Below are 442,267 nucleotides of genomic sequence, written 5' to 3'. Positions count from 1 at the left end.
CTCTCTTTCCTCTGTAATGGACATGAAGGGAGAGGGTCTGGAAGTCTGCCTGGTGTTTTGATGTGTAATGAAATCTCAGAGTGAAGTACTCTTATAGTAGCCTGATCCTGGGATGGCCCATTAGCACCTCACTCAACCACTGTCTCCAATTTGCTCTGGATCCTCTCTGACTCTGAGGGACAGGGAAAAGTTAAAAAGGGAAGACTTTGGCTGCCAAGGCAGACAGGGACAGAAGAAAGTGAACAAATATTTTCTATGCTTTATACTTGAGAATTTCTGCTTGTACCTTCCTTTTTGTTGTAATTTTTCTTTACTGGGCAAAGCTTTGTGTTAATCCCATCAACCCATCACTGTATAGAAAGATGCTGGATTTTCTTTGTTCATCTAGGCCATGAGTGATAGGGAACTAAGGAAATCCAGAGGATAAAGACAGACTGATGGCAGAGACCACTAGGCAACTAAATCTGGAGAGTTCAGATTAATTCCATTTAATTCAAAATCACCAAGTTGAAAAAGAATCTTCATGGAAAAAGCAGAATATGAGGTTGAGTGGTAGGTGTTGGTTCCTACCAGTATGTAGGTTCCTACATACCTGAATGTCTATTTATAGAAAGGACAGGTAGATAGGTGAAAGGATGGATGGTCAAATCAATGTGGGTATGGGTGGGTTTAAAGTGTGGAAGGATAGGTGGTGAATAGATAGATGGATGGGTGGAAGGAAAAGTATATAGATGGTAGGTAGATGGAAAGGCAACTCGGGTAAGTAAGTGATGGAGAGAGGATATTGAAAAAAGCAAATATAGGTTAATGGCCTTCATGAAATGCTCCAAAGTTGCTCAGTATATAAGATATCAGTCTCTGACCTGTTCTCATTTCCTTCACATTTCCATCCCAAACGACTTTCAGGTTTTAGAGGGCAGAACTGGAGGGGATGAGATGTGGAATTCTGAGAAAAAAGAGTCATGGCTGAATTTGGTGTCCAGTCTCTAAGACAGAAGACTTACTTCCTTTGTTCCTCCTTCCTTCTTTCTCTCTCTCTTCTCTCTCTTTCTCTCTCTCTCTCTCTCTTTCTCTCTCTCTCTCTCTCTCTCTCTCTCTCTCTCTCTCTCTCTCTCTCTCTCTCTCTCTCTCCCTCTTTCTCTCTCCCCTCTCTCTCTCTTCTCTCTCTCTTCTCTCTCTTCTCTTCTCTCTCTCTCTCTCTGTCTCTCTCTTCCCTTTGTTCTCTCTTACCTCTTTATTGTTCCTTTCCATACCAGATAACCTCTTTTTCAGTAATAGTCAATGATCTGCTATTTATTCCTTTGGGAGCTCCCTCCCCAAGAATAAATATATAACTGAATAGACAATATCTGAAATTTAGGGAGGTCTTGTGGCCAATCTAGCATGTAGATTTGAACTCAGCTTTCGAAACTCCAAATTCAGCATTCAAAGCACAGTACCACATTGTCAATGCACAACAGAACAAAACCAAAAACCATATTTCTGTAACATCCTTTTTGGGGTCACTTTCCCTACATGCACTTAAACTCAGAATTTAAGGTTCCTAAGGTCAATTAATACCTGTTTTCTTGGGGTTCTAAAGGCAATTGGTATTTAAACTCCTGAATTCCCACAGATTGTATTCTCCATTATTAATCAGTTGGTTGATATCAAAAGGCTTTCACAAAAAGCATTTACTGAGAAGGTATAGAAAGAAAATGTGTTACAAAGCAATAAGTAAAAACCGGGGCTAGACTCTTCCCTTGCACACAAAAGGTCCTTGGGTGGAGTGGGCTCAAGGTTATTGTGTTTGTATGTCAAAGGAGAATCTCCCAACTCCTGGCTGGGGTTTTTCCCTCCATTTGTGGAATACTCGTGAAGTTCCCCTTTTATGCAGTTCTTTGTTGAGCTTCAAGAATCAATACCCTTCTAGAGTCCTGTTTCTCTTTGTCAAGAGATCACAGTCCCTGAATCTGCACCATCCTCAAGCAACTGTCGTTCCACATTGTCCTTCAATGAACTTTCTCTCTTGTCAACAATTCCAGTCCTATCTGGTGGAGTTTTCTATAGACTCTAGGAGCTCAATGGCTTTGATGGAGTTTCCTAACTCTCTCTTTAATCTAAAATCAGGAAACAATAAAAGAAACACAAGTTCAGTGTGTCCACAAACACATGACAGTCAGGTCAGACCCTCCACTCCTTCCCCACTTCAGCAATTCACAGATTAGCCTCAGAAAAGAGAGATTATTGTAGGGTATCCAAATCCAGTTCCAACTCAGCATCTTCTGAGCCAATGGTTCTTTTGTTTCCAAAGCCTATCAGAAGACTGTGACCTCTATTACACAATACCAGTCCCTCCACCACTCATGGCCAGAAATTTGCTCCCCAAAGTTTCACATATTGGATTGAAATCAATGTGGGAATATCTGAATGTGCTCTGAATAATCTACCAAGAATGGCAAATTCAAACATCTCCTAAAAACCACACCTTCATGGTCCAATCCCTAGATTAGATAAACTAGTACACATAGAGAGAAATGTAAGTATATGTATATGTTCAAGACATTTATAAATATGTACATATCATACACAGACATACACGAATACACAGAGGATTTTGCCAAGGAAACTTAAAGAATGATGAGTATATGTCAAAGAATTAAACAAAAGAAATGGAGGGTAAAAAAGAGTACTATGAGCCTGCTTTCTACTCAATTTGAAGGGGAAGGTGAAGATTGGGCACCATTCTTGCAACAGAAAAAAGAGAAAGTGTAGGTGTAGGACACAAAAAAGTGGGGAGAAATGCAATTGGACAGATATTATGATTAGTGTAGATATTGCAGGGGAATACAGGTACCTTGCTTCCTATCCCATTCTCCCCTTTTCTTGCATCATTTTATAGGGTGAAGGAAGGCAACCCAATTCTTCTTTTTTCTAATGATTGTTTTTAGCTATTCCTCTGACTGGTGGGAAGAAAAGATGGGGCAAGGGAATAAATTCAATCTATTCCTTTAAATACATATTCACATTACTACTTTATTTTAAAATATTACCATTTGCTATGATTTTTATTTAAAGTTTTTTTTTCCCAAAACACACGCATAGATAGTTTTCAACATTCACCCTTGCAAAACCATTTACAATGATTAATACTGGAATTTATAAGTGCATAGTTTTGGATTGAGAAAAAGAAAGTGGACCCAAAAGGGCAAGACTGTCTTCCTCAGATTAGACTAAGTGTGGGTAAACTGATAAGAGAATTTCTTCAATTTTAGTAATCTCAGAGCTATTCCAGACTGCTTTGAACCTGGAGAGAGATTTAATAAGGAAATAAGCCAGTAGCAATAAGAGTGTGAAGTTGATGTTTACTCAGATAATCACATCTCTTATACACAGTACTCATCCAATGTTTCACCTGGCTACTCACAAGTGTGCACTATTTCAGAAAATGGGAGAGAAAAAAGAGAAAGAATTGGTGTTTTCGTGTTGAAAGAAGTCAGAAAAAGGAAAGGGCAAGAAGAGAGAAGGAAAAAAGAATATCCTATGAGTGGAGATTAGGGTGATATAAAAATAGAGGAGAGTGCTAAGTGAGCTAAAGCAAACTGAAAGAGAACTGGATTTGGAATCTGTGAGCTTTTTGAAACAGTCTCTGCCACAAACTACCTTTGTAAACTTGGATGAATCACTTAAGTTTCTGTTTTATGTTTTCTATAAGCATCAATTTCCTCTGTTGGACAAAATGGACTAAGGTAGAATAGTCCAGATCAGTGGGTCTCAAATTTTTTGTCTCAAAATCTTTTTATACTTTTAAAAATTATTGAGTACACCCCCAAAGAACTTTTGCTTATCTGGGTTATATCTATTAATATTTGCTATATTAGACATCAAAACGCCTTAGTAGTATTGTTATTAAGTTTTGACACTGCAGACCTCACAAAGGAGTATAGGGACTCCCTAGGAGATCCCTTTCCAGAAACTCTCTCCTTCCTCTCTCTTTCTCAGGAATAGCTGAAATTGAAATATTGCAAGCCTCCAGAAGGAGTCAGGATCACATAAGACCTGTTAGCTTTTCCTTTAAATGAGGAGGGAACTTGGAATACAATATTCCAAAAACCAAAGACATAGGCTTACAGCCAAAAGTAACTTACCCTGAAATGTTAAATACAATGTTAGAGAGGAGAAAGGGGATCTTTAATGTAGTAGAGGACTTTTAAACATTCCTAAGAAAAATAACAGAGCTGAGTAGGAGTTTGGAAATACAAGTACAAGAATTAAGAGAAAACTAGAAAGGCAAATTTATTTGAACAATTAAAAGGGGTTGTATAATGATACAGTGCTAACATTCTAATAGGGAGAGAGAAAAACAAATGACCCTTTCAAACCTTAGTGTTTCAAAAGGTATAAGCTGATTTGATTTTTTTTGAGAAACTGAAGTTTAATTGGTGCTGTTCTAAGATTTTTAAGAAGAGAGAAAAGGGGGAGGATAAAAGGAAAACATCAAGGAGGAAGAAGGGGATGTAACTTACTCTTTTACATAATTGGATATATATTGAGGGGAAAATATACATGGAGGAAGGGACGGGTGGGAGAAGTAGTATCAGATATACATCACTCTTACCTGAAATGGACAAAAAAGGATAAACACATAAACACAGAAGTAATTATATAAATATATAAACTCAACAGGAAAATTGAAAATAGGGGAAAAGAATAGAAAGATTAATACCAGGGAAGGAATAGTTCTAAGCAAAAAAAAACCTCTTGATGTTGAAAAAAAGGGAGAGTATTAAAAAGAAAAGAAATGATATGGAAATTAAGGGATTATTCCATCAATTAAGGAATTAGTGAACAAGTTATATTATATTACTATAATGAAATATTATTGCACAATAAAAAAATGGGAAAAATTTAGAGAATTTGAGGGAAAATTAATGCAGAGTAGGAAAAAGACAGTTTATACAATGACAACAATATTGAAAAGAAAAATAATTTGCTATGTTTGAAGGTCTTCCCATCCCAGATTTATGTACTTATTTAGTTAGTTTTTTTGGAGGGGTGAAAGAGGAGATTCTTTACCTCAATTGCTACCTACTCTTAATCACTGAATGGGTGCTGCCTCAATCAAACTGAGACCTCTTGAAGACCATGTCTTAAAGCCAAGGTCTTCTACTGTATCCAAAGCCATCTCCAGTCTTTCTGATCTATATCTTGCCACTGGATGCAGATGGCTCTGGAAGGGAAAGTGAGGCAGGTGACCTTTTACAACTCTCCCTCCCTTAAATCCAATTCATTTGCATGTCATAGCATAGCATCATGTTTCTGATGTCACATTCCTCTTCAAGAAAAAGGGACAAACAACAACATCTTTCTTCTGTACACAAAATGTAACTCAACGGACACTATTATTGGTCAAAATTAAACAGTTTGTAATCCCAGAAATATTTACAAAGATATAAAAATGGTATACATTTCACCTTCAATGAAAGTATAGTCTAGGGGATTGTAAACTACTTCTGGTCCAGACACCTACCACTTTATTCATAATCTCCATATCTGTAGAGCTTTCATATTTACATTTTCCCTTCCCCACAACAACTTTCTGAGATAGCATTATTCATATTTTACAGATTTAAAAAAAAAAGCTTAGGTTCAAAAATGTTGTAATTTGGGGTCACTCAGCTAGTAAATGTTACCATACTTCACCAGTTCCTCCCCTACCATCCTCAGACACAGAGGGAAATCTTTCTTTTCTTGAAGGCTCATCCAAGTGTCTTTCCGAAGCCACTTTTAGTGTTTATTATAGCCTTCCCAGCCAAGAAATTCTTTTTGACACCTACCGGAAATCCTTCCCTTTGCAGGTTGTGCTTATTCTGTTTGTCTTTTATCCAGAAGCTCAGCTTTACCGCCATTATGACCATCTCAGAGCCATAAATCATGGACTTGAAGACATTCCCTAAGTGACTTTCCTAACAGTCTCCTCCTCCAAAGGTTCAATAACTCTCATACTTTCAGGCTTCCCTCCAAGATTCCAATCTTCAAAATCTCCCATATCACTCCATTCCCCCTCCAGACCCTCTCTTAATATGTCACATCTCATTTTAGATGTGGAATTCAGACCCAAATAAGACTGAGACTAAGGACAAAGGGGCAAAGACCTCATTGTCATAGAGTCATAGATTATTGAACTTAGAACCTCAGAGAACCTTCATTTTATATAGATGAAGACAGAGGACCAGAGTGAGAAAGGGCTTGCCCAAGTCCCACAGCGAATAAATAACTGATGCTAAGCTCTTGTTTTTGCTGCCTCAGATATTACTTTGCCATATCCTGACAGATATGCTTGAGTCCTGACATAATCAGATTTTTGAGGCCCGTTATAACTCAGAGATCCTCTTTTGTAGGTGGCCAAACTAATCCACTGGACCTTAAGAGTTGTTAATTCCACTGCTTCACTTGCCTAATATTTAATGCAACAATTCATGAGAGTTTTTGCTTTCCTCCCATACAGAGGTGGGTCCCTACTGGGGTCAACATATCCATCACTATCACCAGGATTCTAAAATTAAGAGGGACTTCTGTGGGGATCTTTGTCAACTTGTACCCGGGTATGCATCTACCCTAAATTACGACTTCTTAAATTTTTTCTACTGATGACCTAAGCTTTTAGCTGGAGAAATTTTACATGACCCTAGGTATATAGGTATATAAAATAGGTATATAAATCAATCACTTTAGATAATAGATAATAAGTCATAATTTTGTGACCCCTCCATATTCGGTTATGAGACCCCATAAACAATCTGTGAACCGCAGTTTAAAAAGCTAGGCTACAAACAATAACAGCCTCCACTGAAGGACTTCTACTGATAGAAAGCTTAGTACCTGGTAAGGCTTTGTTTTCTAATATTGGACGAAAATCTGCCTCTTAGTAGCTTCTACCTATTTTTCTTCTGGATTAACCCCCCCTCACCTCCCCCGCCCCTTCTCTTATCAAGGAAAACTTTAGATGCTTAAAGACAGGAATCAAACTTCCTCTATTAACCCTCTGTCTCTTCTCCCCTCCCCCTGCCTTCTCTATGCTAAACATTCAAACATTCACAACTCTTTCATTGATCATGGAATAATGGCATGGTTTTCAGTTACCTCACCATCTTAGCAGCCCCCCTCCGACTCCAATTTGTCAATGTCCTTCTTAAAATGTGGCTCCCAGAACTGAACAAAATACTCCCTATGGGGTAGGTCCATAGCAGAGAACAGAGAAACTTTAGCTTCTCTTATCCTAACTTTATGCTTTAGGCAATGCAGCCTGAGATCACTTTATAGTTTCTTGAGTTTCTTCCCACTGTTAATGCATTCTGATCTTGCAGTCCACTAAAACCCCCAGGTCTTTTTCATATGAAATGCTGTCTAATCATACCACCTCCCACCTCATTCTTATGCATTTGATATTTTAAAAACTCAAGCACAGGATATCACATTACTCTCCAATAAATTTCAGCTGGTTAGCTTCATCTATCAGTCCAATCTCTTGTGATAATTTTGCATCCCAATTAGGTCTTAGGTGCTATCCATCCATTAATTAATTACTATCCATCCATTGATTGATTCAATAGTATATCTCCCCAACCATCATCCTCATCATTTTTCTGTCCCAATTATTATCATCCTTTTTTCAACTGTCCACCTTTTTCTCGGAGCCTCACCCAAGTTTCTGGTCCTGAAAAATTTCCTTCCCAGAACTTGACTTGGCTCTCACCCCTAGGAAAAGCCATTTAGGGAATTGTTGGGAGAGAGACCCCACTTCACTCCCTAAAGTGAAAGAGAATTCACATCCTGATGCATGTTAACTCTGACAAATACCAAGATGGCTTGGCTGACTGTTAGCCTTAGAAGGCATCACAGATAAGTTTTTTTTTCTGATTCTTGAGTTTGACATATTAGGAAACTGAGGCCCGGAAAAGAGAACTGACTTTTCTAAGACAGAAAAGAATAAGTATTTTTAATTCAACTCCTCTGCTGCAAAACCCAGTATACTTTACATTACAATATACTACTACTTTATAGATCTTATAGATAAGTTGTACCTCATTCCATATTTGAATTTTTATCCATCACTTCTAACCATATCACTTCTTCCAGGAAGCCTTCCTTGGTGTCCCTGGTCAGGAATGTAAGACTTCACTGAATACTTTGTATTTATCACTTGATATTGTATATCATAGTTATCTGGGTCTATCCTTTATCCCAATGTTAGACTAGGAAATTTATGAAGGCAGGCCTCAATCGTGTTTAAACTTTCCACCTTCCCAGCTCCTAGCACTGTTAATAAATGGAATGGGGGGGGGGGGGGGAAGGGAAAAAAATTAATTTTTTTTTCTTATTTTCTCCGTTCACAGCCCATGACCACCAGGGGGCGTCTAGCATTACTACAAGAGGCAAAGAAGAGAAATTCAGAAGTCAATAGGAGGGAAGGAGAAAGATGGGATTTGTCTTCTTGACCTTTTCCTCCAGAGCAGGGTCTGTTTGAAGAGCGTAGGGGCTCCGTCTCTTCCTCACATATGGGGCTCCTTGAGGATAGGAGCAGTGTCTTCCCCATCTTATATAAATCCTGCTACCAGGGGCTCTTACAAATCTTAATTAGAGTAAAAGTTCCTCTTTCTTATTCCTCATTTCCTGGACTATTCAGGGTCCAATTTCGTGGCTAGAAGGAAGAAAAGGGTGAGGGAGAATTGCAGACGGGAGCTAGTGTGGTATTCTGGGTAGAGTCCTGTTATTTGAGTCGGGAAGCCCAGGATGAAATCTTGCCCCAGATGATTACTAAATGTGTGACTCTGGGCAAACCAATGAATGTCTCTGTGCCTCAGTTTTTGAATCTGTAAAATGAGAGAACTTGCACAGAATTTTTTTCCAGCCCAGATGAAGCTGTAGTTTTAATCAGAGGGTTATGTGGGTATATATATATGTATATATTTTCATATATTTCACATATGCATACATATACACATATAAATGATGTGTAATATTATATAACATTAATCTATAACATAAGAGTATAATATTAATATATAATAATAAAATAACAATATACATATGTATCTATACACATATATACCTTATAGTTTAATTTGCATGTCACACAAATATAGTATAACTACTGTGAACCAAACAGTGCTCAAATCCATAATGCCATGTTTTCCTCCCAATTAAAGGCCTCCCTTTGTCAATACACACACACTGGTCAGATCCTAACAAGGTCAGCAGCCCCACCTGGAAACCACAGCTTCTGGGGCTCTGCCTGGGAAAGAGACTGATAAATGTTATGTCTCTTTTAATCATCCAGATTTCATTCAGTCTATGTGAACTTGCCCTTGGTCTGAGCTAAGCAACAACAACAGATTCAGACCTGAGCCTTTCTCTAGACTTTTGCCCTTGGTACAGAAGGCGCCATAAATTTGAAAAGAGTCTAAATACTAACTGTAAGCCCTAAAAGAGGGCCAGGTGGTTCCTCAAACAAGAAAGGGCTGTACTTGTAGCTGAGCTCAGGCCCCTCTCCAAACAATCAATGAACCAGCATTTATTAAGCACCTACTAAGCAGGCTGAGTACTGGAGTACACCGTAGAGAGAATGAAATAATTCCCACTCAAAGGGAGTTTACATTCAGTTAGGACATCCTTATGTCCCAAATGTCCACTGAGAAACTTATTCACCTTGCCTCTATCCCCTTTCTGGTCTCAGGGGTCCTTCCTAGCTCAGCTAGTCCTTAAGGCTATAAAGTCAGTAGAACACCGACCTTCTAGTCTGGAAGTTTGCCTAGTTCAAATTCTGCCTCTGACACTAATTCCTTGAATATAATTAAAGGGACAAGAGGTCAACTTGACCAAAGGGTTAAGTTTCTTAATCTCTCTGAAACTAGACTTCCTCATTTGTAGTGGAAATAAAAATCTTTGTAGTCCCTACTTCTCCAGGCTGTTTAGAAGTTCAAATGAAATAATGCTTGCCTTGCAAACATTAAAGGGCCACATAATTACATAATCTCCATTACAATACTATGTCCAAAAGTCTTAGTGTAATTTCAAGTTATTAAAACTTAAAATTATACTAAGACATTTGGGAGGCCGAGTCTATAACTAACATTGGTAATTATTACAGGTGAGGAAAGTGAAGTCCAGAGAGGTGACCTCAGTAAACTTTTAGCCATGGTCACTTAGGAAATAAATAACAGAGCCAGGATGCAATACCAGTTCTTCTGAGTCCAAATTCAAAGTAGCTATCATTTATATAGCTATTACCATGTGTGAGACACTAAGCTAGGTGTTCTATAATTATTATCTTCCTCACAATAATACCTGGGAGGTAGGTATATTATTATTCCTATTTTACAGATAAAGAAACTGAGGTAAGTAGAATTTAAGTGATTTGCCCAAAGTCAGATTTGAACTCAAATTTTCTTGACTCACACTAGCACACCGTACTAACCACTGTTCTGCCCAGCTGGCTTTCTACCCTACCTCACCCACTCCTACCCTACTCTACCCTTCCCCAATCCTATCCTATCCTACCTTACCCTAGTTGTTTTTCACTAAATGAATGACTCTATAGATCCCTCCTAGTTCTAAATCCTGTGATCTATATGATTTTTTCCCTTTTACCTGAGCTAGAAATTATCAATTATAAAATATTTATTAAGCACCTACTATGTGCCAGGCATTATGCTATGTGGTAAGTAGGCATGGTTTCACAAAAGTGAAAAATCTCTGGTTTCAAGGAGAGACAGCATGCTCATACCTAGAAATGTATACCTCACACATAGCAGGAAAATCTTCCAGGAAAAATCAGTGTTTGAATTAACTCCTTGAAGAAATCCAGAGATTACAAAAGGCAGAAGTAAGGAGGGAATGTTTTCCAGCAGAAAGTAGCAGAAAAGTTGGAGATGGGAAATAAGCGTGTGTGATGGTAGGGCCTGCAAGAAGGCCAATGCAACTGGATTGTAGAGATTACTGGTAGGAATGCAGTGTAATAAGTCTGAATAGTCAGGATGGGACCAAATTGTAAATAGTTTTAGCAGAGAACAAAAGGAAACTCAGAAGGAAGCACAGAAAAGCAGGATAGCTTTGAAAATGATCTATAATATTTGCTACATAGTTTTTTCAAAAAAAGGTATGAAGTGGGGATTCATGGTTTCACATTGAATTCTCTTTTTGTGTTGTGCTGGGTCCATGAAAATGTGTTTTTTTCCCTTTTTTGTATCTAAGTTCAAAATGAATAAAAATTTTAAAAAGAAGGGGCAGCTAGGTAGTGCAACTAGCCTTGAAGTCAGGAGGACCCGAGTTCAAATGTTACCTTAGACACTAAATAACACTTCCTAGCTGCATGACCTTGGGCAAGTCACTTAATCCCAATTGCTTCAACAACAAAAAAAATTTAAAAGGAAAAAAAGCTCTAGATTTTACCTCTCTGATTCTAAAAAAAAAAAAAAAAAAAATGAGTAAGCAGCATTTGATGAACCAAGAGCAAGTAAAAGGAGCTGATTGCATGATCATACTATGTCATAATCACTTTGACAGCTCTGTGGAGACATACTTATAGTAAGTTGACCAATTAAGGAGACTATTATAGTAGTTCAGAGAGATAATGAGGGCCTGAGCCAGGGTGGAAGCTGTGTAAGTAGAGAGAGAAGGGAAAGTATAAGGGAGATATCAGGGAAGTAAAAAAGAAGGGTTGGCAAATAATTGGATATATGGGGTGAATGAAAATGCAAAGTTGAGGATGACACTGAAATTTTGAATGTGAGTGCCTAGAAGACATTCGTGACCCAGTGATAGTCTCATCATTCCTGTCGATCAGAAGGAAGGGCTTCAGAGGGAGAACATCATAGGTTAGTAATGTATAGCTAGTTTAAAAAAATGATATGTAAAAATATTTTTCAAAAATTTCTGCATGGCAGCTATTCTTTATGAGTTGATATTCATAGACTCATGTATGAGAAAGTAGTAACTTAAAGTAAAAAGATTGGTAGAGAGAATTTGAGAGATCAATATAGTCAGAAACATAAGTCTCATCAGAGTATACTAAAAACCACCAGTACAGCAGGAGGAAATAGATGAGGAGTTCCAGAAAAAGATATCATATGATGGTAGTAAAGTATTTCAGTTATCTAGATAGCTGATGAAATTATCTCTGCCCAAAACAGTAGCTAGGGGCTGCAGTGCAGGGCCTGGAGTCAGTAAGAGTCATCTTCCTGAATTCAAATCTGACCTTAGACACTTAATAGTTGTGTGAGCTGTGCAAGTCACTTAGCTCTATTTGCCTCAGTCTCCTCATCTGTAAAATAAGCTAGAGAAGGAAATGACTAATCACTTCAAAATCTTTACCAAGAATATCCCAAAGGGGATCATAAAGAGTTGGACAGGAATGAAAACAACTGAAAACAACTTATAGTTTCTTCCCTCATCTTAAATTTCATTTCATACTTCAAAAGGCAGAAGAATCAACACTGAGAAATGCTATTCTGGAAAAGTTCTTATGAAGAAAAAGAAACTGGTTGTTCAGTTGGCAATGATGGGATCTTGAGAGGAAGTGACCAATCCCTCCTTGAGTTCATAATAGGGAAGTAGAAGAAAATAAGATATAATCTGAAATAAGTCCTATATTTGAAAAAAAAAACAAAAAAACAGATTTTTAAGGCACCTTAGGAAAGACAAGTTCCTATTTGTCCTATGGCCTAAAATTTCATGAAAGTCAGCCCAGAAGGGTTGATGAGAAGCTATTAAGAAAGAATTCTGAAGACACGATTTTAAAAAAAATCCAAGAAGAAAAAAAAATAGTTGTTTAAAAGGAATATGGATGCACAGAGAACTCGCCAAAAAGAAACATGCAGCAGGTGGATAGAATCAAAGCCAGGTAAGAAATAATGAATATAGAGATATATCATGTAAAAATAATTTTGGGAATGCTAAAGTTCAGAATGAGCAGAGACCAGAAAGGGAAACCAAATTTTTTGAAGGAAAAAAAAAACATTTTATTAGTAGGGGAAATAAAAATAAATTTAAAGAAAGGATAGGACTTTTCCTTGGGGTAGATGAGATGATAATAATTGAAAACAGAACAGAATTGTTCAAATATTATTTCATTTCTGTTTTCCTCACAAAGTAAAAGGATCTTCATTCTGAAAATGACAGTACAAACACGATTAAAAGAGAACTGATATCCAAGATAAGTAAGGAAAAAGATAGAACTCGACTATCCTTAATAAAATCAAGTCACCTGATTCAGATGAACTGTATTCTCTGGTCATAAAAGAACTAGAAGATGTGATTGCTGAATAATTGAGTGGTATTTGGAAGATCACAGAAGGTATCACAAGTTTGGAGGAGGTCAAACAGAAATTTAAAGTTAGAAGTCCATCAGTTTGATTTAGATTTCTGGGAAAATTCTAGAATTAACCATTAAGGAGCTAGGTGAACATTGAGAAGGAAAGAGGTAATTACAGAGAATTAATATAGCTTCTCAATAACAGTTCATGCCAGACTAATTCCAATTTTTTTTGACAGGATTGTCAAAGTAGTAAATAAAAAGAATAGGTGGATATTTACCAGATTTTAGCATGGTTTTTGATAAAGTAAATTATACTATTTTTTGAAGAACATAGAAAGATATGGATTGGATGGAAATATGAATAAATTGAATTAAAACTTGGTGAATGACCAGTCTTAAAGAGTAGTTAATAATGTTTCAATGTCAATGTGGCAGAATATCTCCAGTGGAATTTCTCAGTGATTTGTCTTTGGCCCTATGCTGATTAACATATTTATCAATGATAAGAATAAAGGTATAGATTCCATTGTCATCAATCTGCTAATACAAAGCTGAAAGCAATAGTAAGTAACTTAAAGGCAGGAATTGTCTTTTACCTCTTTTAACACAGTATCTGGCACATAGTAGGCAGCTAAAAAATATTAATTGATTGATAGCTAGCATAAAAAATGAGAGTTAGGATTCAAAGACAGGTTAAAATGTTGGGTTGAATCTGATAAAATTTAATTTAAAAATGTAAAGTTTTACACTTGGAAACAACAAATCAACTTCATAAGTATAGTATGGGCAGTAATTGTTCCAAAATAAAGATCTAGAGGGTTTTAGTGGACTGCAAGCTAAATATGAGTCAACAATGTGACATGGTAGGTTAAAAAGCTAAGAATTTCCAGGAATTGGGAGTAGGGTAGAAATCTCACTATACTTCCCCATTATTAGAAATCATCTGAACTACTACATTTATTTTTGGAATATCATAATTTAAGAAAATTATTGATGAACTATGGGCCAGGTAGGTGGTACATGAACAGAGTCCTGGGCCTGGAGTCAAAAGGATTATCTTTGTGAGTTCAAATCTGACCTTGCATCGTTATCATCCTCTCACATGAAGGAATCTATTTTGCTGGCCAGAATTAGATCCCCAGCAGCCACTAGCAGGTGGCCCCTTTAATACCTTGCAGCCACTAGTTAGTTACTCCCATAACAGTGGATAGACTACTAAGCCTAGGGTCAGGAAGATCTGAGTTCAAATCTAGCACCAGACACTTATTAGCTGTATGAGCCTGGGCAAAATATTTAATCTCTCTTTGTCTCGGTTTCCTCATCTGTAAAATGGAGATAACAATACCACCTAGCTTCCAGGAGTGTTGTAAAAATCACATAAGATAATAACTGTAAAGCACTTGTCATATAGAAAGTGCTATATAAATGTTATGTCATTATTATCCATTAGATTGTAAGCCTTTTGAAAGTAAGGTCCTTTGCCTCTTTTTGTATCCTTAGTATAGCACTTAGTATAGTCCCTGACACATAGTAGATGCTTTAGAAATTTTTACAGATTGATTGATTTACAGGTTGATTGATTAACCTTGATCTGCTGTGCCCCAAAGCACCAAACCAGAAGTAAAATAGATGTCTATTAAGGTTCACTGGGGACTAAAATATTCCTAACAATTCAATCTTTTCCAAAACAAAATGAGTTATGTGGGTCTTTGGCTAAGTCTGGATGCTCCTTTATTGAAGATAATCCAGATTTCTCTTTAGGGACTCAGGCTAGATGCCTTGTGAGAGCCCTGCCACTCTGAAATTCTGTGATCCTCTGATTGAAGGTCAACTGGTAGACAGTTTGATCTTTATGCCTCTCGAAGCTTTGTCTATGTGAAGGGCCTCTTCTTCCCTTCTTCCCTTAGAGAGATTCTCTACTACACCATTTCAAAATGGAAGAAACCTGGAGAACGTCAAGTCCTTCTTTCCTTCCTAGTTCCAATCTGAGAGCTTCTGGGGAAGAAAACTAGGGTCTCCACCAATCGTTTGAGACAGTGGGTCTCCTTTTTGCAACATCCTCCTTGATTTTTTCCCCTCCTTAATTACTTCTCACCCAAGCAGTGGTGAGTTGTGGTGAAGGACAGTCAGAGAAGAGAAAATAACACATTTCTTTAGATACAAACGTATCTTGGAACCAGTTTGGCTCCAGACCACCGCAATAAAGGAAATATCACAATATCACAATAAAGTGAGTCACATGAATTTTTCAGTTTCTTAGTGCATATAAAAGTTATCTTTACATAATATTGTAGTCTATTAAGTCTTCAGTAGTATTAGGTATTAAACAATGTCCATCACTGAATTTAAAAATATTTTATTGCTTAAAAAATACTAACCATCAATTGAACTTTCAGAGAGTTTTAATACTTTTGCTGATGGGAAGGTCTTGCCTTGATGTTAATAGTCCTGCAATCATGTTTATGGTTGATGAAGGTTGGGGTGACTGTGATAGTTTCTTAAAATGAGATAACAATGAAGTTTGCCACATCAATTAACTATTTCTTTAATGAAAGATTTCTCTGTAGCATGTGATGCTGTTTGATTAGCATTTTACCCATAATAGAACTTCTTTCAAAATTGGAATCAATCCTCTCAAACCCTGTTGTAGCTTTATCAACTAAGTTAATATAATATTCTTCGATATTTTGTCTCCCAGGGAATAGGGAAACTGGATGTTGTTGTTTGTCCTTCCTTCTCAAAAAGGAACATGACATTAAGGAGGTGATGCCGTAACATGCAAGTGCATTGAATTTATGAGAGGGTGGACTATGTTAAAGTCAGTCTTATTTTCTCTTCCAGAGCCATCTGGACCAGACATAGATAGAACAATTGGAGATGTTAACTGAGGGAAGCCCAAGGAGAGATGGGGAATGGTGAACAGTCAGAACACACACGCCATTTATCAATTAAGCTCGCCGTCATCTATAGACACGGTTCATGGCATCCCAAAACAATTACAATAGTAACATCAAAGATCACTGATCACAGATCACCATAGCAGATATAACAATAATGGAAAAGTTTAAAATATTGCTAGAATTACCAAAATGTGATAGAGACATGATGTGAGCACATGCTTTTGGGAAAATGGCATTTGCTCCGTGAAATGTTGCCAAAAATCTTCAATATGTGAAAAAGATAATGTCTGCAAAGTCAATAAAGTGAAGAATAATGAAATGAGGTATTCCCTGTATCTCTTTCTATGTTGAAAGAAGGTTAATGTGACATAACTCTCCATTTTACAGATGGAGAGCCCGGGGCCTAGAATTGGAATTCTTTTGTCTCAGATCACACAATAAGTCAATGTTAGAATCAGAGGTTAGAACCCAAGCTTCTTGTTGCCTAACCCCTAGATATATTCAAGCATTTGAAACCCAGAGTATAGCAAACATCTTAGTCCAACCTTTCTAAATACCGAAACAGTCCCATAGAGTAAAAAGAAGGAGAATGTGAAAAGGGAAATGGAAGAAGAGAGGGAGAAGAAGCTGGGCTCAGCTCTTGGTCCTTCCCAACACTGTGTGAACTTTGCCGACAGGAAAGGAGGGGAGAGCTAGTGAGTAATTAGCTGATTCACATGCATGTTAATTAATTGTGGATGCAATATACTGCAATTAGCTTCTCAGTCAGTACATACAGAAAGGGGCTCCCTGCTCTTCTGCAAACAAACAGCTCTCCTAGGGGGGCAGCCTAGCTTCCTGAAACTCAGTCCCCACATATTCACCTGACTGATGGATGGTTCAGTGTCCCTCAGTTATTTAGCACAAGCCTTCCCAAGGTCAAAGGAGGGAAGATGATATAAGTACCACATCCATGTCCCTGATCTCCGGTTTGAGCTCCCCATTACCCTGAAAAAGTCCACACAGGACAGTCATTGGCTCTAGAGGACTCCTATGAAACTACTTTTCACATGGAGGGAGAGAGAAACGGCTATTCCTTTGTTCTCTCCCGATAGCACACAATTAGCAATACATTTTATAGGATCCCACAGTATCTTAGCTGGAAAAGACCTTAAAACATGTAATGTCATACCTGGCAAGGATATTAGATCATAAAACACCAACTCTGGGAAGAGTCTTAGAATCACAGACTGCTAGTACCAGAACCATTCAATTCCCAGCTCCAAAGTTTTATAGAGAAGGAAACTGAATTTGGGAGAGTATGAATGTCTTCTCCAAAGTCACACAGAGACCTCAAAGGGTTGAGTCATTGAATGGAGGCGTTTTAGTAAGCGATATAAGGAGGAAAACTTGGTGAAGCTGGGGCCACAAAAAGATACCAGGTCTAGGGGGTTTGGCTTAGGAGGGAGGAGGGATAGGGTGAATATTTCAAAGCCTAAACCTAAAGTCAGGAAAAACTGGGGTTCAAATCATATATATCTCCAATTTATCTGAATAAGCACATCATTTAATCTTTTTTTGAAGAGTATTTTATTTTTCCAATTATGCGTAAAGATAGTTTCCAACATTTTTTTTTTCTTTTTTTGCTGAGACAATTGGGGTTAAATGACTTGCCCAGGGTCACACAGCTCGGAAGTGTTGAGTGTCTGAGATCAGATTTGACCTCAGGTCCTCCTGACTTCAGAGCTGGTGCTCTCTATCCACTGCACCACCTACCTGCCTCCCAACATTCATTTTTGAAAGATTTTAAGTTCCAAATTTTTCTTCCTTCCTCTGTAACCCCCCCTTCCTCAAGACTGCAAGCTATCTGATATAGGTTATACATATATGATCATTTTAAACATATTTCCATATTAGTCATCTTGACATCACTTAACCTTAACGAGCCTTAGTTTCCCTTTGTGCTAAAATGGGATAATAATACTATATTACCTATCTATATCATGGGGTTTCCATATTAACCTCCAAGCACTTTCAGAATAGAAATTGGAGATATTAATAGGGACAAAGGAGAGAAATGTTGTCTATACTAATCACAACTATGTTTTTGGTCATCTCAGCTTCAACTGTTTCTTCTAGGTTTCAGGTTCTTCCTCTCTTCTCTCTTTACTTTCCTCCTTTCTTTCCCTCATCATTACATTACTTTTTTTTCCTCCCCTTCTTCCTCTAATATAGGGAGTCAACATTAGGCCTATATTCAGATTTCAGGAGATTCAGGAACTTGAATGGGAAAAACTTGTGTTTGATTCCAACATAGTTAACTTCCTTTGTAATCACCTGTGTTTTATTTTGTGCATTTAAAACATTATTTTGAGAAGCAGTTCATAAGTTTCACTGGATTGCCAAAAAAGATCTGAGAACCCTTGTTCTAGTACCTTGAGTTAGGTCAATAAAGTTTAGTTTCCTGAAGCTTTTGGATTAGAAAAAGATTATTCAAATAAAAAACTTCCCTGCCTCTTCTCCCTCCTCACCTCATTATTGATAACTTTTGGTTGGGATTATGATTTATATTTTGTATCTGTATCTTGATGATTCAATTCTCTAGCTATAGCACAATAGACAGCAAAAGCTTGATCAGGGATTGATTATCCCTGGATCCAGACTGAGATGAATTCTGTCATTGAGGGATAGCTTACTTCAGCTTCAGATTGCAACATGTCCCTGACCACAGACTGAGTTCTAACTCTACTCACATACATCCCAAACCATAACCCTAGTTATGAGTTTAACCCTAGAAAACTTTGTTTTCTTCTTCACTATGGCTTTCTCTCCCAACTGTGGCTTTAACTCCCTCTTAAACACGTCTTCCCTTTGTCCCCTCCCTCTCCACATTCTGCTTCTCCATCGCTGACTCAGCACCACCTGGCTGGGTCCCATTCTTCTCTGGATGACTCTCCCGTGATCTGCACAGATGTCTCTGTTTGTATACCCACAATATCCTCATCCCTCACCCCCTGAAGCCATAAAAGTTTCTTTTACCTGAACCTTCCCCCAAAGCCCTACATTATCTCATCAGGATAAAGTTTCCTAGCCTTGAAGAACTCAAAACTCATATCACCCACAATTCTAGTCATCTTTCTTTCTTTTTCTTCGATTCTGTGATTTATTTTTATAACAATAGCTTTTTATTTTTCAAAATACATGCAAAGATAGTTTTCAACATTATCCTTGCGAAACCTTATGTTCCAAATTTTTCTACCTCCCTGTCCCCCCGATCCCTGTTCCAGATAGTAAGTAATCCAATACAGGTTAAACATGTGCAATTCTTCTAAACATATTTCCATATTCATTATGCTGCATGCAAAAAAAAAAAAAAACAGATCAAAAGGAGAAAAATGAAAAAAAAAAAAAGCAAGCAAACAACAACAAAATTGAAAATACTTTGTTGTAATCCTCATTCAGTCCCCACAGTCCTCTCTCTAGATGCAGATGACTCTCTCTATCACAGTCCAGCCATCTTTCAAAGTCCATTTCAAGAGCCACTTCTTCTAGGAAGACATCCTTGATCATTTCACCACAAAAATACCTCCCTTTCCTGAATTCCTAAATATATAGGCGACACCAAATTTTCTTTCCTCTTCTCAGATCCTATGATTAGAAATAAGCCATGTAACTGAAAGCTTAATATATAGGGGGCATCTTGACTCTGAAAAAGAGCATTTGGGATTCAGTCAGAAATTTGGGTTCCATTCCTGACCCTGATCTTTCTGAGATAGGCATGAAATAGTAACTCATGTTACTTTCAGCTCCTTCAGGTTTGTAAGAGGGTGCTTCAAAGCCCCTCTTGGATTTGGGAATGACAGGATTTGCATATGAAAGAATCAGAGATATGACTGGGCTGGGAAAGGAGAGAGAAAATGACTATGACCCTTGAGCTTAACAACCTCTGTGCCTTTTTCTCACCATGAAAGAGACTTAAGGACTGAAAAATGGTCATTTTCATTGGCAAATTGGAAAATTATGATTTAGCCTTCAATGAATAAAATGGGAGGTATGTGGAATGATTAGCCTGAACTGGGGGAAAGGTCTCTGGAAGAAAAATTCAAGCTCCTGGACTAAGGAGAACAGAGTTCAGGCTAATGAAAAAGACTAAGCCTGTTGGGGGTTTGTTAGTTAGCTGAGAGAACCCTAATTTTGGTTCTAAAGGGTTTATTGGGACTTAGGGCTGAGAAAATCTTGCTGGGGAAATAGATTTATGTAGACATGACTAAAGGGACAAGATTGGAGAATTGGAGGGGAGGTCTTTTTTAAATTTTTTTTTTTTCTGCTGGTGCCAGACAAAGGTTTCTGCCTCTTCTAAACAAGCTAAAAAATTCTATGGGATTTAAGTTTAGAGGAGCTTGAAAGTCCCCACTTTTTGAGGATTTCAGATAAGCTATAAGCTGGAGGAAGCTGAGTTGGATATCTAGCTCAGCAGTGTCCAGTTGGGATAGTGAATAATCAAATTAAGTCAAATCAACAATCACTTAGCAAGATCTTATTATTAGCCATGCATTGTACTAATTACTGAGGATACAAAGAAAAGTAAAAAATGGTCCCTATTCTCAAGGAGCTGGTTACCTAATAATGAAGACAATATGTAGACAACTATGTAATAACAAGATATAGACAGGATACTTTAGGGATGATGTCAGAAGGAAGATTAAGAAGGGCTAAGGAAAGCTTTTTATAGGAGGTAGGACTTTAACCAACACTTCGAGGAAGTCAAAGAATCTAGCAGGTAGAGATGAAGCGGGAGAGAGTTCCTGTTAAGGAAGCTCTTTAAAAGTAAAATACAGGATTTTAAATTTGATCTTAGAGGTAATAGTCAGTCACTGGTGTTTATTGAGTGTTGGAGGTGGGAGGAGATGACATGGGCAGGCTTGCTTCTTAGGAAGATCAATTTGACAGCTGAATAGAGGATGATCTATAGTGTGGGGAAACCAGTCAGATATTGCAGTAATCCAGCCCTGCACAGGGGGAAGGAGGGGTTTGCTGGATCACAGGAGATAAGGGGGTCTACCAGGGAGACCCTGAAGGTAGAAGGGACAGGACTTGGCAACAAATTGGATATGGAAGATGAAAGAGAATGAAAAGAACTACACCTCAAGATCTTAAGTGACTGGGAGCATGATGGTGCCCTGGATGATGATGAGGAAGTTAAGGAAGAGGGAAAGATGATAAATTTGGTTTTGGTCACATTATAAACACATGTTTATAAGACATATATCTGAGATGGACTCTAGACAATTGGAGGTCCAATACCAGAGATCAAGATGAAACTCATCTTCATAGGGATGAACAGCATCCAGTAGACAATGATCCTAGTGGAGCTAGCATGTAGACTTTACTGGAAGACATCAACAATATGGTACAAGCATGCCCTAACCACAGGAATTCTCTATAGCCTGGGTGTCTTCCTCCTCTTCCTCCTTCTTCTCCTTCTCTTTTCCCCCCTCATTCTCCTCCTTCTCTAATTTCACTAAATTGACCCTATTCTAATATCATCCACTGATTTGAACATAAACCTTGTTTGCTGTCCACTTCTAATGGAATTTAGAACTCATTTAGTCCAACTCCCCCATTTTGATCTCTGCCCATTATTAGCAGTATCAAGTAATTGTCCTCTGTACCCTACTTCTTTTCTCCCATCATATGCAAAAGTTCCAAGACACTCTCCTCTTCTATAGTTGTGCTATGCCTTTAAGAAACCAAAATTTCTGGCTTCCTGGGAAACTTCTTATGAAGAGAAGCACATTCTTAGAACTGGAATGAATTGGTACAACTTTATAGCAGAGGAATGGGTGGTCCAGACAGATCAACTTATCCAAGGACACCTAGAAAATAACCACAAGTGTTGGATTTGAATCCAGATGCATTGGAACCAAATCCAATATGCTTTTCACTGCACATACATTGTCTCTATATTCCTAGCCAGCTGGACAATGATTTGGAGAAACAAGAGGGGGATCTGATTCCTTACACCTGTAAAGAATTGTAAGGAATTATAAGCTTTTAACTTTTTCAAAGCATTTACACATAAACTATCTTACTTGATCCTCACAGCAGTCCTGGGAGGTAGATAAATCAGAGATTATTGATTTTCTATGACAGATGAGAAAACTGAGTCCAGAAAAGGGAAGGAATTTGCCCAAAGCCACAAGCTACATCAGTGGCAGTGCTGGGATTACAACATGATTTTAATACCAAGCTTATTGTGCCATAGAAACTACTCCTATTCCTAAAGGCAGTTATCATTAGCCCTTTTCTTCATCCAATTAACCATGCTAAAATCTAATAATTTCTCTCCATAAACATCCCCATCCATTCCATAAATGTTATACCCTGTATAGAAAAGCAATGCTTATTGGCATATGTTCAGTGTTGTTTATCATATACTCTGTTACCTGTGGAACTCTGTAATAGGCGGAATGAAGTGTCTTACATACCATCAGGAACAAAGTGAGAATCAGTATTTAAAAAAACTTGCAGTAATTGGCAATAGAAATGATGATTGTAAGAATGGCAATGATGCTGTTGGTGTTGTTGCTGATGGGGTGGTGTGGTGATAGGAATGATGGTGATGATGGCTGCTCAGAAGCTCAAAGATCCTTTCTAATTTTGATATTCCATGATTCTGTGATTCCCAGTCAGGCCAAAATTGAAGTTCCATTTTAGTAAGGGTACTGACAAATTAGAATTCAACATGAAAAGGATGTCTGGGAGAGTATGGGAACCTAGAGATGGTGTCATAAGATCAGCTAAAGGAAATATGAATGTTTAGGCTGGAGGACCTATTATATATCAGGCACTGTGTTAAGTAGTTTTACAACTAAGAAATTGTAAAAGAGGAATTAAGCCTTTTTTGTTTGACATCAGAGAGTAAAAATGGGATTAACTATCTGAATAGAAGAAAATTGGTTCAATGCAAGAGTTAGAGCTTATGCTAAAGGAGAAAGCATTGCCTTGGCAGAGTCGTTTCCCCTTTACTGGAGGTCTTTAAGGAATAGCAGGATAACCACTTGCCAGCTTTAATGTTGTTGTTTTGTTTGTTCTTCCTATTCTAAAAGGACCTTGACACCAGGAAGGTGATTCCATGACAAGTAAGTGAGTCAGATTTAAGTGAGAGAGGGCTATACAAAGTCACCAGTCTCACTTTCTCCTCTGGAGTCATTTGGATTGAGTGGCAAGATCTAAATTCAGATAGATGGATATGGCCCTAGATGCAGTAGGAAACCTTGGCTTTTAAAAACTAAGGTGTTTTCCAGATATCAGATTGACTGAAGCAATACTAAATCAGTGATTTAGCCTAGGTGAGAACTGAGACAAAGAATGACTTCTTATATCTAGTAAAAAAAAAAGAAATTAGTCTGGAAAGGGAAGACCTTCAGGATTCTGGTCAAAGTAGAAACAATTTCTATTTACTTCACTCTGACTCAATCAGGGCCCAAACAGTGACCAATTGGGGTTTGGCCTGGGATCTGTCATTGACCAATCAATGAGAACCAGAGTGATTTGAATTTAAGGCATGGTCCTTAAGAAAGATATGTAGCCAGTAAATCCCAAGATATCCTTGGAGGTTTCAGAGAAAGAAAGAAAGAAAGAAAGAAAGAAAGAAAGAAAGAAAGAAAGAAAGGAAGGAAGAAAGAAAGAAAGAAAGAAAGAAAGAAAGAAAGAAAGAAAGAAAGAAAGAAAGAAAGAAAGAAAGAAAGAAAGGAAGAAAGGAAGGAAGGAAGAAAGAAAGAAAAAGAAAGAAAGAAAGAAGAGAGAGAAAGAAAGAAAGAAGAAAGGAAGAAGAGAAAGAAAGAGAAAGAGAGAAAGAAAGAGAGAGAGAGAGAGAGAGAGAGAAAGAGAGGGAAAGAGAGAGAAAGAAAGAAAGAGAGAGAGAAAGAGAGAGAGAGAAAGAAAGAGAAAGAGAGACAAAGAGAGAAAGAGAAAGAAAGAAAGAGAGAAAGAGAGAGACAGAAAGAGAAAGAGAGACAGAAAAAGAAAGAGAAAGAAAGAGAGAGAGAGAGAAAAAGAGAGAAAGAGAGAGAGAAAGAAAGAGAGAAAAAGGAGAGAGAGAGAGAGAGAGAGAGAGAGAGAGAGAGAGAGAGAGGAAGAAAAAGAAAGAAAAAGAAAGAAAAAGAAGGAAGGAAGATACTTCTTATTCATGCATTACTTAGTATATGTGACTTTTGAGGTCAATAAATCAATCAGCAAGCATTTTTCAAGTATCTACTATGTGCCAGAGGCAGTTAGAAGGCTCAGTGGATAGAGCACTGGTCCTGGAGTCAGAAAGACTTGAATTCAAATCTTTTGGTCGTACAGAGAATCATTTACTGGTTCTAGTTGAATCAATCCAGAAAACTTCAGACCTAAATTGTTCCACTCTTCTATTTTTTCCCCTCTCTTGCCCTCCCCCGAAATGTAGATGTGGCCCCAGGTTGTAAGCTGTGCTATTTCTATCTTGCCGTTTTCACAAGCTCACAGGGTGTGAGTGGCGGGTTTTCCTAACACACCCTTAGGGAACAGGTGTTGCAGAGGGAATACAGGTCAGGGAGGGGAAGGTGACAGGAATGGGAGTTTGGTTCACAGGTTCTCAGAGACCCCAGAGTCAGAACATGCCCTGGGAAATATGCTGAGGTTGGGCAATTAGTCCTCAGCAGCCCCAACCTCCCCCCTCTGTCATGTTGGTATAATGAAAAAAAAAAACCTTAGATGAGGAATAAAGAGGCCTGGGTTTTAGCCCCAGCTTTGCTGTGGTTTTATTATATGACCTTGGGCAAATCAATTTAAAAAGAGGAGCTTGGACTACAGGATTTCTGAGGTCTCTTTTTGCTCAGACAGTCTATGAGTCCTCAGTGCCCAGAATTCTCTTATTCTTTTCTTTCTCTCCCCCATCTTCCCTCTTTTTAGATTTTGAGGTAGCTGGTTAGTTCAGTGGAAATAGTGGTTGGTCTAAAGTCCAAAAAACCCAAGCTTGAACGTAACCTTATGCATGTATTATAAGCTATGTGATCTTGGCTAGGTCAGTTTCCCCATCTATAAAGTGGGAATAATAATAATACTTATCTCACAGTGTTGTCATGCAGATCAAATAGGATAATGCTTGTAAAGCACTAAGTACAGAGTCTGGTACATGATAAGACATTGAAGAGTCAGAAGTTGACCCCTTTTAAAGTTTTGTTGAAGTCTGAGGAAGCTTTGTGACTTACAGTATTGGATAAGAGACCATGAGGTGAGAGAGAAGGTCTTAGGGCCTTCTTCTATCCCATAAGGCCATGATGACTCCCTCAAAATAATGTCTTTTCCATTATAGGAGAAGGGAGTAAGTTTAAAAGATATTTGTGAGGGTGCTCCTGTTATTCCAGAGTCTGATTTCTACTAGTCAAACATTGCAACCAGTCAAACATCTACAATTTTCCAGGACCATTTTCTGAATCTAAGCCAGGAAAATTGCCAGCTTTTAATTTTCAAAATATATGCAAAGATAGTTTTCAACATTCACCCTTGCAAAACCTTGTGTTCCAAATTTTTCTCCCTCCCTTCTCCCTACCCCCCCTAGACTCAGCAAGTAATTGAATATATATTAAATATATGCAGTTCTTCTATACATATTTCTGCATTTATCACTATAAACATTTAATGATTCCTTGGACATTCAGGATGCTGGTGGAAGTGATTCTTGCTTGGCTATGGGTTGATCTGCATTCTCTTTGAAGTCCTTTCTCATTCTGAAATTCCATAGGTTCATTATACAGGGAGAATATATAAAGAAGTCACAGTTTCTGAGAGACATATAGATGATAGTTATAGGAGGAAGAACAAATTGGACTTATAGAGGCCTCCAGTCTTAAGGAGTCTCTTAGAGAGAGACATATCTCTCAACTAAGATTCACTTGGACTGCATGTTTTTGTCCCCAAAATGGTACCTGAATACTCTGGATCTTATCTCTTGGAATGATTGACAGGGCTCCATGACCTCTGACTTCAGAGATCTCATGTCCTCTGAGCCACAGATAGGCTCAATAAGTCTTTTCTAAAGGAAAAATGTTGCTGACTTTGTAACAGAATCAATTGACAAATCCAGTCTTCTCTTTGCTTAAAATCTTTTAATACTTATCAAATATGCAAGGCACTTCTCAGGGAGGTACATGACAGAAATTCACAGACATAAACATATAGAGAAAATCAATGACTAGATTTAGAATTAAATTTGGGTTCAGATTTTAGTTTTGTTATTTTGTTATTCAATCTGGTTCAATGAACATTTAGTTTTTATATATTAGTCATCCTGTTAGGCACTGTGGATACAGAGATATATCTGAAAGAACCTTTTTTCCAAAGGAACTTAAATTCCTCCTAAGTGACTATGGAGAAGTCATATTATTTCTTGACCTCAGTTCTCTCATTTGTAAAATGGTTATCATGGGACCTTATCTCCCTTTATCTCCATTTCTTCCATTATAAAAGAAAAGAAAACATTAAGGTCTATTCCAGCTCTAAATCAGATGGGGTTTTAACTCCAATACAAGGAAGGATAGAGTAAGGGTCAGAATAGAGATCCAAGCACAGTAAGAAAGGCTTTTAGAGGAGGGGGAGATGTTCAGCGGAGGAAAATAGCAACATGAAAGAACAAAGAAGTGAAGGGCACAAAAATCTGAGCTAAGATGTGGAAACAGGAAAGTTAGAAGAGTGGAGGAAGATCAAGGAGACCCATTCTTTGTGAAAGGAAAAGAAAATGGGAAGTTAATGAAAAGGTGAACAAGGAAAAAAATAGCATTTGACAAACTGCAAAGCCTAACTCTGTGACCACAGATGGCAACAGCGGGAAGGGAAGCCTTCTCCGACAGGTTAAACATTGGAATTCAAGTTAAAGCCTCCCTCACATAACCAGCAGGAGAGAGAAATTCAATTATTTTCCCCTTGAAGATCTGGGACAAACCTTCAAGAAGACACCTGTGGAAACGCCAAGTCATTAAGAAAACTCACACACTCAAGTTTAACATTGAGGGAAGTAGAGTTGTGGGCAGGAATAATAAGGGTGCCTATGAGTCAGGAGAAATCAAGCTTTTGGTCAAGTCCAGAGAACTGGCTCATAGGGAAAATGGTGGATTTTTGAGTTCAGCATAATGTCTTTTGTTCAGATGTCCCAGTGACACCTTCTCTGTGTGGTCCTAGGACAAGAGGTAATCTTTTTCTCCCACTTGTTACATAATAAAATTCATAGTTCAGTTGTGAAAATAGAAATGCCCTAATGAGAGCACCAGTTGCCCTCCTCCTCCTAGGCTATGTCTAGAATATTTTTTAATTCATGGACATCCAAGCTTCTGGGTGGATAGCTCGTTGTATAGCCAAGAGGAAGATCAAGAAGGCAATGATGATGGTGATTACAGTAATGATGAGACCAAGGGTGGCAGTAATGGTGAATTTAACAATTTTGACAATGGTGGCAGTGTCCTTGACATGATATGTGTTTGGGGAGAACCGGGGAGAGTGTGAGAGAGAAACCATAACTAATGGGAATACTCAGCCCCCTTGAGCCAAGAGAGCCATCTATGAGAAGGAGATTGGATCCTGATCATGGTGACCACGAGCAGAGATTAAGAGACTAGAACCGATGGGGAAGAAGCTGGTAAGTGGCTTTGGAGGATATAGAACTTCAGTTTTCACAACATGCGTTCTTTATAACAGCTCCGGGATATGGGGAATTCAAGGATGATTTTCCTCATTTTATAGATCAGGACACCTGATGCTCAGAGTTGAAATGATTGCTCAAGGGTGCACAGCTAATAATAGTTTATGTTGTGTGGTAGTATAGGTACATATGCAAATCTGTGAATGTGTATGACTGGAGGAAGGAGGTGAGATGTGTCTGTGAATGGGTATGCAACTTTTACATCTCAGACAGTCATTAATTACCTACTGTGTTAAGGCACTATGCTAAGCACTGGGGATGCAAAAAAAGGCAAAAGATAGGAACTCTTTCTCAAGGAACTCACAGTCTAATGAAGGAGACAGCATCCAAGCAACTATGAACAAAACACACTATATGCAGACAGAGAGCATCAATCAAATAAAGGTACTGGGCTTAAGGGAGATCGGGAAAGGCCGTTCAGTCACAAGTGGGTGACTGTGTATAAAGGGTGTATGTAAATTGTGTGTATTTGTGTGTGCTTGTGGCTTTGTGTGCTCAAGAGTATGATTCTATCAACCAACCAACCAACAAGCATTTATTAAAAACCTTTGTTATGCCGAGTACCATTGCCAGATGCTGGAGATACAAAAACTGAAGTGACTTAATAATGAATGTAATGTAATGTCAAATCTGGCCTTAGACACTTAACATTTCCTGGCTGTGACCCTGGGCAAGTCACTTAACCCCAATTGCCTCAGCAAAAACCAAAAAAATTAAATAAATAACAAACATAGTGGAGGAATTAATCTCTTACATGGAAGAAAGAGGGCCTTTATCAGTTTGATAACACTATTGAGTATGTCAGGACATTAGGGAGCTTCCTTGTATAGGCTGGTCCATGTCGGTAAGCCGGTTTATGTGTGAGGCTATGTGCTGTGGATGTCTACGGCTCCCACCTCCCCACCACCTGGCCTCTCCTCGCTCCTCTGATTGCCTTTATTGATTTTTACTGCACTGGTTATTAAATGCTTAATCTTCCTCAACCAAGCATTCCCAGAGAAGGTTTAGCATCTTGTGATCATTTAGGCTTTTTGAAGCTAACAAGGAGGCAGGAGACCCTGGGATTAGGAGATTGCTTTGTGAGAGTGAGCATGGGAAATGGGGTCAGGGTCAGGATTGGAAATCCTAGGGCTCTGTGGGACACAATTAACCCTTTTACCCTATGCTCTGCTGGCCACTGATTTTCAGGAGTTAATGAATGATTGTATATAGAACGTGAAAGTCTCATCAGTTTCCCTGAAGGAGATGAATAAAACAGGAATCCCTTGCCCCTGATCAGTTGCCCTTGGATCTGAACTAGTGAGAGCAACAGTTGCCCTCCTCCTCATAGGCTATGTTTAATCTACTTTTTAATTCATGGAGATCCAAGCTTCTGGGTAGATAACTTGGATGGATAAAATGGCTAAACCATTTTATGGGATGAACTACACTGGGTCATCCACATTCTCTAGCCTTGGGATCCATTATATTTTCCAGGCAGTAAGTAGACTGGGTACTAAATCTGTGGCACAAAAAAGTTTCTGTATAGGGGAAGCTAGTTGGTGCAGTGGATAGAGCAGCAGCCCTGAAGTCAGGAGGACCTGAGTAAAAATCTGGTCTCAGATTTGTGTGAGCTGTGTGAGCCTGGGGAAGCCACTTAACCCCAATTGCCTCAGCAAAAAATAAATTAAAAAAAAAAAAAAAGAAATAAGTTTCTATACATAGCCAAGATGAAGGCTTAATTTATATAAGTGGGTAGAGTTAGGGCTGAATGCAAAGTACTGTGGCTTCTTAACTGTCATTACAATCCTAAACTTAGTTTTAATGACAACCTGAATGCGATACTAACATGGACCTTAACTCTTTAATCAATACCAATTCTCAAATTAGTAATGTCCATAACCATGATGCACATCTTTAATCAGTTTTAACCTATAGTTTTTCCTGTAGCTAACCCCCACCTTAACCTTGACTCTTTTCCAAACTACAGTGGTTTAGAATAAGACCAAATTATAATGCTAACCCTAAGCATAATTAATAATCTAACCTTAATTTCCACCATACTTACCCACACAATTTTTGTTCCTTAAGAACTACGCCTTCTTCCTGGCCTTGTATCCTAAAGAAATCATAAAGGAGGGAAAGGGACTCACATGTACAAAAATGTTTGTGACAGCCCTTTTTGTAGTGGCAAAAAACTAGAAACTAATGGATGCCCATCAATTGGAGAATGGCTGGATAAGTCATGGTATATAAATGTTATGGAATATTATTGTTCTATAAGAAATGATCAGGAGGATGATTTCAGAGAGGATTGGGGAGACTTACAAGAACTGATACTAAGTAAAATGAGCAGAACCAGCATATTATTGTACATGGTGGCTCTCATCAACAATGAAGTGATTTAGACCAGTTCCAGTGGTCTTGTGATGAAGAAAGTCATCTGCACCCAGAAAGAGGACAGCAGGAACTGAATGTGGACCACAACATAGTATTTTTACTCTTTTTGTTGTTGTTTGCTTGCAGTTTGTTTTCTTTCTCATTTTTTCCCTTTTGGATCTGATTTTCTTGTGCAGCATGATTTTTGTGGAAATATATAGAGAGGAATCGTACATGTTTAACATATATTGGATCTCTTGCTCACTGGGGGAGAGGAGGAAGAGAGGGAAAAAAAATAAGAACCCATTTCTATGGGTTCTAGAAATGTATGTCAGAAACTATCCATGTATATATTTTGAAAATAAAAAGCTATAATTAAAAAAGGACCACACTTAATGTTTCTAAATTGGCACATATCTTATGGGAAATTGCAGTGTGGTGGAAGCTAACCCCAAGTTGTTGTCCTCAAGGTTAGTACCATCAGAGATGAGTGGGAAAAAGCTCTTGGAAGGGCATCTATTCTCAATGTATATTCCCTGATATTCTTAATACATGTGCACTTGATCGGGGTCAAAGGGTCTTTTCACTGAGTAGTGAAATTGTGGATTATTGCTGATTTCTTTCTTGTTGTTATTGCATTCCAAGTCTCTCTTCTGGATCATGGGTCAACAAGAAAATTAGATATGGAGTTGGAAGAAAGTAATATGTTTAAGGCTGGAGAGGTAGGAATGGATCAGGGTGTGAGAAATGCTACACACCATAAGAGTTTAAAATTGATATTAGAGCTCTTAGAATTCATTGAGGAGGGAAACATTTTGGCAACTGTGTAAAAGATGGACTAGAATGGTCATTGTTATTGTTTGTCCTTTGTTCTTGAAGAATGATGACATTGAAAAGGTGATGTCATGACTTTCAAGTGACTGGATTGAAGTGAGGGAGGGCTGTGCAAAGTCATCAGCTTCACTCTCTCCTCTGGAGCCATCTGAGTCCTGAGCAAGATATAGATCAGGAAGAGTAGAGATAGCCCTGGATGCAGTGGGAGACCTTGGCCTTTGTATTAAGGTCTTTCACAGGTCTCAGTTTGTCAGAGGCAACACCCACTCAGTGATTAAGGCTTAGGTAAGAAATGAGACAAAGAATGGCCTCATTTACCTAGTCAAAAAAATCAATTTGGGAGTTGGTTCTGAACAAAACAGAAGCAATCAATATTTACACCCACTCTGAACCATCAGAGCCTAAACAATACCAAAAGAGGCTTGGTCTGGGACCTATTGTTGGCCAATCTGCACTGGAATGATTTGCGTTCAAGACATGGTCCTTAGGAAAAAACCTAGACCATAAACCGTAAGATATTTTGTGAGGTTTCAGCAATCAAAATCTATATTCCATTGGGCAGAGCACTTGCAGGTAATGATATGATTTCTTATATAGATAGTGGGAGAGGAGGGAAAGGATGGAAGAAGGAAAGGAATAAAGGAAAGAAGTTAGGGAGGAAGGAAGGAAGTTAGGAAACAAGGAAGGAAGAAAAGAATGAAGAAAGGAAGGAAGGGAGGGAGGGAGGGAGAGAAGAAAGAGAGGAAGGAAACAAGGAAGGGAAAGAAGGGAGGGAGGAAAGAAGGAAGGGAGGAAGGAAAGGAAGAGAGGAAGGGAAGAAAGGGAAGAAGGGAAGGAAGGGAGGGAAGGAGGGAGGGAAGAAGAGAGGAAGGAAGGAAGGAAAGAGAAAGGGAGCAAGAGCTATATTGCTGGGGCAGCCAAGTGGCACAGTGGACAGAGCACCAACCCTGAAGTCAGGAGGACTTGAGTTCAAATTTGGCCTCAGACACTTAATACTTACTAGCTGTGTGACCTTGGGCAAGTCATTTAACCCCAATTGCCTCAGGGGGGAAAAAAGAGCTGCATTGCCCAACTGAAAACTAAAGTAGAGAGAGGCTTAAGGCAGGGAGATAGATTAAAAGATTATTGCAATAGTCCAGACAATTAAGCTAAATAGTGAAAGCATTTTTACCCCCATTTTATAGATGAAGAAATTGAAACTTTGATAAATTGCAACTTGCCTGTGCTCCAATAGCTAGTAAGTGCCTGAAATCGAATTTCCTTGATCTTTTTAAAATGTGGCAGTTAGGTGCAGCTAGTAGCACGGTAGATAAAGCATCTGGACTCAGGAGGACCTAAATTCAAATCCAGCCTCAGATAGTTAACAGCTATGTGACCCTGGACAAGTCACTTAACTCTGATTGCCCCTCCCTCACCAAATAAATAAATAAAATATGAATTGACTATATCAAGGTCACCCAAATTTTCCCTATCCCTTTCAAAGTTTAAATTCTACCTTCAATGAGGAAACCTTAAAGTATACTAATCAGACACTAGCATTAATTAAACACTTACTATAGGCAAGGCACTGTGCTAGGCACTAGGGAAATAAACACAATCATTGAAATGATCCCTTAGTCTCAAGGATGATAAATTTGGCTTAGATAATTTCCAAGGTCTTTTCCAGGCCCAAATCCCATGATCTTTACCCTATGATTTGATCCTTACACCCAATCTGGAAGATAGATGATCCCTAATTTAAAGAGAGGGCAAGTGAGATTCATAGAGATAAGGTGAATTTTTATGGTCCCAAAAAATTAAGCTCCTTTATTCCAAACCAAATAATTTCATTTCCATATATCAAAATGTTCTGTTTTACCACTTAGCATATTAGAACAAATTTTCTGAACCTTTTTGTGTGTGTATTATGGACCCTTTAATGTCAGTTTGGTTAAGTCTAAGGACTTCTTAAAATGTTTTAAATATATAAAACAAAAAACATGATATTACAAGGGAAACTACTTATTTTAAAATACAGCTATCTCTTTCATGTACTTCTTGAAATCTATTGATGGATCCCAGATTAAGAGCTCTTGTCACCAAAAGTTACCTGTGGACAATGAGTGGGTCAAACAGAGAGTATGAACCAAAGGTGAGACTTCACTTTGGGCCTCCCTCCCTCCTTTCTTGGCTTTCTGCAACATCTATAACAAAAGAGGTGGAAGTATTTTTATGCACATCATATCTCTCTTCTTTAGGAAGAGTTAAGGGCCAGGAGTGCAGGGAAAGCAGGATGGGATAGAGAAAGATTTGAAACTTAACTGGATCCTTCATGGAAAGATCTCTACTGCTTTCGCTACTACCTGGAGAGAGCAGAAAGGCTGCATTCAGTGCAAGGGGCAGGAATCATCTGTGAGCATTCGTGCATAGAAAGCCCTTAACAGCTTTGCTGGGCATTTTATAGGAATCAATAAAGCTTAAACGGTGGAACCGTTGGATTTGAGTTCTCTTCCAGGAGCTTCATCTGCTACTCTGGCCATTTGTACTAGGGACAGGGTGGGTGGCAGAAAGAGCCCTCAGCTGGAATCCCAGAGAAGTGGATTCCAATCCCAGGAGCTCCTATGACCAGAAACTCAATATCAGCAATGTGTCATGGCAGACAAAAATACTAGTGTGATCTGTGGCTGCACAAAGACAGGCACACCAGCCAGAACAAAGGGAGAGCCTTCACTGTATCCTGAATGTATGACATTCAGTTTCTGTATACATTACTGTAGGAAGGACATTGATAAATTGAAATGTATCTAGAGGAGAGAGCCTCACATGAGATAGACCGCAGTATAGAGAAATTGGTTGAAGTGACTGGAGATGTTTAATCTGGAGTTGAGATTAATGGCACATTATTGCTTTTTTAAGCATTTGAGGGGCTGCCCTTGGACTTATGTTTGGATCCAGAAGGTATTACTTGAAGCAATGGATAAAGTTTGTTGAGAGGCAGATTTTTGCTTTATATAATCCTTGGAGCTGCACCTTGGGTAGGTGGTAGACTGGATGACCACTTGTCAGGATTGCTGTAAAGGGAATGCCTGCCTCTATATAAGTTAGGCTTAATGCTTTCTGATGTCTTAGAATTCTGCTTTTCCAGCTAAGTCTCTCTAATTCTGGAGAAGGATATCTCTCCTTACTACCTATAGAACAAATAAGTCTCGTTCTATTGTTTTGGTTTTTTTTGGTATAAGAACAGAACACTTTACTTGGCTCAGATAACTGCTTAAACTATTGTCCTGTATTTCTCCTCCATTTCACTGCCAAAGTTCTAGGAAAAAAAAAAATTATATACACCCCTTGTCTCCACTTCCTCTCCTATTCTTTTCTCAACCCCTTGCAATTTGGCTTCTGACTTCACAAACACAACTCGAATTGCTCTCTCCAAGGTTACCAATGATCTCTTAATTGCTAAATCCACTGGTTTATTTTCATTCCTCATCCTTCTTGACATCTCAGTAATTTGATGTTGTTGACCACCCATCCTTATACATACTCTCTATTCTTTGGTTTTTGTCATTTTTGATTATTGGATGACTTTCTATCTGTCTGACTCTCTTCTGTTCAACAAGATCTATCCTAGACTTTTTATTTTCTTTACACTCTCTGTTGATTCTCTCATCAGCTTCCAATCAAGCCAATTACTATTTCCATGCAGATGGCTCCCAGCTCTCTCTATTGGACTTTCTGGATTCTAGTCTCATGTCACTAACTCTGTTGAACATTTCCACTTGGATATCTTACAAGCGCTTCAAAATTACTGTAACAAATCAAAGTGGAACTCAGTATCTTCTTTCTTAAACTCATTCATCCTTCAAATTTCAAGGCACTCAGGTTTGCAGAATAATCCTGGATCTTTCCCACTCCCTTGGTTGACACTCCATCCCCTATATCCAATCTCTTAGTCTCGTTAATTCTTCCTCAATGATATTTTTCAGGTTGATTACATTATTTCTACCCACTTGACTGCCATTCAGACTCAGTGCCTCCACCTCTCACTTGGACTCTTAAAAAGCCTTCTACAAGGCTTTTTGACTTTAAGTCTCTCTCTTGTCTAATCTGTCCTCCTCACAACTGCCAAACTGATACTCTTCAAGGTAAGTATGATCTTGTAACTTTCTGATTTAAGAAATTTAGGATCATTGGATCATTTAGAGGTAAAAGGACACTTTATTAGTCATCCAATCCAAATTCATCATTTTACAAATGGGGAAACTGAAGCCAAGAGAGATTGAGTGACTTGCCTGAGAAAATGGCAGAGCCAGAATTAGAATCCAGGTCTTCTGATTCCAGATGCTGTGTTCTATTTCCTCTAGGATAAAATACAAACTCCTCAGTTTGGCATTTCTAAAGTTTCACAATATGGCTCTAATCTACCTTTCCAGGATTATTGCACATTACACCCATTCACACACTCTGTGTTTCAGTTAAATTGGCCAACGTACTATTTCTCAAACTTGGCTCTCTGTCTCCTGCTTCACTGCCTTTTCCAGGCTAAACTTTATGCCTGTAATTTACTTCTCTCTCACCTTCACCTCTCAGAATCCCTATATTCCTTCAAGGCTTGTGTTACTTGCTATCTCCTCTGGGAAGCTTCCTCAACCCCTTACCTTTTACTGCTTAATCCTCCTATCTGTTTGCTTGTTGAATACCTACAGTGGAAGCCAAAATCCTTAAGATTGGGAACAATTTTTCATTTTGTCTTTGTGTTACCAGAAATCATACAGTTTCTTACACATATAGTACACTTGATAAAAATTTTTGGGTTGGGGCCATGTTGGGTTTGGCTTAATATTTAAAATTTTCCATAATATCAAACCTTTTCATCTTTATCTCACAATACTGGCTCAACTTTCTCTCCACCTTGCTCCAACTCCTAGCACCTGCTTTGCCTTAGGGAAAGTACCTCCTTCCCATTTCCTAGAACCTCTTTATATTTTGTCTTCTCTTGACCTTAGTTCAAATTGAGTCTCGGACCCTTACTAGCTGTGCATCCTGGGACAAGTCACTTAACCCTATTTATCTCAGTTTCCTCATTTGTAAAAGGACTCGGAGAAGGAAAATGCAAAGTACTTCAGTATCTTTGTCAAGAAAATTCCAAATGGGGTCATGAAGAGTTGGACATAACTGAAATGACTCAAAGACAACTAGAATATAAACTTTTTTTGAGCAAAGGGACTGTCTCCTTTGCTTACATTAGTATCACCAGCACTTAATATAGTTCCTGGCCTGAGATAGAACATTTCTTAAATGTTCTATGTATCTATGTCTTGTGACAAGTTGAATTGACTGAGTAAACAAAGATTCAAGCTTTGAAGCATATTGATTTATTAAGCAATGCATGGCAATTGAATAAAAAATCAGGACCAGGCATTGGATTCCAAATAGTGGGATAGACAGCTTTTTATGCATTTAAAAACAATCAACAAAACCAGTTAATGAAAAGAAGACAATTAACAAGGATATAAAATCAGGTAATCTGATTTCCAGTTGGGGGAAATTGGGAGAGGGAGAGCAAACAAGATACAGTTTCCTAAATTCACTCACTACTACAGCTGTCCCCACTCAACTGACTATATTCAGTCAAAAAAACAAAGAAACAGTAACTGATTGACCTGCAAAGGTCCAGTTTTCAGAGATGATATATAGGTTGCTTAAGATATATGATTCTGAGAAAACTCTTTATATCAATCATTGGATTTGACAGGGTTTCTGATCAGTATAACCTAGGTCCTTATTTAAGGATCCCTAAACAACAGGTAAAAGTGGTCAAGTTTCTCAGCCATGCAAGATTAGGTTTAAGCAATGTAATAAAATTTTCTCACAATTCTCATAATTAAGTAAACTTTTCTCACAAGACAGAAATTGGACTAGGCTCATAATTGAATAAAGGGAACTGAGATCGATCTAGAATTGAGTCAGTGTGGTTCACTCAAATCCCACAATTCCTTCACTTGCTTGTGAAGGAACAAGCTTGTGTATGTGTATACTTGTATGTATGTATTATGTATACATGTATCTATATGTATGAATGTAAGTTTGCATGTGCATCTGTATGCATTTATCTATCTATCTATCCTCCCTTTGTTCACTCTCCATTCCAGGCAGACTGGACTACCAATTATTTCCCAGGTTCATCTTGCTCTTTCCTTACTTCCTATATTGGCAACCATTTTTAGAACATGCTTATTCATTATTTGCACCTACTGAAATCCTTCTTTTCCTTCAATTCCAAGCTCAAGTACCACCTTTTTCATCAAATGCTCTTTGTTTTCCTCAAGTGAAAGAAATCTTTCTTTTCTCACATTTTCCCAGAACCCTAAGATTTCTCCTTTGTCCTCAACACAAGCTAGCTACCTTCTATTTTTGTTCTGGGTGTTGTTGTCAAAGAACCACTCTGCCTCCAAAGACTGTAAACTCCTTGACTGAAAGAATTTTTCCTTTTTTCACCTTTGTATCTTTAGGTTCACCACCTTTTTTCATCTTTTTATCTCCAGATTCACCAAGCATAGGGCTTTCAATCAGAGAGCCCAAATCTAAGGATGACTTTTCTTCCAGGACTACAGAAATGTCAGGGTTAGGTCATTTCCAAGGCGATTTGTATGTGCCTCTCTTATACTCTCTTATACTAACATTGGATTACCCTTTAGTTCCCTACCGAAGGACATGAGAACCCTTGACTCTTGAGATACCTAAAGTCTCTGCTTGAACAAGAAATTCCAAGAGACATAAAATCCATTCTCTGCTCATCAAGTACCTTGTTCTATCACTATCATCACCAGCTTTCCTATCACTGGTATCATCATCATTACCCTTTTTCACCTTTGTATCACCAAGTTCATCAAGCATAGGGCTTTACACATAGTAGGCACTTAATAAATCTTAAATTGAATTCTAGTAGTGATGATGATGTCAACATCATCCTCTAACTTTCCATGATCTGAGCTCAGAGGACCACAACTAGGTTTCTGCTGAGCTGGACAAGAAATATCATCTTCACCACCCCCCCCCCAAAAAAAAACCCTCCTTCTTTTAGGGATGTTTGAATCTTTCTCATTATCTCCTGGAATGAGAAATGGACTCTGAATTTTGTCCCTTGAAGTGGATTGGACTACATTGAGCCATGCACATTATCCCACCAAGCTTTTTTCTTAATTCAAAGACATATAGAAGGAGGGGCCAGGAGAAAGGAATAATCAGGCTGTCCTCAATAGAGCAGTATCCTCCCCATTCCTACCTCCATGCCTACCCCTACCAAGTCCCTTTCATATATATGCTCCTAGGTAATTCATTCTGGGAAACATCTTATTCTTTTTACTCTAGGAGATGAGCAGGACAAGGATTATTTCTCTCACTTTATAGAGGATGAAAATTATAAACCTAACATCATTCAATCAATATGACAGATTAGAACTCTGGTCCCCTAATGGCCAATTCAATTTGTAAGAAATTTACTGAGGAAATGAGAATTTTGATCAGTGTGGGAGCAGTAATTTGTGGAATGAGGCATCTGACTAATGAAGGCAGACCAGTCTAAGTTCCAGGAGGGAAGACTTCTACTAGCACCTGGAACATGGAACCCTTAGAGACTAAAGATGAGATGGGCACTAAGAAGTGATAAAAGAGCTTGTAGAATTTTAGAAGCATAGACGCTTAGAATCTGAATATCTAAGAAAATCATTGTGTTTTTGAATCATTAAATCTTAAAATTTTAGAATCATTGAACCTTTGTATTAGAGGGGATGTAGAAATAGAAATAGGATAGATCATGGTCATATTGAGGAACATAGCACTTAGGTAGAGGAGAAAGAAACTTGGTCTGACAATTGGAAAACTACAGTTCTAGTCCTAGTAGTCCCAGTCTGGATAGTAGTTAGCTAGGTGACCTTGACCAAGTCTGTTCTTATCTCCTGGCCTCAATCAGTTAAATTAGGGATCTTCAAGATTTCTCCAGGCTCCCAAAGCCTGCTATTGTTATTCTTTGATTTGGTCTATACTTGCCTGAAACCCTGTCACTGTCCAGCCTATCCACCTCAGAGAATAAAGGGAAAGAACTGGTTTGCCTTTTCTCTGGGAACAAATCTCTTGGGAAAACCTGAAGTTTGCTGCAACCTCTCCCTCTTCCCTCACATCCTCATGTCCTCCACACTTCTCATTTCTGTGCTGCCATCAGCTGAGTCAGAGCCATACAGCTCAGCTTCAGGGAAAGCCCCCTGAATTGTGGAAATGCCAACTAATCAGGGGACAGAGATGGACTGAGCCATACTATCCAAGCCTGGGTGAACCACCTCACCTTTCCAAGCATCCTTAGGTTTTCTGTCTTTTTCCTCCCCCTCCTAATTCTCTCAGCTCTCTCCCTCCACCCACTCCTACCCCCATTCCCACCCCACTGCCATCTTACTTTCTCAATCCCTGTCCTGTCCATTTTGTCTTTATTAATATCTGTTTTTCTCTGTGTCCCTTCATTTCTCTATTTTTCTGCCTATTAATCTTTCTTTCCTACTGTTATTTCTCCTCTGACTTTCTCTTTCTATTTTCTTCTCCTCTCAGCCTCATACACATGCACGTGTTTCTACAGATGTACAACTATGACTTTCCTTTCTCAAGGGGACTTACAATGAGGAAGAGAAGCTTCATTTCCTCAGTAGCACATGACATTCTCTGCCTACCCCAGCCATTTAAGAAAAACATATCAGGCCTATCCTTTGTTTTATTTTAGGATCCAGATCAGGACCTAGCACATAGTAGGCACTTAAAGAATTATTTAAATTGTTGTAAGATAAGGTATAAGGAATACGAAATTTTGTTCACAACTTTACCCTAATCCCCAGCCTATGCTAGTCTCATTCTGACCCTTTAGAACTTTAGGCTTATCTAAAAAGATCCTTTCTCAGTTCCAAACCTGTGAGACATCCTATGCTAATATCATTATCCCTGTTTTACAGATCAAGAAACTGAGGTCCCTCTCAGACTAACTAAGATGACAGGAGAAAATTGGATCTGTATCAGAAAGAGATCATAAAAAAGGGAAAAGGACCCACATGTGCAAAATGTTTGTGGCAACCCTTTTTGAAATGATAAAGAGCTGGAAACTGAGTAGATGTCCATCAGTTGGGGAATGACTGAATGAATTATGGTATATAAATGCTATGGAATGTTATTGTTCTATAAGAAATGATAAGCAGGCTGATTTCAGAGAGATCTGGAGAAACTTACATTAATTGATACTAAGTAAAGTGAGCTGAACCAAGAGAACATTGTACACAGCAACGGCAAGATTATATGATGATCAATTCTGATGTACATGGTTCTTTTAAAAATTGAGGTGATTTGGGCCAATTCCAATAGACTTGTGAGGGAGAGAGACATTTGCATGCAGAGAAAGGACTATGGGGACTGAATATGGATCACAACATAATACTTTCACCTTTTACTGTTGTTTGCTTGCTTCTTTCTTTCTTTCTCACCTTTTTCCCTCTTTGATCTGATTTTTTCTTGTGTAATATGATAAATGTGGAAATGTATTTAGAAGAACTGCACATGTTTAGCCTATATTGGATTACTTGCTGTTGAGGGGAGGGGGAAGAAAGGGAGGGAGGAAGAAAAATTTGGAACTCAAGGTTTTTCAATGGTGAATACTGAAAATTATTTTTGCATGTATTTTGAGAAATAAAAAGCTATTCTTATTATAAAAAAGAAACATTCAGAGAAGCAAAGATGAAGTTAAGTTGCACATCTCCTAACTTCTCAAAACTAAGACTCCATTACCCAGAGCTTATCATCTTAACTGTCATTTCCACTACATTATGCTGCAATCCAAATAGGTGCAGAAGATGAGGAGGGAGCTGGGATGACTGGTGAAAGGGGGGCAGGTGGAGGCAAGGCTGGAAAGGTCACAGAGCCTTCAAGCTAGAAGTGGTCTCGAGGAAGCCACCCTGACAAATGTCCTTTTAGTCTAGCCTGGGAAACTCAATAATGAGGAACTCATTGTTTTCTGAGCCAGCCAATTCCCCTACTTATTAATAGGGTTTTTCTTACAATCAATTAAAATATACCTTTTTTTGTCCCATGTCCACTCACTTCTAGTTCTATCTTCTGGAGAAAGAGATGGAAGCTCCAAGAAAGTAGCAGTTATTACATTCTTTGTACTTGTGCCTTGAGCACTTAGCACAATGCCTACTTACATATGGTAGGTGCTTAATAATCGTTTGTTAATTGATTGATTTCACATGACAATCTTTCTGTTGCTTGGGCACAATATCAAATCTGTCATGAAGAAATGATACTTGGAGATAATCTTTAGAATAGGGAATCTAGATTGTTAGAGCTGGAAGGGCTCTTAGAACTTAGAATGCTAGAACAAAAAGAGACCTTAGAACCTAGAATATCAGACCTAGAAAGGACCTTAGGATTTGTATCCTAGACCATCAGAACTGGAGGGGACTTAGACTTAAAAAGAATATCAGACTTGAAAAGGACCTTACAACCTATATGCTAGACAGTTAGAATTGGAGGGGGCTTAGAAACTAGAACACAGAATATTAGAACTCAAAGTAAACCTTAAAATACATAACAAAGAATATCAGAGACAAAGCAACCCTTTGAGATTATCTTTGTCTAACTTTTCTTTTTAATTTATAGAAAAGGAAACCAAAGTAAATGATCACCCCAAATTATACAGTAAATTATTAATAGAACTGAGATTTGATCCTTGGTTTCTTGTCTCCCTGTTCAGAGCTCTCATCATTACAGAAATCTGCTTCCATATAGCTCCTCACAACTAGATTGGAAGTTCTCTAAGGAGTTCTCCTTCTCTGGTGTCCTCCTCTACATAATTCAGCATATAATCTGGGCACTCTAATAGATCCAGAAAGCACTGAGTTTTGATTGACTGAAAGGAGAAAAGGCTGCATGCAGATTTAGGATTTGAGGAGAGCAAATTTGTTCAATTTTGTTTCTTAGTCAAGAAGTGGCTCTTATTATCTATTTACCAACAATGGCGTCTATTTCTATCAAGCTAGCAAGATTATAAAATACTTTCCTCATCACAACCCAATCCAGCAAGCAGTGCTATTGATATGATTTCCATTTTATGGATGAGGGAACCAACTTAGAAAAGTGACAAGAATTGATTGGTATCCCACAGCTAATATGTGCCAGGACTAAGACTTAAAACGGCTCTCCTTGATTCCCATCCAAGGCACACTCTTCAGTTCTCTGCCTCTTTTTTACGATTTTGACTCAGAAGTTGGAGGGGGAGGTGGTTAAACAATGCAGGTGGCTGTGAGATTTTTTTTCTTTCCCTTCTCTTCTGAGCAGCAAGTAGAGGAGAGAAAAGGAGGCTAAATATAACCATTTGCTTGGCCTGATCTATGCCCAGTGAGACATGGAGGTCCATGGCCGGCCCAGTTGCCTTGGTAACATGCGGTATCACCCAGGTCAGAGTTGGGTGATACAGTCTCAGCTAGAAAGGACAGAGAGTCCCCTAGAAGAGGAGGCTTAGATCAGGGCAGAAGGAAAAGCCAGGAAGAAGGGAAGGAAGAAAATGTCTGTAGCTCCAGGAGGAAAGAAAGTCAATATGACCTAAGGCTCCCAGACACTGGACTCCATGACCTGGTCAGTCTTCTGAGGATGGGCCCATTTGGCTCAGGGGAAATCATCCAACTATATATTATTATATGAGAGGGACTTTCTCTGTTTCTTTTTCTTATATATGCACAAATATATATAAACATGTGCCAGCACAAATTACAAATACACATAAATATACATCAGCACAAATGGGTATCCATTATGGTCATGTTATCACAGGGCCAGAAGATTTAGAGACCTAATAGACCCATCTTCTAATCTTAGATTGGAAAACTGAGGCTTAGGGAGATTTAGTGATATTCAACATCCTACAACTTAGATTTGCTTCCTGAAGCAAAAAGCATGATGTAGTGATCAGCATAGCTGCTTTCCAAGCAGTTGACCTCGGTTTCAGTTCCTGGACAATTGCATTGAAGTTCATATGTGAGATAATATAGCAGAATGGGGAGAGTGTGGGACTTGGAATATATATAACCTGACTTCAAATGCTGTCTTTGCCATTTCTGAGTATGTGATGTCATCACTTGGCATCTTTGAATCTCAGTTTCCTCATCTGTAAAGTGAGAAGGCTGAACAAAAAGGTTCCTTCCAAGTCTGAAATGATTATCCTGCAAATTATATTTGTGTGCATGTAAAATCAAAGCTTCTGAGGAATACTGCTTAGACAATGAGAGTTATCATGTTACGTTTGCTATATCATATCATATTGCATCATATGGTATGTTATATAGCATGTTATACTCTATCACCTTGTGTTGTATTGTATTATGTCATGTCTTGGAGTATCATGTAATATTGTATTGTGCTATTTTGTGATATATTGTGGTTTGCTGTGATGTGGTGTTGTATTGTGTTTTATTACATTATGTCATATTGTTACATTATATTAGCCTATTATATTGGTATCACTGGAATCTAGTAAGACTTGGGGATACCCTCTGCATATATATATATATATATATATATATATATATATATATATATACATATATACCTACAATTTGTGTGTATAGATATCTACATAGGTGTCAATGTATATATACTTATATATAATATAATACACATATATATTATTTCTATTATATGCAACAAGTATATAGATATAATTTGTAGCACATATATATGTACTTTGTATATATATATGATATATAATCAAAATATATGTATGTGTATACATTGTATATATACACATAAACATAGTTGTGCATACACATATATACACACATGTATATATATGAATATATGTGTATAGAATCCATGTGTAGATATACATACCACTCCCACTGTCATATATGTATATGTAATACACACATATACATATGAATATTTCTCTGTGTATGTACATAATACATCCCAGAAGTCTTAGTATAGTTTTATGCTATTAAAGCTTAAAACTTCACTAAGATTTCTTGAGACATTCTGTGTTATATATACAATACATATTAAATATATAAACACATAAACACACCTATATGTAAATGTATATGGTGAAAAAAAATCCTCTGATCAATTAATACCATGTACTGAGTTTTTTTGACATGGATGGTGAGCTTATCCTATATGCTGGAGATCCCAAAATATATTTAGGACAAGCTCCTTACCCTTTAGACTCACAACCAATTAGGATACCAGACACATGCTTAGATAATTCAAAGATGAACCCCCATTTCTATAGTAATTTAAAAATTACAAAGTGCTTCTATCAGTATCACTATGTAAGATGATCAGACCAAGGATGACTACTCCCATCTTACAGATGAGCAGACTAAGGCTCTATCTGGAGATAAAAACATTGGAATTCAAATCCAGCTTCAGACATTTATTAACTGTATGATCCTAGTCAAGTTTGCCTTTTGTCTTTGAAGGTGGGGTTTGGGTCTTTCCTTCATGTTTGAATATAGGATCTTTTATGTAGTACTTATTCAAGGATTGAATAAATAAATGAATGAATGAATAAATGAAACAAAATTAAATGTATACATGGATAAATAAAGGAGTGGAGGAACTGCAGCACAGTGGGAAGAACAATTCCCATAATAGTCAGAAAAACAATAGATTTGGAATCAGAGTTCAAAACCTTATGATTTAGGAAAAGTCACTTAAGAGAGAGGAGGGAAGGAAAAGAAACAAGCATTTCGTAAGTGTCCACATTGTGTCAGATGTTTAATTTCTCTGGACCTCAGTTTCCTAATTTGGAATAAAGAGGTTGGATTGAATTGATTATTTATGTGACCTAGTAACTATTTAGATCGTACAGAGTTGGAAGAGACCTTATAATGAATGCTTGACTTACAGGATAATTTAATAATGAAATGACTGAGTAAATTACTGTTTGGTTGTGTCAGGGAATGAATCAATGAATCAATGAATAACTCCAGCAGAGATTAATGTCATGAGCATGATTATCCAGGGGATTAGGTGATGGCTCCTTTCACTCTTCTCCTTTAGGGTGAAGGCTCTAGGACAGGGCCCTTTTCAGGCTATTTGTTTCCTAGGGGAGCTTTTTGACCAGGCCTACACATTGACCCAGACTCTGAAAAATTTGTCTTCCCCTGAAGCAAAGGTTCTATGGATGCTTCCAGCTCAGGATCCTCATGGACACCCTGACCAGAGGAAAGATAGAATAAAGGCAAAAAAGATGAGTCCATTTCTTTTGCGTCCTTAGCTTCTCTTCCCTTTAGGTTCCCTCTACTCAATTTTAGGGCAGTTAGATGGTACAATGGATACAGAACAAAACCTGCAGTCAGGAATATCTAAGTCTTAGATAATTACTAGCTGTGTGATTCTGGGAAAGTCATTTAACCTTATTTGTCTCAATTTCCTTATCTATAAAATGAGATGGAGAAGGAAATGGTAAACCATTCCCTGCCAAGAAAATCTCAAAAGGGGTCGTGAAGAGCTGAACACAACTTAAATGACTAAACAGCAACACTACCCAATTTTAGTTAGTTTAACAACTTACATTGAGGGAAAAAATACTGAGTTTGGGTTACTGCCTTTCTGGGTCACTTCTGTAGCTACCACCCATGGCCTTGGGCCATGCTATGAAGAAACAGAAAACTAGAAGGAAATTATTGATGGAAGAGAATAGACATGGCCTCTACCTTTGGGGAATCTCCTGGTCTGTGGAGAAATGTAGTCCCTGTTCTCAGAGAACCTTTAGTCTGAAGGAAAGACATAGCCCCATTTCTCAGGGAGCCACTGGAGGAAAAGCCAGAAAGACATCTCTGAAAAACACCTGAAGACAGGAAAAGAGACCTTCCAGCAAGCAAAATTGTACATGGACCTACCGTGACTTGAAAATGTTAATCCTAAGGAAAAATAGAGCAAAGAAGTGATGGTTGGGGGCAGGTCAATGAAGGAGGAGATTAGTATGCAAGAGGGTAAAGAAGACTATATTGCAAAGGCATAGGAAAACTCTTTCTAGGTTCCTCTGAAGCTAAATCTCCCCAGTCCAGAGAAGTGTCTATGGTCCTGCCCATCTGAGCCAGCCCCAACATCATAGAATCATAGGATATCACAGCAGAAAGGAGTTTAGAGATCATTTTAAAGACCACCTCATTTTACAGATAAAATGGGTGTTTAGGCATGGGATGATTTGCCCAAGATCTTACAACCAGTAAGTAGCAAAACAGGGTAATTCCCATTCCATTGTAAATCATCCCTTTAATCCAGTGCATCTGAAATCTAGCTGTCCTGAGGAAAGGAAAGGAAAAATTTTCCATTCTCTGGGTTCATTTTTGGGGAGGTGGGAATGGGCTGAGAAGGTGGAGGATCTACCACCTTGATGCACTTATTAGGATTCAGGAGGGGCTGTTCTTCACGCCATCTAAATCTGGGGCCTGCAGACCGCTCAGAGATGTGTACTGCTAATGGGGTCAGGCCCACGGGGGAAGGAGTTATACAAGACCTGTCCCTGTTTCCCGACCCACATCTCTGGGCCGCCCACTCTGGGAGCAAGGGGCAGAGGGGGTGTGATTCTCACCCTCATTTACAAATACTCACGGCAGGTACAACCACACAACAGCAAGCAAGACGGCTCTGTAAACAACAGGACTGCCCTTCACCCCACAGTGGTAGGTTGTGGGCTCTGAATTTGTGAGTGGGAAGATGGGAGAAATGAGAAGCATTGAGCCATCCACTGCCTCTGGCTCAAGCCAAAAGACCACTTGTTTGGAAAGCACTGATGGGGTCAGAATTATATGAATTTGGGACTCAGGTCAGCCTATAGGCACTGAGCAGGGTCAGCCCTGAGTTTGTGACCAGGATTAGGGATTATAATTAAGCTAATTATATATGCTATAATTAGGGATAAGGCTTGGCTTGTGCCAGGAAACACCAGATAGACCCTTTTGGGAATAGAACTATACTCTGGCTCTGGGACATTGCATATTTCCTTCTCTGCAATATTTCCCAGGACCCTTGAATCTCAGAACTGAAAGGGCCTATCTAACCAATCAGACCATCTAACCAGGGGTTCTTAACCTTTCTTGGGTCCTAAATCTTTTTGGCCAACTGGGGAAGCCAATGGACCCTTTCTCAGAATAATGTTTTTAAATGCACAAAATAACAATACATATTATTATGTATTATTATATTTCATAATTATATTGACATAGTTATCAAAATCTTTTAAAGACTAAGTTCAAAGTAAAAGGCCTTGATTTAACCCAACATTTCTTATGATATGTAGATATTCAAGGACAGGGCCAAGACTGGAATCAAGAATTCCTGATTTATAATCCAGGACTCTTTCCATTAATCCACACTGCCTCTATTCTGGGAATCCTACAGGATTCAGAGCTGAGCTATAAAAGAAGGTTTATTTTCCCAGAGTCTCTTGAAAAGGCTTTGTTCCTATGCAGGGGAAGTAATGGGTTCCGGAATCAGGGCTTTCTTTTTTCTCTTTTGGAAACTTTTTGAAATCATTCTTCATGGACTATGGCCTGAAAGTCCCTTTGACATTCCAAAGCTATCAGGTGCTGTGTCTTGGTGCTTTGAGAATTTGGGGGTGTGGAGGAGGGAGAGGAGGAAAGACAAGGGCTACTTCTTTCTGCCCTTCCTATGACTGAAGGGAAACTGGCCAACAGCATTTAACTCAGCTCCACAATGATTCATTCTGTGACCTTAGGAAATCCATGTTGTGTTTACTTTACATGTTTATTATAGTTATTTACTATTATAAATGTAGAGCTGAATGCAGCAGCTCATAGTCTAGTCTAACCCTCCCATTTTACGGATGAGGAAACCAGGGAAATAAAGTCATATACATAATACATATCAGAAGTAGAATTTGAACTCTGATTCTCTGACTCAAGAAGCAGTGCTCATTTCATTAAATCATCCTACTCCAGTATAAGTTCCTTAAGCGTGGGGATTGTTCATTTTTTGTCTTTATTTCCTCAGTAGGCACTTAATAAATGGTTGTTGAATTAATGAATGAATGGAGCCTCCATTTTCTATATCTGTAAAATGAGGAGTAACTTATTTCCTGATAGAATGAAAACTTTATAAATCTTAGTCCCGTCAGAATGTGAGCTGCTATTGTTTTCTCACTGGTAATTAAAGCATATCTGTTTTTATTGTGCAATAATGTTAGTAATTATGCATTAAGACTTCCAAGATCCCAGATTCTATCAGTTATTCACTACATGGGGGCATTCTATCCACATTTTAGTAAACCATCTTGGTGACTTGTGGTGGCTGAAAAAAAAGTCTTTCAGAAATGAGCCTTCAATAATTGACTTCTCTGGGTTGATTTGGCTGGTCCTCAAAGGAAGGAAACAGGAACCTCCTGTGTGCCAGGCACTGTGCTAAGTGCTTTACAATTATTATCTCATTTGATCCTCATAACAACCCTGGGAGGTAGAGGCTATTAAAAGGACAACAGATTGGCACTAATCCTGTATGAAAATCTTTGCCATGTTGGTGGTCCTTGTGACAACACACATTCAACTGGCATAGTTTGCAATTAAATTCAAAAAACATTTATTATGTATTTATTAGAGCTATGGTGATATGATGCTAGCTAGGCATTAGAGGTATATAGACAAAAAAAATGTATTTCTGCCCTTCATAAGCTTATATTCTGGTTTTTAAGAAGTTCAGTGTCTCCTTCATAGCACAAGGAAACAACACACACACACACACACACACACACACACACATGCACGCACACTTCATATCTAATTAATTTTGTCTGAGCTCTGAGAAGGTTCTTTTCCATGAGACTAATGAATGGATGTAATAGAATCATTCAGTAAAAGTTATGATTGGAGCTGTCAAGGAAAAACCTTATATAGTCTTTTTTTCTTGCTAATTTTTTTCAATTAATAAGTATTTATTTTTTCTCCTTTTCTTTCTCCCACTCCTTACTTCACAAATTGAAAAAAGCAAAGATAAAAAATAAAAAAAAACTATCAAAACAATATGCATAATCAATCAAAACAAATCTCCATATTGTTTATTACAAAAATATGTATCTCATTTTGCATTTGATTGATTGATCTTATAAGCATAGGAGATATGTAGGCAGAGGAGCATCTTTATAGTTCTATTCATTCTACCAAATGGCAAAAGAATAAAAATAATAAGTTATTATTTGCTTTAGTTTTGGGATGATTGTGATGAGAGAGCTGGGAAACCCACTCAATCTCACAGGAGCTTCTCACTGAGATCCATAGCCACTCAAAGTACATTAAGCTAGGAATTCACACAGGGAAAAAATAAGTGCATGTAAACATTCCAAATTATTATAGCAGTCAAAAGTCTATTGAGTTAGTCTGTTAATACTAAATGATATTGTATAAACATTGCAAGTGAACAGGTAAGGGAGGGACATAATGCACAATGAGGTTGAAAAAATCATCTGGGTTCAGAGTTTAAAAAATAAATAGAAGAGAGGGGAGGGATGAAGTAGAAAATTTAATTTAAATTTAAAAACAAAGAATATTAATAACACTTTCTCTCCCTTGAGCACTTTGTGATCCAGTCAAATTGTCCTTTCCATTCCTCATAAATGACACTACATCTCTCATCTCTATTCCTTTGTGCTACCTTCTTTTCTCTACCTTATAGTATTCTCTTCCTCCAAGATTCAGAAATAATTTTTAAAAAATATTTAAATAATTGGAAAGAAATACATTGCTCATGGTTGGGCTGGGCCAACAAAATAAAAATGATGATACTGCCTAAATTAACTTGAAGATTTAGTTGTATGTCTATAAGACTAGTATGGGGGTACTTAAAAGTGCTAAACATAATACCACAAAATTCATTTGAAGGGGCTAAAAAGTCTAGCATTTGAAGGGAACTATAGAACAAAAAATAAAAATAGAGGGGGAGTAGTATTTTCAGACCTCAAATAAAAGCAATAATTATCCAACTCATTTGTTCTGGTTAAAAAGTTGAAAAAGTACATATCCACATATGTGGATAAATAAATTAGATAACCAGGATCAGGGACAAGCTAATACAATAATCTCATATTCAATGAAACACAAACCACTTGAGGAAGGATTTCCCACTTCACAAGAAGTCGTAGGAAAACCAGAAGGCAGACTGACAAAACATAAACTGGTAACTTCAATCACAACAAGTTTTGAATAGACAAATGTTCAAATTAAATATAAATATCTTCAACATTTTAAAATAGGAGAAAATGGATGGAAGTAGCATCCAAAATTATCACTAGAGGATAGAGGTGGAATTGGGAGATGAGAAAAACTTTTGACCAAAGAATAAAGGATATTACAAAAGAAAAAAAAATAATGAGTTCAATCACATTAATTGAAAAATCTTTTTGAGGACAAAATCAATAAAGCTGATTGATAACATTAAACAATGAATGATATAATTAGAAAATAATAAGAGGTTGTCTTTATAGAGTGCTTTAAAGTTTATGAAGTGCTTTCACACATCTCTCATTTGATTGTCACAATGAGCCTGGAAGGTAGATACTATTATCCCTATTTTACAGATGAAAAAACTGAGGCAAATAGAGGCTAAGTGTCTTGCCCAGGATAACATAACTAGTAAGTATTTGAGACAAAACTTGAACTTAGTGCTTCCTGACTCTGGGGCCAGTTCTCTATCCACTGTGCCACATAGCTGCTTTTTCCTTAGATGGGAAACTATCGACTAGGGAAGAGCAAAATCTTTGCTCTGCAAGTCTGCAAAACTGGTCGAGTTTGATGGCCAGGATCTGTGAGGGATTAACAGAAATATATAAGAAAAAATACCATTCACTAATGGTTAAGTGATTGAAGGATAAAGGGTGGAAGAATCATAGAAAAGTTGACAGAAGTGATTTAATGCAGTCCTCTCATTTTACAAGGAAACTAAGTTTCAGAAGAGGAAAGTGATTTGCCTGACTCACATAGCTAGGAAGTAACAAAGTCAGGATTTTTTTTAGAGAATCTTTGAGAAGACAGGAATAGAGCTATATTATTGGTGGATCTGTATATAAGTCTGACCATTCTGAAAAGGAATTTTCAATTATGCTTTTAAAAAGCAACTAAAATGTTCATGCCCTTTGATCTGGAGAATCAGTTTCTAGGGCTATATGAGTTAAGGAGACCAAAGATAGAAAGAAAATTCTTATTTACATAGAAATAGCAACTTCACCATTTGTTGCTGAATAATAATTTAGCATTTCCAGAAAAGGCTCTTCAAAATGAGGAACAGCTAAACAAATGATGGCTCAAGAATGTAATGGAATATTATTAGAACTATAGGAAATGATCAGGAAAGCATGAAACATTCAGAGAAGCATGGGAAAACTTATATGACATGATCAGAGTGAAATAAACCAAACTAGGCAAACAATATATCTAATCAATCAACTGATAAATATTTATCATGTACTTTTTGTGTGCTATCCCTTGTGCTAGATGCTATGCTACAAAGCCAAAAAAAATTTAATGGTGTCTCTGCCCCACAATGATTACAACAGTCTAAACAAAAGAATAAAAAAATGAAACTGACTGAATGAAATAAATGCAGTGTAATAATAATGATCAACTTTGGCTCCAGAGAAGAATTAAGAAATATGCCTCCCTCCCATATTGGAGAGGTTGGGAACTATCAGTGTGGAATGTTGGCTATGCTGTCAAAAGATTGATTTGTTGGTTGGTTTTGTTGAACTATTTTTTCTTTCTTTTTAATTTTCTTTTTACAATGAAAACTCACTAAGTGAGGGTGGGAAGATATATTTGGAAATGAATGTGATGTAAAAACAAAAGGCACCCACAAAGCAGAACCAAAAAATCTGGTGATTTTAGAAAATCTAGTCCTTGTATAAGGTTCTTGGATTCCTTAGTAAGATAGCAGTGACCAGAGGAAGGGGAATAATGGCTCTGAGGTCCCCTTTTCTGTTCAGATCACCTCTGGAGGAAAGTGTTCCCCTCTCCACGTCTCATTTCAGGAAGGGCATTGTCAAACTTGATTTCATACAGAGGGGGTTGATTAGAATGATGAGGGGACTAGAGATCATGCCATGGTTTTAAAAAAAGATCCTGGGGGCAGCTAGTTGGTGCAGTGGATAGAGCACCAGCCCTGAAGTCAGCCCTGAGTTCAAATCTGGCCTCAGACACTTAACATTTCCTAGCTGTGTGACTCTGGGAAAGTCATAACCCCAATTGCCTCAGAAAACAAAAACAAAAACAAAAAGATCCTGGAGACAAGAAGCCTGATGATACAGGAAACATCACCCCTGCCTTCAAGCATACATAGAGATATCATATTCCAAAAACATTAGATTTATTTTGTATAATCCCAGAAGATAAAATTAGAAGTAGTGGAGTAATTTTTTTTGAGGGGTGGGGGGGGTGGAGATAAGAAGGAGGCAGAGAGACTGATTTGCTTTTAATAAAAGGAGCAAGACCCTAATATCTAGAGCTGTGACATAGTAATACAGATGATAATGAGTTGTTCCTCCCTGACTGTGTTAAAGGAAAGAAGTATGACCCTGGGTAAGAAAGACAATACAGGGAAACTGGATAATTGGTGACAGGTTGCAGTAAAATCTAATAGCTTTTCCAGTCCTGATAATCTGGGGATCTGTGAAAAATGCAGTTTCTCCTAAAACTTTCTCCTAAAGCCAATTTCAATCAACAGTTTTGCCTTTCTAAGCTATAAACATTTCTTCCAGAGGGGAATTAAGTCTTTCAGTGAATCCCCTAGCCCATCCTGTGTGCCCTCTAAGGACAACGTCCTCTAACATCTCCTGCTCAGAGGGAGTAAATGCCACTGATCCCTGTGTTAAAGAAGCTTTGAGCCTAAGGTGGAGAGACAGCTTGGGAAGCCTTGTTCAACCAGTATAGTTGGCCTCTTGAAGATGGTGGAGGATGGCCTCCACTAGCCTGGAACCCTGCTCACAAACCTTGCCTAGATTATTCATGCTGGAGAGTGAGGAAACTAGAGGTTTGGTGGTTGGGGATGTGACTCAGCTGGAGCCTCCAGGCTTGATGAATGCTAGCCTCCTGTGTGCCAGTTTGAATTAGTCTCCTCCAAATTAAAAATATATATTGACTTTAACTGACTAGGGTGTTTTGGAGAAGATGAAAGGGAGGGGAGATGAAATATTACAAATTAGATAATTAAGAAAGCGAAGAAGAGGAAGTGCATAAATTAGAGGGAATTGGGTTGAGCTGTGAATCCCCCGCTTCACTCCAATTTAGAGGTTTAAAAAAAAGTCAGAATGAAGAACTAAACACACAACAGAAAACCAACCAGTCAGAGAGAATTCAATAAAGATGTGCTCAGGAAGGAAACAGGAGATGCTGAGAAAATACTGACTGGAGGCAGATGTGGGATGGGCTTGTGGACTCACTCAATGATTTATCCAATCATCGTCCATCATTCTGCAGAGGATGCCTTCTTTAGGAACAGGGATTAAGTAGACTCAGAGAGAAACATCTTGTGTCCCCTATTAGAATGTGAGCTTTTTAAGATCAGGTTTTTTTTTTAACCTTTCTTTGAGGGGCGGAGCCAAGATGGCGGAGAAGACACTACTTTCTGTTTTCTTACCCTTATCAATATTTATCGAGCCTCAAAATAGTCTTGAATGCTACAATTCATAAAGATAAGAAGTAGAACAACTCACCGGCCGAAGAAAATCTGCCGTCTCGCCAAAAAAGGTTTCTTTGTACATTAACTGTGCCTAATAAATGCTTGTTGACTCCATGGCATAAAAGGCATTAGAATCTAATCTTGGATTCAGGAAGGTGTCATTTTAAAATATTTTGGAGATTACTTAAAAACATTTGGCTTTTTATTTTATCCTCTGTTTTTTATTTTGATTTTTTGCATTTAAAATACATTATTCTAAGAAGGGACCCATAGGATTCACCAGATTGTGAAAGAGATCCATACTGCATGTGTACACACACATGTATGTCCACACACAAACATGTTCACACGGAGATGTTGATTTGACCATGTGGATATATGTGATATTTAGAAGGACAGAAGGTGACTTTTTTTTAATACCTTTATTTACAGGATATTGCATGGGTAACTTAAGCATAATTGCAAACCTCTTGTTCCATTTTTCACTCTTTACCCCCACCTCCCTAGATGGCAGGGATGACCAGTAGATGTTAAATATTTAAAATATAAATTAAATACACAAAGTATACATGACAAAACGTTTTTTGTGTCAAAAGAATACTTGAATATTGTAATTAGTTGTGAAGGAAATCAAAATGGTGTATAAATATGGGATTGGAATTCAATGTATGGTTTTAGTATCTCCCAGAGTTCTTTCTGGCATAGTTGGTTCAGTTCATTGCTGTTCCATTGAAAGATTTGGTTGATCTCGTTGTTGAGGATGGTTGGTCTAGAACTGGTCATCATATAGTATTGTTGTTGAAGTATATAATGATCTCCTGGTCCTGCTATTTTACTCAGCATCAGTCTGTGTAAGTCTCTTCCGGCTTTGAAATCATCCTGTTGGTCATTTTCTTAGAACAGTATATTCCATAATATTCATATACCACAATTTATTCAGCATTCCAACTGATGGACATATTCAGTTTCCAGTTTTAACTACAAAGGGCTGCCACAAATTGTGCACATACAGGTCCTTCTTCTTTATAATCTTTGGGAATATTTCCGTAGTCTGCTGGATCAAAGGGTATGCACAATTTGATAACTTTTGAGCATGTTTCCAAATTACTTCCAAAATGGTTGGATTGTTCACCTCCACCAACAATGCATCAATGTCCAGTTTTCCACATCCCCTCCAAACTATCATCATTTTTTTCCTGTCATCTTAGCCAATCTGACATGTTGTAGTGGATCTTAGAGTTGTCTTTATTTGCATTTGATTAATAATGACTTGGAGCATTCTTTTCATATGACTAGAAATAGTTTCAATTTCTTCATCTGAATTATCTGTTCATATTTTGACCATTTTCAATTGGAGAATGGCTTTGATTTTTTATAAATTAGAGTTAATTTCTATATTTTGGAAATGAGGCTTTATCAGAACCTTGACTGTAAAAATATTTCCCAGTTTATTGCTTCTTCTAATCTTGTCTGCATTAGTTTTGTTTGTACAAAAACTTTTCAGTTTGGTATAAGCGAAATATTCTATGTTGTGATCAGTAATGATCTCTAGTTCTTTTTTGGTCATAAAGACCTTGCCCTTCCACAGATCTGAGAGGTAAACTATCCTGTGTTCCTCTAATTTATTTTATTTTCTTTATGCCTAGGTTCATAAACCCTTTTGACCTTATTTTGGTGTAGGCGTTAAGTTGGATCAATGCCTAGTTTCTGCCATATTAGTTTCCAATTTTCCAGCAATTTTTATCAAAATAAGTTCTTATCCAAAGTGGGATCTTTTGGGTTTGTCAAAGACTAGGTTGTATATTTGTTGACTGTTTTATCCTTGAACCTAATTTTCCATGATCAATTAATCTTTCCTTAAACAATCTAAATAGTTTTGTAACTGCTGCCTATAATATGTATTTGATCTGTAAGAAGCTCACCTTCATTTGATTTTTTTTTTTTTCCTTCAAATACGGACCTTTTGTTTTTCCATATGAACTTGTTGTTATTTTTTAGGTTATTAAAATAGTTTTTTGGGATCTATTGGTATAGCTAAATAAATAGATTAGTTTAGGTATTGTCATCTTTATTATATTTGCTTCCCTATCCAAGAATTAATATTTTCAATTGGTTGATCAGATTTAATTTTGTGAAAAGTGGTCTGTAATTTTGCTCATAAAGTTTTGATTTTCCTTCAGATAGATTCCTAAATATTTTATATTATCAGTAGTTACTTTAAATGGAATTTCTTTTGTAACTCTGACGTCGGATTTTGTTAGTGATATATAAAATGTTGATGACTTATTGGGGTTTCTTTTTATAACCAAACTTTTAAAGGTTGGATTATTTCTAATTTTTGTAGAATCTCTGGGTTCTCTAAGTATACCATTATGTCATCGGAAAGAGTGATAATTTGGTTTACATTGTTTCTTTTCCTTTACCTTTTCAGCTCTTATTGCTAAAGCAGGTTTCTACAATATTAAATAGTAACGGTGATAGTGGGGAACCTTGTTTACTCCAGATCTTATTGGGAATGGTTGCAGTTTGTCTCCATTACATATGATGCTTACTGATGGTTTTAAATAGATGCTGCTGATTATTTTAAGGAAAGTCCATTTTTTATACTCTCAAGTGTTTTTTAGAATGGATGTTGATTTTATCAAATGCTTTTTCTGCATCTATTGAGATGATCATATGGTTTTTGTTAATTTGGTTATTAACATGGCCAATTATATTGATAGTTTTCCTAATATTGAACTAGCCCTGCATTCCTGGTATAAATCCTACTTGATGATAGTGTATTATCTTGGAGATGATTTTTCGAGTCTTTTGCTAATATCTTTTTAGATTTTAGCATCAATATTCATTAGGGAGATTGGTCTATAATTTTCTTTCTTCTGTTTTCAGCCTACCTGGTTTGTATCAGAACCATGTCTGTGTCATAGAAGGAATTTGGTAGGACCCTTCATTCCCTATTTTATCAAATAATTTATATAATTGAAGCCAATTGTTCTTAAATGTTTGGTAAAATTCACATGTAAATCCATCTGGTCCTGGGATTTTTTCTTAGGGAGTTGTTTTTTTTTTTTTTTTTTTTTTAATTTAATAGCCTTTTATTTACAGGATATATACATGGGTAACTTTACAGCATTAACAATTGCCAAACCTCTTGTTCCAATTTTTCACCTCTTACCCCCCCACCCCCTCCCTCTTAGGGAGTTGTTAATTGCCTGTTCTATTTCTTTTTCTGAAATGGGACTATTCAAGCAATTTACTTCCTCCTCTGTTAGTCTGGGAAGTCTATATTTTTGGAGGTAGTCATCCATTTCACTTAGGTTATCAAATTTATTGGCATAAAGTTGAACAAAATAACTCCTATTATTTCTCTAATTTCTTCATTGTGGAAAGTTCTCCTTTTCATTTTAAGACTACTAATTTCATTTTCCTCCCTCCTTTTTCTAATCAGATTTACCAAAGGTTATCTATTTTATTGGCTTTTTTCATAGAACCAACTCTTAGTTTTATTAATTAGTTCAATAGTTTTTACTTTCAATATTTTTAATTTCTCCTTTAATTTTAGAATTTCCAATTTAGTATTTGATTGGGGTTTTTAATTTGTCTTTTTAGTTTTTAGTTGCAAGCCCAATTCATTAATCTTTTCTTTTTCTGTTTTATTCAAGTAAGCCCTAAGGATATAAAATTCCTCTTATTACTGCTTTGGCTGCATCCCACAAATTTTGTATGATGTCTCATCATTGTATTATCTTGAGTGAAATTATTAATTGTATCTATAATTTGCTGCTTCACCCAATCATTCTTTAAGATGAGATTGTTTGTTTCAATTACTTTTGGTCTATTTCTAATTTTTGTTGAATGTAGTTTTATTATAATTATCTGAAAAGAAAGCATTTACTACTGCTTTCTTGCATTTAATTTGAGGTCTTATGTCCTAATATATGGTCAATTTTGAATAGGTTCATGAACTGCTGAGTAGAAAGTATATTCCTTTCTATTCTTTCAATTTTCTCAAGATCCAAATACTAATTTTTCTAATATTCTATTTACTTTTTAATTTTTCTTTTATTTTGTTTTGATTTGTCTAATTTCTGAGAGTCAAGTTGAGATTCACTATTACAGTTTTATTGTCATTTTTCTAATCTTTAATTTCTCCTTTAGAAGTTGGATGCCCATTGGCATATATGTTAATATTATTAGTCATTGTTTATGTAATTTAGCAGGATGAGTTTCTTCCTTCTTTTAATTAGATAATTTTTTTGTTGATCTGAGATAAGATTTACCCTTTTTTGACTTACTGGAATAATAGATTTTGCTCCAGCTTTACCTTTACTTATGTGTATCTCCTGCTTTAAATGTGTTTCTTGTAAAAATATGTAGGGTTCTGACTTTTTGATCCAGTTGCTATTGCTTCTTTTGGGGGATTATCATTATTTACTTAGAATTACTAAATTGTATTTCTGCCACCTAATAACCCAGATTATGCTTTTACTTATTCTTGCTCCCCAACCCTCTTTCCTTTTAAACTTATGTACCCTTTATCACGATGCTTACCTCTTTATAATCCCCTTCCACCCTTTTGAGTCTTTTTCCTTCCTTCCTTATTTCTTTTTCTTTTTCCTTTTCTTCCCGTTTTAATGAGGGAGAGAGAATTTTTCTAAAACAAATGTCTATTTTTTTTGGAAACTTCTGATGAGAGTAAGATTCACAAATGTTTTCCCCTCTCTAAATTCCTCAGATATGATAAGTTTTTGCCTTCTTGTGGGATGGGTTTCCTCTTTTATCCCTCCTTCCTTTCTTATTTCCATCATCCTTTTCCATATCTTTTTTATGTTATATTATAATCAATTATACATGTATTCTTTTATATCAAACGAAATACAATTTTCAAGAGTTATTTTTACCTTTTGGTATCTCTTGAGTTCTATGGTTGGAGATCAAATTTTTGTTTAGTTCTGTTTTTTCTTCAGAAAAAATGGAATATTTGTTTATTAATTCTCTTTTCCTGGAAGAAATGCTCACTTTAGCTGGTGTTTATTCTTGGTATCTAAGTTCTTGTGCCTTTCGGAATATCATATTCAGGCCTTTTGTTCTTTAGTAGAGGCAGCCAGATCTTGGTGATCCTTTTGTGTAATCTCAATGGTTTTTTTTTGGTTGTTGTAAATTTTTTCCTTAATCTGATGTTCTGAAATTGGCCACAAATTCTTGGGGTTTTTATTTTGGTTTTTTCTAGAAGGTGTTCATAATTTTTCAATGCTGTTTTACCTTTCTGATTCTTTACATCTGCAGTTCTCTTTGATGATTTTTGTAAATAGTATCTAGGCTCTTTTTTCATCATAGTTTTCGGAAAGTCCAATAATCCTCAGATTATTTCCCTGATCTATTTTCCAAGTCTGTCGTTTTTGAAGTAGATAATTTGGTTTTTTTTCTTTTTTTTTGTTTTGTGACTGATTTTGCGTCTCCATGAATCATTGTTTCTATTTGTTCAGTTCTAATTTTTAAAATTATTTTCTTCATTAGCTTTTACTTTTGTACTGTCCAATTGAGTTTTAAAATGTATTGTTTTGGTCTGTGGAATTTTTTCCATTTCATTTTTTTTTTTAGTGAATTATATTCTTTTTCCATCTACAGATCCCTTTTCTTGCGGAGTTTTGTTTTTCCAATTGCAAATCTTACTTTCTAGTGAATTTTTATTTTTTTCCCATTCCTATTTTGTTTCCTGCACTTCTGAGAATTTTTTAATTTTTCCAATTGTTTTTAAGTTGTTGTTCTTTGTAAGGTTCTTTCCTTTCCCATTTATCTTTCTAACTCTTTGAGACTTTTAATGGTTTTCTATGAGAGCATCATGAAAGGGAGGACAGTCTGATGCATTTTTTGTTGTTTGAGGTCTCTTCGGTTTGCTGACCTGCTCTTTTTCTGCATAGAAGCTGTCAATCGTTCTTTTCATCTTTTTATTCAATGTTTTAAAGCCTTTTAGGTAGTTCCTAGGCAAGGAGGTTACAGCTTCCTCTGCAGAGAGGGAGATGTAAACATTTCCGCCCGAGGGATGGAAGTGTTGAGTGAGAGTTTTCCCTTCCCCAAGGAAGTGGATTCAGCACTGGCCGAGCTATGGAAGTGCCCAGTTGGGCTGCGTGGGTTAGCGATTGCCCTCGGCTAGAGACTAAGGGGTGAAAGTGTCACTGCCCGAGGCCGCAGCCTCTTGTGGGACTGTGAGTATTAGCAGCTGACCACAGACCACCGATTCTACCCAAACTCTGCCCGGAAACTCTGCCCCAGCGTCTCTGCCTGATGCAAATCGACCCTGGAAAAGCTCTATGGCCCCAAGCCGAGCCCACTGCGCAGATTGGAGGCTAACCCGGCTTTCCTCCTGGTGCAGGATCACAGCTGCCCAAGAAAGCCCTGTACTGGGGTTGGGGTGCGAGTTTGTGTGGAGACTGGCTTACTTTTTGGTTTGAGGCCTCCTTGAACCACTCTCTCCCGGTCTGGTTGATCTCCCGGCCCTGGAAACCAACCTTTTGGTGAGACTGCAGATTTTCTTCTGCTGGTGAGTTGTTCTACTTCTTATTTTTACGAATTGTAGCAGTCAAGACTATTTTTGAGGCTCGATATAATATTGATAAAGAGGGTAAGAGCTTAGAAAGTCGCATGTGTCTTCTCCGCCATCTTGGCTCCGCCCCCCCCCAGAAGGTGACTCTTAAAAATATCCTGCAAAATAAATACAGGATAGAGAAAGGATTTTATGATGTCAGTGATGATACCCAGATGTGCCAAACATTCCCAGTGTATCCTGAACTAGTTAAAGTATATGGAAAATATTTAACAAAATAAATAAAAATACAATGAAACATTGTTAATATGTAGTTTTCTGTGTAAATATTATATATATATATATATATATATATATATATATATATATAAACCCTTATATACAATTTAATTTCCCTATTTTCATCTGGCTTTGACACTACCAATAATGGCAATGGTAAATGGTCTCAGAATGGCATTGAGAATGGATATTGGGATGATGTTGATAGAGGTGGGGATGAGAATGTGGCTTATTGAACTGGAATAGGAATGATGTTAATGATAATGGTGATGGTAACGGTAAGGTTGAGGATGATGGTGAGAGGTATGAGGATAATGGTAATGCTGAGGATGAAAATGATAATCTAGGACTTCCAAGCATGGAGCCAAGATGGTGGAGTAAAGTCAGGAAGCTGCTCAAGCTCTCCCAGTTTCCCCCCAAAACCACATGAAACCAAGCCTCTGAACAGAGAATGATGGAATGAAATCACTCTCCTGATCAAGATAGACTGAAAAAACTTCAAGAAAGATCATTCTCACTGGGGTGTAAAGGGTGGTCAGCCCAGCTCAGATAGATTGTGGGAAAGCTGTTAAGAGAGTCTTAATCATAACAAATCAGCAGCAAAAACACTCAGTCCTGGCTCTTTAGAGCAGCAAATCAGTGGGGTAGCTTGCAGTCCCAGCTCAGAAGGCAAACTCTAGGAAACCAAGCTGTGTCCTGAAAAGATCAGGCAAAACTACCACCTGAAAATACAAGGGACTCCTGTGCTCAAAGCCAAGGCTCAGAGCTGCACAGGAAGCTTGGGACAGTGCCCCCTACATCTCACGAGCAGAGCTTCACTTAAAAAGTAAAAATGAGGAAAGACTTTTAAAAAAAGGAAAGAAAATGAGCAAAAAATAGAAAATAACCTTGATCATAGAAAGCTATCATGGTGACAGGGCAGACTAAAAACACAAACTCAAATGAGGACAGAATGTCCATAGAGAAAATCTCAAAGAGTGATATAAATTATCTCAAGCTCAAAAAGGCTTCTTGGAAGTGCTCATAAAAGAATTTGAAAGGCATGTAAGAGAGGTAGAAGAAAAAGGAAAAAGGAAATGAGAGGTATCATTGAGAAAATCAACAGCTTGAAAAAAGAAAGAAAAAATTTGTTTGAAAAAAAAACACCTCCTTAAACAATAGAATTAACTAAATGGAAAAAGATATTACAAAGACTAACTGATGAAAATCACACATTAAAAACTAAAACAGGGAAAATGGAAGCTAATGGCTTTGTGAGACAGCAAGAACCAGTCAAACAAACTAAAAAGAATGAAAAATGGAAGAAAATATGAAATACCTTACTGGAAAAATAGCTGACCTGAAAAATAGATCCAGAAGAGACAATTTTAAATGTATTGACTTACCTGAAGGCCATGATCCAAAAAAAGAGCCTGGATAGCATTCTACAAGAGATCGTTAAGGAAAATTGCCCCAATATTCTAGAAACAGAGATGGAGATAGTGATTAAAAGAATCCATCGATCATCTTCAGAAAGAGATACCACAAGGAAAACCCAAAGGAACATTGTTGCAAAATTCCAAAACTACAATCTCAAGGGAAAAAATACTGCAAGCTGCCAGATAAAAGCAATTCAAATATCAAGAAGAATGATAATGTAAGTGGTGATATAACAGTTATGGTGGAGAAAGCAGTGCTTGAGGTACTGGTGGTGGTGGTAGTAATGGAGAGGTTGGTGGGTTGTACTTGTATAGAGAAGCAGTACATAATACAGTAAAAGGGTATCGGGCCTAACAAGTCTGGGTTCAAATATTGTTTATAATATATATTGACTGTGAGACTCTGTTCAAGTCACTTAAACTTTCCTGAGGCTCAAATTCCTTATTTGCAAAATAATGATTATGACACATTTGCTACCTGCCTCACAAGATTATGAGAAAAACCTGAGCTCAAAACTAGCTTCAGACATTTAGTAGCTATATACTCTTGATTATATTATTTAACTGCTATCTGCCTCAGTTTCCTCATCTGCTAAAAAAAAGAATAAAAACTCCTTCCAGGAGTTGCTGTAAGGATCAAATGAGATAATAATTGTAAAGCACTTAACACAGTGCCTGGCACATAGTAGGTATTTTACCTCGAATCATTAGTACCGCCCAATAAAGGTTTTATACAACATTTCTTGAGCTCCAAAGACTGATACCTAAAGTAGAGGCCTAGGGGCTTACAATCAGGGACTCTAATACCAAAATGACCACAGGAAGGAACAAACTTTCAGAAAGCAGCTAAGATGCTTTCTAGCCCAAGAAGGAGAGACAGCTCCAGCCCTCAGGGAACCCTGTTCATACTAATTGCTCTCTTTAGAATAGTAGAGGATGGGTTCCACTAGCCAGGAGGTATATTCAATTCATGGAATTTTTTGGAGATGTGTCTCATCTTCTGACTTCTTGGGATATACCTGTTGAACCAAGACACATGTTACTTGAGTCTGGTCCCTAAGATCACAGGCCTCTAGCCTAATCCTCTTTCTATTTATTACCAGGCCCAAATTTCTGGTGTTTCAAAAGAGAACATTTATATCAATGTCACTCACACTTCACAAGACTCTAGGTAAAGGCTTCAATCAAGCAATACTTCCTCAATCCAATGACCAGCAAATTTTCCTCTTGATCTCAATCATTTAGAATCTTCCAGGGGGTGAAAATTGGTCCCACCCAGCTCAATGCTAATAATTTTTACTCCTTTTACTCCTCAGTCTTCCCCCTCATTTCCCCTATACCCTTCATTCCAGTTATTCAGAAACTTCCCTTACTCCTTGATTCTTTTGTTGATGATCTTTCTTGAACTCCCTAAGGCCCTATTTTTTTTAATTCCCAGCAGATATACTTCTTGAAGGATTTTCAGTGTGGCAAGTAGGGAGTACCATAGAGAGCAGATTCTAGAGTTAGGAAAACCTGAATTCAAATTCTGAAACAAGTTACTTCATCTTTTTTTTTTTTAATTTGCTTCAGTTTCTCCAACTGTGAAAATGGGAATAATAGCATCTACATTCCAAGGGTGCTGTGGGGATCAAATGAGGTATTACATAGAAAGCATTTTATGAATGCTTTTTCCCTTTCTCCTTACTGTTCTTATTTTCCCCAACATAAAGCTAGGAAGAGTGAACATATTCCTTGCTCCTCACTGTGACTTTCATATCTTCTCTCTGCTACTATCACTGGAACATTTTTTTCTGTGAGGCAACTCCATTTGCTGTGTTATTGGGCCCAGATTTTGTTGTTATGATTTATAATAATAATAGTTAACATTTATACAGCACTTACTCTGTTCCAGGCACTGTACCAAATGCTTTATGATTATTATTTCACGTCCCCAACAATTCTGGGAGGTAGATGCTATTATTTCCGCCATTTTAAATGTGAAGAAATTGAAGCAAATAGAGGTCATGTTTAGGGTCATACATCTAGTAAAGATCTGAAACTGGATTTGAATTCATTTCTTCTGACTCTTTCTTGTCTAGGAGCCCCAATACTTAATTTATAACCTTCCTCTTCACCCAAATCTTGTTTTCATACTTGAGGATTTAATCCTGGACTCCCATTTCCTCAAATGTTCCATATCTATGATTTGAACTCTGAACTCTCTGATCATAATCTTCCTCCCTTCCATCTCTCCTTGTATCTCCCAAGCCTCAACTCTAACTCTATTTTTCATCTCTGCTGATATTTTCAGTTCCTCTATTCTTCCCTGTTCCCTAGGTCTTGGACCTATTCCTCCTCAGAATATCCCATATTCTGAGATCATACTTATTATTCCATAAATCCATATAGGATCATAGTCCAATCAGAAGGCCATATTGGTCAGGTATCTAATCCTGTTTAATAACAAGGACCAATATGCAGTCAGTCACATGCTCATGCCTAGGAGTTATGCCCTCCATCTACCACTAGAAGTAATTTCTCTGGGTCTCAGAAAGGTGGCCATCTTTCTTTCCTAGCACAACTCTATTATGTAGGTGACAACATGCCTTATTATACCAAAGATTTAATGTGGACTTGTTCAATTGGATTTATTATATATTATATTTATTTTTATTATGTATGTATTATACAATATATTATGCATTTATAATGAAATATTATACTTATTTTATTGCATAAATTATATATTTATTATGTATTATATTAATGACTGACATTCATATTTTTATTATATATATATATATATATATATATATATTACATGAGAGACATGTAAGATTACAGATTTAGCACTGAAAGTGACCTTGAGCTTTATCTAGTTTGATGCCCTCATATTACAGATAAAGAATCTAAAACAAAGAAGAGTTAATGACACTTCAAAGAAGAAATGGATAATGAACAATAGAACCAAAATATGAATGCAGGTCTTCTGACTCCATATCTGGCATCCTATCCATGGAAAGATATTTCAGTCCCCATTTCATCACAAAAGAAAAATTAAAACAAACAAAATTTTAAAAACCTGTCAATCCATTTTCTTATTATGGCTGTATTTTATTTGAAGTTATATGCAAAAGCACAAACCACATAGAGTTCTTGAAGTATAACTTTCAAAAAGAAATTAAAAAAAAAAAAAAAAAAAAACACTTGAAAGCATTCAACTTAAGCAGAGTGGCCATGGATCCTTCCCAGATCAAGCAGCTATCAGCCTTGGTTCAACAGGCAAGACAAAATCCAAGAATTCAAAGAAATAATGCCAGTGCCTAGATTCAAATTTTTTCTCCCAGTGGTTCAGGGAGAGAAAGACATAAGCCACTCATAGTGTCCTACGGCTAGCTGGTACACTAGAGATCTTGGTCACTTTCAGCAGCTGATGTTTCCTAATAGTCCTCAGTTCTCACCCCCTTTTTCATTCTGAACATCCCTTTTTTCTCTGCCCCTGATTTTGCTCAAGTCCAAAGGAAAAGGGGTGCTGACTTGCTATTAAAATCTCAGAGCAAGGAAGAAGTTGTAGGGGAAGAAACAGCCTGAACCCATGCCAAATATTCTCCTTGTTCTCCTTGAAAAGCCCTGAGCACTGGCTGGCATCCCATGTCACCTTCCCCTAGCCAATCCTGACTCCACCTGCTTCAGCTTTCTCTGTCGTTGCCTTGGCTCTAAAGGTTTGTGGGCAGAGCTGACAGACCTGCTGCCTGCCCAGGGCATGTCTATTACATCAGGATCCCAGATTTAAAAATGGAATGACCTTAGAGATCATCTTGTCCACCCCCTGTCATTTTGCAGATGAGGAAACTAAGACCCACAGAGGTTAAATTCATACAGAAATAAATAGCTGAGATACAATTTATATTCAGTCCCTCTGACTCCAAATCTGACACTTTCCCTAATTTTGCCCCATTGCCACTAGTTAACGAGTTATAACATATACTGTGCTCTACTCTGAGTTTACTTGTCTACTTGTCCTGTGGCCTTTCACATCTTGGAAGGCCTCATGTCTGGATCACTCATGCTATCTGCCTCTTCAAACACTGGTGTCCCTGAGCCACTGGAAGAAAACATGACCATCCTTACTAGATCCACTGCAAAGGACTAATCACAACTGGTCCTTTTATTCTTGCTTGATTTGTTATCTGTACTATTCTTCTCTACAGTCATGCTAAACCTTCTCTTCTTGCTCTAAATACAAAGTGCTTCCTCAACATTGCCTCCCTAAGTAATTTCCATAGGTTCTACTTTAATGAAAAAAACTGGAGTTGTCCAATGTAAATTCCTTGATATCTGATTGCCTCTTGGTTTAGTTAACTTCCTTAAAGTCCTGACTAAAATTCCACTTTCCACAAAAAACCTTTCCCAATCCCTCTTAATTCTTATGGCTCCCCTCTGTTGATTATTTTCTATTTAACTTATTTATACACAGTACTTCACAGTACTTCTCTCCTATTAGATAGTGAGTTCTTTGAGGGCAAGGATTAACTTTGGTTCTTTCTTTGTATCCAAAAAACTTAGCACAGAATCTGGCACATAGTAGGTGTTTAATAAATGTTTATTGACTGATACTCTATTGTTAAAATTCCTCTCCATGATCATCTATCCTATTCTTATCTAATTTTTGAGGAAAAGATAGTGTTTTTGCCAAAATAAACCCCTCTACTTGAGTCTTTTGTTCTGTTCATTTTTATTTGTTCCAGGAGCTTATGTTACTAATCATTCTCTCTTTCTGTGTTCTTTTCCTACTACCTGTAACATATTCAAGATTTTCTTATCCTTAAGGAAAGAAAGACAAAGAGAAAGAGAGAGGTGGAGGAGAAAAGAGGTAAAGAGATAGAGAGAGAAAGACAGACACAGAGACAAAGGGTAGACAGAGACAGACAGAGACAGAGACAGGGAGGAGGTAAAGAGAAGAAAGAAAGAAAGAAAGAAAGAAAGAAAGAAAGAAAGAAAGAAAGAAAGAAAGAAAGAAAGATTGGAAGGAAGGAAGGAAGAAAGGAAGGAAGGAAGGAAGGAAGGAAGGAAGGAAGGAAGAAAGAAAAGAGAGAAGAGAGAGAGAGAGAAAGAAAGAGTGTGAGAGAGAGAGAGAGAGAGAGGGAGGAAGAGAGAGGGAGGGAGGGAGGAAGAGAGGGAGGGAAGAAGTAAGGGAGAGAAGAAGAAAGAGAAAGAGGGAGGGAAAAAGAAATTATCTGTCCAATCCTATCATTTCACATGCGAGAAAACAAGACATGGAGAAATGAAGTGACTTGCCCAAAATCACAGAGGTATTAGAATATGAGAATCAGGATTTGAACTCCAGTTCTTTGACCCAGAGTCACTATCACTAGTATCATTAGGTTTCCTCTTCCAAACTTTTTATGAACTTGCTTTCTCTACACCTACCCCCAACTGCCTTTTTCTTGTTTTATTGGGGGTAATGTTGCTTATAATTTTCTATCATCTTGCTCTATTACATTTTCTAAATGTAATGTTGTTCTAAACTTGTTGCCCTTATCTGCTTCTTACTGAAGTATTTTTTCTTAACTCTTTTTGTTTACCTCATTATGACAATTAATTTATATAATGTAAACATGCTTGGGAAATGATGATAGTCTGTATTAATGTCTATTCTTTTATCCATTGCCCATTTTTAATCATCAACAGCTTGTTTAGATAGGCCATATTGGATTTGCCTGAACTATACACTCCATATTTTCTTCTCATTTTGATTCTTTCTTCTAATTTGTTATTGATTTTGATCTTTGTTCTAACAAGGTGAAACACAGAAAGCATATTTAGGAATGACTCTCAAATCAGTTATTTGTCATTTCCTATATAATCAGCCCCATAATGTAATTCAGTTCTTACCGTATTCTTCAACTTCTAATGCTTTTCTTGGGGAAAAATGTATTCATGATACACAGACATGAGGCTTTTATATAGTATACAATTCTTTGTCCTATTTCATGTATTATATTCTTATTATTATTCCTTATAACTTGTTTTTCTTTATGAGGATGGCTGAGAAAGATGCTTTGGAGGGAGAAATTTTACAACTTTGTGATTAATTAAATAAAAAGAAGGTAAAGAAGAAAAAGCCAAGAATGATTCTGAGGTTACAAATATGGATTTGTAAGAAGAAATAATGGTTCCCTCAGAAGAACAGAATTTTGAGGAGGAATAAGTTGATGGAGATGAGAGGAGGGGAAATAATGAGTTCCATTTTGAAGATTAGCCTCAGCACTATCCACTGTGCCACTAGCTGCCCCTACTTCTTTCATTATATTGTTCTTTGTGCCCCATATTCAAAGTCTATTAATTTTTTTATTGAAAAAAGTGTTCATAACATAGAGATATAAGGCTTCTCTGTAATCTACAAACCCTTGATCATTCTCATGAAAGACAATTTGTATACATTTCTCTCCATCTTCACTTTTCTCCTACCTGTTATAGAATATACCAAGTAAAGTACATGTCAATTTAATTTAGATAGTCCTTTGTTTTTCATAAAATTTCTCTACCTCTTCATTTTCAACAACTAATGTTGTTGGTACACAAGTTACAGTTATTTTCATGGTGGTCTTTTTACAAATGCTTAACTATCCCATGACATGTTTCTTGTTGCTTGCTCCACCAATTTATTTCCTTGTCTCTCCAAAGAGCATCTATGAGTTATCATTTAACTACAACTATTTTTTTCTTCTGACTTCATTTTAAATTATACCTCCTTCAGCAAGATATCCATACCTTGACTACTGGGCAAAAATATCATATTACATCACAAATAGTAAAATAAATTTATTGATTAAGGACTATGTGATTCTTAGCATCCTATATCACCTTTCTTTTCATTTTCTCACTATAGTTACCAGACATTATACTTAGCTGGTCTTTGAGAGACCAGACTTATACCCATACTATAGTGAAGTACCTGAGTTGGATTGGGTATAATTCTTCCAAAATGCTCTCTTTGTATGTAAAATTATTCTGATTGCATTGAGCCCCAGAATATTAGAGAACTTTCTATAAGAGATCAGTAATCATTCAATGAAATTTGGTCTATTCAAAATTTTAGGAAAGACTAAATAGATAAAGAAACAACATGCATTTAGGCCATATAGAGTTTATGTATCACATGGCTCTTTTCAACAGTGAAGTGATTCAGATAATTTTCAATGGTCTAGTGATAGAGAGAGCCATCTACATCCAGAGAGAAGATTGTGAGGACTGAGTGTGGATCACAACATAGTATTTTCATTTTTTGTTGTTTGTTTGCAATTTGTTTTCTTTCTCATTTTTTTCTTTTTGATCTGATTGTTTCTTATGCAGCATGATAATTAATGGAAATATGTGTAGAAGAATTCCAAATGTTTAACATATATTGGATCACTTGCCATCTAACTGGAGGAGTGGGTGGAAGGGAGGGAGAAAAAAATTTGGAACACAAAGTTTTGCAAGAGTGAATATTGAAAACTATGCATATGTTTTGAAAATAAAAAGCTTTACAAAAATAATCATAGTTTGCCTATCACTAATTATCACTAATAATAATAATAATAATAGCTAGCATTTAGAGAGAGCTTACTATATCCAGAATTGTGCTAAGTACATAACAAATATCTCATTTAATCTTTATATCAATCCTGTATCATAAATGCTATCATCTCCATTTTACAGTTGAGAAAATTGAGACAGAAATGATTTTCACAAGATTATACAACTAGTAAGTATCTAAGGCTAAGAAAATAAGTCAGTTTTCCTGACTTCAGAACTAACATGTCACTGAAGTGTTTACTACCTATGTTTGCTGTCTCTATGTATATTTGGGACAAATTGTACAGATGGACATCAGATTGTGCCCAGAATTGAACAGGAGGAGGAGAGCAGGCTTCATTGCTTTTGGGAAATGACAAAGTTGGCCCTTAGCTTCCCATGAAACAAAGGTTTATCTTTAAAATACAAACTTTTTACTATTATTTCTATATGACAGAAAGACATGGAATTCCACTTTCTTTAAGGGCAAAAATTGACTATCACATAGAGGGCAATGAAGATACACATGATACACATGGAAATATATAGAAGCTGCTCCATATAAACAACGAGCAACTCCTAAGAATAGGAAGACTAAAAGTAGAATCAAGGAATTGTAATAGAATAAGACAATGAGCTGATCACATGAAAAGAAAAGGTGATGACCATTGAAGAGTCAGAGTTCTCAAGGGGTATTTTTACCTTGTCAGGTGAAATCAAAGACTTCACTTTGATCCTATATTGTCAGATTACAGGAGAACATGGACAAGAGTCACATAGGGTAGGCAAACATTGAGAGGCTTCAACCTGCAGAAAGGAAATCTGGAATCAATGAGATCATAGATCCATTTGGGTATTTGAGATGATGGCATTCCTTATGATCTCTCTGTAAGCTTTCAGTCTTCTTTCTCCATATTTGGAATGTTCTTCTACCCTATATTGTAACCTCTATCTTCTTCCAAAGTTCAGCTGAAATGCTACCTCTTTTTACAAATGGTCTTTCCTGATTCCTTCAAATAAGTAATTAATTACTTTGTAATTATTTTGTCTATATTTTTGAAGCATCCTAATGAATTGATGTCCTAATAGAATGGTTGATTTTTCTCTTTAGGTTTCTAGGATAACTGGATTTGGGTTTCAAGTTTTCCCATGGTTGCTTGGATTAAAATGTAGTGGGGAATATGTATGGATGCTCCAAAGACAGACCTCTCATAGGCCAGTGTGTACCTATTACAATTTGCATTTATTTATCTGTGAATATATAAGACCCACACATTTGAATATGTGATTCTTAGGACAAGGACTATTTTGTTCATGTGTTTGTATACCAGTATTTGGGACCTAGTTGATCTTTGATGAGTGTTTATTGAATTTAGATGAATCAAATTGAAATGTTGATTATGAAGACTCACATGTAAAGAGAAGTGATTCTCTGAATTCATGTCTCCTGAGGATTAAAAGATCTCCTCATCAAGAAATCTGACTTCTGGACTGAGTTATTGAAACTACCACCTCTGTAAGTTTTTGTTGTTCTGTTTTATTTTGTTTTGTTTTCAGGAGGAAAAAAGAGTGTGTTTTCCTATTCAAGCTTAACTCATTTAACCTTGACATATGTTGAGTTCTAATCCTGGCCGTAGATTGAGCCCTAACCTTGATCTCACTCTGAACTCTGACATTGTTCACATTCCATACAGTCTTGACCATGGCTATAGAGTGAACCTTAATGGTTGTCACAGAATGAACACTAAGACTAGCTTCAATATGAATCCTGATCCCTTGCACTTTTGTTACAGACTGAGCCCTGAGATTAGAAGTCACATTCTAACTCCTACCCCTTCTCATAAATCCGGGAAATGTGACTCACCAAGAAGCTTAAATAGTAGACTATGGATAGACCAATGAAAATCTTGCAAAAGACCCACCATAGAACCCATAGTTTCCAGATAAATGGTAACTTAATTTAATACAATTGCTGCCAACCAATCCTCCATTTACCCTGCCTCAGATTTCTAAATTTTCCTTGCTTCAACCTGATTTTTCACATCTCATGCATATCTCTCTTGTCTCTTCCCATGAGCACAGTGGCCAACTAAGGGAATCTGATATGAGGAATAGTGTCCACTCCCTGCCCCCCAAAGCACCTGCTCTATGGTAAGACTTATGAATTATATGAAGTTCATACTGTTCTTTTCACACCAGGATGGAGGTGTTGGATGTTGCCTGGGAATCTTTAAATTGGGACAAAGGAAAGAAAATGGGACAAAGAAAAATAGCAGGAAGATGTCCTTCTGACCCAGAAGGAAAGTCCAGGGGCCACTTGTTCCTTTTCCCTCTCTAAGCTCAGAGGGCACAGATATGATTACCAGAGACAGCAAGTTGTCCCAGGTCTTTCTTGTTTCCCCCTCTCCTACCTACTCACTATATCTAAAATCTTCTGAGTTCAAATTTATTTCCTTCCCATTCTAAGACTCAGGACTATATTTCTGTAGTGCTTTGCAACTTCCAAAGAAACAAATTTCCAGATGTTTTTGTACCTGTGGCCCATGAGTCTCCTTTCACTTCTATTCTTCATAGATTGGATGATTCCTCGTTCAATCAAATGATGGTGTATGGTAATTTGCTTACAAATCATTCACAAACTGGGAATTTTTTTATTAAAGCTTTTTATTTTTCAAAGCATATGCATGGATAATTCTGCAACATTAACCTCTGCAAAACCTTGTGTTCTGGTTTTTCCCTCCCTTCTCCAGTCCCTCTCCTCTAGATGGCAAGTAGTCCAACATATGTTAAACATTATGGAAATAGATGTTAAATCCAACATGTGCATACATATTTATACAATTATTCTGCTGTCCAAGAAAAATCAAATCAAACCAGAAAAGAAAATGAAGAAAATGACTTGCAAGCAAACAACAAAAAGAATGAGAATGCTATGTTGTGAACCACACTCAATTCCCACAGTCCTCTTTCTGGGTGTAGATGGCTCTCTTTATCATGAGATCACTGAAACTGGCCTCATTATCTCATTGTTGAAGAGAGCCACTTCCATCAGAATTGATCATCGAATAATATTGATGTTGCTGTGTACAATGTTCTCTTAGTTCTATTCACTTCACTTAGCCTCAGTGCATGTAAGTCTCTCCAAGCCTCTCTGATCATTTCTTATAGAACAATAATATTCCATACATTCATATATCATAACCTATTCAACCATTCTCCAACTGATGGGCATCCACTCAAAATAAATGCTTTTTTTTTTCCTGAGGCAATTGGGGTTAAGTGACTTGTCCAGTTAAGTGTCTGAGGTCAGATTTGAATTCAGGTCCTCCTGACTTTAGGACTGGTGCTCTACCCATTAGCTGCCACCTAGCTGCCCCCAAACTGGGAACTTTTGAAGTTGATTCAGTTTAGTTCTCTGAGTGCCCTTCATACTAAATGACTTCACATGTCATGACATTAGAACAGTAAAACATTTAAGTGGAATAGAAGTTTGCTTGTTTGTTTTTCTTTTTAAAGAAGGAGAATATACCAACAAATACATCTCTGAATGAGGAGTGTCCTTCCCTTTCCCCTCAAAGTAGGTTGGGAAATGAGCTCCCATAAGAGAATCTCACTCTTAACAGGGCAAAATTTAGGTAAGGTCCCTTTTCAGGTGGAATGAGAGCTTGGAAACCTCAGTGGGGGGAGACAGTTTTGGTATTGGTGTTTAAGAAACACTGATAAGGTCACCACTTGGCACTTTCCTTTCTGCTCCTGATTTCTGAATACATCTCCCAGTTTGGTTTGCCTTCGCTGCTACTTGTTGCTTTTTCCCTCTTCATCACAAACCCCAGTAGAGAGCTCTATTAAGCTCCTAATTTTTTTTATCAAGAAAAAGCAGAACTTCCATTTTACCAAGAAAAGGATGAGAACTTTCCTGCTTAGCTGTGGACGACAAAAGCTACTCTGCTCCCCTCCTTGTGTCTAGGGAATCTCTCTCCCCCTGGCAAAAATATCTGAAATCTACTGACTATATTATCTCACTGGACCCACACTATATGACCTAAGAAGAAAGTAGAGCAAGAATTATTATCCCCCATTAGACTGGGAATATGAAGCAGAGAAAGGATATAGTCATTGAAAATCATTTTACTTAGCCTTAGAATTTATGAACATTTAAAAAATGCCTCCCCCATTAGAATGTGAGCTCCTTAAGGACAGAAATTATCTTTTGACTTTCTTTGTATCTTTATCTCTTAGCACGTAGTAGGCATTTAATAAATGCTTGCCTATTAAGTATGTAAATATTTTGATAACTATTTCAGTATAATTCATTTCCTTTGTCATCCTAGATATATTATTTTATGCATTAACAATATTATTCTGATAAACCCTTTGGTTTCACTGGATTACCAAAGGAATCCATAATACACATTAAGTTAAGAACCCCTACTTTAACCAAATTTCATAAAGCATGGACTCAAGGTTCTTTATTGGTCTGGTGACTCATTTTTAATGTCCTTTCTAAAATGTAGTTTCTAGAATTGAACATCATGCTTCAGAAATGGCCTGACCACTTATGAGCAATATGATCAACTTCCTACTTCTAAAAAATTCTTCTCTTAAGATTTTATTAACCTTTTTGGGTGCTATATCATATTATTGATTTTTGTAGAAATTGTATATTGTAGGGGGAAAAAAATCTTAGAAACAAAACAAAAAACCCCCAAACAACTGCCCTCCAACTTTGCCTCTACCATCTTAAATTTTTGAAACATTTTTTTGAATCCACATGTAAAATTGTATATTTATTCTAATTAAATTTGGGGGAGGCAAGGCAATTAAGTTTAAGTGACTTGCTCAGGGTCACACAGCTCAGATCCTCCTGACTTCAGGGCCAATATTCTATCCACTGCACCATCTAGCTGCCCCTATAAATGATTGTTTACTGAGATAAGACTTAGAATATTAAAAGTCAAATATTTTCATGTTTGGGATATGGGGGGTAGTTGCTATTATTCTCTCCATTTTATAGATAAGGGCACTGAGGCAGACAGATATTAGGGGAATTGTCCACAGTTACAGAGTTAGTAAGCATATTAACTCAGGTCTTCCTGACACAGGACCAGAATCTATCTTTTTTTTTTTTAAATCTTTTTATTGACAGAACATATGCATGGCTAATTTTTCCACATTATCCCTTGCACTCACTTCTGTTCCAACTTTTCCCTTCCCTCCCTCCACCCCCTCCCCTAGATGGCAGACAGTCTCATATATGTTAAACATGTTGAAGTATATCCTAGATACAATATATGTGTGCAGAACCAAACAGTCCTCTTGTTGCACAGGAAGAATTGGATTCAGAAGGTAAAAATAACCTGGGAAGAAAAATAAAAATACAAGTAGTCCACATTCAATTCCTGGTGTTCCTTCTCTGGGTGTAGCTGATTCTGTTCTTCACTGATAATTGGAACTGAATTAGATCTTCTTTTTGTCGAAGATATCCACTTCCATCAGAACACATCCTCATATTGTTGTTGAGGTGTATAATGATCTCCTGGTCCTGCTCATTTTACTCAGCATCAGTTCATCTAAGTCTCCCCAGGCCTCTCTATATTCATCCTGCTGGTCCTTTCTTACAGAACAATAATATTCCATAACATTCATATATCTCAATTTACCCAACCATTCCCCAATTGATGGGCATCCACTCAGTTTCCAGTTTCTTGCCACTACAAAGAGACCTGCCACAAACATTCTTGCACATATAGGTCCCTTTCCCTTCTTTAGTATCTCTTTCGGATATAAGCCCAATAGTAACACTGCTGGATCAAAGGGTATGCACAGTTTTTTTGAGCATAGTTTCAAATTGCTCTCCAGAATGGCTAGATCCATTCACAATTCCATCAATAATGCATCAGTGTCCCAGTTTTCCCACATCCCCTCCAATATTCGTCATTATCTTTTCCTGTCAATTTAGCCAATCTGACAGGTGTGTAGTGGTATCTCAGAATTGTCTTAATTTGTATTTCTCTGATCAATAGTGAGAATCTATTGAATGTGAAAGATATCCTAAGATAGTGTCTTGGACTTAGGAGGTGACATTTGCCTTGTTTTCTTTACTGGTCAGGTCATAGCTTGTTCATTTTAGGTATCATCTTAGGAAAGAGACTGATTAGTTGGAAATTGTCCAGAGCAAGATAGGAAGGTAAAATTCCCTAAGCTCCCATCATATTTTGATCTATTAGAAGAAATAAAGACATTTAACCTGGAGAAGAAGTGACTCAGGGAGTCACTTCAAATGTCTTCAAGTATTTGAAGCGCTATCCTATAGAACCAATCAACCAATCAGTATTTTTTTGTCATTTGCTATAAAAGATGAAGATGACTTGTACTCCTTGTCTTTAAAAGACTAACCAGGAGCAATAGGTGGAAGCTGTAGACTAGCAAATATATAAACGATGTAAGGGTGCAAAAAACTTCCTACCAAATAGAGTTGTTGCAAAGTAGAATGGGCTATTCAGGAGCTCCTGTACTGGAACAGGGGTCCTCAAACTACGGCCTGCGGGCAAGATGCGGCAGCTGAGGACGATTATCCCCCTCACCCAGGGCTATGAAGTTTCTTTATTTAAAGGCCCACAAAACAAAGTTTTTGTTTTTACTATAGTCCAGCCCTCCAACAGTCTGAGAGACAGTGAACTGGCCCCCTATTTAAAATGTTTGAGGACCCCTAGGATAGACAATCCATTAACAAGGTAATAAGTATATATTATCTGACTACTTGTCAGGTTTGTTGAAGAGGCAATTCCTAGCCTGCTATAGTTTGGATCAATCCAATTTCAACTCATTCTATTTGGCCCAGAAATCCAGCCTGACAGGTTTTGTTTTTTTTTTAATTCTTTTTCTACTATTCATTTGGTTAACCATCCCTCTCAGATTTCATGTCACCAACGCATTTGATAAGGTTCCCACATCTACTTTCACCCAAGACATTATTAATTGAAAATGGTTTCGTGTATTTGTAGGACTGTCATCTAAGAGTTATTAAAATAGTTCTTCTTGGCCCCAGAGGGAAGGACTGGGGATAATGAATAAAAGCTAGAAAGAAGCAGATTTAGGCTCAATATTAAAAAAAAAATCCTAGTAATTATATATGCCAAAATAGAATGAGATTCCTTAGGCAATAGAGGGTTCCCCAACACCAGAAATTTTTATCAAAGTCTAGGTGACCAACTGTGAAAGATATAATAAATGGTACAGTGAATATTGAGTTGGACCTATAGTCAGAAAGATAAGTTCAAATTGTTATTATTGGTCATCCTTCATTTTTCAAGAGGGTCAATGACATCACAGAGTGATGTCTTTCTTGACTTGTTAGCAAATTTAATTGAGGCTGAATTGCACAAAGTCATCAACATCACTTTGTCTTCAGGAGTCACTAAACTCCAATGGCAAGGCAAAACTCAGGATGACTGGGATACAGTGGTCTGGGATACAGTGGATGACCTTGGTTTTTTCAATGTCTGACCAAGTCCTAAATATGACAACTCTACAAATAATTGGAACCATTTCCAGTTGGATAAAGGCAAAGATGGAATCCTTATCAAATCTGTTGATGATATAAAGCTGAGAGGGATGGTGAGTTCACTGAATAGCAGAACAAGAATTCAAAAAAAAAAAAAAAAACACAAACCAAAAAAAACAAACCAAAAAATACTTGTCAGGCTGAATTTCTGATGAAGTGCTCCACAGTGTCTGCTTCAGCTGCCTTCATGGCCATTGAAACATTGTTCTCATTTGCCCATTCCATTGGGAAAGTCTTCACATTCTTAGGGTAGACACCCTTTTAACTCACTGATGGATCTGAGGCCTGTTGCTTATCCTTAATGTGGTTTAGTCCATCTACTGAGAAGTCTTACTAGGATGTGGCAAGTGCTTAAGCTACATCTTCTTGGAGCCACTGGTAAAAGTCTTATGACAGATACACACCAAAGGGGCTCCACAAGCCCTCAAACCAGAGATGCTAATCAAATTCATACTCAGACACTTATCGACCATAAAATCCTAAGCAAGTCCCTTAACTTGTGTTTGTCTCAGTTTCTTCATCTAGATTCTAGAAAAAAAGGGAATAATAATGGCACCTACCTCCCAGGGTTGTTGTGAGGGTCCTATAAGATAGCATATTGTGAAAGATACTGAAAAGTTAGGTTGCTATAGAATGTCATAAGCTTCAAGGTAATGTAAGATACCTCTTGTAAGTACCACTGTCAAAGAGGTTTTCAGAATGGGAGAAATTAAGGAAGGTTAAGATTCCACAGAACAATTAAATTTCAATCTCTCAGAAGCTTTAAGCAACCAAGAAACTGGGGAGTTAGGAAAGCAGAGGTGGGCTTAGCCAATCAGAAAGAGTTGTATGGTTTTGAGAAAGCTAAAATAATAGCTAATCCGGCTCAAACTGGTTGGGGTCAATGACCTGACTTAACCAAATCACTATTGCCCCTGCTTAATAGGCCAATTGAATATTAAACAACACACCCTATAAGAGGAATTTTTTTTTTTTTTTTTTGCCATTTTTGAACATGGGATGTATGAGAAGGGAGGGGGGACATGCTTATACATATTGAGGGGGAAAGATACAGTGGGTATATCAGAAAAATTGTAATCCAGAAGGAAATGGACCAATCCATTTTCTGAAGGGAGGAAGGAGATTGCACCCAGATAACACGTACAAAGCTTCTCTCATTTCTGTGCTCAATGCTTCTTCTTCCCAAAGAGAAAGTTTCTGGCCAGAAACATCAAGATGATTCCTTAAGATTCTACTTTAATAAATTTTCTTTAATAGCTGATTTTTAGTGTTGAGTGTTTTTCTAGCAATAATGTGAAGTGCATTGCAACCTTTAAAGGGATGTAGAAGTAATGGGCATTATTATCATTATCATTATCTTCTTCCTGTTTATCATCATCATCATCATCATCATTAGGGAATCTGGATCAGGAATAGGTTTGACTGGGCAATCTCTAAGGTCCTTTCTAACATTGGAATTTTCTATGATAAATTCTTCCCTGTCACTCACTTGGTTTGGTGGCAAAAGTCTTGGATTAGAAGTCAGAAGAAGTGGTTCATGTCCTGCCTTTCTTGGCTGGGTTATCATGAAGCAAATTACTTAACTTTTCTGAGTCAGTTAATCTCATTTGTAAATTACAGATAAAACATAAATGAATTTATCTCATCTATAAAATGAGATGAAAATACCTCCTGCACATCACATGGAGTAGCTTTTAAAACTCAATGACATTAGAGAAAAGGAAAATTTATCCTGTTGAGACTTAACCAGAGTGGAGCCAACTAGAATTTAGCTCTAGGGCTTCAAAACTTAGAAAGTTTTGATAACACTCACAATTTTTTAGAAGTGTAGAAACAAGTGAGCCTAGCACCTTGTTAGCATCAACAATTATTTTAAATAGGAAGCTTGAATAGTGAGCTTCTTATTCCCTAACCCTCAAGAAGTAGTCCCATAGTGTGAGGGAGCCCCCTAGTCTCTGTGTCTTCCCCCTAACTGAATTAGTCTTAAAAGATTGGTGGTGCCTTTTGTGTTGCTTGCTCTAAGCATCAAAAATGCTAATCAGTGTTCTGTTAAACTGTTCCCCACCCCATGCCCAGGTTTACAGAATAACTTAAAACCAGTCTCTGATATTTTGTTACCTCCCCTTTAAAATGATTGAGGTTAAAATGGCAGTCTTTAAGGTTCTTTGATTTAGAGTTTTGTGTCATTTATGAATTCAAACAACATTTGAAATCCCAACAAGATAATGTATAAGACAAGGAAGTGCAGGGCAGGCTCTTCTTCATCCTATTTGGGTAAGTGTTTGACTTTTTTGTCTATAATCTCCTCTATAAAATGAGAAAACTGAACAAGATCAATGCTCAGTAAACTATGGCCCATGAGCCAAATCTGGGCAGTTGCCTGACATTTTGCTATGGCTATCAGCTAAGGATTTTTTTCATTTTTGAGTAAAGTTTTATTGCATATAAAATTTTTTTAAAGGACATTCTTAGCTCATAAGCCATAGAAAAACAGGCAGCCAGTTAGTTGGATCTGGCCTGTGGGCTAGTTTGAGAGTTCTTGAACTAGATTTCCTTCTTCTCTCTCTCTCTCTCACTTCTAAATTCTATACAATCCTTTGGTAATGTAGTGATGCAGACAGTATTTCTCTTAGGAGATCAGAGGAGGGAGAGATCTGGATGCATTAGGATTTTCTGTGAAGGTTTTCTGAAAAATTCTTTTTAAAAGATAACATGTTAGGGGAACAAAGACTGAGAAAGACCTCCCTGTAACTGCTAAGTTCTGAACTTGGAATTAGAATATCTGGGTTCATTCAAATCTTGGCTTTGGGATTTTCTAGCTACATGACCATGGTCAAATTGATGAGGTTCTGAATGATGTTTTGGACCAAGAGAAACTAAAGAATTGATCCCTGAGGCAAGCAAGCAGAAGACACTGATAGAGGTCAATTTAGTTTCATGGTCCCACTCTCTGGGGAGGTCTACCAGTCTGAAATCCAAGTTATGTCAAACTCCTGATGATGGGGTGCAACTGCTATGTGAAATATAGAAGTAATCCTAAAGCCTCCAGACTTTAGGAATGCTATTGTTCTAACAATCTGTTTGTCAATGATCCTAAAGTTTCCTGGCTTTAGGAATACTACAGTATAGTCCCAGAAACTTTCCTGACTGCCAGATAACAATCTGTTAGTTGGTGATAAAAAGGTTTCTGAGACAAATGATGAGGTGCATACCAGACCATTCCACAGTTCTACCTCTGGGTCACAAAATTAGCATATCAGTGACATGAAGAACTAGATCTCTTTGTCTTTTTGCTCCTGGTTCTTTGCTAAATCCTTATGGAACTTAGCCCACTTCAACTGGCATTAGAATTATAATAAACTTTGCCCCTTGACTTGGAGATGGGGTCAAGCCTACAAATTCTTTTGAGATACCGGTGACTTCAGTCTGTGACCCCAATCTTTTGGGGTCTCCTTTTGAACCTCAACACTGAGCTTCAACCTCTGTAGAGGTCTCAAGCAATCTCATCTTACCATGACATGTCAGAAATTTCAGTCATATTGTTGAGGTTAAATTTTCCCTATAAAATATATTTATGGGCAATCCCATGGCTGCTGCCTTCCTTTGGGTCAGTCCACCATGACACTCTGCCTTGTGCTGCTTTTTCCCTTCCCCTTCTCCTGTGCCATGTGGTTTCTCTCCTAACTCTACTATGCTTCCCAACTCCACTTCTCTTTCTTATAGCTAAATAACTCTTTTAGGGTACTGAGTTCCTTTCATTAGCCTGCCAGCTAAGGGCTTGCCCCAACCTCATGGGATGCTCCCTTTTTACTGGGTAATTGTGAGTTCCATTGAGGAACTTGTTTGTCTTTCATATGCTCTCCCAACTCTATTTCATATTTATTATTCCTAGTATAGATTGTATCACTTCATTTTATCTGTTACCTCTTTCCTAAATAAATCTACCTTTTGTCTTGTGCATTTTTCACATGACTGAACCTCAACTTTTGGTGCCAAACCCCACATCATAGATCACTTCAAAATCACTTTGATGTAGTGTAGCTCCTTGGGAGGATTTAACAATAACCTTAAGGTTACCTGATCTTAACCCTAAGGCCACCAGGCCTTGGGAGAGCCACAAACAATGCTGGCTGTCAAATAACAATCTGTTAGTCAGTAATAAAGTTTATGAGACAATCTAAGCCATAGAATTCAATAACGGGCGTGCAAGTTCAACTCTAAGCCCTAGAATCCAACACTCCTTAACTCCACCTCTAAGACCACCCCTCAATTCTACCTCTAAGTAATTCTACCATAAAATTAGCATATCAGTTACTTGAAGCACCTGATCTTTCTATGTTTTTTCTATAAATTTATCTTCTTGCTTCTGTTTTTTTGTTATATTAGCTATATTGCTATATTAGCAGTGTAATCAATCTTTGCCCCTTAACTTGGAGACAGATAGAATTTGTGAATTTGTTCTCCACACCTGTGACACTGATCTTGGAACCCTAACATTGTTGGGGTATCTTATGGCTCAACAACTTTATATCTCTGAATAGACAATTTATTTTTCTGTAAAATAGATGGTTTAGGCTCTAGTCTACCTCCTAGAGATATTATAAGGAAAACTCTGGGTACTTTTCCAGGCTTGAGGAATGGAAGCTACTATTTTGATGAAAATTCTGCCCTCTTTTAGAACAGATACCAGCCCTGGACCTGATATATTTGAGCAGTTTCTCCCAGATGACCCAGCTCCTGCTGCCCTCATTTGCTTGCCCCAGATCCTGCCTTGGCCCAGACCCGGAGCAGTAGGGGTGGAGGTGGGGTGCTCTTGCTGGGCCTGGAAGGAGAACAGGTGTCATTTAATTAACAGGTCGCCACCCTCAGCACGAGGGCATTTTTAGCACAACCCAATTTGACTTGGAAGGCGACATTTCTGTTACATGAAGAAAGAGAGGGACATCATTTCCCCATTTCCCTAGCAAGAGTCCTTGATGCTTTCCACAAGTCCTTGATGCCTTTCACAAGGTTCCTGAGTAGGGAAAGCACTTGGTGGCCAATTGACCCTTCTCCTCAAACTACCCTAGTCATATGAGAGTCTCTTGTCTTCAGCACCCAGAAACCTTCTATTTTCTCTATGTTTCTGCCTTTGTACTCCAATTCAACCATACAAGGCACTGTGCAAAGTCCAATGTTAACTGCCTACTTTCTATATTCAGGGCTTGTGCTATAGGTACAGGTTTATGCTGAGGAGATGGAGAGGAATGAAATATTATTTTTGTCCTAAGGGAAAACTTTTGGTCTAAGGGGAAAGCATAGCTCTTGTCCTTGGGGATTTTTTTGTTCTTATAAGGCAGGTCATATATAGATAGAGATTGAGAAATATCTGTAGTCATAAAAACATCTTTCAAAGGAACATGTTACTAAATACTTTTAGATTTGGAATTTGTCTTCCAAGTCCTATAGGGGCTTTGCTCATAGAATGTTGAGGAAGCACAATGAAGAAGCTGGATTGATCTAGAGTAGAAGAGAGGCCCTCTAACCCAACACACTCATTTTATAGATAAGAAAACTGAGGCCCAGAAAATGATATGGTATAGTTTCTAGGGAAATATAGTGGTGGTTCTGGGATCCCCTGATCTTGGGCTATAGAGCAAAGCCCTCAGAACTGCTCTGTGAAGAAGGCTGAATCAGTGTTATATTCTCTCAGTTTGTAAATGAGGAAACGGGTTCAGAAAAGTGATTTGCCCAAGGTCACATAGTAGTTCCAGAGTCTAATCCACATCTCAAGATTCCAAGTTGCTACAGCCTGCTAGAAGGGAAGTGCCTTGGATTGGGGACACCTAACAATAAGTCAGCAGCCCTAAATATTCTGGCCTTGGAAATTCCCATGCCCAATTTGTTTGATCCTGACCATTCCTTAATCAGATAGTTTCTGGACTCAGAAAACTCCCACAGATCAAACTCCTGAGACAAAAGTGAATAAGACCACTCCTCAATTCATTACCAACTGATAATCTCATCAGTAATAATCTAATCAAGAGAACTAAATTCTGGAAACCACTCCTTCCTATCTATGAGTCATATAATTAGCATATCTATGATTGAAAGCTGGATAAATGTATCTCCCTCCTTTTGTTTCTCTGCTGAATTCTCATACAATTCAGCGTACTTTGTAATGGCATTACAATTAAAATAAACTTTGCCCCTTGCCTAGGAGATGGGTTCAAGCCTGCAACTTCTTTTGAAACACCTTGAGACACCGATCTGTGACCCCAAACTTTTGGGATTCCCCTTTCCCAACCTCAACAAAAAGAAAGACACTTGCCCAAAATCACTTAGGTAATCCCAAATCTCTAATCCCATATCTAGTGCCCTCTATGTGATTAAATGCTGTATTGGGATTGTATGAGAAGGCTTCCTAAAGAGAGTTAACAGGAAGCATGATACAATCAAATCAGTAATGACTCTGTAGGGAGAGAACATGGATCCAAATCTCACTTCTGATGTCTCCTACTGAAGTAGAGGTTAAACCTCAGTTTCCTTGTCTGTAATAAGAGAGAATTAAGCTTGATAGCACAGTGGGTAGAGTGCAGGGGCTGACATCCATTTCAGACACATACTAGTTTTGTAACCCTAAGCAAGTTACTTAACCCATTTGCCTAAGTTTCCTCATTTATAAGAGGAAAGAGTTAAATTCTATAGTCTCTGAAATCCATTCCCATTTCAGATTCATGGTGCTATGGCAACTCAACTGAGCCTAGTAGTGCATCCCTTATTAGAGGCCAATTTTAATTTCTGAGGAATCTCTCTTCCCAGAAATTTTCCTGACTTTCCTTGTCTTTCCATGTGACATCTCTGGATTAATTTAAATGAAAGCCATGACTTACCAAAGTTCCAATTGCCTAACATCCATACAATCTTCCTTCTATACTCAAAGAAAATTAGAGTTAATGATACCTCCAGCCTTCCCTACCACCATGGTTTCTGTAGCTTACACATTCCAGCAAAATCCAACAGAAACATTGCCTTTCCATGAAGAGCAAAGATACTTCATTCTTTTTTTTTTCTTTTTTTTTTAAATAACTTTTTATTGACAGGACCTATGCCAGGGTAGTTTTTTACAACATTATCCCTTGCACTCACTTCTGTTCCGATTTTTCCCCTCCCTCCCTCCGCCCTCTCCCCAAAGATGGCAAGCAGTCCTATACATGTTAAATAGATTGCAGTGGATCTTGGATATAATATATGTGTGCAGAACTGAACAGTTTTCTTGTTGCTCAAGGAGAATTGAATTTAGAAGGTATAAATAACCTGGGAAGAAGAACAAAAATGCAAGCAGTTTACATTCATTTCCTAGTGTTCTTTCTTTGGGTGTAGCTGCTTCTGTCCATCCTTGATCAATTGAAACTCAGTTAGATCTTGTCTTTGTTGAAGAAATCCACTTCCATCAGAATACATCCTCATACAGTATCGCTGTTGAGGTATATAATGATTTCCTGGTTCTGCTCATTTCGCTCAGCATCAGTTCATTAACATAATGTCTTGACATATAATAAGCATTATATGAATACTATGTATATTGTAGTTTTTTAAATCATTTTCATTCTTGACTCTTCTATGTGGAATGATGTTTACCCTGAGTAAACAGTCAAATATTTAAAGAGATTCAGTGATTTATTTTATTTTATTTTTTTTTATTTAATAGCCTTTTATTTACAGGATATATACATGGGTAACTTTACAGCATTAACAATTGCCAAACCTCTTGTTCCAATTTTTCACCTCTTACCCCCCCACCCCCTCCCCTAGATGGCAGGATGACCAGTAGATGTTAAATATATTAAAATATAACTTAGATACACAATAAGTATACATGACCAAAACGTTATTTTGCTGTACAAAAAGAATCAGACTCTGAAATATTGTACAATTAGCTTGTGAAGGAAATCAAAAATGCAGGTGTGCATAAATATAGGGATTAGGAATTCAATGTAATGGTTTTTAGTCATCTCCCAGAGTTCTTTTTCTGGGCATAGCTAGTTCAGTTCATTACTGCTCCATTAGAAATGATTTGGTAGATCTCGTTGCTGAGGATGGCCTGGTCCATCAGAACTGGTCATCATATAGTATTGTTGTTGAAGTATATAATGATCTCCTGGTCCGCTCATTTCACTCAGCATCAGTTCGTGTAAGTCTCTCCAGGCCTTTCTGAAATCATCCTCTTGGTCATTTCTTACAGAACAGTAATATTCCATAATATTCATATACCACAATTTATTCAGCCATTCTCCAACTGATGGACATCCATTCAGTTTCCAGTTTTTAGCCACTACAAAAAGGGCTGCCACAAACATCCGTGCACATACAGGTCCCTTTCCCTTCTTTATAATCTCTTTGGGATATAATCCCAGTAGTAACACTGCTGGATCAAAGGGTATGCACAGTTTGATAACTTTTTGAGCATAGTTCCAAACTACTCTCCAAAATGGTTGGATTCGTTCACAACTCCACCAACAATGCATCAATGTCCCAGTTTTCCCACATCCCCTCCAACAATCATCATTATTTTTTCCTGTCATCTTAGCCAATCTGACAGGTGTGTAGTGGTATCTTGGAGTTGTCTTAATTTGCATTTCTCGGATTAATAATGACTTGGAGCATCTTTTCATATGACTAGAAATAGTTTCAATTTCTTCATCTGAGAATTGTCTGTTCATATCCTTTGACCATTTTTCAATGATACTTCATTCTTTAAGAAATCCTAAACACTGAAGAACGCATCATGATAGATTATATTTAGCCAGGTGTCCCCAATCCAAGGCACTTCCCTTCTAGCCGGCTGTAGAAACTTGGAATCATGAGATGTGGGTTAGACTCTGGAAGCTTACTATGTGACCTTGGTCAAATTACTTTTCTGAACCTGTTTCCTCATTTACAAAGTGGGAGAATATTATACTGGCTCTGCCTTCTTCACGGAGCTGTACTGAGGGCTTACTTTATAGCTATTAAAATCAAGAAATGTAAAACAAACAAAAAAAAGCAAGAGATGTGTAAGCTGATATTCTTCTTTATAGCTAGTCAGTCCTAGTAATAAAAATCATGTCAATGACACCTCCCATTTCTATAGTGCTTGAAAGTTCACAAAACATTTTACACATGTTCTCTCCTTATCTTAACCTATCAGATCTGTTCTTGACTATAATGATTCTTTCAGAAGCAATGGGGTAGAAAGGAAAAGGCACTGATGTGGAATCAGAAGATGCCTGGAGTTTAATATCAATTCTACCGCTGACCAGCTGTGTGATTCTGAGTAAAGCGTCTTTCTTTCCTGGTCCTCAGTTATCTCCTCTTTCAAGTGATCTCTTCCAACTGATAGTCTTTGTTCTGTAATTCTAAGGCAATAAGTGGTTCCCAGTCTGTGGACCGTGAATCCCTAATTCTCTAGGGAATTATTGCAAGAGGTTCTCCAATTCATAGAGTCTGATCCAATATTAGTTCATGTGTATGCAGTATATAATCCTGTTTCTCAAAAAATATGTAAATTGTATTGTGATAAATAAAACATGACTTTATTTAGAAACCTTGCTGAATTCATAGTTATTATTCTTATTAAATAAATTTGTAAATAATGGATATTAAAATACAACTAATATGATGTGCGTATCTGTGAAAAAAAGTTGACAGTAAGAAAAGAATTTTCTTATTTAAAAAATGTTGGGAACCATTCTTCTAAGGTCCCTTACCATAGTGACTGACATTCAATAACCTAAGTTCTAAGATGCTTTCAAGTCTCATATTCTTTGTTTTGTGATCTAAGGTTCATTCTTGCTCTTAAATTCTGTGTTCTATCTCTCATATTTTATGTCCTAAGTCTCTCCAATTCTGCTATTCCATGGTGAATAAAATAAAAGTATTTGACTTACAAATGCTTTCCAGAAGCAAAGATGGTGTTCATCTAATGATAGTTCCCAGAACCAAAGATATAAAAAGGACTGGTGAGTCTTGAATTGACATAGCAGGGAGATTTCTTTGAAGCAGTCTCAAAGATCAAGTTGAAAAGTGGAGATGAGTCTGGCTCCTGAAGAATGGGCAAAAGGAGGGTGAGTAGAGGAAAAGAACGAGGAAAGCATACAGGAGGGCGGGGCAGGAGGTGCCAAAAGATCCTCACTAGCCCTGGTACAGAAAGATCTTTTCAGGTGTTTGAGCCTTGTAATAATGAAAGATGGTGAAGTGGGTGTTGACTCTGTATGAAATCCTCATTAATCTCATCTATTTCTGAAGACTTGGAAAATTTAAAGATTGCTTATAAGTTTTCCACACTGAGGCAGGCTCTGACTAAACCTCTAGAGTAATAAATGACTAGGGAGCTAAATGATGGACCTTAGCTTCAGGATGACATGAGGGAGAGGCAGTAATGTGTAGTGGGAGGAGCTAGATCATGAAGGAACAAGGAAGATTGGGTGGGAGGTACAACATTGAAGTGGAAGCAATCTGTGACAAGTTAAGGAGTTGGATAGTGAAAATGCAGTGTGGAAGGACAGGAGGTTCTTTGGGAGAGAATATGAATATTCAGACAGAGTACCACCTTCAGGGAATCATCATGCTTCTAAGAAGAAAAGACCTCCATCTGAGGGAACCCTTTATCTAAGGGAGGTATTGGCCACTGTCCCCAAGGACTCTGTTTTGAAGGAGAAAATAGCCCCTTTTGAAGGAGGGAACAGCTCTTGTTCTAAGGAGGAAGCAGTCCCTGTCCTCAGTGTTCCCATCAGTCTGGGAGAGATATATAACCCCAACCTTTAGTGACCCACTGGGATGAGCAGAGACTATATTTATGGGATAATGCCTTCAAAGCACTTTGAAATTTAATAGTCCAAGCAACTAAAGCACATGCCTATAACCATTAAGAGTAATAAAGAGTGGGTGAGGGGTCCTTCTGAGCCCTCAATTTCCTCTAAGAACCTTGTTAATTTCTTGGGAACTATAGAATCTTGGAACCAGGTGATGAACTAGCTATGTTTCTTCTCTTCGTCAAAAAAGCCAGTTATAGCCAAGCAGTTAAAATGTTAATGTCTACCCATGAAGACTTTACTAGCTGCCTGACAAGTCAGCTCTAGAGGGCAAGAAATCAGAGATGTCTGTAAAGATGTCTTGCCCTGACCACAGCCATCATGGCTGCTCATCAGTCCTTGTCAGACAAAGACTGCTCTAGATGTGGGGAAAACAGGGAAAAATCCCCCAGGGAAGGGGCTTTGGGTGGCCATCTATGCATAGCAATAATAGTAATATTTTAAGAAATAATAATTATAGCACTTAAAGGTTTACAAAATGTTTTTCTTACAAGTCTGTGAGGGAAGTAGCACCATTATCATTATCTAGAAACTGAGACTTAGGGAATTGGAAAGAATTGTCCAGGATCAATAAAGTTCAATTAAAGAAACACATTTATTGCATTTATTGTAAGTGTGCAAAGTGAGAAGTAGTTTGGTAAAGTATACTAAGAACCAGTTCAGAATCAGAAAGGTCTAGGTTTTAGTCCCATTTCTGATAGATTGGTGGCTGGGGAAATCACTTAATCTCTTCATATCCAAGCCAATTATTTGAAATTAAGTTGCAGAGAAGTTTCCTATTAGAATGTAAATTCATTTAGGGTAGAGATTGTTTCATTTTTTTTTAAATGTCTACTTGTGCTCTCCCCTATTAGAATGTAAACTTTTTGAGAGTAGGGATTTCCTCATTTGGGAATTCCTTAAAATATGTAATCTCAGATCTAGACACCCTCAACCTTTGCATACAAAGTACTATGGTTAGCACTGGAAATATAAAATAAAAATGAAATAATCCCTGCTCTCAAACAGTTTGCATTCTATTGATTCCACAGCCATTAAGTGTTGGAGCAGGAATTCACACCCAGTTGTCCTGATTCCATGTCTAGCATTCTACCTACTATACAAGCTCATATTTATAGAATAGTTTAAGTTCTCTTTATTCAACTGTTTAAGTGATAGAATTATGAGAGGCTTCATAGAGGAGGTGGCCCTTGAGTTGGACATGAAAGCATAGAAAGTCAGAATATGGGGGAGGGGGGGCAGTATTTCCAGTGGATTTTGTTCTAGTTAGGCCACGTTTGCGGTTTTTTTATTGTTTGTTGATAAAAACAAGAGCATGAACAAAAAGCGGGTATCAAGATAGGTAATGGACTCAAAACCAAGTCTGATGAAACAAAACTGGAGATACTGAACTCAGAGAAGAGAGTTAGAAATTTGGATATGAAGGAGAGATCTAGTCAATAACTGATTCATCATACTTTGCTAGCATACTGAGGACAAATAGATAAAAATGAAGTAGCTCTTGCCCTCAAGGAACTTAGATTTTATTTTGAGGAAAAAACTATGTCAATACATACATATACACAGATAAAAATGCATAATATACACACAGATAAATACAATACAATAAAGTTGTAATGTAAACACAAGCTATGTAAATACAAAGTAACTTGAGGAACAAGTTACAACTGGAGGTGTTAAGATAGGCCTTGTCTATGGGATAGTCCTTTAACTGAGCTTTGAAAGAAGCTACAGTTTCTAAGAGGCAGAAGTAAGGATAGAGTGTATCTCAGTCCAATAGCGAATATTTTATTAAAAGTCTACTATGTGTATTTTCACCTTTTTTGTGGTTGTTTGCCTGATTTTTTTCTTTCTCCTTTTTTTTTCTTTTTGATCTGTATATGTATAGAACTGAAAAGCTTAACATATATTGAATTGCCTGCTGTCTGGGAGAGGGGAGTGGAAGAAAGGTTTGAAACACAGGTTATGGCAGGAGTGAATGTTGAAAACTATCTTTGTAAGTATTTCAAAAATAAAAAGCTATTTTTTTAAAAAGTCTATTGTGTACCAGGAACTGTGCTAGACACTAGGGGTAAAAATCCAAGGAATGAAACAATACCCTCAATGAGTTTACATTATAATAGGAGAGATCATAAGATATATATATATATATATATATATATATATATATACATACAGTAGAAATGCAAAGAACAAAACAATCTCTACTGTCAATGTGATTATCTTCTATTAGAGAAATCAAAGGTAGACATTAAAAAAAACCCAACAAGATTTATACAGTAGAAATCCAAAAAAAAAAAAATTAAATAATCCCTAACCCTTAATGAGTATACATTCTAAGAGAAAAGATCATAAGTAGACATAAAAATTTACACAGTAGAAATAAAAAGTTAAGAAATATATTCCAAACAGATTGTAATTGTAGGATTAGGAAAGGCTTTATGCAGAAGATGGGATCACAGTCTGTATAAAAATCCTATGACAGGAGATGGAGTGTCATGTGGGAAGACATAGGATCATAGATGGGGGACTGAAAGGGAACTCAGAGGCCACTTTGTCCAAATTCCTCTTTTACAGATAAGGAAACTGAGGATCAGCAAGGTTTTGACTTGCCCAAGTTCCCACAGGTGGCATGTGTTAGGTCTCTGATCCTAGTGTCAGAGCTATTTCTATTTGGTAATGAAATACTTTGTGTATAGGGCTTAGAGTTAGGAGGGCATGAATTCAAGCAGATCTGAATTCAAATCCGGCCTCAGACACTTACTAACTGTATGATCTTGAGCAAGTCCTTTAATCCTGCTTGACTCAATTTCTTCCATCTATAAAACTGGGATAAAAATAGAACCTATATCCCTGGGTTGCTATGAGCAACAAATGAAATAATAATTGTAAAGTACATAGCACCAAGTCTGATATACCATGAACACCATATAAATGTTAGCTATTATTATTTTTACTGTGTCATACCAAGCAGGACAGTTTGACTAGAACTGGCCTTGGTAGAATTTGTAGAAAGGACTAATGAATAATGTATAATTATCTCAGAGAGGAGGTCTGAAGTAGATTATGAAAGGGTTTGAGGCAAAACAGATGGAGTTTCTATTTCTTTCTAGAGGAAAGATAGAGCCTAGTAGATCCTTAAGGAGCATTGTGACTTAATCAGACTTGTGCTATGTGAATATCAATTTGGCAGATGTACAGATGATATATTGGAGAGCAGAGAGACTACAGGAAAAGTGAACAATTAAGATGCTGTTGCAGTTGTCCAGGAGAGATGTAATGAGGTCCTGAACAAGGATGATGAACTTGGCAACTGAACATGAAAGATGTGAAAAAAGAAGAGTTGAGGATGACTTAGGATGTGAATGTGGGAAACGAGAGAAATTCTAGTATTTTCAATAGAAATAAAAAATTTAGGAAAAGGGTAGAGTTTGAAGGGGAAAATGAGTTGTGGACATATTGTGTTTAAGATGCAGCATAGGTAGTGAGTGTCTGTTAGGCAGCTAGTGATGCAAGTCTTGAGTTCAGGAGAGAGTCAAAACCTGGATATATACATTTGGGAGTCCTTGCTATACAGGTAAGTATTAGGCCATAAACACAGATGAAATTACCAAGGGAGAATGTAGAGAAAAAAAGGAGGTGTCAGGACAAAGCTCTGGGGAATCAGATCCAGCAAATAAATGGGGTGGAGCAGAGGATCCATAGAGGCTTAGCATTTTTTTTAAATAACTTTTTATTGGCAGAACATATGCAAGGGCAATTTTTTACAACATTGTCCCTTGCACTCACTTCTGTTGCGACTTTTCCCTTCCCTCCCTCCACCCCCTCCCCAGATGGCAGGCAGTATTATACATGTTAAATATGTTATAGTACAATACATGTGTGCAGAACTGTACAGTTCTCTTGTTGCACAAGAAGAGTTGGATTCGAAGGTAAAAATAACCTGAGAAGAAAAACAAAAATGCAAGTAGTCCACATTCATTTCCCAGTGTTCCTTCTCTGGGTGTAGCTGCTTCTGTCCATCATTGATCAATTGGAACTGAGTTAGATCTTCTCTTTGTCGAAGAAATCCACTTCCATCAGAATACATCCTCATACAGTATCATTGTTGAAGTGTATAATGATCTCCTGGTTTTGCTCATTTCACTCAGCATCAGTTCCTGTAAGTCTCTCCAGGCCTTTCTGAAATCATCCTGCTGGTCATTTCTTACAGAAAAATAACATTCCATAACATTCTTATACCACAATTTACCCAACCATTCTCCAATTGATGGGCATCCATTCATTTTCCAGTTTCTGAGGCTTAGCATTTTAAGGACTATCATGGAGAAAAAGGAGCTGATTGTCCTGTGGGAAGCTAGAGAACAGAACTAACTGGCACCAAATGAGAGAAGTTATAAGATCAGATTTTGGCTTATAATAAAAGACAAAAACCTCTTGTAATCAGAGCTGCTCCAAAGTGGATTGTGATGTCCTTTTGGGGGATACGAACTGTCCCAGGAGGTTTTCACACAGATGATGTGCCTCTTTATGGTGCTGTTGTAATTGTTATTGTTGTTGTTCATCCTTCTCTTTCAAAGAGGACCAACATAATTACAACGTGATATCTTGACTTGCTCATGAGTGGGATTTAAAGGAGACAGAGTTGCAAAAATCATCAGCTTCACTCTCTGTTTCAGAGTCATCAAAGTTGGATGGCAAGACAAGAGTCAAGATGATCTGTGATGCCTGGGATGCAGTGGATGACTTTGGCCTTTTAAAATCAAGACTGTTTCCCAAGTTTCAGTTTGTCTGAATCAATGCCCATTCAGTGAATGACTAAGAGCTACTCTTTGAGTTCCCTGACACTAAGAAATGTACCTTTTCTGTCAGATTTGGGGCTCTGTGAAAATAGAACAGGTCCTAATCACTTCACACTGAATTACTGCAAAAGCCTGCTGATGGGTTTGCCTGCCTCAAGTCTCTCCCCACTGCAATCCATTCTCCACTCACTTCCTATAACTTTTAAAAACATTTGGCATTCAAAGATTTTTATGATTTAGCCCCCTCCTATATTTCCAGCCTTCTTAGATCTTACTCCCCAACATATACTCTTTCATTCACTGATATCAGCTTCCTGGTTGTTCCATAAGCAAGATACTTCATCTCTCTGCTCCAGGCATTTTCTCTGTCTCCCTCCTTCACTCAACTACTAACTTTGCTGGCTTCTTTATTGTTATTGTTGTTACTCAGTCACGTTCAACTCTTCATGACCCCATTTAGGATTTTCTGGGCAGAAGTACTAGAGTGGTTTGTCATTTCCTTCTCCAGTTCACTTTACAGATGAGGAAACTGAGGTAAACAGGGTTAAGTGACTTGCCCAGGGTCACACAGCTAGTAAATGTCTGAGGCCAGATTTGAACTTAAAAGGACAAGGCATCCTGACTAAAGATACTTCTTGGCACTTTATCCACTGCACCATAATCCAGCTACCCTGGTTTTCTTTAAGTCCCAACTAAAATCCTATTTTCCATAGGAAACTTTCCTCATACCTCTCAACTCCCAGTGCTTTCCTTCTTTTAATTATTCCCTATTTTTTTTCTTTCTATAGCTTGCTTTGTTTATATTTGTTTGCTAGTTGTCTCTCCCCATTAGACTGTAAACTCTTTGAGGACAGGAATTATCTTTTGCCTTTTTTTGTTTCCATAGCACTTAGCAGAGTTCCTGGCACAGAAGAGGCACTTTGTAAAAGTTTATTGATTGGTTGATGGACCTCCTCCTCCTGTTTGTTATTTTGAAACTGGCTCTTTTCCATAGAAATCCCTCACCACCAATAATCTTAAATTTCCTACCCTAGTTAAAAATTATGACTTCAGGTAGGACTTCACCTCTGTGCCCTGAGTTCCTAATCTGCCTGGAGATTCTGCACTGATTATTCTAATTATAAATCTTCAATATGAATCTTATTCCAAGTAAATGTGACTATGACTATGTAACACTGTGTGGTCGACATAACTATATGTCACTATCTGTGGTCATGACATTTCAGTGTATGACTAAAGTGGTGTGCTTTTGTATTGGGGAATGACATATTACTCTGTGAGCAGCTGGTTATATATTTTATACAAGGGTATGACTATATATTATGGTGTGGATATGACTGTGGTTGACTTTTGGTGTATGTGTGTGGTTGTTCATTATTGTATGTCTGTGCATTTGTGGGGTTGGGGAGAGTATGGACATTTATAACATGCTTCTCAGGGTGGGGGGTGGGGGTGAGAAGAAAGTCTAAACATGGATGGAGCCTTATTACTATGAAGGACTGATAATAACTGGAGCCGCTGATCCTTGAATTCAGTGGTACATATCCAATAATAGAAGAATTGGTGTTATAGAAATTAACGAAAGCAAGAAATGCTTATTAAGTATCTCCAATTAAGCCCAAATGACCTGCTGTTCATGAGGCTCTTTTAATCCTCATATCTGCTATTGCCTAACCCCTATTAAAATCATCTTGTATTTCCTTTTGTCTGTATTTTATATATGAGCTGTTCTGTGAGTTTTAGTATAGCTTTAAGCTTTAATAATCATAATAATTTAATAATTAAGCTTTAATAATTTTTAATAAGCTTTAAATTGCATCAAGACTTTTGGGACACCTATATACTTAGATAGAGGTAACTAGGTGATTCAGCAAATAGAGCTCTGTCTCCAGGGAGTCAGGAAGATCTCAGTTCAAATTTGTCTCACATACTTACTAGCTATATGATCCTGGGCAAGTGACTTAACCTCTGTTTGCTTTAATCTTCTGGAAAAGAAAATGGCAGATCATTCCAATCTCTTTTCCAAGAAAACCTCATGAACAGTTTGATCCATGGGGTCACAAAGAGTTGGGAACAACTGTATGACTGAACAATAACATATACTTATATGTGTACTGAACATATTACTTTTTAAAAAGAAGCTCCTTGAGGGTAGTCCTGTTGTTGTTGGTCTTTGGATCTCTAGAATTTAGCACAATGTCCAACACATAGCAAGCTTTTTAAAATGCTTGTCAGTTGATTAAATGTAGTATGACCCTTCAGGTACTTGAAGACAGTGCCATGATGGTTCCTACTAAGTCTTTTTTTTCCAGGTTAAACTTTCCCAAAGTCACCCTCCTCTTTCCTTCCCACTCTCCTATTTCCCTGATTTTTTCCATTGAATACTACCATTTTTGCCAATACATTAATTTTTCTATGTACAGTGTTGCCTATTATTGTGACGATCAAATGAGACATTTGTAAAGCACTTAATCTGTCTGGCACATTGAAGATGCTACACAAATGCTTATCCCCTCTTCTTTTCAGACTCCCAATCTGGAGCATGAAAACCTGAAGCCCAGGTAAGAGATGTATATCTCTCTCTGCTTTTCTCCTTGTATACCAGGAGCAGAGTCATAGCCCGTCAGATCTGGAAAGGACCTCAGATCTTGTCCTCATTGCTCCTCAACAAAGATCTTCTCTTGACTGATTGACCTCTATTGGGGATGTATTTCTTCCTTTCTTCATTTTGCCTCTTCTTCCTTCCTTTCCTTCCCCTCTTTTCTCCTCTCTTGCCTCCTCCCTTCTTTCCCTTCCCCCTTCTTTCCTTCTTTCTCTTCTATTTTTCTGTGAGCAATCTATATAGTTGTATTTCCATATATAGACAAAAACTTAGAGAAAGCCCATGTTAGCTGACCAAGTTAACTGTACAAAACAAAATATTGAACCACTGAACTGACAAAATGATAAAAGTCAACCAAAAACAAGAAGTGGGTAGAAGGTAACTACAAGCACTGAGTGAACATGCTAAATGAGTTAATTAATATTAACTTCTCCCTCCTCAAAATAGGAATTTTCTGCCATTTGTGAACATGGATTGTATGAACATGGAGGGGGAATGTGCCAATGAAAAATATGCAATAGGTGGACCAGGAAGTTAACTTCATCATCCCCAGCCAATGGGGTAATGAAGGAGGGACCTTGAGTTTCAGGATAGGAAATAAAGACTCATTCTTGTGTCTATAAGAGAGAATTTGGCTAAGGACTGCCCTTGGGCAGATTGCCCATTTCTTGTATGAACAGTAAATAAACAAACATATTTCATAATTCCTGAATCCTTTTTATCCTTGTAGCATATAATTTTTTATTTTTATTTTCAAGAAATTATTTTAATAGTGATAGATTTTTCCAATTACATGCAAAGATAGTTTTCAACATTCACTTTTGTAAAACCTTGCATTCCTAATTTTTTTACATCTGCCCTCCCCCAAAGATAGCAAGCAATCTGATGTAGATTAAACATTTTATTTCCTTCACAAGCTAATTGTACAATATTTCAGAGTCTGATTCTTTTTATACAGCAAAATAATGTTTTGGTCATGTATACTTATTATGTATCTAATTTATATTTTAATGTATTTAACATCTACTGGTAATCCTGCCATTTAGGGGAGGGGGTGAGGGGTAAGAGGTGAAAAATTGGAACAAGAGGTTTGGCAATTGTTAACGCTGTAAAGTTATCCATGCATATAACCTGTAAATAAAAGGCTATTAAATTAAAAAAAAGATTAAACATACAATTCTTATACATATATTTCTATAATCATCATGCTGTGCAAGGAAAAATCAGATCAAAAAGGAAAAAAAAACCCAAGCAAATAAACAACAAAAAAGTTAAAAATACTATGCTTTCATCCATATTCAGATTCCATAGTTCTATGTGGATAGTACTTTCCATCACAAGTCTATTAGAATTGTCTTGAATCATTTCTTTGTTGAAGACTCAATTTTATCACAGTTGGTCATCATATAATCTTGTTCTTACTGTGTACAATGTTCACTTGGTTCTACTCACTTCATTCGGCATCAGTTCATGCAAGTCTTTCCAGGCTTTTCTGAAACCAGTCTGCTCATCATTTCTTATAGAACAATAATATTTCATTACATTCATAGACCATCACTTATTCAGCTATTCCCCAACTGATGGGCATCCATTAAATTTCAAGTTTCTTGCCATTATAAAAAGAACTGTTGTGGCATATTTCTAACAGTTCCTTCCTTCCTTCCTTCCTTCCTTCCTTCCTTCGTTCCTTCCTTCGTTCCTTCCTTTCTTCTTTCCTTCCTTCCTTCCTTCCTTCCTTCCTTCCTTCCTTCCTTCCTTCCTTCCTTCCTTTCTTCCTTCCTTCCTTATCTTTTCTGACAAACCTTCTTGTGATCAACTAATGTTGGGGATTTTATAAAGTGACTATAATAATTATAACATCCATTTCTATTATTCTTTAAGGTTTACAAATGCCTTACCCAGAAAAAACTCTGAAGTGAAGCAATTATTTCCCCCTATTTAACAGAAGAGTACACAGAAGCTCAATGAGAGGATATAGCTTTCCCATAATCACATAGTGGGATCCAGGCCTAGGTCTCCTGGTACTCTTTCCACTTCTCACTGATGATGCTATTTTGCTCTCAACCTCCTGCCTTTACAATATATCCAATTACCTGCTTCTCCACATTCCACCTCACCACTCCCCACTCCCCCTCCCCAATCTAGACAGCCAATAGTTTAGGTTCATCATGTTCCAGCCAAACCCAACTCCTATTCATTTTCATCTCATCCTGTCTTTTCCCATGTCTAGAAAGGAACTTCCTTCACAATTCATTATTATCTGTTAGACAATTAATGTCTTGCTTTTTCTATTTGTATACCCTTTGCTCAGTGTAGTTCTTGAAATATAGTATTTAGTGAATGCCCATCCTTTCTTTCTCTCTTTTCCCTTCCTCTTTTTCTCCCTCTCTTCCTCCTTTCCTTTTTTCTTTCCTCCTCTCTTCCTCCCCTCCCTCCCTCCTCTCCCTCTCTTCCTCCTTCCTTTTCCTCCTTTTCCTTCTTATCACAATTCCTTTCTCTTCCCCTTTTCCCTTCTCTCCTTGCTTCTTTATTTTTCTTTCCTTTCTTGTTTCTTTCTTTCTTTTCTTTCTTCCTTCCTTCCTTCCTTCTTTCCTTCCTTCCTTCCTTCCTTCCTCACTCCTTTCTCCACTTTCTCTCTCTCTTCTTTTTTCCTTCCTTTCTTCCTTCTTTTTCTATCTGTTGAGATTTTTTTTCCTTTTTTCCCCAAGCTTCTTGATGGCAGAGACTGTTTTGTTTCTGTCTTTGCCTCCCCCGCACCTTACACAGCACCTGACACATAGAAGGGCTTAAAAATGTTTCCTGAACTAAATTGAACTGAAAAAAATACTAACTTTGGGATTAAGCTCCTTTATGAAGCCTTACCTGACATCTCAGTCAGGGAAAATCCTTTCTTCTTTAAATAACACAGACCTTTCTGTTTTGCTTTTGCTACTTACTTATAATGTAACTTTCCAATAATTTGATCTTAAACTCCCAATAGATTGTAAGCTCCTTGAGGACAGGTACTACATCTTATTAGCTCCTTGTATCCTTAGTAATTAACATAGGGCTTTGAAGATAAATAAATGGATTTTGAAACAAAGTCTAGAGATTTGAGTTCACTACTAGTTTTCCATTCCCTGTGTACCACTGAGTAAATCACTTTCCATTTGTTTCCTTTTTATTTCCTTCTTCCCCTCTTGAGTTTCCTGAACTGTCAAATGAGTGAATTGATGAATTATAGAATCTCAGTTCTAATAATCTATGATCCTCAACTAAACTATAGAATATGCCCTGATTCTAGTCACAGACTGAGACCTGACCCTGGTTAAATAGTCAGCTCTGATTTTTTCACAGGAGTGCCTTTATTCCTCTAGTCAACTCACAAGCACACATTGTATGGGTTCTGCAAGGGAAGCATACATGAAGTTGTAAATGGCTTAGAGGTCATGTGACACAATGAACAAAGGGGTGTATTGGGAGTTAGAGATTACCTCCAATTTACCCTGTATATATCTTGTATGTACTGACTGTTATCTCTCATGTTAAATTGTAAGTTCCCTTAGAAAAGGGTCTGATGTTATTTTTCTTTGGGTCCCCAGTGATTAGCACAGTGCCTGGCACATAGTAGGTGCTTGGCAAACATATGTGGACTTTCTAATTCCAAGCCCAGCACTCCATCCACTGTGCCATGAAAGTGACTTGTATATGTACTTGCCCTCCCATTAGAGGGCAAACTCCTTATGAGTAAGGATTATACAATTTATTGTATTTGAATTCCCAGCACCTAGCATTATGGCTGGCATATATTAGGAACTTAATAATTGCTTATGGATTGCTTGATTATAAAGTGTCATGCCCTTATGGGGAAGATCTTCTGTCTCTGAACCCATCTTATTGCTCTCCCTGAGACCTGGCCCTTTCCCTTTCTCTTCTCTGCTTGTTACTCTCATTCTGTGACTGATAGAAACCACACTGAGAAATGTACCCCTGTGACTCACACATGCTCATGTTATTTTTATTCCTAGCAAGCCCTATAAATACTGCAATGATCACCAAACACAGTCAATATTCCCTAACGCCTCCCGCCTCCGGCCCTCGCCCAACAGGCCCTTCGTGGAGGGATCGCCCACTTAAGCACAACATGTGGATAGTGGTTGGGTGGAGAGAAATTGGAGACTCATGTAAAATGATGAGGTGATTCCCTTGACTAGGCAACACCTGCGATGCCCTCCCCCAATCCTCCCATTCTCAATTTCACTTAATAATAAACATCATCATCATTATCTCTTACATGTACAACCCTTTATGATTTCATGAAGCCCTTTCAGTTCTATTTCCTCAATTGACTCATAATAACCTTCAAAGGAGTCAGAGCAGAGATTATTATTCCCATTTGACACATGGGAAAAGTGATGCTCAAAGGCAAGATGTAACTTCCAAGTATTTAAAGGGTTATTAGGGGGAAGAGGGACTTTACTTACTTTGCTTGGCTCCAGTAGACAGAACTAGGATCAACAGGTAAAAATTTTAGACAGACCATTAAGGGAATGATGATAATAATTAATGAAGAAAATGAAAAAAAAAACTTGCATTTTAACATGCTGCAAGATTAGTAGGAATCAAACTTATTGCAGTGAGAGGCATAGTGTTCAAAAGACAGAGTGGAGAGTTTTGTTTTCTAATACTCTGACCTCAACAGACCATATCTGTGACATTATGTTCAATTCTAGTTGCCACATTTAAGGAAAAGCAATTCCAAGCTAGAAAATATCCAGAGGGAGGGCAAGAAGGAAGGTGAGGGGTTCCCAAACTATTGAAGAATCAAGGACATTTATTCCAGGGAAGACATGGAAAGGAAACAATAGCTATATTGAAAGGTTTGTAATGTAGAAGAGAGATTAGATATGGTCTGTTTAGACTCAAAGGACAGAATAAGGGGGACTGAAGACTGCAGAGAGACAGATTTGAACAAATATAAGGAAATATAAAGCAATAACTGAAGTTGCCAAGAAATAGAATGGGTTGTCTAAGGAGGTTGTGGCTTTCCATCACTAGAAAACTTCAAATAAAGCAGGTATAGTTAACCCTTTTGTCTTTTGGCAGTCTGGTGAATCTTACAGATCCCTTCTCAGAATAATGTTTTAAATAATTGAAGTAAATGTTAAATTTCAATCTGAAATTAGTGAAAATAGAGTGCACCTTTTTCCCCTGCTTCTAAGGTAATATGCCCCCTGGAATATATCTATGGAGCCCAGGTTAAGAGTCCCTGAAATAAAGATCACATGATCACCTTTTGAGCAAACAAATTTTTGTTCAGTGATGAGTTGGACTAGAAAAGGTTCTTTCAACTATGATTATGTAATGATTTTATTTTGCTTCTATTTTCCCTACCAGTGAGAATATTGGGGCTGGAGAAGACAAAAAGATTCTGTAGGGAATTGAAACCAAAATTAAGTAAAGGTACAGAAAGAAAGCACTTAGCTAAGTTCAGTGATTTCAAACCACCATACCTAAATGAACTATATCACAGAGCATTAAAAAAGTTACCAGATGTGATCATTGAGCTGTTATCTATAAAGGAAGCTGAAGGCTTGGATGTGGGCAGATGTGATCCAGATATTCTAAGAAGAGAAAGAAGACTTCAGATAATAGGTTGGTAAACTTGACTTTGATTCCTAACAACATTCTTGAATTTTGAAAAGGCAGTGATGATCAAGAATGACCGAACTGGTTAAGATGATAGGGTGAAGAACAGAATGAAAGGGAGAATAGTTCGGTTCTCCCAAAAGCTCTTCAACAAGCTTAAAAATAGCATTCAATAATTTCATCCAAGTCACATTCATATGAGGGGATAGTAAGAAATTTGCAAGTACTAAATGTGTCCAGACAGAAACACCTGGATTAATGTAATGCTCAGATATCTTGCAGATTGGTCCAAAAAATACTTCAAGGAATCTGGAGCTTTCAATATGGTGTTCTATGGAGAATGCAGGTGGGTTTGAAACCTGCCAGCACTCTGAAAACAGATAACAGTAGAAATAAAAGCCAAATACTAAGGATCAGGACCAAACAGAAATCCACCATTCCATCCAAGATTGCAAGAACAGGAGAAGCCTAGGATATACATAATGTATCTCATATCAAAACAAAGGCCTAGAAAACATATTAAGGAGACATAATTTAAGTTTAAGAATTATCAGACTCCCTGAAAATTATGATCACCCTCCTCCTTAATGCCTATATAATATTTTAAGAAATCAAAAATAAAACTTGCTCAAATCTATTAGATTCAGAGGACAAAGCAAAAATAATAAAAATATATTAGTCGCCTTCTGGGAAAAACAACAACAACAAAAAAAGGTAAAAAATTAAGGCCCCCAGGAATGGCATAGCCAAATTCCAGCTTCCAGTTCAAAGAAAAATAATAATGCTAATATTCAGAAAGAGTCCAAGTACTAAGGAATCAATGAGGGTAACACAAATTCTGGCAATTACGACTATAAAAAAGAAGAAAGATTGGAATATTTGCTCCAAAGCAAATGTTAAAGACTTTCAATCAACAATAACTTACTTTCCAAAACATAATATAATCATATGGGAGAGTGACTAGAACTTAAATGAAATTGTGCACTTATAAGAATTTCTGGTGAAAAGAACAGAACCAAGTAGAAACTTTGAAATGAAAGTATAGAAGTCCAGAGAATCTAAATATACTTGATTAAATGAAAGTGGCCACAAGAAAATTAAATACTTACATTTCAAAAGAGGAAAATGAAGTAAGTGTTCTTTTAAAGTCCTAATGTCTTCAGGGGTCAAAGCTAAATAAAACAGAAACAAGTTTTTTAATTGATTGATTTTAACATAAGAAGGAAAGGAAAAGGGAAAACAGAATAAAAGGGGAACAAGAAGTGAAATTTACTAACTCACATAGTTAGGTTGCACGAAAATTAGTAAAAACTATAAATCCTTCACCCTTCCCAAACAAACAAACCATACATGAAGGGGTGGGAGAGGACCAGGATTGGATACACAGGTGTTCACACAAAGAGTTTGGTGTATAAATACATTAAACTTAACATGGAAATTGGTAGTAATAGAGTGTGAAAAGAGAAACAGAGGTTGTGACTTGTGCAGAGTCATCTAGTAAGTGTTGAAAGCAAAGTCTTCTTGACATAAAGTCCAATATTACTTATTTTGCCACCTAGCTAACTAAAAGTCAAGTCACATTTACTCTCAGCTTCCCCTTAAAGGAACTGAATATGATAGTTTTTAAGTCCTATTGTAATTCTAACATTAAGATCTAGGGTTTAGAATATAAAATTAAAGATTAACAGATTCAGAACTAAAGGAAACTTCATTTTACAGGTAAGGAAATAGAAACACACTTTACTGGGCTTGTATCCCAAATAGATCATAAAAAAGGGAAAAGGACCCATGTGTGCAAAAATGTTTGTAGCTGCCCTATTTTTAGTGGCAAGGAACCGGAAACTGAGTGGATGCCCATCAGTTGGAGAATGGCTGAATAAGTTATGGTATATGATGTTAAGGAATATTGTTTTTCTATAAGAAACGATCAGCAAGATGATTTCAAAAGGGCCTGGAGAGACTTACATGAACTGATGATAAGTGAAATGAGCAGAACCAGGAGATCATTGTACACAGCAACAGAAAGATTATATGATGATCAATTTTGATGGACGTGGCTCTTTTCAACAGCGAGGTGATTCAGGCCTTGTGATTGATAGCCATCTGCACCCAGAGAGAGGGCTGTGGGGACTGAGTGTGGATCACAGCATAGTATTTCACTCTTTTTGTTGTCGTTTGTTTGCATTTTGTTTTCTTTTTTCATTTTTTCCTTTTTGTTCTGATTTTTCTTGTACAGAATGATAATTGTGGAAATATGTATAGAAGAATTGCACATTTAACATATGTTGTATTACTTGCCATCTAAGGAAAAAGGTGGGAGGAAGGGAGGGAAAAAATTTGGAACACAAGGTTTTGCAAAAATGAATGTTGAAAATTTATCTATGCAAAGGTTTTGAAAATAAAAAAGTTTAATTTTTTTAAATAAAGGAAGTGGAGATATGAAGAAGCTCAGTAACTTGCTCAGTATCATGCAGCTAGTAGAATTAGAGGCAGGATTTGAAACCACACTTTCCTGACTAAAATTCCAGTGCTTTATCCAATGTACTGGAATGTCCCACCCCTTATTAGTTAGTTATTTGATCCTGGGTAGACCCTTTAACTTTTTGGAGTCTGTTTTCTAGGTTTGTTTTGTCTCCTCTGGTTTACTATAAAGTTCTAGAATCTGAGACTTCTCTTTTACTTATTATTTTTGCCTATAACATATCCAATTAAATAGCTCATTTAGATAGTAAATCAATTTTATTGGGGAAATTAAAGAGGAAAGTAATATTTAAGTAAAATTATTAGTCAAATTCATTTCTGTAGTATTTTAGGATTGCAAATCTTACAAAAACACAATAACCCTTTGAGGTAGTTTAGTATCATCATAATTTTATAACAAAAGGAAATGAATGCTTTTTCTGTAGGATTCTGTGAATCCTACATATAGGATCCAGAATCACATAGATCATAAGTGCTAGAGAAGAATTTAAATGCAGGTCTCCAGCTTTAGAAAAACATTTTTTATTATATCTTTTTATTTACAAAACATATGCATGGGTAATTTTTTCAACATTGACCCTTGCAAAATCTTCTGTTCCAAATTTTCCTCTCCTTCCTCCCATCTCCTTTCCTAGATAGCAGGTAGTTCAATACATGTTAAATATGTTAAATTCAATATATGTATACATATTTATATAATTATCTTGCTGCACAAGAAAAATTGGATCTAGAAAGAAAAAAAAACCTGAGAAGGAAAACAAAAATGCAAATAAACAATAACAGAAAGAGTGAAAATGTTATGCTGTGGCCCACATTCAGTTCTCATAGTTCTCTCTCTGGGTGTAGACAGCTTTCTTCGTCACTGCACAAGTGGGACTGGTTTGAATCATCTCATTGTTGAAGAGAGCCACGTCCATCAGAATTGATCATCATATAGTCTTGTTGTTGAAGTATATAAAGGTCTCCTGGTTCTGCTCATTTTTTTCCTCTCCATGATGCTGGCTAATATCCAAACTTGCACAATCAAAATGGCCATTCCTTAAACGCTCTCTGATTCTCAGTAGGATTGAATGCATCTCACTAGGATTAAAAATCTAAGGGCTCAAGAAGTCAAAGAGGGAGGGCTGGGATGGATTCAGAGAGGTTTGACACTCCCAAGCAAGTGAGGGGTGCAGTATCTTACAGTACAGAAATGTTGGCAGAGGTCTCGGCTTTGTGGCAAGACAAAAATTGTTGGAAAATTGTTAAGGAGGTGGCAGAAACTAGGTATAAACCAAAAACTCACTTTGCAAGATAAGTTCCAAATGGATACATGATTCATATATAAAAAGTGACATCATAAGCAAATTAATGGAATATAGAAGAAATTACCTGCCAGTTCTATGGATAGGGAAAGAATTCATGACCAAGCAAAAGATGCAGTAGTTCATAGGAGGTAAAATAGATAATTGTTATTACATATAATTAAGGAATTTTACATAAACAAAACCAATACAAGATAAAATTAAAGAACCAGAAAAATGGAAAGAATTTTTGCAGTAAGTTCCTATGATAAAGTTCCTATGATAAAAAAAAAAAATTTTTAAAGATAGAGAACTGACTCAAATTTCTTTTTTTTTTTTTTCAAATTTCTAAGAATAAGAGCAATTCCCTAATTGACAAATGGTCAAGGGATATGAATAGGCAGTTTTGGGAGGAAAAAATATAAGCTATGAATAGCCATACAAAAATGCTCTAGATCACTAATAATTAACAAAAGCCAAATTAAAACAACTCTGAGGTACCATCTTACAGCTATCAGATTGGCAAAGCTGACCAAAAAAAAAAAAAAAAAAGGAGAATGACAAATGTTTGAGGGGCTGTGAGAAAACAGCTACATTAATGTTCTGTTAATAAAGTTCTGAAATGATCTTAGTCATTCTGGAAAATAATTAGGAATTTTGCTCAAAAGGCTATTAATCTTACCATATACTCTGAACCAGATCTGTACCTCAAAGGAAACAAAGAAAGAGGGAAAGGATCCATATTTGCAAAAATATTTAACATAATTCTCTGGTTTTTTTTTTTTTTGGTAGAGAAATATTAGAAGCTAAAGAATTATCCATGAGTTTGGGAATGGCTAAACTCATTATGCGACATGGATGTGATAAGAAGTAATTGTGTTGGGAGAAGTAAGGAAAGGGATGATTTCAGAGAAATCTGAGAAAATTTGTATAAATTAATACAGTGAAATGAATAGAATCAGAAGAACATTGTATGTTAGAGCTAGGATCTACTCTAGAATATAGAATATTAGGACAGCTAGGTAACACATGGATAGAGCACCAGTCTTGAAGTTAGGAGGACCTGAATTCAAATCTGGTCTCAGACACGTAACACTTCCTGGCTGTGTGACCCTGGGCAAGTAAGTCATTTAACCCCAATTGTCTCAGCAATATATATATATATATATATATATATATATATATATATATATATTATCAGAAATGAAATCAACCTTGGACAAGTCACAATTGCCTTGGACCTCAGTTCCCTCATCTGTAAAATGAGGAAATTGAACTGGTTTTCCTCTGAGATCCCTAATTACCCTAGATTGACAGTCCTACCAAAAGAGGACAACAGAACAAAAAGGGAAATCAAAGATCATCCCATCCAACACCCTCATTTGACCAAGTCAGTCAGTTGTTCAAACACAAATTAATAAGTGTTTATTAAGCACTTAATATGTGCTAAGCAAAAAAAAAAAAAAAATTAAAAAGACAGTCCTTGCTTTAAAGGAACTCATATTCTTTTTTTTTAATTTTTTTTTATTTAATAGCCTTTTATTTACAGGTTATATGCATGGGTAACTTTATAGCATTAACAATTGCCAAACCTCTTGTTCCAATTTTTCACCTCTTACCCCCCCACCCCCTCCCCTAGATGGCAGGATGACCAGTAGATGTTAAATATATTAAAATATAAATTAGATACACAATAAGTATACATGACCAAAACGTTATTTTGCTGTAGAAAAAGAATCAGGCTCTGAAATATTGTACAATTAGCTTGTGAAGGAAATCAAAAATGCAGGTGTGCATAAATATAGGGATTGGGAATTCAATGTAATGGTTTTTAGTCATCTCCCAGAGTTCTTTTTCTGGGTATAGCTAGTTCAGTTCATTACTGCTCCATTAGAAATGATTTGGTTGATCTCGTTGCTGAGGATGGCCTGGTCCATCAGAACTGGTCATCATATAGTATTGTTGTTGAAGTATATAATGATCTCCTGGTCCTGCTCATTTCACTCAGCATCAGTTCGTGTAAGTCTCTCCAGGCCTTTCTGAAATCATCCTGTTGGTCATTTCTTACAGAACAGTAATATTCCATAATTTTCATATACCACAATTTATTCAGCCATTCTCCAACTGATGGACATCCATTCAGTTTCCAGTTTCTAGCCACTACAAAAAGGGCTGCCACAAACATTCGTGCACATACAGGTCCCTTTCCCTTCTTTATAATCTCTTTGGGATATAATCCCAGTAGTAACACTGCTGGATCAAAGGGTATGCACAGTTTGATAACTTTTTGAGCATAGTTCCAAACTACTCTCCAAAATGGTTGGATTCGTTCACAACTCCACCAACAATGCATCAATGTCCCAGTTTTCCCGCCATCCCCTCCAACAATCATCATTATTTTTTCCTGTCATCTTAGCCAATCTGACAGGTGTGTAGTGGTATCTTAGAGTTGTCTTAATTTGCATTTCTCTGATTAATAATGACTTGGAGCATCTTTTCATATGACTAGAAATAGTTTCAATTTCTTCATCTGAGAATTGTCTGTTCATATCCTGTGACCATTTTTCAATTGGAGAATGGCTTGATTTTTTATAAATTAGAGTTAATTCTCTATATATTTTGGAAATGAGGCCTTTATCAGAACCTTTGACTGTAAAAATATTTTCCCAGTTTATTGCTTCCCTTCTAATCTTGTCTGCATTAGTTTTGTTTGTACAAAAACTTTTCAGTTTGGTATAATCGAAATTTTCTATTTTGTGATCAATAATGATCTCTAGTTCTGCTTTGGTCATAAAGTCCTTCCCCTTCCACAGGTCTGAGAGGTAAACTATCCTGTGTAAGAAACTCATATTCTAACAACAACAACAAAAACGTCAATCCTCAAGAGGGAAACTGAAAAGCTGAAAGGGGAAAGTAGAGATACTTGAAAGTAAATATGATGGAGAATCAGGAATCGCTGGTCTGAGCTCTTCTCAAAATGGAGGTTCCAAGAAGAATTTATGAAGGAGAAAGTGGCCCACAGGAGTAGAGTCAGGAGATTGAGGAGCAAACTGAGATCCTGGGAAAGAAGCAGACATGGTCAACATCACAGAGTAACCTAGCTGGAGAACTGTGATTAGAACCTTTATTCCCTAACATTAAGTGATCTAGTCAAGCACAAGCTAATTAGAAAAGAAAGAACTTTAGGTGCTGTGGTTAGTCTAAAGCAGGACTAAGGGAACTGATAATATCTAGAATGGATCTTCCAAATGTAATTGGAGTGGTTGATCTAAAATGCTCATTGTCATTATCCTATTTCTAATAATAACTAATATTTGCATAATGCTTTACAAGCGAGGCAGCTTGGTAGCATAGTGGAGAGAGTGCCAGACCTGGAATCAAGATCTGCCTTCAAATTCAGCCTCAGACACTTAATAGGTGAGGAAAGTCATTTAACTTTGCTTCAGTTCTCTCATCTAGAAAATGAGTTGAAGAAAGAAATGGCACTCTGCTCCACTGTCTTTGCCCAAAAAACCTCAAAAGAAGTCATGAACAATCAGACACAACTGAAAACAACTGAACAAAATGTAAAGTTTACAAAATATGTTATCTATATTTTCTCAATTGATGCTCACAATAACCTTGGGAGGTAGGTGTTATTATCATGTCTATTTTATATAGGAGGAAACTGAGGCCAAAAGAGACTAATTGGCTTGTCTCTTGCAACACAACTAGAGAATGTCTAAAGCAGGATTCTTCTTTTTTAAATTATTATATCTTTTTATTTACAAAACATATGCATGGGTAATTTTTTCAAAATTGATCCTTGAAAAACCTTCTGTTTCAAATTTTCCCCTCCTTTCCCCCACCCCCTCCCCTAGATGGCAAGTGGTCCAATACATGTTAAATGTTAAATTATATGTTAAATCCAATATATGTATACATGTTTACATAGTTATCTTGCTGCACAAGAAAAATCGGATCTAGAAAGGAGGAAAAAAAACCTGAGAAGGAAAACAAAAATGCAAGCAAACAATAACAGACAGAATGAAAATGCTATGTTGTTCCCATAGTCCTCTCTCTGACTGTAGATTGCTCTCTTCATTACTGGACAATTAGAACTGTGAACCCATTCTTCTTGACTCCAAGTTCTGCACTCTCTCCACTAGGCCAGAGATATTAAACAAATGACCTGTGATCACAGGTAGGCTGGCCACAATCCTCCTGAGTACAGCCTGACCCCATTTAAAATTTAATTGGAACATATTTAACATAATATCTTAAAATACAACAGAACATAGATGATATTATATTTTAAAACTAAATCAATATGTAGCCTTTAGGGATCCTCATGAACACATTAGTGGTTCCCTTTTCTTTCTGAGTTTGATATCACAGCAAGAAACTGCATCCCTGTCTTCAATTCTATACTACTTTAAAAGTTACAACATACTTTTTTTTTTTTCACAACAGTCCTGTGATGAAAGTCACATAAGTATGTTTACTTCAATTTTACAAACAAGGAAACTGAGACTCAGAGAAGGGGAATGACATTTAAAGTTACACGGCTAGTAAATGTTGCTAAAATCAAATATAGATTTATTAAGAGACTTTGATACTAACCAAATCCAATGATCTTTCTATTATGATAGGACTATACAGGGAATCTTATGTTCATTTTGTAGTATTGACAAATTAGAAAGAGTGTAACTTGAAAAGGGCAATAATAATAGTAAGATGATGTCCTTATCGATAATCTTGAATTAGAATAGGTTATATAAAGGAAGTGTTGGATGAAGCCATATTCAGAGTAAATATCAAATTCATGGGTTGATATGTGGACATTACTACATGTAGGGAAGATTAAGGCCTATATTTATAGAGCTATGCTTAGTTAGGTAATTTAGGTTAGAAAGTCTTCAGAGACACCTTAGGGAATGGACCACGATTACTGAGCTAGATTCAATCAGAGACTTACCAGGGACACGCAAATGCTATTATTCCTTCTGTTATCCAATCATAAGTTCCTCATTATTTCTGCTATTTCTAGTAATGTTGTACTCTTATAGTTCAAGAGAAAGACAAAGTGTTCCTCCCCATTCCATTTTAGGAATAACAATGACCATTTGTAGTGAATTCAGAGGATTCTTATCAGGGTGGGAAGGGGATTGGCTACCAGATCACACAAAGATTGTCTGATTAAACTAGAAATGGTTAGAGAAGAGAGGACTGGGGTTCAGGTTTGGAGGAAAAGGGTATACATACACCTGTCTTCAAATATCTGAAAATCTATTATAAGAAAGCAAGATTAGAGTTATCCTGCTTAGTTCCTGAGTGTGAGACTGGGCACCATGGACAGACATTGGTGGAAAATTCAGTTCTTAACAGAGACAATGTTCAAGAGTGGAACCAGCTGCTTTGAGAAGAGACTAGATGAAAACTTGCTGAAGATGTGGAGGTGACTTTTGTTTAGACCAGGACTAATTTATTTTTTTTCCAGCTTTGTAGTTTTGTGATTCTATAAATGCTGAGAGAGAAAGAGCACTGGAAACATGGAAAGGGAGGGTTAAAATGTATGTCTCATCAAATTTTAGGGCCCAAATGGAATTTAAATGAAGTAGATCACTGCCCATTTTCTGTGCCTTGATTTCTCTTCTGATTAAAATAAAATTTTTGACTAGGTGGTCTCTCAGCTTCCTCCTACCTTTCCTGTTCTCTGAATCTAAATTAGAAGTATCTCCAAGGCCACGCTAATCAAGCATGTTCTGGGATACAGGTGCTGCTCAAGTCTCGGAGTGTCAGAAATGGAAGGGATTTTATAAGGAATGACATTTGATCATCTCATTTTCTAAATGAGAAAAGTGAGCCCTAGAGATCACTAAAAGTCACACAGATATCAGAATGAGAATTCCAACTAAGTCTTCTGACTTCAACTGCAGTGGCCTTTGTACTTAACCCATTTCCTCCCTTAGGGTAGCAGAGCTGGCAGTTGTCAGATTTCTGAACAGGAATGAGCTGGATCTCAGTTTGAAGATGCCAAACTTCGGCCAGGTCTTGTTGCTTCTCTGCCTATCTAATTTTTCTTCAGACTGTGAAGATGATAACATTTGCTGCCTGCCTACGCACAGAACTGTCGTGAGCTCAGAGAGATAATGTTTGCAAAGCACTCAGAGCCCTGGGAAAGGAGGCAGGCGCCATGTAAACATAAAGTGTTGTGATTTTGAAAAATGTAGTTCTCCGAATTTTACCTACTTATGGTTTTCTTTTTTTTCCCCCTCATAAAATGTTTTTGTTCCTTCATTAGCATCTCATTATTGTTACCCAGAATTTGGATTAGCTGGGTTAGTTTATTTTTGGTTCTCTCCTTTTTTTTTTTTTTTTTTTTTTAAAGCAAATTAGAATACAGTGATTTTTTTTTTTATTATTTGTATGGATAAAAGGGAGAAAAAAACAGTGTACTGTGAAGTGATGTGAAGAGCTTGGGTTTCAATTACTGGTCAGAATGACTTTGGACAAGTCACCTCAGATTCCTTATTAGTCATATAACAAATTACATTATCTCTAAAGTCTCAGTCACTCTGATATTCTGTGACTTTTGTACCAAAGCCTATCCCAATGCTGACATTCTATATTCTAAAAGCCCTTTCAAATCAAACATTCTATGTGTTAAGATTCCTCTCAGCTCAGAAATGATGTATTCTATTTATAAAAGTCCCTTATAGATCTAATAAATAGCCAGGATTTACAGAGCACTTACTAGGTACCAGGCAGTGTGCTAAGAGCTTTCAAATGTTATTTGATCCTTAAAACAACCCTGGGAGGTGGATGTTATTTTATTATTACCATTTTTCAATATAGGAAATTAAGGCAGAAGTTAAGTGACTGACCCAGAGTCACCGCTAGTGAGTGTCTGAGGTCAGAACTGTTTGACCTTACATTCAATGTTTTATTGACTTGTATCACCCTTTTCCAGTTTTAACATTTTATATTCCACATTTCACTGAACTTTTCAATTCTAACACATTGTTCTAAGGCCCTTTTTAGTTCTTATATCCTTTGAAATCCCAACACTTTTGGTCCTTGAAATTTATTATAGTTTTGAATATAGTATGGATGAAGCTCTAGATATTAACTAGACTATAATCCAGAGGCTATTTAATGCAGCTCACACTTCCAAAAGAACATCTTCTACAACATATTGTTCAAGTGGTCATTGGATCTTTGCTCATACTGAAGGGGGAAACTCACCATTCCCATTTGGGATAGGTCTAAATGTTAGGGACCCTGTTCTCTGTATCAGGCCTTTTGGCAACTTCCACATGAAGCTTCTAGTTGTGTTCTCTTGGATCAAAGAGAACAAATCTAAGCCTTTCTCCCAGTTGATAGATCTCAAAATGCTTTATTGAGGATGATAACATCCATATAAGTCATATAGTTAATGACTGGCTTGCAGGTTGTGAATATACTATGTTGGGAATGGTTCCTGGAATAAGAAGTTGAGGCAAGATAGAACTTTCAGTGTCTTAAAAAAAAAGTTTTCTTGTTGTTGAATTTGTTTTAGTTAATTTAGTTTAGTTTAGAGAGTTTTAGTTTAATCTGACTATGACTCCATTTAGTATTTTCTTGGCAAAGATACTGGAGTGGCTTGCTATTTTCTTCTCTGGCTCATTTGACAGAGGAGGAAACTGGGCAAACAGGCTTAAATGACTTCTCTAGGATCATAGCTAGACTAGATTTGAAGTCATGAAGATGAGTTCTCTTGATTCAAAGCCCAATGCGCTATCCATTGCACCATCTAGTTGCCCTTTGGTTAATATTCCTTTTACTTCTTGGAGGAATGGGTGGCGGATGCTGGTGATTATTGGAACTGGAATGACCACATTGAATTTCTTCCTATTTCTTTTGATTTCAAGTCTATGCTTATATCTTTCCTCTTCTTTTTCTCTCTTCCAATCAGGTCATCTTCATTAGTTATTATGGTCTTTTTCATTACCCTTGCTGCCTTATCTTTTCCATTCCTCTTCTTTCTCTTGTATCTCTCCATTCTATCAAAGTGTTAGTTTCATGGAATCTTTGAATTGAAAAGAACCTTAGAGAAAGTTAGGTTATTATAGACAAGTCATGTGCTGATCCTTCCTGAGTTTCAGCTTCTAAACAGTAAAATAAGGACAACAACAAACTATTTCATAGGATTGTTGTGAGAAAAGAGTTTTTCAAGTATTAAAATTCAGATTAAATGCAATCACCAATCTTGTTTCAGTTGTTTAAAAAAATCAGAACAAAAGAGAAAAGCCACAAGAAATAAAAAGCAAAACCCCCCCCAAAAGTGAAAATAGTATGCTTTGATCTGCATTATCTCCAAAGTTCTCTCTTTGTATATGGATGGCATTTTCTATCCTGAATCTAGAGGAATTGTCTTAAATCACCACATTACTGAGAAGAGTTAAGTCTATCAGAGATGATCATCACATAATCTTGCTGTTACTATATATAGTGTTCTTTTGGTTCTTCCCACTTCACTTAACATAAGTTCACGTAGGTCTTTCCAGGCTTTTCTGAAATCAGCCTGCTCATCATTTCTTATAGAACAATAATATTCCATTACATTCACATAAGACAACTTATTCAGCCATTCCCTAATTCATGGGCATCCCCTCAATTTCCAATTCCTTTCCAACACAAAAAGAGCTGCAAAAACATTTTCGCACATTTGGGTCATTCCCCTTCTTAATAAAAATGTTAAGGCAATATAGCCTAATGAATAGAGAGAACTAATCTTGGATTCAGGAAAATCTAGTTTCCTCTGACACATTCTAGTTATCTGAACATAGAAATTTAACTATCTGGTTCTCCCAACAACTCTAATATTTTAGTCATAGATGAGTTGCTGATCAACAACTGATCAAGTTGATCACAATGTGATGTGATTTCCATATGGGAATTTCTTACCATTAATGAAATCACAACTCAAGATCAGCAACAAAAAACAATGCATAAGGCTTTTTAAAGACTGTTGGCAAATTCTAGAGCTCTATGATTCTATGAATAATAATTATTATGTAGCATAACAGACACTATCTGAAGCATGGAATCTATCTAAAATGTATTTATCAAGTGTTCATTCTGCCTCTGTTTAAGGTCTATAATGATGAAAAGTTCACTATTTCAAGAGGCAGACCATTCCATATTGAAGATCTCTGTTTCAAAGCATTTTCCCCTTTCGGTTAACCTAAAATCTTCACTTATATAGCTCCCTTAACACCTTTATTGGTTTTAGTTGTGCCACTTAGAACAAGTCTATTCCCTCTTCCCATATCTTCTAACTATCATCACATATTTTGAAATGTGTTTATCTCATCCTTCTTTTCTCCAAGTTAAACACCAGGAAGGTGTAGTTTCAAATCCTGCCTCTGATTTTGCTAGCTGTATGATACTGGGTAAGTTACAGAATTTCTCTGTGTCTCTAATTCCTTACCTGTAAAATGTGGGATTTGGACTTGATGGTCTCTAAGTTTCCTTTAGTTGTGAATCAGTTAATCGTCAATTTTATGTCTGAAACCCCAGGTCTTCTCCTTGAACCAACTCTTGGAGGACAGATAGATAGAGTTGGGTCTAGAAAGGAACCCTGTCCCCAAAGAAACCCCCAATCATCTGATTATAGAGAACAATGGGATATATCTGACTAAAGTTAGCATTCTTGGGAAAATAATAATAACTCTTGTTTCTACTGCCCTTTAAGATTTACAAAGTTCTTTTGTCATAAACCCCTTGGGTGGTAGAGAGTACAAGTGTTATTGGCCCTATTTTAGGAAATAGGAAAGAAGGAAACAAGCTTTTCTAAAGTGTCTACTATGTGTCAGGCCACGTGCTAAATGTTTAAAAATTATTATCTCACTTGATCCCCATAACAACACTAAGAAGCAGGGGCAATTATTTTTATTAATGGTTGTTGTTTAGTTGTTTCAATTAGGTCTGGCTCCTTGTGACCCTATTTGAGATTTTCTTAGCAAAGGTATTGTAGTAGTTTTCCATGTCTATCTCCAACTCATGTTACAAATGAGGAAACTGAGGCAAACAGGGTTAAGTGAGGTGCCCAGGATCACACAGCTAGTTAGTATCTGAGGCCAGATTTGAACTCAGGAAGATGAGCCTCCCCGACTCCAGGCCCAGCATTCTATCCTCTGTGCCATATAGCAGTCCTGTGATAATCATAATCTTAATCATAGCTAGCATTTATATAGTGCTTATTATTAGTGTTCTAATTAAACACATTGATCCTTATAATAATCCTATGAGGTAAGTGTTATTATTGTTCTCATTTTACAGGGGAGGAAACTGAGGCAGGCAGCTTAAATGACTTATCTGGAGTCATGCAGTTATTAAGTGTCTGAGGTCAAATTCAAACTTAGATATTCTTAAATCCAGTATTCTATTCATTGCTGTTTAATCCTAAAGTAGAATAAACTGAAGCTCATAGAAGCTGAGTCATTAGAAAAAGATCACTATGAAGTGAAACATTCAAACCTACCTCTTTTGATTCTACATTCAATGCTTTTTCCCAGTAAATGACCCAGGACTTGTGAGGGCATCCCCCTTGGGTTGAGTAGAAAATGAATATCCTCTTAGCATAGTGCTGGGCTCACTAGGGTGAGGGTGGTTTCAGGGGGAGCCTGTCAGAGAATGAGTGGCTGGGGCTGATGAGCCCCTGCTAAAGCGGGGCTTAGAGGCATTCTGTAAAGAATCTGGCAGAGAGAGGAAATTGAAAGACTGTCTTTCTCCCTAAACAAATACTACTTAAAATAAGAATCATACTTTGTATTTACATAGCACCTCTGAGGAAATCAAAGTACTTTACAGACATTAGCTAAATTAATCCTAGCTGGTAAGTATAATTCAGTATCATTCTCCCCTCAGGCCCTAGAGATAGGCTGAGCAAGGCTTTTCTAGAGTATTCTTGATTGGATTCCCAAGATATACCTAGCATTTAGTTCTGCTCCTCCCTTAATGCTAAAAAAAAAAAAAAAAATGAGGACTTCTTATTCCTTCTCTGAGGAAGGAGCTTTAACCTTGAGCTCTGACTCCCAATTTAGCCCCTATTCCATCAGGGAGCCCCCACTCCCTCCTAAAGTCTTCATCTCCTTCCTATGATGATCTCAACCTCCTTTTTTACACTCCAATTCTTTTAATCATACTTTGTTACCTTAGTTCTGTAAAATGAACTGGAGAAAGAAATGACAAACTACTCCAATATCTCTGCCAAGAAAACCCAAATGGATTCATGTAGAGTCAGACACAAGTAAAATAATTCAACAACAACAATAACAGTATATACAAACATATATATATGTACATATCCGTATAAATACACATATCCATACACTACACATACATATATGTGTGTGTGTGTGTGTGTGTGTGTGTGTGTGTGTGAGAGAGAGACAACTAGGTGGTGAAGTGGATAGAACATTGGACCTGGAGTCAGCCTCAGATGCTAGTAAAATAATTTACTAATTAGTTGTGTGATCCTGGACAAGTCACCTAACTCTGTTTACCTCAGTTTTCTCATTTGTAAAATGAACAGAAGGAAATGTCAAACCAATCTAGTATCTCTGCCAAGAGTCAGACATAACTGAAATGATTCCACAACAACAATAATTTTTCTCAGTGAGACATTGTCCTATGCTGAATTCCCATCCCTGACACTGGGCTCTTACCTACTTACTAAACTGTTTTCTTGAGGCAAAGTGACAAAGTGAATAGAATGATGAAGCTGGAGTCAAGAAGACAAAGTTCAAATATGGCCTCAAACACTGTGTGACCCTGGACATGTCATTTAATTTCTTCTTCAGTTATCTTATCTGGAATATGGAAACAATAATGACACCTACAACAGAGCATTGTGAGGATCAAATAATATTTTAAGTGCTTTGTAAACCAAAGTGATATATATATATATATATATATATGCTCATTATTATTATCCTCTCACTAAACTTCCATATCACTCTCTGGATCATGGTTTTCTCCTTGAATCCCCATTCCATCACTGAATATCCCTATCTCCCACATTGAACCATCTTTTCCTCTTTAAGCACCCATTTCTGGCAATAGGCTGATCATTTACTGAATACAACACTCATAGGCATCACTGAACTTCCATTTTAGGGTTAGAGTTCCCCAGCTCCCTTACTGAGTCCTCTATTCTCATCATTGAAGCCTCCATTATGAACATTAAGTCCCCATTCTGTTCATTCATTCCTCATTCCCTCAATGAGATGCTGTCATCACCTCACTTCACTAAATCCCAAACCCCTCAGTATGAGTTCCACTGGCTAGTGAATTTAAGAAATATCTATGTCTCAGTAGCCCACCTTCACTTTGCACATCATTCACCCGGTTATATTTCATGTATGATACTATGTGGAGATTCTAATATTCTTTTTTCTAGTCACAGATAATATAATATAAAATGTATATATATATTGATATTTCTACAATCTTCTTTAACTTGATTGCCTTTCTCTTTCCAAGTCTATAAGTTTTTCTCTCCAAAGATTTCCTAGAGAAAAACAATAGGCCTACAACAGTTCCTATAGTTTAATGATGAAAAATGTAGTCAACCAACTTGCTAGAAAATTAAAATAATTAAATCATTCAAGGGTATTCTGGAGTGAATATTTCTCCTACCTTTTTCCTCTTCTCCATGAATGTTTTTCTCTAATTCTTCATTGTATTTGTTAAGTTAGGTTGGGTTCTTGAAGATCAAAATAAGACAGAGGTTTACTAAGGTAGAAATATTTTGAGGATAGACCTGGTTGTGAACTAACATTCCAATTGAATCTTACAGCTGAAAGGGACATAACTGAAGATGAAAAAAAGAGAAACACTTCCTGCCTTCAGGCAGTTTATAATCTTGCCAGATAGATGATAACAGTACTCATAAGAATGAAGATAATAATAACAACTGTTTTCCAATACATCAACATAGTATGGCAGTAGTCTCCATCTCTCAAAAGTTATTTAAGTGTCACTCAAGCTCTAGTAGGTTCTATCAAGCTGGAAAAAACTTCAAGTAAGGGCATCTGTTTAATATGAGAGCCACTCTAAGTTCAGAGATGCATGTCACTTGGTTGACAGCAGGGTGAGAAGATATTGTGATAGTAGCTTTCAAAAATTATCAGATTGAAGAATTATAGGATTTAGAATTACAATAGACCTCACAAGTTATCCTACAGTTTCATTTTGATTTTTAAAATTTTAAAATTAAAAAAATAAATATTTTTTAAATTTAAATTTTAAATTTAAAAAATTTAAAATTTATTTGGTTTTTAATTCATGGAACAAAACAAATATTTCCATAATGCAATACAATAAAAAATATGATAGCACATGAAACTGCAAATCTACCATGTACAACTTACTATTCCCTCCAAATTCTCTGTAGTAGACAATCCTTGTGAGTTGATAAAGGAAATAAAATTTGTCCTCTAGTGGATATCCCTTTGTTAGAAAACCTCTTTACATTACATACCGATGTTTGGACAAAAATATTTAGTCCCATCACTGAGACCATACTTAAAATCTTTCCATCTTGATAGGATCTTTCAGAGCTTTCACTATAAGACCTGAAGGTTCCCTTAATGACATAATGTAATATCAGAGGACTTTTTAATGGACTCATTATTATCAATAACATCACAGATTACATATGGATAGATATAAGCAACATTAAACTGTTGCATTGTCTGCTATCAGTGCTTTAGGGCAGAGGACAGAGCTTGCTGCACCCTATTTCTCATGAAAACAATCTCTCATATATCATACATCTTCTTTAGGGACTTTGTATTAGTGGCTGGCTATTGGTAATAGGAACTATATCATTAATTTGTGACACAATCTCATAAAAAACATTAAAATTCTTTTTCTCTGCTATGCAAGTTTATTATGGAGTATCATATAAGTCCTGATCAATTTTTCTCTAGGAAGCCCTAAGTTGCGCAGCTTCCTCTCTTCAGTCCTACCACTACCATTCTGACATAGGTAGAAAACATCTTTCATTGTATTTGGGGCAGATAATTTGTTTCAGTCTACATAACAAGTATGTTTAGATAATAGCCAAGTGTCCAATCAAGTGCTCGAACTTATTGTTGATATTCAATTCAATTTGACAAATATTTATTAAGCACTTATTATATGCAATGCTTTGAAAAGTCTGGCTCTCCAACTCAGTGGCTCTGAACTACCTGTTAAGGACATTTAATTTTCCCTGAACAGAACAAAATAGACTAGAAATCTTTAAGATTCCCTAGAGCTCTAACATGGGATATCTTTTGTTTGGACATTGTGTATTCTAAAGTGTCTTCCAGCTATACCATTTTTGTTCTATAATCTAAGGTCCCTTCTAGCTCTAACATTCTATTTTTAATCTCAGGTTTCTTCCCGTTTTGATCTTCTGTGTTCTAGAATATCTTTCATATCTGTCACTGTAGGAAAAAGATTCATAATCTTAAACTCCAAGGGTATTGTAGATAAATTTCATCATATCCATGAACTTGGTTGAGAGAAAAATACATCTTTATTTTCAGGAAACTCTAGTTTCTTTGAATTTTATGTACTTTATTTTGTACATTTAAATCATTCTTCTTAGAAGATTTACATAAGATCATTTCACTAGACTGCCAAAGTTACCCATGTCAGAAAACAACAACAACAACAAAACTTAAGAACTCCTGATTGTAGTATCCTACAATTTTACTCTACTTCTGTTCTCAACTGGCCACTGGCCATGGTGCTGAATAGGCTGAAACCAGAGAATTCTGACAGTTGTGTAAGAGGTAAATAACTGCTCCTTTTCTTCTTCCTAACGAAGTTATTAAAACTTCTATAGAGTTAAATAGTAATCAACTCAACACACAAAAGTGTAAACACACACACACCTCAATCCTGAAGGCAAAGCAGTACATGTCCTATAAGACAAAACTTAGGCCTTTTATGGACTTTTTTTTTTTTTTTTTGACAAAGGGGAATATTCAGTGAGAGGAGTCATTCCTTACTTTATATATGGGGGAGAAGAAGCTCCAATTAAGAATACCTGCAAGGGAGAAAAAAAGATAAATCTGAGATTGATTTTGAGCTTCTGGGAAAGTAAACAGTCTCTTATCCTGTTTCTTTTCTATGGCCCTTTCCCTTATGGTCTCCTTTATTTTTAATATTTTAAAGAGAGAAGTGGAAAACATCCTTCTGTTTTAGATTCCTGTCTCTTGAACAAGTTTCTTTCATTCTTTCCAAAAGTAACGAAAGAAGAAAATATATATTCTAAGTATCCCATCCTTAGGGCTCACCATGTGGATACTGATTACCATTGGGGCTAAATTATCAAAGAACAGGAAGAGAAGTAGGAGAAACAGAGTTTTATTTTTCATTTCACATTATTGAGCACTGAACTTTCTATCTGTTATTATCCATATCAAAAAAACAAAACAAAAAAATGACAAAAGGGATGTCTATGGTATGGCTTTAGGGTTTCTGAAAAAGTTGAGGACTGTATAGTATAGAAGAAAGAATATCAGATTTGGTCAAGGTATCCCCAGGGAAACCATTTTTACTAGCATTTTTTTAATATTCTGAGAAGTTTCAGAGCTTTGGGAGACTGACTGTAAGGATGCTTTTTTGGGGATTGACCTGCCACAGATCCCTACTCTCAAGGTTTCTGGTGGTCAGATCTTGCCCCCTTGGTGCTCAAAGTTCTATGTACAGAGTTTTTAGAAGTCTAGGTTATTCATGTTATGACCTTTGTCAGCCTAGGAAAATTCAGAGGTTTTTTTTTTTGTAATTTGGGGTTTGAGAAAATAAGAGAGATCAGAGACTAATCCTGTGTTAGATGAGTCTTTTGTTTGTAGGTGATTTATGATTAGTCAGTTCAATGTTTAGATCCAGTGAAATGCAAAAATTCTGGATTGGGGGTTAGGAGAAAATTGAGTGAATACTGTCTTCATTATTTGCTAGCTTGGGTGATCATGGACAAATTATGGGATTACTAAACTAGACTAGGGAAGATGGAATATTGAAGAGTTTCTAGTTCATTACTTCATTTAAAATCCAGAAAGTCTAAGTGATTTGACCAAGACTACTTTTTTCCCCTGAGCCTTGGTTTCTCCTTTTGTAAAGAGGTTTACCATTATCCCCATTTTCTACTTAGCAAGGTTGTTGTTTGCATTAAAAAGTATTTTGCAAATTTCTTTTTTGGGGGGTAGGACTAAATCTGTGATTTCATTGGTATAAGAAACTCTTAGAGTAAAACTCTCTCTGCCAGTTCAGCCAAGTGCATATTCTACAGTTTAAAGTCTTGAAAGTTGCCTGGGACACTGTGAATAAAAATATAGTCACAAACAAGGACAAGCCTTTATGACTATGTGTTTTCTTATCAAAACCATCTAGGCATTTTAGGCAAACATTTTAATAATTTGGTCTTGCCCAAAGAATGCATCTAGATATGGGATATGCCCAATGTCAAAATATTTTACTTAGAATGAAGAGAGAAGGAAAATGGATTAAGTATTAGTAAGTGCCTACTATATGCTAGGAACAATACCAAATGTTTCATAAATATCTAATTTGATCTTCACAATAACATTTGGAGGTAGCTGCTATTATCATCCCCATTGTATAGTTGAAGAAACTGAGACAGGCAGCAGCTAAGTACCTTTCTCAGGCTCTCACATCTAGTAAAAATTTGAAATTGTCTTTCAGATTACAGGCTTAGCACTCCTTCCATTGCACCAACTAACTGTGTCCATCCAGGATAAAACAGGTATCCCAGCTGCATTTATCCCCTCCTCTGTATTCTTATAGTTATGAAATGAAGTTCAGGTCCTTATTAATAACTTATACATACACATACACATAGTCATTTAATAGTCTTCCTGCCTCTATTCACTACCAATCTATCTTTAAAACATGCTAAGACATTACCATTTAAAACATTACTACCTTATTTATGCAGAGATCTGGTCATGTTCTCTGCTCAAAAATTTATATTGTCCAATATAAAATCCAAACTTCTTTTCTTCACATTGAAAGACTCTTCACAATCTTGTGCTAGCTTTTTCTCATGCTACCCTGCATTGCAGACAGACTGAACTTTTCTCTTTTCTGGACAAGCCCTGCACTTTTCTCCTTCTGTGACTTTGCTTACTCTGCTACATCTGCTAGGAATGTTCTCTCTCCCTGTTTTTACTTGTTGAATTCTTCCCAGTACTGTAAAGCTTGACTCAAATGGTAGCTTCTTCAGTAAAAGCTTTCTCTGCGTTCCCGGTAATGACCTATCCTTGTAGAAATCTCAGATAGCACCTTGATGAATCTCTCCAATGTGCTTGCATGCATATTATCTCTCTCTGTGTGTCTCTCTGTCTCTGTCTGTCTCTCTGTCTCTCCTCATCTAACTTCTATGATGTCAGAAGAATCCTATTTAAATTTTGTTTCTCCCAATATCAAAGTATAGTTTTGTACAGTCAATAGTTTAATGAATGTTTATTAAAGAAATTAATAAATGTATATAATGAATAAGTGAATGAACTGTACTCTTCCCAGTTCTAAAAATTTGGTTTTGTACTTGTTGAATGCTTAATAAATGTTCATTGAATTGAATTGAATCATGGGCTATAAAAAGTACTAGGTATGATCCCTGCATTTAAGGAGCTTTCAATCATCTTAGGAGAGGAGACTAATACATATGAAAAAAAAAAAAACATAGTGAATAATATGAGCACACATAACTAAATGCTAAATTATGTGATAGACTACAAAATGAGGGGGTTGGACTAGATAATAATCCCTTACATGTCTATGGTCCTTCACAGCTTGCCAAGGGCTCTCACATCCATTCTTCTCATTTGATTTTCACAATAGTTTTGTGAGGTAGGAAAGCCCAGATTGTTGTATTGATCACATCCTGCTTTGTATTGCAGTCACCCATAGTCTTGTCTCATCCTCTCGACTAGACTATGAGCTTCTTGAGGTTAGGGGACTGTGTCTGATTCTTTATAAAGAGGAGGCCTTGGTGTAGCAGAGATGGAAAGAGAACATAGGGTGATTAGATGTCTTCTTCCTGGCTCTGGAAAAATGGTTGGAATTTCCAGAAAAGAGAGATTTTTTTAAAACAATCATTCACTGCCTTAGAAGTTCTTCAATTTTCCAAACAAAGACTGGATGAAGACTCAATGAGAAGGTGTACTGAGGATTCCCAGACTCCATTTTATGGAAGGCCCAGGCTAGCCTGCCTTCATTTTCCTTCCAATCCTCTTCCTGATTTTCTCGATTGCAAAACCATGCTTCTGCACTGGGTACTTTCATTTCTTCTCTCTCAAACCTTTTCATTTTTGTTTTCTGTATTGTCTTCCTCCATTAGAAGATAAATTCCTTCAGGGCAGGAACTGTCTTTTTGTATTAGTATTAGGGCCTGGCATGAAGGAATTCATAATGCTTGTTTCCTTCTTCCACGTCACAATTCCTCAAATCCTTGAGAGATTGTGATCTCTCAGTCTTTCCCCTGCACCTTATTTTCTTCAGGTTAAACATCACCTTGATTTTTTTTTTTTTTATTTAATAGCCTTTTATTTACAGGATATCATCACCTTGATTTTTAAAAAAAGTCCTTGATAAAAGTCCTTGGGTGATATGCTCTAGTTTCCTTACTACCATAGTAAAAAAATTTAAGAGATCAACTAGTGCAATTCACGTTTTATGTTCTTCTCCTTTATTCGTGTCTGACTCTGTGACTCCCTTTGGGGTTTTCTTGGCAAAGATAATAGAGAGATCTACCATTTATTTCCTTCTCCAGCTCATTTTACAAATGGGGAACCTGAGGCTAATAGGGTTAAGTGACTTGCCCAGAGTCACACAGCTAGCAAGTATCAGAGGTTAGATTTGAACTAGGCTCTTCCTGACTCCAGACTTGGCAGTCTCTTCACTGTAACCCCCAGCAAATATTCTTCCAGCCTCTTAATTGTCTTGAATACTTAAGAGACTGGAAATTCATCCCTCTATATGGCATCTCAATTCCACTTCTCAACAGCTTTAACTATAAAGAAGGCAGCTAGGTGGCGTAGTGGATAGATAAGGAAATTGAGGTCTCAAGTTCAAATATGACCTCGCGCACTAGCTCTGTGATCCTGGGCAAGTCACTTCACCATTTGCCTCAGTTTCCTTATCTGTAAAATGAGTTGGAGAAGAAAATGGCAAATCACTGCAGTATCTTTGCCAAGAAAACCCAAATGGAGACAGGAATAGTAGTAGAACTGAAACACTGATGTGCAATAGCAGCAACAAAAATGCATTTCAAAGTCTCTCCCCCATTTCTGAAATGCATTTTCCCTACTTCTCGGTTTCTCAGAACTACTAGTAGTTTTCCTCAAGTTCAGCAATGCACTGGCACTAGAAGGCGGAGGATTAATATTCAGATCCTGCCCCTGGCATCCAGAAGCGGTAGGAAGCTTATAACTGCAGCCAATTTCCACTTTTCTAAAACAAGAGCCCCCCAGGTCAGGGAGTGCTAAATGGCTCGGAGGGAGAGAGCTAGAACTATCAGTTTTTCTCATTCCCCCCTCCTTCTTCCCCTGAGGCTTTTGTATTTACTTGTCTATGCAATTGTGTTGACATGTACCCTACACCCCCCTCTGGAATATAGTCTCCCCGAGATAAGGCTTGCCTCGCCAATACTAGGCTTTTAATAAATGTTTCAATCAACGGACACGGGGGACAATCCCTTTAGAGATAATACTTCGAACGTCTATAAAGGCTATTCTAGGATGTTTACTCCAGATTCTCCTCCCCAGTTCCATCCAAGTGGGCTCTTCCCGTTGCCATGGTACCCTTTACTCCGACCTAGCAAGGTCCTACCACTCGACAACCTCGAAGGGAGGTGGGGAATCCCTAGTGGAGGGGCCCCCTATTTCCGGTCTTCTGCGCAGGGCTTCCTGGGAGCTGTAGTCCCAGCCTGTCATTGGCCAACGGGGCTCCCTGGGGAAGCCTCTAGAAGGCGGAAAGTGGGGGAGGAGCGGAGTTCCCTACCCCGCCCCCACTCTCCACCCAAGTTACCGGCTGGAAGAACCGGGAAAGGGGAGGGGGAGTGTGTGTGCAGAGCGAGAGGCGAGGGAAGGTCACGTGATGTTTGGGTGTTCGGTCTTCCCAACCCGAACCTTCCTTTCCCTTCCCCCTTCTAACCCCCGCCCCTTCTTCGTTAACGGCACGGTGCGTGCTCCCGAGCCACCCAGTCGCAGGTGAGGCGCGCGCGCGCCGGGAGCCCTCCCTCCCTTCCCCGCTCGCCCCAGCCCCCTCCGCGACGGTCTGCAGCCTCTCGGCGCCCCCGCCTCCCTTTTCCCACCCCCCGTCCTCGCGCGCGCCCCCTATTGTCCCGGGCCCTGGACCGCGAGGCGCGGGGCGGGGCGGGGCGGCCTGGCGGGGAGGGGGGAGCCGAGGAGATGTGGGGAGCTGAGGGGCGGGGCGAGAGCGCGCGCGCGCGCAGGACCCGGCACACGTGGGGCTGAGGGCGCGCTGAGGGGGCTCCGAGGCTGCCCGGGGGCGCGAGCGATAAGCGCCTGGCGCCGTGCCGTCCGGGCGGCCGGGGAGATGTCCTGGGGCGGAGGCTGGGGGACGGGCTCACCCTGTGGGGTTAGGGACTGAGGCTGGCTACTGCAGCGTGGGGGCGGGGCGGGGAGAGAAGCCTGGGGAGGGCCGGGAAAGTTCTTCGCAACTCTCATTTGCATTTGCCCAGTCCGGCTGTAGGCACACAGCAGGCGCTTAATACGTGTTTATTGCCTCGAATAAACTGCCGGGGGCTCCTGAAAGCTTTAGAGGGAGGGAGAGGCTGGCCCCGGCCGTGTAATCCAGCAGAGAAGGTGATTCAGAGTCATAGAGTGGCTGTGATTTTATCCCACGTTCTAAATTTTGGACAAAGAGACCCGGGACAGACAAATGACTCGCCCGAAGTCACAAACGGCAGAGCAGGGACTCGAACTCGGCACCTCCGCTGCCCCCACCCAATACTGTCAATACCCCGGCGCGCCGCCTTCTACTTCTTGCGTCAGTTAAAGGTCAAGGCGTTGGAAGCGTGGATCTTGGCGGGTTTGTGGGATGAACACGATAATTGCCCGGCTATTCCTTAAAATGCTAAGAGGAATGGCGACTGACAGGAAAGACCCTGACCTCTAGAAGTTTCTAGTCTAAGGAAAAAAATAGATTAAAAACTGCCTGAGGATAAATCGGAAGTAGGGGGCCGGGCCCTAGACTTCGGAAGGTTTGGGAAGCGCTGGCTATGGAAGGTAGGATTTCCCCTGGGACTAGAGGCCATTCCAGGCGTAGCGAGAGAAAACAGCCCGAGCCGAGAGATGGTGCATCTAGTTTGTGGCTCAGGAGTAAAATCAGGGAAGGAAACTGATGGGGATGGGAATGAATATTCAAATTACATTGTCCAAAGCGACGTAGGTCCTTTTTTGGGGGGGAGGGAGTTATATGTAGATTTCGGATTTGATATGCCTTGAAATAACCACGCCCATGAGCAAGTGTTGCAGTCATTTGACTCTGCTGTTGTTTGGCCTTTGAGGTTTGTCTGTGGCAGATGTTGCAATGCGATTTACACAGGGGAGTTAGAATGAAGTAGGTTCAATTGAGGGAAAGGTTCCCGGTGGATTGAGCGCTAGACTCAAGAAGCCCCGAGAACATACTTTGCCAGAACTTAGTATCTTGGTGACATGGGGTAAGTTCACTCATAGTTCTTCCTCAGTTTCCTCATTTGCAAAATTAAGATAACAAAAGCTACTCAGATCAGTGAGAGAGCCTGGGTAAAGTGCAAACCTTAAAATGTTTTTATAAATGATAGTTTTCTTTTTGGAGGAGGTCCCAAGAGCTAGAATCGCTCGCTTGATCCTACTTGGCCTTGAGCTTCACCTTTCTGTGCCCGAGATTATCTATGAAGTGAAAAGGGAAAAAGTGGAGGCCATTCCTCCACCTTTATATTATCTATAAAGTTGAGCCAGGCCCTTAAGCTTGTGGTAGTTTTAGATTTATGATTCTTTGAAGGAGGTAGCATTGGAGCTGAGCTTTAAGATTGGAAAATCCTTTTCATCAGGAAAAAGTCTTTACAATGTGCCATTTTCTGTGAGGGAGACATAATTACAGGTCAGCACCTGCCCTCATGGAGCTTATGGGCTAGTAACAAGAATAAGACACAAATACAAATAGCCATAATATAATGCAGGGCCGTCAGAAAGGAATATTCACAAGATTATAGGGGTTCATAGGAAGGAAGGAAGGATCATTTCTCCTTGAGATCAGGGAGAACTTTCTCCAATAACTGAGCTGGGCCTTGGGAGAAGGGGAAAGGTTTCCTTGGGTCACCAAAGATTGGAGGATGGTGGGGAGGAGGAAGAGGTGCGTTCTTCATTTCCTTCCCCCCCCCCAATATTGAATCAGCAAGTGTTCCTTCCTTAGAGACACAGAGTCCAACTGCTGTTGATTCAGTAAGTGTTTATTAAGCAATAACTCTGTACAATATATAACTTCCTCCGGGAAGCCTTCCCAGATTCTCTCCTTGGTAATGACCATTTTCCTAGCTTTCTCATGTCCTAATGCGATGTGTGTTAGGGTTATCTCTGGATCATATCCTGTTACTACACTGTAATTTCCATCATTGGCTTGAATACTTGAATAAGTATAGTTACACTTATTCAAACGTTCTCCAGCAAATGCATATTAAACGGACTTAGGTTCTCTCATTTTGAGCCTGAAGGGACACTTACCTAATACCTTATGTCATAGATGAAAAACTGAGGCTCAGGGAGGTTATGCATTTTGTCCAAAGTTACACAGAAAGTAAATAGCAGAAGTGGGGACTCAAGCCCCCTGGTATTTTGACTCAAAATCTAGTGCTCTTTTTCTATTGTATCATGAAGGGATGACTGAATATCAAAGAAGATTTTATTCTGAGCTCTAGGAGAGATACCATGATGATTATTAGTTCTTTCCTATAAGAAAGAATAAAGTACGTACACACACACAAAAAGCAACTACTAAGCAGAATGTGATTGGGAATAAAGGAAAAATTAGAGACAAAGAATTCTGTGTAGTAAAGTTTGAGAGGGAAGAGTTTACCCTTAGCTGAGGGTCTGAGAAGGCTCCCAGGAGAAAATGGCAGCAGAGCTGGCCTTGGGCAATCCCAAATTAAATCCCTGCACATGTATTTTCTTTTGCTCCTCCCTCTGCAAACTTGGGCGCAGTCTGGGAACAGGCACTGCGGAGGAGAGAGCTGGGGTTGTTGTTCCAACCTGACCTGCTTCCCTCCTGCAGTGTAGTTCCCAGTGAAGGTGCTAATGAGCAGGGAAAGGCTGAGGGGAAGAACTGTGGCTTGTGACTTGTTTATCCTGAATGTTGTTTCAGAAATCATTACCTCCATCAATATTTGATGTAGCCTATCTAGGCCTCTTCAGCCATATTCCTTGGAGGGTGGGTCTGGAAGTGTCAAGGGCTCTAGGCAGGAAGGGGAGGTATAAAAGGCCTTTCCTTTTGTTCATTCTCACTTGATCTTGTTGTGTCTGTAGACACTTAGAACATTTAGAATTGGAGAGGAACTTAGAAAAAAGTCTTAGAGACCTGAGTTGTCAGGCAAACCTTACCTTCCACCCCAACCAAAGCCTTGGGGAAGAAGGGGGAGGGTACAGCCTCCTTTGTTTCAGCTGCTGCTGCCAGATCCTGGCATTGAGCTTGATCATAGTCACTCCAGCTTTTAAAATTTTCATTCTGGCCTGTGATTAATTGCATTAGCCTGGAGGGATCTCATTGAGGAAATGCTGCTGTTCTGAACTTGTGATCTGAGAGAAATGTCTGGGGGCACTTGAGTGACTTGCCCAGAGGCATATCTGGGGTTGGAGTTGAACCCAGACCTTCCTGATTCCAAGGCCAGATCGCTCTTCACTGTGTAGTAAAGCTACCATCCCTGGAGCTGAATGGATTGAAAGGAGGTAGGTTTTTTTTTTTTTTTTTCATTAGTTTTAGGAAAATAGGGCCAAGTCTCTCATAACAAACCAAAAATGTCTTGGGATTCAACTATCAAGTAACAGAACCTGTCACCTCTCAGGGTTTGGAAGAAGGAATGCATTTTATATCAAAATCTCAAAATGCTATGGAAATATGGCTCTGTTTGGGGGTATTCTTGGCAAAAATGATAAGATAGTTGGCCACTTCCTTCTCTAGCTCATTTTATAGATGGCACACTGAGATAAAATGATGGCAAACAGATAAAATGAGCAACTCAGGTTTTCCACATAGCTGGTAAGTGTCTCAGGCTGGATTTGAATTCCAGGCCCATTGCTCTGTCCACTGAGTCTTCAAGTGCTGCCCTTTATTCAAAGATTTTGTCATGTCATTCCTCCACTCAAAATACTCCAAAGTCTCCATTAGTGCTTGACAGAGAACATGCATGAGACTCCAGAGTTAGAGGATCTGGGTTCAAGTCCTATCTCTGTCACCTCCCTCCTACGTTTGTCAAATCACTTTTCCTCTTTAGGACTCAGTTTCCTCATTTGGAAAATAAGGGGAGGTGGCCAACAAGTCTTGGACATCCTTTCTAACTTGTGTTATCAATGAAAAAAAAGTCAGCTAAAGACCTGGCATTCAGAGCCTTCCATAACTTGGCTTCCAACTACTGTTTCCAGCCTTTCCTTAAGGCTGTTCTCCTTTACTTGTTCTGTGCTACAGCCAAAGTTGACTTGGCTTCCTCCACATGATCTCTCGTGGTCCTGTTTTTGTCTCATGCTACTTCTTGTGCCTGAAATGCATACTACTCCACTGCTTGCTCCCCCTTTCTCTCTTTGTCCCAATTCCTTCCTCCTCTCTCTTCTCCTTCCCTTCTCTTTTTCTCTATCTTCTTTTTCCCTCCAGTTCCCAGGTAATTAGGGTACCTAGTTGAATCAAACAATCCCTTCTTCTTGCCATTCTTCAATGGGGAAATCACACCCTTCTGAAGTGGTTCATCTTATTCAGCTGAAATCTACTGCTACCAAGCAACAGGAACCTGCTAAAGGCCTTAGCTTAACAGGCCAAGATCTCACTGGGCCATCTCTAGTTGTTCTGATCTGTTTTACCACCGGACCCAGATGGTGCTGGAGGAAAAGAGTAAGACTGGCAACTTTGCACAGCCCTCCCTCACTGAAGTCCAAATTCACTTGCCTATCATGGCTTCACTTTCTTGATGTCACAGTCCTGTTTAAGAAAGAAGGACAGTCACAACAAGGAGTACCATCAAGCGGTGATGGCAGCTCGGTTTCTGTTGTCTCTACCAAGAAAATGAGGGATTGGACTAGATAAGTTCTAAGGCTTTCTCTCAGCTCTAATGTTCTAGGGGATTCCTTGGTTCCACAAGAATTTGGACTGGATGACAACCAAGAGTCCTTTTAGTGCTAACAGTTGCTGACTTTATGATGCCAGCTATAACAACAATATTAACTGACAAGTGTAGATTTCTTTATAATTTAGTTTGTATCTCATAACAACCCTGCATGGTACTGCAGGTATTTTTATGCTTATTTTAATACTGAGGAACCTGGGGCTCAGGTGAAGTGATTTTCCCCAAGGCATGTAACTAGGAAGTAGCAGGGATGAGATAGAACCTTAGAGGTGGAACTATTAGAGCTGATGCATGCCCCTATGATCCATCTTCCTTTTCTACCCAGCAGAAGAATCCCTTAAATGGTTCATCCAACCTCGGCTGAAATGCTCCCAGTTCGAGTGAGTGCTCTCTGCCTTACCAGAGCATTGTCCTTAGTTTTTATCTTGTAAGAGTTGGAAGGGACCTTAGTAAATATCTAGAACAACTTTCCATTCTCAAAAAGAGGAAACAGGAGTCCCTGAAGATGATGGGACTTGCTCTCCCATAGCTGTTTAGTGGTAAAGTGGAGCCTCGGTCTCTCTCTTGACCCTGTTGCAGGGCATTTATGATTGTGTGACCACATCTACCCAATGTCTACAACAAATATTTAGTGTCTACTATATTCCAAAGGTCGTGCTGGGTACTTGAGACACAAAGACAAAATAAAACTGTTCCTGCTCTCGAGTGATATTCATTTCACTGGAAGGGGTGAGAAATAAACAATTATGCAGAGTATCAGGAACCTGAGGATGGAGAAAGTAGTGACTGGTAGAGTTTGGAGACAGCTTCAGAGGAGACAGCTGGGGGATGCAGTGGATAGAATTCTGGACCTAGAGTCTGGAATACCTGAGTTCAAATTTGACTCTGATATTTTCTAGCTGTGTAACCCTTAGAAAGCCATTTAACTTTTCTGTGCCTTAGTGATAGCACTTACTCCTAGGGTTGTTGTGAGGATCAAGTGAGATAACAATTGTAAAACACTTTGCAAATCTTAAAGTGCCATTTACTATTATTAGGAAGCAACAGTGTTGAGTGTTGAAGAAAGGTGAGGAATATAAGAGGTCAGAAGGGTGAGGGAGTGCTTTTCAAGAATGGGGATTGGCTTCTGGATATATATGGGAATAAAAGATTGAGTATTGAATTTGCCGGTTAACTAGTTGTCCAATTTAGTTGATAGAGTTTGTGAAAGGAATGGTATAATAAGGCAGGAAAAGGCCATTTGCAGAAGATCTTAAATGCCCAACCATGGCGTTTGTATTTCATATATAGGAAAGCACTGATTATTTTTTGATCAGAGGAGTGCAGTATTCAGATTTGTGCCTTAGGAAGGTTATTTGACAATTGTGTGGAGCAATGACTAGATAAAAGAGACATGAGAAGTAGAGATACTAATGAGGAAGCTATTACTATAATTGTAGTGAGAGATTATATTTGTAAGAATGATAACTCATTGAATGGGCTATTCATTGAATGGAGTGAATAGATGAATGGGAAGAATGTTGTTGTGGAGATGGAATGGATAATTCATTGGTAATTCATTGAATATGAAGGAGGAGGGAGAGGGAAGGAATAAGGGTGATTCTGAGGTTTGAATCTCAGTCATCCAGGAAATAAGGATATTAGAAGATGTGTTGGGTTTCAGGGTGAAGATGAAGTACCATTTTGGACTTGTTGAGATTGAGTTGTCTATTCTAGAGAAGATATCCAGCAAGCAGTTGGCATGCAAAGAAGTGGAGAGAGAGATAGAGACACAGAGACAGAAAGAGTTAGGAGCTAGATTTATTGATATGGGAGTCATTTATGAGATTATCCTTGAACCCATGGGAATAGTTGAAGTATCCAAGATAATCCATGAAAATAGAGGAGAGAAGAGAGCCTAGGACAGAGGTCTAAAAAATATCTCTGTCAATGAGGCAGGAAATGGATGATGACCAACAGAGGAGACTGGGAAGCACTCAGACATGTAGAAGAACCAGAAAGGAAGCCAAAGGGGAAGAAAGTGTCCGGAAGAAGAATGGTATCCCAAACCTGCAGAGAAGTCAAAGAAGATGAGGATTGAGAAAAGGCTGCCATATTTAGTAGGCAGGAGATTGTTGGAAGAGTTGGAGAAAACAGTTTCAGTTGAATAGTGAGATTTGGAATCCAGATTGCAAGTAACTGAAAAGTGTGTGGGTAGTGAGGAAGTAGAGCTAGCAGTATAGATGCTTCTTTCTAGGAGTTTGGCAATGAAAAGAAGAAAAGGTAGAGGATGATAGCTTGAGGGCGCTTTGGAAGCAAATGAAGGTTTCTAAGGATGGAATATTCTTGAGTAAAGGGCAGCTAGATATCACAGTAGAAAAAGCACCAGTCCTGAAGTCAGAAAGACTCAGCTATTTGTGGACAGTGATTATAATACTGAGGTGTCCTTTCAAGATCCTTGGCTAATTCTTTCAACTGGCTTTCATGGTGGTAACATGCAGGACTTACTTTAATATTTTATAGAACTCATGACAAGAAGGTGACACATCTTAAAGGAAACCTTTCTGTCTTAATTGTCAAAACTTTTTCTCTTTTCGAAGTATATTATACTAACCTCACTAGATAGTCCTTCTCTCTCCCTTCCCTTTTGTAGAATGAAAGCTTCTTTGGGGCAGGAATTCTTATTCATTTGTATTTATAAGTCTGGTGTCTTAACATATAGTAGTAAACATTTAATAAATGTTTCTTGAATTGAATTTAACTGCATTTCATCAGGGGGGCAGACCCATCATCAATGTAAATCACATTCCTGAGTAGATGAATTTTGTGATTCATGGTGGTAGTTATGATGGAAGTATTATGAGCCTTAAAAGGCTATACAAATATGAGGTGTTGGCTAAAAACATTATTCTTTGGTAATCATACTTCTGGTGATGAATCATCCACAGTGGCCTTGGTGACAGACATATAAACCATCCCACATTGACCTTGTGTGAACACATTCGAGCCATCCCACCTTGACCTTGGCTAATGACATTTAAGTCATTACACCTTGACCTTGGGTTACAGACAAGCCATCCCACCTTGGCCTTGGGTTACAGACAAGCCATCCCACCTTGACCTTGGGTTACAGACAAGTCATCCCACCTTGACCTTGGGTTACAGACAAGTCATCCCACCTTGACCTTGGGTTACAGACAAGCCATCCCACCTTGGCCTTGGGTGATGACATATAAGCCATCCCACCTTGGCCTTGACTGACAGACAAACTATCCCACATTGTCTTTGGGTGCCAGATATACAAACCATTTCATATTGACCTTTTCAGGCCATTTCAGGACCCATCTGCCTGAGCTCATGATTGCCGGCATGTCCTAGAAGAACTTGGCATCAATCCCACCTACAATAAGATGTTGGAGGGAGGATGCCTGATAAAGTTGTATATAATGGGCTGCAGTCAATATTTGTGACATGTTGACTAAATATGAAATTTCACATGCCATATTTTCCAGATTCCTTAATCTCTTAGTTGTTCTTCTGTAAATGTAGGTTGATTTTTTTCAGGGCTTTTGTTTGAGGGTAAAAGCTAGACTTTCCAGAGTAATTCCATGTTTTGTTATTTGGTATATATGCCTGGGAATATAATATATGTGGGAATAGAATTTACATTCTGCCAGTCAGCCTTAATGAGAAACAACATGGTAGATTTTGAATCATGGATTTGAGGCTTGAATCCTAGCTGAGGTGTAATTCATGTGACCGTGGTCAAGTAGCTTACCTCAAAATCTCAGTTTCCAATTCTGTTAAATGAGAATTAACACTATTAATACTGCTAGTATTTTGCATACTTTCCATGTTATGTAAGTTTGAGTTATCAAGGCCTTGTGTTCATCCTCTGTGGGATATCATAGAGATTAGGATGGAGCCTCTGGCCTTAAGGGGTTCACTGTCTAGTCAGGGAGGAAAAACTTATGTGGAAAAATTAGTGCACACTTGTATAGCTAAGATCATTTAGAGTCATAGATGATCAGAGTTCAAAGGACCTTTCTTAGAGAGCAAGTCCAATCCTTTCACTTTCATAGGTGGGAATTTTGTTCCCAAAAAGGGAAACAAACTTCTTAGGAATACAAGGCCTCACTGGCAAAGCCAGGACTTGGCACCTGGATATCTGGGGGAGCGTGACTATGCCATCTAGGAGGAACTTAATCAGAGGCAGAAATCTATTGGAGGAATGAAGAGGATGGAATTTGTTGGGGACATGAACATAGTAAGAACCCATTAAAAGGACTTTAAAACTTTTTTAAAGCTTTCCCCTATTCTAAACTTCTTTTCTTAGAGCTAACATGTTGGTACATTTATCAGAAAATAAGGAAAGACTGATTTATAGGGGGAAGAAAGAGGTGTTTAAAAAATAAATAATTTCCCCCACACTTCATCTAACACTTACCGAAAGGGAAGATGGGAATTCAATTTCCAGGGATCAGATCCCTAGCCTTACTGTGTCCCTGGGATGTGGTAGAACCTAGTGCTGAAACTTGTTTGGCTAGGAGCTTAGGCTGAGCTGATGCCCCATGCAGTGTCAGCCCCCTACTCCTGTTCTCCCTTTCTTAAGTCTTCCTGTGTCTGGTGCTTCTCTTCTCATGATCCATAGTGCCTGACTGTGAGCAGCCTCTTCAGACACCACCTGTAACTTTGTGACTAGGGTCAGGATTTGGGCTGGCCATGCTGGGAAATATGGAACAGTGGCTCTCTGGACATACCCAGCACCCTTTTGAATTTAATCTGCTTTATTAGTATTTTCTCTATCACTTTCTTCAGGTCTAGACAATCAGTACTACAATGTCTTAAGCCTTGTTTGCTGATTTTCTAGATGTAAATTCACATCCTAAAAATTTAATCAGTTAGTCCTAGTGAACTGTGTGAGTATGCTACAGCCACCCCTGGGTGGCGAGGAACAAGAAAGAGCAAGGAGACAGCCCCCACAGGAAGCAGTGGGAGGACACGGGAACATGTCAGGGCAGATGATTGTGGCCTGGGCCAGAATGTTCAGAAAGTGACAGTGAATTTGGGGCTAACAGGAGCTGATAGGTCAACTCGTTTTCTGTATTTGAATGTCAAAAAGTACCAGACAAGGTAAAGAGCTGCTCTTGGCCCCTGTCCCTCCTCTCTGCTTGGTAAAAACCTGCTGGTCCTCTGAGCCCTGGTGTGAGTGCTACCGCGCCCAGGAAGACTTCCTTTGCAGAAGATAGTGGGAAGAGCCCCCATGAGGACCACACCAGGGAGTGAAGGGGAGGCCCTGGGAGCACTGTTTCAAAAATTAGGGTCAGGGCCAGAATCTGGGAGCAGAGTACATACAGTAGGTGAGGGCAGAGGGTAAAAAGGACCAGTGTTTATAGGGTCCCTGGGCTTTGGATGAGGAGTGCCCAGTTAGGGGAGAATCCTCAGGCTTATACATATAATCTTCCTAGGCATGAGACACCCTCTCTCCTCCCTCCCAGATCATCAGTTTAATCACTCAGTAAAGATGTGCTACCATGCCTGGGTATTGTGGATAGAAAGACAAATGAAATAGATGCTTCCCTCCAGGAACTTATAATCCTATGGAGAAAATAATGAGTATATATAGAAGTATATCCAAATTGTTTGCACAATAAATACTAAGTAATATAGAGGGGCAGTAGCAACTGAGCTGTACCTGGAAGAATCAGGGAAGTCCTGTGGTTAGAGCTGAGCTATGGTGAGATGCCATGGTGAGAAGGAATCCATTCTTTGCATGGTTGAGGGTGTGGCAAATTGTAAAGACAAGGGAATAGGAACTAGGATTCCATATATTATATAAATGGAATGAATGTGTAATAAGCCTTCAAATCTAGGCTGGAACCATATTATGCAGGATTTTAAATTACAGAGGAATCCATATTTGGTCCTAGAGGCAATAGGGAGCCACATGAGCTTACAGAGAAGAAGAGTGATGTGGTCAGACTTGGGATTTAGAAATATTCCTTTGGTACTTTAGATGACTTATTGGAGAGTGGAGAGGCTAGAAGAACTCCAAGACTTTTGCAGTAACGCAGCCAAGAGTAATGAATATCTGAACTAGGATGATGGCTGTTTGTGAAGGTTCCCTTGATAAGAATTGTTCTCTAAGGAGGTCCCTCAGGGCCCTCTAAAGATGGGAGGCTGAGACCTTCATATTCACTGGAACATTTCAGACCCCTCTCATATCCTAAGGACACTACAAATGCCCCTCTGTCTTGGGATGCCTCAGGTCTTCCCTGCCTTAGGAATGCTCCAAGTATTAGTCACATCAATCTGGTTCTCTTGATTGCCATGCCAACCAGCTCTCTATCTGTGTGACCATGGAGGGAGGAACTTCCCTGTGAGTCTTGCTTTCTTCATCTGGAATTTGAAAGAATTGTATGAGGCGAAATCCAGCATTCCTTCCAGCCCCAAAGCTATCTTTTTTTTATTTTTTTTTTAAGTTATCATTTTGTGATACTGCTTTATAAGTCATCTGGGATCATCAAAGATACAAAAAGGGGCAACCACTTGCTAGAAGTCACAAAATTGGATCCATGACTGATGTGGGGAATGAAAACTTTCCCAGAGAAATCTTCTGGCATGCAGTACATGTTGTCATTAAACCAGAAGAGATTTGGGAAGGAACTTAGGTTATGGAAAATGACTATCAAAACCAGATGGACTCTTAAGACATGGGAGATAGCACATAGAATGTCAGCTGAAAAGGCCTTCAGAGGTTATATAGTTCCAATCTCATTTTACAGATAGGGAAACTGAGGTCCAGGGAAAGAGTGACTTAAGTGAACTACACCCAAGCCAGTGGCTTCTCCTGAGTCCCAGGCCCAGGCTCTTTGTCTCTCCCCTCCCTGCTCTTATGCAGTTCCTCTTCACTGACAGACACTTGCCCCCGGAAGCTTTTCCATTCATTCACACTTCAAAGGGGCAGCTGCCGGAAGCTGACACAGTCTGGGCTCCATGCTGTCTCCAAGGGTCTCTTGGTTTCTGGCTTATAACTAGCCATGCCTGCAGGATGTAGGCTTGGGACACATATGCTGGAGCCCACACTTGAATAGGGGACTCCTCCAAGGTCCCAGAGGAAGAGGTCACCAGGGCAACTAAGCCTGTCTCTTCCGGCCCGCTAGCCTCCCTGAGCTGCTCTTGGCCCCTGTCCCTCCTCTCTGCTTGGTAAAAATCTGCTGGTCCTCTGAGCCCTGGTGTGAGTGCTACCGCGCCCAGGAAGACTTCCTTTGCAGGAGATAGTGGGAAGAGCCCCCATGAGGACAAGAGAACTGTCCATCTCTGGCACTTCGGCGTGTACTCCTGGGAAAACTATCTCTGTCCTCGGCCCCTCGGTTTGCTCAGCTATAAGGTGACCTCACTTGGTCTCTTCCAGCATTTAAGACTTTATGATGGGAGTTTTGCTTCTGCTTCTGATTTATGATTCAAAATCTCAAATTTTATTCTTTGATTTCTTATTTATTTCTTCTTCTTCTTTTTTTTTTTTTTTTTTTTTTTGGAGGCAGTTGGGGTTAAGTGACTTGCCCAGGGTCACACAGCTAGGAAGTGTGAAGTGTCTGAGACAGATTTGAACTCGGGTCCTCCTGACTTCTGGGCTGGTGCTCTATCCACTGCGCCACCTAGCTGCTCCATCTATTCTTTGAGAATAAATTATCATTTCTGCATTCTTTCCTTGTTTCCTAGTAGTCTTCCATTCTAAGATGATCTTATGTCTATTCTCTCTGTTGTACCTATTTACACACACTTTGCCCTCACCCCTTCCTCCCTTAGATCAGAAGCTCCTTGTGGACAGGGACTATTTTTACCTTATTCTTTGTATCTTGGACTCTTAGCAGAGTAACTGGAATAAAGTAAATGCACAATAAATGCTTGTTGTTTGGCCCATATAGGATAACATGCCAGCCTCCTGTTTAGTTCTTCACAGTTTGGCTCCAATCTACCTTGGCTGATTATGCTCTACTCCCCCTCATGGACTGTGGGCTCCAAACAAACCAACCTACTTGCTCTGCAGCACGCAGGACACGGCATCTCTGCCCTCTATGACTTGGACACGCGTGGACCCTCCCCATCCCACCTGTCCTTCCTCCCCTCCCCTGCCTCCTCTGGCTCCCAGAATCCCTGCTTCCTTCGGAGACTTAGCCCAACTGCCATCTCCTTCAAGAAGCTTTTTGTGATTGCCCCAGTTGTTTGTCCTTCCTCCCTTCCCCCCCAAACTGCAAAAGCAACAATAACAGCAAACCTTATTTTTTATAGCTCTTGTATTTATCTATGAATGAGCTGCTTCAGGGCAGGTATTATCTTACTTCTGTCTTTCCATTCATTCTGCTTGGCACAGAACAGGTGTTTATTAAATCGGTTGATTGATTAAATTAACCTCCATGTGTCTAATTCTTTGGTGGGTTGGGATCTCTGTGGGTGGAGGGCATTCTGACATCAGGGTTTCTCTGTGGTAAGGAAATCTATCACATAGTCAGATAAAGCCCTCCATGGATACCTCATTGTGATGAGATGACCCCAAGTTCTTCAAAGTTAGGTCAGCAGAATGAGGCCATAAAGGATTTCGTCTGGCAGCCAACTCTGTCTCTTCTTTGTGAACTAAATTTCCAAAAGGAAATCCCCCAAATGTGCCTACAACAAGCATCAGGTCTAGAATATAGTACACTCAAAGGCTGAAGAAGTAGCCAAGAGCTATAGTGAGAAGGGCCTTGAATGCCAGGCTTAGTACTTTGACCTTGGGGAGACATGAAAGATGTTTAAGAAGGTGAAGGATGTAGTTAGAACTGTGTGGGGCATGTTAGCTTTCCTTATTGCCTGCTTAGGAGAATAGTGATAAAGCAGCTTTATTAGGCATTCCAGAAGCTGTCCTTTCCTCCCCTCCCAAAACAACAACAAAGCCTTTGCATTTAATTTTTTAAAAAATCTTGCATGAATGAGCTGTTTAAGAGCAGAGATCCTCTCACTTTTGTCTTTTCATTTTCAGTGCTTGGTTCATGCATTCCCCACTCCCTAAATCCCATAGATTCCCTCCTAGGTAGCCAGGGGGGAATGACTTTGATCTGAATTTTGTTTTTTCATTAATCTAATCAGTGGAACTCCTTGGTTGTCCTTCTCTTGATTTATCTGTCTCTATTTTGAGAGCTGGGATATAAATATCCAGGCACACACTCTATATTTTTTAATTTCCCGTGTATTCATTGTTGAGCTTCTTGTGGCCCTTATGGCTGCTTCCTGCATTCTAAGAATCCCTTACCATGGGGACTGGGTGGTGGGATATTGTGCAAGAAGAACCCTACATTGGGAATCATGGGGTCATAGCAGTTTCGTTTATTCCTCTTTTTATAGATAGGGAAATGAGGCTCAGAATGACTTGCCCAAGATATGTAGCTAATAAGTGGCAGAATTGGGCCTTTCTCTGCCTCTACCAGTGACCTGTCCTGTGACCTGGGAGCAAAGCATTTGATAAAATGCTTTCCCCTCCATAAAATGAAGTGTTTCAACCAGATGGCCTTGAAGTCCCCAGCTCTTTGAGTCTTTAATCCCAAGATTGTTTCTGATTTTGCAATGCCAGAGAAATTGAAGTAAGCTAGAGATTAGAGAGGGTTTTTAATATTTTATTAGAGGGAGAGTTTGGACTGGCTAAGCCATGTTAGCCAGTTGGTGGATGGGACTATTGTCTTAAAACATCCAACAAGGAGCAAGGGGTTCCAGAGACTCTTATAGGGATCCAGTAATCAGTGAAACAAAGGCAAGAAGGGAAGAACACTGGTGAGAGGGAAGAGCACTGGTGAGCGGAAAGTTCCAGGAAAGGACCATAACTAAGGGATCATACATTTTGATAATATGAGAAGAAGTTAGGAGCCAGGATGTCTGAGCCAGAAAGTAACTGAGTATTTGAGATAAGTCAACTGGAGTTTTATGACTTTGGAATGCCAGTGGTCAGGGCTCCCAGCACTAATTATCTCATTCCTAATGACCAGGAAAGGGGGTTGCCACCAGGGAGACTGAAGCAGAACAATCAGGGAAACTGAGGCAGAACAATACAGGGAAACTGAGGCATAATAAGTTCCTCTGCCTTGGGAAATAATTCTATGCTCTTTGTAATCTTCTGTGGTTCTAGCACTCCATGATTCAGTGCTCAAACAAGACTAAAAAGAAGGGGGTATGTGAGTGGGCCAAAGGAGAGTCAAAAAACTTTCTGTAAAAGAGGTTGGATGACTTGGTAGATAGAGAGGAGGGTTCCGAGTCCAGATGATGGGAGTTAGAATCTCGCCTGGGCCTGTTACCTTCCCTCCTAGTGCCATAAAACGCGGGAAGACTCTTCGACTGTGCAGGGGACAGGGACTTTCCTCACCAAGAGGGTCCCTAGACCACTGAAATCAGAAGACATAATAATAATGGTCATAGGACAGTTACAAGACTGGCTGGCATTTAGACAGTAATTTAATGTTTGCAAAGCATTTTCAATCCTTAGCTCATTGGACACATACAATAACCTCAGGAAATGAGAGCTCCCCATAGGTATTATTATCCCAGTTTTCAGAAGAGGAAATAGGTAAAGAATCTGGGGACACACAGTGAGCCATGGCCTGAAGTGGCACATTTTCAATTCAGCATTTATTTAACACTTCCTCTATTTAAAAACAACAACACTAAAAAACAAGAAAAGAAAAAGTTTATACCCTCAAGGAACTTATATTCTATTAGGCTCCTATAAGGGCCTGGCTCTGCTTTATTTCATTCTCCTCCTCCTTTTCTTCCTCCTCCTCCTTTTCTTCCTCCTCTTTCTTCTCCTCTTTCTCCTCCTCCTCCTCCTCTTACTCCTCTTCTTTCTCCTCTTCCTCCTCCTCCTCTTTCTCCTCCTCCTCCTCCTCTTCTTCCTTCTGTTGTTGTTCCTCCTTCTTTTCCTCCTCCTCCTACTCTTTCTCTTCCTCCTACTCTTCCTTCTCCTCCTGCTTTTCCTCCTCCTCCTGCTCTTCCTCCTCCTCCTCTTCCTGCTCTTCCTCCTCCTCCTCCTCCTTTTCCTCCTCCTCCTCTTCTTCCTCCTCCTCCTCCTCCTCCTCTTCCTTCTTCTTCCCCTTCTCTTTCTCCTCCTCTGGCTCCTATGCTGAGGATTTAGAAGGCTGCCAAAGGGTGGCCAGAAGGAAGACAATAACAGAGTTGGAGGGAGGGATGTTTTGAGTGCTTCCTGTGGGAGGAATTGTGTCATGGTCTGAAGACTGAAAACTGCATGGAATGAGATAGGGACATCATCACTACTGATTTTATTATCCTTTAAGATAATACAGTTTTGCAATTCACTTTGATACATATTTTCTCAGTTGCTCCTTGAAATAACTTTGTGAGTTAGGTGAAATGTACAGTTTAAAGGTGAAAAAACTGAAGTTGAGAGATATTAAGTGATAGTTGATGTCATTTTTCCAGTTTCTCATTTGGGATTTTCTTGGCTAAGGCACCGGAGTGGTTGGCCGTTTCCTTCTCCAGCTCATTTTACAGATAAAAGAGCTGAGGCAAACAGGGTGAAATGCCTTGTCCAGGGTAACACAGCTAGTGTCTGAGGCCAGATTTGAACTCTGGGAGAGGAATTCCTGACTCGGGGGGCTACCATGCTTTCCACTGTGTCTTTAGGCACTCTGGCTTCATACCATGAAGCAATCTACAAGGGAAAGTAAAAGGCCTTCTTTTGATTCCCCCTCCAGAGTTCTTTCTATTGTACTTTGCTGATTCAATCCTGCCCTCTGGGCCCTATGATCTGAGGGGAAGATCTGGCTCATGATCCTGTATCTCATAAGTAGAAAACAAAGTAAGACCATGCTTTAAAATCCCCTTTAGCTTGGGGATGGGCTTTCGCAACTAGATTCCAGGATCCACCCAGAGTTCAGGAGCCAACTGAGAGTAATTAGAGAAGGCCTAAGGAGGTTAGACTAGGAGTGGGCAATGTAGGAAGTGCTAAGGACTCTGACCATGATCCCAGTTACCTGGGGATCCACTGCTATTGAATATTGGTGTTAGAATTTGCATCCCAGTCTCCTGGTTCCAAAGAGATTACAGACCTGTGGGCTTCTAACTAGGTCTCCAGAAGTGTGGAGAAACCACTCCAAGTCATCGACGGCCTCTCCTGCCCTTTTAACTTAGGCCCCTTTCTCATGGATATTACCATGTTCTCCCTCGCCACTCATCATATGGTCATTGTGCCTTCTTGTTAAGCCCCTTTGAGCCACCCAGAATTCTCCAGGGAAAGAGAACATGTTGGTAGGTGACTGGGGAGAGTCAACGTGGCCTAGTGGAAGGGGTGTTGGTTTTGGAGGCAAGGGAGCTGGGTTCTAACATCACCTCTGCTTATTTTAAACAATTTATTTAACATCTCAGAGCCTCATTTTCCTCATTTGTAAATTAAAGAATTGGACAAGGTGACCTCTGAGATCCTTCCTAGGTCTCTGATCTGATCTTACAACCAGTGTCCAAATTCTGTGACTGAGGCTCAACTTCCACCTGCTACCATGTGTGACCGTATAACCTCTCTCAGTTTCCTGATCTGTAATATGCTGGGGATGGACTCAATATCCTCCAAGGGCCCTCCAAATTCAAGCCTATGATCCTATTCACTTACAGGACAACTAGGTGGCCCCAGTGGGAGATGGGAGCTTGGAACCAGAAGGACTTGAGTTTGAATTCTGCTTTGGATACTTAGTGGATCATGACTGGGCAAATCAATTAACTTCTCTGGGCCTTAGTCCCTTCGTCTTTAAAATGAAGACATTGCTCTCAATGACCTCTAAGGTCATTGCTGCTCTAAATCTACCTAGGGTCCTAGCAATAAGTCCTTGGAGTGAGGAGATCAGGGTTCAGCAACTCAGCTCCTGTCTGGCTGTCATGTGTTAGATGTGTAGATATAGACAGAAGCACAGCAGACCATGCCCTAAAGGAGCTCATGTTTTACTGGGCTCCAGTCCAGGTTTTGGCACTTCCTCGCTATATGATTAAAGGTAAGTCATTTGAACCTCCCTGAGTCTCATGAGGTTAATAGTACTAGAAATATCTATTTTGCTAGGCTGTTGTGAAGATCAAATGATATCATGCAGGTAAGGAGATTTGTAAACCTGAAGAGTTCTTTAGATAAAAGTGAACTTTCTTCTGCTTTCTTCTTTTCCTCCTCCTTATCCATTATTACAAAGGAGGGGGGTACAGAGAAAGGAGGCTGAGTGTCACCTCTCAGTACCCACTGTCCTTTTGATGTGGTGAGGTATCCGTTTTGCCCAACTCTGGCATCATTTTGAACTCTTGCCTGGTCTTCCATTTCAGGGGGAGATGAAGTTGCTATAACAACACTGATTCATGTAATCGCTGCTACAATCTGCTCAGTTCTTAGTGTTAAACACACACACACACACACACACACACACACACACACACACACCATGCCAAAAAACCAAACACAAAACCTAAAAAAGCCCCCAGAGAGACTGATGCTATCCTGATTTCCCTGGCCTTTGCAGGGATCTTCCACTGGCTTGGTTTGTGACCTTGGACAAATTACCTCTCCCTGGTTCTGGCTCTGAGAGTTTGTCTTTTGACAGGTCATTTGGTGGCATTTTTGAAAGGTCCGCAGACCAGGAATCAGGAGACCTAGAATCTTATCATTTCCTTGCCATCAACCATATGATCTAAGGCCCATCTTTTTCACTCTTTGAGTCTGTTTCTCCCTCTAAAAATTAGGAGTTGTACTGAATAGAATACAAATTTGGAGCCAGAGTATCTGGTTTAACATTTTAGATCATGCACTAGCCACCAGTGTGTAGTTTCTGTGCCTCAGTTTTTTTCAATTTTTCAAAGGGTAGAAGTAAGATAGGGGCCCTTTCAGTTCCAAATCTCTGATCCTATTATATGTTTGTAGATCTTTTAAAAATTTCCCAGTAGATATTGGATCTTTGCCTGCTGGCTGCAGCATCAAGAACTCTGGCCACCCATTGCTGGCTGTGGGCCACAAACTGAGGTGATATCAAAGGCATTAGGGCTTCCAGGCGTAGGATGGCTTTGGAGGCAGATGCCCTGGGTAGGAGTCAGCAGTATGTGGGAGGTTTCAGGAATGGGGGACAGAGCTGCCTAAATGATGCTTTTCTGAGAGACCCACTGTGGTATTTATGGGTAGGTTGTATGTCATTTGTGATTAATAATGTCATGCCAAATCAGAGACTGTTATTATTAGTGATGATATTAATAGCTTAAATAATTCAAAGCAATCCAGCAACAGGGATTAAATGCCCATTACGTGAAGAACACAAGTTCTTTTTATTAGAAAGCTACTCTGCCTCTGTAGCCCCTTCTTTTGAGTGATTGGTTCCTTCCAGAATCTTCATTTTAAGGAAAGTGCCCAGGACAGCCCCATCTTTGTTCCTCTCTGGCCTCTACTTTTGACCCAGGACTTTCTCTTCCATGATCTGCTTAGAAAACTTCCCTATTTTTCTGTCCCTTACTCCTTTCTTCTTTCAGTTTCTTTTTATATATTATCTTCTTTTATTAAAGAAGGTAAACTTTTTGAGGACAGATACTGACTTTATTTAGCTTAAACTTCTACTCTTATTTCTAGCATCAATCAAAGTACTTGAAGCTTAGTAGGCCCTTATTAAGTTTTGTTAACTTATTGGAACAAATAATTTAAAGTCACAGGGTTTCAGTTTCCTCCTTTGTAAAATAAAGAGGATTGACAGTGATCTTCTAGGTTCTTCTTCGTTCCTGTCTTCATAGGATTTATAATCTGGTAGTAGGGTGGGACAAATATATGAAATAATAATTATGATACATAATTACTTGAGAGGTACAAAGTGAGGTCTTGAGGGAAGTTCATTATCAACAGAGGGAATCAGGGAACCATGAGAAAGGGATATTTGAATCAGGCTTTAAAGGATAAGATTAGCAAGTCAAGAAGGAAAATGTGGACATTGTAGATTTTAATCATTCTTACAGTAGTACCTGCTATGTAGTAGATACTGTGCCAAAAAGAATCTTGAGCAGAGGCACACAGTTGGGAGGATAAAGTGTATATTTAAGCGGTAAAGAAAAATTCATTTTGCTGAAACAATGCAGATAGGGAAGTACGTGGGATAAAGCTGACAAAGTAAAGGGGCTTCAGATTGTGGTGGGCAATGAATCACTGGATCAGAAATTTAAATTTCAAGTGGACAAAGGGGAACCATAACACTTGATTCTTAGCTGGATTTTGCTGCTTACTTGTGTGTGACTTCTTGTGGCCTTGTTTTCCTCATCTGTAAAATGAGGAGGTTGAAATATGATCTCTAAGGTCAGGTCTAGCTCTAAATTCAATTATTAGCAGTAAGTGTCTGCTGACCTATGAAGGCTGGTTTGGGGGGGGGGGGTGGAGAAGGTCTTTTAGGAGGCTGTTATAGGAGTCCATCTTTGTGGGCATGGGCTAGGATGATAGCGATGAAAACAGGAAAGGTGGAATGGATGGGAAACAGGTGGTAGGGACTGAATTGCCTAGATTTGGTAATTGATTGATGTAAGTAGGACTCAAGGGAAGAATAAACTCAATACTCTGAATATGAAAGAATGAGCTGGATAATTTTTAGAAGGAGGGTATTCTTTCTTTTGCTACAGGATATGGAATTGGAATGGGGAAACTTTTGGTCTCTTGTTTTCGAAGCAGATCGATGTGCCGCTGTTCAGGAGCACCCCTTGCATTTCATGTTGTGCCTTGCATTTCAGGTGAGAAGGCATCTTAACTGTCACTGGGGAGACTTAAGGACTTTGTTCCCTACAGACCTTCTTGACTGAGCTTCTCCTTTGTTGGTAAGATCATCAAAGGCTGGGTGATTGTGATGTGAATGAAAAACTATTAATTTAGCTCCACCTTTGGAGCCAGGCCTCTTCCCCTTATTCATCTTTCTCCTCTTCTTCTTCCTTTTCTTTTGCTTTTTCTTCACTTCAATAAATATTTCTTCATTAAGAACCTACTGTGTATAAGACCCTGTACTTAGTAGTAGAAGATTCAACTTAAAACCTGCTCCTACTGAGCTTGCCATGTGACAAGGGTAGGTTGGGCTGGGGATGGACACACTGTGCACACAAATAATTGATCCAAAGGAGTGTGTGAAGGGTTGTCATTGTTATTATCCTGAAACATCTTCAGTGTTTCAGAAATATTCAGTATTTTCATTTGGATGTCTCTTCCTGCCACCAATGCAGATCTCAATCCCTCCACACCACAGTACATGGTCTTTTGAATGTCTGTGGCCTCCGATTTTCGGCCCCTGGTTACCAGCCTTCTGGATGACCTATTAACTCTGAAGACATTTGGTTTTCACTTATCCACATACACGCTGGTTTTGTCCACGTGTTTCCGTGAGACTAGTAGCTATGTTTCCTTTGTGTCTCTCATACTTTACACCAGGCCTAATCCAGTGAGGCATTTAATGAACTTCTGTTCCACGTGAGGCCATTTCTCAGCTGGCCGATATACTGTGCTTCAAGCACCTCCAGCTTGGGAAGTCTGTCAGAGCTTTATGGGCACACCATTCTGGGACTCAGTTTCACCATAGTGTAGGATGAGCGAAGTTAAATGGAATAGACTTTGTTGTTGTTCACTTGTGTCCAACCCTACATGATTCCATGGACTTGTCCATGGGGTTTTCTTGGCAAAGATCCTAAAGTGGTTTGCTGCTGGATAAGGATCCAGTGTGTCCCCATTTTACAGATGAGGCAGTGGGGTTAAGTGACTTGCTCAGGGTCACACAGCTAGCGTCTGAGGCCAGATTGGAACTTAGATCTTCCCAACTGCTGCTGGGTCTGCTGTCCAGTGTACCATGTAGCTGTCCTGGAGGATACTCCTAATATCATTCCTACTGCTGCTTCTGTTGCTGCTGCTGCTGACAGCCATTACAATAATTATAATAGCACTTTAAAATTATATAGACCATACACCTTCAGAGAGAGCCAGGTAGAGATGATTATCCTAATTTCACAGATACTGATACTGGAGCAGCTGAGGCTCCGAAGGGACAACATGTCTTGTTGAAGGTCAGGGATCAGTTTGGATCAAGACTAAGACTCAAATTCAAGCTTTGGTATTTCAAGCTTACAAAACATTTCCTATCTATAGTATTTGCTCTTGATGCCCGATCTGTGAATGAGGCAGATTATTTTACAGATGAAGAATAGGAAACGATGCAAGGTTAAGCCACTTGTGGAATGTGATACTTGTGAAACAGGATTCTATTTGGCCAGTTTGGCCCTGAAGGGCAGAATCCCGTAGGAGCAATGGGGGAAAAGTTGAAGAGAGGCAGATTTTGGTTCCATGTAGGAAAAACTTCCTAACAGTGAGGGCAGCCCAGAAATGGATTAGGCTCTTTGTGAAAATATTGAATTTCCTGCCACTGAAGATCTTCAAGTGTGGGCTGAGTGAGTCCTTGTCAGGCCAGGCAGGTTTTAGAGTGATTCCTGCACAAGCATCATTTGTGGACTAGCTGACCTCAGCGGTCCCTTGAAGCTAAATTTCTCCAAGTCTGTGATACTCATTTGCTTCAGTCGTTGAAGAGGCAAGATCTGGGATTTCAAGCCAAGTCTGCTAACTTCTCTTCCTTTGTTCTTCAGTTAATGCTTTGTTGAGAGAGAAATTTATCTTGAATTATATAGATATTTGTTGTTGTTTTTGTTTTTATTAATAATAAACTCCTGCAGATTTTAAAGATCCTCTCTGCAGCAGGATCATAAATCAAGGTTTATCCTAGTTCCCTCAGGTACTACTAGTGCCTTACTCCACTAAAATGACTTTGTATATTTTTATACTTAATTATTGGTTTAGTTCTTGTTTCTCTCCACTACAATGTAATTACTTAGTATATACCTTTGTGTGTATATATATACCCATATATATTTTATATGCGTGTACACATATATATATATATATATAGTATATATTTAAGTATTGGTTTACATCTTGTTCTTTTTGCATAGAATGCAAGATCCTTGAAGGTAGGATTGTTTGATTTTTGGTTTTGTATTCTTAGGATGTAGTACTTGGTACAGTTGTTTAATAAATCTTTGTTGAATGAATGAATCAACTATAGGATGCTGTGATATGGAGAAAATCCTGCCTTGTGATTGGGATAAGTCTTGGCGGGGTTGTTGATACGTAGATCTGTGGCAAGCTAAACCAGTGGTAGTATAACTTGCAAGGTGTATTCAGGATAGTCATTTTAGGTAGGATATGAGGACCAGTGCTAGTGGTGTGGACAGACTATTCTGTAAGAACTGATTTTGTCCACATCCCTACTCTTCAGAAGAAACTACATCAAACCATCATAAAGAGACTAACAACTTCCCAAGAAAGGCAGTATGTTAGAAAGGGTCCTGACTGCTATGGAATATTATTCTGTAAGAAACGATCAGCAGGATGATTTCAGAGAGGCCTGGAGAGACTTACAGGAACTGATGCTGAGTGAAATGAGCAGAACCAGGAGATCTTTGTACACGGCAACAACAAGACTATACAATGATCAGTTCTGATGGACGAGGCTCTCTTCAACAATGAGATGATTCAAACCAGTTCCATTTGTTCAGTGATGAAGAGCCATCTGCACCCAGAGAGAGGACCATGGGAACATAGGGTGGATCACAACATAGCATTCTCACTCTCTCTGTTGTTGTTTGCTTGCATTGTATTTTCTTTTTCTTTTTTTTTTTATATAGTCTAAAGTTCCAATTTTATTTTTTATTTTTTTTCCTGCTTTTTTCCCTTCTTTTTTTTATTACAGCTTTTTATATACAAAACATATGCATGGGTAATTTTTCAACATTGACCCTTGCAAAACCTTCTGTTCCAACTTTTTCCCTCCTTCTCCCCACCTCTTCCCCTAGATGGCAGGTAGTCCCATACATGTTAAATATGTTAAAGTATATGTTAAATACAATATATGCATACATATTTATACAGTTATCTTGTACAAGAAAGATCAGATTTAGAAAGAAGGTAAAAATAACCTGAGAAGAAAGAAACAAAAATGCAAGCAAACAACAGAAAGAGTGGAAGTGTTATGTTGTGGTCCATACTCATTTTCCAGTGTTCTTTCTCTGGGTGTAGCTGGTTCTGTTCATTACAGATCAATTGGAACTGATTTGATTCATCTCATTTTTGAAGAGGGCCACGTCCATCAGAATTGATCATCATATAGTATTGCTGTTGAAATATATAATGATCTCCTGGTCCTGCTCATTTCACTTAGCATCAGTTCATGTAACTCTCTTCAGGCTTTTCTGAAATCATTCTGCTAGTCATTTCTTACAAACAATAATATTCCATAATATTCATATACCACAATTTATTCAGCCACTCTCCAATTGGGATTTCCCAATGGGCATCCACTCAATTTCCAGTTTCTAGTCACTACGAAAAGGGCTGGCACAAACACATTTGCACATGTCCCTTTCCCTTCTTTAAGATCTCTTTGGGGTATAAGCCCAGTAGTAACACTGCTGGATCAAAGGGTATGCACAGTTTGATAACTTTTTGAGCATAGTTCCAAACTACTCTCCAGAATGGTTGGATCTGTTCACAACTCCACCAACAAAAATTGCATTGTGTTTTCTTTTTTAGTTTTTCTTTTTCTTCCTTCTTGATCTGATTTTTCCTGTGCAACAAATAATGGTATAAACATGTTTACATATATTGGATCTAACATGTATTTCAACATATTTAACATGTATTGGACTACTACCTGCCAGCTAGGGGAGGGGTTGAAGGGAAGGAGGGGAAAATTTGCAGCAAAAGATTATGCAAGGGTCAGTGTTGAAAAATTACCCATGCATATGCTTTGTAAATAAAAAGCTTCAATTAAAAAAAGAAAGGGTCCTGACTTGGGAATTGGAGGCTGAAATTTTAATTGTGGTACTTCTGGTGACTTACTGTGTAAGGCTGGGCAAATCACTTCCCCTCTGGGGACCTTAGTTTCCTTATTGAATAACAACTCTTCAGCTGTTTCTCTTATGTCATTGTTTAGAATAATGGATGGGAAACTGTTTTGAATAATATTAGGACCTGTATTTCTGCGTGGAGCTGATTGTCTAAGCATAAGGTTAGGGACAGATGCAGGCTATGTCTGGTGTGAAAAGGATGGAAAGGAATCATTATTATTCAATCTCTTCTGTAAATTAACTTGGATCCTTCAACAGATCTTATTGCCCTTGATTCTTCCCAGGATTGAAGGCAATCCCTCAGACTCCTGTGTCTTACCATTTATGTCTTTCTACAAATCCTGAGATTTGTCCAGTGCACTGAAGGTTTTTTTTAATATTTTAGCAGTGTAAGACTTGGGCAATTCGTCTGTTGCCCTCACTTCTGTTCTCTGATCAGCCCACTTCCTTTTTTTTAAGCTGTATATGTCCTTTTTGATGACTTTAAGTCACTTTTAATTCACAATTATAGGCCCATCATCAGAAGCATTTGGGGTATTAAAATGAAGTTTTATGCCAGAGATCATTGAAAGCACTGCATGATTTCCCAAATGAGATCCAGTTTCATCTCTTATAGCTCTCTTTAGGACATACACAAAATACATGAAATCTCAAAAAACTAAATGAGTTGTAAACAACTCTATTTGTAATCCACTTTATTATTATTGTGTGGATGAATAACCTGAGCTTTTTTCACTAATTGGATTTCATTGAAATACTCTTTAAGTGTTCCTAAAGCTTGATATTCTAGTGACATTTATTAATAAGCACATGTGGAGAACCTTATCGGCAATAGGGAATCCATTTTCTGTTTAAGTTCTGTGTATCTCTACCTTCTATTTGGCCTTTCTTACAATAAAAGATTCTTCGTGTATTAAAAAAGTGTAAAGGACACTGTAGAATCAGATAACTTGGCTTATTCCTGGTTTTGCTGCCTGCTATCTGTGTGACATGAGATAGTCTTTTCTCTGGGGCTCCATTTTCTTTTCTATAAAATGATGGGGTGGAACTACATTGTAGAAGGAACTCTTTTACTCTCCAGATCCTTTACTCTCTTTTTAAAAAAGTGAGTTTTTGTGGTAAGAGGAGTAACAAGGGTGGCCATGGACTCATTAATTTACCCATTATTCATCTTACTTCTAAATGGCAACAGAGTTGGGAAAAAAAAAAAAAAACAAAAAAAAACACGTTGGAAGTGCATCTAAGCCCCAGTGGGTGTTGGCTCTTTCTTAGTTTAATATCTGGAGGGCTACAGAGAGGTGGGAACTGAATTCTCAAATCATGATATTTAAAAATCCCTTGGGATAGAGAGACGAGGGTTGGTTCCTCTTGTAGGTTAGGAGTAGTTCCCATTGCTTTCTTTCCTACCCAGCTCCTGTGAAGCATCAGATGAATTGAAGGAAATAGACTGATCCTCATCTCAGTGGGAAGCCTGACTTTTTTGGGGAAGGGAGGCCTAGGTCTTCTTTTTTCATAAAAGTTGAAGACAAAGGGACTATTCATTGGTTTGATTGGTCCTAAAGCTTTAACTCTCTAGGGTTTCTCTAGCCTGAGCCAGTTTGCCCATCTGTAGGCAGCCTGGTGGTCCTCCAGTCTTAGGAGCTCAACAGACTGATGCTAGATTTCATGGAGATGCCTGACCTGGTTTTAGCCTTTTTGCAGCTTAGGAACCCTGAACTCAAGCAAGCCTTCAGCCTCAACCTCTTCCGGAGCAGGGAATACAATAATATGTACCACCACTCCTGGTTTGGGAGCCTATTTTCCGGTATTAATGGACATATTTTGGTCAGTTTGGAAGAAATGTGGGTGCCCTTGATCAGGCACCCTATCTCCTCCTTATTGGACCACGTTCTGGTGTTTCCAAGTTATATCTGATAAAGTAGAAAAGAGTTCACCACATTATACCTTGGTCCTTGGTAAACTGTTTGTGAGGCTGAGAATTGTCTGGTAGTGTTAGAGTTCAGGTTGAAAGGATAAATCTGATGTGAGTCTCTGAACAGCTTTTTGTTTATTTTCTGGTTTTAATGGAGATAAAAACTGTGACTTTGTCCTTAACAACTGTCAAGTCTTTGAGAATGGGGACTATAGTATTTTTCATAAAGATGAAGTTAAGTGTAGGGCCCTGAATTTAGGCTCTTATTAAAATGCTTGTGATCTGTGTAGGTGATAGAAATGTCTACACCAAAGAAATCCTGTGTCTTCTGAAATATACGTTCTTCAAAAAGCCAGAGAAATATATGAAACATTTTAGAAAGATTTTATTCCAAACAGCTAAAAGAAAACAGATTTGAGATTTAAAGAGGCAAGAACATCTTAGAGCATCCTAGAAAGCCAGGGTTTTATTGTGATGACAATAAAAGGAAGTATGTGAGAAAGAGAGGGCATTCTTATCCTGGGAGAGCAGCTGACTGAGATGCCCATGGCCATACCTTCCAACTCTGGTTGGTTATATGGGGGTGAGACAAATGGGGCAGACTCCTTGGCAGTGCCTAAAGGAGTTTTAAAGCCAACTTCCTCTCCTCCATGTGGCTCAGCTAGGCAGCTGGCACTAGACCATGCTCTTCCTTGGCATCCTGATGGACACTCATTGATCCATTCCTCAGCTATTTCCATCATGCAGTACATCACCAAGGGCTCTCTGTCATTCGTCATTATGGAACACTCATAAGAACAAGTCAAACCAGTGCTTGGTTTCCTGGTCAGCTTCCTGTAGGGCAGCTTCCAAACTCCCTGAATCTTTATCTTGCTCCAGCCCCTTTTTTTGTGCTGGGTAACACATGACACACATAAAGAGCAAAGAATTTGGAATCAAGGGACTTGGTACAAGTCTGAACTCTCTTACCATGTGACCATATAAGTTTCTTGCCTTCTACGTTCTACTTTCTTCATCTCTAAAATGAATATCAAAACCTAGCTTCTTCTGAAGGCTTTCCCTAGTTTCTCCCTATACTGGAGGAGCTCCAGCTGCTAGTGCCATCCCCTATGGGCTTACCTTCCATCTCTGTATTAGTCTTCTATGTTTCTAAGTTATTTACTTCTTGTTTTTCCCATTAGACAATGAACTCCTTAAGGTCACAGATGGATTTGACTAGTGTTCAGTGGTAGCACATAGTAAGTGCCTAATTAATGCTTAATAAAGGTTGGCTGGAGGGGTCAGACTAGTTGACCTTGATTTTTCTTTCTAGTTCTCAGTTCTATGAGCCTATAATTGTATGATTCACATGAGAGGGCCTAGATGATGAGAGATCTGACGGGCTGAAAGAGTAACATCAGAAGAGATTCCTCAAGCTTCTATTGAGACAACTTTTTGGTGACTAGATTTTAGGGGGAATCTGCAGATGTAAACTTTGATCCAGAGTTAGCTGTTTGACCCCAGTCAGGATCCTAAACTCCATGACTTTTGGAGGGTCTATGGAACTCAGAGTTTTTACCTCAGGGCCTATGAATTTGATTTTCTAATATTTTGGTAATGATAGTTAAATGTCATTGTTTTTCTTTACATTCCTCTATTTTATGCATTTAAACACCTTGTCCCCAGAAGTCATTCATAGACTGCCAAGGGCAACAGTGGCCCACACAAAGAGCTAGATCCAAGGTTTTGTGTCACATGCATATGAAATAGAGGTTTGATGACATGGAGACCCCCGTCAGGTCCTTGAGCTACAGAGGACAGATAGCTTTAGTTTTTGAAAGCCTGCATTTGAATCCCAGCACTGACTTCTCTGAACTGGATGATTTCCTCATCTATACTGTAGGGTTAGCAACAAGTTTAATGACCACCTTTCAAAGCTGTTATAAGTCAAGCATCTTGGAGATAGAATACTAAAATAGCTGGAATTTTCTAACACTTTGGTGATTTGCAAAGTGTTTTATATATCTTCTCTGATCCTCAAAACAATCCTGGGAAATGGTTGTTATCCCCATTTTGTAAATGGTAAAACTGAAGCTGATAGTGTTTACTTACTCAGCATCACACAGGTAATATGTGCCTGGGGCAGGATTCAAATTCAGATTTTTCTGATTCTAGGTCCTACACTCCATCAAGTGAGTCATAGTTTTTGCTCTGCTCTAAGTGGTTCTCCCTGAGCAAGTGATTTTTTTCCACCAAACCCCCACTTCTTTATCTATAATTTTACATGTTGAAACCCTATCATCAACATGGTCCCCGACCCCCTGATATTCGGTGGCCAAGGATGTGTTCACACCACGCACACACTGTTTACCCAGCCAGCCCTGTCTAAGCCCTGCTCTGAAAAAATGCAGATACCTCCTGTGTTCTCCAAGGGCACTCCAGTGTATTTGACCCAAAGCGTCTGTTCCCACCTGTCAGTCCCTGATAGCAGCCCTGTGGGGTCAGGAGGAGCAGAAGGGGAAGGGGTTTGCAACGACTTTCCTTAGAATTTAGAGTCTTAGAGTATCAGAGAGTGCAGTCTCTTAAACCAGAACAGAACTCCAGAATCAGAAGGGCCTTTAGAACCGAGAATGAGGAACTTGAAAGAGGACTTAGAACCCAGGACGTCACAATCGGAAGAGAACTTGCCCCTTCCTCTGCCTGGGTTACCTATTGAAGTGCAGAGTGTTCATGCTGGCACTTAAAGCGGCCGCCCATCCCCATAGTGGGCTGCTTCCCTTCCTTTCCAGGGTTATCTCACTCCATTCCCCAGCACATAGTCTGTGCCACAGCTAGACTCTGAGCCATCTATTCCTTCCTCTTGAAACATAACCCCGGGCTTTCTTTTTTCATTCCCCTGGTTTCTTACATAGGTAGCTAGGTGATACAGTGCTGAAATGAGTATCAGGAAAACCCGAGTTCAGTCCCACCCCAGACATTTACTAGCTGTATGATCCTGGTCAAGTCATTTAACCTCTCCTTGCTTCAGTTTCTTCATCTGTAAAATGGGGATAATAACCCCTCCTCTCAGGGTTCTTGTGAGCATCCAATGAGAGGATTATAAAGTGCTTTGCAAACTTTAAAGCACCGTACAAATACTAGCTATTATTATTGATGGTTATTATTACTTTTTTACTACTGGAATACTCTATCTGTAGCACTTTGCATTTACTTAATGCACTTTTTCATGGATGTGTCATATATCCCTACTACTGTAACAGCTCCATGAAGGGAATAATTTATCATTTAAGCATTGAATCTAATCCAGAAGCCAGTCACAGGGCTCTGCTCACACAAGGTACTTATGACATGCTTATTTAATTGAATTGAATCTATGTCAAATTTCTTATTAAAGAGATGAAGAGGAAAAGACTCGGAGTAGGGAAGTGACTTTTCCAAGATCATACAGTGAGGAATGCTAAACTGGCCAGAATGGGGACAGGATATTTTTGCTCATGGGTGAGATTGAAAATTGCAGCCCTTCATTTTGGAGGCTTTTGAGTCTTTACTGTATGTAACATGTGGTGCTTGATTTATCAGGAAACAAATATCTCCAGGCCATGGAGAGTGTGGGAACTTCTGGTGTTAAAAATATGTGCATTTAATAGAATTTTCTTTTTCTGTTCTGCTTTGAATATGGAAATGCTCTTTTTTGTGTTAAATTCAGAATAAAAAAACAGAATTAAGAATTAAATAACAACATATGCATCTAGAAAATGCCATATTACAAAATTCCCTTTCTTGCCCTCCCCTTATTGAGACCACTCCAGTGGGTGGCTGGCTAGCATCCCTGTTCCTTGTCCTGCCTTGAAGCCTGTCACAATTAGAAAGAGTGTGGTTTTCTGTCACCTCCTCTAGTGCTCTGCCCGTGACCTCATCTTGGCCTCGACTTGCTATGTAACTGTGCACTAGTCACTGTCCTCGGCTGGGTCTCGTTTTCTTTATCTGTAAAACCAGGGGATGAATCCTTTGATCCTACAGTCCCTTTTAGCTCGAAAATTCTCTCATTTAGTTTTCTGTCAAGCTTGACCATTCTGTGTTCAGAGTCCTTTTCATGTCTGACATCCTGGGTTCTGTGTTCCAAGGCCACTTCCATGTCTGCTGTGTTCTGTCGGTCCCCTAATGCTTCCTCTGAAAGCAGACTTTCCCAATGGGACTCCTCGCTGATGCTCTCTCCTGCCAGCTGGCTCGTGGCTGGGGGCAGAACTAGGGCGCTTCCTGACCCCCGCTCCGTCCGCTCCAAAACCAGGCCCAGCTGGCCTCTGGGAGCCGCACCGAGTGCCTGCCCGGGAGGTTTGCTCCTGGTTGCCCCCAGCCTGCGACCCTGAGCAGCCTTCCAAGCCCAGATGGGTCCTCCATCTAAGGGATTCCTTCTCGCTGGAAGGGCTATTCCCATTCTCTAATGCCATCCCCAGGCACAAGCTGCTCCTCCCCTGCCCTTCCTTAGTAGGGTCTCTGACAGAGGTTGGATGAGAGAACACTGAATCACACCGTGAGAGTGTTGGACAATTTGATGCTTCAGGGAATTTGAAAATGATTGACTCAAACCCCCTCATTTTATAGTAGAGGAAATGAAATTCCAGGGAAGGGAAAGGACTTGCCCACCATCATTAATTTGTATCTTGATCTCATTGGACAGTTGATGAAGAGAGGGCAGATTTCAGAGGACGTGATTGGGTGACTATTCAATTTGTAGGTGGGGGTCTTAAGCACCCAAGCTCAGTAGTGTGTCATATTCAGTGTTGATATTGAGCAAGAAAAAGAATCAGGATGGCATGAATGCTGCTTTCCCTGGGGAAATAAGGAGTGGAAATGATAATAATAGTTCACATTTCTGTGGTGTTAATGGCATAGAAAAAGCGTTCTCCACAATAATCCTGAGGAGTAGGTCATGGAAGGGCCGTAACGATTGCTTTACAGAGGGGGAAGCTGAGGTTGAGCTTAGACTCATCCGGGGTCATACAGCTAATGTTAGAATCTAGACTGAGCTGTGGACTTCTGATTCCAAGGCCCCTCAAAGAGAATGTGGATAGAGTGCTCAACGCAATGCCTGGCACATGGTGGGCACTTAGAAATCCTTCTGCCTTTTCTTACTTTTCTTTTTCTCTTCCCTCCTTTCTGAGGTGATAATAGGAGTCTGCTGCTTACCTTGTTGAACTGTGATTTGAGGAAAGAGCGGTGAGTTGGGGACTGGGCAGATGACCAGGATCTGAGTGGGCCATTAATTTGCTCTGTGACTTTGAATAAATAACCTCCTCTCTCTGAGCCGCAGTATCCTCAGCCAGCTGAGGAGGTTGGACTTAGTCATCTACAAAGATGTTCTGTGTCCTCTGTTTTAGAGATTCTCTCAACTCGGAGAATGTTCTAAAGTTTCTTATAGGTCTGACATTCTGAATGTTCTTTTTAAGGTCCCATTGGGAAGTTAGGTGACACAATGAATAGGACAATGGGCCAATCGTCAGGAAGACTTAAGTTCAAATCCAGCCTCAGACACTCAGTAGTTGTGTGATTCCTAGGTTAGTCATTAAGTCCTTTTTGCTTCAGTTTCCTTATCTGTAAAATGAGCTGGAGAAGGAAATGATAGATTACTGCAGCATTTTTGCCAAGAAAACCCTAATGGTGTCATGAGAGTAAGACATGACTGAAAAAAAGATGGAAAAACAGCAGTTAGGGCTTAGTTTGCCTTGATGAATGGTTCCTTGAGGTTATTAGAAAAGCTTGTTGTGGGTTTGTATAGAAGAAATGTAACCCTTATTTGGGGGAACCTCTGGAGGGAAAGACAGTAGCAACAGTTTTTTCCCTTTGTAGAAGTCCTGATATGATCATAGAGACAATCTGTGCTCAGGGAGCCCCATATCTGACTGAGGGGATATGACTTTCATACTCACAACAGAGAAGAACACACTTGAGTAAATACCATGTTCACTTTTTGCAACAGAGTATTTGGAATTGGGCTATTAAATCTGGATGGCTGCCTCCTAAGTAATGAGTTCTACGTCCCCTATGTTACTACTTCTTTGCCCTATGACTTTTTCTGGAGAGTAGTGGGCTACACTGTGGGGCTTTCATTAGTCACAGACAGAGTGTCTAACAGCCTGGTTTCTGACCCGCTCCCTCCCCTGGGGCAGCTTGTTAGAACTTGGATAGGGGAAGACATGAGACAAAAGACAGAAGTAGTGGCAGACTAGCAGGGCTTATGGAAAGGCAGAGAAGTAGAAGCACTGCCCTCAGTATCATATCGGGAGGGTAAAACTTGACCTAGGACAAGTGGATAGAGGATCTCAGGATAAATGAAAGAATCACAAAATCTCAGAAATGGAAGAAAGCTCAGAAGCCAACTAGTTCTGAATAGGAAAACCTGAACAGGAATCTTTTCTACAACAAACTTGTCAATATGTTGTGAAGTATGTGCTCGAACACCACCTGTGATGGGGAACTCATTACCTCATGAGAAAGCCTCCAAGCCACTTTTCTGTACTTCTAAATTTGCAAACTGCATTTGTTGAAATTTTTAAAATTGATTTAATCTCTTCTACTTGTATTTCCCTGATAGTATTTATCCTTTAAGTTTTATAAGAGTAATTCCTCCTTTCTGCAGCCCACTTTTTCCAGGAAGCTTTCCAGATTTCCCCACTAATTTATTAGTCATTCAGCTCTAGTGAGATTTTGGTGAAAAGTCTACATGTGTGAAATGTATTTTTTCCTATTCCTTATGACTGAATCTTTTAAAAATTTTTTTTTATTATAGCTTTTTATTTACAAGAAATATGTATGGGTGATTTTTTCAGCATTGACCTTTGCAAAACCTTCTGTTCCAACTTTTTCCCTCCTTCCCCCCCTCCCCTTCCCTAGATGGCAGGTAGTCCCATACATGTTAAATATGTTAAATATATGTTAAATGCAATATATGTATTCATATTTATACTGTTATCTTGCTGCACAGGAAACATCGGATTTAGAAATAAGGTAAAAATAACCTGAGAAGGAAAACAAAAATGCAAGTGGACAAAAACAGAGAGAATAGAAATGCTATGCCGTGGTCCACACTCATTTCCCAGAGTTCTTAGGCTGGGTGTAGCTGGTTCTTTTCATTATTGAACAATTGGAACTGATTTGGTTCATCTCATTGTTGAAGAGAGCCACGCTTATGACTGAATCTTTATCTTTGTGTCTGGGTGACACTTCTCAGAGGGGCAATCTTTTTGTGACAGTATGTTTTTGATTGGATTCTCTAGGGGGAATATATGGAGTGCCATAGGCAAGCAGTGGTAGTGGAGAGCACTGGAAGTGTGATGTGGAGACGAAAGGGGTGAGAGAGAGAAGACCAGTGAAATAAGATATAATATAGTATAATATGGATGTACCAGTTGTCATGAAGCTTGCATTTGCATTTTGGTGTTGGCATTTATTAGTTATGTGACTTCTTTCTGGGCCTCAGTTGGCTTATCTGTAATGAGAATAACAACACTTATCCCTCTTATTTCATAAGGCTGTTAAAAGGAAAGTGCTTTCTAAATCTTTTTTTTATTATTATAATAATTTTTTATTGACAGACTTTCTAAATCTTAAATTATTCTTTAAATGGAAGTTGTTGCTTTTATTGTTATCATTATTAGGTACTCAATGAATTGAGGGGAAACACTGGAGAATGTGCCAGGAGAGATGCAAATTAGAACAAAGAAAGAAGTTTCTTTCTTTTCTAATTTAACTAAACGTTTTCAGAATTCCATGTAAAAACATTCATTTTTTAAAAAAAAATTGAGTTTCAAATTTCTTCCATTCTTCTCTCTCCTTCCCATTTCTTAAGAAGGCAAGCAATTTGCTATATATTTTGCAGTTGTGCAAAATATGTACTGTGCAAAACATATTAGCCATGTTGCAAAAGAAAACAGATTAGTTAAATCTAAGAAAAACAAAGAACAAAAAGTATTCTTTGATCTGCATTCAGACTCCATCAATTCTTTCTCTGGATGTGAACAGCATTTTTCATCATGAGTCCTTTGGAATTGTCTTGGATCATTGTCTTGCTGAGAAGAGCTAGGTCATTCATAGTGGATCATCATGCAATGTTACTGTTACTATGTATATAGTGTACTTCTGGTTTAGCTCAGTTTACTATGCATCAGTTCATGTAAGTCTTTCAAGGCTTTTCTGAAATCTTCCTGCTCTTCTTTCATAGAGAACAATAATATTCTATTACATTCACGTACCACTGTTTATTCAGCCATTCCCCAATTGATGGATACCCTCTCAGTTTCCAATTCTTTGCCACCACAAAAAGAGGTAGTATAAATATTTTTGTACATATAGGTCCTTTTTCTTTTTCTTTTTAATTTCTTTGGAATGCAGACATAGTAATGGTATTGCTGGGTTTTAAATGATAGGTACAGTTTTCCAAATTGTTCTCCAGAACAGTTGAATCACTTCACAAATTTACTAACCACTAATGTTCTATTTTTTTCACATCTCTTCTAACAGTTGTAATTTTCCTTTTCTGTCATATTAGCCAATCTAATAGGTGTGAAATGGTACCTCAGAGTTGTTTTAATTTGCATTTCTCTAGTCAATAGTGATTTAGAGGATTTTTTAATGTGATTACAGATAACTTTGATTTCTTCTGCATGTTTATATATTTTGACTATTTTTTCAAATGGGGAATGATTCACATTTGATCAATTTTTCTATATCTTTGAGAAATGAGTTTTTCACTGGATGTACTAGTTATAAACATTTCCCCTCAGTTTTCTGCTTTCCTAATCTTGGCTGCATTGGTTTCGTTTGTGCAAACTTTTTAATTTAGTATAATCAAAATTATCTATATTACACCCTGTAATTCTGTCTATGTTTTGGTCATAAATTCTTCCCTTCTTCATAGATCTGACATAGACATAGATCCATGCTCCCCTAATTTGCCTGTGATATCACTCTTTATGTTTAAATTTTATACCCATTCTGACCTTATCTTGATTTGTGGGGTGAAATATTAGTCTATATCTAGTTTTTGTCAAACTGCTTTCTAATTTTCCCAGAAGTTTTTGTCAGTGAGTTCTTATCCCCAAAACTTGGGTCTTTGGATTTTTCAAATGTTAGATTATTATAGTCATTTACTACTGCATATTATGTACCTAATCTATTCCACTGATCCACCACTCTATTTCTTAGCTAATACCAGATTGTTTGATAATTATCACTTTGTAATATTCTTTGATACCTCTAACGCACCTTTCTTCATTTTTTAATTAATTCCCTTGATATTCTTGATCTATTGTTTTTCTAGATAAATTTTGTTACTATTTTTTCTAGCACTATAAATAGTTTTTGGTAGTTTAATTAATATGGCATTGAATAAGTAAATTAATTTAGGTAGAATTGTCATTTTTATTATATTGGCTTGGCCTAGTCATGAGCAATTGATATTTGTCTCATTGTTTAGATCTGACTTTATTTGTATGAAAAGTGTTTTTTAATCATGTTCACTGAATTTCTGGGTTTGTCTTGGTAGGCAGACTTCCAAATAGTTTAGATTGGCTCTAGTTATTTTTCATCTCTTGCTGCTGGACTTTTTTGGTAATAATATAAAAATGCTGATGATTTGTGTTTATGTTATGCAACTTTGCTAAAGTTGTTAATTATTTCAATTAGTTTTTGAACTGATTCAAAGAGTGATAGTTTTCTTTCCTCGTTGCCTATTCTAATTCATTTTATTTCTTTTCCTTCTCATATTACTATAGGTAGCATTTCTAGTACAATATTGAATAATGGTGGTGATCATGGGCATCCTTGCTTCACCCTTGATTTTATTGGGAAGGCTTCTAGCGTATTCCCATCATAGGTAATGCTTGCTGATGGTTTTTAGAGATACTACTTATCATTTTAAAGAAAGCTCCATTTATTTCTGTGCTTTCTAGTGTTTTTTTTAAACCAGGAATGAATGTTGTATATCAAAATCTTAGTCTGCATCTATTGAAATTATCATATGATTTTGTTATTTTTGCACTATACATATGGTCACTTATGCTGGTAGTTTTTCTAATATTGAGTCAGCCCTTCTTTCCTGCTGGTCTTTCCTTCTTTTCCACCTGGTCATGGTATATGATCTTTGTGATATATTGCTGTAATCTACTTGCTAGTATTTTATTTAAAATGTTTTTCATTGATATTCATCAAGGGAATTGATCTATAGTTTTCTTTCTCTGTTTTTGCTAAAAGCAGGATGTTCTAGCAGGAAAACTGCGGTTCCCTTTTAGACAGTCTAGAGAGAGGGGGCAGTGTTTGGGTGAATAGGTTTGGGGTAGTTGCCAGTGAATCAAAGATAAGATGCTTCTGGGGGCTGGCAGGAGAAGGAAGGAGAGTCTGTTTTTCCAGGACATTTTAGAAAAAGGAGTTGGAACAGGGCGGTAGCCGAGTCTCCTCGGGAGAGGAGGGAGAATGGATTTCATGTGTGGGTGTGCCTGCGTCTGCGCGTGTTTGTGTCTCGGTGGGTATAAATGTCTCTGTATGTCTGTTTCTGTGGGTGTGTATTATGTGTGTCTGTGTTTTGTGTATGTCAATATGTGTATGTGTGAGCATCTGCATATCTCTATTTATGCTCATGGGTACTACAGAGGAAAGAACCCTAGCTCAGGAGTCAGGGAATCTGCCTTTAATCCCTGCTTCCAGTGCTTCCTGTCATCGTCTTCCTGGGCCTCAGTTTCCTTATCTGTAAAACGGGCGTATTGGACCAGCATCTGGCCTCGGAGGCCTCTTCTAGATCTTTGCTTATCTGTGCATCTCTGGGTCTGCCCCTGAGTGGTGTCTGCGTGTGTGCCTTTTTGAGGGGTTCTGCGTGTTTGTGTATATCTGTGTGCTTGTGTGTGGGCACTTCCACGCAGAGCTGCTTAACAAGTGGGCCTTTGTGTTTACATGTGTGTGCATTTCTTTCTGTGTGTTAGTGTACGTGGGAAAGCTTACGCTATTGGTCTTTCCTGGGACTCTAAAGAAGTAACCACAAGCCTGTGTGTCTGTCTTTTCATGTGCGTAATGATTGATAGAGAGAAGAGAGGCTGGGATTAGGGAGCAGACAGGTTGGATTAGATGGGAAGCCAGGCACCCTCCGCAGAATAGGAGATGCCCTCTTTCTGCGGGCAAGAGCCCCATGTGTCCTGGTCAGGCAGGGTGGGGGAGGCTAGGCTGGGACCTTGCACTCCCACAGGGTCCCTCATGTCCCTGCCCCCTGTGACTGGGGAAGCATGAAGGCCTTCAGCCAGATCTTTGCAGAGGGGACCGGCGATGCCCTTTCTGCTGGTACATTCTGTAACGCTTCTCTCCAGTATAGGCTATGGGAAAACTGAGAGGAGGAGACATACTTGGAGATGCGGTTCATTCCAGGCTACTGGAGGACTTTACAGCAAGACTGATTGTAGATGTTAGTGGGATGTTATAGGAAGCCATAGAAAATTTGGGAACAAAGGAGAGACCTGGGTTTTACAAAGATTCATCCAGAGTCAGGAGCTATTCCCTGTTTTCTGTGTGTGTTGAGCTCCTTTGGCAGGCTGGTGAAGGCCATGGAATTCTCAGAATAAAGATTGTAAATACATGAAACAAAATACATAGGATTGCAAAGGAAATGCCAATTATATACACATATGTATATAACATATGTTAATTAATGTATCTTTATATTTATGCATTTGTTATTATGTTCACAGGCCCCAGATTAATATCTCCTGATCTAGAGACATGTGGGAATTGAATTAAATTGGAAATTGGCACTAGTAGGGCATTGAGTTAGTCCAGGTGAAAGGTGTTGAAATCTCTAGTAGGGTTGCTGGCAGCAGTTTGAATAGGAGAGGAAAGGACAGAAACTATGACTAAGACCTGGGATCCTTTGGATTGGGCTAGGGCAAGAGAAAGCAGGCTGAAAGGCAACTCCAAGGTCACCTCACAGTGAAGTGGGGACTGATAAAGAAATCAGGACGAGGAACTTGTTTGAGGAGAGAAGAGGAAGAGGGGTAGGGTTTGCAGGCAGGGGTGAACTGCAACTAGCTTAAATTTTTTAAGCTTTTACACTTCAGAAATCAGCAAACAACAAATCAGGGCTTGGTTTGTTATTTCATTGATTATCCAGACGTAAAGTGTTGGCAAAAATGCAGATTAAACTTTAAAAGTGTGTATTGCTACATTTTTTTCTTTCTTTCTGGTAAAGCCAGTTATTAAACATATACTAGAACATTCCCTGCTTGGAGGTTTCAGTTTTCCAGCTAACAACTCACATGAGGAAAAAAGGAAAGGAATACAGAAGGGGCAGAAAAGGAATTCTTGGGAATGGAAAAGAACTGATTTTATTCAATATAGGTAAGAGAAGGGGCAGAGTTTGTGCAGGTACTGGTTTGTTTTTGGTGAAACATTTGTGTTTGAAAGAAAGAGGCCTGCTTAGGAGGAGTGTGGCTTGGTGGAGGAGCATGGGCTGCCGGGGATGGGAGGGGTGGGGGCTGGGGGGAGGTCAGAAGACTGTGGCTTGAGGCTTGGCTCTAGCCCTGGCAGGTGGTATCATCATTCTGGACTCCATTAAGGCCAAGAAGAAGAGGCCACAGCAAGAGAAATCTGGGATAGACTTAATGGAGGGTGGCTTGTTTTGTTTTGTTTTGTTTGCTGGAGAATAGGAATTTTTAAATTTCAGGACCAGGGACAGGGAAACTTATGGAATTTTCTCGGGGGTTTTAAACTTAAGCTTTAGAGTGAAAAGAAACGACTCTGGGATTAAGAGAATCAGTTACAGCTTTGCCACTGATTTGTTCTATGAGCTTAGGTACTTTATTTCCCTTTTCTAGACCTCAATTTATAAAGTATAGAGACTAACCTCTCTCTTTCCTTACCTTCCTTCTCCCCAGAACTATTGTGAAGATCAAATAAGAGAATGGCTTGATCTCAGCTTTCAAAAATTCATATTCTTATCACTACTTGTTATTAGACTAGTATTACTGTTACTACTACTACTATTATTATTATTATTATTATATCCTGTCCTGGTCTATCCTGGAGTGTCAGACTTTCCTGAACTAGGCTATCCTGGCCTATCCTCTTCTCTCCTTTCCTCTCCTCTCCTGACTTATCCTATTCTATCTTATCCTTCCCAATCTTATCTTATTCTGGCTTATCTTATTCTATCCCATTCTGTCCTAGCCTACCCTGGCCTGGCCTAACATAACATATCAGGCTTAGAGACTCATGACTTAAGCAAGCCACTAACTTTGCCTTAAGCATAGTTCTCTCATCTGTAAAATGGAGATCATGACACTTGTATTATTGGCTCCTAGGTGGTGAACTGAATAAAATGAGGGATCTGGAATCAGAAAGACCTGAGATCATATATCACCTCAAATTCCTACTTTTGTGTGACCCTGGGCAAAGTCACTTAACCTCTGTTCACCTCAGTTTCTCCATCTGTAAAATGGGGATAACAATAGTACCCACTTCTGAATATTGTTTTGAGAATCAAATAAGATAATTGTAAAGACACTGGGATAGTGTCTGGTACATAGCAGACACTAGATAACTGTTAGCTATTATTACCTCCCTCATATAGGTCTTATGAGAAAAACTCTTTGTGAATGGAAAGCCAGATGAAAATGGGCTTTTTCTTCTTAATTCTGCTGCTACTACTTTTCTTATTACCAAATACATCTATGTCTACTATGTTTTATATGTACTTTGTGTGTGTGTGTGTGTGTGTGTATATATATATATATATATATATAGAGAGAGAGAGAGAGAGAGAGAGAGGATGATAGAATGGATTATTATTTTCCATTTATTAATATATTTCAACCCAATTTTATATAGTTTAAAAATTGTTTCAAAAAAACTTACTATTGAAATCAAGCTGATCTCAGAGGTGCAGGTGCTCCAGGAAGTCAAATTCTAAAGAGAAAAGACAGCAGATAAAGGGGAGCTGGAAATCATTGAGTAGGGGTGGAGAGGGTACTAGGAGCAAGCCGTAGACAAGAAGATGGAAAAGTCTAGAGTGTGAGTAAAACCCAAAGTGAAGTAAGGGGACCCATAATGGTCCTGGTTCTAGGGAGGAGAGCAGGCCTCTAGATATAGCTTTCTTTTCCTAGCAGGGAAAGTCTCCTGTTATCTTCTTTGAGGCAGAGGCATGGATTGAATGAACTCTGAAGGCCCTTTCCTGCCTCTCCTAGTGGCCTATTTTGTTCTCTGTTAATTTTCTCTGGTTTGACTTTGCAGTTTCATTTTGCCCTTGGAAACCATTGCCTTCTCAAGGAGTTTGCCTTGGGGAGTGCTCATTTTCATTGCTGGGAGTGTGATTTGTTTAGGGAGTATTGCTTTCTTTTTTTCTTTTCCTCTAATGCTAGTGACATAAGCTAAGGATGTAATCAGACCTCAGAAAGCTAGGACAGTTCAAGGTTGAACTCTAGCTCTCTACATTTCAGGAGGAGAGATGGAATTCTGTTGCTTGAGGAGACAATGAATTTTCCCTCGTGGGGGTCTTCAAGAAGAGGATGGAGGACCACCTGTAGTCGATGATGAGGAGATTCTTGGATCAGTTGGCTCCTCAGGTCCATTTGTCTCTGAGATTCTATGAATCCATGTCCTGAGAATCTGCAGACAATAAGCATGCTCTAAAGGAAAGAGGTGAAGTTAGAAGTCAATAGTGCTCAGTCTCTAAATCATAAAGCATTTACTAAAATTGGTCTGGCTAAACATTGGGAATATATAAAAAAGGCAAAACAGACAAAAATCTAAATCTGTTCTTGTTTTCCTGTTCTTGAAGCATATATTTTAATGGGAAGAGACAAAATGTAAATAACTAGATATTATAGATTTAGGAGTTAGTTCCCTTAGAAGCCATCTAGTCTAATTCTATTTTACAAAAAAAGAAACTGAGGCTTCTGGGGTAAAAGGACTTGCCCCTCAGCACTAAACTTGCCTTTTAGTCCTAATTATACCACTAACTAGCTCTGTGATGATGAACAGCTCGAATTTCAAATGTTCTACATCTGTAATAAAATGAAACATTGGCTCCATCTCTCACATTCCTTCTGGCTTTAACTCTGTGTGTTGTATGATGGAAAGCATTCTGGACTTGAGATTAGGAGAGGCTTGGTACAATTTTAAGCTGTTAAAGCTATTGAGCTATAACTTTTGGGACACTCTGCATGTAGTATTTTTGTTAACCTCAAATTACTAGAATTGATAAATGTTGGCTGCCATCTTCATCATCATCATTATCATCATTATTGAAGCTCTCAGGATTGAAATAGAGGAATATAATTGCAAATTGTTCTAATGAGAGAGAAACAGCTTTTTATAAAAAATAGTTAAGCTGGGAGCAATATAATTTAGTTAAGTTGGGAGCAACTAATTCAACATTTATGCACCTACTTGCAAGGCATTCTGTGTAGGTGTTCCAGTCATAGAGACAAAGAAGCTTGCATTCTACTGAGGGGAAATAAAGTATATAGAGATAAGTATGAAAAAAATATACCAAGTACATACACACTAATGGGATGGGGTTAAGAAGAGGATGTGCTAACAACAGAGCACGATCCCATTTGAACCCAGCCTCTAATAGAGATGCGTATAAAGATAGAAATAGAAGTAGAAATAGAGATAAAAATGAAAATGGTCAGACCACAAAATTTGGCACTTGATTAGGTATGAGGTGAAAGGGTTAGGAAAGAACTGAGGATAGCTCAAATATGTTCTCTTGATAAAACTAAGGAAGTTAGGAAAAGTGATGAATTTCAGAGAAATATTAATGAATTATGTTTTGGTGATATTGAGTAGATGCCTAAAAGACATTTAAATATAAATGTCCTATACTCTGTTGGTGATATAGGACTATGGCTGAGGACATATAAGAATTGAATACCCTATAGATCTATATCACTGTCTGTTGGACATCTTCATAGAGCTGGTAAGTGAACCCATGGGAGCTGATAAGGTTGTCAAGAGAAAGAAGAAATAGGGGTCAGAGTTAGGGACATTTTTTATATTTTATTTGTTTTCTTTTAAAAATTCTTTAATAATAGGTTTCTATTTTCAAAATACATGCAAAAATAATGATTTTCAACATTCACCCTTGTAAAACCTTGTGTTCCAAATTTTTCTCCCTTCCTTCCCCCATTCTCCTCCCTTAGATAGTAAATAATCCAATATAGGTTAAACATAAGCAATTCTTCTAAACACATTTCCACATTTATCATGCTGTACAAAAAAATCAGATCAAAAGGAAAAACATAAGAAAAAAATCAAACAAGTAAACAACAAAAAAGGTAAAAAATACTATGTTGTGATCCATACTCAGTTCCCAAAGTCTTCTTTCTGAGTGCAGATGGCTCTCTACATCACAAGTCTATTGGAATTGGCCTGAATCACCTCATTGTTGAAAATAATCAAGTCCATCAGAATTGATCATCACATAATTTGTTGTTGCTGGGTACAGTGTTCTCTTGGTTCTAGGTTAGAGACATATGTCATGATTTAGCAAAGAATAATGAGAATGAGTTGTTAGAGAAGTGGGAAAGCAATGAGTAAAAATCCAGGAGGAGGGGATGGCCAGTAAAACTATCAAATGATGCAGAGAGATCAAGAAGGGTGAATAATGAAAAGAGCCATTTAATTTAGAAATTCAGACATCATTGGTAATTTTGGAAAGAACAGCTTCAGAATCTTATGGTTGGATCAAAAGCCAGACTGCAAAGAGGATCAGAAGCCAGAATGCAAAGAGATAAGAAGTCAATGGGACATGAGGAAGTAGAAACCATGACTGTCAACAACCATTTCTAGGAGGTTGGCTCTAAAGGTTAGGAGAGATAGAGGGTAATAGCTTGAGAGAAGAGCAGGATCAAATGAACCTTTTAAAAGATGGAGTAGGTTGGGCATATTTATAGGCAACAAAGAAAGAGCCAGTGGACAGAGAGATTGAAGATTAAAGAAAGAATGAATATGATCAGAGATCTTAGTTCTCAGACGAAGTATGATGGAGAAGATGAAGGGCAGTAGATGCTAGAGGAAAACCAAATTAAAGATTCTTGCTGTTTAGGTTGGTTTGGATGATAATAAGAGATGACAGACAGAAAGAAGAAACTTCTTAGAAAACCACAAATGGTTAACAGGAAATAGAAATTACAGAAGAGCATCTCTGCCTTCAGTGCATTCACATCACCAGACCTGGAAGCAGCTGAATTATATCCTCAATTATTGGAAAGAAGGAGACTTCAGAATGTCATTGCTAAGTTGTTGTTGATCTTAAAAGAGAGCAGATTTCAAAAAGGGACACAATTAAGAAAGGCAATGTTGGTATGACCTCAAAATTTTTTCTATATATTTGAAACAGAAAACAAATAAATAAGTTGTGCATGGTAGTTTTACTTTTTTCATATGCAATCACCTTTTTCTGCCCTTTGTGTTTGGAAATGTCTTGGTTTATAGATGACTGTCAAATTCATAATAAAAAAATTAGGGGAAAATATCATGGTGAAAAGGAAAAGTACTACAAGTCTAGGATAGACAGAAGTTGTCCCAATTTTCAAAAAGGGTAAGAGGTTGATTTTTTAAATTATAAGCATTGAGTTTGACAATTCTTGGCAAAATTCTAGACTGAATTATTAAAGGGATAGTTTGGGAGCACTTAGGAATGAAAGTGGTGATTACTATAAGTCAGCATGACTTCATCATGAACAGACCATGCTAGAGTAACCTCATTCCCTTTTCTGATAGGGTAACTAAATTGGTAGCTTATAGGACTGCTGTAGACATAGTAATACCTGAATTTCATCAAAGCATTTGACAGAATCTGTCACAATATCTTTGTGGGCCAAAATGAGATGTATAGGCTAGTAGATAGGAAAATTAAGGTGGATTCATAACCTTGGAATGACTCAACCCAAAGAATGGTGACTAATGGATTGATTTTGATTTGGAAGGAAGTCTTTAGTAGTGACTTCAGGATTCTTTGACTATTCTATTCAGCATTTTTATCAGTGACTTTGGGGAAAGGTTCATTGTGATTTTAGGTGACAAATTTGGGAGGAATAATTAACATATTAAGTTTTAGAATTCATTAAGTCAGAAAAATTTATTAAGTACTTATTATGTGATAGTGTTTTTCTCAGATCATATAGAGAGGAGTAAAATATTAAAAGACTGGAAAGTTGAATTGTGAAGAGCTTTGAAAACAAAACAAGATTTTATATTTGATCCCTGAGATAATAGGGATCCACTGGAGTTTATTAAGTGCAGAATGACATGGCCAGAATTGAACTTTAGGAATATTGCTTTGGCAACTGAATGGTGGATAGATTGGAGTTGGGAAGGGTATTGTGATAGAGATGAGGGCCTGCACCATGATGGGAGTAGCATCAGAAAAGAGAAAATGACTTGGCAGAAGATTAGATACATAGGGTGCCAGAGAGTAGACAAGCATGACATTGTGGTTTTGTCCCTGGGCGACTAGGAGGACAACACTATCCTTTCTAGAAACATTCTGTACAGAGAAAATTGGGAAGAGGAAATGGTTTGAAGGGAAAGATGAATTCCGTTCTGAACTTGTTGAATTTAAAATTTCTATTGGTCATTCTTTCAGTTTGAGATGTGTAGCAGCAGTTAATTGGAGATGTAATTGGAAGTCAGGAGAGAGGTCAAAGCTATATAAATGGACCCCAGAATCATCCGCATAGAAATGATGATTGAATCTGTAGAAGCTCATGAGATCACGAATCAAAATATTGTAGAAGAGAAGAAAGCCCAAGACAGAATCTTGGTCACCTATGGTTAATAGGGGTGACCTAGATAAAGATCCAGCAAAGAAGATTGAGAAGGAGCAGTCAGACAGATAGGAGGAGAACCAGGAGAGTAGTGTCATGATAATAGGATCCCCAAAACTTTGGACAGGCTAAAATATTGAACCAAATGTAATAAAGTGATTTTTGGTATGCCTGGATGCAAAATCTGTACTTATGTTCAAGTAATTAACTGCTTATGTAGGAGGTGTGAGCAGAGAGCAATTCATGTAAAAATTATTTGAGGGCTTTAGGACTATAGACTCATGAGTAAGAGGGAGCAGACTTGTTTTATGGAATCCCAGAGGGTAGAAATGTGTGAAATTTTCTGGGAGGCAAATTCTGACTCAATAGAAGGAAGAACTTAAAAACAGTAATAGATGTCTCTTAATGTCTCTTGTAGGCAGTGAGCCTACTTATCATTGAAGGTATTCAATTAGATGCTTCCTGTTAAACTATTACAGAGATTTCTACATTGGTTGGAATGGAAGGAAGTTGAGCTAGATTATCTCTTAAGAAATCTGGCTCTGACACTTAGGGATTCCTTTTCTTTATTGGATCTGTAGTATGGATATTTATACAGAAGTCATCTTCTTTATCATAGGGACATAAAGACATGCAAATGGAATTTCATCCTTTTCTTCCTTTCTTTTTTCTTTCCCTTCTTTTGTCTTCTGTTTTCTCCCCTTATTTTCCCTTCTTCCTCTCTTTTATTTCTTTCCTTCCTTTGCTTTTCTTTCTTTTCCATGTTTTCTTTAAAGATTGTTATCATGGAAAGAATTTGGGATGGAGTTGGACTTGAATCATAGTGGTGATGCCTTTTGCTCAAATCACTTCCTCACTCAGAGTTTCAGTTTTCTCATCTTCTCATCAGGAAAATGGAGATAACAAACCTAATTCTACCCATTTCAGTTATTATGAGGATGTGTTTTGTAAACTCTAAACCTTAGAAATGGGAATTGTTATTATTTCTTGTAAGGCAAGGGGTTGTCTTTATGTATTGGTTTATTGTTCCTTTTGATGCGAGGACTCTGGGGATTTTATAGGGGTGGTGGAGGTAAATAGGCTTGAAAGAATGGGAAACATTTTTGGCATAGTTCATTCTGTTCCCTCTGAGAAAAAGGTTCAGGTCTTCCTTAGGATTGCGAGTGAAACAGAGTGATTACATTATATCCTTATAAGCCTTTTCCAGGACTCTGTTGCCTCATTAGGGAGAACCTTCTCCTTGTCCAGTTGGGACCTGAGTAACCTTGTAATTTCCTGAGAAAACTTGAAACCCTTTAAACAGGGAAGCTATTGTGTATATTCTTTCTGTGGTGCAAAGGGCACTGGATTTGAAGACAAAGGGTTTGAGTTTCAATCTTAACTCTATAAGTCATTTCACTTCCTGGGCCAGTTTCCTTATCTATAATAGGAAGAGTTAGAATCCTCTGAAGCTCATCCCAGCTCTGAATGAATGATCATTTAATGCTGTGATTTGGGAAACTTCAGGAAGCAGGATAATGCTTAATCACTCACTATAAATAACTTTAAATCCTGGGACATCATGACCCCAGATAAGTCTCCATTGCAGTGTGACTCAGAGGCCATTGGCAAGGCATGTGGTGGGCATGAGCAAGCTATAGCATTTTATCATTGACCACTTGCATGTCAGAAGAGGAGTAGGAGCCATCATTCAGGACATGTGTGTCTCTAGAAAAGAAGGATGGGCTATTGAGAGTGAGGTGGATGGCTAAAAGGTTGCCCAGTATTGACAGAATATTCAAGAATCTAAGGAAGGCCTTTAGTATATTGTGTATAGAGTTTATATATTGTATATATAGTATATCTTTAGAGAATGCCAGACAGCAACAATTACCCAGGAGAAGAGGCTTGGGAGGGACTGTGATGTAGGCCGGACTGAAACTGAGAAGATTATGGGTCCATTAAAATGTAGTTAAAATTACTGGAGCCCTCAGAACTTCCACTTCCTTGAATTATTATAGGAAAATTGAACCTAAGCGCTTGGATTTTTCCTAAGGATCTCTTCATAGAGGTTCTCCACTGGGGTCTGTGAACGTACTTAAAAATTTGATAACTGTATTCCAACTTCATTAGTTTCCTCTATGATCTTTTATATTTTATTTGATGCATTTACAAAACATGATTCTGAGAAAGAGTTTGCAGGTTCTGATAGACCACTTTTATATCATATCCCAATTTTCAGCATAGTGCACATGGGAAGCACTCCATAAATGTTTACTGATTGATTGGCTGATAAAAGGTTCCTTGAGAAACAGTTAAAATGCCTCTTCATGAAGCTTTTTTCCTATCCTCTGTCCTTTCTTCATTGTCTTCTCAAAGGCTCTTATCTTGGCAGTTTGAAAGTTGAGGATTCAGAATTAAAAGACCTAGATTGTAATCTCAACTCCACTATTTACTATCTGAATGACCACTGACAAGCCTTTCAAGTTCCCTGGGTCTCAGTTTGTTCATCTACAAAATGAGGGCTTTGGACTAGCTGACTTTTAGGGTCCCCTCAGTGATAAGCTCTGTGATACTTTTTGGAGCAGCTCCTGAGCCCCTTAATTTTCCTGGGGGCAAATACCCTGCTGTGGGGCTGGCAAATGGGTTGGGTGAAGTGGCCGGTTGTGGGCGTTCTCGGCTGTCTCTGCTTCCTTCTTCATGGCGTAAACAGGATCTTGGTCTTTGTCCAGCCAAGGCAGGGGCTTTCTGGTTGAGAACAAACAGCCCCCTTCACGTTGCCAGAGTCCTGCTGGAAAGGAATGGGGTCTGGTGCCAGGATCTTGGGACCTAGCCGGTCTCCCCCTAGGGAGGCTGGAGGGAGCTGGTAGGCCAAGCCAGCCCTTGGTGTCTCCAGGCTGCTTGGCTGGTAGCCGTGACTGAGAAAGAGGGTGAGCAGGCCAAACCCGGCTCCCAGGTCATTGTCCGCTCCCCCCATCCCCTTTACTTCCACTTGGCCCAAATGGGCCTTCCTCAGGGGGCTTTCATAGATTTAGCTTCCGCTCCACCCCTCAGATCCCAGATGCCAGGCTTCAAGTTAGAGCGGACCAGAAAAGGCCTTTCAAAACTTCCATCGTTTCCTGTTCCCCTTCAGATATCCAAAAGACTTCTTTCTGCCTCTCCCTCCTCCCCCACAACCTGTTTGACTGTCATTTTATTTAAAATTAAAGATTTTCAAAGCCCATTTTGTGCAGGAATTCCTAGCCCTACAATGTTCCTAACAAATGGTCATCCAGCATCTTCTTGAAGATCTTTAGTGATCAGCAACTCAGTACATCCCAAGGCAGTCCATTCTACTTTGAAAAAGATGTGCAGTCATGGTAGGAAAGTTTTTTCTGCAATAGGCTGGGACTTTTCTCCCTTTAGCTTGCTCCCGTTGCTCTTAGTTCTATTATCTGAGACCAAAAACAACAGGTCTAGTTCCTTCAGATACCTGAATATTGATTTCCTACTTTAAAGCCCATTTTTAACCTGAGCTCAGGAAGATTTTGTTAGCAGCATGTACACTTTGGTAAGGGCTACCCAGTTAGAAAAATTACAAGGATGAAACAAATATTGTGTGGCATTTTGGGAATTCTGTAAGGAATGACATCTCTTTTTGCAGAGCTGTTGTTAGTGATATTTGAAATACTGGAGAACAGGATAAATGTGTTCTGCAAAAAGTGGAAGAGAATGGTAAGCTGAAAACTGAAGGCCAGTAAGCTTGACTTTGATTCTGGGGAGTGTTGTAGCATGGATTATAAAAAAAAAAAGATGATTAATTAGCATTTGGAAGAAAGTTATCACAAAGAACCAGAAGAACTTCATTTAGAATTGGGTCATTTCCGACTTTTTTTTTTTTGAGAGGGTTACTAAACTAGAAGATTCAGAATCTTTTAGTAATCAAAAATAGGGGAATGATCTAAATATATTTTATCTAGCTTTTATTAGCTAGGTTTAAAAAAGTTTGTTATTCTGAACTGGAAATATGCCAATAAATATCTACATTTCTCGCACACCAGGAAGAACAAAGAGAATGTGCATACACATCCAGCTTTTTGACAAAACATCTCATAATGTTAATGTAGAAAAGGTGGCAAAGATGAATAAGACAAACATAAAATCCAGTGGATTTTTAGAATTGTCCAATTGGCCAGATTTCCAGGAGTTGTCATTAAATTTCTTTTTAGATTGTAAGTAAATCTTCAGTGGAGTGATCCAAGGCTCTACAGCTTAGATAGTATAGCATAGTTCGTTCATCAGATTTATATATAACTGTCATCTTGTTGGCTGACAACCAGGATCCAAAGGTAGTCTTGATTGGCTAGAACATTGGGCTGACATTAATATGATGTAATGCAGTGGTTGTAAATGTAAAGTTTTAAACTTGGATTCAAGAAATCACTTTCACAGATACAAAAAATAGTTTGTTTAGGGGGAAAAAAAAGAACTGGATCTTTGAGTCAGACTGCAAGCTTAATATAAATCAGTAGAATGATGGTTCTCCCCAAGAAACTGTTGGGACTTTGGGAATATTAAGAGAAGCACAACTTACAAAAATGAGGTAGCCAAAGCCCTGCTAGGCTGTGGCCTGGTCCGCATATTTTGGATCTCTGGGATATTTTCTTCAGTTTGGAACATTGCCTTTTTGGAAGGCCATTGAAAAATTGCAGAATATCCAGAAGTCAGCCAGATTAGTGAAGTATCACAGGTCCATTTCATATGGAGATTATTTGGGGGCATTTAGGTTAGAGAAGAGAAGACCTAGGGAGGACTTGACTACTGTTTTCAAGAATTTGAAAGGCTGCAAAAGAAAAGGGGAGGCTTGTTTAATTCAGACAGATCATGGGGCAATGGATAGAAATTGCAAAGGGTAGCTTGAGATACACGAAAACTTCCTAATAATCAGAGCTGTCCCAAAGTATATTGGGCTTTCTTGGGAAGGAATGGAGTCCCTTTAACTGGAGCTTTTCAAGTAAAATTTACTTATCTTAATGATTGCTTATCAAATATGTTGTAGGGAAAATTCTTATGATATATGCTGGACTAGGTCCCTTCCTATGCAGAAATATGGTGATTTCTGTGAGGTATATCTTGGGTCAGCCACCAGGGGGCAGATATTTTTTCATCCAGAATAAATCATGAGTTAGGCTGGTCAGGGTTGTAATCTGGACTCATGAAAGAAAGCTCTTGATAGAAATGAGTGAATCCCAGTGAAGGTAAGTGACTTTGCTCAAGGTCACACGTGGCCAGTTTGTGGCAGAGTCCAGATAGATTCCTAGCCTCTTGACTCGTAAGTCTGTGTTGCCCCTGGACTAGTGCTCTGTGACCGGTCTCTGTATGGACACACAAATACATATTGTCCCAAGGCTGGCATGATGTGTCTCTATAATCTGGCTCTATTTTTCTACACAACCATCTCTTTTTTCATTAGAATATTGCAAAGAGATTTCAAGAAAGAGTTCTAGCAACTGGGGGCATAAGGAAATGTACTGTGGCACCTGGGCTGTGGGTGAGAGGAAGCCAGGATTCTCAGAGTGGGAGACTCCTCTCTTTTATTATAATAAAAAGATGGGATTTTAGTTGGGACTTAAGGGAAGCCAGGGAGGTCACTAGTCAGAGTGGAGGAGAGAGAATGTCCCAAACATAGAGGATCGCCAATGAAAATACCCAGAAATGGAATATCTTGTTCATTGAACAGCCAAGAGATCAGCTTCACTGAAGGTATAAAAAGATTGCTTAATAAAAGGCATAAATTGAAATGAACTAAACGCTTCTGGTATGATTAAAAATGACAGTTTTGGCTTGAGAAAAAGGGGCATGGGAGATGAAAAGGAGATAACACTGGGTAGGAAGCATAGAGTCAGAAGGAAAAGCTCTGTTGACATCTGAGCTGTGCTTTGGAGGAAGCTAAGCATCCTCAGGATGGGAAGTTCCCCTGTTCTATTCTGTAAACAATCATATTTGTTCAGGATCCTCTGAGTGTCAGTCACTCTCCTTGGAGCTGAGGGACAGAAGGACACATATGAGGGAGCCCCTGCCTTCTTGGAGCTTGCTTTTATTTTGCTTGGGTACATATAAAGTAGAAAAAAATACACACTAATTTTGTGGAGAAGGCATGGATAGTTTGGGAGCTCAGAATAAGTTTCATGTGGGGATTAGTGCTTCAGCTGAGCTCTGAAGGGAGATAAGGACTCTTAAGGGACAGCTAGATGGCCCAGCAGATAGAGGGCCAGGCCTGGAGTCAGGAGGACTCAAGTTCAAAACCAGTCTCAGACTCTCACTAGCTGTGGGCAAGTCACTTAATCTTGTTTGCCTTAGTTTCCTTTTCGGCAACATACGCTGGAGAAGCAAATCGTATCTTTGCCAAGAATATCCCAGATGAGATCATGTAGAGTCTGAAAGAATTGAACAACAGCTGCCAGTACTCTTAAGTTGGGTCTTCGTAAATATTTTCCACTCATAACACTGGAGAGATTTTTATGTGATCCCAGGCATAAAGGTTTATTAAGAGGTCTGAAAATCAAACATGTACTGATAAGAAATCATAATTTCATGATCCCACATTCAGTTATGTGGGATCATGATCTACAATTTAAGAATTAAGAAAAATTAAGATCCACAAATTAAGAAGCTGTACTCTAAGAGACAGAGGTAAAGGCAGCTGGCTTTGCAGATGTGGAGTGGAGCAGCAGAGCTATTCCTTCTCCTTTTGACGGATTTTATAGGATTGAAGGACAAGAAACAAAGTGCTAGAGATATACAAGAGGTAATAACCAGTGATATAAGACCTTCTGAGTCCAACTCAGTTTCTATGATTATAAGACAATGCAAGAGAGAGTAAGAGGAAGAAGGGCAGTTTGTTTAAAAAAAAATAGAAGATTTTAGAGGACATAATAGAAAGAAGATAAGAATGGAAAAGGGTCTTGGGAAGGGGTGGTGATGAGGGAACATAGGACCAGTAGCAAGGGAAGGGAATAAGGGGGTTTTTGACCAGGTGGTCTTTGACTTAAAATTCCAGAGGGATAGAGGAAAGGGGAGAAAGGAAAAGGAAGAAGAGGATGAGAGTTTTATTAAAATTTAATAGAAAAATAAAATTTACTAAATAGGACAAAAGATTTCCTTCTAAATAAACATATTAATATAACACACATATAGATTATATATATAATATATATTATAATATATAACACAATAAGTTCATCCTGGTTTTCTCATTCCCCTCACTTTTGATGCTAATTTGACTTTCTCTCTGAGGTGGCCATGGGTGTCCAGTCATAGACTGGATCATGGTGGCTTGATGACAATCTGGGTCTTTGATGGTTATTGAAATCTGATGCACCTGAGGAGGAGGAAGAGGAGGAGGAGGAGAAGAAGGAGGAGGAGGAGGAGGGGAACACAGATCCATCTGAATGGATTTATTCCTTTCTCCACTTAGCAACTTGGGAACCACCTATGTAGTGGTGGTAGCTGCAAGGTAGGAATGTTGTTGCCATGGGGGAAAAACAACCAGCAGGCCTATTTGACTGAACAGAGACTGCTTGAAATAAAATAATATAAGATTGGTAAGGTAGATGGAAACTACAGTATCTAGAGCTTTAAAGATCAAATTGAGGATTTTGTATTTTACCCAAGAACTACTAGGGAACCCCTGAAGATTTTTAGGTAAGGAGTGACATGGTCAGACCAGTGCTTCAGTAATATCAATTTGGCAGCTGTATGAAGGATGGATTAGAAAGGGCAGACATTGTAAGCATTTTGAAAGCTGGCACAGTAATCCAGGTAAGAAGTGATGAGGACATGAATAGGGACGTATAAATCCTAGCCACACTTTTACTCACTTGGCACCTTCCTTTGAACTCTCCTTTACTGTTCTAAAAACTTCCCTAGCCTTCAAAACTCAGACCAAATCTCACATCTAGGAAGCCTTCCTGGATCCCTCTTCACCCACATTAATCTTGCCCTCCTCTGAATTCTTAAGGTACTTATTAGTGTCCCATACAATGTTCTTGTGAGGAATTAATATTTATCTCATATTTAGTAACTTATTATTGTATTAGGACCAAGGTTTTTCCCCTTTCCTACTTCCTCATCCAGAAACCAAGCAGTGTGGAAAATCTTGCTTATAGATTTACTCAGGTCAAGATCTAATCATCCAGTAAAAGGAATGCTAAGTTTAGGGTAATGGGAATATTCCTCTCATTATTTTTGTGCAAACAGGTTGTTTCAACCTATTTTCAGAGAATATGGATATTATGTTTTTGGCCAAAATTTGAGTGACCTAAGTCACATACCTCAAGACCTTCATGTTAATATAGCCCATACTTCCTTTGTGTTAACGAAACAGAGACGATTGCCACTCCTCAGTAACACCTCTTCAAAGGGCATATAAACTGTGATCCCATTGCCATTAGGGATTATTGGTCTAAATGAAATGGCCAAATGACCATCCTTTAATTTGCTGACCTTCTATTAATAAAATGATTAAATTATCCAGAATCTATGTTTCTTGAACTTTTAAAGTCATCACATTGTTCTGATCTTTTCTTGGTGGTGAATCTTTTCCCAATCAGAAAGAACTTCCAATCCAAACTAATCCAGTAAACATTTATTAAGCTCAAATATGTGCCAGGCACTGTGCTAAGTAAGCACTGATGCTACAAATAGTAAAAAAGAAAACAATCCTTGCCATCAAAGAGTTTACAGTGCAACAGGGAGAGGAGACAAGATATGAAGGGAGGCAAAAAGAAGATGGGGATGGGACACCAGCAGTATATAGCTAGGGGCATCTTGGTGTCCAAAGGAACTGAAATCAGATAGAGCAGCAGATGTAGAGTGGAATGAGCTGAGAATCCAGTTTCTGCCCTTTATAAAGAAAGGCATTGGGGGGAGTTTGTTACTCTGTCCTTCAGTGTGTTAAATATAAGTGGGTTGGAGGCTGAGATGTGTGTCTTCTTCCTCCGTTTTTCTTCCTGAGCAGCTGAATGTTGGGCTTGGTGTACAGAATAAAGGTGCTTGGTATTCACTTAGTCACCCATATGTCCCTTGATATTTATTGAATGTTGTTTCTATATAGGGCCCCATTGTCTGGACTATGTAGAGACAGAGACAAATTAGATGTGGTCCTGGTGCTCAGGGAAACTATAATATAGTAGGGGAGACAAGAGCAGATGTTGTACAATATTCTATCTTCCATGGTGCTGAATACAGGGTTAGGCACATAGTAGGGGACAAGAAATGTTAGTTGAATGAATAATAAGACACGAGTGAAAGAATGTAACAATCGGAGATTCAAATAGCAGTGCAAGAGAGAGGCAATAAAGATAATAACACAGGTTGTCACAGCTGGAAGAAGCTTTAGATCATAAAATGTCAGACCTGGAAAGGACCTTAGAGCAAATGTCAGAGCCTTAGAACAGAGAATGTCAGAGCTAGAAGGACCTTAGAACATAAAAAGTCAGAGCTGGAGGAGGTCCTAAAACACAGAATGTCAGAACTACGGGGGCCTTAGAACAGAGAAAGTCAGAGCTAGAAGGGTCTTAGAACACAGAATGTCAGAGCTGGAGGAGGTCCTAGAACAGAGAAAGTCAGAGCTGGAGGAGGTCCTAGAACAGAGAAAGTCAGAGCTGGAGGAGGTCCTAGAACAGAGAAAGTCAGAGCTAGAGGGGCTTAGAACAGAGAAAGTCAGAGCTAGAAGGGTCTTAGAACACAGAATGTCAGAGCTGGAGGAGGTCCTAGAACAGAGAAAGTCAGAGCTAGAGGGGCTTAGAACAGAGAAAGTCAGAGCTAGAAGGGTCTTAGAACACAGAATGTCAGAGCTAGAGGGGCTTAGAACAGAGAAAGTCAGAGCTAGAAGGGTCTTAGAACACAGAATGTCAGAGCTGGAGGAGGTCCTAGAACAGAGAAAGTCAGAGCTAGAGGGGCTTAGAACACAGAATGTCAGAGCTGGAGGAGGTCCTAGAACAGAGAAAGTCAGAGCTAGAGGGGCTTAGAACAGAGAAAGTCAGAGCTGGAGGAACCTTTACTTTGCTGAGGGGACTGCACGTTGCATTTCATTTTGTAACCTTTTGATGGAACTGCAGCCTAGCCCGGTGGGCGGTGCCCTCGGAGCCAGGAGCTACTGTATGACTGAGCAGGTGATCTCCAGCAGCTCTCGGGATCTATCCAGTCTACAAGAGAGGCTGAAGCTGATGATCTCTATTGGTCGAGAGAGTTCTTCCTGGGGAGCTCCTATTGGCAGAGACGGGAAATCCCACTGGGGAGGGGAACTCCTCTTGGAGATTCTGTTGGCAAAGAGCTCCAGGGGAGATACTAAGGGCAAAGAGAGTTCCTCTGAGACCTCCTCCTATTGGTAGAGAAAAATTCCTCCGGGAGACCTTATTGGCAAAGGGAACTCCTCCGGGAGATCCTATTGGTAGAGGGTGTTCCTCCGGGGCGCCTCTTGGTGGGGAGAGTTTCTATTGGCAGAGGAAGGCCCTCACTGAGGGCTGCTATTGGCAGAGACAGTTCCTCTGAGAGCTCCTATTGGCAGGGAGAAGTCCTCTGGGAGCTCCAAATGCTAGCAGGGATTCCTCTGACAGCCCCTTCTGCCTAGGAAATCTCGGGCGGAGTCTCCATCCTGGGCCTTTGGGGCCGGTGCTCTGAGGCGTGGCGTGGCTCCGAGCTCTTGGAGCGCTTCTTCTGCGCCGGAGCCGGGCTTCTGCCTCCTCCCCCCGGCACAGAGTGACTCCTACCTCACCCGGCGTGCGTTTAGTCCGTGCGGATTGTGTGGGAGTGCCTCACTCGCGGCCCGAGTAAGGGCCGTAGCCCCGCTTTCGCCGGGACACCGGGCCCAGGCGCCAGGAGAGAGCCGGGCAGGAAGGGACTTTAGGGACCGCTCATGCGCCCTTGTTGTTTGAGAACCCAGCACGTTCCCCGAGGCCCAGCGGAGGGGAGGAGGTGTTCGCCCAGGGTTAGCGCTGCCGGTGCGAGGGCCCTGACCTTCGGGCCCGCCTCCTTGTCCGTGCCTCTGCGGGGCCTCTCGCGCCGTGCCCGGGGAGCGCCCGGGGAGGACGGTCGGCCCGGCCTGGAAAGCCCGATTCGGTGCCGGCCTCTGAAGTTCTTCGGGGCTGAGTCCCCAGGCATCTGTTTGCCTCAGTTTCCTCCCCTAATGCAGGGGGATCGGAATAGCGCCTGCCTCCTGGGGCGGATGTTTGTAAAGGCTTTGACACGGCGCTTGACGGTGTTACCTAAATGGTGTCATTATCGCATCGCCTTTGTGAGCGTGCCAGGGAGAAAGAAAGAGGACTTTGGGGCGTCAGGGAAGGCCCCGCAGCGGGATTTCAGGCGGGCCTTGCAGTGGGAGTGCGGAGGCGGGCCTTCCAGGCACACGCCCCGCAGCCCTGTTCAGAAGAGGTCGAGGGCTTGGAGCACCGGTGGAAGCCTATGCGTCTGGCCTTGCAAGCTCCCGAAATGCAATGATCTGTGGGGGCAAGGCTGAACTCGAGGTCGCAAGCCCCAGGTTTGGCTCTAGGCTCCGCCCCTTAGGCTCCGAGCACCCAGCACCGTGCCGGGCCTCGGTTTCCCCTCTGCAAATGGAAGGGTTAGACCTTCCTTCTCTCGGGGTCTCTGGTCCCGTGGTCTCCTCAGCCTGTCATGCCCCGTGCAGAGGCCTGGAGTAATCAGGGATTTGAGCAGCGAGAGCCCTTGGGGCTTATCTCATTAAGCCCCGGAAAATGAGGCCCGCAGCCGGGAGATTTGCTCCAGAACGGGGAGACTCAAACGGGGCTTGTTCCAGTCACCCTTGCTGAATGAGCCTCCCCGAAACAGTGGGGAGCCAGGGATGCCCATGGGGGGGCTGGGGAGCTCGCCGCTGGCCGCATCTGTGGGACAGGATGGATCTGTTTCTGGGGTGGGGGATGCTCCTTGGGATTCTTCTGGGGGGGGTGAAGAGGGGTTGCCCGTGCTAGGTTTCTTGTTGGGGGGCAGCAGGGAGAGGGGGACCCTGCTGGGTGGGAGGAGGCTTGGCTCCCTTTTGCGCCGTGCGTTTCTCCTGCCTGCCATCTCTTTGTGAACTCTGGGTGTTGAATGGCCTCAATCTCTCAGTCCGCTAAGCAAATACAGACGCATTACATATTCCACTGAACAGCAAAATTAAATTTCAAGTCAGCTTAGGAGCCTGGGCTTCGGGCTCTTCTCGCCCCTCCCCCTCTCCCCACCCCGCCACAGGTCACGCATATTCATCGCCTTTCCCTTTTTGGAAGGAGGGGGAATTGTGGGGAGAGGGGGCTGCCTTCCCCGATGGCTGCCGGCCCCAGACGGCGGCTGAGAGCCTGGGGCTCTGGCCCCTGCTCCCGGAGGGCTCCAGCGGTGACCTTGGACAGGTCACCCACTCCCAGGGCGCGCTCCCCCAGCTGTGGCGGGGAGGAGTTAGTTCCGCCGGGCCCGCACCCCCGGGAGCTTTGCTCCGCTGCAGCAGACCTCAGCCCCTTCCAGGTTCCTAGGAGAACCTGACTTACTTCAGGAGGCCCCGGCGCCGGAGCCAGTTCCGTCCCTGTTGGCTGCCGTGGGGTGACAAGCCCCTCAGATTTTCGCCCAGGAGAGCCCACGGGGCCGGGAATCTGGAGACCCCGCTTCTCTGCGCTGGTTCTGACACCCATGAACGGTGTGCTCTGGGACAATACTTGCCCTTATCCTATGGTTGGATTAGATCCAGTTTCTCAACCCTTTGGGTGTCAGATCCCTTGGGCCATCCGGCGAATTCCGTGGACTTCTTAAATAATGTAAAATAATATATAAGTACAGTTTATACGCTGTTTTAGAAATGCCTCCATTTATCCTCACAGCCACAGCCACTGGTAGGTGTTTATTAACCCCATTTTGTAGACTGAGGCCCAGACAAGCGAAAGGATGTCCCACAGTCACGCTGCGAATGAGTCAGACCTGGTTTGAGCTCCGGTTTTCCTAACTTTCAAGTCCAGCGCTCTGTCCCCTGTCTATCTAGTGGCCTTTAAGTAATTGAGGGGGATGCAGAATTTCAGTTACAAGATAGTGAAAACAAAGATGCAGTTTGTTTGTTTGTTTGTTGTTTTTGGCCAGGTTCATAGGACCCTTTGGAATCTCTTCATGTCCCAGGATAAAAAACCTTGGACTAGACAACAGTCTTTTTTAGCTCTAGGTCAGTCAGGCAGGAAACAAGGATTCCTTAAACTCTCACTATGTACCAAGCCCTGTGGCAGCCCCTGCCCTCAAAGACCTTTTTTTTCTAATTGGGGAAGAAGACACTAAAAAGGAAGTTGAAAGGGAGCAGGGTGAGGAAGGTACCAGGCTTAGGTCCCTGATGGAGTAATCTCGGGGACAGCCTGGTGAGACATGAAGCTGGAAGAGGCCTGAGCCCCTGCCCCTCACCCCCTTCCCTCATAGAGGAGCCCTTCAATCAAGAGAAGAGCTGTAGGGCTGAGGGCTCCTTGGATTTGTGAATTCCAGGGTCAAAGAGATCTTCCTGAATGAAGATTTGGTGTCTGAGCAAGGTGCCTGAGGCTGGTGAGATCCATCGGGAGCCTGGATTTTTCTGAGCCTCAGTTTATTTCTTTGTAAAACTGAAATACAGCATGCACCACCTACATGCCGGATGATTGTGATTAAACCCCTGTCCACTTTGAAGTGTCTTAGCACCGTGAGTTATGTACATTCTTATTAGTTGTCCTTGGAAGCCAGACAGGGAGTTCATGGCTGGGTGGGCACTTTGAAGCCCTTCCAGCTTGGCAGGAGCTGCTGATGTAGCACCCGGTCTTTAAGCACAAAGGGTCAGCTCAGTATCACCGGGCGGTATCTGAGGAGAGGATCCGAGGAGTTGTAGCAGTGACCAGGATTGTTTTTATCATTCTGTATTCTCCTGTTAGCCTCTTCATGTATTCTAGCCCCTACTGGAGTGGGGAGGAGTTGTCTTTGTGGTGTGGAGTTTTTTCTGGACTTGTCTCTCAATCTTCGTCTATGGAGCAGATATGGGCACTTCTTTCTGAAGAGTTCCTGAGAGGTGGTAGGGCAGGGATTATACCCAATTTCATAGAGAAGGAAACAGAATCACAGAGAAGGTGACTTGCCTAAGATCGAGGCACCAGGATGCTAAGCCTAGGTCTCCAAGGTTGCTCAGGTCTTTTTCATAATGGGCTAGGTTTTATAGAGCACTTTAAGGTTTGCACAGCACTTCATAGATGTTTCTTTGATCCTCACAATGATCTTGGGAAATGGGTTTTATTATTAGTCCTGTGTTACAGAAGGGGAAACCAAGGCAGGCCTATATTAAGTGACTTGTCTGAGTGTCTGAGACCAGATCCAAACTCAGGCCTTTCTCACTCCAGGTCCAGCATTCTCTCCACTGCACCACCTATTTGCACAGTCTGATAGATACAATTTCTTGAGCCCCTCGGTTTTCTCATCTGTAAGAAGAAACAGTTGTACTATTTATCCATTGAGGTCATCTTTGAGATTTAAGATCCATGACTTTATGACCCCCAGGCTCAAAAATTTCAAAATAATGAAAGTGTGATTTGCATTCTCTTGTAGCCCACTGGAGAGACTGCCCTTCTTACAGTTTCAAAAGCCTTTATTCTAGTTAAATCTTTCCTATCATTTTACTGTGTGACCACAGGCAAGCCACTTGATCTCTCTGTAAAACATTGCCCAGCTCTCTGAGCAGTCCCTGATTCATAGAATCTTCTGTTGAAATGATAATGTGGAAGGAAACCTTTACATCCTTCACCAGGTGACCTTCAACCTCACTGCCTCTGCCCTCTCCTTTGCCTGGTTCTGATTAAAAATGAGCCCAGAGAGATCCATTTCTCAAAGTGAGCTCATAGGTTTGTAAATAGTAGAAGGTATTCAAAGGAGTCACCTTGTCCAAAGATGTCTGTTACAGAAGAGGGAACCAAGGCCTGTGGAGATGAGGGGCCTGTCCCTCTCGTCCTATAGCTGGTAAGCAGAGGAGCTGGGAGCAGGCCCTCAGACTGCAAATACAGTGCTCTATCCTATCAGATAAAGGGGGAGGAGGAGCAGGAACAAGTATCTACATAATTAATACCTGTGTGCCAGCCACTCTTTACAAGTATGATTGCATCTGATTCCCACAATAACTTTGCTGTCATTATGCCCATTGTACAGTTGAGGAAACAAAGAGGTAAAGTGACTTGCTCAGGGTCACATGGCTAGTGTTTGAGCCCAAATTTGGCCTGGCTCCAGGCTCAGCCCTCTACCTCCTGTGTCCCCAGCCGCAGCTGATGCCGGGGGAATAAATGGGCATCCTGACAAACCCACAGTGGAGTTTTTCCCCACTGATGACAATAATAATGACTAACACTTATATGTCCTTATGTGCCAGGCGTGGTGCTAAGCCCTTTACAGAGCCTCATTTGATCCTCACCACCACCCTTGGACACAGATGATCCCCCCTGTTTTAGAGCTGAACCTGAGGAAAACAGTGATAAAGGGACTTGAAGAGGGTCATATGGCTAGAAGTACATGGGGCCATAATTTGAATGTAGGTTGTCTGACATCAAGTCCCAAGGCCTAGAGCATCAGTAGTCATCGTTTTAACTCTGTCGCATCCCTGGAAAATGCTCATATAGTCAGGGATAGAAAGGCACTCTGAGACAGGCCAGAGCGCTTTGGACATGAATTGCTGGGAAGTTTGTCCTCTAGTGGAACCCAAATCTGCCATAAAGCTCTTCGCTGCCGCCAAGCCCCCATTAGCCCAAACCTTGCCCTCTTGGGTCCAGTAGAGCCAGCCAGGGCACTCCTTGACATGACAGCCCTTCAGCTCTTTGAAGGCCCGACGATGTCCCCTTCAGTCCTCTCCTCTCCAGGCTTCAACAACCGCCAGCTTTTCCCAGGCTGGGCTCCAGCCCCTCCCCATTCTGGTCAGCCTCCAGTTTCAAAGCACTTTGTGAACATTAAAAGCACTACACCAGTGGAAGGTCGAATACTAATCATTGTTATTACTAACTATAAATCTGTGATTTAAATCAGTGCTTGTCTTGCCCTTTAGCAGGAAATCATCATCTAAAGAGTCAGTGCCTTTCATTAAACCTGTCTCTGCCAGAGCCCTCACGCTTTTACTACTGCAGTGGGTGACCTTGGGCCTCAGTTTATCTATAAGACAGAGAAAGACACTAGAGTAGGAGGTCTCTAAGGTTCCTCCTGCCTTGTGTGTTCAGCTCATCAGGAGGACTTGTAGTTCCTGAGCTGGAAGGGACCCCAGTGGCCATCTAGTCCAGTGTGGTCTCATTTTACAGCTGTAAGGCCCAGGAAGGTTAGACAGATTGCCCAAATCTGGAGCATTGGGACAACCACAGGTGGGTTCTATGCTTAAGGAAGGTTAATCTGACAGCATGTGAAAGAGGGAATGAAAGTAGAGAAAGGGGAGGTAGGCAGACCCCTTGGGGCCTGTTACAATAGAGACACAACCCATTTCCTGGGCATCCTCTGGGTGGGGTAGAGGCAAGAAAGAAACAACTACTAGTGATTCTGAATGTCAAGAGTCCTTGGTTTGAGCATTGCCATTGTCACAGTCTCATAGGGGGACTTTTGGCAAATCTCTTCTCTCCTCTGGGTCTTCATTTCTCTGGCATCTGAGCCTTCACCCTCTGCTTCTTCCTGTGGTCCAGATTCAGAGTGAGTCCCAGGCTCTAAAAGAAAAGGATCCAAGTGTAGAATGACAGGGCCAGAAGAGACCCAAGACAATACTGTTAAAGCTGGAAAGGACTTTAGAAAACTCTCATTTTGCAGGTGAGACAATAGAGACTCCCCAAAGATTTGACCATAGCCATCCAGGGAACAGTTGATAAGAAGACAGTTGATAAGAAGACTGGATCGACATTATATACTTCAACAACAATACTATATGATGACCAGTTCTGATGGACCTGGCCATCCTCAGCAACGAGATCAACCAAATCATTTCCAATGGAGCAGTAATGAACTGAACCAGCTACGCCCAGAGAAAGAACTCTGGGAGATGACTAAAAACCATTACATTGAATTCCCAATCCCTATATTTATGCCCACCTGCATTTTTGATTTCCTTCACAAGCTAATTGTACAATATTTCAGAGTCTGATTCTTTTTATACAGCAAAATAACGGTTTGGTCATGTATACTTATTGTGTATCTAATTTATATTTTAATATATTTAACATCTACTGGTCATCCTGCCATCTGGGGGAGGGGATGGGGGGAAGGAGGGGAAAAATTGGAACAAGAGGTTTGGCAATTGTTAACGCTGTAAAGTTACCCATGCATATAACCTGTAAATAAAAGGCTATTTAAAAAAAAAAAAAAAAAAAAAAAAGAAGACTGGATCGAGCATAAGTCTTCTGACTGACTCCAGTTCACTATACTACACTTCCTCCAATTTAATCTCTTTGTCTTATTTCTTCTTCTGTTTATATACCAGGCCTGCTGATCCAGCTTTTCTTGGAAAAGGTGCTAGTTGGGGAAGATGAAGGCCTTTGAGGGTCTCTCCTACGGGAAGGATACCAGCCCGTAGGTAACTGTAACCCATAACTTTCATGGACTCAGTAGGTAGATAAAGGAAAGGGCTTTGAGGTCACCACTAGCACTGTGGACTTGACCTTTCATTCAGAACCATCCCCTATGGAGTATATCATTACAAGAAAAAAATTTGTCTTCTCTGAAGTCAGACTATGCACAACTGCTCAGTTTATTATTAAAATTATTATATTGAGTTCCTTTGAAGGTTTTTGGTTAAGGAGTTTGAATTTCATTTGGGAGATATTAGGGAGCTGTTGAAGGTTTTTGAGTAACATGAGTAATATTGAGTAACAGGGGAGTAACATGAGCAGATCTCTACACAAAGAGGGTTATAAAGAATGACTGTCAGCAGTGTGAAGAAAGAGGGACAGAAGAAGCAGAAAATCTGTTTAAAAGCCTCTATAATGGTAATGAGGACCTGTGCTAGGTAGATGATAGAGGAGGCTGAGGGACTAGAGAATAAGGGACATACAAGTGAGATAGTGGGAGGATAGAGTCAAGAGGAGCTGGGAACTGAGCTGAGATGAGCATGAGGAAAAAGGAAGAATCAGGCGTAACCCTGGAGTTGTAAACCTGGGAGCAATAGTGAAATCGGTGGTAGGGCAGTCTGGGAGGGAAGAGAAAAACTCCCTCATATACAAAATTGCAGCTTCTCTGTAGTAGTTACCATGATCACAGAGCTTCACAGAGAAATTTCTCCACAGAGAAATCAGGGGATTACTCCTGAGCAGGCCATGGGGTGGTCAAAACCCTGTGCGTTCTAGTTTTGGGACACATGGGTCCGAACCACTGAAGTTTGTTTGAGAGAAAAGGCTCGAGGTTCTTAGTTTGCAGGCATCTCTCCATTGTGTTTTGCACCTGTCCCCACCTTGCAAGATGTCCCGTGCCCTTTGCCTTTTCTTCTGGGCTCTGTGATCCCTGAGAGTTCACGTCTGAAGCAGAAAAATTGTAGGAACGTATTGATGCTTAAGGAAGGTTAGTCTGACGGCTTGTGAGTGAAGGTAGAGAAGGGGAGGTGGGCAGACCTCACAATAGAAAGAGACACAAGCCATTTCCTGGGCATCCTCTGGCTGGGGGAAGAGACAAGAAAGAAACAACTAGTGTGACTCTGAAGGCTGTCCTCCTCCTCCTCTTGCCATCTCCTCTGCCACCTTCCTTACCCCGATAGCCGCCATCACCATCATCTGTGCTAATGTTATTAGTGGAAGAGTGGTCCTTGTCACTGACATAAGCACATCCCATTACGGCTGGGCTCACCATCACTGCCACTGCTGTGGCCAGCATCGGTGCCACGGTTACTGTCCCTGCCAGTGGTCCTTAACATTCCCATTACTGTTTTCTTCATCACCCTCAGTATCCCAGATATCGTCTGGTCACTAAGTATCTGTAACTGTTGTAGACACTGTAAAGAGAGCATCGCCTATCTTTAGGAATCTTGACCAGATGTACACACGTGAGACTGTGAGTGAGAAGTAAAGAAACAATACCCTTCTCTGGATGGCTTGTTTGGTATTTCTAACAGGTATGTTATGGTAGGCAAGAGTGGACATCCAAAGCTTCCTGGTCAGAATTGCCAGACAAGGATTGAAGAAGCCAGTTCTGCACTGGGCATATAAAGCATGACATTATTTTTTTGGCTCTTAAGTAGTTTTATTTGTTGTCCTTCCTAGAGATATTTTTGCAGTTTGTCTAGTACTTTCAATAAAAAAGAAACAATGGTGGGATCTTGGGCCTTGTGGGGGCCTTGATGGGGGTTGGGGAGAGAGGAGGACAAGAGGGGCAGGGATCTGTATTGAATGAGTATTCAGCTACAGACCAGGGTCCTGCCACACTTCTCACAGACCAGTTGGGAGAGAGGGACAGAAACAATAGCAGTAACATGCCCATCTGTTCCAACGCGGCCTCAACATTACCTCCTTCTGTCCTCATCTTTTTATTTGGTGACTTCTGCATGGAGCCATCATTCCCAGAGCTAGGAGAGAGCTAAAGGGAGTCACAGTAAAAACTGTGGGCATCTGATCCAATCTAATCTGATGCATACATTTTTCTGCACCCCCATTTTCTCCCTCTTTATGTGAACTTCTTGGCTTCCCTGGATTCTTTCAAATCTCAGTGAAAATCCCATCATCCACAAGAAGCCTTTCCTAGACCCTTTTATTGCTGATGTCTTTTGGTGATTATTTCCAATTTATCTTTCTACTTCTTGTTTGTGCATACTTGTTCAAGTCTCCCCCATTAGAATGGCTCTTTAAGAGCATAGACTGATTTTTTTTTTTCCTTTCTTTGACTTCTAGAGCTGAACACCATGGCTAACACATAATAGGCACTTAATAAATGCTTATTGCCTGACTGATAGGCTGATTGTGAAGGCACCATGCTTATTTAGCACATACTAGGCACTTAATAAATGCTTACTGCCTGCCTACTTAAGAGACTAACTATTTAGTCAGGAAAACTTCTTGGAGTTTATTGGTCTTTTGTCAATCATCTTGGGGCTTCATCTGTTCAGCCTTTTAGATTAGGGCATTATAGAGTCCCAGACTAATGGGACCTCAGATGTGGAGGGGTCTTGAGAGACTTAGACAAATGATCATGTAGACCTGCCTGAGTGCTTACAATAATGGGGAGCTAACAGGCAGCCCACTGGGCTGCCATTCTGGCTATCAGTAGCTAGTTAATCTGTAGCTGAGTAAAATCAATCTCCCTGCCATTTCCCCCTTGAGCTTAATTCTGCCCTCTTGGGCAGAACAAGTCTGTTCTCTGGGCCCCGGGTCAACCCTTCCAAGCTCTGTAGGCAGGGATTCTCTCTGACTATACTATAAAATCTCTGAGGGCAAAGATGTATCTAAGCTTTGTACCTCATTCTGCCAAAGACCCCTGCCAACTCCAGACTTTCTCCCTATCCTAGTACAGTTTTCCAGTGTTTTCTTATTTCTTTCCATAAACACTACCCACCTAATCTATCAGAGTGTCTTCTAAACTTTAGATAGAAATGGAGATTTTGTACAAATTCAGAAAATTTTTAGACACCTAAGATAATCTACCTATTTCCTTTATGAGTCTGGGAAAATTACTGAGTATCTTTGGGCCTCGGTTTTCTTATATGTAGAAGAGGATGCTTCACCAGATGACCTTTAATATCCATCTGTAATGTTTTGTCTCTCTTGGCCACAATAGTTGATGCTCTGTTTTCTTGTTCTTTCTAGGCTTGTTTTATATTTTCATCTTCATAGGCTTACAATCCTTCCACACTAGTCTTTTGCTGCTTTTCTCATCCCAAAACTTTGTCCCCCACATTTGGAATTCACTTGCTTCCTGCCTCCTAGAATCCCTCCTTTCTTCAGAATTTAGGTTAAGGGTGACCTTCATGAGGGAGGCCTTTGCTGATCCTCCTTAGCTGTCAGTGACCCCCTTGGCTCCAAAATTAGCTCATTTATGTTGCATATATTTTGTTTTTGCTTTTATGTGTGCATGTTGTCATGGGAGATAGTAAGCTCCTCAAGGGCATGGCTATCTCATTTGTGTCTGAGTATTCACAGAGTTCAACCTACTGCTAGGCAGTTTCTTGTTTCTGTTGTCTGACTCTTGGTGACCCCATTTGAAGCTTTCTCAGCAAAGAGATTGGAATGGTTGGCCATTTCTTCTTCAGCTCATTTTACAAATGAGGAAACTGAGGCAAACAGGGAAGTGACTTGCTAGGAAGTGTGTGAGTCTAGATTTAAACCCAGGAAGATGAGTTTCCCTGAGTCCAGGACTGGTGCTCCCTCCTCTGTGCCACCTAGATGCCTGACACCTAGCAAAGGCTCAAGAAGGGAATCAATTAATGGGTAGCTATGGATGGAGAGCCCTTTTGTTTGAATCCTGGCTTGGTGACTTGATGTTTTATACTGTATGACTCTGGGGTCTGAAGCACTAAAGAATCAGAAAGCACTTACTACAACTCAACAATAGTTACAGGACACATTAAGACATTAAGTACCTAAAAGTGGGACAAATAAAGGGCTAAATGAGGAGATCCAATGGCCATTACCATTGGGGTGAGGGATAGAAGGCATTGCATTCAAATTCAAATATTTGTTAAATACCTGTTGTAATGCCAGTGAAACTGAGCAAGATAGAGACAGGAGAGCATTTGATAATTTATTAAATGGAGAGATATGCTGGGACCAAAGTGGTGCCAGGGCTGAATGAGACTATCCTCTCCAACAATCTAGCAAACAATGTGAGTTCTCAATTACATAAACTCATCTTCCTGGGTTTAAATCTAGACTCACACACTTCCTAGCAAGTCACTTCCCTGTTTGCCTTATATATATATATATATATATGGCTCAGACTCAGGGGGTAGATTGAAGCAGGGGCAGGGGCGGAGTCAGGGAGCTGAGAGTGGGAACGGGACTCTGACAGGGTGGAGTGAGCCTCCAAAGAGGGGGGTGACATAATCAGGGGGTGCCTCCCCCTGACACCATGTTGGCATGGGGAGAGGCATCTTGATAAGATGGTGTCTGATATTCTAATAGCTTGGGATGGGGAGAAGCATTCTGATATTCTAAACATAAGATCTTTTATACTTAACAAGTATTCTGATAAAGAGGGAGGGGAGGTTTTGCAGAACTGACAATCAGGGAAACCGAGGCAGGACTGAGTCCGGATAATCAGGGAAACTGAGTCAGGACAATAAAAGAGAACTGGCGTAACACTGTAATATAAAAGTACATCAGATCTGACCTCAGAAACTTACTAGCTTATGACCCTGGGCAAATCTTTTAACCCTCTTTGCCTCAGTTTCCTCATCTGAAAAATGATCTGAAGAAGAAAAAAGCAGCAAATCACATCAGTGTCTTTGCCAGGAAAACTATAAACGAGGACACAAAGAATGGCACATGACCAAAAAACTACTGAACAAAAATGGGCAAGATCCTCTGTTACCATCAGAGAACTTATATCTTGCTGATGGCTAGCTTCCTTCCATCTCTGAGATTGCACGATCCTATGAAGGGTTCCTGTTTTGATGGGGCTTTATCCAGTTGGCCCAGGGGAAGCCATCGAAATGTTTGAGTCAGGGACTGTCTAATCACTGGCGGTTGGTTCTATATGTATAAATGAAGAAACCTGCCTTCCCGCTTGATGAAGTATAAATACCTATAGATCCTGTGTCTTTGGGCTAAGTAGCCATGAGTCCCACACCCCGGAACCCTTTAGAGGAAGGATTTGGAGCAGAGGGAGAGGGGAGAGCTGCATGTTACTGGAATGTTGGTGAAAGCTCCAGGGGCTCTGGGGAGGTACTGCCAATGCAAATTATTATTATTAGCCTGAGCTCCTTGGAGACTCCTCCTCCTCAGTCTCCTTAAAAACCCAGTTGTCTTGGGTAATGATCACTTTGGCTGATGCAATTTCTTTGGTATCTCGCTCAGGGTGATGGCTGTAATGGATAACTAGGAATTTATTAGGCGCTGCACCACGTTTGGCGGGTTTCTTTGAGAAGAGTGGTGATGGTGCTTTCTCTGTGGCTATGGGCTCCACCCAAGGGGCTGGGAGCATCCTGCCCACAGGGAGAGCCTGGTCTGAGGGATAGGCCCCTCATTCTTGAGCAGAACTCTGAGCTCTTCCTTCTTAAACCTGCTGCCTTGCATTTTGACATCCTGGCTTTCCCATTTTGAGACCCTTTCCCCAAGAAAAAGCCCACATCACTCCCATTAATAAAATAGTGATTCTTTTCCTTTTACATATATATGGATCTATCTATCTATACAGGAGGGGAGAGAGAGAGAGAGAGAGAGAGAGAGAGACTGAGAGGGGGAGAGAGAGAGAGAGAGAGAGAGAGAGAGAGAGAGAGACACTGAGAGGGAGAGAGATAAAAGAAAATAATCCCTGCTGTCAAAGACCTTACAGTGCAACAGTAATATAATCCCTCAGAACAGGGCGGTCTGAGAGGGCATCCTGGCTGATCCCCCTCAGGCCATTGAAGAGTCCACATAGCAACAATAGCAACATGGGTATAGCCCAGTCTTTTAATAGAACAAAAACAACTTATCATTCTTTAGCATTTAAAGGCCTGTGTGAGGTAGATAGGGTAATAATTACTGTTCCCATCTTTATAGATGAGGAAACTGAGGCCTGAGAAGTGAAGAGACTTGCCTATGGTCATGCAATTTATGAGCGACTGAGGAAGGCTACCAAGTCTCCTGACCTTGAGTCCAGCCCCCTCTTTCTTCTGTAGCTGGAAGTCATCAAGTCCACTCTTTCAGTGACTTATGCAAGGGTACTTAGATACTGTCAGACCTAGGATTCAAATCTAGATCTGATGCAAAATCTAGGGTTCTTATTATATAATGCTATTTCTTTTTTTTATTGGTATTAAAAATTAAAATAAAATAAAAATAAAAATTTTTATTTTCAAAACATATGCATAGACAATTTTCAACATTCACCCTTGCAAAACCTTATGTTCCAGATTTTGTCTCCTCCCTTCTCCCCACCTCCTCCCCTAAACGGCAAATAATCCAATATATGTTGTTAAACATGTGCAGTTCTTCTATATGTATTTCCACAATTACCATGCTGCACAAGAAAAATATGCTGCTATTTCTTGTGCTCTCCATGGCATCTCTGACAGGCATATATCCGCTTCTTGAAGACCTCTGGCTATGGAGAACTCACTATTTCCTGGGGCAGTCTGTTCACTTGTGAATAGAAAGACATGAAAAGGGATGGGAAAAGAAAGGAAGAGTACAGACATTTATGGAGCGCCCACTTCGCACTAAGTAGGGCAGCTAGGCAGTACAGTGGATAGAGTGCTGGGCCTAAAGTCAGGAAGACTCATCTTCTTGCATCCAGATCCAGCCGGAGACACTTACTAGCTTACTAGCTGGGTAACTCTGGGTAAGTCTCTTAACCTGTTTGCCTTAGTTTCCTTAGCTGTAAAATGAGCTGGGGAAGGAAATGGCAAACCTCACTCTGGTATCTCTGCCACAAAAACTCCAAGCAGAGTCATGAAGAATCAGACATGACTGAAAAACGACCCAAGAACAACACAGTGCTGGGCACTGTAGTGAGCGCTTTGCTAATATCTCATTTTGTTCTCACAACCAGCTGGCATGGTAGGTGCAGTCATGTTCCCCATTTTACATTTGAGGAAACAGACAAATAGAGTTTAAGTGTCTTGTCCAGCCACACACCTAGTTAGGAAGCTCTTCCTTATATTGAACTGATTAGTCGCAAAGGTGAGTGGTTTGGTCAGGGGGAAAGAGAGCAAGACTTGGAGTCGGAATGCCGAAGTTGGCGTCTGTTTCCTGAACAAATGACTCTGTGCCAGTCATCTGCCTACTTGGGAGCTTAACTTTGCCCATCTCCAAAATGAGGGGAGAGCAGCAGGTAAAGAAGCCAACATGGTCTGGGCGTTGGAGGCCTGGGGTTGGCGCAGCTGTGTTCCTGCTGACTCTGTGTCAGGTCACCTTCAGCTCTGACATCTTGGGATTCCAGGAGTCTAGTCTGGAAGAAGAGAGAGAATATGGGTCCCAGCCAGTTTCCTGGGCGTGTCTGCCCCTCTTGGCCTGTGCCATTGTATGAGTGGTCCCTGCCAGGCTTGGGTCCCGGTGGTAATCCCCCTGTTGTTGTCCAAGGAGTGTAGGAAAGGCTCATGGGAACCGTCCCCGTGAGCAGGGTCCTGTTTATCAGTATGCTCCCACAAGACATCTTCAGGTCTGCCTGCTGTTGTTGTCCAATGGGTGGTCCATCCATGCGCCGCACAGAACGGCCAGCCACAGGCCGCAGTGAGGAATTTGGAGAATCTGGATTTCCTGGAGAAGGCTGAGGGTTAGGGCTCCCCACAGCAGTCTTGGTAAACAGGGGAGCTTGTAGAGTCTCCGGCCCAGAGAAGGCTGTACTTGCTAAAAGCAGTGCTTTCAGCACAGCCCTGCCTGGTGACAGGAGGCCCCGGGGGATGCTGGGTCAGGCCTGCCGAGCCAGACTGGGAAGAATCTGGGGAATCCTTCCTTTCTCCGCCTGCTTCACTCTGGCAGAGAGAGTATCTCCTTTCAGATGGAGGCAGAAGGCTTCTTTAAACAGAGTTGACCTTCCACCCATTCTCTCCCCAGTTTACACAGTCTTTATCAGTTCTTAGTGGGCTGCAGGCCGTGTGGGATGGCAAACCTAAGCCAGTGGTCTCCCTGACCGAGGACTTGGGTGGAGATGGGGAGCCGTTGTCAGAAACTGAAGAAAGGGGAGTTCGGCTCCATGGTTGCTTGCCTTCTGAGAGTGTTTTGTATTTTTAAGTACTGTTTACCCCTTTCCCATGTTTGGATCCCATACCCTAGGACCATGAATAAAAATGGCTGAAACATAGATTTATTTGGTCAACAAGAATTTATTAAGCACTCACCAGGTGCTGGGCACTGTGCTGGGATAAAGGCAAAAATAAAGGCAACTCCTCAAGGAGTGTGCATTCTAATGGGAGAAGTTGGTATAAAGTGAGGGTAGCAAGGAAATACTCACTTGGAGGTATAGTGGCAAAAGCCAGTATCAGAAGTAGAGTTGGGAGAGGAATGACAGATGACAGAATGGGACCCTTCCTCAAAAAAGAGATTCTGGCAGCAACTCACCAGTGGGAGGAGGGGGCTTAGGCAGAGGGCAAGAGATTTAGGCTTGATGGGAGGAAGCCTTCCAGACCTGGGGTGGGCTGCCCTGGAACTGGGGGGGCTTTAACAGCTTCTGGATGATCCTTTGTTAGAGATGAGTAGAAGGGATTCCTGATTAGGGAGGGATTATGCTAGATATCCTCAGAAGTGTTTCCCAGCCTGATTCCCAGATAGGGTCTAGTTGGAGAGATAATACAACAACCCAGGTATCTGCTTCTGAGTCTATGTCTAACAGCTTGAGATTAGATAACAGGCCACACTCAGTTACAGTAAGTGTCTGTGATTTCCCTCCAGCAGGCTCTCCCGTCAGTGGCTCTTTGGGCTGAAGACAAGTTACTCTTGGCCAAAGTTAAGATTCAGAGCCTGGGTTGAGTCCACACTAGAAACCCTTCCAACTTGACTGAACCTCTTGGTTCTTCTCTGGCACAGTCTCAGAGAGCCCAGGGCCACCCCCAGGCCGTGAGGAGGCCTTGGAGGAGAAGGTGATCACGGGATGCTAAACTATATTCTGTTTGAGACTGGGAGGCAGGAGGCAGCACTGCAAAGAAATGAGAGGGGGCTGGGATCATCAGGAGGAGTTTCCAGGAGAAGCTGAGGTACAGAAAGAATTTATAAAATTTAAGCATTGGAAGAACTAGAGACCAGCTAATCTAGCTCCATCTAGCATTTATTCAGGTTCATAGAGCCAGTAAATGTCACAACTAGAATTTGAACCCAGGTTTTTTGATTTTAAGGTCAGTTCCCTTTCTAATAGCTAGCTGGAATTTAGGTAGCCAAAGCATTTGTTCAGTTTTTGTGACTGAGTTGTTTCAGTCAAGCCTGACTCTTCTTAACCTATTTGAGGTTTTCTTGGCAAAGATACTGGAGAGGTTTGCCATTTCTTTCTCCAGTTCATTTTACAGATGAGGAAACTGAGGCAAACAAGGTTAAATAACTTGCCCTGGTTAGTCAGCCAAGTTTGAACTCAAGTCCTCTTGACTCCAGGCCAGTCACTCTCCCTACTGTGCTACCCAGCTTCCCATCTGCAAAGTACTTGACAAAAATTCTCCCGCAAGCATGCTGGGAGGTAGAGGCTGTGTTCATTACCGATTTACAAGTGAGGAGAGGGGGATGGAGCTTAAGTGACATGCCCAGGGATACACAGTTAGAAATGACCCAGGTGGGATTTGAACTCAGATTTTCCTTCCCTGGGAACTAACAGAGGCCTAAGTGCTGGATAGAATACAGAATCTGCCACATCCCCTGTTCTTCACCATCTGGGCAACCAGGAGTCTCTTTGGGGAGTGGATTCAGAAAGCAATTAGGGGTAGACAAATGAGGATACGATCATACTGCTGGCCCAGCAGATTCCCCTGGGAATCACTATCCCTAGGAATGGGTGGGCCTTTTCAAAGAGCCATTAAATACTTAGCCTTTTGGTGCCTTTTCAGGGCTGTTCTCCCTACCGGAAGCCAACTGGACACCTGACCCTCCCCCTCCTGACGGAGCCCCCAAAAGGACATCCCGGCTGCCCCTCCCAGCAGGATGGCCGGACCCAGTGCCACTCGGGCTAAGAAGAGGAAGCCCAATTTCTGTCCTCAGGAAACAGAAGTGCTGGTGTCCAAAGTCACCAAGCACCACCAGCTTCTCTTTGGGACAGGGCTGCTGAAGGCCGAGCCAGCCCGCAAGTACCGAGTCTGGAGCCGCATCTTGCAAGCAGTGAATGCTTTGGGTTATTGCCGTCGGGACATCGTGGATCTGAAACACAAATGGCGGGACCTACGGGCTGTGGTGCGGAGGAAGCTGGGGGACCTGCACAAATCGGCCCATGGCTCTGGCTCGGGCAAGCCCCAGGCCCTGGCACTCACCCCTGTTGAGCAGGTGGTGGCCAAGACCTTCTCCTGCCAAGCTGGACCAGCGGAGGGCTGCAGCCTTGAGGCTCAGAAGGGTAAGTTGTCTCTGCTCCAACCAGCACCCATCCCATCCGAAGAAAAGCCAGCCTTGTCTTCTAGACAAGAGAAACTCACCTGCCAGGGGCTGTACTAAGAGAAGAGGGCGGTGTCTTCTGGCTCATCCTCTTCCTCCTTCCCCTTCTGCTCTCCTTTCTCTTTCTTCTCTTCCAGATTCCTTCTTCTCATCCTTGTTCCCTTCTACCTCTTCCTTCTCTTCTTAGTTCTCACTTTGTTTCTCTGTCTCCCCCTTCTCTTATTCCTTATCCTTCCTCCTCTTCTTCATCTTTCAATCCTGTGACCTAAAATGCTGGAAAAAGAAACCTTAGTTATCGTCTGCTTTAGCCATTACACTTACAGATGAGGGAACTGACATCCCAAGGTGGGAGCAGAGACGTGGCTTTACTGATGAATCTGCAAACATTTTTGGGACGCCTGCTCTGTCCAGGGTCTGTGTCTGGGCACCGGAGGCCATGGAAAGGAATTAAGTTGAAGTGATTAAAATACTCTTTCCAGGAGCTGATCTTCTTCTGGTGAAAATAAGATATGGATATTCTGTAGCAAGAATAAACAGTCTGTTTGTCCCAAGAACTGCGTGGATATTTGAGATTGTTAGTGCTACAGGAAGATAGAGAGGGAGCAATCACTGGGATGTTAGGATGGAGAGGAGGAAGATAAAACTTGAGCTGTGCCCTGAAGGACAGGTGAGAGAGGTAGGGAGGGGTGTTGTGGGGCAGGAGCAGCAGCATAATTAAGGGGCTAGAGCACTAGACCCTATCATTTAGGAGGCTCTTAATAAAAGCTTCTTGATTGATTAGGAATGTATATAGTATGTGTGTGGATTGTACTATAGGGGAGAGAGGGAGGTAAAGCTTGGTCCAAATTGTGGAGGACCTTAAATTCCAGGGAGGAAGCTTGAATATTATCTTTTAAGCAATGGGGAGCTATGTAAGATTCTTGAGCAGGGGTGGGGGTAGAAGGGTGACAATCAGAGCTGTACCTTAGGGAGATAAGTGTGACAGGATACATAGACTGAATTGGAAATATCAGGGATGATACTGTCTTACTTTAGGTGGAAGATGATCTGGCCTGCCTATAGGAGGGTAGAAGCTGTGATGGAGAGAGAGAGATGGGTATGGAATGCTTCATTTTGGAGGCTGCGACATTGCTATAGGACTATGGGAAGAGTAGTTGAGAAGGAAAGAGAGGAGAGTAACAAAGGAAAGAGGGAGCTGAGAAGGCAGAGTGCAGAAGGCAGAGGTCTTTCTTTACCTCTTCCTTCTTTCTTTCCCTCTCCCCCTTCTCTTTCTTTCCCTTCCCCTCTTTTCCTACTTCCCTCTTTCCCTCTCCCCTTCTCTTTCCCACTCCTCTATTTCTTTCCCTCTCCCCTCTTTCTTTCCCTTTCCTTCTTTATTTCCCTCTTTTCCTTCTCTTTCTTTCTCTCTCCCCTCTTTCTTTCCCTCTCTCTCCCTCTCTCTCCTCCCTTTCTTTCTGATAATTGATGTTACGGTGACAATTGTAATGACCACTAAGAACCACCCTTCTGCTTGGCTCCCCTCCACCTCAGCTGCAGAGTTAGACCAGCCACATACATTGAGTTTGCTTATAATTTCGCTTATAAACACATTCTGGTTGGCACCAGCCTCTGCCTTTTGTACCTGGCTTTTCCTTTGGGTTAGAGGCCAGTGAGGAAATAAAGCGGGGAATGTTGCCATCTGGCCAGCCCACCTCTCCAGGAAATTACCACTGGAGAACACCCCAGGCAAATCCTCTTAGCCTCTCTAATCAACCCTCTTTTCATATTCCTTTCTCAAGGCATAGAAGGATTGATATTTATTTTTTTCATGTACAAAAAGTCCTCCTGGCTTGACCTTAGCAAGGGACGCAGGCATTAAATTAATATTCCATTATGATGGTGTCCCAGAAACACTGTCTGTCACCCGGGGGGAGCGGCCAGGCAGAGGAGAGGTGGTTGCCCCAGGCTTCGTGGCCTTATCCCTGACTCCCAGCAGTTCTCCATCACAAGAGTGTGTGTTTGTGTGTGTGTGTGTGTGTGTGTGTGTGTGTGTGCGCTCTGATCATCGATACATATTAGGCACCCGCTGGGTTCCAGGCCCTTCCCTGGGGGTGAGTGAAACACTTAGAGGCAGTGAAACAACTGCTCCAGAAAGAGCTTCCCTTCCAACAGGGGACATGACAAGGACACATGTAAGGGCATACAGAAGAGCCATAAAGAGTCAGTATGAATGAGTTAAATACAAGGTGGTTTGACAATGCCCTCCCAGAGCTCTTTGCGGTTAGTGCCTCCCCCTGCATCTTCTCCTTTGGTCCTTACACTAAGGAGGTGGCTGGGAGAGTGAAAAGCACATTCACTGGCTTTCAGCCCTACCTCTGATACTTAACAGCTCTGTGACCTTGGGCGAGTGACTTGCCTCAGTTTCCTTACCTGAAAAATAACAGGATTGGACTTGAGGGCCTCTGAGGGCCCTTGATCTCTAAGTCTATAATTTTTTGGTCCCAGAAACAGCTTAGTGAAGAGGCTAAATGCAGGATTATGTGCATCATGGAGTCATGTTAGAATTTTGTTGTTAGTGTTTTAATCATGTCTGACTCCAACCCATTTTACAGGTGAGGAAACTGAGGCAAATAGGGTGGAGTGACTGTCTAGGGTCCCAAAGTCAGTAAGTGTCTGATGCTGGATTTGAACCCGTGAAGGTGAGTCTTGTTGACTTCGGTCCCAGCACTCTCTGCGCCATGGGTCATCTTTCTGGGCCTTTGATAGAGATAGAAGATACTTTATTTGTGGAAGTGCTTAGCACAAAGGGCCAGGTGTAGAATAGGCACTTAGGTGGTGCAATGGACAAAGAACTGGAACTGAAGTCAGAAAGACTCACTTTCCTGAGCTCAAATCCAACCTTAGACATTAACTAGCTATGAGACCCTGGGTAAGTTCCTCAGTCCTCCTTGCCTCAGTCTCCTCATCTGTAAAATGAGCTGGAGAAGGAAATGGCAAATCCCTCTAAGAAATCCCGAATGGGGTCATGGAGAGTCGGACAGGACTGAAATGACTCAACAACAGAAATGCTGGCTTCCTTCCTTCTTAGAACACAGAAAATCAAAGCTAGAAGGCCCCTTAAGCCACAGACTCTCAGACAGCTTTACAAGTTCAAACATAAATTGTCATCTTTATCTTAGAGCATTGGGTTCAGTTTAGGGGCGCCTCATTTTAATGAAAATGGTGAGGGATGGTGAGCTGGGGCTGTGTGAAGGCTCCGGAGATTTTCCGCTTGGAGGAGATGCATGAGAGCTCTCTTACGTATCTGAAGGCTCTTCCCATGGGAGAGGGATTTGATTTGTCCTGTTTGGCCCCAGAGGCTAGAAATAGGACCGCTGGGCAGAAGTTTTCAAGGTTTAGAATTCAGCACAATGTAGGAGAGGAAACTACCACCAATAAAACCAAAACCTTCTGGAGAGTCAGAGATCTGCAAAAATGCAATTGACTGCTGTAGTTGTGAATGAGTTCTCCATTATAAGAAGTCTTCCAGTAAGGACTAGAGCCTGTGCTGGCAGTTGATAGAGAGGAAATTCGTGATTTGGATTATGGAGTTGTATTAATTGGCCTTGGAGGTCATTTCAGATGCTAAGATTAATGATAGAATGGAGCTTAACCGATGTTTAGACTTGGGTTCTAGTCCTTGCTCTGCTCCTAAGCTGCTGAAAGGAAAAAAGTCAGGTTTCCTATTTTACTGAAATCACAAGTATGTTAAACCAGGGGTTCTTAATCTAGGGCCTATGAACTTTTTTTTCAAGATTTAGAATTTTGATAACTATTTTGATAAGTATTTAAATACAATTGGTTACTTTTGTAATTTTCTATATATTATTTTATGATCCTGAGGAAGTGTCAAGGAGCTTCCCTTAACTGCCCAAGGAGGTCCATGACATAAAATAGGATTCCTAAAGGATCCTCTTATTTCGAGCTTTAACTTTCTGTGATTTTTAGAGTCTATTGAACTAAATTTCTGTTTAGGCAACTGCTCTTTCAGTGCCTGATTATCCTACCTCTAATGTATTTATATATATATATATATTATAGGCTAATTATAGACTGAATTCTGACATATAGTGGGTTTTGACTTTGGTCATCTGCAGAATCCTAATCCTGGCCACAGACTGATTTACAATTCCAGGTCCAAACTGAATTTTTAAAAAATTATTTTAAAAAATTATTTATTTAATATTTTCTTCAGTTATTTTCAAAAGAAAATTTTGTACATTTGTTTTTAAAATCTGTAAGTTCTCCATTCTCTCTCTTATACCCACCCACAATTAAGAAACCACTTGTGAAATTATGCAGAATATTTCCATAAAAGTCAAATTGTGAAAAGAAAACAATATAGATCTCCCACCCCTTAAGAAAAATTAAGTTAAGAAAGAGAGAGAGAGAGAGAGAGAGAGAGAGAGAGAGAGAGAGAAAGCGCTTTTATTTGGATCTTTATCTTTATTCAGATACAACAAGTTCCTTTTCTAGGTGTGGATATAATTTTTCATTGTTAAGTCCTTCAGAGTAATTGTGGATGATTGTATTACTGAGAATAGCAGTCATTCACAGCTAGTCATCCCAGAACATTGCTATTACTTTATATAGAATGCATTTCACTTTGTTCATGGAGGACTTTCCAAATTGTTTTTTTTTTCCCCTGAGAGCATCCTGCTCATTATTTCCCAGGGAACTATAATATTGCATCCCAAACACATACCACAGTTTATTGAGCCATTCCCCAAGTGATGGGCATCCCCTCAATTTCCAATTGTTTTGCCCTGAGAGTTGCTATGACTATTTTTTTGTACATAGAGGTCATTTTCCTTCCCTTTCTTACCCTCCCCCACAATGTCTTTTGATATTCATACACAATTCCAGGCCCCAAACTGAGCTCTAATTCTTGACTCCAGATTGAGCTGCAACTCTTACTCCCCTCCCCACCAATTTTGATCCCACAGGCAACCATGAGCCTTCTCCTTGGTTGCTGTATCAGGAGTGTGTGATTACAAAAAGGAGTGGGCTTTGTGAGTATATGGATGTTGCCTTCCATCTTGGAAGACAAACCCATGGCCTGCAGGCGATTACTTATAAAAGTATTTCCCTTTGTTAGGTGATAGAGTGGGTATGTCAAGAGTATTATAGAAGAAATTGTTCTAGCAGCATATTTGGGAACTTCTGGAATCCCAAATTTGGAAAAGGAAGGGACCCTCAGAGACCACTGATGAGGAGCCTGCTCCCTCCCTCTTCTTTCCCCCCTTTTAAGTCCCAAGGTCACAGACACATTGAACTTTTAATGCTTTATGGTGCAAAGGATGTTAATAGAGATTCTATATATGTGCAGAAGGATGGGTGGAAAGTGCTTTCCTTCCCACCTTGGGATCCCCTAGGAAGGGTTAGACATGTTTCAAGGGCTTTTTCTTTGCTATTTTTAATCGTTTTAAAAAATTTCCATCAAATCTTTTCTTCCTTTCTCCTGCCCTGTGTCTCTCTGAAATAAGCTAGTGGAGGAGGGTAGAAGCCAATGCAGTCCCTAATTACTCCCATATTTGCTCCCACAACCCCATATTAATGTGCAAACAACAAGCCAGGTAGGGAGGTTAAGAAAAGCAGCAGCTTCCTCCATGGACTTAATGAGTGCACCGGCCTTCTCTTTGGAGGGTGCTTGAAAAAGCAAGGAGAGCCTGTTTTTGCTTGCTTCTCCCTTTTCAGCCTGGGTTACTTTCCTGCCTGAAAACAGTTAAGATGGTCCCTGATAGTGTGACTGGAGAACTGAGTGGGTGAGCAGGACGAAGTTGGGTCAGAGAGAATCCTGTGTGACTCCAGGGGTCTTGTTCACTGTTTACCTGTTTCAGTGTTCCCTGTGTGTGCATGTCCCTGAGAAAAGGCTCATGCATGGCCTGCCATGTTAGCTTTTTGAGCTCCTGGTCACTGCTTACAGAAAAGGATAAATGATGATGACGGCATCACCGGTCAGAAACTGCTTCTTTGTGACAAAAAGGTGGAGGGGGCTGTGATAAGAGACCCCCAACTCTAACCGCCCCAAACTGGGTTTAAGTCCTGGCTCTAATTCTTAAAGTTCTGTGACCTTGTTTTCTACAAGGTGGAACACAACATTATTGTCTGATGCACTCACAGGTTATTAGGAAAATGCTTTATAAACCTAAAGCATTATCTAAATGTGAATTATTGAGTCATCATTAACAATACTTTTCACATGATCTCCATTCTTTTAAGTGGGTCTGTGTCAGGAGTCATGGAACTCTTGCAGTCAGAAGATGTGGGATGTTGACACCTAGGAAGAAACTCATCTGCTTTCAAGTTTTCTGAAACTTGGCTAGAACCAAGCCCAAATTCTTGTTTCCTGTCTTTTGGCCACTCATATAAAGGAGACCGGCTAAAAGAAGAGAAGATAACTGGACCTTGGGACACTAGCCCTGACCCTGGGGCGCAGTCCCCTTGGATTGTAATTTCTTCATTTGTAAAATGTGGGAAAGGGGTTCAATGATTTTTAAGGTCCCTTCCAGGTCCAAAGTTCCCAGTCTGATTCTGTGAACGCAGGTAGTGAGCATCTGGGAGACTGGAGGGACTTGTCTGTAGTCACATAGCAAGTTAGTGACAAGCTCAGGCTTGACCATACATCTTCAGTGATTGATCAGCGTTGAATCTGGTGACTCCAAGTTGGAACCCTTTACGATGAGGCTGTGTGTGTGAGGGATTATAATTAACTGAAATTGGGACCACTTGCTGCCCCCCTCTCCCATCTATGTGGATTCCTCCAACTTCTCTCTATTCTCCTTTCCTCCTTTTGTTTGTATGACTCTGGGCAAGCTGTGTTCCCCCACCCCCCACCCGTGAATCTCAGTTTCTCTATATGGAAACTGCAGTTGTCCTGTTCTTTTTCTTCGCTTAGAATAAAGCACTTTGTGAACCTTTAAAGCGCTGTGGAATTGAGAGCTATTATTAACTGTGAGTTAGGCCAGATAGGGGAGGGATGACAGGGTGGGAGAAGAAAGGAGGGATCCTTGTAATGCAGCATAATTGTGGAATGTGCATAAAAAGTCTTAATTTATATTTCTGTACCAGGCAGATAACAACACAGGCTTGTACAATAGGATGTGGGGCGATGTGGGGTCTCCGAGAATGGGTGCAATTCTGTTCTTGGCTTCTTTGGAAGGCCCAATTATTCCCATCACAATGGAAGCAGTGGGCGGGGACCATGCAGCTGACACAGTTGAAAAGCCAAGATAAGCAATAGGGATTTTTTTCCCCCATTTTACTGTGAAGTCAGTCAGGTGGAATGAAGATAGAATCTTTAAAACCGATTCCTCCTTTCCAGATCTCTCCCTCCTCCCTCTCCCCCTTCTTTTTCTAGGAGAAAACTAGGAAAAGAGAAAAACAGAATTTAGCAGTCAGAAGAGGTTTCAGAGGTCATATATCCCAGCCTTTCTCTGAGCAAGAATTAACAACCCCCACAGCTTGGATATTCCAAAGATAGTGAAAAATCCAAGATGAAAAATCCATGCTGTGAACCAGAAGGATGGTGTTGCCCTCTCCAGTAACAGGGAAAGGGGGGATTGGGAGGGTTTAGGGAGAAACATGAATTCAGCTGAAGATGTGAGATTGGATGTCAGTAGACTGGGGCAGGAAAAGTATATTTGAGAAACATCAGCGTAGAGATGGTAATTGAATCTGTGGAGCTGATGAGATCACCAGGTTAAGGGGCAGAGAGGCAGAAGGGAGGAAAGCCCAGAACACAAGCCTGAGGGACGCTTGTGGGTAAAGGACGTGGTCTGAGGAGGATCCAGCAAAGGGAGGAGTACAGAACCCCAAGAAAGTGTGGTCATGAAAACCTAGAGAAGAGTCTTGAGAGCGAGAGGGTAAACACCAGTGTCAGAGGCTGCCCAGGGGTCATGAGGAATAAAGGTAGAGAAAAGGCCATTCGATTTGGCTGCTAAGAGGGAGAAGTTTTGGTAGATGATGAGGTTGGAAGCCAGACTGACCAAAGAGGAGCAAAAATGGAGCCCTCTGTTGGAGATGGCCACAGAGGCCCTTTGGAAGAGCTTAGCTCCTTATTGTGGTTCTGTTTGAAGACATCTAGGTGGGACTACCTTTCAAGGCATCCATTCTAGTTTTATGCAGCTCTAATTTTTAGAAGTTTTCCCTGATCAAGTTTAAATTTACCTCTACATTGCCTGCCCCTTCCTGTTTCTGTCTGTTGCTTACACTCATCTCATTTTACTGCTCAACCTCTCGTAACTCAATTTTCATCTCATTATTCAAATGAAACTTTTCTTCAGTAGTACTGAGGATTTCTCAAGTCCGACAGCCTTTGCCAAGGCTTATCCTGATTGTTTGTAGCATTTAACAGTATTGACCACCCACCTACTCCTCTGCAACCTCTTCCTTCTCTGCATTTTTGTGACAGTGGTCTCCCTTGGTTCTCTTTGTACTTATCTGACCATTCCTCAGTCTTTGCTGTGTCTCCAACTATATGGCTGCTCCCAAAGTGTCTGTCCTGGACCCTCAGTAACCTTGTCAGCTCCCATGACTTTCGTTATGTATGTGTGGATGACTCCTGTTTCTATAGGTCTATATCTATATACTGGATATATCCACTTCTTCTGAGCACTAATTCCACATGACTATTTATCCCAAAGACAGGACAAATTCAACATGTTCAAATTGGAATTTGATATTTTCCTCTTCCTAACTTCACCATCCTTTTAGTCTCCCAAGTTTGTGGCCTTGAAGTCATCCTTGATGCCTCCTTCTTTCTAACCCTCCATCCTACATTTAATCAGTCTTGCCACTTCTATCTCCATGTCATTCCCTCCTCTCCCTTTACACGGACACTGCCCTCATGTAGAATCTTACCACCTCTTGTCCAGACTATTTCTTCTAGGTTCCGAGTTATTCTCCATGACTCGTCTCTTCCCTCTCCAGTCTCTCCTTCACACAGCTGCCAAATGACATTTCTAAAGCACAGGTCTGTCCCCGTCCTCCCAAAGCTCAGAAAGCTCCAGTTGCTTCTGATTGCCTCTAGGATCAAATGTACACTTCTTCATTTGGCAATTAAAGCTGTTTACCATATGGCTTCAGCCTATCTTTCCAGACTTATTACTCATTACTACCCTTCACACACTCTTTGATTCAACAGAATTGACCTATTTACTGTTCCTATAAAGGATCTTTCCATGTTCTCTGTCTGTCTTTCCATGGGCTATTTCTCCTGCCTGGAATGTATCCTTTCATGTCAGCTTCATTATCTAGCTTCTTTTAACCCTCAGTCCAGGTGCCATCTCTTACATGAGACTTTTCCTTGTTCTCTGCTGCTAGTGTCCCTTTCCTCAAGTTCCCTTGAAGATTTTCTTTTTATATGGTTTGTGTCTGTTGGAATACATAAAATCCTTGAAGGAAAGAATGGTTTCGTTTTTGTTTTTGTTTTCCCAGAGCCTGCCACAGTGCTTTGCATGTATAGCAGGCACTTTATCAATGCTTGCGAATCAGTCTTCCAAATTCAGAGCTTCATGTGGAGCATTCCGGGGTAAGAGGACTCTCCCTGTCAGGAGATCCCTCCTCTCTCTAACTTCTTGGGCCCTCCCTTCAGTGACCCACAGAATAAGTGCATCCTCTAGGCCAGGATGGCCCTTCAGGCCCATGGCAATAATGGTGGTGGTCCCTGTATCTTATCTGAGCTAAACATTCTTTAAACCAGTTCTCAGGGGTCCCCAGGCTCCTCACCGACCCATCACCTCTCTGAGAACGCAGCTTTGTCAGTGTTCTTCCTGGAATCTGGCACCTGGACCTTTAAGCTAGTGCAGACACCCCCTAATTATGGTAAAATCTGTGAGGAGAGGGAGACCATCACTATTTTTGATGGGTTGTCTAATATAGCCAGTTCTCTCTATCTTGTCCGGAAGGATAGAAGAGATATAGTCAAACTCTCTACTGAAATCCAAGCATCCCACATCCACAAAGGTTCTTTGGTTTATAAGCTTGTTTACACTTTCAGGACACCCAGGCTCTAGCTCCATTTTTCTGATTGACGTACTGACTATGGTTGGCTAACCTTGAACCACCTTCTCTTTTTTGGGTCTCAGTTATTTACTCTGTAAAATCACAGAATGGCAGAAGCAGCCTTGTAGGAGCCCTCCTACCTCTGCTATTCCACTCTTCCTGAGGAGCCGTCTTTCCACTTGCCTTCCCCCATTCCCTCAGGCCAGTGTGCTCAGAGCCCATTCAGGCTGTTTGATTGGTTTAGAGATGAGTCACAGCTTTAGTTCTGGTGAAGGAATAAGGCCTTATTATCTGTCCTTCCTCTATGTACCCTGTTGTCTCTCAGCACTGTCATTGGATCTACTGATGTGATTTAGGGACTTGTGGCCCTTATCTGCTGCCTCCTTAGGACTTCTATGCTTTTTATTTCTCCCTGAAGCTAAACTTTCTTTTATGTGTCCACCTCTCTCCAATTAAAGCATGAGTTTCTTGAGATAAGGGGACGTCTAGGTTTTTTTTTAATATCCAGCTTTTACCTCAATGCTTGATACATGGCACAGCATTTAATAATGTTTTTACATTTATTCTTTCATTCATCTCAAGAAGGCATCTAATGCAATCCATACTTGAATGAGAATTCTCTCTACAATATCCTTAGTGATTAGTCATTTATTTTTCCACTCACAGAGGCTGCAAGCAGCCCATTCAAGTTTGGAAAAATTACATGAAGGGAGACTGTTTTTTTTCCTATATTCATCTGAAATCTGTGGTTCGGCAACTTCTACCCATTGTTCTTCGTCTTTATCTGCTGAGACCAAGCAAAAGTCCTCCACCTTTGAAGAGCTTGAACTCATTGACCATGTCTTTCCTAAATCACCTCTTATAAATTCTTATTTCTTTCAACATATCTTCCTATGAGTTAGTTTCAGGTCTGTGACTTTCAGCAATTAATTTTATATAATGTTTATGTTAATAAAATGAATTCCAGAATACTTAATCTACTCATCTATCCATCTATCTATCTTTCTTGGAATACCATTTGGTTAATCAAAAAGAAAGTGTGCTACCGTGTTTATCAGAATATAAAATGTATTATTTTTCTAGGAACAAAAAAGCTCTCAAGAGAGGGCCTCAAATTTGGTTAATTTGGCTTCTTCTGCTTTGGAATTTGCCAGAAGTCAGGTGGGGTTAAGTGACTTGGCCAAGATCACACAGCTAGGAAGTGTTAAGTGTCTGAGGCTGAATTTGAACTCAGGTCCTTCTGACTTAAGGGCTGGTACTTTATGCACTGCACCATCTAGCTTCCCCTAGTGTTATGGTTTTTTGAAAGTAACATTCATCCTACTACTCTTGGAATTTTGCATTGTGTTCCAGGATTGTAGAGGTAATGTTGACTACATCTTAGTATATTACTTGTTAGGAATGGGCAGGTTTCAGTTCTTTAGATGAAAAAGTATTTGAAAATATCCTTCCTTCCTCCCTTCTTCCCTTCTTCTCTTCCTCTCTCCCTCTCTCTTCTCTGCCTCCTTCCTTCCTTCCTTCCTTTCTTCCTCCCTTCCTCCCCTCCCTCCTCCCTTTTCTCCCTTCCCTTCCTCCCTTCCCTTCTTCTCTTTCTTTTCCTCTTCTTCCTTCTTCTCTTTCTCCCTTAATCCTCCTTCCCTCTTAATTTCTTCTTTCCTTTTCTACTTTACTCTTTCTTTTTGTCTTCCCTTCATACTGAAATTACTAGACTTGAGTGGCCATCTAATCCAATCCATAGCCCTAAAAAATCCCTTTGATCAGAAATCTAGCAAGTGGTCATCTACCTCTGCTTTAGAAATAGTAGAAAGGGGGAAGAGCTTTAGGAGAGCTTAACCATTAAGAATTTTCAGTGGATACATTACAGACCTTATAGTGTTTGAGAAATATGAGATGAGATGATGTTGCCCACAGGCCAATTCATTTTCTGAGTCAGAAATTAATAAGCCCAAGCCTTAGATCATAGTGGGATTTTAGGTGATCTTTTAGTCCAGTCTCCTTATTTTTGAGAGAAGGTCCTTGAGGTTGATGGAAGTGGGGAAAAAAGAGGAGGAGGAGGAGGAAAATGAGAAAGAGTAGAAGGAGAAGTCTTGCCTGGAGTTACATAGCCAGCCAGAAGCAGAGCCGGGACTACAATCCAGAGGTCCTGCCTCCTTGTCCCTTGTTCTTTATCTCATATCAGGATGTTTACACTAGTGCTTTAATTAGGTCATTAAATCCTCAAAGCCAAGGTTGGATAGTCTGAATGATAGAGGATCAGAAGCAAAGACAATAATTGGCCTTGTTTGCATCCAAATTTGAAGGGCCCTGGGCCTGAGGATCAGGGCTCCCTATAGAGCTATTTTCTGACCTTGCAGACAAATCATGAGAATCACATATGAAGAGGGGCAAGGCACTAATACCAGGACTTGGGCTGGCCACTTTCCTAGCACTTGGTCCCTCCTCTGCCAAATTGGCTTACGTTCCAGCTTCTGAATGCCCAGCCTTGAGTCTACCCTCTTTTATTAGTCTGTAATTCACAGACCCATTAAAAAAATAACCCCAAACACTCCTGCTGCAGCTATCTTTTTTTTTCTTTTGGTATATTCTTAGTGATTAGGAAAGTAGAACTCTTCCCTTCTTTGGACATGACTTTTCTAGTACCTTAAAAAAAGAGGTTTGGAACAGATGCTCTCTGAGGAGCATACCTTCCAGCCCCGACATTCTGCATCTCTCAGGTCCCTGTGCTCTGGCTGTGTCTTAAGGTCCCTGTCAGCTCCGTCATTGTCTGTTCTGAGATCCCTTCCATCTTTGAATTCTGTGTTATGACAGGAACTGACATTTATATAATACCTGTTCCTTAAGACTTACAAAGCACCTTATGACCCTTATCACATTTGATCATCACAGCAACCCTAAGATAGCTTCTATAGTTATTGTTTCCATTTTCTAGATGAGGAAATTAAGGCTCAGAGAGATTAAATCGCTTGCCCAAATCACATAATTGGTAAATGGTAGAGGCAGGATTCTAAAACACCTAATCTTAGAATACTATATAAGTGTGAGTAATAATAATAGATTACCAGTGGTACCAATGATAAAAGTCTTTTACAACTTTAGCAATTCTGTGTTTTAAGGTTCCTTACATTGCTGGCAGTCTTTAGCAATGATTTTTTTAAAGTAATTTTTAAGTAGTATTTTTATTTTTTCCAATATGTAAAGAGAACTTTTAATATTTATTTAAAAAAGATTTTGAGTTCCAAATTTTCCTTCCTCCTTTTCCTTCCCTCCTCTTAAAATGTAAACAATTTGACCTTGTATTTTGCTATGATTTTAGGGGCCCCTTAAGGTCTAACATTTTATCGTTCCATCCAACTCAGGCTGTGTATTGGAATTGTAGTGAAAAGACCTGGGTCTCAGGCTTTGTCCTTTATTAGCCATGTGACTTTAAGGCCCTCTGAGTTTTAGTTTCCTTGTCTGTATAAGGGATAATAATCTCTGTGTTGCCCCCTCATTGAGTTGTTGGGTGAATCGAGTCAGATAATGTCTTTGTAGAAATTAAAGTGCTTTATAAATGTAAGTTAGGATTATTAATGACATTCCTTCTAGCTCTAACATTTAGTGGGTTTAGAATTCTTTATGTGTCCTTTGTTTGGAGCCATTTGAATCTGACATGATGTGAATGTGCTGCCCCGTAGGGGAAAAGGGGAAATGGGTACTAGTGTCTGCCTCTGTCAGAATAGTGGGTGTTTGCTCCATCAGAGAAGATAGGGAGTACTTTGTGATTGTCACGGAGGTTTGAAAGGCAAGGTTTTCTTCTCTCGCCTTTTATTTAAAAAAATGTATTTTATATTCAGTTTTGAATCCATTTGGCTACAGTTGGAGAAACACCAGTCTGTCAAAAAAAAAGCCTAATTTTGATAGATTAGCTGCAGCTCAAAGGTGCCCAGCAGGACTTCCCCAGAGCTGTCATGGCACTGATGATTTCTCGATGCATACCATGTGTGATTAAAGATGTTTGACGTTTCTTAGGCTGGGCTGACTTGGAATCGTATGCCTTGCTTCCTCCTAATGGTTCAAAGCACATTCCTTTCATTATAATAGGGTCTGCAGAGAGGTCGTAGGGGACGTGGGGCTTCAGCAGTGTCTTGAATCATAAAATATCAGAGTAAGGAGAGATCTAAGGCGTCATTTCACCCACTCATTTATCTGAACCCCAGAAATAAGAGAAGACTTTTCCAAGGGCACACAAAGAGTTACGGTAGAACCAGGGCCCCAGTTCTGACATGACTTTGTGACCGGACAAATGACTTGACCTAAAAGAGCCTTACTTTTCTCATCCGGAATATGGGGGTTATGATACTACACAGGTTCATTGTGAGGAAAGGTTCCTATAAATCTTTAGAATTTACAAGGGGTGGGAGAAGAGGAATCTTTTTCTCACCACAAGGCAAAGCATTCACTTTACATACCACCCAACACTCCACTCCTTAAGGAACCAGTTTTCAGATTATGAGAGTTCGGGATTTATAGAGCTAGAAACAAATAACATGATTTGTCACAGAATTCTAGAGTATCAGAGCTGGAAGTAACTTTAAAATATAGTGTCAGAGTAGGAGGGATACTCAGAACAGAAAACATAGATTATTAAAAACTTAGAGCATGGGCTGTCAGAGGTGGAAGAGACATAGAATGTCAGAATAAGGTCAGAAACCTTATTTAGAATAAAATGGTTTTATAGATGGGGAAAATGAGATCTAGAGAAGGGAAGGTCTCATATTGAATGATCAGTGGCAGAAACAGTACTAGAATTCTGGTCTCCCAAGTCCCACTCTGGGTCTCTTCCATTTCATCGCACTGACTCCTATTGAGTATGTCCTATTTTAAGTACTCAGTAATGTCTGCTGAGCTTTCTGCTATGCCTATGGTGATAACAGGGTTTTTTTTTTTCCTTTTCATTTCTTTTCTTTATTTTTAACTCAAAAAATTAAGTTCCAAATTTCCTCCCTCCTTTCACCCCTCCCCCACTCATCGAGAAGGAAAGCAATGTGATATCAATTATATGTGTGAAGTCATGCAAAGCATATTTCCATATTAGCCATGTTGCCAAAAAAACCCGAAAAACAATGAAAAGCAAGAAATATAAAGTGAAAAAATGTATGCTTCAATTTGCACTCAGAGTTAGTGCTTCAGTTTTCTCCCTGGAGATGGATAGCATTTTTTCATCATGGGTCCTTTTGAATTGTCTTGGATTATTGTATCGATCAGAGTAGCCAAGTCCTTCACATTTTATCATCATTACATTATTTACGTTACTGTGCACAATGCCCTTCTGGTTCTTCTCTCATCACTTTGACTCAGCTCATATAAATTGTTCCAGGTTTTTCTGAAACAATCCTGCTCATCATTTCCCACAGCACAGTAGTATTCCAATATCATCATATACAGCAACTTGTTCAGCTATTCCCCAATGGATGGGAATCTCCTCAATTTCCATTTTTTGCCACCACAAAAAAGCTGCTATAAATATATTTGTATATATACATCCTTTCCCCTTTTCTTTGGGATGAAGTAGTAATAGTAGTAGCTGTGGCAGTGGCAGTAGTAGTAATAGTGGTAGTTTTGCTAGGTCAAGCGGTATGCACAGATTTATAGCCTTTTGGGCATACTTCACATTATTCTCTGGAATGGTTGTACCAGTTCACAACTCCATCAACAATGCATTATTCTACCTATTTTCCCACATCTTCTCCAGTATTTATCATTTTTCTTTTCTGTTATGTTAGTCAATCTGACTATTATGAGATGGGAGCTTAGAATTGTTTTAATTTGCATTTCTCCAGTCAGTAATGATTTAGAGCATTTTTTCATGAGACTTACTTTGTCTGAAAATTACCTGTTCACATCCTTTTCACATCCTTATACCATTTATCAATTAGGAAATGGCTCATATAATGACTCGATTCTGTATATAGGTGAGAAATAAGACCTTTGTAATCAGAGAAACTTTCTTTAAACAATTCCCCCAGTTTCCTCCTTTCCTTCTAATTTGGTCTGCATTGGTTTTGGTGGTGACAGTTTTGAAACAATGTATACTCCTGATCTCAAGAATTCACAGGGTATACAAAACATCTAGTCCAGTGTTTTGAACATTGTGAATGCATAATAAATTCTTGTTGGAGTGCATATAGATCTCTCCCCTCCTTTCTTTCTTTCTTCCCACCTCTTATATTTTGTTTCTCTCTGTCTCTTTCTTTGTCTCCACCCCCTTCTCGCTCTCCCTCTCCCTCTTTCTCTTCCTCTCCCTCTCCCTCTTTTTTTCCATCTCCCCTTCTATCTCCCTCTTCCTTTCCATCTCCCTCCCTCCCTTTTTCCTTCCTTCCTTCTCTCTCTTTCTTTCCCTCCCTCCCCCCTGTCTTTCTCTGTCTCTCTCTGTCTTTGTCTGTCTGTCTGTCTGTCTCTTTCTCGCTCTCTGTTTCTATCTCTCTGTCTCTGTCTTTCTCTCTCTCTGTCTGTCTGTCTCTCTCTCTCTCTCTCTTTCTCTCTCTCTCTCTCTCTCTCTCTCACACACACACACACACACACACACACACACAGATGAAGCAGAAAAACAAGATAGTATTTAAAACCAATCCTAGATTTTATAGTGTGGACTTTATATGTTGTTGGAAATCAGAAAAAACAGAAATCACTGGACGGTAAAGTCATTAAAGAGGGCTTATTGGAAGAGGGTGATGCTTGAATAGATAGCATTTTAATCAGAGGAGACAAAGCAGAGAGTATTCCAGATTAGGAGAGCAAATGAAATGTGTAGATAGGAACAGAAACTGGATAATTAGAGAAGAATATGGTTAAACTCTCAGCATGTACTTTTGTATAGTTGTAGTAGTGTTGCCTTCGACAGTAATAGAGAAGATTGGAAAAGGGGAGGATTTGGGAGTTGTATTTAAGAAACATCCTGTTTGAGATTTGTATGTCCGTTCATTTCTAGATACATAAGTGGTGGGTGGTGATACAGGACTAGGACTCAGAATAAGCTAGAGCTGGATGCTGGATTTGGAGATCTAGGCGTCATCCTCAGAGAGGTGATAATTGATTCCACAGGAGCTGGTGAGATTATTAAGAGAGATTGTGGAGGGAGAGGAGGAGACGGAGTAGGGACACTATGGTGAGTTGGCTTGGCTGGGGTGAAGATCCAGCAAAGTATACTGAGGAAGAATTGCTAAGGAGAGGGTTCGAGAAGACCTTGGAGGCCATCCAGTCCAACACAGCCAACAGATAGTCACAGACACTTCCTTTGAAGGCATCCATGTGAGGTTGGAGCTACCTTTCTCAGAGTAGCCTATTCTACTTTTGGACAGCTCTAGTTTCTAGGAAATTTTTATTTACAAACTTGCTCTTAGGTCAGTCTTCAGGGGGTTAATCTTTCCTCCATGTGACAACCCTTTAAGACAGTAGCCATTCTCACTTTTACCCTCCCCTGCTTCCAGGTCCTCTCCAGGATAAACATTCCTTTAACTAGTTCTCATGTGATCACAAGACCCTTACCCTTGGTCACCCTTCTATAAGCAGCCTCCATTTCATCAGCAACTTTATTAAAATGTGGCTACAGAAATTGAACCCAATGCTCATCCTGGAGGCTTTGAATGCCAGGACAGCCTGAGGGGCTCCCTTTGGCACTATTTGTTTCTAGAGGCCTTGGTTCAGGAAGAGCATTGATGACCCGGGGGTATCAAAGGGACCCTAGAGGGTAGCAGATGATTGGTGGAAGTGGGGGTGGAAGAAAAGCTTTGGAAAGGAGGTGATGGAGGTTTTCAGCTATCAGAAGGCTGTTTCTGGTGCAGAGGGATTTGTTCGGGATGCTTCTAGAAGACAGAATTGAGGCTAGTTGGGAGGAGTGTTAGTGGGCCTGTGTGGCCTAGGGCGTGTAGCCTTGGACTTAGAAGGAAGACCTGGGTTCAAGTACCCATTCTGCCCCCTGGTAGCTGTGGGACCTTGGGCACAGTCAGGGCTTCCATTTTTTACTGAAGCTGTGAGAAGGAATTCCTATTTCACACTGGGGCAGCACAGGAGAGGCTGCCCCAGGTTTCTTCTATTTCTGAAGTCTGATGGCTCTTTGGTAGTCCTATCACCTCCTTAAGTTCTGTAAAGGAAACCGGTTCTTTCCACCTCGAATGTTGTGTGAACCTAGGACTCAAAAGCACCCTCTTCTTCTCTGGCCCGAGAGTGACTGATGGAAGGCCGTGAAGGCAGAGAGAATGAGCGAGGATTGGTGGGGGAGAACACTGGCGAGACGGATGTGGGAGACGTTGGGCTCCAGGTTGTGTAATAGGGACTTCCCTCTTCCTCGGTTTCTTCAATGTCTCAAATGAATAACTATAAACCATAGGACAATTTCCCTCTAACAGATGGGATTACTCCTTCATCTTGTCCCCATGGGCTGTGCCAGGCCGAATATTTCTTTACAGGCTAAGGGACAGATAGGAGCTGGACTAGACTTCCAGGGAGGGGATACAGGTTGGAAATGACTTGTTTTTCTCCATGATATCCATCATTGTGGGGTCTCAATTCTCTACCTCCCAGAATGTGTTTGGTTCATGACCCTCCTGTGACTACGCTGCTCTATCAGCGCCAACTATTGCACAGTCTTAAACATTCTTGTAAGACAAAGGCAGTCTGGCTCATTCAGACCCATGCCTGAGAAAGCATCGTGGGAGAGAGGCATGGATCTCCCTGACCCTGGTGAACACGGCCCTTGCCCCCCCTCCTGGGGCCTGCCTCCCTGTTGGGGACTCCATCTCTCCTCCTCCTTGAGCCCTTCTTTCCCCAGCTGAGTCCTCAGTCACAGAGGGCCCTGGACAGTGTAGTTAGGTGGGAGGTAGGGCTGCTGGGTTCCAGTCTCAGTGGTCACCCAGATGGGGAGCTCTTGGAGAAGAGGGTTTGACTTTTGCCTTTCTTCGTCTCCTCGGCACTTAGCACATCTCCTGGCCCAGCCTAAGTGCTCCATAGGGAAATGCTTCTTGCCTGACTGTGGTTTCCTTGATGGGTGATCCTGGGCAAGCTGCTCTGGGACTGCTTCTTTGTCTATGGAAAGGGAATAATCAACCCTTGTGTTACCTACCTCACAGGGGCCATGGGGGAGGAAAGCCTTTAAATAAGCATCACAGAAAGGGGAGCTATTGTTATTTCTGTTATTCTCTTTCCAGGACTCTGTGCTGCCCTTTATGGTCTTGTAGCAGCAGTGTTTAAGAGTGACAGGTTCCATAGATCCAGACCTAGGGCTCTTTTCCAGACCTCTCCACCCCCATCCTCCCAAGTATGATGGATCATTTATAGAATCACAGAATCTAGAGTTGGAAGGGACCTGAGCTGTTCTCTGTTCCAAGTTTTTCATTTGTTTGTAGATAGAGAAACTGAGGTCCAGGGAGGCTTAGGGAATTGCCTAGTCTCACATAGATAGTGCCTAGAAAACCAGGATTCTGACCTAGGGATCCGGAGTCCAAATGCACTCTGGGTGGGGGAGAAGAGATCCTCTCACATGGGTGAGTAGCAGGGACCAACCTCCCTCTTCTAGAGAGCAATGTCATCCTTCCAGCCCCCCCCCAAGCTTGTCATCCTCCCTATTTCTCCCTCCTCTCCCCCCATTAGATCTCTTTCCCCATTACTAGCTCTAATACCTGCATCTTACAGTGCCTACTGGGAGCCAGAGTTAGCTCTTGGGATAGATGGCAGGAGGGCAACATGAAGGGAAAAAAATCACAGGATTCTAGAATTTCAGTATTAGAAGTGATCTTAAAATTGTCATTCAGGAGAGAAAGGGCCTGCCAAAGACCAGGCTTGTAATAAATTGGAATTCCAAACAATAATAATAAAAAAGAATCTTAATAATAAAAAAGTGATCTTAATGCCCACTGAATTCAACTTGTATAAGAAGAAACTCTGCCACAGCATATCTTCAAGATTTTAATTTTTTTATTAAAGCTTTTTTTTTTTTCAAAACATGCACGGATAATTTTTCAACACTGACCCTTGCATAGCCTTGTGTTCCAAATTTTCTCCTGCTTCCCCTCACTCCTTCCCCTAGATGGCAAGTAATCCATTATATGTTAAGCATGTTAAATCTAATATATGTAAACATTTATATAATTATCTTGTTGCATAAGAAAAATCAGTTCGAAAAGGAAAAAAAAATGAGAAAGAAAATAAAATGCAAGCCAACAACAACAAAAAGAGGGAAAATGCTGTTTTGTGATTCAGGCTCAGTTCTTACAGTCCTCTCTCTGGGTGTAGACCAGCCTTCCTACTTTTGAATAGTCTGAATTAATAGGAGCTTTTCCCCCTCTAAATTAAGGTATAAAGTGACCAAACAGAATAAGCTTAATCCCTGTTCCCTGTGCCAGCCCTCCTTATATCTGCAGACAGCTGTGATGTCCTTCCCTTGTCTGCCCTTCACTAAGTGTGTGAGGAGATGGAGAGGAAAAGGATGTGGGAGGAGAGCAGGGATTGAAGTGAGGGGAGGGCTTGGTTGAGGGGGAGGAGAGAAAGCTGTGGAGGGGGGCAGAAGAAAAAGGGGGGATGGAGAGAAAAGGGGCAGAGAGGGGAAATTGAGGAAGAGGCGTGCAGAGGAGAAAAGGGAAGCAGGGATAAGAAAAGAGACGGAGGGTGAGGGAACAGAGCAGGGGGGAGAGGCAGTTGTACTGATGCTGCTTAAAATGCCAAGTTAATGGAAGAGAGGTGTTTGTTATTCCTTGAGGGAAGATTATATGTTGCGTGTTTGAAAGTGATTCCAAAGCTAACCAGGGTGAAGAAGCCACAGGAACTGCTGACCCCCAGCATTTTCTATCGCATTGCTGCACGAGTTTGCTCAGTAATAGAAAACACCCTCAACCACAGCCTCTTTGACCCCTGTGCTTGTTGGGTGCAGGAGGGACATTGGCCCCAGAGCTTCCTCGGAGGCGTGTACATTTTGTCCCCAGGCTCTCAGACTGGGGCTCCTGAGACCCAAAGCTGTTTTTTCTCTCTCAGAACAAGGACTCCTGGAAGAATGTCCTTCCTCAGCCCAAGGGCTTCCTGAGGGGCCCGAAACCTTGTTTCCTCCTAAATCATAGGGCTTTCTGTTGACCAGTGCCCTTTTTGTCCCTTAGGTGAAGGACCTCCTACAGATAGAGACTGCATCTTTACACAGCCCAGAGGCTCTCTGAGGGCAGGAGCAGGGGCTGCACTTCCCCTTAGCCAGGGGCTCTCTGAGGGCAGGGGCAGGGGCTGCATTTCCCTTTAGCCAGGGGCTCTCTGAGGGCAGAGGCAGGGCTGCATTTCCCTCTTAGCCAGGAGCTCTCTGAGGGCAGGGGCTGCATTTCCCCTTAGCCCAGAGGCTCTCTGAGAGCAGGGGCTGTCTCTTCTGCTGTCTCTCCTACTATGGCTAGTGGAGGCCTTAGTCTGGGGCGCAGCCCATTTCCTGGGTGCAGGACAGACCTCTCTGGGCCATGTTGCCAAATCTAGCGGCTTTGTGAAGTTCCCTGGGGCTTGGCAGATGCAGTCATGGTGTTGGAGTCACTAACCATGTTTTGTGCTATGGTTCCTCTCATTTCAGCCACCCAGATCGATCCCACGAACCTCCAGGAGCTGTTCCAGGAGACATCAGCAAATGTCTTTCGAATCAACTCCAATGGTGCGTAGAAAGCCCAGGTGTCTGGTCTTGTCCCCTGGAGCCTCTGAATGGTTTAATCTGCACGGCACACCTGCTCCTCTTCGGGCCAAGCCTGGCTGTCAGGGAAAGGCGAGATCCTCTGATGTGGGTGGGAAAGGTCCTGTGGCTCAGACCCAGCTTGGACCCTGGGCAGAGTCACTCAACTGGGACTGAGATGGAGAATCAGGGGGTAGGGAGTAGGGCACAGAGTGGATCTCAGCGGGTGAAGGGCCCAAGCCGCAGTGCAGGAGATTTCTCAGTGCCTTCCAGCCCCAGGGGCAGCATCGTGGAGCCGGGGGAAGGAAGGCTGGGGGTGGGCAGGCAGGGTCTGGCCAACACGCAGGACAGACAGGACAAAACATAGTTTCTTTCTGCCCTAGAGCTTTTGGCAAGGGCCTGGGCGGGAATGGGGCAGAGGTGGCCCTGCCTATGCAGAGGAAGGTAGGATTCTAGGGCAGCTCCCTTTTCTTTGGGTTTCCATCCAAGAATAGCGATCATGAGAGCCAGGGAACTCAAACACTGACAGCTAATTTCTCCACGATTCCGTGGTTATTGGACTCTTAGCTCTTGCCACGTGAACAGAGAGGGATAGAACTGGACAATGAAAATTCAGGGGCAGTGCAGCCCTATGGTTCACTTTCTCAGATAGGGACTCACAGCAGGGAGGAGCCTGAAGGGGCCCTAGAGGCTCAGCGCATAAATCCTATGTGTAACGTTTAGTCCCTAACAAGTGCCATCGGCTTCCTTCATCCGAAGATCTGTAGGGAGAGAGCTCCCTTTAGGCCCCGTGCGGGTTAGATTCTGGGAGCTCTGAGCCTTTTGGAATCAAACGTGTTGCAGCGCCTTTGCCGCTGAATCACTGAGCCACTGAGCTGACCGATAGCTGTCCTACTCTGTAGTCCTCTCCCCTGCTCACATCTCCTACTCTCTCCCTGGCAGTGATGTCTTTGGAACAGAACCTCCGCTCTCTGGGAACTGCAGGGGACACCCTGGAGCTGCGCAATGGCCTGTAAGTGCCCCCTGGCTTGGGATGGGCTTTAGGTGTGCACGCAATTGCCTTGGATCCTGAGGACAAATCACCTGTTGCCCAGTTCCCACATGCATATTGGTACCTGTGCCCATTTCTCTGCCCCATAAACACATGTGTATGCACTACCTCACAACCCCTGCACTACACATGGGGCTCTGTGTCACTTGCATGTGGGGGCATTTATATTTTTTCCCCAGACAAATTACTATATACCCATCCCCCTACTTCACCCCTGACACAGACACACAACCCATCCCAAATAAAATCATATTTGAGAAATTGATTATTTGAATCTAAATGTAAAACTCTACTTCAGAAATAGATTTTATTGACATATTTTATTGTTAAGCCATGTGTAGACTTTTCCCTTTTTGTCTCTCTCTTTGTCTCCAAGAAAACCATCCTGTGAAACAGATTTTTTTTAAAAGAAAAAGAAGAGTAATAGAAAAACATTAGCCAATCAGTACATCAAGAAAATATGTCCTGATGTGTAGTGTTACACATTTGGACTTACTGCCTCTGCAAGAGTTGCAGAAGATGTAAGACTTCACTTTTATCAGTATTCATTTTGTTATTAGTTTCAGCAGAATATTCTGTCCTGTCATGATCTTTTTGATTAGCTATCCTTCAGTTCTCGGCATAATACCTGCCATATAGCAAGCATTCAATAAATAGGTGTTGAAGAAAATGGAATTAATTTAGCTCCTCCTCTCTACCAGCTTTGTGTCATCTGAGAATTTGATTAGCATGCCATCTATGCCTTTTTTCTAAGTCCTATATAAAAATATTAACTATCACAGGACCAGACGGATTCATGGGGCACTCCAGGACTTCCTGGAGACTTCCAAGCTGATCTTGAACCCTTAATGACTATTCTTTGAGACTAGCCATTGAATTAGCTTTGCTAAGTTTTAATACATTTAATTGTACGTCATTCTAGCCTGCATCATAGCACAACGTTCCCTTTCCAGGGTTATGGTTCTTTGTCTTTCAGTGGCTCAGCAATAAAATCTCCTGTTTCTTCTAGTTTCATCAGTAGTAACTCACCTGGGCCAGGTGATTTGAACTCCTTTAGGAAAGCTATGTTGTCTCATGTTAACTCCTTACTTATCATGTGTACTGTCTCTCTATTAATCCCGTCCTTCCTTGTCCATTCTCCTTGGCAGAGGAAGAGTATTTGCCTTGTTGGGGGGGGGGGAGTAGCTTACAGCTGGAGAGGGATGGGAGGATAGGGGCTTCTGGCAGCACCCCATTACCTATATGATTCTCATCTTTACCCATACTTTCATGAAGAAAATAAGAGAGTTGAACAGCTTTCCTTCTCTCTATGATTGGTAATCAATATTCTATTCAGCCCAAATAGAGCTCTTACTATTTAAGTTGTTCAGCCAGTTCTCTTGAGTATCCACATCCATCTTTCCGAACAACTTCCTCTTTTCCTGATGATCAAAATTGTTTCTCTTTGTATTTTTAGAACTTAATTTGAGGGAATTTCTCATATTTTCTGGGCTAAGTTGCTCTATAGAATCTTGGTCTTTCTGACTTTCTCTAACCCTTCTGTGAAACCTTTGAATTCTGCTCTTGTAAAAAGCTAGAATGTTTGTCAGCCTGTTCCTTCCTTTCCTTTCCCCAATCACAGATTCCTAGATGAAGCGGTCACTTCCCTCTGAAGTTCCCATTGTGTCCATCCCAGCACTCAATTCTTCCTTGGTGACAGTCAGATCAAGAATAGAATTTACCCTGCCTAGGACCCCTTCTTTTGAAAAGAAATTATCATTAAGGCACTTCTTGGAATTATTAGTTACTCTGCTTTGTGTGTGAGTGTGTGTTTTGTGTGTGTGAGACAAAGAGACAGAGAGACAGAGACAGAGAGAGAGAGACAGAGACAGAGACAGACTCAGAGAAAGAGAGAAGGATAGAGAGAGAGGGAGAGAGACAGAGACAGAGGAGAGAGAGGGGAGAGAGAGAGGGAAAGAGAGAAAGGGAGAGAAGCTGAAAACATAGATTCCTGCATGATAAGCTTTCTTCACTATCCCATCATGTGCATAAACATATATTTGGATATCATATATATATATATATATATATATGCATGTATGTATCTCATTCATAGACATAAGTGTATGTATATATATCTATGTGCTTCTATAACCAGGAACTCGGCTATCCCTAAATTTGTCATTGGGCAGTGTCTCAGCATGAAACCTGGTTAGCATTTCCTAGGGAGTCCCTAAGAAGTTTCTAAGCTTATTCTTTCATTAGGTTGATTTCAAAGTGCTTTATTGGCAAGTCTACCAAGCTGTAGATTGAAGACAATTTCTAATGCCAATGATGCTAATTCCCTCATGTGTGTCAATTTGCACATGTTGTTTTTCCTCTTAGAACCTCAGTCTCCTCATCTGTAAGGGAAAGAAATGGGAGAGATCTTTAAGGGTTTTTCTTAATTTATTTGAGTTTTCTCTATGCTTTTTTTGCAGGGGACATTTCTTACCTAAAACATATCCCCTTTACTGTCTAATAAAAGTGTTTTGTATGAATTCTTTCCTTCCTTCCTTTCCCTTCCTCTCTTCTTCCTTATTTCCCTCCTTCTCTCCCTCCCTCCTTTTCCCCTCCCTCCCTTCCTCTCTCCTTTCCCTCTCTTTCTCCCTCCCTTCCTCCCTCCCTTTTTCCTTCCTCCCTCTCTCCTTCCTCCTCCTCCCTACTTCCTTCCTTTCCCTCCCTCCCTCCTTCCTTCTCTTTCTCCCTTATTCCCTCCTTCTTTCTCTCCCTCCCTCTTTCTTTCTTTCCCTCCCTCCCTCCTTCCTTTCTTCCCTCCCTCCTTCTTCCTCTCCTTCCCTCTCTCCTTCTTTCTCTCCCTCCCTCCCTCCTTCCTTCCCTTCCCTCCCTTATTCCCTCCTTCTTTCTCTCTCTCCCTCCCTCCTTCCTTTTTTCCTTTTCTCCCTCTCTCCCTTCCTTCATACATTCACACACATACATGCATGTATAGTGCCGGTTTTCATCTCTGAAGCACTTTCAAGTTCATAAAGCCCAATGCTTATAACAGACTGAGAGGCAGGTTGAGGAAATTTTATTTCCCCAATGTATAGATGAATGAATTGAAGCTCAGAGTGTTACAGGACCTTGTCCAAGGTCACATAGCTAGGAAGGGGCCGGGCTGAGATTTGAAGGCCACAACTAAGATTAACATCTAAAGCCTCCGATTCCATATATTATATTTATACTGCACTGTCACATGTAAACACGAATCCATCATGGTGGAATCCATACATCCACATGTAGACACATGTATTGTATGTACAGAAACATGCTCAGATATATTCACGAAAGGCCTCATTTATATGTAGAACCAAACATACACATGCATGCTGTAGGAATACAAACATGCATATATTGCTTATATACACAGGTACACATACACAGTATAGCAGCGTGGCCAGTACTGAGGGCTGAAATGAAAAACGAAAACAGACAGCTTCAACCATGATAAAGTGTAGAGAACCCCCAGAGAACTCTTCGGTAGAAAAAAAAGTTTTCGCATTTGGGCAACTTTGTTGCCTGTAATGAAAATGTCTCTGGCCCCTGTTCTGCTGTCATGGATACATGAAGATCATTTGTCAGCTGTGGAGGCTGACGATTGGGCTGGGGGCCCTGAAGGGAGAGAGAGGATGAGAGGGGACAGGAAATTGCTTGTAACAACAGCCATCCGTCACTGTTAGGTTGTCTCCTGCGCTCCCTGGAGATTTTTCCAGGAGGGTTTTTCTTGGGCCTGAGGTTGCTGTAGGTCTCCAGTAAATAGCATCCCTGTCTTCTTGATAGTGTATGACTGGGAGGTTGTGACTCCTGTGTAACATACGTCTACACTTTCCCCTACTCTTCTGCCAATGATGATGAGCGACGAGGGAGGGGGACTGTCTGGGGCCCTTTTTTGTCCCTTCCTCAAGTGTTGGTTTGACTGAATCCTTATTAGGATACAAATCTCTATATGAGTTGGGAAGGCTGGAGGGCAAAGAACCAGGGAATGGCTAGTGGTAGAATTCTGGCTTCTCTGAGTCCTGATAGCCTGATAAGTCATCCCCTACAATCTCTGGCCCAATTTAGGAAACCCCTGTAGGCTCCATAAATACCTCCAGTGATGGGGAAGTTCCCACCCTCCAGGAGGAGTCCACACAATTGTGGCACAGATATAATTGTCAGAGAGTTCTCCTCATCTCCCTAAGTCTGAATTCGTGGTTTTTCCTCGGCTAAAAACATAGTATTCTAGATGGAGTTTGACCAGGGCAGAGAAGAGTGAGAATATTATCTTCTCTGACTATGTTAGTGGTGCTGTGATCTCATTAACATGGATATCCATTGACAAGGATAGACTGCTGTCTCTCCTTGCCTTGTCATCCAGGTGACTAACTGTGTTCTGCTGGAACCCTTTGCAAGGGGCCACCTTGCACTTTGGGGGCTTATTGCAGATCTTTTAATGTTATGAGGAACATTCTGGCTACTACAAGTAAATATAATGTAGTCTATGTCCTGAGTCAAGAAGAACAAATGAATGGAACCTATTAGAAAGCCCTCTGGAAGCATTTCAGTTTTGGGAACTCTTCTGAGCAGAGGAGGAAGCTGGACTATTTCCCACATGAGCTGATGATTGTTTATTTAGCTTCACTCAAGTTAGAATTAAGAATCCTGATGATTTTGAATAGACCGATGTGGTTCCTCACATATAAGTAGAGTCCATCTGGCCAATTACAGGTGGCCCATCATCATATAGGCAGATTTCTTGGCTGGGCCACAGTGTGTATCCTTTTTCAAAGAAGATAATGTATGCAAAGCACTTTACAATCCTTAGAATATACTTTTAATGCCAGCTATTGCTATGGTTGTTGCTATTGTTACAGATCTTCCAGAAAGGACTCAGAGACTGCTTTCCCTGGAGGCACCTAGCCTTGGGGAGGTCTTCTTGGAGGCTTTGATCCTAGGCCCTTCTGTTTATTGGAAAAAAATGACCTCTTCATGAAATTAATTGAACTGACTAAACTATATCTCCCACAGTGCCTAGTAAAGTCCAGAAGGGATCCATCTGGAGCATTCTCTTCAGCTGTGGGCACCACATTTTAGAAAGGACATTTATAAGCTGGAGCTGATTCTCATCTTCCCTCTTTCTTTTCCCATTCTTCTCTTATTCCTTCCCCTTTTTTCTCTTTTTCTGTCTCCATCATCATCATCATTATCAGAATTTCCACAAGTTATAGATGCTAAGAAATGTTTAGTCTTGAATTAAAAATGTAACATCGATAAGGTACCCTAGAACTTAATGATGGTGTAGCAGCTAGAATTGAACTTGAAGTGAGGAAAACCTGAATCTGCATCCTATTTCTCTGATACTTCCTAGGCGAGGAAGTATCCTGGCGAGACATTCACTTCTATTTACCTCAGTTTCCTTATCTGTAAAATGGGGATAACAATATCATCTACCTCAAGGGATTGTTTGTGAGGTGTAAATGAAATAACATGTAAAGCACATTCAAAACTTTATGTAAGTGCTACTACCATCATCATCATCATCATCTTATGTACTTGAAGTTAAGTCCACTAGACCAAAAGTTCTTGATGTACGTGTATCTATGTATATATGTCTGTAGAGAAAGAAGACAGAAGCTGATAAAAGACAGAGAGAGAGAGAGAGAGAGAGAGAGAGAGAGAGAGAGAGGAGAGAGAGAGATGAAAGAGAGGAAGAAAGAAATATTAGAGAGAGGGACATGAAAGAAAGAGAGATATCAAAAAGACATGAAGGAGAGACAGAGAGAAAGATATGAGAGAGAAAGAGGGATATGGAAGAGAGAGGAATAGGAAAGAGAGAGAAGGATATGAAAGAAAAATATGACACAGAGAGAGATTAAGCAAGAAATGGAGACAGACAGAGATTGAGGGAGATAAAGGGAGAGAGACTTTTGGTAATCTGGTGAAAGATGTGGATTCCTCAGTATAATGTTTTGAAGTTGGTTGTGAGCAGCTCAGTGGATAGCTCAGAGGATAGAGCTAGAGTTAGGAAAACCTGAGTTAAATCTGGCCTTAAATATGTGATCCTGGGTAACTCACTTACTCCTATTTGCTTCCATTTCCTTATCTATAAAATGAGGTGGAGGAGGAAATGACAAACCACTCTAGTATCTTTGCCAAAGAAACCCTAAATGGAATCACAAAGAGTCAGATATGACTGAAAACGCATTAAAAAACAACATGAAAGTCAGACTTGGTATCAAATTGGAAGGGACCATCAGTGAGCAAGAAGGAAGATAAAGTGGAAACAGATTAGAAGTAGCTCACTCTCTAGGGAGCTTTCTGGTTGGTGGCAAAAAGAATCTGATAGATTCCTTTAAATGATTTTAACAACAACCTTGTGAGTGAGGCAGGATAGGGGTTGGTGGCAAAAAGAATCTGATAGATTCCTTTAAATGATTTTAACAACAACCTTGTGAGTGAGGCAGGATATTGGCCTCCTTTTTACAAATTCTGAAAAGAAAAAGGATTTATCTAAAGCTGTACTGCTTGTTAAATGTTGGGTGATACTGAAAGTCCAATTCGAAACCTAAACAGATCTTGATGGTCTAGATTAGAGCAAGGGGATCCATCTAATTATGTGAAATATAATGGAGAGACATGTCCAGACCTTTGCTTTGGCTCAAAAAAAAAAAATTAACTACTCCAGCAAAAAGAGGGAAAATTTGGCTAAATAATTGTTTGCTTAAAGAAGATATAGGTTTTTTAGTGAATTATACAAGCTCATTAGGGGTCAAGAGAGTGATATGTCAACTATAAAAGCTGTGATCTTAGACTGTTTTAATAGGTGCATTATGTCCTAGGCCAGGGAAGGGAACATCGACTGGGGTCGGAGACAGAGCACTCTGGGAGATACAGGAGCCTACTCACATCAGTTGGAAATTGAGAAGCCACAAGTCGGAGTTGAGCTGGAGGCGATAAAGGCCAAAGCTGCAAGATCTCTTGGAACCAAGCAGAGAGATAGGCCTCTAAGCTAACTGGGCTATATTGAAGGACACAATAAAAGTTCAGATCTTTTCTCACCTGGCTGTGTTTTGGAAAAAGAACACCCAAGATTTTGGGTACTCTTTCGTGGTCAGAGCATAGCTCTTGCTAGATTGGGCTCAGTTGTAAGTACCACATTTTAGGAAAGAAAGGACATTAAAAGTGTGATGATGATGAGACTTCAATCTATGTCATATCAGGCTTAGTTGTAGGAACCAAGAAATGGCCTGGAGAAGAGATGACTTGGGAGAGAAGCAGATGGGTTCAGGTATTTGAAAGACCCATAGAAAAGAGAAATCAACCAAGTTCTGCTTGGCTCCAGAAGACGGAACCAGGACTAGTGGGTAGAAAGTGTCCTGTACTTTCCTATCTTCAAACCTTTTTTCATACATCCCCAATTCTGATGGTGGGCTTTCTCTTCTCTGCCTCTCAGCTCATTCCCAAGTCAAGCTCAAGTCCCACTTACTTAGAAGGAGGAAGAAACAGGTCTCAAAAGACTCTCCCAGCTCTATGTGTGTATGGTAGGAAAGGGGCAAATGTGTGGATCTGCCTCCTTGTACCTCCTGCTTTCCTCCCTGTCCTGCCTTGTCCTCTCCCGCCTTTTAGTCTTTTAGATACTCCAGGACCATAATCATGTCCTCCCCTTGCCTGCTCTGCTCCAGGCTGAAGGTCCTAGTTTATGGGTTTATAGACAACTAAAAGGGACATTAGAAATACAAATGCTACATGAGAATCACCATTTCTCACTACAAAGTAATTCACTTTTACACAACAGTAATTGTAAAATGTGCTTCCCAACACTGAACTAAAGAAACGGGCCTTTCTGCAACTTCTGTTCATTGTTATTATCTAGGTTCAGTCCATTGAATCCCAGGTTCCGTACAGCATCTTTCATGTTGTATGCTTCAGTAGATTGGGAGCTCTTTGAGGTTAGGGAACTGTTTTTTTTTTTTTTTAACTTTTTTTTTGATATCCTCATCACACAGTTAATACCTGGCATATAATAAATAGGTGCTTAATACATGGTTTTTGACTTACTGTGATTGTGAGAGTCTGCAAGACTCTCTTCGAGACTGTGAGCATACATAAATAAAAAACAAAAGTTGGTCCCTATTTTCAAGAAACTTACATTCTACTGTGTGCATGTAAGTATGTGGAGATGTCAGATAGATTATCTTGCATTTTCTTATATATATGGTATTTTGAGGAATGAGCAAACATTCACAATTGAGGATCATAAAGCAATGAACAGTAGGAGATGATGACACCTGAGCTGAACCTGGAAGAAAGTATTCTGAGGGCTAAAGGTGAAGAAGTTCTCATTTCCCTGATATAGGAGGCAGTCTGTCCTATGTTCAATGACAAGAAATAGAAATCAGAGTTTGAGTTGGTGGGGAACCATTTTTCCTGTCCTGAAAAATGGACAGTTTGTCAAGAATACAGAGTGCATCCATAATTGTGTAAATGTGTATACATGTATTGGATTTAACAGTTTTTTTTACATATTTAACATACATTGGATTACTTGCTATCTAGGGGAGGGGCTGGGGGGAAGGAAGAAAATTTGGAATACAAGGTTTTGCAAGGGTTAATATTGAAGAACTATTCATGCATATGTTTTGAAAATAAAAAGCTTTAATTAAAAAAAATAGAGTGCATGAAGGGGAGTGGTAGTAACTAAGTCTTGAAAGATGATTTGGAGCCAAGTTAGGGAGCACTTTACATGTCTAGAGGAGACTTTAATTTAGGATGTGGTATGGCTATATCTGTATCTTAGGAAGATGATTTTGCTGTTCTGTAGATAGTGGGTATAGACTGCGAGTGGGGAGGGACTGGAAGCAGGGTAACAAGTGAAGAAACCATTGCAGTAGTCCAGCCAAGAAGTGAAGGAGGGCCTAAATAGGGATGTGAGAAAGGTTATCTGGCAAGACTAGGCAACTGAAAATAGAGGAAGATGGAGAGACAAGAGTCAGAATGCACCAAGATGTCAAACCTAGTGGTCTGGAAGGGTGACGGTGCCTTCCATGAAGACTGTCCCAAGAAGGATGGTTTGGGGGGCAGATGAGGTGAGAGAGGAGTCATTTTTGGCTTGTTGAATATGCTGTGCCCATGGAGCATCCTGATGAAGTTGTTCACCAGATAACTGGCAGTGAAAGACTAGAGCAGAGAAGGATGAGGTCTGAAGGTGGAAATTTGAGAGTCATCTTCATAAAAATGATAATTGAATTCACTAGAGCAGATGTCATCACCTTGGGGAAAGCCTATAAAAAAGATTTGAGGAATCTTTACTCTTACAGGGAATGAGATGACTGATGATATGGCACTTGAGACAGAGACAAAGTGGTCAGACACATAGGAGGAGAACAGTAAGCCTGACATGTGGCAGTAGGGTAAGGATCTGGCAATTTCACTGGCATATGGAACTCCTGAAGTTGGTGAAAGAGAATGAAAGTCCTACCCCTACAAATTATACCATATAAACTTTATAATTTAAAGTCTTGAACAGTTGCTCCAGGTCACACAGCAAGAATGAGTCAGAGGTGGCTCATGAGCCCAGGTATTTCTAGTTCTGAGGTTAGGTCTCTATCCACCATATCAAAGCTTTCCCCAACATAGTAACGTTATAGCTTAACAAGTGGTCATTGAAAGCACATACATAAGAGTAATCGATGGCTGGCTGGCTGGCTGGAGGCAGCACAAGTCTGGGAGACAGTGAAGTCCAGGGTATGACCCTCCCTGAGGGTCGCTTAGGTGGAGTGCACATATGTTTTGGAAGCTCAGGAGTTGTTTGTACATTAAAATCTCTTAAGTACTCGGGGAGTGGGTGGGATTGTTAGAAAAACTTGTGAACTTCATACTAGCATCTATGAAAAGGGTCGGGAAATAGATTTGCATATGAAGTATCTGAACTAGGAAACATAGACATAAAGATGAAGATATATCACTAATACTAGCAAACAGTTACATAGTGCTTTCAGGTTTGCAAAACACTTTGCATAGGTTGTCATTTGATTCTCAGAATGACCTGGGAGGGAGATGCTCATTTTAGGTTAAGTAACTTGCTCCAAGTTATGGTACTTGTAAATGCCTGAGGCAGGCTTTGAACTTGGCTCTTCCTATGTTCAAGTAATAATAATATAATTAATAATAATAATAGTTAACATTTGTATAGTGCTTACTATGTTCCAGTCACTGAGCTAAGCACTTTACACGTCCACCCAGGAGGAAGGTACCAATATTGTCCCTGCTTTACAGATACGGAAATTGAGGCAGACAGGCTATATGACGTCTAGGGTCACACAGCCAATAAGTATCTAAGGCCATATTTGGATGTAGGTTTTCCAGACTCCAAGCCCTGCACACTCTCTGTTGCACCACCTCTCAGGGTCCCATTCTCTTCCTGATGCACCATCCAGACAGGGCTAATTCTCTGAGGGACCCTGGTCCAAGAGAGAGATACAGTCCCTGCTCTCAAGAATCTGCCAGTCTGAGAAGAATGACTCCTTCTCTCAGGGAGCCTCTTGGACCAATCAGGACAGGCCTTCTACCCTGTGATAGGTCTTTCAGGTTTTCAAGTATAGATTTCATGCTCCCTTTCATTTATTCTTCTTCAGCTCATTTACCCCATTCTTTCAGGAATGTTTCCTGTGGCACAGTTCCAGTTCCATTCAGTTTCTTGCCATTCCCCTTGATGAGCCCATATTTTGTTTTTAATTTTTTCGTGGGTGTTCTTTCTTCCCAGGTAGACATTAAGTTCCCTCAGGACAGGAAATGTACTTTAATCAACTCTTTCTCCCCAAACATAGCCTACACATTTTATACTCATAGTAAATGTGTATCAATTAAATGAAAGGAATGAATAGGAAGAGGAGAAAAGTAGGAATGATGTTGACAGTAATAATGACAACTCAAATTTATATTGAGACGTAGACACTTATTAAGCACTTACTGTATGCCAGACATGGTGTTAATCACTCATGACAAAAGATAGAGTGAATGAAATAAACCTTACTCATGGGCACCTTACATACTTTCTGATGGGAAGACAGCAAATGAATATATTAAGTATATATGTGATAAACACAAATATATACAAATAGTTAAGTGTGAGGTAGTTTGGGAGGGAGAGCACTAATAGTGGTGGGGGAGGGTTAGAATAAGGCTTCCTGTGGGGCTTGAGAAGGGACTTGAAGGAAGAAAAGGATTCTGCAAGGTTCAGAGGAGGACAGGGGCCATCCCAGGTATGGAAGAGAGCCAGTGAGAAAGGATGGGAATAGGAAAACAGAAAAAAGGCCTGTTTGGTTGGATTGCTGTGGGTATTAGAGGGGCTTGGGAGGTAATAATGCCCAGTGAGGTTGAAAAGATAGATTGGAGCACTTTAAAAGCTAAATAGGCACAAATGCTACAAAAATAATTCCTCTCCCTGGTCATAACTCCTATGCTGCTATTTCTCCTTCTGTCTCACTTAAAACATTTTTTTGTCTTCACTGGTTTTCTTCTTACATGTCTGACCACTTTATCTCTGTCCCTTTTGCCATATCATCTTTTATCTCAAGTCTTTTTTTATAATTTATTTTATCCTTGAGGCAATAGGCAGTCTGTGGAGTTAATTGAATAGGGGTGGTGACCTAGTCAGATATGTACTTAAGGAGAACTACTTTGGAAGCAGTGCATAGGATGGACTGGAGAAGGAAGGAAGGGAAAAAATACTTATTAAGTGCCCACTATATGCCAGGCACTGTGCTAAATACTTTACAAATTTTGTCTCATTTATTCATCACTCTGGGTGGTACAGTGCTACTATTATCTCCATTTTATAGCTGAGGAAACTGGTTATATGCGGAAGCAGGTTATATGACCTGCCTAGGGTCACACAGCAACCAAGCATCTGGATTTAGATTTGAACTCAGGACTTGCTGATTCCAGGCCCAAGGAGCTATCTATCATGCTACCTTGGAAGTTGTTGTAGTAATTTAGGCAAGGCGTGGATTAAGGTGGTAGATAGTTGTGTGAATCAAGAGAAAAGGTCTGAGAAGAGAGATGTAGGGGTAAAAATGGCAAGATTTGGGAGAGTAAGACCTTGAAGATAATGCTATAGTCACAAATATGGACCCCTGGAAAGCTGGTAGTCTTCTTGAAATGGTGACCTTTGGAAGGGGAGAGGGTTTGGGGGAAATATGAGCTCCGTTTTGGCCATATTGAGCTGGAGATGTCTCTGGGATGTCTTATAGCTGTTCCGAGGTAGTTAGTGCACATGATTATTTGCACGCTACAAAATGGGGGACCTGGGGTTCACAGATATTAAGTAATTTGCCATGATCACAAAGCCAGTTAGGGGCTAAGCTAGAATTCATGGCCCACCTCCAAATGCAGTATCCAAGGTTTTTTGTGCCACATCCCCCAAAGAATGGGCTTGTTCCTTCCCATCACTGCCTCTCCGCTTTGAGGGATGGGCACTGCTCAAGGAAGAGGGAGCCCAGAGCTAGGGCCCAGCTTTTTCAGCTGCCGTCAGCATCACGGCTTCTAATGAAGCTGTTTCTCTTTAGAAAGAAAATGTTTTATTAAGAGGCCTATAATCATGCTGATGGAACAATTAAAAGGAAGAGGGAATTAAGGAGGGCTGCAGAAGCAAGTCCGCCATTCTGGCCTCTTCTGGAGTATGATTAGGAGAGGGGGGCACAGGAAGGACTGGGAGGAAGGGAGAGGCAAGGAGGGTTTGGGAGTTTACCTCCTGTGGATTTTAGTCTCCATCTGGCCCTAACATTCTGCCTCCTCTGGTCCCTATGAGTTCTGCTGTTTTATGTTGTGTGTCCTAACAGTCCTTTTTGCTCTCATATTCTGTATTCCAAGGCCCTCTTTATAGTACATCTTCTGACATCCCTTGTAGTTTCTAGTTCTGGGTTCTAAAGCCCCTTGTAGCTCTGATGGTTTATGTTTTGTGTTCTAATGCCTCTGCGGGCACTGATGTTCTATGCTCTCAAGTCCCTTCCTGCTTCTCTTTGGCCAGTTTTGAATCGGGATCTTCTCTCTCCAGTGCAGCCATTCCCCCAGAGTCTCCTCTGCTCCTTGTGTCATCTGGCACCCTGTACCCAGGCAGGGCCGGTAACCTTCAGATTGGGAGGTAACTGGGCCAGATCCATTTTGAGGGAGCCATTATGCAAAGTAGGTTCTTCCATGGGGCTTTTGTGCAGTCCTTTCTAATTCCTGTGGCTGTAGGAAGGATAAAATGCATAATCCTCTCACTGCACAATTTGGCACCAGCCTACCTAGCTAGGCATTTAAACATTACTCATTCCCTTTCATACATTCACCGTTCAGCAAAACTGTCCTTCTAACTGCTTCTCCCTCTCCCCCATTTACATCCGTCTCTTACCTCCATCCTTTCTCAGGCTATTCCACATGCCTACCTCATGGAATCCCTAACTTCTGCCAGGGGCTGCCCAAAGGCTACCTCTCATAGGAAGCCCATCTTTGTTCTCTCCAGTAAACAGCTACCAGAAATCCTTTGGCTCGTATTTTGGATTTACTTTTCTGTTACCTGCTGTTTCCCCTCTTAGAATGTAAGAGAGTGTCTTTGAGGCAGAGGGGTACTTTGTTATCTTTGTGACCCTGTTTTCTAATACCATATGTGGGACTTACTGTGGTGGGGACTGAATGAATTTCTGTTAATTGTGTGGTTGATCTGAACATCGTCTCACCTTGTCATTCTGAAGCGACCAAGACAGAAAACTCCTTCCACTTTTGTTCACTCCTGTCCGACTCCTCATGACCCTGGTGAGAGTTTTCTTGGCAAAGATGTTGAGGTGGTTTCCCATTTCCTTCTCCAGCTCACTTTACAGATGAGGAAACTGAGGTAAAAGGCTTCACAAGTGGCTTGCCTAGGCTCACACAGCCAGTAAGTGTCTGAGGCCAGGGCTGAACTCAGGAAGATCAGTCGTTCTGATTCAGGCCTGGTACTTTATCGGTTCATTTAATAAATGAGAAACCCTTCCATAGAATGGCTCTGTAAGACTTGCCTGTGATGGAATAGGAGGTTTATAGCAGGAACAAGACTCATTCTTAGATTTCCCAGCGACTGATCTAAAAACTCACAGGGCTAGTGTGTGAAATGCCTTGTGATCCTGCAAGTGTTCTATGAGTTGTGATTATCGCTAACATTACTTTTACTCTAAATATCACAGTGAAATTATCCTTGGATTGTTTTTGCCTTTGTGATAGAAGACCCAGAGTTTTTACATAGCATCTAATTTAAATCTTGCTGTCGCCTATACCCCATCTTCTCTCTTGGAGCCCCTGTGTCCCGTAACATCCTGTAGGCACCTCCTGTTCAACAATTCCAAAGCAGGACTCATTGGATGTCTCCTCACACATAGCTCTGCTTTTCCAGGCTTCTCCATCTTGTCGCTGATGTCTTCATCTTTCTCGTCACTGAGGTTCAAAGCTTCAGCGTCACCCTTGATGACGCTCCTTCCCTCAGTGCCTGTAGCCAGTCATTTGGTATCTCTACAGCCATTCTCAGATCTGTGTCTGTCAGCATAACCTCTGCGTGGAGAAATCAGGGACCCGGAATTAAATGGTTTCCCTCCAATGCCACCCAGCCCCTTGCCCCTTCTGCCCGAGCTGTTAGGCTCTCCTCTCTCCATCTCTTTCCTCTGCCCAGCTGCCAGAGCGGGCACTCCCAGAACACCAGTCCGACGCCTCACTCTTTCTTGGCTCCAGTCGCCTCTAAGAGAAAGCGCAGCCCCTGAGCCTGGCGTTCAAAGCTGTCTACACCAGGGCCACCTCCCCCTTCCCGGTCTTACTCCTTACTGCTCCCTTCCTTCACTCTCCATTCCGGTAAAACGGACCTAACAGGCCTACAAGCCGTGTTTACAAAGCAGCTTCTCCACTTCTGGGTGTTCCCCCTCCTTGTTGCTGCCTCGGAACCCCTCGTTTCCTTCAGAGCACAACTGGGGCCCAACTCCTGTATAAATGAGATCTTAGCGGGTTTCCCCAGTTTGGGGTGTTCTCATTCCCTGAAATTGCTTGGCATGATTCTGTTTATATTTTTATTTATTTGTATGTGTGTATATGGAGTCTCCTTTGGCAGAGGGTTAAACCCCCTGAGGGCAGGGTTTTGTTTAACTCTAGCACCTGTCCAGTGCCTTGGTAGGAACTCACAAATTCTTGTTGAATGTAACCGTCTGGAATGGGGACTGACTCCTTGGGCCTGGAGCTCCCTGAGGGCCCCTATAAACAAGAGGTCAGGCCTGGCCCTTCCGACCAGGCTCTCTGCAGGCAGGCCGCATCACCCCTTTCCCAAAGACCCTGCGAGCAGGCCCTGGCCTCTCCTCCCCCTTCTCACTGTACGGATGACCAGCTCTGGGGCAGGGACACCGCAGCCTCAACCCCAGGAAGGGCAGAGTCAGCACCCAGGGGCCCACTGCCTTGCCCAAGGTCACGCCAGGGAAGCGGAGGTGGGGGGGAGGGGTTTGTCCCCTCTGACCCCGGCCCAGGACCTCCTCCCCGGCGCGGCGCTGCACCAGAGGGCCGGGCTGTTGGGCTAATGCTCGCAGCTCTCTGGGAGTATGGGGGAGGCCAGAAATCTGCTAGGCTGGAACAAAACGGACTGATGAGGGAAGATACTTAATCGGCCTCTGGGGATGAGTAACTGTAGCTGCGAGTGCTCTTCTCTGGCTGCTCTGCGGCGAGCGGGGCTCCCCAGGATGCCCGCTTGTCATTCTGCAGCGATGCAGCATTTTCTATGGCCTTGGATACTCCGCGGCCATTGGAGAGTCCCAGGAAGGGAAGTGGCCCGTCCAAGGTCACACAGCAAGTGAGGGGGCCTGAGAGGGAGCCCAGAGATTCTCAAGTGCCCTGTCAGAGGGCTCCCGGAGGCATTGTCTGCTTCCTGCCTTCCCCCTTCTCCATCACACACACACACACACACACACACACACACACACACCCCAAGAAGTGCAGTTTTCTATTCTGTGCTGTTGGAGGTAATTCTCTGTATGCAGAAAGCAGTGATAAGAACAAAGCCAGGCCCGGCCTCTCACTGCTGTTTCAGAACAGATCTAACCCTGGTCACAGGTTAATAAGTCTCTGGTTCCTTGATCACAGACTGCTCCCACCCCGTCAGTCACTTAACCTTAATTTTGGTCACACAGTTAGCTCTGGATTGAGCCCTTGATCCTGGCATGTGACTGAACCCTTGCCCGGGACCAAGCCTGAATCCTCATCCCAAACAGAGAATTATTCCCAGTCCCAGACCCAACCCTGGCCTTCTCCCCAGGCTGAGCGCTGACTCTTCTCCAGACTGAGCCCTCTCTCTGGCCTGGAGGAAGCCTGATCCTGGTCCCAGCCTGAACTCTGGCTCTGACCCCGTTGCTGATCTCAGCCTGAGCCCGGCCACTGGTTCCAGACCTTCCCCCCAGAAGTAGCCCTGTCTTTGGGCCTGAATAATGGTATAATAGGGGGAAACTGTAGATTTCAGTTTGGCAGAGCCTGAACCTTGGTCACTTCCTTTCTCCATCTCAGTTCCTTAACTGGAAGACGGTGAGCTAGAAGACCTCTAACCGTGTGGGGTCATGACCTCAGCCACAGTCCAAGTCCCGATCTCGAGTGCAGGCCGGACCCTACTGACCAGAGAGGACGACGTGCTCCAGGCGCACGGCTTCAGATGTTTGCCTGACCGCGGAGCTGGGTTCCTGCTCGTCTGGCGACCTCTTTGGGCCTTTCTAGCCTTGTGATTTCAGAGGAGGGGTCTGGGAATGGAGGGCTGCTGCTGGTGAAACTGGGAGCCCGTCGGTGCACGAGGCCAGCCTGGATTTGTGTGTCAGCATTGGGTGCGCGTGGGGATCAAGGCATGTTAGTGGGATCAGGTTAATCCAAGCTATTCCCGTCGCCCATGGATGGCATCTCTTTGAAGGGCTTAGCCTGTTAAGGGATGGAGGCGCCACTTCAGAAATATTCATGGCAAAGCTTTTCTCTCCCCAAGCTCGGAGGAGGCGGGAGAACAGAGCTATCTGAAGCTTGGAGAAAATCCTCCTCGATTGAACCGGCAGGTGACCGCAAAGGCCACTCGCTGCCAGATGGGCTTTAGAAGCTGGAAAAGCAATAGAAAAGAATGGAAACTCACAATCACTGATTTATCCTTCCTGTTTAGAAAGACTTTCCGCCGGTGGCATTAAAACCTAATCGCCTGGGCTGGGCTCTGACAAAGTCCTGCATCATCAGCACGGCGCCGGGGCCGGCCCGAACTGCCGCTTCCCTTTCTTACAGACGCACCGTGGTCCCTGAGCACTGCCTGGGAGCACCTGCTTCAACAGGGTAGTCAGTGCAGTGGGCAGTGAGGTTTGGGTCCCCGCCCTGCTGCTCAAAGGCCTGGGCGTCACAGTAACCCCAGGGAAACCCTGGCCTTTGGAGCGAGAGCCCCCTGGAGGCACCGAGTCTCCTCTCCTTAGAGGTCTGCAGGTAGCGGCTGGATGATGATTCTTCGGGCGCATTGGATGAGGTCCTTGGCGAGCAGGGCCCCTTGCTAGTCTGAGATTCTGGGATTGCGACTTTCATGGCATCCTGGGAAGTGTCATGTTACAGGAGCCATCTAGATAGACTTCGGTTGAAGTCTCATCCCTCTCATTAAACTTCATGGCCTTGAGCAAGCTATTTGCCCTCTCTAGTCTCGGTTTCCCCACCTATACAGTGATCAGTGTGGTCTCTAGATGATCTCTTCCAGTTCTGGTGTTTTGTGAAACTTTCCCTTTGAGCAGCTGTTCCTCTAACACTCCCCAAGCCTAGATTCCTGGCAGATTTCTGACCTTAGCCCAGTCTGTGGGGTTTATTCAGGGAGGTCTAGTCCCCCTGGGGCAAAGGCTGAAGAGCAGCCTGGGGAAAGAGATCGAGATGGGAGACTGACTGCCATGAGGGGCCAACGATAGCAGGTTGGCCAGTTGGCAGGAACCGAGAAGTTTGTGCACTAATTAGTAATAAGCCTGGAAATATGTGCCTGGGAATATGTGCTTTAAATGTCCAGAAGAAGAGTTTGTATTTGATCCTAGAGGTAATAGGGAGCCACTGAAGTTTCTGGAGCAGGAAGGGGTGACGTGTCAAGTTCGGAATGTCACCTTGACAGATTTATGGGACAGAGATTAGAGACAAGAGGGACTGAAAGAAGGAAGGCATGACAACAAACCATAGCATCAGTGATGTGCCTCTGACTGGTACAGGAGTATAGAAAAGGGGATGGATGAGGCAGACAACAAGAAGGCAGAAGCAGTAAGCTCGACAAGAAGCTGGTTGGGAGCAGGGAGAGAGAATGTGAGTTGGGAGTGTGGTTCAAGTCTGGGTTCCTGGAAGGACGGGGGGCCATCAGTGGACATGGGCAGGTTAGGAAGAAGGGAGGGCTTAACAGTGAGGGCTGGAGAGAGTGAATTTTATCTGGAATGTGTTGAGTTCACAGAATGTTAAGGGAAACATTCCTAGTAGAAATGCTAAATCCTGTGGATCTGGGTCTCTGGAGAGAGACTGGAGCTGGATCTAGAGAACTGGGACTCATCTGCTCAAAGACAACAAGCCTGTGGCAGCTGTTGGAACCCCAGAGGGGGCAGGGAAAAGGGAGGGCCCCGCAGAGATGGTCATCCGGCAGAGGACACCGGGAATAACACGAGAGGTTCGCAAAGCACCTTATGCCGGTTACCTCATTTCATTCTCGGAACATCCCTGGGAAGCAGGTGCTGTTATTTATCTTTCACAAATGAGGAATTGGCGCAAGGAGTCTTGCACAGGGTCGCACAGCTTGGAGTCCTGCCCTCCTGTTGGAGCCTGATTCACACTCAGGCCTTTGTCCTGGAGCCATCCAGCTGCCAGGCAGGAGGAATAATTACCACCCCACTACCACTGCAACAGCTAAGCCCAAGTTTGCTATCAGTAGTAAATGCTGCTAAACGGAACTAAAAATAGTTTGTCTTCAGGACAGTACTTTGAAGCCTACAAAGCATTTTGCTCATTCCCTCCTGAAAGCAGAGTCGTATTGTTGTGTTTACCCAGTTTGGCCATGAGAAAACTGAGACTGGGACAGATGACCTGCTCATTATTATAGAACCAAGTGAAGTGATTGTTTTTTGAACCCGTGACTCAATGAGCAGCAGCTCTTTCTTTTCTATTTTGATGTCTTTGGTTCATTTTGACAAGATTAATTTCCTGTCTTTTGTGCCAGTCTCTGGGAATCATGGGAGAAGCTAGAGGCCTGGCCCCTGCCTTTTTTGACTATCCCTTTTCTTTTCATATCAGGGAGACTAGTGACCCTCCCCTGCCAAACTGTGCAGGAATTAGCCCCCTGGGGGTAGAATCCAGGGGACTAAGACAGGAGTGGGGGGAGCTCCCGTGGCCTGGGGCTCCAGAGGGAAGGACCTCAGCTGGACTTCAGGGATGATAGAGAATGTCTCTGTAGCTCGTTATCTAGAGATGCTCTTGCAGAACCTGACCTCACAGACTGGTCCCTCCCTGTCTTCTCCCAACATGCTCTCAGCTCTTAGGAGCATGGGGAGGGGGTGCGCAAGGGGCTGCCTCCACCCCTGAAAAATCAGCAGCAGTAAAAACAGTGCTGAAGTCTCCAACACTCCCTGGCACGTGCAACCCAGGAGCCCTCTGCAGACAGTGCTCTGGGACCAGAGGACCCTGACATTTAATGCCTTCTGCAAGGCATTGCGCTTCCATGGCTGAGGGGATGAACTAGGGGACTTTTGAGGTCCTAGTCCCAGCTTAGCGACCCTAAAATGGAGATAATGATTCTCAGAGTTGTGAGCGGGAGTGCTTCATAAATTTTAAGAGTGCTTCTTTGTTATACTTCGAGATGGAAATACATAGATCTTTAGACATTAAAATCCTTTTTTAAAAATAAGGAATTCTGACTCACAATTGAATGACTCTCTTTGCAGTGATAGTGGAGAGCCAGGCCATGTTTGTAAGCTGCCTCCTGGATTTAGGGACCCTTCTTACCCTACTTCTCTGGAAGCTTCCTGCTGTTCAGAATGATAAAGGACTTTGCAGGACTCTCTGGTGAAATGCTCACTTGCAGAGGCTTAGCTAAATCACCACCTCAGCTGTTTGTGCTCACCTTTCCTGCCAGACCAGGGAGATGGTGGCCTGCCCAGCGGGCCTGGCAGTACTTTGAGAGAGCTTTGTCTTTGGGACCCCCAGACCCCTGGCTGCTGCCTGGATGCTCTCACCCTGTGCTCTCCTGCCTAGGAGATCAGATTAGAATCTTACAGTGGGTAATTTCCAGTCTCTTTACCCTGCCTGGTTTATATGGAGGGCAGTGTCCATGAAGGGCCACAGGAGAAGAAAGCCTGAAGAGAAGGGCCGTGACTGGGTCTGGGCCTGTAGGATTTGGAACAGCTGAGGAAGGTCTTTACTTTAGCCTGTAGGTCCTTTGGGGAGTCATTGGATCTGTGAGCTAGAGGGGATGGAAAGCCGCGGACTCTATCATAACTGAATTAAAAACCTAACCTGGCTACAGTAGCTGGTAGCTGGGTTAGCTGGGATAGCTGCGGGACAGCTGGGATTGGGGAGAGACTGGAGGCGGGGGAACGTGAGGAGGCAGAAGGAAAGCAGGGTCTGGGCCGGAGTGCTGGCTGCTGCTACGTGACTAGAAAGGAGGAGGCTGATGGAAACAGGCAGAACCCAGAACCTTAGTAACTTACGAGATTGGGTTTGGGTCAGGAGACGCAAGGGAAGGGGTGCTGGGATCCTACTGCTTGGGATGGTGTTCATCACTAGCCTCAGACACTTATGAGTTATGTCACCTTGGGGCAGGTCACTTAATCTCCATTTATTTCAGTTTCTTCATCTGTTAAATGGAACTAATAATAAGACCTCCCTCCAGGTTTGTTGTAAAGCTCAAATGAGATAATGACTGTAAAATGTCTGGCACGTAATAAATACTAGGAATCATTATTAGCACTACTTTTAGGGAAATGCTTTGTAAATTAAAAAGCACTCTATAACTGATTGATTAATTACTATTTTTTATTATGATTCTGGTCTCCATTGAGATCAAGACAGAATAGGCTGGAAGCTTCAGTGAGAGGAACTTGGGTTAGCCTCAGGGGAAGATTACTTTTTGAGAAGGGGGATTGTTACTGGCTGGCCCAGAAGGCAGGGGAGAGTAGGAAACCCCCACCTCTGAAGGGCTTTGGGAGAAAATGGTAGAATAGGAGGAATTCTGGTCCGGGGAGTCAGGAGACCTGCATTCTCATTCCAGAACTAGCTCTGTCCCGGATTTGTTCTGTAACCCTGGGTAAATTACTTCCCCTGCTGAGCTTCTATAAGATATGGAGAATAATCCGTGCCCTCTCTCCTCCCTGCCTGCCTTGGCTATTGGCAAGGTGAAATGAGAACATGGACTTATCCTTTCCTTGAAAAGTACTGCATACTCAGGAGAGGTCATTTATCACATTTAAAAAAAATAGATCTATGAGTTCATTGGTCTAAGAAATTCTCAGGGAGAAAACTTCTGCTAATATAGATTTGGCATTTGCTTTGCAACTTAAAACAGTTATCTGGAGGAACCAGCTGGCTCTCTCGGTGGTACTGCGGAGAGAACGGGAGGCAGGAAAACCTGAGTTCAAATCCAGCCTCCGACATTTACTAGCTGCATGATGTTGAACAATTCATTTCTTATTTGCCTCAGTTTCCTCTTCTGTAAAATAACTGGAGGAGATGGCAACCCATTCCAGTATCTTTGCCAAGAAAAATCCAAATGGAGTCCTAAAGAGTCAGACATAACTTAAAAATAAATGAACAACAAACAATCTGGGGGATCCTGTGGGTTTAAGGGACTACTCTTGAGATGGGCTCTACCCCTGGCAAATATCTGAGGCAGGTCTTGAATCCATGTCTCCTGATCAGGCTGCCCATCCATTATAGTGCTGTCACTCACCTCCATTCGTTATGATCATGAAGTGACAAGAAGAGTTTGGTTTCCATCTTGACTCTTGTCCCTATGTTCTTAGCCAAATCACTGATCTTTTCTGAGGTTTACCTTCCTCATCTCTAAAGTGGGGAGGGATGATGATGCTTATATTACTTTTCCCACAGAAAGTATTGTGCAAAAAGTACATTATAAACATTAAATTAAGATAGAAATGTAAGTTACTGTCCCAGTGCTACTCTCTTCCTGTGACTCAATTTTCCTAAGAGGGAAGGCATAGATGCTATCTGAGACAGAGGCCTGCATTTGGTGATGTCTGAAGACCCTTTCCCTGCTTTTTTCCTAGACTTCAATGATCTATGTTGTCCTTTATTAGTTTTCTCTCATTTCTCTCATCTCTTTGCAATTGTCTTTTGCCCCATCCCAGAAGGTTTGCCTTAAAAAGTACTAATTTTCATTACCGGGGGGGGGGAGATGATTTGTTTAGGGACTTGGGTCTTTTTTTCTTCACCTTTAATGCTGGTGATGTCACCTAGGGCTGTATCAAAGCCTTAGGAAACCAGGATGGTTGAAGATTGAGTTTTAAGTGCCTCTACTGAGGAGGCCCGATTCTGAGAGAAGATGGCCAGGGAAGAGCTGTCCTACAGTGCAGCCATTTGTCTGGGAGGTGGAGTCACCCTCGCAGTCTGGAGGACTCTTGTTGGTCCTTTGTTTGAAAAGGGAATTTTAGGGTAGGAGTGGGCCTCTGGGGCCTGCCCTTCTCCAGGATCTCTTGATCAGTGAGGAGCCAACCTTCAGATCTAGGAGGGACCTCAGAGGCTAGAACAAAGAAAGGGAAGTCTGCACCCCAGTTAGTCCCGAGCCTCCCAGAGTAGGCCAGAGCCAATGATCACCAACGGGCAGCCCCACGTTCCTCGGCCTGGCCCACAGCCACTCGCCTTAGGGAGATGCCCTGACCCGAGAACGACGGGGTCGGAAGGCCTGAACGGTGCCCCTCGTTTTCTCCTCGCTGGTCGGCAGTGCGCTGAGGGCATCTGGGGCTGGCTGAGAGATCCCGGTCCACAGTGATGGTCACTAGCTTCGGTGGAGTGCTTAGAGGTGGCTCACCTGTTTCCATCATGTCCGACTCTCTGTGACCCCATTCGAGGCTTTCTGGCAAAGATACTGGGGGACTCTGCCCTTTCCTTTTCTAGCCCATCTTACTGAGGCAAAGAGGGTTAAGTGACCTAAGTGTCTGAGCCACTGTGGAGCTCCGGGCCTGATACTCTCTCCATAGCGGGCCTTCCTGACCATTCATGTGCCAATCCCTGCCCTCCTTGTGTGCCGTGTGCTGCTTCTGAGTCTCACCACAAGCCTGCAAACCATCATCATCCCTTCATCAGAGATGAGAAAACAGAGAATTAGGGCTGACACTAGATTGTGAACTTCTTGAGAGCCAGAACTGGTTATTTGTTTGTTTGTTTGTTTTTACTTCATTTGTGCCCCTAGCACAATGCTTGGTAGAGAATATGTGTTAGTTCTTGTTTACTGACTGGCTTTTCAAGATCCTGCTGCTGGCAGGTGTAGCTGAGGCAGGATTTGAACTTCCTGACTGCAGGTTCAATGCTGTATCCGATGGGACATCCAACTCTTAAGTTATATGACAGCCACTATATTCTCCTGTTATCTTATCAGAAGGGTAGTGTCCAGAATGGAGGTGATAGCCTTACTCTCCTCTGTTTTGGTCAACAATGCATAGAATACTGCAACCGTTTTTGTGTGCTGTGTCTTAAGAGGGATGATGGCAAAACCAGAGAAGTGCCTGTATTGCAGAAACCTTGGTCCCCTAGGAGTGCTTGAAGACACTGGAGACGTTTTACCTAGAGAAGAGAACGTTTAAGTGGATCACACAGAACACTACTGGGCCTAGAATCAGGGAGACCCAAATTCAAATCCAGCCTGATATACTTACTAGTTGCGTGATCCTTAGCAAGTCATTCAACCGCTGCCTGCCTCAGTTTCCTCATCTATAAAATGGGAATTTGAAGGATCGTCTGAAGAAGTTACACTCGGCTCATTGTGAAGAACTAGAAGAAATTAAGAGAAGCCATAGGGAGTCCAACTTCTAATTAGAATAAGGGAGAACATTCTAAGGACCCCCAAATGGAATGGGCTGCCATGGGAAGTTGAGAGCTTGCCATCACTGAAGGTCTTCAAGTGTAATATAGAACACTAGGCCTTCAATCTGGAAGATTTGAATTCAGATCTATCCTGATACACTGCATGACTCCTGACAGGTTACATGACTTATGTCTGCCTTTTTTTCCTCATCTGTAAAATGAGGATAATGACAACCTCTACCTCACAAGGATATTGTGAGGGTAGATTAAATGCTTTATAAACCTTAAAACCCTGTATTAATGCTAGCTATAATTATTTGAGTGAGTACTGGATGACTCCTTAAGGATAAGGACTCCTGCTGGGATTGAGTCAGATGGCCTTAGAGAGCCTTCCAGCCCTGGGCTGCTGCAGGAAGGCAGGACTCTTTCCTTAGGTTTTGGTTTGCTCTTGAGGGATATTTCCTGCAAGAACAGGTTGATTCAGCCCATTCAGCAGACATCTACCCTGTGTCAGTCCCTGTGTAACAATAACAATAAGTAGGACCCCTTTCCATGGGGTTTTAGAGTTAACAAAACTCTTTCCTCACAACCACCTTGGGAGGGAGATTGTACAAATACTCTGTCCCTTTTGTAGAGCAGAAAGCAGTATGAGAGTAAGTCCATTCAACTCACTTGGTCCTATTTTCCTCTTCCCTAAAATGAGGAAGTTGGACAAGATGGCTTCTAAGATCCCTTCAGGACTGAAATCTATATGACCCTAAGATTTTTGTAACTCACTTCAGGTTATATAGCAGGGAATAGATAGAAATGCCATAGACAGTAACTTCTGGGAACTGTCATGGAGTCCAAGTGCAGGATGGTAATGTCACAATCTTGTCCCTGTGCCCACTACCAAAAGGAACCTTAACAAAAAAGAAAGAGGAGGAAAATAACCCAAAAAATCAGTGCTTTATACTGGCCCTGACTATTCATTCCATCTGGTACTTGAGGATTTCCAAAGGGACAGGATTTCAAAAGCTTTTAGGAAACCACCAGCTTTCGTTAATTGGTTCCCCCTGTCCCCTCACCTCGGCCAAGGTAGCTGGGGAACTTGCTACACAGCCTCTAAAAATGTAGGCGGCAGAGACATAAGTCACTAATTGTTCTTCTATTGGTCCTGGAAAGGAAAACAGACCTTCTGACCAAGGAGGAGGGGGAAACTATCCTCCCCTGTGCTTCCTTACAAGAATTCAGGGCGGAATTGTGTTGGAGAAAAGAGGCAAAGAATTTGAGAGGAGGACTTAGGAAGTTTTGAGTCTGCCACCCTTGGGGTATTTTCCAGAAAAAGAAACTGAGGCTGTAAGTGGGGAAAGGCTGTTCCACAGTCACAAGAATCCTGACAAGTGACCACATCAGTGAAGACCAGGAGTGATTTCAAGTGAAAACATCCTGTTTATGTTTTTATTATTGTAGCAAGTAGTTTTTAAAAAAAATCTGTCCTTGCAGTCAATGCAATCTTATTATGAGAGCTAATTTTTGGTTTGTTTTAAATTACATCTGCCTTCATCATTGTATTTGAATTTCTACAAGCAGTTTAGTTCTGCCAACACTGAAGCATCCTTGTCATAAAAAGGTCTGGTTAAAATAATAAATAAATGGAAAAATAAGCAGATAGATAGATAGATAAATAGCTATGATAGCTAGATAGATGGTGGCCAGCTGACTGGCTGAATGGCTAAGTGGCTAGATAGACACAGTCAAGTAGATAAATAGAGATAACAGATAGATGGATAGGTGAATAACAAATAAATGCCTACGTGGTGTATATATATATATATATATATATATATATATAGAGAGAGAGAGAGAGAGAGAGAGAGAGAGAGAGAGACTTACGTTAATAGATGATCACATTTCATAATAACCAAGTAAACAGGAATTTTCAAACTATTCTCCATGACAGTTCCCAAAGCATTTCTATGGCATTTCTGTCTATTCCCTGCCATATGACCTGAAGTGAGTTACAAAACTTTTTAGATTTTCTCTTCCTTCCACTCACTTAGATTCCTTCTGGAAGCAAGTACCTTAGAGTCTAGAGCATTCCTTTCCTCATTTTACCTTTTGAATGTTTACCATTCCTATGGCCCAAGAGTATGAAAGGTAGCCATATAGACACATCTTGTTTTCCCTGAGAATATACTGATGGAGTACAGATATGGCTGATATCATGACTACATTCTCAAACCAGAGATTCATTCATCCTTCTCTGGGCCAATTGCCATGGAGTGATGCTCCTCCTTATCTTTTAAAGGGAGGCTACTTTCATAGTTGTCTTTGTTACTCCCTGCAGGATAGATCCAGACAGACAAGGCAGAAATGAGATGCTGTCTCCTTGAATACTCCTTTTCACAGACAAGAACAGTCCCTACTTTCACAGTTTTGTGAGCATTCCATTCTATGAACATTTTAACCATAATTTGCCCCAAGAGTAGTGGTGACATTTTATGTAGAATCAAAAGAGCTAGGTCCAAGTTCTGGCTTTGTTTCCTTTTTGAATAACATTGGGCAAGTTTCTTCTCTCTGCCGCAGTTTCCTCAGCTGTCAAAAATGAGGAGTTGGAAAAGATACTCTTTAATGTCTCTCTCAGTTCCGAATTCCATGATGCTCTGAATGTCAGCAGATCACTAGCATCTGGCTGTCAGCTATTGATCCCCTTATTTTATCATTGAGGAGTTGATGATAATCCTTTTCATGTGTATGATTCCTTCTCCTTCTCATCTTTATGCCCTAATCTTTGCATTTGTGTTTTTTCTCACCTACTGTAGTTTCTTCCAACTGTACAAATTTACATTTACCTGCTGGTAATTACTCAGACAGCCGATGCTAGAGAAAATTTGAGAAATGTCCTACTTCATCCACTTGACCTATTTATATACATATGTCTTCTAGACATGTGCTATGATTTAGCCCAGAAGATTGATTGGGAAAATATTTTAGGTCCTAGCACAAGGAGCTTCCTTATTTCCTTAAGATGACATCATGTGATACAGCAACCCCCTCTGGAGTACTCCCCAAACTTGCATTGGCAGGGTAAGTCCTCAGAAGGGCTGCAGCTAAGTACTCTTAGGTTTTTCAGAGAAAACTTGTAAACTTGTATGAGGCTATTGCTAACACCCATGAGGCGCCCCATATGTATTTCTTCCTAATAATTAGCTTGTAGATTTTGTATTTTTGTAATGATATTTGCTAAGATGATAGATTAAATAGTTGGTACAAAATATTCTCCACAAAACCTGGGACATACTTTTCCACAAATACACATAGGTCCATAGGATGGGTCAATTTATTATACTATGGTAGTAAACATAAACATAAGAGATATGCATAACGAAGTTCCTTCCTTCTTCCTTCCTTCCTTCTTTCCTTCCTTCCTTCCTTCCTTCCTTCCTTCCTTCCTTCCTTCCTTTCTATCTTCTTCCTTCCCCCTCTTCTTCCTCCATGCCTTTCAGCCAGAGTGGGCATAGTTTAATGGAATGGGAAGAATTGGGAGGAAGGAGAGGAAATTGCTGTGATAGGGTTTTCTCTCCCTGGCATATGAAGGGTGGAACTGTTAATGGGGACAGGTCTAGGCCCAGACTTGGTAGTTGTGTGAGAAGTGATTATCCACACTACAGACAAAAGACAAAGAAGAACTCATTATGAAGCCCTTGATAATGGAAGCTGATAAAGAGTCTTGAAGAGGGAGACTAAATTAAGAAAATGCAGCCTGAAAGGGTTTCCAAGAACAGGATCAGTAGGAAGTGGGTGAGGAAGGGGAACAAAAAGGAGCAACAGAGGAAAAAACTCAGGGATGGTAAAATTTCAGAATTAAGTATTTTCAGAATTTTGGTATCATAAAAACTTAGAATCACCAAAATCTTAGAATCTTAAATTGGTCAGAAGCCTCAGAGGTTATTTAGTTTGACCTCCTAGCCAAGAAATTATAAGGCTACCTCAAATGGCAGGGACTTAGTTCTGCAGTCAATAGGCAATCAGTCATATCTACAAGGGTTGTGGCAGCCAGTGGATGATCCCAAAGAGCAAATCCCCAAGTAAGGTTTGTTTGCCTTGGGGTTCATTCTCTGATCCCACCCCAAGATACGCAGTAGTTTTACAAAATGTTTTACAAATGAGTTTTCTCTTTAACATCTATCATTAGTTAACTTCTGTGATTTTTTATTCTAATTCAGTTCAATACTCATTGTAGGAGATGTGGGGTGTGGGGGGCTTGGTCAGAAGGTCTGTTTTGTTTTCTCTGCCCAATAGAAGAACAATTAGGGTTTGTCAATCAATGCCTAATGGGATTATTTGAATTTATTTAATATATATATACCAGGGATCCTTGAGACTAGAGAGGAGCCAACGTGTGACTAGCCAGTTCTTTTCATTTGCTTTCATCACAGGATGTTCTAGGTTCAGTCAAATCATCTCATTTTACAGATGAGGAAACTGAAGCTACAAGGCTGGTAACTATCAGGCCTGGGAACTGAACTCAGGCCCTGTGGCTCCATTAGGGCCCTGCCTTTAAATGGTGGTGTGTCTCTAGAAGCTGGAGCCGGCCCTCCAGGAGGGCTGCCAGCATCCCCAGCACCCCCAGTTTGTCAGACCAGGTGAGCCTGACAAGTGGCGGTGGAAGGGGAGCCTGGCAGAAACAGCACCTTTCCTCCTCCCATGGCTGGAATGTCTTGAGTAAGCACATTCCGCTGCTGCCATCTGCTCTCCTCCTTTGGGCCCAGAGTGTAACAAGTCAGTCTGCTGGAAATCCTAGCCATCCACCCCATACACAGTTAGACCTTCTCCGGAGACATCTTCCCTCCACAGGGAAGAGCAGAAAAGAACTGGGGTTGGGGGCTGGCCCTGGAGCAGGGGAACCCAAGTTTTCTTCAAACCTGGCCCCAAGATGGGTGTGTGAGCTTCGGTTTGCCCTGGCCCTTCCCAAGCCTCCCCTCTCCCATCTGTAAAATGAGCAGAGCAGGAAAGCACTGACTCCTCGCCTGTCTCTGCCGGTCTGTTTTCTCAGAGTGGGCACGGGCCTTTGTTAGTGACTATGAATCTATCCCCTACTGGGACAGGAATCCCTTTCAGAGCATTCAGAATTAACCCAGTGCTTTCAGATCTCCAGAATACCTTCCTCCCATTATCTTTAAGGGAAGTAATTCACTGTCACCATTCCAGTTTTACAGAGAAAACAGTGGAAATGCTTAGTAGCTGGCCCCAAGTCATGTAGCTGGATAGTGCAGTGGTTTAGGGCACTGGGCCTAAAGCCAGGAAGGCCCGAGCAGAAATGTGGCCTCCGAAGCCTGCTGTCTGTGTGGCCCCGGCATGTTACTTAGCTCTGTTTGCCTCAGTTTCCTGATTTATTAACTGGGTATAATAAGAGCACCTACTTCCCAGGGTTGTGGTGAGATAATGTTTGTAAAGGTTATAACACAGTGCCTGGTGCATTGTATATAATATATTCTATAATCCATAAAGGTTGATTACTAATATGTATCTAAACTGATTGAGCAGCAAGCTCAGATCTGGTCCCTGATGAAAGGGACCCATTCACATTAAAAACAAAAACAAAAACAAAAAAAACCAACCTCACTAGTGGGAGCTCTGACGCTGCCCCTTCCCTAGAAAGACTCTTTGGGAGAATAAAATGCCCATTTCCAATTTGCCCCTTGAAGGTGGTGGTGGTTCAATGCCAGTGGTGCAAGAGAAGAAGGCTCTTGCATTCTCCGTCCCACACAGATCACGATCTCGACTCCTTCCCTTGATTACTGCCTCTGTGCATCTACCTCTCTCTGTGCTGCTAGACTGGACTCCTCAGTCTTCCCCCCAAAAAATTCTCCTCACAAAACTATTACTTTCCTTGAGCGGCATTCCTTGTTCCTCTTTCCTGGCGGAATCTAAATGCAGGGGAGCTAATTTAGCCAGTTCATGAGCATGGGATCTAGGTTTGGTGCTATTTCCCTCTTCTGCCTCCCATTTCAGTGTCTCATATATACATTCCTCTGTTCCGTAGGCATGAGGGCTGTTATCTGTGGGATCTCGGAATTATAGGGTCCTTAGCGGATATTCAGTCCAACACACACCTGGTCAGGAATCTTCTTATTAGCATCTCTGTCCAATACTTATCAAGTCTCCTCCACTTTTCACTTTAAGCTAGCTTTGATTGGAAAGAAATCATCCCTTTATTCAGTGGCTAACAGTTGCTTCTTCAGCTTCTCCCTTTGCTCCTCCTTCTGCCCACTCAGAGCCAAGAAGATGTCTAATTCTTCTGCCCTCCAGACATTGGAAGGCGGCATTTCTTTGCTAAGTCTTCTCTCCAAGTTCACCATTCCTCATTCTTTTGCCCACCCTCCATCTTGGTCCTCTTTCTCTGGATACTTTCTAGCTTGTCACTGATCCCAAAACATTGGGTCCAGAAGTGAACACAGTTCTCCAGAGGGTGTCTTCCAGGGGCTGAGGACAGCAGTTTTATCACCGCCATCTTTGTGGACTCTAAGCTTTGATTAATTTAATTAAAGATACACTAGCTCCCCTCCCCACCTTATTTTTGGTCGGCACATTTTGCTGTTGACCTATTTAAAATTAGGGGTCATTCAGACTCCCAGTTATTTTTCACACAGACTCTTGTCTGGCCACCCTGAATATCTGCAGCTGTTTTTTTCCCCCCTAAACCAAGTATAGGACTTGACATCTTTTTCTATTAAATTTCATCTTACATGATTTAGCTTGTCATTCCAGTCTGTCACGATCTTTTTGGATCCCACTCCTTCATCCATTGTGATAACTCTCCTCTACCTAAAATTTAGTAGGACATGAGCTTATGTCTTATTAAGCTGCACATGGAAAAGGGCAGATCTTTGGTTCTCTCCATTTGAGAACTCTTGCCATCATTAATAATGATTCTTTACTTTTGACTATTCAGCCCTTAATAAATTGACTTAACTGTCGCATAATCAGATTCACATCTTTTCACCATCCCCAACAGAATAACTAAGACACTGTCAAATGCTTTGTTAAAATCCAGGCATTCTCTGTTGGTGGCATCCCCTGATCTAGTAACAATCTCATAAAAAGTATTGAGGTTAGTCTGACGTGACCTATTTTTGATAAACTCACATGGTCTCTAAGTGATTCTCATTTCCTCTTCTATGTCATCCTTTTAATAACACAGTCTCGAATTTGGCCTGGAATCAAAGTCTTACTACTGCCTTGTAGTTCCAAAGCTCCACTATCCCTGTTCTGCAAAATGGGACGACATTCACAGCGACAGCAAACACATATCGAGTGCCTGCTGCATGCACTTTGAGTGGGTGCCAGATGGGGAGTCAGGAAACCTGATTTCAGCTCTTGTCTCTTGTGCTCCTCAGCTCTGTGGCCTTGTGTAAGATTCTCTCTCAGTCCCAGTTTCCTCATCTTTAAATTGGGCTGAATAAAGCTTTCACCACCTACCGTCTGAGCAAAGTTTTTGGCGAATCTCAAAGTGCTATGAAAGTGTTATTTCTAAAGTGTCACCTATTGTTACTACTCTTGGCCCAAACTGTCAGATCTGACTGGAACTAGGAAGATGACTTCTCCTGTGAGTCTTCTCCCTTTGCTTGGCCTGAAGACTCCAGGACCTGGTGGGCAGTGTGTGTGTGAGAGAGACTCATCCGTTGGAAGTATTTTGGGCTTCTCTGTGGACCCTCAGCCAGATCCCTGAGATAGGTCACAGGTAATAACAGCAACAACAAAATACAGCAGTGACTCCCATCTCTCCAGCAGTCTAACAGAGTACGGGATGTGCAGTTAGCTGGCACCCTAGTGCACAGAGCACCACACCAGAAAGAGTCATCTTCCGGAGCTCAACTCTGACTTCAGATACTTACTGAGCTGTCAGGAGGACCTGAGTTCAAATATGGTCTCAGACACTTAACACTTCCTGGCTGTGTAGCCCTGGGCAAGTCACTTAACCCCAGTTGACTCAGTAAAAAAAGAAAGAAAGAAAGAAAAGAAAAAAAAGAATGTAAGCTTTGTGACCTTAGGCAAACAATCCAGTTTACCTCAGTTTCCTCATCATCCACTCCAAAACCTCTGCCAAGAAAACTCCAAATGGAGTCACAGAGAGTGGGACATAACAGAAGAAGATTCTTCACCATAGCCCTCTGAGGGGGGTAGCATGATAATTATTGCCCATTACTGATAAGGAAACTGAGGCTTGGAGAGGATTATTGACTTGCCCATGGCCAGAGATCATGGCCAGAGATCCAGGAAATATATCAGAGCTGGGGAATAGGAAGTTGCTGCTTCTCACAAAAAGTTTAACCTGGAAGTTAATGCTTTCTATAGCCTGCTTGTATCTTGCTTTTCTAATTCTCTGTCTTCCTTCCCTCAGCACACACACACTACATAGGCTCCTCTTCTCCCTTTCCATGATAGATTCATTCCCCACCTGCTGCTCCATTTATGGTATTCCCCCCATTTGAATATCATTCATCTTCCAACTCTGATTCTGGGAATGAACTCCTAGAGGGTGGGAATGATGCCATTCTTTCTTCTCTCAGCTAACAGCAGTCAACAAGCATGTTTTAAGCACAAATTTTGTGCCAAACCCAGTGCTAAGAGCTGAGGTTACAAAGACAGGCAAAAGATAATCACTATCTTTGAGAAAATCATAAACTAATGGGGGAGACAACACACAGCATCTTGTTGCATACAAGTTCTGTATAGAAAGCTAGGTCTTTATACAGAGCTGTTGAGTGATTGCACAAATGAATAGAATTTGAGAAATTGGCTGAATGAAGGATTAAGTAAATGAATGGATAAGTGAATTATTTGAGCAGAGAAATCACAAAACTTTAGAAGTGGACCTTGAATATTTGATCCAATCCATATTTGAACAGAAGTTATCTCTGCTATATCCCTGCAACAGCCTATGATATTGTTGAATAGCCCTGATTGTTAGGAACTGCTTATTTATGTTAAGAGCCAGTATCTGCCATCTAGTAGCTTCCTTTATTGCTCCTCTTTCTGATTTCTCATCAGATATTTGAAATAACTGATCATGAGTCCTTAAGTCTTCTCTTCTCATAGCTAACAGATACAGTTCCTTTATTTGCAGCCTGATTTAGTTGAATACATACTAAATTTGAAGTGTGAGGTTTTGGGTTCAGAAACAAGCTCAGCCATTTACTACATGTATATTCTTGACAAAGCCACCATTTGACCTGTCTAGGTTTCAGTTTTCTCATCTGCAAAATGTAATAGCTGGTTAAATAAAATAATCCCTTAGGCTCACCTCGTTTGAAATGATCCTACAATCAAGAAGACATAATTTGTAGACCTTGTATCATTCTGGTAGCCCAACGCTGAAATACATAAAAATCCCTCCCAAAATGTCACACCTGACTGAATAGCATGCTTTAAACCAGGAGTTCTTAATCTGGGGTTTGTGGGTGATGGTATGCATTGGGGGTGAATGGATCAATTACTGAGGATGAAGGAAACATGGGGATTTTGTAGGAATTGGGAAGCATTCAGTAAGTAGTAAATAATGAAAAATGATTGAGAAAGCAAGAATTTTAGAGGGTGCAACTGCTGGAGAGGATGGGATGGAATGGGATCACATTTGCAGGTAGAGGACTTTGCTTTGGCCAGGAAGGGGCCTACTTCTTCATGTAAATAAGGATGACAGAGGAGATGGTAAAGGAAGGCATTTGAGTTATGTGAATAATGGAATACAGGGAAAAATAAGAGTTCTCTGGGAATGGTCTCATTTTTTTTTCAGTAAAATATGAGTCAAGAACCAGGACCAGAACCCAGAACTCCTGATTTCCAATGCAAGTATCCTTATCATCATCATCATCATCATAATTACTAACTTTTATATATACTTATGTGCCAGACACAGTGCTAATTTACACTTTGCAGTTTTTCTCATCAGATCCTCACAACAATCCTGGGAGATAGATTTTATTACTTTTGCAATTTTATAGATGAGAAAACTGAAGCAAACAAATTAAGAGATTTGCCTAGGATTCCACAGCTAATATGTCTGAGGCTGGATTTGAACTTAGGTCTTCCTGATTCTGGGCCAAGAACTCTTTTACCCAAGAATACATAGTGGTAGATTCTGAATTCCAGGATCAGTTACAAGCCTGTGTTCCACAGCTGGGATTGATGGGGAAGCCAAAGAAACAGAGAGGGAAGGCCTATGAGGGATTTAGAAAAGAACTGTATAGGATTAGAATAAAGGCAAGTTTGAAGGCAGATCCCATTTGGACTCTGGCCCTGCTAACAATCACAGCAGCTGTTCACCCAGATCTTGCTGTATATACAGGAGGAAGGGAGTTGGTATTGGCTATTTGCAAACCTGAAGAATCACCTTTCATAGGTAACGCCACTACTATTAGTCAGGGAACCCCAATTCAACATCCCTGGCCTGGAAATTCAGTTGTAAATGTTCACTTCTCTCTCTTTGTCCAAACTCTCTCTGATTCCCTCAATCTTTCTCTCTACCCCTTTTCTTCCATTTCCCTTTCCTCTTTCCTCCTCTCTTATCTTTTCCCCCCTTTCCTTATACTCAATTCTCCTTTTCTAATATCTCTTCCTTCCATCTGTATTATTCTGTCTCCCTTTGTTTTTCTCCATTTCTGTATTACTCTTTCTGATCTCTCTCTCTGTCTCTCTCTCTCTCTCTCTCTGTTTCACTTTATCTTTATCTCAATGCTCTTCTCTGTTATTGTGCTCCATCTCCTTTCCTATCCCTTTGTTTCTCTCTCCCTATGCTGATGTGCATCTATGTGTCTCCTTCCAATCTCTCTTCACTATTTCTGCCTCTCTTGGACATTCTGCCTCTTGCTCTTCAGGCATACATCACAGCAAGAGACCAATAAAACCATCGGTGCCAGCGTCAGTACCATCAAGCAGCTGTCAGAGCTCATGCGGAGCTTGTCTCAGGTACGTGCCATGGTCAGAGCAATACATGGGAGTCTGACTCCCCAACATCGGGAAGGTGGGTCTGGGAGGGGGAGACTCAGTTTGGGGCCTTCCTGTCAACCCCAAAGAACCAGTCAAGGGGTGAAGGACCCGAGAAGGTGCCTAGAATAACTTCCCATCCAGTGCAGGAATCACTTTCATTAGCCACCTGCTAAGATGTCATTCAGCCTCTGCTTAAAGAGTGGGAAACTCACTCTTCTTAGAAAGCCCATTCGATTTTGGGTCAGCTAGGAGTGCTAGAAAGTTTGCCATTAAATTGAATTGAAACACTTCCTAGTAAATTAACCAGTCTTTGTTCTTTGAGACAATCCCACACTTTGTTATGGGCATTCTCCTGTATGTGCAATCTGGAATCAAATTTTTAAAAAGGGGAACTATGTCATCCTGGTGAGACCTCTTCAGTCTATGGCCACGTAAGACCCTTAGGAGTTTTTCAAATGATTAGATTTCTGGTTATGTTCCTTCATTCTGTAAGGAGGTATGGCAGCCATTATCTATGTTGAGATGTTAGATTCACTTTATTTTCAGATATTGATTGTATTTGGTCTGAACTGTTAAGTGTCCTGCCATGATCTTTTCTATCCTATTTATCTAGAAAAAAAAAAGTCACCATCATCGTTTGCTCACGATGCAAACATTAATGCTGTTTTCATCACCATCATAATGACCATAGATCACCATCCTCAACTCACCATTATCAAATCATTGTTAACATCCACATAAAACCACCTAACACCGTGGTAAACAGGATTGGAGCTTTATGATTCAGTAGCTTGTGGAGGAATAGATGAGTTAGACCAGAGATGGGGAACCTGATTAGGTTACTCTTGAAAAATTCTAAAACATTTGTGTTGAAAAATTCTAAAACATTGTGTGAACCTGAAATAAAAAGTAATGGACCTATACATGATCACAAAATTTCAGAACCTTAAGAGGCCTTAGAAATAAGCTAACTGTTCCCCTGTTTTGCAGAGGAGAAAATGGAGGCTCAGAAAAGTCATGGCTTTTGCTGTAGGATCACCTATGTTGTTTAATGATGAATTGATGGGCTCTTACCTCAGTGTTCTGCTGTATTGCAAACTGCCAGGGCACTCTATGCCATGATAGCTTCATGCCTGAAGTTGGTGTTTAAATAATAGCCTGGAGAACTTTGTGCACTTAACACAGAATTTATGGTCCATTAGGAAATGCAACTCCATTTTGATGGCTTTCTACTGCTATGGGCTAGTTGAGCACTTCACAGTTATGGGGAAAGCGGGGGGGGGAGAAAGAGAGAGAAAGAGAGACAGAGAGAGAGAGAGAGAGAAAGAGAGAGAGAGAAAAAGAGAGAGAGACACACACAGAGAGAAATCAGTCTATCAATCAGCAAATACTTAGTAAGTGCCCACTATGTGCAGAGACTTAAAAGACAAAAACAAAACAGTCCTTGGTTTCTAGGAAATTACATTCTACCAGGGGAAAGAGAGGGTGTGCACATAGACAAATATACAAGTCATAGTTGCAAGCTGTGGTCTATCAGAGCCAGGTCTCAAACTACATACTACATGGCAAAACAGGTCAATTATTTGAACATTAATCTGTTCACTAATCAAACACTAATCTGTTTGAACTTAATCGTTCACAACATAGAGAAGCAAATGACTTAGTAGCCTAATGTTTGATAAACAGAAAGACTTTGATTACTGAGTTAAAAACTCACAATTTGAAAAAAAACTGTTGGGGAAACTGGCTGTTTTTTGGCAGAAATTGGATTTAGAGCAACACTAGACACCATATACCAAGATAAACTCTGAATAAATATGTGACCAAGATATAAAAGGTCACATCATAAGTAAGTTAGAGAAACATGGAAAAATTACCTATCAGATTTGTAGTAAAATAAAAATTTACAATCAAAAAGGAAATAGAATCACAGAAGATAAAATGGTTCATTTTGATTACATTAAATTAAAACTTTTTTGTATAAATAAATTCAATAAAGCTAAGATTAAAAGGAAAAGAATATGGCTGGAGAAAAAAAATATCTTAATTGTAAGATTCTCCGAGAAAGGTCTTATTTCCAATATATAAGGAATGGAGTCAAATTCAAAAAAAAAAAAAGAGCTATTCTTCAGTTGATAAGTGGTCTAAAGATATTCCTGTGTCATGAAATCCTCAAGAGAAGAAATTTAGGGTAGCTGTAGTTAGGTGGGGAAAAAAATGCTCTGAATCACTAATTAGAGAAATTCAGATTAAAGCAAAAGCCACTAGGTGGGACAGTAGATAAGAGTGCCAAGTGTGGTGTCAGAAAGACTTCTCTTCCTGAGTTCAAATCAGGTCTCAGACACTTAGCTGTATGACCCTGAGCAAGTTACTTAATCTAGTTGCCTCAGTTTTCTCATTTGTCAAATGATCTAAAGAAGGAAATGGCAATCCACTCTAGTTATTTTTGCCAAGAAAACCCCAAATGGTGTGAAAAAGAGTCAGACATAACTGAAAATGATTAACAGTAACAACAAATTAAAGCAGTTCTGAGGGTCTGCCTCACACCCATTAAATTGGCAAAATTGACAAAAAAAGGAAACATTTTGGAGGGAATATAGGAAAACAGGGACTTGAATGCACTGATTATTGGACCCATGAATGAATTCTAATCAATCTGGAAAGAAATTTGGAATGATATATGTAATGTTTCTAAACAGCATATGCCCTTTGACCTAACTATTCTGATGCTAGACTTATACCTAAAAGACACTAAAGAAGTAGAAAAAGATCTTTTATTTACAAAAATATTCTTAGCCCCACTTTTAGTGGTTAGCAAAAGAGAGAGAGAGAGAGAGAGAGAGAGAGAGAGAGAGAGAGAGAGAGAGAGAAAATTAAGAAAAAAATTAAAGGGATGCCCCCAACTGGGGAATGGCAAAACAAACAACTGTGGTATATGAATGTGATGAAATGTTAATATGATGTAAGAAATGAAGGAATAAATGGTTTCAAAGAGGCATGATGCTGGGTGAAGTGAGCAGAACCAGAAGAACAATTTATATAATAACATCAGTATCATAAAAGCAAGCTATTTTGAAGAATTTATAAGTTGATGGAGAATGAAAAGGAGGAGAACCAGGAGAAATAATACAATAATAGCAATGCTATAAAACAAGAATCAACTTTGAAAGACTTTGATCAACACAATGACCATTCATGAATCCAGAGGAAGAAAATGATGAAACATGGTACCCACTTCTTGCCAAAGAAACATGTATATAGGTGTGTATGCATATCTGTTCATACATACATACACACACATATATGTTTGTATGTAGTCAGGGAATTTTAAGAATTATTTATGTATTATAGTTAAAAGGAATTGTTCCCCCTTTTAATGGGGTAAGAGGTGGGAGAGAAAGTAGATTTGTTAATTTAAAAAAGGAATTATTTTAAAACAAAAAAAGACTAACTGTAGTCAGTAGAATGGTGTTTGACTCCTGACTGATCCTTCCTACCTCTTTGATACAATACAAATCATTTAACCTCTCCAAGCATGTTTCCTTATTTTTAATTTTTAAATTTTTTTCCAAATACATGCAAAGATAGTTTTCAGCATTCACCTTTACAAAACCTTTTGTTCCAAATTTCCTTCCCTTCCTCTCTCCTCCCCCTCCCCAAGATAACAAGCAACCTGATATAAATTAAACATGCACAGTTATTCTAAACATATTTCCATATTCATCATGCTATTGTGCAAGAAGAAGCAAATCAAAAGGGAAAAAAACCCAAGAAAATAAACAATAACGACAAAAAGGTGAGAATACTGATTTGATTCCTATTCAGTCTCGTTGTTCTCTCTCTGGATGCAGATGTCATTTTCTATCCAAGTCTATTGGAATTATCTTGAATCACCACATTGTTGAAAAGAGCCAAGTCCATCACAGTTGATCATCATATAATCTTGTTGTTGCCATGTACAATGATCTCCTAGCCCTGCTCATTTCACTCAGCATCAGTTCATGTAAGTCTCTCCAAGCCTCTCTGTATTCATCCTATTGGTCATTTCTTACAAAACAATAATATTCCATAACATTCACATACCATAATGTTTTCAGCCATTCTCCAATTGATGGGCTCTATTCAGTTTCCAGTTTCTAGCCACTACAAACAGGGCTGCCACTAACATTTTTATACGTACAGGTCCCTTTCCTTTCTTTAAAATCTCTTTAGGATAACAGAACACAGTAGAAACACTGCTGGGTCAAAGGGTGTGCACAGTTTGATAGCCCTTTGGGCACAGTTCCAAATTGCTCCCCAGTGTGGTTGGATCAGTTCAGACCTCCACCAACAATACATGAATGTCCCAGCTTTACCACATCCCCTCCAACATCTGTTTCCTCGCTTTTTTAAAAATGAGAATGTTGGATGGCCTCAAGGCCCCTTCTGGCTCTGGAATTGTGATCCTTTATAAATCTGAGCTAAGGGATACCACTAGTAATTATGAATATTGACAGTCTCAGACCTGTATTTTGCCAGTGCTTCTTGTAGCATTCTTCTGGCATTAAACAATGCAGTCCTATTCATTCCATCAGGGCTTTATTTTTGGGAATAATTGCACAAGTTCAGTTTCCAGAATCCCTTTAGTTTTCTAGGATGGAGTGAATAGTGATAGCAATGGTAAGACAGTGGCCTAAGAATGCCCATTAAGCAGAGGAGTGTCCCTCATCTATTCTCTCCCTTTCTCCTTGCAGCAAGAAAGCCTTCAGCTAGACCGACTAAGGAATCAGTTGTTGGATGTCCTCCAACGCTATGGAGCAGTCCAGAAGGTGAGGGCTCTGTGAGACTTGCCCCACTCCTCTACAGTGTTCCTTAGGAGGAGTGATAATGACAAATGTACCTTCCTTTATATAGTGCTTTAAGTCTTCTCAGTTATTATGTATATTACATATATATATTAATGTTAAATGATTAATTAATGTTAAGTTAAATGCTTTGTATTGTATCAAAGAGGTAGGAAGGATCAGTCAGGAGTCAAACGCTATTCCACTGACTATAGTCAGTCTTTTTTTGTTTTAAAATAATTCCTTTTTTAAATTAACAAATCTACTTTCTCTCCCACCTCTTACCCCATTAAAAGGGGGAACAATTCCTTTTAACAATAATACATAAACAATTTAAAAAATTCCCTGACTACATACAAACATATGTGTATTTTACTATATATGTCTAGTAAACATATATATATATATATATATATATCATATTATATTATATCCTTATAGAGTGGATAGTGCTTTTTTATGTTTGTGTGGGGTTTTGTTGTTTTGTTTTATTTATTTATTTATTTATTTTTTTTTTTTTTACAGATTTTACTGATTAAAAAAAAAACAAAACCCTGGAGTTTAGAGAATTACTGGGTTGCCCTGAGGAAAAAAATTCTGTATTAAAAAAAGGTGTGGGTAGCCAGGAGCCCAGTGTGATTTACTTTGAAAAATGACTCACATCTCTACAGCCCCTTTTTGAACAGTTTAGAGCTCATTCCCATTTTCTTAGTTTATCCAATCCTCATTCCACCCCAGGGATTTAGGTAGGACTTCTTTTAGAATTGAGGTGGCCATAGTGCTGGATTTGGAATCGGAAGACCTCAATTCAAATCTCAACTTCAATACTTCCTAATTCTCTGACCTTAGGCACTTTATTAAAAGATTGGACTGAACCATTAATTGAATGACCTTGGAAAAATCACTTAGTTTGCTCACTTGTAAGATGGGCTTAATGATACTTTTACTTGCAATCTCAATCTCCCAGGTTTTTTGTTTGTTTTTTTGGAAAATGATGAATTATTGTATGTAAAGCCCTTTGCATAAGTATTGAATATTAACATTCTGTACTAGCTCTCACATTCTATTCTTTAAAGTCTTTTTTACTTTTAACATTCTAGGTTTTAGGTTCTGAAGTTCTTTCCAGTTCTTACATTCTATGTTTAAGTTCCCTTTCAGCTCCGACATATTCCAATATAAAGTACCTTCCAGTTTTAACTTGCTTTGTCTATGTTTTGTCATCTCAGAGATCTGTTGACAAAGTTTTGTTGGCTTTTCAAAGCTTCTTAATCTTCCCAAAGGTTGCCATGCTAAGGTCCATCTCTATACATGTTATGCTTCCAATCCAAACATTGTACAATCACAGAAGACTAATATTTAGACCACAGGCTCACATTTTATAATGTTCTAAGGTTTAAAAAGGGCTTTCTTTAGAGTGACTCTGTGAAGAGATAATACAAATATTATCATATCCATTATACCAGTAGGGAAATCTTAAACTACTTCTGTGGCAGGGATTTTTTGCTGTTGTTATTGTGGATCTACACAAATCATCTCTTTTGAGCCTGGCCCAGGACTTTCTTGAAGGGCAATGAGTATAGGGCATAGCATGCTGGAACTAGAAAAGCTCTTAAAAGACAGAATGACAAAGCTAAAAGGGACCTTACATGTCATCTAGTCCATTTCTGCCTCTCATTTAAAGGTAGGAAACTGAGGCCCAGATAGGGGAAAGATTGCTCTTAGACTTAGGGGCAGACTCTGACTCATACATAGGTGGGATTTTTTTTTTTATGCTATATCATAGGCAATCAGTGCATGCTTGTTGAATAGTACTAAATTGAATTAGTTTTGTAAGGAAACTTGTTTCAATTTTTACAGATAAGAAAGTTTTACAATAATTTTATAGATCTTACAGATAAAAAAAATTGAATTTCCATCATGGTAGGATTTAATAATATGACAAGAACAATAACAGTTCACATTTCTGTGAGTCTTTAAACATTCCAAAACACTTTTCTCACAACAGCCATGTGAGGTAGAGAATGTGAGTATTATTATTCCCATTTTACATGTAAAGATAGTAAGGCTCACAGAGGTGAAGGGATTTATGAGCAGTCAGAGAGCTAATAAGTATTGAAAATCAGATAACCTCTGGTCTGGTTGTTTCTATGCCCTAGGATTGTCTCTCAAAGCCATAGAGCTGTCTAATCATTGATTCAGGGCTAAAGCTCATGTTTCTCCCTCATAGGCCATTTTCATTCCCTGGGGGAGGCTGGGTGGTAGGGAGTAATATGAGCATGATTGTGTCTATGGGTCTACCCAGAAGCCCTCTATTTACTCGCTTCCTTTCTCACCATCTCTCATTAATTTGTCTGCCAGAAAATAACGGAGAAGTTCAAGACCTCCCATCCCCTGGTGGCCACAGCTGGAGCGCAGAGGAGCAGAAGGCAGGTGGGTTTCGTGTACATGGTCGGGAGCCTGCCCTGCTGGACACAGCACAGGGATGGAGAGCTGGGGCTGTAGGGCAGTAATATAATCATCTCCTCTCCTGGGAAGCACGAGGGATGGAGGAGGAGAAGGAGAGAAAGGAGATGGGTTTTCGGATCTAAAGTGTCTTCCTCTTGAGAAGAAGACTTTACTCCTCATATGTTTCTTTCAGTCCAGTAAGAAGAGATTGGTCTCCCATGATCTTCAGGAGGCTAGATACTTCAACATCAGTATCCTGGGGTGGAGGAGGGAAGGAAGGGGAGATAAGCTACCTAGAGCCTCTCTGACATCTCTATCTGATAGATATTTTCACTGGGCACAGGCCCAGTGAAAAACAAAGGCATGGTGTGTTATAGCTCTGGCTATTTACAGAGCTAGGACTCAGCCATTATGTGGGCTCTAACAGGGACGTTTTCACCGTATCTTGTCTAGAATCTGACTTCCATACTACTTCCTGACCATCTATTTCCACACTATGCTGCCTATACACTGGCCATCATCTCTATCTTCCTTCCTCTGAACCCCCAAGCTTGAACTCTGCCCCTGGGACAAAAAGCCTTCTTATATGAAACCAGACCTTTGTATCCTTATGGCCATCTTCCCGTGAGATTCTTCTTGTATTTCCCTTTTCTCTTCTCCACCCTTTTCAATTCCCATTTTGAAATATAAACTACTTGAAGGCAAGGATGATCTTATTTGAATACACAATACTTGTCAAGCACATAATTAGTACTTATTAAATGCTCATTATCCATTTGTCTGTCTATCTATCTATCTGACACTGTGTCTATCTCTCTGCCTATGTCTTTCTGTCTGTCTGTTGGTCTCTACTTTTCCATCTGTCTGCCCCTCAACCTAGACAACGAGTTCTTGTCAAACCAAGGTTAGGACTCAATCTGGTATCTTGGAAGTCAGCTGGCTCATGTGGAAATCAAAACTGTGAACATATTTTTATTAAGATCCCTCTGTGGTGTACTAGGTTGACTGATCAAGAGATGCTTATATCAAAATCATCCAATCCCAAAGGAGAAGAAAAAGATGCCAAATAATCCAAGTTTACCTTATATAACATTAAAAAAAAAATTTCCTTGGTGGCACAGTAGTAAGCAAAAATTATAAGGCACTATTAGCTCAGATCATCACCAAACATCAGGTTTTTTTTATTATATAATTACTAGAACATAGTTTATTCATTCATTAATTTATTAATCTATTTAATTTACTTTTAAATAGCAAGGTTTAGTTATAATAAATCCACGTTTTCATAGCAAAAGGATGTGGAATCTACCTGTGGGCCAGCAAATGTCTTTAAACAGAGAAGCTCAATTATCTCATTTATGAATTGTGTTTCTATTGATACCTTTTTTTGGTGCAGCTGTCTTTATTGTACAGTAAATGCTTCTGCGTTGATTGAAGTCCTTTGTGCATGATATGGCTAGGATGAGATGGCCACTGATGTCTCTCCTAGCTCTAAATTTGTGAGTCTGTAGAACATTAGGAGAGTGCAATTTTAATAGAAATTTCTAATTCATAGGTATCGCTCATGGGATTCCAACTGAGTAAATGTTTTTAAGCTAACAGAGCTCATTAACACAGAGGGTCTTATTTGAGCTAAGATGTCCTGAGCCTTGGGAACAGACATGAAAAAGGAAGGTGATTCACACATTAAAAAACTGTCTTTTCCTGTCCAGGCTGTTGGCTGATGTCTTCCATCTTTCTTCTCTTATGTGGATGTTAAAGAGTATTGGAAAAAAAAGAATGGGGCTAATCAGGAAGCTTTTCAAGTGTTTTGCCCCAAGGGACAACATTGTAATGTTGAGAAAGACTCCTATTCCTCAGTTTAAATCAGGTCTCAGGCACTTACTTGCTCTGTGACTGTGCATGTCACTTAACCCTGTTTACCTCAGTTTCCTCATCTGTAAAATGAGATGGAGAAGGAAATGGCCAACCGCTCCAGCATCTTTGCCAAGAAAACTCCAAAGGGAATCACAAAACGTTGATTCAGCAACGATAACAAAAGCATGAGGGCACTCTGTACCCTCTCTGGAAAATTGCCCTCTGTCTCATCATCATCATTTGTCATGGGTAGAAGGAGGCTATATTAGCCTCATTGTGGCTGGTCAAGAATGATGACCATAATATAGTAAGCTCATATTTTTGCTTTATTTAACTTTATTTATTTATGCTTTATTTAAACTTTACAATACACTTTTCTCCACCAATTTTGTGAGGTAAGGAGTCTAGCTGTTATGATTCCAGTTCTCCAGAGAAGAAAACAGAACCTTGAGAGGTGATTTACTCAGGGTCACACTGCAAGTAGGGACTGGTGCTATAATTTCAGCCAGGTGGCAGCTTGGCATTGTGCCTAAAGCCTTGGACTTGGAGCCAAGAAGATGGGGGTTCAAATCCTGCCTTAGACACTAGCAGTGCAAGCCTTAGCAAGTAATTTGGCTCTCTGTGCCTCAGTTTCCTTTTTAGTAAAAGGAAAAAGATACTTGATGGTTTTAATGTTACCTTCTTATTCTAAATCTTTTATGATCCTGATTCCAAGACTGTTGGTATTGGTGCCTACTATTGTAAAAGTTGAGGTATAAACTAGTCCTTGAACTTATATGGCATTTATCATATCTCATCTGAACTCACAGCAACGATGAGGCAATGTATATATAAATGTATTTTGTTGTTGACAGTTTGGTTCATTGGAAAGAGTTCTTAGAACCAAAGCATCTGAGTTTTAATCCTCATCCTTCCACTCACTTACTTAAATGACCTTTAGCAAATCTCTTTAGCCCCTTTGTGGCTCAGTTTCCCTAACTGCAAATTGAGGGAGCTGAACTAGATAATCACTTCTACCATAAACACTGTGATCCTCCACTTTGATAAAATGGAGTCACATGAGATAACACCTTGTTTAGCTTTGTGTAGCCCCTCCTTTGAGTTGGTCTGAGAAAGTTGATTTTCTTGGCTAAGATGTATTCAGAAGCCAGAGTGGGTTTTGGATTATCTCTAAATATTCAAAGGTTGCCTGCCCCTAGCCAGAGGTATTTTGTGCAGTTGGCACAATTTCCAGAAGGCCAGGAACTCTCACTATCCACTCTGCTCTTTCTCAAATTACCTATAGAGCAAATTACTCACTCTGTTCCTCTTTCCATACCAGGGCAGATAAGTGTGATTTCCACTGACTTTGTGAGGGTAAGGATGGGATGGAATATTTCAGGAGGAGGGGGCAAAGGCTAGAAAGCTCTAGAAGAACACTTGGAAATCGATGGGAAGTGACTTTGTTCAATTCCTGGTTCCAGCCAGTGCTTATTTGCTCTGTAGTTCTGGAGAGTCAAAATCTGGACTTAGCTCATTTTCTTCTTTTAGATGAGTATAATCATTATACTTCCTGCCCCATAGGCTTAGGGTGAGGATCCAAAGACATGCATGTCAGGGACTTGCATTGGGAACCTCAAAGCACTATATAAATATAAATTCTTGTTATAAGAAGCAACAAGAATACCTTTGGTGAGGAAAAACACTGTAGATCTTAAAGGATTCATTGAAGTGGGAGTGGGTATTGTTATTAGTGGAAAGAATGCTGAACACTTGAATTTAAACCTTAGCCAGCTATGTGACTCCAGCCAACTCACGTTTGTCTTATAAGAGCCTCTGCTTCCTTTTGTGAAATATCAACCACAGAGACTTCATTATCTATCTTGAAGAGATGCTATGTTGTAGGCCACTTTGCAAGCAGTAAGGGATCACAGATAGAGGTGTATTATTTCTCTCTATTTGATGCTGGAGTCTGAGGGGCTCCCTGCAAGCGCACCTGGAACCCCAGTCTTCCATGCAGATAGGCTGGGCTCTTTGAGAGAGAATGCCTGAGGATTTGCCTGGCTGGCCAACGTGGCATTCTTCAGAGAGCTGGTGACCTCTGGGCCAAGGTCACATCTGGTCCCTTTCTGGAAAGATGCGTTTCTTACCCGAAGCCTCTCTTGCTCCTGAGCTTTCCCTCTATTTCTATTTCTGCTCTTGTCACCATCAGCACTGTTCTGTAATTTTTTTTTTCTCTTTCTTTGGGTCTCTCTTCTGCCTCCTAGTCCCTGTCATTATGCCGTGACTGTTGTCTGTCCAGAGAGTTAGGGGGTGCAGACACAGTGGTTCCTCAGTGCTTACTTTGATCATCTCATTAACCCCAAACCCATTGCCCAGCATGATTCACAGAGTGTTCAACAATCCAGAAGACCCCTGCTACATGCAGTTCAGCTCTTGAATCACAAAGATGAAAAATGACATGGTCATTTCCTCTGAGAAACTTGTCAAGCTAGTAAGATACAAGCTCTGGCTACTTAACATTTCAAGGTTGGCTATAATAACTCTCCAGATAGTCTAAATTACAAAGGGATCTGCAGTCTGCATCAGGGAAGGGTGTTCTCAGATCAATGAAATGATATGAAAATATTTGTTCTGTTAGGGTCTGAAAGCAATATATACATAAGTAAGTGAGTACAAGATTTATGTAAAGTCAATACAAGGTTATTTTAAAATAAGAAAGGCACTAATGTTGGGTGAATCAATTTATGATCCATTCATTAATTCAGCAGGCATTTATTGTTTATATGCAAAGGAGAACCATATGCACACCACTACGTCTGGGCAATTCAAAGTGTAAATTTTAATAGTTCACACATCAGTGGGAAGTTAAGTTTTCTCAATGATTATTCTGTGAGATAAGTGAGGCTGATATTATTATTCCCATCTCACAAATAAGGAAACAACTGAGGCTCTGAGTCTCAAAGATCACAAAAGTGATGAAATTAAAATCCAAATTTCGTAATGTCATCTGTGTTCATTGCTTTCCTCTTTGCCATACCACTCCCTACCTTCATGAAGCCTGCTGTCTAAAGAGCAACAAAAGTCATACAGATGAGGATTATACAAGAATATAATAGCATGTATTAGATGCAAAAGAGACCTGGCAAAGGTGCCCTCAGAAGAGATCATTTTTAGCATCTTGATTCAGGGAGAATCAGGGAAGAGATCTTGGAGGAGGTGACATCTAAACTGAGTCTCAAAGGAAAAAAGATTTCAATAGGCCAAGGTAAGGACGTGGTATATCCCACAGATAGGTGATGGCTTGTTATTTTGTTATGAGAGAGAAAAAAAAAAAAGGCAGAGGAAGGTTTATAATCCCCTTTGGCTGAAATGTAAAGTGCACAGAAGGAAGAATAATGTGTGATATGTCTAGGACAGGCTGTTAAAACTGTCCAGACTTTTGGTACAGTTTCAGAAACTTTGTTCCTCATGATTAGCTGCATCTTTTCTGCTTGGCCCCCATGGACTTCTCCTTGCCATACTTGTTGGCCCCCTAAAATATCGACTACTACCTCTTCCCATGACTCATACTCTCAGGGTCAGTCTTGCTGTGCTCTCCAAGGTTCTGGCCACCTCTCAGCATCCTCTCATCAGCTGCTTAAGTTTCTGAAGTGATCTTATGGGGTGGAGCAAACAGATTTGTTCCCTGAGATCTGTAAGGGTAATAAAACTAGGAGCCAGGCTGGAAATCCCCAGAGAATCAAATTTAAGCATTAGTGCCTAACCATCGGCACTGTTCCAGGTTAGCACAGAGAAGCAAACAGAGAGCACTCAGGAGGCAGGAAGTTCCCCATTCCTGGAGTTGTTCAAAAGATGGTTGAATGACCCCCTGGGAGGGATGCTGTCAAGGGTGTTCATCCATGTTGTGGGAAGTTAGCTTTGTTAGCAATTCTTAAGCTTCTTGTATCCTGACCTTGAGAGTTCTGGGGAAGCCTATGGACCCCTTCTTAGGTAATGTTTTTAAATGCAAAAAGTAAAATCCATTGGATTAAAAAGGAAAAAACTAATATTGAAATACAGTTGTCAATACATGTTTGTATACACATGTGTGCATATGTGTGTATACACATACCTATATTATCATTATATTATCATCTTTATCTCTGTATATAGAAATGTATAACCAGACCCCAGGTTAAGGACCTCAGGAAATAGTCTCTGAGATATCTTCTACTTGAGATTCTGTTATTTTATGACTGATTACTTTTGTCCAAAAATGGAACAGAATTCCTACAGGGGGTGGATTCCCCCTCCTTGAAGATTTCAATCAAGGCTGAATAATCAGCCATCTGATATGGGACATGTAACACTGAGAATTTTCCTTTTGTGTATAAGTCACGCAAGATGGCTGCTGGAGTGCTTCTCATCTCTTAGATTCAGCAATTCTGGAATTCTCATGCACTGAAGCTTAGTAGTATATATAATAGTTTGGAGTCAGGAGGACATGGACTCAATCTAAGCTCTGACATTTAATGGACATGTGAACCAAATGGACAAGTCACCCTTTTTTTTTTTTTTTTTTGTATTGCATTCTTTTTCTCTGTAAAATGGGATTACATTGCCTGCTTTTTTTTTTTTTTTTTTTTTTCTCACTCAGGTCTCCTGTAAAAGTTTCTTATAAACTTTAATGCTATAGAAATATAAATAGTAGGATCCAGTTACTTCTATAAATGCCTCAGAAGGTCTGGGAATGATGAGGTTGCTCTAGTGAAACAGTGAGGGAGCTTCCTGGAAGTGGTATCTGGAGAGGCAGAAAAGGCTTTCGAGAGGATTATTGCCCCATATTACCAAACGATCCTTTACTTTACATAAAGGACCCTAGCCTGGGTGGGTCTGAACCTGAGTAGGCTTGAAGAATGAAAATTTTTCCCAGAATTGACTTTTGCAAACTAGCTGTATGACAATTGGTAGGACCTGTTAGCCTCGTTATATGCAAAATAAAAGTAATCATATTTCCACACATACAGTTGTGAGGAAAACTTTGTAAACTGGTCAATGCCTTATTAATAAGAATGATTTCATCTTTGTCTTTGTGACCTTAGCACCTAGCATAATTCCCAGGACAAGGAATGCACTGAATTCGTGTTTATTGATTGATTGATTGATAGTCTAGTAAAAAAGGCCCTACATTTAAAATATAGACCTGGATGTGGACTCTGGCTCTAACATTTGTTCTTGACATGATTTTTGGATAAATCTTCTCTTCTCTGAGGACTAGATGACTTCTAAGGTCCTTTTCAATTCTAAATTCTACTAAATGCTTAATGGGAATGTGTTATTATTTAATCAGATAAGCATTCTCTCTCTTTGCCTCCCCCTACAAATCTTTGAGGGAATAATTCTGGGCTCTATAAAATCAGTCCTCTACTTTCAAAAGCTGTGGCAAGGGGTGGGGGAGGGGTTGGCTATTGGCTTGGGTCCAGCCTGCCTACCCCTTTCTCCCCACCCCATATTCATGGGCTGCTCACTTCCTCCCACCCACTCTAGGAAAGACGAGGATGATAATTATTGCCTTGAAATAGTAAAGCTTGTCAACGATTTTTTCTTTCCCTTTCCTATAAACTCTTTATTCTCATTCATTCATTTATTAATTTATTTTTCATAAATCTTTCTGCCCACTTTCTTCTTAGGCTTGGGTGAGAGGGAACATTCCAGTCCATGTCTAGAACACAACCAGAATGGATATGGAAAAGGGGGCCCTGTGGAGGGAGGCAGAAAAACTGGGTTCATGTTTCAGCTCCAGTGCCGGGTTCATGGTATAACTCTGGAGCAATTATGCTTATCATCTCTTCAATGTCCCCAGCTATAAAATGGGAATAATCATACTAGTTTCCTCTCAGTGTTGTGATGAGACCCTAAAGGACAAGACGAACACTAGCTATAGACTATTGTCCACAAGTGCCATGTGAACAACTTCTCAGAGGACTTGACAGGGCACATTTCACCTTTAACATGCAGAGTTGATTGAAATAAGCCTCAGGAGGAGATTGGTTTAGCTATCTAAAACTTCTGATTGATTCATAGGCTGATGAGATTCTCACAACAATGAAGGCTCAATGTATAGTACCTCCTCCAGTGCTAACTCCCCAGTTTCCACTTCTACGTAGGGTGTAGGGAAGATGGTTTCCAGAAGATAGTTGACTACTCATTCCTAGTATTCTTGGGTTAGTCCTAAAGGGATGAGTTTCTAAGTATTATTCACAAATCTTCACCTTTGTGTCTCCCACTTACAATAGCCATGACTTAATTAACTTTTTCAGATTTCAGATTTTTCATTTTGTCAATGAAATATTTGTTAAATTCACTTAAAACAATACTTGACACATAGTAGACCTTACATAAATGATGGTTCCTTTTCCCCTCACCTTTTTAAAGCAAAGTTATTTATTAAGATTATATAGCAAGGATGTAGCAACAAAAATATTCTCCCCAGAAGCATGAGGTATACTCTCTCACAAATACATCCCATGTCCATGAACCAGAAATCTCCAAACTAAAAGTTGTTCATCATTAGACTGATTCTCAATTTTTTATTGCTGACTTAAGAGATATGATTAGATCTTCTCAGCCAATTACAATGTTTCCTATAAAAAGTCAGTGGCCTTTTATCCAATAGCCCAAACCCTATAATTCTCTCAAATTAATTAAGGACTTAAACATATTTAGTTTAAACTTAGTATTGATGGATTGATTTCAGTGGAGATATTCAGGCTGACTCTGATTACATTAATTGGGGTAGAGGTAGAATCCTAGCCTTGTAATAGAGTCATTGAATACAACATTGAGCATATACAGTAGACATTTAAAGATGTTTGTTTTATTATATTGTAATTTTTAGAGCTTTTGGGAATCTAAAGGACCATTTAGTCCAGGAGACTAGGTATAGTAAAGCAGTAGATAGAATACTAGAACTAGAATCAGGAAAATCTGAGTTCAAATCTGGCCTCAGACACATACTAACTGTGTGATTCTGGCCCACTTAACCTCTGGCTGCCTTAGTTTCCTCATCTGTGAATAGAAATAATAATAGCACTTACCTTTCAGAGATATTGTGAAGATCAAGTGAGATAATATTTGTAAAAAGCACTTAGCACAAGGCCTAGCATACAGTAGGCACTATATAAATGCTTTTTGTCTTCCCCTTCCAAACTCATTATTTGAGAAGAAGCTTTGTTATATACAGTTCTATGACCCCATGCACTTGAAACCCAGAGAGACTGAGGCTGGCCTAAAGTTACCTTGTGGGGAGCCCCAGAAAATGGTGGTCATGGTATTGAAGTGCCCCGTGTGCCCTGAGAATAGGCCTGGAGATGAGGCACTGCCTCAGCTTCTCTCTTCATGACAGGATGAATGGTGACTTTCCTGTTTTGAAATAATGATATCCATTGGGAGAGGAACATGGTAAATATGTGTGAAATCCAGCTTTAGAGCACAGATAAGGGCCTTTCTATGCCCAGGGGAGGTGCAGGAGATGGAGAATGATGGTTAACATTATGCATGAAGCTTCTCAACATCTTTCTTTTCCTCCTTGAAAACATCTTTATGGAACACAATAATCATCTCCAGCAGCAGCATTTTCCAAATCAAAAGGAAATAGAGATTAATGGGCGGCAGGGATAGTCAGGCACAATTAGATGTGGGGATAATCCTAGGCAGGGGACAGTCCTTGACTTTTGATTTGGAAATTTCCCCCCTGTTACATCCTTGAAAATTTAAAGCCAGCTAAGCTGGGTAAGCAGGCAAAAGCAGAATTTATTTGTAGATTCTCAGAATCATTTAGTCTAAGTTTGTTCAGATCTCAGAATCTTCATGTCAGTGTTAGATTCCAGCCACATAATGAGTTCAGAATCTCAGAATCTTGGAATCAGTGTCATATTATTTCAAATTATATAGCAAAACATTAGAATCAGCTTCATAAAGTCACTGAATCTTATGATCATAATCACAAAATTTTAGAGTCTTGGAATAAGTGTGACAATCCTAAAATCTTTGAAATAGCAACAGGATGTTGGAGTTTCAGAATCTTAGAGTCACTGAATTTTAAAATCTTGGAAACAAAATACCAGTTGCTAATTGGGGAAAGGCATTAGTGATTGAAGGCTTTAGAGAAAAAATGCAAATTTAGAGATGTCAAGGGCCTAACAGATCATCGAATCCAATCCCCTCATTTTACAGAGGAAGAAACTTTGGCCCTGAGAGTTAAAGTGACCTGCCCAATAAAGGTAATTAGTAACAGACAGAATCAGAACCCAAGTTGGTCCTTTTTCAGAATCATTGTCCTTTACAACGAACTTAGTCTCCTTTCTTTTGATATCTTGCAGCAAGTAGTATCTGAATTGGGCTTTAACTCCAGGAAGAGAAGGAATTCAATGTGAAAGTAGAGAAGAGAAGCATTTTGAGCGTAAGCAGCAATATGATCAAAAGTATATAGATTTAGGCAAGTTCAAGGGTTAATTGGGACACAGAGAATCATTAGTGTAGTTTGCCTAGAGCATGGATTTTGAGGATAGAAGCAAGTTGAAATAAGACAGAAGGGAGAGGATGGAACTAGTGTGGAGAGTCATGGATGTCAGTCAAAGGGGCTCATGTATCCCTTAGGCAGTAGGGAACCAGTGGAGATTCTTAAGTAGAGAAGTGACATAAAGATCTATGCAGAAAAGAGATTAGTTTACAAGCTCTGGGAAGGATGAATTGGAGGAAGGAGGGTAAAGGCAGGAGAATCTCTGGATGGGTAGCACTAATATTCTGTGTAACATGATGTCAGTAGGAATAGCATGGCGGAGTATAGTTATGAGAACTTCTAGAGGTGGAATCTTAGGGAGGACTTAAGAAGTAGGGGAGAAAGCAGGCTTATGGGATAAGGATTGCTATTTTAGCAATCTCCAAAGTATGTTTATCCTCAGAGGGAATTCACAGAGAAATTATGTAGGAAAGAGGTTGTCACCAGATTGTCAAAGAATGCCTTGACAGCAACTCCAAATTTAATTCCCTTCTAATATAACTGATGAGCCATTTGAGTGCCTTATGTGTTGATCTGTTTCTTTTTGTGGGCTCTTGTGGGTCTTTTGTCTTCTGTAGTGTGTGTGTGTGTGTGTGTGTGTGTGTGTGTGTGTATGAGTGTATGAAAGAGAAGGCGGAGGAGGAAGAAGAAGAAAATGAAGGCTGCCCTATACTAGCCTGCATTTACAGCTTTAAATGCTTGAATGGGAGCTAAGTCCCCTTTACTCCTTTTTGAGGAAATCAGGATATGAATTATATCCTGAATATTTCAGGAGATTTTCCTGGAGCAGTAACTTGTTTTAGGGATAATACATTAAAGAGAGAAAGCAACCCTCTTGGGCTTGGTTCCCAGGCTTAGGTATATTCTGTGTGAACCTGAATTTTTTGAGAAACTCTAGGTCATGGTTTATACACATAATATTGTATGTTGTAGCCACATGTTTGTTACACTTGCTTAACTTTGCTTAGGCTATTCCTATACCAAGAATGTTCTCCCTCTTCTACTCTTGGAATCCCTTGTTTCATTCAAGGCTTAGCTCAAATACCAATGTCTACATTAATTAAGCTTTTCTCAATGTTATTTCCTTCCCTCCAACCAATTTCTGTTTGTTCTCTCTCTGTTTTGTATGTACTCATTTGTGTAATGCTGTTTTCTATCCCTTTGTAAGGTTTTTGAGAATAAAAGTTGTTGTTATGTTTGTCTTTGCATGCCCAGTGCATGGTACCAACCCTGGCCCATGGTATTTTATGATTATTGAATTTAATTTAATTGATAATCCTGATGACTAAGAGTTCAACAGTCAATGGCTGTGTGAATGGCGATGTTACTGCCAGATATCATGAAGGAAGAAGAGTTTAGGGAGAAAAAGAACTTATATCCCAGTATAGTATTTTGCCCTCAGAGTTCAATCAAAGTCAAGGACTCCCATGATTGATGTAGAAGTCTTCTTGCAAGAGATGGGTGTAGTCTAACATGGACTTGGTCAAGAGAAGAAGAAATAGCAGCAAAGATATTTTCAAGGATACATCTGTGGCTGATCTTGTGGTGCTGATTCATTATCCTCCAAAACATGCAGTATCCTTTGTACCCTAAACATCAGGTCCATCACTGCAGGGTCCCGTCCAACACAGGGAATTGTAGATATAGAGGAATAGAATTAGAAATGCTGGCACTCCACCCCTTATACTACTGTGCCATGAGGAGGTCTCACTTGGCTCTCTTAGCCTCTCTCTTCTTCCCAGAGAAACAGCTTTGCAGCAGTAGTAGAGTGAGACAGCCTGAAATATCTGCCCAGTGACTTTGATTCTCCTTATTTTAAGGATCAAATGAGATGATTCTATTTAATTCAACAAACGTTTATTAAGCTGCTACTACTATATGCTATGCCCTTTGGATACAAAGGCCCAGACCAAACAGTGCTTGCTCTGGGGGCGTTTAACTTCTCTGATGGTTTTCATCATGTACAAGAGCTAGTAAATTATAAATAGTTCGAAGAATGAGAGGGTGCCGATAAAGGGGGTGAGGGATCAGGAGGGACCTCATATAGGAGGTGTTGCTTGAATTCTGTTCTGAAAGATGGCAAGGAGCTGCTAGAGCAAAGTGGTGGCAAAGTGGTGACTTGGAATCATTTTCCTGAGTTCAAATCCTCCTCCCCACATTTATTAGCTGGGTGACCCTGGGCAAGTAAGTCACTTCACACTATTTGCCTTAATTCTTCATGTGTAAAATAAGCCAGAGGAGGAAATGGAAAACCACTGTAGTAATCTTTGCCAAGAATCCCCCCTTCCATGTCCCACAACGAGGTCACAAAAAGTCTGAAATGACTGAACAACAGTCAACACCAGCAAGGAGTCTTTGAGACAGTGATGAAGAGGGAGAACATGAGGAGGGAGGAGATAGAATGTCATGTACAAAGGAGGACTTGTAGTGGGCCTGGAAGGGAGAGTGCATGAAGGAGACTAATTGAAATGACCAGAAAGTCCAAGAAAAGCCCTTTTGGAGAGAGCTGTAAATATTAGCCTAAGATCTTGAGACAATAGAGAACCATTAAAGATTTTTGAATAGTGCAGTGACATAGGATCTTACTAACAAAAATCTAGAAATGAAAGAAACTCAGAGGTGACCATCTAGTCCATTTGTTTTATAGATGAGGAGCCAAACCTTTGTTTTATAGATGAGGCACCAAAAGGTGGAGGGATTCAGCCCCAGGTCCTTGGTTTCCAATGGTAGAGCACTTTTCTGCCATTTGATTTCACTCATGATAGACTTAGTGTTTTAAGTAATATACATCTGGCAGTTATGCAGAGAAGCCATTGGATAGAGGAAAACCTGGAAGAAAAGGAGACTCTTGTTGTCTAGGTGAGAGGAAAGAGCTGAAATGGGGCTGTGGCTGAGTGGGCAGTGAGATGAATGAATGTGAGGGATGCAGATGAGTGTGAGGGTGCAAAGCTGAGTGACTTGAAAAGGATGACAGTGTCAGCCATGAAAATGAAGAAATTAGGAAGAGGTCAGTTTAGGGAGAAACATAGTGATCTCCATTTTGGTCATGCTGAGTGCAGGATACCTCTGGGATATGCAGAGAGAGCTCCCCGGTACTAGGCAATTACTCGTACTATTCTGGAGTACAGAGAAAAAATCAGGACTGAATATATAGGTTTAGGAATAATCTGCAGAGAAATATGATAATTGAACCCATGGGAGTTGATAATATATGTAAAGCACTTTGTAAACTTAAATCTCTGCATAAATGTCAGCTATTATTATCCTTCCCAAAAAATTAGAATCTTTTGATTCTTCATCTTGTGGAGATAGAATCCTCACCAGCCCTGCTCAGGGCCCAGGATTGTGAGGGAGCAGTACCATGGAAAACGCCTGGGCTCCTGAGTCCAGATGGACCTTCTTGGCATTCCTCACACATGTCCTTCTCTCTCCCATCCCCGTGTCTTTGCACAGATTATTTCCCATGCCTGGAAAATGCTCTCTCCTCACTTCTGCCTTGAGACCATTTAGCATGAATCTCTCTTCTCCTTCCTCTACATTTCACAGCCCCCTGACACTCCTTTCCCCTTCCCTAGCTCCTGCTTTATTCCAGGCTCCATTAAAGTTGTTGGCCCTTCAAATCTAAGGCCAAGCCCTCTACATTTTCCATTTATTAACCTCATCTTCTTACTTCTTTTCCTGACTTTTGCTCCCAGCATTATCCTCTCCCTATTTCTGATCTTCAATATCGCCCTGCCTTCTGGCTTCTTATAGTCAGCCTACAAGGCTTTCAAGTCCCCCTGTTCTTAAAAATTGCTCTCTAGAACCTATCATTCCCTCTAGCTATCACCATGTTATCTCTTGTCCTCTTTTCAGCCGTCTTGAAAAACTCCTATGGACTTATTCCCTTCTTTCCTCTCCTGTCCCTCTTTTCCAAATCCTTTGCTACCTGACTTCTGACTTTATCACTCAGCTGAAAAGGTTTTTCCCTTAAGTTACCAGTGGTCAATGGTCTGATGATCTTTTCTCAATTCTCATACTTTTCAACAGCATTTTGAGCCACCAAATGTTTTCCTTGGTACTCTCTTCTCTTTGAGTTTTCATGACACTGCTTTCTCTTGGTTTTCTTCCTCTCTGACTTCTGTTTTTCAGTCTCCTTTGTTGAATCATCCATTATCAATATCATGCAACTGTGGATATCTCCCAAGGTTCCAGCTTGGACTTCCATACTTCCATATCACTTGGTGATCTCATCAGAGATCTAATCTCAGATGTTTAATTATCATGTCTATATAGGTGTTCCCCTTTTCTACATATTTAGCTCTAGTTTCTCTCTTGAGCTGTCCAGTTTTATATCACCAGCTATCTGTGGATATTCAGACTGGATGTCTCATAGGTAAATTAAACTGATCCAAAACAGGCTGTTAACTTTCCTACTAAATTCACCTCTCTTCAAAATTTCTCCATTTTTTGATAGGCACCATCATTCTCCCTTCACTAACTTTGTAACCTTATTATTGATAGAACTTAATTGCTGATAAGACCAGAGGTATATAGGGTATTCACAGAGGACTAGCATTTCTAAAAAGTCAACTAATTTTATTTTTTCCCTTTCAAATTTTTTTTATTTTACTAAAACTTTTTATTTTCAAAACATATGCATGGATAGTTTTTCAACACTGACCCTTGCAAAACCTTGAGTCCCAAATTCCCCGCCCCCTTTCCTGTACCCCCAAGTGGCAAGTAATTCAATATATGTCAAACATATGCAGTTCTTCCATACATATTTCTATAATTATCATGCTCCATAAGAAAAATCAGATTAACAAGGGAAAAAATGAGAAAGGAAATAAAATGTAAGCAAACAACAACAAAAAGTGAAAATGTTATGTTGTGATCCATATTCAGTTCCCACGGTCCTCTCTGGGTGTAAATGACTCTCCTCATCACAAGATCATTGGAACTTGCCTAAATCATCTCATTGTTGAAGAGAGCCATGTCCATCAGAACTGATCATCATTGCCATGTATGATGATCTCCTGGTTCTGCTCATTTCACTCAGCATCAGTTCATGTACGTCTCTCCAGGCCTCTCTGTAATCATCCTGCTGATCATTTTTTATAGAACTATAATATCCTATAACATTCATATGCCATAACTTAGTCATTTCCCCACTGATGGGCACCCACCCAGTTTCCAGTTTCTAGCCACTACAAAGAGGGCTGCCACAGACATTTTTGCACATGTTGGACCCTTTCCTTCTCTTTTTTATTAATTAATTAAATTTTTATTATAGCTTTTTATTTACAAGTTATATGCATGGGTAATTTTTCAGCATTGACTCTTGCAAAACCTTCTGTTCCAGCTTTTCCACTCTTCCCCCACCCCTTCCCCTAGATGACAGGTAGTCCCATACATGTTAAATATGTTAAATCCAATATATATATACATATATATACAATATACATATACAATATGTACATATTCATACAGTTATTTTGTTGCACAAGAAAAATTGAACTTAGAAATAAGGTAAAAATACCCTGAGAAGGAAAACAAAAATGCAAGCAAACAATAACAGAGGGATTGTGTTATGGGCCAGAACTTGAAAGAAGTTGATAACTCAATGGAATTGATAGAAACAAATCTTGTGTTTACACCTTTGAAAGTTCACACATTAGCTCACACACATTAGAGTTCACAAGTTGGAAGATTTCAGTATTCAGTATGAGATTCACAAGTTTACACCTCCCATAATATCACTTTCGAAGGAGGAGTCAACCTTTGTGTTTACACCTCTAAAAGAGCATAAAAAGGAGCTGAATCAGTGGAGTCAGTCAGTTCAGAAGATTGCCAGGAGTCGGAGTTGAGCTAAAGGCTGAGGCAGAAGCAAAGCACTGGCAACAAGAGCCCTTGGAACCAAGGAAGGAGATAAAGCTCTAAGAAAACTAACCGGGTTATTTTGGAAGAGACAGTAAAAGACTGAACTTTAATCCCTGGCTGTATTTGAGGTGATTATTGATCTGAACTGAAACTAAGGCTGCCTCCAGAAAACCTCCCCAAGAAACGTGCTCCCAGAGAACCATCATATTATACAAAAGAAAAGAACACCACAGGGTTGGAAATGCTATGTTGTGGTTCACACTTATTCCCCATAGTTCTTTCACTGCGTGTAGCTGGTTCTCTTCATTATTGAACAAATGGAACTGATTTGGTTCATCTCATTGGTGAAGCGGGCCACATTCATCAGAATTGATGGTCATATGGTATTGTTGTTGAAGTATATAATGATCTCCTGGTCCTGCTTACTTTACTCAGCATCAGTTCATGTAGGTTTCTCCAGGCCTTTCTGAAATCATCCTGCTGATCATATTCATATTCTATAACTTATTTAGCCATTCTCCAGTTAATGGGCATCCATTCAGTTTCCAGTTTCTGGCCACTACAAAGAGGGCTGCCACAAACATTTTGGCACATGTAGGTCCCTTTCCCTTCTTTATAATCTCTTTGGGATATAAGCCCAGTAGTAACACTGCTGGATCAAAGGGTATGCACGGTTTGATAACTTTTTGGGCATAGTTCCAAATTGCTCTCCAGAATGATTGTATCCGTTCACAACTCCACCAACAATGTATCAGTGTCCCAGTTTTCCCACATCCCCTCCAACATTTGTTATTATCTTTTCCTGTCATTTTAGCCAATCAGAGAGGTGTGTCGTGGTTGTCTTAATTTTCATTTCTCTGATCAATAGTGATTTAGAGCACCTTCTCATATGACTAAAAATGCTTTCAGTTTCTTTATCTGAAAATTGTTCATATCCTTTGACCATTTATCACTGGGGAATGAGGCAACTAATTTTCAAGGTTGCTTATCCACTTTTGATGTTTACGGGGCACTCAGCTAACAAGCTCCAAAAAGCTATGGCCACACTGTAGTAAACCTTCTTGGTGGATAGGCTAAATCAGGTTAATGATAACTGACAAGACTTAAACCCTTCTGTGAGTTAGGGGGATGTCTGCTCCATGCATGGGAAGATTCCCCCTGCAGAATGGGGCAGATGAAAACATTTTGTTCCAAGAACCATGAAGGCAGCCAAAGCAGGCACTAGGGAGTGCTTAGAGCTTGGTCAGACCTGAAAGATGCCAAGGTCATCCTCTGCATCCTGGGTCATCGCCAGTTGTCCTGACTTTGGTCTTGCTGCTGGATGATTTTGGACAAGACGATGAAGCTGACAATCTTGTTCAGCTCTACCTCACTTACATCTGATTCATGAGCAAGTTAAAATGTAAACCTGCGATGTCATTGTTCCTCCTCCTTCTCACTCATCTCACCTATACAATCGCCTTCAAATTCTTGTGTGTGATCCCTACTTAGTCCTGGCCTTTGCACTCTCTACCTGGCTATCTCTGGGAGGTGGAAAGATGATTCATGGGATCATAGGTTTAAAGAAGGGACCTTGGAGACCGTCTGACCCAACACTTTCATTCTATAAAATAGGAAACCAAAGCCAAGGAGGTCCTGACCCAAAGTAACACAGAGAGCTTCAGAGGTAGAACTTGAATCCAGGCTCGCCATACCTGGAGAAGCCGGCTCCCTGCCCACAGCCTGGTTCTGTATGCACGTGGAAGCATGATCCACCTAACACATCATATGTCAAGTTTACAGACAAAAAGTACAGTGGGGATTGGTGACAAGAGAAGACAACGGGGGAAGTTTACTGAAGAAGCTTAGACTCGAGTTGGGTTCCTAAGTATAGAGCATAGTAACAATTCCCATTTACATAGTGCTTTCAGGCTTAACAAAGCACTTTTTACACAACTGTGAAGTAGGTATTCAAGTTATCATTATCTCCTCCACAGAGGAGGACAACGAGGTCCATCGAGGTCAAGTGGCCTCTACTTACATGGACAATGAGTGTCACACAGGGATAGATCCTGAGTCTGTGGTTTCTACACTGTAGGGAATTTTCTGAATCAAAACCCAAGGCTCCAGCACTGTTGACAATGTCACAGATTTCTCCCTGATTTCATTCATATACCTACCTACCACCTACCCCTCAATCTCTCTTTCTCTCTCTCTTTCCATACACACACACACACACACAAACACACACACATATACATAAATGTGCATATTGATATATGTACATATACATGAATATGTATGAATGTTTTAGTATATATGTATATGTTGCTGTTTATTCCATGTCATGTTTAACTCTTCATGACCCCATTTGGGATTTTCTTGGCAAAGATATTGGAGTAATTTTGCCATTTCCTTCTCCAGCTCATTTTATGATGCGGAAACTGAGGCAGACAGGGTTAAGTGATTTACTCATCATCACACAACTAGTAGCTATATATATGCGATGCATTCATATATGTACATATATGAAATCCTGTACATATACATGCATGTACATGCATGTATCTATACATACATATATAAGATATTTTATGATTTGGCAAGCGCTTTGCATATATTATCCTATTTGATCTTCTCAGCTAGGTGATGCTGAGAAAGGTTTTTTGACTTTCACAGTCTTTTGACTGTATGTTTTAGGTGTCAGGGCCCTAAACTATACTTGGACTAGACAGACAGACAGACACACAGAGAAAGCTCTTGAAGATGTCTTGGTATTGGTCCTCCCTCATCACTGCTCTGCCAGAATGAAATAGGAGTGTTCCCATCAGGCTGTAGCATGGTGTGGTTGGAAACAACCTGGAAAGACCGTCTGCAGCAAGGGGACTTTGCATATCAAGATGAAGAGTGGATGGAGGCAGCAGGGACAGCTGGGATTCGGAAGGCCTGGGTTCCTTGCCAGCTCTGACTCTGAAGAGCTGTGTGAAAGGAGGTTAGCTCCTTTCTGGCTCCAACATTCTTTATTGAAAAGAGGGAGCTTAGAACAAGGGAGAACACTAATGGTCACACCATTGGCTAGGTGACCTGTATTCCAAACCTGCCTTCATTACTTCCTAACTGGTTGGGCTTGGGCAAGTCTCTTATCCCTGAAATAAAATACATTGGGTTACAGAAGAAACACTTACATTGAAACACAAGATTTTTTGTCAAATTTTTTTTAACGAAGTTCATGGACACCAGGCAAAGATGTTGTCTCTAAAGACTCTTCCACCTCCCAATAAATGTTCCCTTGAACATTCTGTGTCCTAAGGTGCGTGCTTTCCATCTCCATCAGCCCAGTTCAAGTACTCTGTGTTCCAACACTCTCTCTGTCTTCCAAGACCCTTCTGCCCTAACATTCTGAGTCTTCTATGACTATTTGCCTGCTTCAGACTTGAGTGGCCAAAGGGAATCAGAAGCATGGGGATACTTGGGCTGGTCGTGTCTGTGGGATCAGCTTCTCCCCGCGGGAGCCCTCTCCGGGCCTCTGTAGAGATTTTGTTCGATAGGCCAGGTGTGACTCACCTCCCAAGCCGAGGAATGTTGCAGTCTTGGCTTGCCACTGACTCATCCATCCCAATGCCAGCTCCCAAGTCAGACTGGCTGTCTTTGCCGAGGGCCTGCAGTGGCACAGGTGTGGGCAGTGTGAGTCACTCCTCATCCCGTCTCAGAGGGGGGCTTTCGTTGCCCCCTCTCTTCGGCAGCCCTCATTTGGCAAAGGGAGGCAGTTGCCCATGGGAAATCCAAGTATTTGAATTGTGGCTTTCAAACTCCCTCCTTGTGGGATGCTTACCTGCCAGGGCCTCCGAAAAAGGTGGGAGCTTGCTTGGCATTTTCAGGCGCTCATGGCAGCTTCAGTTCCTCACTTCCTTTTCTTCAAGAGAAGAGAGGGAAGAATATGAGTAGGACTACGTGTCTGGGATGTTTTTCTGGGTCTATTTGATATTCTTATATGTGTGTTTATGAGTATGCATCTGTATACTGTGTGCATCATAGAGCTGTGTTTATGTGAGACGTGTCCATGATGTGTTTGTGGGTTTGTGGTGCATTTATCAGGTGCTGGTTTTCCCTATGAGTGGGCATGTACCTGTTGTGTATGTGGAGGGGGGCTGTGGTTTTCTGCTGTATTCCTGGGCATGTATTTGTGCAAGTATGAGTTCTGAAATTCATTTCACTTCACTTCAAGAATCATGACCCCAGACCTTGGCATCTACCCTACAGATTACAATAAGAGCTGCTTGAGAGTAGAGATTGTTTTGCTTTTCCATTGGTATTTTCAGCTCTTAGCATAATGCTTGGCACTTAATAAGTGCTTAATTTTTTTCCATTCATTTAAATAAATATTTTTTTGAAAAAATAAATAAATAAGGAGTTAGATGTCATGATAAGTTCAGGGATTAAAGACAGAAATGAAACAGTCTCCCCTTCTTTGAAGGAACTTTCGTTTTCCTGGTCGAAAGCAATGTATATTTGGATATCAATAGAAAATATATGGGGAAGATATCTCTTTGTCTCTGTCTCTCTCTGTGATTTCAGTGGAAGTTGGGAGGAGCAAGAAGACTTGATAAAATCAGGATTGGCTTCTAAGTAATAGTGTTTGTATTAAGCCTTCAGGAGATGGGGTGAAGAGGGAGAGGATTCCTGGTGGGAGATGTCATGGGAGATGGGAAAAGTAGATATGGGTGCAGAAAATGGAATGTTAGATCTATGCCCGCAGATGGCAGACTGCTGAGTCTGAAGCTTAGATTGGAGAATTGCAAAGAACCTTAGATGCCAGGCCCCATTCAGCCAGTCAGCCAGTCAGGCCACAGGGCCTCTTTGGGCCAGACAAGGCAGCTAGGTGGCTCAGGGATAGAGATAGTGGATACAGTCAAGATTACCTGAGTTCAAAACAAACTGGAAGAAACCTGTGTCAGGGATAAATGGCACCCTAGAACATAGGATCTAGAATGTGGGAGCTGGAAGGGACCTTAATGTCAGGGATAAATGGGATCCTAGAACATAGGATCTAGAATGTAGGAGCTGGAAGGGACCTTAGAACTTAGTGTCAAGAGTAGATGACATCCTAGAATGTCAAAACTAGAAGGGATCTTAATGGTCAAAATAAATTAAAGATTTAGAAAGGTATCTGTGGCCATTGCAGACCAAGGTTCCTGAGTTCTAAAACTCAGACTCTCTCTGTTTTATAAATTTACTTAATTCCGTGTTTTCTCATTGCTTCAGTACTCAAGAAATGTAGATTTCATCGGTGTAGGTTTTCCTATCATTTCCCCAGAAGATAACCTTTTCACAGATTTGCAGGGGCTTTCTTAGGTTTCTGTGGCCAGAAGTACATTTCCCCAATGAGCAATCAGAGGCTCTGGTCCTGTGTTTCTCAGGGCCGGGCTGGGTTGGGCTTTCAATGCCAGACAGCATCCATCATTAAGCCCCCATTGGAAGCCTTTCCAGTTTGGGTGGGTGAGTTTCTGAGAGTTTATACCAAGTCACTGAAAGGTCAGGGTTGTCTCCATGGCACAAGGAAGCATTGGAGGAAGACTTTATCAAGGAACTTACACACACACACACACACAGAGAGAGAGAGAGAGAGAGAGAGAGAGAGAGAGAGAGAGAGCACCTCTGATAAAGTCCTCTTTTAAAAAGCCAGACTATATTTTTTTAAGTGGAGGAAAAACCGATGCTGTTACTGTAAGGTGAACCAGAGGAAGAGTTGCAGCCTCCAAGCCCACAATCTGTGGGGATCGGTGGCCTATGAACAAGAGGCGGGGTCACCCTTTAAGCAGTTTGGAGAAGTGACTGTAGGAAGAACATATCCTTCTGGGAGCTGGTCCTGCCTTCTGGCCCTCAGCTGCCCTCCCACATTCTGCGCTCCAGTCATCCTGGCTGCCCCCCTTCCCTGGTCCCATCTTGTCCTTCCCCACCTTTGTGCACTCTGAGCACACTCTCCCCTCATCTCTGACCTTTGAAATCCTTTTCTTCTTTCCAGGGACAGTCGGGTCTCTTCTCCCTAAATCCTCTCAGCTAATATGATTTCCCTGTCTGAAAACGTCCCAAGGTTAAGCTCAGATGGAAGTGGGCCCCAAACTCTACCTGTCTCCTGGCCAGCCACACACTCACTTAGAAAGTCCCATAGCACCACTCTGCTTTATTTTATTTTTGTCTATTATGTTAAATCATGCCCATTATATTTTAATTTGGTTCTGGCCATACTTGACAGCATTGAGCACAGTGTATTGAACAGCTTTGGCCCAGAACAAGTATCAGACTCATGGAAGGGAATCTCTTCTACATGTTGACTTAGAAAACCTCAAGCTGGCATTACCTTTGTTAGGTTATATTTTCATTTCTTTTGTTAAACATTTCCCAATTATGTTTTTTTTTTCCCTTTACTTTTGCTGAGGCAGTTGGGGTTAAGTGACTTGCCCAGGGTCACCCAGCTAGGAAGGGTTAAGTATCTGAGGCCAAATTTGAACTCAGGCCCTCCTGACTTCTGGGCTGGTGCCCTACCCACTGCGTCACCCAGATGCCCCCCAATTATGGTTTTTAATCTGGGCAAAGAACCGCAGGCCCGGCATTGAGTCAGGAAGACCTTAGTTTTAATCCGGCCTCAGATACTTACTAGCTGTCTGCCTCAGTTTACTCCTCTGTAAAATGAGGTGGAGAAGGAAATGACAAGCCATGCTGGTGTCTTTGCCAAGAACACCCAGATGGGGTCAGGAGAGTCTGACTCAGCTGAAGCAACAACAGCCACAGCCGTGAGCTTTGCGGCCTCAGCAGCTGCTGCCGCCCCAGACCATTTTGTCTGTCTCTTTCCCTAACTCCCATCATCTCCTGCCTTGCATCCTACTTATCTGTACCAAGATGGCCCTTCCCCCCCTTCCGAAGGGAATCGCCGTTTTGCTTTTTTGGTATCCTCTGCACACAGTAGGAGCTTAACAACTGAGTCCACCCCTGGACCCCAGCTCCATCAGGGGCCTTGGCTCTGGGGTAGTCTCCCTCTCAGTTCTGGGGCTGCCCAGCAGCAGGAGCAGCCGCCCTTCCCCCGCCTTCCTGGATGCTTCTTAATGGCGTGCTGATTAGGAGAAGGATATCTGCTGACAGGAAAGGTGACAATTCCTGTGTGCATTTAACCTGGGGTCAGCAGGGACAGAAAATGTCACCGGCCGCCCCGTCAGCGCACCCACCGCCGGGGCCACGGGGCCGCCCATCAGGCAATCAATTACATCCTCCATTAGTGACCCCCTTAAGCATCCGTCAGCCTTTTCTTTCTGGAGAGATGAGCAAATGGGGGGAGGATCCACCTAGCAGACAGTGCCTGTGAGCCAGCCCCGAATGCAGCCTGGGGAGGCCAGTCGCCATCAGCGTAGCGCCCTCTGGCTCTGAGTGAAGCAGGCAGAGAACGGGGACCTGGGGAGCTTCAGGAAGAAGGCCTGGTGAGGGGGCCCTTTCCCTGCCACACAGACTCAAAGAACCTCAGAACTCTTACTTCTCAGCCGGAAGAGGAAAGTCCTGCCTGACTTCCCAGCCGAGGGCCACCTTGCCTTCACCTCTGTCACGTGGCATTAATTTCCTCCTACCTGCTCTTCCCTCCAGCCAGCCTGATGCCCCTTTGTCCCGGGATGCCCTTCCCTCATCTCTCCTCTGGCTGGATTTCTTCCTGTAACTGGGCCCAGTGCCGCCTCTCTGGGAAGCCTTTCCTGGTTCCCCAGGTCAGCCAATTCCCTGAAGTTTCCCGTAGCGCTTGGTTTCCATGATGTCTCTCTCACTGTGCTTTATTTATACATGTTCACATCCCCAGCAGTCAGGTGGCCCAGGGGGAGCGGGTCAGGCCTGGATGTCCTCAGACACTTACTAACTGCATGACTCTGGGCAAGCCACTTTAGCCCCAGGCTGCCTCAGTTTTTTAATCCGTGAAATAAACATAATCACACCTAACTCCCCGATTGGTGTGAGGGTAAAATTAGGTAACATTTGTGAATTGTTTTACAGACTTTAAATCACTTTGTAAACACTAGCTATTATTATTGTTTTTTTTTTTTTTACCTTTTCTATTAGATTATATAATTTTAAATAATGAGAACTGTCTTATCTAAATTGACAAACTCTTCCACTGCCAAACTCAGAACTCTACAGATAGCTACTTAGGAATTATTTGTTGAATTTGAACTTGAATGTTCCCTAATAATGGAAAACAGTAAAAAGAAAAAGCAGGGGCTTATTGTATAACCAGAAAGGTTTAGGACAGGAGGCATTTCTCATGGGAAGGCACTAGGATGTCCAGACTCATGTAACCCTTAGTAGGAGGATGGAATAGATGGCCTCAGAATGGGCTTTCCAGAGCAAAGGCTGAGTGAACCAATGGTCATATCTCTGGGATAAGATACAGCTGTATAGCGTGCCACTGAGACTAGAGGGAGAACAGGTTTGGATGGAAGAGTGCACACAGGCTTGATGGTGGCTACCTTTATGGGGAAGGTGAAAGACCATGTCTTATTGTGTCATCATATCATTGGTAGATCAGCAATTATTGACCTTGTAGGTGCTTAACATGCTTGTTGAAATGAATTATTTTGAATATCTGTGTGAGTAGCCTAAGTGAGGAAATTGTCTGATAGCCTCAAATTAGCCCTGGCCCAATGTTATAGCAATGCACTCGGTCTCAGGAAGACTCGAGGTCAAAACCCACCTCATCTATTTACCAACTGTGTGATCAGAAGCAATTTGCTTACCCTCACAGAGTTCCAGATTCTTATCTATAAAATTGAGATAATAATGCTTACTCCGAGAGTTGTCATGAGACCCTGAATACTTCAAAACTTTATAGATGTAAGCTATTTATAAAATTATCATTAGCAACTTCTTCAAGATGCATCATGGTACAATGGTTGAGCTCTGAGTTTGTATCCAGAAAGACCTAGATTCTAATTCTGATTCTTATTAGCTGTATTACCCATGGCAAGTCACTTAATTTCTTCAGTTTCCACATCTGACAAATGAGAGGGTTGGACTCAGTGACTTCTAAGCTCCCTTTCAGCCCTAAATCTATAATCTTATTATGTCTCTTTATTATGTTCCCTTTCTTAACTTTTTTTTTAATTTGTAGATTTTTAAAACATAAAAATTACCCAGTACATCTCCATTGAATACTATCACTATCTTGTTTATACATAAATGTTTGTTTTCATCCTCTCTCCCATAAGACCGAGCCCCTTGAGGTCAGTCTGTCTTTTTATTTTTCTTTGCGTCCCTAATGCTTAGCACAGTGCCTGCCCCGTAGTAGGTGATAGATAACTGTAGTTGGATGACAGTCTTCATGGTCATCTTTGTTATTTAAATATTGCGATCACCATTGTATTGGCTACATCATTACCTTCCTCCTCACTGTCGCTGTCATTCTTACTACGGTCCTCACCACCATCCCCATCATCACAACTACCAGTACATTTATCATCAAAATGACTTAATAATTCTCATTGCACCAACCATTCATTGCCATCTTTAGGCTTATCATCATCTTTACATTCGCCATGTCCTCAGTATTTTATGAATCACTGGCATTACCATCCTTCCTTCTCTTTCACTGTTACTGCTATAATCACCATCATCACCATTCATGTCATCACCATCAAACTCAACATCTCAGCACTATTACCATCATCATTATTATCACTATTACCATAATCCTTAAATCTTTAATGATTCCCATTCTGTATCAGGAACTCTGTGCACTCCCTGACTTTAAAAGAGAGAGGGAGTTGCACTTTTAATCTAAGTCAGAGGTTTAGATGTATATACAGAATCCATGTTGGTTTTTATTTATCTTTGTGTGTGTGTGTGTGTGTGTGTGTGTGTGTGTGTATGTGTGTGTGTGTGTGTGTGTGTGTGTGTGTGTGTGTGTGTGTTTTATTCAGTACAGGGCCTCTGCAGACTTTTGAAACTAATAAAGGTTATTTCTTGTCCTTGAGTCTCCTTATCCTTTTCTCCATCCTAGGCTCCCCTTCCTCTCTCTTTAGGTGCCTGATGTCTTTGGGCTTTCTTTACCTTCCTAAGCGTTAACTTGCTATTGCAAAAGGAGCTGATAACTGTTATTTACTACTATTATGAATAATTATCAATAGATGACCTCTTTCATGGAAGTTTCTAGGAGTAGATCTAGGGTTGTGTCCTTGGGCTTCACCTGGTCACTAATTTTTATAAATGACTTGAATAAAAACATAGATGCCATTTTTATCAAAATTATGGATGTTCTGAAGTCAGGATGCTTAATGTGCTAAATGACAGAATCAGGATCATGATCCAAAATATCTCCAATAGATTTGAACCATGGCCAGATCTAATAGTGATCAATGCAGAGTATTCAAGTTAGATATAGGAATAGGATGAGGGAGCCTGTAATTTTATTAATGTAAAGAAACTCCCTTGTAGATCAGCACCTTCTCTGCAATGCATATTAAGAAAGTACCTAAGACAGAGGTTCTCAAACTCTTTGGTCTCCTTTACATTCTTAAAAATATTATCAAGGACTCCTCATACAGAAGGCTGTCCTGATCCCCCTTAATATGAATGCCTTTCTTCTGTTGATTATCTACAGTTTATCCTGTCCCTTTTATCTTGTTTGTACATAGTTTGCATATTTTGCCTCTCCCGTTAGTCTGTAAACTCCTTAAGAATATAGATTATCTTTTGCCTTTCTTTGTATCCTCAAGTGCTTAGAAGAGTGTTTGGCACATAAAAGGTATTTATAAATGCTTGTCAAATGACTCAAACTTTTTAAGAGTTGTCTTCTAGAAAGGGGATTAGATATGTTATTGGACCTAAAGTGAAGATCTAAGAGTTACAGATATTGTAGAGAGACACGCTTAGACAGGATGTTAAGAAAGACTTAATAGTTAAAGCTATTCAAAGGAGAAATGGGCATTCAGGGCAACCTTGAAAGGCCCTGAGTTGAGACAGCTAGGTGGCCCAGTGGATAGAGCATCAGCCCTGAAGTCAGGAGGACTTGAGTCCAAATCTGGTCTCAGACACTTAACACTTCCTAGCTGTGTGACCCTGAGCAAGTCACTTAACCCCAGTTGCCTTGCCTTTGGAAAAGAAAGGTACTGAGTTGCCCCCTTAGCTGGAGGTATCTAGATAGCCGCTGGTTGTAGTTAAAAGGTATTCCTGTTCTGGTGCAGGCTGAATGGATGGCCTCTGATTCTTTGACCACAGACTCATGTAGTCTACCTCACCAAGTCTGTCCCCTCACTTCATAGGACTACAGAAATGAGAGTTATTGTCATCATATGACAAAGAATATATGGGGGAAGACTGAAGACAAAAAGGGGGTCCAAGGTGGGAAGAGAAGAAGTGAACCAGAGACCATTGTCTATGAGCATGAGTGACCCTGGGGCCAGGATAGGTCACATTGCTCTGTTGTTAGGATGAAGAGATTCATTTTAATTCAACATGATAGTTCTTTCTATTGCTCCCTTGAGGAATAAGTGATAGGATTTGATAGCCGGGATATACCATAAAACTCATCCTCCCTGGCTCCTCTTTTTTACAAATAAGAAAACTGAAACCTGGAAACTTTGTCTGAAATCACACAGGAGATTCCTAGCGAACCTGTGATTTTGTAGGGATGTAGGTGGGGACCACATCTCCAGCAATCCTCAGGTTTCCTCAGAATCCTGAGAATAAGCTTAGACTCAAAAATCACCAAATGAATCTAGTTAAGTATTTCCATGCGAGTGAATCCATGTGAATGAAACCATGTTGACTCTTAGTCATTACCTTTTTGAGATATGTCTATATGTCCATATGAGTGAACAGATGTTCTGGGGCAGAAGGTACTACTGTTTTTACATGTTTTTCCCCAAGGATGGGGAGGGAAAGAGGCTCCTGAAACTAGGATTTTGCCTCAGGGGATCATGGCTCTGAGCCAGTCACTAGGAACTAAATCTAAATGAAACAGTTTTTTGAGATCTAAGAATCTGTTACAAAATCGCAGAGTCTGATTTGGAAGGGCTGTGTAATCCAAATGGAGCCTGAGCAAGAATCCATTCTGTAACCCAACAAGTGTTACAAATGTCCAGTGAAGAGAAAATAATTTTTTTCTCTCAAGCTCCTGGTTCCATTTTGTTGTCCATGGTTATTCTTCCTCCCTACATCCCCAATATTAAGCCTAAAACTGTCTTTGCAACTTCTCATTAAAGGCCATGATTCATCTCTCTAGGGTCAAGCATAGTAAGCTGAATATCTCTTCTACAAGACTGTTCATCAAATGAGTATTTGAAGATATCTATCAGGCCTTCTAATACCTTCTTCTCCAGTCTAACTTTATATGATATGATGTCAAATCTTTTGTCAAATGAGATAATATTTGTAAAAAGCATATAGTACAGTGCCCTGCATATAGTAGGTGCTATGTAAATACTTATTTCCTTACTTTTGAATAGCATTTTTATAGCATTTTAAGTTTTACGAAATGTTTTTTACAAATACTATTTTATTTTGTCCTCCCAACAACCTTATAAGATAGGTTTTGGTATTATCTCCATTTTACAGAGAAGGAAACTGAGGTAAACAAAGTACACAGTTAGTAAGTGTCTATGGTTGGATTTGAACCCATAATTTCCAAATTCATTGTACTACCAGCTGTCCTCTTCTAAGTTTCTCTAGCTATTCCTCTTTTAATGCAGCCCAGAACCACATTGTTTTATTTTGTTTTCTGATTTAACTTGCAATAGATTAAAACTCCTAGATTCTTTTTCATACAAACTATCTACCTAAATTTGACAAACTATGTTTATTAAGTTGTTTGAACCCAGATGTAGCACTTCATATTAATACTATATTAAAATTTAAATTCATTAGATCTAGCTCAATGTTACAGCCTACCAAGATCTTTTTTGTTAATAACTCTGCCATCCATTCTGTTAACTGTGCATCCCAACTTTGTGACATCTGCAACATTTCATAAACATCTCACCTAATGGTCTTTTATTCAGATCACTGATAAATAAAAGTTGAATAACACAGGCCAAGGACAGGTCCTAGAAGCACTAGAGGCCTCCTGGTTTGACATTGAGTTATTAATGACTGCTTTTTGTGTTTAACAATCCCTGAATCTCCTTTACTGTTATATTTAATAAAGCTCCTATTTGCCCATCTTGTCCATAAATATATTTATTTATTATAGCATATATCCTAGGCATGAAAAACTTTGTGAAATATTTGGTTCAGATTTAAGTAAATATAGACATGATTCCATCTAACACCTGCTATCATGATCCATTTCCCTTCCATATAGTGTCCTTGTCACAAAAGGGAATGAGAGTAGTCTGGCGTGACTTATTCTGAAGGCTCTTAGCAGTTGGCTTTTTCAGATATTTCCAGATGTTCACTAACCATCCCTTTAAAAAATGTGTTCTTGAATCTTGCCAGGAATTTTAAACTGGGACCTAGTTTGTAAGGCCATAATTTGAAAAGTTAGGTAACATTTTCCTGCTCCAGGCCTCCAGGACCAGTCCCATTCTCCATGACACTTCCAAGATCACTGACAGACAGGAGCAGCTAATCTATGAAGTCTGCCAGCTTTTTCCAATATCCTGGGATCTAATTTAGCAGAATGCCCAGTACATATTAATCTCTTTAATTTTTATTACTGACTGATTAACTAACTAGTATCTCAAACTCGTCAAGGTGCTGCGATTGACTATTTAGTAGAATATTTTATATGTACTTATATTCTTATGCTGGAATATTCTTTTTTCCTTTGTGAAATAACCCTTTATGAATTAACTATGGAAACAGACCTTGGCTTGATTTGTTTGGAGAAAAGGTGGAGAAGTTAAAGAGGGGAGCAAATGTTAAATCAGTTAATCTATTTGTTGGAGGGCAAAGGGGGGGATAACTAGGAATCAGGGATAACTAATCTCAGGTTAGGGTAACAAGCCAGCTCAGATTCTGGAAAGATCACAGCCTTTTAGTGCTTGAAGCTGACTCTCAGGGAAGAATAAAGGCTTTGAAATTCTTAAAACTTCAAGCCCTTGGGCCAAGGACAGCAGCTCTCTGTACCTGTTGAGGAAAGGGGCTGATACTTCAGAAAGATGCTATTGTTCATTGCGGCCTCTAGTTTAGAATAGTATTCTTTATAGAAAGAGGAATAAAGTACTTTCTTAGACCTGGCATTGAACACTGATCCTCGAGCCAGGAGAACAATCTCAGATCTCAGATCTAAAATCTCCTAAGCTGTGAACTTTGATATATCACATTACCTCTCAGGTTAGTTCTCTCTTCAGTGTAATGGGAATAACAATATTTATGTTATGTAAGGCACAGGGTTGTTTGAGAGAAGTGCTTTTTTTTTTTCATCACAAATCGTTATGAAATGGGGCTTCTCTGCCTTCTCTGATTCTGTATACAAAAGAAAGAGTCCAAAACAGATATATACAGAAGTACTGAGGAAACATTGTTTGGACAGATGGGAGCTGGATAGGCTCATCCATGGAAAGCTTTGCGGAAGAGCTGAGATTGGAATGGAGCATTGAAGGTCATTGTTAAGACAGGATTCTGCCTTTACTGATCTGAATCGCTCCATTTTACAACAAAGAGCTATTAATCTCCTACTTCATTCAGGATCCTGTGACCAGGATACGAGACAAACAAGAAATGACCCCTGCCTGGGGCTTAGAGTCTTAATAGGAAGACATGATGCAGGGTGCACACAGAATTCTGTGTAAGGTCAGAAGGGAAAGATTGTTATTAATAGCATGGAGCAGGGAGTACTTCATGGAAGTTGTCACATTTAAATTGGGCTTTGAAAGAAAGGGGATGTGTTCAAGGCCCAGGAGGCTATGCCCAGTCCAAAGAGCAACATTCATGGTATACACAGGAGACACAGTCCTGACTTTGGAGAATGGGTGGAAGGTGGTAGTGGGAGGTAACCTTGGAAAAGCAGGATGAGGCTCAAATGTGGAGGTCTTAGAATGCCAGGTCCAAAAGACTGAATTTTCTGTAGAATTTCACCACAAAATGGAAGTAAGAGTGAGCCAAAAAGGGCCACGAAGGCCTGAAAGAAAGGCTATCCCAGAAGCACTGGATGGGGAAAGAAGTAGAACCAACAGGTCCTGTGTAAGGCTGTTAGAATCATTTCTGTAGGTGGTAAGGAGAAGCTCTACTCAGCTGTTGGCAGTGGGACTAGAGAGCAGGTTAGCAATGAAAGAAGTCAGGAAATGAAGGAAGGCTTGACTGATGGAACAGGGAAGCCTGCAGTCCATTAGGGAGATAACATTCATACAGAAAAGGATACCTTCAGAAAGGCTGGTGACAAAACCTGCTACCCATCTCCTGACAGAAAGGGCAGATCCAGGAGGAGAATGAGATGTGCATTTTCAGATACAGCCAGTATGGTAAGGTGTTTTACTTGGCTTGCACATAAGTGTTACACCTTCATCATCCTCTTTTCTTCTTCCTTCTTCTTCTTCCTCCTCCTCCTCCTTCTTCATCGCCATCATCTTGTTCATCTTAGTCATGTTCAACATCTTTTCCATCTTATCTTGTCATCTTTTTCATCTTCATCATCTTCATCTTCTTCATTTTTTTCATCTTCTTCCTTCTTCTTTCTCCTTTTTCCTTCTTCTTTCTTCTTCCTTCTTCTCTTTCCTTCTTCCTCTTCTTTCTTCTCTTTCCTTCTTCTTTCTTCTTCCTTCTTCTCTTTCCTTCTTCCTCTTCTTCCTTCTTCTCTTTCCTTCTTCTTTCTTTTTCTTCTTTCTTTTTCTTTCTGCTTCTTCTTCTTCTTCCTCCTCCTCCTCCTTCTTCCTTGTTCTTCTTCCACTTCCTCCTTCTTCATCTCCATCATCATGTTCATCTTTATCTTCCCCTTCTCCTCTTCCTCCTTTCCCTCATCCTCCTTCTTCTCCACTTCTTCCTCCTTCTCCTCTTTTTCCTTCTCCTCCTTTTTCTTCTTCTCTTTCTCCTCTTCTTCCTTCTTCAAAAGTAGGAAGGAAAGATACAAGTAGTAATAAAGTTACCAAAAAGAGGGGGGAGAAGAAAATAAGACAATTGAAGCATTTTTTAAATGCCCAGAAAAGAAGAGAAAGAAGTCCAGAAAGGAACATAAGCAAATGGAGCAGCTTTGGAATTTACATGTAATAAATTCATCCCTGAATCATATATAGAAATGTATATTTTATTTAGTGTAAAGTTCAGGATTTTTTTTTAATGAAAAAGAAGATCGAGTGATAATAAGTTCACCTGAGCAGATGATCAGCTGATCCCAGTGGGCTTGAGCACTCTTGTAAGTGCTGTAAGAACTCAGGGAAAGCAGGATTGGTGCCTCCCAGTGAGGGACTAGCAGGCAATGCTTCAAATTGAACCTTGGAGGATTTAGAAGATTTGGATTAGCTGGGAGGAGTGCAGGGCCACCAGATGATGGTATCAGAGCAGTTGTGATCACCTCCTAATTGCTCTTCTTGTCTCTGATGTCTTCTCTCCAAGCCAGCCGCCATATTATTGCAAAATGAGTTTCTCCTCCAGTATCTCCCTTTTGCCTTTGGAAGAAAATTATAAACCCCTCACACTGTCCTTTCCCCATCTGACCCCTGCCCTGATTTTAGCCAAGTCCACATTATTCTCCTTTAGGTATTTTACAGTCCAACCAAATTAGTCCAAGATCTGGTCCCTGAACTTGAAGTTCAGTCTTCTGCTTCTCTTTATTTCTCAATTTGTACAGTATGATAGAGTGGATAGAAGACTAGATTTGGATTTAAAGTCCATCATACACAAATACATGAACCAATCACTTTAGTTCTCAGCATCTCCATTTTCTTATCTGTACTATGGAAAAAATAATAGTATTTATATACACTATAATATCATATATAATATATACTATAATGATTTATATATGTGTGTATACATGTGTGTGTGTGTGTGTGTGTGTGTGTGTGTGTATGGAAAACACTTTGAGAAACTTAACTTGCTCTATTAAATAAGTTGTTATATTTTATTTTCCTCTAGGGCAGGGACTATTTCCTTCTTTGTCTTTGTGTCCTAATATTGAATGAGTGAATGAAATAAACAAATCAGGTCAACGATCCTTTCTCTCTTTTCTTTTGTGAGGCATTTGGAGTTAAATGACTTGCCCGGGTCACACAACTGAGAAGTTTTAAGTGCCTGAATTTGGATTTGAACTCAGGTCCTCCAGAATCCAGGGCTGGTTCTCTAGACAATGTTCCATCTAATTGCTCCCTCAATAATCATTTCTCAAGTACTTATGTGTCAGGTGACAATCCCTACCCTCAGGGAGCTCACAGTCTCATGGAGGAGACAATATATAAATAACTAGGTTCTTATAAGACATAGAAAGGGATAAATAGGAGGTAGCAGAATGAAGGCTCTAATAGTGAAGTAGAAAAGGTGTGGGGGGCAAGTTTTGTGGGAAGCCATAGAACCCAGGAGTCAGAGATGAGAAGGGAGAACATTCCAGACATAGCTGGGTACTGGGGGGGGAGGGGGTTCAGAAAAAAGCAAAACTCAAGCTGAATGTGGGATTCAGGAGCAGCAAGAAAGTCAGTGGTGCTGGAATCTAGACTACATGGAGGGAGTGAAAAGCTTGAGGAAACTGGAAAGGTGGGAAGAGGACAAGTTGTAAAGGCCTTTTTTTTTATTCTAAACAAAGGATTTTACATTTGATTCTAGGGGAAATAGAGAGTCATTGATTTCTATTGAATGGAGACAGGGCATAGGGAGGTGTGTCAAACTTGAACTTTAGTGGATGAATGACTAGAATGAAGTAAAGAGAGACTGGGGAAGGTAGACTGACCAGCAGGATATTGCAAAAGTCCAGGTGTGAGGTAGTCCACACCAGGCAGGCACTTGCACTTTAGAGGAGAAGGCATGATGATTCCCTAACTTGGAGGAACTTACATTCCAATGTAAGAATATTAGACATTTGGCCAATGAGGAGTATTTTAGGCAGGGAAGGCAAAGAGATGATGATTAGACAATTGATTGACACATGCTTTCTAGGAAGAGCAGGGTTGTTTTGACTTGTTTATACTGCCCTTTGGTTTGTCTTCTGTTAAATGTCTTTTGAATTGAATTATCTGTATTGGAAAGTTAATATGGAAGAATAATATGAGATGAGACTGAGGAAGGTTGATCAAAGTCTAATCGAGGCCCTGTGAGACAGTAGGTTGAGTGCCAGGCCTGGACTTAAGACCTGAAAGTCTTGATTTCAAATCCAGTTACAGATGCTGATATAGCTGTGTGACACTGGTCAAGTGTCAACCCTATTTGCTCAATTTCCTCCAAAAGTGAGCTTGAGAATTAAATGGCAAACCACTATAATATCTTTGCCAAGAAAACCACAAAAGGGGGCAAGAAGAGTCAGATGTGACTATAAGTGACTAAACAAAAGATGAAGGGCCCTTGATCTTAGACTAAAGAGTTTAGTTTTTATCCTCAGATCAATGGGGAACCATTGAACATCGCTGACAGACTCAGAATTGGGCAACAAGATTAATAATTGAATCCTAAGTTATCAGAACTGGAAGGTACTTTGGAGAGTATTTAATCTGGCCCTTTTAGTTTTACAAAAGAAAGAACTGAGGCCCAAAGAAGAGAAAATATTGTCCAGGGATATATACTTCTATCGGGAACACATAATGAATCAAGAATTGGAAAATACCTCAAGGGGCAGATAATGTGACCAGTAGTGATCTGGTAAATGGGTAGGGGTAGGAGAATGTATTCAGGACACTCTTTTAAATTTAATCTCTAGGTTTATTAACATTTTCTCCATTGATTTCTTAAGTCTAGGTAGTCAATAAAACAACAAATCAAGTCCTGATTTGTAGTGTTTGCCAATTTCTGAGGTGTAAATGTTCACACTGAAAATTTAATGACCAGCTCTTTTAAGCTCTTATGAATCAGCTCTAGTAAACCACTCAATGTGACCCACATCTTACAAAAAATCTCTCTATAACATCCTCCAGCAAGTAATCATTCAGTATTCCTTTGAAGACTAGGGAAGAGAACCATTATCTTTAAGACATCCCTTCCTACTTTTAGAGAGTTGTCATTGCAAAGAATTCCTGAATGAATCCCAAAATATCCATATTAGAAAGGATAGAAAATTTCTGGGAATCCCTTAAGGAATTCCTGACATTTCTAGAATTAACTCAGGCTTTAATTGGAATTCTTCATAATGAGAGCTGTTGGGAAGTAGGATGGATGCCTTGGGAGATAATGAGTTCCCTTTCCCCTACTAGTCTTCAAAATTGGTTGATGTCTTGTCATTTTACAGTTGGGGTACCTAAGGCTTACAGAGAGGCAATGAATTTGCCTAAGATCACACAGTTCTTCAGTCAATCAACAAATATTTATTAAATACCTGTTATGAGCAGACACTATTTATATTTTCTGATATGGCTCCTAGATGATTAGAGGACATCAGAACAGGCCCTGATCTTCTGAAAGCAACCCTTCCTATGGACTCTGGGAAGACACTTGTGAGAGTTTTCACAGATAAAATTTAGCAGCTCTGGCTTCCTCCCACTGACCTCAGATAACTTCGCTGAGTCCCCTCCTTCCTCCTCATTTCTTCCTGTAACCTCTCTCATCCTTTTTTCCTCCAAATAAAAAAAAAAAGTGGACTGAAGAGAAACTGTGACAGCTTATGTGTGCCTGAATGTGTTTTGGGAGGGTGGGGGTCTGGGGGCAGCAGGGGGTAGAGAGAAGCGTCTGAGAGCTCTAAAAGGCACAAGAGGGGCTGCTAGCCTTTTATCAATGAGCTGTATTGTTGAAAATTCATGGGAAACAAGCAAATCTGTGGGGCAAAGCCGGTCCAAGAGGCTTGAGAAAGACTTCCTGCCAGTGGACCCAGTCATCTCCAGCCACCCAAGGAGACTAGATCGTACACACGTGTGTACATCCATCCATCCCCAGAAGTGAACAGCCCACGTACACCAAATCCCTCATGATCCCAGCTATTATGCTAAGCCCTGGGAAAGCATGACAGAAAAGATAACCGTGCTTGCCCCTTAGGCACAGACACAGATGTCCCCAGATGCACACGGACAGACATATATGCACGCGTAAAGCAGCCCCACGTGATCTGCTCGGGCACGGTGAGGGTGTGGATGCACCCAGATTTGGGCCCTCAGAAACAGGCACACCTAATTATGCATGCAAATGCAGGATGTGTATATTGGATGGGCCAAGAGAATATCCACCTACTCACAGTCTGGCTGGCCTATCAGGGAGAAGGCCTTAATTCAGAGCCTAAAATACAATGGCGTTAATTAAAGAAAAAAAACCTTACATTGGTTGAATTTATATGTGTCTCTCCCTGTGTGTACTCACACACACACACACACACACACACACACATACATCTCGCGTGACTGGGGGAGGGACATGGATCTGTGATTTCATCCAAGATACTCCTAATCCGAAAATTCTTTCCAGGTGAGGTAGAGCTAGTCTACTACAATTTACAGAAGATGATTTCTTGCGACTCTAGTGTGTCCAAGGTCATACAGCTTGTATAGATTAAAGGCAGGATTGGAACCCTGGTTTTTTTTTTTGTTTGTTTGTTTGTTTTTTTGTTTGTTTTTGATTCTGAGATAAGTTCATTGTTCATTACACTAGGTGATGTGGATAGAGTCAGGAAGGCCTGAGCTTAGTTCCAGCTCCAGATCTTAATAGCAGTGTGATCTCTGGGCCAGTCACTTCAGTTTCCCCTCTATAATATGGGGATAATATTAGCAACAGCCATGCAGGATTGTTGTGAGGCTAAAAAGAGGTACTTTTATAAAGTGTTTTGTAAACTTTAAAGCTCTTGGTAAGTGCTTGCTATTAATATTATTATACTCTGGTGCATCTGGAATTAAAATATGATTTAATTTTTTATTTATTTTTTTTATTATAGCTTTTTATTTACAAGTTATATGCATGGGTAATTTTACAGCATTGACAATTGCCAAACCTTTTGTTCCAATTTTTCCCTTCCTTCCCCCTTTCCCCCCCATGGCAGGTTGACCATTACATGTTAAATATGGTAAAGTATAAATTAAATACAATTTAAGTATACATGTCCTAACAAATATTTTGCTGTACAAAAAGAATGATTTAATTTTTAAAAAAATCCTCTTCTTCCTTTCTCCCTCCCTCCCTCCTTCTTTTCTTCCCTCCCTCCCTCCCTTCCTCCTTCCTTCCTTCCTTCCTTCCTTCCTTCCTTCCTTCCTTCTTCCTTCCTTCCTTCCTTCCTTCCTTCCTTCCTTCCTTCCTTCCTTCCTTCCTTCCCCCCCCCCTTTTTTTTTTAAAGATCCAATGAGATTATTTCCAGGCTTGAAAAGGCATGCTTATGCTTAGTTACATAGGGTGAGATCCCGGATCACAATGTTTTCATCCTCTTTCTCCTGATTGACTTCTCTCTGTCTACTCATTGCCCTCAGGTTTTATTTGCCAGGGACATGTGCCCATCACCTCACTGCATTTTTGCTCTTGGGTTAGGGAGATATTTCATGACCTTCCTACTGCAAGTTCCTCGTGTTTCTAATGGGCATTTGGGTAGACCTTGCAGACACTGAAGGGGTGAAGTAAGGAAGATTCATGTCCCCACTAAACAGTGAGGATCTCACTATTAAACTCCATGGCATCTAATGAATTTGACTTTCTAACAACCTGTGTTTGGCCAAAGCTTTTCTCTTACAGTATCTTTTTGTCTGGACTTCCGTCTGAGACTTGATTAGCAAGGCAGACTTTGCAGTGGGGAGGGTGGAAACCAGGGTGATTTGATGACCACAGTGAAGGTGGTAATAGTTGGAAGATGGACCTCAGTGAAAATATTAATGCAGATACTGATAGTAATGATGATGGTAATGTTGGTAATGTAGGCAAAGATGGTGATTAGGAAGATAGTGATAGAGAAAATGGTGATATTGCTCCATTGCCCTAGATTTGAGGTCATTTCATCATGGGGTCCAAGTCTTTTTCCTTCACCACACTGCCCTTGGCTAAGCTCTTTATCCTTTACCTACTTGCTGTATCCTGAGGTCCAAGACATGTCAGAGCCTGACAAATAATGCCTATTTGGAAAAGCTTAAATGGAGGGTGAAGAGGATGCCTTTATGACCTTCATATTTCAACAAAATTCGACCTCTGTTTTCAGTAGTATTCAATAAAATCTTAACAGCCAGGAACTGTGTGCCCACCTTGTGCTTAGGGTTGTGATAGGAGAAGGGAATCTTGAAGCAAGCTCTATGTTTTCAGAGTTCATCATTTCCCTGGTGAATGAGGTAATTCCCTATACATAGCACTGCCAGTTCTGAAATCCTCTCTGAGGCACGGGTTCTGAATTGCTTCTGCAGTTAAAAAAAAAAAAAAGGCTGCTAAGTAGTGTGGTGCTGGATGTGGTGGTGGGAAGACTTGAATTCTAATCTTGCCCCAAATACTGAATGTGTCACTTAACCACTCACAGCCTTGGTTTCCTTATCTGTAAATTGGGAATAGTAATAGCAAACATATCACAGTGTTTTTGGAGGATCAAGTGAGATTATATATAAAGCTATTTCCAAAATTTAAATTGCTACATAAATGCTATTAAGTTTTGTTTAAGAGAGGATGGAGCCATGATGACTCAAACATGTTTTCTCACACTGGTCCTCTCCTATAACTAGTAGGTATGGGATGTTAGAGTTTACTTTGGAGCTAGGTTAGGGCCCAATCTGTGACTGGAATTAGGACTCAGTGTGTAACCAAGACACAGCATGGTCTAACTGATAGATCAGTGACCTGAGAGTCAGGAACATCTGCACTCAGATCCCTCCTTGGATATTGATATGTGACCCTGGGTAAATCAATTAACCTCTCTAAGCCTGAGTTTTTGGCTGGGTTTCTTTGTGGCTCTATCATCCTATGAAGAGAGACAATGGGGTGTATTGGGGGAAAGTGAAGAGACTTATCTCTGAAGCCCCTTTTGGTCCAAAGCCTACGACCCTTCCAAGGACTGGCCTAAAACTTTGACCTTTTCAGTGCGGTTAGTCCCTCCATTGGTACAGATGGCATCTGAGCTATAACTTCTCATCCCGTGAGATGCTTATCTGTATTCTGCCACGGATTCACTACCACCGATGGGCTGGATGCCTTCCTGGATGCTTTGTCTGTCTTGCCGGCCCTGCTGCAGACCCTGGATGGCCGTGTCCTGTGGTCCAAGCCCTGCCCTGTCTCCAGTTATAACATTTCCTGTGCTTGGCACACATGGGGCATCATTGATTGGTGCTATGATTTCTAAAAGCAGTTTCACTAGTTATGGAAGGACAAGTTTGTTGTAAACTTCAAGGTGCTGTAGAAAAGTGGCCTATCATAACCAATTTTCTGTGTGATTACTGATTGGCCTTTGTTGTTCAGTCATTTCAGTCATGTCTAACTCTTTGGGACCTCGTTTAGGATTTGATTGGCAGAGATGCTGGGATAGTTTGCCACTTCCCTCTCTAGGGTTCCCATCTTGCAGTTGAGGAAATTGAGGCAGAGGTTAAGTGACTTCTTCAGACTCACACAGCTAGTAAGTGTCTGAGACCAAATTTGGACTCAGTAAGATGACTCCAGACCTGGGATTCTATCTGCTAGGCCGCTATTTGCCCTGTCTGATTAGCCCACATAAGGCTTATCCCTCCTCCCCGACTCCCATCACTGCCTTGAGCTTCATTATTCATCTCCTCCAGCTCCTGAGCTCAGTAGAATCCCATTTTTAAAGTCTCAGTTTTGCTTTTTGTTTCTACCTGACCCCACCTCAAGGGCAGGAGAAAAGAGAAAAAATCAAGCAGACGCCCCCCTTCTCCCCCTCCCAGACTTCTGAACTGATTTACTTGTCCCCAGGCTTTTGTTCTGCGGCTGTTTCAGGACTTGCTGCCTGTAATTGCTTTGGGGCTTTGCCGGATGAATTTCTACTTTAAATCTTGCTGAGTCCCAGCAGTGAGTGATTGGGGAAGGACACTTTGGAGATGTCCACCTGCAGAGGCAGCAGGGAGAACACAGCCTCCTCCCCCCGCCCATTCCCCTATCGCCCTCGCCACCTTGCCACCACTTTGCAGACCACAGGAGTCTTTCTCAGGGCTTAAGGGCCAGCCTTTGTCTTCTCTACCCCCAGTGCCTGGCTTGGTCTGCCACCGATTCCCTGCCTGGGCTCAAGCGGTCCCCAAGCCTCAGCACACCCTCCCCAGCTGGGAAGCAGGAGGTGCTGCTGCTAGCTTGTTACAGCCTCGCCTGATGCTCTCTGTGGCGAGCTCAGCATTCGCACCATTCACTCAGCTCCACAAATAGCTACTGATGGGCTACTCTCTTATGGATCCCTGTGCTCAGTACCAGGGGACACAGAGACTGATAAGGGTCACACTCATATTTGTCTACATTTTTAAAGTTTACCACTGCCTTCTTCACAACACCCCTGGGAGGTAACTAAGCCAGTATCCTGGTGTTTCCCACATTTTATAGATGAAGAACCTGAGGTTCATATAGGAAAAAGTGATCTATCAAAAGTTACCGCTCATCAGCACTGAAGTTGGAACTCAAAGCATAAGTCTTGTCATTGTAAATGGCTCCGTCTGTGAAGTCCTGCACTGAGAGGAGATTGCTCTGGGCTATGAGGGATGGGGGGTTTCAACGACTGGACTGAATCCACAGAAAAACACAAAGGCCTAGAGATAGGAAAGGCGAGGGTATATAAACGGTGGCGTGTCTGTAGTCTAACTGAGCTAAAAAGTCTAGAACAGACTGGAAAGCCTTGAATGCCTGTTTGGATGTTATCACTCCTGAGGGTTTATTTAGGTAATCAAGGCTGAAATGTTGCTTCAATCAGGTCCTTGTGAACCTGTCAGAGTGATCAGGGAAGGTGGCAGAAGGAGTTGGTACCTATACTCAGGTTCATTTATCAGAGTAATCCTCCCAGGAGAGAATCAGTCAAGCTCAATTGATTCCTAATCTTTCCTCTCCAGGGATAGCGGTGGACAGGAGGTCACTGACTTCAACAATTGCGGAGTAATCACACAGCTAGGAGAATCCTCTCAGCTACCACTTTTCCAGGCTCATGTCAGAATCCTCTGACCCTTAACTTTGCAGTCCTGTGTTCAAAGATGTATGTTCCCCCAAGAGAATAATTCAGGGCTTAGAAGGTGGTCTCAAGGACGGGGCTATGATCATCAAGAGCACACAGACCGTTAGTGTTCTGTGAGTCCCAAACCTCAGTCAGCCTGCAGCCGAACCTAGTACACAAAATTTCCCCAGGGACGTTTACAGTATAGCTTAACATGGTCATAAACATACAGGGAAAGCCGTGGAAAGTGGTTCCCCTTGTGCCCTGGTAGCAGAGGCAGTGAGGAGGTCTTACCTGGCTCACTTCCACGCTACAGTCAACTCTACAGCCCTGCTATAAACATACACACCTTTTACAGCAATATACATCCATTATGTACTCACTATGTGGAAGTCAATGAGCCCAGCCACTGTGTGACATAAAGACAAACATGAAACCATCCCTGTTCTCAGAAAGCTTCTATTCTACTGGGAGTAACAAAGCACATATACAAATAAATGCAAAGTACATGCAAAGTTATGCAAAGTAATTTGAAAAAGGAGAGAGAGCACTGACAGCTGTAGGGATCAGGATAGGTTGAGTGTAGGAGGGCGCTTTGCAGGAATTGCAAAATTGTAAGAAGTACTGATGAGGAGGGAGGGGATTCCAAACACAGGGGACCACTCTTGCAGAGACATGGAGGAGAAAGATGGGATGTCATGTACAGCTAAAAGGAGAGTGTATGAAAAGACAGAGTGGGAAATAAAACTGGAAGAAGAGATGGAAGCCAGATTGTAGTGGGCTTTTAATGCCTTGCTGAGTACCTTGTATTTTATGGTTGAGACAGTAGAGAACCACAAGAGACTTTCGATTGGGAAGAGTACATGGTCAGCTCTGTCTTTTAGGAATATTTAGCAGCTCTGAGGAGGATGGATTGGAGAGAGGAGAGCAGGGACTCCTAACCTTTTCTGTGTTATGATCCCTTTTGGCAGTTTAGTTAAGTCTTAGTAACCCCTTTCTCAAAGGGAGTTTTTTTATTACGTTTTTAAATAATTAAAGGAAATGCAGGACTTCCATTAGAAGTTAGTGGAGAGAGATGTATTTTTTCCCTAATTTCATGGACTCCCTAAAATCTATCTGTGGATCCCTTTGCAGTCTGTGGACCCCAGATTAGAATCTCCTGGAGCAGAGACAGAGAAACTAGTAAGTAGGTTTTTGCAATAATCCAGATGAGAGTTAATTGTAGTTTATATTAGTATAAGAAGCTTTATGCGTATAAAGAGGGAAATTGATGTGAGAGCTGCAAGTATAGATTTCATAGGCCTTGACAAAGGCATGAGGGGGTAGGAAAGAGGAGGCAAGAAGGATCTCCATGTTGTGAACCAAGGTAGTGCCTGCAACAGAAAGGGGGAAATATAAAGGAAGAGCAGGTTTTGGAGGAGCCTTTTTGAACATGTTCAGGTAGAGACATCCAGGAGAAGAAGGTAGCTGTCAGAGCAGAGAAGTCAAAATAGAATAAGAACCAAGACAAGCTCATTGTATTTCATAATTAAGAGATTAACCTTGAAAAGAGCAGTTTCAGTCAAGTGTTAGGGTCAGAAGCCCGATTGTACAAGTAATAAAGTACTATAGAAATGGGAGCTATTATTTTTACTTTGGCTCAATTGAAGTAATAATAATAATGATAACTCCCAATTTTATGATGTCTTAAGGTTCATAGATTCATAGATTCTTATAACTGGAAAGAACTTCAAATGCAGGAGAGAGAAAAGATGAGAAAATGGAGGCAACAAGTGTGGAAGAGCTTTTCTCAGGTTTGACTGTCACAGCCCGAAGGGGGAATGACAAGGCATGTCATCTCGACATTGATGTAAGGGGATGAAAGGGTCAAGTGAGGGCTTTGTTGGTGGGGAGACCCAGAGGGTTCAGCGCTATCTGTTCCTGTTTGCTGAAGGCATTCTCTGGGTGGAAGAGAAACCTGACCCTTCAGTAGCTTGCTTGGCCTTGGGTACTGGCTTCCCCCTCCAGAGCTTGGTTATCCATCCTCTGTCTCCTCCAGTGCCAGTGCATCCCCACAGCAAAGCTGGCTAACCAGATCATTGGCACCTGTAGGAACTTGGTGCTTTCTCTGACTCCGAGCCCAGAACTCTACCAACTGAGGCAGTGGTTCTCAAACTTTTGTTTTCAGTATCTTTATCCTATTAAAAATTATTGAGGATCTCTCCAAAGCGTTTTTGTTTATCTGGATTATATTTATAGACATTTACCATATTGCAAATAAAAACTAGTTTTGAATTTGTAGACCCTCTAAAAGGGTTTCAGAAATCTCCAAGATTCTCTAGACCATACTTTGAGAACCACTGAACTGAGGCATCTAGCTGCCTCCTGAGAGCCGGGGCACCAGCCTATGACTCCAGACTCCAGACTTGTTACACAGGACATACAATATTAGAGCTGGATAAGACCTTAAGGACCACCAAGCCCAGCCACTTCATTTTACAAAGGAAATGGAGTACAGGAGAGAGCAGGTGATTTGTTCAGGATCACACAAATAGGACACAGCTGAACTTTTCTTAAGCAAAGGAGGGGTTATTTTCTCTCTTTGGCAGAAACTGAGATGCAGAGAAGACAAGAGACAAGTTTAAGTACGTTTTTAAGGGAGCTCAAGACTAGAACTCAGGGCTCCACTCCCATCAGCCAAGGTGAAAAGATCTGGACCTAAACGAATAGGTCACTATAATTCAGTATCTCATCACAGAGCTAAACCTAAATGATGGATTTCCCAGTAGGTACCTGGCTACAGGACTCATAGGAACATGGATTTTTCACACCTGGGGGTATGTATGAGTGAGAAAGGGGAGGGATGGTCCAAGGATAGAGGATGAGGATCAGTGACTGATCTTGGCAGGGGTAATGAAGCAGGGAAAAGGTTCCCTGTGTGCCCTGGTAGTAGAGGTTTAGCTTCTAAATCCCTACCCCCTGCCACCTGGCCTCCAACCCACCTTTTTAGCTTCCTTGGCTATTACTCCTTCCCCAATCTGGGACCTTGCCAAACTGCCCTTGCTCTCCCTAATGCTACTCCATATCCTCCTACGTGCCTCTGCTTGCTGCCCGCCATGGCTGGAATGTACCCCTCCATTGCCTCTGCCTCACACAGTGCCTTTCCTCCTCTCAGATGAAGGTCAGGTACCATATTCTTCATTAAGCCTTTCCTGATCCCCAACCCTCAGCCTGATTTCAAGTGCCCTTACTCTCAAACTACCTTGTATTGAATTACTTTGGGTGTTATTTATTACCTTTATGCTGCATTTATTTTTATGTACTTATTGTCTCCCTCATTAGAACATAAACTCCTTGTGAATGGTAATTATTTTATTCTTTGTACTTGTATCCCCAGGGTTTAGGATAGGGACTAGCACATCATAATTGTTGAGTGATTGATTGATTGGAGTGGTGCTTAAATAATACAGCAAGAGGATAATAAGTCACACTGAAATTCTAGCTAAGTCCAGGTTACATCTCCTCTTCTTGGTAACAATAACATGTTTTTTTTTTAGGTGAAATATAATAAGGGAAAAAAAGATTTGAACTAAAAATCAAGGGACTTCTGATTGGATATAGAACCTTGACTCCGCTGGAAATTTCCTGTGATAGCCTTAGCAAGTTCCTTTTCCCTATCTAACTAAGCCTCAGTCTCCCCATCTGTAGAATTAAAGGGTTGTTTTAGATAAATTCTAAGGTTCTATCCAGTTCTGCCATTTACTATATCATTCTAGAACTGATAGCCTTGCTATTAAGAAAGGTCTTTTTCAGTTTTATAATTCGATGAGCTGGGTCAGATTAGTGGGTTTCAGGGCTCTGCCCTGTCTGACCTGGATAGAGTCCTGGGCCCGGAGTCAGGGAGTTGTTGTTGTTTAGTTGTTATTCAGTATGTCCTTCTATTCTTGATACTTTTTGTGGTTTTCTTGGCAAACGTACTGCAGTGGCTTTCAATTATTCTTTCCTCTAGCTCATTTTACAGATGAGGAAACGGAGGCAAGTAGAACTAAGTGACTTGGCCAGGGTTACACAGGTAATATGTGTCTGAGGCTGGATTTGAACTCAGGAAGATAGTCTCCCTGACTCCAGGTCGGGCTCTATCCATTGCTAGCTGCACCAGAGTCAGGAAGATCTGAGTTCAAATTCATCCTCATACATGCACTAGCAGTGTGATGTAGAGGGTCATAGTGGGGAAACTCTGGGTAAGGTATAAGACCTTTCAGTTCAGAGGGACCTGCTAACAGTGTCTGGTTCCGCTCCCACCTCCCCTCAGGGCTCTCGGCCTTCCTGAGAAGTCAGAGGGTGGTGACAACCTGTGTTGAGATTGAAGCAGAGTGATAGCAGGTGGAAGAGTGAAACCAGGTGGCAAACTACCAATAGCAAGTTGTTTATGTGGTCCTGCGTGCTCATATTGTTTTTATTACATTATAAAAAGGGGAAAGCCCTTGAAATAAATGGACTCCATTTTCTCACTATTCTTGGGAGTCCCACCTCATCACTTCTCCACTAAGAAGGTATATTTTAATCACTCCAGCTTGGGGGCTCTAAAAAGCAAGATATTTTAATCACCCTGGTGTGGGGGCTTTAGAACGCACGGTATGTATTGTCACCCCAGATTGGGGGCTCTAGAAAGCAAGATATTTTAATCACCTCAATTTGAGGGCTCTAGAAAGTAGTTCACCACAGTGTGACCCTGGGCAGTCATTTATCTTATGTTTGCCTGATCTCCTGGAGAAGGAAATGGCACACTACTCCAGAAATTTTGCCAAAAATCCCCATTCAGGGTCACAAATAGTCCTAGATGACTGAATGACTAAACCACATAAGTGAGCTCTGATGCTATCTGTGTGACCTTGAAAAGTCACAAAATCTCTGAATGTGTTTTGAACGAATGGTGAACTTTGCTTTCCCATCTCTAAAATGATAAGAATAACCCACACCTGACTTATCTCAAAGGGTGATTGGGAGAAAAGTACTTTTTCTTAACCTAAAATGACTAGAGAAATGTCAGCTATAATGATGTTGTCATGACGGTCATCATGATGTTATCCTGAGACTTCCACTAACTCTTGATATTTTGCATTCTTTGTTCCAAGACTCCTTCCAGCCTTCAACAGTCTGTGTTCTAAAGTGCCATCCAGCACTGATTTTACAAGTCCTGTGTTCTAAACCTCAGCAGACAGGATAGCCTGTGTTTAATGCACTTCTAGTTCTGACAATTTATGTTCTTGGTTAAAAATTCTCTTACAGTTTTGACATTCTGTTCTAAGATCCTTTCCAATCCTAATATTTTATGCCATGTTCTAAAATCCTTCTAAGATCTAGATCTAGAAAATAGATTCCCTTCCAGGTCTGACCTCTTTTCCATTTGCTTAAGTCTCTTCCAGCACTCCTATATTGTAAGACTCCTTCCAGTTGACTTTCTGTTTTCTTTATTCAGGGATTTCTCATAGCTCTATCATTTACAATGTTTTAAATACCATTTAGCTCTGATATTTTGTGTTCTATGTTCTAGTCAGCTTTGGCCCAGCCAAAGTTCTGAGTTTTTGATTACAAAGTTGCCTCCAGCTCAGACATTCTGTTCTAAGTTCCTTCCATTGTTGACATTCCATTTTTCATAGTCTATGTGTTAAGCCTCTTCTATGCTTTGAGGTCTGTGTTTTAAGACTTTTCCAACATTGATAGTCTATATTCTCTTCAAAAATCATTTTGGTCCACGATCCATGATCCAACTGGTCTTTTCCTTTATTCCTCCAAGCTGCAAATCAGTAAATGTTTGTGGAAGATCCCAAACTGTCGCTCTGATCCCTTTCCTCCCTTCCCTGCAGCAGCAGCAGCAGAGTCCCCGGACCACCTTTGCAGACCTGAGCGACGAGAAGATCTTTAATGGGGGTGACAGTTTGTGGCAGAATCAGGATCAGACCCTGCTCCCAGAGATTACTGATGAGGACCTGGATACCCTCAGGCATCAGGAGGAAACCATTCAGCAGAAAGAGGTGAGCCAGATGCATTCCTCTTCTGAGTAAGTGCAGGGGCGATGCCCCCACCCTGGGGACCACAGGTCCTTGTCCCAGGACACCTGGGTTCTAGTCCTGTCTCTGTCACTGGCTTATTGAGTAGCTTAAGTACCTCAATTTTTCTCATAATTGCAAATAAGCCCTGAGTATTTTGCTCACCAAAATATCATGAAGTTCTGCTGAATTTGAGATATCTTTTGAGGATGAAGTCTTTTGTGGGTGCATATAATAATGCAGTAGGATGGGGCTCTGTTTGTTTTGTTTTTGGGGAAAGAGATACCATAAGTCAAAGAGACCATTAGCTAGCACTCCTATAGATTGAAGATTAGGCAGCAGTACCTACTCCATGTTAGTTAAATTTGGATTTTTTAAAAATCTGAGTTATAACAAAGATGTGAGACATGAAATCTGAATGTCAACGGGTTTCGTTCTGGGAACAGAGGCAGATGACATTATGATCTGGCAACAGGAGAGGAGGAGCCATCTTTGTCTTCTCCATAGCACCAGAGTGGGCCATTGCGGTTATAGGTGACTAAGAAATGTTTGGACACTAGACTCCTTTAAAGGTTTCATTAGCAGGGAGCTTCCTCCTCTTTCTCCTTCAAGTTGTTATTATTGTATTTCTTTTACTTGTCTGTCCCAGTAGATAGTGCTGAGCTTGTTGTCAGGAAGACCCGAATTCTAATGTGACTTGAGACATTGTGTGATCTTGGGCAAATCAGTATCTGAAAAGACTGAATATTACAGTGTGTGTGTGTGTGTGTGTGTGTGTGTGTGTGTGTGTGTGTGTGTAAGCATACAGATGGTGGCCCCTCCAGGCCTTATTGGGCACAGGCTTTATTTGAGTTTACTTCTGCCATAGAAAGATCTTCATAACAAATTATAATCCTTCCTCTTACTACCTGCTCTTAAAACCTCATAGATAGCAGTAAGGCATTCAGGTGCTCCATCTATTATGTCCTCTTGCTTTCTCATTACATGTCCTTTACATGTATGTGTATGTATGCATATGTAGTTGTAGATATATCTATATTTTTTGTATATGAAGAGACAGAGAGAGAGAAAGAGAATGACAGCAAAGAGTTAGTATATACTGAAGTAGTTATCTATACATAGTTATATATTCACTTTTATCCTACTGGTAAAGAAAATGAGATACTGAAGAATTATCTCACTACTGGTGTATAAAAGCACATTATAGTTTGCATAGTGCTTTCTTCCCAATGTCTCTGGGAGGTAATACATGTCCATGTTAATATCCTATTTTTACAAATGAAAGAACTGAGTCCCAAGGCAGTTCTTTGCCCAAGATCATACATCAGGTAACTGACTGATGAAGTAACACATTTAAACATAGGATTATGAGTTTATTGGCATTAGACTATTTTTCCCAGTGCTAGGGAAGAAAAAGGCAGTTTGGGGAACAAACAGCCAAAAGTTTAAAAAATTATGGCTGAGAATGAGATTTGGGTTTTTAAACCATGGCTAAAAATCTAGGAATGGTAAACTCTTGGCAAGCTATGGAGTATTCCTAACAAGGATTTTGAAAAATATTTTCTCCATCTCTAACAAATATAATAAAATTAAGAGCTTTAAACAAAAAAAGTAGAGATAAGAAAAAAATTCTGTGTGTGTGTGTGCTCATGCTTGCACAAACACCAAGTTAGAGACCATAAAAAATAGTTATACAATAAGAAGAAAAATAGCATGAGCTACATTAAAAAATTTATAGAAGTTAAAATTTTAAAAAAGAACTAGTCAAAAAATCAATAGTCAAAGATCTCTTTATGCATATGTATGAAGTATAGGTAACAAAGAAAGTAAATAAAGTAGAGAATTTAAGGAGGAACATTTGATCTCACACATAATCACTGAAATTTGGTTCAATGGATACTTGATTGAGTAATGATTTTGGGAATGGAGTAACTTTACATGCTAAGGAGATGCTCTTATGAGGAAATCTAGGAAGCTTCAGATTAACAGATCACTGGATGACAGCCAGAGGCCAAAAAGATCTTAACAAGCAAAAACATTGATGAAGTTGTATAGGATAAGGTGAAATTCCATAAGGATGAATGGCAACTTTTACATTTGGATTAAAAAAATCAACCTCACAGATATAATATGGGGAAAGTTGTGAGTAGACAGAAGCTTCAGAATTGCTTATCTGAAAAAAACTTGGGATTTTAGTGGATGAAATTTCATTCAATTCAATTTAATAAATATTAATTAAGTGCCTATTATATGTTAGGCACTGTATCAGGAATATCAAGAGTAGTCACTTGACCTAATGTGATCTTGGGCTGCATTGAAAAGCATGGCTTCCATGACTAAGATGATAGACCATTAGAACTGTGCTCACATTCAACCCCATCTGAGTTCTTTCTATCATATTTTGGGACCATTGATTAGCTAAAGAATGTCTGAGTAGGATGGAAAAGGCCCTAAGAATGTTCTATGAGGAGCAATTGAAAGAAATGTGTCTTTCTGACCTTGAGAAGATAAAACCTATGCTAGATATGATAGCTGTGCTCTAATATGAAAAAAAAGGTCTTGTTTTCTTTGATCCTGGAGGACAGATACAAAGTGGTGGTTGGATATTTCTCAGATTTTTAGGCTTGATTTTAGGGGAAAAAATTTGCTGTTTCTTGAGCTAATTTTGGCCTGAAATTTTAATCCACTAAAGGCCCAACATTTTTTTCAGACAAGCAAATCTGAATCTTCCGTCTAATCACAATTTTCCCCATACTGTAGCTCTCAGTTTGATTTTTTTAATCCAAGTGCAAGACTTTACATTTATTCTTATTGATTTTCACCATATCCAATACAATCTTATCAGTGTTTTTACTTGTCAAGAAAACAAAGGTTTTCCACCTGTCAGCATCATACCATACACATGTGGAACCATAGCAAACACAGAAATTTCTAACGCTACAGATAAGTTCACTTATCTTGGCAATTCACTTTCCAGAGACGTCCACAGTGACAATGAGATTGACACACACACTGCCAGAGCTGGCTCAGTATTGGGGGGGTGCTCCATAGGAATCTGTGGGAGAGAAGAGGTCGTAGACTTTCCTCCCCATGGAAGGTCTCACAGCCAGTGCCGACCTCATTGTTGTATGTCTGTGAAATTGGACGGCTTCTGTCTGAATTGTCTCAGGAAGCTTCTGAAGGGGAGCAGGCAGGATGAGGTCCCGGACACTGAGCTCCTTTCTCGAGCTAACTGCCGGACCCTGCTGCAGAGGGCAGTTCCCATGGGTTGGGTGTAGCCCCAGTGCCAAGTGTACATTTACACAAAAGGCAGAGGACGCAACGAGGCAAGCCCTGCCATGGGGGCCAGAAGGAGGGGTGAAGGACATCCACGGTCTCTCTGAAGACCTTCAGTATGGATGGGGAGACATAGCACGCATTGGCACAAGACCACTCGGCAGGTGGATTCACCTCCAAGAACTGGGCAAAGCAGAGTGGCGGGAGCTCAGGAGGATGGAGGATGGCAGACTCAGGGACACCTCTTCTCCGTGTCCACATGCATTGTTTGTGCCAGTGGTAGGGCTTCCGGAGCGTGGTTTGTCTGAGCAGCCACAGATAGTCATGCTGTGCCTGACCCCAGCATTGTGGCGGCATTGAGGAGGAGGGACAAACACAGCTGTACACCGGGCACTGGGCTAAGTGCTGGACAGATAGTTGATCCTTATAAGAACCTTGAGAGAGAGAAGCTATTATGATACACAGGTTACAGGTAAGGAAACTTAGAGAGCGGTAAAGTCACTTGCCAGAGTCATACAGCCAGGAAGCATCTGGAGCTGGATTTGAACTCGGGTCTTCCTGACTCCAGGCCTGGTGCTCTATCTGTCATGCTTCTCTTTGTAAACCTCAGGAGATTATATATATATATATATATATATATATATAAATATAATATTAATTAACACATTATTATATTAATTATTATTAATATATAACATAAACAATTAATAATTATATATTAATAATTATTATAATTATATATGTAATATATTAATTATTATAATTAATATAAATTAATATAATATTATTATATTTTATATATATAATAGATTTTTAAGATTATAGTTCTTTTATACATATCTCCACAATTACCTTGTTGCAAAAAAAATCAAATCAAAAAGGAAAAAAAATGAGTAAGATTATACAAGCAAACAACCACAAAAAAGGTGAAAACACACATTCAGCCTCTTTCTGGATGCATTTGACTATCTCCTTCTTAAATCTATTAGAACAGGCCTGAATCACTGTTGAAGAGAACATATCAATCAGAATTGATCATTGTATAGTCTTGTTGTTTCTGTGTATAATGATCTCCTGTTTCTGCTCATTTCACTCAGCATCAGTTCATGTAAGTCTCTCCAAGCCTCTTGAAATCATCCTGTTGGTCATTTCTTATAGAACAATAATATTCCATTACATTCATATACCATAACTTATCCAGCCATTCTCCAGCTGATGGGCAGCCACTCAGTTTCCAGTTTCTGGCCACTACAAAAAGGGTTGCCACAAACATTTTTGGACATGTGGGTCCTTTCCCCTTTTTTATTGATCCCTTTGAGATCCAGACCCAGTGGAGACACTGTTGGATCAAAGGGGAAGATGATACTTTTTCAGTTTGAATTGGTTGCTGTTATTCCTTCCAGCTCTTAAATTTTGTTGTTCTGAGAACATTTGGATGAAGATCTGTGGAGGAAGAAACAGATGTGATATTGTCTCTGGAGAACACAAATGACCACATGGACAAAAAGAGGAAGTAGATAGAGAATTTGGGAAACATCTCAAGTCTGACAGAGAGGCGTAATATCCTAGTTATGGGGAGCTTCACTTATTTGGACATCTGCTAGAGTTCTTTCTGCCAAAAACAGAGTAGTGGGTACTTTCTTGCTTTGGATTCATGATAATTTCGTCCTTCAAGAGATAGAGAATCCAACAAGAGAAACTGCTTCTCTGGACCTAATTTTCAGCTTATCCTCACAAAGCTACAATGAATTTAGAGTCTCAGGGATGTGCTGAGTGGTCTCTCTAATGCTATAGACCACAACCCATCCCTGCCTGATCGTCCTATGATACTTTTGTCTATATCCAGAGAAATAAAACAAGCATTTTTTAAGTCCCCCATATTTTGTAGCTGACAGAGCTAAGTCAAACAGATGTTGACTTGCCTAAAGCTAGTAAATATCTGAGGCAGGATTTGAACCCAGGCCTTTCTGACTGCAGGACCAATGCTTTATCCATGATGTCACTTAGCTGCTCAAAGAAGACTTATTTCATTGTGTTGGAATCTTTCTTCTAACACAGTGAAGATACCAGTGGGATACACAAGCTTTCTACCAGTTCTTTCTATCATTATATCTTTCATATATTCTCTTGGTTACTTTTTGTTTAATTAGTCTTTAATAAGGTCTCAGGGTTCCCCTCCCCCCATTACTAAAATAATTTACCACTTTCAAATATCTCATAAATTTATCCCTCAATGCCTTTACTATTTTAGTCCCTTTAGTACAAGTTGTATCTACTGTATATTTGTTTAAGTTTAAGTTGTTTTCTCATCTTTCTTCTCTGAACTATTTTCACATTCCCTATAAGCACATCCGGGTCTATAATGTTGCAGTCCAAGTACAGTAGCCCCATTGTCCTTTATGATAAAAAGTTTATTTTAAAAATAATTGCAGACTTTTTTTTCTATTTTGCTTCCATTTATTGTTTCCCTTCCATTTTCAACCATGAATGACCTCAGGCTTATGTTGTTTAGTTGGGACATTATCCATACTTTCTTTAAAACAATTTTATCTTCTACCAGCTCTTTCTGTTTTCAAGGTGATACTATTCATAATCTTCCATTGTCCTCCACTAAATCTTACAGATTTGTTTCAAAATGAGTTTATATTCTAAACTGGTCTTTTCCTGGCTGCTGTATCTTTTTACTTGGCAAGTAAGTCAAAATGTTTCCTAACTAAGGTTGTTTTTAGGTACTTTGTATTTCAGTTGATATATACCAGTTAAACTTCGGTATAAAATTATTGTACTCTTTGTCTAAGCCACTTCTTCCATTCATACCATTTTTTTGTCATATGTACCTTGTTTAAATAGGTCATTATGTGATCACAGTGTTAGTGTTTGACAAACTCAAAGACCCCAACTTCTGGATAAGAATTCACAATTTGACAAAAACTGCTTGAAAAACTGGAAAACAGTATGACACAATGAGACATACACCACACCTCACACCAAAATATAAGGTCAATATGCACACCAAAATGGGTGCATAATCTAGACATAAAAGGTAACACCATAATCAGATTGAAAGAGCAAAGAATAGTCTACCTGTCAGATGTGTGGGGAGGGGAAGAATTTATGACCAAGCAAGAGATAGAGAGCATTACAAAATGCAAAAGAGATAATTTTGGTTACATAAAATTAAAAGATTTTTGTACAAACAAAACCAATGCAATATAATTAAGCAGAAAACTGAGAAATGATGTTTACAGCAGATGCCTTTGATATGATTCTCAAATCATGTAGAGAACTGAGTTAATTTTATAAGAATACAAGCCATTCTCCAGTTGATAAGTGACCAAAGTATATAAATAGGTCATGATGGAATTGCTTTAATTGAATGTAATGTATTTTTTCTTATTTTTATTCTTTCTGCTAGAGATGTTCTTGTTTTGTTCTTTGTGATTTGACTGTTCTTTGACACTTAATTCAGGAGTAATTCCCATATCAAAAATGAATTGTTTCCTAGCTGTTAAAGTTTCATCAATTTTTTTTTTCATGATAAGTGCTTAATTCTTTTCAGTTCTTCTCTCAAGAAAACATTAATGAAATATCAGCAGCCTTCAAGTTTATCCTCCAAAATTTCTAATTCGTGTTTCATCATTTCTAATATATTTCCCAATACCTTTACCTATTCTTTCTTTTGAATTGAAATCATTGCACATCAAAGTATGTTTTCTTAATGTGAAGGATATTATTGAGTTCTTCACAGATATTCTCCATCTCTTTATCTTTTGCAACAGATGTTGTTGCCTAATACAATAATTTTCATTTGGTAAATACCTACCAGGAGATGTTGCAATACAGGAGTACCAGAGAAACCAGGAGTGATGGTTTTTTTTTTTTTGTTTGTTTGTTTGTATGTTTTGCTTCTAAGTTGCACAATAATACCAATTCCTTTAATCACCAATAAGCCATTCAATATTACACGTAGTTTCAGCTTCCTTCTTTCCTTTGATTTTGTTTATATTAAAACTGATATAATTCAGTTCCTCTGGGAGCATATCCTTTCTTTTATCACTTAATAAGGATGTCACTAGAGTTTACAGAAAATCTAAAGAGTGTATGATTCTTGGAGCCCCTGAACCCCTTTTTAGTACTCTGCCATCCTCAGACACAAAAGTAAAAATGAGTTTAATCAGGCATGAAAAATTTTTGTTTAAATTTTTTTTTGTCTTATGAGTTGTCGTAGCCAAAGAATTCATTAGCAAATGCCCAGCCTACTGGTGATAAATCTTTCCAGAATGGCAGAATTTGTCAGAGCTTTTGTTTTGCTGGCATATGTTTCAAAAATTCAGGGATCCCTCCAGACATGATGAGGCTTCAAAGCAAGACTTTGTGGAGGATCATCATCTTCAAAGATGGAAAGGTTCCTCATATAGAAGGAATTTGAACCTTGAGGGGAGGAGGGGAAGTGACCATTGTCTGTTAGGATTTGTGGTAGAAGAGAGGACAACTGAACATGTTATCATAAGCATCCAAGATTTGGGAAAGGCTTATTTTAAAGGATGCATAAAAGGATGAATATGATCCTTAGCTTACATTTCTATAGAAGAAGAAGTACTTTCAAGAGTGAAATTCAAAGGCATGAAGAAATTTTCATGAGAAAGAAAAAGGAGAGTTGTCCAATGAGCCCAAAGTGTATGCATAGGGAATGCTTGACTAACTTTTATTTTTAAAATATTTGTACAAAGTATAGAAACAAAAATAGATAAAGAAAGATGAATACAAAAGCATACATTTTCCTGTAAGAATGCCAGTAAGAGCCAAAACTGGTGAGGAAATTGAAAGACAGCAAAAAGTGTTTTTTTTTTAAAACAACATATGGGAGAATAGGAGGTGCAGTGGATAGTATGTTTAGGCCAGGAATCAGGAAATCCTTAGTTCAAATCCCGCTCCAGATACTTACTAGTTGTGTGACCCTAGGCAGGTCACTTAACCTCTGTTTACCTTGGTTTCCTCATCTATGAAATGGGAGTAATAATAACAGTGGCTTCTATTCCCAGATATTGTTGTGAGGATTAAGTGAAATTATATTTGTAAAATGCTTAGCACATTGCTTGACACATAAAAGGCAATATAAGTCTTAGCTATTATTGTTGTTGCTGTTGTTATTAAAAGAATGTTACAAGCATTGTCTGGGGTGAATGAGATGATGACAGATAACACAAGGAGAGAGATGACAATTACAGGTATCTTGGTAGCTTAAGTTCATTTTGTCTGTTTTCACTAAGATCTTTAGATTAGAAATACCTGCAAGGATCAAAAATATCTGCAATTTCTTCAGTGTGGAAATCCTCTCTGTAGTGATGCAGCAGAGTCTGACCCATCCTGTCTGCCCAACCTCTGTGACTCTTGTCAGAGTCTTCACATAATTTTTCCACCAGGGTCAATCCAATATGATGGGGCCCTCTTTCACTCTCCCCTGCCACAGTGAGGGAACCAGTAGTGCACTCTGGCCACCTGCCACATTAATAGCCCATCTTCTCCTCAATAACACATTTCCTAAATGACATTATTTGCCTCTTCTTTTTAAAATTCCACATTATTTTCATATGTTTGTGCCTGCTTATGTCCCCACGCTATATAGCAATATTCACTTGGGAAAAATGGAAGAAGATAGATCCTTAAAAGACAAGATTAGTAAAATGAGAGGAAGAGAATACTTGGTAAGTCTCCTGTGAGATGACGTCACTGTCTACAATACAGTTTTCAACCAATGGAAGGAGGAGATGGGAAGTGTGTGATAATCATATGAGCTTGTCCCAAGGCATCAGCACCTTTTGTTAAAATTCATGTATGGGTTAGGAGTTGGGGGCATCCAAATGGTAATAGGGGAGTAAAAGTACTAGAAAGAGCAATCTACTCAGGACTTAGAGCCTGGATTTTTAATTTCTTTGTTTGTTTGTTTGTTTTTCTGAGGCAATTGGAGTAAGCAACTTGCCCAGAGTCACACAACTAGGAAGTGTTAAGTGTCTAAGGTCACATTTGAACTCAGGTCCTCCTGACTTCAGGGCTGATGCTCTATCCACTGTGCCCCCTAGCTGTCCCATGGATTTTTAATTTTAAATAAGATGTAATTTAATTTCATTCAAGAAACATTTATTAAGTACCTTATGCCCTTATGGTATAGGGGTAAGAAACAGATGTGTATGTATCTATCTACCTGTTCTTTATTTCTATAATTTAATGTCTGTCTGTCTGTCTGTCGGTCTATATATCTATTTAGGCCTGGAATCAGGAAGACCTCAGTTCAAATCCAACCTGTGACCTTCCAAAAATCATTTAATTTCTATTGATCTCAGTTTCCTTAACTTTAAAATAAGAATAATATCTGAAATGTTACGAAAGTGAAATGAGATAATATTTGCAAAATGCTTAGTATGGTTCCTGGAACATAGTAGGTGCTATATAAGTGTTTATTCCTTTACCCTTTTTCTTCTTTTCCTCTTTCCTTCCTTCCTTCCTTCCTTCCTTCCTTCCTTCCTTCCTTCCTCCTCCTCCTCCTCCTCCTCCTCCTCCTCCTCCTCCTTCTTCTTCTTCCTCTCTCTCTTTCTCTCTCTCTCTCTCATAGTACCTATAGTTACCTAATAGATTTGAGAAAGCTTCAAATATTATAGGCTTGGGGAGAGTAGTTAAAGCAGTTTGAATACAGATTTGGGGGTACTTTGTTTTGTTTTGTTTTATTATTATTATTTTTATTTAATAGCCTTTTATTTACAGGTTATATGCATGGGTAACTTTACAGCATTAACAATTGCCAAACCTCTTGTTCCAATTTTTCACCTCTTACCCCCCACCCCCTCCCCCAGATGGCAGGATGACCGGTAGATGTTAAATACATTAAAATATAAATTAGATACACAATAAGTATACATGACCAAAACGTTATTTTGCTGTACAAAAAGAATCAGACTCTGAAATATTGTACAATTAGCTTGTGAAGGAAATCAAAAATGCAGGTGTGCATAAATATAGGGATTGGGAATTCAATGTAATGGTTTTTAGTCATCTCCCAGAGTTCTTTTTCTGGGTATAGCTAGTTCAGTTCATTACTGCTCCATTGGAAATGATTTGGTTGATCTCGTTGCTGAGGATGGCCAGGTCCATCAGAACTGGTCATCATATAGTATTGTTGTTGAAGTATATAATGATCTCCTGGTCCTGCTCATTTCACTCAGCATCAGTTCGTGTAAGTCTCTCCAGGCCTTTCTGAAATTATCCTGTTGGTCATTTCTTACAGAACAGTAATATACCATAATATTCATATACCACAATTTATTCAGCCATTCTCCAACTGACGGACATCCATTCAGTTTCCAGTTTCTAGCCACTACAAAAAGGGCTGCCACAAACATTCGTGCACATACAGGTCCCTTTCCCTTCTTTATAATCTCTTTGGGATATAATCCCAGTAGTAACACTGCTGGATCAAAGGATATGCACAGTTTGATAACTTTTTGAGCATAGTTCCAAACTACTCTCCAAAATGGTTGGATTCGTTCACAACTCCACCAACAATGGATCAATGTCCCAGTTTTTTTGGGGGGTACTTAGAATTCTTTTCAGTCCAATAAATGTTAAGTCCCTCTTCCACCTCCACCTTCTTTAGGGTCAGAGATACAGAACAGTTCTGAGTGGGAGTCCAGGGTGGGAGTTAGGAGAGACAGAGCGTATACCTACATTAGTAAATATATCATTTGGAAGATGCAGAGAAGACTTAACAACTGGGGGAGTCAGGAAAATCCCCTAATGGAAATTGGCATTTGTTCTGAGTCTTGAAGGTAACTGGGAATCATTATACCTCAGAGGTAAGGAAGAGGAGGGTTTTAGGCATGGAAGGGCAGCCTGTGCAAAGATGCAGAAGAAGGAAATTGAATGCCCTATATAGGAAATGACAAGGAGAATAGTTTGATTAGAATGTAGAGCACATGAAAGAAAATATTGTGAAATCAGTCTAAAAGATAATTAGGCAATAATGAAAAACTGAGGCCATATGTGTGTTATCCTAGGAATAGTAGGGAGCCATTGGATGTCGAGTGTCTTGGATGTCCAAGTCAGAAGTTTATATTTATTTGAATATATTTTTGAGGAGAAAAACAACCAGATGAGCTTATCAGATATTTTTTCTTGGCATCCCTGAAAGAGAACCTGTCTGGGACATGAAAGGGTTTTCCCTGATCCTGCCAGTCAAAAGTAGTCTCTTCTGACTCATTCCCTTAGCATTTTGCCTAGATCTTTCCTTTGCTTTATCTCACTAACCCTCATATCAAAGTTATTTATGTATATGTTCTCCCCTTTCTCCTACTTTCAATTAGGTTGAAAGCTCTGTGAAGATAGGATCTGTGTTATATTTTTCCACATATACTTAGGCACTTAATGAAATAATTTTTTCTATACTCATGAAATAGGAATTCTATTTCCTGTCTCCTAGGGAAAACCTTTGGAGAAAACAAAGGTCTATGTTCTGAGGTTCTACGAGTCCAGGTGATGTAGAAGAGAAAATGTTGAATTAGGAAGGTTCAAAACTCACCTGTGGCACTGACTAGCCCTGTGACCACGGCCAGGTCACTTATCCTCACCAAAGCCTAATTTCCCCATATGTCAAATAGTGATCCAAAACCTGTTATACCTGCCCCACAAGGTCATTTAAAGTTCAAATGAAATTACATATTTGCAGTGCTTTGTCAACTGTAGGATATTATAAAAATACTTGCCATTATTTTTACATCTTATAAGGTCCAGAGAAAACATTATTTCAAGGTGGGGAAGGTGAAATAATTTCTACTTTACCATCCCAGGGAGATCATTAGTTTCCTTAATCTTTTTTTATTTTATTTTATTTATTTTATTCTGAACTTAAGAAATAAAACAAGTCATAACATAGTAGAATGGGAAAAAAAATTGTTGAAAATGAAACTGCAGATCTATTATGTACAACTTGCTGTTCCTTTTAAATAGTGCCATACTAATCTTTCTTAGGCACTTCATGCTCAGTGATTTTTTACCTCTGCCTTAAGTGATTCCTTTTATGTCTAGAAATAAGTTAAAAATTTCTTGGCCTTCACACAAGATCCTCTGCGGGTACTACCTGTAATTATTTGTGTACCACCTTTACCTTACCTCACCTGCCCTCCACCCATGCCTCCCTATCCAATTCATACTGTTCCTTTTGCCTGGAATGACATTCCTACCTTCTCTGTTGCATTTCTACTGATCTTTGAAACCCAACTCAAATGACATTTCTTTCAGGAAGCTTTCCTTGAGTCTCCTTGTCATAACATTACTGGGCATTGTCTCTGACTGACCCCACATTTGGAGAATTCTCTCTTCTGAACTTTGTCTTCAGCTTCCTTCAGGTGTCAGCTAAAATCTCACCTTCTAAAAGAAGCCCCCCTTAATACCAGTGCTTTTCCTTTGTTGATTATTTCCAATTTATCTTTTTATATTTTGTTTATAATTATTTGTATGTCATCTTCACCATTAGACTGTGAGCTCCTTCAGAATAGGAACTATCTTTTTTTTTTTTTTTTTTTTGATGTCCTCAATGCTTAATAAAATGAGGGGCAGTATGCCTAATGGCAGTTATAAATAATAGTAAAGTAGGTGCCTAATAAGTGCTTTTTGCTTGACTGACTGATATCAGCCCAATTCTTCAATGTAATATTTCATTTGTATCTTTGTGAAAACATTTATATGTAATATTCTATGTACCTCATCTCTCAGCTAGACTAAATTCTATGAATGTTCCTCAAGACCTACGTGGATGGGGATTAGGGAGAGGGAGAGGGAAAGATAAAAATACATTTAGGACTAAGTCCTTATCTTCATTGAGTAACAGCTTACACTTGTATATTACATTCTTTTTACACCATTTCTTAATTCAGAATAAAGCTTTGAGGTTGGAATTGTAGCTATTGACATCCTCATTTTCCAAATAAGGAAAATGAGGCTCAGAGTAGTTAAGCAGTTGGCCCAGAATCTCACTGACAATAAGCATCAACTCTCCAGTCGTATCTGAGTCCTCATAATGTCTTTCTGACTCAAATTTTTTTTAATGTGCATGTTAAGACTCATTGGTCACTGAAGTCCCTTCTAGTTCTCAATCTAAATCCTTTGATGATGATAAAAATATTGCATAAGAGCATTAGAGAATTATAAAAATGAGTGTTATAGGAGGACAAGAGTAGAAGATAATTACTACTGGGGATTAGAGAAGGCTTCCTGGGGGAGGTGACATTTGAATTAAACTTAAAAAGATAGATAGAAATTCAGTAGGCAAAGTCAGGATGATGGGATTTTCCATGCATAGGACACTGTGTGAGAAAAAACTTGGAGGCAAGAGGCTAGGCACAGTGAGGGGAGGAGAGGAAGCTGAGACAGCTTTCTTAGTGTTCCCTTGGTGCCTGTGTACTTTTAGCTGGGAATTAAATGACAGCTTTTCTCTGCAAGGAAAACTGGACCTTTTAGCCTCAGGCTTCTCTACTCCCTGTGGACCCCCACTGAACACATTCCTAATAGCTCTTTTATGTCCTCAGTATCTTAAGAGGCTTTGGCTGTAAAATTAAACGATCATCGATCGGTCTGTTGGGACGGTCAGCCGGTGACGGCTGTTCTTGCTCTGAACCAGGCCTAAACAAGTACCCAGGAGCTTGGAGGTACAGGGAATTTTCCCGACCAGTGGTTGGGATAGAAAAGGGAGATAGCGCCCTCCACATTCTGAGTCCACTTAGAAGCCGGGATGGCTGGCTATGCTCAGCTGAGGAGCAGCTGTTATAAATGGGCCATAGGGATGGTGGCGTGTCGGTCTTCATTTAGAATGAGTGCTTGATTATCCGGGGGATGGTGAGCCGGTTTTTATTATTATTAATTATTATTATTATTATTTATTATTATTATCATCATCATCATCCAGCAGCCCATTCTGTATCCTGGGCTTGAAGAGAGGTGATTCAAATAATTACAGGGTTTAGAACCAGAAAAGACCCTTAGCTATCATCTCATCTATTTTTACCAAGGAGGAAAATTGAGGCCCAGAGTGAGGAAGTACTTGCCCAAGGTCTCAGAGGTAGCTAATAGCAGGTCAACTTTACTCTAAATGCAGCTTTCCTAACTTATTATACTATACTGTCATCACCTAGCTCCGAGTCCTAGCGTGCCCACTCACAGGCCTTGGGACTAGGCTTCACCTGTCTTGTGAAACTGGACATTTGGACTTAACAAGTCCAAGATGATGAAGATAAGAGTGGTCACCAAGTGTTGGATGGTAAAGAGGTGCTCTATAAATGCTCCTTCCTTTTCTTCTCTGCTCCCCCTTCAATTATGGTCCTCACGGCATGGGGAGGAGGGCAGTGGCAGGATGGACGTCAAGAGGCTGCAAAGTCCTTTCTGGTATGAGGTGGACTAGATACAATGGGCTTTATGAATTTTTTTTTTCAGGCACCACACTCAAGAGTGTTCTGCATCCCAGGGATCCAGGTCTCAATGTCAGGATCATCCTGGACTTCTCCATTTTCTTCTCTCTTATTCCACATGGCCAATCTCTTTCCAAGACTTATCATTTCCTCTTTTCCAAGATCTCTCAATAGGACCCCTTCTTTACAGTACTAGGAGCTGGAGAGAGTAGGAATTTTTTCTAGCAGGTTGTGGTACCTGCATTAAGGCAGCTCAGAAAACACCTTCAGCTATCCCAGATGCAGTGAAGGTATGCTGGAGCCTTACTAATTGTTACATTTTCAGTATTTCCATTTATACTTCTGAAATTGTGGAACCAGCCCAGAGAATCTAGTGGTTAAATGTTTACCAGCCTACCTCTGACCATAGGGAATGAACTTAAGACTTTTCACCATCCGGATAGGTGTTCTCTGGACACTCTCCAGCTTAATTAATAGAAGGAACAAGGGTTTATTAAGGGCATACTGTGTCTTGGACATTGTGCTAAGCACTTGTAAAAAACCCTGCAAGTTAGGTGCCATTATTATCCCCATTTTACATTTGGGGAAACCAAGGTGGACAGAGGGTAAGTGACTTGCCCAAGTTCACATAGCCAGTAAGTGTCTGAGGCTGGATTTGAACTTGTTTTCCTGACTCCAGATCTAGGGTTTCATCTACTGGGTGACCAGCTGCCTCTATTAATTACCTAATTAAATCAGTAATACTTCTGGAACAAGGATAAAGACAAGTCAGTTGATTCATATATAGTTCCACTCATCAGCCTTGTGATATCCCTTCCCTTACCTAATAGGGTGGTCTTCCCCATTAAAATCTGACCTCCCTGAGGACAGGCACTAGATTGTATTTGCATCTTATTGTGATTGCATCAGTATAGCCAGCGCTCACTTAAACATAGTGCTTGGAACATAAGCATCCAATACGTGCTTTTCTTTTTCCTTTCTCCTCCCCCCCCCCACTCCTCCCCGCCTCCCCCCTCGCCACCCCCCCACCCCCCTCCCCCCGTCCCCGCATTGGGCCTCCACAGCTTACTGAGGCTGAAAGGGCAGAGGCTGCTGATTGACACAAAAGCTTTGACCTGTCCGGTTTTTCACTTAGACCATTTTGTTCCTCTTTAGACAGTGAGATGGTTCTTTGCTGAGGGGGAAAGAGGAGGTCACCATATTGGTTTGGGACTTAGTGCAGACACCTTATTGGCTAAGAGTTACTGCAGCTCGGAATTGATCGACCAGCCTCAGGCTCCCCCGAAGCAAGGATTATAGACCTGAACCACTGCACCCTAACTGGGAATAGCACTTTCTCATTCCTTTTTCTTTTAGCTGGTGAGCTTCATGTGGGCTCAAATATCTGAAGAACTATCATGTAGAAAAGGGATTAGTCTTGTCTTATTTGGCCCCAAGGGCAGAATTAGAAGGAGAATTAGAAGGAGGCAAATGGAGGCTCAATGCAAAGAAAAATTTACTAACATTCAGAACTGTTGGAGAGTAGCAGAGTCTGCTTTAGGAGTTGGTAAGCTTCCTGTCCCTGGAGAGATTCTGTCAGCAGCTCCAGGAATGTTAGACAGGGGATTTTGCAAGGGGTGGAGGGAAGAAGAGAGAAATAGAGATGAGGTGAGTACTCTGAGGGAGTACACTTTCAACTCTGAGACCATTTACTATTCTCTCTCCAAAGCCTGCTTAGAAGTGGCAGATCTTTCTCTTCCCTTCAGGAAAGTAAACTAGACCACAACATGCCTTGGCCTTTTGTTGTTGAGTTATTTTTCAGTCACATCCAACTCCTTGTGACCCATTTGGGGGAATTTTCTTGACAAACATGCCATTTCTGTCTCCAGCTCATTTTACAAATAAGGAAACTGAGGCAAATAGGGTTAAGGGACTTACCCAGAGTTACATAGTCAGCATCTGAATTCAGCAAGAGGTTTCCTGACTCTGGGCTACCTATTGCCCTGGGCTGGGCTACCTTTTCCACATAAGCCTATTTTTGTTCAGCCACTCTGTCCTTTACTAGAGTCTAGCACAGATCTAAGCACATAGTGGCCATTCAAATGGTAATTGGTCATCGATTGATTAATTGGGATTTTCAAAATATATATGTTTGTTTAACTGTTACAAGTCTTTATTATTGCTCCCTAATGGAAAATAAAACACTTAATAACAAATATTTAGACTCCAAAGAAACAAATTCTTTCTTTCCCCAGTTTTGTTGATGTTAAATATGTCCAAAAATGCTTGACTTCTTCATTGTAAGTTCATTTCCTTTTTAGCAGGAGGTGAGTGGTCCATTTCATCTTTATCTCAGGTTTATCAAGATTGTTCAAAGTAATTTTTCTCTGTAATGTTGTCATTATATAAACTGTTCTGGTTCTTCTCAATTCTCTCTGTACCTTACTCTTCTTTTGTTATCTGGTAATTAGAGTGTGACCTTCTTGAGTCTGGGAGCAACCTGAAAGGCAGCTAGTCCAACTCATGACCTATATGAACTGCAGTTCCTTCTGCAACATCCTTAACAGATTGGTGATCATCCACACTGCTTGAATACTTCCAGGGAGGGAGAACTAACCAGTTCTGAAACCCATCTATGCCACTTGGACTATTATATATAGTCCAAGATAAGAGCCAGAGCTATGACCTTTCCATCAGCCCCAAATGCTGATGGACACCTCTGATTTGTTGGGGAGAGGGCAGGTTCAGTGGATCTCTGGATTTTCTTGGAGAGATTTATTTTCTCCCAGTTAAAGATTTTGTTTTTCTTTTCTGTTTGCATAACTAAATTCCCTTTTCCCAGAAAATCAAAGAAATTAATCCAGATTTTGTTCTTAAATCCCCAATGTGATCTCTGGGAGATTCCAGATATCCTATGAACTAAGCTACTAGACTTGGTCTTTCCTTTGCAAATATATTTCTTCCCTCCCCTTCTATCTTTTTCCTCTCTTTCCTCTCCCTCTTTTTCTTTCTTACTCCCCACAGCCCCTCTGTCTCTGTCTCTCTGGGTGTCTTTCTGTGTCTGTCTCTGTGTCTGTATGTCTGTCTCTCTCTCTCTCTCTCACTCTGTCTCTTTCTCTCTGTCTTTCTCTCTCTCTTTCTTTCTCTACCCTTCCCCCCACATCCCCTTGCTTTCTAATTTTTCTAAACAAATCTTTGCTTTTCACTTGAGGATCTTAATTGTTGTATTGAAGATTCATACAACACAGAGTATTAAAGCTGGGAAGAACTCAAGAACATAAAGCATTAGAGCTGAAAGAAACTTTAAAATATGGAAACCAAAAAGCTAGAATTGGAAAAATACCTCCTTCTTTTTACAGAGGAAAAGAATGGAAACCCAGAATGGGAAAGGAACTAGCCAAGATTGCAAAATGTAACAAAGGATCCCATGGTGGTGTGTCTTGTTTCTAGCAGGCTTTCTGTCTGTCTCTGTCTTTCTCTTTCACTTTTATCAGGAAAAAAATTAAATTTTAATCATCCTTTCTTCCTTTTTTGTTTTTTTTTTTTTGGTTGGGAGAAACCCAATTTCTCTTAGGTTTGCATTCTATTACATCCATTTGGTATCTTAAGCTTGATTAGTGAAAAAGAAGAGGTAAGGAAAATTTCTGCACAAGACAGTGAATGATAAACAGAACCAAATCACAGGATTTGAGTTCAAATTCTTACTCTGCTACTTATTACCTTTGTGACTGGGCGAGTCACTTAACTTCTCTGGGCCTCAATTTTCTCATCTGTGAAAAGATGAAGTTAGATTTAGTTCAGAAGTGTCAAATATGTAGGCCATACTAGCAGATGAAAATGCAATTGGGACATATAGAACAAAATAAATAAAAGTACAACAGAACATGGATAATGTTAATACGTGGTTTTAAAATCTTGGTAGACACTCTAATGACTCCTATTTCTACTTGAGTTTGATACTACTATGTTAGATAAATGGTGTCTAAAGATCCTTTCCAGCTCTCCTGCCAAACTCCCATGATCTTCAGGCATATGAATTAGCATGAAAACTTTCCAGCCTTAAAAAAGAGGAAATGTGTTACAAATGGAGGTAGTTTCACTTCTAGTAAAGCTCTGTCAGAAGAATTAACAGAAAATTCAGGATTAATTATCCGTCCTGTGTAAGGAGATCTGTGCAGGAGTTAATAAACTTTTATGAAATGGAATGTAAAAAAAAAAAGTATTAGCCAAATTTGAGGGGTTAGAAAAGGAAATAGAAACCATTTATTAAAAAAAAAAAAGGAAAAAGGGGGGAAATTGTGGGAAATGGATGGGCATTTATTGGTTTCCACAGTTATAAAAATTAAATTGGAGAAATGAAACTTAAATTAGAAAATTGTGGATTTTATCTTTCTCTTTTAGAACAGAAGCTCCTTTGGGGACAGGATCTGGCTATGTAATGAGGGGTGGAGATTCATGTTTTGTAACTTCCCTAATTAGGGGAAAATCACGGGAGGGACTTGTGCTTCAGGATAGGAAAAAAAATGCTGCCTTTGGAGTTTCAAAAAAAACAAAACCCAACAATTTTTCAACCTTAAGAAAAAAATGGACTCATCCATGCTTGTTCTTCCTCTGACTCAGTATGTCCCTTAGGTTTGGGGGGTCTTGTCAGGGGATCCTCTGAAAATAGAGACATCAGAGTTGCCTCTGGTGCTTTTTCAGCTCACTTTGTACCAATAAAACACTTTGTACACATCATCTCATTTGAATCTGATCACGTGTGAGCAGATGTGGAAACTGAGGGCTGGGAGTTTAAAAGTGATACCAGCTAGTGACTGAGTCACATTCTGTCAAAGCTACCTGGTCACAGGGAAAAAATAACCAGAGAACAGTATTTCCTTAAACAAATGAAAACCCAGTCAGAAACTAGTTAAGTGGGTTCCCTAGCCTAGCTCCACAAACCTCAAAAGTCTAATGCAACAGTCCCGTTTTACTGCCAGTAGCCTGAGCCCTCCTTAGTGGAGCAAAAAAAATAATAATTTTTGGATTATCTCTAGTCCTGTGAACATCCTTTGATATCTGCCAGAGAAAGAGAACATCTAGTTGGCCAAGCCCAATTGTTCTCAGTCTTTAGAAAGTTTTGTCCCATGGGTGTGTGTGTGTGTATGTGTGTGTGTGTGTGTGGAAATTGGGGTTAAATAAGAAGGAAATAAAAAGAAAGAATAAAAGTAAACTTCCCACTCCAAGCAGAATGTTTGGACGTTTTTGGGGGGAGTAGGGGATGGTTACTTGAAGGGGGAGAGGAGATGAGGGGAGCTGAGTGGGTGGTAGTGATAAAAAGTCTGTTAAATTCCACACGGAAGCAGTCAGCAGCATGCCTGTGGTGTGAAATTGGCCTGCTTGTGTTCCAAGGAAGTCTTCCCTCCCCCTGGCAGCCCCCAACCACACTCCACACACTCTCCCAATTGTTAGCTCCTAGGAACCCCTGTGACAATCATACACTTCAGAGTGGCCAACCTTGATTCTCTATAATTAATGATAGTTGTTTCCTTCCCTTTCTGATCACTTTGAAAGTATTCTTTGGGTTTTTAACCCTTTCTGAATTTTTTTTCTATCTGGAAAGGGTCTTTTGTTTTTAGCCAAAATGTTGTATAGTTTAGGAAAGAGTATAGGACTTGTATTTGATAGAACTAGTTGAGACTCTCATATCAGGCCCTTAATTAGCTCTATGAAGTCACTTCATCTCTCTGACCTCAGTTACCTTATCTGTAACAACCTAACTTGCACAAAGGTGTACTGGGGAAAGCCCTTTTTGAAACTTAAAGCACTGGAATATGAGTTTTTATCATTATCTGCTTCTGGGTCAAGATGTGATTCATATGAACCCCATGTTCTTTTCAAAGATCAGATTAAAAAGGAAGGGTTACATTTGAGGGATGGAGGGTAGAGATGGTGTGTGTGTGTGTGTGTGTGTGTGTGTGTGTGTGTGTGTGTGTGTGTGAAGTCCTTGGAAACAAAAGGAATCAGATTCTGGAAGTGAAAGAACCAAAGGCAGCTGTAAAATCTTCCTCAGAAGTTTCTAAGATGAGACTAGTAGATCATCCTGTAAAAGTGGGATATGAGAAGGACCTCTGGTAGTTGGTCCCTTCCATTTGGGTGATGTTATGATCCTCACATGAGATGCTCAAAGAATCAAAGTCCATTGGGATATCATGTGCATTTGGGCTTCTCGTTGTGGGAAGCTCTTTGTCAAACTAGAATACAGAGAAAGATAGATCGCCCTGAACTGTAGAGAACCATAGAGTTGGGGTCTCAGAGCTCATTTAGATCAACTTCTACTCAAATCAATCCTACTTTTACTCCTCTTGCCCACTTGATCCCATCCTTTCCCATTTCCTGGGAACTTGCCCCATCAGTCACAATTCTTGCTTCTTATCTTTAATTTCTTGCTTTAAATATGCTTGAAAGCCAACTCTCCCATGCTTTAAACAATCCCGACTTGACTGATATCCTCTCAAGCTATCCTACCAGAGTTCTTAAATGATTTGGGTCATAAAGATAGTAAGGAGCAGAGCCAGAATTTCCACCAAGGGCCTAAGCCGCCAAATTTGTCACTCTTTCCACTGCTTCCCAGTCTTTAGGTGACCCTTCCTTCTCCTGGCCATTCTTCTCTGCATGTGCTCATTCCCTAAAAAATGAGCACAGTACTTGAGAAGCATTCTAACCAGAGTAGAGTACATTAGGCCTATTACTTCCCTCATTCTGGACACTGCCTTTTTTCACACTTCTTAAAATCACTGACTTTTTTGTGGTCATAAATCACACTACTGGCACCTCCTCAGCCTATATGGCACCAACTACTGTCTATACACAACTCCCCCATCCGTTACTTGCGAAGTTGATTTTTTTAAAACTGGAGAATACTTTACATCTCTTTTTTAATCCCATATTAATTTCATCCATACTTTGTCCCTGTAAAATTTCATCTGATTAGATTCAGCCCCATGTTTCAGCCTGTTGATCTCTTTTTTTTTTTTTATCCAGACTCCAGCATACATTATGCTAGCTGTTTTCCAGCACTGTGTGATCTGCAAGGTTGATAAATATGTCATATATGATTTCATCTCAGTTGATTACTTTTTATTAAAGTTAAATTGTGCAGGACTATGGGGCATTCCAATAGAGATAAATTGATTTAATCTATTAATGGTCACTTCAGATCCAGTCATCCAACCACTTCTAAATGTATCCAGTTATACAATTATCTAAGCCATGATGGTATTTTTTCCTTGCTCTTCTCTTACCTGACTGAAATATCTTTACAGTCTTTTGGGGAGAATCATAATTTGTGCTCAGTTTCCTAGTTATTCAGTGTTCTCAGGACTATTCTGGTCCCTCTGCTCTCTCTATGCCATCCCCCTTGGTGATCTTATGGGTTCATCTGTCATCTCTTTTCAAAAGACTCTCAGTTCTATATATCCAGCTCTCATTTCTCTCCTAAATTCTAATCCCTCCTTACCAGACATTTGGGGTGCAGGTGGTATATAGCATCAGGGGGAATAAGCATCTTTGAGCCCTTTTCAAGGCTGCTCATCTACCTTTGGTGTCCACTCACCTCTCATCAGTGGCTCCCACAAGCTGTAATATGTGCAGAGCCACACCCTGGTAAAACTGTTTGTCAGATGGGCTAAACTGAGTTAAGGGTGACTCAGACCTGTCAGTGAGTTAGGCGACACCTGCCCCTTCCTCTGGTGGAATGGGTAGATGTTTATTCCAGTGGCCATGAAGGTGGCTAATGACCTTGAACCTTGGTCAGACATCATAGAACCCAAAGTCATCCACTGCATCCAGTCCATCACCAGCCTTGTCTGCCATAGGACTCTGATGACTCTGGAAGAGAGGATGGAGCTGACTGATGACTTTGTGCATTGCTGCTTTACTTAAATCCAATTCATTTGTGGGGAAAACATTGCCCTGGGACATCATTGGTCTTCTTTGAAAATGAAGGATCACCCAACTGCTTATTGGACGTCTCCACTTGGATATCCCATAATATCTCACATTTAACTTATCCAGAATGGAATTCATTTTCCCATCCCCTAAACCCATTCCTCCCCTTAATCCCTCTCTTTCTATTGAGAGCAATGTCATCTTTTTACTCACCCTTGTTCACATTCTCAAAGTCCTCCTTGACCCTAACCTATCCCTTAACCCACTGTCACATTTTATCGAAGCTCCCTTCTTCTTTCTCACACAATCTTCTCTCCATTCACGTGAACATTTCCCTAGTGTAGGCCTTTATTAGCTCTAGTCCTGCTAACTGGGCTTTCTACCTCGAATCTCTCCCTTCTCAATCGATCCTAAATATAACTTCCCAAATAATCTTCCTATAACCATGACCATGCCATTCCTGTAATCCTAAACTTTCAGTAGCTCCCTATTGCCTTTGTGATCAAATATAAATTGCTCTGTTTGGCACTGAGTCCTTCACAATCTGCTTTTCTTCTTTCTTTTTTTCTTTTTGGAGACAATCAGAATTAAGTGACTTGCCTAGGTCACGTAGTTAGTAAGTGTTTGAGGCTGGATTTGAACTCAGGTCCTGACTTTAGGGTCCCTGCTCTGTCCAGAGCTAACTAGCTGCCCCACAAACTGGGGCTATCTTTCTGGATTTATTTCTCTTTTCCCTTTTTATGCATTCCACATTCAAGCCAAAATGTACTGAATCTTCACTAAACTTGACATCATAACTCCTACCTCCACACCTTTGTCCAGCATATCCCCATTTCATTTGAATGCATTTCCTTTGCTTCTCCATCTCAAAAAATGCCCAGCCTTCTTCATGACTCCACTCTTATACAACCTTTTATAGAAAACCTTTCTAGACTGTGTTATCTGTTAGAATGAGTTTGAAATTTGGAATCAGAGGATATGAGTACTGATCATGGCATGGTCTCTTATTACCTTGTGGCCTTGCACTTCAGTTTTCTCTTGCATAAAATATAAAGACAGAGCAGATGACCTCTAAGACCTCTGACGCCACGTTGTTCTCCCTTCCTCTTCCAGTGGTTGTGTTCACATGTCGAATTCAGCTAAAAAAATGTAAGCTCCTTGAGAGCAGGAATTATATATTTTTAATATTTTGTCTTTATCACTCAAGAGTCTTGCACAGTGCCTGGGACATATTAGGTACCTGAAAAATGCCTGTAGGGTATGAAGTTTCTGAATAATCCTCAGTGGTTTTGAGATTTACAGAGAAATGAGCCTTCTGATTTAATCTATAAAAGGAAAGTCTGTAAAAATGAAAGTATTTATTGTAGATCTGGTGGCAAGGGATTTCTATGGATATTTATTTCAGTGAGGGGAAGTCAATGTGGTGGGCTCTTGGCTGTGTGTAATAGGGCCAGCTAGCAACTGAGTCACATTCAACCAAAGCTACCTGATCACAGGGAAAAAATAAACAGAGACTCATAGCTGATGAGGACCCTGGTCTTAGAGCTTGACGCAAAGAATCCTGGGAGACAGATGGGCATTTTGGCAGCATTTTGCCTGGGAAGTGGGACTGCTAGCACCCAAGCTCCGAGCTGGAGTTAGATGTTTATGCTGGGCTTCAGTTTGGGGCTCAACCAGAGAGACGGAAGATTTAGAACTGGAAGGAAGCTGAGAGCTCATCTACATCCCTCATTTTACAGCTCAGTAAACTGAGGTTTGTGCAGCAAAATGTCATTCATTTGTTCCACAGATAGGAAGGGTTTGAACCAAGTGTTCCAGGTTCAGTTATAGGCCTCTCACAGTGAATGGGGATTAGGGCTTCAGTTTGTCTCCTGGTGTGAGACTTCGGGCCTGGCTACACTCAGGATTGAGTGTGTGGGCTCAGTGTGACTGGCCAAAGCCTGGAGTGTCTCCTCTCTGCCAAGTTAGCTGTCTTGGACAGGAATGAAGTCCCTTGTCTTAGGAGCTGTTCAATTAGGGGCTGAATGAGCCCTTGTCGGGGAGACATTTGATCTCATTAACTCTGCCCTCCCCATTGAACCGTCCAGCTCAGGAAGGAGAATACAACCTCCCAAAGAGAAAACTTAAATTCCTTTCTCATATGATGTTCAGGCCTGAGCTCCAGCTGGGACTAAGGGGGATAGAGGAGGGGGGGAGAAAAACAGCTTAGCAGGTGACTCGGGTCAATGGTTTCTTTTCTTTCCCCCCCCCCCCCACTTTCCTTCTCCTTCCTTCTCTCTCTCTCTCTTCTCTTTCCTCCTCTCTCTCTCTCTCTCTCTCTCTCTCTCTCTCTCTCTCTCTCTCTCTCTCAATACTGTAGTTAATTTTAAAAAATGGTGGAACAAAAGGCCAAGCAGGGATTTAAAACTCTGGGAGAACAAAGGCCAAGTTATATCTCTATATGTTTTAACAACTGGTTCAGTGCCCCATCAATGACAATACTTTGTGTCTCAGGTCCATTTAAGCTGGTGGTGTTGGGGCCTTTGTTTCACCATAATTTCTAAGGGAATAGACTTGCATTTCTGGCCATTTCTAGCCTAGGATAATAATGTATCTCCATGGCACCTTCCTCCCATTTTGATAACTCCTGCTTTTTTGTTAGAGGTAAGGATTAGTTTGTTAATTTAAGAGAAGAAAATCCCATAATTAGATAACAGTCTTTAGAATTTCAAGTAGGGAGAGAGACTTTAGTCTCATCCATTGAAGGAAACTTTTACCTCAGGATGAAGATATGATTTGGCTGGGAGGGAGTGATATTAAGGTTGGGAGGGGAGAGCTCCTGCCTCAAGGATCCCCTAGTATAAGAAAGAAACAAAGACACAATCCTTGAATCCAAGGGATAAATATTCCCTTCCATTTGGACCAAATTTGGACTAACTTTACCCATTCCAATCTATTCTCCACTCAGGTGGAGTGGATCTTGTTAAAATGCAAATAAGGCCATATCATCCTCTGTTCAGTAAATGCCAGTGGTTCCCCTTCACCTTTAGCATCAAGAATAAAATCCTTTTTCTTTTCTTTTTTATTATTCTGTTTCTTCAAATAAAATAAATTTGGGAAAAAATAAAATTCTCTGTTTAACTTTAAAGTCCTCCATAACCTGGCCTCTTCTTGCCTTTCCAGTATTCAGACTCTTTACTCCCTATCACTTATTCTACGGTCCAATTGTGGCAGTTCTTCAGACAGGATTCTGTCACCCAACTCAGAGCATTTTCTTGGATGTTCCCCCTGCCTGGAGCCCTCTCCCTCCTCATCTTTCCTCTTGGCTTCCTTGTCTTCATTCAAGTCTCAGCTGAAGTCCCACCTTTTCCAAGAAGACTTTCCCAGAACTCCTTAATTTTCCCCTCTGTTGATCATCTCCACCATATCCTGTTTATTGCTTATTTGTATGTAATTGTTGATGTATTGTTTAACCAATTAGAATGTGAGCTTCTTGAGAGCAGGGGTTGCACTCCTTAGGAACAAGTACTGACTTTTGGTATTTGTATCTTCCTTACTTAGCACAGTGCCTGGCACATAGTAGCACATTCTAATGAATACTGGTTAACTGATTGACTAAGGGCAGAAAGATGGATTAATAGTGTAGGGTTCAACCATATTATTTCAAGCTACCAATCACACACACACACACACACACACACACACACAGCCTCTCCATTTTCAGTTATTTTTTTACCACAACCTTTTAAATCGTTTTTGTGGCTAACTATCTCAGATAAGGTAACCCTCATCTTTAGAGGGACTTTCTTTAAAATCCACAGAACAAACTCATAACTTTCTTGAGACAGCTTTTCTTGCAAAGAATTGAATCCCAAGTAGGTTTAGTAAATGTACACAACCAAAGCCACTCCCTTTTCTATCTCTCCATCCCATCCACACCAAGTAAGTACTCTTAGACTTGGAGGGATGGACTATAGCTGCTAATCTCTTTAATAATCATTTAAATTCTATGACCCCCATTTCCTCTAAAAAGTCTTTACTGATGATCCCAGTTCACAGAGGATCTCTTGGGCCTCTTGCTTAAAATATTTTTTGGATCTTTACCAGCTCATGGATAATAATAATTTTTTAAGGCTGTCATCTCCACAATTGAGTTCTAATCTTCTACAGAGCTGTGGTGGAGCTTTGGACTTCCTTAGAGTTTACAGTGTGGAGCAGTATAAGTATTACTGGCATTAGAGTCAAAAGACCTGGGTCAGACAGCTCATTGATAATGAGTTTTTAGGGATGTCACCTCTACAACTGAGCTCTAATCTCTCAGGGAGCTGGGGTGGGGTCTTGGACCTACTTAGAGTTGACAGTGTGGAGCAGTATAAATATTACCAGCATTGGAGTCAAAAGACCTGAGTTGGCTATTAAAGCAGTTTTTCTCTAGGCCTCAGTTTCCTGCCCTGTAAAATGAAGGGCTTAAAGTAGATGATCCCAAAGGTCGCTTCCAGCTCTAAATATGATGATCCTACAATCTACTCCCACCTCCAAATGAAAAGGGTACCCTTCACACAGGAGTTGCTCAATAACTGTGTTGATGATAAGAACTGTGAACAGGTCTATTTCTTATTTATCTTTGTACCCTCAGGGCCTAGTGTAGAATTGGAAACAGAATAGGTGTTTCATAAGTGTTGAATTTAATAAAGGCATCACAGCTTTCCCTTTTTCCTCTTTCTTGTGTTTACTTTAGTCCCTTCCCAGAAATAAATGAATTCATGAAAATGGCATTTATGAAGTGCTTACAATATACCATATGCTAGAATCTTCTTGTTGGCCCCATCCTTGCTCTGGAGTTCAGCTATCCACGTAGCATTCTTCATGCATTGGAAGCTACAAGGTCACATTTGTAAGATTTCTTAGTCGAGTCATCTCCTCGGTTCCAGAAGGAACCCAGAGAAGGGAAACTGCATGATCACCCATTCCATACCCATTATCCAAGAGTTGTGCAAACTAAAAAAAATAGAGATGTTTCCTTCAATCTGGGAAGTAAGGAAGTAAGGATTCAAATGTGATTATCATTTTTTGGTTGTTTTTCAGTCATTTTTCATTCAGATCTGACTCTTTGTGATCCCATTTGATGTTTTCTTGGCAAAGATACTGTAATAGTTAACCATTTTTTTCTCCAGCTCATTTTTCAGATGAGGAAACTGAGTCCAGCTGCCCCATAGGGGTGTGTGTGTGTGCGTGTGTGTGTGTGTAAATATATATTATATATATATATGTGTATGTGTATGATTCTCTTTCCTTGTATATACATGTATATATGTATACAGACATATACATATGTCATATATATGTGCATGTGTAATTACATACACATATATGTTTGGGCATATGTAATTTGAGGAGAAGAGATTGTTAACATCTTCAAGGATCAAGAAAATTTGGGGGTAAGCAGTAGCACATCAGCTGAACCTTGAACAAAACTAGAAATTCTGAGAGATAGAATTGAGAGAGTGCATTGAAGGCCTGGGGCAAGGGCCTATCCAAAAGCATGGAGACTAGAGATAGAATGTGATTCAGAGAGCAAAGAGATAACTTTTTCTGGAAGGAAGACTGGACAGGACGATAGTGAAATGGGAAACAAACCCAACAAGGTTGTGAGTGCCAGAATCTGAGATTATACTTTACCTTAGAGGCAATAGGGCTTAAACAAGTCACCGGAAACTTCTTATACTTCGGAGAGATTATTTCAGCTTCTCGTTGAGGATGGATTGGAAATGGGAGAGGCTTTAAGAGTAAAGAAGTACTGGGAAAAGTGATGAGGACCTGCTGTCCTCTGGCATTCAGAACCATCACAATCTGCTCCTCCCCCATATTTTAATAGTCTTCTCCCTTCCTTCTCTCCATGTCCCCTGTGATTCAGTAATTCTGGCTTCCTTGGACACAGTCCTCCATCTCCTGACACCTAACAGGTCTCCCTTTCCTGAAGTACTCTCCCTCACTTCCTTCCTTCAGGTCCCAGCTAAGACCCCACCTTCAGCAGGAAGCCTTTCTCGATGCCTTCCCCCATTATGGCCTGCATAGAGCTGGTTTGTCCCTAGTTCTTTGCATGTAGCCTTCCTTGTTAGATTGGCAGCTCCTTGGGAACAGGAACTACTGTCTTTTGCTTTCTTTGTATTCCCACATTTAGCCCAGCCTGACATTTTGTAGACACTTAATACAAGTTAATTGACGGACTGGCTGCTAAGTGGCCAAGCCCCAGTTCTAACCCAGCCTTCTGAAGACAAGTGGGGTATTCTTTGGGTGCAGAAGTCTGCCTTCTCTTTTCTCTTCAGATGTGCTTTTTTCCAAGCCTGTTAATTGTCCCTAATCACCTGCAGGCCTTGCCGCTTCCCTTATCCCCACAGGGAGCAGGGCTTCTCAGCAAAATCTTAGGATGATTCAGTTATCACTAGGTTGAAGCGTCAACCTGTGATGGAAAACCAGAGCAAATCATTTCTTGTGAGCAGTTAGGGAAGGAGGTCTGGAGAGAAGGGGCTGGGGGCTGGAAATAAGCGCAGCACTAGCTAGCTCTGAGCTATACCCAGTTTAATAGATCTCTGGGGTTGCTCCCAGCCGATGACTGGGGGTGGGGGCTGGCAAACTGCCTCCTGGCTGGCCGCCCTGTCTAGATTGCAGAGAAAATGGAAAACCCGTTTAAAGCTCATTATTGAAAGTGTTAGTTTTAATTTTGTTTCAGTGGCATTTGGAGGCGGACGTTGGAGAGTGGGAGGGAAGGAACGGAAAGAGATGGAAAGAGATGGATGGTGACGCAGGGAAAAGAATGTCTGGGCTCCCAATTAAGACATGTCTCTGAGCAGTAGGCCCCATCTAAGCCCCCAGGAGGCTGCAGGTCAGCTCCTGAGAATGGGGATCTGGCTAACTGAGGGTCAGAATGATACTGACATAAAACATCAGAGCAGAAAGGAAACTTCTGCTCTGGCACTTAAAATGGGAGAGTCAGCAGGGGGTCTTAAAATGGAACACCTAAAATAATAATGACAGCTGCCTTTTATACAAGCCTCTCAGGTTGGCAAAGCACCTGCCACACAGGATTTCATCAGTGATCCTGGGATGAATGTCCAGACCACAGGCGTCAGCAGCCCCATTTTATAGATGAGGAAATTAAGACTTAGGGTCCTATAGCTAACAATTGAGGGCTGTCACTGAGCCAACTCAGTGATCTCACAGACTGGGAAAGAGAGGTTAAAGTGTATCACTGAGAAAGCCGGGGCAGAGCTTGGACTCAAAGTCTAGGGCTGCTCCTTTCAAAAGTGAGGTGCCAGCGTTCAGACCCGACCATTTTGTTGCCTTGGAATGACCTTGCCCACACTGTGGAAGTAACCAGGAGAAAGGGGGCCTCCCAGGTCTTGCAGGGCGCTGGCACTTTAACACTGCCTGTGCGTTTTGGGGAGGGGCCACTTTTTGGCACACTTTCCTCAGGTTGTCAGTCCCAGGTTCGGTTCTGCCCACTGAAAAGCTGCCCAGGGTTCTGGGAAGGGTATTTGGGCTGCCAGACTGGGATACCGGCACACTCTTGCTCAACGACCTTGGACAAATCAGTTTTCTTCTCTCATAATCCTTGTGGTCCCTGGTGGTCCAAGTGATCTGTCATCGGGAGAACTGAGGAAAATGCAAATTAAGGAGGTGACTGTGTGCACTTGGCTCTGAGGGAGCCATATGTTTGGGCATATGTAATTTGAGGAGAAGAGATTGTTAACATCTTCAAGGATCAAGAAAATTTGGGGGTAAGCAGTAGCACATCAGCTGAACCTTGAACAAAACTAGAAATTCTGAGAGATAGAATTGAGAGGGAGGTTGTGGAATCACAGTCCTTGCCTTAAATAGCAAAAGGACTTTACCTTTGACTCTAACTACAGCCATGTGAGGAATAGAGAGTGGAGATCATTATCCCCGTTTGTCAGAAAAGAAAACTAAGGTTTGTTGTGGAGACATGAGTTGCCTAGAGTCACTGAAAGAGTCATCAGCATTGGCAGCGGCAGAACAGAAGCCCGATATGTGAACTCTCATCCCCAGGTTCTTTTCCTCACACTGGGCTATGCTCAGGATTGTCAGCAATGTTAGATAAGACAGCATCTGTGACAAGGCTTAGGAAACTGAGGGGCCTGTGAATGTGAAGGGGGATCGTCTGAATGCCTCGGCCTTGTAGCTTCTGGGGCTGGGGTATTTTGGAGGAGGGGGCAGCCCCTTCCTCTAAACCAGACTGAACATTTAGTTTTCTTCCCGGGCTCAGGTGGGGCCTAGGATTGTTAGGGTGAGTATGTGCTTAGATGAGGGGAATGGCACTTGGAAAGAAACAGCAGGGTCCTGGGGGTGTGGATTTCAATGCGCCTTGACAGTAAGTGAAAATAATGCAAATGAAATGCAAAACCGTATGCATATTAGCAGCTATTCATATTTGAATCACAGTTGTTGCTGGGGCAATTACTTTCCACGTTTAACTTGGGAAAGGGGTCTTGAAGAATTTGCTGAGCATTTAATGCAGAGATCAGCTGGAGAGAGGCCCTTTCTCATTATCTGAGAGCCAACACTTAGTGAGGGCCTGGGGTGAATGTGAAAGGGTGAGGGATGGAGATTTCTGGGCCCACAAGAGCCCACTGTAAGGGTCTGTTTCCTTGGAACCAAATATGTTGTCTCTGCCATTCAAGGCCTACCGTGAAGGCCTCTTTACCTGTATTGTAGTATTTCTTTCAAATAAATTTCAACTCAATTTGACAAACATTTATTAAACTCTTATTCTGTTAAACTTCTGTGCTTGGTTCTGGAGATTAAAAAGATGAAATAAGGCAAAGTCCCTGCCTTAGAGTCTAAGAAAGAGACAGTTATAACACAGAGCTAAATATATAGAGAGTTTTAAGTCAAGTTGCATAGGCACAGAGGAGAGATCCAGAAAAGTTGTTGGAGAATCAAACACAATACAATTTGTAAAGTTCTTAGCACAAAGCCTGGAACACAGTAGACACAATATGTTAACTATTGTTATTACTTTGAGTTCAAATCTAGCTTCAGATATTTATTAGCTGTGTGACCCTGGGCAAGTCACTTAACCCTATTGGTCTCAGTATCCTCACCTATAAAGTGATCTGGAGAAGAAAATGACAATCCACTGAAATCCACTTTACAAGAAAACCTCATATGAGGTCACGGAGAGTTGGACACAACTGAAATGACTGAACAACAACAATTATTATTATTTAAGTAAATCACTTTGCCACCATATGGAGAATGGATTAAAGTGGGGAGAAACCAAGTACTTCATCAGAAATGTGTAGGAGAGAGATGATGAAAATATGAATTAAAGTAGTGATTGTGTGAATAGAGAGAAAAAGGCCAGCTATGAGAGATGTTGTGGAAATAGAAAGAACATTATTTGAAAACTTAATAGCTAATATGAGATGAGGTAAGATATGGATAAACACCTAGCATATTAAGTGAATATTGGTTGTTTCAACAGAAATAGGGAAGTTTGGAAGATCAGTTTTAGGGGGAAAGCAATGAGTTCAGTTTTAGATATTTTAAATTTGAGATATCTTTGGGACATCAAATTTGAAATGTCTATTAGGCAGCTGGTAATACAGCATTCTGTTCACAGAAGAGACGGGGATGAAATGTATAAATCTGGAAGTCATCTCTGGAAAGATGATAATTGAAAGATTATTATGAGATCAATTGCAGTTGATCCTATAGAGCAAAAAGAGTCCAGCACAGAGCTTTGGAGAATATCCACAACCAAAAAGTAAGATGTGGATGATAAGTTAGCAGAAGAGACTTAGGAGTGATATACAGGTAGGAGGAGAACCAGGGGAAAGTAGTGTAAAGAAAATCTAGAGAAGATAGAGTATCTGGTAGATAGTGTCCAATGTAGCACAGAGGTTGTGTAGAAAAGGCACTCAGAAGATCCATCAGATTTGACAAGTAAGAGATCATTGGTAACTTTGGAGAGAATAGGTGAATAATTAGGTCAGAAGCTAAATTTCAAGGATTTGAGGAGTAAATGGGAGAAAAAGTAAAGGCAACAGGCATAGAAAGTTTTTTGGGGGGGTTTAGGCTGAGAGAGAATTTCATAGGAGAATGATAAGATATAGATTAAGATTTCTTAAAAATGGGAAAGACTTGGGCTTGTTTTTAGGCAGTAAAGAAAGAACCATGTAATAGAAGTTAGAGATTAGTGAGAAAAGAAGATAATGAAGGGACAACATTCTGGAGAAGACAGGAGAGTATGGGGTCATAGGAACATGCAAAGGGCAAAAATAATAACCACCTCAATATCAAAGGCTGGAGTGAAGGAGGAAAGCCTGGAGGATAAGATCAAGGGGGTTTGAGATGAAGAAAAGGATGTGAGAAGAATGAGTTCAAATAGTCTCATTTGTGTCCATAAGGAAGCAACATTCTTGGGGATGTGTTCAGGAGAGAAAGGTTTAGAGGTCTGAGAACAGAACAGAAGGTTTAGGGAAGATTTTGAAGAGAATAAAAGGGGGAACCAGTTAGAGGGAAATATATCAAGAGTAGAAGAGCGTCTACTGGAGCAGTAGTAGTCACTTAATTTTATGTCTCAATTTGTCTCAATTCTTCATATGTAAAATGAACTGAAGAAGGAAATGGCAAATCACCGGTATATTTACTAAGATAACTGCAAATGGGGTCATGGAGAATTAGAAGGAATAAGAGGAATACTTGGAATTGTTTTGGTTAACAATCAGATCAAGATGAGAAATCTGGGTGGTACAGTAGATAGAAATGGGGCTTAGAGCCAGGAAGACCTGAGTTCAAATCTGGCCTCAGATTTTTACTAGCTGTGTAATCTTGGGCCAGTCAAACTTTTGTTTGCCTCAGTCTCCACATCTATAAAATGAGGGTAATAATAGAATCTGCTTTGCAGGATTGTTATGAGGATCAAAGGAGATAATAAAGCATTTAACACAGTAACTGGCACATAGTAAGTATTAACTACATATTAGCCATTATTAAAAGTTAAAGGGGAAGAAAGCAAAGTCATAGCTTGAAAGTTCTGAGGGGTAGAAGTCACTATGGAAGTAAAGGATGGGTTTCAGAGAGATGTGACATGGAAAAAGGGATAACAATAAAAGTTTATGGGTAAAGAGAATTTTTACTAAGGAAGTAGGTAGTTGTGAAATGTAGGTTGTGATCATCCCTATGTATGGTTGGGGAGGAATGGAAGAGGAAGTGTAGAGCTTGTGACTAAGGAACTGGAAGGTTAAGCAGCTTAGGGGAACCTTGACATGGCTTTGTAAAGGCAACAACTAGAGAGGAAAGGAAAAATAGCCAGGTGGGGAATTCTTTTAGAAAGGGAAAATGACCTGTCAACCTACTGACTAAAAGTGAGTGTACCTTTCCCTGAGACCACAAGATCTATTTCTCTAGTTCTGTTGATTAGCCTCACTTCTCCTGACCTGTACTGTCCAACTATGTTTTAGATACATTTGGCTTTATTATAGGACTAACTAAGCTTTGTTGTGTGCTAAGTTGATATGTCTACCCTACCTAGCAGATGCAGATAAACCTGATAACTAAAAATTAGCTACCTAATATTTTTCTGCTACATAGAACCACAGATTTCAGAGCAAGGAGGTAAAAATTGTGAAAGGTAGATTAGACTTATTCGATTTTCTTCATAGACCAAAGTAGGAAGCTTATGATGAAAATTCTGTAGTAATGATAAATGACTCACAATATAACAGGATGCTTAGAGCAGAAGCATGAGGTTGGGATGGATAATGAGCTCCCTGTGCCTGGAAGTATTCAAACAGTGGCTCTGTGGACCACATTGTTTCATGGATATTATAGAAGAGACTCATGCTCAAGGTTTAGTTTGGACCAGATAGAATCCAAGTCTCTGTGGCTAAAGGTGGGAGAGAGAGAGTGACTTCCTCATTCTTAGATGGGTTCTGGAAATTCTGGACTGACTTTATTGTCAGAGATTCTAGCCTTGGGTGGGTGAGTGGGCTTCAGACTAGCTGATTTCTGAAGTTCTTTTCCTTTTCTAGAGTCAATGATTCTATAAATGCCCATTCTTTTATTCCCCAGTTTTTATTATTTTTTTAAAAGCTTTTTATTTTCAAAACATATGCTTACATTTACATACTGCAACTTGCTAGAAGATAGTGACCAGGATAGGTATAAGACTGGATGGATATTGACCATTGCATAGCCTTGTATTTCAGATTTTTCCCTCCTTCCCCCAACCTCCTCCCTTAGATAGCAGGCAATCCAATATATGTTATACGTAAAAATATGTGTAAACATATTTATATATTGCACAAAAAATCAGATCCAAATGGAAAGAAAATGAGTAAGAAAACAAAATGTAAGGGAACAACAACCAAAAGAGTGAGAATGCTATGTTTTGATCCACATTCAGTTCCCACAGTCCTCTCTCTGAGTGTAGATGGCTCTCCTCATCACAAGATCATTGGAACTGGCATCAATCATCTCATTGTTGGAAAGAGTCATGTACATCAGAATTGATCATTGTATAATATTGATATTGCCATGTACAATGATCTCCTGGTTCTGCTCACTCACTTAGCATCAGTTCATGTAAGTCTCTCCAGGCCTTTCTGAAATCATCCTGCTGGTCATTTCTCACAGAACAATAATATTCCATAACATTCATACACCATAACTTATTCAGCCATTCTCCGATTTGTGGGCATCCATTCAGTTGCCAGTTTCTAGCCACTACACAAATGGTTGCCACAAACATTTTTGCACATGTGGGTCCCTTTCCCACCTTTAAGATCTCTTTGGGATATAAGCCCAGTAGAAACACTGCTGGATCAAAAGATATGCACACAGTTTGATAACTTTTTGAGCATAGTTCCAAATTGCTCACCAGAATGGGTGGATCAGTTCACAACTCCACCAACAATGTATTAATGTCCCACTTTTCCCACATCCCCTCCAGCATTTGTCCTTGTCTTTTCCTGTCATCCTAGGCAATCTGAGAGGTATGTAGTGGTATCTCAGAGTTGTCTTAATATGCATTTCTCTGATCAATAGTGATTTAGAGCATCTTTTCATATGATTAGAAATGCTTTTAATTTATTCATCTGAAAATTGTCTGTTCATATCCTTTGACCATTTATTAATTGGAGAGTGGCTTGAATGCTTATAAATTTGAGTCAATTCTCAATATTTTAGAAATGGGGCCTTTATTAGAACCTTTAAATGTAAAAATGTTTTCCCAGTTTATTGCTTCCCTTCTAAACTTGTCTGCATTAATTTTGTTTTTACAAAAACTTTTAAACTTAATATAATCAAAATTATCTATATTATGATCAATAATGATCTCTAGTTCTTCTTTGGTCACAGATTCCTTCCTCCTCCACATAACTGAGAGGTAAATGATCCTATGTTTTTCTAATTTGCTTATAAAATTACTCTTTATATCTAAATCATGAACTCATTTTGACCTTACCTTGGTATATGGTGTTAGGTGTGGGTCAATGCCTAGTTTCTGCCATACTAGTTTCCAATTTTCCCAGAAGTTTTTGTCAAATAAGGAATTCTTATCCCAAAAGCTGTAGTCTTTGAGTTTGTTAAAACACTAGATTGCTACAGTTATTGAATATTTTGTCCTGTGAGCCTAACTTATTCCACTTATCAACTACTCTATTTCTTATCCAGTACCAAATGATTTTGATGACTGCTGCTTTATAATATAGTTTTAGGTCTGGCACAGCTAGGCCACCTTCATTGTAAATGTCCATTCTTTAAGAGGTCATCATGTATACATATTGTATTTAACATATTTTTAACATGTTTAACATTATATTGGATTATTTGCCAGCTAGAGGAGAGGTGGGGGGGAAGGGAGAGAAAATTTAGAACACAAGGTTTTTCAAGGATCAATGTTGAAAAATATTTTGAAAATAAAAAGCTTTAATAAAAAAAGAGGTCATCAAATCCAGAGGTCTTTATCTCATCCAACTAAATGGGAGCTATAGGGTAGCCTCCATTCCCTGAGGTGATAGTTATTGAGCACTGAATCTAGGCTAATTTCCATAGAGGCTACAAAGTAGTATCCATAACTGGATCTATGCTATATACCTACTAGCCTCATATAAAAGCACAGTAGGGACTCGCCTCCCTTTTCTGAATGTATTTCTTTTTTTGCAGCTAAGGGCCCTGTTAGCTTTACATGTTGACATACTACCTTCTGCCTTAAATTGATTGAGCTTACAATCCACTATAACTCCCGGATGTAGTTCATATGTGTTTGTCCAGCCATGCCTTACTCTTCCTCTAATTCTACACTTGAGTATTTTGAGTCAAATTTATTTTAATGAATAATTGAATAAGCCTCCTGATATCTTCATATACCAGTTGAGGAAGCTCTGAGACCTTTTGTAGAACAAGTATGTTATATGGATTCCTTTTTAAAAAATAGTTTTATAGTTATTTTCAAATATATTTCCTAATTGCCACCCAGTAAATTTTTCCTAGTAATAATGAAACAATTAAAACCAGCAGACATTAGTTTCCTCCTATGTAAGCCTTTCCTAATTTCCCTTAGCTGCTTGTGCTTCCCTCTAAAAATTAAATTTGTATAAATTGAAGAAACGATGTCCATCTACACTGAGGAGTTTTTTCATTTGGAAGTTTGCTCTATAGCAGGGAAATCATTGTCCTTCTTACCATATGTATACAATTTATCTGATAGAATGTAAGCTCCTTGAGGGAAGGAACTATTTCATTTTTCAGCTTTGTATCCCCAATGCCTAACACATAGTAGGTGATAAATATATGCTTATTGATTTCATGATTAAATCCATTTCTTATTTGTTTGACCTTCTTTCCAGGCCTCTTATCATATTGATTACCTTCTAAAATACAATCTACCTTGGCAATGTCCTTCTTGAGCTATGGAGCCCACAACTGAACACTATACTGCAGCTGTAGGTAAAAGCAGAGGGCTTCTAGACTCCTCAGCTCCTTTATCCAACACTTTATGAATATTATCTCATTTGATCGGATAATTGGAGAATTAATTCAAATCTGGAAGTGACCTTGGAAGTCACTCTTCTCTCCCTTCATTTTATAGATGAAGACAAAAAGTCTAGAGAAGTTAAACATCTTGCTCAAAGTCATACATATTATAATTGGAGATCCAGATTTTCATCCCAAAGTCTCCAACTCCAAAGCCAGCTTTCTTTCTAGACTTATGTTGCATCCTCTGTCTTTCTGGTTTAGCAATGAGGAAATGGGCTTGGTGAAATGTTGACTTCCTTTGGCTGTTAAACAGTAATGCTGTGACTTGGCACCATATTCTCAATTTGGATCCATTTGACAACAAAAACAAGAAATGATTTTTGGAACTTTAAGGTATATAAAAGGACAGTCAGGTCAGTCCTCTTTCCATATTCTCTCTGGCTGCCCTCCAAACCTGGAATGCTCTCTCTCTTCTCCTATACATATCCTGATTTCCCTGGTTTCCTTCAAGTTCCAGCTAAAATCCCACCTTCTACAGGAAAGTTTCCCCAACTCCTTTTAATTCTGGTGTCTTGTTTTATGGCTTGTTTGCACATATTTGTTTGCATATGTCTCCTCAATTAGATTGTAAGCATCTTGAGGGCAGGGACTACCCTTTGTCTCTTTTTTGTATCCTTAGTACTTGGCACAGTGCCTGGTATATAGTAATTAATTACCTTTTATTTACTGTGTGAGGAGCACTTCCTAGTAGGGAATTTGGTTCCTAGAGGCAGAGACACAGAAAGACCAAGTTACCTAGACCAACGATTCTCAAAGTGTGATTTGGGGTCTCTGAGGCCCTTTTGTTTTCCTAAGGACACTAAGATGTTTTAAGATAAACATACTGTTAGAGCTGGCTCAGACTGGCACAGTGGATTGATGGATTTTCAGCTTTTACAGTTCCAGCTCGGGAGATCAGGGCACACTACAAATCGGGACTTGATTTATTATTTTGTTGATTGTCTAAACTTTTAAGAGAGTGATAGAGGAAATGTTAACAATTCATATTAAACTTAAAACAGGTAGTTTTTTCATTCTTCTGCAGAGTTAGTTGTTAAATATTTACTAGCATACCACTGAATATAAACCACTTTAAAAATTTCAATAAAAGATTGTTGGTTTCAACAAACTTGAGAGCCATTGTCTTAGACTGAGAGGCTAAGAAGGTAGATGTCCCGGTTCTATGATGTCCTTAGCACCAGGGTAGGCGTGGTCTGAATACTGATTAGCGTGTCATCTGGATGACCAGGGAGTGGATTGTTTGCCAAGTGTCTCCTGCCTGTGGGGGAGGGGCAGAGTTGGCCCAGGAGAATCAGAAGAGCACTGAGATTCTGGAGGAGGCAGTTTACTTCTGGCAGTGCCCCTAGGCTCAGAATGTGTTCAGCGGCCTGAGATCTGAGCCATCGAAGTGGTCACTAGCAGAGCTGAGCGATCCTGGAGATTCCTTCTAAATCCAAGGGCAAGATACACTGTTGTGACCGAGAAGAGCCCTGTGGCCACACACCCCACCTTTAGGACACCCCTGCTGTTCAAGGCAAGTCTTCCTGATCAGTCCTCACCCTTGACAGTCCTAGGGATTGAGAAGAGGTAGGACAGTAGAGAAGGGGATCATGGGGAAGAGAAAGTTTTTTGGTTTTGTTTTTTTGAATAAGGTAAATGTGCAGAAAGAAGGAAGTGAAAGATGGAGGGAAGAAGAGAAAGAAAAGGAAGGAAGGGAAAAAGAAGAAAGGAAGGAAAGAGGGAGAGAGAGAAGGAAAGAGGGAGGGAAAGAGAGAGAGAAAGAGGGATGTGAAATGGAGAAGGGATAGAAACTTAGAAAATGGACCAAGAGCATGTTGGAAATTTATAAATCAGAATAAGATGGAGTCAGAGACAGAAATTGAAGCAGATACCAAGATAAATGGAGAGAGAGATAGAGAAAAACAGAGCTTTGTATACAGAATGGAACTTAGAAAGAGAGAAACATAACTATTGGCTGTGGCACAGAAAGTGATGCAGAGAAATGGATACAAAGACTACTACTGAGGCAGAGAGATTGATGAGGACCAGACTACATTAGAAGGGGGAGAGATGTGGGTGGGTATAGGACAAAGTGGCAGTAACCGTGTTTCCTCCTCCGGTACAGGCGCCATGATGACATTGAAGGCAGGTGAAGCATAAGGCACCTTTGTCTGTGCCAAAGGTGGAGATCGACCATTGAACAGCACATCTGCAGTTAACAAAGGCAGGCACGGACCCCATGCTTACTAAAGGAATGATTAACATCTGGAAAAACAGGAAGAAGTCAAAGTGTTTCCATGATTCTCTGCTCCCAAACTTTACTTCTTCCCAACTGGTGTATCAGCCACCTTCTTCATCACTGAACCCATTACCATATTCTGCAGCAGCAGCATTGTCATTATCATCGATATCATTAACATCCCCATCCTCCTTACAGTCACCATCATCCCCGTTAACATTTTCTTTATCTCCAGCACATTCACCAGTTTCACTATCTTCACCTGTACAATCACCAGTACCACCATCACCATCTTCACCCCCATTATCAACCGTCTCCTCCTTTTCTCTAGGCCTGCCATCCCTTTCACCTCCACCATTCCCAACGTCACTTCCACCATCTCCAATACCCTCATCCCCCCTTTTACCCTCACCATCCCCATCTTCACTTCTGTCAACCCCATCCCCATCTTCATTTCTGTTAACCCCCTCACTATCACCCTCTTTATCCCTGCCATCCCCATCTTCACCGCTGTTAATCCCTTCATTATCCCCACCTTCACCCCCACTAGTGTCCTCATCACTACCTGCTTCATCCCCATATTTACCCTCACCCCCCCCATCATCACCCCTGCCATTGCTATTTTCATTGCTCTCAGCCTCACCCTTTTCACTTCTCCTGTCCCCATCTTCGCCCCCCTCAACCTCATTATCTTCCTCATTTCCATTAACCCCATCACTATCCCCCTCTTTACTCTTCCCCTCCCCACTTTCACCTCCGTTACTCCCCTCCCTATCCCCCTCTTCCCCGCCACCATTCCCCTCGTCCCCCCTGCCATTCCTATGTTCCCCTCCCTCACTATCACCCTCCTTCCCCCCACCATCCCCATCTGCCCCCCCCACTTCCCCACCTTTCTCCCCATGTCCATCTTTCTCCCTAGCCTCACCCTCTCTGTTCTCCCCCTCCCCCCCATTTCCATCCTCTCCGCCTGCTCCCTCACCATCCATAGGGTCACAAACGCCTTTCCTGTCCCAAGGATCACAGCCGTCGCCCCTCTCTTTGTTGTCACCGTCACCACCAGGATCCGTGGCCTTGTCGTGGCCACCACCGCCATCTCTCTCCCTCCCAGAGCCACCCTCGGAGTCTCAGAAGTTAGTGCCCTCTTTCTCATCGTTAACAGTGTCCCGTGTGCCGTCATTACAGTCTTTCCCCTCTCCGTCGATGCCTCTGTGGTCAAAGTTATCGTCAGTGCCGTCACCGCCGTCGCAGTCGTCATTACCGGTGCTACGGTCAGCGTTATCGTCTGTAATAGTCTCGTCCCGACCGTCGTCACCGCGCCCCAAGCATAGGCCCGCTCCGCATCCCCCGCGGCGACGGCACTGGCACGCCTGCCCTGCCCACCGTCGCCGCCAGCAGCAGCTCCGCCAGCCCCGAGGCGGCCATCGGCCTCGGCACCGCAGCTGCCCGCAGCTGCCCCAGGGCCCGTGGTGGTACAGCCAGTGCCACCTCAAGGAAAACATAAAGATCGCGTGGTAGTTCTGTGGCCATCTATAGTGTAATTCTTCGTGCTTAGAGACTAACAGAGATCATCTATGGAATCAATGGACCTAGGACAGGCAGAATTATCGGAGGTAGAACGAACTCTTCTTTATCCCCCCTCAGCAGGAGGGTTTTCTCTGCGGAGGGCCGGGGGGCAAGCGGGGCAGTCATGGTGCATCTGCCTGAGGGAGATGGAGAGGAAGCAGGAAGGGGCCTCCGCATCTGGTGACTGCTGCAGGAGGGGGACCGGGTGGCCCGAGCCCGTCTCCCCTCTCCAGTGACATGTTAACCCTAACTTTGACTTACAGCGATCCAGGAAGGCTTCCCTTGGGCGGCCGCCGGTGCTCAGGCCTGTAGGGTCTGGAATCCTGCCAGCTTTGCAAAGCTCTTTTATCTGAATGGAGCCCATGCATCTTACCTTACCACTGCAGGCAGAAGATTGATGTCGCAGATTACAACAGGTCTGCCAGCTTTGATCGGCTCAGAGATAGAATGTCACAACAAATCCGGAACAATTACAACCACCGTAAAGTGAGGATGAGGCAAGTGAGGCTCAAGTCTGACTGGAGAGACTGCCGAGTCTCCTCCCAGGAGAAGGAGGAAACTCTGGGGGCCCTTGTCAGTTTTCAGAAACGCTCCAATTTCCACCCAATGCAAATGTACCCCACCAGCAGCTCCCACGCGGGCACTGCCCAATAAACATAAAGGAGAATTGGCTCTGCACTTGGGACTTCACATTATTCATGCTTCAAGTTCTTCATTCCAGGAGCTGACCTATCTCTCCTCTTTGCTCACTCTGCTATCTCCACTGTGCACATCAACCTTTACTCATGTTTTACCCTCTGAGCTGCCTCACCTGTAATCTCTCTCTTCCCTCCTCTCCACCAATGAAAATGTGAGTTATCCTTCAAGGCCCAGCTCACGGGCAGCACCTCCGGGATTCTGCTCATGACTACTCCAAAACATCCTAGTGTGCTTCTTGCTCTGGGTTCTACAATTCTTATATTTTGTACCACAGGATTTATTTGATTCTATATTATATTCTCTTTTGTTCTCTGATTTTTTTCATGTGTAGGAATTTTGTGTCCCCAACCAGAATGTAAAATGTTGGATTCCAAAAGTTCACCTCATAAGTACGATATGAGAGAATCACAGGACTTTGTCTTAAAAAAAATCTGGTGGTTTTAGTAAAGGGCTGCAAACTCTGAGCCAATAGGGCCATGGCAGCCAAAACAAAACAACCCCCCCCCCAAACCTGAATGTGAGCCCTAATGCCATCATGGTTTGCTTTAAGATAGGCATAGTGCTAGAAATAAGGAAGTGATAGTTCAGTTATTTATTGCCCTGGTCAAGCTAGATCTGAAGTACTCATTTTAGAGCACTCTAATTTAAAGCTATATTTATCTATATATATATAGATAATAGATTACATAGATGTTGCTGATAAATGTGTACATATAAATATAGATAAAATGTGTCCATATATAGATACATGTGTGTGTGTGTGTGTGTGTGTGTGTGTGTGTGTGTGTGTGTGTGTGTCAAGTTTCCAAAGAAAGGGCAGATAGACTAGTGAAGGGCCTTGGAGACTGATTGAAGAAATTGGGGATGTTTAGCCTGGAGGTGATTTAACTGATAAATAGCAACTGTCAAGTAATTTAAAATTTTTGATGTGGAAGAGGGAATAGATTTTTTCAGGGTGACCCCAAGAGGTAAAATCAAAAGTAATGAGTGGAAGTTCAAAGAGATAAATTTAAAGTGTAATGCAAGGAGGGGTATGGGTGTTCTCTCCCTCATCATATGCTTCATGCAGGGGCCGAATGATCAGTTGTTGGGTATGTGACAGTGAGAAGTAATATTTTGGGTATAAGTTAGAGAAAATGTCTACTAGTCTTTTATAATAATTCTCTAATTCTGTGATAAAATTCTGGAAAGATAGAGATCAGAATTACTCTTTAAAGTATAATATGCAAGTCTTTTAGACAGATGGGTCTCAAACCATTTCATAGTCTAAGCCCTTCCTGCAGTCCTTGACTAAGACTTGGCCTGGTTCAGACTGAGTAAGCTTCTGACTCTAATCATAGATGATCCCTAAATCTTGGGCAAAGATTGAACCCTAGTGCTAGTCCCTAGCTGATTCATAACAGGGTTATTTTGTTGCTGAAAGGAAAGATAATATGGAAAAGGAAAGTGTAGGTGAGTAAATGGAGTCCATCTAAACATCTATCTTGGTGCTAGGTGATGCAATGGAGATAAATGAGGCTTGGAGTCAGGAGGACTTGAGTTAAATTTTGGCTTCAGACATTTCCTAGCTGTGTGATCCTGGGCAAGTCACTTCACCCTGTTTTCTTAAGTTTCCTCAACTGTAAAATGAGCTGGAGAAGAAAATGGCAAACCACTCCAGTATCTTTGCCAAGAAAGCCTCCCAAAATGGGATCAGGAAAAGTCAAACAAGACTGAACAATAAACATCTATATCGCTACAACTGAGGCCATCAATGTAATTTTCCCTTAGGATGAGCCCCACATAGGGGATGTCATGCTTGTTCTTTCACTTGAAAGTTCTCCATCTTCGGTTTCATGAAAGAGTGCTTGAGAAGCAGGGCCATTCATACTACTACCGTAGAGGCCTTCTGCCTGCCTGATACAGATTAAATGGAGGAATTAGTTGATTAAAAAAATGGCTGGAAACTCTTGGAGATCTTATAAAATGTCAGAGCTGGAAAGAGACTTTATAATGTGGAACATGGAATATCAGGACTGGAAGAAGGGAAATGACTTGCCCAGAATTATGCAATTTATAATTAAGCTGGCTGTGATTGTCCTGGAAGCATCTGAGAGAAGGCTAACTCATTCAGTGGCTTTGAGATCCTGAGAGCAGTGGTTTTCTTGCCCAGATGCCCCTGTTTTTCCTGGCCTACCTACAATCTATTTTTCATTATTGCCACTGATTTCTTAGAGAAGTGATTCTCTAGTTATTTTTTTAAAATGCCAAGCTAAATAAATAAAGTAAAATCACCTATTGTGTCATTAACTGGAACAGTTGTCTCTGTAGGTGGATGGCTGCCAAGTTCCTAATTATAAGAAGAAACTGTGATGTAGAAAATGGGGGCTTGTCCCTCCTATTCTTTCAAACAGAGAGGAGTGCACAATTTAACACATATGTGAATCACAGAATGTAGAAAGATATTAGAGATACATGAATTCATATAAAATATGTAGTATATGTATAAATGTTCATACACATGCAAATTTGTGCATGACACATTCAAATACAATTGCCTACTCAATCATGCATGCTCACACATTAAAATGTCCTTGTACACATGTGCATGGATGTAGATTTATACAACCCACATATATATCCATGCACATGGATCCATCCATTCAGGAATACACACACTCCTGAACCCATGGACACCTCCTGAGTGCATGTACCTGCATGTAATATGTTTACTTACAAATTCAAGTCCAAAAATCCTCAACCCTCCACCCCCCATCAAGGATCATCAGAGGAGAGCTACTCTGCAATGCAGGCAAAAGAAGATAGAGAAGATAGAATATTCTCTGAGAGCTTTTGATGAGTTCTAGTTTTAGAAGCAATCAGAGAAATAATTACATGACTTAACATTTACTAAGTTAAGTAATACCCTCCCCCCATCTTTCTCTCTCTCCCAATGCCCACGCCCAGGCATGTGGACTGTTCTTTCCTGAACAGGATTCTTTGGGGAAGCTGTTCCCCAGGGGATGATTGATGATACTTAGATCTTTCAGTGTCCCAGTCCTCACTCTCCCTGTACTGCCCCATTTCCTAGGGTATCCTTTAGTTCCCATGTAAACAGCCTGGGGGTGTCTGCAATGTTAGATCAAAGTTGTCAAGGCTGGAAGAGCCCTTAAAACACAGAACAGCAGAGCTAGAACAGAGTTCAGAAATGTTAACACAATGATGGGTCAAGTAACCAAAAGAGGTTAAAACTCTGGGAGGGATTACCTCTGAAGAGAGAAACCAGCAATAGTCCTTCTGGGAAAACTATACCTAACAGCATCCTACATAGGATAATCATGTTTTGGGAAAATGTAACTATATCAAAAATTTGTTTTTTTGACTTGTAGGCAGGCAACATGACATAGGGGAAACCATTCTGTTCATTCCATTTCTTTCACAGAGTAACTCTCTAACCTTGGAAAAAAATTTTCTCAGTTTCCTCATTTAGAAAATAGTGATTATCTTTTACCTGTCAGCTTCCCATACTTCCTTCCAAAATCTGGGATGGAAAGCACTGTATAAGGAAATTTACAACTATGAGTTCGGTATAAATCTTACTATCTGTATAATGGTAGTAGGCACAGAAATTGATAATCTAGGATAAAGCAAACAATTGCAAATACCAAATGAGATTTATAAAGCCTGTAGCACAGTTCCTGGCACATGTTAAGCACTATAGAAATGCTGGTTATTATTTTTATGTGAGGAAATTAAAGCCTAAGGCTATTTAATGATTTACTCCAAAACACACAGGCTACAGCATCAGGGGGAAAATTTGAATCCAGCCCTTCTAATTTTAGAACTAGCATTCTTTCCATTACTCCACAGCTAAATTTACTCATTCTTACTAGCCTGAGAACCAGTGCTGTCTACCATGTTGTCTGCTGACCTGATTTCTATGTACTATGTTTCTATTCATGATAAGTTTCTCTCTGATCAAAAAAAAATTGGTTAAGGGGTATTTATTTGTAGGACTTTTTTTCAGGAGGTGAAGCCTATTGATCTCAGAATAAGGTTTTTAAATGTATAAAATAAAACATAGAATTATAAAGGGGAAAACAAATATTTTGAAATATAGTTATCAAAAATATATATTTAAAAAAAGCTCATAGACCTCCAAGTTATAAGCCTTTCTCTAGAACAACTACTTTGTTTCACATGGGAAGAGCCTGCCTAGAGATTTCTTCCAGCTGACACAGCTGGTGTGAACTAAAGCCAGAATCAGAACCAGAATCTAGATCTTCCAGTGCCCATGCCAATGGGCTTTCCTTGACACTAAGCTGGCTTCTCATTGGTTTGATAAATATCTCTTAGTAGACACTTGGCACCCTTGTGCAGAAATGGACTCTTGTGGTGCTGCCAAACTTATTTCCCAAAGACTGATTTGTCGTTCTGCAGTCAGAAGCTTGATAGAACAAAAATAACAATGGGAGCCGCTACGGCCTAGGTTTATATATTTAGTCGTTCTTCAGTTGTTTCTGCAGTTCATTACACACTCAGTCTTACTCAGACTCAGCCCTGGAAGGTCAGTATGGCAGATATTATTTTTGTTCCATAGATGGAAAAAAAAAACTGAGGCTAAGTGGGATGAAATAATTTTCCCAAGGTTGCACTGTTTTGTGATGCATGCCTAAAAACCCCAGGATCCTGCTTGTCCAATCTAGTCTTCTTTCCATTATACACTATGCCCTTTCATCACTGTTTTCTCTTTTGGGTCGATGGATAATGCCTCTTAAATTCTTTTTTTTTTTCTTATAAAACAATCACTTCCATATAGTCCTTTGCTAATTAGGCAGTAAGCATTTATTAAGTACCTGCTATATGCCAGGTATTTTCTAAGTTCAAAGGCTAAAAACAAAAAAATTCCTGCCCTCAAGAGTTTATACTGTAACTAGATAGTCGGTGAACATAAGTATATGATAAATGCATAGAAAGAAAGAGAAAGGGATAGAAACAGAGACAGAAAGAGGAGATGGAAGAAAAAAGAAGGAAAGAAGGGAAGAAGAAGGGAGGGAAGGAAGATGGAGAGTGGGAGGAAGAAAGTCAGGACTGTGCTAAACATTGGAGATAAATATATGACAAATATAAGCATGCAAAATAATTCTTGCCCTCAAGGACCTTATATTCCAATGGGAGAAAACATACAAAGAAACCTTAAAGGGGAAGTCACGAATGGCCTTGGAGGGACAGGGAAAGCCTTCTGCAGAAAGCTAAATCTTTTTTGTTTTTGTTTTTAATTAAAGCTTTTTATTTTCAGAACATATGCATGGATAATTTTTCAACATTAACCATTGAAAAACTTGTCTTCCAATTCCCCCCTTCCCCCACCCCCTCCTCTAGATGGCAAGTAGTCCATCATTAACAATGATATGTTAAACATGGTAGAAATATATGTTAAATCTAATATATGCATACATGTTTATACAATTATCTTGCCACACATGAAAAATAAAATCAAACAAGAAAAAATGAGAAAGAAAATAAAATGCAAGCAAACAGCAAAAAAAGTGAAAAAACTCTGTGTGAACCACATTCATTCTCAGTCTTCTCTCTGGCTTTCTTCATCACAAGATCATTGGAACTGCTCTGAATCATCTCTTTGTGGAAGAGAGCCACGTCCATCAGAATTGATCATCACATAGTCTTCTTGTTGCTGTGTATAATGATCTCCTTGTTCTGCTCATTTCACTTAGCATCAGTTCTTGTAAGTCCCTGTCAGAGAAAGCTAAATCTTAAGGGACATCAGGGGTTCTAAGAAATAGAGGTGAAGAGAGATCACATTCTACTAAGCACCGGAGACTCAATCAATAAACTGTAGAATCCACAGAAGAGAGAAATAAATAAGACTAGAAGGTGAGGAAGGGCCAGTTTGGAAGTGCTTTGCTTGTCAGATATAGTTTATTTTTGATTTGGAGTCAGTGGAGTAGTCACTGAATTTATCGAATAGGGCAATGACATGGTCAGACATATACGTTAGGAAAATCACTTTGGCATCTACCTGGAGAATAAATTGGAATAGGGAGAGAATTGTGACAATGAAGAAAATTACTGAGATTCAGTCCCTAATTTCTAGGAGCTTCCAATGTTCGTACCTATACATGAGGAATCAAGTTAGCTGTGTGTCCTCAGGCAAATTATTTCATTCTCTACGTCTCAGTTTCAAATTAGGATATTTCATTTCATGATCTATAAAGCCCCTTTCTGGCTCAGACATTCTATGTTCTAAGATCTAAGGCCCCTTTCAGGTCTCACATAATAAGACTACATGACTTTTTGAGTGCTAATGACTTATGTGACCAGTTCTATGCTTGGTATCATGGAAAATAGAAGCCATTTTGAATGGCTTCCCCATGGAAATAATCACCACTTTAAAAGTGCTGTTTGTTTAACAAAATTTCCTTCACAAGTGGAGCAAGGGAATTGGGACAGGGATTACCACTTATAAAAGTCTTTCAGAGGCATTACCAGCATTGTTGTTTTAACCCAGTTGAAAAAATGAATTTGGAATTGGATCTTCAAAGTTACAGCAATCTCATTGAAATTCGGAAGGCTGAAGGGTGTTAGGTTAGAATCTTGTGCCTTCTACATGGTAAGGATAGTTCCTATTTTGTCATTTTCAAAAAAAAATCATTAAGGTTTCGCTGTATGAGATTATGACACCCAGGGGAGCAGCAGGTGGTTGGGGGGGGTGAATACATGGATGCACACATGTAATGTGCATGACAACTGCTTGTGGAGACACATAACTGTCAAGTCAAGGAAACGGGGAGTTTGGGAGCTACAGAATTTAACTGTCTTCTATGCCGCTCTGATGTCATGGGTGCCAGTTTCACAAAAGCCTTGTCTGGATGTTGCAGCAACCTCCATGTATCTGAAGGCAACCTCTCTTCCAACCACTGACAGGCTCCATGATGTGTCTCTTCACACATATTTTCTCACCCTTGTGATACATAGCACATATTTATGAGACAGCTGGTGAAAATCATAGAATCATAGATCTAGGACTGCAAAAGAAACTCAGAGGCCATCTTAAGATGAGGAAACGAGCTTAGCAAGGTTGAGTCACCCAGGAACTGTATTAGGTCTCAGTCTGGGGTCAGGGATTGAGTTCAATCTAGGACCAGGGCTAGGGCTCCAGCTGTGGTGGAGAGAACACATGAAACCCCATGGCTTAGTCTTATCTCAATTACATCATGTGTTTGCCCACTGATGATGTAAATCACACAACACAAACCCCAGATTCAGTGATTTAGGACTTTTTCTGCCTCTTCCTAGGGAGCAAAACTAAGAATAGTGGGGGATAAGAGAGAGCAAAATTTGGTCTAATGGAGGGAAATTGTGCTAATAATTAAGTCTGTCTGAAAAGTTGAAGGGGCCTCCATGGGAAGTAGTGATTTCCTCATCACTTGAAGAAGAATTTTCATGGTAGCTTGTCAAAGAGGTTCTCTTTCCATCTCAAATGATCTTGTGTTTATTTAAGGGGAGGCCTCTCTGGGGTACTGTCTTCCCCTTTCATATAGCCCTCCATCCACTTTGTATTCGACTTTGAGTAAGCCCTTTATTTACATGTGGTGTCTACCATTTGAGTGCAAGACTCCTAAAGACAGGGACTTTTTCTTTCCTTGTCTTCCTTTGAATCCTGCTGAGCACTTAGCACAGGGCCTAGCACTGCTTGTCAACTCTCTGACAGAAGAAATAAATGGCTCCATTCCTCCCCTCCAGGAACGCTCATTGACTGACTTCTCTAGTGGGATGTCAGTTCCTTGACTGTTTTAGAGGATTATGTTTTAATTTTATCCTTGTGTCCTCCCTGCCCAGCACAGTGCCTTACACACTGTAGATGCCTGAGAAATACTTATTGTTGTGAAAGCACATTCCTTCTTAAGTGTCATTTGGATTAAAGGACCTCCGAAGTCTCTTCCAACCCCTGAGAGCCTAGGGAAATGAATTGTTCCCCCCCCACCTTGAACAAATGAAATCGCAAACCAGCCCTGTCCTTTAAGACTTGCAGTCCCCCTGGCCCAAGGACGCTCTGAAGGCCACTGTGATTTCCCACACGCAGATTGTTTTGGATCCCTGTAATCTGATTTCTTCCTTCTTCCTGCAATGCTTTGGCCTGCACAGTTATTGGCTGCTGCCTACCAGCCCCCTGCCTGCTTCCCATGGCTCAGCCGACTGGCTAGCCCAGCTCTGTATTGAAGGGCCATAATTGAATTGCGGCTGATAGTACCCGCCACCTTCAGATCACGCTAATTGCTCTGTTTCCCAGAACACTCTTCAAAGGAAAATGAATTTCTCTCTGATATTTTCTTGGTGGGGTGAAATGAGCCTTACAAAAATAAATCCCTCATGCAGAAGGAAGGAAGGGCAGCCATGGATAAAGGAGTGAGGCTGGCAAGCTATCTTCCAGAACTTCCAACCCTCGGGGGCTCAAGGCAGTTATAAGGGAGGAAGATGGTTTTCACTGTCAGAGAGCTCCTGCCTTATCTTAGGACAAAGAATGCCCAGGAGGGAGGATGATAGCAAACCGGAACCCGTGTGTCTCTAAAGCTGTGTAAAGAATGTTATTGTTGTTCGGCCATCTCAGTCCTGTGAGCCCCCATTTAGAGTTTTCTTAGCAAAGATACTAAAGTGCCTTGACATTACTTTCTCCACCTCATTTTACAGATGAGGAAACTGAGGTAAACAGGGTTAAGTGACTTGACCAGGGTCACACAGATAGTAAGTGAACTGAGGCTGGATTTGAACTCAAGAAGTGGAGTCTTCCTGACCCCAGGTCTAATGCTTTATGCACTACTTAGCTGCTGTATCAAAGGATAGAGCACCAGTTATAGATTCAGCAGGCCTACAATCAAATCTCTTGTCTGACCATTGAGTTATTCAACAATAATTTATTAGTGTGCCAGGGACTTAAGTTCTGGGAACAAAGAGAAAGACAAAAAATGGTTCCTTCCCTCATGGAGCTTTCATTCTAATGATGGAGACAAACATCTATGGACCCCTCTCAACATAATATTTTTAAATGCATAAAATAACATATGCAAGATTACACTATGTATATATGTTAATGGCTGTTTCACAATTATGTGACATGGGAGACTCTGGCAAAGGATCACCCAAATTAAAGAAGCTGCCGTGCTCTATGAGTAAAGCAGAATTGTGGTAGCTGAAAAGAAATATGGAATGTACAAGCTTAGAGACATCTCCACTCCAAATGTTCACTGGTACTATTTGTGTCTGACTTGTGGTAGATCCTTCAGAGCACATATTGATCTGACTAGCCACAGTTGGATCCCAACACAGTGATATACTTTGGTTTTCCTCAAGAATGAAGGACAACAAAATATACATCTACATACATACACATGCTCATCTATACATGTGTGTGTGCACATGAGTAACTAACATGCATCCAAAAACTCCTTCAAACCCTGTTCTATCCTGAAGATCGGTAAACACAATATTCCAGATGTGATTCCATCAAGCAGAATATAGCACTTTATCATCATCCTAATCTTGGATGTCCTTTTACCTTTCTTAATATATCATATCTCATTAGCTCTCCTGTTTGCCATATCACATTGTTCTTTTGAATATGTAGTCCACTCAAACCTTCAAATTTCTTTTTTTTTTATTTGAACTGCCATACCTTTCCTATCTTATATTTGTAAAGTTTTTTAATCCAGATATAAGAATTTACACTTATTCACATCAAATTTTACTTTATTGGATTCCAGGGATTAGAATGTCCTTTTGAATCCTATTTCTTTCATTTAATGGCTTTTCTAAATTCCCATAGGTAGGAAGCCAGAAATCAAATCCTATTTCTCTCACCTGATATCCATTGTTGTTATCACTAACCCACTGCCTCTTTTTAGCATCACCAGCATCATTATATAAATTCCTCAGAGGAACCCCTACTCCTTACTGGTTTCTGGATGCTGCTTCATAAGGATAACTGCTTCATAATGATGGTGATGATAATGATGGTGATGTTGATGAGGATAATAATGACTGTGGCAATGAAGATTTATATACTGCCTTAAGTAAGATTTGCTGAGTGCATTATACCCCTTAACTTATTCAGTCTTCACAATAATCCTGTTGGATTTTTTTTAGATGAAGAAATTAAGATTGGGAGAGATTGGTCACTTCTCTAGAATACTGCCTCATCAGATTTTCCCTCTGAAGGCACTGGTCTCTCTCCAGGGTACTGATTGTGTGTTTTCTTATCAGCAGGAGTCCTAGATCTTGGGCGAGGGGAGATTTATTTGCTTTCTTTGCTCTGAGGAGAATACAAGTTTCTTTGGGGTGATGCTTGTCTGTGTGTATCCCTGCAGAGCCAGGTAGTTTGATGTAGGGAATTCATGGCAGGTCCTAAGTTGGTCTTGAAATGAAGAGATAAGAATCTTCCTCAGGCTTGTCTTTATTTAGGGTCCTGGCTAAGAATCTTAGTTTTGAGACCCCAGGGAGGATTTCCAGAATAGGAAGTAAATCAAAAGAATGGCAGAACCTCTCACTGGGGCATGTAAACCATTAAAAAGCAGTATTCTAGATGGATGATCAGTCAAATCAATAGGCATTTGTTAAACACCTCTTGTGAAGTAAACACTGTGCTAGCCACTGGATTTATAAAGACCAATATTAAGAGCTTGACCTCAAAAAAACCTTTTGTTTTGAGTGGGGAAGATTGCAATACATAAACAAGTATAACACATGCACATATGTTTCACATGCATGTACATACGCATGTATTTATATACAAACCTATCATGCACCACATACATGCATGTTTATACAAATGCACATTTGTATATGTATACACAAATATGTGTATTGTGTTATATATATACATATACAATTTTAAACTATTAAAACTATACTAAGATTGGGGATATATCCACATATCAAAATATATCTTATCTATATGTCTATAAATATATATACATCTGTATCTATATACATATACACATACATATATACACATGTATTATATGTACATGTATTATTGTATTTAAACAAATACAGTGTATGGAAGGGAGATGTCATTTTTGTAGACTCTAGTGCTAGAAGGGAGTCCTAATAAGTAATGTGTAAGCAGTAGAATTTATGTAGTACTTAAAGTTTGGAAAGTGCTTTACAAATATTTTTGCAATCCTAGCAATCTGACGATTGGGTGCTATTTTACACATGAGGGAAACTGAGACAGACAGTGATTAAGTGACTTACCCAGGACTGTGCAGTTCGGAGGTATCTCTGAACTCGGGCCTGTCTGCAGTCCCAGTACTCTAACAAGTGAATCACCTGACTAGGAAGGGGAGACATTGAAAGATGTTTTGTCTGAATGGTGGAAACATATGTCCAGTGCTGTAGAGGGCCGCAGATAGTGGGGGGACTCTGGGTGAGGTATAAGACCCTTCAGCCCAGAGGGAACCTGCTGACAGTGTCTGGTTCGGCTCCCCATCTCCCCTAAGGGCTCTCGGCCTTTCTGAGAAGTCAGAGGGCAGTGACAACCTGTGTTCTACCTGAAGCAAGGGATGGTTACAGTAAAGAGGCATTTACATATCAATAGCAGGTGCTTATGGTTAGCACTTGCTCAGTGTGCTGTGGTGACGTAATCATACTAAGATATTTAGGGGCTGAGAGGATTGGAAATAAAGGGACTCCATCTTTGGTCATCCTGGTGAGTCTCCTGCCACCTTCCCTCCTCCACTAAGACCAGGACTGTTCCCGAGACCCTCCAGAGAGCTAGTCAGTATGGTACATTTTGGCACCCCAGCATGGGGGCTCTAGAAAGCACACTATACAGTGCCATACTTTGCCATAGCTAAGCCAAAGCACCCTCAATTTACAATCAGAAAGAAGTCTTTCTCCCCAGTCTTAAATTTGTCACTGATTTACTATGTGACATTGAGCCAGTTCCTCTCTCTGGACCCTGTTCTCCCCCTCAATGAAATGAAAATAGTTTATTATGTGGACTTTTAGATTTTTTCAGGACTCCTTAGTTACAAATACTCATAAATTCTTTTTTTTTTTAGTTTGCTTGGGAGAGACCAGCATAAGGTAGAAAAAGGAGTGTCTTTCTCTGGTGGTGATGGTGGGGGGTGTTGGGGAAAGGAAAGGTGAACTGTCTTCACCTCAGCTTGTAATTGAGGTTCAGGGAGAGACTGTTTGCCTCCAAACAATTTTCTGGAGCCTGTTTTTTTCCCCCCAGGACTAAAGTGGTTTGATTTATAGAATGTCATTTTTGCTTCTCTGCCCTCTTTTGTAGTTGCAAAAAAGAGAAACACACATATCATGTACAATCCTATGCACACACCCATGCTCACATGCATAGTCATGCACAGAGAGACAGAATATATATAAACTCAAACATTTGCACACAGTCATGTGCCCACAGACAAGGACATATGCACACTGGCTTTTCCCCCTCCCCCCCAAAAAAACTGATGTCCCAGAATCTCTAGGGTCTACCTATTGTAACCTTTAGGGACAGAAAGTGAACCTGTGATTTGTGCAAGGCACTGACTCTGCAAGTCTTCAGCAGTTGTCTGTAAAACTGAGAAGGCAAGTGACACAGAGCTAGTATGTGTCAAAGGCAGGTTTTGAACCAATCTTCCCCATATCCCTGGACTCTGAAGCCAGCTCTCTCTCTATCCAACCCTGAAAGCATTGCAAAAATGGTATCATCATCATCAGTGGTATAGTTGTAGTAGTGGTCATGGTGTTTGTTGTTGTAATGATAGCAATAGTCGTAGTACTAGTAGTAGTAGTAGCAGCAATAATAGTAGTAGTTAGTAATAGTAGTAGTAATACTAGTGATAGTAGCAGCAATAGTGGTAGTGGTTAGTAATAATAGTAGTAATACTAGTAGTAGTTAGTAGTAGTAACAATAGTAGTAGTAGTAGTATTAGTAATAGTAATAGTGATAATGGTAGTAGTAGTAGTAGTAGTAGTAGTAGTAGTAGTAGTAGTAGTAGTAGTTACGAGTAATAATGGTTGTAGTGTAGTGGTTGTTGTCATATTTGTAATCATTGTAATCGCAGTAGTAGCAGCAGCATATTACCTCTCCTCTCAGCCATATTTTTCTAACCAGTCTTGAACAACAATACCCCCTATTCCCTTGAGGGTAAAGGTCATCCAACTTTTGTTTAAAGACTGCCAGATAGAGGAACCCACTATATTCCAAAGCATTCTAGCCTTGTGATAACTCTACTTTATAGAAATTTTCCACACATCAAGCCTAAATCTGCCACTGAATCTTTTAACTTTTGTTCCTATGTCGATCACTGGTAACCAAGCAGAATAAGTTTAATACCTGTTGACCCTTCAAATGACTCTTATATACTTAAAGATACTTGTTACATCCTAGTGCCATCTTGTTTTTTCCATTTTGGCTATCTAGAGGCCCTTCAAGTGATCCTCTTTTCCTTTCACCCTCCAAGTAGCCCTCTTATAGACATAATCCAGCTTATTGGTGATTTTCCTAAAATAGTTACTGAATAGTCATCCAAATGAGTTCTTACATAAGTATCGCAGACCTCATTTATCCTGGATACTGCCTCTCTTAATGTAGCATAAGACAACTTTATCTGGGGGCTACCTTGTCCTTGTTGACTTACATTTTATCTAGGGAATCCAAGATATTTTTCTTAGGAACTGTTGTCAAGCAATATTTCCCTCATACTTGTGAAGTTGATTTTAAAAATAATATCTTTACATTTATTCAGAATGAATTGTTTATTAAGGGAAGTAAAGAGTGCTGAGCCTGGAGTCAGAAAGATTCCTTTTCATGAGTTTAAATCTGGCCTCAGATACTTCCTACATGTAACCCTGGGCAAGTCATTTAACCCTGTTTGCCTTAGTTTTTTCATCTGGAAAATGAGTTGGAAGAAGAAATGGCAAACAGCTCCAATATCTTTGCCAAGAGGATTCCAAACAACTGAGCAACAGTAACCCATGATGACCAAGATATCACGCTGTTTTAGAACTTTAGAAGACAAAAATGAAACAACACAAAAATCAATCTCCGACTTCAAGAAGCTGTTGTTCTATTGGGGCAGAGACAGCCTGCACAAAAAGTAAATCTGAATCAGTGGGAATCAGTGCCTCCAAGGCACAGGTAGTGACTCCTGAGTCAAGTCTAAAAGGAAAATCAGAATGCAGAGAGAGAGAAGAAAATCTTCTCTGGCCATAATAGGTTGATATGGACCGTCGGCTCCTGGATAGTAGGATAGTTTGGCTGTATGATAGATTTGAGCAAAGAATTTTAAATAAGGTTAGAAAGGGAAATTGGAGTCAGATGATGGAGGATCTTAAATGATAAACTGAGGAATTTGTAAGCATGAAATAGATATGACATATCATTCCCCGTTTTAAAAGATGCATATTTCAGTTTTATTCCATGGGTATGGTTGAGTCAGAATTATCCTCAACTCTGACGCTGTATCTGTGTCTTTGCATGTCTACATATCTACATACGTGGATGTGAATGGCTTCTGTCAAAAGAGGTAAATTATCTAGAATAAAGGACTATGGTTCTCTGACTCATCAGGCTTCCCCTGTAAATCTGTGCCCCCTTTGGCCACTTCTTTTAAGGAAACACATTAGCAGGCTCTCTCAAGTCCACATAAAAGCAATCTGGATGATAAAGGGATTGAAAACCTTGACATATCATTTGAAGCAACTGGAGCCATGTAGCCTGGAGAAAAGGGTAGTAGTTACAAAAGAGATGTCTTCCGTAAGAAATGATGAGTAAGCTGATTTTAGAAAAGCCTGGAAAGACTGACATGGTGTGATGCTAAGTGAAATGAGCAGAACCAAGAGAACATTGTATGTGGCAACAACAAGATTAGGTGATGATCATTGTGGTGGACTTGGCTCTTTTCAACAACGAAAGGATTCAAGGCAATTCCAATAGACTTGTGATGGAAAGTGCCGTCTGCTTCCAGAGAGAGGACTATGGAGACTGAATGTTGATTGAAGCATAGTATTTTCACCTTTTTATTGTTTTTGTTTGTTTGCTTTTTTGTTTTTCTTTTTTTCTCTTTTGACCTGATTTTTTGTGCAACATGACAAATATGTAAATATGTTTAGAAGAATTACATGTTTAATCTATATTTAATTGCTGTCTTGGTGACAGGGGACAGGGGAAGAGAAGAGGAAAAAAAATTGGAATACAAGTTTTGCAAAGTGAATGTTGAATATTGTCTTTGCATGTATTTGAAAAGTGAAATACTATTAAAATAAAAAAAAAAAAAGAAATGTCTTCAAGTCAATGAAGGGCTATAATAGAAAAGAAAAGCCAGGACTTTTCTGGTTTCCCCACAAGAATGGTGGATAAAAGTTTTGGAGAGAAGGGCTTCATTTTTGCTTATGGAGAACTTCCATAACAATTAGAAATGTCTGAAATTAGAATGGACCATCTCAAGTGGTGGTAGGTTTACCTTCACTAAAGATCTTTAAGCAGAGGCTGGATGGCAACTTGTTGGAGATGTTATGAATTTATCAGGAGTGAAAATTAGAATAGATGCCCAAGTCATATATCTTCTAAAGGTAAAATTCTGCAACTCGGTGATTCTTTAATAAAATGCAGCCCCTGCTCTCATTGAATTTGCCATCTCATAGAAGCAGATAAAGCATATGGGAATATGAAATATTACAAAATTACTATAAAATGACCATTGTGGAGAACAGAATTGAAGGAGCGGGTTAGAGAAGTAAAGGTAATGTTTTATGTCAGAGGAAAGGGAAGTCCCTCTTGGGATTCCCAATTCTTAGGTGGTCTTACTCATTTTTGACAATGATTTGTCCTGTTCTTCTTATGCCTGAAGCATATTACTCCCTCTGATTGTGAATGCTCATTGTCAAGACTTGGGTCTGCTCTTTCTCTGTCCCTTTTCTACCTCCCCTATCTGTGAGTTCCCTTGGTACAGTTTGCTGCAGATTGTCAGAGCAAGTATTTTAATCTTTCACATCTCCCTCAACTCAGGAAAGTTCAACTCATCTTTACTCTTCTGGGATGGTACCTTTCTCCTCTCCTCTCTAAAAAAAGCTGAAAAAGGACCCCAAAGTCCCTAATTCCATGATCTTTTCCTTTGTAGAATGACATGCTGGATGTGAACCAGATCATCAAGGACCTGACTTCTTTGATTCCTGAGCAAGGAGACGTGCTTGGTGCGTACACTAGGGCTGTGCCCAGCTGAAATGACCAGATCTTCTGCCATGCTGTCCCCATTGTCTGATCCCCTTCTTCCCAAGTTCCAGAGAGATAGAAAGAGATAAAACTATGGAAATAATGGAAGTTTAGGATCTGTCAGAACTTTGTATATAGTCTTTAAGAATCCTGGGTCACATCTACATGTAGAGATATTTAAGAGGAAATTTTATATAGATATTAAGGATAATTACAAAGAAAAATATTAGATGAGATAATACACTTATCAGTCACTTAATATATGCTGAGCCCCAATTATGTCTCTTCTAAAGGTTAAATTTTGTGAGCAGGTTACTTTAATAAAATGCACTCCTGGTCTCACTGAATTTATTATTTAACAGGACCAGATAAGGGGCAGTTAGGTGACGGGGCCTGGAGTCAGGCCCTCATACACTTACTAGTTGGGTGAACCTGGACAAGTCACCCTGGTTGCCCTCAGTTTCCTTATCTGTTAAATGAGTTAGAGTAGGAAATGGCAAACCACTCTAGTATCTTTGCCAAGAAAACCTCAAATGGAGTCAGGAAGAGTTAGATCCAAAAGACCAGATAAAACTGATAAACACTTAGATGCAAATACATGACAATCCCTATGCTCCAGAAGCTTGATTGTCTTTCTTTTTCAATAAAAAGACAAAGAAGAGCTAGTCTGGAGTAGAGCCAGTTTAAGAGTGAGCCTGGATAACCAGAGCACTACCAGAAGAGGAGGTGAGGTGGGAACAAAACTGGAGGAATCTCTAGGGTGAGCAGGCAGTAGGGATAAAGGTAGGGGGGGAAATCACATTTTTATAGTACTTGAAGACTTTACAAAGTGTCCTCTTCACAACAATTTTGTGGAATAGGATGTATAAATATTATTTCTATTTTACAAAAAAATAAATTGATGTCTATCAAGGTAAAATAATTCATCCTGAGTCTCACAGCTAGTGATTGTCAGAATTGGGATTTGAACATAGAACTTTTGACTCCAAGTCCAGAATTCTTTCTGCTGTACCTAGCAGGACAGAGAATGTCCCAGAAGTCAGAAGTTTGGCTCTGGCTCTTTCTCTGTCTGTCTGTCTATCTCTCTGTCTCTCTTTTTTCCTTCTTTGTCCTTCACTATCTCTTTCTATTCCCCTTCCCTTTCCCCTCCTCTCTCCTTTCCCCTCTCTTTCCCTTTTCCCTCTCCCTTACCCTCTCCTCTTGTTTCCCTTTCCTCTCCTCTCCTCTTCTCTCATTCATCTTTCATACCTTACTAAGAATAGAAAGGCAAAAACTGGCTCTTTTCTTCCTCCAGCTTCTTCCATGATGAGCCCTCCCTTAGAGCAGAGGGCAAGCAAACTTTACCTTCTTCACCCTTTCTTTTCTTTTGCTTCTAACAAGAACTGGACAATTTTTTTTAATTGACAGCTTGGGGTGGGGGGGGGAGGAATATATGAATAAATAAGACAAGCCCACATCTTAGCCTCTGAGGCTGTGCAAATGTGAAATAATGAGATGTGCAAGAAGGCCTGTCCTGGGTACCTGGAGACAGGGATCAAGTGTGACTCTGCTACTGATCTGGGACTTGGGCTTTCTTACCTCCCCTTTTTGGAACTCAGTTTCCTCATGAGTAAGAGGAGAGGACTGCCCCGGCTGACCTTTAAGGTCCTCCCAGCTCTGCTGGTCCGTGTGCCACGTTCCAAGGTCTCTCCTGGCCCTGACATTTTGTGTTACACTCTAACAGCCACAGGCTAAAAATGTTTTGGAAAATGGAATAGGTTGTTGTGAAGTTGCCCTAAGGAAAATGCTTGATTCAGCCAAACCCATTTGATTGTTTGTCTTTCTCCTTCCCTGGAGAACACTGAATTAGAGAAGGAGAAACTTCCTATAAAAGGAAACTCAGGCTGTGTCAGCAGAGGCCCCATTCCGTGATTAACACAGGATCATAGTAGATATGGATTTGGAAAAACCCCGGCAAATATTCGAGTCTAACCCTCTTGTTACATTATTTTGTATTATATTTATAACATAAATATTATATTGATATTATATGAAGGAACTGAGGCTGGGAGAGATTAAGTAGCAGGACTAGGTCACAAAGGGAAGACAGCAGCAGAGGCCAGTTTGAATCTCGGGCTCAGAATCCAAATCCTCTGCTCTTTCCACCTCATCCTTGTACCACCACTAGCACCTGAGTCGCTGTCACTACCTGCCTTACTCCATGCTTCGGCATGTTCAGATCTCTCTTCTGCTACTACCTGGTTAACCTTAGATGAAGTGCTGTACCTGTGCAGCCCTCAGTTTCCCTATCAGTAAAATGAGGGGCTTGGGCAGATGATCTCCAAGCACCCTTCTGTCCCTCTGTTCTTTACTTCTTCCCATCACCTAGCCAAACCTGTCTGTCTTACCTGAGCAACTTGAATTGGGCTCCATGATGTTTGTTTATATGCAAGTGGGCTCTCCTCTAAAAGGTTCTGATGGTTCTCAGGATAATTGGCCCCATTTCTGTAGCTCTTTCAGTTTATTAACCACTTACTGGGCAAGGAGAAGAAACATATTATTGTTATCCTTATTTGGGGATGGGAAAATTGGGGATCAGAGACGAGGTAACTTGTTCACTGTCATACAACTAGAAAATGGCAAAGCTGGGAAACTTTTTAGATCTAATTAAGATGTATTCTTAGCAATAGTGTTTACATGAGGGTTTTCTAAGCAAAACTTGAGACAAAAACAGCAACAGGCATTTATCAGATGCCTGCTGTGTGCTAACAGCTGGGGACACAGGGAAAGGCAAAAGATAGCTCCTACCCTCAACTAGCTTACAGTCCAATGAGGGAGATAATATGCAATTACTTTTTGGAAAGAATATCTAGACAAGGAAATGGAAAGAGCCTCACCTTGCTGTCTGAAATGATAGTAACTACATAGTATTTTAAATCAATACTGAGGGCTTTAGAGCCAATTCTTTCATTTGCTGCCCATAACGCCCCTCTGAGCTCAGCAGCACTGGTTATTATTTCTCTTGTACAGATGAGGAACAGATGAGACCCAGGATAAGCTAGTGCTCAAGGTAATAGAATTACAGAGATGGGGCTGAGGTCCCAGTCTCCTGATTTATAGGTGAGGGCATTCATTATTCCACAGTACTTCAAGAGCATTGCTACCAGTTCCAAATCGTGAATTAATAATAATAGTAATGATAACAGCAGGAAAAATAGCCATCATTTCTTTTTTTATAGTTCTTTATTATTTATAAAACACTCTCTGACCCTGAGGTAAGTAGTGCAAGAATTATCTTCCCATTTTATTAAGGCACTCCAGAGAGTGGAATTGTTTAGGATCTACAATGAGTTTGTAGCAGAGTTAAGAACAAGAATCCAGATGGTCTGACTCCAAGGGGGGAAGGGGTTCTTCCCATCAGCAAAGCCAAATCCACAGCTCTAAATGAGAGAATCCAAATAATATAGTTTATGACAGTCACCAAGAATAGGTCTCCTTTATTTTGGCTAAATTAGTCATTCCAGGCTAAATCACTGGTCTGGATGGAAGGAAGAAAGAAAACAAGTTTCTATTAAGTACCTACTATGTGCAGTGTACTAAGTGTTTTATAAATATTATCTCATTTAATCCCCATAATAACTTTAGAAGGTACACACTATTATTATTCCCATTTTACAGATAAGGAAACTGGAACAGATACAAGTTAAGTGGCTTGTCCAGAGTTACATAGCTAGTAAGGATCTAAAACTAGGTTTTTCTGACTACAGACCCAGCACACTTAAGTGCAACCTAGCTGTGGGTTCACGGATCTCCCTGAGTTCCCATTCAACCTGGAGGTAAGAAAGGACTGTCTCACAGTAGATCTGAACGCTAAGAGAAAGCATCAGGGTCAGTTATAGGAACTCTGGAATATGATCCCTTAGAGATTTTTTCCTATTTACCTTCTCCTGGTCACAAGCTCAGCCCGTGCTACTACGATACACTTAGAATCACACTGAACAAAATAACAAATATTAAATGCTTAACATTAGTGTTCTTCGAGAATCTGAAAAACCTTTGACTGGTCCAAGTCACTTACTACCTTTTGCAGCTTTGATCAGGTGACTCATTTCTTTTATTCTTACTTTCACCAGCTATAAAATGATGGAATTGGACAGGTGATTTGTAAACTCACTTTGAGCTCTAAACACTAAATCTTTGACTCTGTGAAAGGTTCCATTCTATGAAAGATGAATTTCATCAATATGGGCTGTCTCTTCAGCATTCCAAATCACACCATCTCTGAGTCTTAGCATTTGGAGCATCTAGCGTCTGTCCCCTCATTTTATTTCCCTTTTTTGACAGATAACTAGATACAGATATATTGATTTTTCTAGACAAGATAATTCTGGATGGGAAGGCATTAATAGATAGTGGAAGCTAAAAACGATAACTTTCTAAAGAAGGTAGTACTTGAGCTGAGTGCTGAAGGAAATGTGAGATTCCAAGGGACAGAGGAAAGGAGGGGAGGACATTCCATGTTTAGAGGGCAGCTGATACAGAGACAGAGACGGGGAAGAGTGACGTGCAAAGAAGAGCAAATAGACCAGTGTGGTAAATCACTGAGAATATGGAGGGGTGTAACCTCTAAGACAAGATGGAGAGAGAGGTAGGAAGGGATCTGGTTACAAAGGTCTTTAAATGCCAGACTTAGGGTTTTCATATGAGCCTAGAGGTAATACAGAGCCAGTGGAATTTGCTGTCACATGTGTGGGAGTAAGGTTGTGTGACATGGTCAGACCTTTGAGGTTTAAGAAAATCATTTTATAATTATACATGTATAATGGTATCAAAATACTTGTTGTCTTGGGGGAAAGAAAAGAACATTTAGAACTCAGAGTCTTATAAAAATGAATATTGATAGCTATCTTTACATTGGGAAAATAAAATATTCTTGAATAAAAACAAAAAAGAAAGTCATATTACTGTTTGTTTGGAGGAGTGGAGAGAGATCCAAGCCCTGGTTGAAGGCTATTGCTGAAGTCCAGACAAGAAGTAATAAAAGTATGAAGTAGTAATCTTCTTGTTGCCATGTATAATGATCTACTGGTTCTGCTCATTTCACTTAGCATCAGTTCATGTAAGTCTCTCCAAGCCTCTCTGTATTCATCCTGCTGATCATTTCTTATAGAACAATAATATTCCATCACATTCATATACCACAATTTACTCAGCCATTCTCCAATTGATGGGCATCCATTCATTTTCCAGCTTCTAGCCACTACAAACAGGGTTGCCACAAACATTTGTGTACATAGAGGTCCCCTTCCCTTCTTTAAAATCTCTTTGGGGTATAAGCCCAGTAGTAACACTGCTGGATCAAAGGGTATGCAGTTTGATAGCTTTTTGAGCATAGTTTCAAATCACTCTCCAGAATGGTTGGATGTATTCACAGCTCCACCAACAATGTATTAGTGTCCCTGTTTTCCCACATCCCCTCCAACATTCACCATTATCTTTTCCTGTCATCTTAGCCAATCTGAGCGGTGTGTGGTGGTATGTCAGAGATGTCTTAATTTGCATTTCTCTGATCAGTAGTGATTTGGAGCTTCTTTTAATATGAATAGAAATAGTTTCAATTTCATCCTCCAAAAATTGTCTGTTCATATTCTTTTGACCATTTATCATTTGGAGAATGGCTTGATTTCTTATAAATTAGAGTCAATTCGCTATATATTACTAAGTCATGTTTCAAAGGGTCAAGATGATAGATGGGCTTCTCTATTGACAGGGGAATCCTTATTCAGTTCAGGTGCCAGTTCTTTCGTAAGATAGCTCTTGGCCCCAGAGTCCATGCCCATGCCATACCCTATCTCTCGTGGTTCTTTTATAGGATCCACTATCAACATGTTAACATGCAAGAGAAGCCCCAGTCCAGAGCCTGCAGTGGCTACCCCTTTATCAGGGGATGGGCCTGGTTCCACTCCTCCACAGCCAGGCCCTCACTCACGTACCAAGACCCGAAAACCAAACTTTAGTCCCCAAGAGACAGAGGTACTGGTGCAGAAGGTCACGCGACATTACCAGCTGCTTTTTGGGGCACTCCGGGGCACACCAGCCAAGAAACACCGTGTATGGAACAAGATCCTCCAAGCCGTCAATAATCTGGGATACTGCCGGCGGGACATGGGTGACTTAAAACACAAGTGGCGGGACCTTCGGGGTGTCGTGAGGAAAAAGCTTGGGGAACAGCAGAGAGTCGCCACTGAAGGCGGGCAGGCCCAGGCTCTCGTCCTCACCCCAGTAGAACGCATGGTAGCCGAGACCTTCTCTGCCCATAGCATCCAAGATGAAAGACAAGGGGCCGAGTCCTTGCCAAGTAAGTCTGTTTTCTCCTGCCTCAGACCTCACTGGGTAGATGCCAGAGCAGTGGTGATGGTGATGATGGTGATGATGGATGGTGGTGGTGATGGTAATGATGCTGGTGACGGTGATGATGATGGTGGTGATGGTAATGATGGTGATGGTGATGATGATGGTGATGATGATGATGATACAGTACTTACTATGTGCCAGGTATAAGTGGTAAGTATTTTATAACTATTTCCCCATTGTATCCTCATAGAAACCCTGAGAGGTAGAGACTATTATTACCCCCATTTTAACAATGAAAAAACTGAGGCAAACAGTTCAATAGTAGAGTCACATAGAAAAGGGCATTGGGTGGGACAGAGGAGATAGCAGTTCTAAAAAAAATTCCAGGGCCCCCAAGGCCTTGGGGTCCTCCTCTGAAATTAAGTCAGATTAGATCATCATTGAACTGATGTTTCAAGATTCTTGCAAAAACCAGAGGAGCCCTGAAAGCGGGAACATTATCTCTTCATCAGTTTAGAGGCTTTCTGAGAGCAGTTAACAAGAAATCATTTCTTTGGTGAAGACAAAGACTATTGTACCTACCATGTACTTTCATGTAGCTACCATGTAGCTCTCAGTAACTACCTGGATGACTTTGGGTAAATTATTTCTCCTCTTGGAGCTTGAGCTAGATGGCCACTTAAGTCCTATGTAGCTCTCTGTTCTTTTTCCTTATTTCTTGTTTTTTCCTTTTCTTTCCCTATTTTTCTTCTTTCTTCTCCTCTCCTTTTCTTTTCTCTTTCCTGCCCCTCCTCTCTCCCTTAGCTTTCTCTTTTTTCTCCTCCTCTCTTTTCACACAGATAGCTATAAAAATACCAGATGCACATAGGCAATGACTAGCTTCTCTTCTCTCTTCATCACTGCTGACCTCTTCAGAGCTTCATTCCCACCTGAACAGAAAATGTTTATGAATCCCAGATCATATCTCTGGTCTTCATTCTCTGCCTATCCAACCCTTTTATGCTCTGTGTGTGTGTGTGTGTGTGTGTTTTTAGGATTGTTGGTACACCTGTGCCTTTGTATATGTATGTGTTTGGAAGTTCATTATTTGTTTGGCTGTGCATGGGAGCTTATATATATGTGCCCAGTTTTTGAATTAAAAAAATGAGAAAGGAGAGAAGAAAGCGTAAATAACTTTTTCCAAGGGATTTGGCTAAGAAAGGAAGGAAAGATATAGCATGATAGAAAAATGAAATACTGACTCCAAATGGCTAACATTGCCATAAATCTATGGCTGGAAAATGTGAGTATGAATCTTAGCTCTGCCACTAACCCATTGCGTATCTTTGGGCAAGTCACTGATCTCTTCTCAAGTATTCTCCTCTACAAAATGAGGGGAACTGATCTCAGGCTTCCTTTCTTTTCCCACTGGGATAACTTAGGAATGGGGAGGAGAGGAACTAGGAAAATCTAAAAGAGAGAGGCCTCTGGAGATCAGCTCCTTGATAGGCAGTGAGAACCTGTTGGGGGATGTTCACTATTGGAGCAGTTTAGCTAAGAGATATTCCTGCCTTGATAGAATACAAGGTCTATCTGAGAAGTCAGACCATAGCATTTAATATTTTATTTCTGTTAATCAACTCCAGAAAAGACCCACTCCACGTAGAAACTCTCACTTCTTACAATTGCTTACAATAAGGAATCTTGGTGGTGAAGCCTTTCCTCATTACCATCACTAATCCACATTTCCCTGCACTATGCTTGTTTCTTCCCTCACATGCAAGGATATTATTTTGTGGTAAAGTTACTTGTGCCCACATCTTCAGTTTAATCCAATAAGCATTTGTGCAAATGTGTGGAATCCTGTGCAGATCACTTGGAATGATGCAGAATATGCTTATCCTAGAACTAGCTTGTAGATTGTTTTTCATTTGTTTCACTCATGTCCGACTCTTCATGACCCCATTTGAGATTTTCTTGGCAAAGACACTGGAATGATTTGCCATTTTCTTCCCCAACTCATTTTATAGATGAGGAAACTAAGGCAAACATGGTTAAGTGACTTGCCCAGAGTCACCCAGCTAAGAGGTATCTGAGATAGAATTTTAATTCATGTCTTCCTGACTCTGACCCCATGCTCTATTCATTTTATCTATAGAGTTTATAGGACTGTAACCCAAGACATAGATAACTAGAGTTTAGAAGGCTGTATGTTCAGTACATTAGAAAGCTGCAAAATGCTCTGTGTCTATTTCCCCTCTAGTCTGTGCACACCCTCAGGGCAGAGATTTCACCAGAGATGCAAGCATGGGATTTGGAGTCAGAAGATCTGGGTCAGGTGTGCTTTTTCACCATGCTGAGACTCACTCAACTCATCTGTAAAGGTACCTGTGGTACCTACCTTCTAGGGATGTTGTGAGGTTTTTGGAAATTAAATAGCATCTAGAAATGGAGCTCACCTTTCCATTTTTCTCACAGTGTAAGCATAAATCCTTGTATCATAGTAGGTGCTTAATAAATATTGAAATGAACTAAAACTAATATTATACATAAGTTCCCTTCACTCCTGGCATCCGTTCAGTAGAATGTTACTGAATGCCTAATGTGGGGAGAGCCCTATGTCTGATACTGTGGAGGAGACAAATTAATTAGAAAGGGAAGCTTTTTCTAGCTGGGGTTTAGTGGAAAGGGAAAGGAGTAAGTACTTGTTCCCCCCAGATCTTTCTGTACTCCATATTCCAAAGTTAATATTAACTCTGATTTTCTGTATCCTATAATCTGCATTCCAAAGTTCATTTCAGCTCTGCTATCCAATATGCTATCTTCTGGTTTTCCTACTAGTTCTGTCACTATATAAGCACATTCATGGCCCAGGTACTGTGTTGAGCACTTTGCAAATATTATCTTATTTTATTTTTACAACAACCCTGGGAAATAGGCATTATTATCTCCATTTAAAGTTGAAGAGGGAAACAAGGTGGTCCAGTGGAAATAGTGCCAGTCCTGAAGTCAGGAAGAATAATCTTCCTGAGTTCAAATCTGGCCCCAAACACTTATTAGCTGGGTGATCCTAGACATGTCACTCAACTGTATTTGTCTTACTTTCCTCACTTGTAAAAATGAGCTAGAGAAGGAAATGGCAAACCACCCCAGTATCTCTGCCAAAAAAAACCAAACAAACAAAAACCCAAATGGGGTCACAGAGTCAGACATGATTGAAAAATGGCTGAATAACAAAGAAGTGAGAAAACTAATAATAACTATGGTTCAATGATTTATCCTATAATAATAATAAAGTCAACCAACTACTAGCACCTGGGGTTGAATTCCTAACTCCAGACTTGGCATTCAATCACTCTATCCCCTAGCTGCCTCATAGAATTTAGTGTCCAACTTAGTGGACAATTTAGCATCCATAGAATTTAGAATCCAGCAAGTCAATACCTGTTTCCTCCTGGGGCCATGCTTAGAAATTTAGTAAAAGAACCTAATCCTTGACCTCATGGAGCTTGTAATCTAGTAATAGTAGATTCATTATAGCTCCTCTGCGAGCTGACCTGGGGCAGCAGATGACACAGTGGGTGGAGTGTCAGGGGTGGAGTCAGGAGCCCTCTTCTTCCTGAGTTCAAATCCAGCCTCAGATTCTTCCTAGTTGTGTGACCTAGGCAACTCACTTAAGCCCATTTACTTATCTGTAAATGATAATAAGTTAAAGAAGGAAATAGTAAACTATTCCAGTATCTCTGCCAAGAAACCCTCAAATGGGATCACAGAGTCAGACATTACTGAAAATAACTGAACAAAAACCTTGAATAGTGCTTTATGTTTAGAGAACTCCTTCTCCAAAATAGGTGGTATAAGCACAACTATCCCCATTTTGCAGAGGGAGAAACAACTTGTTGAATCCTCTGGTTCTCTCTATCTGATGCTTTTGGCTGCTGCCTCTAGCATGATCTTTTCCCAGCAAGAAGTAAATAATAGTTTTTTTGTAAGTGCTGCTTTTCATAACATTCAGACATCTTGATCCAGCAGAAAGAGTCCTGGACTCAGGAGTCACAGACCTTGAGGTAGAATCCTGACTCTGATGCTTCTCTCTGTGACCTGGGGTCACCAACTCTTTCCTCAAAGCTTACAAACATCCTTCCCTTCATTTTATAATCCCTCCTTCCTTGTCCCCTCACCCTAATCTATCGTCCTCGTTTTTACAAATCTTTTACCCAAATCATCCACATCCTTTGCCTCTATTTTCTCACTTCCTGCTCATTTCTCAGTCTCTGGCCATCAGGCTTCTGATCCTCCATTTCAGTTGGAATTTCTCTCTCCACAATCATCCACTTGTTTTAATGTGCCTGATCCAGTGCCTTTCCTCAAGTGATCATCTTACTGGAACTCTGTAGTTTTCAAAACAGCTGAATGCTCCCTCCTCATAGGTCTCTTACCATCCCTCATTTTATTTGACAGTGCCCTGTTTTTCCTGTTTGAACACTCCTTCTTAGGTTCTTTTGTTGATTATTCAACTATCTCTCATCCCCTAAGTGTGGGTGTCCTCTAAGGCTCTGACTTGGGTGTCCCTTAAGGCTCTCTACATGTTTTTGCTTGGTGATCTCATCAGCTCCCATGTGTTCAATTTTCAAATCTATGCTGATGACTCTCAATTCCATATACCCACTCTAATTGATTTTCTGGACACCCAGTGACTTGCTGCCAACAGTCTGATGACTGATGATTTCTCCATCTTAAAATCAACATTTCTAAAAATGGATTGTATCATCTTTCCCTCCTAAACTCATCCAACTGTCCCCATTTCTGGGACTGCCATCCCTTCTATTATTTGGCTTCCCAACATCATGATGATATCTTTGACATTCTGGAGAGGTATTATGTCACTGGGATGAGTGTTGGTCCCAGACCCGGTTCAGACCTCTGTTATGTATGAGTTGGATCCTTTCCAAGCCTCAGTTTTCACATATATAAAGTAGGGATAATAATAGCTGTAATGCCTGATGACTTCTCAAGTGCGTCTCTCAGGTACTGTGATTCTGTGATTACACTATTGTGTTTGACGTGGTGCTCCCATCAGTACATACTCAGTGGGCCGTGCTGCCCTAGCAAAAAGTCTCCAGAGTGAACATACATGTTACATTATGACTCCGTCCAGCCTCTTTTTCCCAAAGGACAGTTCTTCTACCCTTTCACTCCAAGAAAACTCTAATCAATCCACCTGGGGTGACAGCTACTGAAGTTTACTTGGAAGACAAACAATAGTGAGCTAGCAAATGGATTACTTATTGACTCAAACTGTAGACATGAGTGAACACTGAAAGGATTATGTCCGTGTCTCTTGTATATCCTCTATCTAATTGTTACTTTCATAACACGCTGACAAATCATTGTCTCCATAGTAAGGGGAAACTGAGGTGTATGAAGGGGGAGCAGTTTGCTCAAGGTCAGCAGTCTGGAAGACAGATGACTTGCCTTCTCCTTCCAGCTTTCCCATTAGCTGTCAGTGGGATTTTAGACAAACGTTTGCTGTCTCTGGGTCTAGATTTCCTTATCTGTCAAATGAAGAGTTTAGACTAGATGATTTTAAGATCCCCCCCTAATTCTGACGTTCTGTGTGCTGTATTCCAATGTACCCTACAGATCAGCCTTCCTATATTATAGCTTCCAAAGTTCCTGTCAGCTTTGCCATTCTGTACAGTCCACTTTTCCAGGTTTCTTCCAGTGCTGCCACTGTTATTGTGCTATGATATTTGTATGTATGTATGTATTTGTATGTGTCTGTATATAGTATCCTGAGATTTCTTCTGGTTCTGCCATTTTTTATTATATGTTCTAAGCTCTGCCATTCAATATTTTCTGCCTTTCAGTAGTTTCTGTCCTAAGTTCTGCAATTCAATATTCTATTTTCTAAGATACCTTCCAGCTCTGCCTTTTGATATTTTTTGTTCCAAATTCTGTTATTAACTGTTCTATATTTCTTTCCAGCTTTGCTATATTTTTAGCCGATATTCCAAGTTCTGCCATTCAATATTTTAGTCCTAAGGTTCTTTCCAATTCTTCCATTTAATATTCTTATATTCTAAGGTTCCTTCTAGCTCTGCTATTCAGTATTCTACATTTTAATGTTTCTTCCAGGTCTGCTATTCAGCATATGTTCTGTCCACCACCTGAATGTAAAATGGACAATTAATATGCAGAGAGATATCAAACTCGATGACCTTTGTATGTTGCTACTCTGAGATTTCCTGGTTCTGTGATTCTGTGTGGATGCCTCCAAACTGCAGATATAGCCGTCATGTTGTAACAGATATCATGCTAGATTTGGGTTAAAAATGACTTAGATTTTAATTTTACCTCTTACATTCACTAATTGTGTGATCTTAGGCCAGTCATTGCTCTCACTCTAAGCCTCTATTTCTCTATCACACTGAGATGATGTCTCCCAGCCTTGTGGAGAGGTTCAGTGATGTATGTAAAGGGCATTGCGGTCTCTAAAGCATTCTATAAATGTTGTTTAAAAGGATTCTTTGAGGCCTGTTCTCTACCTAGTTTAATCTGAAATCAAATCTCTGTCTTTTTCTCAGTGAGTGACTTGGTCTCTCTTCTGCAATAACTGTGAAATATCTGAAGTTACAGATGGTTTTGAAGGTAACATTGTTGAGCACAGAACCATAGTTAGAACCCATCAACACAACATAAATCAGCTTAAGGCTAGTGAGCCTTGGGCCCATTTTCAAGTGCTCCCAGGCCTGCTCCTCTCACGTTCAGTGCCAAAGGTGCAGCTCATGCTTGCAAGTCCATCTAAGAAAGCTGAATGCTTGACTGTGAGTGCAAACTCTGTAGTAGGCAGCTCGGAGTATTTGTGACATGTCCAGAGTTACACAGGTAATTAGTCATCATCCCATAGAATCTTAATTTGGAAAGACCTCAGAGGGCAAAAAATCACTTCTACAATCCCATGACAAGATAGATCTTGTTTACATTTAAAGGAGGTTTTTATAATTCCCTTTCTAGACCTCTTTTTAATCATTTGTAAAATGGGGTTGGGGGAGCTCTAAGGACCCCTGCATCATGCCTCACATCAGCCCCCACTCTACTCTCTGCGCTGCTCCTCCTTGGCCAGTGAGCACTTATTAAGCATCTACTGTGTGCTAGGCGCAATGCTAGGTCCTAGAAGAATAAGTCCAAACAAGGAAACAGTCTCTGCTTAGCTGCTGTGCCCTTCCTCCTTGGGGAACCATCCAGCTCTCTCCCAAAGTATTATCTTCCCCCTCTTAGAATACAAGCTCTTTAAGAGTGGGAGCCATATTGTTTTCTTGTGCTTGCATCTCTGATGCTGAGCACTGGCTCTAGCCCATAATAGGCAATTAATAAATGCGTTGTCATCTCAATCCAGAGAGACCTTGTGCCTTAACTCGGCCATAGTCCCTCAGCAGATTTCCCAATGGTCCCTTTGCCAACCTGTGATTCTCTTTCTGTGTCCCATAACCTCTGACATCTGTGTCTTCCTTCTGCAGCTGATGAAGAGGAGGAAGCGTCCAACTGCCTCTGGATGCCCTTGCGGACTCTGGAACCCCCAAGCCTGGCAGAAGCTGACCCTCTGGACCTTCGGGGTGTCCTGCCCACCTCGGCCTCCTCTCCCTCTCCTCCCCCCTCTCCTGGGGCAGCCCCTCTGGGGGTCTCCTATGGCGGTGGGGGCTGGAGGCCTCCCTTGCAGGGCTCTGCGCTGCTGGTACCGCCCACCAGCAGGCCCAAAGCCGACGCCTCAGAGTTCGAGCAGCAGCTGATGGAAGCCCATCTCCAGCAGGGAGCTCTCCTCTCTTCCTGGTACCAGCAGCAGAGCTCCCTGATGACTCAACAGAATCTGCTGTTGGAGCGTTTGGCAGAACAGAGCCAGCGGCTGGCCGATGGGGTGGAGGCCCTCAACCGGACCCTTGAAAAGCTTGTGGAAGCCCGCCCTCTGGCTCATGAGGTAGCCCACCTCATCCAGGACAGCCCCCTGGCCGCCGGCAGTGCTCGCCTGCCCTCCCGAGTGCCAGTGGGGGACTCTGGCGGCCCCTCCCCGGGACTTGATGTCTTCTCAGGGATGATCTTGAAAGTGGAGGAGGAAATTTAGAAGTACCTCACTGGTAGGGAGGCAGCCTACAGAAAACCACAGAAAAAGCTGTTTATGATGATCTTGAAGGCTCAGAAGGAAATCTAAGACAAGGATTCGTTGTCCGCTCCTGCTGTCGCAATTGTTCAAGTGGGGCATGGTCTGGGAGAGGGAAGCCAAGAAGCCAACTAGGAGAAAAAAAGAGACCTTCTCAGGGGCAAAATGACAGAAGATTTCTGAGGGAAGAGCTTGCCTTCCTGTTACCCCAGGCTGCTTCCCAGCATTTCTAATGGGGGTGATAGAGATGAGGGGAATCAGTCTGAAGAATGCTGCCCAGAGCAAGGTCTTCTCAGGGAAGATGGACCAGAAAGCTAAGTCAAGGACACCTATTGCCTCACTTGCTATTCTAAGCTGAGCAGATCACACAGGAAGCAAATCCCAGAGTCCAGAGGAGAAAAGGCAGGAGAGGGAAGGAACATCCCCCTGGGAAATCATGGAGCCAGTTAGGTGGGTGCCTATAGATGTCTGAAGCCTGGGCCTGAGATTCGAACTCTCGTCCTAGTTTTCTTGGTGGACACACTCTGAGCAACAGTGGGGGTGTCCCTGACCAGAAGTGGTGGGCAGCCCCTCCCCAGCTCAAGGCCCGTTATTCGCCCTGCTCCCTGGGGTTCTGGCCAGAGCAGAAGAGACTCCACTCCCAGGAGAATTTCTGTCCCTAGATCTGTTTTTATATCTCCATTTTAAGCACAGCTAATATGATCTCTGGTCCTTGGTGCTGCCTGGAGAGATTGGCAGCTACTTTGTACCTCTTGGTTTTTATTGATATTAAGGTATTTTTCTTATGAAAGCATAAAGCATTTTTAAAAAAAAGAATGATGGTGATGGTAATGATTATAACTACAAATAAAATGAAGAAAAAAACAAAAACTAATTATTGTTGATTTCTGGTAGTTGGGATATTTTGGCTGGATACTTCCCAGCAAGGAACCACTTATTATAGTTGGTATCACTGTTAATTATGCTAATTGTGGTCAAGCCTTCTTTGTCTTTTTTTAATCAAACAAATAATGTCCACTGTTACCTTTGATCAGCAGTTATGTGAAGGAAACAAAACAGGAATCCTCTCCCCAAGTTGAGAGAGGAAATGGCCTGGAGAAGTCCCTTTGGGATTTGTAGGAAAGGTCCGTCAGTCGTTTTCAGTTACGTCTCATTCTTCGTGAGCCCACTTGGGGTTTTCTTGGCAGATACTGCCACTTCCTTCTCCAGCTCGTTTTACAGATGAGTACACTGAGGCAAACAAGGTCAAGTGACTTAGCCAGAGTCACACAGCTTGTCTGTGTCTAAGGCCGGATTTGACTCATGAAGTCTTCCTGACTCCAGGCCTGGCGCTCCATCCACTGCGCCTTTAGCTGCCCACTGGGAAAGGCCCCAGCAAGTGTCTGATCTAGACCAGAAGCCAAGTTTCTTGATTCCTATTCCAGTTTGTTCCTCCTCATCTCCATAGCTCCAGAGCCACCCACCCTTAGAGCTGAAATAGAGAAAAAGAGAAAGATTGGAGAAAGACAGTATATGTGTCTCATTGTCTACTGGCCTGGGTAGGTCTCCATGGAAATTGTGTTCAGTTCTGGGAAAGGACCCTTTAGGGAGGATGCTGACAACTTGGAGTGTGTCCAGTACGGAGAAGGGCCTTGAGTTCCTGTCACAAAAGGGTAGCTTGAAGCAAGGAGGGATAGTTAGTCTAACAAAGGCAAGCTGAATGTGAGAGCTGCCTTCCAGTACATGTTACTACCGGGAGGAAGAGGAATCTTCCCTTCTGCATGGCCCAGAGGACAAATACAAACTCTGGCTCATTCTACAGAAAATTTTTATCTCAGAAGAGAGTGAGCTTCCCATCACTGTAGAGCCTCTGGAGGGTATCAATCAGTTAACCACTGTCTGTTTCACTTTCTTCTTCTATAAAATGGGGGTAATATTAGCTCCTAACTTCTTGTGAAGATCAAAGTAAACATTATTTGTAAAGCACTTTGCAAACCTTAAAGGGCTATATAAATGCTAGCTAGTTAGTTAGCAGCAGCAGCAGCAATAATAGTCGTAGTAGTAGTAGTAGTAGTAGTAGTAGTAGTAGTAGTAGTAGTAGTAATAGTGATAGTAATAGTAGTGTAGTAGTAGTAGTAGTAGTAGTAGTAGTAGTAGTAGTAGTAGTAATAGTGGTAGTAATAATAGTGTAGTAGTAGTAGTAGTAGTAGTAGTAGTAGTAGTAGTAGTCGTCAATTCCAGCCTCAAATAATTACTAGCTGTGTGGCCCTGGATAAGTCACTTAACTATTGCCTGTTTCACTTTCCTCTTCTATAAAACAGGAGTAATATTAGCTCCTAATTTCTTGTGAGAATCAAAGTAAATCATATTTGTAAAGCACTAGTAGTAGCAGTAGTAGTGATAATATGGATATTGTAGAGAGAAGTCCTGTTCAGGTCTGGGTTAAGCTAGATGACCTCTACAGTTCCTTCCAATTGAAATTCTGTAATTCTTTTATTGAGCCTTACCTATGTCAACTTCACAATGGAGGAGGCAGGAACAGAGAACTACTTCCTAGGAGATAGGATTGGTATAGAACAGACAGAAAACAAGAGGCTGGAATGCTGTATTTGTTCTCTAAAAATGTTTGAAGGAAGTGAGAACTTGTCCATGGACCAAAACAGATAAGACTGAGCCTGAAAGGATGGAGAGCAGGTGGCTTTGGAAGGGAGAAACCCACAGGACTTTAGGTTGGGAATATGCAGGATGAGCAATGTTAAGAAGGCTAGAATTGTCAGTCCAACTAAGTCATTTGACATTTAAACAATTGGAAGCCCATTCATTCATTCAACAAAACCATAAAGAGTACTTTTCAGGTATTTTGTTGACTGAAAGAGACAGAGCAATCTATGACACTGACCCGCTAAATGCAGCAGAGGTAAAAATGGGAGAGTTATGGAGGGTGGGGTATAGAACTACAGTCAAGAAAAGAGAAGGACTATCTCTAACAAAAGAGATCAAGAAAGACTTCTATAGGAGGTAACTTTTTTTAAAAAATATAATAGCTTTTTATTTTTCAAAATACATGCAAAGATAGTTTTCAGCATTCATCCTTGCAAAACCTTGTGTTCCAAATTTTTCTCCCTCCCTCCTCTAAACAGCAATTTAATCCAGTATAACTTAAATATGTGCAATTCTTCTAAATATATTTCCACATTTATCATGCTTGATCAAGAAAAATCAGATGAAAGGGGGAAAAAGTGAGAGAGAAAAAAAACAAGCAAACAGCAACAAAGGTGAAAAAAACTATGTTGTGATTTACATTCAGTCTCCATAGTTCTTTCTCTGGATGTAGATGGCTCTTTCCATCACAAGTCTATTGGAATTGGCCTGAATCACTGCATTGTTGAAAAGAGTCACATCCATCAGAATTGATCATCATATAATCTTGCTGTTGCTGTGTACAATGATCTGGTCCTGCTCATTTCACTCATCATCAGTTCATATAAGTCTCCCCAGTTCTCTCTGAAATCATCCTGCTGGTCATTTCTTACAGAACAATAATATTCCATAACATTCATATACCATAATTTATTCAGTCACTCCTCAACTGAAGTGTCTCTATTTCTACTTCTATTTCCAGTTCCCTGCCACCACAAACAGGGCTGCCACAAGCATTTTTGCACATGTGGCTCCTTTTCCCTTTTTAAGATCTCTTTGGGATACAGGCCCAGTAAAGACACTGCTGGGCCAAAGGGTATGCACAGGTGGATAGCTCTTTGGGCATAGTTAGGTGATAGCATTTAACTGGAGTTTTGACTCATGGTTTGGAAATGGACCCCAGAGAGATTTGTCCAAACAAGTGGGTGCTGAGGGGATTCCCACTGGAGGATAGCTGGACTGGCTGATCAGAGATCGCAAGGAAGGGACTGAGCCTCTTTTCAAAGAACTGAATTACATTCTGATGATAAAGTTAAACATGCAAACACTGCACCCCATAGAATCACAGCACGGCAGAGCAGGAAGGGACCTTGGACAACCTGAGTCCAGTCCCTTCCATCAGTTGCCAAATCCTGCCAATTTCCCGACATGATATATTTCATTCATCTCTCCTTTTCCTTTCCCTCTCCCACAACTTTAGTATAGATGCTCGTTATCTGCAATAACCTTACTTATTTATCTTGATATGGCTGCTCTCTCAGCACCAGATTTGGGGTCAGGGAGACCTGAGTCAAATATTGCTCAAATGCTTCTAAAGATAAGAGCAAATCACCTAATTCTCCTTTTATGAGAAGAGAAGCTTCTGACCTCTCTGGTTCCTTCCAATTCTAATTCCATGGTCCTATTATTAATCAGGATCCTTCACATGGATTCCTGAAGCAGGCTTTACCCCAGACCACTTGTCTCCTCCAGACTCCTGATGCCGGCATTCAATGTCTTCCCCAAGCTGGCTCCATTCCATGCTTTCTGAACTCATATTATTCATTTCCTTCTATGTTTAGAAGGAATCAACAGTTCTCTGTCCTTAGAGTGTGTCTTTTCCTCTCTCCTCTCTCTATCTCTGCTCACAGTGTTTTCTGTGCCTGAATTGCCCTCCCTCCCCTCTCAGACTGTAGAATTCTTTAGAGGTCCATATAAATTCTCTCTTAGAAGCCTTCCATGGGCTGGTTCCCCTGGTGGCAGACAAGGTGCATCCTCCTCCAGCCCCAGACAGCATTTCCCCCTGTATCTATGTAATTATCTTTTAATCACCTTTATAGTTGTCTGTGTGTCTTACCCTCCTGCTAAAGTAGGGATGGTTCTTGTGACTTTTAGAGTTAAAGATGAGGAAGGAAAAAAGATGAGCCCCATGGGAGAGAAAAGGCATTGTGAGAGAAAACTCTCAAAGGTTTGGAGTCAGGAGCCCTGTGTGATCTTGGCTAAGTCATCTAACTCCTATGGACTTCACTTTGCTTATCTACAAAATGATTGCATTGGACTAGATGTCCTCCAAGGTTCCCTCTGCCCAGCTCCAGTCCTGTGACCCCATACCCAGAGTTCTTCTCCTTGAACCCCCACGGCCTCTTCCACAAGAAGATGAGTCTATCCCAGAGACTAATCACACCCCAGTTGCCAGGAATCTGGCTCTAGTTGAAACAAGTATTGGGGGTAAGGGTTGGGGGGAGTTAGAAGGAGACAGAGGAGGGTGTAGGGAGGAGTGTTCTAGCTTTTAATTTGGAGGCCGGTTAAATAAGATACAATTGGATTTCTCTGAAGCTCCGAATGTGTGAGAGATCCTAGTTTGGGAGAGGGGGCTTAAGAACTCCATTGTCTTGATCAGATTGCTATAGATTCTTCCTCTCCCTCCAGTCTTGCTGAGAAATGTAAATTCAATTGGGTTTCCTGGCTTTGGGAAAGGACAACTTTTGTATCCGGGTGGAGAGGGAGGAGGGCAAGGGAAGGACAGGAGGGAACCCCCGAATAATCCAGAGCCTCCCCAGCTACCTGCCTCTCTCCCATGCCCATTAGCAGTGCTCTTTCCATTCCTCTGGAGAGTGACAGGCTCCCCCACACACACACTTGACCTTCCCTTGTGTATTCGGAGTTAATGCTGGGTAGAAAAATAACCCTGGGCAAAGATTTAAATCAATTCTCTCCGTGTTTAATAAATGCCAGGCTCCAAGGTACCTGGAGGGGGGAAAAGAGAGTCTTTCTTATGAACTGTTGTGCCCACGTTTGCCTGGGAAGGGCTGGAGCGGGGGCTGGGATCCTACTTAGAGAAACATTGTCCTTCTAGGTTGGATTTAAGCTTATAACATTTGCTGAAGCCCAGGCAATTTATTTTTTTCCCACCTTCTGATAAATGCTCTTCACAAATGCATTAACATGAAGAAATCCCAACTCAAGTAATAGCCATTTCCCTCTTTCTTCTTTCTATTCAGGCCTTATCTTCACCCTGAGCTTCACATCAAGTCAGGGAACTCCCCTGGGGCAGGGACTGTCACCCCCCCCCCTTAGATCAGGGACTCACTGGAATGAAAGGCTGTTTCTTTCCCCTCAAACCAGAGGCTCCAAAAGATGAGAGGCTTTGTCTCCTCCTCCCATTCCCATGTCCTGGGGACTGGTAGTACCCCCCCCCCCAAGCCAGATATTCCTGGAACCGGGACTTGATCTCCCTCTTATATCAAGTGGGTCCGTGGGACCCCATCCATTTGTCTTAGAGGGTCCCTTAAAATGGTGCTACATCTCCTTTGACAAGGATTCAAGGGCAGCAAAAACCTGCTCTTCTCTCCATATCAGAACTCTCCCACTGAGTATCCCCAGACCTGCATCTATATGCTATTCAGTCATTTTTCAGTTGTGTCTGACTCTTCATGGCCCCATTGGGGTTTTCTTGGCAGAGATACCAGAGTGATTTGCCATTTTTTTTCCTCTAGCTCACTTTACAGATAAGGAATTGAGGCAGATAGGGTTAAGTGACATCCCTAGTTAAGAGTCTGAGTCTGGATTTGAACTCAGGAAGATAAGTCTTCTGATTCCAGACGTGGCTCTCTATCTATTATACACCTTCACATACATAGAAACTTATTTTTTAATAAGATAAAATTGGCTAGTTGGTTTAATTTTTTCTCATTTTAAAATAATATTTTTCCAGATACATGTAAAGATAGTTTTCAACTCGTTTTTGTAAAATTTTCTGTTCTAAATTTTTCTCCCTCCCTCCCTTACCTCACCCCTCCCCAAGACAGCAAGCAATCTGATACAGGTTAAATATGTGCATTCCTTTTAAATATATTTCCATACTTGCCATGTTGTGCAAGAAAAATCAAATCAAAAGGGAAAAAAAACATGAAAAATAAAAACAAACTAAAATGTGAAAATACTATACTTCAATCCACAGTCTCCATACTTCTCCCTCTGGATGTGGCTGATATTGTTAGAAAAGCCAAGTCCACATAGCTGACCATCACATGATCTTGTTACTGTGTACAATATTCTTCTGGTTCTGCTCACTTCACTCAGCATCCGTTCATAAAAGTCTTTCCAGGTAGAGCAGCTTATTAATGCTTATTGATCTAAGTGATGGTTAATTTCACCAATCTCTCTTTAACTTTCTCCATCTGAATATCTCTCTTGCACCCACATTATTCCCATATCTATATCTATAATTTTTTTTTTACTGAGGCACTTGCCGAGGGTCACACAGCTAGAAAGTATTAAGTATCTGAGGCTGGATTTGAACTCGGGGTCCTTCTGACTTCAGGGCCGGCACTCTATCCATTGCACCACATTGTCCCTCTTTCAAGTCTATTTGGTATAAGGATTTTATGGAAGAGGATTTATCCTTCCCACATAAATTGGATTAGATCAATCAATCAGAAAGCTTTTATTAGGTGTTTATTATGAACAGATACTTTGCTAAACTCTGGGGATACAAAGAAATGGCTTAAACAGTCTGCCCTCAACAACCTTAGATTATCAGAAGAATTAACATGTAAAAATCAGAGCATGGGACAGAAATATAAAGTAGATGTTATTTCAGTCAAAACTAAGCATTCTTTTTGATGATAAAAGAAGATAAGACTTAGTGATAAAATAAAGAGATCTCAACATGGAAAAATTGAACTTAGAACCCTGGAGCTGGAAAGGGTTTTACAACCTAGAATGTCAGAGTACTATACAGAGGATAGCTGAAGCCCCCTCCCCCGCAAAGAAGGAGGATTTGACCAGGATCATTCAGTGAGTCAATGAGCAGTAGGTGCAGAAGCAAGAGAAGAAACTTTAGAATGCTAGAACGCTGGACTTCAACAGGAGAAAGGGGCTTTTTTCAGCTACTAATTCTCTGTGTGATCTGGGGCAAGTCCTTTCGCTTAGATAGACCTCAACTTTCCCATCTGTAAAACAAAAAAATCCATCTAGAAAGCTAAATGACCCCTTTCCATGTTGACAATCTGTGGTTCCAGTCCAATTGGTTGCCTCCTCTTACAGAGGAGAAAACTGAAGTTCTACACAGAAACAGAATTTCCCACAAAGTTGAGTTCCTCTATTACCTCAGCTTGTCCTGATTGTTCTAAACCCCAGTGGCTGGGAGATTTAGGTGTGAGTTTCTTAGAGAGAGGGTAATTTAAAACAACTCAAGAGTTTATGGTGAAAACAGGACAGGTGTTTCAATGACCTCTTTGTTTGTTCGAAATTTATTCATTATTCCCCTTATAATGGAGGATGCTGTCCTATTGATTAAATGCCTTGGTCTATTACCAATAAATAAAAAAAAGAAGGAAAAGCCATATATTCAATAATAAAATAGACTTTGGGTCCCAAATCCTCCTAGGAAAGAAACTCCTATGTTAAAGTGGAAAGATCCATCAGAGACCCGGATATACACTTAACTCTGGCCAATTACTCCCTCTCTCCATTTCCTCACTTATGAAATGGAGCAAGGATGCTGTTACCTTATAGAATAATATAAGGGATAATGTTTGAGGAATTAAGTTCAAATCCTAACCCTTTCTTATTATCTATATGACTCTGGATAATTTGCTTAACATTTCTGAATCTAAATATCCTTAACTTTAAAGTGAGGGGATTGGATGAGTTCATTGGACTTTAGATTTAGGAACGGAAGGGATTTATAAGATTACCTATTTTACCTCTCTCAGTTTATAGCTGAGCAGACTGTGGCCTGAGAAATAAATGATTTGCAGAAAATCATAGAGATACAGCAGCAAAAACAGAACTAAGGCCTTCCATTCTCAAAATCCAATATTCTTTCCAAGTATACACACATAATTATTATGGTATTGTAAGCCTTAAAATGGGACCACTAGGTGGTGTGGTGGACAGAGCATCAGAGCTGAATCAGGAAGATCTGAATTCAAATCCACCCTCAGATAATTACTAACTGTGTAATCCTAAACAAGTCACTTAATCCTGTTTGCCTCAGTCTCCTCTTCTATAAAATGAACAGGGAAAGATAAACCACTCCATTGTCTGCCAAAAAAAAATAAACAAATGAGGTCACAAAGTATCAGATATAACTGAAATGATAACAAAATAGCCATGAAATGCTATTTAAATGCAAGTTTTTATTCTTATTTAGGGATGCCCAGAGATAGGAGACTAAAAGTTATAGGTGAGATGATCCCACGAGTCCTCTGTGGTGAGTGCCTGTTCACAGGGTTAGCATCTCCATAGTCTATCCAAATTTCCATCACTGCCTGAAATTCCAGCATTAGTCTATTATTGCTTTGGGCTAAATCCTTTCTATGGTTATTTTTAAAGGACATTATTAAAAGCCTTGAAATTGGGGTGTGTAGGGGGGAAGTAACTCGGAGATCCAAAGAATGCCAGTTTCCAGGAAGCTCCCTTAACAAAAAGGGTAGCAGTGCTGTAAGGATAAGACATCTAAAACTGGAAAGAACTTCAGCAGCCATATAATTCAACTCTCATTTCATAGATGAAAAAACTGAAGGTCCAGAGAGGACCAGGGATTGGAACATAGATTTTTTTCTGACTGTAAACAGTTCCCAGTTCAGTACTTTCCCCTGAACACCCTTGGGATGTGAGAAGGATGTTAGAACATCAAATACCAAGGCTGAAAGAGACTTTAAGGGATCATCTAGTTTAAACTCTGACCACCTTCTTATTGTTCCCCCCCACACACCACATTGTACAAATTAAGACACCGAACCCCAAACAATGACAATGCAGAGTATGATATAAAAACAGAAAAGTAAGATGTTTTTGCAAGCTCAAGAATAAAGGAAGATCTAGAGTAGAAAGACTAGGAGGAGGATTTATTTATTTAGTGCTAACTACTTGAAGGGTTTAGGGAGTTGCAAAATTTAGATAAAGCTCAGTTCCTGCCTTCAGGGAGCACACAATCTAATATACACAAACAGATAATTCACAGATTACTACAATACACAATATTACTGGTTAAGTGATTGAAAGAGAATTCAAGTGTTAAATGAGATCTTGGAAGGTGGGGAGAAGGATAGAGCAACAACAGAAAAAAGTCTCCTAAATGACTGAGGGATTCTAAGTAGAGAGATTGTTGTCCTTCCTTCTCCAAGAGGGCCATAACATCAGGGAAGTGGATTGGATTTATATGAGAGAGGGCTGGGTAAGGGCACCTGCTTCACTTTCCCTCCCGAGCCATCTGGATTCAGCAAAAAGATAACTATAGATGACCCTGGATGCAATGGCAGACCTTGGTCTTTTTAAGCTAAGGTCTTCAGCAGGTCTCAGTTTGACTGAAGCAGCACCTATTCAGTGACTAAGGTTAAATAGCAATTGAGGCCAGGGAAATAAAAGAATGGGGTAGAAAGAAGACCAGTATGGGGAGTGGGGCAAGGATAAGGAGGCAGGCTGACTGAGTGCAAAGAGTCCTGGGCTCCAGCCTCGGCTCTGCTGCTCACTACTTCTGGGACCCTGGACAAGCCGTTCTTCTCTGGACCTCAGTTTTGCCCTCCATAAAATGAAAGACCGAATTAAAGATTTCTATGGTCCTTTCTCCGGCATCCCACAATTCTGGGATTTTTCTGTTGGTCTGGGCAGGATGAAATGGAGTCCAGTCACTAACTTCCCTGTTATGCAGTGGGCTCGGGGAGCCAGAGAATAAAGACAAGAAACCTGGATTTACAGGCAGAAAACCTGTGTTCCAATCCCTGGTTCCAATCTGGACCTCAGTTTTCTTATCTATAAAATTAGATGATTAGACAAAAATGACTTCTTAGATCTCTTCTGAATCTGTAAATCTAAATTACCTAGGATGGTGGGCAAATCCCACAGTCTTCTGCTATTCCCCATCCCTTTTCTTGTACCGTCCCCCTTCTCTATTAGAATGGATGCTTTTTGAGGGCAAGGATTGTCTGGTTCATTTGTAATCCTAGGCTTAATACATTGGCTGGCATATGATAAGCCCTTAATAATTGTGTGCATTCTCTCTCTCTCTCTCTCTCTCTCCCTCCTTCCCCCCTCTCTTTCTCTCTTTCTCCCTCCTCTGTCTCTCTCATTCTTTTCATCTCTTTCTATTTTATTCTTTTTTCTCTCTTGTGCGCTCTCTTTTTTGCTCTTTCTCTTGCTCTCTCTCTCCCTCTTTCTTTCTCCCTTGCTGTCTGTCTCTCTGTCGCTCTCTCTCCATCCACTTAACTTTCTTTCTACCTATCTATATCTTCTATAAGGGGATTGGGTCAGGAGACAGCCTGTATAGGGAGACAAGACACCATAATGAAGGTGGGACAACAAGACCTGACAGCGGGAGCTTGTCATTGACCATTATCTCAGATCAAAGTTATGCTTTGGCCCCCAAAGGACTCTCCAATTCTTTTCAAAGAACTTTCATATTCTCTGTTCCATATCAGAACCGCCCTTCAGCATCTGTACTCTTCCTTTCCTGCCCTCTAAAGATTTTTAATTTTTTTTTTAAATAAGAGGGACACAAAAAGTCATGGAATACTAGAGTTTGAAGGAACCTTCATAATCATGCAAAACATTGTGGGGTTTGGAAAGAAGCCTAAACTAGGAAACAAAGGACCTCATTTCCAGTTGTGTCCTCACTGGTAGTAACCAGGAGATGTTTTGTTCTACCATTAAAGATGATGTATCAGAGCAGCGAGGTGGCACAGTGGACAGAGCCCTGGTCAGGAGGACTCAAATTCAAATATGGCCTCAGACAATTACTAGCTGTGTGATCCTGGACAAATCACTTGACCCTGATTGCTTCAAAAATAATTAATGTATCCTTCGGCATGCCATTGGTGTCCAGCATCAGTTGGAAGGGACCTCAGAGAAATCTAGCTCAACCTATATCTGAGCAGGAATTGTAGCAAATAAGTGGTCTCAGTTTCCTTATTGGTAAAATAAAGGAGATGGGCTATCTGCCTTTTAAGACCCTTGATCCTTCCTTTATCTTTATCTCATGGTCATCCAGTTAAGTTCAACTTTTTCCATGCTAAATATCTTCATTTCCTTCAATAATTCTTCATATGGATTCTTCTGTAAAGAGTTTTCCACCAAGCAGCTGGATAGCACAGTGGAGAGAGCACTGACTCTGGAGTCATCAGGACCTGAGTTCAAATACAGCCTTAAGGCACTTAAGTTGTGTGTCCCTGAACAAGTCACTTAACCCCAGTTGCCTCACTCCCTCCCCAAAAAAGAGTTTTCTCTTCTGTAAAATGGATATAATAATAATTGATATATGCCTTTGTGCAGCTCTGCCTCACTTAAATCCAATTTGTGCATGGGTCATCATCACCCCAGGATGTCATTGGTACTCTATACAAATAAGACAAATAACTTCTAAGTCTATGATGTGATTATGGTAAAACCATCCAGTTAAATCTAGCCTCCATACTAAGCATCCTTAGGTCCTTCAACAGATCCTCCATTCAGCTTACTTTCTAATCTGTTCATTAACTTAAGTATGTTTTTAGTTTGTCTATATCTTTCCTAAAATGTGGTCCCCAGAAATGAACACAGTGCTCCAGAGTTTCCATACCAGATATTACAGAATAATATATTATCTTTCTCCTTGGGGACATCCTGTCTCTCTTAATGTCATCTAAGATAACATTTGCTTTTTTGCCCACCATATTATTCTTTTGATTCATCATTTTCCTTTTACATATAGAAGGAAACTGAAGCTTAGAAATAGATGAATCAATCAATAAATATTTATTAAGTGCCTACTATATGCCAGACACTGTGCTCAATGCCAAAGAGACAAAAAGAGGCAAGATTTTACAATATAGTGGGAGAGATGACATGAAACAAATCTATACAAAGCAAACTATATTCATAATAAATAGGAAATAATTATGGGGAAGTATTAGAATGTTTAGTGAAGACTTCTAATAAAAGATAGGATTGTAGTTTGGACTTAAAGAAAGTTGGGGAAGTCAATAATCAGAGCAGAGGAGGGAATGCATTCCAAACATGGGGTAGAGCCAGAAAAAGTCAAAGAGCAGTCATTAATTTATTCAAAGTCATGTCATTGTAAGTCAGGACCAGAGACAGCTCTGGGATGCCTCACTCATAGAATCAGTCAATCAATCGATATTTTTCGAATACCTACTATGTGCCAGACAATACACTAGGTGCTGAGGATATAAAGACCAAAGTCCCTGCCTTCCAGGAACTCACATTCTGTCAGGTATCACATTCTATGTTACTATAGGTTTATAAGAACAAATACCAGTTAATTTCTTAGGGGATTGGAAATCATAGGCAGCTGAAAGAGCAGAGGGAATCAAGAAGGATTTCCTGAAAAAGCTGAGACTCAAAAGAAGTTAGAAATCCTAAGGGATAGCTGAAAATGAAGTGAATTCTAGACATGAAATGCCTTTTCAAAACCCAGAAGCAGGAACTAGAACTCTGAATTCTGGGAACAGCAAGTAGGTCAGTTTAACTAAAATGTAGAAGGTGTGAATGGGAGTAGTGTGAAATAAGGCTGAAAAAGTAGACTGGAACCAGACTGTGAAAAGTTTTAAAAGCTAAGCTAGGATAATTTTTTTTAAATCACAGAAACAAAAAGAAACCACTGATGTTTCTTGATAAGGGATATGCCATGGTCAAACTTCTACTGTAGGGAAGTTCTTTTGATAGCTCTATAAACTAGGGATTGGGGAGGGAAGAGACTAAAAGCTGGAATTAAATCTAGACTCTGATTCAAGAGTCCAGATGAGAGGTAATAAGGGCTGAAACTGGGATAATGGCTATGAGAGCCAAGAGGTATGTGTAGGAATGAATTCAGAAGACTTGACAAACAATTGGATCAGGTTGGAAGGGAGGAAAAGGAAAGACAATGTCCTTAACAGAAACAGAAAAGTTTGGAGGACAGATGAGTTTGGATAGAAGACAAATCATTCCACTTGGGACATGGTAAATATGGGATTAAAATTGAATTGGAGATTCCCATAGGCAGTTAATGACCATTCTAGTCCATCAATATCATTTGACAGAAGAGGAAACTGGAGGCTTTGGCAGTCAGCTTCTATTTGGAAGTTTCCAAATAGAAGCTTTCAATGATGGATACGTTGACTCTCAAGGCAGTCTCCACTTTTTGACAGCTCTAATTAAGATAAAAAAAATTCAGAGCTTAGAAAGACCTTATAATCCACCTAGTTATTTTACATATGAAGGAAATGAAGCCCATAGAGGTAAAATAATGCATTCAAAGTGATGCATCTATAAGATGTTACTGCTCATTATTTTCTGTCATTCTTTGCCATAAGATTTTACAAACCACTTCAAGGACTAATGCACTGATTCTCTTGGCTTCCACTTCTAGCTAAAGTGTTTCTAGGTTCGTTTGGATGCTTCATGGTAATTGTTTTATATTGTTTGAACTTCTTCATGAAGTACTAATGATTAATATCAATATCCATTCTTTCCATCCAATTCCCATTTTTTCAGCATGAATAATACCTTGTTTAAATTGATCAGGTTGGAGTTGTTTTAATAGCATGCCATATCTTTTTCTAATATTTATTTTTTTAAATAAAAAAAATGATTAACCCAGCATTCAACTCTAGATTCCATATAAATTCAGGAAACCATTCTCTTTTGTCTTTGCATTCTAAGTTCCTAGCATAAAACCTTGTATACAGGGGCCATTTAATAAGAATTAGTTACTTGGATGTATGTGTATTTCATTGAACTCCATTAGAAGCACATCATTAGACAGTTTTTCCTTTTATCAGCATATAATATCTCTCCTTTCAACTTCTTAACAATGCTCCCAATTCTATCCCCTGAAGTCAAGGAAACCAAGTCGAATCCTTCATTCATATAATAACAACTGACTAGAGAGTTAAATATAGGATTTTGCATAGGTTATAGAAAAAAATAATTATAGATAGCATTATCTCCATTTTACAGATGAAGAAACTAAAGTTCAGAGAAGAGAAATGACTTACCCATTATCACACGTTATTAAACAACAGAAAAGGAAATTAACCCCAGTTCTTTCTTGACTCCAAGCCTTGCTCTTGGCATTATACTATGCTATCAGACAACTTTGACTTAGATTCTCCCCTGGTAAAACAGGGCATTATAACTGATGTCCTGACTTAAGTATCAGAATCAAAGGAGAAAATGGGAAATATTTGAAGACTTGAAACAATAATTTGAGTTCTTTGACATTTGATAAAAAAAACCTTCTCTCCAAGTCTTACTTGCTTCATCTTCAAAAAAGAGAAATAATTTTTGCCTTGCTTGTCTCATAGGGTTGATGTTAGGATGAAATGAGATGATAAATGGAAGCAAAAGCTTATTTTTTAATACCAACATTCCTCTGGCACTATTGTATGACTACAAAGCATGGAGCACAATTGTTCATGGATAATAAATGTCACAAAAGATAGTGGACAGACTTATGATGGATATAAATGGGCTGTAACACATAATCAAGAATGAAGTCAAGAAATATTTATTAAGCACCCATTATGTGACAGGCATTTAGTTTCTTCATCTGTAAAATGATTCAAAAAGGGAAAAATCAAACCCCTCCAATATCTTTGTCAAGAAAACCCCAAATGTGATTATAAAGAGCTAGACCTGATTGGAAAGATGGAATAACAGCAATGTGCCAGGCATTATGCTAAACACTGGGGATTCAAAGAAAGGTAAAAGAAAATAGTCCCCACCCTCAGGGAGATCACTATCTAATTAAAAAGAGACTATGGCTTTAAACAAGATGAATACAGCAATAAATTGGAAATATTCTCAAAGGAGGACACTAGCATTAAGGGAGATTGGGAAAGGCTTCTTGCAGAAGGTGAGATTTTAGCTGAACTTTGAAGGAAGCAAGAGAAGCCAGATGTTGCACATGAGAAGGGAGAGAAAATGAAAAATTGTAAAGAAGAGAAAGACTAAAATATGCAATCAGGAAAATGTACCTTAGGAAGAGAAGATAGATTGATCACATAATGAAGGCAAGGGGTTCCTCCCCTAGTTGACTGCTGTACTTTTTTGAGTTTCAGTAACCTCATCCATAAAAACTAACTGATTTGCCCAAGGTCACAAAGTAAGACCAACACAAGCTAGGAAGGAAGGGAAAAAAGAGTGGGTTCCTTTGACTGTTGAATGAGGAGAAATTGCTGCGCGGGAGTGTCTGAGTCTGGGGCAAAGGGGAGGCGGGGGTGGAGGCTTTTGTGAATGGATGCTCACAATCCCCTTTTAAATTAGAGACAATATGTTTTTCTAAAAGCTCTCTAAAGCAGACAATCCATTTTTAGCAGGTATATGCAAATTATATGCAAATGAGAGCACACTTTCCTTACCCACAGGCTTATGGCCCAAGGCAAGATCTTCAAGTAGTCTGGAAGTTCCTTTATATCCTCTAGGATGGTGGGAAGCCTTGAGATCATGGCAGGTGAGGATGGCTAAAGATTTGAAATGATGCTGAACTTAGAAAAGAGAATATCTTGGAGACACAATAACTGATTTCAAGCATTTGCAGGACTATCACTTGGAAAAGGGATGATTCTTGTGCTTTTTTGTGCTTGGAGATATAGATTGAAATTACAAACAGGCAGGTTTTATCTGGATGCAGGAAGAACTCCCTAGTACTTTAAGCTATCCAAAACTGGAGAGGTTTATTTTCATAGATGCTGGGTTCCCCACTCACAGTGATGTAAATTGTGCCCCTTTTAACCTTTGGGGGGCCCCTGAAACTGTGTCCCCTTTAATCCATGGGGGGAAGGGTGCTCCTGAGCCTCAACCACCTTTCCCAGACAATACCCTTTCCAAGTTAAATGGTTTCATTCAATTGGAGATCTTGGCCAAGGGCATAATCACCACTCTCCCTCCAACTGCTCCCAGTGGCTCAAACTCCCAGTTAAGTTATCTTATTCAGTTAAGTAATCTTAACTGAATTAACTCAGTCAGTTAAGTAATCTCATTCAAATTTGAATTGAATTGAAGCCCCATGCCTCAGATGGCTAATAAAAGACAACTCTGAACCCGAAACTTCCCAGAATTCCTAACAGGACCTTGTCCACTGCTGAAAATATTTTCTTCTCAGTGTAACCCATCTTTACTACATTCCTAACAGGACTTTGCCCATTAAGAAGGCTGTCTTCCTAGCAAGCTGTCTTCTCAGTGTAAATAAATCCCATTCTTTTGCCTGTATTCATTGGGGTTTGCTAATTCTTTCCCAAAGCCTGCCACTGGCCAAGGGAATCTCATTGCTGTTACCCTCACTTCTCCCACCTCATCAACAAGAGATTAAACATTTCTAATTTCCTTCGGTTGAACTCCTTCAGTACTTTCTAAGATGCATTATTATTTTCCTGGCTTCCTTCAAGATTCTTTTCAAATCCTCCTTTTAGCTGGAAGCCTTTCAGGATACACCTTCATACCTGTGCCATCCCTCTGGGATTGCCTCCATTGTAATAAAACCAATCCATAATTGGTTCGCAGTTGTATGTTTCCTCTATTAGCCTGTGAGCTCTTCCAGGGCAGGGATTTTCTTTGCCTTTCTTTGTATCCTCAGACCGTTTTATAGGAGGGGCTTGAGAAAGTTTCTTGCGATATGACTTCTTAGTCTGCCCACAGATCTTGCCATGTCTCTCCCAGTCCTACTCAAACTTCACAGTTCAGATTCAGTTTCCTTCCCTTCCTAAGGGAACCTTCCTTGATTACCCCAGCCCACAGGGATCCTTCTGAACAAAACTTTTATATTACCCCAAATTTGCACCACACATTAGTCATTGGCAGAGGAAGGAGGAGATAAGTGCAAGCTAGGGAGTTGAAAAACTGAAGGGGCAAGGCTTATAGAATGAGGATGGTAAGGAAGCAGATTCACCTGAATAGCAGAGATGGAACAGAGGAGGTAAGAGTAGATAATATCCGTGGCAAATGGAAATGTGATTTCATCCAGTTCCCCTGGGATCCCATAGGCTCAGTCCATCTTCCAGTGACTAGAAATCTCTTCTTCTGCAGATAATTACCTGCCTGCTGGGGATGAATGAGACAGGAAGATACTAAGAATCCCCAATGTGGGGAATTTCTATAGGGCTATCCTATTTATGCCCTTTCCAGAATTTAAAAGCATTTATTAAAGGTTTCTTCTGCACTATTCTCAGTATTAGATATATAAAGACAAATAAGCAAAACATTCCCTCCTCTCAAGAGCTTGCTTTCTAATAAAGGAACAGAATTTTTAAAAGGGATTAGAAAGAAGGGATAGGCTGGGCATGGGTTGGAAATGGCCATTGATCTTCAAAAAAATCCTCTGAGTTTTTATGTATATTCAATATTTTAATAAATCTGGACTCTCATCCATGTGCATGTTCCTTCTAAGATGCAGATTTCAAAGTGTTATGTGACTTTGCCATTCTCTAAGTATATCACAGGGATCCATCCAACATTTTGGGGATCTTCTATAGGAATTATTAGTTTTAATTAGCAGATGGGACTCGCAGAGATGAGATGAGCTATTCAGATGTCAGAAAGTAAGTGACAGACCAAGCTGGATTTTGAACACTGATATTTTGAATTGAAATTGAGCATTCTTTCCATAAAGTTATACTGTATTTCAGCCATTTCTATTGTGTCTTACAACTTATAATTTACTTCCTTTTGAAATCAGGTTAAATAGCAGCTTCTCATTCCACTGACAGAAGCATATTTCTTCAAGAATGGTTTCATTGTGGGTTCAGTCTGGAGTGTGTCCAAGGCCAAGCATACCAAAGGTGTTTTGCCTCCATCACACCTACAAAACTGTATAAACAGTGAAAAGTAATATTGTCCCCATTATACAGATGAAACTCAATCATAAGGAACTTGTCTATGGTCACATTTCAATAAGTGACAGATTCAGGATTTGAATTCAATTCTAATCTTTGTTTTGCTATACTATGCTAGTTGTCCCTTCCTTCCTTCCTTCCTTTCTTCCTTCCTTCCTTCCTTCCTTCCTTCTTTCCTCCATCCTTCCTTCCCTCCCCTCTTTTCCTTTCTTCCTTCCTTCCCTCTCTCCTTCCTTCCTTTTCCTTCCTTTCCCCTTCCCTTTTCCTTCCTTCCTTCCTTCCTTCCTTCCTTCCTTCCTTCCTTCCTTCCTTCCTTCCTTCCAATCTAACATTCTAGAGCATGAAATATGGATACTGGTCACAAGAGCAAGTTGCATTTGCCAAAACTTTTCTCTATTTTCCACCTCCATTTCTACCTTTTTTTCTTCCTCAGTACAACTTCAGTGTAACCTAGCTCTTTCTAACTTCTCAAAATCTTATCTCCTTGATGAAGCTCCCCACATGCTTAGTTCTTTGTCATATAAAATCATTATTTTCATCCATCACCCTAATTTCATTCAGTTCTATTATGCATTGTTATTACTATGTAACAATAAAATAAATAAAAATGATAAAAACAATAACAATGACACACATTTTTACAATATTTTATAAGTTACTAACTCCTTATTTATATATGGAGAGGCACTTAAGGATATATGTATATCTGTATATTTTCACATCCTTAAATTTTAGTGTTCTTTACAATAGCAAAGAATAATGGGAGGTTGTTTCCTTGAGATATTCTGCTTGTGGTGGTAATGGTAATGGTAATGGCAATTTTAATAGTTATGGTAGTGATATTATTCCTGTGTGATCAAGCAGAATCAAAAAAAAGAAGCAATGTAATTTATTCTTTATCATCTTGCTAACAAAAGAAGGGCGATCTATAAACCATTTACTTAATCAGTTAATCAACAAGTATTTATTAAGTACTTGGTATGTCCTAGGAACTATGCTAAGTTTGGGGGATACAAAGAAAAAAAAGGAGAAACTCTTGCCCTTGGCTTAAATTTTTATGAGGGGAATAGCATTTATAAAACAGAACATACAAAATAAATAGATGGAGGGACTTCTTAGAGGGAGTGGCACTAGTAGTTATAGGAAAATCAGGAAAGGCCTCTTAGTAGAGAGCTGTCAGTTCTTTACAGCAAATATATATTAGGAACTTACTGTGTTTGATAAGCCTTGGGTATTCAAAGAGAGGCAAAATCAGTCCTTACTCTCAAGGAGCTTATCTTATAATAAGGAAGACAGCATGTAAATAACAAGGTACATATAAGTTGTATTTCTCTCTATATATTCTATAAACTATCTGTTCTTCCATTCATCCATATAGTCATCTACCTATTCATTCATGTCTCCATCTATCTAGTCATTCATATATTTCTCTATCCCTCCATCTATTTAGTTATCCATCATCTACCTATGTATTTCTCTCTATCTAGCCGTCCATCTCTTTATTTATCTATCTAGTGATCCATATATTCATCTATCCATCCATTTATCTATTTATCTGGTTATCATTTCTTCATCTATCTAATCATCCACATATTTATCTATCCATCCATCTACTTATTGATTTGTCTGTCTACTTATAAATTTATTCATCTGGATATCATCTGGATACGTCATAATATGAGCCAAGAATTCTAAGGCAAAGAGGGAGAGAATTCTACTCATGGAGCATATTCAGAGCAATGCATGGATACAGGAGTCTGGAGAATAGCTTTGGATACAGACTTCCCCAATTTTTTCATAATCATAATTGAGGGAGGGAGTGAGGGAAGGAGGGAGGGAGGGAGGGAGGGAGAGAGAGAGAGAGAGAGAGAGAGAGAGAGAGAGAGAGAGAGAATCATTAGCATCTTTCCAAAGTACATCCTATTCTCTCAATGAGACATCCTAAGGAAAACCTAGTACAACATTTTATAGCAAGTTGGCATAATAGAGTGATGGGCATGGAGTCAGAGAGAACTGACTTGCAATCTCACCTCAGACCCTTACCTGATCTTGGAAAAGTCACTTAACTGCTATCTGCCTCAATTTTCCTCATCTGTAAGATGGGTATAATAATAGCACCTACTTCCCATGGTTGCTGTGAGGTTATAACAACATAAAATTTGTAACAGTGCTTTGTATACCTTAAAGTTCTAAATAAATGCTAGTCACTGTTATTATTGTTATATGAGGAAACAGGTGCAGAAAAACCAGTAACATGACATGGCTGAAAACAGGGAGTTAATGTAATACTGCTATTGTTGTTTATTCATTTTAGTTATGTCTGACTCTTCCTGACCCTATTTGAGGTTTTCTTGTCAAAGATACTGGAATGTCTTTGCATTTTCTTCTCTAGCTCATTTTACAAATGAGTAAACTGAGGCAACCTGAGTTGCTCAGGGTCATACATTTAGTAAGTGTCCGAGGTCAGATGTAAAGTCAGGAAAATGAGCCTTCCTGGGTCAATCCATTGATCTTAGCCTTTACTGAGAGAAGCATCATATGCAAAACTCAGCGGAGGGATACTTTTGTTATCCTCTGCCCAGATCAGACCACATCAGCAGTGTGGTGGTCAGTTATTAGAGCTCTAATGCAGTCCGATCAGGGCAGAGTTCAGCAGGACTGCCCCATACTGAGTTTTATACCCAATGCATCTCCTAATGGAAGCCACTGATGGAAGAGTGGAGAACAGCATTCAGAGGAGGACAGCCAGGACAGAGAAGCAGTCCAAGGGCATATCTACCTTAGGAGGATTCATTGAAAGAAGCAGGGAGATTTTGCCTAAAGAAGAGAAGATTTCATGGGGATATGATAGCTGAGGGTTATCATACAGAGGATGGGTGGATTTGCTTGGCTTCTGAGGGTAGAATTAGGAGCAGCGGTCAAGAGTAGCCAAAGGGTAGATTTTGGCCCCATCACAGGCACTCTCCCTCTCATTCAGACCTGGCTCAAAGAAGCATAAATGGCCCGAAGACAAGGTGAGTTTTTTTTTTTTCACAGGAGGGCTTCATGTGAAGGCCAGAGGGCTACTTGTCAGGTTTTCTGTTGAGAAATAGCAGGGCTGAATTCTCACTTGGGTTCAACTTAGACCAGATGAGTTTTCTCCCACGTCTCTTCCAGTTCTCCAATTCTGGGATTCAGTGGCTTTGTAAATGGCCACACAGATAATAACTAGTGGAGCCAGGATTCAAATCCAATCCTTCTGATTTCAAGTCCCATGCTCTCCCTTGTGCCAGAGTCAGTCAAGGGGCTGTTGAATTGAGTTTGGCCACGAAATCCAATGAAATTGGCCTTTCCTACTGCCAGGAAGTAAGAGCACGATGAGAAATCGTGGAAGCTTCTCTGGCCGCTCATGCCCAGAAAATGAAATGAAATTAAGTTGGCTGAGCCCTTTCACTACTGCAAACGGATATAAATTGGTTTCATTAAAAAGCCCTAACATGTTGTAAGGCTTCCGTCACAGCAGCAGCTTGTACATGGGGCAGCTGCTGGGAGTCAGGAGCTTGCTGGCATTTTCTGCAAAGGGGAATAGGGAAAAAAAGCAACACAAAATCTCAGACTTGGAGGCAAATAGGATTTTATTGCTCTCTAAATGAAAAGGCTAGGAATATCTCAGAATGAAATTGATTTCTGCCTCCTGGAAAGAGGTCTCTTCCTTCTCAAAGATGTGGACTCAGTCTGGTTACAGGCAGAATAATGATCATCCACAAATAGGCTTGATCAGAGCTGCCTCTATGGACCTGGTTTGGAGGATGATAATCTGGGTGGGAGTCCTACCTTTAAATCTCAAAGAACTATAGAATCTCAGGGCTGGAGAAGACCTCAAAGGTCATCTGATTTCACCTGTAGCCAGAAATTCCTATCATGGTGTCCTTAAGAATTAGTTATTTGCTGTTGCCTGAAGCCCTCCAGTGTGGAAGAACCCTGAAGATAGCTCACTCATTGGGTTATTAAAAAAAAATTAACATTCATCAAAGAGCACAATTTCAATTCCCAATTCTCTCCCTCCTCCCATCCCTCCTTTAGTCAGTGAGAAGGCAAGCACTTTGATATCCGCTATCTGTATGAAGCCATGCCAAACAAAGCTCATTCATTTTGGAATGGCTTTGATTATTCATAGAATTATTGAACTACAGAATCTCAGACTTATGTGGGAATACTTAATGTGTTATTGAGTCTAGCCAATAGCCAAGCAGAGAACTTCCATATAGCTGATCCTGTCTATATCCTATTTTTTGCCAAATTCTATCAATCTTATCTATGTGTAACATTTCTTGTATCTATCCCCTTTTCCCCTCAGATACTGGTACCACCTTGGTTTAGTTCCTCATCACCTCATGCTTGGTCTACTGCAATAGCCTGCCTGGGTGGGGAGGGGGGGTACCTGCTTCAAAACTCCACTCTAGCCCATCCCTCCCTTAGCCATCAAATTAATCTTTCTAAAGTGGGACTTCTTAAACTTTTTCCACTCATAACCTTTTTTTGCTTGAAAAATTTTTATGCTACCCAAATAGATATAAATACATAATAAATAATAAAAATATAATATGTATATAATATATATATATAATATAAATATATATATATAACATTTTAAAATAGGTATAATATATATGTATAAAATAGATATACAAATCAACATTTACTGATAATAAATCATAAAGAGCTTTATTTTAATACAATTCTTTGGTATACATAAAATTTAACTACTTAATAAATATGAAAGAAAATTCACATACTAATGGGATAGATGTGCTTATTTTTTTAAAGAATTAAATCTTGGTGGAATATTTGATATCTTTTATTGTTGCCAAATTTTTCACAATTCTTAGTTATTGATCTTGAGCTGCCTCAAGTCAGGTGCAAATGCCAACCTTGTGTGGACCTGGTTTAGGGGGTGATAATCTGGATAGGAGCCTTGATCTAGAAGCAAATGTGAAATGTTTGGCCTTCAAAACCTTCATTAATTGCTCCATACATCTCAAATTTAAGATTATTTTATTAATCTTCTTATACCTTACACACACACACAACACACACACACACACACACACACACACACACACACACACACACATTCTGAACTAGTGACTCTGGCTTTCTGGCTCTTCCTCATAGAAAGCACTCTGTCCCCAAGGCTTCTGGCATTGCCATTGATTATATTTCATGCCTTTTGGTTTCTCAGTTTTCCTTAGACCTTTAATCTCAGCTAAAATCCTATTTTCTATGAGAAGTCTTTCCTGATAGCTTTTCATTCTAGGGCCTTCCCTTTATTGATTACTTTCAGTTTGTCCTGCCTATATCTTGTTCTTAGTTGTTGTCACTTTGTCTCCCCCATTAGGCTTTTGCCTTTATTTGTATGTATCCTAGTGCTTAGATAGCTTATGATTGATTATGATTGATAATTGAATCATTGATTGATGATATGATATGTGATGAATATGATGGATAAATGCTTATTTACTGATCACAGCAAACCAACATGTGACCCTCCAGCCTTAGCACATGACAAGAAGCGGTTTTTACATACGTGAAATTACAGATTCTAAAGTATCAAAGTTAAGTGACCAAGAGCAAATTATTAAATTTCTTTAAGCCTCAGTTATTTCCTCTGCAAAATCAAATAATTTTAGGGCCACAATTTGATTCATATAATGATTTCGAGGAAAACCCTTTGCAAGAAATAAATAATCATTCAGCATCACTTCATGTAAGTCTTCCAAAGCTTTTCCACACTTTCTCACAGAACAATATTTCATTTCATTCTTATAGTATAACTTATTCAGCTATTCCCCAGCTGATGAGCATCCACTCAGTTTCCAGTTCCTTGCCACAACAAAAAGGGCTGCTACAAACATTTTTGCACATATGGGTCCTTTTTCCTCTTTTATGATCTCTTTTGGGGTACAATAGTGACACTGTTGGAACAAAGGGTATGCACAGTTTGATAGCCCTTTGGCAATGGTTCCAAATTGCTCTCCAGAATGGTTGGATCAGTTCACAACTCTACCAACAATGCATTAGGATCCAGTTTTCCCACATTCCCTTCAACATTTATCATTATCTTTTTTTTTTAGACCTCAGTTTCTTAATCCATAAAATGGATAAGTTGGACTGAATAACCTAAAAGGTCCCTCCTAGATCTAAATCTATGAATCTATGAGGCAAGGAATATGGTGAAATCTAAGGAGATAAGGATCTGTAAATGCTTCAAAAACAGAAAAGATACATACTGTGAGAGGGGAGAAATCATTATTATTAAAATGAGAACTGGCAGGACTCTAAATTTTCAGGTTAGGACAGGAAATCCTGTCTGTCACTCAGTCATTGTTAGCACCTGGTTCATAGTGTTGAAAGGGTCTTTACAAATTATAAAGTCTCAACCCTTCATTTTTACAAAGGAAAGGAAGCTTATATACGCTTCATATAAGAAGAATGCCTTAGTCAAGGTTTGTTGTAACTGATGTCTTATTCTTTGACATCACACTTAGGGTTTTCTTGGCAGAAATACTGGAGTGGTTTGCCATTTTCTTGTCCATCTCATTTGACAGATGAGGAAACTGAGGCAAATTTGGTTAAGTGACTTGCAGTTGTCTGAGGTTCATGAAGATGAATCTTCTTGATTTTAAGCAAGGCGCTCTATGCACTGAGTCACCTAGTTGGCTAACGCTAGAAACTTGTGAAGATAGAATGAGAATCATATACTACCAAGGATTTGGAGCTAGAAGGGACTTTGGGCTAAAATTCACTTATTAGTTGAAGAAACAGAAGCCCAGAAAGGTTAAGCCCAAAGCAGCATGAGGGCGAAGTGAAAGAGCCAGGATTTAAGTGCAGATCCTCACTGTTTCTACTATATTACAGTTTTTCTTTACATACTAATAATAGTATTTAAATAACACTTTAGTATTCTCAAAAATGTTTTACAAATAATGTCTCATTTTTATCCTTACAATAACAATGGAAGGTAAATTCTAGCATTATTCTCCTTTTACTGATAGGGAAATTAAAGCAAATAGAAATTAATTGACTTGCTTGGGGGTCACTCAGCCAGTAATTATCTGAGGCAGGATTTGAACTTAGGTCTTCCTGACTTTGAATCCAGGGATTTACCCACTAGTCCACCTTGCTGTTTCTCTTTTTTTTTTTTTTTTTATTTAATAGTCTTTAATTTACAGGATATATACATAGGTAACTTTACAGCATTAACAATTGCCAAACCTCTTGTTCCAATTTTTCACCTCTTACTCCCCCACTCCCTAAATGGCAGGATGACCAGTAGATGTTAAATATATTAAAATATAACTTAGATACACAATAAGTATACATGACCAAAACATTATTTTGCTGTACAAAAAGAATCAGACTCTGAATTATTGTACAATTAGCTTGTGAAGGAAATCAAAGATGCAGGTGTGCATAAATATAGGGACTGGGAATTCAATGTAATGGTTTTTAGTCATCTCCCAGAGTTCTTTTTCTGGGTATAGCTAGTTCAGTTCATTACTGCTCCATTAGAAATGATTTGGTTGATCTCGTTGCTGAGGATGGCCTGATCCATCAGGACTGGTCATCATCTAGTATTGTTGTTGAAGGATATAATGATCTCCTGGTCCTGCTCATTTCACTTAGCATCAGTTCGTGTAAGTCTCTCCAGGCCTTTCTGAAATCATCCTGTTGGTCATTTCTTACAGAACAGTAATATTCCATAATTTTCATATACCACAATTTATTCAGCCATTCTCCAACTGATGGACATCCATTCAGTTTCCAGTTTCTAGCCACTACAAAAAGGGCTGCCACAAACATTCGTGCACATACAGGTCTCTTTCCCTTCTTTATAATCTCTTTGGGATATAATCCCAGTAGTAACACTGCTGGATCAAAGGGTATGCACAGTTTGATAACTTTTTGAGCATAGTTCAAACTCTCTTCCAAAATGGTTGGATTCGTTCACAACTCCACCAACAATGCATCAATGTCCCAGTTTTCCCAATCCCCTCCAACAATCATCATTATTTTTTCCTGTCATCTTAGCCAATCTGACAGGTGTGTAGTGGTATCTTAGAGTTGTCTTAATTTGCATTTCTCTGATTAATAGTGACTTGGAGCATCTTTTCATATGACTAGAAATAGTTTCAATTTCTTCATCTGAGAATTGTCTGTTCATATCCTTTGACCATTTTTCAATTGGAGAATGGCTTGATTTTTTATAAATTTGAGTTAATTCTCTATATATTTTGGAAATGAGGCTTTTTCAGAACCTTTGACTGTAAAAATATTTTCCCAGTTTATTGCTTCCTTCTAATCTTTGTCTGCATTAGTTTTGTTTTAAAAAGCTTTTCAGTTTGGTATAATCGAAAATTTTCTATTTTGTGATCAGTAATGATCTCTAGTTCTGCTTTGGTCATAAAAACCTTCCCTTCCACAGGTCTGAGGAGGTAAACTATCCTATGTTCTCTAATTTATTAATAATTTCATTCTTTATGCCTAGGTCATGAACCCATTTTTGACCTTATCTTGGTTAGGCGTTAAGTATGGATCAATGCCTAGTTTCTGCCATATTAGTTTCCAATTTTCCCAGCAATTTTTATCAAACAGTAAGTTCTTATCCCAAAAAGCTGGGATCTTTGGGTTTGTCAAAGACTAGGTTGCTATATTTGTTGACTGTTTTATCCCATGAACCTAATCTATTCCACTGATCAACTAATCTATTCCTTAGCCAATACCAAATAGTTTTGGTAACTGCTGCTCTATAGTATAGTTTTAGATCTGGTACAGCTAAGCCACCATCATTTGATTTTTTTTTTATTAATTCCTTGAAATTCTTTACCTTTTTTTTTCTATATGAACTTTTTTGTTGTTTTTCTAGGTCATTAAAATAGTTTTTGGGAGTCTGATTGGTATAGGCTAAATAAATAGATTAGTTTAGGTAATTTGTCATCTTCTATTATATTTGCTCGCCCTATCAAGAGCATTTAATATTTTCAATTGGTTAGATCAGACTAATTTGTGTGAAAATGGTCTGTAATTTTGCTCATAAAGTTTCTGATTTTCCCTTGGCAGATAGATTCCTAAATGTTTTATATTATCAGTAGTTACTTTAAATGGAATTTCTTTTGTAACTCTGACTGTTGGATTTTGTTAGTGATATATAAGAATGCTGATGACTTATGTGGGTTTTTTTATAACCAGCAACTTTGCTAAAGTTGTGGATTATTTCTAATAACTTTTGCTAGAATCTCTGGGGTTCTCTAAGATACATCATGTCATCGGCAAAGGTGATAATTTGGCTTCCTCATTGCCTATTCTTATTCTTAATTCTTTCTCAGCTCTTATTCTAGCTAGCGTTTCTAATACAATATTAAATAGTAACGGTGATATGGGCAACCTTGTTTCCTCCAGATCTTATTGGGAATGGTTGAGTTTGTCTCCATTACATATGATGTTACTGATGGTTTTAAATAGATGCTGCTGATTATTTTAAGGAAAAGTCCATTTATTCCTATACTCTCAAGTGTTTTAATAGGAATGGATGTTGGATTTTATCATACTTTCTGCATCTATTGAGATGATCATATGGTTTTTGTTAATTTGGTTATTGACATGGCCAATTATATTGATAGATTTTCCTAATTTGAACCTACCCTGCATTCCTGGTATAAATCCTACTTGATGATAGTGTATTATCTTGGAGATGATTTTCTGTAGTCTTTTGCTAATATTTTTAAGATTTTTGCATCAATATTCATTAGGGAGATTTGTCTATAATTTTCTTTCTCTGTTTTCTAGCCTACCTGGTTTAGGTATTAGTGACCATGTCTGTGTCATAGAAGGAATTTGGTAGGGACTCCTTCATTCCCTATTTTATCAAATAATTTATATAGCATTGGGGCCAATTGTTCTTTACAATGTTTGTAAAATTCACATGTAAATCACATCTGGTCCTGGGGATTTTTCTTAGGGAGTTGTTTAATTGCCTGTTCTATTTCTTTTTCTGAAATCGGGACTATTCAAATTCTTCTTCCTCTGTTAGTCTTGGGAAGTCTGTACTTTTTGGAGGTAGTCATCCATTTCTACTTAGGTTATCAAATTTATTGGTCATAAAGTTGAGCAAAATAACTCCTTATTATTTCTCTAATTTCCTCTTCATTGGTGGAAAGTTCTCCCTTTTCATTTTTAAGACTACTAATTTCTTTTTCCTCCCTCCTTTTTCTAATCAGATTTTCCAAAGGCTTATCTATTTTATTAGGCTTTTTCATAGAACCAACTCTTAGTTTTATTAATTAGTTCAATAGTTTTTTTACTTTCTAATATTTTTAATTTCTCCTTTTAATTTTAGAATTTCCAATTTAGTATTTGATTGGGGGTTTTTAATTTGGTCTTTTTTAGTTTTTAGTTTGTAACTAATTCATTAATCTTTTCTTTTCTGTTTTATTCAAGTAAGCCTCTAAGGATATAAAATTCCTCTTATTACCGCTTTGGCTGCATCCCACAAATTTTGGTATGATGTTCATCTTGTCATTATCTTGAGTGAAATTATTAATTGTATCTATAATTTAGCTTACCCAATCATTCTTTAAGATGAGATTGTTTAGTTTCAATTACTTTTTGGTCTATTTCCCCTAACTTTTTGTTGAATGTAGTTTTATTGCATCATGATCTGAAAAGAAAGCATTTACTATTTCTGCTTTCTTGCATTTAATTTTGAGTCTTTATGTCCTAATATATGGTCAATTTTTGAATAGGTTCATGAACTGCTGAAGAAAGTATATTTCTCTTCTATCTCCATTCAATTTTCTCAAAGATCCAACATACCTAATTTTTCTAATATTATATTTACTTCTTTAATTTCTTTCTTTATTTGTTTTGTGGTTTGATTTGTCTAATTTGAGGTGCAAGGTTGAGATCTCCTACTATTACAGTTTTGTTGTCTATTTCTTCTTGCAACCTCTTAACTTCCTTTAGGGAAGTTGAGTGCCATACCACTTGGTGCATATATGTTTTAATATTGATGATTGCTTCGTTGTTTATGTACCATTTAGCAGGATGAGTTACCTTCCTATCTCTTTTTAATTAGATCAATTTTCTTTTGCTTGATCTGAGATAAGTGATGGCTACCCCTGCTTTCTTGACTTCACCTGAAGCATAATAGATTTTGCTCCAGCCTTTTACTTTTTACTCTATATGCATCCCCTGCTTTTAAATGTGTTTTTGTAAACAACATATTGTAGGGTTCTGACTTTGATCCAGTCTGCTATTGCTCTCCTCTTTTGGGAGTTCATCCCATTTACATTTCGGTTAGAATTACTAAATCTGTTTTCTGCCATCCTAATAACCCCAGATTGTGCTTTACTTATTCTGCCTCCCCAACCCTCTTTCCCCTTTTAAACTTATGTCCCCTCTTGTATCACGATACTTATCCTCTTTATAATCCCTCCCTCCCCCTTTGAGTCTTTCCCCTTCCTTCCCTTATTACTTTTTCTTTTCCCTTTTCCTCTCCCCGTTTTTAATGAGGCGAGAGAATTTTCTCTAAAACAAATGTCAATTATTTTTCTTTGAGCCAACTTGATGAGAGTAAGATTCACAATGTTCCTCCTGCTCTTAAATTCCCTCAGATGATAAGTTTCCTTAGCCTCTTTGTGGGATGTGGTTTCCTTTTATTCCCTCCTTCCACTTATTCTGCCATCATCCCTTTTCCATATCTACTCCCTTTTTATTGTTATATCAGTACTATCAAATTTTACATGTATTTTTGTATATCAACAGAAATACAATTCTCAAGGTTATTTTTACCTTTTTCTGCATCTCTTGAGTTCTATTCTTGGAGATCAAATTTTTGTTTAGTTCTGGTTTTCTTCAAACAAATGGAATTCATTTGTTTTCATTAAATGTCCATCTTCTTCCCTGGAAGAAATGCTCAGCTTAGCTGGGTAGTTTATTCTTGGCTGCATCCCAAGTTCTTGTGCCTTTTCAGGAATATCATATTCCAGGCCCTTCTTTCCTTTAATGTAGAGGCAGCAGATCTTGGGTGATCCTTATTGTGGCACCTCGGTATTTTAAATGGTTTTTTGGTGCTTGAAAATTTTTTCCTTAATCTGATAGTTCTGAAATTTTGCCACAATATTCCTTGGGGTTTTTACTTTAGGGTTTCTTTCAGAAGGTGTTCGATGAATTCTTTCAATGCCTATTTTTACCTTCTTATTCTATTACATCTGGCAGTTCTCTTTGATGATTTCTTGTAAAATAGTATCTAGGCTCTTTTTTCATCATAGTTTTCGGAAAGTCCAATAATCCTCAGATTATCTCTCCTAGATCTATTTTCCAAAGTCTGTCATTTTAGAAGTAGATAATTCATGGTTTTTCCAGTTTGTCATTTTTTGGTTTTGCTTGACTGATTCTTGCTGTCTCAATGCATCATTAGTTTCAATTTGTTCAGTTCTAATTTTTAAAGAATTATTTTCTTCATTAGCTTTTTACTTCTTTTCTGTATATGTCAATTGAGGTTTTTGAAATGTATTGTTTTGGTCTGTGGAATTTTTTTCCATTTCACTAATTTTTTTTTAGTGAATTATTTTTCTTTTCAATTCAAGATCCTACTTTCTTCGAGTTCTTTGTCTTTTCCAATTCACAAATCCTACTTTCTAGTGAATTCTTTATTTTTCCAATTCACAATTTTACTTTCCTGAGATTTTTATTTTTCCAATTCACCAATTTTGTTTCCACTTCCTGGGGAATTTTTAAACTTTTCAATTCGTAGTTTCAGGAAGTTGTTGCTCTTTGTAAGGCTTCTCTTTCCTTTCCCCATTTATCTTCTAACTCTCTTTTGAGACTTTTAATGTCTCTTCTAGAGAGCTATTATGTAAGGAGGACAGTCTGATGCATTTTTGCTGTTTGAGGTCTCTTCAGGTTTGTGACCTGCTCTTTTTTCTGCATCAGAAGCTGTCGATTGTTCTTTTCATCTTTTTATTCATGTTTTAAAGCCTTTAGGGTAGGTCTCCTAGGCAGGGTTACCAGCTTCCTCTGCAGAGCAGGGAAAGATGTAAACCGATTTCTGAGCTCCGAGGTATGGGAGTGCTCTGGGTGAGAGTTTTCCTTCCCCAACAGGAAGTGGATTCAGCACTGGCGGAGCTATCAAACTGCTTAGTAGGGCTGAGTGGATTATCGATTGCCCTCGGCTAGAGACTAAGTGGTGAAAGTGTCACCGCCCAGGCCGGAGCCTCTTGTGGGACTGTGAGTATTAGCAACTGACCGCAGAATGCAGACAGCCACAAACTCTGCCCAGAGTCTCTGCCTGATGCAAATCGGCCCTGGAAAAGCTCTATGGCCCCAAGCCGAGCTCCCCACTGCGCAGATTGGAGGCTAACCCAGGCTGCGTCCTCCTGCCGTGCAGGATCACAACTGCCCCAAGGAGAAGCCCCTTACTGCGGGTTGGGGCTGCGCGCTTGTGCTGAAATCTGTGCCTTCACCCTCGGTTTGAGACTCTCCTCGGAACCTAATTTCTCTCCCAGTCTGCCATGATCTCCCCTGGCCCGGAACCAACCTTTTGCAGAGACTGCAGATTTTCTTGGCCGGTGAGTTGTTCTACTTTACTTTACGAATTGTAGCAGTCAAGACTATTTTTGAGGCTCGATATAATATTGATAAAGAGGGTAAGAGAAGAGCTTAGAAAGACGCGTGTGTCTTCTCCGCCATCTTGGCTCCGCCCCCCACCTTGCTGTTTCTCAATAAGAACTGCTGGTCACAAATTTCTTGCAAAGTTCTTTATATATATTATCTCATTTGATATTCCCAAAAGCCCTGTGAAGAAGGTGCTATTGTCACCCCCATTTTATAGATGGATAAGCAAGGACTCGGGGTCATTAAGTAAATTAGTTAGGATCTCACCAATAATATGTGTCTGAGGTGGAATGAGACTCAGACTTAGGTCTTCCTTCCTAGCTTTGTCCAGTGCAACATGGGACCTTTTGAGAATCCCATTATTTCCAAGTGGATATCAAACTTTTACTGGAAAACTTACATTGATGAGAAGCCTGGAAAAAAAAAAGGGAGGGAGCATAATGTAAAGAATACATGCCTTGAAAGCCAAAGACTATGTGACCTTGAAGAAGCTAATTCTCCTCTCTTGGCTTCAGATATACTCTGTAAATGAGGGAATTGGATAAGATAATATCAGTGCTAAGATTCATGCCAGTCCATTTTATTCATTCTGCTCTATTTTACACAAGGGGATTAATGCCATTATCCTTTCACATTTATATAGAACCCAATGACAGCCTAAAGGGAGAGATGGGCCAAGGCTCTGGCCACATTCCATCTGAAGTATGGTGCTCATTCACTGATTTTAGTCATCTTATGTCAGAAGGATGCAGGCAAACAAAAAGACACATATTTAGAAATGGGAAGTCTCAAGGTGAAGAGATGGTAAACTGTGCCATTGGAAAGTCAAAGGAATTGGGGTTGCTTCGGATGGAGGGGAAGACATTAGCAAACATGTGGTGACTACATCCCACTATCTGTCATGGGAATGAAAGATCATAATCTATTCTGCCTCAGAGGGCAGAAGTAGGAGCAAGGAGTAGATGATAGAGCTTAGCTAAAAATAAGAGAGGAGGGGAATTAGCCACAAAATTTCCAAAAGGGTATCAAAAGACTGAAAGGACAGACAAGGGATTCTCCAATATTGGTGATTTTCAAGTAATGTAGAATTCATCTTTGTCTAAGTGACTTCTGAGATCCAGTTTGAGCATTCCATGACTTTGTGAATTTACACCTTCTGACTAAATCCACTGTTGTTTTCCATATATCACAAAGTAGTCTGTCTATTCTCTTGTTTGGGGCAGTAAACAACCACACCAAAACAGTGTACTCAAATGCCGAAGAGCGCCGCTCCAGGTGCACACTCTAAAGATAGAAATTTGTGGAGGAGGACAGGTCTTAGAAGCTCCCAGTCCTGCCAAGGAATTATTGAAGGATGTAAAAAACCCTCTAATAAGCTCTGGGCTCTGTATCTTGGGAGAATCTGAGTATCACAGAGGGACTAATTGACGAGATTGAAAGGAGCCACTGTAGGTGGGATGACAGGAGAATGGACACCTCCCAGTCCCTAATTAGGAGAATGAATAGCTTCAAGGTACTATCATGAATGGCTTACTTACCAGGTGCCAGGAATATGGGTCAATGAAGAAGGGATAACAGCCAGTCTTCTCTTGCCTTTTATCTTCTCTTGGTCAACCAGGTGTGGCAGCTTCAGGTTCGGAGGCTGTCAAAGACTGACTTTTCCATTTTAATGACGAGATGTGAAAGATTAACTATCATGGAACCATGCAGGTTATATATGACAGAGAAAGGACGGATATAAACACAAGTCTTCATGACTGCAAGATTATCTTTTTACCCACTCTACTACTTTGTATTACCAGAGCTAGAATGGAGTTTGGCGGAAGCTGGTGCAGGTAGAACAAGCAGTTTCTAATCCATTCTGGGCAGGACAAGAAATTCTTTCAACAATGTAGCCCCAGGAAGTTACAATCTAGCTTCTAAGTGAGCCTTTGTAAGAATCAATGTCCTGTTCCATCCCATTGTGGGACGATGTTAATTGTTAGAAACATTTTCATTCCATTAAGCTGAAATCTGGCTTTTTGCTCACACTTCTCACTGCTCTTAATTGTACCCTGAAGCAGAATGTCTGTTTTCTTTGCACCACAGCAATCCTTTGTCTGTTTGAAGATAGAGATATGTCTCCACCCCAAGTCATTCCTCATCTTGGCTAGTCATCCTCAGGAATATGTGTGTGTGTGTGTGTGTGTGTGTACACACATGTAAAATGTGCATATATATGTTAGGGGTCCTCAAACTTTTTAAATAGGGGGCCAGTTCACTGTCCCTCAGACTGTTGGAGGGTCGGACTAAAGTAAAAACAAAAACTTTGTTTTGTGGGCCTTTAAAAAAAAAACTACATAACCCTGGGTGAGGGGGATAATCGTCCTCAGCTGCCGCATCTGGCCCGCGGGCTGTAGTTTGAGGACCCCTAATATTGTAAATAATACATCAGTGAATTTCATGAAAAGAGACCCAGTGAAATAGCAGTGGTCTCCATTCCTCTCCCCATCCTAATCTCATTCATGACAAGATTCATCCATATCTCTCCTAAAATATACAGTTCAGAACAAAATACAATATTACAGATGGAGATCTAAAGAGGTAAAGAGGTAAGAGTATAACCAAACTATTGCATTTTTCCTCCTCTTCCTCCTCTTTATGAAAACTAGTACTTACATAAAGTTCTAATAATAATAATGCTTTAAGTAATGCTTTAAGTTTTGCAAAAGCTTATACAGAACTAACTTTTATCCTGGAAAGAAGGTGCTATTTTAATAGATGGAGAAACCAAGATCATATATTCAATAAGTCTCAGAGGTTAGACTTAAACTCAGGTCTTCCCAACCATGGGTCCAGTACTTTATGCACTATGACATTGGACTTTTTTTTATGAAGCTTATGATCATATCTTTATATATATTTGTATGTATATGAAAGAAAAATAGAAATATATTCATATTTATAATATATTTTTATAATGTAAAATATAAGTATTTTATATTTATAAACACATAAATACTTTTATATTAACACACAAATATAAATAGATACTATATATGTCTCATATAATACTGCCTATTATATTTGAGTCTGTTGTTCACTAAGACCTACTTATATGTCTAATTCATATGACTGTCTATTATTTGATACTTGGCCATTATTCAATAATTTCAACTTACCATTTCTTCAGAACCAGGTCAAGGTACTTGGCTGGTGGCCACAGAACATCTAGGAAAGCGATAATCATAATATGTGTACCCCAGATTTCTCACAAACTTGATCAAAGTTTGATGAAGTCACTTTCTATCTCAGGGAGAAATGGGTATATGAAGTCCCACTAGAGCAGAAGTGGAGAGCCCAGGGTAGTTCAGTGAAAAGAACACTAGTCTTAGAATTCGGAGATATGGGTTCAATTTCCTATATATTTAGAGGATTGGTTGATCTCTTTGAGTTTCATTTTCATCACATGTAAAACAGAAATTATATACACAATCTAACTTTCAAGATAATTCTAAGAAAACATTTCTGCAAACTACGAAATAGTATATGAATGTTTTTAATTTTAACAATAAAATTGAATTTAATAAATGGCCTACTATGTGCTAATTAATCTCAGGGAATCAAAAGATTAAAAATTCAAGAATCCCAGCTTCAAAGAGCTTGCAATCTTTTGGAAGAAAAATCACACGGGTGACTTCAATATGGTGTTTTCTTAACAAAATTAGGAAAAGTTCAGAAGAAGGTGAATTTGGAAGGAAAGATAATGAGTTCTACTTTCAGAACTTGAAATTTTAATCAATAACTGTTGAGTTTGAACTACCTACAGGACATCCAGTTCAAGCCATCCTACATGCAGCTGGGGATGCAAGATTAGAACTCTGGAGAAAGATTAATACTGTAGTTATTAAATGAGCAGAGGAAATTGATTGGCATAGGGAATACATTAGAGCAGGATTGAATTGAAGAGTCAGCTAGAATTAAGGGAAATATGGTTCAGAAGTGTAAATTTCAGCACAGGAAGAATTTCCAACTAGCTCTAACATTTTGTGTGTCAACATTCTGTTCTAACTTCAGGGCAAGGACCTTTGGTGCATGAGGTTTAGGATTAGCAGGCATCTTGGAGAGAGCACTCCTCTTGTTTCAGAGATCACCTCTAGAATTAATGTTCTGGCATTCTACCTGATTAATAACGCTGAGATCAAAATAATTTTGCTATTTATGGTGCAGGCATTTCAGAGGGCACAGCAGAAGGAGTGAATAGACCTGATCTATGATATTAAGGAAAAGGGGGTTGATGGATATAGGAATGAGCTATCAGGCAATGGGGGAACAGGGAAAAGGGTTTATATAATAAGAGATGGGGATTCAGAATCACTGGGATGGGACAACATGACAAGGTGAGTGTACATTAATTAATGAGGCAGGCTATCATTGTTTCCAGGAAGCCTGGTAGAATAAACTTGAGGGTGAAATAGTAGAGGAGAGTGAACAGTAAGACTGACCTCTATGATTACAGGACCTCTTTGATTACAAAAGTGATGAATAAATTAAAGTAACCAGTAATTAATTTTAAGCATTCAAAATATTATACCACATATTTAAATGCTCAAAGGATTATACATTTAAATCTACAAAGAAAGTTAGAAGTGATCTAATTCGACTTGTTTTACAAAAGTGAAAACAGACTCAGAGTAATTTGATCAAAGTAAAATTGGTTATTGGTAGAGTTTATATAGATCCAGGTATCCTACCTCCCAGATCAGGGTTCTTTTATATTCAACTGTATTGAAAGCACCATAATTCCCTTATGCAATTTAAAGATGGTCATTTGAAGCCCAGCAAAATTTATCTAAGGGCACACAGCCAGTTAGCAATAAAGTTGATTCTAGAATCCAGAGATTCTCCTAGCAGACCATTAGAGTATACTCATTGATCATGGATTATGCTCTCTATTTAGTCTTGTTGACTGGCTATTTGAATTCCACTCTGAATGCTGTGTGTCTTTACTGGCCCTACCTCTATTTTTTAAAAAGCTGTAATAAGAGGCAACTATATTAAGTGATATCCTTTCCATTTCTAACATCTGGAATTCTACTATAGTTCCCTAAGATATTAAACAAGATTTTTGCTTTGAATGGGGTAAGAACAACTCTAATTTTGAAATTCTATGATTCTCTTAATATCTAGTCCAATTTCTTCATTTTCAACATAAATATACTGAGGCCCAGAGATATGACATGACATGATCAGAGTTGCATAATAAGTCAGAGGCAGGACTAGAATAGGATCTCCTGGCACTCAAATCATGCTATTTTTTTTTTTACTAGACACCATTAAGTCTCTTTTGTGTCCTTATTGGTCTTACTCCGTAGTCAAATTGGGCCCATCATCCCTTCCTGGGCTAATTTCACTTGTAGAATTTTAATAGATAGACTCCTATATACTTCTCCTTTGAACGTTTTGAAATCTGCTTTTCCAAAGTCTAAGATATATTTCAGACACTTAAACTAAAATGTAACATAGACCTGGAGACAAAGAACAAAAAAGAGCTCTTAACAATAAATTCTGAAGTCACAAGGGGAAATAACTTCACAAGAGTTAGGGGGAAGGGGCAGACTACTGTGGATGTACAAGAAATTTATCAGCTAATTTAGATTTTAATTTTTTAAGTCAGTAATATTATTTTTTGCTTTTACATCACCTTCATTTTAAAAGTGTATCCACCTCCTTATTTCCTCCCCAGTAAGCCATCTTTTATAAATGAAATAAACAAAACAAAATATAACAGTTCAGCAACAATATTTTAGCATGCCTGTCTTTCAGCAGTTTCTCCAACATTGACTATTCTTTCTTTTATCATTGTCAGTTGGTTGGCTGTGATGTGGAACCTCAGAGTTGTTTTGATTTGCATTTATCTTATTCAACTTAGACTTTTTTTTTTTCCAAAAAAGGCATGTTTAGAAAGAGAAAGCAAGGGTAAGCAACAAAGGATGAATATAGAAGCATGGAGTGGTCTTGTAAAAATAGTATCAGGGATGCCAAAGCTCAGAGTAGGCTGATACTCACTAGGAAAGCTAAACAAGGCTTCTTTTTTTCTCTTTCTTTTGCTATATTGGGGAAAAGACAGTGATCAAAGAAGTACTAAGACACTGATTGCAGTGGATGAGTTGATTATAATAGATAACACTTTCTGTTTTCTCTGACAAGTAGAATGACCTTTAGGCTTGAAATGACAGAACAAAAATAGCTAACATAGATTGGATATGCAAGATAATAAGAATAGTAAGAGGATACCTAATTTCCTTTGTTCCAATTAAGTCAACAAGCATTTATTAAGCTCTTACTCTATGCCAGTCTCTGTATTAAACACTGAAGTTACAAATGCAAGTCTTGTCAACAAGTAGTTTAAAATCTAATGAGGGAAAACAAAACATAAGAAGGTAAAAGGTGGTATTGGGAAGGAGGGTTGCAAGAAGGTGCCTCTCAGGGTCATGAGGTGGAGAAAGAAGTCTAAAGAGGCAGCAGTTTTGTAGCCTAGAGAGGAATGAAAGAATGAGCTTGGTTTACTTGAACATATTCCTTAAAATGGAAGCCTTAGGAAAAACTGACTAATTAGAGGAGCCAATTAGAACTCAAAATGTAGTTAGAGATCCATGGGAGTCCCTGAGATTTTTTAAAGGGTCCCTGAGATCAAATACTAATATAATACTAAGACATTTTAATTCCTAATATGATAAATATTAATAAATATACCCCACATAAAAACAAAATTTTGTGGAGAGAGGTCCTCAATAATATTTAAGAATATAAAGGGATCTAAAAGACCAAAATATTAAAAACCACTGAATTAGAGGAAGGGGCCATAGGAGAGAAGGGGCTTTTCCAGAATGAGAAGATCACTGGTGAAGAATGGGCTTTTGGTACTAAACATGTTAGATCATGTTTAAGAAGGAAGCCCAGGGAGCCAGGAGCAGATTACAAAGAAAAACAGAGTGATGAATTCAGTATTAATCCTTCTTCCTTTTCCTCTTTTCTTTCTTCTCTCTCTTCTTCCTTCTTTCCTTTTTCTTTGGTGAGACAATTGGGATTAAGTGACTTGCCTAGAGTCACAAAGCTAGTGTCAAATGTCTGAAACTATATTTGAACTTAAATCCTACTAATTCCAGGGCCAATCTTCAATCCACTGTACCACCTAGCTGCCCCAGTCACAATTTTATAAAGGACAACAATAAGCTGAAATGACCAAAAGGGCGCATCCAACAAGATTTGAGTTTGTGCTATCTGAAAATCTAACAAGAACTGGGGATGTTTAGCTTGGAGGAAAGGTTCAAAGGTGTCGTAATAGTCTTCATCAAGTATTTGAAGGGATATTATATAGAGGAGGAATTAGATTTGCTGTCATTGATCCCAGATGATAGAGCTGGGATTCAAGGGTAGAAGAAACAACAAAGCAATTTTTTTTTATATAAAAAGTTTCCTAAGAATTGTTATTGTTGTTCAGTCATATATTCAATTCTTTATATGACCCCTTTTTGGGATTTTCTTGGCAAAGGCCCTGGAGTGGTAAGCCATTTCCTTTTTTAGCTTATTTTCCAGATGAGGAAAGTGAGATACAGAAGTGAATGACTTGCCCAGAGTCACACAGCTAGTAAGAATCCAAGGCTGAATTTGAATTCAGGAGTCTTCATGACTCCAGGGATATGATTCTATCCACTGCACCACCTAGATTCTCTTCCTAAGAATTAGAGATATCATAAGATGGAATGGACTAACTTGAGAAGTTTTGGATGAATTCTTATTGGAATCTTTAAGCTTAATTTGAATATGTCAGATATGTTGAAGTGTGAATTCTTTTCGTTGAAGTTAGTTGACCTGGATGGTCTTTAAGGCTCCTTTCTTTTTTTAATTAAAGTTTTTTCTTTTCAAAATTTTTCCCCTCCCTTCTCCCCACCCCTCCTCCAGACGGCAAGTAATGTAATACATGTTAAACATGTATAATTCTTCTATATATATTTCCACAATTATCATACTGCTCAAGAAAAATCAGATCAAAAAGGGAAAAGAGAAAGAAAACAAAATGCAAGCGAACAACAACAAAAAGAATGAAAATACTATGTCATATCAGTTCCCACACTCCTTTCTCTGGGTGCAGATGGTTCTTTTCATCACAAGACCATTGGAACTGGTTTGAATCATCTTTGAGACTCATTTCAATCATAAATTTCAGCATTTTTACTTTGCTCCGTGTAGAACTTGCCTTTAATAGGTGAGAATGAATGAGAGCTGGTTGCTTCAGTCATTTTTCAGTCATGTCTGACTCTGATCCTATTTAGGGTTTTCTTGGTAAAGATACTGAAGTGATTTCCTATTTTCTTCTCTAACACATTTTGCAGATAAGGATACTGAGGCAAAAAGGATTAAGTGACTTGTGCAGGATCACCCAACTACTAAGTGTCTGAGGCTGGATTTGAACTAAGGTTTTCCTGACTCCAAGCCTGATACTCAATTCACTTAGCTGCCTAAGAAAGAGTTACTTGCATGCAAAACAATTCCATTTAACAAATATTAATCCTTATTTGATATGTACATTATTTATATACATATACATGTATGTATATATGTATTATATAAACATACTGATATGTGTATATGGATATATATGTATATATTCATATCCACATACACACATGGATTACCTACCTATATCTATTTATCTGTCTCTCTATCCACTTATCTATCTATCCATATACATACACATAAAAACATTTGCTTCCCTTATGCTATGGGGAAGCTAAGGGTAACAGATAAAGTCTCACCCCTTAGGATTGAACAGTATAGAGGAGATAGGGATCAAAGTCCTTGCTTCATAAACTTCAGGGGCTACCGATTACCACTAGCTTAAATTATAAAGTCATCTGTAGGATGTTTAAGGTTTCCTGCCTTCCTTTTGTTTCCCATCTTCTTTAACTTAACTCTCTTTCATACACATGTGCTCTGTAAATCAGCAATGCAAGCTAATCTGCAGTTCCTCAAACCTCATCCTCCATCACCCCACCTATAATGTTCTCTTTCTTCACTTCTGCCTCTTGATTTCCTTCATGACTCACATCAGATCCTAGGTTTTGTTGGTGGTCTTTCTCAGACCCTTCCCACACCTCTCTAGTTGCTAATGTCTTCTTTGGCATTCCATGTGACCCCATTTGGGTTTTTCTCAGCAAAAGTACTGGTTTGCTATTTTCTTTTCCAGCTCATTTAACATATGAGGAAACTGAGGCAAACTGGGTTAAGTGACTTTCCCAGGATTAAATAGATAATAAACCTCTGAGGCTGGATTTGAAATCATTTTCATGTCTTGGTTGTGACGTTCTATCTACTGCATTACCTAGCTGTCCCTCGATTCTGTGCTGTACATGTTTTATGGACCTAGATATTTACATGGAGTCTCCTCCATTAAACCGGGAGGCAGAGAAATAAGACTTAATATTTATCTTTTGTTTTATATGTGTAAAGCACTGGGAATACAGCCTTAAATTGAAAAATTTATATTTTGTCTTAGAGGCAATAGGAAACTGCTGAAGGTTTTCAGTAGGAGTGTGACATGACCAGGTCTCCCGTGTCTTATGGAAGATTATGTTGGCAGCTGTGTGAAAAAATGGACTAGAGAAGGAAGAGCCTGGAAACTTAACTAATAAGAAGGTTATTACTATAGAGTGGGGGACAGGCAATGAGAGCCTGAATTAGGCTGGTAATAGTAGGAATGGAGAAAAGGGGGTGGATATTCCAGCTGTTTTGGAAGCAGAAACAATGAACTTTGCACTAATTGGGAATGAGGGGGGAGAAAGGGAGAGGCAAAGGCTGAGGGTGACTTTGAGGTTACACATCTCAGAATGACTGGGAGGCTGGTAATACTATTAAAACACGGGAAGTCTGGAGGAGATGAAGGTTGAATTGGGAAGAGAATGAGCTCACTCTCAGACATCTCGAAATTGTGATATTACAATGATACAGTGGACAGCTGGCAATGAAAAAATAGTAAGAGATTTGGCCTGGATATCTACATTTGTAGGAGAGGGATGATTTTTTTTAACTCATGGGAGTAAATGAGATAAAGTAGAGAGGGTAGAAAGAGAAGAGATTAAGGCAGAGCCCTGAGGGATACCCAAGCTTGGTGGACAGGAACTGGATGATCTAGCAAAGGACCACTGATTTAGAGATGGATAGGACTTTATAAACCTTTTAAAACTATAAATTAGTCAATTCCCTTAATTTGAGGAAACTAAGACCTAAGGATGATGATGATGATGATGATGATGACGACGACAATGATGACAATGGCTAGAATACTTTAGGATTTGAAAAGCATTGCACATGTATTACTGAATTTGATCTTCACAACAACTCCATTTTACAGATGAAGAAACAGGCTGAGAGAAGCAAGGCAAGTAGTTATCGGAGACAAAGATTTAAACTTAGATGTTACTGTAGACCCCTAGTACAGTTCTCTCTTTGCTATTCTACTTAATTTACCAGAGACACAAATATCCAAAATTAGAACTCAAGTCCAAATGATTCAAAATACATTCTTTCCATTGTATCATGGGAACATAAGATGGAATGGTATGGTCATACTGGTAAGGTGCTGGAGAAAGGAGTTTACTTTTAAGATAATATGTAATTTCTAAAGATTTTATGCCAGAAATGGCATATCTGGCCAGGTCTGAGGAAGTCCAGCAGCATGTCATTGGAGGGGTGTTAATTGCATAGAGCAGGGATCCTCAAACTTGTTAAATAGGGGGCCAGTTCACTGTTCCTCAGACCGTTGGAAGGCCGGACTATAGTAAAAACAAAAACTTTGTTTTGTGGGCCTTTAAATAAAGAAACTTCATAGCCCTGGGTGAGGGGGATAAACGTCCTTAGCTGCCACATCTGGCCCGCAGCCATAGTTTGAGGACCCTTGGGAGAGTCCATTAGGTGTTGCACTAGTCTTAGTGTGTGGCAATAAAAGTCTGGATCAGCATGTTGGCAGTGAGAATGGGAAGGAAGCAGAAGATGTAAGAAATAAAGAAGTAAAGGGATTTTCCAGGTGGAGGTAACTGTCTATCAATCAAGATTGTCTAGTCTAGTTCCTACTTTCAATTTGCCAATGAATAAACTGATACCCACATAGTTACAAAGGCAGCAAGTAACAAAAGTGGGTTTCAGATCTATATTCCTGTGACTCTAAACCCATCTCTTTATCCATTAATGGTAATTTACATATGCATTTTTTTCTTTAATAATCATAGCTTTTTATTTTCAAAATACATGCAAAGAGAGTTTTCAACATTCACTCTTGCAAAACCTTGTGTTCCAAATTTTTCTCCCTACCTTCCTCCCACTCACTTCCTTAGACAGAAAGTTATCCAATATATGTTAAACGTGTAATTCTTCTAAACACATCTCCACATTATCATGCTGTACAAGAAAAATCAGATCAAAAAGGAAAAAAATGAGAAAGAAAAAAATAACAAGCAAACAACAACAAAATGGTGAAAATACTATGTTGCGATCCACATTCAGATCCAGATTCAAATCTGCTGTCCACCAAACCTGCTGTCCACACACTGGAATCAAGCCTTTGGAAGTGACTCTTTCCACAAGTAGGAAGTCAGTTGGTCCAGGGGGAAGTTTTTGCTGACTATCAGCTATGTTTCAGGTGTTTGTACTGAGCTGAGGCTTTAGGGGAGACAGGGAAGAGGGAGGACTCCCGCAATTTCTGCCCTGAGGAACTAAGTCTTGTTGACAAGATAAGGCATCCCCTTGCGGCACTGAGGGAGCAATAAGAGAGAGGGTCCTTCTCCAAGAAGAGTGGTAGGAAAGGCTGGGCCAGCCAAAAACAAATTCTGGCCTGACTTATGAGTTGGAAAGGCTTTGAGATTTTGCCAATCATAGACTCTGGGTTTGTTGGCCAAGGACCAAATTGGTTAAATTCAGAGAGGCTCATTACTAGAGGGTCAGTCATGAGGGAAAGCCACAGAAACTCATTCATAATAATAATAATAAACAATAACAGCTCACATTGCTATGGGACTTTAGTGTTTATGACACAGGAGAGAATGTGTATGTGTGTATGTGTGTGTGTGTGTGTGTGTGTGTGTGTGTGTGTGTATTCATAACAACCCTCTGAGGTTAGAAAGATTATCGATTATTACTGGGCTAATCTGCTTAGGGGCAAGTACAAAATTCATGATTTCATGAGTATAAAGAACTCTTTGCAGATGAAACTCCTCTATCTATGAAATTTCCCCTGACACTCAGGAAGCCCAGAATCACAGAGACAGAATGTGCTAGAAGTAGTACTGGAACTCACATCTTCCTGGCTCTAATGCAAATTTTCTGTCTTCTATATCATGTCCTGATATGTTGAATAGAGGAAAAGGATGCTTAAAGAGTAATCTAATTTATTCAAGGGCACATAACTGGTGAAAGAAAGGAGGAAGGAAGGAAGGAAGGAAAGAAGGAAGGAAGGGAAAGAAAGAAAGAAGGAAGGAAGGAGAGGAGGAAAGAAGGAAGGAAGGAAGGAAATAAAGAAAAAAGGATGGAAGAAGGAAGGAAGGAAATAAAGAAGAAAAAAGATTGGAGAAAGGAAGGAAAATGGAAGGAAAGAAGGAAGGAAAGAAAGAAGGAAAAAAGGAAAGAAAGAAGAAAAAGGAAGTAGGGAGAAGGTGGAAAGAAGGAAGGAGGGAAACAAAGAAAAAAGGAAGGAAGGAAGGAGAGAAGGACAGAAGCAAGGAAGGAAAGAATGAAGGAAAGAAAAGTAGGAATGAAGGGGGAGGGAAAGAAAAAAGGAAGAAAGGAAGGAAGGAAGGAAGGAAGAAAGGAAAGAAAGAAGGAAGAGGGAAGTGAGAAGGAGGAACAGAGGGAAGAAAGAAAAGAGGAAAGGGGGAATGAAGTGAGAAAGAAGAGAGGGGACATAGGAATGAAGGAGAGAGAAAATAAAGAAGGAGGAAAGGAAGAAAAAAAGGAGAGAGGAAAGGAAATAATTTATTAAGTCTTTACTCTGTATTAGTTGCTTTATTAAATCATTGGCTGTTGTCCTTTGTTTTTGAAGAGGACCAAGATGACATCACTGGTAGAGTTGTGTTAACAGTAGGTCTGACTGTGGCTGATCAGTCCTATAAAGCTTGGAATGTTCTGCCACAGATCAGGTACAAATAAGCCATATGAACATTTGGGATAGACTTTCTAACTTTGAGCATCTTGTATTTCTTATGAGCTAATTCAATTCTGCTTTGCTCATAGAGCATAGCACCTTCTCTGATGAGGGCATACCATGCTGGGCAGTCCTGTGCCAGTGTCTCCCATATCATACAATTGATTCTAAAGTTCTCAAGCAAGACCTTGAGAGTGTCCTTGTATTGCTTTTTTCTGACCACTTTGTGAGCATTTGCCCTGTGTGAGTCCTCCATAAAATAATCTTTTTTTAAACTAGTACATACATTCGCACAATATCACCAGCCCAGTGGAGTTGTGTTCTCTGTAGGAGAGTTGGAATGCTTGGCAGTTTATTTTGAAAAAGGACCTCAGTGTCTGGTATCTTATCCTGCCAGGTGATTTTCAGAATCTTCCTAAAACAATTCAAATGGAAGTTACTCAGTTTCCTGGCAAGGGCACTGTCCAGGTTCCACAGTCATACAACAATGAAATCTGCACAATAGCTCTGTAGCTCTTCAGTCTGGTAGTCAGTCTAATATTTTTCCTCTCCTACACTTTCCTTTGGAGTCTCCCAAACACCGAGCTAGCTCTGGTAACGCATATGTCAAGCTCATTATCAATGTGAAAATCCCTGGAAAGTATACTGCCAAGGTAAGTGAACTTATCCATAGCATTCAAAACTTCACCATTTGCTGTAACTGATGGTTTCACATATGGATGATGTGGTGTTGGCTGATGGAGGATCTGCATTTTTTTCTTGGTGTTAATTGTTAGGCCAAAATTAGCACAAGCAGCAGAAAATCAATCTATAGTTTGCTGCATCGATGCTTCAGAGACTGCATTGAATGCATAATCATCTGAAAACAAAAATTCACACAACAAAATTCTCTCCATTTTAGTTTTGGTTTGTAGTCTTTTAAAATTAAAGAATTTACTCAGTACAGTAGCTGACTTTGATGTCACGTTTGTCTTCATTGAAGACATTTGACAACATGGCTGCAAACATGCTAAAAAAAGAAGTGAGAACAACACAGAACCTTTTTTTTTTTTTTTTTTTTTTACTGCATTGGAGACCGGGAAAATTCAAGAGCATTGTCCATTGGGCAAATGATCCAACATAAAATTGATGTACTATACTGATGGCCTTCTCTGGGCAATCAAATTTTGATATAATTTCCCATAAATCCTCATGACTGACAGTATCAAAGGCCTTGGTCAGATATACGAATGTTGTGTACAGAACTCTGTTCTGCTCTTGGCATTTCTCCTGGAGTTGGACAGCAGACAGCACATTGAGTGTTCCTCAGCCTCTTCTGAAGTCACACTGGCTCTTTTTCCGAGTAGGACCAGTCTAACAAGGAGGACACTGGCAAAAAATTTGTGATGGGAATATCTATTTCTTTTATCTTTTAGAGATGGAGAATGTAGGACTCCTTGAACTCTTAAGGCATAACTTTCTCTTGCTATATAATCTGGAAAATTTTAACCAGCTTTTGTATGAACAAGGTTCATAGTTCCCTCCTGCATCTCTAAAATCTCAGCTGGAATAGAATCAGCACCAAATGCTTTACACATGAAAGGAGACTAATGACATTCAGAATCTCTTCTTCAGTTGGAACTTCAGCTAATCAGTGATTGATTTCGTTTTGCGCTAAATGGTCAATGGCTTCAGCACTGATTGATGATGGTCTGTTGACCACACTTAAGGAAGTGTTCAGCCCAGCTTTCTAGAATCATAACCTTATCACTAATCAATGCGGCTACATTAGCACTGAGTAGTTGAGGTACATCATAGGTCTTTGGTCCATAAACAGCCTTTGGTACTTCATAAAAATGTGTTCAATTGTTACTATAAAAATAAACCTGAATTTCATTTTCCTTTTTATTGAGCCAAGGATCCTGCATCTTTCTAAAGTTTTTTTTTTTTATTGCATTTCACTTTTTAATGTTATCTTATTAGAGATGAATGTAGTTCATCTGGTATACCTAGTAGTTTTGGTACATCTCTGTAATTCTTGGTTTTCATTCAGCAGCTTCTGAATTTCCCTCTCATTTTCGTAAAACCAGTTTTGATGTTTTTGAGTATTCTTACTCAGATGAGCTGATGTAGTATTGCATACCAAAACTCTGCAAGTTGCTTATTCCTTTTCTTCTCCACTATTGCTAACTGTGTATGGCTCAACTTATACTCCAAGTTAGCAATAAACTGTTCCCTTTTAAAGAAGTGCTTGAATCTGTTGACATTAATTCTTCGGATAGTCTTTTTGCCTTTGGGGCTACTGCTTTTGTTGAATGCAAATATTCAGCTTGGAGAGGATAAGTCTATGATCAGTCCAGCATTTTACACTATACATTGCTTTGGTCACTCTCCTATTTGTCTTTTCTTACAATCACATAGTCTATTAAATGACAGTGTTTTATGTGAGGGTACATCAATGAAGTTTAATTGCATTTAGATAAACAGAATATAGTGTCAGTGATGAGAAAGTCATGAGATTCACACGTTTCAGCATTAAGTGGCCATTGCTTTTGCTGTTTCAATTCCATTGCTCCAAAGGACCCCTGCCATGTCTGGCAGTCTGAGCCTACTTTAACTTTAAAGTCACCCAGAATTATGAGCTTGTCTTCTTTTGGCACATTGATAATAAGGATCTCCAGGTCTTTATAAAATTTTTCTTTGATCTTATTAGGGTTCATCATGGTAGAAACATAAGCACTGATGGTGGTGGCTTGGAGTTTTCCTGCAAGTGGCAATTGCATTGTCATAAAACTGTTGTTCACTTCTTTTGGAAGGCATGTAAGCTTGTTTACTAAATTGATTTTGATTGCAAAACCTTCACCAGCTTCATGATGCTCTCCCCTTCACTGTGGCCACTTCAGAAAAAACATATATCCAGCTCCTACTTCAGTAAGCTGGCCTTCATTTGCCAACCTTGTTTCACTCAAGGTTGGATGTGATACTTGTTGAATTCTCTCACAACAAGAACTATTTGTCAGGTGACTGGATTTTGTATTATTTATAAGTATGTGCACATTCCATGTACTGATGATAAGCAGAATCAACTTTGTAGACATTTTTGCACACTTTTAGTGTTTTGACCACAGTGTGAAATTCCTGTCTGCCACAGTTGGGCAAGCAAAAATTTATGTGCCACCTTTCCAGCCCCTTCCTCACACCTAGAGATTAGCAGGTGTGATCCTTAAAAGGCTGCTCAGGTACTCAGGGGACTACCAAATCCCACTGTTGTTTCCCACGAGGAGATGACCATATGGTTTGGGATGCCTTGTGCAGGATAGTGATTACAGCTCCTAGTATTTCTATATTTGCTGCTTCATCTCTCTCTTATTGCTACAGGACTTTGGGATAGGTAGAAATGGTAAATGGTAGAGTGATGTCTTTTGATTCGTGCATAAATTGGATTTAAGTAATGCAGAGTTGTTCAAAGCCATGACCCTCACTCTCTTCCAGAATCATCACTGCCCAGTGGAAAGACAGAGTCAAGATGATGGGAGATGACTCCAGATTCAATGCATGACCTTGGGGTCTTCCATGTTTAATCAAGTTCCAAGCACTCCACAACATCTGCTTCACTTGCCTTCATGGCCATTGGAACAAAGTGTTCACATCTTCTCATTCCACCAGGGGAAGTCTTCAAGTGCTTGGGCGTACACTGCCCCCTAACTTGCTTTAGGCTTGAGACCCCTTGATTACCCTCAACCTGGTTTAGCCTGTTTGCCAAAATGATTTATCAGGGTATAACCAGAGTGTATGCTGCAGGTCATTGAAGCCACATATTAGATGGATCAGGTGGACACCAAAAGTAGAAAACATGAAAGGGCTTAGCAGCACTTACCCCAGAGGTATTAGTCTTCCCTGAAAACATTTTATAATCTGCTGTCCTAAATGCTAAAGATATAAATACAAAAAAAGACAGTCTCTTCTTTTCTAGAGCTTACAATCTAGTTGTGGAAGACTACAAACATATGAAAATAGTGGTCAGGGAAAAGAATTTTGCCCTAAGAAGTCATTATTATGGTAAATGGAATCATGGGAGAATTGTGACACTTCCTTTCCAGAAATGTTTGTGTTGATTTGAATGTCGTTCCCAGATTAAAAATCGGAAACGATTCTGACAGAGGTCAGAGAATGGTGATGGTCAGGTGAATAGTAATATGCTTGATCTAATCTATTTAGATTTGAAGAATTAGATTAATGAGAAGCTCAGAGTCCCAGAGAAGAAGCTAGTTACAGATCAGGGAATCAAATTCATCTCTCTAGACATTCAGCCTCTATTAAGGGTTTGGGATATCTTTTGATACAAAAAAGACTCACATCAAGGAAATCAAAGATCCTAGATATATAAGACATTTAGGGAAGAATTTGATAAGTATTGAATATATGATTGTGACTAAGAATTTTAGGAATGCCGAGGTGATAAAGTAAGCTTACAGAGAATTTTTGAATGAGAGTCTTATAGTCACAGAATTTTAGAATCTCACTGTCATACAATCTTTTTAAGTATAGAAATTTCAAGTACGGAATCAGACTCATAGAATGAAATGATAGAATCATAGTATTTTTGACTCAAAATCATAGAGTCTTTGACTGATAGACTCTTTGACTCATATAATCAAACAACCTTAGAAAAATTTGCATAGAACTTCAGAGGTCACCTGAAGAAGGCAGATTTAGAAAAAGGACCTTGAAAAGCAGGCAGAGCAATGGTGCCAAGAAGATGATATATAAGAGATGGTATGTTATCTCTCCCAGGGCTATTTATGTTTTAACATCCATCACAGTTATAGTCCATAGGAATGAATTGAAATGGTAGAATTCCAGGTGTCACTGAGAATAGAAGAGATATTTTGTGACTTGGGAAGGCCCCTTTCAGCTCCTCTAAAATAACAACAGGTAAGTTCTATCATTAGATAGTGGGACTGGAAAGAAATTGTGTCCTTGGTAATCATATACTCAACTTATATTTTCTCCTCTCAATAGGATCTCTGACCATACGGATGCTTTGAATGACTTATTCTCTTCCTAAGCTCTTCCAACCTTTAGAATTCCATTTCATTAGAATTCAGAGTAGTGATTCACCTTCTGAGCACGGGACACATGTTCTTTCTCCATAGTGTCAGAGCTTTTATCACTCCATTCCTATGGATAGATCATGGCCCACCATCTTCCAGGGAAGAAGGAGACAAGATTTGATGGATAGCAAGAAAGTGTAATGAGGGATTACCTTAGGTGTCTGTGCTAGAGGCAGTTGCTGTTTCACATTTTATACTTTTCTTTCTCCCCATGAAAGGCCTCTGTTGCCCTTCTTTGAAAAGTAGCCTGGGAGTGGGTTGGAAGATTTCATCCATTTTCCCTGAACAAGATAGATGGCAAAAAGGCAAATAAAGGGAGAAAAAAGGAAATGTCTCTCTAAAGACCAGTACTCAGCTGCTGATCTGAATGGAGAGTCAAGTCTGTTGCACAGGGAATGAAGGGAAAAATTGCTCATGGACTCATCATGAGTGAGAGATAGAATCCTTTTCCAGCAAAGGACCTCATTGCATACTTCATTTAAATAAATTATCTTAAACATTTACAATTGTTTTTTCTTTAGGTCAACAAAAGTTGTTTAAGATGAGAAGTTATATAATATGTACATTATAAAGAAGATTCTGGAAACTTGTTGAAGTGGACTTGATGAAGAGATATTGGAAAAAGTTTGTAAGCTCTTTCAATGATTCAGATGACAGGTCATGAGAGCCTGAACACAGGAGATGTTAATGGGAATGGAGAAGGGAAGATATGAGACATAATGCAGAGGTAAAATTGGAGACGGACTGGATATGAGAAGTGAGAGAAGGAAGAGACAGATGTTCCCTGTAGTAGTATGTAAGAACCACGTGTTAGTTATCTCAGCTTTCAATCTTTCATCTCTGGACCTTTGGACAGGCTTTGCTCCATGCCTAGGATACACTCGCTTTTCACTTTCCTTCTTAGATACCTACCCTTCTAAATTAACTATACAACACACTAGAATAATTTGCCATTTCCTTCTCCAGCTCATTTTACAGAAAGGGAAACTGAGGCAAAGAAGGGAAAGTGATTTTTCCAGAGTCACAGAGGTAGTAAGTATCTGAGATCAGATCTGAATTCAGCAAGATGAGTTTTCCTTACTTCAGATCCAGCCTTCTATTTACCAAGGCAATTCATAATTCTTTGCTGCTGTTTGTTCTCTTTCAGAGACTTATTTCCTTAGTGGATTTGACTGCTCCAAGTCTTTTCTTGAATCCATCTTTGATTCAGCTTTTAAAGTGATTTTCTTAATGCACAGGTACAACAATATAACTCACCCCAACCTCCCACTTAATAAATTTAGTGACTCCCTATAACCTCCAAGACCAAATACAAAATCCTCTGGTGTTTAAACTCTTCATAACTTAGCTCAGACCTCACAGTTCCCTCCAGTCATCTTGCACTTTATTCCCTGCCATCTGCTTTTAAATCTAGTGACATTGGTATCCTATATGTTCCACATACAAGACACTCTATTTCTTTTTTTTTTTTTTTTTTTTTAATTTAATAGCCTTTTATTTACAGGATATATACATGGGTAACTTTACAGCATTAACATTGCCAAACCTCTTGTTCCAATTTTCACCTCTTACCCCCACCCTCCCTAAATGGCAGGATGACCGAGATGTTAAATATATTAAAATATAACTTAGATACATAATAAGTATCATGACCAAAACATTATTTTGCTGTACAAAAGAATCAGACTCTGAATTATTGTACAATTAAGCTTGTGAAGGAAATCAAAATGCAGGTGTGATAAATATAGGGATTGGGAATTCAATGTAATGGTTTTAGTCATCCCCAGAGTTCTTTTTCTGGGTATAGCTGGTTCAGTTCATTACTGCTCCATTAGAAATGATTTGGTTGATCTTGTTGCTGAGGATGGCCTGATCCATCAGAACTGGTCATCATCTAGTATTGTTGTTGAAGTATATAATGATCTCCTGGTCCTGCTCATTTCACTCAGCATCAGTTCTGTAAGTCTCTCCAGGCCTTTCTGAAATCATCCTGTTGGTCATTTCTTACAGAACAGTAATATTCCATAATTTTCATATACCACAATTTATTCAGCCATTCTCAACTGATGGACATCCATTCAGTTTCCAGTTTCTAGCCACTACAAAGGGCTGCCACAAACATTCGTGCACATACGGGTCCTTTCCTTCTTTATAATCTCTTTGGGATATAATCCCAGTAGTACTGCTGGATCAAAGGGTATGCACAGTTTGATAACTTTTGAGCATAGTTCAAACTACTCTCAAAATGGTTGGATTCGTTCACAACTCCACCAACAATGAATCAATGTCCCAGTTTTCCACATCCCTCCAACAATCATCATTATTTTTCCTGTCATTTTAGCCAATCTGACAGGTGTGTAGTGGTATCTTAGAGTTGTCTTAATTTGCATTTCTCTGATTAATAATGACTTGAGCATCTTTTCATATGACTAGAAATAGTTTCAATTTCTTCATCTGAGAATGTCTGTTCATATCCTTTGACCATTTTTCAATTGGAGAATGGCTTGATTTTTATAAATTAGAGTTAATTCTCTATATATTTTGAAATGAGGCCTTTATCAGAACCTTTGACTGTAAAATATTTTCCAGTTTATTGCTTCCCTTCTAATCTTGTCTGCATTAGATTTGTTTGTACAAAACTTTTCAGTTTGGTATAATCAAAATTTTCTATTTTGTGGTCAGTAATGATCTCTAGTTCTGCTTTGGTCATAAAGACCTTCCCTTCCACAGGTCTGAGATGTAAACTATCCTATGTTCCTCTAATTTATTAATGATTTCATTCTTTATGCCTAGGTCATGAACCCATTTGACCTTATCTTGGTGTACGGCGTTAAGTATGGATCAATGCCTAGTTTCTGCCATATTAGTTTCCAATTTTCCCAGCAATTTTTATCAAACAGTAAGTTCTTATCCCAAAAGCTGGGATCTTTGGGTTTGTCAAAGACTAGGTTGCTATATTTGTTGACTGTTTTATCCCTTGAACCTACTCTGTTCCACTGATCAACTAATCTATTCCTTAGCCAATACCAAATAGTTTTGGTAACTGCTGCTCTATAATATAATTTTAGATCTGGTACAGCTAAGCCACCATCATTTGATTTTTTTTTTTCATTAATTCCTTGAAATTCTTGACCTTTTGTTTTCCATATGAACTTTGTTGTTATTTTTCTAGGTCATTAAAATAGTTTTTTGGGGAGTCTGATTGGTATAGCGCTAAATAAATAGATTAGTTTATGGTATATTGTCATCTTTATTATATTTGCTCGCCTATCCAAGAGCATTTAATATTTTCAATTGGTTAGATCAGACTTAATTTGTGTGAAAAGTGGTCTGTAATTTTTGCTCATAAAGTTTCTGATTTTCCCTTGGCAGATAGATTCCTAAATATTTTATATTATCAGTAGTTACTTTAAATGGAATTTCTCTTTGTAACTCTGACTGTTGGATTTTGTTAGTGATATATAAGAATGCTGATGACTTATGTGGTTTATTTTATAACCAGCAACTTTGCTAAAGTTGTGGATTATTTCTAATAACTTTTAGCAGAATCTCTGGGGTTCTCTAAGTATACCATCATGTCATCGGCAAGAGTGATAATTTGGCTTCCTCATTGCCTATTCTTATTCCTTTATCTCTTTTCAGCTCTTATTGCTATAGCTAGCGTTTCTAATACAATATTAAATATAAGCGGTGATAGGGGCAATCTTGTTCACTCCAGATCTTATTGAGGAATGGTTGCAGTTTGTCTCCATTACATATGATGCTTACTGATGGTTTTAAATAGATGCTGCTGATTATTTTAAGGAAAAATCCATTTATTCCTATCTTCAAGTGTTTTTTAATAGGAATGGATGTTGGATTTTATCAAATGCTTTTCTGCATCTATTGAGAGATGATCATATGGTTTTGTTAATTTGGTTATTAACATGGCCAATTATATTTGATAGTTTTCTAATATTAGACCAGCCGCATTCTGGTATAAATCCTACTTGATCATAGTGTATTATCTTGGAGATGATTTTCTGTAGTCTTTTGCTAATATCTTATTTAAGATTTTAGATCAATATTCATTAGGGAGATTGGTCTATAATTTTCTTTCTCTGTTTTCAAGCCTACCTGGTTTAGGTATCAGTACCATGTCTGTGTCATAGAAGGAATTTGGTAGGACTCCTTCATTCCTATTTTATCAAATAATTTATATAGCATTAGGCCAATTGTTCTTTAATGTTGGTAAATTCACATGTAAATCCATCTGGTCCTGGGTATTTTTTCTTAGGGAGTTGTTTAATTGCCTGTTCTGATTTCTTTTCTGAAATGGACTATTCAACAATTTACTTCCTCCTCTGTTAGTCTGGGAAGTCTATATTTTTGGGTATCATCCATTTCATTAGGTTATCAAATTTATTGGCATAAAGTTGAGCAAAATAACTCCTTATTATTTCTCTAATTTCCTCTTCCTTGGTGGAAAGTTCTCCTTTTCATTTTTAAGACTACTAATTTCATTTTCCTCCTCCTTTTTCTAATCAGATTTACCAAAGGCTTATCTATTTTATTGGCTTTTCATAGAACCAACTCTTAGTTTTATTAATTAGTTCAATAGATTTTTACTTTCAATATTTTTAATTTCTCCTTTTAATTTTAAATTTCAATTTGTATTTGATTGGGGTTTTTTAATTTGGTCTTTTTAGTTTTTTTAGTTGAACTCAATTCATTAATCTTTTCTTTCTCTGTTTTATTCAAGTAAGCTCTAGGATATAAATTCCCTCTTATTACCGCTTTGGCTGCATCCCACAAATTTTGGTATGATGTCTCATCATTGTCATTATCTTGATTAAATTATTAATTGTATCTTAATTTGCTGCTTCACCAATCATTCTTTAGGAATTTTTGTTTCCAATTACTTTTGGTCTATTTCCCTAATTTTTGTTGAATGGTTTATTCATCATGATCTGAAAAGAAAGCATTTACTATTTCTGCTTTCTTGCTTATTTGAGGTCTTTATGTCCTAATATATGGTCAATTTTTGAATAGGTTCCATGAACTGCTGAAGAAAGTTATCTTCTATCTCCATTCAATTTTCTCCAAAGATCAACATACCTATTTTCTATATTCTGTTTACTTCTTTAATTTCTTTCTTATTTGTTTTGTGGTTTGATTTGTCAATTCTGAGAGTGCAAGGTTGAGATCTCCTACTATTACAGTTTGTTGTCATTTCTTCTTGCAACTCTCTTAGCTTCTCCTTTAGGAAGCTGAGTGCCATACCACTTGGTCATATGTTTAATATTGATATTGCTTGTTGTTTATGTAGCCCTTTAGCGGATGAGTCTTCCTATTCTTTTAATTAGATCAATTTTACTTTTGCTGATCTGAGATAGGATGGCTACCCCTTTTTTTGGCTCACCGACATAATAGATTTTGCTCAGCCTTTTACCTTTACTCTATATGTATCCCCTGCTTTAAATGTGTTTCTGTAAACAACATATTGTGGGTTCTGACTTTGATCCAGTCTGCTATCTGCTCCTCTTGGGGTTCATCCCATTCATTTCGGTTAGAATTACAATCTGTATTTCCTGCCATCCTAATAACCCCAGTATGTGCTTTTACTTATTCTTGCCTCCCCTACCTCTTTCCCTTTTAAACTTATGTACCCCTCTTGTGTCACGATCTTATCCTCTTTATAATCCCTCCTCCCCTTTGGAGTCTTTCCCCTTACTTCCTTATTCTCTTTTCTTTTTCCTTTCTCTCCCCCGTTTTAATGAGGCGGAAATTTCTCTAAAACAAATGTCAATTATTTTCTTTGAGCCAACTCTGATGAGAGTAATTACACAATGTTCCTCCCCTCTCTAAATTCCTCAGATATGATAAGTTTCCTTGCCTCTTTGTGGGATGTGGTTTCCTCTTTTATCCTCCTTCCCACCTTATTCTGCCATCATCCCTTTTCCATATCTACTTCCCTTTTTATGTTATATCAGTACTATCAAATTTTACATGTATTTTTTTTGTATATCCAACAAATACAATTCTCAAAGTTATTTTACCTTTTTCTGCATCTCTTAGTTCTATTCTTGGAGATCAAATTTTGTTTAATTCTGGTTTTCTTCAGAAACAAATGGAATTCATTTGTTTCATTAAATGTCCATCTTCTTCCTGGAAGAAAATGCTCAGCTACTGGTGAGTTATTCTTGGCTGCATCCCAGTTCTTGTGCCTTTCGATATCATATTCAGGCCCTTCTTTCCTTTAATGTAGAGAGTTGATCCTGGTGATCTTTTGTCACCTTATTTAAATGGTTTTGGCTGCTTGTAAAATTTTTTCCTTTATCTGATGTTCTGAAATTTTGCCACAATATTCCTTTTGTTTTATTTTGGGTTTCTTTCAGAAGGTGTTCGATGAATTCTTTCAATGCCTATTTTACCTTCTGATTCTATTACATCTGGGCAGTTCTCTTTGATGATTTCTTGTAAAATAGTATCTAGGCTCTTTTTTTCATTAGTTTTCGGAAAGTCCAATAATCCTCAGATTTTCTCTCCTAGATCTATTTTCAAGTCTGTCATTTTAGAAGTAGATATCATGGTTTTTTTTCCAGTTTGTCATTTTTTGGTTTTGCTTGACTGATTCTTGCTGTCTCAATGCATCATTAGTTTCAATTTGTTCAGTTCAATTTTTAAAGATTATTTTCTTCATTAGCTTTTTACTTCTTTCTGTATATGTCAATTGAGTTTTTGAATGTATTGTTTTGGTCTGTGATTTTTTCCATTTCACTAATTTTTTTTAGTGGTATTTCTTTCAATTCAGATCTACTTTCTTGCGTGTTCTTGTCTTTTCCAATTCACGGATCCTACTTATGATTCTTTTTTTCAATTCACAACTTACTTTCCTTGGATTTTTATTTTCCAATTCACCAATTTGCACTTCCTGGAATTTTTTAACTTTTCAATTCTTTTCAGGAAGTTGTTGCTCTCTTTAAGGCTTCTCTTTCCTTTCCCCATTTATCTTCTACTCTCTTTGGGACTTTAATGGTCTCTTCTGAGACATTGTAAGGAGGATAGTCTGATGCATTTTGTGTTTGAGGTCTCTTCAGGTTTGTGACCTGCTCTTTTCTGCATAAAGCTGTCGATCGTTCTTTTCATCTTTTATTCATGTTTTAAAAGCCTTTAGGGTAGGTCTCAGGCAGGGGTTCCAGCTTCCTCTGAGACAGGGAAAGATGTAAACCGATTTCCGGCTCCGAGGTATGGGGTGCTCTGGTGGAGTTTTCCCTTCCCCAACAGGAGTGGATTCAGCACTGGCCGAGCTATCAAACTGCTTAGTAGGGCTGGTGATTATCGGTTGCCCTCGGCTGGGACAAGTGGTGAAAGTGTCACTGCCCCAGGCCGGAGCCTCTTGTGGGACTGTGAGTATTAGCAGCTGAGTGCAGACCGCAGACTGCCGGAACTCTGCCCCAGTGTTCTGCCAATGCAAATCGCCCTGGAAAAGCTCTATGGCCCAGCCAGGCTCCCCTGTCAGATTGGAGCTAACCGGGCTGCCTCCTCCGTGCGGATCACAACTCCCAAGGAAAGCCCTTTGCGGGTTGGG

General features: G+C 40.0%; 1 protein-coding gene and 1 long non-coding RNA gene across 2 annotated transcripts; both read left to right on the top strand.

Moving 5' to 3' along the window:
* The first annotated feature begins 11,615 nt into the window (after positions 1–11,615).
* On the top strand, positions 11,616–16,499 carry LOC116421377. The gene is made up of 3 exons (XR_004231720.1): positions 11,616–11,855; positions 12,459–12,880; positions 16,136–16,499. It is a non-coding gene; the product is annotated as an uncharacterized LOC116421377 (long non-coding RNA).
* A 108,389-nt stretch (positions 16,500–124,888) lies between these two features.
* Positions 124,889–384,944, top strand: TSNARE1 (t-SNARE domain containing 1; the record flags this gene model as incomplete). Its single annotated transcript, XM_031947287.1, is given in 12 exon segments — positions 124,889–125,000; positions 198,348–198,398; positions 198,401–198,844; positions 220,472–220,549; positions 221,507–221,576; positions 256,505–256,595; positions 261,350–261,424; positions 263,798–263,869; positions 311,064–311,231; positions 369,527–369,599; positions 375,470–375,955; positions 383,451–384,944. Coding segments are annotated over 12 exon segments (2,319 nt in total), but the record flags the coding sequence as incomplete, so codon positions are not given.
* Between the last annotated feature and the right edge of the window lie 57,323 nt (positions 384,945–442,267).

The sequence above is a fragment of the Sarcophilus harrisii genome, chromosome 1 (assembly GCF_902635505.1).
Source record: "Sarcophilus harrisii chromosome 1, mSarHar1.11, whole genome shotgun sequence".
NCBI classification, from domain to species: domain Eukaryota; kingdom Metazoa; phylum Chordata; class Mammalia; order Dasyuromorphia; family Dasyuridae; genus Sarcophilus; species Sarcophilus harrisii.
This window is presented reverse-complemented; position numbering and strand designations above follow the sequence as displayed.